The 576,716-nt window shown below is 39.8% G+C and overlaps 5 protein-coding genes, 1 long non-coding RNA gene and 3 pseudogenes across 24 annotated transcripts; 5 read left to right on the top strand and 4 right to left on the bottom strand.

Annotated features, from left to right (window-relative positions):
* Positions 1 to 7,476: 7,476 nt before the first annotated feature.
* On the bottom strand, positions 7,477 to 8,101 carry LOC105480364 (translationally-controlled tumor protein-like; annotated as a pseudogene).
* A 9,720-nt stretch (positions 8,102 to 17,821) lies between these two features.
* On the top strand, positions 17,822 to 84,567 carry LOC105480371 (tankyrase 2). Of its 3 annotated transcripts, none has more exons than XM_011739100.3 (27): positions 17,823 to 18,287; positions 30,252 to 30,476; positions 34,358 to 34,453; positions 36,489 to 36,525; positions 36,703 to 36,778; positions 37,164 to 37,258; positions 39,817 to 39,883; positions 44,266 to 44,452; positions 45,531 to 45,652; positions 48,210 to 48,301; positions 48,390 to 48,468; positions 51,354 to 51,525; positions 54,445 to 54,524; positions 59,438 to 59,583; positions 60,154 to 60,319; positions 61,355 to 61,574; positions 64,088 to 64,197; positions 64,929 to 65,117; positions 67,556 to 67,808; positions 68,722 to 68,804; positions 70,423 to 70,543; positions 74,255 to 74,352; positions 74,813 to 74,887; positions 76,641 to 76,746; positions 78,665 to 78,851; positions 81,327 to 81,483; positions 82,232 to 84,567. In XM_011739100.3, exons 1-27 carry the CDS (start codon positions 18,089 to 18,091, stop codon positions 82,292 to 82,294), a joined length of 3,501 nt encoding a protein of 1,166 aa, XP_011737402.1. In that variant the 5' UTR covers positions 17,823 to 18,088; the 3' UTR covers positions 82,295 to 84,567. The 3 variants fall into 3 exon arrangements, with proteins under 3 accessions (XP_024648340.1, XP_011737402.1, XP_011737391.1); XM_011739089.3 differs by lacking the exon at positions 54,445 to 54,524 and adding an exon at positions 54,323 to 54,411 and having other exon boundaries at positions 82,232 to 83,864; XM_024792572.2 differs by lacking the exons at positions 48,210 to 48,301; positions 48,390 to 48,468; positions 54,445 to 54,524 and adding an exon at positions 54,323 to 54,411 and having other exon boundaries at positions 17,822 to 18,287; positions 82,232 to 83,864.
* Positions 84,568 to 111,099: 26,532 nt separating this feature from the next.
* On the bottom strand, positions 111,100 to 132,343 carry LOC105480355 (fibroblast growth factor binding protein 3). 3 transcript variants are annotated; one of them, XM_071069504.1, is made up of 5 exons: positions 132,040 to 132,343; positions 117,491 to 117,570; positions 115,283 to 117,142; positions 114,178 to 114,271; positions 111,100 to 111,293 (listed from the first exon to the last, which is right to left on the bottom strand). In XM_071069504.1, the coding sequence occupies exon 3, from the start codon at positions 117,063 to 117,065 to the stop codon at positions 116,283 to 116,285; it is 783 nt and encodes a 260-aa protein (XP_070925605.1). In that variant the 5' UTR covers positions 117,066 to 117,142; positions 117,491 to 117,570; positions 132,040 to 132,343; the 3' UTR covers positions 111,100 to 111,293; positions 114,178 to 114,271; positions 115,283 to 116,282. The 3 variants fall into 3 exon arrangements, with proteins under 3 accessions (XP_070925605.1, XP_070925606.1, XP_011737362.1); XM_071069505.1 differs by having other exon boundaries at positions 114,178 to 115,434; positions 115,690 to 117,142; XM_011739060.2 differs by having other exon boundaries at positions 114,178 to 117,142.
* A 100-nt stretch (positions 132,344 to 132,443) lies between these two features.
* On the top strand, positions 132,444 to 245,500 carry LOC105480330 (B-TFIID TATA-box binding protein associated factor 1). 6 transcript variants are annotated; one of them, XM_011739004.2, is made up of 38 exons: positions 132,444 to 132,765; positions 144,126 to 144,249; positions 148,754 to 148,868; positions 151,205 to 151,351; positions 160,735 to 160,898; positions 163,074 to 163,210; positions 165,906 to 166,035; positions 166,609 to 166,677; positions 168,759 to 168,848; positions 169,793 to 169,888; positions 169,985 to 170,161; positions 172,493 to 172,633; positions 174,202 to 174,326; positions 176,739 to 176,859; positions 190,291 to 190,395; positions 191,475 to 191,624; positions 191,921 to 192,063; positions 192,426 to 192,600; positions 194,069 to 194,272; positions 199,332 to 199,758; positions 201,944 to 202,134; positions 203,517 to 203,670; positions 204,376 to 204,485; positions 206,224 to 206,425; positions 207,456 to 207,604; positions 217,983 to 218,135; positions 218,681 to 218,802; positions 218,893 to 219,060; positions 220,875 to 220,952; positions 221,091 to 221,220; positions 222,307 to 222,448; positions 222,539 to 222,669; positions 224,933 to 225,058; positions 227,366 to 227,518; positions 233,327 to 233,538; positions 235,146 to 235,305; positions 235,677 to 235,847; positions 237,333 to 245,500. In XM_011739004.2, exons 1-38 carry the CDS (start codon positions 132,752 to 132,754, stop codon positions 237,474 to 237,476), a joined length of 5,550 nt encoding a protein of 1,849 aa, XP_011737306.1. In that variant the 5' UTR covers positions 132,444 to 132,751; the 3' UTR covers positions 237,477 to 245,500. The 6 variants fall into 6 exon arrangements, with proteins under 6 accessions (XP_011737306.1, XP_011737347.1, XP_070925595.1 ...); XM_011739045.3 differs by having other exon boundaries at positions 168,759 to 168,976; XM_011739021.3 differs by having other exon boundaries at positions 132,491 to 132,765; positions 174,313 to 174,326.
* Positions 245,501 to 259,024: 13,524 nt separating this feature from the next.
* Positions 259,025 to 506,331, bottom strand: LOC105480288 (cytoplasmic polyadenylation element binding protein 3). Of its 10 annotated transcripts, XM_071069496.1 has the most exons (12): positions 505,947 to 506,131; positions 496,334 to 496,481; positions 461,750 to 462,780; positions 414,535 to 414,694; positions 404,270 to 404,326; positions 379,856 to 379,879; positions 365,748 to 365,915; positions 363,828 to 363,917; positions 323,753 to 323,871; positions 304,058 to 304,172; positions 294,225 to 294,406; positions 259,025 to 265,070 (listed from the first exon to the last, which is right to left on the bottom strand). In XM_071069496.1, exons 3-12 carry the CDS (start codon positions 462,767 to 462,769, stop codon positions 264,843 to 264,845), a joined length of 2,163 nt encoding a protein of 720 aa, XP_070925597.1. In that variant the 5' UTR covers positions 462,770 to 462,780; positions 496,334 to 496,481; positions 505,947 to 506,131; the 3' UTR covers positions 259,025 to 264,842. The 10 variants fall into 10 exon arrangements, with proteins under 10 accessions (XP_070925597.1, XP_070925600.1, XP_070925596.1 ...); XM_071069499.1 differs by lacking the exons at positions 496,334 to 496,481; positions 505,947 to 506,131 and adding an exon at positions 506,192 to 506,331; XM_071069495.1 differs by lacking the exon at positions 496,334 to 496,481.
* On the top strand, positions 329,799 to 330,308 carry LOC105480281 (succinate dehydrogenase cytochrome b560 subunit, mitochondrial pseudogene; annotated as a pseudogene).
* On the top strand, positions 357,397 to 362,956 carry LOC105481167 (eukaryotic initiation factor 4A-I-like; annotated as a pseudogene).
* Positions 506,332 to 506,364: 33 nt separating the features above from the next.
* MARCHF5 (membrane associated ring-CH-type finger 5) lies at positions 506,365 to 562,630 on the top strand. Its single transcript, XM_011738998.3, has 6 exons — positions 506,365 to 506,552; positions 525,484 to 525,686; positions 551,820 to 551,950; positions 560,120 to 560,303; positions 560,444 to 560,610; positions 561,859 to 562,630. Exons 1-6 carry the CDS (start codon positions 506,518 to 506,520, stop codon positions 561,973 to 561,975), a joined length of 837 nt encoding a protein of 278 aa, XP_011737300.2. The 5' UTR covers positions 506,365 to 506,517; the 3' UTR covers positions 561,976 to 562,630.
* LOC139356224 (uncharacterized) lies at positions 545,397 to 554,129 on the bottom strand. The gene is made up of 3 exons (XR_011607745.1): positions 553,991 to 554,129; positions 553,709 to 553,892; positions 545,397 to 545,760 (listed from the first exon to the last, which is right to left on the bottom strand). It is a non-coding gene; the product is annotated as an uncharacterized lncRNA (long non-coding RNA).
* Positions 562,631 to 576,716: the final 14,086 nt, after the last annotated feature.

Raw genomic sequence — 576,716 nt, 5'->3', positions numbered from 1 at the left:
GGAGAATTGCTTGAACCTGGGAGGCGAAGGGTTGCAGTGGCCCGAGATGGCGCCACTGCTCTCCAGCCTGGGTGACAGAGAGAGACTCCATCTCAAAAAAAAAAAAAAAACAAGAAAAAGAAAAAAAGCATTTAATAAAATTCAACATATGATTATGTTTCAACATCTATTCATAACTACTAAAACATTACCAAAGCTAATGTTTTTTTAAAACATCAAACCTGAGCATAGTGGTACATGCCTGTAGTCCCAGCTGCTAGGGAGGTTGAAGTAGAAGGATCACTTAAGCCCAGGAGTTCAAGGCTGCAGTGAGCTATGATGGCACCACTACACTCCATGTTTGGCAACAGAGTGAGGGTCTCGCTGTAGTAAAAAGAAAACAGAAAAAAAAAAAAAAAAGAAAAACATCATTCTCAGTAGTGAAACTTAGCTGTTTTTTAAAAAATCAGAACATGACAAGCATGCCCAACGTTAATACTTTTACTCAATATTATATTTGAGGTCTTAGCCAACCCAGCAAGGCCTAGCATTGGAAAAGGAGAAATTTTTTCCACATATTCACATTCACAGACGATAAGACTGTCTAGAACACCCAAAACATTAGACAAGTTATTGGAAACAATGAGAGAGTTTGGCAAAATGGCTCGCTCGCTCTCTCTCCCTTTCTCTCTCTCTCTATATATGAAACAATCCCTTCCCTTCCACATATATATATATATAAAATATATAATTTCTACACCCCACCAAAAAATAATTCAAAAATATAATGTTAAAGTCTTTATTATACAACTTTTCAAACATACACAAAAATTGGGAGAATAGTATAATGAACTCTTACATACCCATTACCCAGCTTCGCTTCAACAATTATCAACACTTGGCCATTCTTCTTTCATCTCCCCCAACTTTTTAAATGAACTACTTAAAATTAAAAATAGTGACATTATATCATATAAACTATTTTAAACAAATGTCATGTCACCTTACCAGTAAATGCATATGAGTTTCTAATGAAGGCTTTTCATTTTTATCATAATGAACACAATTTTAGCATATAACATAATCAAATTAACTCTAATACCTTAATATCATCTAATATCCAGTACAAATTAAAATGTATCAAAGTGCTTCAAAAATATATTTTACACTGGTTTGATAAGCCATACTTTGTTTTTTTACCATTTATTATAGCAATAAAAGAAGGAGGTGTGAGACCTATGTGAAGGAAACTGTAAAACTTTACTGAAATTCTTTAAAGAAGAAAATGAATGAAGAGATATGCCATGTTCAATGATGACAGGACTCAATATCTTTAAAATCACAATAGTGAACTATAAATTCAGTGCAAGTCTCGTCAGTGTTCAAATGGGGTTTTCAAAGAACCTGAGCCTCTGATTCCAAAATTTATATGGGAGATCAATATCTCAAGAAAATCAAAGAAGAATATAGTGGAAGATTTGCCCTACCATATAACAAAACTTATTATAAAGAGTATTAAGATAGTATGGTATAGGAGGAAGAATCAAAGATCAATCAGTGGAATGAAATAGAGTCCAGAAACAGAGTTATGAATATATGGAAGCTTGATGTGGCACTGCAGCTCTCTTCTTAAATGAGGAAACACTTACTAGGTGGTACAAGGACTATTTTTTATTCTCCTGGGGAAAAAATAAAAGAAATTGAATATCACACTATAACCCAAAATCAAGTCCATAAAGATTAAGAATTTAAATGGTAAAAGCAAAAATTTGAACTTTTAGAAGAAAATATAATACCTTTACAACCTTGAGGTAAGGGAGAATTCATAAATAAACTCTTGATTAAAAGATGTACAAATTTAACTATATTTGTACTATAAAAGATATTCAGACATCTTTTCATTGGGGAAGTAAAAAAACAAACTACAAACTTGGAGAAGATATTTTTCAACACATACAACTGATACAAGATTAATATCCAAAATAGACACAAAATGCCTACAAATCAGTAGCAAAAGATAAACAACATAACACAAAAATGGGCAAAAAAAAAAAAAATAAGCATTTTACCACAAGGAAATACAAATAGACCATAAACATAAGAAAAGATATTACTGTGTTTTGAATGATGTTATTGCATCCAAAATTCATGTTAAAACTTAATCCCTAATGCTGCAGTATTAAGAGGTGTGGCATTTGGTAGGTGATTAAGTCATGATCAATCTTAACCTCTTGAATGGTATTAACACCTTATTAAAAAGCTCATGATTGAAGGGACTGTTCTGTCTTTCCACCTTCACACAGTGCTCCTCTCCTCCAGAGGATGCAGCAACAAGGCACCATATTGGTAGCATAGAGCAGCCCTCAACAGACATCAGTCTTTTTTATTTTTTTATTTTTAGTTTTTGTGGATAGTAGGTATGTATATTTATGAGATACATGAGATATTTTGATACAGGCATGCAATGCATGATAATCACATCATAGAAAATGGGGTATCTAACCTCTCAAGCATTTATCCTTTGTGTTACAATCCAATTATGCTTTTAGTTATTTTTAAATGTACAACTAAATTATTATTAACTACAGTCACCCTGTTGTGCTACCAAATACTAGACCTTATTATTTTTTTCTGTACTCATTAACCATCCCTTTCTCCTCCCCCGACTCCCCTCCCCCCACCAAATACCAATCTTGCCAACATCTTGGACTTCCCAGACTCTGGAACTGTGGGAAATAAATTTATATTGTTTATAAATTGCCCAGTCTCTCAGGGATTTTGTTATAGCAGCACAAACAGGCTAAGATACTTGATTTTATTTGCTTTTCTTTTTAAACCATATTCGCCTTTTTTTTTTTTTTTTTTTTGAGACAGGATCTCACTCTGTCACCCAGGCTGGAGTGTAGTGGTGACATCATGGCTCATTGCAGCCTCAAACTCCTAGGCTCAGAAGATCCTCCCATCTCAGCCTCCTGAGTAGTTGGAACTATAGGCACACGCCACCCCACTTGGGTGATGTTTTTATTTTTTGTAAAGACTATCGGCCGGGCGCGGTGGCTCACGCCTGTAATCCCAGCACTTTGGGAGGCCGAGGCGGGCAGATCACAAGGTCAGGAGATCGAGACCACGGTGAAACCCCGTCTCTACTAAAAATACAAAAAATTAGCCGGGCGCGGTTGTGGGCGCCTGTAGTCCCAGCTACTCGGGAGGCTGAGGCAGGAGAATGGCGTGAACCCGGGAGGCGGAGCTTGCAGTGAGCCGAGATCGCGCCACTGCACTCCAGCCTGGGCTGGGCGACAGAGCGAGACTCCGTCTCAAAAAAAAAAAAAAAGACTATCTTGCCCAGGCTCTGTATTAACCATTTTTAAGTACAGGCATGCCTCAGAGATATTGTAAGTTTGGTTCCAGATCACCATAATAAAGCAAATATTACAATAAAGGGAAATCACATGACTTTTTTTGTTTCTCATTGCACATAAAAGTTATGTTTACATTATACTGCAGTCTATTAACTGTGCAATAGCATTATGTCTAAAAAATCAATGTGCATACCTTAATTTTAAAATATTTGGAGGAGGCAACAGATGCTTCCACTGATTATTCTCCCCAGAAAAAAGCCAAATTTAACAACTATTTACAGAAAAAAGCACCTCCATAAGAACCAAAAATCAAGTGAGTTATCACAGTACCTGGTTTTTAACTTCATATCTCTGAAAGAGGCACTAAAGAGGGTAGGAAAGACAGTCTTAAATTGCTGACACCACCCCTTTCCCATCTCTTGCACAGAGAGAGAATCTGTGTGCTTAGGGGTCAGGAGGAGTACAGCAATTGTAGGATGTTGCATTGGAACTCAGTGCTGTCAACACTGTGCAGAACTCAGCTGACACCCACAGAGGCAGCGCTGAGATGAGCCCTAGCCAGAGGGAAATCATGCATCCCAGGGGTCAGAACCTGAGTTTCCACAAGCCTCACCTCCATGGGCTAAAGTGCCCTGCGGTTCTAAGTAAACTTGAAAGGCAGTCTAGGCCATAAGGACTGCAACTCCTAGGCAAGTCATAGTGCTGTGCTGGGCTTGAAGCCAGTGGACATGGAGGGACATGCAACCTAGTGAGACACAGCCAAGGTAGCTAAGGGAATGGTTGCACCACCACTCCCCCTATCCCAGGCAGCATAGTTTGCAGCCTCAAAAGTGAGCCCTTCCTTCTGTCTGAGGAGAGGAAAGGGAAGAGTAAAGACAACTTTGTCCTGTGACTTGGATATCAGCTCAGTCTCAGTAAGATAGGGTACTGGGCAGAGTCCTAAGGCATCTAGCTCCCAGACAGCATTTCTAGACACACCCTGGGAAGAAGGGAACCCACTGCCTTGAAGAGAAGGACTCGGGCCTGGCATGATTCACCACCTGCTGACTAAAGAGCCTTTGGGCCCTGAATAATCAGCAGCGGCAACCAGGTAGAACACACCATGGGCCTTGGGTGAGACTCTCAGATGTGCTGACTTGTGGTGTGACCCAGCACATTCACAGCCGTGATGACAAAAAGGAGAGACTCCTTCTGCTTGAGGAAAGCAAAGGGAAGAGTAACAGGGACTTCGTCTTGCAGCTTAGATACCAGCTCAACCACAGTGGGGTAGAGCACCAAGTGGTAGGCTCATGGGATTCCTGATTCCAGGCCTTGGTTTTTGGCAGGTGTTTTTAGACCTACCCTGGGACAGAAGGGAACCCACTTCCCTAAAGGGTAAGTCCCAGGTCTGGCAGCATTCACCACAGCTGACTGAAGAGCCTTTGGGCCTTAAGGGAACATCGAAGATAGTGTGAGAGTACTCCTCATGGGCTTGTGCCGGTGGTGACTGAGGGGAGAGACTCCTGTGCCTGGGGAAAGGAGAGGGAAGAGTAGGAAAGACTATGTCTTGTGGTTTGGGTGCCAGCTCAGCTGTAGTGGAATAGAGCACCAGGTACCTATCTTGAGTTTCCAACCCCAGACCCTGGCTCTGAGACAGCATTTCTGGACCCACCTAGGGTCTAAGGGAACTCATTGCCCTGAAGGGAGGGACACAGCCTAACTGCCTTTGCCATCTGCTGACTATAGAGCCCTAGGGCCTTCAGCAAACATAGGCAGTAGCCCGGGAGTAGGTACAATGGGCCTTGGGTGAGACCTAGTGCTATGTTGGCTTCAGGTCTGACCTAGTGCAGTCCCAGTGGTGGTGATCACAGTTGTGCTTATATCACCCCTCCCCTAGACCCAGGCAGCTCAGCACAGAGAGAGCAACTGTATTTGTTTGGGAGGAAGTCAAAGAACAAGAGTGTCTACATGATAATCCAGAAAATTCTTCCAGATTTTATCCAAGATCACCAACATTGTCCCTCTGTGACTATGCAAGAACCACATTGTTACTGGGCTTGGGGTCCCCCCTAATGCAGATATGGTTGCAGTGACCAAAAACTTAGATCACAATACTCAAGTCTCTTTGAATACCTGGAAAGCCTTCCAGAGGTGGGTACAAGCAAGCCTAGATTGCAAATACTACAATAAATACCTAACTCTTCAATGCTCAGAAACCAACAAACATTCACAAGAATCAAGGAAAACATGGCCTCACCAAACAAACTAAATAAGGTACCAGGGTTCAATCCTGGAAAGACAGAGATATGTGATCCTTCAGACAGAGACTTCAAAATAGTGCGTTGAAGAAACAAAGACGTTCAAGATGAATTCAAGAGACGGAATTCAGAATCCTATCAGATAAAATTAATAAATACATTTAAATAATTAAAAAGAATCAAGCAGAAATTTTGGAGTTTAAAAATGCAATTGACATATTGTAGAATGAATCAGAGTCTCTTAACAGCAGAACTGATCAAGCAGAAGGAAGAATTGGTGAGCTTGAAGACAGGTTATTTGAAAATGCACAGCCAAAAGAGACAAAAAAGAAAAGAATATAAAAGGATGAAGCATACCTACAAGACCTAGGACATAGCCTTAACAGTGCAAATCAAAGAGTTATTGAATTTAAAGAGGAGGCAGAGACAGAAATAAGGCTAGAAAGTTTATTCAAAGGAATAATAACAGAGGACTTCCCAAACCTAGAAAAAGATATTAATATTCAAGTATAAGATGATTATAGAACAACAAGCAGATTTAACACAAGACTCCTAAAGGGATTTAATAATCAAACTCCCAAAGGTCAAGGATAAAGAAAGGATCCTAAAAGCAGAAGAAAAAAGAGGAAAGAAGAAAGAAAGAAAGAAAGAAAGAAAGAAAGAAAGAAAGAAAGAAAGAAAGAAGAGAGAGAGAGAGAGAGAGAGAGAGAGAGAAAGAGAGAGAAAGAAAGAAAGAAAGAAAGAAAGAAAGAAAGAAAGAAAGAAAGAAAGAAAGAAAGAAAGAAAGAAAGGAAGGAAGAAAGAAAGGAAGAAAGAAAGAAAGAGAGAAAGAAAGAAAGAACAGAGTTCCAATATTCCTGGCAGCAGACTTTTCAGTGGAAACCTTATAGGCCAGCAGAAAGTGGTATGACATATTTAACGTGGTGAAGGAAAAAAACCTTTTACTCTAGATTAGTATATCTGGCAAAAATATCCTTCAAACATGAAGGAGAAATAAAGACTTTCTTAGACAAACTGAAGCTGAGGGATTTCATCAACAACAGGCTTGTCCTCCAAGAAATGCTAAAGAAAGTTCTTCAATCTGGAAAAAAAAAAAAAAAAGGATGTTAATGAGTCGTAAGAAATCACCTGAGGCCACGCGCAGTGGCTCACGCCTGTAATCCCAGCACTTTGGGAGGCCAAGGCGGGCGGAACCCCTGAGGTCAGGAGTTCGAGACCAGCCTGACAAACATGGTGAAACCTCATCTCTACTTAAAATACAAAAATTAGCCGGGCGTGGTGGCAGGCGTCTGAATCCCAGCTACTCAGGAGGCTGAGGCAGGATAATTGCTTGAACCCGGGAGGTGGAGGTTGCAGTGAGCTGAGATCGCGCCATTGCACTCCAGCCTGGGGAACAAGAGTGAGACTTCGTCTGAAAAAAAAAAAAGAAATCATCTGAAGTTACAAAACTCACTGGTAATAGTAAGTACACAGAAAAAACAGGGTCATTGTGATGTATAAAATACTCATATCTTTTTTTTTTTCCACTGAATGAGTTTCTTTTTATTCTCTTGGTAATCTCTTGCAGTTAACTACTTCCGTTGTAGGTGATGAAATGGGTTAGGCTCCACACTTCAGATGTTGGCACTGCTATGAGCATGGCTTTCCCTTTATTGCAACTCACAATCAAAACCTTTGATTCTTTTTTATATTCCGGTCCCAGAAGTAGAAGTTAATTGATGAGTAGTAGCCTACAACCAGGCTCTAGCTCCTCCAGGAACACTACAGGATGAATTTGGTTTAACTATGCATTAAACTAAAAGGCATTCTCTCAAATGAGTTTAAATGCATTTTATTTTTAGACAACCTACATGACACGTTTTTCTTAAAAACAAAGCCTCCATTCCAAATAAATCATGGTCAAATTAAGTGAAGAGCTCCAAGATTACGTCAGTCCCATTTGTCTTAAGTCCTGGTGTTGTGTGGATGACAAGCAGAAGCCAGTTATGATGACAGATGATAGATCCAAAGTAATTGCCAAATTTGTTAACATTTTCCCATTTCTAAACCATCCTTAAAGAAAATCATATATGGGGTCACACCATCCTCACGGTAGTCCAATAGAGCAACCATGCCATCTGGATCCACGTTTTCACCAATAAAGAACTGGGAGTTTTTGAAATTAGCAAGGATGTGCTTGATTTGTTCTGCAGCCCCCATCATAAAAGGTTTTACTCTTTCTGGTCTCTGCTCTTCAAGTTTGCCTTTGACTGATTTCATGTAATCTTTGATGTACTTCTTGCAGGTTTCTTTTGTGAAACTTGTCTCCTGCAGGTGATGGTTCATGACAATATCGCGACACCAGTGATTACTGCGCTTTAGGTACCTTCGCCCTGGGGGCCTTCAGCGGAGGCATTTCCACCAATAAGCGAGTCATCAGTGTTACCTTGTGTCCTACTAACCATCTTCCCCTCCACCTCCAGGCACAGCCCGGATCTTGTAGTTGTCGGAGAACATCTCATCTTAGCTGATGAGGTCCCGGTAGATAATTATGAAGGCGACTGAAGGGAGACGAGGGCGGCGCTAGCTTAGCAGGAGCCCGAAACTCGGAGCGAGCGCGGTGCAGCTGGGGCGGCGCTGGGCGGGGAGTGGGGAGCGGGCGGAAAAAGCTAAAATACTCATATCTTAAGTAGAAACACTAAAAGATGAACTGATCAAAAATAATAATTACAACAACTTTACAAGATATAGTACAATTAGATATAAATAGGAACAACAAAAAAATTTTTTAAAAGGAGGAACAAAGTTAAAGTGTGGAGTTTTTCTCAGTTTTGTTTATTTGTGCAATCCATATTAAGTTATCATCAGTTTAAAATAATGGGTTATAAGATATTATTTGAAAGCCTCATGGTAACCTCAAATCGAAAAACATACAATGAATACACAAAAAGTGAAAAGCAAGAAATTAAATCATACCACCAGAGAAAAATCAGCGTCACTAAAAGGAAGACAGGAAGAAGGGGGAAAAAAAGGAGGAAAAGACCAGAAAACAAAGAACAAAATGGCAGGAATAAGTCCTTACTTGTCAATAACATTGATAGTAAATGGACTAAACTCTCCAATCAAAAGACATAGAGTGGCTGAATGGATTTAAAAAACAAAACTCAACAATTTGCCTGTAAGAAACACACTTCACACATATAAAGACACATACAGACTGAAAATAGATAGTTTTCAAGACAAAAACTATAAAAAGAGACAAAGAAAGTCATTTTATAATAATAAAGGGGTCAATTCATCAAGAGGATATAACAGTTGTAAATATATGTGCATCCAACACTGGAACACCCAGACATACAAAGCAAATATTATTAGAGAGATAGATACCAATACAATAATAGCCGAAGACTTCAACACCCCCACTTTCAGCATTGCATAGATCATCCAAACAGAAAATCAACAAAGAAATATCAGACATAATATGCACTATAGACCAAATGGAACTAATACGCATTGACAGAACATTTTATCTAATGGCTGTAGAATATACATTCTTTTCCTCAGCACATGGGTCACTCTAAAGGATAGACCATATCTTAGGCCACAAAACAAGTCTTAAAACATTCAAAATTTAAAATAATATCAACTGCCTTCTCTAACCACAATGGAATAAAACTAGAAATCAATAACAAGAGGAATTTTGGAAACTATACAAACACATGGTAATTGAACACTATGCAGCTGAATGAACAGTGGGCCAATGAGGAGATTAAGAAGGAAACTGAAAAATTTCTTCAAACAAATGATAATGGAAACACAACATACCAAAAACAATGGAATAAAACAAAAGTAGTATCAAGAAAAATGTAAACCTGTAAGCACCTACATCAGAAAAGTAGAAAAACTTCCAATAAACAACTTAATGATGCATCTTAAAGAACTATAAAAGCGGCCGGGCGCAGTGGCTCACGCCTATAATCCCAGCACTTTGGGAGGCCGAGGCAGGCAGATCACGAGGTCAGGAGTTCGAGACCAGCCTGGCCAACATGGCGAAATCCTGTCTCTACTAAAAATACAAAAAATTAGCCAGGCACGGTAGCGCATGCATCTAATCCCAGCTACTTGGGAGGCTGAGGCAGGAGAATCATTTGAATCCGGGAGGCAGAGGTTGCAGTGAGCAGAGATCATGCCACTGCACTCCAGCCTGGGTGAAAGTGTGAGATTCCGTCTCAAAAAAAAAAAAAAAAACTATAAAAGCAAGAGCAAACCAAACCTGAAGCTAGAAGAAGAAAAGAAACAATAAAGATCAGGGCAGCACTAAATGAAATTGAAATGAAAAAAGCAACACAAAAGATCAATGAAACAAAACGTTAATTTTTCGAAAAGATAAAATTGACAAATCTTTAGCCGACTAAGAAATAAAGAGAGAAGATTCAAATAAAAGCAGCAGTGAAAAATGAGACATTATAATTAATACCACAGAAATTCAAAGGATCATTAAAGGCTACTGTGAGCAACTATATGCCAATAAATTGGAAAACCTAGAAGAAATAGATAAACTTCTAAACACATAAAACCTATTAATATTGAATCATAAAGAAATCCAAAACCTGAACAGAACAATAACAAGTAATGAAATCAAAGCCATAATAAAAAATCTTCCAGCAAAGAAAAGCCTGGGATCTGAAGGCTTCGCTGTTAAATTTTACCAAACATTTAAAGAAGAACTGATACCAATCCTACTCAAACTATTCCAAAAAACAGAGGAGGAGGGAATACTTTCGAACTCATTCTACAAGGCCAGTATTACCCTGATACCAAAAAGAAAAACACATCAAAAAAAGAAAATACAGACCAATATCCATGATGAACATTGATGCAAAAATCCTCAACAAAATTACTAGTAAACCGAATTCAACAAGACATTAAAAGATCATTCATCATGACCAAGTTGGATTTATCCCAGGGAGGAAAGAATGGTTCAACATATGCAAATCAATGTGATACATCATATCAACAGAATGAAGGACAAAAAGCATATGATCATTTCAACTGATGCTGAAAAAGCATTTGGTAACATTCAACATCCTTTTATGATAAAATCCCTCAAAAAACTGGATATAGAAGGAACTTACCTCAACATAATAAATACCATATATATGGCAGACCCACAGCTGACATCATAGTGAATTGGGAAAAACTGAGAGACTTTCCTCTAAGATTTGGAACACTACAAAGATGCCCACTTTCACCACTGTTACTCAACATAGTACTGGAAGTCCTAGGTAGAACAATAAGACAAGAGAAAGAAATAAAGAGTATCCAAATTGGAATAGAAGAAGTCAAATAATCCTTGTTTACAGATTATATGATCTTATATTTTGAAAACTCTAAAGACTACCAAAAACCTTTTAGAACAGATAAACAAATTCAGTAATGTTGGCTGGGTGCAGTTGCTCATGTCTGTAATCTGAACATTTTAGAGGCCAAAACAGAAGGATTGCTGGAGCCCAGGAGTTCAGGATCAGCCTAGGCAACATAGGGAGACTCCATCTCCAAAAAAAAAAAAAAAATTAGCTTGGCATGATGATGCATGCCTGTGGTCCCAGCTACTCAGGAGGCTGAGGTGGAAGGATTGCTTGGGCCCAGGAGATTGAGGCTGCAGTGAGCCCTGATCATACCACTGCACTACAGCCTGGGTGCAAAGTGAGACCCTGTTTCAAAAAACAAAACTCAGTAAAATTACAGGATACAAAATCAACATACAAAAATCAGAAGCATTTATATATGCCAGCAGTGAACAATCTGAAAAAGAATTCAGGAAAGTAATCCCATTAACCCATTTATAATAGCTACAAATAAAATTAAATACCTAGGAATTAACCAAAGAAGTGAAAGATCTCTACAATGAAAACTAGAAAACATTGATGAAAGAAATTGAAGAGAACACAAAAAAATGGAAAAAGATTCCATGTTTTTGGATTGCAAGAATCAATATTGTTAAAAGGTCCATACTACCCAAGGCAGTCTGCAGATTCAGTGCAATCCCTATCAAAATACCAATGACATTCTTCACAGAAGTAGAAAAAAACAATTTTCAAATTTATACGGATCCACAAAATACCCATAATAGCCAAAGCTATCCTGAGCAAAAAGAATAAGACTGGAGAAATCACATTACCTGACTTAGAATTATACTACAGAGCAAGAGTAACCAAAACAGCATGGCAGTGGCATAAAAACAGACATAGACCAATGAAACAGAATGGAGAACCCAGAAATAAATCCATACATCTATAGTGAACTCATTTTTGACTAAGGTGCCAAGAACACATATTGGGGAAAGGACACCATCTTCAATAAATGTGCTGGGAAAACTGAATATCCATATGCAGAAGAGTGAAACTAGACCCCTATCTCTCATTATATACAAAAGTCAAGTCAAAATGGATTAAAGACTTAAATCTAACACTTCAAACTATGAAACTACTAAAAGAAAACATTGGAGAAACTCTCCAGGTCATTGGACTGGGCAAAGATTTCTTGAGTAATACCCCAGAAGCACAAACAGCCCAAGCAAAAAATGGGCAAATGGGATCACATCAAGTTAAAAAGCTTCTGCACAACAAAGGAAACAATCAACAATGTGTAGAGACAATCCACAGAAGGGGAGAACATATTTACAAACTATTCATCTGACAAAAGATTAATAACCAGAATATATCAAGAGCTCAAACAACTCAAAAGGAAAAAAAAAAATCCAATAATCTGATTTAAAAATGGGCAAAAGATCTGAATAGACATTTCTCAAAAGAAGACATACAAATGGCAAACAGAGGAGGGCACAGTGGGTCACACCTGTAATCCCAGCACTTTGGGAGGCCAAGGCGGGCAGAACACTTGAGGTCAGGAGTTCAAGACCAGCCTGGTCAACATAATGAAACCCCGTCTCTACTAAAACTACAAAAATTAGCCAGTCATGGTGGCAGGCACCTGTAATCTCAGCTTCTCAGGAGGCTGAGACATGAGAATCGCTTGAATCCAGGAGGCAGAGGTTGCAGCGAGCCGGGATCGTGCCATTGCACTCCAGCCTGGGTGACAAAGTGATACTCTGTCTCAAAAAACCAAATGGTTAATAGACATGTGAAAAGGTTTTTGACATAATTGATCATCAGAGAAATGTAAAAAACATTTTCTTTGCTCATCCAAAACTACAGTGAAATATCATCTCATCTCAGCTAAACTGGCTTTTATCCAAAAGACAGGCAATAACAAATGCCAACAAGGATATAGAGGAAAGGGAGCCCTCATACACTTTTAGTGGGAATGTAAATTAGTACAACCACTATGAAGAACAGTTTGGAGGTTCCTCAAACAACTAAAAATATAGTTGTCATATGATCCAGCAATCCCACTGCTAGGTATATACCATAATGAAAGCAAATCACTATATTGAGGAGATATCTGCATTCCCATGCTTATTGCAGCACTGTCCACAATAGCCAAAATTTGGAAACAACCTAAGTGTACACCAGCAGATGAATGGATAAAGAAAACATGGTGCATATGCACAATGGAGTACTATTCAGCCATAAAAAACGTATGAGAGCTTATCATTTGCAATAACATAGATGGAAATGGAGATCATTACATTAAGTGAAATAAACCAGGCGCAAAAAGACAAACTTTTCATATCCTCACTTATGTGGGAGCTAAAAATTAAAACAATTGAACACATGGAGATAGTAGAATGATGGTTACCAGAGGCTGAGAAGGGAAGTAGGTGGGGGATGTTTAATGGGTACAAAAAATAATTAGAAAGAATGAATAAAATTTATTATTTGAAAACACAACAGAGTGACTATAGTCAATAACAATCTAATTGTACATTTAAAAATAACTAAAAGGTATAACTGGATTGTTTGTAACACAAAAGATAAATGTTTGAAGTGACTGATACCCCATTTACCCTGATATGATTATTATGCCTTGAGTGACTGTATCAAAATATCTCATATACCCAATAAATATATACACCTGCAATGTACCCCAAAAATTAAAAATTCAAACCATTTAAAAATTAAAAATAGATATTTTGTTGCTAAAAAATGCTAACAGTCATCAGAATCTTCAGCAACTTGTCATCTTTTTGCAGTAGGAGGGTCTTGCCTCAATGATATTAAGGGCTGCTAACTGGTAATGGTTGCTGAAGGTTGGGGTGGCTATGGCAATTTCTTAAGAGAAGATAAAAAGAAGTTTGCCGGCCGGGCGCGGTGGCTCAAGCCTGTAATCCCAGCACTTTGGGAGGCCGAGGCGGGCGGATCACAAGGTCAGGAGATTAAGACCACAGTGAAACCCCGTCTCTACTAAAAATACAAAAAATTAGCCGGGCGCGGTGGCGGGCGCCTGTAGTCCCAGCTACTCAGGAGGCTGAGGCAGGAGAATGGCGGGAACCTGGGAGGCGGAGCTTGCAGTGAGCCGAGATCGCGCCACTGCACTCCAGCCTGGGCAACAGCGTGAGACTCCGTCTCAAAAAAAAAAAAAAAAAAAAAAAAAAAAAGAAGTTTGCCATATAAATTGACTGTTCCTTTCACAAAATATTTCTCTGTAGCATGCAACGCTGTTTGAAAGCATTTTACCCACAGAACTTTCAAAATTAGAGTCTATTTGGGTGTTAAAACTTAATGGCAAAACAAACAAACAAAAAAATAGAGCCTATGCTCTCAAGCTCTGCTACTGCTTTATCACCTATGTTTATGTAACATTCTAAATTCTTTGTTGTCACTTCAACAACTTTTACAGCATCTTCACCAGGAGTAGGTTCCATCTGAAAAAAAAAATGTTTTTTTTTGCTCCATAAGAAGTAACTCCTCATCCATTCAAGTTGGTTTTTCTGTTTGTTTGTTTTCAGAGACAGGGTCTCCGTCACCCAAGCTGTAGTGGAGTGCAGTGACATGATCACAGCTCACCACAGCCTCAAATTCCTAGTCTTAAGCAATCCTCTCATCTCAGCCTCCCAAGTAGCTAGGACTACAGGTGCACCCCACCACATCCAGCTACTTTTTAAAATTGTATCTTTTATACAGATGGAGTTTCACTATGTTGCCCAGGCTGGTCTCAAACTCCTGGCCTCAAGTAATCCTGCTGCCTCAGCCTCCCAAAGTGCTGGGGAGCCACCACACCCAGCCTCTGTTCAAACTGTATCATGAGATTGCAGCAATTCAGTCATGTTTTCAGGCTCCACTTTAGTTCTCTTGCTATTTCCACCACGTATGCAGTTACTTCTTCTAGTGAACTCCTGAATCTCTCAAAGTCATCCATGAGGGATGGAATCAGCTTCTTCTAAATTCCTACTAATGTTGATATTTTGACCTCCTCCCATGAATTTTAATGGCATCTAGAATGGTGAATTCTTCCAGAAGATTGTCAATTCACTTCACCAAAGTCCATCAAAAGAATCACTATCTATGGCAGCTGTAGCCTTATGTAATGTATTTCTTAAATAATAAGACTTGAAAGTTGAAAGTAGTCCTTGATCCATCTACAGAATGGATGTTGTGTTCGCAAGCACGAAAACAACATCAATTTCTTTGTACATCTCCACCAGAGCTCTTGAGTATCCAGGTACAATGTCAATGAGCAGTAATATTTTGAAAGGCATCTTTTTTTGCTGATAAATGGGTCTCAACAGTAGGCTTAAAATATTCAGTAAGTCATGCTTACTGAATGTGCCATAATCCAAGCTTTGTTATTCCATTTATAGAACACAGACAGAATAGATTTATCATAATCCTTAAGGGCCCTAAGATTTTCAGAGTGGTAAATAAGCACTGGCTTCATCTTAAAGTCGCCAGCTGCATTAGCCCCTAACAAGAAAGTCAATCTATCCTTCGAAGCCAGACATTGACTTCTCTCTAGGTATGAAAGTTCTAGACAGCAGCATCTTCCAATAGAAGGCTACTTCATCTACAATGATAACGTATTGTTTAGTATAGCCACCTTGATCAATTACCTCAGCTATATATTCTAGATCAGTAGTCCCCAACCTTTTTGACACCAGGGACTGGTTTCATGGAAAACAATTTTTCCGCGGACTGAGGGGTGGCGGTGGAGGGGCATGGTGGGGGCAAGGCGGGGAAATGATTTGGGGATGAAACTGTTCTACTTCAGATCATCCGGCATTAGGGCATTAGAGTCTCATCCTAGATCCCTCACATCTGCAGTTCACAATAGGGTTTGCGCTCCTGTGAAAATCTACTGCTGCTGCTGATCTGACAGGAGGCGGAGCTTAAGCGGTAATTCTCACTCCCCGCCCATCCCCACCCCGCCCCCCCCCACCTTCTCCAGCTGTGCTCCCTTGTTCCTTACAGGCCAGGGACCAGTACCGGTCCAAGGGCCGGAGGATGGGGACCCCTCTTCTAATTAACTTGCTATAGCTGCCACATCAGCATTTGCTGCTTCACCTTACACTTCTTTCTACATTATGAAGACAGCTTCTTTCCTTAAACTTCATGAACCAACCTCTGCTAGCTTCTAACTTGTCTTCTGCAACTTCCTCAGGTCTCTCAGCCTTCACAAAATTGAAGAGAGTTAGGGCTTTGGTCTGGATTCAGCTTTGGCTTAAGGGAATGTTGTGGCTGGTTTGATCTTCTATCCAGACCACGCAAACGTTCTTCATATTGGCGGTAAGGCTGTTTCACTTTCTTATCATTCATGTGTTCACTGGAGTAGCACTTTTAATTTCCTTCAAAAACTTCTCCTCTGCATCCACAACTTGGCTGTCTGGTGCAAGGGGGCCTATCTCAGCTTTCAACATGCCTTCTGCACTAAGCTGAATCATTTCTAGCTTTTGATTTAAAGTGAGAGATATGCAACTTTTCCTTTCACTTGAAACCTAGAAACCATTGTAGAGTTCTTAACTGGCCTCATTTCAGTATTATTGTGTAAGGGAACAGATAGGTCCAAGGGGAGGGAGAGAGATGGTAGAATAGCCTGTCAGTGGGGCAATCAGAACACACATTTATTGATTGATTGCTGTCTTCTATGGGTGTGGTTTGTGGTGCCCCAAAACAATTACAACGGTGATTTCAACTTCTCACTGATTATAGATCACCATAGCAGATTTATGAGAAGAAAAATAATAAACTCAATCATATTGGTAGTGTTCTAGTCCTAGATACGTTCATGCATGTTCATTTTATTGATAAGCACCATAACTTCAATTTCATATGCATAAAAATGTTCAAAAAAGTGTACATTCTCTTTTAGTACTGTAGTGAGTCAACACTCCCCAACAAAAACTGGATTTCCTGAAAAACAGGTTAAGGTAGCGGGTGGCGGGGGGATGCTTTTCAGAATGCCAAAGGTCAACATGTATCATCTTCTGCAAGTAAAATGTATGTACATGCATACCTTTCCTTCAGTTTAAGACAAGGGGGTGTCGTGGGGAATTATCGTGTAAAACTTCACCACTACCTTAACCATAAAAATCAAGTATGTGCTTTTCTTTGGTTTGTTGGTCAAAGAAAAAATTACAACTCAGAAAACTTTCTTGGAGATGCCTATGCTCAGTGTATCCAAACTTTAGGCATGTCGGGTACAATATTGATTTACAAAAAGTTCCTCTAATCAATCCTGAGCTAGTAACTTACTGTGGAAAGAGTAATTGATCACAGCCATCCCTCCAACTGGAGTCAACTTTCATGACTGTTCTGATTTCCTTTATTTTGGGGCAGTTCATCCAAACTTCTAATTAAACGGCAACTACCTCACTTTTGATAAGTGGTTTACAAGAAACAGCAACAACAAAGCAGTTGCGGAGGAAAGAAAAGAAACACAGTTAAAAAAAAAAAAAAAAAAAAGGAAAAGAAATCTCCCAGGAGAAAGGGATGTGGAAGCTGAAACTACGGACAATTTCCACACTAAGACTTCCAAAAGCATATGCAAGATCGGAGCAAAACTTTCAAGTGCTCTTTTTCAGTGTAATGCTAGCGACGAAGTTCAGCTTGGAAAGCCCAGGGCTTAAAAAAAAACAACAAAAAAGACAATATGTAGAATCGTTTGGCTTCAGCAAAACCCACCGCAAAGATGGCGGTGGGACTAAGCCCCTTCTCCCGAAGCCGAAGCCTCTCGCCTCACATTTCCCACAAACCCTTCTCGGCGCCCCGCTCGCCGAAACCTGCCCGGCCGGTGCCCGGCCACTGCGCACGCGCAGAACAACGTCACGTGCGCTCCCAGGGTTTGGCGGAGCTGGCAGGAGGGGCCTTGCCAGCTTCCGCCGCCCCGTCGCTTCAGGTCTCGGACGGCGGATTCGCGCTGCCTCCGCCGCCGCGGGGCAGCCGGGGGGCAGGGAGCCAAGCGAGGGGTGCGCGTTGGCGCGGCCATGGGACTGAGCCGGATCCGGTGACAGCAGGGAGCCGAGCGGCCCGGGCCCTGAGCGCGTCTCCTCCGGGGGGCCTCGCCCTCCTGCTCGCGGGGCCGGGGCTCCTGCTGCCGTTGCTGGCGCTGCTGCTGGCTGTGGCGGCGGCCAGGATCATGTCGGGTCGCCGCTGCGCCGGCGGGGGAGCGGCCTCCGCGAGCGCGGCGGCCGAGGCCATGGAGCCGGCCGCCCGAGAGCTATTTGAGGCGTGCCGCAACGGGGACGTGGAGCGAGTCAAGAGGCTGGTGACGCCTGAGAAGGTGAACAGCCGCGACACGGCGGGCAGGAAATCCACCCCGCTGCACTTCGCCGCAGGTAACCGGGGCCAGCGTTCCCTCGCCTCGCTCCAGACCCCCCCACCTGCGCACCCGGGGCCCACAGGCCTGAAACCAGTGCTCCTCCGCCCCCCGACCTTTCTCCAGGGCTCAGGTTCTGGTGATCTCGCTCTCTTCCAGTGGGGACTGAGGAGATTAGGGGTGGGGTGAGCGTGCCACACTCACTGGAAGTTTTTGTTTTGTTTTTTTGCCGGGGGTGGGGGGTGGTTTGGGGTTTTGGCTTTGTTTTGTTTTACAGTATCAACAATACCTGTACCAACTTCCGGTCTTGTTACCCTAGAAGGCCTCTACACACAAGAAAGAGTAGGGGAAGTAGTTGATAGACCTTATGATTTAAAAGGTCAGTTATCTCCAAAATTTTTCGTTCTTGCGAGTTCCATTTGGGTTAAGGTCTTGAAGGACTTTGCAGAATACAAGGAAGTAATTTCGGAGGAGTAACTTAATAGGACCTTCACACATTAACATTAGTTAGTTTATCAGGATAGCCAATCATTACCAAGTTTCTGGAGTGACTAGAACTGGAAATAGGCAAGTTTGGGAGAACTGAAATCTGACTTAGGCTGGGTGCGGGAAGCCTTAGACGCACACACACACAAACACACACACACACAAGTTGGGGTGGAAAGTAGTAGTGTAAGAGGAAAGCTGGTGCAAGTACTTTAGCTTGAATCTAGAATTTAGGTTGGGACTAACCTTGCTTCATTCTGAAATTTAGATCGTTTGAATTACATTAATATATAGTAGATTCACTTCATGATATAAGCATGTTAAATTTAGTCGAAGAATTTAAAAGAGCCTTAGATGGGATATTCAGCTTATTTGCATAAAACATACATGCTTTTCACTTGTAGGAAAGATTATGACTTTTTCTAACTTCAGGTGAGTCATACGTGATTGAAAATGGGAGTACCTCTTCTTACCTCTGACAATCCTGGTTTTTTGTTTTGTGTATTTCATGAATGTTTAAAACAATTTTTAAAAAAATCAGGGAATACTTTTAAAGTACTCCTGTTCTTTTGGAGCTAGGTTGATGAGAAAAGGAGCAGTGAGAAAGATTTCCTGTTTCACAGATACTACTTTTACACTTTCTACGAATTGGAGATTTGTTCGCTTAAACCTGTTCCGGGTTTTAAATGTAAATACTACCAGGAGGTATGCTTTTTTGACCAATTGCACCTTTGTTGGATTTCCACTGGGGAGTCTTTTAAAAAGAAGAAAGTTTGGAGAATCTAGGTGGGAGAATTAAAAACAGTTTGTGGGCAATGGAAAGAGAAGGAAGAATACGTAAGTCAAATCACACCTAGTTAGCCTTTTTGCCTGAAATTTTGGTGGTAAGTGCTGCCATTCTTGAGCTAATTTAGATTGTCCTGTTTGACCATGTAGTCAACATTTAAACAACTGGTTTGGCAAACTGTCACGATCAACTGATACATAAGCCAAAGGGTAGGGTTACTTAGATTCTGTTCGGTTGATCTGTGGGATAAAAATAACCAAGAAAGATCTTAGTTGCTACCTTTTAAGAATTTGGTGTATTAGTGAGTTCATATCTGAAAATAGTAATATTTAGAGATGTAAGGTTATGGTGTTAGATCCTCACTGACCTTGTTCCTTCTCTACCTTCCCGCCTTCAGTTCTGTCCCAACATTTCAAAGCATTTTTTTACATAGGTTTCATTTTGTTTGTTTAAGTTTGGAAAACTTAATATTTTGGAAACCAACCCACCACTCGCAACTTACCCAAATTATCAAGTATAGGTTATAAAATTAAGAGGTCTCAAGGTATGAAAAGGGAGTAATAAAAATTATGAGGTGGGGGTTCTTCATTCAACCAGAGCTTTTAAAGTCCTGCACTTCAATCATATAAGAAACTTTTTTAAAAACTGGCTTTGTAAATTTAATCTGAATTTTAGGTTCATCAGAGAAAAGCTCCTTAAGTGCATCTAACTACTTTTTCACTTAATGTATGGAGAATACACTTTATAATCTGTTGTAGGTAGTGAGTTATCAGTCATGTTAATGTGCCTGCAAGCATACTGTTGGAAGTTCAACACAGGTGGTGGTATTATGTAACTGCCTGACCAAGCAGTTTCTTGTGTTTGTACATCAGTCATAGAGTTAGCTGTTGGAGGTGATGGGGGACATAATTATTTTAAAATTTTTTATAGCCAGTTAAAGTTTGGAGATTTTATTAGAGGAGGCATGTTTTTTGTCTTTTTGTTTTGTTTCCCAAGTAGTATTAGCACTGAGAGGTGCGTGCAGACCACAGAAAATGAAAATCAGTTTAGAAAACATTTGGTTTAATTTCATCCCCAAAAGTTAGTTCAATTAAAGGAATAATCAGTTGCCAGCACCAAGACAGTTAAATTCTATTAATGAGAAAGACAGTCAGCATAAACAGGAATTTTCCTTCTACTAGGTGATTTTTTATTATTGCACTAGATTGCATACTTTTCTTCTAGATAAATATTATTTAAGAAGTAATTCCTTAGGAGAAAAATGACTCTGAAAATTGTTTCCTTTTCAGTCCGCCTGCCACTGCCCCCGACCATACACAGATATACACAAGATAGGAATAATTTTTTTTTTGTTTTGTTTTTTGAGACAGAGTCTAGCTCTGTCTCCCAAGCTGGGGTGCAATGGCACGATCTCAGCTCACTGCAACCTCCATCTCCCAGGTTCAAGCAATTCTCCTGTCTCAGCCTCCTGAGTAGCTGGGATTACAGGTATGTACCACCACGCCCGGCTAATTTTTGTATTTTTTGTAGAGACAGGGTTTCACCATGTTGGTCAGGCTGGTCTCAAACTCTTGATCTCGTGATCCGCCTGCCTCGGCCTCCCAAAGTACTGGGATCACAGGCGAGAGCCGCCGTGCCTGGCCAGGAATGATTTTTTCCAACACATAACAGAACTTGTAGAGGCAAGTTGGTGGTAGGGTGGCTGTTGCTCTAATTTTACTAAAAGCAAAAGTATCTGAAATTCTTAACAGTTAATGCCCTAGAAAACAACAGATTTCAGTAAAGAAGACTCTGCTTCTCTGAGCTTATTTCTAAAAAGTAAAGAAGAGGTGACACGAACTTGGGGAGAAAGTCATCTTGATGTCATCATAGAAATGAAAGAAATATGTGGCATTCCTTACAATCTTAGAACTCTTGGAGTAGAGGTAGAAGTTTGCATTGTAGAGTCCTAGCTAAACAAAGTAACACTTGTTTTATATTTATAATATGTTACAATTAGTATGAGTATGCTACTGAGCCATATACATTGGACTGGTTAGACTGGACTTGGATTATTATATTCAATTGTGTGAATCAAATATAAGATGGGATTTTTTTAATTCAGAGGAGGAAAGTGGAATCAGAGCATCTGGAATTTATTGCACAAGCATAGATAGGAAAATTAGTGCTGCTTATTCTAGAGATGAAAGAAGACTATACCATGTTACCGTCTTCACATATGTGGAAGAATCACAAAGAGTGAGTGGATATTACTTGTGTGGCTTTGGGAGTCAAAACTAAGGCCAGTAGGTGGAAGGTTACAAGTGGTCAGACAACCTTTAACAATATTCAGCCATGGAACTGGCTGGAAGTATCCAAGCAGTGGCTGGACTGGCATTCTTCAGAGATGTTGTAGAGAGGATTTCAGCCTAGTTCAGCCAACAAGTTATAATCTCATTGGTACAAGAAGGCTTTGACTGCTCAGCTACCAAAGATATACTAGCTTTTGTGATTGCCATTCATATCTTTCCCCGAAATGATAACTATTGGAGACCTCCAGTAACCTGTCAGTAACATTTCCTTCTTTGGCTGTAGGCCAATATCATAGTTGTAAGAGATGCACAAAATTTATCCAACACTCTTCACCTGAAACTACAATTATAGATTGTTGTTTTAAGGATTGGTTTTTGCTATGGGAGATGTTTAATCATACATCAGCAGGAAACCCTAGTATCAAATAAAGATCAATCTATTTAGGAATTCATCATCTTTCTTCACTTGTCAAATCTCCCAATGTATTATCAAGATTTTGAGCCATACCTTTGCCCTCAGCTCTTGCTGGATTTAGAGGTAGACAGTCGACTTCAGTAACAAGAGTTTGGAGTACTCCTTTCGGTATTCCCCCATTCAGATGGTCAAAATTTCATCACTGTAGAGGCCATGGCATTCTTTTCCAAGTTTCTACTAATCTGGCCAGACAGTATATCTATCCCAAGTTGAGATGGGCAAAGTCCTCTCCCTTGTATTCTTCATTCTTAAGAAATATATGTGGGAAATACTTTTCTGGATCTTAGCAAACTGAAGTTAATAGTAAATGAGGCCCAGGCACGGTGCCACAGGCTATAATCCCAGCACTCTGGGAGGCAAAGGCAGGAGTATCACCTGAGCTCAAGAATTCAAGACCAGCCTGGGCAACATGGTAAAACCTCATCTCTACAAAAAAATTGAAAAATGAGCTGGGCATGGTGGCACAGGCCTGACACTTTGGGAGGCAAAGACAGGAGTATCACTTGAGCTTAAGAGTTCAAGAGCAGCCTGGGCAACATGGCGAAACTTCATCTCTACAAAAAAAAAATAGAAAACTTAGCCAGGCATGGTGGCGCAGGCCTGTAGTACTAGCTACTTGGGAGGCTAAGGTTGGAGGATTACTTGAGCCAAGGCTGCAGTGAGCTGAAATTGCACCATTGCGCTCTAGGCTGGGCAACAGAGGGAAACCTTGTAACACAGAATAGTAAATGAGAGGTTTAAAATGACATTCCTCAGAAAAAATCTGTCACTGAGAGTCCTGACTGACTGTTGCTTGAAAGCTGAAGGCTGTTTGATTATACCTTCCAATCTCCCAGACCACAGGAGCTTTGTTTTGTGGCATTTGTTGACATTTTTCCAGAACTTTGCCTTTGGACAAAACCCTGTGTGATAGCCTACCTTTAGATATTGCAAGACATCACCATCTCATATGGGACCAATGGTATTATCAGTGATTAATCCCACCTTTGGACTATAAAAGACAGGAGAGGAATAGCACTTAGTTAAACTTCCTAAGAGTCTAAGTTGGTTTCTCTGTAGGGACTTGACTGCCTCACAGCTTTTGGGAAGCCATTCAGATGAAAGCATGTTTCCAGTATAGCAGCAAAATATGATACTATTAACAGTAGTCATGGTTGGCAACCAGTACCTGGAGCTGCTGAAACTGATGGCATCTAGATAAGTAATAAATTTGACAAGAGGCTACTTTCTCTGTTTTCACAAATCATTAACACCATATTCTTTGTGAGGGTCCTTTCCTATTCCAGCAGAGTATTAGACATGCATTAAACAAATGTTTGTCAAGTCCTACTATATGCCAGACACTGACCTTGTCCCTGAGTAAACTGAAATAAATAAGACACAATACCTGCCATTAACTGACACGTGGTTAATGTGGTCAACAAATACACTTTACAGATAGGCCTGCTTTGCTTCACTGTAAGCACTGTGTAGTAGATTCATACTCTGTGTATGGTTTCATCAGGATTTTCACAAGTAGAACAGTGTTTGAAGTTGAGTGCTGTTCCATAATTACAAAATAAACTACAGTATGTCCTGAGCAGCCATGACTACCAACTTTATTTAGGCTTCTGGTTCCTCATAAAGAGATCCTTAGAATATGGAGATTGATATTGACTCTGAGGATGTGCCTATTTATGTTCTACCTGGCCAGTGAGAATGTGATCAGAATATACCCTGCAAAGCATTTTTTCTTTCAGAAATTGATGCTTAACAGAAGTACTTTGAACTATTCTTGAGACCATAACAATAGGGATTTTATCAAGGATTACTCCTCAGTTTGGGAGGTATGATTTTTTTGGGGGTCGGGGGTGAGACACAGAGTTTCACTCTTGTCGCCCAGGCTGGAGTGCAGTGGTGCGATCTTGGCTCACTTCAACCTCCACCTCCCAGGTTCAAGCAATTCTCCTGCCTCCTGCTTCAGCTGCCCGAGTAGCTGGGATTACAGGCATGTACCGCCATGCCTGGCTAATTTTTATATTTTTAGTAAAAATGGGGTTTCACCGTGTTGACCACGGTGGTCTCGAACTCCTGACCTCAGGTGATCCACCCACATCTGCCTCCCAAAGTGCTGGGATTACAGGTGTGAGTCTCAGCGCCCAGCCAGGAAGTATCTTAAATCTAAAGATTTCGCTAGACTCCAAACAGCTTTTTTTTTTTTTTTTTTTTTTTACATAGCTACCTATTGACTGCTTCCAAATAATTTAAGTGCCCAAGATGTGGCTTCAAACTTTCAAAATCTCAGACTCTTCATCTACTGTCTCAGCGTAGCAGATTACGTTCACTCACATATTGTAGTTCTTACCTTATGAGTGTAAAATCATACTGACCTCTACTATCAGTCACCAGACTGGTTTCAGACATCTTAATGACTAGGAAATCATGTTGATACAAACATTGACACAAGTAATCTGTGTCTTGGAATGTTGGTAACTATGTGGGTATAATCACTTTACCCATTCTACCCATATCGATTGCCTCAGCTAAAACTTAGTTTCAGTAATGTCTTTGTCTTTAACTCTGATTTCACACAACCCTCTTCTCTTTCCAGTCTTATTTTGACAGAAAGCTACTACTTGACCTTCTTTTAGATCACCAATCCTTTGGGACAGATATCTTCCCACTTGACAGTGTCTCTTGTAACAGCTAGATAGATGTTTTACTCCAGCTATTTCTGTGCACACCTAACTCTCCTTTCTGGGAGAGTTAGGCTGTGAGTCACCATTTTGATTACTTCAGATATGCTTATTACTGCTGAAGAATAGTAATCCTTATTCTAAAATGCTAGCGTACGTCAAATAACTTTATAGAGTTAGCTTTACAACTTTTTCTTTATTTTGATTCTTTTTCTCTTACTTTCCAAATTAAGAAGCCTTTTTCTAAAAGCATTTCCTGCAGGTGGGTGCTAAGTGGTTGGGATAGCAGAACCATAGATTAGGGCAACTGTGGATAGCCTACTTGGGGAGGACAGTGTGATCAGCAATGCCCAGGAAGTGATCAGGAAGGAAGACTGAAGTCAGGGCTAATGACAGCAAGAGCTGACCTTCACCTCTTTGAAATTTTACTACTTGGCTTCTGCAGTGCCATTCTTTCTTAGTTTTACTTCTCAGTCTCTTTTTCATATACCGTGATACCATGATACATTGATTCAGCAAATATCAACAAATTGCTCTGTACCGTGTACTCTGAAGGATGCTGGGGAAGTAGTGATGAATTAAGATGCACATGGCTCTTGTCCTTCATGGAACTAAGAGTCTAGAAAATGCTGGGCGCGGTGGCTCGTGCCTGTAATCCCAGCACTTTGGGAGGCCGAGGTGGGTGGATCACAAGGTCAGGAGATCGAGACCATCCTGGCTAACACGGTGAAACCCTGTCTCTAGTAAAAATACAAAAAAAATTAGCTGGGCATGGTGGCGGGTGCCTGTAGCCCCAGCTACTCCGAGGGCTGAGGCAGGAGAATGGCTGGTGTGAACCTAGGAGGTGGAGCTTGCAGTGAGCCGCGATGGCACCACTGCACTCCAGCCTGGGGGACAGAGCGAGACTCCGTCTCAAAAAAAAAAAAAAAAGTCTAGAAAATAAGTAAAGAGTAATTACAAATTTTAATAAGTGCCAAGAAATACTGCTATGAACAGCAAAGACAAAAATCCCTGCTGGTATGGAGCTTGCATTCTAGTGAAGGAGGTGGGAGATAGACCAACTAAATGGTGTGAAGATAGGAAAAAATGTGGATGGGCAGAAGGGACTATTTTAGATAGGATGATCGGGGATAGCCTTCTTAAGGTGGTGACATTTAAACAAACCAGGTAGTGAGTAGAAGTAGGATGCTTTGTGCAAGGGAAGAGCATTCCAAGCAGAAGGGCAGCATGTACCAAGTCAATGGCATACTTGACAAACTGAAAGAAAGCTATATTATAGTTGGGAAAGGGAAGAATGGTGTGAAGTGAAATTAGAGAAAGTGAGGGCCAGTTCATGAGGGAGCTTTTAAGGCCATAGTCGAGTGTTTGAATTTTATTCTAAGAGCATCAGTGGGAAACCAAGGAATTATTTTAAACACGGCTGTGATATGATTATTTTTAAAAGGTCACTAGAGACAGAAGTGGAAATGAGAGACCTATTTAGGGGAGACTATTGCAGGAACTTATGCTGGAGGTGATAGTGTTTGGGGTAAGGTAATATCAGTGGAAATAGAAGTTGGAAACATGTTGAGTTTGAGATACCTTTAAAATATCTGGAAGGAAATATGTTAAGTAAACATTCTGGAATTTGGGTGAAAAGTCTAGACTGGAGATTTAAATTTGAGGGTTGTGCATCTAGGTGGTATTTAAAGCCGTGGGATCAGATAAGATTATCTAAAAAGAGGTTAGAGAACTGAGTCTTGAGGAATCCCAGCATTTAGAAATTGGGTAGAGGAAGCAATAAGCCTTCAGTGAGATATGACATGTCTAAAACTTGGACTCCTCATCTTCTGCCACAAATCTATTTTCATCTGCAGCCTTGCCCCCATTTCAGTTGATGGCAACTTCACTCTTCCATTACACAGGCCAAAAACCTTGGCAGTAGTGTGTGTAGTAGTAAGATTGGAAACAACCTAACTATGTATGAGAATGGAACTAGTTACATTTTGACTCTCCCAGTTAAAAAAATATATGCAATACTGATAGAAGTTGATTTCTGGGATATTATTAATAGCAGCTGTTTTTTTAAGAAAGAAAGATGTAAACACTGTCTTTAAAGATATATATTAGCAGATGTTTGCTTGCATGTATGTAAAATAACTTCAAGGTATGTGGAAAAAAAAAAAGTGATAACCAGAAGGAAGGAAACTGGGAAGCTGGGAATAGGGGTGGGAGGAAGGCTTCACCAGCCATGTGACTATTACCTATCATGTTCACATGAACCATGTGGATATACTATCCTAACCAAATCAGTCTTAATCTTAGCCCTTATCATCTGTCACCTAGACTATGGCACATAGCATTCTAAAACCTTAAGGACATATCTACTGCCTATCTCTGCATTTGATTCATTTATTCACACAATTGCCAAGGTGATCTTTCTTAAAAAAAAAAAAAAAACAGTCACTGCCCTAAACACATCATTCTGACTAATGATGTGTTGTAGCAGTATTTTTCCAACTGTTTCCAAGAGGTGCTCAGAGATGCAGGAATATTTTCTTTTGGATCTTTGTGAGGGGAAGAAGGAGGATTCAACCAGAATAGTTTTTATTTTATTCAGTTAATTTGCAATTCTATGAATGCCAACTATGTACTAGGCTTTGGGTATTTAGCAGTAAACGTAACCTGTACCTATTATAATCTTAAATAAGATCTAATTGAAATCTGTCTGGGCCCGGTGCAATGGCTCATGCCTGTAATCCCTGCACTTTGGGAGGCTGAGGCTGGTGGATTACTTGAGGTCAGAAGTTTGAGACCAGCCTGGCCAACATGGCAATACCCCATGTCTACTAAAAATACAAAAAAGAATTAGCCAGACATGATGGTGCGCAGCTGTAGTCCCAGCTACTAGGGAAACTAAGGCAAGAGAATCGCTTAAGCCCGGGAAGCAGAGGTTGCAGTGAGCCGAGATCACACCATTGCACTCCAGCCTGGGTGACAGAGCAAGACTCTGTCTCAAAAAACAAAACAAAACCTGCTATCTGAAAACAGTTTGAAAAACACTAATTTATGGGACAAAGGCCAGGTGCTACCTTAGCCTGACATACTCCTTTTTGTTGTCGTTTTGTTTCTTGGTTTTTGGTTTTTGGTTTTTTTTTTTTGAAACGGAGTCTCACTCTGTCTCCCGGGCTGGAGTGCAGTGGCCCAATCTCGGCGTACTGCAAGGTCCATCTCCCGGGTTCACGCCATTCTCCTGCCTCAGGCTCCCGAGTAGCTGGGACTACAGGCGCTTGCCACAACACCCGGCTAATTTTTTTTTTTTTTTTCGTAGTAGAGACGGAGTTTCACCATGTTAGCCAGGATGGTCTCGATCTCCTGACCTCATGATCCACCCTCCTCGGCCTCCCAAAGTGCTGGGATTCGCCCGGCCAGCCTGACATTCTCCTGATCTAGCATCTGCCCACTTTGGCTTTCTGCATCCTGGCTGTTATGGAGCATTTGTTCGTTCTTTTTTTTCTTTTCTTTTCTTTTCTTTTCTTTTCTTTTCTTTTCTTTTCTTTTCTTTTCTTTCTTCTTCTTCTTTTTTTTTTCTGAGATGGAGTCTCACTCTGTTACCCAGGCTGGAGGGCGGTGGCGTGATCTTGGCTCACTACAACCTACACCTGCCGAGTTCAAGCAATTCTCATTCCTCAGCTTCCCGTGTAGCTGGGATTACAGGCACGTGCCACCACACCTGGCTAATTTTTTGTATTTTTAGTAGAGACTGAGTTTCACCATGCTGGCCAGGCTGGTCTTGAACTCCTGACCTCGTCATCTGCCTACCTGGGCCTCCCAAAGTGCTGGGATTACTGGCGTGAGCCACTGTGCCCAGCCCAAGCATTTATTCTTTCATACCTCCATGTCTGTGTACATTTTGTTTCTTTCTTGCTCATCTCCTTTCCGTCACCTCTCCCTCCTCTTCTCATTTTCCTAATGATCCCTTATTTTTCTGGAAGCTTTCAGCTTAGGTGTCATCACTGGAATCGCCTTAGGCAAGTCTTTTCCATTCTCTGCTTTCCCCTAGTTTAGGAGTTCCCTTCTTTAAGCTCTAGTAGCACTTTATGTATACGTAGCAATTATATTGTATTGAAATTTAAAATCTTCATATCTTAAATTATGAGCTCTTTGAGAGGGGGAAGAATCAAAGATACAAAGATACTCATCTTTGTGACCGCAGAGCCCAGCAATGTTAAAACAAAAATAGTTAATCTTTTCAACTATCTTTAGCTCTTCCATCAGGTGCAACCAGGCCAACCCCAGGCATCAACCTTAGAAATGTTGTACCATTACTTTCTTATCTGTTCTCATTGCTGGTCATCTTGGAAGAACTGCGGTCAGACTTGGTGGCTTTAAGAATAGAATGGAGAAATTTCAGAAGAGTGAGCAGTTCCTTTCTCTCTACCCAAACACATTATAGACCTCTCTCCATCTGCTTTAACATATGCCTGAAAGCCTTGTCATTTTACAACTAGGTGTAAAAAGATTTTAAGTACTAATATATAGGAATGATAAGAGATTGAAACTCATTGATACTAGATCTGTAAATCAGTATAAATAAATTATCAGACTTTTTTTGTTTGGTTTGATTTGGGGGCAGTTGAGCAGAACTGTGGAATGTTGGTACCTAAAGGAGGCCTCCTACATGGAAAGAAGTTAAATATGTGTTATGCAAGTGACAAAGTAGGGACTCCTTTGAAGACACTGGATTTTATACTTTTGCCTGGGGTTATCTCTCTGTGTCTCACTACATAGACAAATACTAGCTGTAAGTGGATCTTTTTTTGTTGCTTCTCGTAGTCCCCCCAGTTTAGCAGAAACGTTCTATGAGATAGATATGGGAAAGGAATTCTGTCACTGTATCATAAGGTTGTGATTTACGTATTTAAGTTTTATACTTTGAACATCTGAAAATGTATACATACTAAATACACAGAACTCTATTGTAGAGTGAAAAACGTTTGAACTTTGAGCTTTCAGTCACTTATTTTGTGTTCTTTCTTTGAGGTTAGTAGTAGTAGTACCACCCAAGGCACTACTTAGGTACCACTACTACTTAGTGGAGAGTCACTCTGGCTTTATCATTAAGGTTAGTTACTGATATATTTCTGATCACCTTTCCATTAATTAGTTCTTGAATTGTTGAGTCTGTTATTATTTTTCAACCTGAAACATTTTAGCATGGATGGTACTTATTCTAATTTGATATCTTTTCCTTGTTGAACTTACGTGTGGACAATTTGTTTTCATCTAGGTTTTGGGCGGAAAGACGTAGTTGAATATTTGCTTCAGAATGGTGCAAATGTCCAAGCACGTGATGATGGGGGCCTTATTCCTCTTCATAATGCATGCTCTTTTGGTCATGCTGAAGTAGTCAATCTCCTTTTGCGACATGGTGCAGACCCCAATGCTCGAGATAATTGGAACTATACTCCTCTCCATGAAGCTGCAATTAAAGGAAAGATTGATGTTTGTATTGGTAAGGCTGTTAACTTTTCTGACTCTTCCTAATGTTGTAACTATTCTGAATCTGAACTGAATTAATCTGTTCATATCATCAAATTCTGTCAAGCTGAATTTATATATTTAAGAACATCCCATGATTTAATCTAACTACTATTTACTGAGTGTCTTTTTGTGTGTAGTACTGAGCCTAAATTTCTTTGGAGAATGGAATACAAAGTGCCTATTCTCTGGAAACTTGCATTCTCTTGGGAGATTAAATACACAAAGAGCCAGATAAAGGTATGGTGGAAGGGAACAGAGAGTGTTAAGAGGATAATGAGCACAGTGACTTGGCAGGATCAAGTCAAGGCCCTACTTTTTGGAGTCTTTCCAGTGGAGAAAGGGTTAAAAAGGTAGGTGGGGATTTCTTTATAAAAAGCTTTAAATACCAGGTTAAGGAGCTTGCTATTAGTATGTGTAGGCAGTGTGGAATATTGAAGATTTTTTGAGGAAGGGAACACTGTGATAAGAGTACATAGTATGCAGTCATGCTCCACGTAACTCCATTTCGAAATGGATGACATACATAAGGGTGGTCCCATAAGATTATAATGGAGCTAAAAAATTCCTGTCACCTACTAACTTCGTAGCAGTCCTAACTTCATAGCACAAGGCATTACTCAGGTTTTTGTGGTGATGCTGGGTTAACAAACCTAGTGCACTGCCAGTCATATAAAGGTATAGCATATGAAATTATGTACACTACATAATACTTGATAATAACCAACTTTGTTACTGGTTTATATATTTACTATACTTTTTATTGTGATTTAATTTTATTGAGTATACTCAGCAATTAAAAAAAAAAGTTAACTGTAAAACAGCCTCAGGCAGGTGTTCCAGAAGAAGGCATTACTATATGGCAACTCTGTGTGTGGTGTTTTGCCCCTAAAGACCTTCCAGTGGGACAAGATGTGGAGGTGGAAGACAGTAATATTGATGATCCTAAGCCTGTGTAGGCCTAGCTAATATGTGTGTCTATATCTTAGTTTTTAACAGAAAAGTTGTAAAAAATTTTTTTTGAATAGAGAAAAGCTTATAAAATAAAACATAAAGAAAATACTTTTGTATAGCTGTACATATGTTTGTTTTAAGTTGTTATTACAAAAGTCAAAAAGTTTTTATAACTTTAAAAGTTTATAATGTAAAAAGGTTACAGTAAGCTAATTATTGAAGAAATATATTTTTAAAATAAATTTACATAGCTAAGTGTACAGTGTTTATGCAGAGTCTACAGTGATGTACTATAATATCCTAGACCTTCACATTCACTCATCACTTACCCACTGACTGACTCAGAACAACTTCCAGCCCTGCAAGCTCCATTCATGGTAAATGTCCTATACAGATATACCATTTCTTATCTTTTATACTGTATTTAGACATATTTAGTTATAGATATACTTGCCATTGTATTATAGTTGCCTGCAGTATTCAGTACAGTAACATGCTGTTCAGGTTTGTAGCCTAGGAGGAATAGGCTATATACCATGTAGCCTAGGTGTTTGGTAGACTGTACCATCTAGGTTTGTGTAAACATTCTCTGGTGTTGGCACAATGATGGACTCACCTAACAAGGCATTTCTCAAAATATATCCCTGTCATTAAGTGACACATGACTGTATTTTATAAAGAGTACTCTGGTAGGGGACTGGGTAGGATGGATGGCATCAAGGATACCAGTTAGGAAACTGTAAAGTAACCCAGGTGAGAAATGATAGCTACTGAATTATAGGGTTATAGGAGAGTAGAAATGGCAGGATAAGTAAGAAAAGTATATAGTATGTGAGAAGGCTTTTTGAGAATTTTTATTAACCTGGTATTTACTTTTGTGAGACAAACAAATTCAAGGATTTTGGACTCATTGCCACCTTAACTCCATTATTTCCTGATGTAAAATAGGGACAGTTGAAATCCTTAACAGATATAGAAAGTGAGTTCAGTGCACTAGAAAAAGTCCAGGTGCTCTATGCTAGACTTAAATTGGACCTCATCGTCCCCAGCATCCCAAATCACTGTTTATGTCAACCTCACCAGCTTAAATTAGGTCATTTATAAAGATGTGAAATGGATTTCCTGGTTACCTCTGTCCAATTCTCCTTTTCTGTATGTTATCTTAAATTGTTCCTGCCCTACATTCAAATACATCATTTTTACCACATAACCCATCTCTGGTACCTCAGAGTCTTAGACATATAATTAATTAGTTTTAATAATGTAGAGTTTTCCAAAGGTAGTTATAATCTGCACTATCCAATATGGTAGCTAAGAGCTTGAAATGTCTGAATTGAGATACACTCTAAGGGAAAAAGCATACCACATTTCAGAGACTTAGTACAAAAAAAAAGTAAAATATCTACTTTTATATTGATTATAATATAAATGTAAATATTGAATTTTTGGATGTATTAGGTGAAGTGTGTTCAAATTAATTTGAACTGTTTCTTTTTTTAATGTAGTTACTGGAAAATGTTAAATTATTTATGTGGCTCATGTTTTATTTCTGTTGAACAGCACTGGTATATATAGGAGTAGAGCAGAATGGAAATTCACCCTATCAAAGAACAAGAACTGAGCTTCCTTTCTGCACATATTTGCCTGTCTTCCTCCAGCTCCTTATTTAGAGAGTATACTGGAATATCTTCATAATAATACAAATAATAATATAGTACAGAACAAAACACAATACTTCTCTTTTTTTTTCAGACGGAGTCTTGCTCTGTCACCCAGGCTAGAGTGCAGTGGTGTTATCTCCGCTCACTGCAAGCTCCACCTCCCGGGTTCACACCATTCTCCTGTCTCAGCCTCACTACAGGTGCCCGCCACCATGCCCAGGCTAATTTTTTGTATTTTTAGTAGAGACAGAGTTTCACCGTGTTAGCCAGGATGGTCTCTGTCTCTTGACCTCTTGATCCTCCCGCCTTGGCCTCCCAAAGTGCTGGGATCACAGGCGTGAGCCACCGCACCCAGCCAAGACTTCTCTTTTTATGTGCCTTGAATTATAATGTAGTAGTTTTGATTTGGGGTAGGTTAACCCTACTAAGGGTATTTGGATTTTAACTTAAAATTCAGTGTAGTTAACCTCAAAAAACTAACTGGTCAGCTAGCAACCCTTATTTATATATCCCTCAGTTAAGATTTTTCCAAAGAAAAATTGTCCTTATAAGGAGTAATTTGCACCTTGGTTTCAATGCACCTACTCCACTCTTTAGACTGTTTACCTTATACCTTACAAGTGCATTGTATTATGGTTTCAATAGTGGACAAATACAAGCAGCCTCCTGTTGATTATTCAGCCTTCCTGAAGAATAGAAAGATAATGACTGACGACCTTACAGAATTTGTTGAAAGCATAAGGAAGCCATTCAGTTTTTTGTTTGTGTTTTTTAAAAAAGAATTTACCTGTGTGGTTTTTTTTTTTCCTTAAAAATTCTACAATCTCTGTTCCCAGGCTATCTATAGCTTTAGACATTTTATTTCTGTCATGGTGAACAGTCTTTCTAGCATAAGCAGTGTTCTTTTGGAATAAGAAAAAAGCTTTCAAGCACACTTGCCTTTTTTTCCCCCTTATACACTCTTATCTATCCTTAGTCACTTGTCACCAGCTGTATAAATAGCAAAGGAAAATCTACATTGAACTGAGGGGGAACTTATTTAATGTGTCTTTAATGCATTAAATAATAGAATATGTATTATTTTTATATTTAAAATGTAACATTCCCATTCTGACAAGATACGAAAGGTCTTTAAACAACTTTGAGACTTTGCTGGACCAGAATTCTTGAGAAAATGATTTACTAAAATCAAGTTGTTAAAATTACCATTGAACTTCAAAATAGTGTTGCTATTTTGCAGTGCTCTTACAGCATGGAGCTGAGCCAACCATCCGAAATACAGATGGAAGGACAGCATTGGATTTAGCAGATCCATCTGCCAAAGCAGTGCTTACTGGTAAGTCTGTATACTCTGGTTATTCCAGGAAGCCTGTAAAGAACAAGCTTGCCAGGTAGGAAATTTGCCTCCTGTGATTAATGACCTCAGCTAGATTTTTAAAATAGTGTCAGTTCAGTAGCTTTCCTTTTCTACATGTAGATAGCTGACATTTGATTCTCCTCTAAGAAAAATAAAGCTTTCTTTTTCTTTTCTAATTGATGTTTACATATGTCATTGTTACCTTATTGGGAGTGAGGGTAATAGATAATTGTATGTTGCTGTAGTATATTCAGGATATTTCTTAAATACCCCTGAGTTTTTCAGATAACTTATGCCTGCCCCTTTATATACAGGTTGAGTATTTCTAATCCAAACTTCAAAACACTTCTGGTTTTAAGCATTTCAGATAAGGGATATTCAAGCTGTACTGCTTTTTTTTTTTTAATGTATTTTAATAATTTTTGATGGAATCCTTTCAAAAAGCACTAGCCATTCAGAAGAGGATTCTAGGCACACTCATTTCGGTACCATGAAGAATGCTAGTTGTACTCTGCTGTAACATATTTATGTCCTTGAAACCTATTGCTATGAGTAAGCTATAGTTTAGATTGACAAGCTTTCTTGAGTTGTATCCACTTCACATATTATCTCCCTTGTCAGTGTGCTTTCCTCTTAGCAACTCAGCCATATTATTTACCATATTCTTATCTACCTTGTGATAACTAGAATCATACCTAATCTAAAGTCAAGAGCCTAAGGGGCTTTGCTGTGAGCTTTGTGCCTGGATTTTGTGTTATTTCTTCTACCATTGCTGAGAAAATTTAGACTTCTTCTTGAAAAGACTTTTAGAAGTGTGCACTGTTATTGTGACTATCAATCAGTGTTCATTTTCTCCTTTAGTAGTCCATGTTATTCCATGCTTTTATTTTTGTTTTTTAAATCTTGGGCCTCAAAAGAAGTGTTGCCTTGGCAGTCAATACACAATTCACATTGTGGGCAGCAGTTTGAATGTCATTTAGCAAATCATTGTATTAATTTAAATTTTGTTGATTTTATAGTTTTGTTTGTATTCATTTGTAAAAGTAAAGGCTTTAATAAAGAAGAAATAGAGTTCATAGTTAATCCTTTTTTATATTTGTATATATTTAAAGTAGCATTAAATAAGCATGATATTAATGTTGAAAAATCTAGATTCATAAAGATGTTAATGATTATGTTATCATCAGTGATGCTATAGATTCTTTTGTAATTTCTATAATGTTGGTTTATTGAGTTTTGTTTGTTTTGTTTAGGGGTTTGTTTTTGGGGGGTGTGTGTGTGTGTGGGTGTGTGTATATCAAGGTCTCGCTCTGTCGCCCAGGCTGGAGTGCAGTGGCACAGTCACAGCTCACTGCAGCCTGAACCTATCCAGGCTCAGGTGATCCTCCAACCTCAGTCTCCCGAGTAGCTGGGACTGCAGGTGTGCGTCACCACACCCAGCCAATTTTTGTATTTTTTGTAGAGAGAGGGTTTCACCGTATTCCCAGGCTAGTCTCTAACTCTTGGGCTCAAGCGATCCACCCACCTCAGCCTCCCAAAGTGCTGGGATTACAGACATGAGCCAATACACCTGGCCTTTTTTAGGTTTGGAACAAAGTTGTAGATACATTTTGTTTCTCTGTTATGAAAATACTATACTCATTTTAGGAAATTTGAAGGGAAAAAGGAAAAGGTCACCAATAATCTATGACCCGAGATAAACTTTGTTAATATTTTGGTATATTTTCTTTTGGATTTTCCTTCTCCTGAGCATATTGTTTTTATATAGTTGAGGTTGCCTTTCATTATATAAAATAGAATCTTTTTTTTTTTAATCCCATAGCAAAGGTATTTCATGTTTGCTTTTCATGCAAATATTTTTAAACTACATAATATTCTGTTAATGAACTATTTTCCATTTATTGGAAATTTATTTCCAAATTTATCTACTTTATAATTCATTGGGCGTCTTTTTGCATAAAACTTGTTAATTTTTCTTTTTAATTTCTATACTTTTTTTTTTTCTAATTCACAGGTGAATATAAGAAGGATGAACTCTTGGAAAGTGCCAGGTACATACTAATGTTTTAAATATTTGACAGGAATACTTCACCATTAACTTTTTTCTTTTTTTTTTTTTTTTTACAGTAAGCAAACTTTAAATAGAATTTTTTGTAATGGTTACAGTACTTATCTTGAGGAAGATCTGATGAAGAATGCAAATTGCTAATACTTTTTTTGTATTCTAGGAGTGGCAATGAAGAAAAAATGATGGCTCTACTCACACCATTAAATGTCAACTGCCACGCAAGTGATGGCAGAAAGGTACTTCCTTTTGCAACTGAGTTTGTGCTTATCTCCTGGTAACATAAAGATAAAGATGTGTTTATCTTACAATAAATTGAAATATATTTGAAGAGAGCACTGATGTTTTAAGTATTTCAGTATTTTCAGTATTTCAAATTCTTAAGCTTAGTAAAACCTTATTGATGATAAACAGTTATTTGCTTCCTATATGTAATAGTGAATTTATAAACTTGTATACTATGCCTTTAATATGTATGTTGGATTTTGTAAAACCAAATTGATAACTACTTAGACAATGAAGTCATAATTGGATTTTCTGGTTTTATATTTGGGTTTTTTCTCTCTTACACATTTTATTCAACCATTATTTGAATTTCATTAATATATTTGATTAATATTTCAGTCGACTCCATTGCATTTGGCAGCAGGATATAACAGAGTAAAGATTGTACAGTTGTTATTGCAACATGGAGCTGATGTCCATGCTAAAGATAAAGGGTAAGCATTTGAACAAAAACAAGGACTTTTTATGTGTTACCGTCATCTTAAAACAATCTTTTTAACCTTATAAAAATCATATTTTTTACTAAATAACATTAATATGTATCGAGCTTTTACAATGTACAGGTTCTCTGAGGGCACAGGAAATTATAAAACCTTAAGCCCACAGCTCATAGAAGGTGTACATTACACTTCAGAGAGCATGAAAAGATACCTAAGAATACTATGAGGTCTCTACCAAGTGTTTGGTCATTGAGAGAGAGAGAGCACTGCAGGAGTTCCCAAGAGGGAACTCTCAGTGATGGTTGACTGAAGTGGTTGGGAAATCCCTCAGAATGAGGTATGACTTGACCTGGACTGTAAAGTCAAGTCTCAATTCAAGAAAGCAGTTTGCGGAACATTAGTCTGCAAGACAGTTAGGATAACTGGGGGCTGCTAAAGCAGACATTAAAGCACATTTTAAAAACAGTGACTAGACTAGCTTTGCTGGAGAAGATGATTCACACAAGAAACAAATGAAGGTTAGAATTAAAGAAATAGGTAAGAACCAGGTTTTGGAGGACTTGGTATTTAGCCTAAGTAATTCAGACTTCACTCTGTGATCTGAAACAAAGGAGATTATTATTCTAAAAGAAGTTTTAAGAGGTGCATTTGAAAGCAGTGTGTTGGCTAAATTGGGAGAGAGGACTAGAAGCAAAAGCAGCAATTAGGAAAGTGAGCATTCTAGAGGGTTAAGCATAATCAGGATTCATAATAATGGTGGCAGAATAAATGAAAATGAAGGAATAGATGCAAGAGTTATTTCTGTGTAAGAATGGATAAGGTTTGGGCTGGGCGCGATGGCTCACGCCTGTAATCCCAGCACTTTGGGAGAGGTCAGGAGATCGAGACCATCCTGGCTAACATGGTGAAACCCCATCTCTACTAAAAATACAAAAAATTAGCCGGGCGTGGTGGCAGGCGCCTGTAGTCCCAGCTACTCAGGAGGCTGAGGCAGGAGAATGGCGCGAACCTGGGAGGCAGAGCTTGCAGTGAGCCGAGATCGCGCCACTGCACTCCAGCCTGGGTGGCAGAGCAAGACTCCATCTCAAAAAAAAAAAAAAGAATGGATAAGATTTGTCGAATGGGTATGATGAGCGAGGAATAAAAGGAAAACTACACTTCAAGTTCTGAATGAGTTAGATCCAATGATACACATATGAAATACACAAGGCAAAATTGTTTGGGGGGAAACTGTTGAATTGACTTCTAGAAGTCTTAGTTTATTTTTTGTTTGCTTGTTGTGTTTTTTATTTTATTTTTATTTTATTTTATTTTATTTTATTTTATTTTTTTTTTTTTTGAGACGGAGTCTCGCTCTGTCGCCTAGGCTGGAGTGCAGTGGTAAGATCTCAGCTCACTGCAACCTCTGCCTCCCGGGTCCAAGTGATTCTCCTGCCTCAGCCTCCTGAGTAGTTGGGATTACAGGCACCCACCACCACACCTAGCTAATTTTCATATTTTTAGTAGAGACGAGGTTTCACCATGTTGGCCAGGCTCGAACTCCTGACCTCAGGTAATCCACCTGGCTCAGCCTCCCGAAGTGCTCAGATTACAGATGTGAGCCACCACACCCGGCCTAGAACACTTAGTTTAATGGGATGATACAGGAACATAGTGGAAGCATCTAGTAGGTGGTTAGGAACAAAATTGGTGCTCAGGCAAGTGAAGAATCATATATTCAAAAATAGTAAGGAAAGCCATGAACCTTTCAAGAGAGGACTCGTAGAACTAAAGACTAAATCACAGGTGACCATCCCTTACCAGAGGCTGGCATGATGGTGGCTGTGGCAGCATATTAGTGAGTGATCCCAAAGGAGAAGGAAAAGCTTAAAGATAGAAGTCAAGATTTTAAAGTTTCACTGTATCTTCCCATAGAGAAAGTTCTTCCTCCACTCCCATCATGGAAGAATTGGGTTTCAGCTTATTAAGGATCTCAAAAAAGTTTTAAAAATGAGCTAGTATTTTAGCTAAGTCTGGAAAAGACATGTAGAAATGATCCAGAACAAAGGAGGGAGGGAAATCTATACCCAGGGAACAGTATGTGTAGAGACATACAGGGAACTATAAGTTTAGCATATCATTATTGAAGGGTAAGCCTAGAGAGGGAGCCAGATAATTGTGTGTGCCACGTTAATAAGTTGGAACCATCTCTTGAAAGCACAGTGTTAAGGTGTAACTACATCAGACTTACCTTTTAGAAAAATCTGCCTCAGCTTGGAGGATAAAGTGGAGTGGGGGCTGTTTCAGTAGTGCAAGGGAGAAATAACAGGCCCAAACTAAGGCAGTGGCAGTAGCAGTGAAGTATAAAGGAAGACAGATTTGAAAGAGACTTGGGAGTTCAAATTCTTAGGACTTAGGGTTCAAATGGATGTTACTAAATTTTGAACATTTTTATTAGAACATCACATAATCCACTTGCTATTTAAGTAATTAAATACATTTTAATTTATAAATTTCCGTAGGCCTAAGAAATATATACTAAAACAGGATTTTTTTTCCCCTTCTCATTGTAGTGATCTGGTACCATTGCACAATGCCTGTTCTTATGGTCATTATGAAGTAACTGAACTTTTGGTCAAGGTTAGTGCTCTTGTACTCTCTAATTACTTTCTGGAGTTATGTAGAGTAACTTGAAATACATTAGCGTATCTGGGTTTCTTTTTATTTTCTGTGTTCTTAGTGCTTAAAGAAGTAGAAGTATTTATAAGCATTATAAAATATAGGTGACTGATAGCTCAGCATTTGACTGCTTTGAGATTTTTGAGATACCATATGGTTTTTTTTTTGGTTGTTTTTTTTTTTTTTTTTTTGAGACAAGGTCTCACTCTTGCCCAGGCTGGAGTGCAGTGGTGCGATCTTGGCTTTCTGCAACCTCCACCTCCAGGGTTCAAACGATTCTCCTGCCACAGCCTTCTGAGTAGATGGGATTTCAGACATGCGCCATCACGCCCAGCTAAATTTTGTTAGAGATGGGGTTTCACCATCTCTGGTGAAACCAGGCTGGTCTTGAACTCCTGACCTCAAGTGATTCACCTGCCTCGGCCTCCCAAAGTGCTGGGATTACAGCCATGGGCCACCATACCCAGCCTGGATACTATATGTTTTTAAATATAAAGTAGCAGTGTTATCTTGCTACACATCATCTTGTGACGCATCATCTGAAATCCCATCTACTCAGGAGGCTGTGGCAGGAGAATCGTTTGAACCCTGGAGATGGAGGTTACAGTGAGCCCAGATCGCACCACTGCACTCCAGCATGGGCAAGAGTGAGACCTTGTCTCAAAAAATAATAATAATAATAATAATAATGAATAGCAGATAAAGTGATTCCATAATTTATAGCTAAAGGTGAAGTTTCAAAACTCTAAGAAGCAGTTTTTAGTGAATCATATTTTGTTAAAACCACCAGATATAATAGCAAGATTTGCCAATTGTACTTTGAGTTGGAGCAGGCCCATTTGGTAAGGTTCACTTCTTCCAGTATGTTCAACAACTGTTTAACAAACAGGTTCCCAAGACTAGCAAGAAACTTTTTTTTTTTTTTTTTTTGAGGCGGAGTCTTGCTTTGTCTCCCAGCCTGGAGCGCAGTGGCACAATCAGCTCGCTGCAACCTCTGCCTCCTGGGTTCAAGCGATTCTCCTGCCTCAGCCTCCCAAGTACCTGGGATTACAGGTATGTGCCACCATGCCTAGCTAATTTTCTATTTTTAGTAGATACAGAGTTTCACCATGTTGGCCAGGCTGCTCTTAAACTCCTGACCTCAGGTGATCTGCCCGCCTCAGCCTCCCAAAGTGCTGGGATTACAGACATAAGCCACCAAGCCCAGCCCGAAACTTCCTATTTTGATCCCTTTTAGGTGAGAGTAGAAGATATATATTATCCTTGGGAGTGGATCCCAGGATGTTACCCATACCCTTTAACTTCTGTTACCCTGCACCCATTCTACCCCTTCAGTACTTTTCCCCACTCTCTGCAGCTGTTATGGGAAGAGAAAGAGGACACTTGTTTCCAATGCCTCTGTGGTTCCTTTTGGGCCTGCGTCTTATGAAATACATTTTCCCGTAGAAACAACTTTATAATAATAATTAGATACTCTGAGTAGCATATAAACCTTAGTAAACTTATAATGTGGCTGTAGTGTTATACATTTGTGAGAGTAATGCTTTTGCTTCTTATAAAATCTTGACTCCAGCAGAACATTAGAAAGTTGTTATGGATAAGAATGAAACATCAAACAGATTGCACTGGGACTTAAAGACAACTGAGTGGTATTTTCCTAAGACCTAGTGTTTTACTAAATAAGAATGAAAGGCTGACTAGAGGTCATACCTACAGAGGGGGTTAGCTAACGTGAGGGTGTAATAGTTACCAGGGTAGTAAAGTTAAGCAAAGTCAGGAGAAAACAAGTAGATAGGGATTGAGAATGCAGATTCTGAGCAGTGCTGAGTCAATTGGCAACACTTGCCTAAATAGTTTGGCTAGCAGAAGCTGGCATTTAACAGCAAACACCCAGTGACTGCTTTCCATGACCAGGGCATTTGCTAGCCATGGAAGGCACTAAGACATGATTCCCTGGGCAAAGCATTCAAATAATGAAGGTCTGGCACTAACAGGCACAAGACTTACAGGGAATTCTCTTAACATTCTTCCTCATAGTCTCTGAATACTAGGAAGCAAGCAGATAGATCTGGCTAGAGTGGAGGGAAAAATTATGTCAGATAGAGTCATAATTAATTAAACCACTGTGCAGTGTGTTGACTGATATTTCTTTGCTTGGAAGGCAATGTTGGAACCTCCAGTGGGGCCTGAAGCTTCTATCTTTATCTTTGTTGTGATGCACACTTTTATGGTTGACTTGATAAAAAATTAAAAGGGATACTTACCCAGTTTGCAGATTAACATGAAGCTGGGAAGGATAACTGATATTCAAGTTGATAGAATCAAGGGTCAAAACCATCTCACCAGGCTCTAAGCTTTGGTTGAAGCCAGTAAGATTAAATATAATGGGGCTCAGCAAGGACACTTAAGTTCACGAAATAAGTCGCACAAGAACAAGATGGGAGAGGAGAAAATGCTTTGATGTTTACTTCTTAATTTAAACAATAATACAGAGTGTTTAAATGATCCATTAACTCAAAGTATAAATTGTAATATGACAACTTAGGCCGGGCGCGGTGGCTCAAGCCTGTAATCCCAGCACTTTGGGAGGCCGAGACGGGTGGATCACGAGGTCAGGAGATCGAGACTATCCTGGCTAACACGGTGAAACCCCGTCTCTACTAAAAAAAAAAAAAATACAAAAAACTAGCCGGGCGAGGTGGCGGGCGCCTGTAGTCCCAGCTACTCGGGAGGCTGAGGCAGGAGAATGGCGTGAACCCGGGAGGCGGAGCTTGCAGTGAGCTGAGATCCGGCCACTGCACTCCAGCCTGGGCGACAGAGCGAGACTCCGTCTCAAAAAAAAAAAAAAAGATGAGTGTCCTTTATGATTATCTTTTGCTCCAGAGGCAAACAGATGAAAGTTAAGAGTGCATATTTTAACTTAATGTAGAAGAAAACTTTCTAACAACAGAAGTTCTCTAGTAACTATAAAAAGCCATGTTGGCTGCAAATTAGCTCCCCATTGTTGAAAATATTGAAAGTGTAAGAAGCTGGTTCACCTTAGTTGAATGCTGTAGTAGGAAATTTGTGTTTGATTGGTTAAACTAGTATGGCTTCAGTGTTCCATGCTTAGCCAACTCCAGTACTTGGAAACGGCTAAAATTAAAAAGCCTAACAATAGAAAGTGTTAGCAAGGATATGTAGCAATTGGAACTCAAATGTTGCTGGTGGCTGTATAAAATGCTATAGCCACATTAGAAAACTCTTTTGACAGTTTCTAATAAAGTTAAACTTATATCTACCATGACAGTATATGTTCATAAAGAAATGTTTATGATAGCTGATTTGTAACACAGGTTGACTATCCATTGTCTGAAATGCTTGGGATTAGAAGTGTTTTAGATTTCAGATTTTTTTGGATTTTAGAATATTGCATATATACTATGTAATGAGATATCTTGAGGATGGAACCCAGGTCTACACATGAAATTCACTTATGTTTCATATGCACCTTATACACGTAGCCTGAAGATAATTTTGTATAAATTTTTAATAATTTTGTGCATGAATTAAGTTTGTGTGTATGAGGTTAGGTGTGGAATTTTCCACTTGTGGCGTCACGTCGGTATTCAGAAGTTTTGGATTTTGGAGTATTTTGCATTTCAGGTTTTCAGATTAGAGATACTCAACCGGCCAACTAGAAACAGTCCAAATGTCCCTTAATAGGATGATAAATAAGCAAATTATGGTGTATCTATACTGTGAAATACTCCTCAACAATGAAAATGAACTACTTATGCAACAACATGAATGAATCTCAGAAACATATGTATGAAAGAATCTAGACAAAGAAGTACATACATTAGAAATTTATATTCTTCCATTTTTATGAAATTGAAGAACAGATATATCTAATATGTGGCCAGAATGGGAGCAGGAATTGTCTATAAAAGGAGCATGAGGAAACATTCTGGGGTAATGAAAGGGTCTTATATCTTGATTTGGGTGATGGTATCACAGATATATACATTTGTCAGAATTCATCAAAGTTGTGTGTTTCACTGTCAGCTATCCCTCAAGAGGAGAATTCGTTCTTGGAAAAGATGCAGGTTAAATCTAAAGCTTCATTCTTAACTGTTCTTAAAAGTAGAAAAGTTAAGTAGACCCTCGTGGGTAGGCCTAGCAATCAGCTACTGTTTTTTCCTTTGGGAAAAATGTATACTCATTCTGAAATAATTGGCTTAAAAAGTGAACTTTGGGAACATAACCTGTTTTAGCTGTATGATGTTAAATTACACAGTACTAATAATTCTGAGTTCTTTAGAAAATTGAACGTTAAATATATGATGCTTTTTGCTCTCCAGCATGGTGCATGTGTAAATGCAATGGACTTGTGGCAGTTCACTCCTCTTCATGAGGCAGCTTCTAAGAACAGGGTTGAAGTATGTTCTCTTCTCTTAAGTTATGGTGCAGACCCAACACTGCTCAATTGTCACAATAAAAGTGCTATAGACCTGGCTCCCACACCACAGTTAAAAGAAAGATTAGCATGTGAGTATAAAATTATGAATGTTCAGGTAGGATATTATATCAATAAACTGAACATTTTTTCTTTCCTATTTGTTTTTAGAAATGTTTAAATAATAGAATATTTTTCTTAGCCATGGGTATCCATGTTGTTTAGCATATTTAATAATTTGGAAGTTTCTATTTAAGATGCTATGAAAATAAAATATGTTTGTATTAATTTTTTCAAGTCAACTTATGTGCTTTTTATATGTACTGTATTAGACTTATTAGATGGTATGCCTTTGAAATGAAAGCATTTGGTTTTCATCTTTGATATGACTTTTCTGTTTAATCTATGAAGCTTATGAATTTGTGAAGTTACAGCTTCATAAGATTGCCATCTTGTAAACAGCCTCCAGATCTTAACATCTAATATTTGTTGGCACCTGGCCCCAGTTCTTTGATTTTCTGTCTATAGCTGAAGTAAATGTAGTGAGAAATAACCACCTAGTTTGGATATGGTATTAGTGCATATAAATAAGCAACTTATAATGGATTTGTATTATCCTGGAATAATAAAGAATAATTGGTAGTTCCACAAGTCTGATGAGTAAAAGAGAATCTTAAGGAAAACCTCTTTTATTTTTTCATCATCATAGGTGGCTTTTGCAAATATCCAACTTGTCTAGTTCCCAGTTCCCTGATGGTATGAGCAAAACTGTCTGTTATAGCCATGATGTCAGTGTAGAGATCACTGTTTCTTTACTGAGAAAAATTTTGTGCTTGAAAAATTCTAAAACCTCTCTGGTCTAGGAATATATTGTAGTATTCCAGATATCCCAGAATGAATTATGAATTAGAACAGACCATGATTCTGCCATGGGCTAAACCTGTGTACATTCTTGAGGCCATATGTCTATACAGTTGCACCATAACTGAGGGGAACTGGAGTACCCCTGTCTGTTTCAGGGGTTAAATTTGGAGAATATCTTTAGAGCCTCAATCTGGCTATATTGGAAGATTATTTTGAAAATAATTTCAAGGAAAATACTAGGTATCTTTTAGGTAAGCCTTTTCAATTTGATCTCGTTATAGATATAAATGCTTTTTCTTCGTCTAGATGAATTTAAAGGCCACTCGTTGCTGCAAGCTGCACGAGAAGCTGATGTTACTCGAATCAAAAAACATCTCTCTCTGGAAATGGTGAATTTCAAGCATCCTCAAACACATGAAACAGCATTGGTAATGTTTCAGATTTAAGTTTTTAAAATACAATAACCAAGAACGTGCTAAACTAATAATAATATCCTACTTTTAGAACTAGCATTTTTTTGAGTCTGTAGTTTTAAAAAATTACTGCCTATACAAATATTTTTTAAAAATTTAAACAGTGCCAAAAAATAGACAGCCTCACCCTGCAGAAGGCCAAGCTATTATCAGTTCGAGAATCTCCAGAAAAAAAAAAATCTGTTCAGATTCTGGCATGTATTATATGTAATGCTTTTATTATCATAAATGATACATATCGTTTGCTTTTTTAGAGGTTATAAAAATGAATGCTTAAGTTAGAAATTTTGGAACCCAATGAAAATAATGAAAAATAAAATAAATACCACCATCCAGATAAAAACACTTGGTGTAGTCGCTTCCTTCTTCAAAATTAAATCTAGAATGTGCATAAAGTATTTTAGAGGTTACTTCCCTGACAGAGGTAATAATAACTGTGGAGCTATGACAAAGTGGATGTGAGTAGAGAAGCCTAAGGAAAAACAGAAAAGAATGGGAGCTAATAGGGATACGTGATAAAAGGTAAGAGAGCGAATGGTAAAATCAGGGGCTACCTTAAAATCGAAAGGTGAAAAAAAACTTAAAGGTAGAAATGTAAAAGGAAGAAAGTAAATCCTGTTGTATGAGTTGCAGAATGTGCTTCGGGTAAGAGAAGATAAGTAAATTAATGTGTGTAGAAGCAGATTTAACTGATGGTAAGCCTTACTTACCTAATATCTTTTATAATAAGTTTTCTTCCTTATGCCATAATGTAAACTATGAAGTTTATGTAGAAACCTACCTGTAAAGCATTTTGGACCTTTTTTACTGCGTGTAAGAAACATCTAAATTTAAAAAAAAATAGTTAAGCTGTAGACTAATAAGAAATACTAGTACAAAATTAAAACCACAACAGCATTAAAACTGTACAAAGAAACTTGGAAAGACTAACATGGAAAATTCTGGTCTGAAAAGCTAATACTACGTGTTGTTTTCCCCTAAATATACATACTACTATTAAGCAACTCGTTTTGGTAATTAACCTTAAAACACAGTAGGAGATGTGTTGGTGAGTGGTTATGGTGCAGTAGCAGTTTCTTACAGGTTCCCAGAGATTTACAGGCCCTGCTCCATGATGGTGCAGAGGAGCAGGGTGTAATTTGAGGTGGATGTGATTTTAAAACAAAAAAAAGTATTTAAAAAACCATGTCCAGTCTCTGTGCTCTCATAATAGATGTCCTGGGATGATTACCCTTAACCTACCAAAGGAACTATGTTCTCCAATTAGAATTGGTTTTATTTAGGATAAAGGAATGATTTTGGTGACGACAACATCAAAGAATGGATCTGCAGCAAAGTCATGAGGATCCGATAAACTTTAACAACAGGTTAAAATCAAATAACAAATTTCATATGTATTGTGTTTTTAGATGTGTAGAGCAACTTAGCTGAAAAATTACCCAGAATCTTTATTCTGTAGGTTTTCAGGTTTCAGTTTTAACTTAACATATATACATTGATTTAGTCATGTATCATTCAGACATTATTGAACACCTGTTATGCAGATATTAGGCTTAGGCTTATAACTGGCAAATCTCTACTTCCTGTCTCCTTTCCTCCTGGATACATCATACATAGAGATGCTGCAGCCTCAAACTCCAGATTATATCATTTTCCACCACTCATTTTGCAAAGAGGTAATGCATGCTCCTTATTCTGCCGAAGCAACTAGTTGAGAGAGATATAAGTACTGCTCAGCTTATCAGCTGTTCCATCAGTGCTATTACCAAACAGAATCCAGAACTGATGAATGTTCTGTTATTTCTTTTTTTTTTTTTTTTTTTTGAGATGGAGTCACTTGCTGTCTCACCCAGGCTGGAGTGCAGTGGAATGATCTCAGCTCACTGCAACCTCCACCTCCTGGGTTCAAGTGATTCTCCTGTCTCAGCCTCCCAAGTAGCGGGGATTACAGGCGCATGCCACCACAACCAGCTAATTTTTGTATTTTTAGTAGAGGGGGGGTTTCACCATGTTGGCCAGGCTGGTCTTGAACTGCTGACCTCAGGTGACCCGCCTGCCTCGGCGTCCCAAAGTGCTGGGATTACAGGCATGAGCCACCACGTCCGGCTTTATTCTGTTATTTCTTCATGTAAAGAAACCTCAACCTTTGGGGTGTTTTCTTAACATTTAAAATGCATCAACACAGTGCCACTTGGAAACAGTTTTGAAAAGGGTATTGGTCACATTAAGGTTTTCATCGCACCAATGATAGCTTTTTCAAAGATACAGGACAACTGTAAAGTTTGATTGGAATATTTAATAATAGATATTATCTGATAGGTAGGATTTTCAGGCCCTGTCAGAATTTGGTAATTGTTGCAATTCTGTTCAACCAAAAGTCAAAAGCAAAGTTGTGTCAAAAGTAAAACAAAAAGATTAAATAACTACTTGATAGTTCTTGATGGGAAACACGAATGTTCTTAAAATCAGTTATGTATAGTCCTTGATTAATGCTGCAATTTAAATTATTTAGCATTGTGCTGCTGCATCTCCATATCCCAAAAGAAAGCAAATATGTGAACTGTTGCTAAGAAAAGGAGCAAACATCAATGAAAAGACGAAAGAGTAAGTATACATTTAATAATTTAATGTTATTGAGATTTTACTCTTTTGGAAAATATATTCACTGTCTGGCTGACTTTTTCTCTTTAAGATTCTTGACTCCTCTGCACGTGGCATCTGAGAAAGCTCATAATGATGTTGTTGAAGTAGTGGTGAAACATGAAGCAAAGGTATACTTCCTTTTTGGTAATCTTTGGTAATCCAATGAGTTATTTTTTATTTAGCAGGTGAAATGCCTGACTTCCTAAACGATTTACTTTCTCATGAGTATTACTTTTTTTCCCTTAAGCATAGATTACTATGCTTAAGAATTGTCCTGCAGGTAACCTTTTCTATATCTAATTTTTGCTAGAACATCTATGGGTTTATTCAGACACACATTATTCCTGTATGTCCTCCCTCCTCCATTCCTTTTAACCACAGCCCACAGGTCATAGTTATCCGTAAGGACTTTTCCGATCTATCATCTTTTCTAATCGTCTTTTCTCACCCATATCTTCTAATTCTTGGTTGTCATGATAACTTTGTTATTTACCCCAATCACCCTTTTTTTGCTTTCGTTTTTGTTTTTGTTTTTACCCTCTGTTATTTCTGTAACTAAGTCAAAGGACTTGAACGGAAGGAAATATATTATTTAAATAATTTTACAAAAAACATAATAGCTCCCCATGTTGATAAGTTACTGTTCTTTAGTTGGCATTCGTGCACAAAGCATTTTATTCACCAAATATGCTTTCATCAAAGCTAGAAATCATCTCTTACCCAGGAACTTTTAAAAGTACTACTCAGTAAAAGATATACATATTATCTCAGATTGGAAGAGATGACAGTAGTCACCTAATACAGCAGTTTTTACAGTTTTTAGCCACAGATCCTTGCCTCCTTCAAACAAAATCTTTAGCTGAAATTCAGTATACTCTATAACAGAGAAAGAATAGATGTGCTGTAGATGAAGGGAGAAAGGAATAGACGCTCTTCTCCTTGGATGGCCTCTGAGGCCCTTCCATAAATGAAATTTGCAGAATAGTTTATTCTTACCTGTCCTTTCTTGAGTTTCCATTCATTCAAGAAACCACTTAGAGTTCTTTAATTTCTTTTTGTGTTGCCTCTCTGTGTCTTAATTTCGCTTTGATTTGGGGGAATTCTTGATAATGTATAATCTTGATTTTTCCTATTGTAAATTATTGAATAAAATAAAGTTTATATCTGCTTGACTGCTTGGCATATCTTGTCTCTCTGTTCTATAACTGTTTGTTGATTGCTTTTTTCGTACTTGTGGTACATTACTTGAAGAATATCTGGATGCATATTGAATTAGGGTTGTGACACTCAATGAAACAATCTTGACTAGGGTGACCAACCATCCAGTTTTGTCCAGGACTTGAGGTTTTTTGGGAACACAGGACTTTCAGTGCTAAAACCAGGAAAGTCCTAGGCAAACCAGAACAAGTGGTCACCCTAATCCTAACATAAAGTGGTACCCAGATAAAGTTTTTTTTTTAAGTGGGTATTTTTCACATTTCAGCGAGTTAGGGTATGTGAATAAACAATTTGATTGTTCTGAGCATTTTAAATCAATTTTTCAGGCCCTGTAAGCATGGAGCCTAGCTATTCATACTCTAGTTTTAGGTTTATTGAGATCTTGATTATATTCCCATTCACATATTATCTGATTCCATGAGTATGAATAGGTCAGTGTCTTAAAACACACTGTCGTCCACAGGATTGATTACTGAGGAACTTAATTTCTTAGTTATGTTGAATAATTATTTCCAGGGCAGGGAGGTAGAGATAAGGTTGGTGGAGTTTTACAGGTAATTTTTTTTACTGTGAAAAATTTCAAAGATATAACCAAGTAAAAAGAATTTTGCAGAGAATACCTTCCTACCACTTAGATTCTATTACTAACATTTTACTATAGTGTTTTATTACATATCTTTCCATTTTTCCCTCCATCCACCAATATCTTATTTTTTCACACATTTCAAAGTAATTTGCAGACTGTTCCTCCTAAATACTTCCACATGCACATCAACTAGAGTTTAATCTTTGTTTACAGTTTTTCTTTTTTTTTTTTTTTTTTTTTTTTTGAGACGGAGTCTCGCTCTGTCACCAAGGCTGGAGTGCAGTGGCACAATCTCGGCTCACTGCAAGCTCCGCCTCCCGGGTTCACGCCATTCTCCGGCCTCAGCCTCCTGAGTAGCTGGGACTACAGGCGCCCGCTACTGCGCCCGGCTAATTTTTTTCTTTATATGTAAAATTCGAATGCAGTGAAATGCAGAGATCTTAAATGCATATTTGCCGAATTTTGACTAGTACATACACCTGTATAACCAAAACTCCTGTAGAGATACATTATCTCATGGCAGAAGTAATGCACAGTCCCAGGCAATCTCCACTTTGACAGATAACCATTTTATTTTTTCTGACATAAAAGTGCCTGTTCTAGGCCTTGACATACATGGAATGATGCAAAATATATACTTTTGTGTAAGGCTTTTACCACATTGTATAATGTTTTGGAGATTCATCCATGTATCAATAGTTGGTTCCTTTTTATTGCTGAGTGATTCCACTGTGTGACTATTCCATAATATGTGTATCTATATATTTTACATAATAAATAAGGGAGAAGATTAAACCAATAGAAATAAGCATTTTAATGCTAATTTATCTTGGCTTTGTTACAGTTGTCTATCTTGGGGTTAATCTTTACATTTCTACACTTTAGAGATCCGTAAAAACACATGGGTTGAACTTTCTTAGGCAATGTCTAGCTCTAAATATCTGTGAATCTGTGAATGCTTTAATGATAAACACAATTACTATTCAGCATCTCACATTTAACCCAAAATTGGGTCTTCCTTCTGATGGTAGCCTTCATGAATTGGTAAATTTATTCTCTAGATTGGAGCAAAAATACTTGCTTTGGCATTGGATAATAGGCCTCATAAAAGAATTGAGACTTAAAAGTAGTAAAAAGTGTTAAATACATGATTGCATGGTTTTAAATTTTGCATTGCAGGCTAACTTCAATTTTTTCTGCATTGTTAAGGTTAATGCTTTGGATAATCTTGGTCAGACTTCTCTACACAGAGCTGCTTATTGTGGCCATCTACAAACCTGCCGCCTACTCCTGAGCTATGGGTGTGATCCTAACATTATATCCCTTCAGGGCTTTACTGCTTTACAGATGGGAAATGAAAACGTACAGCAACTCCTCCAAGGTAGTATATGTTTCCATGAAATGAATTGTTTTAAATTAACCTTTAAAAATTTTTCACATATCAGGTATTATAGGTAGGAGTTGGTAATAAGAAAAAAATTTTGAGAATTTTTGGTTATTTCTTCTTAGGTTATTATACTTTTAATCAGCTGAATATCTTCAGTCCCCAAGTGTCATTAAGTGATAATTACGATTTTTGTTCCAGTAGCATTTTCTGCACATTTTCTGAAGTTAAAGAGATGGCTTTCAAGTTTTTATCGAGAAAGTTTTAAGAGTAAGATAAAATGGTGGCTATTTATTTTTAAAGAAAGGAATTTTTAGATCCTACATATTCAAGGGAGGTAGAGTTTGTATAAGGTAGCCAACTCTCTGGCTTATTAAAACATTTAACAACTGAGTACTCTCATATTCATTACATCTTAAAATATTTAGATCAAATATCTACACCCTTGGCATAGATGAAACATTTCAACCCAGAGATCTGGTCCCATAAATTTTAAAGTTTTTTTGTGTACATCTCCACCTTTATTAGAATGTGTAATGCAGTAGCTTTGACATCTGAAAGTTCAGATGAGAAAAATGTAATAGATCAAGCTTTTCTGTCTTTAACAGTAAATCGTTGATGATTTTTATGCCTTTGTTCTGGGAACCAAGTTTTGAGAAACACTGCTTGAACAGATGAAAGCAGATTGATGCAACCTCCTGGAATCTGCCAAAACTGTGAACTTACAAGACTGCTTTCAAGATTCCCATTACTTCCCCCATATATCACACATTCATTTCCTTGTCAGTTTTTGGGATAATAACACTGGTCCTATGCAGTTGGCTAGTGATAGAATGTACAGTCTTGTCAGTTTTATACTAAGTACCATTACATATAGCTTTTTACTTGCCTTTCCAACTAGTTTCTTACAATAAATTATTGAAGTGGAATTTCCAGGTCAAAGGGTAGCATGTAATTGTCAAATTATCTTCTATTAATAGAAAGCTGGTATTTAGCATTTTACAGTCGGAGTATATGAAAGCACCTGTTTTCTGTCAGCACTAGATATTACAATTCTTAGTACTTTCCTTGAGTGAATATGCATGTGTGAATTACAGAAGTAATAGATTTTAATGCTAACTATAAAAGTCTCATCAGTGTAGCTCTCCATTTCCTCTCTGCCTACTAGCAGATGGAAAAAAAATGATATTTTAATTTGCATTTCTGATTATGAGTAAGTTTGAACGTAATTTTAAAGTGTTTGTTGCCCATTTCTCTTTTTTTTCTTTTTTTCTTTTTCTTTTTTTTTTTTTTTTCCAGACAGAGTCTCGCACTGTCGCCCGGGCTGGAGTGCAGTGGTGCAATCTCAGCTCGCTGCAACCTCTGCCTCCTGGGTTCACGTGGTTCTCCTGCCTCAGCCTCCCAAGTAGCTGGGATTACAGGCACACACCACCGCACCCGGCTAATTTTTTGTATTTTTAGTAGAGATGGAGTTTCACTATGTTAGCCAGGCTGGTCTCGAACTCCTGACCTTCTAATCCGCCCGCCTCGGCCTACCAAAGTGCTGGGATTACTGGCATGAGCCACCACGCCCGGACCTTCTTTTTTTTTTTTTAATTATTCTTTTATTTTATTTATCTATTTTTGAGATGGATTCTCACTATGTCACCCAGGCTGGAGTGCAGTGTCGCGATCTTGGCTCACTACAACCTCTGCCTCCCAGGTTCAAGTGATTCTCATGCCTCACCATCCTGAGTAGCTGAGATTACAGGCATGCGCCTAACTTTTGTGTTTTTAGTAGTTACGGGGTTTTACCATATTGCCCAGTCTGGTCTCCAACTCCTGACCTCAAGTAATCTGTCCGCCTTGGCCTCCCAAAGTGCTGGGATTACAGGCATGAGCCACCATGCCCAGCCAACCATTTATCTTTTTTGTATGTGTGAATTTCTTGTTCATGTCTTTGCCTCATTTGTTGAAGCCTTTCAAAGTACTCCTTTCATGAGAACACCATATATATGTATATGTGTATTTTATATATATATATATTTTTTTTTTTTTTTTTTTTTTTTTTTTTTTTTTGAGACGGAGTTTCACTCTTGTTGCCCAGGCTACAATGCAATGGCATTATCTTGGCTCACTGTAGCCTCAAATATATTCTCTTTAAAGGTGCATGTTACAGTTTGGTTTTTTTCCATTTTGTTCTTGTTTAATGTTGTTATTACCTGACATATTTTTCCATATACCAATTTTCTTTTTTTGATGCTGCTTTTGATGTACTGCTCTAAGAAGCTTTTTTATTCCATGTTATGAAGATATTCCCCCGTTTTCTTCTAGCATTTTTAAGGTTCAATTTTTCATACTTACATCTTTAATCCATCTGGAGTTTATTTTGTTCTAAGGTGCAAGGTAGATGTTTTCCTTTTCTGACACTTTAAATGAGCTATAAACATAGAATTTCAGACCTGGAAATGATGTTACATTTCTCCCAGTCTACCTTATGTCTTTAGAATTTAAAAAAATCTGAGGCCCAAGAAGTTCCAATGACTTCCTCCAGTTCAGATAGCTAATTGATGAGAGAACCACAGTTAGATTTCTGGTTGCTGTCTTAATTTAATACTTTTGCACCATTCCAATGGCTTGCTTATAGAACAGGCCATCTTTAGTCATCTACTTTATGTTCCTTTATATTGCTTAAATCACATTTTATAATCATTATATACATTTGCATATTTTGCTTATATGTATTGTATTTCAAAGAGTTTTAAGAGAATCTTATTTTTCCCTTCCCACCCCACAACCTCTTACTACCATGGAGATTTCGTACATAATCTACCAAATTGTAAAAGAACTTTGCTTTCTGATGAGATGCCTTCCATAAAGCTTGGTTCCATCTTCCAAGTAGAGGTTAGTCACTCTTTCTCTCTCTCTCTTTTTTAGAGGGTATCTCATTAGGTAATTCAGAGGCAGACAGACAATTGCTGGAAGCTGCAAAGGCTGGAGATGTCGAAACTGTAAAAGTAAGATACAATGTTATGTTTCTGTTAACTTTGGGTTTTTATTTTGACATTTGTTATTTAATCTGTACTGTTATAATGAAGAGTCTGGTTTATTTGTATCTGCCTTGCTTTAAAAGGTCAATAATATAATCTAATTGTTCTCTACAAATGAGGAGCCTTAAGTAATGCAAGAAAAAAGACTTCACTTTCACACACATCCCAGTGAATACTACATTCACAACTATAAATAAATTCAGGTGATACCAAATGGGTTTTGCTTGAAGAACCTATTCATTTGTCCCTTTAACAGAATAAAGTATATCAAATTATTTTATATTAGTGTTTACATATGACACATAAAACAAGAAGGGGGAAAAACAGTGTATCACTTCTGTCTATAGATTTCTTCTGATTTCTTCATTTCTTTGCCCCCTCTACCTCTAGGGATCCAGGGCTTAGTGTAGTAATATATTCAGTGTTGCTACTTCTCTTTCCCAGAGCTTACAACTTCAGCTCTTACCTGTTTCTCAGACAAGAGTCTTCCCCAGAGTAACCCTTCCTTACTGTTTTGACTCTTACTGTAGAAATATGTATGTAAAACTGGACGCAGTGGCTCACGCCTGTCTGTAATCCCAGCACTTTGGGAGGCTGAGGTGGGTGGATCACCTGAGGTTAGGAGTTTGAGACCAGCCTGGCCAACGTGGCGAAACATCAGCTCTACTGAAAATAGGAAAAAAAAAAATTAGCCAGGAGTGGTGTGGGTGCCTGTAATCCCAACTACTTGGGAGGCTGAGGCAGGAGAATGGTTTGAACCCGGGAGGCGGAGGTTGCAGTAAGCTGAGATCGTGGCATTGCACTCCAGCCTGGGCGACAGAATGAGACTGTCTCAAAAAAAAGAAAGAAAGAAAGAAAAAGAAGTAAATATGTAATATCAAATATTTCTGTATCAAATATTTCTGTTACCTGCAGAAATTGTATATAACTCAAAGGCCTAACATTTTGAGAGAGTGAGACTGTTTTAGAATTTAATATATATTAAAATTTAACTAACTAATCTTCATGAATTAAATAATTTTTCAGTAATGCAGTGGTGTTACTCTCCAAAACTAGTAGGGGAGACAAGCCTTGTATTTCTTCCCCTTCACCTTTAGAGACTTTTTCAAAACAGTGCTGGTCCTGTTTGAGAGGATACTAAGAGGTAGTAAGTTTTACAGAAAGCTGAATTGGTTGATTTAATTCATGGCAGAAGTAGCTATTTGAAATAATTTCATTATATTTCTTTTGGGGGGCTGGGGCGGGGAGACAGGGTCTGTTGCCCAGGCTGGAGCACAGTGGTGCTATCTGGGCTCACTGCAACCTACGTCTTCTGGGCTCAAGTGATCCTCCTGACTCAGCCTCCCAAGTAACTGGTACTACAGGTGGATGCCGCCACGCCAAGCTAATTTTCTTGATTTTTTCTTGTAGAGACAAAGTCTCACTATGTTACCCAGGCTGGTCTCAAACTCCTGGGCAAAGCAGTCCTCCCACCTCAGCCTCCCAAAGTGCTGGGATTATAGGCATGAGTCACCATGCCCTGCCAATTTCATTATATTTCTGTAGGGTGTTCTAAATCTTAAACAGACCCTCTCACAAAGTCAATAATTTTAGATTTTCTGAGAAGGAAATATAAGTGTTGTTCTCTTCTGAGCTAGAGCTCTGAGGGAATTTATTCACTGCCGTTTTAAATGAAGAGCTTTCTACAAATTGATTTTAAAATCCATGTGATCCTTTTCTGTTGTTTTATCTGTGTAGACATCTCAGATAACTTCAGATTTTTTTTTAATTCATTTCTCACAGAAAACTGCAACTATCATGCAGTTTTATTATTTGACATGTTTTTATTTTGATCCTCATTATTCTCATTCCCTTAAGTAGGAGGCTTATAGGATATTGAAAGGAGGATTTTGTTTCTATTAGTACTAACTTGTGGAAATACAAATCACTTGAGGTAAAAGGTTGTGAACTGATTTTTTTTTTTTTTCCAAGAGACATGAAAATTAAGTTGAAAGCAATTAGCTGATTTTTTTTTTTTTTTTTTTTTTTTTTGGTGTGTGTGGTCAGGGAGAGATACAGAATTGTAAATGCTCATTCTCTTATATATATATTAAAGAACATAAAACTATATTTAGTAAACATGTTAAAGACTAAACTTTGTTTTTATAAAGATAGAGGGAGTCCAGAGGAGGGGATAGATAAAGAGGAGATGAAGTTAGGGGGCAGGAAATGGACTTAGAGAACACAATAATGCCATTGGATTCAGGAAAACCTGTGCCAAGTATCCGGCATTCTTCCCTCCCCTCTGCTTTTAAAATCACTTGATGGACATTTATCTCCATGAACCATTCTTCTTACCTACCTCTAGACAGATGGCTCTGTACGAATCACTGGAACAAGAACATCTGCGTATTACCTAATGAACACTTAACTATTGTGCTCAGTTGTGTTTGTTTACTGATAATCCACCAGGCTGGATACTTTATTCAACACCTGCTATTAGAAAACTTGTCTCAGAGTGGGCAAAATTTAACTGACAGGTGAAGAGTAGAATGGCCTGTGATAACTACCAAACCCAAGCAGCACCTGGTAAACATGTTAAAAATAGTCATTTCTAGGGACCTGACTTGAGACCCACTGAAATACCATCTCTTAAATGGGGCCCTGAATCTGTATATCTCACCAGCTCTATTTGGGAAGCACAGAAGAGCTTTGCCAGGACAGTGATTAAACCCCTTGAGGTAAACCCACTGATAGCAGGCTCCTTTGTTTTATTGAGCTTAGGTTATCCCTGCTTTGGGCGTAGGATAGTAAAAAGGGGAAAGAGTTTTTACTAATATGGACATATTCTTTTTGTTTGTTTGTTTGAGATGGAGTTTCACTCTTGTTGCCCAGGCTAGAGTGCAGTTGCATGATCTCAGCTCACAGCAACCTCCATCTCCCGAGTTCAAGCGATTCTCTTGCTTCAGCCTCCCGAGTATCTGGCATTATAGGCGCCCGCCACCACGCCCAGATAATTTTTTGTGTTTTTAGTAGAGACAAGGTTTCACCATGTTGGCCAGGCTGCTCTTGAACTCCTGACCTCAGGTGATCCACCCGCCTCGGCCTTCCAAAGTGTTGGGATTACAGGCGTGAGCCACCGTGCCTGGACTAATATGAATATATTCTTTTGACTCTTTAAGCAGTCTGATTTATTATCTATGTTGCTTTTCTTCCCCAAACTTTCATACTTTTCATAACTACACTTCCTCATCTGAACCAAAGAACACAGAAAATTGACTGCTTTCTTAATTCTACCCAGTCCCCAGGACTGTATAACTGTATATAAACATCAGCATTCTTTTTTTTTTTCTCTCTTTTTTCTTTTTTGGAGATGGAGTCTGGGTTGGTCACCCAGGCTGGAGTACAGTGGCACGATCTCGGCTCACTGCAACCTCTGCCTCCCAGGTTCAAGCAATTCTCCTGCCTCACCCTCCCAAGTAGTAGAGACAGGGTTTTGCCATGTTGGCCAGGCTGGTCTTGAACTCCTGACCTCAAGTGATCTGCGCGCCTCAGCCTCCCAAAGTGCTGTGATTACAGGCATGAGCCACTGTGTTCGGCCTAACCATCAGCATTCTACTGGTTATTTCATTCCATATAGTGTAGTATGGTTCCTGAGCCACCGGCATCAGCATCACCCAAGAACTTGGTAGAAGTGGAGATTTTTAGGCCCACATCAGTTACACTGAAAATTTGAGGGTTGGACCCAATGCACATTGAAGTTTGAGAACCACTGCTCTAAAGGAATACTTTTCAAATTTTAATATGTTTACATATTACCTAGGGATCTTGTTAAAGGGCAAATTCTGACTCAGTAGATAGAGATCTGAGATTCTGAATTCTTAATAAGCCCCTTGGTAATGCTGGTGCTACTGTAATCTCATGTACCTCTGTGTATTTGCCACAAAATGCAAGTTACACTTGCTGATGATTGGCACTTTACGTGTGTGCGCGTGTGTGTGTGTGTGTGTGTGTATATATATATAGTAAAGATAATAATAAAATTTACCCTTGAGCTTTAGAAAAAGTAGAATATAAAGGCATACATGAGGCCGGGCACAGTGGCTCAACCTGTAATTCTAGCATTTGGAAGGCCAAGGTAGGAGGATCCCTTGAGGCCAGGAGTTCGAGACCAACCTGGCCAACATGGTGAAACCCCGTCTCTACTAAAAATATAAAAATTAGCCAGGTACAGTGGCATGTGTCTGTAGTCCCTGCTACTCGGGAGGCTGAGGCAGAAGAATTGCTTGAACCCAAGAGGCAGAGGTTGCAGTGAACTGATATTGCGCCACTGCACCCCAGCCTAGGCAAGAGAGCGAGACTCTGTCTCAATAATAATAATAATAATAATAAAAGGCATAGATGAGAGGACCAGAGGGATTCCCAGTAAATGACAAGATGAAATAAGAATACTAAATAGGGCCGGGCGCGGTGGCTCACCTGTAATCCCAGCACTTTGGGAGGCCGAGGCGGGTGGATCACGAGGTCAGGAGATCGAGACCATCCTGCCTAACACGGTGAAACCCCATCTCTCCTAAAAATACAAAAAAAACTGGCCGGGCGTAGTGGCGGGCGCCTGTAGTCCCAGCTACTCGGGAGGCTGAGACAGGAGAATGGCCTGAAACAGGGAGGCGGAGCTTGCAGTGAGCTGAGATCGCGCCACTGCACTCCAGCCTGGGCGATGAGCAAGACTCCATCTCAAAAAAAAAAAAAAAAAAAGAATACTAAATAGTTTCTGAGAATACTGTTTTAATAAGACAAGAAAGTAAGTCAGACACTTTGAAAATTCCTACTAAATGACTTGAAACAAGAAATGAGAATATGTAGATGTAGTATCACGTATGTTGTGTTTTGTCCTTCAGAAACTGTGTACTGTTCAGAGTGTCAACTGCAGAGACATTGAAGGGCGTCAGTCTACACCACTTCATTTTGCAGCTGGGTATAACAGAGTGTCCGTGGTAGAATATCTGCTACAGCATGGAGCTGATGTGCATGCTAAAGATAAAGGGTAAATGCCAACAATTGTTATGGACTCTCTTCCTGACTTTTACTTGACCTTTTTAGGAAAACCTGGAAATCTGTTTTATTTTTCAAGGAAGCCGGTTTCCTAACATTGGCCTAAATATTAAATAGAGCTGCTTAATTTCAATCAAGATTTTATATGGTTAGCATTCATATAAAGACTTCACTGGCATAATGCCTAGGAATTTTATAATGGCCAAGGACATTACAACATTAGTGTGATACTGACCTTTAATGTGGTAAATTTTTCAGTTTTCAGGGAGGATTTTTGAATTCTTCCAGTTTATCTTGAAGTTATTTTTTATTAAAAATATACAATTCTCGACATTGCATATATGGGTGAATGTTATAGTCTGCATTTAAAACATGTTTTAAATGTTCTCCCCTGACTCACCAAAAAAGAAATTATTTCTGCCTTAAATAGATTTAGGTTCTACAAAGTATAATCGGTATAATTCCTTAGGTAGTTCAAGAATTATCTTTCATCAGTTATATGCAATTATTTAAATTAAAACATGTTCTTCTGTGGCATTATTGTTCATTCATTACTTTTCAGAGGCCTTGTACCTTTGCACAATGCATGTTCTTATGGACATTATGAAGTTGCAGAACTTCTTGTTAAACATGGAGCAGTAGTTAATGTAGCTGATTTATGGAAATTTACACCTTTACATGAAGCAGCAGCAAAAGGAAAATATGAAATTTGCAAACTTCTGCTCCAGGTATATTTAAATACTTAACTGTAAACAGTATGAATTACATAGAATATGTTTATAGTTTTTTAAGTAATTCTAGCATAAACTTAAACTAGTGAGCGATGGGAAACAATGTTATCTAATTCTGTACCTAGATTTTAGAATAAATGTCATAAACATTATTTTATATTTTAATCCATAAGTATGTTTTCTAGCACCTAGAGTTATTTTTGTCTACAGCCAGCTATCATGTGATAGTTCTCTTATTATTTTTAGTTTTTCTCTTTATTACTTTAACCTGAAAATATTTGATGAATTATTTACTTTCAAGCCAGGTTTATTTAGCACTGCTAAAATGGATGATACTAGTTCAGTACAGATACCAGTGGATATTTTACAATAACAAGAATACAGAGATTTATACTTTATTCAAATGTTCATGAAAAGTAAAAATAGTATAACATGAAAGTTAATTTTTAATGAAATGTGACTTTATTTTGAATGTAGTTTAAAATTTTAACTACATTGGCCGGGCGCGGTGGCTCACGCCTGTAATCCCAGCACTTTGGGAGGCCGAGGCAGGCGGATCACGAGGTCAGGAGATCGAGACCATCCTGGCTAACACGGTGAAACCCCGTCTCTACTAAAAAATACAAAAAACTAGCCGGGCGAGGTGGCGGGCGCCTGTAGTCCCAGCTACTCGGGAGGCTGAGGCAGGAGAATGGCGTGAACCTGGGAGGCGGAGCTTGCAGTGAGCTGAGATCGCGCCACTGCACTCCAGCCTGGGCGACAGAGCGAGACTCCGTCTCAAAAAAATAAAATAAAATAAAATAAAATAAAATTTTAACTACATTAATGCATTAGAAAAATCCAGTAATATTTAACTCCTCTGTATCCTTTTTATAATAATTCTGTGTATAAACATTAGTAACAGTGATGTTAACCTTTAAGTCTCAATATAAATTTAGTTTTTCTTTGGTATAGTTACATTGACTATTTTCTCATCGACCAGTGGCACATTTAGGCCATTTCTCCCTTTTTTTCTGTTGTTCACATACCTAGCATGGTGCAGACCCTACAAAAAAAAACAGGGATGGAAATACTCCTTTGGATCTTGTTAAAGATGGAGATACAGATATTCAAGATCTGCTTAGGGGAGATGCAGCTTTGCTAGATGCTGCCAAGAAGGGTTGTTTAGCCAGAGTGAAGAAGTTGTCCTCTCCTGATAATGTAAATTGCCGTGATACCCAAGGCCGGCATTCAACACCTTTACATTTAGCAGGTAAGTGAATGAAGTTTCACAGATTTAGGCTGGTAACATCTGAGATTAATTTTACCCAGATGAAATATTTTCTGTAACTAAACTTTAAAAATTCAAATCAGGCCAAGCGCAGTGGCTCACACTTGTAATCCCAACACTTTATGAGGCCAAGGCAGGAGCATTGCTTGAGCCCAGGAGTTTGAGACCAGCCTGGGCAACGTGGCAAAACCTCACCTCTATAAAAAATTACAAAAATTAGCCAGGAGTGTTGGCGCACATCTGTAGTCCCAGCTATTCAGGAGGCTGAGGTGGAAGATTGAGTCCAAGAGGTCACGGATGCAATGAGCCTTGATTGTGCCACTGTACTCCAGCCTGCGCAACAAAGTGAGACCCTGTCTCAAAAAATAAAAAAAAATAAAAATTCAAATCAAATATCTTCTAATGCCGCCATTATACTCTTTAGTATATTTGTACAGGACAACCGTACTTGAAGCTACTAGCTGAGTTCAAGTTCACTTTACTACTAGTACGTTACATTCAGTAAGAACAATTGAAGTAGGCTCTGCCAGTCCCCATATACTTTGGGAATCATTATTCCAGATCATCATTTTATTGGTATCACCTTTGGTAAACAAGTTTTGAAAAATATGCCTACTTGAGCCAGCCTTCCTTATAGAAAGCTAAAGCTTTCTATTCTTCCTGATGATAGCTGCTAAGCACAAGCAGGAAAAAATATATATCTATCAAAATTCTCAGAAGTTACATAAGCCTCTCACCAAAGTTATTTATTGTTTTGGTTTGTGAGAGTCCCCGTAACAAAATACCAAAGACCGGGTGGCTTAAACAACAGAAACTTGTTTTCTCACAGTTCTGGAGGCTAGGAGTCCAAGTTCAAATTGTTGGCAGGGTTGCTTTCTTCTGAAGCCCCCACTTGGCTTGCCTACCTTCTCAGTGTGTCCTCCCATGGAACATGATGTCTCTTTCTATATGTTCTAGTCTCTACTTTTAAGGAAACCAGTCAGATTAGATTAGAGCCCACCTAGTGAGCTCATTTTAACTTTTTTAGCTCTTTAAAGGCTCTATCTCCAAATAGGGTCACATTCCAAAGTACTGGGGTTAGGGTTTCAACATAAGAATTTTGCAGGGTACAATTCATTTCATAACATTTGTTCTAAGTTTTCACTCATAAAACTAGCACAATGTACCTTTGTTTTCAGTGCAAGTATACAATATATTTTGGTTTCAGAATAACTTTTTCAGCTGCATTACAGATGTTAGGAAATCATTAAAATCACTGAGCTATAGCTAATACCTTGGCGGAGTTCCATCATAGGCACAGTGGACTCATACAAGTTTGTCTAAATATGCATGGTTTAAACATGGTATAAAAAGCAAGAAAAAATAATGCAAATATTTCTGCCATTTCGTGTAATGTGGGAGATGGAAATCTATTCTGTTCATTTCAGTCTTGTATTATAACTTGGTGTTATATATGCTTTTTACCTTTAAATACTCCATATAAGTTGAGACTTCACTGTCCAAAGAAACCAATTACTCTATGTGTCTTTCAAGTATTTTGGAAGTGATAAGCCACAAATGCTAACATGGTGAGAAAAAGCTTTATTTGCACTGGCTATCAGGAGTTTCTAGTTAATGTAAGACAAAATATGACTTGACCTCTGATTGGAAGTTGTGCTGTGCATATTTATGTTAGCTTTTATATCTTTCTTGTAGCTTATCTAGAACACTTTACTGTGTCCAAGTTATCTTTGTAAGTGACAAATAATTTGTATGCACAAAAATATTTGTCCACTTCTGCAGCGTTAAATACCATACCTTGAGACCTGGAAAGACTTTTAGATTAGTGTAATATTTTATGGTAGTTTTATAATTTTATTTTTCTTGATCTTTTTAAATTCTTTTACTTTAAATCCTTTAGCAAAAGGATAAAAACTACAATAGAAATAAGTTTTATTTCATGGCTTTAGCAGCTCCTAAGTTCCTCTACCAGACTTGCAGAGATGTGTACCTCGCTGAGTTCTCTCTAGCAAAAAAGCATGCTCTTGTGGCCTTCTGGGGAAGGGGACTCTGAGATCCACTCTGGTTTGACTTGTATGTGATTGCAAACCTTTGACTTGCAGCCCCTGAGACCCATGTCCCTGAGTTCCAGAAGTGGTATGTAACACCTATGAAGGCAGAGACTTCGGTAGGAAGGTCTTCATAGGAAAGATACAAGTAAATCAGTCAGTATAATTTTGGGAATCCACAAAACTGATAGATAACACGAAAAGCTTCCAACTTGAGGCAAGGGGGAAATGTTTTCCAGAAGGTAAATTGTTAATAGAGTCCAATGAGCTCTTTCAGATTTATACAAAATCTCTTTTATGTTTTCAGTAATGTCTATGCCTTATAAATACATACATACATATATGTATACATATAGTGACTTTTTTATATTAACAAGTGGAAGTATTATGACATAGGACTAAAAAAGAAAAAACAAGTAAAGTAATTTTACTTCTTTTCTAAATTAGCTGGTTATAATAATTTAGAAGTTGCCGAGTATTTGTTACAACACGGAGCCGATGTGAATGCCCAAGACAAAGGAGGACTTATTCCTTTACATAATGCAGCGTCTTACGGGGTAAGTTCTTCCATGTTACCTTTAAAATTTTGTGGAATTTTAAAGTGAAAGTCAGTATTGCAGCTCAAATGGAATTTAGTTTGATGTTCTCATTTTACAGAGAAGTAAATGGGAGAGCTGAAGAAGTTAAATAACTTCCAAATTTCAGTTCTGAATCTGTTCTAAGCTTGCTGTGTGATATGCGGCGTATTGTTGTTTGTTTTATTATCTGCCTTAACACCTGTCTCTTATTTTCAGTGAGATGTTGGTGATTGTGTTTGTTGGTACCCAGAAAATCCACCGGGGCACCAAAGGGGTAGATGGAATCTGTACAGATTCAGACGCATTGTTCCTGACTTATTATAGTCCCAAATGTTACATTCAGAATTGACCATCTTCAGTGGTATAGTTTGATTAATTGAGGAAGATTGCTGCTTTATAAATTTAGTAGTTATAACATTTGAATAAATTAGAAATTATTAAAGTCATATTAGTCTAGTTTCCTGCTAAATAGAATTCTTAACTCTTTTCTAGATAGTTTCTCAAGTTATCGAAATGTCCACTGTTATTTATAAGTTGTGATGCTGGGGGAAAAGAGTTTTAATTTTCATTTCCAGCAGGGAAAGAGTTTTAATTTTCATTTCCAGAGTAAGTTTGAAAATGTGGAAGTAGGTACATAACTAGTTTCTTCTTAAGAAAGTAAAGTATGACAAAATAATATTTCAGACTCTAATGGGTATTTTCTTTTACAGCATGTAGATGTAGCAGCTCTGCTAATAAAGTATAACGCATGTGTCAATGCCACGGACAAATGGGCTTTCACACCTTTGCACGAAGCAGCCCAAAAGGGACGAACACAGCTTTGTGCTTTGTTGCTAGCCCATGGAGCTGACCCTACTCTTAAAAATCAGGAAGGACAAACACCTTTAGATTTAGTTTCAGTAAGTGATGGGCTTTTTGAAAAATCTCAATGCTTTTCTACTTTTTAAAATTCACTTGATGTTGTTATAAAATGTTTTTGTAGTCAATGTGAATGGCAAAATCTGGTTTTTAGCCTGATTTTAATGTAAGAGTTCTTTAGTATTCAAATATAATAGAATTATAAAGTAATATAATTATTCTTCTGTAGAATAGAATTATCAGTCAGTTACTATATACTGAGTATTTTGGAAAGAGGAAAAAGAAGTACATGATATAACTGCTTACGTTAGTTAGGTAACTAACCAGACCCAGGCCCTCTGAGAATGCTGTTACAGTGCATACAGCGCAAGATGGTACAGACCATGGGTCTTACACACAGCCCCAACTGGGAACATTGCCCCCAAGGTGCAGCCACAAAGCCTGCTGCCAATAGAGTTTCCTTTTCCTCCCACACCACCTCATCCCAGAGTTCTTGTTTCTCACCCTGCCTTAACCATTCATGAAACGAGCTTATTATCCACTTTCCTGTGGAGGTCCTGTTTTCCTTCCCCTCTCTCTGGAGCATGGAGCAGTTGTAGGAGCTTCCGCTGAACCTTCCACCTCTGCTTTGGGCACTGAAGCAGATGCCTCTCTTGCCTCTACCACTGAGGACATTGACTAGAGCAGTGAAAGGAAAGGAAGAAGGAAATTCTTTTTGAGATGAGAAGGAAGGGGAATCTTTTCTGCAGACTGCTTTCTACTGAGAGAGATTCCATTGTTCCACATTACAATAAGAAACTGAGGTAGTTCAGCTGCATTGGGGCTTAAGTAGATTTTTCTCAGCCAGCTAACAACCCAGCCATATTTACAACATTATCTCTTCAGGGAAATATCTTTCTAGCTCCAAACTACCATAAAAGTGAACATTTGGAATTCATTCCACCCATATGTTAGTCGACCAGATATAATTAAGTGACAATGAAGCAAAATGCTCTAGAGAACATACAAGGGCTTTAGAGTCAGACATACTGGGCCTAAAATTCCAGCTCCACCATTTAAGTTGTACAATCTTATGAACTGCCTAACCTCCAAAGCTTAGTTACCTCATCTATAAATAGGGGTAAAATATATCTGGTTAGTATGAGAATTAAATGGGGTAATTTACTTAAAGTCTTTAGCGTGGTATCAGGTACATAAAAAGCACTCAATAAGTGGTACTGTTATTATAAACAAATGTCATTTACAAACTGTGAGTACAGTGGGAATGCATAGACTGGGGGAGAAGAAAGGTGATTACTGGAATAGGCAGAACAAATGACTATGAAACAAGTACTGATATACTCCTTGCTGAATATTAGTTGAATGTTATGAAAGAATAGTACATATTACCGATTAAACAAATTAATGTACCTATAAATGTGAGGACTTTTTTCCATTCTAGCAGAATTTTTTTTTTTTTTTTGAGATAGAAGTCTCGCTCTGTCACCCAGAATGTAGTACAGTGGCACAATCTGGGCTCACTGCAACCTCCGCCTCCCAGGTTCAAACAATTCTCCTGCCTCAGCCTCCCAAGTAGCTGGGATTACAGGCATGCGCCACCACACCCAGCGAATAATTTTGTATTTTTAGTAGAGATGGGGTTTCACCACGTTGGCCAGACTGGCCTCAAACTCCTGACCTCAAGTGATCCATCCGCCCACCTCGGCCTCCCAAAGTGCTGGGATTACAGGCATAAGCCACTGCACCCGGCCCCATTCTAGCAGATTTGATTAAAATTATTATCTTTTCTACCCACCTTCTCTCCAAAAAACTTTCAATTTTGAGGAACAAATACATTGCTGAATATTTTCCAGGAAATACAAACAATTCTGTTTTCTAAAGTTCTGTGTAGGTGGAATTACTTCTTTCAGAATAACTACAATATGACTAAAATCTCTTACCTTTTAAGATTGGTATTTCTGTAATCCATTGTGCTTCTCAGTCACAATATCAGAATTAGGGTTTTTTTCATGCTTTGCCATATTTAGGTTGTGTTTTGATAATATGTATTTTGGAAGAGATGTTCTCAGTTATGTCTTATATTTTAATAAGTTTAGCTGGATACAGGTTGAATATCCCTTATTGGAAATGCTTAGAACCAGATGTGTTTTCAGCTTTTGGACTTTTTTTTTCAGATTTTGAAATATTATACTCAAGCATTATCCTTACTGTTGAGCATCCCCAATCCCAAAATCTGAAATCCAAAATGCTCCAATGAACATTTCCTTTGAGCTTCATGTCAACATTTAAAAGTTTTCAGATTTGGGATGTTTGACCTGTATTAACCTCTTTGCTTCACTTTTTAAAATGAATAATCCTCCATTGTGAAAATCCTGGCACAAATTGCTGGGTTTTGTCATATTTTGAAATATATTTTATTAGGTATAATAGCATTTTAAAAGTTGCTTATGGCAGATTTTGTCTCTGACACGTACCCTAGGCAGATGATGTCAGCGCTCTTCTGACAGCAGCCATGCCCCCTTCTGCGCTGCCTTCTTGTTACAAGCCTCAAGTGCTCAATGGTGTGAGAAGCCCAGGAGCCACTGCAGATGCTCTCTCTTCAGGTCCATCTAGCCCATCAAGCCTTTCTGCAGCCAGCAGTCTTGACAACTTATCTGGGAGTTTTTCAGAACTGTCTTCAGTAGTTAGTTCAAGTGGAACAGAGGGTGCTTCCGGTTTGGAGAAAAAGGAGGGTGAGACATTCTACAAAAATAACTTTCTAACTGGTATTGTAGCCCCATATTTGACATTTGGGATACTAAAAAGTCATTTTTAACCTTAAATACAAGGTATTAGTATCAAATTAGTTAACATAGCCTTAAAAAGGTTTAGCCTTGTGTTGCTTTCTTCCTTCCAAGTTGAGAGTTGAAGAGTCTTGTGCTACTAACCTACTCTTTATTTATGTATGTATGTATGTATTTATTTTTGAGATGGAGTTTTGCTTTTGTCGCCCAGGCTGGAGTGCAGTGGTACGATCTCGGCTCACTGCGGCCTCTGCCTCAAGGGTTCAAGCAATCTGCCTGCCTCAGCCTCCCGAGTAGCTGAAATTGCAGGCACCCACCACCACCCCCAGCTAATTTTTGTAGTTTTAGTAGAGAGGGATTTCACCATTTTGGCCAGACTGGTCTTGAACTCCTGAACTCAGGTGATCCACCCGCCACACCTCCCAAAGTACTGGGATTGGAGGCGTGAGCCACCATCCCCAGCCCTTAATCTACTTTTTAGATGTAAACTTTTTCTGTTAAAATTCATCTCACCTTATGCAACAATGTGGAGCTTGTTTTTATAAACTTTTTTGTGAAGTAGCTTACATCCTGAAAGATAGGAAAACTGGTTTTAAAAATACAGATGCAATTAAAAACAAAGTTTAAAATACAAATGAGAGTACTGAGACTGCCCCATTGATTACCTTATTTCTAATGTTGAAATTTTATAGCTTTCTCTTGTTCAGTATTGTATCTTAAGTGGCTATTAATATTTGTTTTTGAAAAAATAATTATTTTCTTCATATATAGTAACATTACAAGACTTTATTGTTATAGTGATGAATGAAATACATTATTCTGATGTGAAATTCCATTTGTTTTGGATTTTTTTATTTCCCAGTTCCAGGAGTAGATTTTAGCATAACTCAATTCGTAAGGAATCTTGGACTTGAGCACCTAATGGATATATTTGAGAGAGAACAGGTGAGTAGATGAATCATATTGTTTGGATTAGTGGTTTATGGAAACTCAAGGAAAATTTGGAACATACTTGAAATGAGCTGAACCATGTAAGCTATTGGGGGAGAATGATTTTTAAGAAATGACATCAGTCAGCCTTCTAATTTGGCTTGACCTTGGAACTTCCATTTAGTTCACTAGCACACAATTGACTCATGTAGTAATGGTAAAATAGCTTTCTTGAATGGGAAGTTTAGCTTATTCAGTTCTTGAAGTAAGTTATCCTTGAGCACTGTCTATTCAGTTATCTCTTTTAAGCCTAACACTTTTCTAGCTGCTATGGGAAGATATGTGAATATGCCAGCCATAATCTGGGCTTTTCTAAGCAGTCTCAGTTTAAAGTACTGTGTCAAAATACATTTACTGATTTTTGTTGTTGTTCAGAAAATAATGTTACTGTAGATTTGCACTCTAAGGGACTTTCAGTGTAGTTATGGAAGTGGAATAAGAACATATGGCCGGGCGCAGTGGCTAATGCCTGTAATCCCAGCACTTTGGGAGGCTGAGGTGGGTGGATCACAAGGTCAGGAGTTCAAGACCAGCCTGGCCAAGATGGTGAAACCCCCGTCTCTACTAAAAATACAAAAAAATTAGCCAGGCACGGTGGCAGGTGCCTATAATCCCACCTACTCAGGAGGCTGAGGCAAAGAATTGCTTGAACCCAGGAGGAGGAGGTTGCAGTGAGCCAAGATCACACCACTGCACTCCAGCCTGGGTGACAGAGCGAGACTCTGTCTCAAAAAAAAAAAAAGAACATATGAAAATTCAAGTTTTACCATAGATTTTAGAAATTTATAGAAGGGAGCTGGGCACGGTGGTTCATGCCTATAATCCCAGCATTTTGGGAGACTGAGACGGGTGGATCGCCTGAGTTCAGGAGTTTAAGACCAGCCTGGCCAACATAATGAAACCCTGTCCCTACTAAAAATACAAAAAATTAGCCAGGCATGGTGGTAGGCGCCTGTAATCCCAGCTGCTTGGGAGGCTGAGGCAGGAGAATCGCTTGAACCCGGGAGGCAGAGGTTGCAGTGAGCTGAGATTGCACTTTTGCACTCCAGCCTTGGCAACAAGGGTGAAACTCTGTCTCAAAAAACAAAAACAGAAATTTGAAGAAGGAAAAGATTACTGTGACCTAGGCTCATCGGGGAATGCTTCATGGAACGTGTGTAAGTAAAACAGGATTTTTAAGAATGGCTTCAATTTCATGAAGCTATAGTGTATTACTGTATTAAAGATAAAAGGGTTACTTTGAACAGTGATGCACAAGTACCTTTTGGCATAGTCCAGACTCAGAAGGAACCATTGAAAGACATTGTATAAATAGGGTTGGATGTAGAGTGATGGTAGAAAAGTATTATGGAAAAGATAAAATAGAATACTTGAATGTGGTTAATTTGAAAGTGCGTTTTTGTTTCGCATTTTCGTTCTGCTCAGGTTCTTATGCTAAATGGAAATAATATTTTTTGAAATGTTTAAAATAATCTGGAGTAAATGTGTGAATCTTATATATTATGAAAACACCAATATATGAATGTCCGCCAAATAAGTAAGCATTCTAAGTAGTTTCCTCCTCTTTTGTAAGATCACTTTGGATGTATTAGTTGAGATGGGGCACAAGGAGCTGAAGGAGATTGGAATCAATGCTTACGGACATAGGCACAAACTAATTAAAGGAGTTGAGAGACTTATCTCCGGACAACAAGGTATTTTATTGTAATAATTGCTGTTGTCAATTTAACAGTTTGCTTAAAGGCAACCCTCAGTGTACTAAGTTATAATTTAAAAATATATGTGAAAGAATCTGTTTAATAGGAAGAATACTAATTTAGGATTCAGGAAACTGGGATCAAGTCTTAGCTGTGCTACTAACTTAAACTTACTGAACTGCTGCTTGCTGTTAACAATGTGAACCTAAGTAAAACTTCTGGACCATTCAGAAATTTGGGAATTGTTTTAGCTCCTGAAAATAAGGAAGTTAGTTGAGATTATTTTCTAAAGTTGTTCTAGCTCTAAAATTTTATTATTTTAAAGGTCCAAACTTAGGTATCTCATTTCTTATGGTAATATAATAGATAATAACTAAGTGTTCAGGCTAACTCACAAAGTACTGTACTAAATCTCTTACATAGATAAATTTGTAAGAGCTTGGGATGAAAATACTTGAAAGCAATAATGTTGCAACTGAGGAAATTGAACAAAACAAAGTTGAATAATAATTTTATTTCTCCTTAATGTTGGTGCTTAAGGAAAATGCAAATTGCATTTATTCAGCAGATGTTAACACTTTATACCAGGTCTGTGTATAAAAAGGTGAATTGTTTTAAGTGTCAAAACCACATGTAACTTTATTGTTCAACTGAGGGAGTGATTTATCCTGGGGTCAATAATATTCAATAATTGAACATCCTGGCCGTACACTTGGGGTTAAAGAGAAACCTCCATCAGTAAAAATGAAGGTATTTTCAGGAAAGAATGTATGCTAGCCAGGATGGGGTCCACCGCTGAAGAAATAAGAGCACCTCTAAAAACATAGATGAGGGCCGGGCACGGTGGCTCAAGCCTGTAATCCCAGCACTTTGGGAGGCCGAGACGGGCGGATCACAAGGTCAGGAGATCGAGACCATCCTGGCTAACACGGTGAAACCCCGTCTCTACTAAAAAATACAAAAACCTAGCCGGGCGAGGTGGCGGGCGTCTGTAGTCCCAGCTACTCGGGAGGCTGAGGTAGGAGAATGGCGTGAACCCAGGAGGCGGAGCTTGCAGTGAGCTGAGATCCGGCCACTGCACTCCAGTCTGGGCGACAAAGCGAGACTCTGTCTCAACAAAAAAAAATAAATAAATAAAAATAAAAAAAAAATTAAAAATAAAAAAATAAAAACATAGATGATTCAAGCTAAGGAATACTTTAAACTGATATTTTAGAATAAGCTCAGTTGAAGGTAGATGTATTTTACTGCCTGATAGGAACTAGGATAAGATATTTAAAATGCAAGATGGTCTTGGCTGTTTCTAGTATAGAAGATAAATTTTTATAAGATAAAGAGGAGGAAAAATCCATGATTTCCTGAAATATTAGTATACAATATAATTAGCACTAAAAATGAGGAACTAGAACCCTCAGTTGTAGACCATCGTTGTGACTCTACTGGAATAATACTGATCTGGTATGATAAAAAATACGTTGGAGTACCAGGATAACGAGAGTCTTTTAGGAAAGAGGCAGGGTAGAAAAGAAAAACAGGCAGTATTTGTATATTAAACATATCATAGCTATTAGAACTGCACTGAAAAGCTGAAAGGCTCAATGACAGAAATGGATACGTTGCCTCCAAATGGCAGAGGTACTTCCATGCCACCTCTGGTCCTGTAGTCACTCTGATACATCCAGCTCCACTTGGACAAGGAGAAACGTCATGAGACAAAATGCTGTGTCTGATCCAGCATATCAGGGTCACTTTCCTACATAAAATTACCATCTTCCTTATGTTCATTCAAAGCCAAGATTCTTTTTTGTTCCCCCAATCTGATGTTAGTCAACCAACAGGGATTCCATACTTACACCTGATTTGCAAAGTGGAACTGGTAGCTGCCTATGATGATTTTCTAACACTCTTATCATGCTGACTTATCTTAACAGCCTTACCTATTATTCCGTGCATCAAGTCAATAGATGACTAGTACCATACTGATCTTTCAGTATTGATAAACATCTTGTATATGTTGCAGATGCCTCAGTCAAGCATTTGTCACAGTCTTTATTCTATAAAATACTCTCCATATGCTCTTCATAATCCATAAAGATTATTGCAATTCAGCCACTTCTGTAAGTGTTTATTAGCATTGGCATGTTGGTAGTAGTCCTGTTCTTCAGACCATAGCTTAGAATCAGAATAGTGCTCTTCGTCTCCAGAGGCAGAGTTCCATGCACTAACCCAGCAGTAAAGGATTTGGCCCCTACATGGGAAAACAGCAGTGTTGGAGATATTGTTGTAGAGATTAAAGGAGAGAGTTGTGCTACAAATACACCAAAGGAATTAGAAAATTCTGTTTAAAATTCCGTTTAAAAAACTTTTATAAGAGTAAAGATACAAAAATAGATATGATTATCTTGATCATTGACATTTGGAAAACACCATAAATTCATTGCTGAGATAAACAATATATTATGGGACAGAATATACATTCAATAGGTGGTAAACTATGAATTTCTCATTCTGGGGTGATTTAAAATTACCTGAGGCTATGCAAGTTTCTGTCATAATTCTTCCTCATATTTACAAAGAAGAAAGATTAAATGTTGAAAAGACTGCATAGTTAGTAAAGAAAGTAATTTGAAGAAGAAAATGTGTTACAAACTCATTAAGAATAGGAGATAAAGAAGAGAAAGATTTTCTGAAATATTTCCACAAAACCCCTTATAACTTGTCAGGTCAAAAAGTAGTAGTCTAAATGCATTGTGATGTGTGTACTGGTTTTGATCCTAGAACAAAAAAAAGGACATTAATGGGGAAAACTAGTGAAAAAATGACGTCAATAATTTAGTTAATAAGTGTTTGTTTTTTTGTTTTTTTGTTTTTTTTGAGATGGAGTCTTGCTCTGTCGCCCAGACTGGAGTGCAGTAGCTGGATCTCAGCTCACTGCAAGCTCTGCCTCCCGGGTTCACACCATTCTCCTGCCTCAGCCTCCTGAGTAGCTGGGACTACAGGTGCCCACCACCACGCCCGGCTAATTTTTTGTATTTTTAATAGAGACGGGGTTTCACCGGGTTAGATAGGATGGTCTCGATCTCCTGACCTTGTGATCCGCCCGCCTCGGCCTCCCAAAGTGCTGGGATTACAGGCGTGAGCCACCACGCCTGGCCTAGTTAATAAGTTTTGACAAATGTGCTATGGTTATATAAAATGGTAACATTAGGGGAAAGTGGGTGAAGGGGACATAGGAACTCTGTACTTTCAGCCTTAGAAAATATCTAAATTATCACAATATAAAACGTTTTTTAAAACTGATAGTAAGCAGCCGGGTACCGTGGCTCACACCTGTGAATCCCAGCACTTTGGGAGGCTGAGGTGGGCGGATCACCTCAGGTCGAGAGTTCAAGACCAGCCTGACCAACATGGAGAAACTCCGTCTCTACTAAAAATACAAAATTATCCAGTTGTGGTGGCGAATGCCTGTAATCTCAGCTACTCAGGAGGCTAAGGCAAGAAAATCACTTGAATCCAGGAGGCGGAGGTTGTGGTGAGCCAAGATTGCACCAGCCTAGCCTGGGCAATAAGAGCGAAACTCCATCTCAAAAAAAAGTTTAAAAAAAAAAATTGGTAGTAAGCATCAGAAAAATTAGGTAGTTATTTTTGGTTTTGATGTTCATTGTTTATTGGCAATTTATTTTTCTACCTTCAAATTTTGTTTCATAGGTCTTAACCCATATTTAACTTTGAACACCTCTGGTAGTGGAACAATTCTCATAGATCTGTCTCCTGATGATAAAGAGTTTCAGTCTGTGGAGGAAGAGGTATGTTCATATACCTTCAATAGTAGGTTGGCCTTATATATTTAGTTCACTTTGTATGCTCTTGTTTCTTCTTCTTCCTTTAGTTTGCATTATATAATTTTCACCTATAAATGCTGTTTTCAAGCTGATTAATAACTGTCTCTAGAAAATCTTACTCATGAATTTATAAGACTCATATTCTTTGTGTTTGTGTTTGCTTTTGTTTTTGTATTTTTAGTAGAGACAGGGTTTCGCTGCGTTGCCCAGGCTGGTCTCAAACTCCTGAACTCAGGCAGTCCACCTGCCTCGGCCTCCCAAAGTGGGGCACCATGCCCAGCCCTCATATTCTTTGAATAACAAAAATATTGCAACCTGTTTTGTATTCTCAAAAGTAGAATCAGATGAGTCAAGAACCATGTTCCCCAAATCAGAAAATACACAAATGCTAATGCACATATATTTCAAACCATTTTTCTGACAGATGCAAAGTACAGTTCGAGAGCACAGAGATGGAGGTCATGCAGGTGGAATCTTCAACAGATATAATATTCTCAAGGTAATAAATTAGTGAAAGTAAAGTTTTCTGAGACCATAGTTTTCAAAGCCTGAAGCCATAAGTAACTTTCATAAGAATATAATCTGTCTAGCCTGGTAAGTTCTTGACTTGGCATCAGAGACTATTTTGGGGAAGAAGATACCCTTGGAAGGTTAATATTCTCCAAATCCCTGTGCTATTTTTAATAACTGATAATAATTCAATTCTTGTTGAACATATTCAAGTGTACGGGTTATGCTTTATCTTGGGGTACTGCTAAATACTATAGGTTCAAGACTTTATAATATAAAGTACTGTTAAAGTACTCTACTGTAACAAAGCTGAATTTTTTTTGTGGCAGATACCATCTTTATAGTCATACAATGCTTGTTTTTTTATCCTGATTGACTACAGGTTTCTGAAAGTACCCACATATATTACCTTTTTATAAATTTTAATAGTACTCTCTTCATCTTTTCCAAAAAATATATATTTTTAAAATGTTTTGAGTCATTTGGTGACTGTCCTGTCTTACTGATTTCAGTTACTCTTCTTAGGAACTTTTTCAACATTATGTTTTTCTTGAACTATAGTAATCAAAACTGCACACCATACTTCATGCATAATGAATTTGTATTAACTACATTGATGCAGTATATTCCTAATAATTGTAAAAATAAGACATAAAGTTAGAATGAAAATGTGGCAGATGCCTTTCTAATACACAAATGTTAAACTCTGAACAGTATCAAATCTTTCAGCTGTATTGTATTACTGTTTCATAACATACTATGAGTATAATATTTAATCAGAGAAATACGTGCCTACTACAGGTACATTTCAGTCAAGTCCGCTTTGTCTACAAGCGTTAACAAAATGTGTGGAGTTTTGTTAGGAGTGAGAACAGGAGAGAGATTGTGTGTTTGATTTCTAAAGTAGTTGGATTTGAGAAAGATAACACTGTTTTCTTCCTCTAACAAAGGTATTTTCATGCAGTGTTTAATGAAAATTTTTTCAGTGATGAAACAGGGTTTTGTTGTTGTTGTTCCTTTTTAATGCATAAATGAGATCTATTTGTGACAGTTATGGTCCTTGATTACATCTGTGGTAATATTTTGCGTTATTTGAGCCAAGACTAACACCATCAGCTTCCAGGTGTGCTCTAGGAACCAGCAGGGGGCTGTAGCATCTTTAAGCACAGCTAAGAAACGACGCTAGTATTGTGAATTTTTTTCCTAGAAATACTCCTAATGAGACTAACATCCACCTTAAAATCTTTTGCAGACAAAAATTTTCAGAATTAGAAGGTCGAGGGAGTAATTGTGTGTGTGTTGGGGGCTGGGGGACACTATTTCAAATATTCTTAATTTTAAACAGATTAATATGGCACTCTGAGACAGATACATTGGGGGAAAAAGGATACTTGAAATTTCTAGTACTTAATACAGAAAAAACTCAGCATGTCTGATTTGGAGGTGTTTTTGTAATAGTTTTAAGTTAATGAGACTGGAAGTGTTTTAATAAATAAACAGTATTCCTGAGCTTCACATACGGCCTTTCTTTTCTTTGAATTTTTTTAATCTTCAAAATGTAGCTATACTTCCAACTTTATGGTTGGGACAAAGTATTTTTAGTTGATTAGAATAACACATTTTATATTTCAGAGAAAAGTTTTGCCTACCTTCTAGCTAAATGTATGGCCCATCTTTGGTTTAGATGAGGAAGTCAGTAAGTAATACTTAAAGATTTGGTTTTTCTGGTTTATTTTTTATAGATTCAGAAGGTTTGTAACAAGAAACTATGGGAAAGATATACTCACCGGAGAAAAGAAGTTTCTGAAGAAAACCACAACCATGCCAATGAACGAATGCTATTTCATGGTAAGATTCCTCCCTACCGACTCTACCACTGTTCTCCACATTAGGATAGTTTTTTTTTGTTCACATATGAAATAATAATAAGCCTGTATATTCTTTATGTCATTCTTTTATAATAAACCTAGTATTTCTGTAACTTTTACATTTATGTTTTCAACTTCTTTTGAATTTGTGTATTTTATAATGGATTGTTTTTAAATAAGATTACCACAACAAAAAATAGAAATGAGAGTGTTGACTATCTTTTCCTTTTTTCTTTAAATAGTAAATTTTGCTTATGGTCACTCTAAGAAATTTTGTGTTTTACTTTTAACTAGTTGATTGAATTAAAAATAAGACCTGGGAATCACCTCAGAAGAAGATATACATCCTATTTGATTTTGATTCTAAGTATCAAACCCACACAATTTGACAACAGCCATTGTTATTGAACCTGTAGAGGTTTCTAATGACTGTAGAATTGAAACCATAGAATTAAATTGAAAGCACAATTACTTATTCTTCTTGGAATTTTCTACTTTTTTGTATTATAAGCTGGCAGGTGTTGGTTAGTCTTTCAAATTTTAGCAAAGTTAAATATATTAATGTAGTATTTGCAAGGCCTTCAAGTACATTACCCATAGTAGTTCCAGTCTATTTCTTCATTTGTCCTTGATTGCAGAAAAAATTTAGAGACCTGTAAAGTTCTTTAAAACACAGTAAATTTCATAATACCCTGGGAGAAAGGCTATAACAGAATGGATTCATGTGCAGTATCTAAACATGTTGCACTCCTTATTCCAAAACCCTAAATAATTATCATGATAATCTCTTGACACAGAGCATATTTATTATCTGTTAACGTGATGGTTATAATGTGGTTTTTCTAATTTGTAATATAAATAATTTTGGTTTTCCCAAGTTAATTCAAAAAGTGATTCTATTCATCTGTATTTCTGTAAAGTAGAATTCAGTATATTTTCCTGCCTGTCTGTGGACAGAGAACATGATCTTGATAAATGAATTAGCTGTGGTTTCTTGACTTTTTCCATCCGCCACTCTACTCCACTCCCAAGGAAAGAGGAAAGGGAAGTCAGTATGCAGGGGGTGAGGGAAAGCACCACATTTGCAGATAGAACCTTGTATCGCAATTGATGAAAGGCAAAAGTGGAAGGATAGAAGAGAAGAGGTATAAGAAAGAGAATAAGAATGTGAAAGTGGGGCCAGGCACGGTGGCTCACGCCTGTAATCCCAGCACTTTGGGAGGCCAAGGTGGGTGGATCACCTGAGGTCAAGAGTTTGAGACCAGCCTGACCAGTATGTTGAAACCCCATCTCTATTAAAAATACAAAAATTAGCCAGGTGTGGTGGTGTGCACCTATAGTCCCAGCTACTCAGGAGGCTGAGACAGGAGAATTGCTTGAACCCGGGAGGCAGAGGTTGCAGTGAGCCAAGATCATGCCACTACACTCCAGCCTAGGCCACAGAGTGAGACTCCATCTCAAAAAAAAAAGAATGTGAAAGTCTATTTGGGCCACTTGATATCTAAAAACAAACCACACAGGCATAGGCATCATTCTAAGACCTAATTGCATTTAGCTTTGCTATCTAAAGTGAATTATGAGGCTCTTGGTGTTGGATTTTTATGGATTTGCAGTCTGGCATTTGGTAACTCTTACATTGATATTTCAAGTAATCTGTTTTTCTAGTTCAATCTGTGTCCTTATTTTAGCACATGAACCAGCACTCTATTAGAAACATTAGTTGATGTTAGCAGTTCTTTATTCTAAAATAGTAAGCTGGCTGACAGTTAACTTGTTACCCTTTTTCGTTTTGGTTATTATTGTGGGGCTGTATATTTAAGAATTCAATTTCTAAGAAGCTAGTTTTTTACTTCTAAGATAAATTTTAAATTGTTGTTACCCATCTATATGTGTTTCAGGGTCTCCTTTTGTGAATGCAATTATCCACAAAGGCTTTGATGAAAGGCATGCATACATAGGTGGCATGTTTGGAGCTGGCATTTATTTTGCTGAAAACTCTTCCAAAAGCAATCAATATGTATATGGAATTGGAGGCGGTACTGGGTGTCCAGTTCACAAAGACAGATCTTGTTACATTTGCCACAGGTAAGAGATCACTTGTTCTCATTTATTTTGGTAATAATCAGATAAGAACTAGTTACATTTTTGAGGGCGAAGCATTATGTTGGACAGCCTTAGAAATGCAAGCTAGGCATGTTTTTTGTTGTTGTTTTTTTATTATACTTTCTAGGGTACATGTGCACAGTGTGCAGGTTTGTTACATATGTATGCATGTGCCATGTTGGTGTGCTGCACCCATTAACTCGTCATTTACATTAGGTATATCTCCTAATGCTATCCCACCCCCCGCTAGGCATGTTTTAGATTGCTTTTGGCCCTCTCACCGATTATAATAATAGCTAATATTTATTAAATGATCTGTATGGGCCAATTATAATTTAAGCACTTGACCTGGTTGACTAATCATTAGAATATCTGGTGCCTTAAAGCATACTGAGTAGAAAGTAACATTAGGCATGAAAGAGGCTTTATTGTAGCCCTTGAGTATTGTAGGACTCTGTGGACTCTTTAAAAATCTAGTATTCAAATGCTAAAATGGCATTATTTTGTCAAGTCTAATTATTTGATCGCAGTGCCTGAGCCTCTCTTCCACTGTGATACGATCCTAATCTTCAATTTGCAATACTACTATAAGAACTTAAAATTAAAACAATGATCCTTTTCGAAAGGAAATAATAATCAAATAACTACTTTGCACTTTTTTTCCACTTTTAATTACCTGTTCTAACTCACTTGTTAAAAATCATTTAAGTAATTTGTCCCTAACTTAAAAAATCCTTATAGGCAAAAAGTTATGCCATTTGAAAAATCCAGTAAGATTAATTCCTGAGATTTATTCAACAGGGCACTACTTAATGAATATATAGAGCAGTAGTTTATCAAGCATTAGCATGCATTAGAATCACCTAGATGGCTTGTTTAAATCACAGATTCTTAGGCTCTACCTTCTCAGTTGCTGATTTAGTAGATCTGGGGTGGGGCTCTAGAATTTGAGTTTCTACCAGGTTCCCAGATGTGACGCTGTATTTCTGACCACTGATCTAGAAAAAACCCTTAGAGCAGTATTTTGCACTTTGGCAGCACATTGGAATCATCCAGGGAACATTAAAAAGCTTTTAATGCTTGTGTCCCACCCTCACAGAATCTCATGTAATTAGTCTGGGGCATGATCTGGATATTAGAGTTTTTTAAAGCTTCCCAGCCGATTTCAAAGGACTTCCAAGCTGAAGAATTGCAGTCATGGAGGGAAACAGGTTCTTTCTTTGTGTTTGTTTTGTTCTTACTGTTATCCCTCTAAATTTAGGACTGCATAGGTAGTACACAGTAGGCTCTCCTGTGTAGGATCTCCCGCTCACTTCTATTTTAGATCATAAATTGGAGTGGTTAGGAGGCATGTAATTTCCTAAGATTTTGTAAATTTGAACACTGCTGTTTTTATTTGTCATATATGGTCTGAAGGATAAATAGTTCTAATTATTAGTAATAAGCAACATTCTAACACCTCCCTTTTCTTTGGAAGATAGAACCATCAACTGGTCTACTGACATCTCCTGTTATCTTCTAAAAGGAAACAATAACATTAATACTAAAAGGTTGTTTGAAACTAAGAAAGGCCAATCACATGCCTGAGAGAAGTGGGAGGATAATCTACTGAAACTGGTGGTGAGGGGAGACCTATCTAAGGAAGTACCATTTCAGGGGAAGTCTGAAAATTGAGTGGGTATCAGCCAGTGGAAGAGTGGTAAAATAGATCCCATTCCAGTGATGGAGAAAATTATATGGATGGGGACCATTAATAAAGGAAGTTTGGCCTTTGTGAAGAAAAGAAAACTAATGTGCATGGGGCAGAATGAACATAAAATGAGATTCAAGAAATTGAAGCCATTGTACAGAATTTCTCCCAAGTACAGTGAGCAGCCTCTAAAAGGTTTTAAGCAGAAAAGTGATTTGATCTAATTTTTGTTTGTTTTAATTACTTGGATGGGAAAGGTTTGGACAGGAATTAGAGAAGAAACAGGAAGACTGGTTTAGAAAGCCAATGTGTGATAGTCCAGGTGAAAATTTCAGTGATTTGACTTAATAGTGACAGTAGAATTAAGAGTAAATGGATTTCAAATATATTTTGAAGGTAAAAATCAACTAGACTTAATTAGATATGTGTCCAACTTTGCAAGCCACTTGATGGAAGACCCTTAAACCTTCTCCTTCCCACTTTGTCATTGACTTGTGTTTTTTGCTGAGACACAAACAAGGTGGTAGAGTCTGCATCTCTATAAGGTTATTACCTTTTTCAGGTTTTATAGTTAAAATAAGGACTAACTAAATTGACAGATTATTTCATTAATAAGAGTAATAGAAGACATTCTTAAAAAGTTCTTTTAGGGGTAAAATGATAAAAACAATTATAAGTATTTATTAAAACTTATGCCGTGTCCACACATTGTCATATTTATGTGTCACGTTTGCCTTCAGGGTGATCTTTTCCTTTTCATTTTATAGGCAGCTGCTCTTTTGCCGGGTAACCTTGGGAAAGTCTTTCCTGCAGTTCAGTGCAATGAAAATGGCACATTCTCCTCCAGGTCATCACTCAGTCACTGGTCGGCCCAGTGTAAATGGCCTAGCATTAGCTGAATATGTTATTTACAGAGGAGAACAGGTAATGCAGTTTTATTTGTTCATCTTCAAAAATGCTAGAGAGGCATACTTTAACTTTTTACTAATCTCTTGACAAGACATACTACCTTAACTGGATTTTTAAAAAATTTTATTTGGAAATAATTCAGATTTGGAAAGTTACAAAAATAGTGAAGAGAATTCCCTTATAACCTTTACCTAGAGTTCCTAAATGTTAATATTTTGTTCTCTTTTTTCTCTTTTATCATTCACTCCTTCCTTCCTTGTGTGTGTGTTTGTACATTTTTTTTGTGAACTGTTTGAGAGTAAGTTGCAGGGCATATCCCTTTACCATTAACTATTTCAATTGTAAATTCCTAAAAACAAGACTTTATTCAAATTTTGTCAATTGTTCCGGATTTTTTTTAGCTCTTATGATTGAAATCTTGTATTTAACAGCCTGTCTGTAGCAAAGAAGTATATAATTGTGTTTTGCGCTCAGTGAAAGCCAAAAGTAGTTCTAGAGCAGTGTTGTGAACTGGGGGTAGGTATCGGAATCACCTCAGTTACTAAAATCAGACATGAACTTAGTATCCTTCCTAGACTTGCTGATTGAAAATCTAAAGAACTGTAGTCAGGGTAAAGATGTTTTGAGAAAATGTCCCTAGATGATTCTTATCTACAACACTAATTTAGAACCTCCTCCCTAAGACTAGGAATACTTACAGAAAGTCTATTTATCTTTCAGGAAAATTTGTGTACCATTATTTGAATTTGTCTTTCTCTTCCAGGCTTATCCTGAGTATTTAATTACTTACCAGATTATGAGGCCTGAAGGTATGGTTGATGGATAGTTATTTTAAGAAACTAATTCCACTGAACCTAAAATCATCAAAGCAGCAGTGGCCTCTACCTTTTACTCCTTTGCTGAAAAAAAATCTTGCCCACAGGCCTGTGGCAAAAGGATACAAATGTGAACGAAGTTTAACATTCTGACTTGATAAAGCTTTAATAATGTACAGTGTTTTCTAAATATTTCCTGTTTTTTCAGCACTTTAACAGATGCCATTCCAGGTTAAACTGGGTTTGTCTGTACTAAATTATAAACAGAGTTAACTTGAACCTTTTATATGTTATGCATTGATTCTAACAAACTGTAATGCCCTCAACAGAACTCATTTTACTGATACAATACTGTGTTCTTTAAAACACAGCATTTACACTGAATACAATTTCATTTGTTAAACTGTAAATAAGAGCTTTTGTACTAGCCCAATATTTATTTACATTGCTTTGTAATATAAATCTGTTTTAGAACTGCAGCGGTTTACAAAATTTTTTTCATATGTATTGTTCATCTGTACTTCATCTTACATCGTCATGATTGAGTGATCTTTACATTTGATTCCAGAAGCTATGTTGAGTTGTTACTTGGGAAAGATTGAGTTATCAGATTTAATTTGCTGATGGGAGCCTTTACCTGTCACTAGAAATCTTTCTCATTTAAGAACTTATGAATATGCTGAAGATTTAATTTGTGATATCTTTGTATGTATAAGACACATTCCAAAGAGCTCTAACTATGGCAGGTCCTGATTACTAAATAAGCTTCTTTACTGGCCTCAATTACTAGCTCTCATGTTGGAAAATTTTCTAAAGTCATTCTGTGAAAATTAGAGCAAAGTGCTCCTGTTTTTTAGAGAAACTGAATCTTGCTGTTGAACAATTATTGTGTTCTTTTCGTGGAACATAAGTAGGATGTTACATTTCCAGGGTGGGAAGGGTAATCCTAAATCATTTCCCAATCTATTCTAATTACCTTAAATCTAAAAGGGGAAAAAAAAATCACAAACAGGACTGGGTAGTTTTTTATCCTGAGTATTTTTTTTTCTGGTTCTTTTTACTTGGTTTTATTGCTGTGTTTGTAGCCAATCTATACATCATGGGTAAACTTAACCCAGAACTATAAAATGTAGTTGTCTCAGTCCCCTCCAGGCCTCCTGAATGGGCAAGTGCAGTGAGACTGGTGCTTCTTGCTCCTGAGTTTTCTCTCCATGATATTATGCCCAACTGGAAATACGCTCTCAGTTTGTGCACCATGTGGTGACCAGGCCTGTGTTCAGTTTGGCAGCTATAGAAGGAAATGCTGTCCCATAAAATGCCATTCCTATTTTCTAATATAAAACTGTTTTCCAGGAAGCAAGCTTAAGCATCTTGTTACAGAGACATACATCCGTTACGGCTTGGCAATCTCTTTTACTTGTTGACTCTAGCTCCCTTCAAAGTCGAGGAAAGATCTTTACTCACTTAATGAAGATATTCCCCATCACTCTCTGTACCAGTTCACCTTTATTTTACATTTTATTCAGTCTGTAAATTAACTGGCTCTTTGCAGTAACTTGTACATAAAGTGCTAGAAAATCATGTTCCTTGTCCTGAATAAGAGTTGATCAGAGTAAATGCATTTCTGGAGTTGTTTCTGTGATGTAAATTATGATCGTTATTTAAGAAGTCAAATCCTGGCCTTGAAGTGCTTTTTATACAGCTCTCTAATAATTATAAATATCCTAAAGTCATTTCTTGGAACACAAGCGGAGTATGCCAAATTTTATATGAATTTTTCAGATTATCTAAGCTTCCAGGTTTTATAATTAGAAGATAATGAGAGAATTAATGGGGTTTATATTTACATTATCTCTCAACTATGTAGCCCATATTACTCACCCTATGAGTGAATCTGAAATTGCTTTTCATGTGAAATCATTGTGGTCTGTGAGTTTACAATATTGCAAACTGTGTTATTTCATCTAATCAATTGCTTAATGAGTGTGTTTTTCCATGAATGAATATACCGTGGTTCATATGTTAGCATGGCAGTATTTTCAGATAGCTTTTGTTTGTTGGGAAGTTGGGGTTTTGGGGGGAGGGGGCGTATTAGTACGTTGCATGAAATAGCTTACTTTATGATGATGGAATTGCTTTTTCTTTTGTCTTGTGATTTTTTTTTTTTGAAGTGAAATTTAACTTTTTGTGCAAGTAGTACTATTATACCCATCTTCAGTGTCATACTTGTATTGTATCACATTCCATACCCTCATTTAATTCTTAATAAAACTGTTCACTTGTTTTTCTGGGTAGCATGGTAATTACTGGAATAGTATAAATGTGTTGAATGGTCTTTGAGAAAATGAATTAAGATTACAATAAACCACAATTGCAGGAAAACAATGTAGTTCTGAGTCTAATAGTGATAAATAATGCAGTTTGAAGTTTGAAATATTGAATATTGTAGCTGTACTTGCTCATTAAAATGAAAGTAGCTGTGAGATGCTTTCAACATTTAATCTATTCAGCACAACTTTGGTAAACCTTAAAGCTCATTCCTGGGAAATTAATCTTCTTAACTTATAAAAAGAAATTATTTTTATTTCTGTGTCATATGAAAACATTCTTATAAGTTTCCAAATCTCAAAGTTAGTGGTATTTATTGCTATTAAAAGAAAGTATAATCGCATGTGTATATTAGACTTCAGTATGTTAAGTTTCGTTGTGTGTAGGCCGGGCGCGGTGGCTCAAGCCTGTAATCCCAGCACTTTGGGAGGCCGAGATGGTCGGATCACAAGGTCAGGAGATCGAGACCATCCTGGCTAACATGGTGAAACCCCGTCTCTACTAAAAATACAAAAAACTAGCCGGGCGAGGTGGCGGGCGCCTGTAGTCCCAGCTACTCGGGAGGCTGAGGCAGGAGAATGGCGTAAACCCGGGAAGCAGAGCTTGCAGTGAGCTGAGATCCAGCCATTGCACTCCAGCCTGGGCAACAGAGCGAGACTCCGTCTCAAAAAAAAAAAAAAAAAATATATATATATATATATATATATATATATATATATATATATAGTAATATAATATATTGATTGTATAACCTTTCCCAAATAAGTTGTTTGTTTGTTTTTTTGAGTCTCGCTCTGTCGCCCAGGCTGGAGTACAGTGGCTTGATCTCAGCTCACTGCAGCCTCCGCCTCCCAGGTTCAAGTGATTCTCCTGCCTCAGCCTCCCGAGTAGCTGGGATTACAGACCTGCGTCACCATGCCCAGCTAATTTTTGTATTTTTAGTAGAGACGAGATTTCACCATGTTGGCCAGGCTGGTCTCAAACTCCCAACCTCAGATGATCCACCCGCCTCGGCCTCCCAAAGTGCTGGGATTACAGACATGAGCCACTGCGCCCAGCAGAAGATATTTATTAACATAAGAAAATGCTTTGGATATAATGTTAAAAGACTTAGGATAAACAATATGATCCTGCTTTGTTAAAGCAAAAACAAATCACCTGTCTACATGCATAGAAAACAGATTATCCATAAATTAATACACTGAAATGTTAATGGGAAGCTATCTCTAAGTAATGGAACAACGGGTGATTTTTACTTTGCTGTATTTTTCAGCATTTTCCAAATTTTCTACAATAAATATGCGTTACCATTATAATCAGAACAATCAGGAATCATTATGACTTAAATGGATATTTTAAGGTCTACTCCAGTCCTGGTTAGGGCGGTTGGATTGTCAATCCTGCCCCAAACAAGAGACCGCTCTTTCCATGAGAGCAAGGATGGGCATCCAGCCCTGAAAGGGGATGCATTCACCCCTTCAGTTCAGTTCTTTTGACTGGGAGACACTGTCATTAGATGTTAAATGCCAAATAACATCATCTGGAATCACATGGTGACCCTTTGTGTTGCCAGCTGGGAGAGGGGTGTGTGGCGTCACCTCCCACTTGCCCTCTCCAAACCCCACCCGGAAGGGCTGGGAAGACACAGAGATAGTGTGGCACTTCAGGGTGGTATGCAAATGCAGGCCTCTAATCCTATCAGGAATGCTCAGGGTGTTAATTTGACCATCTTTCACAGCTCATAAATCTACTGAAGCAAAGCCAAGCTGCCAGACACCGTCAAGCAAAACTCCTTCTGAGGCTGGCAGTGGGAGTAAAGCAGCCGGGATCATGCCACAATGAAGTCCAATAAAGAGCTTTGTATGTGGGGGACTGGAAAGCAGCTTCTCACATTTGGATACAATAGAACAAAACAGTGGGAAATGTGAATGTCTGATTAGTCAGACTGGTGGTCTCCCCCATGCCCCGCCTGCCCACTGAGCCATGGATTCTCATTCATTCACAATTCTTTGCACGCAGATGGATCTATCTTGCTCCCAAACAATCACCTACACAGACTTCCATCGGATTAGTTTGCTTAATCCCTGTGTATAAATACAGATCAACTGTATTCACTTCCATTGGAATCTGCTAGCCTTTTTATATTAAAATCTATTTAACTTCAGTCAAGTCACTCCTGCCTAGGTCCATTCTCTCTTTATTCGGTGGTCAGAACGGAAACATTCTTCTCTTTCAGGAACAGAGCATTCCCCCAGAAGAGTTCCCACTGTTGACAAATAGGTGGGGTTTAAAACTGTCAGCAGAAATCAGCTGCAACCTCCGGATTACAGCTTCATCCAGAGTCCATCTGTTCCTCAAATCAATCCGTTTAAAAATCAGCTGATTAGAGATTCTAAGTAAAAACATCCTTTGGAGCATCCATTTCAAGAGACATTGAGGCAGACAGTTAGATTTTCATCAGTTTCCTCTTTGGTCCACACCTCTTGGAGGGCAAGTTGCAGCAGTTTTCTGCCTCTAGGGACATAAAGCTCCTCTGACCGAATCTGCAGGCTGGCAGGGGTGGGGAGGGAGTGGTGGTTCCACATGGTCCAAGACTGGAAGTACCAGAAAAACTGAAGAAAGACCCACCCATTCTGCAGTTCTGTACAGGCAACCAATGACATTCCCACAGAGTGTGAGGAAAGACTCCTGTTTCCTCAGGGCTGACTTACTACATGCCAGGAGCCCGGCACATTTAGGAGTTTCCGAACACAGTGGCAAAAGGAATCAGATAAGATCCTCCACTTACTGACCCTGGGCCTTGGGCAAGTTTCTTGAACCTTGAGCTCTAGTTTCCTCATCTGGAAAATGGATTTAACAATATCTTCTATGTGGGATTATCTGGCTCATAGTACAGGGATGTGATACATGCCAATTGTGACTTTTGATAGCGTAGTTTGAAAAACAACTGTTATTGATATTATTATTAGTGGTAGTAAATTTCAAAAATAACTACGATTATTGATATTGTTGTTGCTGGTAGTGCATTTGATAAATAACTATGCCATTGTTATTATTATTGCTGGTAGTGCCACTGTTATCTATTGCTGTCTCCATGTAATGATGAACAGACTTTAAAAGAGCTGAGTAAAGATCATATAAGCCCATTCACTCACCTGGCAGGTGTTTTATTGAACACCTTCTATTTGCCAGGCAATATTCTAGACACTGGGGCTACATCAGTGGAATCCATCCTTGTGAAGTTTACCTTTTAGCTGGGGGGAGACTGACAATAAATATAAGTAAGTAAATTATATTGAATTTAGAATGTGATGAATGTGATTAGTGATATAGGGGAAAATAGAGCAGGGTGGGGAGGATTGGGAGTGCGTTGTGGGAGAAGGGACTGGTGCAGCGGAATTTAACATGAGGTGGTTTAGAAGGCCTCACTGAGAAGGTGGAATCTGAACAACTGTAAAGGAAGTGGAGGAGTAAGCCATGGGGGGTGCTGGGGGAAGAGTATTCTAGAAACAGAACAGCAACTGCAGAAGCCCTCAGGGGATCCTGCCTGTGTGCTTGGAGAAGGCTGGAGTGGGGTAGAGTGGGAAATGGAGTCACAGATGCAAAGGTGGGTCATCCAGGGTCAAGCTAGGCATTTTTAGAACTTTAGCTTTTTACTCTAAGTGAAATGGGGGGAGCCACTGCAGGGTTGTGAGCAAAAGGAGTGACGTGGTTTGACTTAAGCTTCAACAGGATCACTCTGGATCCCTAGCTAAAAATAGATTGAGCTCTGGGGAGAAGCAGTGGTGGACAAGGGTGAAAGCAGAGAGACTAGTGGGTTGATGTGAGTGGTTAGAGGAAGGGAGGATGATGACTCCAAGGATTTTGTATTCAACAGCTGGAAGGATGAAGAGGCCATCAACTAGGAAAGGGAAGATTGAAGGTAGAGCGGGTTGAGGGGAGAAGATTAGTTTGGTTTTGGCCACAGGTTTGCAGACTTAAGCTTAAAAAAACCGTTAGATATTACCTAACTCATATCTCATCTTTAAACAAATTATATATATAGTTTTTGTTGTTTGTTTTGTTTTTTAAAACAGAATCTCCCGCTGTCACCCAGGCTGAGGTGCAGTGGTGCGATCTTGGCTCACTACAGCCTCTACCTCCTAGGTTCAAGCAATTCTCGTGCCTCAGTCCCCCAAGCATCTGGGATTACAGGCATATACTACTATGCCCGGCTAATTTTTGTATTTTTGGTAGAGACAGGGTTTCACCATGTTGACCAGGCTGGTCTTGAACTCCTGGCCTCAAGCTATCCACCCGCCTCGACCTCCCAAAGTGCTGGGATTACAGGCGTAAGCCACCATGCCTGGCCAACAAATTATATTTTTAAATGAGTGCACACAGTATGATGAATACAGAGTGGAAAATTAGCTTTCATTCCATCCCATTGTCTCTGGCCACCCAGATCTCCTCCTCAAACTACTGTACCATTTACTGGCATTTTTTCCCCTAGAGAGAGCCTACGCACACAGATGCCTCTACGTTTACATTTCCTCTATATTTACTTTTACAATGATAACATACTGTACATGCTGTTCTGAACCTTGCTTCTTTTTTCCACGCAATAATCTGTCTTGATAGGTACACATAGGACTGGCCCATTCTTTTCACGATTCCAATTTTCTGGTGTATGAATACACTGTAATTTACAGAACCAGCCCCCTATTGATGAACAGTCGTGCTATTTTTAATGTTGTATTTTCAAATAACACTGCGATATATTTCCTTCTCATGCGTCCTTTTAACCAAAGGATATCTTCATTTAAAACATGAACAGGTATTGCTCAATTTTCCTTCTAGAGGTCGTTTCCCAATGGTGTAAGAGAAGTATTCTCTTACACTGGGGCCAGTGGGTCGCTGTATCGCATCAGAGGGGCTGTACTGGTTGTTAAAAGATCAGCATACTTATGCACTCACTGTTAACTAGCTGCCAAGTGCCTTTTTCTTATGTCTGAGATCCTTTAGTTTGCTCACAATCCAGCAACTTAAAAATTGACACCAGGGGCCAGGCATGGTGACTCACACCTGTAATCCAGCACTTTGGGAGGCCAAGGTGGGTGGATCACCTGAGGTCAGGAGTTCAAGACCAGCCTGGCCAACATGGTGAAGCCCCATCTCTACCAAAAAAAAAAATAATAATAATAATAATAATAATAATTAGCAGAGCATGGTGGCGGGTGCCTGTAGTCCCAGCTACTCGGGAAGCTGAGGCAGGAGAATCGCTTGAATCCAGGAGGTGGAGGTTGCAGTGAGCTGGGATTGAGCCACTACACTCCAGCCTGGGTGGCAAAGCCAGACCCAGTCTCAAAAAAGAGAGAGAGAGAGAGAATTGACACCAGGCAGAAGAGGGAGCCTGCAGTCTCTTCTGACTGTCCCATGCCTGGGTGTTAAATATTTTGAATATCACTCTTTTACCTTCACTAATATGAGAGATGAAAATGGTTGTACAGGATAGTTAATTTGCAGTTCTCTTTTTAAAATGCCCCTTTTCTTTATATTGTTCATATTCTATTGGGTTGCTTGTTTTGCATCTTGATTTGTTTTTTTGTTTTTGTTTTTGAGACAGAGCCTCTCACTGTGTTGCCCAGGCTGGAGTACAGTGGCATGATTACGGTTCACTGCAGCCTCAACCTCCCAGGCTCAAACAATCCTCCCCACTCAGCCTGCCGAGTAGCTGGCACTACAGACACACACCACCACACCGGCTAATTTTTTACATTTTTTATAGATGCTAGTCTGAAACTCCTGGGCTCAAGCAATCCTCTCACCTCAGCCTCACAGAAGTGCTAGCATTACAGGCATGAGCCACCACACCTGGCCAGAATTGATTTTCTTAACACGTAAAAAGGTTTTCAGCCTGGCATAGTGGCTCACACCTGTAATCCCAGCACTTTGGGACACCGAGGCGGGAGGATCGCTCAAGCCTAACAGTTTGAGATCAGCTTGGACAACATGGTGACACCATGGCCTCTAAAAAGTTATTTTAAAATTAGCTGGGCATGGTGGCATGAGCTTGTAGTCCCAACTACTTGGAAGGCTGAAGTGGGAGGATCACTTGAGCCCAGGAAGTCGAGGCTGCAGTGAGCCATGATCAAGCCACTGCACTCCAGCCTGGGTGACAGAGTGAGATTCTGCCAATAAAGGGAAGGGGAGGGGAGGGAAGGAAAGGGAGATATTTCAAATTTTTATGAAGTGGAATTTATCAGTCTTTCAAAGCTTCTGGATTTTGTGGTTATAGTTTGGACTTCTCTATATGAAGATTAGTAAAACTGTTTTTTTTTTTTCTTGTAGTTTTGTGATTTTGTTTTCTGTTTTTACATATATGACTCATCTAAAGTATATTTTGATGTAAGGGGTAAGATTTGGATCCAATACCATTTTCCCCAATTGTTGCAACACCATCATGTTTTCCACGATTATATAATATACTGCTGTCTTAGTCAGCTCAGGCTGCCATAACAAAATACCATAGACTCCGTGACTTAGACATTTATTTTCTCACAGTTCTGGGGGCTGGGCGTCCAAGATCAGGGTGCCTGCATGGTTGTGTTCTAGTGAGAGCTCTTTCTGGCTTGCAGACAGCTGCCTTCTCACTATCCCCTAACATGTTGTGAGAGGGGGCCACCCCTTGTGACCGAAAGAAAGAAAATTAATTCCTTGTCTACATCAAGGGTCACAGTGAGAAGAAGTTGTCTGTAAGCCAGGAAAAAGGCCTCACCAGACATCAGTCATGCTGGCACCCTGATCTTAAACTTGTTGTCTTGTTTTGTAAGGTCACTAATCCCATCACGAGGGCCCCACCCTTATGACTTTATCTAAATCTAATTACCTTCTGAAGTCCCCATCTCCAAATACCATCACACTGAGGGGTAGAGCACCTGTAGTCTCAGCTACACGGGAGGCTGAGGCAGAAGAATCACTTAAACCTGGGAGGCGGAGGTTGCAGTGAGCTGAGATTGCGCCACTGCACTCTAGCCTGGGCCACAAAGTGAGACTCTGTCTCAAAAAGAAAAAAAAAAGAATCTTTGTACATTTATTTTTCCACAGTGGCTTTAGAATCAGTTTGTAAAATTTCACACTTCATCCCTCAAATAGGTTGACATGTTATTAGGTCATGGAAATTTTATATATTAATTTAGGAAGAAATTAAGTTATATTATTGAATCTTTCTGTACAAGAATAGTATATAAGCAGACTTGGCCACATAGTGAGACCTGGTCTCTACAAAAAATTTTTAAACAAAAATTAACCAAGTGTAGTGGCACATACCTATAGACTAGCTACTCAGGAGGCTGAGGTGGGAGGATTGCTTGAGTCCAGGAGGTGGAGGTTGCAATGAGCCGAGATCTCACCACTGTACTCCAACCCGGGCAACAGAGCGAGATCCCATCTCAAAAAAAATAATAATAATAATAAAATAATAATAATAGTGTCTCTAAGTAACAATTCTTCTCATTGTTACATTTATTCTTAGGTATATATTTTCTATTATGACTATAAATGGAATCTTTTCTTCCATTACATCTTATAACTGCTTTTTATGTATAAATAGGAAAGCTATTAATTTTTATTTATTAATTTTATATCCACTCATATTACTGAATTTTTTTATTGTTTGAAATGGTTTTTCAGTTGATTTTCTTGGGTTGTTCAGATAATATCTGAATTGGAAGTAAAAATAATTTTACTGGCTGGGCGCGGTGGCTCACGCCTGTAATCCCAGCACTTTGGGAGGCCGAGGCGGGTGGATCACGAGGTCAGGAGATCAAGAACATCCTGGCTAACCCGGTGAAACCCCGTCTCTACTAAAAAATACAAAAAAACTAGCCGGGCGAGGTGGCGGGCGCCTGTAGTCCCAGCTACTCTGGAGGCTGAGGCAGGAGAATGGCATGAACCCGGGAGGCGGAGCTTGCAGTGAGCTGAGATCCGGCCACTGCACTCCAGCCTGGGCGACAGAGAGAGAGACTCCATCTCAAAAATAATAATAATAATAATCATCATCATCATCATCATAATTTTACTTTATCTTTTAAATTTTTTAAACTTTTAAAAAAAATTTAGCATCGGCTAGTATTTGCAGAACAACGTTAAATAGTGATGGTGGGCCGTCTTATCTGGTTCTCGACTTAAAAGAAATGTTTCTAGGGTTCTTCCCTTGTAGGGTTCTTCCCTTAAGCATGAGGCTGGCTTTTGGCTTATATATAAAGTTGACATATATTGTAGTTACCAAAATGATTCTTAGCAGAATCGGCTGGGGAATCTTCAGGTTAAAAATAGTCTCCTGCAGCCAGGGCAACTAGTGAAACCCCGTCTGTACCCCAAAAATATACATTTTTTTTAAATAAGCTGGGGGTAGTGGCCCACACCTGTAGTCCCAGCTACTTGGGAGACTAAGGCCAGAGTGCTGCTTGAGCCCAGGAGTTCAAGACTGCAGTGAGCTATGATCCTGCCACTGCACTCCTGCCAGAGTGAGACCCTGTCTCTAAATAAAAAAAGGTTCCTGAGTGTTGCCTTAGAGGGTCAGTTTCAGAAGGTCAGAGTGGGCCCCAGAAATCTATATTTTTCCTGAACTTCCTTGGTGGTTCAGATACAAGTAATGTTCAACCCAGACTTGAAGAATTCCAGTGGATAGAAAGCACTTTAGAGTCAGATCTGAACTCAAGAGGGCAGCTCTTTCCCCCATGTCATTTACTCCCTCTGAGCCTCAGTTTCCCATGCTGTTAAAAGAGGGAAAGTAATCACATACGCTCTGGCCACTCGAAGAGGGGCTAAGAGGCTCAGATGAGGTAATGTCTGAAAACATTTGGCAGATTAGAAACTGCATACAAATGTGAGGAGGCGTGACCTCACTGTGTCCAAGAGGAAAGATATTTGGAAGAGCCTGACTGATTTTCAGGGCTCGGCGACAGCTCCCAGCGAGCCTTGGGGAGCCTGCTTCAAAACCCACACTTACATTCCACGAAACACACTCTGCTTCCTTGTGCTTGTCAACAGGCTTTCCTTCATGTTAGGTCAGCTTCCACTGCTCAGGGCTTTGTGCTGACCATGCACCGCGGCTTGGTTTCAGAGGCACAGACACCTTACCACCTGTGTGTGATCCAGGACTGATGAAAAAAGTCCTCTCCCGCCACACCCCATTCCCTGCCTGGTTCCCTTGGAGTCTCCTGCATTTGAGAGAGCCTTTGTGGCTTGAATCTTAAGTCACAAAACTCCCCCTGTTAAGCCCGTGGGGTCACAGTTGGACCTAGTGCTTCAGGGGAGGACCTATGAGAGAATCCACTTTGCATTTCCCTTCTTGCTTTCCTACGGAGAGACATAAAGCTTCCTGGAGGTGAATATAATAAGATAGAGCCAATGTGGGGATGTCGCTCCCCGGGGCGCTCCATGAGTGGTGTGACATCATGTTCTTAGTCTGAGCTTCGATGGATCTCTTAGAATGTCAGAGACCCATCTACCTCTAGAAAAGGCATTCCTACCCTGCGGTCTGTGAGCTAATGAAAATGCAGGCTGCCTTAGCCTGAATTAAAAGAGGTCTTCTTTTCCGTTACCCATGTAAAGACCCTGTAGGCTTGGAATTACCATATAAAGCGCGAGATAAATTGCCAGGGGCCACTTCATGCCAAGGTACATTAGAGGGCAGAATGTCAAAGTGTGCTTAGCCAGGAGACAGTGATGGGCAATTCCTGCTCTCTGAGGGCAGCAGGCATAAAATGTGGCCCCTGGGTAGACGGAGGGCCCTTGCTTCCAGCCCCCACAGCTTTTCGCCCTTCAGCGGCAGGAATATGCTTTCTTATGTGGCCTCTTTCTTAGGCTGTTCTTGACCTTTCATAATTAAAATACTCTGAATTTTGGCAGGCCTTGTGCTTTTTTTATAAACAGGGGGAAGCCATTTGAAGATAGAAACAAAATTGCTTGGACGGTTGCCTGTGAAGTAACAATTATAGCAATGACTGAAGATGGAGAATAGGAATTGAGAGAAGAGGGGTTTTTTTCCCCCTAGCTGTCAAAATGCTGGATTTTATGTTCTTCTGTGAGAGCCTGCCGCTATAAATTTTAGACCCTAATTCATCAATAGTGAGTGCTAAAAGGCATTCTTGAGGAAGTCCTGGTTTTTGGATACATCTAAATTTTTATTAGCTTTTGCTCCAATGTCAGTAAATATTCCTGAGTGCTTACTAGAGGCAAGGCAGTGAGAAGCAGAAGGAGGAATCAAAGAACAATTATATCCCAGCACCTGCACCATGCCCGTTGGCCAAGTTTTTTCCTTGAGAAAATCTAAAAACATCAGCTTCCCTCCCTTTGCCTTAGTAATTCCCCAAACTTTGCCGTTCATTGGAATCACCTAGAATATTTTTTGGAAAATTCTGATCCCAGACTCTCACGCTAGACATTATGATTTAATTGTGGAGAGTTTTTTTAAAGCTCCCCAGGTGATTCCAATGTCCAGCAGTGTTGGAGATCCACTGGCCTAACTTCCACTGTTTCTTCAGGTTTCAGTTCAGTATTTATTCCTTCAGGAAACCTGCCAGAATTCTCCTTCCCCCGTATTCACACACCTGTGACCCCGAACCCATGGAGGATCACTCCTTGAGGGGCTCCTGCAGCACCTGGTACTTGGCCTTGGTGATACAGGCCACTTGATTCAACACTCTTCCTCAGGATGAATGGGACATCCCTGAGGGCAGGACCAATGGCCGCTTGAACTAATTGAAGAATTGAAGAATTACTAATTGAAGAAGTAAATTCACATTCTCCTTGGACATTTCCTTTCACTCTTTCTGTGCATGCTAATTTACTTTCTCTAGTAATAACAAATGTCATTTTGTTCTGCATGCTGCTATGTTTTGAATGTTTGTCTCCTCTGAAATTCATGTTAAAACTTACTCCCCAATATAACCATATTAAGAGGTGGATTAGGGTCAAAAGGGCTCTGCCCTCATGAATGGATTAATCCATTGATGGATGAATGGATTAATGGGTTATCACAGGAGTGGGTTAGTTATCATGAGAGTAAGTCTCTTATGAAAGCCAATTTGGGTCTTAGTGCACCCACACCCCCCTTGCCCTGTGATGCCTTCTGCCATGTGATGATGCAGCACAGGACCCACACTGGAAGCCAACCAGATGCAGTTGCCAGATCTTTCCAGCCTCCAGAACTGTAGAAAATAAGTCTCTTTTCTTTATAAATTACCCAGTCTTGGGTTTTCTGTTGTAGCAACATAAAATGGACTGACACCCACTTAATCACACTGTCTCTAATTTTCATAGTCATTGAGTCATGTAATAAAAGTGAACCATTTACACTCTTTTAATTTAATTTATTTATTCTTTTGAGACAGAGTCTTGCTCTGTTTCCCAGGCTGGAGTGCAGCGGGGAAATCTCAGCTTACTGCAACCTCCACCTCCCAGGCGCAAGCGATTCTCATTCCTCATCCTCCTCAGTAGCTGGAATTATAGGTGAGTGCCACCACACCCAACTAATTTTTGTATTTTTAGTAAAGACAGGGTTTCCCCACATTGGCCAGGCTGGTCTAGAAACCCTGACCTCAAACCGTCTGTCCGCCTCGGCCTCCCAAAGTGCTGGGATTACAGGCGTCAGACACTGCACCTGGCCTCTTTTATGTTTTGTTTTATTTATTTATTTATTTATTTATTTATTTATTTAAGACAGAGTTTCGCTCTTGTTACCAGGCTGGAGAGCAATGGCACCATCTCTACTCAGTGCAACCTCTGCCTCCCAGGTTCAAGCGATTCTCCTGCTCAGCCTCCGGAATAGCTGAGGTTACAGGCACAGGCCACCACACCCAGCTAATTTTTGTGTTTTTAGTAGAGACCGGGTTTCATTGCATTGGTCAGGATGTCTCGCCCGCCTGCTCCGCCCGCCTCAGCCTTCCAAAGTGCTGGGATGACAGGTGAGCCACCGCACCTGCCTGTCTTTTATGTTTTATATATTTTATACAATTTTTTTTAAAAGTGCCAGCTGAAGCTGTCAAATAAAAAAATCCCAAAATGTGGTTAATCCAAGAGAAGGTTAAATGATTAGACTTGATTCTGGAGCATTATTTGTGAAAACATGTATTTTCATTTAGGTCTCCGTAGACCTAAAACCTGATTTTCTCCCTATTATTAAAAAGGTTTATATTTTGTAAAATATGCTTCATAAATTAGACAAAGGCAAATCAATGAAAGTGTCTCCTTTTTGTTTGGTTAATGCGGATTTAATGAAAGGGCACACACACATTTCTGAAGTTGTAGCTCACTTTATTGCCAAAATTCAGACAAAGAAACAAATCTGCAAACACAGGGCCCCCTGTAACATCATGGAAGGGGTCAGATTACAAGGCTGGGGGACAGGGGCATTCAGAGACACGGTAATTGTCCCCACGTTCCGGGCTTCTGCGATGCCCATAGACTTCTTAATGTCCCTCTTTGTAACCCCGCAGGGCCGCGTGAATAGCAGGAAAGGTAACGTGACTGCGGAGCTCAGGGCCGGCCCCGGAGGGGCCCGGGCCTGGCCAGTGGGAAGGTCGGACGCCGAGGGGCGAAATCACCCCACCGGCATCAGACCACCGCCTCCATTCAGCGGAGGAATGTGGGCGGGCAGAGGAAGCGTGGTCCCCTCGCCCGGCGTTAACCCTGTGCGCGCCCGGAGCTTCGCCTGGCGCGTCGCAGCATCGCGCAGCGCCCGGGGCCCGGAGCCCACACAGCTCCACCGGTGCCCGGAGCATCTATCTCCCCGCGCGCGGTGCTGCAGCTCGCCACGTTCACATTCCTCCACGTGCGCGCGTGACTCTTTTGGTGTTATTTTTTTAAATCTCACTATTTAATCGCCATTTTTACCTTCCCCAGAACCACAAAGTCTCATCGCAAATTCAAATAATTTGGAAAACATTTTAAGATAACCTTGGGGCCCGCGAAGCCAGTGCAAAGTAGGTGGCTTCCCTTGCTGGAAGTCACCGCACCGAGCCCAGAAGACGGAAGCCAGCGCCCAGGCAAGCGCTTAAAACTGCAGCCTCCCCCACACTTTGCACGTGCGGAAACTGAAGCAGAACCCTGACTCTTTCACTTTTCTTCCCTTCGCTAAGACTTTTTAATATTTGTAAGTGGAGGCGCGATCCAGTTAGTTTTTCTCCAAACTTTTAATGTAGAAAATATGCAAATCTACGAAAAAATGGGACGTGTAGTACAGTAATACAATTAACACCTGTAGATCCTTCACCTAAATTCACTTCTTAGCATTTTGCCCTACTTGCTGTATCCTTTGTCTGTATAGAGAGATTCCTCTCTCCTGCATTATTTGAAAGTAAATTGCAGACCTCATGACAATTTGCCCCAAAATAATTCACATGCAGCAACTAGGAATAAGTACATTTTCTTATGTACCAACAACACCATTTATTACACCTAAGAAAATCAACACTAATTTAATATCTCCTAAAATATAGTCCTTATTTAAATTTTCTTAGTTTTCCCAAAATGCCTTTTAACTAATTTTTTTAAATCCAGAATATATTAAAGATTCATGCATTGCATTTCGTTATGTGATTTGCTTTTTATGATAATTTTGTCTTAAATTTTCATTATTTTCAGCCCGTATAGCATATTTCCGGAATTTAAATTTGGGGGCTGTAGTTATTCTAGATCAGTGTCTAGTTAGCACATTTAAAAACCAGGCTTTTGAGGGAAATTATTTGTTGCTGAGCTTCTGGTACACACACAAAAAAGTAGGTTTCCTATGCAGACCAAATTTGCTTCCCTGGCTGGGAGTCTGACTCAATCCTGATGCAACAAAACCCCCTTTCCCAGGCTTTCTCCTCCAGAGCCAAATGTCCCATAAATAAAGACATTTCGTCTTTTCATTTTTCTTACCTCCCGTTTAGATCTTGATGATTTTCTGCTGCTTTACAACAGCCCTACCCAAGCCCAAATTAAACCATTCTCTTTTCTTCTTCTTTTTTTTTTTTTTTAAGACACAGTCTCAAAAGGCTGGAGCACAGGCAGTGTCACCCAGTTTGGAGTGCAGTGGTGCGATCTTGGCTCACTGCAAGCTGCACCTCCCAGGTTCACACCATTCTCCTGCCTCAACCTCCCAAGTAGCTGGGACTACAGGTGCGCAGGCCACCACGCCCGGCTAATTTTTTTTTTTTTTTTTTTTTTTTTTTTTTTTTTTTTTGTATTTTTAGTAGAGATGGGGTTTCACCGTGTTAGCCAGGATGGTCTCCATCTCCTGACCTCATGATCCGCCCGCCTCAGCCTCCCAAAGTGCTGGGATTACAGGTGTGAGCTACCGCACCCGGCCTAACTGTTCTCTTTTCTCTTGTTAGATGACGATTAAAAACATTTTTAGGCTGGGCGTGGTGGCTCACGCCTGTAATCCCAGCACTTTGGGAGGCCAAGGCGGGTGGATCACTTGAAGTCAGGAGTTTGAAACCAGCCTGACCAACATGGTGAAACCCTGTCTGTATTAAAAATACAAAAATTAGCCGGGTGTGGTGGTGGGTGCCTGTAATCCCATCTACTTGGGAGGCTGAGGCAAGGGACACTTGAACCCAGGAGGCAGATGTTGCAGTGAACTGAGATTGCACCACTGCACTTCAGCCTGGGCAACAGAGCGGGACTCCCTCTCAAAAAAAAAAAAAAAAAAAAGTAAACCTTCACAAGCCCTGTTGCTCTTCTTATCCCATATGTAGATCTCAGAATTCTTTCCCTCTAACCCCATTGCCTTTTTCTCCACGCCTATCTATAACAAATGTCTATCAAGTGCTAGCTATACAGCAAACACTATATTAAGTGCTTTATACATATCTCATCCTCAGAACAGTCTTATAAAGTTAGCACTGTTAGTATTACTTCCATTTTAAACACGAGGAAATTGAGACAGGATAAGTAATTTGTCTCCCAAGTGTGTGACATGGTAAGACATCACTGGGACTTGAACCTTGGTTATCTGACTCCAGAATCTACATTCTCAGCGGTCCCCAACCTGATTGGCACCAGGGACCAGTTTTGTGGAAGACAATGAAACTAACTGTCCCATCTCAGATTATCAAGCACTAGTTTCTCATAAGGGGCACTCAACCTAGATCCCTCGCATGCACAGTTCACAATAGTTCGCATTCCTATGAGAATCTCATGCCTCCGCTACTCTGACAGGAGGCGGAGCTCAGGCGGTAATGCCCACTGCTGGCCACTCACCTCCTGCTGTGCGGCCCAGTTCCTAACAGGCTGAGCTCCACCCAGAGTTTGGGGATCCCTGCTCACTACGACATACTACCTTTGAGACTTTTAATTTCTCCAGTGCCCTCCCTTTATTTAATTCACAAAGAGCCTGTAAAATTGGGAGGTATTTCCATACACCAGGTTACTTTGCTGTGTCACTATTTTCATAAGTCATTTGGTAGAAAGTGGTGACACTCACGTGCCTATATTAAGCACAAGGCTAATGTTTTAACTAAAAGACATTTAGGAAACCCATATCAGCTACTACCTCACTGAGGCATAGAACACCACTGGTGACACTCTAGGGAGTCAGAGAATATTAAATCATCCCCCAAGCCGGTAGTTCCCAGATGTCTAGAATTCCAAGACTAATAAAACCTTCTAAGACATTTTGGGGAAAGACATAAGGTTGCCACTTTGATACTTTGCCAAGTGAAGACATTAAACTTTTCAAACTACCATCTATAATACTAGCATCATCATTTTATTGAAAAAAAAAAAAAGGATATTTTAAACCCACCTGCCTCCACTCCTGCAAAAAACTTTTTAAAAAGGACATAATCTCAGAATAAAGAATAATCCTTAATCTGATCAATTCAGTGCTACCAAAATTCACTATGTTGTCCTTGTTTTTCTCATTTTGTGGTAGACAGGTCTAAGCATCATCATGAACTGACTCTGGGTCTGCCCATAGAGGCTGGCACCATCATCTTACAAACAAGGTAATGATTCATCAGGCACATCTTTATGTTAGCCAGAGTTACTGTGATGGAGTCTGCAGGCAAAGATGGAAGGGATTAGGCCCCTTGGTCTAACAAAAGCATGGAGAGTGGCTCCTCCTCATTAAGGGGGAAGCTCTGATGCATGCAGAAGGCTATGAATTTGGGACTGGTAGAAAGGCATTGTGGCTGAGCAGAAACAACGGATTAACAGAGACTAAAGGACTGAGGTATTTGGTGGAGGATGTTCAAGGTCTATGGCCTTATGATGAGACAGCTATGCTGTATTGGAAAGACCTTGGTTCGACTTTCAGCTCTGTTTTGTGCCCTTGCAGAAGTCACTGAATGTCTCTGAACCTGTTTCCACACTCACAAAATGCCATCTCATGAGGTAGATGAGAGGATGTACAAAAAATGCTTTGTAAATTAAAAGCAAATACAAATGATAGGAATTATTATTGTTGGGTTTTTTGTTTTTTATTTTTTTCAAGACAGCATCTGACTCTGTCACCTAGGCTGGTATGCAGTGGCATGATCATAGTTCACTGCAGCCTTTAACTCCTAGGCTCAAGAGATCCTGCCAAGTAGCTAAGACTACAGCCACATGTCACCACACTTGGCTAATTTTTAAAATTTTTAAATTTCTTTAGAGACAGGATCTCCCTACTTTGCCCAAGCTGGTCTTGAACTCCTGGCCTCAAATGATCCTCCACTCCTTGGCCTCCCAAAGTGTAGGGATTACAGGTGTGAGTCACCATGCCTGGCCATTTTTTCCTTTGTTTGTTTTGTTCTGTTTTGTTTTGCTTTTACTGATAAAGACTTTAAAACAAGTGTATGTGTTACAATTCTGGAGGAACAAGGATTTCATTTTGGAGCACTATTTAGATTTCATACAAGTTGGAAAACAAAGCAGTGGCCTTTAGAGATTTCATTCTTAGGCATGTGGGTAGAATACAGTGCTCTCTGTTTTAAGTCAGTGCCAGTTCCAGGCTGCCTGGCCCTACCTAGGGGATTGGTGCCTAGGAAAAGGCTGCAGTAAAGGGCAGAGGTGACCTTGCACAAGGGTAATGAGTCAGTGTGTGTGCATCCTTCAAGCTCATGACAGTAGTACAATCTCTTATGAGGAGCAGTACTACCCTTGTGGCCAGATGAGAAGGGTCACTGCCTAAGCCTGCTCTGGAGAGGGTCCTGCATATCACAAACACATTTACAAAAAAATATATTAAAGAACACAAAAGTTCGTCTGTCATTTGGGAGCGCTTAGTTCTGCCAGTACAACAAGACCTGGTCATACTGTTCAGTCTCCAGGGAAATGCTTCTCCATATTTCTTGTCCAGTGTTCTCAAAACAAAAGGGACTGCGGGTGACTGCTCCTGATGTTGGCAATTAAATTACTCCAGAGTATGAGGAACTTGGTCGGCAGAAACCCTTGGGAATGAGAAAGGGTAAACTTGTCATGTCCTTCCTCTCAGATAATAGGAATGCAGTAGATTCTTGCATTATGACTTTTTTTTTTTTTTTTTTTTTTTGAGATGGAGTCTCATTCTGTGGCCCAGGCTGGAGTGCAGTGGTGCCATCTTGGCTGACTGCAACCTTTGCCTCCAGGATTCAAGTATTTCCACTCCCTCCACCTCCCAAGTAGCTGTGATTACAGGTGTGTGCCCCCATGCCTGGCTAACTTTTATATTTTTAGTAGAGACCAGGTTTAGCCGTGTTGGCCAGGCTGGTCTTGAACTCCTGACCTCAAGTGATCCACCCGCCTCGGCCTCCCAAAGTGCTGGGATTACAGGCGTGAGCTACCGCACCCAGCCTGACAGAAGGTTTAATATTTCATTTTCCATCAAAATTTCTTCAAATGGAGAAACTAGACATTTTTATATGCTAAGCACAAAGCCAAAGTTCTGCAGCTACTCTCATGTTTCACAGCGATCTTCATGATTAGCTTTGGCCAATGAAGAGACTTGTGAAAGGACACATTTAGGTTCTCTATTAAAAGAAAATGACTATCACTTGGGCATAAAAAGAGCACATGAATCACTGAAACTGCAAAAAAAAAAAAAAAAAAGCTGACTAAACAGCATTTGACAGTATTCCACAATAACAACTATAAGCCAATATAAAAAATTGATATAATATTCCTAAAATAATAATAAATGTTCAATACTTAGCCACACACAATGGCACTTTTCATCTTTTCATGGCATAAACAGCACAGTATTTACAGAAATAATGGGAAATTTCTAGATTTAGTAAAAATGGTTTCAAAAACTAAAACTAGAACAGTCAAACATAGAAGATAGTTAAGAAATAATAAAATAAAAGATCACTGTGTAGATGAAGAAGTCAAAATGAAGCTATTAATTTAATGGACAATAAAGTAGGGGAAAAACATATAATTTTATTTATTTTTGTTTAACCTTTATTTTAGGTTTGGGAGTACATGTGCAGGTTTGTTATATAGGTAAATTTGTGTCACAGGGGTTTGTTGTACGGATTATTTAGTCACCGAGGTGCTAAGCCTAGTACCCAATAGTTCTTCTGCTCCCCTTCCTCCTCCCACTCTCCACCCTCAAAAAGGCCTCAGTTTCTGTTGTTCCTCTATTTGTGTTCATGTGTTCTCATCACTTAGCTCCCATTTGTAAGTGAGAACATGCAATTTTAGTTTTCTGTTCCTCCCTTAGTTCACGAGAATAATGGCCTCCAGCTTCATTCATGTTCCTGAAAAAGACATGATTTCATTCTTTCTTATGGCTATATAGTATTCCATGGTGTATATGTACCAAATTTTCTTTGTTTAATCTGTCATTGATGGGGATTTAGGTTGAAAATCACACATATAATTTTACAAAGTGATAGTTCAACTGGTTTGTAACAAGAACAAAAGGCATGTTGAACAACTAACACTTATTCTTTGTATGTTGAACTGGCAGAAGAAAACAAGAAAATAAAAATTGATATTTCATTAGTTTCATGCCTATGGTAAAAAGTACAGGTTTTGACTCAAAACCTGTTGCCTAAAGAATTGAAAAAAGAAACAAACCTTTTAATTGTGGGCACTGATTTAGAACATTGCTAAGGGCAGGCCTATAATGGTGCTAACACCTTTGGTAAAGAGAAAAATGTACATCCAGAATTTTGGCCAAAAATCCAGAAACATTCTTTGTGCTCTACACTAGCATTGTCTAACAGAAATGTAATGAAAGCCACACATGTAATTTTAAATTTTCTTTTCTTTCTTTCTTTTTTTTTTTTTTCTTTTTGAAACAGGATCTCATTGGAGTACAGTGGCTTGATCATGGCTCTCTGCAACCTCAACCTACCTGGATTAGATGATCTTCCCACCTTAGCCTCTCAAGTAGCTGAGGCTACAGCCATGAACGGCTATGCCCAGCTACTTTTTGTATTTTTTGTAGAGATGGGGTTTCATCATGTTGGCCAGGTTGGTCTCAAACTCCTGGGCTCAAGCAATCTGACCGTCTCACCTCCTAAATTGCTGGGATTACAGGCATGGGTCACCACGCCCAACCTTAAATTTTCAAGTAGTTACACTAAAAACACAAACAGGTGAGATTAACAACTTATTTTATTAAATCTAATACATCTAAAATATTACCACTTCAACATGCAGTCAATGTTTTTAAATTATTGGTGGCGCGTGGTGGCTCACGCCTGTAATCCCAGCACTTTGGGAGGCTGAGGCGGGCGGATCTTTTGAGGTCAGGAGTTTGAGACCAGCCTGACCATTATGGTAAAACCTCATGTCTACTAAAAATACAAAAGTTAGCTGGGCGTGGTGGAGCATGCCTATAATCCCAGTTACTCGGGAGGCTGAGGCAGGAGAATCGCTTGAAGCTGGGAGGCAGAGGTTGCAGTGAGCTGAGACTGTACCATTGCACTATAGGCTGGGCGATAGAGTGAGACTCCATCTTAAGAGATACATATATATGCCAAGTGCGGTGGCTTAAGCCTGTAATCCCAGCACCTTCGGAGGCCAAGGCGGGCGAATCACAAAGTCAGGAGATCAAGACCATTCTGGCTAACACGGTGAAACCCGGTCTCTACTAAAAATACAAAAAAAAAAATTAGCCAGGCGTGGTGGCCGGCGCCTGTAATCCCAGCTACTCGGGAGGCTGAGGCAGAAGAATGGTGTGAACCCAGGAGGCGGAGCTTGCAGTGAGCAGAGATCACACCACTGCACTCCAGCCTGGGTGATATACATATGTATATATTATATTTTAATATTTTTTTAATTAATGAGATTGTTACGTTCCTCTTTTGAAACCTAGTATGTATTTTATGTTTGCAGCACATCTCATTTCATACTATCCACATTTCCAATGCTCAATACCTCATGTGTCTAGTGGCTGCCATATTGCACAGCACAGTGCATAGTTTGAATTTATTTCAGGAGACATGGCCTCAACTGTTGATAGCCATGCAATTCTTTGGAATAATTCAAAGGTTGCATGCAATATTTTCTGGATCTGGCTGGGGATGTCACATCTTAATGAAATATATATCAAAACTGACCTTACAGCCACTTTCATGCACACAACGTTAGTACCTTTTATATGCTGCTAAAGTGCCCCTTCCACCTTGTGAAGTTACAATGAGAAGAGAGCCATCTATGAGCATGCAGGCCCTCACTAGACACTGAATCTGCCAGTGCCTTGATCTTGGACTTCCCAGCCACCAGAACTGTTGAACAAATCCTGGCAGAATTTAAGTTCAGAGCTGTGGAATGCCACCCCAACAAGAATCCTGAAAATTCCAAAGCAATGCAGACTGTTCAGAAACCGCAGAAGGCAAAGGAGATTCTAACCAATGAAGAGAGTCGTGACCACTGTCACCACCGGTGAAGGAGCCAGATATTGATGCCAGTCCTGCAGTGGGAAGCTGATATGGTTTGGCTCTGTGTTCCCATGCACGTCTCATCTTGAATTATACTCCTACAATTCCCACATGTTGTGGGAGGGACCTGGTGAGAGAGAATTTGAATCATGGAGGCGGATTCCCCCATACTGTTCTCCTGGTAGCAAATAAGCCTCACGAGATCTAATGGGTTTATCAGGGGTTTCTGCTTTTGCATCTTCCTCATTCTCTCTTGCTGCTGCCATGTAAGAAGTGCCTTTTGCCTCCCGCCGTGATTCTGAGGCCTCCCCAGCCATATTGAACTGTAAGTTCAATTAAACCTCTTTTTCTTTCCAGTCTCTGATATATCTTTATCAGCAGCATGAAAACAGAGTAATACAGAAGCTTGCAGTGAGCGGAGATTGCGCCACTGCACTCCAGCCTGGGCGACAGAGCAAGATTCCATTTCAAAAAAAAGAGAAAAGAAGAAGAAGAAGGAGGAGGAGAAGAGGAGGAGGAGGAGGAGGAGGAGGAGGAGGAGGAGGAGGAGGAGGAGAAAGGAAAGTAAATAGCTGCCTCTAAATGCTGATAACTATTTTATCCTGTAAAATAGCCAAGGAATACTTACCCATCGTTAGGCATCAGCTTTGACATCTCACCCTTCTGGGGATTCCACACTGGCAGTGTTTCCTTCGCCTCTCTCTGCACATCTTAAAATCAAGGCACAAAGGCCCTATCCCTGTCTTGATTTGGAGGATAATCTTTCTTATTGTAATCATTGTGCATGGGAACAAAGAACATATGGATCAAAGGTTTGGGGTCTTCAGGCCTACCATGATCACATGACCACCCAGCTCAAAGGCAGCAACTATCAACTGAAGAGTTTCGAAGCTTCAGGCCTTTTATGGGCCTTTTACAGAGAGTCCCCATGGCTACCTAAAAACAGCCCCCCAAGACCATTTACATTGTTTTGCAGTGTTTTGTCAGTGTTTCTTTGGGAGAGTCTGTACTTAGCCATTTTATGTTGTATGCCTTAATGAAAGCATTCTTTTTTTCCTCTCTGTCTCTGAAACATACAACTTGGCATCCCTCCAGCCTCCCAATTTACCTAGGTTTTCCATTGGAACTTTAGAGTCAGTTTGCCTGGTTTTCACACTCCCAAAATCCTATTGGTATTATCGTTATTGTAACCACGTTTAATTGTATACATTCATCCAGAGGGAATTGACACTTTTTTAAACACTAAGGTTTCTTATCTAATAATCATCATAATAAATCCATATGTTTTCATTTATTTGAATTTTTTTCTGCTCTCAAAAGTATTTCTGTGTTCTTCATATACCTCATGCATATTTCTTGTTGAGTGATTCAGTATTTTATCTTGTGTGGCTATTATGAATGATATTTTTCATCATATTTTAAACTACTCATCTGTATATGACAACCACTCAGTAATTTTAATATGGCTAAAGTAGGCATCTTGCTTTAAAAGGGAGAGGAGGACTGTGGCCTGCTTTCATGGCTGCTTTTAAATTTTGTAATGGGGAAAAGTTTGAATGTGGTGAACCAGAGGTCATGGGAGGGACAAAACTTGGGGTAAGTTCATCAAAGCCCTGCAGCTGTAAGCATTAGTCAGGAACTAAAGAAAATTGTTCTTTGAAGTTATAAGAAAGCCATAGACCTGGGAGGTCAGCTGTGGTCCCCTCGCCTCCGAGACCATATATGAACTCCTGGACAGATGCAGTTTCATCTCCTTTCAAGTCCTCCTTATGGAAGGAGGTCTTACAAGCCCGCGTGCTTCCACATTAGGGATACGAGTACTGTATATTGCTCTCATCATCAGACAATTCTCTCTTCTATAACTACACATTTCTTGCTTCTTTTTTTTTTTTTTTTTTCACCCAGGCTGGAGTGCAGTGGCGCGATCTTGGCTCACTGCAAGCTCCACCTCCTGGATTCAGGCAATTCTCCTGCCTCAGCCTCCCGAGTAGCTGGAACTATAGTCGCCCGCCATCATGCCCGGCTAATTTTTTTTTTTGAGATGGAGTCTTGCTCTGTTCAAGCCATTCTCCTGCCTCAGCCTCCCAAGTAGCTGGGACTACAGGCACCCTCCACCATGCCCGGCTAATTTTTTGTATTTTTAGTAGAGATGGGGTTTCACCGTGTTAGCCAGGATGGTCTCGATCTCCTGACCTCATGATCCGCCCACCTCAGCCTCCCAAAGTGCTGGGATTACAGGTGTGAGCCACTGCACCCAGCCACTTCCTTCTTTTTATGCCTCCCCCAGCTGAGATGGAGAATTGCTGATCACCATTTTGCATATGTGCTCTTTAAAACTGAAAATTACCTTTAGATGCCTTTATTGGTACACTAAAGGAAATTGGAGCCCTATGATGTATTTATTGCATGCTTACAACATGCCAGACATTGTGCTTTACATGAGCATCTCATTTAATCCTCTCAAAAACTATGTTACAGATGAGAAAACTGAGGCTCAAAGAGATGAAATGAATTGTCCAAGGTCACAGAGCTGGGTAGTGGTAATACCAAGATTTGAACTCATGCATGTTGGTCTCCATCACCCATACTCTTAGTAGAGTCTACCTGTAATCATTTTTATGGTAATGGGAGGAAAAAACACCCAAATCATGCCCCAGCCAAACCAAAGCTGTAGTCTTTTTTTAACAATTTGTAGTAGCTATGGGGAGTGCGCTGGGGAGTGCACTGCTCAAACCTCCCTTTGAGTGAGCGCCTCTGTGAGGAGTGTAGTTAGCTGACCATGTCCAGCAGCAGCAAATTCAGAACCCACCACGGTATTCTTACCAAGAGAATGTCTCTTTGGGACACTTCCAGCTAATGACTGTGCCCATAGGGGATCTAGAACCAGGTCATTCCCATCCAATGAGGCCTGTCCAATGCGAGGCTCCTCCAATGAGCAGTCTCTGTTCTGGGTGTCCCCACTAGCACAGCTGAGATTTTCTGAGCTGCACAGAGCTAAGTTTCTTCCTACCGTATCCTCCTTCCTCCTACCTGCCCTGCACCTGACTCAGGTTCTCCGCGTCTTCCCTTTCCCCCCTACAGTCATTTCCCCCTGTACCTCCTGCCAGCTGATTCCTAGAGGGCCCACTGCGATATACCTTTCCTCAAAGGCGTTACATCTTTGTGGCTCTCCTATGAATACTCTTCAAAGTTTCCATATTTCTCTTTGCCCTAGAATGGGACATAATGCTATAGTCTGACCAGAAATGAGCAGCAATGATACTGGTCCGGTGTCATATTCATGCTATGGGCTATGGGCACACCCTCTGGTCCAGTCCTCAACAGATCAGCCGAGCCTGTACATACTCAGTTGTAAAATATTCATTTGTCATCTGAGTTGCACTGTTAATATATTCTTCACTTATTACTCCTGTTCCATTCCCTGGACAGTACACATAGAACGGGGTCTCATATGTCTATATTTCTGTCAATCCTGAGTACCCAACATTATGTTTATTAATGTATTTTATTGAGCCTAAGACTCTATCAGTTATAGTACATGCCATTTTTAATGTAGCACTAAGAAAGTAAAAAGATATTGGCCAAGCACAGTGGCTCACACCTGTAATCCCAGCACTTTGGGAGGCCGAGGCAGGCAGATCACTTGAGGTCAGGAGTTTAAGACCAGCCTGGCCAACATGGTGAAATCTCATCTCTACTAAAAATACAAAAATTAACCGAGCATGGTGGCACGTGCCTGTAGTCCCAGCTACCTGGGAGGCTGAGGCACAAGAATCGCTTGAACCCGGTAGGCCGAGGTTGCAGCCAGCCGAGATTGCGCCATTGTACTCCAGCCTGGGTGAGAGAGTGAAACTCTGTGTCAAAACAAAAAACAAAGATACGATACTACCAATTAAACGATGACATACCACTGATTATAAGATGACTTCAGATGTAAATGTGAGGGAGAAAACATGTGCCAAATAGTCTTTGTTCCTTCAGATCCACTCTGCACCCTTCTCCATCTACCCTGCTCTGAGCCCAGAAGACTGATCACTAAGCACTATAGCACCCAGGTGCCCTTATCTCTGGCTTCTAATCAGGCTCAGTCCATGGAAAGGGGAAACAGAAGGTCGAAGGGCAGCTGGAGAGAGAGCTTAAGGTGTTTATTCTCTTGGGTCCCTCCCTATAGACCAAGATTTTGACAGTGGTTACATTTAGGTACCTAAGACTGTAGTTCTTATTGAGTGACCCTTTCCCCCACAGTTCTGAGTTCTCTCTCTCTCTCTCTCTCTCTCTCTGAGTTCTGGTAGCCACTCCTGCCCTTCCGGCTTTGGGTCCAGGGCTGATAATAGCATCTCCCTATTACAGTCCGAGGTGCCCCACAGTGCCTTGTTAGCCCCTGAATTAGTTTCCTGGGGCTGCCTTAACAAAGTACCAGAACCCTCATGGCTTAAACCAAGGGAAATTTATCCTCTCACAGTTCTGGAGGTTAGAAGCCTGGAATCAAGGTGCTAGCAAGGCCATGCTTTCTCTGCATGAAGACTAGGGAAGACTCCTTCCTAACCCTATTCTGGTCCCAGTGGTTGCTGGCAATTTGTGGCATTAATCAGCTTGTAGATACATAATTCCAGTATCTGCCTCCTTCACGTGGCCTTCCCCCATCTGTGTCTCTTCTCTTCTTATAAGGACTGCAATCAAAATGGATTTGGGGCTTACCCTACTTTAGTATGATCTGATCTTAACTGATTACAAAGACCTATTTCAATGTAAGGTCACATTTTGGGGTTCTGAGAAGGATGTGGATCTTTGGAGGCCTATTCACCCCAGTACAGTCCACTTACTCTACACTCTTGTAAATAGTTCCTTCATTAAACTCCAGTTACCCCCTTGTAAGTGTGCAGTATGGGGACATTGGTGATACAAAATATACCTTAGAATCAATACATACACTATTTATTTTTGACTAACAGGAACTGCACTAGAATCTTATATTAGCTAAGGTAAATGATAATCTCAGAATACAGGGGCTTAAATAAGAAATACAGTTGAATCTCACTATTTGCAGTAGTTATGTTCTATAAAGTCAGTGTGAACACTGACTTAGCAAATACAGAACCACTGCTCCTGGGGAATATACAGGATAAGGTTCCTATGAGCCTTTGGTCACAACATTTTTCATCAACCATTCAATACACAATTTGTTGTATGGGTGTTTCTGTTTAAGGACACCTTACTTAATATATACTGTTGATTCATTAATGTTGAACTCCTGGTCGACAGCACTGTGACTCATGCCTGAAGGAAGCTTATCAACACACGCATTTTCTCTTTAAAGCAAATCACAGCTTCCTGTGCTTAGGAACACAAGATAACACTTTAGCAGTGTGTTTGGAGGCCATTTTAAACTGAGAAATCCTAACAGAGAGCACAAAAGTGCAAAAAATGTGGCTCTAAATAAACCATGAAAAAGAGACTTATTTACAGTATTAGAGCTGAAGCAAAAAGGCAGAGTGATGCCCTCTTTGACTTCAGCTGGGAACAAGCATGTTGGATGACAAATTTTTCACCACTATCTGCAGGTGTGTATCCACCAATGATTGCAAAGGCACCATGAGTATTGCTTTGGAGTTACCAATAAATTGTAGCAAGTAGGGAAAAATCACAAATACAGATTCCACAAATAATGAGTATTTATTGTACATTTTGTTTTTCTCTTACATAAAGGTCTAGCCCATGCAGAGTGGTGAGGCAGTTTTCCAGGAGGTTATTCAGGAACTCAGATTCCTTCCATCTTGTTACACTGTCATCCTCTAGGGTAATGTATTGCTCTGCGTGGTTAAAGTTGAATTGCAAGAGCATCTAAGTCCCGCCGCTTAGAGAGGAGAAAGGAGAGAGAGTTCAAGGCAAGCAATATCTTTTAAAGCACATTGAAATTGAAATTGCACAAATCATTTAGAAAAAATTTAGTCATTTTTATCACATCTCTGCAAGAAAGGCTAGAAAATGTATCTGGCTAGGTGGCATGCACTCAGGGAAAAAAAGGGGAGACTAGATTTGGGCTGAATAACTGGCAGTTTACCACCAAGAGCAGTGAAGAAACTCTCATCCTGAAACGCCAGCAATGCTGTATCATGGAAAGCCTGGGGAAAGCTGGCTTCTGTTCTAGCTCTGCCACTACCTTCTCTAATATGTGCATTTAATGCTCTATATTTATCTCTAAGTAATGCTTTAGCTACAATAGACAAATTTTGATATGTCCTATGTTCATTTAGTGCAAAAGTTTTTTTAAAAAATTTTTGTAGATACATGGTTTCGCCATGTTGCCTAGGCTAGTCTCAAATTCCTGGGTTCAAGCAATCTGCCTGCCTCCGCCTTCCAAAGTGCTGGAATTACAGACATGAGCCACCGTGCCAGGCCAACATTTTATATTCTTTTTTTTTAAATGGAGTTTCACTCTTGTCCCCCAGGCTGGAGTGCAGTGGCACGATCTCAGCTCACTGCAACCTCCACCTCCCAGGTTCAAGCGATTCTCCTTCCTCAGCCTCCCAAGTAGCTGGGACTACAGGTGCCCATCACCACACCCAGCTAATGTTTGTATTTTTGGTAGAGATGGGGTTTCACCATGCTGGCCAGGCTGGTCTCAAACTCCTGACCTCAGGTGATCTGCCCGTCTCAGCCTCCCAAAGTGGTGGCATTACAGGCGTGAGCCACCACGCCTGGCCATTTTTTTTTTTTTTTTTTTTTAGATGTAGTCTCTCTCTGTCACCCAGGCTGGAGAGCAATGGCATGATCTTGGCTTATTGCAACCTCTGCTTCCTGGGTTCAAGTGATTCTCCTGCCTCAGTCTCCTGAGTAGCTGGGATTACAGGCATGCACTACCATGACCTGCTGATTTTGTATTTTTAGTAGAGACAGGGTTTCACCATGTTAGTCAGGCTGGTCCAGAACTTCCGACCTCAGGTGATTCGCCTGTCTCAGCCTCCCCAAGTGCTGGAATTACAGGCGAATTTTTATATTTTAAGTAGAGACAGGGTTTCACCTTGTTGGCCAGGCTGGTCTCGAACTCTTGACCTCAAGAGATCTGCCTGCCTTGGCTTCCCAAAGGCTGCGATTACAGGTGTGAGCCACCACACCTGGTCCGACATTTTATATTCTGTTTTCTTTTCTTTCTTTCTTTCTTTTTTTTTTTTTTTGAGACCAAGTCTCCCTCTGTTGCCCAGGCTGGAGTGCAGTGGCACGATCTTGGCTCACTGCAACCTCTGCCTCCCCAGTTCAAGCAATTCTCCTGGCTCAGCCTCCTGAGTAGCTGGGATTACAGGCATGCGCCACCATGCCTGGCTAATATTTGTATTTTTAGTAGAGATGGGGTTTCACCATGTTGGTCAGGCTGGTCTCAAACATCTAACCTCATGATCTGCCCGCCTTGGCCTCCCAAAGTGCTGAGAGTACAGGCATGAGCCAGTGCATCCGGCCTACATTCTATTTTCTTTTGTCCTTTTTTTTAACGCACTAAATGGATTTCATGACCTCATTGGCTGGGTATCTGCATTTTGAAAACACTATAGTATTTCAAAGAAAAGTGGCATCTCGTAGCAAACAATGAAATCCTACCTAAAGAAGAGAATCTTAAAACTTCTAGGCAGAAGAATAATTTTTCAGTGCAAAATATTTTCTGATTTCCCTTATGACTTCCTCTCTGATCCATGGGTTATCTAGAAGTATGTTTGATTTCTAAATATTTGGAAAACTTCCAAATCTCCTTTCATTGATTCCTAACTTAAATCCTTTATGGTCAAACAACATACTTTGTATTATTTAAATTATTTTAAATATGTTGCAATTCATTTTATGGTCCAGAATGTGGTCTATATTGGTGAATGTCCTGTGAATACTTGAAAATGTGTAGTCTGCTGTTATAGGATACAGTATTCCAGAAAGGTCAATTAGGTCAAATTTGTTGATAGTATTGTTCAGGTCTTTTATATTCTTACTGATTTTCTGTCTTCTTTTTCTATTTATTACTGAAAGAGAAATGTTGAAGTCTCCAGATATAATAGTGAATTTATCGATTTCTCCTTTTGATTCTATCGGCTTTTGCTTCATGTATTTTGTTGTACTGTTAGGTACCCTCACATTTAGGATTGTCTTTTTTGTGGGTTGATCCTTCTGTCATTATATAATGTCCCTCTTTATCCTTTTCCTTTGTTTTGGAGTTCACGTTGTTGGACGTAGCCACTTGTGGTAAGCAGAATAATGCTCCCACTCTCCACCCCACTCCCCACCTCTCCCACCCCTGCCCTGTGTTGACATCTTAATCCGCAGAACCTGTGGATATATTGGGATAAATTGCATTATATTTCAATGGGAAATTAAGGTTGCAGATAAAATTAAGTCTGCTAACCAACTGACCTTGAAATGGAAAAATTATCCTGGATTATTTGAATGGGCCCAGTGTATTTATAAGTGTCTTTTTAAGTTGAGGCAAGAAAGAAAGTCAGAGGAGGAGATGTGATGATAAAAGCAGAGGTTGGAATGAGATGATTGTTGGCTTCGACGATGGAAGAAAACCAAAGGCCAAGGAATGTGGACAGCTCTAGAAGCTGGAAAGGGCAAGGAAATTGATTCTTCCCTAGAGCCTCCATTGTTCATTTCCACTCAGGTTGGCCTGACTCCCTGCTGCTTCTAGCTTGACCTTTTCTGGAACTCTTGTTTTGGCTTTGAACCTTGCCCTGTTGAATAGCAAGACTGGAACTTACCCAGAGTTTTCTTTCAGTCAGCAGAATGTGGAAAACTAAGATACATCTTTCAGGTGATAGTATACCCACCATGCTTAGAAGCAATTCACAGGCCCTGCACATAATCAAAGAGAAGGGAATACAAGAGGTGAGAATACCAGGAAGTAGGGACCATGTTAAGTAAATATATACTTACATATAGTCTGCCACCATATGTAACTTGTAGAGTTAAGAGAATAAAGTAATGACTTACTCTTATTTGAAGAATTTGAATTTAACTTTGATTTATTTTGAACAAATTTTGTGTTCTTGAGATCATAGGTGTTTAGGGTGCAAGGACTATGAAGTTGTTGTTTTAATATAGTATGCAATGGTTTGCTTCAAATGGAGGACCAAAATATTCAGAATAAAGTGATCTCACCTTGTTAAGAAGGGAATGACCGAGAGGATTTAACTTCAAGCTCCCAAATAAGTGGTTGCAACACACACACACACACACACACACACACACATATAATGAAAAAACATATATGTTTTTTCATATATATATATATACACACACACACACATATATATAGCTGCCCCTCCATATCCATGGGCTCTGCATCCACGGATTCAACAATGGATGGGAGGAAAGTGGGGAGGAAGGGAAAAAGAAAGAGAACCAGGGTGCAAATCAAATAGAACAATGATAGGGCCAGGTGGCTGCCAGTTTGTGACTCTTGCTTTATGTCAACTTCTTAGTTTCTGTCTTTTCCCAGCAATTCAAGATGTGTTTAAGAACTTAATTCAAGATGTACTTGGAAGTAGATCAAATGCAGGTAGAATTTCCATTGCCTTGTCAATTCTTTAAATCTAACCATACAGTTTTTATTGAGCACCTAACATACACAGTCTATCATTACATCACACACACAAATGAAATACATTAATAATTAGTTACATGAAACAGAGAGATACAAATTCCATAATGGTCAAAATGACTCTGAGATACATACTTACATTTTAGCTATTTTAAAAAATATCATCAAATATAAAGAGAATCACTTTTTACTGGAACACTCAACATCTATAATTCACTTCTAAATGCAGAAGGTTAATGGGAAAGTTCCAGAACATTAGTCACCATTTTGTTAAAAAGTAGCACTTCTAGTGGCACACCCCTGTAGTCCGAGCTACTCCGGAGGCTGAGGCAGGAGGATCATTTGAGACTGGAATGTCGAGGCTGCAGTGAGCCATAATTGCACCACTGCACTCCAGCCTGGATGACACAAGACCCTGTCTCAAAAATAAAAGTAAAGTAGCACTTATAAGCCAAGTGCAGCGGTGCATGCTTGTAGTCCCAGCTACTCCTAGCTATCCTGGAGGCTAAGATGTAAGGATCCCTTGAGGCCAGGAGTTGGAGACTGCAGTGCCTATTATTGCATCTGTGAATAGCGACTGCACTCCAGCCTGGGCAAGCCAGACCCTGTCTTAGAAAAAAAAAAAAAAGTAGATCTTCTAAAAGAATGGAAAGGAAATCATTCTGCAAACCTTTCCTTGGAGCCAGTTTTGACCTGTGAGGCTTCTGTTCCTATAAAGTTTATCTATGACACCCACTACGCCGCATCCAAGTTTATACCAATTCAAAAAGGGGAAAGAAGTCTGCAGTCTTGTTAGCTGATTAGGTGAGAAGACATGATTCAACCTGGCTCAGTTGGCAATTGCTCATGGCTGCATTTAATAGAAATGTTAAACAATAAGCATTGCATCCCCCTCCCCACATGGGACTCACATCACCTTAGTCACTCTATCTCCCCCTTATTCTCAGCCTCTCTCGACATCGATTTCTCTCCCCAGTCTCTAGTTTTTGCACACTTAAGGTACTCCTATTTCTATTTCCATTATTTTTCCTGCTCTTAATCAGGACTGAGACTCTTTAAAATTTTTAACGTCTCTGCTATCCCAGAGATTCTCCATACCCCTTACACTCTCATCCCAAGCACCCCACCCTTACCCTTGCCCCCGCCCCATTCGGGAACCTGGACTTCTCCCCATTCTCTATCATGGTAGCCCCCGGTCTAAGACGCCCTTAGCTTTCCCTTCCCCACGCCTCCCCCCATCCCTCCCTAAGCTGGCAGGCAGTCTCAGCCATTCCAGAAATTGACAAAGAAGTTGCAGAGGGAGTGCCACTTCTCAGCGCAGTAGGTCTCCGTGAGCTCCGCGTTCCCATCTAGCCCGTCGGGGTCGGGCCCGGTCCCCATGGGTCGCTCCTCGTTGGGGACCAAGGCCGCCTTCCTCTTGCCCCCGTTGGTCTTCCTCTCAGAGGGGTTTTCCTTCGGCGGTGCGCTTTGGGGTGGCGTGGTCCCAGCGGCTGGGCCGGGCGCACGCTCCCGGGGCCGTCCCCGGCTGCGGGCCCTGGGCTTGGACTCCCCCGCGAATCCCGCGGCGGAGGGGCGTGCGGGCGGGGACGTGCGGGGCACTAGTCGGAGCTCGGCACCGTGGCCCTTCTTGCCCGCGCACAAGCGGGCCTGGAGCGGCGTGGGGTCGTGACAGGGCCTCCGCTTCTTGCGCAGCCCGCCCAGCACCTGCTTCCAGAAGTGCGCGCGGCGAGCGGCGTAGGCTACGCAGCGCTGCGGCTCCCCGCGGTAGGCGCACTGGTGGCGTGCTCCGTCCGGGCTCTGGCAGCGCAACGCCAGCTCGCTGCCCGCTGCGGCCCCCGGGGCGGGAAGCAGGAGCTGCCAGCTGCACGCGTGCTGTTCGGGGCTGAGGAAGCGACCCGAGGAGCCGCCTGTGGGCCCAGGGACCGGCTCCACCACGTTGCTAGCAGCCCCCTTTTCCCTCCGAGCAGCCGCGAGGAGGCAACCACTCAGCAGCAGCAGCAGCAGCAGCGACGGCGACAGCGACGCTCGCAGCCTCGGAGGACTCATGCTCCGCGGTTTCCGCGCTCCGCTCTTCTCGGACCGCGTCTGTCGGGGCTGGACCAGGCAGAGAGCATTCCCTGGACCTGCGGACAGAGGCAGAGACAACACCAACTGAGCTAGGCGCAGCGCTTTGCCCAGACACATGCACCTGCGAACTACCCTTCGCAGACTTTCTGGAAGCTGCAGCCTGCGAGGAGACCCTCTGAGGAGCTTTCCTGGGGAAACTGCTTACTGTCTAAATAATCACTTTCAAACCATGTATGCATTGAGATTTTCTTCCCCTTGCAAATACGATAGCAAAACGATGCGTGATAATTGACCCCTCTACCCCTTCCTTCGTTTTCTCCCTTCTCCAACGTCCAGTAAACTATCTAGAAAATCATTTCAGATGATTCCTTGGAAACATGCACTTTACTACACTTTGAACTTACCGAGTTCTGGGAGAGGCGCCAAAGCCTTATTAGGGTAGATGGAACGACTGCACAGGGGAGTAGTCTGTTTTAGCCGGCTCCTGTGAATGAACGTGGTATCAATGGAACAGAAGAGGCCTACCCTTCTTCGCCCCTCCCAGATTTCTCTCGCTCTGGGAGACTTATCACCGCCGCGCTTCTCTCTCTCTCTCTTTCTCTCTCACTCTATCTCTCTCTTTCTAGATGGATGATGGAAGCTGTCCTGTAGCATGAAATATAAATCTTGTATTTTGCTTCCAATGTTTAAAGTAATCAGGCAAAATTAACCAAGTTTTTATCCAAAAAATAAAAATTAAAAGATGTAAGTTTTAAAAGTTAAGTAAAATGAAACAAAACAAACTTCAGTATTCTAAACTAGACATTTTTTACACAATTATTTACATTCTATTTCTCATATTCTGAGTTCTATATTTTCATCTATTATTTCCAGTAGCTTTTCTTATCCTGACTCTCAATCTTAATAATTGTTACTACTAATAAAAATATAATATCTTAGTTTATTAACATACAATAGTGCCCAGCAGTTCACCCAGGAGTAGACATTTGGGCTTTTGATTATTTTTAGGTATTATAAATCAATTATAAATGTCCTCCAAAAATTAGAAGTTTAAAAAAATTATTGGTGTTATAGTAGTCGAAAGGTAAGATTACCAATTGAAATGGTATAATAGCTAAGAATGCGAGACTAGCCTGGCCTGGTGAAACCCCGTCTCTACTAAAAATACAAAAATTAGCCGGGCGTGGTGGCAGACTACTGTAATTCCAGCTACTCGGGAGGCTGAGGCAGGAGAATCACTTGAACCCGGGAGGCAGAGGTTGCAGTGAGCCTAGATCGCGCCATTGCACTCCAGCCTGGGCGACAGAGCGAGACTGCGTCTCAAAAAAAAAAAAAAAAAAAAAAAAAAAAAAAAAAAAAAGAGAGAGAGAGAATGAATGTGTTCTTGGATCTTGAAAATGTCACATTTAGGCCGGGCGCGGTGGCTCAAGCCTGTAATCCCAGCACTTTGGAAGGCCGAGGTGGGTGGATCATGAGGTCAGGAGATCGAGACCATCCTGGCTAACACGGTGAAACCCCGTCTCTACTAAAAATACAAAAAAACTAGCCGGGTGTGGTGGCGGGCGCCTGTAGTCCCAGCTACTCGGAGGCTGAGGCAGGAGAATGGCGTGAACCCGGGAGGTGGAGCTTGCAGTGAGCCGAGATCGGGCCACTGCACTCCAGCCTGGGCCACACAGCGAGACTCCGTCTCAAAAAAAAAAAAAAAGAAAGAAAGAAAATGTCACATTTAAGCAAAGCTGCTTTTTTTGGAGGCGGGGGGGATTGTGTGTGCGCTTAAGTTTCTTTGTTTTGTTTTGTTTGTTTGTTTTGAGATGGGCGCTCACTCTGTCGCCCAGGCTGGAGTGCAATGGTGCTATCTCACCACTCACTGCACTATCTCTCACTCACTGCAACCTCCGCCTTCCCGGTTCAAGCGATTCTCCTGCCTCAGCCTCCCGAGTAGCTGGAATTACAGGCGCCTGCCACAACACCCAGCTAATTTTTGTATTTTTAGTGGAAATGGGGTTTCACCATGTTGGCCAGTCTGGTCTGGAACTCCTGACCTCAAATGATTCACCTGCCTCAGCCTCTGAAAGTGCTGACCAAGCAAAGCTGTTTTTTTTTTTTCTTTACTCTTTTCAAAAATTTTATTTAGAAGCCTACTTGTAGAAGTTAGCATAATTTTACAGCTTATTAGAAAAATTCAATTATTTTTTCTCTGCAAACGTTATAATAGGTTAGGAATAATAGATCAGAAATGTACTATATTACAAAACAGTGGCCTATAACTATTTGTACATTTACTGTGCACCTTAAGGAAAAGAATTTGACAGTGTGCTGTACTTACACTGCAGGTAACATATTTTTATTCTATTACACAAAACCAACCAGTGGTAGTGCTTGAATTTATAAATGGCCATTAAACAGAATATTTAAACTCAGATGTATATTTAGCATGCTAAAAAGTGAAAAAAAATCAACTGAAGTTCTGTGGCTCATCAGTTCAAATGTTTCATGGCATTTTTTTCTTTAAATGAAAAATTTTGATATTGTAAAACAAATAATTTTAAAAGATAAAATTTTCTAAATTTTTAGAAATAATATTCACATTCATTTTGTCATGGGTTTCATGTGGCTTTTCTAAATATATTAATCATATTAATAAGACATTGATCCTATACAATTTTAAGAGTCCGTCTTCAATTAAAAACTGTAACAAAAATAAACAGTATGTAAAGAGTAACAAAAAGTAAATTAAATATACTGAACTCACACAACAGGTAGAATAAAATGAAACCAAATTACATAATGGCAGGTTATACATTTTAAAGAATCTCTGTCCACTTAGTCAAATAAGACAGAAATTGAAATGTAAACTTACTGATTTCTGTGGGATTTTCCCCACTGGTTCAAATTGGAAAATTTGATATAAATCTAATATTTTATTTTTGTACATTTAATATGATTCAGTATAATCTGCACAGTCTCATGTATAGCTTATCAATAATGCCATCATCACAAAAAACCTCACTGCTTACTAGAAATGCTAAACACTGGAAAAAATGGAATTTTATACATTTGTTTTCCTAAATTTCGACAGATATTCTTCAAAAAGTTAAAACTGCCTTCCACAAAATTTTGTGTGTATATGGCACGAGTTGACAGCCAAAGAGTGTGAATTCCATCAAAAAGGCACTGTTAACAATACTCAGAATAATCTGACGAGTCTACATCAATGTCTGAGTAAAGAATAGGTAAGTAGACAAACCCTTATAAAAGATAGCATTATTGTTTAAATATACTATAGCTATATAAAAGCAAATAAAGTGACACACAGAAATGACCCTTAGCAAAGCTGTTTTTAAACTTCAGAATATTCCATCATCTTTTAAAAATGTTCTCATTAATACATGTGATTTTTTTAATTGCAAGAGTTTATACCTCTGACTAATTTTTTTAGACAAGTCAACATTTTCCGTAACTAATTCCCCAAGATATCAGGAATTCTTATCATATTTCCTAATATACTCTTGCATATAACATTTTCTATTACTGAACTCCTATTAGTATTATATTTGAACAATCATAGTTTCATTACTATAAAAACCAAAATACTTTAGAATTAGAAGAATGTGTTTAAATATATAGTAGTATATATTAAACATATAGTAATGTATATTGACTTCCGAAAGGAAGTTTTTTTCACTCTGGTAACATCAGAGAAACTAAATAACTTGTCCAGGGTCACACATCATTTAGTGATAAAACCACCAACATCTTTCAGTGATCAGTGATCTTTATGTTTTGTCTTTGTATTTCACTATTAGTTATGTTTTAATTATACCAGTTCAGGCTGGGCATGGTGGCTCACGCCTGTAATCCCATCACTTTGGGAAGCCAAGGCGGGTGGATCACTTGAGGTCAGGAGTTCGAGACCAGCCTGGCCAACATGGCAAAACCCCGTCTCTATTAAAAATACAAAAATTAGCTGGGCGTGGTGGTGCATGCCTGTAAGCCCAGCTACTCGAGAGGCTGAGGCAGGAGAATCACTTGAATCCTGGAGGCAGAAGTTGCAGTGAGCCAAGATCATACCACTGCACTCCAGCCTAGGCAACAGAGCAAGACTCTTTCTCAAAAAAAATTAAATAAATAAAAATTTAAAAATAAAAATTAATTACACCAATTCAACTTATAATGAAAACCAATTTGTACCTATGAAGATTAGAAACATTAACATATTTCAAAAATAAGAGTAGTTAATTAATACATTTCACACATGGAAGCCCTTTCTTTCCCAGAAAACTGTCTTTGTATGTGTGAAGCATGGATGAGTAGTCACAGGCTTTTGTCTGTTGCCTTGGCATTACTTTTTTTTTTAACTACTGAACCGAATTGGTACCATTTTTTTAATGAAAGAATGACATCTTGTGGCATAATGCTCTAATTACAATAAAAAATATTATCTGAACAGCTGTAATTAAGAGATACTCCAGAGACCATGCTTCGCTGTCACAAACATTGTTCCCAGAGTAAAAAGTAAGGGCACATAGACATATTATGCAGTAGCAGAAAAGGGGAGTTATTTTTTAAAAAAATTGTGACATAATATGCATAACATAAAATTTGTCATTTTAACTATTTTTAGGCGTACTCTTCGGTGACATTAAAAAGATTCACACTGTTATGCAACCTTTATAGCTATCCATCTCCAGAACTTTTTTTTGTCCTCCAAAACTGAAACTCTGTACCCATTCCTCCCTTCCCCCAGCCCCTGGCAACCATCATTCTACTTTCTGTCTCTATGAATTTGCCTACTCTAGGTATCTTATGGTAGGTGTAATCCTACAGTATTTGTCCTTTGTGATTGGCTTACTTCACTTAACACAATATCTTCAAGGTTTATCTGTGTTATAGCATGTGTCTGAATTTATTTCACTTTTAAGTCTGAATAATATTCCATTGTATGTATATACCACATTTTGTTTACCCACTTAGGTTGTTTCCATACCTTGGCTATTGTAAATAATGCTGCAATTAACATGAAAGTGCAGATATCTGGCCGGGCGCGGTGGCTCAAGCCTGTAATCCCAGCACTTTGGGAGGCCGAGGCGGGCGGATCACAAGGTCAGGAGATCGAGACCACAGTGAAACCCCGTCTCTACTAAAAATACAAAAAATTAGCCGGGCGCGGTGGCGGGCGCCTGTAGTCCCAGCTACTCAGGAGGCTGAGGCAGGAGAATGGCGGGAACCCGGGAGGCGGAGCTTGCAGTGAGCCGAGATCGCGCCACTGCACTCCAGCCTGGGCAACAGCGTGAGACTCCGTCTCAAAAAAAAAAAAAAAAAAAAAAAAAAAAAAAAAAAGAAAGTGCAGATATCTTTATGAGGTGGTCATTTCATTTTCTTTGGATATATGCCCACAAGGGGAATTGCTGGGTCATATAGTAGTTAATTTTCAATTTCTTTAGAAATCTCTACACTGTTTTCCATAATGGCTGTACCAATCTACATTCTCACCAAGAGTGTACAATCTTTTCCCCACGTCCTTGCCAACATTTATCTTTTGACCTTTTGGTAATGGCCATCCTAACAGGTGTGGGGTAGTATCTCATAGTGGTTTTGATTTATAATTCCCTGATGATAAATGATGTTGTGCACCTTTTCATATACCTGTTGGTGATTTTCATGTTTTCTTTGGAAAAATGTGTATTCAGGTCTTTTTGCCCATTTTTAAATCAGGTTATTTGTTTTTCTACCATTGAGTTGTATGAGTGCTTGATAAATTTGGGACAGTAACCCCTTATTTGATACACGGTTCACAAATATTTTTTCCCAATCTGCCATTTATTTGTTGATTGTTTCCTTGGCTGTCCAGAAGCTTTTTAGTTTCATGTAGTACCATTTATTTATTGTCGCTTTTGTGGCTTGAGTTTTTGGTGTGATGTCCAAAACTCATTGCCAAGGCCCATGTCCAGGAGATTTTCCCCTATCTTCTCTTCTGGGAGTTTGATAGTTCCTGGTCTTACAATTAGGTTTTTTATCCATTTTGAGTTGATGTTTTGGTATAGTGTAAGATAATGGTCAAATTTCATTCTTTTGCATATGGAAATCTAGTTTTCCCAGCACTATTGAGACTACCTTTTCCCATTGTGTCTGTTGTCAAAAATTAGTTGACCATATATGTTTGAATTTATTTCTTGGTTCTCTATTCTGTTCCATTGTTCTATGTGTCTGTTTTTATGCCAGTACCATTACTGTTTTGATTACTAAAGCTTTATAATATAATTTTTCTTTTTTTGAGACAGGGTCTCGCTCTATTGCCCAGGCTGGAAGGCAGTGGCATGATCATGGCTCACTGCACCCTCAAACTCTGGGCTTAAGCAATCCTCCCACATCAGCCTCCCAAATAGCTGGGACTACAGACATGTGCCACCACACCTGGATAATTTTTTCTACTTTTCGTAGAGACACAGTGTCACTATGTTGCCCAGGCTTGTCTCAAACTCCTGGGCTAAAGCAATCCTCCTGCCTCAGCCTCCAAAAGTGCTGGGATTATAGGCTTTAATATAATTTAAAATCAGGAAGTGTAATGCCTCCAACTTTGTTTTTCTTTCTTGGAATTGTCTTGGTAATTCATGGTCTTTTATGTTTCCATACAAATTTTAGGATTGCTTTTTCCATTTCTGTGAAGAATCGCATTGGAATTTTTGTAGGGATTGTGTTGAATCTGTATATTGCTTTAAGTAGTATGGATATTTTAACAATATTAATGCTTCCAATCCATGAGCATGGGGTAGCTTTCCATTTATTTGTGTCTTCTTCAATTTCTTTCATCAATGTTTTACAGTTTTCAGTGTAATTTTTACACCTTGGTTAAATTTATTCCTAAGTATTTTATTTTATGTTACTTTTTCATCCTATCATAAATGGGACTGTTTTCTTGCATTCTTTTTCTGTTAGGTCATTATGTGTATAAAAATGCTACTGATTTTTGTATGTTCATTTTGTATTCTGAAACTACCCAATTCATTTAGTGGTTCTAATAGGTTTTTGTGAAATCTTTAAAGTTTTTAAAAATAAGATAATGTCATCTGTGATAGAGATAATTTTACTTCTTTTATAATTTGGATGCTTTTTATTTTTCTTGTCTGTATGCTCTTGGTAGTACTTCTAGTACTGTGTTACACAGAAGTGGTGAGACTGGGCTTCCTTGCCTTTGTCTTTTACCACATCTTAGAGGAAAAGCTTTCAGTATTTCCCCATTGATTATATGAAGAACTAACATATGTTCGCTGTGGGTTTTTCATAAATGGCTTTTATTACGTTGAGGAACTTTCCTTCTATACCTAAATTACTGTAAGTTTTTATCAAGAAAAAATGTTGGACTTTATTGAATGCTTTTCCCAAATCAATTGAGATGATCATGTGGTTTTTATCTTTCATTTTGTTAAATCTATCACATTGATTGATAAGCATGTTACACCAGACTTGCATGGCTAGGATAATTCTCATTTGGTCATGATGTATAATCTTTTTTACGTATTGTTAAATTCAGCTTGCTAATATCTTATTGAGAATTTTTGTATTAATATTCTTCAGAGAGACTGTCCTATAGTTTTCTTTTCTTGTGATGTCTTTCACTTAGGTATCAAAGTGAAGATGGCCTCATAAAGTTTATTTGGAAATATTCCCTCTAGCTTTATTTTTTGGAAGAGTTGTATTAAGAAGCATTGGTATTAATTCTTCTTTGAATGTTTGGTAGAATTAAGTGTGAAGCCATCTGGTCCTGGGCTTGGCTTTTCTTTGTTGGGCAGTTTTTAATTTTTTTGGTTCTTGTTTTTTTTGTTGGTGGTGGTGTTGTTGTTGTTGTTGTTGTTGTTTTTTTTTTTTTTTTTTTTTTGAGAGTTTCGCTGTTGTTGCCCAGGCTGGAGTGCAATGGTGCAATCTCGGTTCACCGCAACCTCCGCCTCCCGGGTTCAAGTGATTCTCCCGCCTCAGCCTCCCACGTAGCTGGGATTACAGGCATGCCCCACCATGCCCGGATAATTTTGTATTTTTAGTAGAGACGGGGTTTCTCCATGATGGTCAGACTGGTCTTGAACTCCCGACTTCAGGTAATCTGCCCGCCTTGGCCTCCCAAAGTGCTAGAATTACAGGCGTGAGCCACCGCACGTGGCGTTTCTTGTTTTTTTTGAGATGGAGTCTTGCTCTGTCGTCCAGGCCGGAGTGCACTGGCTCACTGCATTGGCTAACTTGACTCACAGCAACCCCAGCTTCCCAGGTTCAAGCAATTCTTGTGCCTCAGCCTCCTCCGTAGCTGGGATTACAGGCACCCACCACCAGGCCCAGCTAATTTTTGTATTTTTAGTAGAGATGGGGTTTCATCATGTTGGCCAGGCTGGTCTTGAACTCCTCACCTCAGGTGATCTACCCGCCTTGGCCTCCCAAAGTGTTGGGATTACAAGCGTGAGCCACTGCTCCTGGTTTTTTATTACTACTTCAATCTCTTTATTTGTTATTAGTCAGCTCATGCTTTCTATTTCTTCCTGACTCAATCTTGGTAGCTTGTATTTTTCTAGGAATTTATCCATTTTTTCTAGGTTATCCAATTTATTGGCATATACTTATTCACAATAGTCCCTTATAATCTTGTTTTTTTATTTCTGAGACATTGGTTGTAATTTCTTCACTCTGATTTTTTGAGTCTTCTCTTTTTCTCTTAGATGATTTATCAATTTTATTTATTTGTTCAAAAAACCAACTCAGTTTTATTCTTTCTATGGTTTTTCTGTTCTCTGTTTGTTTTATTTCTGTTCTGATTTCATTGTTTCCTCCCTTCTGTTAATTTTGGGTTTAGTTTATGCTTCTTTTTCTAGTTCCTTGAGGCATAATGTTAAACTCTATGGGATCTTATTTTTTAATGTAGGCATTTGTTGCTATAAACTTCTCTCTTAGAACTGCTTTTGCTGCAGATGTGTTGTTTCCATTGTTATTTGCCTCAAGATTTTTGTAAATTTACCTTTTGATTTCTTCTTTGATCCATTGATTGCTCAAGAGCATGTTGCTTAATTTCCACATATTTGTGAATTTTTAAAGATTCCTTCTGTTATTGATTTCTAGTTTCATACCTTTATGGTCTGAAAAAATACTAGATATGACTTTATAAGCTTGTTAAGACTAGTTTTGTGGCTTAATATATGCTCTATCCTGGAGAATGTTCCATGTACACTAGAGAAAAAATGTGTATTCTGCTGCTGTTGGGTGGAAAGTTCTGTGTGTATCTGTGAGGTTCATTTGGCCAAAAGTGCAATTCAAGTCCAGTATTTCCTTATTAATTTTCTGTTCAGTTGCTCTATCAATCGTTGAAAGTGGGATATCAAAGTCTCCTACTATTATTGTATTGCTGTCTATTTGACCCATGTTCATTAATATTTGCTTTATGTATTTAAGTATTCCAATGTTAGGTTCATATATATTTTCCTCTTGATGGATTGACCTCTTTATCATTAAATAATGACCATCTTTGTCTCTTGTGACAGGATTTGACTCAAAGTCTATTTTATCAGACGTAAGTATAGCAACCTCTGCTTTTTTTTTTGAGACAGGGTCTCATTCTGTTTTCCAGGCTGGAGTGCAGTGGCACAAACATTGCTTACCACAGCCTTGACCTCCTGGGTTCAAGTAATCCCCCTGCCTCAGCCTCCTGAGTAGCTGGAACTACAGGTGCATGCCACCACGCTTGGTTAAATTTTAAAATTTTTTGTAGCGATGAGGTCTCCCTACAATGCCCAGGCTGGGCTCCAACTCCTGGGCTCGAGTGAGCCTCCCACCTTGGCCTTCCAAAATACTGGGATTGCAGGTGTGAACCACCATGACTGGCCTCCCTGCTCTTTTTTTGGTTACCATTTGCATAGAATACCTTCTTTCATCTCTTTACTTTCAGCCTGTGTGTATCATTAAGGCTTAATTTGGTCTCCTCCAGATAGCATATAGTTGGATCTTATTTTAAAAATCTATTTAGCAACTCTATGTCTGTTGACTGGGGAATTTAGTCCAACTACATTCAAGATTATTATTAAACGAAGGACTTACTATTTTTACTTTGCTATTTTATATCCGGTTGTTTTGTAGCACCTTTGTTTATTTCTGGTTGTTTTGTAGCACCTTTGTTTATTTCTTTTTTAATTAAAAAAATTTGTAATCCTCTGTACTAAGAGATTCTACGATTTGTCTTCTTTCTCTTTATTGTTTGCATAACTGTTATGGTTATCATGAGGCTTACGTAAAACATCTTATAGTTATAGTCAACTGTTTTTAGCTGATAACATCTGTTGCATGCAAAAACTCTAGACTTTTCTCCTCTACATACTGTGGGTTTTTTTCTTCTTTCTTTTTTTTTTTTTTTAAGAGACAAGGTCTTGCTACATTGTCTAGACTGACCTTGAACTTCTAGGCTCAAGTGATCCTTCCACCACAGCCTCCTGAGTTGCTGAGTTTACAGGCACATGCCATGCCCAGCTACACAATTTGTGTTTTTGATGTCACAATTTACACCTTTTTATATTGTATATTATTTAACAACTTATTGTAGCTTTTGTTATTTTTTTTATCCTTTTGACTTTTGACCTTATACTAGAGATACGTATAATTCACATACCACCAGTACAGCATTGGAGTATTTTGGGTTTATCTACATATTTATCTCTACTAGTGACTTTTATACTTTCATATGTATTCATGATAATTATCATCATCCTTTTGTTTATACTAGAACTCCATGGTTGGGCATGGTGGCTCATACCTATAATCTTAACACTTTGGGAGGCCAAGACAGGAGGATCACTGGAGTCCAGAAGTTTGAGACCAGCCTAAGCAAGATGTCAAGACTCCATCTCTACAATAAAGAAAGAAATAAATATTAGCTGGGCACAGTGGTACATGCCTATAGTTCCATCTACTTGGGAGGAATTCAAGGTGGCAGTGAGTCATGATTGTGCCACTGAATTCCAGCAACAAAGCAAGACCCTGTCAATGAAAGAAAGAAAGAAAGAAAGAAAGAAAGAAAGAAAGAAAGAGAGAGAGAGAAAGAAAGAAGAGAAAAGAAAAGAAGGAAGGAAGGAAGGAAGAAAGCAAGAAAGCCCAGCACTTTGGGAGGCCGAGGCAGGTGGATCACCTGAGGTCAGGAGTTCGAGACCAGCCCGGGCAACATGGTGAAACCCCGTCTCTACTAAAAATGCAAAAATTAGCCAAGTGTGGTGGCAGTTGCCTGTAATCCCAGCTGCTCGGGAGGCTGAGGCAGGAGAATTGCTTGAACCCAGGAGGCGGAGGTTGCAGTGAGCCAAGATTGCACCATTGCACTCCAGCCTGGGGGACAAGAGCAAGACATCAAAGAAAAAGCAAAAAAAAAGGAAAGAAAGAAAGAGAAAGAGAGAGAGAGAAAGAGAGAAAGAGAGAGAGAGAGAAAGAAAGAAAGAAAGAAAGGAAGGAAGGGAGAGGAAAGAAAGAAAGAAAAGAAATAAACATCTATTAGGCATTTATTGTAGGCAGGCCTAGTAGTGATGAGTTTCTTCAGCTTTTGCTTGTTTGGGAAAAACTTTATTTCTTCTTCATTTCTGAAGGTCAGTTTTGTTGGGTGTGGTATTCTTGGCTGACAGTTTTTTTGTTTTTGTTTTCCTTTCAGCACTTTGAGTATATAATCTTATTCTTTCCTGGCCTATAAGGTTTCTCCTGAGAAATCCACTGGTAGTCTAATGGAGATTCCCATATATGTGACTTGATACTTTTCTCTTGCTGCTTTTAAAATTCTTTTTTTCTTTAAATTTTGACAGTGTGATTATCATGGGCCTTGGTGAGGATGTCTTTGGGCTGTATTTATTGGGGGATCTTTCAGTTCTATGAATCTGCCTCTCTATATCTGTCCCAAGACTTGAAAGGCTTTTTTAAGCAATAATTTCACTTAATAAGCTTTCTTTTTCATTATCTCTTCTCCTTAACTCCCATAATGTGAATATTTGTTCACTTAATGGTATATATTCAGTTATTATTATAAATAATAATAACTAAAATAGTTAATCATAATAGTTAATATTTATTTAATACTTAGTCTTTTCTTTTCTTTGAAACAGGGTCTCCCTCTGTCACCCAGGCTAGAGTACAGTAGCATGATCATGGCTTACGGCTGCCTCAAGTTCCTGGGCTCAAGGGATCCTCCCACCTCAGCCTCCTGAGTAGCTGAGATTATAGGCACATGCCACCAACAGCTGGCTAATTAAAAATTTTTTTTGTTTGTTTTTTTGTAGAGATGAGGTCTCCCTATGTTGCCCGGGTTGGTCTCGAACTCCTGGGCTCAAGCGATCCTCCCACATCAGCCTCTCAATGTGTTGGGATGACAGGCATGAGCTATCACGCCTGGCTAATACTTAGTATTTTCTAAGTGTATCATGTAGAAACTCATTTCTTTCTTATGACGATTCTATAAGTACAGGTTCATGATCTATTATTTACAATTCTGAAATTGAAAATGGTCTGAAAACCACTTTTAAAAACTCACCTATAGTCCCAGCTACTCATGAGGCTGATATAGGAGGACTGCTTGAGTCCAGGGGTTCAAGACCAGCCTGGGCAACATAGCAAGATGCCATCTCAAAAATATATATTTGGCAGCAAATCCTGGCCTGAACTGGCATATGTCTATCTATAGTCTTTTACTTATTCCTTAGTATGGTTAGTCATACATTTTGCTGCAGCTCTATAAATACATTTGATTATAGAGTACTGCCCTAGAAGCTGTTGGGGTGTTGCATAATACAAGGTATATTCATTGGATTACTTTTCAAAACCTAAATAATTCTTAACTCAGAAAACTATCTGGCAGGGGTGATGAACTAGTATAGATAAGGGTGGTGAACTGGTACTATCATTATCCCCATTTCACAGCTGAATAAATTGAGACTAGAAGTTGCCACTTACTCAAGGTTTCATTGTTAACAAAAACAATAAGCAATGTAGTTAATAATATTTTTGAGGGCTTCTTGTGGCAGTCACTTGGTTAAACGTTTTATGTGCATTAATGTAATCATCACCACAACCCTATGAGTACTATTATTATCGTCATTTCCCAGATGAAGTTTAGAGAGGTTTTAAAATTCCCCCTCAAGACACTGTGATTAACTGTGGTGAGAAAGGATTTACAAACAAGCCAGTCCAATATCAATGTATTTGATTATTACACCATCCTTTACAAATCTACACCACCAGTCCTTTCCTCTCTTCTAATGCCATTTAGACTACATACTCAATTATCTAAAATTAAAAAGATTTTAAAAATATAACTCAGATATTTTACTTACTTGCTTAAACTCTATGCTTTCTACTTCATATAAAGTCCAAATTTCTTACGATGACCCCTTTCTACTTCTCCTATCTCATTTCCCAACAGAGCAGACTTCTCTTACGCCTTTGCACTACATATACCCTCTTCCTGGAAGGCTCCCAGGCTGTCACACATTTAGCTACCTCTTGTCATTTAGGGCTCAGCTTAAGCTAATCCTGTTTTTCCCTGATTTACCCAGTAAGAGGAGGTCTTTAATCATATCATTAATCCCATCATTCTCTTTACGTAGCACATAAATATATTTTCAGTGTTGATCTGTTTATTTTCTTTTTCCTTTCATTTGAATGTAAATTTAACCAGAGTAGGCACCTTGTCTGCTCTGGTTTCTTCAGAAGTTCCAATCTCTCATATGGTAGGTGCTTAATTTTGGCTAAATGAATGTTGTACACAATCAGTAAAAAGCATCTGCTTGTTATTGAATGGTAGGAGATAAACTGATGAGGCAGGTAGGTGACTAAAGTGAAAATGTAAAGATATCTCGAACATCAACTTGATGAGATTTCAATAGTATAAACACCGCCAAGCATAGTTTCTGATACAGAGAGATGACAAACATTTGTTGAATGACTGGACAATAAATATTATCACTAACTTGGATCTTGAGGCAAATTACTTAACCTTTCTGAGCTTAGTTTCTTTGTCTACGAAGATTAAAAGTAACTTTTCAGGGTTTCCCTACAAATTATATGGATAATGCATGTCATGTGCCCAGCACAGAGCAGGTACTTGTTAGTTTCTTTCTCTTTACATACATATATGCTACTTTATGGTTTACAAAGTTCTTGTAAGCTCTTCTAGATTCATGACCTCATTTTATTCCCACAATCTTCTGCAGTACCTCTTATTAGCCTCATTTTACAGATGAAAAACAGACTCAAGGATTGAGACGTAGCCTCTTCAGGTAATGAGAAGCCAATGGACCTGCTTTATAAGCATAGGAGCCACATGATAAAAAGCAGTGAGGTTTTTTTGAAGATTAATCTGTTGGTGGCCTATAAAATGGGCTGACTTGAAAATTTGAGAAATATTATTTTACTACTAGCATAAAAATCAAGTTTAAGGGCCGGGCGCAGTGGCTCACACCTGTAATCCCAGCACTTTGGGAGGCCGAGGCGGGCGGATCACTTGAAGCCAGGAGCAGGAGACCAGCCTGGCCAACATGGCGAAACTCCGTCTCTACTAAAAAATGCAAAAAAATTGGCCAGGCGTGGGGCCCTTGTGCCTCCTAGCTACTCCGGAGGTTGAGGCACATTTAGAATCGCTTGAACCCGGGAGGCGGAGGTTGGCAATGAGCCGAGATCGCGCCACTGCACTCCAGCCTGGGCGACAGAGCGAAACTCAGTAACAACAACAACAACAACAACAACAACAAATCATGTGTAAGATGACAACGGCCTGGCAGAAGTGTTTAAAAGCCTAATGAACTTAAAACTATTGAAAAGCCAGATAAGTCCCCCAAAAGAACAAAAATTTAAGAATAGTAGTTTTCAAATCTGGCTGGCTGAGAAAATGATGGTACAAACAACACAAACAATTGAGAAATCCAACTTGGCAAAATCGTTGGTCGGAAGACCTCTCCAATACCTAGGCAGAACTTCTGGCAAACAATGACAAACATCTGAGCCATTTCTTCAGTGTCATAGCGACTTCTTGCTTTCACTCCTCCCACTGGCTTCACCACCTGGACAAGCTCATCTTAAGGTCCTTCTGATCTTGCTTCCTAGCAGCCTGATGGGAAGCAGAATCTGGGTGGTATGGAATTAGAAACCAAGGTTTTGAAGTTCCAGGACTTGGACTAAATCGACTTTTTCCTTCTCTGTTAAATAAGGGGACTCTTATTTCACCTCCTTCCCTAGTCTTAAGACTAGACATCCTCTCCATATCAGCACAAAGCGCTTTTATTTAGGCGTCTGCCACCAAACCCAAGGCGCTCGCGCCGAGCGGAGCCCCTGTCGGTGAGCTTACGTCACTTCCGGCGCGCTGACGCTCAGTTCTGCGTGCCGACGCCCGCGTCAGCAAAGAGCGGAGCTGGGGGTACCCGGTTTGAAGTCGTGCGGGTCGGAGGACTGCCGCCTCCGCTACTGTCTTGGACCCCTGCTCTCCGGCCGCCGCGGGGACGAGCTCGGGTAGGCGGCAGGGCAGATGCCCGAGGGCCTGCGCTGGAACGCTCCACGCCGCACCGGCCGCTCCCCTGTGCTCCGCGGCCTGGGCCTGCGCCTCTCAGCTTTCTGGAAACTAGCGCCTCAGCTGCGCGGCGCGTAGGTCGCGGGGAGCTCCGAACCGCCGGCACCCGGCCATGGCGGTCTCCAGGTGGGTCTTGCTCCAGACGAGCGAACTGAAAGGCGACTCAGGCAAGGCATGGGCTCCTCTCAGAGCCCCTACTCCTAGAGAAGAGCGGTTCTCATTGTCACTGGGCTCTGGCGCTTTCTTCAGTAGACTTCGGAGTTCGCCCCGTGGTCGGCGGGGGTTTGGGCTCGGGTTACTCCTGGGTGAATCGGTTCAGTAATGCCTTTTTCGTGTTAAATAGACCCCTTAGCACGTTAGAGCTGTTTTTTCTCTTTCCTCACCATGTTTCTGTTCTCTGGTTTCTCTTCCCTCTTTCGGTTCTAGGAGAGTAAGTCTCTTATCTTTCTCAGTATTCTAAGGCTGGTCCCTAACCTCTATTTCATGGGAAAACTTGGTAGTTAGTGTCGATGGAGGGGAAACCTGAATTACTATTATCTAAGAGACCGTCTAATTACGTTAACAGTTTTAATTTACGTTTTTAGGGGTATGTTCTTTCCTGAGATGTTTTTTAAAATTAAGTATAATTTCTCCTTTTGTTTGGCAGTAAACATTCCAACGTCAGCGTTGTAACCTTAAGCCAATTATCGTATTAGCATCATTTTCCGTAGCTAAGGCGTGGAAGATAAATCACAAATCTTATATTCTTTTGAAATATTGCCTGTCAACAGGAAAGCCCAGGAAAACTATAGAAAAACTAACAAGACATTTATACATTGTATAGCGATAGGAGAAACATTCTTCTTTCCTCCAGTGTGATAGAATGGTTGGAAAGCTTTTGTAGGCGGATTTTGGTGGCCCTGTATACATGTGATTAAGGGATAGTTCCTCTGTGATAGTAATCTGGTGGATTCACCAAGTTCTTTAGAGTTGATATGGTAACTTTTAATGAGAATTGGATTCTTTTACCGTATAGACTGAAGGAATAAATGATGAAAACAAATAGTTTTCCTTCTTTTTTATAATTAACTGAACACATTCTTGGAGCATATTAAGTGCGCAAGTTTTATCTGTTTTGCAAGAGAAAGGATAACCCATTCCTTACAAACTCCCTAGATGACTGATGAAATAGTGTGTGGGAGAAGCCCATGGGAGTTGGGTGAAGGGGGTTGCTAGGTGCCGTAGTATGGGGCATCTGATTTTTATTTTATGGATTAATCTATTCAATGTGAGTAAATGCTTTTTTTAAATAAAACTGCCTTGAGAGAATGCAAGTGACATTTTACATTTTTGCAAATATAGAAAGGTGTATCTTCTAATTTGTTACCTCCTGTATAAATACATGAATATATACATTGTAAATGCATTGCTATATAAACTTAATATAACATTTATCAGGTAATACAGTCTTTAAGGAAATGAGGACTTCCTTTCTTAGAGTAACATGTGTATTATCACAGGATTGGGTGTAGCTTTATAAAGACAAAATGAAAATGTTTAAAAAGAACCTAAACTTCGGGCAACATTAATCTCTCTCTTTTTTTTTTTTTTTTTGGTTTTTATTTTTTTGAGACGCAGTCTGGCTCTGTCACCCAGGCTGGAGTGTAGTGGCGCGATCTTGGCTCACTGCAAGCTCCGCTTCCCAAGTTCAGGCCATTCTCCTGCCTCAGCCTCTCCAGTAGCTGGGACAACAGGCGCCCACCACCACGCCTGGCTAATTTTTTGTGTTTTTAGTAGAGACGGGGTTTCACCGTGTTAGCCAGGATGGTCTCGATCTCCTGACCTTGTGATCTGCCCGCCTCGGCCTCCCAAAGTGCTGGGATTACAGACGTGAGCCACCGGGCCGGCCTACACTAATCTCTTTTCGGAATTTTAGGACACTTAATATTTCTGAATGACTGAGTGGGTTTTGAAGGTACTGTCTTTTGTTCTGGATGTTGTGTTTCGAAGACTAGCACTCTTTTTCTGTAGATTTTTTTCTTGTTCACTTTTTAAAAAGCCTGTCATGTTTTTATGAAAGAGCTATTTCTGTGCTTAAACATTTTGAGACACCTTGTGTGTTTTGGGGGTAGTGTCAGTTCTTGACTTTTTCATCTGTGGACTTCTTTGAATGGCAAATTTTAGTTTCAAGCTGATCTTCTCTACGCACGAAGCATAGTTCTGTGCTAACCAAACTTCCTTTCTCTCCTGTTGGTGCAGACTCATTTTAATACTATTTTATGTAAAATAGGTGGAAAATAGCCCAGGAGGTAAAAATCATATGCCAAAATCAAGTCTAAAATATTTTTTGCACTGTTTATTACATATGCGTAACTGAAGAGGCACTGTAATATTTTTAAGACATTTCCACCAGAATTTCCAACAGATGGGAAATAGTAAATTAGTACCATTATTCCCTCAATTGTCTGGTCAAGAAATTTGAGAATATTCTTTGACTTCCCTTTTCCTCCCACTTCCCGTGTCCAGCCAGTTACCAAATCCAATCCTGTATATTCTGCCTTTCTAATCTTTCTCCAGCCAATCATTTTTCTTTCTATACTGGTTACCACAATCCTAAAACATGCCACCATCTCTAGTCCAAGACACCTTTAGAGAGACGCTTCCCTTTTGTCGCTGTAAAGCTACATCCAATCTTTTGAAAATATACACTCTAGAAAATATACATTTCTAGCCCTAGGAAAGGAAGTACTCATCCCTTTAAATATTGTATCACCTGATAAATCTCATATTAAGTTTATGTATCATTGTATTTGGTATTCGGACTAGACTGTTTAGTCCAAGACAGGAGCCTCTCTCCTTTTCCTGCCTTCCATGGCATCTCATTCAATCTGTTCTTCACTTCAATTGCATTATTTACTGATTTGCAAATTTGAACATGAACTTGGTCATCTTTCTAATTAATACCCTTTAGTCGTTTCCTATTGCGCTAGGATAAAGTCCGCATTCCCAAACAAACGTATTTTAGCAGATCCTTTGTGATCTGGTTCCTGCCTCGTCTTTTTAGATTCATCCTGTGTCAAGTTCTCTGTACTTCCCCTTCACCTTCTCTCTTCTATCCTCCACCCTCCCCAGAATTCATTTTCTTACCCCCTACTCTTTATGTTTGGAACACTTCTTAGCCCCATCTCAAGTATGGCTAGGTGTGACCTTAGTTTTGTTTTGTTTTTTTTTTGAGACGGAGTTTTGCTCTTCTTGCCCAGGCTGGTGTGCAATGGTGCGTTCTTGGCTCACCATAACCTCCACCTCCCGGGTTCAAACGATTCTCCTGCCTCAGCCTCCTGAGTGGCTGGGATTACGGGCACGCACCACCATGCCAGGCTAATTTTGTATTTTTAGTAGAGACGGGTTTCTCCATGGTGGTCAGGCTGACCTCGAACTCCTGACCTCAGACGATCCACCTGCCTCAGTTTTTTGATCTAAGCATATATATCACCTTGTTCAGGACTTTTTCTCTGGTTTTACTTCATCTGAGCTATTTGCACCAATACATATTCCTGTCAGTCATAATATTTATATTTTGTAATTGGTTAATTGTTATCTTACTTGCTGGATACATAAACTCTGTGAGAGAAGGAAATGTGTCTTTGATTTTTTCCATCCTCAGAATGCCTGGCTCTTAGTGGGTGTTCAGTACATGTAAAAAAAATGAATGAGTGATTTTGCTTCCTGCTTTAATACCTTTTGAGTTGCCATATGAGTTGCCTCATAAAGCAAAATAATGGTATTCAAAGATATAACAATTATTATTTAAATTATTCACAAGAAACACTGAAAGCCTGTAACATATACTAATTTGTTTTTTGCTGAGATTGACTTTGTGGAAGCAAGTCAAGTAGCTAGTGAATGACTAGCTGACTTTCCAGCATCCGCATCTTAAGGACAACATTGTTCTCTACTCCTACATTTGTAGGAGTATGATTTTACTGTAATTTGTGCATAGTAGACTATTTCCAGTGTTTTTCAGTGAGTGCTTTTGAGTTTAACTACTTTTTTTCTTTTCTTTTTTTCTTTTTTTGCAGTAAGGAAGACTTTATAGCTTTTAATATTGGCCATTTTCTAATTTTAACAATCATCAGAATATTTTTTTTCTTTTTAAAGCTACCTCCTACAGGAAGGAAATTAGAATAATTTTTTGAAGTTTATAATACAGTAAATTCTGTAATAGCATGGTCATTTATAATGCAAAATGGATATGATGTATTTTGTGTGGTCATATATTTTAAACCCTGCTTAATAGGCTTGGTTTTACTGTACTTTCAGTTGTAAGAATGTGGCAGATTATGAAATGCATGACTGTTGATCTGTAGCTGAGTTACATCTTGCAAAAATAATTTTGTTACTCTCTGAAATTGTAAATACAGTCATAGCATTTGAAGTTCTCTGTGAAATGCAGTGAAATATCAATGGAAAATGATATGACTCTTTTAGACCCTTAGTACAAGACTCAAAATACAGATGTAGGAGTAGAGGAGAATGTTGTCCTTAAGATGCAGATGCTGGAAAGTCAGCTAGTCATTCACTAGCTACTTGACTTGTTTCCACAAAGTCAACCTCAGCAAAAAACAAATTAGCATATATTACAGACTTTCAGTGTTTCTTGTGAATAATTTAAATAATAAGTGTTATATCTTTGAATACCATTATTTTGCTTTATGATGCTTTTTCTCATTATCATCTGTTACTTAGTTGGGATTTTGCCACCAACAGTAAAAGCTACCTTTGCGATCGCACCACTGCACTCCAGCCTGGGTGACAGAGCAAGAATCCGTCCCCCGCCCCCCAAAGCAACCTTAGATGGATTTCTTAGGCATTTTGTTGTTTGTTGTTTGTTTTTGGAGGCAGGGTCTCACTCTGGCCTCCAGGCTAGAAAGCTGGAGGGCAGTGGCACAATCACAGGCTCAAGTGACCCTCCCATCTCAGCCTCCCAAGTTGCTAGGACCACAGATGCACAGCACCATGCCTGGCTAATTTTTTTTGTGTATTTTCTAGAAGTGGGATTTCATCATGTTGCCTAGGCTGGTTGCAAACTCCTGGGCTCCAGTGATCCACGCGGCTTTGCCCCTAAAGTGCTGGGATTACAGGCATGAGCCACCGTGCCTGGTTTAGGTTTATGGAATCTATAGCTGTGTTGGGAACCATGACTTAATACAATTTTTAAAACAGCTTGTTTTTGCTACCTTTGCCTGTTTATGCCACAGTTAATGGAACTGATTATTGTACATTAGCTAGTTAATAGGAACATAGTTTTTCCTCAATCAGCTAGAGAAGGTTTCAAAAATACATAGTTTTCCCTCAGCGATCTGTGCTGTAAAGGTCATGTCTACAATGTCTAGACAGTACTTATGATATGACTGTTTTAAAAGCCATACCTTAGATTTCTCACATATCTTTGCTTTTGAAAATGTTACAGTGTTCAGAAAGGGTTCAGAAAAAACAAAAACGCATCCTCTTATGGAAGAAACAAATTGCTACATATGAGCAGACCTTCGCTCAATTTTGTTAATTTTCTGTTTGCACTGTTGATACTTCAGAGCAACATTGTTTCAGTAGGCCTATTCTGTCAAATAAAAGGAAGTTTCTTGATGTAGGGGATGTTGAGTGGATCCTGGACAGGAAAATGTTAATGTAGAAAAAACTACCAATAAAGGACAACACAGGTTTTCTAGGCCTATTCCTCCATTACTGTTAATTTATTTTTAATAATTTTTTAAAAATAGAGATGGGGTCTCTCCATGTTGGCCAGCGTGGTCTTAAACTCCTGCCTCGAGCATGCCTCCCACATTGGCCTCCCAAATGCTGGGATTACAAGCATGAGCCACCTCACCTGGCCCTTATTGTTAATTTCAATCCATTATAAGATGACAGAAGGGACTGTTGTAAATTCTAATTTATCAAATATCTCATACTTTAAAAAATTTAGAGATAAACCAGAAAAAGTAGAAGAGGCATTATCAAAGCTTTTCCATTTCAATCCCAATTCCTCCTTATTTCTTTGGTTTGTTTCTCAAGGTACTTGTTTGAAGTATTATTTTTAATTTTTTTTCAATTGTGACACACACATAAAAATAGACTGTTTTAACCGTTTAATAATACACTTTAAAATGTATTATGAAGTTTACATGTTAATACATAATATAAATATGAAGTTTTAAAACTACCCATACTTCTGCTAAATAACCTAGATTAGTATGTACTATGTTTTGTCATTAAGATAAAGTCATGCAAGAGGCTATAGGTTGTTCGATCAGGGATGGAGGGTAGAAAAAAATGTCTTGAAGGAAATAGCATAGCTTGGTTGTACATTTTCACCATTCTTCATTCATTTAACCAATACTAACTGAGTGCTTTCTGTGTTATAGGTGCTAGAGGTATAGCAGAGAAAAACAGTGTGCTCTCCATTCTCATGGAGTTTATGGTCTGGGGTAGAATGGGATAACTTATCTAGCATACGCCTGCCCTTACACCTGGCTTTGGTATGGTTTCACACCTTCATATTGATTCTTAGTGTTCTGTATGATATCTTTATGTTTAAAACAACATAACATTAACATAGTTTCAAATTATCCACAACATGACCTAGAAAGTATATGTTTAAAAACACTAATCTAGAGAATTTGTTGGAAGTTGTTTCTTTTGAAACATATTAATGATAATATGTACACTGTGCTAAGTTCCACATATTAAGTACACACTGTGCACTGTACTAAGTGATGGTCATGATCTTTCCTTATTTCCTAAGTAACACAGAAAAGTAAACATTCAAATCATCTATACTTAAAATTTTACTGTACTTTTGCTACGTATAAAATATGTGTAACTAAATGGATACTCTTGACTGATCATGCTTTTTTAGTTAAGGACACAAAGCTATCTTTGTGAGGCATTCTGTCAGTTGACCTTCCCTAATTTATCAGAGAGTTTAACTTTATTTCGAAAATATCAGTGTGGCTTTTTGTGCCCCACCCCCCGGGATGTTTTAGAGTGGAAATACAGCATGTGTTTGTTTATTAACTATGAAGTAGTAATCTAGGACACGTTTTATTGTTTAAAATGCGTGACATTTCTTTCTGTTTATTTTTACGGCTTTACTGTTATGAATTAACATAATGCAAACATCTGGAGAGGAGAGAGGTTGGATTGCAACTGCTAGCATAATCTCTACAAAATTCTATGTACTCTTTCCTTTTTCTAGGCAGTCTTTAGAATATTTGCCTGAAATCACAGGTTACATGAATCATGTCTTGTTTAGTTATTTCTTGGAGTTAACATCCAGATTGAAAATGGGCCAGATTTCTTATTCTCAATAAATTTATAACCAGTGGATATTATAAAATATAATTTTCTTATGTTTTACTTATCCTTTTATAGTCTTTGGTACCTTCCATGCAGCTTGACATCTGTTACCTGTGTCTCCTCTGTCTGTCTGTCTGTCATTCAGAGAATGAAGAATGTTACTTTTTTCTGCTAGCTGTTCTGCAACAGAAGTTTTAGCCAAAAGTAGTATGGGAGTAAGTACAGTGTTCCCTCAATCAGCCCTCCTTTTAACTTTCCCTTCTCTTCTGACCGTCTAGCTTCCTTCAGACCTTTCCCTCACCAAGGGCCCTGTCTACCCTCCAACATAATACTGACTCTGTCTCACGTTCTTTTCCTTTCCCCACCAGTTCACTGTACCAGCCTTTTCCATTGTGGCCTGGCCCTGATGCTTACCCTGCTTGCCTCATAGCTGGCTACCCTGAGATAACAGGTTAGACTGCCCTCTTGTCAGATCTTTGTCTGCTCATCTCTTTGTTCTTTTGTTCTTCCTTTTATGTGGTGTCCAATCTGCTCTCCTGGAGAGAGGAATGGGGCTATGAAAGGGGCTTTAAGTCAAGAGAATCAAAGAAGCATTCTTGTGTCCCCATTCCTCTATTCAGGGAGGCAGTTTTGGTTACCATCCAAAGTGGAAGAAGTAAGGATAAACAGGCATGGAGTGGATGAGAGAATGAGCTGATCTGCTACCTTAGGGCATTTGGCTGGTGGGAGAGCAGAGGTGACGTGACATGGCATTGGGATAAAAGGCTCTGCAAAAAGGAGAGGCAAGAGGAACTGTGTGGCTGTGGGACAGGATCAGCATTAGGTTAGAGAGGAGTCTATAAGGTCTTTGAGCAGGAGTTCTAAGTGAAGCTGGGTAGCAGGGGACCAAAGGAAAGTTTAGGAGGGATGGAAATTATCGAAGGAATACAGTACCTATTGCATGGCATTTTTCAGCTTGCTATTTGGGACAGGCTTAACTGCCTTATTCAGAATGCTGAAGTACTGCTGTGCTGATCTTTTCATTTACTGAAACATTACCTTACCAACCCATTTTTTTGTGTAATACTGCTATCACAGATTAAGGATGTTTCTCAAAGGAAGCAGGAAAAAAAAAATACAAAATACTTTTTCTTTCCTTAAAGTTGGTTCTTAAACTTGTCCCTAAGAAACTTGAACTTTTCCTTAAGTATAGTTTTAGTTACAGTAAATATCAACTACATAACAAATATTTGAATACTGTGCAAAGTGTTGTGCGAGATAAAAAGAATGATTGAAGGAGATGAAGCCTAATGAGGAAAATTAGACATCATGTGACTAATGTGAGAGATGCCACCAAATAGCATGATAAATACTTAAGTAGCTGTTCAAGTTGAGAATTCATGTGGGTTTCAGAAAAGGAAGTAATCTCTGTTGCATAGTAGTTTGAAATGGTTTCAAGAAGGTGAGGGACTTCAGCTGAATCTTGATGAATGGGAGCTAGCTGAAAAGTTGAACAAAGAGAAAATATTTTGTTTGTTTGCTGTAGCACATTTTATTCTCTTGTTAGAGAAGCAAGCTCAGGCACACCTGAAGATCACGTCTAATCGTGTATCTGGTTAAATTCCAGGTGATATACCCATATTCTCAGCTGTGCCTCCCACCAGCAGTTCCTGTCTCACACCTGGGGCCGTTATATCTGCACAGCTGCCTGCTGTTGCAGTGAGGCAGAGTACCTACTCACTGCAACCACAACCAGCGACCATTCTGGGGATCTGGCAGAAACTGGCCAGGAAACCATCCCCTCAAAGAGGGGTGAGCCACTGTAACCCTAGCTTGGAGGAGTGTGAGAGACATTCTAAGTGGAGGAAACAGTATAGGCAAAATTGTGGAAACCAAAAATACCCATATTTGGGAGATACTTTTTGTTTTGGATTACTGTCTAGTAGGTAAGTGTGAGCCATTGAAAGTTTTAGAGTAAGGTAGTGGTTTATTCAAAGGGTGCTTTAGGAACTTAATCTGGCAACAGGATGACAAGGCAGGGAATGTGATGACAAGGAGTGTGAAACTGGCACTCTCAGAGGGCCTGGACTTGGGGAATATTTGTTCTGGATATAATTTAAACAAATAACAGTATACAGTTTCCTCAGGGAGAAACTGATGAGAGTTGAGCAGCCAAGGATTGAACATGAATATTCTCCCAATATTAATATTAAGAGTATTAAGAATGGGAGAACTAAGGAAAGAAGAGTTTGGAGAACAGGGTAATATAATGTGCAACCTAGGAAGGAAAGTAGTGTAAGAATGGGGTGCTTGCTGGTTGCAGCTGTCAAGGAAGAGTCAAGAAAAGTTGGCCTTTTAAAAAACTATTGGATTTGGAGCCTAAGAGTTCATTGGTGACCTTCAGGTGTGATATTTCAGTGTAGAAAGATGGAACCTTGATTTATATGGATTAAATTGTATGTGATGAGGAAATGTTGTTTTAAACACTTGTTCAAGATGCTTGACAGTAAAAAGAAAGTGTTCTAGAGAGTGGAGATCAAGCAGTTTATTTTCTCAGTAGGGAGAGTGCTCTGCATATTGGAAGAAGAGAATGGATTGGTAACACTGATTTGAGATATTGGAGAAAGGATAATTGAATGAGGGTAGAAGGGGGATGGTATCAAGACAAAAGTAGGTCAAGAAACCATTTTTTCCCTTTTTTTGGTCCTACTGTCTGATTGACTGTTCACCAATCCTATAGCAAAAGCCAGTGAATGAATGGGTAAAGGCAAGTGTTTAGACACAGTCTCACTTTGTCACCCATGCTGGAGTGCAGTGGCGTGATCTTAGCTCACTACAACCTCTGCCTCCTGGTTTCAGAAGCAATTCTCCTGCCTCAGCCTCCCTAGTAGCTGGGACTGCAGGTGGATGCCACTACACCTAGCTAATTTTTGTATTTTTAGTAGAGATGGGGTTTAACCATGATGGCCAGGCTGGTCTCGAACTCCTGACCTCAAGTGATCCTCCCACCTTGACCTCCCAGAGTGCTGAGATTACAAACATGGCCATGCCCTGCTGAGTTTCCTTCCATTTTACTTCATGTATCACACTGCTGCCGGATTAATCTTCCTAAAGCGTAGTTTCAGTTCCATTACTTTCTTGACCCAAGACCTTCATGGTTGCAAGTTCATTAAAAGGTCTCCACAGTAGGATTCCAGCTACTTCTGTAGCTGTATCTCCCACTCTTCTCTTAAGTATACCCTGAATTACAACCAAACTGTGTTATTCATTTCCCTAAATATACTCTCCCTTCTCTTATTGTTGTGTTCTTGTTTTCCATCTTCCAGGTATTTCTTCCCCTTTCCCTTTCACCACCTAATCTCCACCAGTGTTAAAATTCTTTTCTACCAGTAAGATCCATCTCATACACCATTTATTTTATGAAGCCTTTTCAGTATTACATAGTTGGGGATATAGTATTTGCTCCTTTCTTTCACAATCCTCAAAGCACTTTGTACTTCTTTTTCTGCCATGTATCGTATTGTACTTGCCTTACCTGCTCCCCTCAACCCCAGTAGCAAGTTCCGTAAGAGATTAGGCATCTCTTGTAATCCTAGCATAGGTCACTTTTATTTTTATTTTTGCAATTTTAGAAAAAGTATTATTTTAATTGACACATAATTGTACATTATTATGGGGGTACAGTGTGATATTTTCATATACCTATACAATGTAATGATCATATTAGCATATTATTCACCTTAAACATTTATCATTTCTTTGTGTTGGGAACATTCAAAGTGCCTCTCTTCTAGCTGTTTGAAAATATACAGTAAATTGTTTTTTAGTCACTCTACAGTGCCACAGAACACTAGAACTTGTTCCTTCTATTTAGCTGTAAATAGGTTAACCAGCCTCTTCCATCCCCCTTGCCTCTCCTACCCTTCCCAGCTGCTAGTAATCACTATTCTACTCTTAACTTCTATGAGATCAACTTTTTAGCTCACATTTATGAGTGAGGATATGCAGCATTTATCTTTCTGTGTCTGACTTATTTCACCATAATGTCCTTCCAGGGCTTATCTATGTTAGTGTAGGTCTTCCTTCATAGCATCTGCTCAGTGCATTTGTTGACTCAAACTTGTACATATGAGGAAAAACATTTCAGAATAACCATTGTATTTTTGTTATTTCAGGCTCGATCGCCTTTTTATTTTACTGGATACTGGCACTACTCCTGTAACAAGAAAAGCTGCTGCACAGCAACTTGGAGAAGTGGTGAAGCTTCATCCCCATGAACTCAATAATCTCCTGTCTAAAGTAAGAACTTCTTTTTTCTTTTAGTATAGTACAATTGTAGAGACTTATTCATGGATAAGAACACAAAAATAAAGGTAAACATCATCTTAATTTTTAAACATTTTTGCTATTTCTTTTTTTCCCCCCTGGTCACAAGACTTAAACTTTTTTTTTTTTTTTTTTTTTTTTAAATCAAGTTTAGTAGTTTAAGGGATTTGAGTATAGATCCTTTTGCCTGTGGCACAAAATTGAATCTGTCCCAGTTTGGTAATGAACTAAGTTGTTTATCTGGTTTGTTAGTGGTCTAACTTGTTCTTAATGACTAATAATTATATTATAGTTGGTAGTCTTTGAATGGATGAGTACTCATGGGCAATGATTGAAATACATGAGAAGTTGGAGTCTTATTACATTCTTAGTTATCAGCTGTTTGAAAATGGAGGCTTTCTGCTTTGGTGGATCAGTGTTTTCATAATCCTAGTCCATTTTCTTCCCTTAAGCAACTGCTGTATTTTTACTGAACTCTGTATGCTTATTGAAGTGTACCTGTATCGTAACAAGTGGCAAATTCTATACATTTAATTTCCTGACATGGAAAGTAAAGCAGGAGTGCTTTGTGTAGGAGTAGGGGAGTTGGGGAGGTAGATACAGGGTAGTGTAGGGGAGCAATATGTTTGCCCAGATATTGGGAGCTCCAGGATCTCTCTCTCCTTTCAGTTTGACCCCTTTTTTCGTTCTCATCTGTCCATCTCTGTTGTGTATGAGTGGGAGTTCCAAGCCCTTTTCAACATACACACATCTGCACTATGTGGTTGCTACCAGAAGGACTAACAGTGACTTTCTTTCCAACATAATTCCCACTTACATATTATCCGAACTTTCTAACTAGGATGTAGATGAAGAGACAGTGATTTGATACCTACAGGCTCCATGTTCTTAGAATGAAGAAGGATGCATGTTAGGCAGTATTCGTGTGTAAGGTGGAGACAGAGAGAGGCAACATATTTCTTCTCCTCAGCCCAAGAGAAGAAATGGAGGACTGAATGACCTGAAACTATGAAACAATGAACAGGCCCCATCTGTGCTGAACTGAGAAAAGTTTTCCAGCCTTCCAAGTGAGTTCTGGTCTTCTTCACTCAGACCTCAGCATATTGGCTACCATCAAATCATTCCCAAAGAGGCAGAGTTTGTCTTTAGCACTGTCTCACCGTCTTTCCTCTTTTCTCGGCCGTCAATGTTTTCCTGTTGCCCGTTGGTTTTGTTTCTTTCTCTTTTCTTTTCTTTTTATTTTTGAGACGTCTCACTCTGTTGCCTGGCTGGAGTGCAGTGGCGCCATCTCGGCTCACCGCAATCTCTACCTCCCAGGTTCAAGCGATTCTCCTGCCTTAGCCTCCCAAGTAGCTGGGACTATAGGCGCGCACCACCATGCCCAGCTAATTTTTCTATTTTTAGTAGAGACGGGGTTTTTCCATGTTGGCCAGGATGGTCTTGATCTCTTGACCTCGTGATCCTCCTGCCTTGGCTTCCCAAAGTGCTGGGATTACAGGCGTGAGCCACCGCACCCAGCCGGTTTTGTTTCTTAAACAGCTTTATTGAAATATAATTTACATCTGTAAGTTTCAATTTAGTGGTATTTAGTATATTAACATTGTGTACAGCAGCCATCACCATACTGTAATTTTAAAACATTTTATCACCACAAAAAGAAGCCTCATACCTACTAGCAGTCACTCTTCAATACTCCTGCACTCGTGCCTGACAACCACTAAACTAATTTTGTAGGAATATTTGCCTATCCTGAACATTTCATATAAAATGAATTGTAATCTATTGTGATTGATTTCTTTTGCTCAAAGTAATGTTTTTATATTGTAGCATGTATATTCATTTTCATTGCCAAATAATATTCCATTGTGTGAACATACATGTGTACATCTTACTGATTTTTCGGATGATGAATATTTGGGTTGTTTTCACTTTTTGGCTGCTGTATTATGAAAAATGCTGCTATGAAAATTTGTGTATACAATTTTGGAGGTTTTTCCCCATTCTCCAGAGTATATATATACCTGGGAGTAGAATTACTGTACCATATGGTAACTTTATGTGGAACTGCTAAACTATTTTCCAAAATGGTCCCATCATTTACATTTTCAACAGTAGTGTATGAGAACTTAGATTTCTCCACATCCTTGTCGATATTTCTTAACTGACTTTTTGATTATAGCCATCCTACTGAATATGAAGTGGTTTGAATTTGCATTTCCCTGATGACTAATGATATCAGGCATATGTATTTATTATTCATTTGTATGTCTTCACTTGATCTTAGCCAAAAAGCAGAGAAGCAATACATTTGTATATCTTCTTTGGAGAAATGTTTACCTAGATCCCTTGCCCATTTAAAAATTGGGTTATTTGTCGTTTTATGATGGGTTGTGAAAGTTCTTCGTATAGTTCTTCATATACAAGGTATCCAAACTATACAAAGGTGTATTATTAGGAAATAGATATTTGATTTGGAAATACACTCTTCTGTGAGCTTTCTACTTTCTTGAACATCACTTCTGTTTTTGGTGTCGTATCTAAGAAACCTTTGCCTAATCCAAAGTGACAAAGATTTACCCCTAAGTTCTCCTCTAAGAGTTTTATAGTTTTGGCTCTTACTTTTGGGTTCTGTGGTCAGTTTTTTAGTTAATTTTTGTATATGTTATGAACTAGGTATTCAACATCATTCTTTTTTTTTTTTGAGATGGAGTCTCACTCTGTCCCCAGGCTGGAGTGCAGTGGCGCAATCTCAGCTCACTGCAAGCTCCGCCTCCTGAGTTCATGTCATTCTCTTGCCTCAGCCTCCCGAGTAGCTGCAACTATAGGCGCCCACCACCACGCCCAGCTAATTTTTTGTATTTTTATAGAGACGGGGTTTCACCGTGTTAGCCAGGATGGTCTCGATCTCCTGACCTCGTGATCCGCCCACCTCGGCCTCCCAAAGTGCTGGGATTATAGGCGTGAGCCACCACGGCCGGCCAACATCATTCTTTTACATGTGGCTTTCCAGTTATCCCACCACCATTTGTTGAAAAGACTGTTATTTCTCCATTGAATTGTCTCAACATCTGTTGAAAATCAGTTGACCATAGACACAGGTTATTTATTAATTCTTAATTCTGTTCCATTGATTTGTATGTCTGTCATTTTGTCAGTACCACACTGTCTTGATTACTGTTGCTTTGTAGAAAGTTTTGAAGTCAAGAAGTGTGTGTTGCCAAGTGTGGTGGTACATGTCCATAGGCACAGCTACTCAAGAGACTGAGACAGGAGAATTGCTTGAGGCCAGGAATTTGAGGCTCCAGTGTGCTATGATTGCACCTGTGACTAAGACACTGCATTTCAGTCTGGGTACCATAGAGACTCTGTCTCTAAAAAATAAAAATAAAAGAAGTGTGAGTCTACTTTTTTTTTTTTTCAAGATCGTTTTGGTAATTCTGAGTCCCTTGCATTTGCATATACATTTTAGGATCAGCTTGTCCATTTCTGCAAAAAAACAAAACAAAACAAACAAACAAAAAGCTGGGATTTTAATAGGAATTGTGTTGAATCTCTTCATTAATTTATTGTATATTACTGTTGTAACAATCTTAAGTCTTTGAATCCATGAACACAAGGTGTCTTTATTTATATCTTTAATTTCTTCAACAATATTTTTAGTGTTTTATAGCTTTCATTGTACAAGTCATACACTGCTTCTGTTAAATTGATTCTTATTTTCTACATTCTGATGCTACTGTAAATGGGATGGTTTCTTAATTTCATTTTCAGATTGTTTAATGTGTGGAAATACAATTGATTTTGTGTATTGATCTTATATCTTACAACCATACTGAACTTGAGTATTTGTAACTTTCAATTCTTTGTATTAAGTAATGGGACTTAATGAATAATATGTACTTTGCTTTTTAGTATGTTAAATGGCTGTCATTTTTAAAATGCACTTAAACATTCTTTAATTACAAGTTTCTTTTTTTTTTGAGACAGAGATTTGCTCTTGTTGTCCAGGTTGGAGTGCAGTGGCACCATCTTGGCTCACTGCAACCTCTGCCTCCCAGGTTCAAGTGAGTCTCCTGCCTCAGCCTCCCAAGTAGCTGGGATGACAGGCGCGTGCCACCATGCCTGGCTAATTTTGTATTTTTTGTAGAGATGGAGTTTCACCATGTTGGCCAAGCTGGTCTTGAACTCCTGACCTCAGGTGATCTGCCCACCTCGGTCTCCCAAAGTGCTTGGATTATAGGCATGAGCCACTGTGCCTGGGCACAGGTTTCTTAAATCCCCTATTTAAGGTGATAGTGATTTTTATGTGAATGATAGAATCTTGTAAATTAATTTAATAATTTCTAAGGTGTTTTATATGTATTTGGATGGCTGCCAAATTATACATTAATAACAAGTAAATTTGTATTTCTCTGTTCTGGCTACCTTGCACAAACAATATTTTTGTATACATAACTTGTATTTTATAATTTTTAAGGTGTTGATATATTTAAGGAGTGCAAATTGGGATACCCGGATCGCAGCAGGACAAGCTGTTGAAGCTATAGTGAAAAATGTACCTGAGTGGAATCCAGTGCCAAGAACCAGACAAGGTGCTTTTAAGTGGAGAAAGTAGTTTTAAGTAAAAACCTAACTGTAGAATTAATTATAATATGCATTTTATATTTTAATAATTTCAATTTTAAAGTCTTAATTTCCATGGTTTTAGGTACAGCTTTGTCAGGAAATGATACTGAATAAGGTGATTTTTCACCACATTGAAAAAAAAAATACTGGATATAGAAAATGTTTTTGTATGCATTTTAAGTTACACATTCTACAGTATGCTTGATTTACAAAGGTTATTACTTCCCTTCAAGTAATTGACATTCTAAAAAAAGAAGTTAAATCAGTACAGTGTAAATATTTGAAAGTCTATTTTTTTCTTGTTGCTGAGAGAATAGTATAGGGTAGTTATTTTTTACATTTAAGCACAATTATATATAGATATTTGGAGTGTTAAGTCTTGTTTTTTATGTGCCCTTTTTTAGATTTCTTGTAGTGGGAAAAAATGTGTTCTGATTGCCTGCAGTGATATTTAAAAACAAATTACGTGCTTCTGAAAAGCTGGAAAGTTGCACATTTTAATTAAATCAAAATTTAATGGTACAACTAGATTCATTTTCAACTATTTTATTTTATTTATTTTTTTGAGACGGAGTCTCACTGTGGCACCCAGGCTGGAGTGCAGTGATGCAGTCTTGGCTCACTGCAGCCTCCGCCTCCTGGGTTCAAGCGATTCTCGTGCCTTAGCCTCCCAAGTAACTGGGATTACAGGTCCATGCCCAGCTCATTTTGTATTTTTAGTAGAGATGGGGTTTTGCTTTGTTGGCCAGGCTGGGGTGGGGGTTTGAATTCCTGGCCTCAAGTGATCTGCCCACCTCAGCCTCCCAAAGTACTGGGATTACAGGCATGAGCCACTGTGCCCGGCCTCAACTCACTTTAATAACATCACTTTTATCATAAGTCTTAACTTGCCTAAAACAGTTGGTTTATATTTCCTGATACCTGTTATTTTGAGTTATTTTGTTAATTTGTCTTCTCTCATTAAATGAAATGTGTGACTAGAGAAGTTGTAACTTGTTTTAGAAAAGAGCCTTTTCCTTTTCAGCTTGTTATCCCCACTTAGTTTGGTACATAAAGGTGGTACAACTTAGTTCCATTTTTAAAAGACTTAATTTTTTTAAAAAACTAGCATTACACTAGCATTAAATTTTTAACTAGCTGTAAAATTTTTAGTAAGTGAATTTGCTTATCATCACTAGAAAACTTAAAATACTAATAGAAATTCATTTTAAGTTAAGCAGTTATACTTTAGTTAACAGATGAGTTTCATGCAGATGCCAGCTAAACAAACTATTAAGTCAATGAGTTATTATATTTTAACATTTATAACATATAGCTTTTTGAGGAAGGAATACAGAACATTTTATAGATGTTTTTAGACCTCACATGTATATATGGTTTTGGCAACTTACCAGGAGATTCTTATTTGCCCAGAGTATGGGAACTGAGTCCTGCTGAGTGCATAGTTGCTTCGTGGCTCAGCGTATTCCTCAGGTATGGGGAGGGATGATTCTTATTAGCCTTATTCATGAATACATTCTGTGAATATTTTTATCTTCTAACTGAGCTATAATAAACTCATTCTGTTACTTTGGTATTTTTAAATTCTTACAGTAAGTGGAGACAGCATGGTATTTAACATATACTTTTTAACATGGGAATGCATTTCTTTATATACATAACATTTTGCTTTTGTGGTTGGACACAGTTACACATATACTCACTAAAATCTGATGGTTGGTGAAAGAAGAACCACCAATTTATTCATAGATAACTAAGAACTGATCATAAACCCACAGTAGCTTTTCTACTTCCTCCACTTTTACTTTTCTCAAAATATTACTGTCTGGGTACAATGGCTCACGCCTGTAAATTCCAGCACTTTGGGAAGTTGAGGCAGGAGGATTGCTTGAGCCCCAGAGTTTGAGACCAGCCTGGGGCAAGATGGTGAGACCCTTGTCTCTACAAAAATAAAAATCACTTAGCTAGGCATAGCTGTGTGCACCTGGAGTCCCAGCTACTCTGGAGGCTGAGACAGAAGGATTCCTTGATCCCAGGAGTTTGAGGATATAGTGAGCTGTGATTGTGCCACTACATTCCGGCCTGGGCAACAGAGCAAGACCTTGCTTCTTAAAAAAAACAAAAGCGTGTGTGTGTGTGTGTTGTGTGTGTGTGTATAACTGATGCAACTGTGTGTGTGTGTGTGTGTGTGTGTGTGTGTGTGTGTGTGTATAACTGATGCAACCCAAGTAATGATATGCTGTTTTCTTTCATTCCACACTTTGGCTATATGGTCAAATTAATATTTTTAAACCTCATGTAGAACCTACTTCCGAAAGTTCTATGGAAGATTCACCTACTACAGAGCGATTGAATTTTGACAGATTTGATATATGTAGATTGTTACAACATGGTGCATCTCTCCTGGGATCTGCTGGTGCCGAATTTGAAGTCCAAGATGAAAAATCAGGTCTGTAGTGGTTCTGTAGAAGAAAGTCTAAAATTTGTTTTTTCAAATGAATTTGTCACTTCATATGCTGTTCATTAGTTACACACAAACTAACATGTCATGAAATGTAAATTAACTGAAGTTTGCAGGTGGAGGGGATGCTATGAATTTGAAGGTAACCCAGCTGTATTTGGTTTAAAGCTACAGTATGAGTATTTTTCCTCCTTTAAGTGAATATGTGCATCATTGGTTGATACATATTAATATTTCAGCAACAATTGTATTAGGTAATATAGAAATTATAAAGTGTTACCCAAGAGCCCCAGTTTAATATATTATAAAATCAGGATTAGTACAGATTGTGGTAATGCTTTCCCAATTCTGGAAATTTGAGAGATTGATTGTTTTGTTTTTATCACATATTTCTGGTATTAATTGAGTTTACTCATGCTGGTGTCCAAAGCAAAAACTAAGAGTGAAAAATAAGACTTGGATAGATATTCATGCCTGTAATCCCAGCACTTTGGGAGGCCGAGGTGGGCGGATCACCTGAGGTCAGGAGTTCGAGAGCAGCCTGGCCAACATGGCGGAACACCGGCTCTACTAAAAATACAAAAATTAGCCAGGCGTGGTGTCAAGTGCCTGTAATCCCAGCTACCCGCGAGGCTGAGGCTGGAGAATTGCTTGAACTTAGGAGGCAGAAGTTGCAGTGAGCCGACATCACGCCACTGCTCTCCAGCCTGGGCAACAGAGGTTGACTCTGTCTCAAAAAAAGAAGAAAAAAAGACTTGGACGGGTATTGTCCTAATATTTTTAAACTTACAGAATCTATCTGAATATAAAATAAATGTGTTAGCCATTCAAGATAATGGCCTGGAGTGGGGAAAAAACCTTGATGTTTTAAGTGGATTTTTGCAAGTAAATAAGTTGCCTTTTTGACTAAAAAACAAAACAATAAAACTCTGTTCTGTTGCTAATTAACCGTCATTTAGAACCTTATTAATATATTCACTTTTTTTATCATAAAAAATTGTCAAATTCTCATTTCATCTTGTTTAGTATGGTTTCTATTAAAAGATCTAGTTATTTTTGCAGAGAATTAAGAGGATAATTTGCTTAAGTTTTGGAAAAGCAGTTTTTCTAATAATGGAGGTAAAAGTCTTCAAAAACTTTTCATTTATATCACTAAACAGTAAGTTCACTGACTTTACTAGTGTACTCATGGACATTATCAGAGATAAAAATTGTATATGTTTTGGTTTTGCCGTATTCTGATTTCATAGATCTATAAAGAAGTGTAGGTAATTGTATTTAAAAGAAAAGCCCGGCTCAGCATGGTGGCTCACACCTGTAATCCCAGCACTTTGGGAGGACGAGGCAGGTGGATCCCCTGAAATCGGGAGTTCGAGACCAGCCTGGCCAACATGGTGAAACCCTGTCTGTACTAAAAATATGAAAATTAGCTGGGTGTGGAGGCGGGTGCCTGTAATCCCAGCTACTCTGGAGGCTGAGACAGGAGAATGGCTTGAACCTGGGAGGCGAAGGTTGCAGTGAGTGAGATCATGCCATTGCACTCCAGCCTGGGTGACAAGAGTGAAACTCCATCTCAAAAAAAGAGAAAAGTCCTATAGGTGATTCTGATATGTAACCAGGATTGGGAACTGCAGTTTCTTGGGAACTCAGTTTTCTCGTGCTAATAAGTCAGAGCTTGCTGAACAGTGCTTGTTTAAAACCCTGTAGTTAGGTTTTCTTTAAATGTTGATCTGTGTTTGTCCCCTCCTATGTATTAGTGACACCATATATGATTAGTATACATACTGGTCTGGGTTTCCTTTGTAGCTTATTTCCCCCAATAGGACTTCCTCTGGAATGAGAGGACCAATTTTTGGCTCTGTGTAAGTGTATTGGGGTTGTGATCAAGCAGTCTTTTGGATGCCTAATGTTTTTCCCTACTTGGTAGAGCAGTCTTTAAAAAAATTTTCGGCCGGGCGCGGTGGCTCAAGCCTGTAATCCCAGCACTTTGGGAGGCCGAGACGGGCGGATCACAAGGTCAGGAGATCGAGACCATCCTGCCTAACCCAGTGAAACCCTGTCTCCACTAAAAAATACAAAAAACTAGCCGGGCGAGGTGGCAGGCGCTTAAACCCGGGAGGTGGAGCTTGCAGTGAGCTGAGATCCGGTCACTGCCCTCCAGCCTGGGCGACAGAGCGAGACTCCATCTCAAAAAAAAAAAAAAAATTTCAAGCAACTTTATTGAGATATAATTTATACATTATATAATTCGTCATTTAAAGTGTACAATTCAGTGGTTTTTAGTATACTCACAGGTATGTGTAGCCATCACCACAGTCAATTTTAGAACATTTTCGTCACTTTAAGAAGAAACCCCATATCCTAAGCTATCACCCTTTTATCCTCCTACTTCCTTCCCTCCTCTTCTTAGCAACCCCAAGTCTACTTTTGGTCTCTTTAGATTTGCTTATTCTCAACATTTTATATTTGGTCACATACCACATAACAGCATTTAAGTCAGCAACAGACTAAGACTGTATATACAGTGGTGGTCCCATAAAAGTATATTACTGCATTTTTACTGTACATTTCTATGTTTAGATATGTGAATACTTACCATTGTGTTACAGTTGCCTATAGTATTTAGTAACATGCTATACAGGTTTGTAGCCTAGCAGCAACAGGCTATACCATACAGCGTATCTGTGTAGTAGGCTCTACGTTCTAGGTTTGTGTAAGTACACTGTGATGTTGACAACCACAAAATCTCTGAATGACACGTTTCTTGGAATGTACTCATCATTAAATGGCATGTGGCTGGTAAATGGAATCATACAATATGTGGTCTTTTGTGAGTGGCTTTTTTTACCTAAGAGAATATTTTCAAGGTTCATCTATGTGATAGAGTATATCAGTACTTTTTTTTCTTTTCTAAATGTTATTACTCTTAAGGGATATATTAGGTTTTTAAAATTGTGGTAAAATATATATAATAAAAAATTTACCATCCTTAACCATTTTTAAGTTTAGTAATGTTAAGTATAGTCACATTGTTGTGCAGCCAGTCTTCAGAAGTCTTCATCATGCAAAACTGAAACTATACCTATTAAACGTCAAATCCCCATTTCCCCCTTTCCCCAGCCCCTGGCAGCCATTATTCTTTCTATCCCCATGAATTTGACTACTCTAGATTCCTCACGTAAGTGAATCATACAGTGTTTGTCTTCTTGTGATGGGCTTATTTCACTTAACATGATGTCCTCAAGGTTCATCTGTGTTGTAGTATAGGACAGAATTTCCTTTTGTTTAAGGCTGAATAATAGTCCATTGTATGTATATAGATTTTGTTTATCCTTTCATTCACCAGTGGACGCAGGCTTATTCCACATTTTGACTATTGTGAATAATGCTACTGTGAACATGGATGTACAAATATCTGTTTGAGTTACTGCTTTCAGTTCTTTGGGGTATATACCCAGAAGTAAATTGCTGGATCAGATGGTCATTCTATTTTTAATTTTTTGAGGAGCTGCCATTCAGTTTTCCCTAACAGCTACATCATTTTACATTTCTACCAATAGTACACAAGGGTTCCAGTTTCTCCACATCCTTGCCAACTCTTGTTATTTTCTGTTTTTTGATAGTTGCCATCCTAATGGATATGATGTGGTAGTATTTCATTTTATGGCCAAATAATATTCCATTGTATGAATACCACAGTTTGTAAAGCTTTTCATTAGTTGATGGACATTTGGGTTGTTTCTACCTTTTATCTGTTTTGAAAAATACTGCTGGGAGGCTGAGGCGGGCGATCACCTGAGGTCAGGAGTTCGAGACCAGACTGACCAACATGGAGAAACCCCATTTCTACTAAAAATACAAAAATTAGCAGGGCATGGTGACGCATGCCTGTAATCCCAGCTACTTGGGAGGCTGAGGCAGGAGAATCACTTGAACCGGGGAGGCAGAGGTTGCTGTGACCTGAGATCATGCCATTGCACTTCAGCCTGGGCAACAAGAGTGAAACTCCATCTAAAAAAAGAAAGAAAAATACTGCTATAAAAATTCATGTACAGCTTTCTGTGTGGACATATGCTTTAATTTCCCTCAGGTAGATACCTAGGAGTGGAATTACTGGCTCATATGGTAACTGTATTTTACCATTTGAGAAACTGCCAGAGTTTTCCAAAGTGGCTCTGCTATTTTACATTCGATTTCTCAACATCTTTTCCTGACACTTGTTATTATCGGACATTTTGATTATAGCCATACTAATGGTGTGAAGTGATATCTCATTGTGATTTTGATTTGCATTTCCCTGTTGTCCAGTAACATTAAACTTCATTTCGTGTATTGACCATTCGTATACCTTCTTTAGAGAAATGTCAATTCTTATAACTTGCACGTTTTTCGTTGGGTTGTTTGCCCTTTTATTATGAGTTGTAAGAGTATATGTTCTTAATACAAGCTTCTTAACAGATACGTTATTTACACGTTTTCTTTTTCTTTCTTTCTTTCTTTTTTTTTTTTTTTTGAGATGGAGTCTCACTCCATCACCCAGGTGGAGTGCGGTGGTGCGATCTCTGCTCACTGCAACCTCCACCTCCTGAGTTCAAATGATTCTCCTGCCTCGGCTCCTTCCCAGAGTAGCTGGGATTACTGGCGCCTGCCCCCACACCCAGCTAATATATTTATTATTAGTAGAGATGGGATTTCACAGTGTTGGCCAGGCTGGTCTCTAATTCCTGACCTCAGGTAATCCACCAGCCTTGGCTTCCCAAAGTGCTGGGATTATAGGCGTGAGCCTTCACGCCCAGTCTAATGTACACATATTTTCTACTGCTCTATTGGTTATCTTTTCATTTCCTCTGTGGTATCCTTTGAAATATAAAAGTTTTTAATTTTTATGAAGTCCATTTTTTTTGTATTTTTTTTGTTTCTCAAGTTTTTGGTATTATATATAAGAAACTTGCCAAATTCAAGCTCATTTACCTCTCTTTTCTTTTCTTTTTTTTTTTTTGAGACAGAGTCTCGCTCTGTTGCCCAGGCTGGAGTGCAGTGGCTGGATCTCGGCTCACTGCAAGCTCCATCTCCCGGGTTTACGCCATTCTCCTGCCTCAGCCTCCCGAGTAGCTGGGACTACAGGCGCCGGCCACCTCGCCCAGCTAGTTTTTTGTATTTTTTAGTAGAGATGGGGTTTCGCCATGTTAGCCAGGATGTTCTCGATCTCCTGACCTCGTGATCCGCCCGTCTCGGCCTCCCAAAGTGCTAGGATTACAGGCTTGAGCCACCGTGCCCGGCCAACCTCTCTTTTCTTCTGAGAGTTTTATAGTTTTAGTTTTTAGTTCTTTTATTAATTTTGAGGTTTTTTTGTTTATGTTTTGAGGTTAAGGGTCCAGCTTCATTCTTTTACATGTGGCTATCCTGTTGTCTCAACACTATTTGTAGAAAATACTGTTCTGTTTCCCATTGAATTGCTCTGGAACCCTTGTCAAAAATCAGTTGACTATTGACACATAGGTTTATTTCAGGACTCTTAATTCTATTCCATTAATGTCTATTCTTATGCGAATACCACATTGTCTTAATTATTGTTGCATTGTAGTAAGTTTTGAAATCAGGATATATGAGCCTCCAACTTTGTTCCTGTGTTTCAAGATTGTTTTGGTTATTCTGAGTCTCTTGCATTTCCATATGAATTTTAGGACCAGTCTGTCAATGTTTGCAAAAAAAAAAAAAAAAAAAAAAGCCAGGTGGGATTTTGATAGCTATTGTGTTGAATTTGTATATACATTTGGGAAATATTAGTGTTTTAACAATATTTACTCTTATGATGCATGAACATTTTCATTTGGTTTTAAATTTTTTTTCATTTTATACTTTACAGAATACAAGTTGTTTTCGTAAATAGAATTGTTCTCTTGATTTCATATTTGGGCTTTTTTTTCCTTGTATCTTTTTTTCTCTTTGTTCTTTAGATTGGGTACTTTGTATTGCTTTATCTTTTTTTTATTATTATACTTTAAGTTCTAGGGTACATGTGCACAACGTGTAGGTTTGTCACATATGTATACATGTGCCGTGTTGGTTTGCTGCACCCATTAACTCGTCATTTATATTAGGTATATCTCCTAATGCTATCCCTCCCCCATACTCCCACCCCACGACAAGCCCCAGTGTATGATGTTCCTCGCCCTGTGTCCAAGTGTTCTCATTGTTCAGTTCCCACCTGTGAGTGAGAACAGCATTGCTTTAAGTTCGCTTGCATTTTGTCCTGTTATCTTCCATTAAGCTGTTAAGTCTATCCAGTGGTTTAAAAGAATTTTTTTTTTCAGATACTGTATTTTTTAGTTTTAGAACTATTTATTTATTTATTTAGAGACAGGATCTAACTCTGTTGCCCAGGCTGGAGTTCAGTGATATGATCATAGCTCACTGCACCCTTGAACTCCTGGGCTTAAGCAGTCCTCCCATCTTGCTAGGACCACAGGCATGTGCCACCAAGCCTGGCTAATTTTTTATTTTTTTTTCTGTAGAGATAAGGGTCTTGCTGTGTTACCCAGGCTGGTCCCAAATTCCTGGCCTCAAGCGATTCTCCCACCTCAGCCTCCCAAAGTGCTGAGATTATAGGTGTGAGCCACTATGCCTGCCCCAGACCTTCTTTTTTATTTAAAAAAAAAAAAAAAAAGTTGTGTTGGCATATTTTGCACATTATTTAATTCACCCTTTTAAAGTGTACAATTCTATATATTTTTTAAATTTTTTGTATAGATGGGATTTTGCCATGTTGCCCAGGCTGGTCTTGAACTCCTAGGCCAAAGCGATCCTCCTGCCTTGGCCTCCCCGACTGTTGGGATTACAGATGTGAGCCACTGTACCCAGCCTGGTTCTTTTTTATAGTTTCTCATTTTCTACCAAGGTATCCTCTGTCTTTTATTCATCGTGACAGTATCTTCTTTTACATTGAGCATTCTTATGTTAGTTTCTTACAAATCTTGCATTCCGGCCAGGTGCAGTAACTCAGGCCTGTAATCCCAGGACTTTGGGAGGCCGAAGTGAAAGGATGTCTTGAGCCCAGGAGTTTGAGACCAGCCTGGGCAATCTAGAGAAACCCCACCTCCACAAAAAATAAAAAATTAGCTGGTGTAGTGGTGCATGCCTGTGTTCCCAGCTACTCAGGAGGCTGAGGTGGGAGAATTGCCTGAGTCTGGGAGGATAAGGCTCCAGTGAGCTGTGATCATGCTACTGCACTCCAGCCTGAGCAGCAGAGCAAGACCGTGTCTCAAAAAACAACAGAAATCCTAAAACCTTTTAATTCTAACATCTGAGACATCTCAGAGTTGGTCCCTATTGTCTTTCTTTTGAAAATGGATTACATTTTCTTTTCTTTGCTTTTGTTTAATTTTGTCAGTTATTCTGCACATTAGGAACGTTACGTGGTGTGGACTAGATTCTGTTACGTTCTTCCAAAGATTGTTTTGCTTGTTTTTGCTTGCTTATTTTAGCAGACATTTAATTTGATGGAACTCAAAATTTCAAACTCATTCTTCTTTGCCGTGGGCAATAGCTCAAATGTCAATTTTAGCTTTTTAGATCTTAGCTTTAGCTGCATTGTTTGGAGTTTGCTCTGTGCATGCATAGTTCAGGGGTCAGCCAGAGATTTGGGCTGAGTTTACAGATAATTTTGGCCTTCGTCTCTCTGGTTCTCTCTTTTTGAGGGTTTTCCCTTTCTAACTTCCTGGGATTGCAATGGCCCCTAACTCTCTTCTCATGCTTCAAGCCAAGCCAGAAAGACTGTGGGTTTTGGCCAGGTGCAGTGGCTCACGCTTGTAATCCCAGCACTTTGGTAGGCCAAGGCAGGAGGACTGCTTGAGGCCAGGAGTTCAAAACCAGCCTGGGCAAACATAGTAAACCCCATCTCTAAAATTAAAAATTAAAAAAAAAAAATTAGCCAGGAATGGTGACACATGCATATAGTACTAGCTACTCAGAAGGCTGAGGCAGGAGGACTTCTTAAGTCCAGGAGTTTGAGGCTGCAGTGAGCTATGATTGTACCTACTGCCTGGGTATCAGAGTGAGAGACCTTGTCCTTAGTTGGGGGAAAAAAAAGAAGACTAGGTTTTCAATTCAAATTTTAGCTGCCACACATTTCGTGGACTGCCTCTATCTTCAGGCTAAATGTTACAAAAAGGGAAAACTTTTTTTTTGTAGCTTTTAGCTTTTGTAGCTTTTAGCTGTTAGTGCTATTCCCATCTTTTTAAGTACTGACAGTTCCCCTAAGTAAATGCTTTTTTTTTTTTTCTTAGTGCCTTTAGGTAGTTTGTTTTTTCTGTTTTGGCCAGAGTTTGTTAGGTGCAGAGGGTTAGTCCAATAGGAACTAACTCAGCCATTATTAGAAGCAGATTGTTATTGTTTTTAAAATATCAAATTTTTTTCAATAAGGTATAACTCTCTTTTACAGCTTAGCTGTTTTAAGGGGAAATTTTTATTTTTAAATGTCCTTTGGTATGTCCTGTTTTGTCTGTTTTGCACCGAAGGATTGAGGGTTTTACTTGAGACACTTAAAAACCTGTCTACTTTTATTCCCTTATCATTATTATTTGGGATATTAGGGCTGTATCAGCTCAGAATACATAAAGGCTACACTTGGAGTAAGCATTTGTTTGTTGAGCCCTTTTACCATTGAACAAAATCTAGATATTGGTTTGTTTTTTGTTTGTTTGTTTGTTTTGCCCAGTGAGAGCTTCCATAGGAGGTACAGGTGTAGCTATAAAATAAAATTGATTTGTTTCCATAGAGATGATTTTTTTTTTTTTTTTTTTTTTTTTTGAGACATGGTCTCACTGTGTTTCCCAGGCTGGACTGCAGTGTTTTGATCACAGCTCACTGCAGCTTTGACCTTCTGGGCTGAGCAAGCCTCCCGCTTCAGTCCCTGGAGTAGCTGGGACTACAGGCGTGCACCATCATGCCCTGCTAATTATTTTTTATAGAGATGGGGCCTCCCTACATTGTCCAGACTGGTCTCAAACTCCTGGGCTCAAGTGATCCTCCCACCTTGGCCACCCAAAGTGCTGGGATTACAGGTGTGAGCCACTGCACCTGGCCCAGGAATGAATCTTACTATTTTATATATATTTGCTAATTGACAGTTGGGGAATGGGGGAATCTCAGTGAGAACTCCCAGAATGTTTTGTTAACTAGAACACTATTTTCCAATGTGATTAGGTAACAGAGTTTATGAGATGTTCAGAGATGATCGTGAATGAATATGGTTGGTTTTATTGGCAGAAGGGATGTTTTAATAGTGTGTTTATTTTGATGGAGTTCAATGTGCACATATTAGAAAATTTCTTAACTGATTTGGAGAAAACGTGTTTCTTTTCTGTTGAAAGGTGAAGTGGATCCTAAAGAGAGGATAGCACGCCAACGAAAATTATTACAGAAGAAACTTGGCCTTAATATGGGAGAAGCAATTGGAATGAGTACTGAAGAACTTTTCAATGATGAGGATTTGGATTATACCCCAACTTCAGCAGCCTTTGTAAACAAACAACCTGTAGGTAAAACGTTTGGTTATTTGATTGCAAGTAATAATACAAAGGGTTTGCTTCATTTTGCTCATGTAATTATAGTTTAAGAAAATGTTATACTTAGCTCTGTTCATTGCTGCTTAGTGCCACCATGATTTAGCATCTTTTTAAACTGGATTTCTGATGACAGATTCTATAGAGTCAGAAGCTCAACTTACCTCCCAGACACTGGACTGTTAAGTTGTATTAGACCTTTTAGGAACTACTGGTATTGAAAGATTCTAATTGCTCCAATTGCTCTTTTTTTGGTATGTTCTTTGATGGAGGGAAAAGTAATTTTTTGGGGGAGAGAGAGATAGTAAGGGCTGTTATAGTCAGATATGATAGTAGAAGTGTTTAGTGTTATGATTTATTCTTTTTAAGTGAGAAATATGACAAGACTTGCAAACAACCAAAAAAGGGTATATAATATGAAGTAAAAGGAAGTTTTTTGCCAACAGGACACAAACATTTCCATGTCCCGTAGACAACCATTTTCAAGTTACTCGTGCATCATTTCTGAAACTTCTATGTACAAGTGCATGTGTGTGTATGTGTGTGTGTGTGTGTGTGTGTGTGTGTGTGTGTGTGTGTGTGTGTATGTATTACTTTTAAGCCATGTTTGCCTTTTCTCACTTCATACAGCTTAAGGTATCAGTGTATTCAGATTGACCGCATTCTTCTTGGACAGCTTCATGGTGCTGTTTTGTTTTGTGTCCGTACCATAATTTCACTGATTTCTTCCTCCTCCTCTGTTCCAGTTCCCAGTGGATACATTTGTGCTGCTTAACTTTTTTTATGCCACAGACTCTTGTAGCGCTAGTAAAAGCTGTGGTTCTCTCTTCAGAAAAATGCACATACAATGCGATATTACATCGCAAGGGGTTCTGTACTCTTTTACCTGACCCCCAGTGTTCTTTTAGGGGTCCACGGGCTGCATTAAAAATTCCTGCTTTGCAGTTATGAATCTCCTATCTTGTCATTCCCTTGTTCATTTCCTTTGCTTCAGTGGAGATTGGTTCTATTTGCCTTTATACGAATGGCAACTTAAACCATTAGAATTTGTAAAGTGTATTTTTTAGGGTTGGGGCGGTGTGTGATGATGAATAACTTTCGCAGACAAGGGGGAAAAGGGCAGATACTAGGAGAGAAAAAAGAGAGAGTATGAAGAGGCCGAAATACAGCAACACCCTGAAAGGAACAGAAGGAAATGGGGTAGAAAGGAAAGTGTAAGATGTAACTAGAAGATAAAGAGGAAAATAGAATAAAATAATGGAGAATAAAAATGCAATAACGTGATCACAGTATGAGTAATTGAACATGGTGTAATAAAATGAATGAGCAGGTGTATTAGAAAGTGGGCTATTCACATCAGATTAATTGGGTGTGGGATAGGCAACACCAATTTGGGATTTGCAAAATCCAGGTTTATGTATCATGGACCTTTGGGGGAAGTTGCTTAAGGTTCATCGTTGCCATAAGTCATTACAGCTGCATTGCTTGTATATGTGCCCATAGTTCTTTATCAAGACTGCAGCAGAACATCCACACCAGTGACCTTAACTGGTTGCGGAAGTATAAATTTCAGTTGAATCTTATGGGTAGGCACAGAAGGGATTTTTAGGCTTGAGCTTAAAAATCTAACACACAGACTTTATAGTGTCTTCTGTGAATGGAAAAGAGCAAAAAGAGTAGGCGGTAAGTAGTTAAGAGGAAAGGGGCATATGAGCTAAGCTGAACAATAGCATGCTGGACCAATCACTTAAGGCTATAATTTACTTATTTATTTATTTCAGCAGATGGTGATGATCAGTTTCTTTTGTTGACATTTATTCTCATAACTTTTTGGTGATATTATTTTTATTTTGAAGTCTTACCTCTTCAAAGCCTTCTCTGTGGGTTAGGATCATACATTTGTACCTCATAATGTAGCATAAAAAAATTAAGAAGCATTATGTGTATCTGTTGGGAGTTGGAATAATAGAGAAGAGGGAGGAAAAGACTGAAATTATGGTACATACAACAGAAGAGTGTGAGTCTGTCAAAAAAGAATGTGATCGATGTATATACACTGAAATTTATAGACTTAGTCTTCTTCTGAGGCTGAGACTATAGGTATTTAAGTTCAAAAGTTCCAACTCAGCATTCTTTTATTCTTTTAGACTCTTCAGGCAGCTGAATTGATTGACTCAGAGTTTCGAGCAGGAATGAGCAATAGACAAAGGAACAAAGCTAAAAGAATGGCCAAGTTATTTGCAAAACAGAGATCCAGGGATGCAGTGGAAACTAATGAGAAGAGGTAGTAATCTTTTTTTGCTTATTCACTTAAAACAAGAGGGCTGTGTGGTTTTAATCTGTGTCTGCTTGATTTATAGAAACATTCTGCTGACATATTTAGCTGAGGAGTACTGTTTGGATTCTCTTACTCAATTGTCAGAGAGTATTTATTGTTACTGGGAACTGAGACCACTTCCCCAGAAAAATCCACATGTACAGACTTTTTTCCTACTAATTACCAGTTTTGAATGAGGGCTGAGGATCTCCAAAGGGAAGAGCATTCCAGGCAGAAAAAACAAGTTTAAATGCCTTAAATGGAATATTCAAGGAACAAATAGAAGGGCAGTATGGCTTTCTGTACTGGGATGAGTGCACGCAGGAGAGTGATAGAGAATGAAGTCAGAGAGGTGTCTAAGGACCACAAGTTAAGAATACTCCCTTAGTAAAGTGGGAGGTATTGTCACGATATTACCTCACCTGTTCCTTAAGCTGGGGCTATGCTAAATAGCCAATGATAATCTAGGTTAGTTTATGTAGTCCTGTTGAAGAAAAGAACTCTGTGGGTAAAGTCACTGTCCTCTGTTTCTTCATGAGTTGCTAAAAGTGATCATCTTTGCATGGCTTGGAGCAGCATTTCTCAAAGAGTGGTTCAAAACTATTTCCTTCAGGTGCTCTTTGAGGAGCTTGTAAAAAAAAATGCTGTTTTTTTTTTTTTTTTTTGGTTTTAGTTTTTGTTTTTTGAGGTACAGTCTCACTCTGTCGCCCAGGCTGGAGTGCAGTGGCATGATCGTAATGCACTGCAGCCTCAAACTCCCAGGCTCAGGCTCAAGCAGTCCTCCTGCCTCAGCCTCCCAAGTAACTGGGACTACAGGTGTGCACCACTATGCGTGACTAATTTTTAATTTTTTTGTAGACATAGGGTCTCCCTGTGTTGCCTAGGCTGGTCTCTAACTCCTTGGCTCAAGTGGTCCTCCTTCCTTGGCCTTCCAAAGTGTTGAGATTATAGGCTTTGAGCCATCACACCTGGCCAAAAATATATATTCTTGGATCCCACTCAGATCTGTTAAATACGAATCTTTAGTGGTGCTCAGGAAATGTTTGCATAAATGCTGAATTAATAAAAAGCCTCGGAAAATAGGATTTGCAGATGACAGAACTTTTTGTTATATGTGTTCACATAAAGCTAAAAAGTGTTTAGTGTTTAAAAGCTAGACAAAAAGGGGGATAAATAGTAAACATATACTTGGTAGAAATTTATACTTGAGGCTGAATCTTTAACTGCAGACTTTTTATTCAGCTTGTTAATGACAAGATGTTAAGAAAGTTAGCAGCTCATTAAGATCATATAGTAACCTATTAAGTTTTTCTACTGGTTTTTATTCATATAAGCAGTTTTAGCCAAAGATTTTAATGTTGGAAATATTAGACTTTATTTTTCAGAGTTCATAAGTCATTCATTTCACAAACATTTATTAAATACCTTCTATTTGCCAGGTATTGTTCTAGGCCCTGAGGACATGAGTAAATAAAATAGATAAGAATTCCTGCCTTTGGAGGTTATAGTCTGGAGGGAAAGAAAGATGGAAAATAAATAAGTAAAATAGAGTGTGTGTGTCTGTATGTGTATATATATAAAATACAGATCATGTTAATGATAAGGGTTAAGGAAAAGAAGATAAAATAGGGAAGAACATGTGAAATATTTTTGGGGTATAGAGTTTAGAGTTTGAAATTTTAGATAGGATGGTTTGCGAGGGCTTCATAGAGGTGAATTTTAAGTAACAACCTGAAAGAAATGAGAGTGCTAGTCCTGTGAATATCTAGGAAAAGTTTCAAATAGTTTTAAATAGTTGAAGAAAATGTTATGCTTTCCAAATAGAGGGAATTTCAAGGACAAATGTCTGCAAGTGGAAACATGCCTAACAAGTTCAGGGACTTAAGGTGACCTACTAATGTGGCTAGATGTGGATATAATTGAGGGAAGAGTAATAGGAAATGAGGAAAGGGAGGCTCAGATTTCTTTTATCACCTTATAGAAAAAATGGTTGACCAAATAAATTTCACTATTAAGATGGAGAGAGGGGAGAGGTATTTATAGAAAGTAATGCTGTGTATGCTTTAAAATGTGCTGAGTTTTTCATTTCTAAATGTTGAATAAAAGTAGTTTGACTTGTCCTCTCCTTTCCAATATTAGGCTAGCCTCAATATTTTGGGTCTTTAAGTCAATACAACATTTCCTCAAATTTCTATATTCTTTTTTCATTGGTCAATTGTTTCTCTCTCCATATTTTTCAAGAACTGGTAAGATTATACTGTATTGCTCAGTATATTAGTTTTCTCTAGTATATAAAAGCCTAAAAACATTAGTGTTATGCTGGACCAGATGCAGGTTATATGCAGGTTATAAAAAAGATGAGGAGCTGATTGTAGAGAGGAGGGAAAACTGGCCTATTAAATTCAAGATCCAATTTGAAAAAAAGAATTCACCAACCTATAGTGTACTTAGGATATATTTTGCTCAAAAAATTTTAAGCAGTTAGTCGTTTGATACATGGCATTTTAAGTAAATCATATAAGCAGAATATGGTGTAAAACATTTGTTTAAATGATGAGTTATCTTAAATTCGTCGTGATTCACATTATCTTTTATTCATTTCATTCATTGTGGTTCACATTATGCTTTATTCATTTTCTAAATGGTGACTTTTATTTTTTAGCAATGATAGCACTGATGGGGAGCCAGAAGAAAAGAGACGGAAAATAGCAAATGTTGTTATTAATCAATCTGCAAATGATTCCAAAGTCTTGATTGATAATATTCCAGACAGCTCTTCCTTAATTGAAGAGGTACTCTTGAAAGACTCTAAAGTATCCATTAAAATTGCTTGTAATCTTTGGGCCAGCAGCAGTGATTCACACCTGTAATCCCAGGACTTTAAGAGGCCAAGTCGGGCGTATCACGAGGTCAGGAGCTCAAGACCAGCCTGGCCAACATGGTGAAACCTCATCTCTACTAAAGATACAAAAAATTAGCCAGATGTGGTGGTGCACGCCTGTAATCCCAGCTACTTGGGAGGCTGAGAATCGCTTGAACCCGGGAGGCAGAGGTTGCAGTGAGTCGAGACTGCGCCATTGTACTCCAGCCTGGCCGATAGGGCGAGACTCTGTCTCCAAAAAAACAAAAAAAAGAAAGATTGCTTATAATCTTTTTCAAACTAATATCTCCGTAGAAAGTATTGAATAATCTGTCTATTGAGAGAATTTTTATTGGTAAAAATACATCTTAATTAGTTAAAAAATTAAATTTTTAAAAGCTTGATTGCTACTACTAGACCTACAAATAAAATTTATTGAGTTACTTAAATTGTTAGCATAAAATAGACCTTTTGAACTAGTAGTAATTCTGTTTTTCTTATTCAGACAAATGAATGGCCTTTGGAAAGCTTTTGTGAAGAACTTTGCAATGACCTTTTTAATCCCTCCTGGGAGGTAAGATTTCTTCATTACAGTTTCTCTCAGCTCTGTTTTCTGTGCTAATGAAGGGAACAATGTCAGGAGCAATATACTTTTTTTTTTTTTTTTTTTTGAGACAGAGTCTCGCTATGTCGCCCAGGGTGGAGTGCAGTGGCCGGATCTCAGCTCACTGCAAGCTCCGCCTCCCGGGTTTTTACGCCATTCTCCTGCCTCAGCCTCCCAAGTAGCCGGGACTACAGGCGCCCACCACCTCGCCCGGCTAGTTTTTTGTATTTTTTAGTAGAGACGGGGTTTCACCGTGTTAGCCAGGATGGTCTCGAACTCCTGACCTCGTGATCCGCCCGTCTCGGCCTCCCAAAGTGCTGGGATTACAGGCTTGAGCCACCGTGCCCGGCCAGGAGCAATATACTTTGTCAGAGTTCCTGTTCTCTGTTCATCTCAGGACTCAGGGCATGTCGTACCATTAACCTAAATAGAAAACTATAGATTGATTTTCACCTTTCATATCCTTCAGTCATATTCTTTAGTGAATTGTTTGTTTCTTTTTGTTCTTTCCATTATAATCCAAAGGCTTGAATATCTCTCACAGGCAGTAAAAAAATACTTCCTTTCCTTTGGAAGTGGACAATTTTGATTGATCAAGAGCAGTAGTTTCCAAGCCAGCTTTTTAGCCTCAGAAATCTTTAGAGAACATCTTGAACAGTTCCCAATGTGTAGAAGAGAAGAAAGAGTGAAGTTCCTCTGCTTGAAGTTGAGGATTGATAGTTTCAAACTATTGTTTTTCCCCTCTGTTGACCTCTGTGTAATTTAAAAAACATTTCTTTAGAATACCTTTTAGTTGTGTTTCCTTAGGGTAATTCTATTTAAAGTTACTCAAGTCATAACTCATGGGGTCTTAAGAAGTGGGTACAGTGTCAATAGCTTGTCCTTTTCCTTTCCAGATGACACTGCAGAAAGTAGCCTCACCTTCTCAAAGAAAGGTGGTTCATCCCCAGGATGTTATGCATTAATCATAAGACATTTTATTTGTATCGTCTTCTTTTGGCACTCACTTATCACTGGTAGCTTTGGAGCTTAGGTTTTTTGCTTTTTGGTTTTTTGACGATGGAGTCTCACTCTGTCTCCCAGGCTGGAGTGCAGTGGCATGATCTTGACTCACTGCAACCTCTGCTACCCATGTTCAGGTGATTCTCCTGGCTTAGCCTCCTGAATAGCGGGGACTACAGGTGCGCACCACCACACCCGGCTAATTTTTAAAATATTTTTATTAGAAATGGGGTTTCATCGTGTTGGCCAAGCTGGTCTTGCTTGAACTCCTGAGCTCAAGTGATCTGCCGGCCTGGGCCTCCCAAAGTGCTGAGATTACAGGTGTGAGCCACCGCGCCCAGCCTGGAGCTTAGTTTTGATGCACATATTTTGAAAATACATGTGTTGGGATTATAAAGAACACCGTGGGCTGGGTGTGGTGGCTCACACCTGTAATCCTAATACTTTGGGAGGCTGAGGCGGAAGATGCTTGAGGTCAGGAGTTTGAGATCAGCCTGGCCAACATGGAGAAACCCCATCTCTACTAAAAATACAAAAACTAGCCAGGTGTGGTGGCGGGTGCCTGTAATCTCAGCTAGTTGGGTGGCTTGAGGCAGGAGAATCGCTTGAACCCGGGAGGGGGAGGTTGCAGTGAGCCAAGATCGCATCACTGCCCTCAAGCCTGGGCAACAGAGTGAGACTCCACCTCAAAAAAAAAAAAAAAAAAAAAAAAAAGATATATGATACTTTGTTTCCTCTCTCTTGCTGTGGATAGTGCTGAATGAAGGTAGAGGGTAAGGGAGTGAAAACAATGTGAATTTATATCTCGAGGATTTTAGAATAGCTGTTTTCTTGCTTGATTTTTAAAAAAATTCCATATAACCAAAAGCAGTCTGAAATTTATATGTGTAATTCTTCTTAGATAGTTGAAGAAAAATACATTCTTGTAAAGTTCCAGTTAGTTTATTCTAATTTCTTAAGAATCCAGTATCCTTATTTCGTGTAGAAGAAAAATCAAACTTCGTTTCTTAAACGTTTAACCTCTAACATTTGCGTCTTGATTCTTTCAGGTTCGACATGGTGCAGGCACTGGACTTAGGGAAATTCTTAAAGCTCATGGGAAAAGTGGTGGTAAAATGGGTGACAGCACTTTAGAAGAGGTAAGTGTATTAACGCAACAATTATCACCAAGTATTAATAGTTGGCATCTTTTTCCAATGTAGGGAAGTAACGAGTATGTGCCGTGAAGTAGGAATGAGAGGTAAATAAGAGGAAGAGATATGAAAAGGTAAATATCATACAATGGATTGAAAAGTAGAGTAAGATGAATAAGAGGCGGCTGGGCGCGGTGGCTCACGCCTGTAATCCCAGCACTTTGGGAGGCCGAGACGGGTGGATCACGAGGTCAGGAGATCGAGACCATCCTGGCTAGCACAGTGAAACCCCGTCTCTACTAAAAAATACAAAAAAATTAGCCGGGCGAGGTGGCGGGCGCCTGTAGTCCCAGCTACTCGGGAGGCTGAGGCAGGAGAATGGCGTGAACCTGGGAGGTGGAGCTTGCAGTGAGCTGAGATCCGGCCACTGTACTCCAGCCTGGGCGACAGAGCGAGACTCCGTCTCAAAAAAAAAAAAAAAAAAAAAAAAAAAAAGATGAATAAGAGGCTAGTTGAGAGGTCAGTGAGCAACATAATTGGTATTGCCTGGAGACACTGGTAATAGTATAAATAATAGATATGTGACCGGTGTACTTGATATGAGAACAACCTGAAGTAATTAGTTTCTTAATTTCTCTTGGAGTGTAAGTAACATAATATAATCCATGAATTTTAAGAATTTTGATATAGTATTTCTAAATTGAGTTAATGATCAAAGGGGATATGGGATATGTTTAATATTAGAGACATTAATTGGGACTATTCTACTTTTTGGTTATTGTCCCTACAGCTAAAATAATCTGTTCCCATATTTTTTTTTGATTTTGGACCTAAGGTGTCCCCCAAGTCCTCAGTACAATGTGTGATCTTTGTTTTAAAAAAATACTATGTTTAAAAAAATGTGTGTGTGTGTGTGTGTATATATATATATATATATTATGTTTTAACAGATGATTCAGCAGCATCAAGAATGGTTGGAAGACTTGGTTATTAGACTCCTTTGTGTTTTTGCATTAGACAGATTTGGAGACTTTGTTTCTGATGAAGTAAGTATCATTTAAGGGAGGCTTTGCCCAATCAAATTTCAAATTCTACAAAATATGTTTTTTGCAATATGAGTTTTCTTCCTTTTTCATCTGTAGGTTGTGGCACCAGTTCGTGAAACTTGTGCTCAAACATTAGGTGTGGTTTTAAAACACATGAATGAAACAGGAGTTCATAAGACTGTGGATGTGCTGCTAAAATTACTTACACAAGAACAATGGGAAGTTAGACACGGTGGTCTACTGGGAATAAAATATGCTTTGGCAGTCCGTCAGGTAAATATTTCAAGTTTTGAAGCATGTGTGGGAGAGATTTTTCCTCTCATAGTTTATTTTCACAAATTAGAAGAAATGGCCTTAGATTCTTACTGTTACAGAGAAGCCAGTCTTCCAAGATTTGCCTTCTTGAGACAGTGTTATAGAGATAGGTGGCGCTCATAAAAATTTAAGTATAAATCAAAAGATGGTTAGTTACATTGTTGCTTTTTAAGGTCAAAGATTATTTTTCCTTTTTAATCCATTGCTACAGTTAATTCAGTGCTCTTCATGATTTGGTTTTACTGTTTTAACTCATTTGAATATTAAATACATGCTCTGAGGGCTATACAACATGATGCCAAGTTATGCAGTATACATACAGGAGTAGACATCAAAGTGTAAAGAAGACAATCTGTATGATCATGTACTTTTTACATAAACTGTCAGTGTGTGTGTGTGTTTTGTTTTATCCTTTATGACAAAACTTACAAGAAGAAAATGCATGTAGTCTTATTATTTTCATATAGGGAAATAAAGTTCTGAAAAATTAGATGCCTTGCTGGTGGTCACAAAACTAGTTAAGGTTAGTACTAGAACTAGAAACTAAATGGCATGTCTTATAGAACAGTGTTTATCGTAATGTTATATATCATCTAGGATGACAATACCTGCATGTGCACACAGTCCCCTACTTAGGAACATTTATGTACCCTTAGTAGGTTATTAAAAACAGATATATTCTGGCTGGGAATTTGGTTATTAGGTTGGTCCACAAAAGCCTATTTCATATATAAATATATCTAAAGTCCTTTACTAAACTAATAAGTGCTGTGTAATCTATATATACACATAACATTTTTGTGGAAAAATTGATTCTGATTACCAATGTGAGATGCCAGTAAAGCATCTCTTTTCTCCTTCTCCCTACTTCCCCACTATAGATCTAGTGACAGAATTAGGGACTTCCACAAATAGTTGTCTTGACTCTGAACATAACAGGTCAGCAAAGAGTGAGTGTTGACTAAAAAGAGACGTGGAAGTAAAGGAGAGATTATGAATGAGGAGCTAGAGAGAGACCAGGACCTTTTCTTACCAGTTTAATTTCCCTGAATACTTTCCAGTTGGTATCAGCATTGTCAGGGTGTTAGGCATTGGCCTATATAGGCATTTCACTATCCATTATGGCTACTTAATGCTTCGTGCCAGCTTTTCTCCTCTTCCCATGCTCACTGTATAACAGATTGGAACCTCGCTTTCTGTCTCAAAAGGCAAGCTCAAAGGCCTTTTGAAGTTTTCTAAGATCGTCTCTTTTTTTCCCTTTAACTGCCAATAACAAAGCATTCATGATTCTGCTGAGAGACCCGAGCTTTCTGTTCAACTCTTTCTCCCTTTGCTCCCTTCCTTCCTCTTCCTGGCCCTTTTAGTTCTCTTCTCCCCTTGGCAGCCACCCTCTTGCCCCCCATAAACAAAACCTTTTTTTCTGTGTTCTGCACTCTAGCCTCTGTAGATAACAGCAGACTTACATGGAAATGGAAAACACCTTATAGGTTTTTGAAATGTTATCCCTATTTCATAGTGAGACCAGTTCTCAGGGAGATTCCTAGTATATGATCACAGGAGTAACGTCTGGGGGCTGGCTCTGTTGGGGGAAATGAAAAGACATTAAATTGGAATAATGAGAAGTGGGAATGTATGGCTTTTCTTCCACTCTTCTCTCATTCTCCTTTTGGTTGTTGGTGGCATTGAATGAGATATGGAGGCTAGGATTCTAGCAGAGGGGTTTGTGTGTGTGTCTGTTCACACAGAGAATTCATAGTCTTACCTGTAAAACATGTTTTGATGGTTTACGTCTCATTGGATAAAGCGCTTAATGCCCTTGTAGTCTTTTTCAAATGGGATTACTTAGGCTTCTCTTGATGTTATATTTTTGTTTATGTGATTGTTTTTTAGTAGATACAGTCATAATGATATTTCGGTCAGTGATGGGCCACATATATGATGGTGGTCCCGTAAGATTATAATACTGTACTTTTATTGTACCTTTTCTGTATTTCGATATACCAGTACTTATTATTTTATTAGTAGCTGCCTACAGTATTCAGTTCAGTAACATGCTGTGCAGGTTTGTAGCCTAGAAGCAATAGGCTGTATCACATAGCTAGGTGTGGTGTAGGCTATACTGTCTAGGTTTGTGTAAGTACACTCTATAATGTTCACAGAATGACATAATTGCCTGATGTATTTCTCAGAATGTATCCATTGTTAAGCAGTGCATGACTGTAAATACTGGAATTTAGCTGTCATGTGGCAAATTGAAATTTTAAAATGTTTTCATGTATTGTTTTACAGGATGTAATTAATACTTTATTGCCTAAAGTTTTAACTAGAATAATTGAAGGACTCCAGGATCTTGATGATGATGTCAGAGCTGTTGCTGCAGCATCATTAGTACCTGTAGTAGAAAGCCTTGTCTATCTTCAGACACAAAAGGTAAATTAAATATTTTTACAATTTCTTCCTATAGAGCTTGTTTTCATTTGGGATATGGAGTATTAGAAAATACATTGAGTATATTTTTCTCCTTCATCTTCAATTTTTTTTTGACCAGCAGCCCTCTGATGCATGCAGTCTTGATTATATATTATACTTTGGAAGAGTTCATTGGATCCATTTGTCTACTTTCCCTTCATGTACATAATATATAGGGAACTTCCTTGAGAAGAATGCAGCCATGTCTTCCTTATTTTACTCCTGGTTTTTAGATATATTGGATTTTTGTTTGTTTTGATTTTTTTTTTTTTTTTGAGACAGAGTTTCACTCTTGTTGCCCAGGCTGCCGTGCAGTGGTGTGATCTTGGCTTGCTGCAACCTCCACCTCCCAGGTTCAAGCGATTCTCCTGCCTCAGCTTCCCAAGTAGCTGGGACTACAAGCACGTGCCACAACACCCAGCTAATTTTTGTATTTTTAGTGGAAATGGGGTTTCACCATGTTGGCAAGGCTGGTCTTGAACTCCTGGCCTTAAGTGATCCACCCACCTCAGCCTCCCAAAGTGCTGGGATTACAGGCATGAGCCACCATGCCCGGCCTGTTTGTTTTGATTTTAGTTTTTGGATTTTTTTTTTAAATTTAGTCTCCCCTCCCCTGCCTGTCTCTCCTCTCCTCCCCGTCTCTCCTCTCCTCTCCTTATTAATTACTAATTATTAATTAGTATTATTAACAAGTGCTGTGTAATCTGTATATACACATAACATTTTCTTTTCTTTCTTGGATCTCACTCTGTCACCCAGGCCGGAGTGCAGTGGATGACATGTAGCCTTACTCTCCTGGGCTCAAGCAGTCCTTCTTGCCTCAGCCTCCCAAGTACCTGGGACTACAGACGCATGCCACTGTGCCTGGCTGAGTTTTTTAAAATTATTTTTTGTAGTGATTGGGGAGTCCCCCTCTGTTGCCCAGGCTGGTTTCAAACTCCTAAACTCAAGAGATCTTCCCAGTCTTGGCCTTCCAGAGTGCTGGGATTACAGGTGTGACCCATCACACCCACCCCTCTAGTCTCATTTTTTGAAATGACTTTTTTAAAGATCTGGCTGACTTTCTACCTGATTATCAAAATCAGAACACAAAGTTAGAAGTATAGTAAGCAGTATTTTAAGAGCTTAAAAACTAAAAAAAAATTTTTTTTAATGATGATTGGTACCACTTTAAATGCAGTAAAATTACATAGAGGAGCATGTCTTGTGTCTCCATGCTCTGTTGTTTTCAGAGTTTAGTTTTTTACATAAAATAGTTTTGGCTCTTTTATTTTCTGAATTCTACCCGTTATGAGTCTGGTCAGGAAGGGAAGTATCAAAGTAGAGTTGAATGACATTAAAAAGAAGGTATAGATAATTGTTAAAGGCAAAAGTGTCACCTCCTTAACTTCGCTCAAAACTGACACTGTCCAAGGTCGTTGGAATTGCATGTGTTGTTGAATCAGTAGTGACCCCTGGGATACAATTTGGCAGGGTTTGTGAGTATTTTGTACAAAATTGATAACTTTTCTTGAAAACTGATCTTATAGGTACCCTTCATTATAAATACATTATGGGATGCTCTTCTGGAATTAGATGATCTAACAGCTTCAACAAATAGTATTATGACTCTCCTTTCATCCTTGTTAACTTATCCTCAGGTCCAACAATGCAGGTAATTATTTCTAATTAGCGGAATAAAGTAAAAAGTCTTTATATACCTTTCGAGATAATTTAGCCTAAACATACAATATTTTAGCACCTTTAAGAATAGTACTGTTTAAGCTGGAGATGCCAAAGACTACTGTTTTCAGAAGGCCTTGTCTTTTTTACTCTTCAGCCATGTGGGCAGCAGCTTACAAAGATCATTTTTTTTACCCTTGAAATATTTCAGTTATATAATTCATCATCTTGTTCATCTTATAATTGTTTATTTAGAAATATAATCATTGAACAGTATTTCCAGTTCTAGCCCTAGAATGTAGAATTTTAGCTTTATTTAGTAATAGTTAACAGAATTATCATCAAACATCAGCTTTATATTTTCTAAAACTTGCCCCTCTGTGAACTTTTTTTTTGTAATGTTCATTTCTTCAACTCTTGTTCTTGATTTCAGTAATTACTTATCAGTAAGGGAATACATAATAATGTAATATAATGTCCAAAGGCAGAGATCAAATGAAGCCAAAAACATCAAAAATTTCGCGTCACCAATTTTCCTGTCCTGATACATGAATCTCAGCTCAGCTAATTAACATTCCCTACCTTGTAGACTGGCCCTTGAATATTATTAGAGATAAGTGTCCTTAGAGATAGAGAAGAAAAAATTATTATGCAACTTAAAAAAATTCACAGATGAGAAAATTACTGTTCTTGTCCTAGTGAGGGCGTTCAGTGAACGTTCATATAATTATGCTTATACATGGTTTCTGGCTCTGTGAGTATTTCCCATGAAACCCATAGATGTATAAAAACACATGTGGAAAATATTTCAAATAATACCGACCTAGTGGATGTACCTTAATGCTAAGTTTAGATTAGTTGGACAGCACTTAAGTAGAAAGAGCAAAGTAAGTGCCTATAATAGCAAAAGAAGAGAAAAATTGAAGTGGTAGTATATTTATGGGGTTTCCTGATTTTCGATGTTTCTGTTGCTAATGAAAGCTGTACAAACTAAATGAGTTAATGTATGTGAAAGCCCTCTTTAAGATGCAAGATGAAGGGGTTTTTGATTACTGTAAATCAAGGATTAGTAATCTTTTTCTGCGAAGGCCCAAATAGTGGGTATTTTTGTTTTGTGAGCCAGACAGTCTGTCAAAACTACTAAGCTGTCACTGTAGTGTGAAAACAGCTGTACATAGGTAATACGTAAGAGAATGAACGTGCTTGTATACACAGAAAACTTTTACTTAAAAAAAAATGAGTGGAATGGATTTGGTCTATGGGCCTTAGTGGATGGTGTCAGAAAAACTGGGTAATATAAGAAAGAATATAGTGAAAATTCTATTAATTCAATGTGAAATAATGTGGCTTTCCATCTTTTTTGTTTCAAATTTGCTTCATATATTGTGATACTTGGCAGATACTTTCTTCTAGCTTATGTAAGAAGAAATGTAGCATGTTATTTGGAGCATGAGCAGTTAGACACTTAACAAGACTCTGTTATAATGCTTTTATGTATTTTGTGTCTTTTTTATGTCTATGTGTACCTGTGTTTAAGTTAGAATTTTATAAATAAATTTGCCAAATATGAAAATAAAATACAAGAAGTAGTGTTCATACAAACCTGCAAGTAATGAAAATAGTGTTAAAAGATAGGCCTCCTGGGAGGAACCACAAAAGACCAAATAGTTACAGTGGCATATTATTTTTTGTTCATGTCTTTTTCTGTGGAGCCATATATTTCAAATGCTGCTTATGAATTATTTCCTAGTTCCAGGTAATTTTTACAAATGACTCATGAATGTGACAGGAATCCTGTGGCCCAAGTTAGTCTAGACTTGGCTTTGTTTGCTTCCCCATTTAAAACTTAAATCTATGAGAAGGAAGAAATTTGAGTTATCCTAACTTAGTAATGCTACACCAGGATAATAAATTTCAAAGTTGCTGCCCTACCATCACTTGCTCATTTGATATGTGACAGAGATGGCCCCAAAGGGAGATGGAAATTTTGTGTATCTACCCATTGGGGTTAGCCTTGGGAAAGAAGTTAGGATTAGCAGTCCTGATCATGTAGGCTGACTGCCAGCTAGGATACATGTCCTATTTTCCTAAGAACAATTATATTGGGAAGTCCTAACTTGATAAAGGTGACTCATGGCATTAGTGCCATAGAAGAACCTGATGTTAGTATTTCCACCCTTCTTTTTGACTGCATTTGCTCTGGCTCTTCTGGTGCTGCATTAACAGTTGTGAATGACATTGTTACAAGAATGTTCATATGAAAACGGTATTATCTTTTAAGAATTTATTCGTCAGAAAAGTCACATGATGTCAGCATCACTAGATCCCATGAGAATATTTAGATAATGTATCTACAGAGTTTCAACTTAGAATAAGTAAGATTAATTTGTGTCTTCTTTATTAGTATTCAACAGTCACTCACAGTTTTAGTTCCACGTGTCTGGCCTTTTTTGCATCACACAATATCATCAGTTCGAAGAGCAGCATTGGAAACTCTGTTTACGTTATTATCAACACAGGACCAGGTAAGAACTGATAACTATAGCAATCTTGAAACTTATATAAATTAATTTTATAAAATAAACCTGATCATTAGCTTACCCTTGCTGTATATCCAAAGATCAGTACAATGTTGGGCCTAGTGGTATGGTAACCATGTAGATGAATGTAATCACTGTAAGAGCAGAAATATTTTAATATTTTGTTCTAGGTTGTTTTGTCAGCCCTTGAAATCATGCTTAACACATAGGAAGTCCTGAGTAAATGTTTGTTGAATGAATGATTGATTGAATAGTCTCTCCCTGTCAGAGACCTGTTATATAGTCTTTGCATGCTCTTTGTCTGTGTGGCTGACAGTTGGGTGGTTGACAGAACCCATGGCCTAGGTTAGAAGGCTGCATTTGAAGCTCTGTAGTACAACTCTTAAAGACTTACCGTGGAATTCCCAGGCTCTTGCCTTTATTGAAAGATTTTTCAATCTTAAGAGCATGCTATTTTCAAGGATAGTGTACTTCAGGAGTCACATTGAAATGTCTATAGAGATCATTCAGATAATATCCGTGTGTAAATGGAGCCTGTGGTGAGCTTAGGAGTCCTTGCCCTGTTTATAAAAGGCTTCACATTACCATTTTTAAAATAGCCTTATTGGTCAAACAAAATACCTAGATTTAGGGAACTATCAATAAGAAGTTCAGTTTTCTAGCATGCTGTTAAGAGGTACTACGGTTTGGGCCAATCATTTTTTAAAAATAGTGACTAAGTAGTGAATAAGTGCCTTTTTTGTGTTCACTAACCGTGGATTCTCATGTGAATTAGGAACATTTTGTGTAGACTTGTTTTAATGTGCAGCATGATACTGTGTTGAACTTCTGTAAATAAACATCTGTAAATTTTATTTTGCATTTTGTCTAATCCAAATTTTGGTTTTGTCTAATCCAAATCTCTGAGAACAACTGTCAGATCTGTTTTACAGTTAGTTAGTCTGTTTTACAGTTAGTTCTCAGTTGGTCATCGTGGGCTGATATGACAGCTGGCATGGGTTGTTCTTAATTTTCATTACATTTTTGCTTTAATTTTATGATTTTTGCCTAAATGTTTGTGAATTTTTAAATTCATTTTATGTAGACCTTTTGAAGTTACCAAATTTTTTCTCTTCATATGGTTCTTTTTGTATATATGGACTTTATTTTTAATAGCAGTTTTAGATTTACAGAAAAAATGAAGGAAAAGTACAGACAGTTCCCGTATACCCTTTTATCCCTCCCACTACCCACACATAGTTCCCCTTATTGTTAACATCTTGCATTAGTGTGGTATACTTATTAAAACTGATGAGCCAATACTGATACATTAAAGTCCACACTTTACAGTAGGGTTCATTCATTCTTCTGTACATTTTGTACATAATGTACATTTACACATGTACAATAATGGTATGTACCCACCATTACAGTATCATACAGAGTAGTTTTGCTATCCCCAAAATCCCCTGTGTTCCACCTATTCATCCTTCCTTCCCTGTCCCTGAACCCTTAGCAGCCACTGATCTTTCTTACTGTCTCTTTAATTTTGTCTTTTCCACAATATCACATAGTGGAATCATATAGTGTGCTGCCTTTTCAAATTGGCTTCTTTCACTTAGCAATATGAAATTAAGGTTCCTCCATGTCTTTTCATGTCATGGTAGCCCATTTCTTTTTATCATGGAGTGATACTGCATTGTCTGTACCAGTTTATTCACTTGCCTTCTAAGGACATCTTAATTGCTTCAGTTTTTGACAATTATGAATAAAACTGTTATAAACATTCATGTGCAGGTTCTTATGTAGGCATTAAGTTTTCAGCTCACTTGGGTAAATACCGAGGAGCGTATCTGCTGAATTGTGTGGTAAGAGTATGTTGATTTTTATAAGAAACTGCCAAGTCTCTTCCAAAGTGACTGTACCATTTTGTATTTCTACCAGCAATGAGTGAGGGTTCCTATTGCTTCGCATTCTGGCCAGCATTTTTTATCAGTGTTTTGGGTTTTAGCCATTCTAATAAGTGTAGTAGTATTTCATTGTTGTTTTAATTTGCAGTTTCCTAGTGACACATGATGTTGAGCATCTTTTCATATGTTTATTCGCCATCTATCTCTCATCTTTGGTGAGGTATCTGTTCAGCTTTTGCCTATTTTTATTTATTTTATTGTATTTTTTAGATAAGATCTCACACTGTTGCATGGGCGTGATCATAGCTTATTGCAACCCTGAACTCATGGGCTCAAGTGATCTTCTCATTTCAGCCTCCTGAGTAGCTGAGACTATAGGCACGTACCACCATGCCTGGCTAATTAAAAAAAAAAAAAGAAAAATAATTTTTTGCCTATTTTAATACTGGGTTGATTTCTTATTGTTGAATTTTAAGAGTTCTTTGTATATTTTAGATACAGTTTCATATTGTTTTTTAAAGCCCCTTTATTCCTTGTTAGGTGATCAAGCCACCTGCAGGCTATTTTTGACTTGTGGCTTCATTATTTATTTAGTAATATCAACTTTACGTTACTAGAAAATAAAGTGTTCTGTATAAATGAAATTTTCAAATAACTGAAATATCCTTTTTGCCACAAAAAGATAGTTAACTATTAAAATGACTGCCACAGTAGATCATCCTTTTAAAGTATATTGAACATAAGCTAACTTTTTTGGTGAATCAGTCACCAATATTATTTGCTGGTTATTAGTTTTTATACTGTTTATTATAGCATACTGTGGGAATATTGAGATACATGAGTCACTGCTTGCAGTAATTGAACTGTTTTTTTTCGGTTGCATTTGCCTAATTTTTATCTCCTCTGCTGTCAATTGTGATTTCTCACTTTTGTTAATCTTGTAATGTCTCCTCCCTTGTTCTAAAATTTTTACTATAAATTAGATCCCAAGATTGTTATAAATCACCGTTGGACCTGGCACGGTGGCTCAGGCCTGTGATCCCAGCACTTTGGGAGACTGAGGCGGGCGAATCAGTTGAGGCCAGGAGTTCGAGACCAACTTGGACAACATGGTGAAACCCTGTCTCTACTAAAAATACCAAAATTAGCTGGGCATGGTGATGTGTGCCTGTAATCGTAGCTACTCAGGAGGCTGAGGCACGAGAATCGCTTGAACCTGGGAGGCAGAGGCTGCTGTGAGCTGAAATTGCACCACTGCCACACCTGGGTAACAGAGTGAGACCCTGTCTCAGAAAAAAAAAAAAATTCCCCTTCCAAGTTTATGTTCCTCAGTGGTTATGGGTATTGGCTTTTAAAATTTCCTGGTTGTGAAAACATCTCTGTGTTCTTTGATGTTAATTTTCATGTCCAGGGATTTTTTTTTTTTTTTCCCTTTTGAATTTGCCTTTGCTGGCTCATAAATGAAGGCTTTGGTACTAGCCTTCGTTTCTTTATCATTTAATGATGATTCTTTATCATTTCCTATACCAGAACGCCATTGTCTTTGTATATAATTTGTGGCATGTCAGCCACCTCTTAAGCATAGGGCCTCAATGTTTATTAAGTAAATTAGTGTAAGATTCTGTGTTGGGTTTTCTGGGAAATAAAAAAAAGAAATCTTATGTATTAGCCTTTTTTTCACACTGCTGATAAAGGCTGGGCAATTTGCAAAAGAAAGGCTTAATTGGACTTAGTTCCACATGGTTGGGGAAGCCTCACAATCTTGGTGGAAGGCAAGGAGGAACAAGTCACATCCATGTGGATGGCAGCAGGCAAAGAGAGAGCTTGTGCAGGGAAACTCCCGTTTTTAAAATTGTCAGATCTTGTAAGAATTATTCACTATCATGAGAACAGCACAGGAAAGACCCACCCCATGGTTCCCTTATCTCCCACTGGGTTGCTGCAACAACACATGGGAATTATGGGAGCTACAAGATGAGACTTGGATGGGGACACAGAGCCAAACCATATCATCCTACATGTTTCTTACCTTGGAAAAGTTTACAATATGGTTGCTGTAAGACTATTACATGGTAAGTTTAATAACCTCTGCAAAGAGTTAAATAACAGAAGACCAGTATGTGAGAGGTGTCAGAGAGCAGCATTAAAAGATAAACTAAGCTGAAAGGTCAGGAAGATTAGACGATGTGGTTAAAAAAAAATTCCCTCACTTCTCTTTGATTCATATCTAGTATCTTTGATATGTACTTTCACAGACATTTTACTGAATATGTCAATTTCAAATTAGACAAGTGTACAGAACGTGTTTTGAACAAAAGTGCTTTTCTAGTCTGTTCCCTTTAGCCTTTTAAATACATTCTACTTCCATATTTTTCTTCCAGTTATTCTGACATGTTTGTGGTCCTTTTTTGTTGGAGTCTTAATGTTTATTGTGTTTCCTGTGTCCTTTTGTGTTGGTTATCTATGCCTTTAGCTTCTTTTTTGCTTATTTTTCATAACTTTTTGATGGCATCATTCATGAAATTTCACTTGTGTCTAACCTTTATCTTCAGCGTATCTCTTTACTGAAAGAGATGCTGTCTACGAAACTTAATATTGATACTTCCAGATTTTGTGCTTTGTCACTGCCCTGATCCTTGCTGTTTATTATCTTCACCACCAAAGACTATGGCTATAGCACTAATCACTCATTCTTAGCAGGCTCTGATTTTGGTCCCCACATAGATGTTTTACTATTTTTGTTGGCTATTTCGTTCTGTTTTTTCTTTTTTTTTTTTGAGACGGAGTCTGGCTCTGTCGCCCAGGCTGGACTGCAGTGGCCGGATCTCAGCTCACTGCAAGCTCCGCCTCCCGGGTTCCCGCCATTCTCCTGCCTCAGCCTCCCGAGTAGCTGGGACTACAGGCGCCCATCACCTCGCCCGGCTAGTTTTTTTTTGTATTTTTTAGTAGAGAAGGGGTTTCACCGTGTTAGCCAGGATGGTCTCGATCTCCTGACCTTGTGATCCGCCCGTCTCGGCCTCCCAAAGTGCTGGGATTACAGGCTTGAGCCACCGCACCCGGCCTGTTTTTTCAAATAATTGTATAAAGCCAAACTTTTTTTTTTCTTTTTCTCTTTTTTTTTTTTGAGATGGAGTTTTGCTCTTGTCACCCAGGCTGGAGTGCAATGGCATGATCTTGGTTCACTGCAACCTCCACCTCCCAGGTTCAAGTGATCCTCCTTCCTCAGCCTCCTGAGTAGCTGGGATTACAGGCATGTGCCACCATGCCCAGCTAATTTTTGTGTTTTTAGTAGAGACGGGGTTTCGCCATATTGGTCAGGCTAGTCTTAAACTCCTGACCTCTGGTGATCCACCTGCATTGGCCTGCCAAAGTGCTGGGATTACAGGCATGAGCCACCGTGCCCAGCCCAAAGCCAAACCTTTTAGGAAGCTTTTCTTAATACTACCATCTATTTCCTTCTTTTAAATTTTGGGATTTTTTTTTTTAATAGAGAAAAGTGCAGGGAATTTTATGAAACAACATTCATTTATGTTTACACAATCCGTAATTGACATTTCTTATAATTTTGTCTTGTTTCAAGTTTTTGTAATAAAAAAATTAAGTTATAATCCTATCTTCTAATTTACCTACTTCTCCCTTCTATGTATTCATAAAAATTATCATCCTTTCTCCAGTATGCTCCTTCAAAGTTTGGAATTTTCGTTTCTGCACAGTCATAGTATTTCTAAAAGGAAAGAATTTTAAGTTTCAGAAGGATTTGGGGGACGATAGCCTCAGTTACTCACAAACTGGTTAGTAATTTGTAATTGCCTAACACTATACTAGGATTAAATTCCTGTCTTTCTTGGTCTTCTGATACTTGGCTCTGGTCAACATTTCACCCTAATATTTCCTAATATGTACTCTGGAGTCAAGGACATTTTCTAAATCCACTCCTGTATCCTAAGTGTAATCATGTTCATTTGATCAAAGTATCTTTGGACATGGCTCCTTGTCCCCTGCTCCCCTACCCCCCCCTCCCTCGCACTCTCACCTTCCTAAATTTTAGCTCCCTTTCTTCCTCCCTGTACCTTTTCTTTCATGAGACAGATCAAATCTTTAGTGCCACAAAGCATCTCCAACTTCTATAACTCGTTTTATCTAAATCATTGTTTAAAGTCATTATTATGCAGTGAAAACTCATTTAATTTTTATTGTTAATCTTGTGATTCCCAGCAACATTATTTGCTTTCTGAAAAGCTGTACGAATAAACCATCTCTGATGCTTTTATCTGTTACTGTATTCCTCTCCACAAATTGCCTGAAAGTTACTTATTGATTAATTTATAGCTGTGTGCAAACTCTTTTTGTAGTGCAGTTCCATGATTCCTTTCCTGCAACTTTGAAAGCCAAAGCTTTTTGTGAGTTGGGTCAATTTATAAAACTACTAATTTGGTGGCAAAACCTGACCATTCTGAAGAGAAACTGCTTAGTCTTTATCCCACTTAATGTGCCTATTCACACATTTTGCTGCAGAAATATTAATATATTTTATTTAGGTGCTGCCGGTATTCTATTGTAGATACTATATAATATACACTGTATATAATTCATTATTCTAAAATTTGAAAAATTTCTGAGTTTCAAAACACATCTGGCTCCAGGGAATTTGGATGAAAGATCATTGACCTGTCGTGGTAATAAAAATCTACTCTCACTTTTAATTTGTGTTCCTTTTTCTGAGCTGCTTCCTTGCCTTTGATTTCTTGGTGGTGTTAAGTATTCCTAATTAGTCAGCAATCCTTTATGGAAGCAATCATAATATAAAGAGCAGTTAAATAGAGCTTTTTATCACTGTTGTTAACCCCTTCAGTGGTATAATTAAAAGATCCCTTAAATAGACAGGATCTGAGTTCTAACCTTGGCTCTATCATTTGCTAATTTATGACCTTGGTCAGATTTATCTAACCCTCTCTGGTGATTATCTCTAGCCTCTCTCAGAGTTACATGGATCAAGTGAGATAATGTATATGAAAGTGCTTTGAAAATGTTAATGCTCTACAAGTATAAATAATAGTACAGATACTAAAACAATAATTAGTATTTCCATTCTGAGCATTCTTATTCTGGGGTATAGGAATGATGTTTAATTGTGGTAATAATATAAACTATTGAGGGCTTACTTTATGCTAGGAACTGTGCTAAGCAGTTTACATGAGGTGGCTACTGTCATTCCTGTTTTGCAGATGAGAGAACTGATAATCAAAGATTAAGAAACTTTCCCAAGTTCATATAAACAGCTCACTTCAGTTTCAGATCTTATTCTGGTGTTCAGCTTTTACTAAATTTTATATGGGGACAAAATAATTATGTGTCTAATTTCTTTCCCACTTCTGAATATGGAGTTGTTTTAACTACAAAGTGAGAAAAGAAAACTCACTTGAATTACTAGTAGCTGTTTCCTGGTTTCAGTTTCTAACTTCTCAAGCTATACCTCAGTAATTCTAAAGTAACTTTTCAAGATCAGACTTGGCTATAGCTCAGTGTATCACTGCCTTGTAAAGATTGATGCTTCTGTTTCCTTGAAATTATCCTGGTTATCTTTAGTAATTTTTTGGTTTTGTTTTGCTTTGTAAAATCAGTAGATTTTATAAGGGAGATGTCCTTATTTTTAAAAGGTATCCATTATTAAGTATGTGTGCTGGCATGCACATCTCTAAAATGTCCTTAAATAGAACCACAGTTAATACAGTTGTCTCTGAAATGTTATTTCCTTTATACTTCCCTGTGGCATACCATAGCATTTGTGAAAATATATTGTTTAATCCGTGTGCCGCCTTCTGTCATGTTAACATGTGAAAGAATTGGCAAGCTTGGCTTCCTGGGGAGCATGAAATAGGAGCTCTTAAGAAAAAGCATGGCCGGGCACAGTGGCTCACTCTTGTAATCCCAGTATTTTGGGAGAACAGTGCAGGCAGATCACTTGAGGTCAGGAGTTTGAGACCAGCCTGGCCAACATGATGAAACCCTGTCTCTACTAAAAATACAAAAATTAACCGAGAGTTGTGGGTGCCTGTAATCCCAGCTATTTGGGAGGCTGAGACAGGAGAATCGCTTGAACCTGGGAGGGAGAGGTTGCAATGAGCCAAGAGATCACGCCACTGCACTCCAGCCTAGGTGACAGAGTGAAACTCTGTCTCAAAAACAAACAAAAAGAACTAGTTTTATTTCATAGTGATTTATAATCAAGGTTTAACTTTTTTTGCTAAACTAGCAGCTTGGTAATCAAAGTGAATGACTTTACCATTTGTCCTTTCTATATTGTCTCTTTGGCCAGTGTGTTTGTATGTGCTGAGTATACCTATTAATATATATATCTATCAGTGAACTACTGAAATATCCAGATTAACTAGTGTTGATAACTGGTAACTGTTGTTGCCAGACAAACTCCTAGACATGAATCTCCTATTTTGCCTTCTTTACTGACTGGGTCAACTTTTCCATTCCATTGCATCTCAGTCACTTTGTGAGTCATTCCAAAATTTCAGTTACCAGTAAATTAACTTTTGTTTGAAGGGCAAGTTTAGTTATTACATGAAGATATATGTGAGATTGGGTTGGACTCTGAAGCATAGTTTAGAATGTTAGAAAATTTAACATACACAAATAAGTAGGAAACAAAGAGCCTGAACTAAGACTTTGGCCTTAGAGAATGCTAGCATAATTGGGTATTGCCAGATTTTATAAAAATATGAAAAGGAGAGAGCAAAGTTGAAATATTTAGCTGATCTTCAATAAATGTTGGTTGGAGAAATGAATAGAACAAGGCATTATAAACTGTCTAAATATGGAAATTTTCTTTTCCTTTGGCTGTGGATCAAAATAGGGTTTCAGAGCAAATTAGTAAAATTAGTGAAAGAACTCAGTGTGATTCATCACCAAGTTATAGGTTCTCTCCTGATAATCTTCCCTGCAGTCTGAGAACATTTGATATGCTGGTAGACATGATGAATTGGCCTGCAGGCAAGAATCAGGTGTTTGTGGTAATGCTCAGATTGCTCCTTTTTTTTCTGAGTGTACCCATTTTGTGGGAAGATAAAAGTGGGATCATAACAAAAGGGTACAGACAAGATCTTATCCCACCTGACATGCCAAATCTGCCAGTTAGGGATCTGTTGCTGAGCCATTTTTACAATACAACATTCCTGACACCAAATCTGCGGGTTTTCTTCCTTACACCAACCAGTTATCCAACTCCCTGGATGCCAGCTGGGTATCATGCAATTCAGTTCAGTTCTGACAGTCTACCTGGAATTAGTGTCAGCTCCTACAAGTTAGAGGGCTCAGTCACACAACAGATACCAGTTGCAAGTGTTGGGCCTTCCATACTTCTTAACTACTATCTGTAAACTGGATTCTCCTGACCCTGTCCTCAGGTTTGATAACTTGTTAGAATGCTTCACAGAACTCAGAAAGGCTGTTAAACTGATAATTACAATTGCCAGTTTACTGTAAAGGACACAACTTAGGAACAGCCAGATGGAAGGAGATACACAAGGCAAGGTATGGGGATGAGGTGCTTGAAGCTTCCATGCCTTCTTTAGCCACGCCACCCTCAGCACCTCTGTGCACTCACCAACCCATAAACCCATAAATTTAGGGGTTTTATGGAGACTCTATTATGTAGTCCTGATTGATTGAATTATTAACCATTAGTGAGGTGATTAACTTAATCTCCAACCCCTCCAGCTCTGGAGGTGGGGAGCAGAAGGCAGGCTGAAAGTTCTAGCCCTCTAATCACATAGTTAGTTCCTCTGGCAACCAGCCCCCATTCTGAAGCTATCTTGGGGCCTACCAAGAGTCATTTCATTAGCGCAAACTGAATTACGGTTATTATGAATAATCCCTATCACTCAGGAAGTTCTTTGGGTTTTAGGAGCTCTGTGCCAGGAGCTGGGGACGAAGATCAAATACGTGTTTCTTTTTAAGACCCTGTACAAAATGCTGAGAAAACATTTCTTATGTTATATGACTTTGGATCATTTCCAGTGGCCAGGATGGATTTCAGCAACTATTTAAGTGCCTGCTGTGTGCTTGAACAATTTTCTAGACAGTGGTAAGAAGCAAGGCCTTTGCTCTCCTGTAGTGCTTAAAATAGGAAACTAGACAGACAGGAGAAGACAGATAACTAAACAAGAATAACTTAATAAGGTAACTATCTGATATGGGAGGTAGAAGACACTATTGGATCCTAAGTGAGATGGGTGATGGACAGGGAAGGCATCAAGTTAGAAGTGAAGTTTAAGCTGAAACCCGAAGGGTAAGTGGAATTTAGCCAGGGGAAAATAAGGGTAAGAGTCAGAGGAAGGAATAGTATGTATAACTCTGGAGGCAGAAGAGAGCAGGATGGCACTAAATTAGTAAGTGACAGGAAGTTGGTTTGGTGGAGGGCAACATGGAAGGGGGGTATAGATGGTTAGAAGTTTTGCCTTCATTTTCAGGTACAGTGAAACATCCATGAGTCCTATTTCTGTTTGTCATCAACTCTCCTTATTCTGAGTCTCAGGAAGGCAGATCAGAGGAAGAAATACCATTTCCATAGTTTTGCCTTTTCCAGAATGTCATGTAGTTGAAATCATACGATATGGAGCCTTTTCATATTGACTTCTTTCACTTAGTAATATGCATTTAAGATTTCTCTGTGTCTTTTCATGACTTGATCGTTCCTTTTCTTTTTAGTGAATAATACTCCGTTGTCTGGTTGTACCAGTTTATCCATTGACCTACTGAAGACATCTTGCTTGCTTCCAAGTTTTGGCAGTTGTGAATAAAGCTGCTATAAACATCTTGTGCAGGTTTTTGTGTGGACTTTTTTGCCTCCTTTGGGTAATATCAGGAAGCACAATTGCTGGATGTTAAGAGTATTTTTAATTTTTGTGAGAACCTTCCAAAATAGCTGCCCCATTGGTAGGATTGCAATTCCTACCAGCGATGAGTGAGAGTTCCTGTTGATTCATATCCTGGCCAGCATTTGTTGTCAGTGTTCTGGATTTTGGCCATGCTAACAGGTATAAAGTGGTATCTCATCGTTGTTTTAATTTGTATGTTCCTGGCAACATACAATGTGGGCCATCTTTGCATGTACTTATTTGCCTAGACTTTATTTTTCAGAGCAGTTTAGTTTCAGAGCAAAATTGAAGAGAAAAGTACAGTTTCCATATATCCCATCCCTCATCCTCAACACTGCCTCCCCCACCATCAGTATCCCATACCAGACTAGTACTAATGTGTTACAATCAGTGAACCTACATTGACACATTATTATCAACCAAAGTCTATAATTTACATTAGGGTTCACCCTCAGTAGTATACATTCTATTGGCTTGACAAACATGATGTCATGTATCCACAATTACAATATCACACAGAATAGTTTAACTGCCCTAAAAATCCTGTGTTCTACCCTTGTATCCTTTCCTTCTCTAGTTGTTTTTAATAATTGTAAAGTAGAATTTAGTAGAGTAACGATGTTTGTAGCCTGAGAAGACAACTACAGTTTATATCACATGTATTGGTCATAAATATAGGGGGAAAATCTTCCTGTATAGATGTGACTTTTGGGGACCTACAGGCAACTGCTTGGATTGCCATTGTTGGGGTTGAGGGTCAGGGAAGAGAGTTGGTAAATATGTTGGGGGGAAAATCAGAAATTAAGAGACATTATGGAAGAGTAACACCAAATTATTTGCTTATTGCTATTATAGCTTTCCTGATTCTGTTAAGATTGTCCCTAATTCCCTCCAATGAGAAAAGAAGAACTTTTTTCTTCCCAGCTTCCCTTTCCCTTTCAATGAAAGTAGAGTTAAGACATAGCGAAGTAGTGAGAATGCTCCTCCAGTTGATGACTTATGGCTTGTTTTTTTTTTAACTTTCATTTTAGGTTCATGGGTACATGTACGGGTTTGTTATATAGGTAAACTTATGTCATGGGGGTTTGTTGTAAGATTATTTTGCCACCTAGGTACTAAGCTTAATAACCAACAGTTATTTTTTCTGATCCTTTCCTCCTTCCCACCCTCAAGTAGACCCCAGTGTCTTTTGTTCCTCTCTTTGTGTCCATGTGTTCTCGTCAGCTAGCTCCCACTTAAAGTGAGAACATGTACTTCTCTGTTCTTGTGTTAGTTTGCTAAGGATAATGGCCTCCTGCTCCATCCATGTTCCTGCAAAGAACATGATCTTGTTCTTTTTTAAGGCTGCATAGTATTCTATGGTGTGTGTGTACCACATTTTCTTTATCCAGACTACTGTTGATGGACATTTAGGTTGATTCCAGATCTTTGCTCTTGTGAATAGTGTTGCAGTGAACATATTCATGCATGTGTCTTTATGATAGAATGATTTATATTCCTTTGGGTATATGCCCAGTAAAGAGATTGCTAGGTCAAATGGCAGTTCTGTTTTTACCTCTTTGAGGAGTCATGTGGCCTTTTTAAAACTTGTTTCAAACCATGTTGCGAACATAAAACCCTGGTCCTACCTTTGTCATTAGTTTTCCATTGGCTACAAATTATAGGTAGCTTTCTAAGTTAAAAAGCATTTATTATCCCTAGAACGTGTGGATTTCTGCAATTTCAGTTAAAATTTCCAAATTTCTCATAGAGACACTGTATTTAGTTCTTTAAAAAAGTCATGTGGAGGGCAGGATACTGATAGGTACTTTGAGCTAGTTAGTAGAATTTCTCTGATGGACATTTTTTATCCAGTGAGCTTATAATTGTTTGAATAGCAATAGACAGTTTGGAATTCCTTATTCTGGGAATTCTAGACACACATTAGATACTTGGTTAAGCACTATTTGGTTGCTTGATTTGGGTGGGCCTTTGAATTGTTAGGAAATTCCTTAAATTGAGGTTCTTAAACCCAGGCTTTAGGAGATTCCCTGAACCTTGGAAGGAAAATATTGTTTGTAATTATATGTTTTTCTGATAACACAGTGTACATAGTTTTTATCAGAGTTTTAAAGGGTCCCTGACCCAAAATAGATGAAGAACTTTTACCTTAATTTTGTAGTGAACTCCAAGTAGAAGTTTCTGGGTTGGATATTATAGTATAATTCATTACTTGGATTATTGGTGAGCACATAGAACTTAAACTCTGATCATCTGGCACAACAGCAGTAACCTGAGTATTTTACAGATTTTCTTGACAAAGCAGTGATGTATGATATAACCAGAGAGATGTTGCTGGTTAGAGGATGGTTCCATATGGAGGATGATTTCAACTTTGAGGCAAAATTGTTGTTAATGATAATCAGACTTTTTCCAACTTCTCAGTGATTATATGCTGTTATTTCTTCAGACCATTGGTATAGTAAATAAGGTGTTTGTTGCCTCAAAATCTTGTCATAGTTTATCACTTGTTTAGCCTTTTTAATGAAACCATGCAATCTTTTCATGGTAGTACTTCTGTTATTTGACATACAATTCTTCAGGTAAGCTAACATCCAAGAATTATGTGCTACAGCTTTTAATTCTGTTTTTGTTTTCAGAACTCTTCGTCTTGGCTTATACCTATACTGCCTGATATGCTCCGACACATTTTTCAGTTCTGTGTTTTGGAAAGCAGTCAGGAAATTCTGGACCTTATTCACAAGGTACACAGCAAATGTATTTGTATTCCTTTTCCTGGTAACTTTTGTAGGTTTTTAAAATTTTTCATAATCGCTGTTCTGTTGATCATCTATATCTCTTGGAGATTTGAAAAGTCTAGAGATCTGCAAGATGAGACAGAGAACTAGGCTTCTTACATATAGCATGTAATCGTTTTGATTGGCCATGCTTCTTCCTCCTATTATCTGACTTACATGTGTGTTTTAAGCACTTTCTGATAGCCTCAATACAGAAAATGAAATGAGGAAAAGATTGCTTTTTTCTGGCCCTCATCTTGTTGTTTATCAGCATACTTATAGATTCTGCAAAGTATCTTTTGGGATCTTTTGGTAATATGAGTCTAATTATTGTTGAAACTTGTACTTTTTTCCCTACTTAGAGTGAATGTATGTGTTAGAATCATTAAAGGAGGAGCCATTTGATATATTTAATAGCATTTATGGGGGGAAATGGTACTTTTGTACCTTTATAATCTGTTAAATTACTCTTGACTTGTTGGCCTCTAAAGTGACTCATTGTTAACAACCTTGGATTAACAGTGGTGGTCTTTCCATAGGCTAGTCCTAGCCCATTAAATGTTAGGCATCAGGAAAGGTACCTTATCCTTATTAAGTAAGATCATAAATCAAGATTTACACTGTTTTAAATTTATACTAGGTTATTACCACCTCTGAGTTTAGCAGAGAATATTAGGAGCTATTTTTAAGTGTGTGTTGGATATAGGACTGCATTAATATTGAGTCCTATGATATATGCAAAGGATTTATTTCAGTGACTTACTGAGATTTTGACAATTCTATAGTACTTTTATGGGCATGTTTTTTTTAAAAAAGAGAATTATGTTCTTTTTTTAAAAAAACTTTCCTTTGCATTACTTTTTTTTTTAGTGTACAAACCTATTAGAAAACAGTACTATATTTCAAAAATAAGCCTCTATATTGAATTTCTAAATCTCTGTGCTATTTCCTACTTTAAAAAACCTCAGTATTCCTAAAGATAAGTGTTAGAGTTTAATAATTTTTTTAGAAAAAATTCACTTTCATGTCCCCGTTTTACCCTGCAGGTTTGGATGGAACTGTTGAGTAAGGCTTCAGTTCAGTATGTGGTAGCAGCTGCTTGCCCATGGATGGGTGCTTGGCTTTGCTTGATGATGCAGCCTTCTCATTTACCTATCGATTTAAATATGTTGCTAGAAGTAAAAGCTAGAGCCAAGGTAAGTGTAGAAGCACATAATGTATTTGTGTGTTCATCATCTAATTATTAATACAGTAACCGTATTAAAAAATCTGTATTGCCTTGTTATAAGTGTGATTTAATTAACATAAGTAAGGAGAAACCATTATTTTATTAGGACCCTGACAAAATGAATAGTAATGTTTATCCATTAAAACTTTGTGAAAAGAACTGTATTTTACTGGGATTATTTTAAAAAGATCATATTTTTATTGTTGCCTATTTAGTTTTAATGATTAATCTTTATTGTTTTTCTTTTTTCCCCTCCTTCTTTAGGAAAAAACAGGTGGTAAGGTGCGCCAAGGCCAAAGCCAGAGTAAAGAAGTACTTCAGGAGTATATTGCAGGGGCCGAAACCATCATGGAAGACCCGGCCACCAGGGATTTTGTGGTTATGCGGGCCAGAATGATGGCAGCCAAGTGAGTGTACATTAAGTGCCAGGTAGTCATACATTTACAAGTCTGGCCTTCAGAGGTTATTTAACCAACAAAACATTCCTCTGCTGTCTCCATCAGTCCTTCCTTTCTTCATCACACTAATTATAGCCTAAGGAAAAATTAGAGTAAGTAAATACTTCTAATTATTTTGAAGCTTTAAAAATAGGATTTTTATCTTCTTATGAAGACAAGATAGTCATTATATCTTCTGTGGGAAAAGTTACGGGTTCAGAAAGCCAAATTTTACTTCAAGTAATTATAGGAACTTGAAGTAATTTCTCGAAGTATGGGGAAACTTTACTTCAAGTAATTTCTTATAGTAACTTCCTTTTTCTCCCTCTTAGGTTGTTGGGAGCACTTTGTTGCTGTATTTGTGATCCAGGTGTAAATGTGGTAACTCAAGAAATTAAACCTGCTGAATCCCTGGGCCAGTTACTACTCTTCCATTTGAACTCCAAGTCTGCTTTACAAAGGATTAGTGTAGCTTTGGTAATCTGTGAATGGGCTGCTTTACAAAAGGTAAGATTTTGCCCCAAAAGTAAGAAAGACAAATTAAGTAAAGCAATTTCCATTAGCTGTTAGGCTTATTTACATTATAATTTACAACAGAAAAGTGCCAGTTTTCAATGTATAAAAATCCAAGAGTTATAGAAAAGTGTCCAAATTATATTGAACATTATTTCTCTCCCATTTACTTTTAACTCTGGACTTCTGTCTTAGAACCCCTACTCACACCTCCAACTACTAGTTATGCTCATACTTAATATTTGCTCTTGACTGTACAGTCTGTTAAGAAATGTCCCTATTAAAAACCGTGTATATGTGAAGGTAGTCCAGAAACTATTGGTCATCCATTCCTCTGTATATCTCTCAGGTATCACTGAAAACTACAAAGAATGAGGCTTTGAGTATTAGAGATCTATTTGTGTGAGTAGTAGCAAAGGCAGAATTTTTGGTCACAGGAAGAATAACATCTCTGTATTTAAACCAAAATCTTCATGTTTCCAAATAAACCATTCCCTTCCAGCCTCTTTAACTTTTAACTTCTAGGGAGAGTGTGATTTTGTATAAGACATACTTCTGTAAATCAAAGAAACTTTCTACTGGCTTTGTTTATTCCGTTGACTGGAATTCTGGAAATTTAACTGTCTGCACTTGCTGTGAGAGTTACTCGTTACTGCCTCTTAGCAGTTTGTCAAAGCTATGTCTAAAAGTAATTGAGCCATGCTCCATTGCAACTGACACCCCTGCTTGGCCTCTGGAAAGAAGCAAAGCTCATCTGTTTTTAGGCAGGAGTTGGTGTGCTGGAGAGGCAGTGATGCTATGTTTTTGTGCCTCTCAGACTCAGCAGCAAGTGTTGACAGTTCGGTTTCTGGACACTCACAGAGCTTCATGGACTTACTCTGTGAAGCCCAGGCTGATCACCCAGGCTGATCACCCAGATCCCACAGAACCCCTCATGGCTCACCACTGAGGCCATTTCCCCTCGGTTTGGGGCAGAAAACAACCAGAGAGAGTGGGAAGGGTTGGTTAAATTTGGGGGCAGGTAAGTAGCTTTTAAATTTTGTATCCACTTTTACAGTATGGCATGTGAAGCTTAGGGTTCACTGTTATCCAATAATGAGTTTTTAAATAACATTTTTAATTAGTGCATGATAGATGTTCTTTTCTGACTGATTTTTTTTTTTTTTTTTACAGTAATATACTTTAAAATCTGTGATATATATACACGTAAACTTTGGATAGGTAGAGAATGAAATTGTAATAGTTCCATATGCATGTTCTGTAGTCATTCATGTTAACATTTTACAATAATTTGGGTGTAATACCCTTTTTTCTGTGCAACTAACTGTTGTTTGGAGAAGTAACAGATTATAGATTCAATATAAGAAAGAATTTAGAACTTGGTAGTCTGCAAATGATGATATCTGTATCTGTAAAGTTAATGTTCATATAGTTGCCCTATTTGTTGTCTGTTGTATTTTAGGAGTGTAAAGCTGTTACCTTAGCTGTGCAGCCACGTTTACTTGATATCCTTTCAGAACATTTATATTATGACGAAATTGCCGTTCCATTCACGCGAATGCAGAATGAATGTAAACAACTTATATCATCATTAGCTGATGTACATATTGAAGTTGGTAACAGAGTAAACAACAATGTTTTAACAATAGATCAAGCTAGTGACTTGGTGAGTAAAGAAATAACTTTCTTAATTATAGATAGAACATGAAATATAGGTTAGAAATTTGTCCTGACATGTTTATCACAAAAACACATTAATTTGTTGAGTCTATATGTGGCTTGATAGCCTGTCAACTCTACCCTTTAGAAAAGATATTTCATTGTATAGGCTTTTCTTGAGATAAGAGAATAATGGAGGATTTTTTTTTAAAAAACTAAAATTCTGATAAATCAATGCACCTTTATTAGAAAAAGCTATTATATTTTGTCATTTCAGTTTTGTTTAACACTGCAGAGTATAGAAAAAACTGCTTCTACAAGTTCCTGAGTACTACTTCCTGCTCTCAGCCTATAATGAAAATATTCAAACATATAGAAAAAGTGATGAAATTACATAACACTCATACTTAACAGCTAGATTTTATAGTTAACATTTTACCAGATTTACTTTATCACATATGTATTCACCTACCTACCCCTCTATCCAACCATGAATCTATCCAGGGCAGTTTTTTTTTTAATGCATTTCTAAGTAAGTTTCAGATATCATTATACTTCAGCATTTTATATAATTAACTAAAATTCAGTATTTGTTTATGATTTTTTGCTATTTTGAGGCAGAATTTATGTGCTAAAGCACACAAATCTTAGGTGGACCATTTGGTGAATTTTGACGGATGCATATACCTATGAAACCTGAACCCCTGTCAAGATACAGAACATTACCATCACCACTTCCCAGTAATCTCTGCCTCGCCCTGCCACCAAGTAACCATTATTCTCATTCCCCCCACAAAGATACATTACTTTTGCCTGTTCTAGAATTTCATGTAAATTGAGTCATACACTGTGCTCTTTGGTGTAAGGGTTTTTCTTAGAATGGTGTTTTTGAAACTAATCTGTGTTATATATATATCAATAACTTACTCTTTTTTTATTGCTTGAGTTTTATTCATTGTATTATTATACCACAACTAGTTTAAGCCATTCTCCTGTTTATGGACACTTGGGCTGTTACCACTTTTTGTCTGTTGTGAACAAAGTCGCTATAAACATTCTTCTACAAGTCTTTGTGGACATCCGCTTTCATTTTTCTTGGGTAAATATATAGGAGTGGAATTGCTAAATCATAAGGTAGTTGTAGGTTTAGTTTTAGAAAAAACTATGGACTGTTCCCCAAAGAGATTGTATCATTTTACCCTCTGACCATCAATATGTGAGAGTTCTGGTTACTCCACATCATCAGTATTTGATGTGGTCAGTCCTTTCACTTTTAGTGATTGTGTGATAGTGTTATTGTGGTTTTAATTTCCATTTCCTTGATGACTAATATGTTGAATACTTTTTAATTTTTTATTGGTCATTTGTATATTTTTCCTTTCTGAAGTATCTTTTTCAAAATATTGTCTACTTTGAATTAGGTTGTTGTTTGTTATTGAGTTGTGGGAGTTCTTTATGTATCCTGGATTCCAATCCTTTGTCAAATAGATGCTTTCTAAATATTTTTCTGGCAGTGAGTGGCTTGCTTTTTGATTCTCAGTGCTGTCTTTGGATGAGCAGATATTTTAAATTTTGGTGAATTCTATCAGTTGTTTTCTTTCATGGCTACTATGTTCTGTGACTTAAGTAATCTTTTTTTTTACTCTCCAAGTGGCAAAGGTATTCAGATATGTTTTCTTTTAAAGTTTTGTCATTTAATTTTTATGATTTATCATTCATTTGGAATTAATGTTTGTGTATAGTATGGAGTAGAGGTTGAGGTTTGTTTTTCTTATAGATATCTAATTTTTCCAACATTATTTATTGAAAATACTTTCCTTTCACTACTGGTGATTGTTTCGGCACCTTTGTCAAAAACCAACTGAAGTTATAAAGTATGGCTGTGTATCTGGGCTCCATTTGTTCAGTCTGTTTGTCTTTCCTTATGCCAGCATCCATGCTTCATTACAGCAGCTTTGTGCTTAGTAAGTGCATGAGGTTAGGTGTAGTATATATGAGTTCTTCCTTTTTTAGGTATAGGATCAGAAGTTGAGCCACTTCATTTATGTTGGTCCCCATGAAAATAGTAATCTTCATTTTTTATCCCCATTTCTAGATGAATAATATAGTTGAATTTTTTTGCTCTCACCTGTGAGAGAAAGCTAAAATTGCTGTTTTTTTCCCCCCGGGTTCTCTTCTTTTATAACGTTATTTTCCTGATTGTTGTTATTCTGTAAGTTTTCCTTTTTGCCTCCTCTCCCTATTTTTTGCCTGTCTGGAATTAAATCTCAAATTTTCTTGAGTCTGGGTTCCCTGCCTACTATTTCTGGGAACTTTTATTTTTTAAGCTCATCAAATGGCCCCTTTAAGATTTGCTTATTCAGATCTTTTACTCTTCAGTTGTTTTGACTTGGGCTAGAAGACAAGCATAAATATCAGAATCACTGGGAGAAACTTTTTTTTCTTTTTTCTTTTTTCTTTTCCTCGAAGAGACTTTTGAGGGAAGGGCAGTTTTCAAAGGAGCCACTTTTTGTGTCTTTCATTGAATCCGTATTTTCCTGTTACCTGCCAAATATAGACATTTCCCTGCTGTCTATCTTTGTCTCTTTCACCATTCTCATGATTTAGTTCCTACCCATGTACTGTGTGGTATCTACTGTCAATCTTTCTTACATTCTCTTTTAGGCATTTTTACTTAAATATCTCACTGTCACTTCACACTGAACCCAACAAAAACTGGATTTTTTTTTTTTTTTAGACAAAGATACTCTTTTTATTCCAGTCACAAATCTTGTCAGCATTTTCTTTCAGAAAGTCTCATGTGTTTAGGCCAGGCACAGTGGCTCACACCTGTAACTCCAGCACTTTGGGAGGCCGAGGTGGGCGGATCATGAGGTCAGGAGATCGAGACCATCCTGGCTGACACAGTGAAACCCCATCTCTACTAAAAATATAAAAAATTAGCCGGGCGTGGTGGCGGGCGCCTGTAGTCCCAGCTACTCGGAAGGCTGAGGCGGGAGAATGGCGTGAACCCAGGAGGTGGAACTTGCAGTGAGCCGAGATCATGCCACTGCACTCCAGCCTGGGCCACAGAGCGAGACTCCGTCTCAAAAAAATAAATAAATAAAATAAAGTCTCATGTTTAATCTCTCCTCTATTTCCATTATCAGAGCCCAGTCAGATCTTAGTACTTTATATCTAGGTCCAGATTCATCTCCAGGGCTCCAGGCAGCCTCTGGTCCATTTCATCCTGCATGCTGTGCTAAACTAGCAATGCTCTTTTTGTGCCACCCTGAACATCCCTCTCCTGCTTAAAAACATTATTTTCCTTTTCCTTGCTTTTTCATTTTTATCTTTCTTCTTTTCATCACCTTCTTCTAAATTCTCCATCTCTTATCTCCTCATTATTTCTCGGACTTTCTCTACATGCCCAGTTAGCTTTCTTCTTGCAGAAGTACACTACACTCATTCACTTCTGCTCATTCTCACTTCTGGGCCTGAGCTTCTATTTCCTTTGCCAGGAATTCCCCACCCGTAACCCTCTGTGCTCATCCAGAGTTCATCTCTTTTTCTGCATGTTGTGCTCAAGCCATGATAAACTTTTCAATTCCATGGACAATGTCCTGTTTTCCACTCCCTACCTCACTTTGTTTGCCAAGATGTCCCTATAATCCCTGATTGGCCTATTCTTTAAAAACGAAGCATAAGTGTTACCCTCCTCTGGCAAGTATCCCACTAATATCTTCTTCTAAGAAGGATTAAGCAATGCTCTGTATTCCCACAGCAACTTGCACTTAGTGCAGTTATATGTTACATTTTCTTAATTCTTTATTTATATCTCTCCCACGTTAGTCTCTGCATTTTTTGAGCATATTAAGACATTATGTCTTATTTATCTTTTAATAAATATTGGTTGAATGAATTAATTTGGGGGTAACTGGGAGGCTTTTCCTCAGTTGTCTACAGTCATTGAAAAGTGACATGAGCATAGTGGATTTAGGACAGTGTTTTGAAACTTTTTAGCATTGTAACCCTGTTTCATATAAATCTTATACATTGTACATTTCAAATGGGTAATTTTTGTGGAATGCAAATTATATCTGAATAAAGTTGTTAAAAAAAGATGAGCTGAACAGTCTTTTAATGGGGCTTGTAAAGTAGTCTGATACAACAGTCCTGTAGTCTTAGACAGCTGTTGGTAATTAAGTGAATGATAACTGCACCATTTTGTTCTGTTTTGTTTTGTTTCTTTTTCTTCCATTGCCTGGGCATCTCCACCAGAAGGGAGGTTAAAGAAAGAATGAGAATGATTCAGTTAGCAACACTTTGCCACTTAGTAAACAGCCCCTCAAGTTTTTGTGAGTTTTAGAGTTGAAAATATTTTTCCCAAAAAGAAGTTTGTAGGCCGGGCGCGGTGGCTCAAGCCTGTAATCCCAGTACTTTGGGAGGCCGAGGCAGGTGGATCACGAAGTCAGGAGATCGAGACCATCCTGGCTAACATGGTGAAACCCCGTCTCTACTAAAAATACAAAAAACTAGCCGGGCGTGGTGGCGGGCGCCTGTAGTCCCAGCTACTCGGAGGCTGAGGCAGGAGAATGGCGTAAACCCGGGAGGCGGAGCTTGCAGTGAGCCGAGATCGCGCCACTGCACTCCAGCCTGGGTGACACAGCGAGACTCCGTCTCAAAAAAAAAAAAAAAAAAAAAAAGAAGTTTGTGAGTTTTGGAATTCCTTAATGAACAGTTAGTTTATATTTGCCTATAGCTTTCTCGTTTCACTGGAGTACTCTGTGGGTGTTAAATGTGATTTTTCTCAAAGCCATTAGACATATTTAAAGGTTAGGTAATTTTATTCTTCTCAAGAGAATGTCTTTCTTAAAGAATATAATGCTAATGTTAAATTTCAGTCAGATTAAGGTAAAGTTTAGTTGGGAAGTTTCAGACATTAGTTTACTGAGTACTAAAACAATACTACATATTGTGGAAACCAAAATTGAAACAGAAAGCTTGCTGTCTACCCTTTAGGAGCTTACATTCTGTTTGGGGTTGATATGATTAATGATTTTTAATTTCTTTTTTTTTTTTAATAGGTCACTACTGTTTTTAATGAAGCCACATCATCTTTCGATTTAAATCCTCAAGTGTTACAACAGTTAGATAGTAAACGTCAGCAGGTCCAAATGACAGTTACAGAGACCAACCAGGAGTGGCAAGTGTTGCAGTTGAGAGTGCATACTTTTGCTGCCTGTGCAGTTGTGAGCTTGCAGCAGCTTCCGGAGAAATTAAATCCTATCATAAAACCATTAATGGAGACAATTAAAAAAGAAGAGAATACACTAGTGCAAAACTATGCAGCTCAGTGCATAGCTAAACTCCTTCAGCAGTGCACAACAAGGACGCCCTGTCCCAATTCAAAAATTATTAAAAACCTCTGTAGCTCACTTTGTGTGGACCCATATCTAACTCCTTGTGTCACATGTCCAGTACCAACACAAAGTGGCCAGGAAAATTCTAAAGGTATATACCTAAACTTTTATTTGGGGTAGAGAAATAACCTTTTAAAGTTGTTTTTGTTAAGTTATGGGTATAATTAAAGCACAAAGCCAGTTCATGTTAATGCTTTTTCCCCTTCTGAGATAAAAGACTTAATTATAACAAAACTCTTTGTTACATGAATTTGCACATATTGCTTATCAGTCACAAGCCTTTAAGTTCAAATAAGCCATTCATAGATCTGATAGCTGATATAAGATGACTGAAATCTGTAAGACAGGTGTTCACCTTTACCTTTGCCTTCAAAACCATCATTATATGGTTTACTGTCTCAAACTAGAAAAGTTGATTGTGTCAAATGTTATTTAATGAATTTTTTTTTTTTGGCTTAATCAAAGGAGCAACCCTATTGACTGAAAAAGTTATTATAAAATCTTTGGTTTCCCTAATTTAGTGCATGTTTTATGAGATTAGTGAACTTTTAGTACTTTTGGTAAATAATACTTAACCAACTTTTTTGTTTTCACTTGGAGAATTTATATGGAAAATGAGAACTGTCCTCTGCAGGCGGGTCTTAAAGACCAATGTTTCCTTCATACGACTCAGTCCTGTATGATTTTTGTATGTGTGATTGTTAACAAGATATTGGGAGAACAAATTATTTGAAATGTAATAGACTTACAGCTTTAGTGCAGCATAGATCTTGAAAAATATGTGAATGAACTAGAAGAAGATGGACATTTTGAATATTAACATCTTAAAAATGCAATGGGGTCATTCCCCGCCCCCCCCCCCGTTACCTGCCCTACTCCATTGCTATGTAAGGCAGCATTATTTTGCAATGGCCAATGTTTTTTTGAATTCATGGTGACTCTGGACTTTTCTTTTAGAGAAAATTTGTTTGAGATATTTTTTAATGTTTCTCGTTATGCTTAGGCACAATAATTTTTTAAAAAGTAGTAGACCAGGCCGGGCACGGCGGCTCACGCCTGTAATCCTAGCACTTTGGGAGGCCGAGGCGGGCGGATCACCTGAGGTCAGGAGTTCAAGACCAGCCTGACCAAAATGGAGAAATCCCATCTCAACTAAAAATACAAAAATTAGTCAGGCGTGGTGGCGCATGCCTGTATCCCAGCTACTTGGGATGGTGAGATAGGAGAATGGCTTCAACCTGAGAGGTGCAGGTTGTGGTGAGCTGAGATCGCGCCATTGCATTCCAGCCTGGGCAACAAGAGTGAAGCTCCGTCTGAAAAAAAAAATTAATTAATTAATAGGCCGGGGCCAGGCGGTGCCTCATGCCTGTAATCCCAGCACTTTAGGAGGTCGAGGTGGGCCGATAACTTGAGGCAAGGAGTTCGAGACCAGCCTGGCCAACATGGTGATACCCCATCTCTACTAAAAAAAATATATAAAAATTATCTGGACGTGGTGGCACGCGTCTGTAATCCCAGCTACTTGGGAGGCTGAGACACGAGAATCACTTGAACCTGGGAAGCAGAGGATGCAGTGAGCCAAGATTGCACCACTGCACTCCAGCCTAGGTGACGAGTGAGACTCCATTTCAAAAACAACAACAACAACAACAACAACAAATTAATAGGCTGGGCATGGTGGCTCATGCCTATAATCCCAACATTTTGGGAGACAGAGGCGGGCAGATGGAGTGAGCTCAGGAGTTTGAGACCAGCCTGGGCAACATGGTGAAACCCTGTCTCTTCAAAAAATAAAAAAATTACCTGGGTGTGGTGGTGTGTGCCTGTAGTCCTAGCTCTTCAGGAGGCTGAGGTGGGAGGGTTGGATCGCTTGAGCCTAGGAGGTGGAGGTTGCAGTGAGCTGAGACCATGGCACTACTGTCCAGCCTGGGCAACAGAGAAAGACCCTGTCTCAAAAAGAAAATTATATATATATATATATGTGTGTGTATATATATACACACACACACACACACTAACTGAAGGCACAATAATTTTTTCATGTGCTGTTTCTCATTGTTCAGATGATGACTCTGCGACCTGAATTGTATTAGGTATAAATCCTATTTAAATAGACTATTTTATTGCCATTCCATTGTCTAAAGAAAATGTCATTGGCCTATAAAAGTTGAGGCCTAAAAGACATAGTTTAAAAATGTTGCATCTCTTATGGAGCCAAAAACATTTGGTATCACCAATATTATGATTAAAAGATTATTTGACTTTTTTCTTATTAGGATCCACCTCAGAAAAAGATGGAATGCACCATACTGTCACCAAGCACAGAGGTATAATTACACTCTACAGGCACCAGAAAGCTGCCTTTGCTATCACAAGTAGGCGAGGTCCTACCCCCAAAGCAGTAAAAGCTCAAATAGCAGATCTTCCTGCAGGAAGTAGTGGAAATATTCTTGTTGAACTTGATGAGGTAAATAGTTTTTTTCTTTGAATGCTTTGATTTTAAACAAATATCTGGCTTACAAATTGAGAACTAAGTTGTATTAGCTTCCAAAACTGTTTTTAAGTGAAAGGACTGGGATTAATTTTTGGAGTACTCCAACAATATGATCCAGAAAAATGGCAAACTTCAAATTTCTCATGTCTCTTGTAATTTTTACCAGCTTAACTTTATCTTCCTAGGCAAGACAGCCTTGTAAACTAATTCAGTCCTATAGCAGTGACTGTAGAGAAGGTGTTGAATAATAGTGAAAGCTAACTTTTCTCTGTCCTTTCAATGCACAAATGTCATATAATTGCCACCCACCTGACTTTTTTAGTCAATTTGATGTTTATTAAATGCATAGTGTGAGGTAGGGTTCTATATTTTCCATATGAACAGCTATTTATCCTACTATTGAATCCTTTCCTCTCTGATTTATAATGGCACCTCTGTTATATATCATGCTTCATATGTGTGAGGGTTTCCATTATTCAGGCTTTCCATTATTTCCCATTGGTCCACCTGTTACACAGTACAGTCTTAACCAGTGGTTTTTTAAAAAGTGTTTTGTTTTGAAAATCTCACAGTCACATTATTAGCAATGGAATGAATGCTCTCTATGCATTGCAAGGCATAGGAATTTACCTCGGTTCAGCAGTAAACCATCAATACTAAAAGACATGTTTCTGTAAAATACAGGTCTCTTTTAAGTTTCTTTTTAAAATCAACAGCTTATTATCTATATTTCCCTTAAAACATTCTGTAAAGTCTTTTTCACTGACAATATTTCCCTATAATAATTTTAATAACAATTTTACTGTGATTTTGATATTTATATCTGTAGTTTGCATAGTTATTCCTCCAATTAAACATAATTTTAAAAATATATATTAATATCTTTGGGGGGACAGATTTATGGACTAATTACTACTGAATAAGAATTATTAATCTTGGGGTTAGCTTAAACAGATGATCTTGTTCTATCCCTTAAGTGAGTATAAATAAGGACACATCATTTTGTCTATCTTCTCTCTAGCTGACAAGTTTCTTTGGGGTAGAGAGAAGGAAGAAAAAAAAATGTCACTTAGGACTATCTCTAGAAACAGCACATATCCTTCTGTTCCTTATCCTCAACCCCAAAAAAGTGTTTTACTTTTGACACAAAAATCTAGTTAGGTGTTGTAGGCCCCTGTAAATTTAATTATTGGGAAATGTTTATAATTGTGATAAACATGTCTAATAATTGCTTACTTGGTTAGTGATAACCTTATGAATTCTTAGATGGTGACTTTTAAATTCTCTTGATAAAATTTTAAATGTATTATGATTTTTTTCTGAAATTCTGTTTTTATCTAACATTTAATTTTAAGGCCCAGAAGCCTTACCTGGTACAACGGAGAGGAGCTGAATTTGCTTTGACAACTATAGTAAAGCATTTTGGTGGTGAAATGGCAGTGAAGTTGCCGCATCTCTGGGATGCTATGGTTGGCCCATTGAGGAATACAATCGACATAAATAATTTTGGTATACACATATTTTTATGAGTCCAATTTTTAACAGATTTTAATGTCTATTAATTAAATATTTCCTTATAAAATAAAAATGCCTCTATGCCTCTACCTGTTTATTCCAGACCAGCTGGTAAGTTTTAAAATGGAAACTTGGTTTAAAAAACACACACACATTTATTTTAAAAAAGAGATACTTGGGTTGGGCGCGATGGCTCACACCTGTAATCCCAGCACTTTGGGAGGTCCAGGTGGGCGGATCACTTGAGGTCAGGAGTCTGAGACCAACCTGGCCAACGTGGCAAAACCCCGTCTCTAGTAAAAATGCAAAAATTAGCTGGGTGTGGTGGCACACGTCTGTGGTCCCAGCTACTCTGGAGGCTGAGGCAGAAGAATTGCTTGAACTCTGGGAGTGAAAGTTGCAGTGAGCTGAAATTATGCCACTGCACTGCAGTCTGGATGACAGAGCGAGACTCTGTCTCAAAAAAAAAAAAAAAATTTTTTTTTTTTTTGGAAGAGATACTTGAAATGGATCATTATGTTTAAGTTCTTTGGTTGCTCTACATGTAGTACCCCAGCACTTAAGGTCTTGGCATTTAATTTTAACACTAAAAAGCAAAATTGACTCTCCTATGCTAGCTGAAAAAGTGCTAAAAGTTTTTGTGTGCTCTAGATTTTGAAAAATTATTTGCCAGATAATACAGACAATATATTTTAACAGATGGAAAATCCCTCCTGGAAAAGGGAGATAGCCCTGCTCAAGAATTGGTGAATTCTCTGCAAGTTTTTGAAACAGCAGCAGCTTCAATGGATTCTGAGCTTCATCCCTTGGTAACTAACTAATGCAAGTGTAATATTTCTTCAAATAAAACAAGTGATCTTATTAAAAAGTCTTAAGGTTTAAAAGGTACAACTTTGATGTCATCCTTAGTAATTGCATTTTTCTTTGCTGTAGTATAACTAGATTCCTCCTTTACTAACAGTGCAACTCTTGTGGGCTTTGATGTAGACCTGGCTGCTTGAATTTGAGAGAAAACCCAACCTGGAAGCTTAGAATGTGGGGGAATTGAGGGAAGGACTTTGATGGCACAGGAGCCAGACATAAATAGGGAAGAAAACTGCAGCCCTGTTCATCCAGATGATCCTAATAATATAGCTCCAAGAAAGGAAAAGCATATATAATGAAATCTGTTTCCTAGATAAGTATAAAGGTGAAAGGAGTTATCTGCCTAAGGTGAAGCTGGTCAGTGCAAAGATAGAACATTGGTTTGTGATTTTTTTTTTAAACTATTAAAATGTTTCTTATAAAAGAATTAGGACAGAGGGAGGAGGAAAATAGAGAATTCCCTGTTTTTTTTTTTCATAAGAGAGTATTATTCTTTTCATGTATCTTCAATAAGAAGCTCTCTGCAGTTTACCCCATTTTGAAGGATATTAGCCCAGTTCTCTTTTGTTATTTAACACAAAAGGGAAAATCTATCAGAGGGTAGAGAAGAATGGATTTTTTTGTACACAGTAATAAAGTATGTCCTTTTACTTGTTAAAAGTTCTGCTGATTTACTATTAGTAAAGAAAAGTAGGCCAGGCGTGGTGGCTCACACCTGTAATCCTAGCAGTTTGAGAGGCCAAGGTGGGTGAATCATGAGGTCAGGAGTTCAAGACCAGCCTGCCCAATATGGTGAAACCCCATCTCTACTAAAAATACAAAAATTAGCCGGGCGTGGTGGGACACGCCTGTAGTCCCAGCTACTCGGGAGACTGAGGCAGGAGAATCACTGGAACCCGGGAGGCCGAGGTTGCAGTGAGCTGAGATTGTGCCACTGCACTCTAGCCTAGGCAACAGAGCAAGACTTGGGCTCAAAAGAAAAAGAAAAAAAGAAAAAACAACAAAAAAAAGAAGAGTCCATCTGTATGGTCTTAACCTCCATAATTAGCAACATGCATTCAGCTGAACTGTAAGGCACATCAAACTGTTGAACAGATACCTGGCTCATCAGCATTAATTCTGGTGTTCCATGCAGCAGACATTTAATAATAAGGTGCTGTCATAATGCTGTTGTGATTATAACACCTATGGTAAGCCAGAAAGCTACAGTGGAAGATACCTACCGAAGTATGGTGCTAGAATAAAATCGGTAACACTCAAGCCACTGAATAAAAGATATGTACCTAAACCTAAATTAGTGCTACCAAATTTAGAGGGGGCTGGTGATGTGTGGTGCTGTTTTTCCAGCCTCAGTAGGAGAATCTTGCCAAGTACTTTTCGGTTTGTTTCCTGTTAATTTTGGAAAGAATTGAGTGTTCCTGTATGCCTAAGAGAGGATATGAGCAGAAGAGAGGTTCTATACCCTTTTTTCCCTTCTTTTTGAAAGAGTTGTAATACATTAGTTTGGATTTGGATTAGATTTCTATTGAGAATGTTTTGACAGTAATGTTTTGAAGTATTTGGAGGTATTTTTAGAGTCACTTAGAATATTGAAAACTTTCCTGAGTATGGGCTATTATAGTTACATATTAAACAGTATTTTCCTAATAAGAATTCTAATTGTCATTAACTTTTTGTTTTTAGTTGGTCCAGCATTTGCTACATCTTTATATGTGCCTTCAGTACCCCAGTACTGCAGTGAGGCACATGGCTGCTCGTTGTGTAGGAGTCATGAGCAAAATAGCTACCATGGAAACAATGAATATTTTTTTGGAGAAGGTTCTTCCATGGCTGGGAGCAATTGATGACAGTGTCAAACAAGAGGGTGCAATTGAAGCACTTGCCTGTATCCTTTTTTATTTGACAAACTGTTGAGGAATTATATTCATTTCACTTAAGGGTAATTAAAATGAAATTGATGTATTCAAATATGCACATAAATAACCTGCCTTGTTCCAAAAAATACCTATTCTTTTTACATCTTATTTTGAAATATTTTCGTATTTTATTACAAATATGTTACAAATTGATTTGCATTTTATGATAAAAATTTTCACATGGAAAGTTTGGAAAATTGCTATTAATTTTAAAACATCTTTTTAATAGGCAAAATAGTTTTATGTACTTTATGAACTATATGTCTAGTAAGTGATTTATTTGTTTATAATCAGTATCTTATTAATCAGGTATTCTGTAGGTAGTCCTTATGTTATAAACATGTTATGTTTTTAAAGTTTGTTCATTAATTGGGTTTAAAATGACCAAAATATACTAGATAATTAGAAATATACAGGCAAGCCCTTTGCTAAGGGTATGGCAGCAGCTAACATTCTTTAACTCAAAGTATCTGAAAGATATTTCACAGAGCACAAAAGATGGATGAAGATCAAATCAGTAGAACTCTGGTTCAAAAATACTGAAGATTACAGGAGAACTGCGCTTACTAGGCTCACTATATCCTGCTGGTGATTGTCAAGATCCTGGTGGGAAATTTGGAATTAATCTTTGAGTGACACTCAGTTGTATTCCTTTACTTACAATGTGACTTATTTTATTTTGACATTGGAATTCCAGACGCTTGTAGCAATTTCTCTATGAGAAAAATCTTATTAGTAAAGCTTCTTCTGGCCTTCCTCAGAAGAAAACTGTAATTTTATATTCCTAATCATGAGAAAGTTACATAATATTTTCCAAGAAGCAACAAAATGGGCAGATACTGTTATAATTGAATCATAGGCCTGGAGGGTCAGTCTCTTCCCTCATAATACAGATGAGAAAATGATGAGCCTTTTAAAAAGTTACAATCTTGGTATCAATTTGTTTGTGAAAACGTGTGTCTCGGAACCATTTCAAAATTTCCTTAATCGCTTACTCAGGTGTAATGGAACAACTGGATGTTGGTATTGTTCCATATATTGTCCTTTTAGTTGTTCCTGTATTGGGAAGAATGAGTGATCAGACAGACAGTGTGAGATTCATGGCCACACAGTGCTTTGCAACGCTAATTAGACTCATGCCACTTGAGGTAAGTCAAAGATACTTGCTGTATAGACTTAATGTTTTCTATAACTTGATCCATAATAATTGTAACCCTTTTTAGGGCCAGGTACAAAGGCTCATGCCTGTAATCCCAGCACTTTGGGAGGCTGAGGCAGGTGGATCATCTGAGGTCAGGAGTTTGAGACCAATCTGGCCAACATGGGTGAAACCCTGTCTCTACTAAAAAAATACAAAAAACAAAACTAAACCAATTAGTTGGGCATGGTGGTGTGTGCTTGTAGTCTCAGCTACTCAGGACCCTGAGGCACGAGAATTATTGGAACCTGGAGGCAGAGGTTGCAGTGAGCCAAGATCGTGCCACTGCACTCTGTCCTGGGCGACAGCAAGACTCCATCTCAAAATAAAGAAAAGAAAAGAAAAGAATATTAACACTTGTCAAAGAACATGTCAGGCTAAAAAAAAGAAGGCATTATTTCAAAAATGTTTATATTACAATAATTAAGATTTTTAGGCTTTTAATTGGTACTTTTTTTCTTTAACACAGAGAGTTTTAAGTAAAACAGGAAATCGGACACTATGATTCCTAAAAAAATTTACTAATGCTTTTCTAGAAATAGAATTGTTCCTAAGTTTTTCTGGTAGCATCTACTTGTAGACTGTGGGCTAAAGTTTAGGCAAAAGATAAATTTGAGAGATGGTAATTAAGACTGTAAAAAGCAAATGAGGTCTCTGTGGGAGTATGAAAAAGAAGACTAGAAGGATCATGTTGGAGCATTTTGGAGTACATTCATGGGGGCGCAAATAATGTGTGGCCAGTGCAGGAAACTGAAGTGACTTGAAACACAGAAAGAGCCAGGAATAATTCAGGAAATGGTAGGTATGGCATGTCATCCATGTTGTAACATGTACAAGTACTTCCTTTTTATTGCTGAGTAGTATTCCATTGTATGGACATACCACATTTTGTTTATCCTGTCACCAGTTGATGGATATTTGGATTGTTACCAGCTTTTATTAATAGTTATTATGGGCTGGGTGAGGTGACTCATGCCTGTAATCCCAGCACTTTGGGAGGCCACAGCGGGTGGATCACTTGAGGTCAGGAGTTCGAGATTAGCCTGACCAACTGAAAATACAAAATGGTGAAACCTCGTCTCTACAAAAAATACAAAAATTTGCGGGGTGTGGTGGCGTGCACCTGTAATCCCAGCTACTCAGGAGGCTGAGGCAGGAGACTCACTTGAACCTGGGAGACAGAGGTTGCAGCGAGCCAAGATGGTGCCACTGCACTCCAGCCTGGATGAGAAAGTGAGACTCTCTCAAAAAAAAAAAAAAAAAAAAAAAAAAAAGAACAATACTACTCTGCATTTGCATTTGTAAGTCTTTGTGTGGATGTGTGTTTTTATTTCTTTTGAGTAAATACTTAAGAATGAAATGCCGGGTCATACGGTAAGTTCGTTTAATTTTTTTTATAAAACTGCCTAATTGTTTTCCAAAGTAACTGTATCATTTGACATTCCTACCAGCAAAATAATGAGTTATAGATAGGATAGCATCTTTGAAAAACAGTTTGGTTATATCTGGTAAAATTGAAGATACCCAGCCTAATGACCTGAAAAATTCATCCTACATATATACCCTAGAGAATTCAACACATTTTTTCAAGAATTTTTTTTTTTTTTTTTTTTTTGAGACAGAGTTTTGCTCTTGTTGCCTAGGCTGGAGTGCAATGGTGCGACTTCAGCTCACTGCACCCTCCACCTCCCAGGTTCAAGCGATTCTCCTGCCTTAGCCTCCCAAACAGCTGGGATTATAGGCATGTGCCACCACAGCCTGCTAATTTTGTATTTTTAGTAGAGACGGGGTTTCTGCTTGTGATCAGGCTTGTCTCAACTGCCAACCTCAGGTGATCCTCCCGCCTTGGCCTCCCAAAGTGCTGGGATTACAGGTGTGAACCACCATGCCTGGCCAAGAATATAACATCACTTATAGGAGTCTAAAACTGGAAATCACCCAAATGGTCATGGAGAGTAGATATGTAAATTGTGTACTGTTATACTGCAAGAAGACACAGACACATACAGTAATATTCATGAATCCTTAACATAGGATTCCTTTTTTATTAAATTCAAAAACAGGCAAAAGAAATTTGGTGATAAAGGTATAAAGAAAAATAAGAAAGAAATTACCATAAAAGTCAGTGAAATGATTACCTCTTGAGGAAAGGAGAGAGAAGGTTATGATTGGGAAGGAGCGTATGGGATCTTCTGGGGTGACTGCAGTGGTATTTTTCTTGATCTGGTTGTACAGATGTTTGTTTTATAATTTACTAAACTGTTTCTTAGATTATTTCTCTACATGTATATTTTACCTCACACTAAAAAATGTGTGAAAAAAAATTACTGCAACAACACAGATACTAGACCATGGTGTCACAAGACCGAGGTGTCATTTCCAGAATTGTTTTCATCCTCTGCTTCCTACATTTTAACTCAGATTCTTTTAACTCCGAGGCCTTCATCCCACTTTTAAACCAAATGTGTTGTACTTAGTCTCCTTGGCCGTTTCTTAGCTTTGAAATAAGTGAGCAGTGGGAAGCTATTATGTGTTCTTTAAACAAAGGAGATGATGACCACAGTTTTTGTTTGTTTTTAAGGAATATTAGTCTAACAGCTGAAAGTCATATTTTAGGAAAATCGATTTAATAGCCATTTAAATATGGATTAGAATTCAAAGTGCACCAAAATAGAGCTCACATCCACTGTGAGGTGATAAAGGGTCTAAACTCTAACACTTAGCAATAGTCTTTTGGGGTTTTCTTGGTTGGTTTTTTGTTTTGTTTTGTTTTGAGATGGAGTTTTGTTCTTGTCGCCCACGTTAGAGTGCAATGGTGTGATCTTGGTTCCTGCAACCTCCGCCTCCTGGGTGAAAGCAATTCTCCTACCTCAGCCTCCCTAGTAACTGGGATTACAGGTGCTAGCCAGCATGCTAATTTTTTGTATTTTTAGTAGAGACGGGGTTTCACCATGTTGGCCAGGCTGGTCTCGAACTCCTGACCTTAAGTGATCTGCCCGCCTCAGCCTCTCAAAGTGCTGGGATTACAGGCATGAGCCACCCGGTTGGTTTGTTCTTAAGGAAAAACAACAATACTTGATAACAGAGTGACAAAAGAGATTTTGAACTTTAGGTATTGAGAAAAGATAGTAAGACTCACTTTGATAGATGTGAAAATTACAACACTACTGTGATACAGATTTTGCTTCTGGCCATGATGGAGAAACGGGCGACAAGATTTATCCTCCTACCTTAACTAGAAAACCAGACAAAACGTACCAAACAGTGGTTTTCAGGCATTGGACGACAGGCAGCACTGGTAGTGAACTATGAGAGAAACGAAACAAATGAAGTGCCCTGGCTTATTGCCTGAAGCCATATCACAGAGAAGGGAAACCCAAAGAGAGCCCAGTAGTCTTGCTGAACTGAAGAGTTAAGACAAAATTTGCAAGACAGAGTACCTGAAGGTAGATACTGCACAGACAGGAGGTAGCTGCACAGAGAGAAAGCTCCAGAAGTTCACAGGGGCTTCTCCCAAGCTTTTGGCTGAGTATTCATCTGCATGTACTATGACAACATCTTTGAGACTGGGGAAAGAATCACTGTAGAAAGGAATAGGTGGAGCAATTTCCAGACCTCACACAGGGCTGGGAATAGTTTGTATTTCCACTAAGGAGATTAAGAGTAACAAGACCTTCTACCATACTGAGCATCAAGTCCTTAGAAGCATATTGCCTCAGTAATAGGGCCAAGTTAGCCCTTGACAAAAGGCTGATTTGGATCTTCCTGGATAAAGCTTAAAAGCAAGCCTCAATGGGATCTAATTAATTTCAGCTGAACTAAATATTGCCCAGAAAAAAAAAAGCCTCAACATTATTTAAAGGAATAATTAAAAAAAATACAGCATCCAACAACATAAAACTTAAGATGTTTGACATTCACCAAAAAATTACCACACCCAAAAATATGTCCAGTAACTGGGGGAAAATACAGTCAATAGAAACAGTCCCCTGAAGAGACCCAGATAATAGACAAGGACATTAAAATATACTCCAGGGCTGAGTGCAGTGGCTCACCTCTGTAATACCAGCACTTTGGGAGGCCAAAGCAGGCGGATCCCTTGAGCTCAGGAATTCGAAACCACCCTGGACAACATGGTGAAACCCTGTCTCAAAAAAAAAAAAAATATATATATATATATATATACACACACACTCCATATGTTCAAGGTAGAGGAGGAAAGCATGAGTGTGATGAGCACAATGAAAAATATAAGAATGACCCAAATTGAACTTCTAGAGATGAAAAATGCAGTTATAAATAAAAACACAGTGGATTGCATTAATAGCAGGTTAGACATACTGTGGAAGAGAATATTAGTGAATTTGAAGATATATAGCAATAGAAACAAGAATGATGCCATGAAAGTTCATTCCTGTTCCTCTTTATTTTGATTCTCTCTGTTAAGTCTTCATAGAAAAAGTCATCTACTTTTCCGAAATGCATGTTGTCAAAGAATCTTGGAATATCAACCAGTGATTTTTATAGAAACACTAATTCCCTGCACTGTTAGTAACTTTTGCTGATTTTTATGGGAATTGGAGTGAGAAAGACACTCACAAGAGGGGTTGCTGGCACTGAACCAATATTTGTGACGCTTGGGTTTAGGGTTTCATTGTTAGGGAATGGACCTAGCTATGTAGCCCTATGTCTTGTCATTTCTTAAAATTTCCATGAGAATAAATATATGAAGATTTTGTTATTTGTAAAGCATTGTGCAGAAAGACTTTAATGATTATCATTATATTGTTAGATGTTCTAAAATGTTCGTTTTTATCTTAGTAGATAAAGTTAATTCCAAAACCTTTGAAAATAGACTCATTGTACATACCTCACTGCCCTAATGCTATTTTTAGTGTTATGTGGAATATATATTTTAGTTAGATTTAATTGAAATTCTGTTTCCAGAATTTTAAATTTCTTAAGTTGGGAGACATCATAGGGCAGTAGTTCTCAAATTTTTTGGTCTCATGACTTTTTTGGTCTTTCATTTTTTATTAATAAAAAACATGTGGCCAGGCATGGTGGCTCACGCCTGTAATCCCAGCACTTTGGGAGGCTGAAGTGGGCAGATCATGAGGTCAGGAGTTCAAGACCAGCCTGGCCAACTGGTGAAACCCCGTCTCTACTAAAAATAGAAAAATTAGCCAGGCATGGTGGCACGCACTTGTAATACCAGCTACTCAGGAGGCTGAGGCAGGAGAATCACTTGAACTTGGGAGGCGGAGGTTGTAGTGAGCTGAGATGGGGCCACTGCACTCCAGCTTGGGCGACAGAGTGAGATTCCGTCTCAAAAAAAAAAATGTTATGGTGTCCAAAATGATGTTGTGAAATATATCAGACCAATTAATATATCTTAGTTCATACACTCATCATTTTTTGTGATGAAAACCCATTTAATTTTAATCTTTTAGCAGTTTCCAAGTGTACATTATCATTAACTGTAGTCACCATGCTGTACAGATCTACAGAATGTATTCATTCTAAATAAACTTTGTACCCTTTAACCAACATCTATCCATCTCCCCTCAGTCCTCTCCCCTCTACCTACTAAGCACCTAGCAACCAGTCTTCTACTCTGCTTCCATGAGTTTGACATTTTAGATTTCCACATATAAGTGAGGTCACATAATATTTGTCTTTCTGTGCCTGGCTTGTTTACTTTAGCATAATGTCATCCAGGTTTATTCATGGTGTCACAAAATTTCCTTCTTAGAGGCTGAATAGTATCCAATTATATATAGATACACTACAGCTTCTTTATCCGTTCATCACATAGACGAACACTTGGGTTGATTCCAAATCTAAGCTATTGTGAATAATGCTGCAATGAACACAGAAGTACAGATACCGCTTCAGTGTACTGATTTCATTTCCTTTGGATATATAGCCAAAAGTGGGATTGCTAGATTATATGGTAGTTTTATTTTTAGTTTTTTGAGTAACATCCATACTGTTTTCCATAATGCTGTACTAATTTACATTCCCACCAACAGTATGCAAGGGTTCCCATTTCTCCACATCTTCCTCCACACGTTTTGTCTTTTTAGTATAGCCATTCTAACAGTTGTGAGGTAATATCTCATACCAGTTTTAATTTGTATTTCCCTGATGATTTATGTTGAGCATTTTTTCATATATCTCTTGGCCGTTTGTGTGTGTGTATGTGTGTGTGTGTATATATATATATATATCTTTTTTTTTTTTTTTTTTTTGAAGAAATACCTATTCAGGTCCTTTGCCCATTTTTAAATCTTATTTTCTCTCTGTTGAGTTGAGTTCCTTTTATATTTTAGATACTAACCCCTTATCAAGATTTATGGTTCACAAATAATTTTTCCCATGCTGTTGGTTGTCTCTTCAGTCTGTTAATTGTCTCTTGTGCTATGCAGAATGCTTTTTAGTTTGATGCAGTCCCATTTGTCTATACATGTTGAGTATCCTTTATCTGAAATGCTTGTGACTAGAAGTATTTAAGATTTCAGATTTTTGAATGTTTGCATTATACTTACCAGTTGAGCATCCCTAATCTGAAAATCTGAAATCTGAAATGCACCAATGAGCGTTTCCTTCATCTGTCATGCTGGCATTAACAATGTTTTCGGTATTTGGATTTAGGATGCTCAACCTATATTTTGATTTTGGGTTTTTGTTTTTGAGACAAGGTCTCACTCTCTTGCCCAGGCTGGAGTGCAGTTGTATGATCATGGCTCACTGCAGCCTCGAACTCCTGGGCTCAAGTGATCTTCCCACCCCAGCTTCCCAAGTAGCTGGGACTTCAGGTGTGTGCCACCATGCCCAGCTAACTATTTTGTGTAGAGATGGGGTCTCCCTCTGTTTACCCCAGGCTGGTCTTAAACTCCTGGGTTCAAGCAGTCCTCCTGCCTCAATCTCCCAAAGTGCTGGGATTACAGGGGTGAACCACCATGACTGGCCTGTATTTTGATTTTGTTTCTTGTGCTTTTGGAGTCATATCCAAAAAATTTGCCCAGACCAATGTCAAAAAGGCTTTTTTCTATTTTTTTTCCAGTAATTTTATAGTTTCCAGTCTTACGTTTAATTTTTTGATCAATTGTGACCTGAGTTTTGTACTTGGTGTAAGATACAAAGGTCCAGTTTCGTTCTTCTGTGTGTGAATATCCAGTTTTCCCCAACACCATTTATTGAAGAGGCTGTCCTTCCCCCCTGTGTGTTCTTTTGTCAAAGATTAACTGTAAATACATGCATTTATTTCTGGTCTCTCCAATCTGTTCCATTGGTCTTTGTCTGCTTTTATGCCAGGATCATACTCTTTTGATTACTATAGCTTTGTAGTATATTTTGAAATCAGGTAGTGTGATCCCTCCAGCTTTGTTCCTTTTGATCAAGATTGCTTTGTCTATCGGGGGTTTTTGTGGTTCAACATGAGTTTTTTTTGTTTGTTTTTATAGAAAGCTTATTCAGAGGGATAATAGAGAACCATATGAGTTTTAGGATTGCTTTTTCTACTTCTGTAAAATATGCCACTGGAATTTTGGGGATTAGGGATTCTCAGTGCAGTGTAGGGATTGCATCACATCTATAGATCGTTTTGGGTAGTATGGACATTTTAACAATATTAGTTCTTCCAGCCCAAGAACATTTATTTTCCATATTTATGTCCATTTATTTGTGTCCCCAGCAGTTTCTTTCATTAATGTTCTATAACTTTCAGTGTATAGATCTTTCACCTTCTTAAATTTATTCCTATTTTTTGTTGTTGTTGCTGTTGTAAATGGGATTGTTTTCTTGATTTCTTTTTTAGATAGATTATTGTGTCAGTACTTCGTTACACTCTTAAAAATTGACACCAAAGAGCTGTTGTTTATAATATTTTCTGTAATAGATATTAAAACTGGGAAATTTTTAAATAATTCATTTAAATAACAAACCTAAATGTTAACATAATTAACTTTTTTGACGAAAAATAACTTTTCTAAAACAATGTGTGAGTGACAAGAGTGACATTGTTTTATACTATTGCAAATCTTTTTTATGTCTGGTTTTTGTTTTTGTTTTTTTGGGTTTTTTTTTTTTTTTTTTTTTTTTTCCTTGAAACAGGGTTTTACTGTGTCACCCAGGCTGGAGTACAGCAGCACAATCACAACTCACTGCAGCCTCAGCCTCTCCTGGACTCAAGCGATCCTCCTGCCTTAACCTCCCAAGAAGCTGGGACTACAGTCCCGTGTCACCACACCTGGCTTTTTAAAAAATTTTTTGTAGAGATGGGGTCTTACTATGTTCTGCAGGCTGGTCTCAAACTCCTGGGCTCATTCCTCCACCACACCCGGCCAGTATTTCTGGTTTAATGGTAGATAGCTGGATTCTCATGTTTGCTTGGGCATTCAGTCTGTTGCACTATGTTTTGGTTCAGGATATATAAAGGAAGTCCAGCCTCACAGAGATAGTTAGAAAAAGGAGCAATATTTTGACAGCCTTCTCAAATAATTGTGGATATTATTTTATCTGATAACATACCAGAACTCAAAAAGAGAAAGTTTGTTAAGTGTTATGTGCAATATAGAATCTAAATCCTATCAATGAATGTTTCATACTGTCTTACATTGAAATTCATTGGTTTGTCTTACACTTTTGTGATCATGGTATCTGCGCTTCCAGGTAAGTATGTCTTATACTTTTGAATGAATCTTTTATTATCCATACATGTTTTGTAACATTATGCATCAGTCATTTGGAAAATATTGGTTCATTGAGTTATGTAAATCTTCCACAGGTGGACACAATTCATTATATAATATTTTAAAAAATCATGTTTATTATCAACAGCAGAAAATTGTTTTTATTGGAAACTGTCAATTTATCTTGTAAATACTAATTTTATCAGTGACAACAAGTTAATGTCAGTTGTTTTCCTTGAAGTGACAGGTTCATTTTTGAGAAAATGTCAGCCAAATACCAAACTCAGAATATCCATAGTTTATCAGTCCTTTCAAGTAAAATGTTTTTCCTTTAAAAAATGGCTATGTTAATATACTTTCTTTCTCCTGGGCACAGTTTGTCTAAATCTAAGTAGTAAGTATTGTCTGGTGTTTCCAAGTTTAATACCCATAAATCTTTATTTTAAGAATATGAAACATCAACCACCAACAAAACATATGGTTGGGTACACCCAGGATGGATATGTAATATAAACACTACTGAGTTTGTCAGGGAAATTCTTGGAGTATTAAAGACTTCATATTTGGGTCTTTTTTTAATGGCTAGTTCAGCTTCTCAATAGATTGTACTTTGATAAGCAGCAGAATTCACAGTTTTTTTTTCTCACAGAATGTTAAAAAAGACATGCATTAAAGGGTTGAGATTTATTAAAATAGATCATTTTTACTGCTTTATCATATTTTTTGTCTTTTTTTTTTTTTTTTTTTTTTGAGATGGAATCTCGCTCTGTCACCCAGGCTGGAGTGCCATGGCATAATCCCAGTTCACTGCAACCTCTACCTCCCAGGTTCAAGCGATTCTCCTGCCAGCCTGGGAGTAGCTGGGACTACAGGTGCACACCACCGTGCCCAGTTAATTTTTTTATTTTTAGTAGAGAGACAGGGTTTCACCATGTTGGCCAGGCTGGTCTCGAACTCCTGACCTCAAGTGATCTGCCTGCCTCGGCCTCCCGAAGTGCTGGGATTACTGGTGTGAGCCACCACACCTGGCTTATCAAGGACATTTTAAAGTAACACTGGCTATTTGAAAAAATGCTAATGTATGGTTCTAAGAAATATGACTGCTAGCACATTTTGGTGCCATTGCCTTGATTCTTTCTGAAGTACAGGCAGTTTTCTTCGTTATAACTTTTGCAACATCCACACAAATGTCAACACAGTGATTAAAAGCAAATAATGTTCTCCTTTTATTATGAAATAGTTGAAAAGGTCTTAGAGATCCATAGGGGTCGTGCAGACCACATTTTGAGAACTAATACCGTAGGGTATCAGAACAGTAAAATTGAGAAGTGCCAGTAATAGTATTTAATTCAAAATAAACTATGCAACTTTATATGCCTCTTCATCAAATAATGCATGGTGTGGGAAAATGAAGTTGTAGATTGTGGTCTTTCAGATATTCCATATGTATTTACTTAGTAGTCAGATTGTAGCACCTTTAATACTTGTCCATTTCTTTAACCTCATTTGTCTTCAAGTCTTTGTACAATTTTCAGAATTATTTTTTCTGTGTGTTTTTTTTGTTGTGTTTATTTGATCTAAGAATGAAAACTGAGTGCATAGTTTTTAATAACTTAAAAAAAATCATTTTAGGCAGGCATTCCAGACCCTCCAAACATGTCAGCAGAATTAATCCAATTGAAAGCCAAGGAGCGACACTTTTTGGAGCAATTGTTAGATGGGAAAAAATTGGAAAATTATAAAATTCCAGTACCAATCAATGCTGAACTCAGAAAATATCAGCAGGTAAGTTTTATACTTATCTTGTAAATAGGAATAGTGAGTTTTCCTTTCAAATGAATGTTGAAGCCTTGTGGCTTTTTTTTTGTTTTTGAGACAAGTTCTTGCTCGTTGCCCAGGCTGGGGTGCAGTGGCAGAATCATAGTTCACTGCAGCCTCAAACTCCTGGACTCAGGCCATCTTCCCACCTCAGCCTCCCGAGTAGCTGGGACTATGCATGTGCACCACTATGGCCAGCTATTTTTTTTTTGGTAGGGGCAGGGTTCTCATTTTGTTGCCCAGGCTGGTCTTGAATTCCTGGCTTCAAGTGATCCTCTCACCTCAGCCCCCCCAAAGTGCTGGGATTAGAGATGTGAGTCACCATACCTGGCCTTAAAGCATTTTGTAAAATTGATTTAGTAAAATCTTGTGTTTAGTGTCTTATACCCATTTATTTCACTTTTGCGTATAGAAAGATTTTTGTTTTGTGCAAACATGTTTATAAGAAAATGTTTTTATAAGAAAAAATAAATTTATGATGTATTCACATTTATGATTTTTCTCTTTAACAGGATGGTGTGAACTGGTTGGCATTTCTTAATAAGTATAAACTTCATGGAATTCTGTGTGATGACATGGGTTTAGGAAAAACTTTACAGTCCATCTGCATTCTAGCAGGAGATCATTGTCATAGGTAATTTAAGATATTATTTTAAAATAAGGTTTCCAGATTTGGAGAAATGTAAACAAGCTGGTTAATTTATTGTGTTTTGCTATTGTAAAGGGCCCAGGAATATGCAAGATCAAAATTGGCAGAATGTATGCCACTTCCTTCCTTAGTGGTTTGTCCGCCAACATTAACAGGCCATTGGGTGGATGAAGTAGGTAAATTTTGCTCCAGAGAATACCTCAATCCGTTGCACTACACTGGACCTCCCACTGAAAGAATAAGGTAAGAGGTGTACGACAATAACAAAATATTTCAGCTTTTGTCGTAATTAAGATGAGGAACAATAACATTTATTAAAAGTGAATTCTAATTAGCTCTTTTGGTTATGTGACATAGAAACTTCACTTATGAAAAGTGAGTGTACTTTGGGAAGATGTAATCAGTGAGGCTTATCAAAATTGAGGACTTTTAACCATTGTACAATAAGTTGAGCTTTCCTGGAGCTGCTGAACTATCAGGAACCAAAGCCGCTTTTGTATGCCCCTTTTGGGAGTCTGTGACCGTAGCATCTTTTTGGTGCTTCTGTTTTATTGTCATTTTCTACCCACTTTCCTGAGATCTCTTTGAGCCATGTGCAGGGGAACATGCCTGTAGTCCTGAATATTCAGGAGGCTGAGGCAGGAGGATCGCTTGAGCCCAGGAGTTCAAGACTAGCCTGGGCAACATAGTGAGTCCCCCTCTCTTAAATAAAAAAGAGTTCCCCTTTGCCTTGTTCCCTTTCCTTCCCTCTCCCCAGAAGTACTTTTTGTCCACTATGGCTGCTTTAGCTGCTGCTGCAGTCATGACTGCACTAAATTTTAGAGTTCTTTCAGCTTTACCCCTTCCCTATTAACTAATACATCTCTTATGTTCCTAACTGTAAATTTTTTCAAGTGGAAGCTCATTGATTTGAGTTCATTTTTTAAGGTTGGATAGTCATAGTTGCTGATTAGTCCATAGATTTGCTGTACTCCTGTGTTAATAATAGCAAATATTATTAAATAATGTTATTAAAATTTTTTAGTTTTTATCTTGAGCACTTACTGGCCAGGCACTATTCTAAGCAGTTTTTTTTTTTTTTTTTAAATGTAAAATTGTGTATTATGTATAGAAGGAGCAGAATTGAAAAAAAACTAAAATTGTGTATTATGTATTCTCACAGTCACTTTGTGAGGTAGGAATACTGTTGTTCCAATTTGCAAATAAGGAGTCTAAGGCATTGGGCCTGGGTCCAAGGTCACTCAACTAATGAAGTGGAGAGAGTGAGGATTCGAATACAGGCAGCTCAAAAACTTGCACTCTTGAGCAGTTTACTGTAGTGCCTCTTTGATAGAATTCGTTCATTTGTAAGTGATAGAAATTCAATTCAAAGTAGCTTAAGCAAACAAAATTCATTAATTCACTAACTTGAGAATTTCGGGGGTAGATTGTTGCTTCAGGCCCATCTAGATTACTCTCATTCACTCTTCCTCCCCTTACATAACTTATTGTTACTATTGGGCTTCAGTCCACAGTTGGTAGATAAGATGACAATGGGCAGTCTCTGGCCCATATTCTCTTAGTTTGGCAACTATAGTAAACAGATCTTCCCTTTCTCTCATGAATATATCAGTACTGGAGATGACTGACTGGCCTTGTTTGGGTCATGCTTCCAAAACAACCTTTGTGGTTAGGGGATTAAATATTGTGAATAGCTTAACCTGGTTAAAATGCTTCATTTCCTTGGTGATTATGGGGGCACATGATTGGTAGTTCCCCCACATCACCTAGAACAACATGGAATGATAAAGGAATAGTGCCCCTAAGGAAGAGGTGTTGGCAAGTAAAGTTGAAATATCCACCATATTTTCAGTCTAATGTTCATCTCTTTTCTAATGAGACTGAGTAGGGCAACACAGCCAAGTCATCAGAAGAGTAGCCCTTCAGGGTCATGTATGTAGAGTAAGCAGAAGGGAATGCTGGGCTTAGTGGGCAGATTGAAAGCACTTTATACAATGGTAGCTATTAAGAACTTTTCAGGGTCTCTGTTTTCTAATTTTATTCATTTCTAAATAAAGGTTACAGCACCAAGTAAAAAGGCACAATCTAATAGTGGCTTCATATGATGTTGTGAGGAATGACATAGATTTCTTTAGGTAAGAATTAAAATTTTTTTTTTTAGAAAAATTAATATCAAATTTGAAGACTCTTAATATTTTCCCACTTTAAAGATTCTTCATATAGTTCCGGACATATAGCAAAAGTTGTAAAATTTTCTATTTATTCTCCCTTAGAAATATTAAATTTAACTACTGCATTCTTGATGAAGGCCATGTCATCAAAAATGGAAAAACAAAGTTGTCAAAAGCAGTAAAACAACTGACTGCTAATTATAGGATTATTCTTTCTGGAACACCAATCCAGGTAATTATTTACTATTCTTTTTTTTTTGCCAGGTGGAGGGTAGGCTTGGTATTTGGCAGTGAATTAAAGAAGATTTTTTTTGTAGTTATAGGAATGATAATTTTCCAGTATATAATTATTGCTTGTTTAATGGTTCATTGTTAAACAAACCAGGTTTTCAAAGTCATTTTTAAAATGTAATTTTAGACTATGTAAATAGAAATCTTGTGTCAAAAGTATGAAAGACATAAAAATGAGACTCTACTCCACACTGGCCATTCTCCTTCTGTAGTAGTACACTGCAGTCTGATTTAGCATTGAAAAGCTAGAGCTGAGTCAGAGATGAATCATTATATAGTAGAAGTGTGAACACCTGATGTCAGGAGGAAGTTGAAGGCAAGCGATTGTAGAAGTTTATTTTGGAAAAGGAAGGAGATAGGTATGTAGATACCTTTAGATACTTTTGAGAAATTCTCTTGTCCTCCAGAAGAATTGGTTGCAAATGTTCACATCTAGCTTGGATAGTAAACTTTGGTGGGAAGACCTTCAGTCATTCTCAGTAGAGAAGTAAACACCATGTGACCTGTAAGATCCCTTCCAGCTTTAGAAATTGATGGTTCTTTATGTACTTACCTACTCGCGCTCTCTTTCTCTTTCTTTCTTTCTTTTTCTCTTTCTCCCTTTCTTTCTTCCTTTCTTTCCTTTCTTTCTTTTTCTCTTTCTCTTTCTTTTTCTCTTTCTTCCTTTCTTTCCTTCCTCTTTCCTTCCTTCCTTCCTTCCTTCCTTCCTTCCTTCCTTCCTTCCTTCCTTCCTTCCTTCCTTCCTCTTTCTCTTTCTCTTTCTCTTTCTCTTTCTTTTTCTCTCTCTCTTTCTCCCTTTCTTTCTTTCTTTCCTTCCTCTCTCTCTGTCTCCCGCCTCCCCCCCGCCCCACTCTCCCTCTCTCCCTTCCCTCTCCCTCCTGGGCTCAAGCAATCCTCCCATCTCAGCCTCCCAAGTACCTGGGGCCATAGGTGCATGCCCCCATGCCCGGCTAAATTTTTTTGGTATTTTTTGTAATTATAAGGAAATAATCCCCGTACGAAAGATAATTGGTGTTCCTGTTTACAGAACAACGTTTTGGAGCTGTGGTCATTATTTGATTTCCTCATGCCAGGATTTTTGGGTACTGAACGCCAGTTTGCTGCTCGATATGGTAAACCTATATTAGCAAGTAGGGATGCTCGAAGCTCCAGTCGAGAGCAAGAAGCAGGTATGAAAGAGATGTAATTATAACCCTGTGTAAGTGAATATAATTTATTCTTAACTTTTTTTGAAGCCGTTTTCTCTTAACTATTAACAGGTGTTCTTGCTATGGATGCGCTGCACCGCCAAGTACTGCCATTTCTTTTGAGAAGAATGAAAGAAGATGTTTTGCAGGATCTTCCACCTAAAATTATTCAAGACTATTATTGTACTCTTAGTCCTCTCCAGGTTAGGAATCTCGTGTTTATCATTGTTAGTGGTATGTTTATTAGCAGATCATTTTGTATAAGCCACAAAACTATTGAGTAAAGGGGCTTAGCCTTTGGCTTTATCAGATGCAGATAAAGCCTAAATGATGTGGATATAAGTTTGAGTGTATACATTTTGAATATAGCATGAAAACAAAATTCAGTATCATAGTTGCTTTTAAAAATTTTTTTTAAGAGACAGGGTCTTACTCTGTCACCCATGCTGGAGTACAGTAGCTCAGTCATGGCTCACTGCAGCCTCAGCCTCTGGGTTCAAGTGATTTTCCTGCCTCAGCCTCTCAAGTAGCTGGGACTTGCAGGCACATACCACCATGCCCGGCTAATTTTCTAGTTTTTGTAGAGACTGGGTCTTGCTGTGTTGCTCGGGCTGGTCTCAAACTCCCAGGGTCAAGCAGTCCTCCCACCTTGGCCTTCCAAAGTGCTGGGATTACAGGTATGAGCCACCGTCCCAGCCTATAGTTGCTTTCTTATGTGTCTAGTTAATTGAAAAGATTGCAAGGTATTAAATTGGTAAGGAAACAAGCCAATGTTTATAAAAAGGCCAAAAATCTGCCTCTGAATGTTGTCAGGCTGTCCTCACAACATTATAGGTATTATTAATCCCCAGTTTCGCAAATAAAGTGATATTCAGAAAAGTTACCTACCTCGGCTACAGTCAGAGCTAATACACAATTGTACAGTGCTAATGGCATGAGTGATTTCTCAGAAACGCATCATTAGGTGATTTTGTCATTGTGCAAATATCCTAGAATGTACTTACACACACCTAGATGGTATAGCCGGTTGTTCCGAGTCTACAAACCTGTGCAGCATGTTACTGTACTGAGTACAGGCAGTTGCAACACAATTGTATTTGTATATCTAAGCATAGAAAAGGTATGGTAAAAACACAATATTGTATCTTATGGGACAACCATTTTATATGTAGTCCATTGTTGACCTCAATGTCCTTGTGCAGTGCATGACTATATATCAGAGCTGAGTTTTAAACCTCGGTCAGTGGGACCTCACTCGTTCCCTTTGAAGTATTATTTCATTACCTAAAAATGTTCAAAATAAATTTTGCCTTCTGCACAGTTCTGATTTTGTACATAAAGACCATTATTAAAGGAATTTATTGTGAGCCTTTCCTTGTACTTTTCCGAGGAGCTACATGGAAACTGTTCCTTGTCTTAGTAAGACATGGCCTCGGGGTCAGAATTTTCTCTTTGAAAATTTTTTTATGTTCTAGGTTTGTATGTGTCAGTCTATCTTACTATTAGGATTTGATTCACTATGGTCAAATGAATAAGAGATATACATACCCAGAAATGTACTTTTTCCCCCTCCATTGTATAGATGGTTAACCTGTTAGCAGGTATTCATCTGTTCAACTTGGGCAGGATAAGAAGTTGAGAATTCTTTGATTCTTCTATACTATCTGCCTCATCTCTCAGGTTCCCCTTCCTTCATTTGCAAAAATTAGTATGTCTTGAAAGGAATATTTTTGAAGTGAAATGAAGACTTCTTAAAGTAGGTACAGTAAAGATGTCACGTGAAAAAAATCTGTGGTGATTTACTGGTTGTGGTCCTATAACATAGGCATAAAACACATGTAAGTAATCAATCTAGAGAAAGCGAGCTCCAAAGAGAAGTGGCATTTGGCTTTGTTTAGCATTCACAGATTTTGTATTCTCTGATTTCTGTCCTTTAGCTCTCTAGATTATCTTTTCTTTCACATTATTTTAGCTTGTACAAGGTAGGAACCCAGACCCCAGCGTAGTGCTTTAAAACTTGACATATGTTCCCCTTTTAGGCTAGCAGTAACATTCTTGTAGAATTTGATGTCCTGAAACATACATACAGGGTCTTGATCGTGTAACTTCATTTAAGGAAGATTTTTCTCATTTACTGCTAAGGGTTCAGATTTTCTTTTATTGGTAATGTATTTATTTTCCTGAACAGTAGAAAAATTGAGTCTTGGACCATTTGACTTGTATTTTTCATATTTTAGCAGCCCAACTTAATGTGTTCATACTTGTTTTCTAAATGTAGTTTTAAAGGAATTCACCAAGATGGAGTGGATAACCTGTAATTCCTGTAGTGAATTAGAGATGTCACAATTTGTTTTCATTAATGAGGGCTGATTTAAATTACTACTGTTATTGGCCTTTGCTAGTTATGTGTTTTAAACAATTGAAAATAAATATACTTAAACTTCTCCCATGGGGGCCATTTTACAGGTTCAGCTCTATGAAGATTTTGCTAAGTCTCGTGCCAAGTGTGATGTTGATGAAACAGTTTCTTCAGCTGCACTTTCTGAAGAAACTGAAAAACCAAAGCTGAAAGCTACAGGCCATGTATTCCAGGTATAGATTACTTCCTACCTTTTTTTTTTTTTTTTTTTTTTAGATGGAGTTTCACTCTGTCGTGTAGGCTAGAGTGCAGTGGCACGATCTCAGCACACTGCAACCTCTGCCTCTTGGGTTCAAGCTATTATGCCTCAGCCTCCCGAGTAGCTGGGAGTAGAGGTGTGCGCCCACCACGCCTGGCTAATTTTTGTATTTCTAATAGAGATGGAGTTTCACTATGTTGACCAGGTTGATCTCAAACTCCTGACCTCAAGTGATCCACCTGTCTTGGCCTCCTCAAGTGGTGGGATTACAGGCATGAGCCACCGCGCCTGGCCCATTCCACTTTTTAAATGTTGAAGAATGAATTTTAATGAGGCACTTTTTATATGGAAAAATAAAATACGGATCTATGTGTATTTGTTTCAATATTATGTATATATGCTTGAAAATAAGTTAAAATACCTATTTAATATTATCTTTATATTAGTAAGCACTTTAATATTAAAATTAAATGTATAAAATGAAATATATGTTTGTATATTACCTGAAAAGAAGGGCTTTAGAATAGAGAATCTTTTGCTTTTTTATTCAGAAAATATTAGAACACCTACTACATGGCAGTAATTTTTCAGAGCTCTGGGGTTACTTAAAACAGCGGATAAATCAGACTCCTTCCCTGGTAGAGATGAAAAATACTTAGGTATATATTATGTGTAAGACAAAGCTGATAATGTGGTTATAGTGTATCAGAGTCCAGGGTAGGTTGTGGTTTCTTAATTGAGGGGCTAGGGACTGCCTCACTGAGAAGGTGACATTTGAGCAAAGATCTGAAGGAGGATTGAGGCATGCAGGTGTATGGAGGGGAAGTGATTCCAGGCAGAGGATACAAAAAGTATAGAAGTCTCAAGTCAGATCATGCCTCATATGCTTGAGAGAATAACAAAAAGAGGTGGCAAGTGTCACTTTAGTTTTCCCTCTTGAATAGTCCACCACAGAAAACCTCCTGCCAATAGATTAAGTACTGTAGTATTTTTAAAGATAGAAGAAGGAAAAGGTAGTTGTGAAGACCTAGTTTTTTGTTTTTTTTTTTAAGAGAGAGAGTCATGTTTTGTTGCCCAGGCTGGAGTGGTGGGATCATAGCTTACTGCAACCTCAAACTCCAGGGCTCAAGCGATCCTCAGCCTCAGCTTCCTGAGTAGGTAGGACTACAGGTGCACACCACCACACCTGGCTAATTAAAAAAAATTTTTTTAGTGATAAGGTCTTGCCATGTTGCCCAAGCTGGTCTTGAACTTTTGACCTCAAGTGATCATCCCTCCTCAGCCTCCTAAGTAGCTGGGATTATAGGTGCAAACCACTGCAGCTGGCCTCTCCCACTTTTTTTAATCCTAGTGCTCAGCACTGTCTTGAGCCTTGCCAATGGAACTTACTAATAAAACAACTCTGTGCCAAGGCTGAGACCCAAATCTTAAGCCAAGTAAGAGGCAGAAGAGAAAGTATGGCTGAATCAGAGAAGAGACCATATAAGGTTCTGTTTCACAAATATAACCACTTGAGACAGTCACCTAGCTCCCCTTCCCTGCTCTCCTCTCATCTGCTGAATCAGAATGTCAGGTTTATAAGGTCCTCAAGAAATTTTTTTTTTTAAAAGACCAGGTCTCGCTCTGTCACCCAAGCTGGAGTGCAGTGGCATGCTCTTGGCTCACTGCAACCTCCATCTCCAGGGTTCAAGCAATTTTCCTGCCTCCACCTCCCAAGTAGCTGGGATTACAGGCACATGCCACCTTGCCCGGCTAATTTTTGTATTTTTAGTAGAGACAAGGTTTCACCATGTTGCCCAGCTGGTCTTGAACTGCTGACCTCAGGATCCACCCACCTCAGCCTCCTAAAGTGCAGGGTGGATTATAGGGGCAAGTTACCGTGCCTGGACAGAAATTTTTTTACTCATTGAAGATTGAGCAGCTTTTGTGTCCAAAATGATGCCTGGTTCCAGAAGCATCTGTCTGCATTACTGGGTACTTTGGGAAAGGGTTTTAAAGAAAACAACTAAGATGCTCAATTTGCCATGTGAAGCTCATTGTCTGGTAGGAGAGACAAACAGTACAATTTATATGCGTTGTAAATGTCTGCATATAAACTGCACAAGAATCTCAAATGAGACATTTGAACTGGTTCTTGAAGAATGAGTAGAAGTTTGCCAAGCAAGAAGAGGAGGAAAGGCATTCTATACAGCACAGGAAATAGCATAAGGAAAGATATAGAGATAAAAAATATTTGTGATATGCAAAATTGACTCATACATACTTTTTCTTCCTCTTAAAGGCATTACAGTACTTACGTAAACTGTGCAACCATCCAGCATTAGTCTTAACTCCTCAACATCCAGAATTCAAGACCACTACCGAAAAACTGGCAGTTCAGAATTCTTCTCTACATGATATTCAGCATGCCCCTAAGCTCTCAGCTTTGAAACAAGTATGTATGTCTTTTAAGTGCCAAATGTGTGTTGCACCCCAGGAATATAAATTCTTGATAAATTTGCTTTTCTTAAAGATTACTACTGTGTTTACCATTTATTTTTAAATTTGCTTAAATTTTTGATACAGCTTTTTATAAAAATGTGGTTAAAATATATACAGCACAAAATATGCCATTTAAACAATTTTAAGTGTGTAAATCTGAGGCATTATATTTACAATGTTATATAACCATCACCATTATCTTACTTCTAAAATGTTTCCACCACCCAAACAGAAACTCTATATTCATCAAGCAATAATTCTTCATTCTCCCTTCCTCTAGCCCCTGGTGATCTCTGTTTTCTCTATGAATTTGCCTGTTCTAAATATTTCATTTAAGTGGACTCTTAAAATATTTGTCATTTGCAGTTTGTTCATTGGTCAGTTTTATGGATATACCACATTTCATTCATCCATTTATATGTCAGTGGACACTTGGGTTGTTTTCACCTTTTGGCTATTGTGAATAATGCTGCAGTGAACATTGGCTTACAAGTATCTATCTGAGTTACTCTTTTTAGTTCTTTTGGCTAGAGACTAAGGAGTGGAATAGGTAGGTCATATAGCATTTCTGTGTTTAACATTTTCAGGAACTGCCAAACTTTTTTTCACAATGACTATACCATTTTACACTCTCACCAGCAATGTACCAGGGGCTACATCTTCATATCCTTGCCAACACTTGTTAATTTCTTTTAATTATAGTCATCCTACTAGGTATGAAGTGATAACTCCTTATGGATTTGATTTGCTATTCCCTAAAGACTAATGATGTTGAGCATCTTTTCATGTGCTTATTGGACATTTCCATATCTTCTTTAGAAAAATGTGTAGTCAAGTTCTTTACCCATTTTGATCGGAGTATTTCACCTTGTTGAGTTTGAAAAGTTTTTTTGTTGTTGTTTTTTGTTTTTGAGATGGGGTCTCAGTGTGTTGCCTAGGCTGGTCTTGAACTCCTGGCCTCAAACGATTCTCCCACCTGGGCCTGCCAAAGCCCTGGGACTATAGGCATGAGCTACCACACCCTGCCGAGAAGTTCTTCGTAATTCTGGATATTAAACCCTTATCATCAGACTTATGATTTGCAGATATTTTCTCCCATTCGGGAGGTTATCTTTTTACTTTCTTGATAATGTCTTCCCTGGTTTCTGATGAGAAATCAGGTGTTAATCTTACTGAAGATCCCTTTTACGTGACCATTTGCTTTTTTCTTGCTGCTTTCAAGATTCTCTTTGTCTTTCAACAGTTTATAATGTGTGTTGATGTGGATTTCTTTATTTTACTTGGAGCTGCATACTCTTACCATTTTGCTGATGTCACCCTCTTGGTGTTGCTTTTAAAAATGAATTTTTTAAAATTCTAAGATTTCAAAAGATTAAGAGAAACAATTTCAAGCACCAAAATGTTAGCACTAATGCCATTTAGTTCTAACTACCCTTATAAATGAAGATTTTAGTGTAAAATCTAGACTTAGTAATTGTTTTAGCTTGCGGTCAGTAGTTATTCTGGCCTAAAGCTCATTGAGAACAACTAATGAGTGAAGATTTTAGATTCCACATAGGTTAGTGTGGAAAATGTTATCTAATAGTGTATCTGGCATATATATCCAAATATATATCCTTATATCACTAAACGTAAAATGGACTGTGGATTTTCACACTACAAAACTGAAGAATGATTGTTATCTTTAGATATAAGGAATGGTTTTCTTGTTTGACCAAACCTTGGTATAGGTCTTTATATAAAATGTTCATGGTTTTCCTAACATAGCTAGTGTGTTAGGTAAAGCTGTAAGATATACTTAGTCAAGGAATCCTCTAATTAGATCTATTTTCAAATAAAAATTGAATTTCATCCATATTTGAATTATACATAGGCTCTTACAGCTTCCCCCCCCCCCCCCAGCAGTTGCTGCTTAAATTGATCTCTTATTTTAGAGTATGCTTCTTGTCACCCTGACACATCTTGAATTAAGATGCTTAGGAAGTCTGCAACTTAAAGAGACCCAGATTTTTTCTGGCTGTCCTCATGGAAGACTTTTCTACTAGCCTTCTTTTCCATTTTCTTGGTTCTTTTCAGCCAGAGTGAAGGTTCTGTCTCAGAAAGGATAAATTTCTTTTTAAAATCTAAGTATGTCTGTGATGAGAAGTGTTACTTGCTTTCTAAAAATCTGTTAATAGAAACATGTTTATCAGCAAGTAGTGCTGAGAGAAGTATCTAATATTGCCAAAGCTAGAATGAAAAATTCCAGGAGGCTGTAATGATGAACTAAAACTGTAGGTGAAATTTAACGGAGATAAGCAGAGTCAGTTTTAAAACACTTAGGTGTATTTTGACTTTGTGAGCAAATATTTTATATGAGGCAAAGTTGAGTTTGATTTGATGGCAAATTCACTAAAAGAACGGTGTGAATTAGTTGCCAGTAAATAAAACTAATAGGATCTTGGCTGGGATTAATGACTATATAATGGCCAAAATGAGGGCATCGTAGTTTCACTGTATTTCATACTAGTCAGAACAAATATTGTGGTTTTTTTGTTGTTGTTGTTTTGAGACAGAGTCTCGCTCTGTTGCCCAGGCTGGAACGCAGTGGTGCGATCTCGGCTCACTACAAATTCCGCCTCCCGGGTTCACGTCATTCTCCTGCGTCAGCCTCCTGAGTAGCTGGGACTATAGGTGCCTGCCACCACGCCCGGCTGATTTTTTTTTGTATTTTTAGTAGAGACGGGGTTTCACCGTGTTAGCCAGGATGGTCTTGCTCTCCTGACCTCGTGATCCGCCCGCCTCGGCCTCCCAAAGTGCTGGGATTACAGGTGTGAGCCATCGCACCTGGCCCAAATTTTGAGTTTTATAGTTTTGACCAGTACAAGTGGAAGATCAAAATGGCAAAACATCTAGAAGCCATTTTATATGAGGAATGATTGAAAAAACTGAGGTAATTTAGCCTGTGCTGAAGTTAGGGCAAAATAAAATTGAAATGCTTTCTAGGGAGTCAGCTGACCTCTCAAACACCCATTATTAGATGTCCTTGGTAAATATTTGCTAGAGTCTAGTAATCAACTTTTCAAGGCCCTGAACTAGATCAGTCTCTCAGAGCAGACTCGGGTTATAGATTAGTGAGAATACCAGAGTATCAATTCTGCTGCCAGACAGGAATACTCATGTCAAATGGTATGTCCACATATTCAGTAGGATAGCTGCATCTGGGAAAGATTGCATTAGGAAGAATGTCTGGTAAGTATGGACTTGGAGAAGTCCTAGTTGGATATCCTTAATTTAACTGGTTATCTTTAAGGTTTTGACATTGCTGCCTTTGGAACTCAGTAATTGAGTGTGCATGACACAGACATTCTGATAAAATTTCACTCTGGAACTCTTATGGGATCTGTATAGGAAGTTGCACTTATAACACTTTTTTTTCTAATCCTATAGAGAGGGTCTTACTCTGTCACTCAGGCTGGAGTACAGTGGTGTGGTCATAACTCCAACCTCAAACTCTGGACTCAAGCAATCCTTTCACCTCAGCCTGCCAAGTAACTAGGACTACAGGTGTGCACTACCACACCTGGCTAATTTTGTTTTGTTTTTTAGAGATGGGGTCTTCCTATGTTGCCCAGGCTGGTCTGGAACTCCTGGCCTCAAGCAGTCTTCCCACATTGGCATCCCACAATGCTGGGATTATAGGCATGGGCCACTATGCCCAGCCAATATACATTATTTATACTGGGTACCACACAGTCACGTCTCTCCTGAGACACCTTAGATAGGACTTTTTAAAAGAAACAGCTTGAATAGTAATTTGTTCGCAGATTTAAGGGCAAGATGTAGGGATAATTACATCGATCAGACTTATTTATTTGGAGGAATGCCTCCCCTGTATACCATATACTACTATATAATAAAAATCTCAAACTTTAAGGGCTGTGAGGTAGAAGAGTGAGAACATGTATTCTTCCTCAAGCATTGAATTGTGACAATAGATGTGAAATGTTGTCTACCAGGGAAGATTATTAGAGATTCAGTGCCCAAAGTTTTTATTGGGGGCTGGTCACATATACTCCCTTTGCCTAGCATGGATCAAAATTCCAGACCCTCAGAAGGCAGGTTTCAGCCTAAATCGTATTATTTGCACAATAGTTTAGGCACAGTAAACTATCATTACCAGTTAGGGACTGATGGGAAGACTCCCGAAATCCAAGTTCCAAACTTCAACCATACAAAGAGGACTTTCTGAGGAAAACAATGTCCTTCTCTGTACAACACCCTAAGTGTTTTACATTGAATTTGGAGTTTGCCTGGATGGCGTTTTGGTTATCTTTCCTATCAGAGCTTTTGTTTTTTTGAGTAGCTTCTGTTAGTAGAAAGAAGAAAGCATCCTGCATGAAGATCTTAGATTGGCCTGGTGAAGTGGCTCATGCCTGTAATCCCAGCACTTTGGGAGGCCGAGGCAGATCACCTAAGGTCAGGAGTTCGAAACCAACGTGGCCAACATAGCGAAACCCCATCTCTACTAAAATTACAAAAATTTGCTGGGCGTGATGGTGGGCATCTGTAATCCCAACTACTCTGGTGGCTGAAGCAGAATATCTTGAACCCAGGAGTTGGAGGTTGCAGTGAGCCAAGATCACGCCACTGCACTCTAGCCTGGGCAATACAGGGAGACTCCATCTCCAATAAAAAAAAAAAAATCTTAGATTTTGTTTTTGCAACCTCCGCCTTCGGGGTTCCGGCAATTCTCCTGTCTCAGCCTCCCAAGTAGCTGGGACTACAGGTGTATGCCACTACACCTGGCTGTTTTGTATTTTTGGTAGAGACAGGATTTCGCCATGTTGGCCCGGTTGGTCTCGAACTCTTGACCTCAAGTGATTTGCCTGCCTTGGCCTCCCAAAGTGCTGGGATTACAGGTGTGTAAGCCACCACCACTGGCCCAGCCAGCTCTTAGATTTTGAACAGAGTTCAGTAATACCTGAAATACTATGGTTGAAGAATAGTACTATTGGGTATATGGTTTGTCAAATTGATCTAAACATGATTCTCTTGGATTTTATTCAATCATTTATTTATTGTACTTGCTGTGTGCAAGACACCGAACCACTTTAGGAATAAGTATAAATGATCTATAGCAAAGTGTGGTTTCTGCCATTAAAGATCTTGGTCTACAGATAGAGTAATAAGCTCTCTTGAAAAGAATCCAAATCTAGCTAAATGCTTCTTTTCTATAATTTTTTCTACCAAATGTTGCTACTCTGTTGTTTTCTTCATACATTATTGAATAACCCTTTATGAACCAGTTTGCCTGTGGCATCTTCTTTGTCATTACTTTCAATAAACATTTATTGAGGCTTCAGCCTCAAGGATTGAGGAAAAGGAAGGTAGGTTTGTTATTAGATAAACTTCTGGGCCGGGCGTGGTGGCTCATACCTATAATCCTTGCACTTTGGGAGGCCAAAGCAGGAGGGTCACTTGAGCTCAGGAGTTCAAGACTAGCCTGAGCAACATAGTGAGACCTTGAGTCTATAAAAAAAAAATTAAATGAAAACTTCTGAAGAGGTGATCAGGGAACTCTAAGCCTGAGCACCTCAAAAACGTTCAGTGTGCTGCAGGGTGACAGATTGCAGCCCAAAGTGCTAATCTGCTTTCCAGATTTCAGGTACATTTAACCTTTTCTTGCCACAGAGAGAAATGTCATAGTGAGATTGCTTATCTACTTTTATTGAACACTTATGTAGTTGTTGTTTTTTTTCTTCTTCTTCTTCTTCCTAAGTTGCTGTTGGACTGCGGTTTGGGAAATGGCAGTACTTCCGAGAGTGGCACAGAGTCTGTTGTGGCCCAGCACAGGATACTGATCTTCTGTCAGCTGAAAAGCATGCTTGATATAGTAGAGCATGATCTCCTCAAACCTCACTTGCCCTCTGTCACTTACTTGAGATTAGATGGCAGCATACCTCCTGGTCAGAGGCATTCCATTGTTTCCCGGTATGTGGCTTCTAAGACTCTTATTTGTAAATAAATATATTACTACTTACATAGAAGTTTGTCCTGTGAAATATTTTCATTGGCTAAGTATCTGCAAATGTGTTTTTTCAGTTGTTTAATCCACCCCAAATAAACCCTTTTATATATAGAACTACAGAAATATAATCGAATAGATTATTTGTTTAGTATATGAAAAGGTATGACTATAATAGGAAAGCACTCTGAAGAGCATGAAAGAAATTTAAGGCATCAACCAATAGTAGGGATGACTACTTCCCCCTTCCTTACCTTTTTGGGAGGATTAGGGTGAGAGGAACCAAACAAGTGACTTAGATAAAATCTCCATCCTAATTCCTGTTGGTGCACTGAAAACAAGTTGGAATCTGGCCCAACTAGGAAGCAGAACTGGTGAGTGCAGTGTTCACATGTGGTCTGCAGCCTCTACTTTAAAAAATCTCAGTGGTTGCTTTTTTAAAAATGCAGATTCCTAGGTTCTGCTTAGTCCCAAAGCTGCTGACTTCAAGAGCAGGCATTTTTAACAAGCATCCCAGCCGGGTGCGCTGACTCACGCCTGTAATCCCAGCACTTTGCGAGGCCGAGGTGGGTGGATTACTTGAGGTCAGGAGTTCAAGACCAGCCTGGCCAACATGGTGAAATCCCATCTCTACCAAAAATACAAAAATTAGCTGGGTGTGGTGGCACATGCTTGTAATCCCAGCTACTCTGGAGGCTGAGGCAGGAGAATGTCTTGAACCCGGGATGCAGAGGTTGCAGTGAGCAGAGATCGGATTGGGCCACTGCACTTCATCTTGAGCAACAGAGCAAGACTCTGTCTCAAAAAACAAGCATCCCTAAGAGATCATTAGGCACAATAAAGTTAGAGACCCCAGGAAAGGACTTTGGAGGCGGACAGGCTCAGGTTTGACTGCTGACTCTGCTATTTAAGCAGTGTTCTCTTGGGCCTGTTTATCATTCACAGAGCCTCAGTCTAAAATAGGGATATTGGTAATAATACCCTTATAGAGCTATGGTAACAATGAAAATAATGCATATAATGCATATAAAATACAAAGCCTATTGCTTGACTCGTAGTAAGGATAATAAATCGTAGCTTGATAGCTGCATCTTTAATGTTAGTTTGTTCTTTTTCCTAGAAGTTACTAGATATCCTTTGTCAGTGTCTTCTAGGATTAGTATAATAGTAGCAACCCTAACACTCTCACCTTCTCTCTTCCCTGAATGAAAGTCTAGCCTGTTCTCATACTTCTGTCTGTCCCCATACTTTAAAGGTTCATAGTTGGGTTTATCTTAATTGTAATTAACATTTAATTATATTTTTGCAAGTTAGTCCTTAACTGATGTTACTAAATTCAGTGCAGTTTGCCTTATTTTGTATTTATGAAATTCCTGACTAGCTTTAGAATGCTCTCTTTTGCTAAAAACGTTATACATGTTGGGAGGATATTTTTCTCAGATGATCACATAAGTATCCCTATTGTGGATTTTTAAAGCAGCATTTTCATTTGTGCTCTTTAATTTTTATTTAACAGTTTCTGTTATAGGACTTAGGAATGGACTAATTTTGTTTTTGTTATCTATACCTTTAGGTTTAATAATGACCCATCTATAGACGTTCTGTTACTTACCACTCACGTTGGTGGCCTGGGACTTAATTTGACAGGCGCCGACACGGTAGTCTTTGTGGAGCATGACTGGAATCCTATGCGAGATCTACAAGCCATGGACCGGGCCCATCGCATTGGGCAGGTAAAAGTCAATTTTACCTCACAGATGTTAACCTGTGCATGAAAATATACTCCCCCCAAAAGATGGGAAACCTTGGTTTAGTTCTTGCTCTGGTGTTAACATACATGTGTTATGATCTTGGACAGATCACTTAACTTTTCTGTGGCATCACTTCCTCATGCATTAAATGAGTGCTAGCACTAAGAAAACCTGGATCACTGTTCATCCCTAATATTCTGTGATTGCTGCACACATTTTGAGCTCATGTGGCCAGACAAAAATCCAACCCTAATTAGGTAGTAGAAAATAGTACAAGTCTAAAGACACTCTGACTTGTTGGAACCTCAAAGCTTAATATGTGTTACCGTTGTTTAACTGTTTTTCTTATCCAGAAACGTGTGGTTAACGTATACCGATTGATAACCAGAGGAACATTGGAAGAAAAAATAATGGGGTTGCAGAAATTCAAGATGAACATAGCGAATACCGTTATTAGCCAAGAGAATTCTAGTTTGCAGAGCATGGGGACTGATCAGCTTCTTGATCTGTTTACTCTTGATAAGGTAAAGAAACAACTTGTTGTATCTTTAATGAGTCACAAGCTTCCTGTGACTGCTAAGTTGAAAGTATTAAAGGAGCAGCAAAATGCATTCACTTTAGTATCCATGAGATCACCACTGGAGGGAATTTTTGGTGCCCAGATAAACTCTGCAGCATACTAGGGAATGTGTGAAGTTTTGATTTTTTTTTTTTTTTTCATTGATGTCTTCAATGTCTTGCCTCAGTTTCTTTCCTTAGTCCTTTTCTGCTAAAGCACAGCTTATCACTGGAGTCAGTAAGACTAATGGATGAGAGTTCTTGGCCCTGCCTCCTGTTAACCTTAGGCAGATTATCTGAGCTTCTATAACTATTTTACTACATGGTTGTGAGGTAAGATAATATATGTAAGCAGTCAGAAAGGATATCTAGTGGAGATTCTCAATAAATAATAGCCATTATTATTGCAGATGATGGAACTAATACATCAGATAACAATCTATAATCAAAAGGATGCACAACTTGGAAATATTAGTGAGTCTAATATTGTAAAACCAATATAGTTGGATTTAAAGTCCTACATAGGTTCAGAAAATCCACTGCATACTTAGTATAAAATTATGGTGTGAAATAGCCTTATATGATGAAATTAAAACTAGCTGTAATAACAGAAGTGTACTTTCAAGTAAGAGAAAATCGTTCTGCCATATTATGTATATGTTAAACCACATTTGAAATATGTCTAGTTTGGGGTGCTACATTTTAAATGATAACAAATTAGGTCCCCGGTGGCCAGAATGGAGGCAGGTTCTTCAATCATGTCATATTGAAAGTCAAGATAAAGTTGAAAGAATGAGACATGTTTAACATAGAAAAAAGAAGGCTCAAAGAAACATGCATAGCTGTCTTCAAATAGCTTTTATTCTGTTTGAAGGAATATTCTTATGGGTGACTTTCAGTGAGTAGAACTGGGCTCAGAGGGATGTTTTAGGGAAATGGCCTATTGCCATAAAAGGCACTATTTAGACAATTGGCAGAATTTGAAAACAGACTATATATTAGAACATTTTAATATCAGTGTTAGGTTTCCTTAATCTGATCTTTATATGGTTATGTAAGAGAATATTCTTGTTCTTAGGAATATATGCCAGTTCCTCTCAAAGGATAAAAGGACATGATGTCTACAACTTTCTCGCAAATTGTTAAGGGAAAAACCTGATATCTAACTATATTTCTGACATCCATATATACATACACATATATAAATGGGGAGAGAGATTGATAAAGCAAATAAGTTCTTTGATATGTTCTTATAATTCTTCCATAATTTTGAAGTTCTTTCCAAATAAGAAACTGACAAATAAATATGTTTGGAGATCATGAATTTCCCCATCACTTAAAGTACTCAATTCTGTTGAATAATTGTAGTATTAGAAACAAGTGTGATTTTAAAGAAAAATACAATTTGTGAAGTTAACCTCTCTTTATTTTTTTTGCCAATTTTTCTTAAGGATGGCAAAGCAGAAAAAGCTGACACCTCTACTTCTGGGAAAGCAAGTATGAAATCAATTCTTGAAAACCTGAGTGATCTTTGGGATCAAGAGCAGTATGATTCAGAGTACAGCCTGGAAAATTTTATGCATTCTCTCAAGTAACTATCAAATATTGTAAATGCAATTGCTGCTAGTTCAGTTATATTTCTGCTGATATTCAGCAAATTTCTAAGTTTATGGTGAACTTTTAACTCAATGTGTAAATAGATCTGGAGAATATTCAGCATAATGCTGGCTCTTGTTTCACTGGGGGAAACAAGTTATTCTCAAATATTTGCACTGTATTAAATTTAAATGTTAATGTGAAATGGTTTAAATTTTACATGCTGAAAAGCTGCAGAGCAGAGGAACCAAACCAGGTTTATTTGTGCTACCAGGAGGTGTTCTTACTGGGAACAGGCCTCCTATCTTTAGTCACATTGTACAGGATGATATCCATGAGTACTTTAGTGTTTGTGTATGTTTTTTCTTTTAAATAGAACTTGTTTTTATAATTGATTTAAAATAGGGCTTTTTTTCTATAAAAGCCTTAATGAGCCATAATTTTAAGAATATAAGAATAATGACTATGATATTGGTCAGTCTTAGAACATAAAAATGTCAGACAATGAATTTAATCGGGCCCTTGGTGGAAACATTTATATATTTAATGCAGATGCATAGTGTTTTTCAAATCTTTAACATCATTTTTTCAACTTTTAAGATATAATATCAACTATCCTAAATACAGGTAATGGTATATTTAAGGCTACCATAACATCCTATTTAGAGGGTGGTTTTTTTTAATTTATCTAATGGCTACAGTATAGCCAGATTCAAATAACATATGTACTCAATAGGTTTCAATCATATAAATAATATATTTTTTGTAACTATGAACATATACAGTTTTCCAGAAGTAGATTTTACACTGTTTAGAATTCCAACACCTATGGTGGAAAGACTGTTTATTGTAGTAATGCATGCTGAAGCATAAAAGGGAGAGATAATTTCTTTATATACACAAACATACATGAATATGCATATCTATATGCATAGATGTACCTATCCTGCACCTACAAAGGTGCCTGACATTGGCACTAAAATCATGTAGTTATACTGGGCAGCAATAATAATTGGGCATGAGGCTGATTACTCAATGGTGAGGGTAGGTATATGTAGATAGATGTGCATGTATGTGTTTGTATATATAATTTTATAAGTTTCACACATAAATTAATACATGCCTGTGTGCATACATATGTATGGGATATATTTGTATATATATGTACAGATAATAAACATCCCCAAGGTTTGTGGCTGGCCATACACATAGGCATCAGTTTAACAACCATCAGACCTCAGCTGTACAATAACAGGTGTTTTGTTTAATTAAAATTATACTGTTCTGCAGCATTTAGACATTTGTCACATTTCATTAGCTTTGACAACCATACTGTAACATTAAACCTAGCATTCCACAAGAGAATAAATATAAGATTGAAACTGTAAAATATATGCAACTGTGTGTTATTTGTAGGAAATGGTCACTAGAAGGAACAAAAGATTATTCAGGTGTACAAGTTTTTTTTCATTGTTTAGGATTTTAACTCAAAACTTTATGTAGAAGAACATTTCAGTATATTTGAGTTGAATATTTTTTTATTAACTATTTATTTGCTAGTTCCATAAACCAGCTCTTTAACATAGCTCATAGTAATTGATATTTTCTAAGAATAAGTACAGAGCGATATATATTATTAAAGGGCTATGAAGGGGCAAAAGAAATCACACCACAAAAATTAGTACTTTTTCCCAATTTGAAATATCAGAGCTAGAAGTCAGATATTTAGGCTGTTTAAACTTTCTAAGAGTTTAATCAAAAAGTATGTATTTCTAGAAGGATGACTAGGAAAATGATGTGTGGTTGCTTCTGAATGGGAAACAGGAGTCAGGGCTGACAGGAAAACTTAGAATGGCTGTAACATTTTTAAAATAATCTTTTGAGTTGTGAAATAGTAAATCACACATTCCAACTTTTCCATAGAAAGGAAAACACGTAAACAGGTAAGAACTAAGTATTCTCAATTAAATGACCCAGTCATTGTAGTACATCTTAAGAATAATGAAGAGATGTGGAGAATTGAACTGAGTAATGAATGATATTAAAGAACTGTCAATTTTATGGATGTGATGATTTGGTAGTTGTTTTTTTCAGTGTATGGGTGTGGGAAATAAAACAAGCCTGATTGATAGAATGTTAACTATTTTAAACTGGGAATTGGGTTCATAGATATCCATTGTACTATTTCCCTTGGTTTTTGTGTGTTTATGATAGGAAATAGCAAACTTAAAAATATAGATTCAGAGATTATTAGGCTTATTATTTGGGTTTCTTGTAGGAAAATCTTAACATTTGGGGGCCTGGGTATAATTTTTGTTTCATATATACACTCATATATATGCTTATTGTATATGCTTATTTATTCTAGAAACATTTCTCCAAAAAATATTCTAGTGAAAGGGTAAAAGTCTTTGATGTTGGGACTGATTGAACTGGTATAGCATTATTCCTTCTGGATGATTTATATAAACTTATTCAAAAGTAAATATTCCTCTGAAGCTATTTGAGAATGTGATCACTTAGAGACAAAAGTGGAACTCGAACATAATAGAAATTATAGAAAAGTAACAAGCACTCCATCACACATATGTTCTAAATATTTAATCCCAATAGGATCTTCTACCTCCTACAGACCTCCCATGCTGGCGCCAGTGGAGTCTAAAGTGAAATTGGGCTGGGCACGGTGGCTTATGCCTATGGGAGGCCAAGGCAGGAGGATCACTTGAGCCCAGGAGTTCAAGACCAACCTGGGCAACATAGCGAGATCCTGTCTCTACAAAAAATAAAAAAAATAGCCAGGCACAGTGGCATGCTTTTCTAGTCCCAGCTACTCAGGAAGCTAGCCGAGTTTGAGGTCGCAGTGAGCTACAACTTCACCACTGTGTTCTAGCTGGGTGACAGGGCAAGACCCTGTCTCAAAAATAATAATGTGAAATTGATAGCAGGTACACCTGTTGTCAGATGCCAGAGGACTTAAGATGAATCAATAAAACAAAAACTTGAGTTATATCAATTAATAGAAAAATGTTTCCTATTTATACACAGCATTTTCTTTCTTTTCTTTTCTTTTTTTTTTTTTTGTGATGGATTTTCTTGTCGCCCAGGCTGGAGTGCAGTGGTGCCATCTTGGCTCACTGCAACTTCTGCCTCCAGGGTTGAAGCCATTCTCCTGCCCCAGCCCTCCCGAGTAGCTGGGACTACAGGTGCCCGCCACCACGCCCAACTGATTTTTGTATTTTTAGTAGAGACGGGGTTTCGCTATGTTGGCCAGGCTGGTCTTGAACTCCTGACCTCAGGTGATCCACCCGCCTTGGCCTCCCAAAGTGTTGGGATTACAGGCATGAGCCACCATGCCCGGCCTATACACAGCACTTTCAACCACCATCTGTAAGGAGATACAAAGTGCCTCCTGCTTCAAGAGAGGGTTCCTATGAGTCTATAATAAATTCACTAAAACCAGTGAAGTTCTGTTAAATATAGGGGCTGAGATCCTAATTTCCATGTAGAGACAAGAGAATTAGTCCCCTCCATAAATCTGCAAAGAGATCACGTATTCAAGTAGGAATAGATCCGGGAGCACACACACACAGTTATCTATATGAAATCAGAATCCCCGGCCTTTACGACGGGTTTAAGTGTAATGTCTGGGTTTATGCTAAGTGTTTTATACTGTAAGAACCACAAGTCAAGAAAATAAAATCAATCCTGGCACCCCAGCAGAAACAAATACAAAAACTGCCCTTTAGGGAGAGTTTCTAATAGGGTCCTATAGGATTATCATAGAAGGAAATATTAAGCCTACATACATACCATCTACAGGAGGAAAAGTCAGCAGATACAAGTAGAATTAATTCTTTAAGAAGTGCAAATAAATCATAAAACAGGAAAATACTATGAAAGATTAGACATTTGAAAACCAATAAATGAGAAATAGTTCTGAATGCATTTTACACACAGTTGAAGAGAGAATTTGTGAACTGGAATGTTGAACAAGAGAATCTTGTTAGGAGGTCCAGAAGGAAAGGGAGATCATGGGAACAGAGACAAGTCACTCTTAGGACTATTTTTTATATGCCCCTGCATCTAATCCATCAGCAGTTTCTACCATCTCTAGCTACAAAATATATTTCAAATGTCTTCACCTGTCTTCATCTCCACTGCTACCACCGTAGTTCTGTGATACCCTAACGTGTTAACCTGATTGACTCTCTCTTAGCCTGACGATTCCATTTGGCTCCTTCATTTGCTAAACACATTAAGGGCTCCTTACCCACCCGCTTCCTCAAGGACTTAACTTGTGCAAGCTGACTCCCAGCACATCAAAGAGTGCAGTTAACTGATAAGTTAACAGTAGTGGCAAGCTATGTCCACAGTTCCCAGGAATTCACTCTGGTGATAGTACTCTAAAGCTCCCGTGTTTGTGTCTGGCAGATAACACCTAGAGCCCCCACACCTATCACCTTGTGATGAATTTAAAGCCCCTGCACTTGGAACTGTTTGTTTTCCTGTAACCATTTGTCTTTTTAACTTTTTTACCTGTTTTACTTCTGTAAGATTGCTACATCTAGAGTCTACCTCCCCTCTCTAAGCCAGAGTATGAAGGAAAATCTAGCACCTTCTTCAAGGCTGAGAGAATTTTGAGCGCTAGCCATCTCTGGGTCATTGGCTAATAAAGGACTCCTGAATTGGTCTCAAAGTGTGGCGTTTCTCTGTAACTTGCTTGGTTACAACAGTTCCCACCACCACCTTGCCTCTCCTAGACTACTGTTGTCTTACTGGTCTTCCTACTTGCCGAATCCTCCAGTGTCGTCTTGTCATCCTCAGACCAAAACAGAATTCCTTACTATCAGCCCTACAAGTTGTGGCCCTTGCCCATCCCTCTGACTTTGTCTCCTGTCATATCCAACTATGTTTACCTCCAATCAAGTCAGTATGCCCTGCTTGCTATGCCTCAACATAAAACTACATGTGTTTCCATCTTAGTTTTGATTCTCATACAGCTGGGTAAATTGTATGTATCATGGGGGAGATGGGGAAGACTGAAAAGGGAGTAAATTGCAGGTGGGTGGAGGTGGAAAGTAGGAAGTCAAGAATTCTGTTTTTTTCATGTTAAATTTGAGGTGCCTGTTAGATGTATCAAAGTAAGGATACAGAGTAGGCAGGCAGATACAGGAGTCTGGAACTCAAAGGAAAGGTCAAGACTGGAGAGAGAAATTTAGAAGACAGTATTTTAAGGTATGGGTCTGCATGAGAGCTCCTGGGGTTTACTTATATAATGGAATCCTATAGAGCAGTAAGAAGTCAATGAGTAATAAAACATTGTTGAATCTCCAAACAGCAGTGAGTTTTTAAAAAGTATACTTTGAGTCCATTTAGATGAAGATCAAAAACAAAATATTGTTTATGGCTATATAAAAACACAGTCACACATTTGGTTATTTCACATTTTAAGAATAAAAATTGTCAGTCATATTAACATTTACTGATTGTTTCCTACTATGTACTAAACACACTGGGAGAAACTCAAAGACCAGTGAGGAAGGAGGATACTGCAGCCAACAGTTGGCATTGTTACATTAGTTTTAGAAAAGTAGCCTTCAGGCAAAAAGTATTACTTGGAGTAAAGAGGGTATCTCCTAAAGATATTCAGGCCCAGACGTAGTGGCTCACACCTGTAATCCCAGCACTTTGGGGGGCCGAGGCCGGCAGAACACCTGAGGTCAGGAGTTTGAGAACGGCCTGGCCAACATTACAAAACCCCGTCTCTACTAAAAATACAAAAAAAAAAAAATTAGCTGGGCATGGTGCTGCAAACCTGTAGTCCCCAGACACTTGAGAGGCTGAGACAGGAGAATCGCTTGAACCTGGAAGGCGGAGGCTGCAGTAAGCCAAGATCGCGCCACTGCACTCCAGCCCGGGTTACAGAGTGAGACTCAGTCTCAGAAACAACAATAACAAAAAACATACATCCAAAAAAAAAAAAAAAAAAAGATTCGGTTAACCAGGAGAATAAAGCAATTCTAAGTTGATACGCACTTCAAAAACATGAAGCAAACATGGACAAAACCACAAAAAGAAATGGACAAGTCCAAGGTCATAGTGGGATTTTAACACACCTCTCTCAATAAAACAAGAAGAAAACATGCAATAAGATAGAGACAATTTTAGTACAGTGAACAAGTGTGATTTGACTCATATGTATACTCACATATATAGGTGTGTGTATGTGTGTGTGTGTGTATAGAGACAGAAAGAGATACTTTTTTTGTTTTTGAGATGGAGTTTCGCTCTTGTTGCCCAGGCTGGAGTGCAGTGGTGCAATCTTGGCTCACTACTACCTCCACCTCCTGGGTTTAAGTGATTCTTCTGCCTCAGCCTCCCAAGTAGCTGGGATTACAAGAATGCACCACCATGCCTGGCTAATTTTTTGTATTTAGTAGAGATGGGGTTTCACCGTATTGGTCAGTCTGGTCTTGAACTCCTGACCTCAGGTGATCCACTCGCCTCAGCCTCCCAAAGTGCTGGGATTATAGGTGTGAGCCATTGCGCCCAGTTGAAAGAAACTTAACAACTTCAGAATACAATCTACATTCTTTGGAAGCTCATGTGGAACAAGGACCCAAAGTGACCATTATGCTGAGCCATAACTTCTGGCAGATTTCAAGAAATTGAAATCATACATACTGTCCTCTTTCTCTGCTCCTATTCGACAATATACCTTAGATCCTAGCCAGTGTGGTAACACAGTAAAAATAGGAAGACAATACAGATGAGAAAGAAAGCAAGCTTGCTTTATTCACAAACAACATGAGTGGGTGGAAAATCCCAAGAATCTACCAAAAAAAAGCTACTAGAATTAAGTGATTTAGCAAGCAACAAAATCCAGGAAATAGATGAAAGTTTTACAAAATATGTAAAAGGTCTGCTGAAAACTATACAACAGATAAATCAAAAAGGCCTTCAAAAATAGATGTACCATGTTCATGGAACACTTAGAAGTGGTTAAGGTAATTTTATTTTTTTTACTTCAATTAAAAAAGAGATTGAAAAAACTGCTAACAAAAAGAAAGCTGGGATAGCTCAAAGAATTCCTAACAAAATTATTAAAGAGGGGCATTGTATAATAAAGGGACCAATTCTCCATGAAAATAACAATTTTTAATGTGTACACACATTTTAATGTGTAACAACAGCATCCAAATATGTGAGGTAAAAACGGATAGAACTGCAAGGAGAAATAAATCTGCTATAATAGTTAGAGGCTTCACACATTTCTCTCAATAAATGACAGATCTAACAGGCAGAAAATCCTAAGGATTTTCTGAACAATAGTCAACAGAAGAGTAAACATACTTCTCAAGCTGACATGGAGCATTGACCAAAGTAGACCATATTCTGGGCCATCACACCTCAACAAACTTAAGTACGCTCTTAGACACAATGGGATTAAACTACAAATCAATTAACAGAAAGATAGCCAGATAATCTCCAAATATTTGGGAGTTTAACACGTGGGTCAAAGAAAAAATCTCAAGAGAAATTAAAAATATTTTGAAGACAGTGAAAATACAACTTGATAGGATGTGGTAAAAGCACTTGAGAGAAATTTATAGCATTGAATGCAGTTAGTAATGAAGAAAGATCTAAAATCTAAGCTTTCACTTTAGGAAATTAGAGAAAGAAGAGTAATGTAAAACTAATGCAAACAGGAGAAAAATAAAAATTAGAGCACAAAAAAATCATTGAAAATAGGAAAGAGAAAAATCAATAAACAATAAATCTCTGACCAGGCTAACAAAAAAGAGAGAAGACATTGCTCATGTCAGAGAGGCCATCCCTATTGAGAACACGGGCATTAAAAAGATAATAAAGGGGCCGGGCGCAGTGGCTCAAGCCTGTAATCCCAGCACTTTGGGAGGCCGAGACAGGCGGATCACGAGGTCAGGAGATCGAGACCATCCTGGCTAACCCGGTGAAACCCCGTCTCTACTAAAAAATACAAAAAAAAAAAAAAAAAAAAATAGCCAGGCGAGGTGGCGAGCGCCTGTAGTCCCAGCTACTCGGGAGGCTGAGGCAGGAGAATGGCATAAATCCGGGAGGCGGAGCCTGCAGTGAGCTGAGATCCGCCACTGCACTCCAGCCTGGGCGACAGAGCGAGACTCTGTCTCAAAAAAAAAAAAAAAAAAGATAATAAAGGAATATGATTAACAACTCTCTGCCCACAAACTTCATAACAGATGAAACGGATCAGTTCCTTGAAAGGCACAATCTACTAAAATCCACACAAGGAGAAATAGATAATCTGAATAGGCCCATATCTACTAAAGAAATTGAATCAATAGTTTTCTGAAACAGAAAACTCCAGACTGAGATGTTTTTACTTATGAATTCTACCAAGTATCTAAAGAAGAAATGATATCAATTCTCTATAGTGTCTTCCAGAAGGTAGACGCCAAAGGAATTCTTCCCCTGCTCATTGTATGAGGACAGCAATACAGAAGCATCTCCCTCACCACCAATCCACGGTTGCTGTTTCCTTCTTTTTTTTTTTTTTTTCCTGAGACAGAGTCTCACTCTGTCGCCCAGGCTGGAGTGCAGTGGCACAATCTTGGCTCACTGCAACCTCCACCTCCCGGGTTCAAGTGTTTCTCCTGCCTCAGCCCCCCAAGTACCTGGGATTACAGGTGTGCACCCACCATGCCTGGCTAATTTTTGTATTTTGTAATTTTGTATTTTTAATTTTTGAAGTGACAGGGTTTCACCATGTCGGCCAGGCTGGTCTTGAACTCCTGACCTCAGGTGACCCACCTGCCTTGGTCTCCCAAAGTACTGGGTTTACAGGCATGAGCCACCATTCCCGGCCTCCTCTTGTTCAGTTACCTGTGGTAAATTGTGGTGTGAAAGTATTAAATAGAAAGTTGCAGAAATAAACAATTTGTAAGTTTAAGCATCGTGCTGGGTAACGTCATGAAATCTTTTGCCATTCTGCTCCGTTTCACCTGGGTGTGAATAATCTTGTCTACCCTGTATACATTACCACCCATGGTCACTGATACTGTCTGCTCCTGACATCCAGCCATCAACATCATTACAGCTTGATGATCCAGGATCACCTGAAGCAAATGATCCCCCTGAGGTATTAATATCATCACGTCAAAGTGGCCTAAGGCTACCTCACAATGCCCGCACCATTCACCTCACTTCCCCTCGTTGAATTTTATCATTGCATCATCACAAGAAGGGTGGGTATGGCAAAAAAGATTGAGAGAGACACCACATTTGCATAACAATTATTCTATTTTATCAGTGGTTGTTGTTAAGCTCTTACTGTGCCTAATTAAACTTTAAACTTTATCATAGGCATGTATATATAGGAGAAAACATAGTATATACAGGCTTCAGTAATATGTGGTTTCAGGCATCCACTGGGGGTTTTGAAACATGTTCACCACCGATAAGGTGGGGGCTATTGTGGACTACTGTACTCTAATATAAAACCAGATAAAGACATTACAAGAAAGATAAACTATGCACCAATATCTCTCATGAACATAAATGCAAAAATCCTTGCTATAGAACTTCTAGAAAATAACATACAAGAAAATCTAGATGACCTAGGATTTAGTGATGACTTTTTAGATACAACACCAAAGATACCATCTGTGAAAGAAAGTAACTATTAAGTGAAAGATGCTAGGCCAGGCACCATGGCTCACGTCTGTAATCCCAGCACTTTGGGAGGCCAAGGCAGTCAGATCACTTGAGGTCAGGAGTTCAAGACCAACCTGGCCAGCATGGCAAAACCCCATCTCTACAAAGTAAAAAATAAAAAATCAGCCAAGCATGGAGGCACATGCCTATAGTCCCAGCTACTCGGGAGGCAGAGGTTGCTGTGAGCCATGATCGTGCCACTGCACTCCAGCCTGGGCGACAGAGCAAGACTCCACCTCAAAAAAAAAAAAAAAAAAGAAAGATGCTGTCAATAGAATGAGAAGACAAGCCACAAACAGAAAACTATCTGTAAAACACATACAGGACTTGTATCCAAATTTTGAAAAAAGAAAAAAAAAAAAAAAAACCTCTTAAAACTCAACTAAAGAAAACTATTAACCCAATTAAAAAATTGGTAATAGCTCTGAACAGACACCTCACCCAATAAGATACACAGATGGCAAATAAGCATGTGAAAAGATGCTGTATGTCATATATCATTAAAGAATTGCAAATTAGGCCGGGCGCGGTGGCTCAAGCCTGTAATCCCAGCGCTTTGGGAGGCCGAGACGGGCGGATCACTAGGTCAGGATAATCGAGACCATCCTGGCGAACACGGCGAAACCCCGTCTCTACTAAAAAATACAAAAAACTAGCCGGGCGAGACGGCGGGCGCCTGTAGTCCCAGCTACTCGGGAGGCTGAGGCAGGAGAATGGCGGGAACCCGGGGGGCGGAGCTTGCAGTGAGCTGAGATCCGGCCACTGCACTCCAGCCCGGGCGACAGAGCCAGACTCCGTCTCAAAAAAAAAAAAAAAAAAAAAAAAAAAGAATTGCAAATTAAAACCACCAGGTACCACTAAACACCTCTCAGAACAGTGAAAATGCAAAACAATACCAAATGCTGAAAAGGATACAGAGCGACCGGAACCCGTTGCTGGTGGAAATGCAAAATGGTACAACCGCTTCAGAAGAGTTTGGCAGTTTCTTACAAAGCAATACAAGGTCTTACTGTACAGTCAAGCACTCATACTCATATTTACCCAAATGAATTGAAAACTTATGTCCACACAAAATCCTGCACATGGATATTTATTTTGTCAGAACAGAAGAAACACACAAAATCCTGCACATGGATATTTGTCAGAGCAGAAGAACTTGAGCACATATTTATAGCAGCTTTATTCATAATTGCACCCAACAGGAAGCAACCAAGATGTCCTTCAGTAGGTAAATGGATTTTTTAAAAAGGTACATTCATATAATGAAATATTATACAGTGATTAAAAATAAATGAGTAATGAATCCAGGAAAACACATGGAGGAACCCGACATGCATCTGCTGCATGAAAGAAGCCAGTTTGAAAAGGCTACATATTGTGTGATTCCAACTACATGACATTTTGGAAAAGGCTGAAACTATAGTGACAGTCAAAAGTCCAGGGGTCCAGAAGAGAGAGAAGGGATGAAGGGCTAGAACACATGGGGTTTTCAGGGCAGTTAAATTCCTCTGTGTGACACTGTATAATGGTGGTTAAATTATGCATTTGTTAAAACACAACAATGTACAGCACAAAGAGTGAACCCTAATGTAAACTGTGGATGTTAATAATAACATATCCATATGAAACAATTGCTGATTCTTAAAAATGTACCACATTTTAGCTGTTACTTTTCCAAGCACAGCTACATTAAAAAAAAAAAAAAAAAAAAAAAAGACCACACTAATGGAAGAAGATGTTAATAATAGGAGAAACTGGGGGAAGGATGTTGAGAGGCTCTGGGGGAACTCTGTACTATCTGATAATTTTCTGTACCATTTGAGCAATTTTAAATTGCTCTGTAAAGCAACTTAAGAATAGCCGTAAAGCACTCCTCAGCAAATGTAAAAGAGCAGAAATTTTAACAAACTGTCTCTCAGACCGCAGTGCAATCAAACTAAAACTCAGGATTAAGAAACTCACTCAAAACCACTCAACTACATGGAAACTGAACAACCTGCTCCCGAATGACTACTGGGTACATAACGAAATGAAGGCAAAAATAAAGATGTTCTTTGAAACCAATGAGAACAAAGACACAACATACCAGAATCTCTGGGACACATTTAAAGCAGTGTGTAGAGGGAAATTTACAGCACTAAGTGCCCACAAGAGAAAGCAGGAAAGATCTAAAATTGACACCCTAACATCACAAAAGAACTAGAGAAGCAAGAGCAAACACATTCAAAAGCTAGGAGAAGGCAAGAAATAACGAAGATCAGAGCAGAACTGAAGGAGACAGAGACACAAAAAACCCTTCAAAAAATCAATGAATCCAGGAGCGGGTTTTTTGAAAAGATCAACAAAATTGCTAGACTGCTAGCAAGACTAATAAAGAAGAGAGAAGAACCAAATAGACACAATAAAAAATGATAAAGGGGACATCACCACCGACCCCACAGAAATACATACTACCATCAGAGAATACTATAAACACCTCTACGCAAATAAGCTAGAAAATTTAGAAGAAATGGATAAATTCCTAGACACATACACCCTCCCAAGATTAACCAGGAAGAAGTTGAATCCCTGAATAGATAATAAGAGTCTCTGAAATTGAGGCAATAATTAATAGCCTACCAACCAAAAAAAGTCCAGGACCAGATGGATTCACAGCCGAATTCTACCAGAGGTACGAGGAAGAGCTGGTACCATTCCTTCTGAAACTATTCCAATCAACAGAAAAAGAGGGAATCCTCCCTAACTCATTTTATGAGTCCAGCATCATTCTGATACCAAAGCCTGGCAGAGACACAACAAAAAAAGAATTTTAGACCTATATCCCTGATGAACATGGATGCAAAAATCCTCAATAAAATACTGGCAAACCAAATCCAGCAGCACATCAAAAAAGCTTATCCACCATGATCAAGTGGGCTTCATCCCTGGGATGCAAGGCTGGTTCAACATACGCAACAATAAACATAATTCAGCATATAAACAGAACCAAAGACAAAAACCACATGATTATCTCAATAGATGCAGAAAAGGCTTTTGACAAAATTCAACAACCTTTCATGCTAAAAACTCTCAATAAACTAGGTATTGATGGGATGTATCTCAAAATAATAAGAGCTATTTATGACAAACCCACAGCCAATATCATACTGAATGGGCAAAAACTGGAAGCTTACCCTTTGAAAACTGGCACAAGACAGGGATGCCCTCTCTCACCACTCCTATTCAACATAGTGTTGGAAGTTCTGGCCAGGGCAATCAGGCAGGAAAAAGAAATAAAGGGTATTCAATTAGGAAAAGAGGAAGTCAAATTGTCCCTGTTTGCAGATGACATGATTGTATATTTAGAAAACCCCATTATCTCAGCCCAAAATCTCCTTAAGCTGATAAGCAACTTCAGTAAAGTCTCAGGATACAAAATCAGTGTGCAAAAATCACAAGCATTCTTATACACCAATAACAGACAAACAGAAAGCCAAATCATGAGCGAACTCCCATTCACAATTGCTTCAAAGAGAATAAAATACCTAGGAATCCATCTTACAAGGGATGTGAAGGAGCTCTTCAAGGAGAACTACAAACCACTGCTCAATGAAATAAAAGAGGACACAAACAAATGGAAGAACATTCCATGCTTATGGATAGGAAGAATCAATATTGTGAAAATGGCCATACTGCCCAAGGTAATTTATAGATTCAATGCCATCCCCGCCAAGCTAACAATGACTTTCCTCACAGAATTGGAAAAAACTACTTTAAAGTTCATGTGGAACCAAAAAAGAGCCTGCATTGCCAAGACAATCCTAAGCCAAAAGAACAAAGCTGGAGGCATCACGCTACCTGACTTCGAACTGTACTACAAGGCTACAGTAACCAAAACAGCATGGTACTGGTACCAAAACAGAGATATAGACCAATGGAACAGAACAGAGCCCTCAGAAATAGTACCACACATCTACAACTATCTGATCTTTGACAAATCTGACAAAAACAAGAAATGGGGAAAGGATTCCCTATTTAATAGATGGTGCTGGGAAAACTGGCTAACCATATGTAGAAAGCTGAAACTGGATCCCTTCCTTACACCTTAAACAAAAATTAATTCAAGATGGATTAAAGACTTAAATGTTAGACCTAAAACCATAAAAACCCTAGAAGAAAACCTAGGCAGTACCATTCAGGACATAGGCATGGGCAAGGACTCCATGTCTAAAACACCAAAAGCAATGGCAACAAAAGCCAAAATTGACAAATGGGATCTAATTAAACTAAAGAGCTTCTGCACAGCAAAAGGCAGTACCATCAGAGTGAAAAGGCAACCTACAGAATAGGAGAAAATTTTTGCCATCTACTCATCTGACAAAGGGCTAATATCCAGACTCTACAAATGGAACTCAAACAAATTTATAAGAAAAAAACAAACCCATCAAAAAGTGGGCAGAGGATATGAACAGACACTTCTCAAAAGAAGATATTTATGCAGCCAACAGACACATGAAAAAATGCTCATTATCACTGGCCATCAGAGAAATGCAAACCAAAACCACAATGAGATACCATCTCACACTAGTTAGAATGACAATCATTAAAAAGTCAGGAAACAACAGGTGCTGGAGAGGATGTGGAGAAATACAAACGCTTTACACTGTTGGTGGGACTGTAAACTAGTTCAAACATTGTGGAAAACAGTGTGGCGATTCCTCAAGGATATAGAACTAGGAATACCATTTGACCCAGCTATCCCATACCCAAAGGATTATAAATCATGCTGCTATAAAGACACATGCACACATATGTTTATTGCGGCACTATTCACAATAGCAAAGACTTGGAACAAACCCACATGTCCATCAATGATAGACTGGATTAAGAAAATGTGGCACATATACACCATGGAATACTCTGCAGCCATAAAAAAGGATGAGTTCATGTCCTTTGTAGGGACATGGATGAAGCTGGAAACCATCATTCTCAGCCAACTATCGCAAGGACAAAAAACCAAACACCGCATGTTCTCCCTCATAGGTGGAAATTGAACAATGAGACCACTTGGACACAGGAAGGGGAACATCACACACCGGGGCCTGTTGTGGGGTAGGGGGAGGGGGAGGGATAGCTTTGGGAGATATACCTAATGTAAATGATGAGTTAATGGGTGCAGCACACCAACATGGCACATGTGTACATATGTAACAAACCTGCATGTTGTGCACATGTACCCTAGAACTTAAGTATTAAAAAAGAAAGAAAAAGAATAGCCACAGGGGCAGGATGCGGTGGCTCACACCTGTAATCCCAGCACTTTGGGAGGCTGAAGCACATGGGTCACTTGAGGCCAGGAGTTTGACCAGCCTGGCCAACTCGGTGAAACCCTGTCTCTATTAAAAATAGAAAAAAATAGCTAGGTGTTGTGGCACAGACCTGTAATCCCAGCTACTGGGGAGGCTGGGGTGGGAGAATAATTTGAACCTGGGAGGTGAGGTTGCAGTGAGCCAAGATCATGCCACTGCACTCCAACCTGAGTGACAGTCTCAAAAAAAAAAAAAAAAAGCCACATGATAAAAACAATCCTGTCAGAAAACAGACAGATAGATACAGAGACATTTCACTGAAGAGGATATAAAAAATGGCAGATAGGCACATGAAAAAATGTTCCACATTATTAGCCATTAGGGAAATACAAGTTAAAACCACATTGGGATATTACTACACAACTATCAGAATGACCAAAATAAAAAGTAGTGACAATATCAAATCATGAGGATTCAGAGGAACTGCATCACTCATATATTTTGGTGGATATGTGAAATGGTACATTTGCTCTAGAAAAGAGTTTGTACTTTCTTAAACAGACTACCATATGACCCTGCAGTTGCCCTCCTCGGCATTTATCCCAGAAAAAAATGAAGAGATATTCACTCAACCACCTGTACATGACAGTTTATAGCAGCTTTATTTAATAGCCCAAAACTAGAAACAATCCAGATGTCCTTCAACAAGTAAATCGTTAAACAAACTGGTGCATCCGTACCACAGACTACCACTTGACAATAAAAAAGGGATGAACTATTGATACATACAAATGGGATGAATCTCCAGATAATTATGCCAAAAAATGAAAGTCCCAAAAGGTTATATATTGCTATTTCTGTTTATATGATATTCTTGAAATAAGGAAGTTACAGAACTGGAGAACAGATTAGTGGTTGCCAGGGTTAAAGAAGGGTGGAATGGGAAGGAAGTGGTTGTGACTATAAAAGTGAAACCTCAGTGTTCCTTGTGGTGATGAAAATGATCTGTATCTTTACTGGATCCATGTTAATATTCTGCGAGGTTTTAGAAGGAAACTGGGTAAAGAATACATGGGATTGCTCTTATTTCTTACAACTATATATGAATCTATTTCAAAATTAATGTTTAATATTATTTCAAAATTAATGTTTAATCAGACTATAATGTAGAAGTGGGGCCCATAGATCTTGGATGTTAAATAAGGCTGTATAGGCTGGGCATGGTAGCTCACGCCTGTAATCCTAGCACTTTGGGAGGCCGAGGCGGGTGGATCACATGAGGTCAGGAGTTCAAGACCAGCCTGACCAACATAGTGAAACCCCGTCTCTACTAAAAATAAAAAATTAGCCAAGCATGGTGGTGGGCACCTAAAATCCCGGCTACTCGGGAGGCTGAGGCAGGAGAATGGCTTGAACCTTGGCGGGGGGCGGGCGGGGGGCAGGTAGTGGAGGTTGCGGTGAGCCAAGATCACACCACTGCACTTCATCCTGGGCAAAAGAGCGAGACTCTGTCTCAAAAAAAAAAAAAAAAAAAAGGCTGTATAGGCAAAGCAGTATATGTACTGCGAGCGTCATTAGCTTTCAACGTTTGATGCTCACTGCTCAACAATCAACTGCAGAGAGATTAATGGATGAAATTTTTCACTTTATTTCTCTACTCCATGCCTTCTCCCAGATTGTCTAAAATTTTTTTTTTTTTTTTCAAAAACTCCTCTAGGATGTTGGTAGGCTTAAGGAAGAACAGAAAGGAACCTGAAGGCGGGGAGAGAAGAAAACTGGGGGCAGGGAAATTGAAGTCTGGGTGACTAGGAAAACAGGCCAGCCTGGGTGGGCAGCTGGTGGCAATGGCAAGCCAGAAAGGAAATCTGGTTTTCAAGAGTGTAAAAAGTGAATTATATGGAGGTTGCTTGGAAGAAAATTCCATTTTGTCCAATATCTGCTTTTAACTTTCACAGGACTCCTGTTTTCTTGTTTTGTTTTAGTGCTCCATTGAAACTTACAGACAAGTACACAGATCATAGTGTACAACTCAATGAATATTCACAAAGTGAACACACTTTATATCCAACACCCAAATCAAGAAATTCACCAGCACTCTCAGATGCTGCTTTCAAGCCCCCTTGCAGTTACTCCTTTGCATATTTATATAAATGGAATCGTACACTGTGTACTCTTTTGGGGCTGGCTTATTTTGACCAGCATTAAATGTGTGAGATCTTTCTGTAACATGGCATGTTGTAGGTCTTCATTCTCCCTGTTGGGTAGGATTCCATATGTGGATATGCTATAATGTATCCGTTCTAATACTGTAGGCCATTTGGATGGCATTCAGTTTGGGGCTGTACAAATACTGCTGCTGTGATTATTCTTGTACATGTCTTTTGAACGTACACGTATTTTTGGTGGGCATACGCCAATGAGTGAAAAAGTGGGTCACAGGATATAGACAAATTCAGTTTTTATAAACCTTTTCCAAAATGGCTGTACCATGCCGTAGTTTGAATGTGTGCCCGCAGAAGTTCCTGTGTTGGAAACCTAATCCCCAGTGCAACAGTGTTGGGAAATGGTAGCTAAGAGGTGATGAGGTTGTGAGGGCAGAGCCCTCATAAAGGGATCCGTGTTGTTATCTAGAGAGTGGCTTAGTGATCATGATAGTGGGTTGTTATAAAGCAAATGTGGCCCCTGGTGCATCTCCCTGTCTGGAGTGTTCAGTTGCTCTTCTGCCACGTTATGACACAGCAAGAAGGCCATGCTCTTGGATTTTTCCACCCCAGAACAGTGAGAAACAAATTTCTTTATAAATTACCCAGTCTCTGGTATTCTGTTATAGCAGCAGAAAATGGACTAGACATATCACCTTCCACTTTTACCAGTACTTACCTAGATTCTCCCTACCATGTGGCATTTTGTGTCTTTTAAATTTTAGTCATTCTAGTGGGGGATGTACTGGAATTGCACTTTGGTTTATTTATTTATTTATTTATTTAGAGACAAGAGTTTTGCTCTTGTTGCCCAGGCTGGAGTGCAATGGTGCGAACTCAGCTCACTGCAACCTCCACTTCCCAGGCTTAAGCGATTCTTGTGCCTCAGCCTCCCGAGTAGCTGGGATCACAGGCATGTGCCACAAGACCCAGCTAATTTTTTGTAATTTTAGTAGAAATGGGGTTTCACCATGTTGGTCAGGCTGGTCTCAAACTCCTGACCTTAGGTGATCTGCCCACCTCTGCCTCCCAAAGTGCTGGGATTACAGGCGGGAGCCACCACACCCAGCTGCACTTTGGTTTTCATAAGTAATGAAATTGAGCAAAATGACCCTGTCCTTTAATAAAGAGACCAGGTTGCACAACTCATCACCTTAGGGACTGAGACGTGCCAAGGGAGTTTTTCTTCCACTTACGAAGGGAGTTATTTGGTTTAGGCCTGCACTGAAGGTGACAAGTTGGATGTTTCCCTTAAGCTTAACGGTTGAGACCAGGTGTGGTGGCTCACACCTGTAATCCCAGCACTTTGGGAAGCGGAGGTGGGTGAATCACCTGAGGTCAGAAGTTTGAGGCCAGCCTGGCCAACATGGTGAAACCCTGTCTCTACTAAAAATACAAAAACTGGGTGTGGTGGCGGGCGCCTGTAGTCCCAGTGACTCAGGAGGCTGAGGCAGGAGAATCGCTTGAACCCTGGAGGCGGAGGTTGCAGTGAGTCAAGGTTATACCACTGCACTCCAGCCTCCAGCCTGGGCAATAGAGTGAGACTCCATCTCAAAAAAAAAAAAAAAAAAAAACAGCTGAGCCCAAACCAGCTTAACCAAAGGTTTGACCAATAACAACAAAGAAGAAAATGACATGACTTGGGCTGACCCTTGAGGGCCAGAATTAAATGTTGAGATGAGAGCTTTTGCAGTTAAAGCAAAGTCCTCTTTATCTAAATACAAACAATGCCCAAACCTCAATTTTATTCCCTTCATACTACTACGTAATGGGAATGAATACAGATAAATTTCAGTTACGTTTCAGTGACCAGTAACACTCCAGCCTGTGAAGACCCACTTGGAATTCAAGACTTGATATAAAGATGATGATGATGATTATGATTAAGACGGAGTTTAAGCTCTTGTTGCCCAGGCTGGAGTGCAGTGGCACCATCTCGGCTCACCGCAACCTCCGCCTTCCGGATTCAAGCAATTCTCCTCAGCCTCCCAAGTAGCTGGGATTACAGGCACTCACCACCACGCCCGACTAATTTTGTATTTTTAGTAGAGACGGGGTTTCACCATGTTGGTCAGGCTGATCTCGAACCCCCGACCTCAAATGATCCACCCACCTCGGCCTCCCAAAGTGCTGGGATTACAGGCGTGAGCCACAGCACCGGCCAAAGATTATTTTAAACTAAAGACATTTGAGATTCAACAGATGCAAAAGTGAGCTTTTTCGGAGCTTCCTTTATGTGACTAAAGGCAGAAACTTCTGAGAGTGAAGCTGCTGTAAATCCCCTCCCAGGGAGCTTTAGTGGGCATGAAAAGGGATGGAGACCATTGGCACCTACATAAATAAACATCGCTAGAAACTTTCCTATCTCCTAAAACTCATTTGTCTTTCCTAAAGAAACCACTTGATCTTCCCATAGATGCCCTTTTCTATGAGAGAGCTCCCCCTCTTTCCCTTATTGTGGGTTATATAAACCCCATCTCTAATTATGGAGGAAGCCACTTTTGTGCACTTCCATGTGTGTATGGATAAACTTTGTCTTTTGTTAATTTTTAGTTAATCAGTAGACCCTCAATCAAACCTGATAGAGGAAAGAGTTTTTCCTCCTGACAATCCTTTGAATGGCAGTAGGACCCACCAGTTTGGGCTTTCCTCATCCCATTACTTTCCTCACCCCGTTACTTTCCTCACCCCGTTAATCAATACCCTTTGTAGAACAGTTCTCGTTAAAATAGTTTTAATATCATATATTTGATTTAAAATTTATGACTCCAGCGTGGGAGTGCTTATGTGAATATTGCTTCACACACGTGTGCCAAAGGTCTAGTGAAACGTCACCACGCCTTAGTGTTAAAGCTTACTGTCCATCCGCGCTGCTGGCGATGAGTTTTCCTTTTGGTAAAGCCAGGACCTTGTACATAACCTCTGGCCGCCTCATGGGGCCTGTCCCGCACAGCCATGCAATTAGCAAGCGGGGCTGCTGCAGACCTCAGGCACAGAGAACGCCAGGGCTACCGACTGATTTTCCCCGCTAGTAACTTTTTTTTTTTTTTTTAATCGGGACAAATGTGTGCTCCTAGTCAGACCGAACCTCTGAAAGTAGAATTTCAATTATGGCCTTAATGTATGTTGTTATTTCTAATAAAAGCAGACTTAAAAGGGACTCAAACACATTTTTCTCCCCATTTGGGTCAGGGGAGGGGGACCAAAGGGCACGAGAGCTCCAAACGTTCCATCTGATCCCAGCGGAACAAGGGCTGAGCCTCCTGATTCCCCTTGGTGAATAGTGGGGCACCTGCTCGCTGCCAGGTGAAAGCTCGTGCTGAACAGAGCAACGTGCAAAGCTGCGCCTCGCGCAGAGCCGGGAGCAACTCTCCCAGAGTGGGCCCTGAGCTGCCCTTCAGGCCGGTGGCACGGAGGGGCGCGATCCAGCGGCGCAGGTGAGCTTACCTGCAGGGGCTGCGGCCAGGAGGAAATGCGCCACCGCCCAGGCCAGGGCCCCGGGTGCGGGAGGGGCAGAACGTGGGACCCGGAGGGGGGACCCAAGGGCTGCGGGCGGGAGAATACGGGTGGGGCGGCCTGGGAGGGAGCCTGAGACAAGACCCGACGCCCCCAGCCGCTCCACGTCGCTCTGCAGCGGCCCCGTCCTCTTCCAGGCGTACACGGGCGCGACTGGCCTCGACCGCAGTAGGAAGGCGCTGCACCGGCCCGAGACACAGACACAGCGGCTTCCTATCATGGGGGTGATCGCTGGGGAGTTTAAAAACACCTGTGGCCAGACCCCAGCCCAAACCAAGTGAATCTGTCTCGGGGACCAGGCTGGGGGGACGCTGGTCCTTGCTTGTTCTGAAGGCTCTGAAGGAGATTCGCTGGTGCAGCCACTTGTGATCCGTTTTCTAAATGGATTAGTCAGTGCCTAGGAGATGGCTTCTAGCACATCCAAAATCGATAAGGATTTTTAAAAGATTCATTTTCTGAAAAATCGGAGAGCCAGGTGTGAAAGATAAAGCGAAGTGGCGCACCTACCTTTCCACTGACAGGTTTGGTTGCGATTTTGAGAATTGGCTTCATGTGGCAAGTCTGGCATAAAAACCCAACTGCACCTCTAAAAACGCGTGTTCACATGTGTCAACAAATACTTTGTTGCAAATATACTTGCGTGTTTTTCATAAACGAGTGTTATTTGTGTCAGAGAAAGGGTGAATTTTGCTGTACTTAGTCTGCTTTAAGGGGATTTGTCAAAAAAAAAAAAAAAACTAATCAAGCAAACTGGAATGCACCAATGTTCCCAGATGTGAACCATATACTCCAAGCTATTCCTCAGCAAATGCAAAGGATGACAAGTGTCAGTACTTCATACAACTAGATTTAATAAGTTGTTATTACAGAAAAAAATGAAGTCCAAACTACAAAGTTTAAGCAGTTGTAAGCAGTAGCTGCATTGAGCTCCATGTTTAGTCACAGTACTGTAGTTCCATACAAGCAATATTAGTCCAAGCCCCAAAGGCAGAAGCTGAGTAAGGGTTACTAGCAAAAAACAATCTAAGAGAACAAGTAATAAAAGATACAATACATTTAAAATTAGTTGTTAGTTGAAAAACAAATACAGAGATCTTAGCTGTGAACACCCTAAAAGTTAAGTCCATTATTTTGACAGCAAAAATACAAATACCTAATACTTTATACCCCAACAGAACTATATCCAGGTAAGAAAAAGAGCATAAGTTATCCTGTATTAGCACCCAAGTTTTCTACTCGTTGCAATTAACTTTGTCATCATACAAATTTAAACATCCCCGAATCATATAGCCACTTCTTGACCCATTTTGGGGTATAAAGTCAACAGCATTAATTATAAAACACTCTGTGGTAAGATGGAACACTATTGCAGCTGAGATAGAGAAGTTTAGTTATTATAAAAGAAAAAAAAACAAAGAAATGTTAGCTGACATACCATACAAGCTAGTGAAAAGCAACAATCCATTCAAATAAGCCATTTTTAACAAAAAGATACATTTTTTTCACTAATCTGTGACTAATCTTTCACTCAAACCTTGCAAGTAGAGATGTCACAATACTCAAATATTTAGGTAGGAGCTTTACCCAGTTAAATGCCATTTTGTTGCTAATATAATAGATAAAATGAAAACTAGCAGTTATTCGCTAATTGCATAAATGCAGTACATTCTGCATTAGCCCATGCCTCACTAACAAGCTATAAAACACAAGATATAGGCAGAAATCTAAGCATAATCTTTATACCACTAAGCAAGAATTTTCCGATTTCTTTTCTTCTGTTCCTAATCATTTATTTGTAGTTAATGTAAAATTCCAACCAGTAGTACCCAATTTGAGTTAAAATTTTACATCACAACTTGATCTAATCTATATATTATTTACAAAACTGAATACATAGAGCATACCCAAGACCAACTCTGGACACAAGTTTCTCTGAGTTATTGATGAACCTCACCTCCACAGCGATGGAGCTGAAAGAGGCCATCAACCACTAGAAGAAACATATCATCTATCTGGAGCAAGTCATTGGCTGTTCTGTTTACGCAACACCAGTTTTGCAGTTGTAGTTTTTGCTTTGACTGTAGGTGCTATTGCAATGACACATTAATGACTGTGCCTTAACTGCACAGCTTCCAGGTGAGGAGGGTGTTGGAAAAGCAGCAGCAGAAAGGCAGACAGATCATGCACGCAGTTGCCACAATGAAAGGCAAACAAGGGGCACCAGCACAGGAAGCAGGCGTGGGTGTGGAGGAAGATGCAACCCGACACATAGTCAGGGTCCACAGACAGTGGTGACATCCGAGTGTGCTTCTTCAGTGCCACCAACTGAGCCTTACAGGGAGGCAGCACGAGTGAGACCCTGCAGGTGAGGTCTGCAGTACACCACGAAGGCGGTGTCCTCTTAGCAACTTCCTGTATGACTCAGACATCACCACTGTCAGTGCACAGAAAAGATTCGGCCTGGGAGAAAGGCACTGTCTCACACAAGGACAGCAGTTGGTGGCAGGTTCTCTCTCTTTCTCTCTCTCTCTCTCTCTCTCTCACACACACACACACACACACACACACACACACACACGACATAATGAAGAGTTAGAGGGGAAAAAGCAATGAAACATTCTGTTGACTTAGCCAGATTTGAAACCCGGTGGTATTCCGGTTGGGGTGACTTCATTCTCAGGGCCACAGGTTTGGCTGCACCTGGTGTTGTATAAATCCACCGTGACATCCCTAGAGAACTGCACTGTGACATCCCTAGTCTTACACTAAACCACTGTGATAAAGGAAAAGGCTTCTCAAAATCTCACATGTTCTGCTCATTCTGTCATTTTATTACCCAATTATCCGTTACATTTCCAATCACTTTACATAACCAACCATTTTCATCGTTGTCACACTATTGTAAACCACATCAGCAAGTTAATACATAAAGCTTTGCATTTCAAAAAACTAGACACTTTAGTAACAATATTACAAAGGTTTTAGCTTCAAAAATAACTGAAAATGAAAAAAATAAACTTTTAAAGAATTAGCATCATAAAATTAATTTATTCCAATAAAAATACAAAATAATATTATGACATTGACCAGATATGAAAGTCCCTCCCAGAAACAACTCTATTAATGATTGAGAAAGCACTCCTTAAAGAAAATACGAAATAAAATGAAAAATATGTAAATATGTTTAATTTTTTTCTTAGCAAAAAATCTTTCTAAAAATAACAATGAAAATTTGTCTCAGTACAAAGGCTACATTACTATTGAAAAAATACCAGCATGAAGAAAAGGTACATATTTGACAGTAGAAAAATGATTTCAGTGAATCACAATGTCTAAAGTTTGCAATGAAAATAAATCTGCAATAAAGATTTATGCCTTTTTTCTTTTCTTTTTTTTCTATTTTTTATACAAACAGTACAAACAGTATTGCACATAACAACAAATAGTCGAGGTTAAGTTATAGCCTTCAAAAAATCGACTAGTTCAAGTGTCACACCAAGGAAAGGCCACAGCAGGACCTGTGTTACCCAGGGGCTTCCCAGTCAAGTTGCAGGTCAGAACACCTCTGTGTTTTAAAAAATAATTTTTTTGAAGGACCCTCTCTTTTAATATAACATTAACAACTTGGGGGGCACATTTATTTACAAAACAAAAGGGAACGTGTTATAATTTAATAAACTAAAAAAGTTCTCTTTAAAAAAATACAAACAGAAGAACTCTTTCACAATCCTGGTCAGTCGCGCACAATCAACGCTTGATTAGAAATATACAAATTAAGGGAAAGTAGTTTCCACCATCTATTCACAACGTTCAGCACCAAATGGAGTTTATTTTTTGTAACCTATTCTTCAGGACAATGTTTTTTGTCTTCACTTTCGCTTTATGCTGTACAATCTTCCAGCTTTTTAAAAAATCTCAGTGTTATTTTAATACATGAAAGAGGGGCGCTTCTTCAAAAAGTTTTGCTTCTTTCACATAATTAGGTAGATTTCTGTAGGTTAGATATGATCTTTAATATTATAGTTATAAAGCTCTAACTTCTTCATTTTCAAAAAACACAAATAAGCATGAAAAAAATAAAGTTACCCATCTGTTAAATCATTTTCTTGCAGAATTAAATTAATATATATTTTTCTGAATAAACTTACTTAGAAAATATCATTTTCTTTCCTATATTTCAAAATTGAGGTATTGCAAAAGATCATGTCAGTCAGAAAGCATGCCTTTTTCCTTAAAAACAAAAAAAAAATCTGCCAACTTTTGAAAACTGTCTAGAATACAAAAAGTAGTAGTGCATAACAAAATTTCTTGTACAGATGAAAAAAAAACCCACAAACATAGAAAAAAACAAACAAAACCACACCGGGGCTGGAAAAAAGCAATTATTACCAAAAAGCCTTAAAAAGGGGAGAATTCTAAAATAAGCATTTTTAATCCAGTAAAAAACTATTTTGTTTTTCCTTTTTGAAAACAAACTATAGCTTGAGAGTCAGTAATTGCAACCAAACATGGGAGAACGAAACAAAAGCAACACTAACTTAAGACAGTACAAGGACATCACAGCACAGAAAACACAGCGACTTAAATCTATTCTGCAGTGTCATATCCAGTCAGATTGTCCCCAGAATTCCAAAACATAGGAAGAAGATTAAAAAAAGATTTACATAGTCTTGCAATCATTGTGTGTGTTTATATATTACTATCTGCAGCCCAAGGGTGAATGCTAGAAAAATGTCCACGCTAGTGCTAGCAGGCCTCCATTCTAGACCACGCTAGGGCTAGCAGGCCTCCATTCTAGACCACGCTACGGCTAGCAGGCCTTCATTCTAGACCACGCTAGTGCCAGCAGGCCTTCATTCTAGACCACGCTAGTGCCAGCAGGCCTTCATTCTAGACCACGCTAGGGTTAGCAGGCGTCCATTCTAGACCACGCTAGGGCTAGCAGGCCTCCATTCTAGACCACGCTACGGCTAGCAGGCCTTCATTCTAGACCACGCTAGTGCCAGCAGGCCTGCATTCTAGACCACGCTAGTGCCAGCAGGCCTTCATTCTACTCAAGCTTAACAGGATAAATCCAGGGAATTAAGTAGTTAGTTTCTCACCCAGACAACCAACTCTGCCCAGGCTATCTTATTTTGTACAGACATTTCTTTAGCATCACCATTACACAACTTTCTTAAAAATGTGCCTAGTTTGTCAATCTGACAACTTATCTCTATATCCTGTATATATTCTTAGTGTTTGTAAGCTAAGATGAGCTCTTTGGTTTTCTGGACAAGGTCTGAAGCTATGTAAAATGGTGCAAGCACTAAGAGATTGTAACTAAGAGCTCATGTGTTAGTTTATAATATACCAGTTATGAACTGTCAAGTTCGTTAATGTCTGACAGAGGCTTTAAACAGTTAAGTTTGATCACAGTTAGACATAATCACTTTACTATATAAAATAAATTGCACAATATATAACAGAGCACCGCAAAGTACTTCATCTACCATCCACAAATTTGCTTGAAGAATATCCTACACCTAGGTTTTATATCGGTTGTAATATAGGTCATTCTGTTATGGGCTCTTCTCATTCAGAGCATTCCATTTACTGAGGCATGCCTTCCTCTGGTCAATTACCAATTCTTTGAATGAAAAAAACTTTTTTAAAAAAATGAGTATTTTATAGCTTATATAGATTCTTAATTTGTGCATTGTGGGAACGTTTTATACTAGACATTGGATATAAAATTTATTGCATGCAGCAACCTGATTAAGTAAACATGCAGTCAGAAATAGTGACCTTCCACCGAAGCTTTCTGAAGTCTATTCTGATCTCCTTTCGGCAGCTGACTCTATCCCTAAAATCACAAAAGTGTGTTGTTGGGTTTTTGTGTTTAATTGATATCTTAGCCTGAATAGAGTATTATGGTATTAATAATACCATTTTAATAGCAGCAAAAGCTATTGCAGCATAAATTTACATAATACTAAAAGATCTAACCAAAATCCTCGGCAAAACAAAAATCAAACATGAAGGAAAAATAAAAGATCCAGCTTATGAGGTATCCTTACAAGTCAAAATAGAGAGCAACTAAAGGCTTATTTTCATGAAGGGTTATCCTTACTCTAAGTGACCCGAACTAATGATTGCTGAATTGTTGTGAAGTTTTTGCTACATCTGCCACCTACTCACGAGTATTACCTTTGGTAAGTCTTGTTCTAGGGGCAACTCTCTAAGTTTCTGAAAATAAGTGCATGCTCCAGTTCAAAACAATCAGAACAACACCACCACAGCAACAAACAAAAGAATCACAGACAGTAGCCTGACGGCCGCTAATGAGAATGGCAGCCTACATACTGTCACGAGTGACAAATCAGGTATAAAAAATTAAGGTACCAAGCAGACAAAGGTGTGAATCAAAGTGCAAATCAGTACCATTCTACACTCTGCAATTCTGCATTATACTGGACACTGAGTTCAGTAATATGACTGTAAATAATAATAATAATAATAATTAATAATAATAATAAAAAGACCCAATTCTTCTTTAAAAATCAAGAACGAATGCACAGATTTCCAGAACACTGTAAGCCCTGAGGCAGTGCCCTCTCTCTCCCCTCCTTGTTATCTACTCCAGTACTGTGGCTGGGTCGGCCGTGGCTCAGCTCCAGCGGAACGGGACGTGACGAGGGCGGTCGCCTCCCTCCTTCACCAGCGGTTTGTGGAACTCCCGCCCGGCTCGGGAATGTATGCTCGCCCAGCAGTATTCACAGTAATACTGCAGACAGGTGACGTTGGCACAGAAGAACGGGGCAAACTTCCCACCACAGCGTGTGCCCTGGCACTCATCACACATCTGATCATCCAGCACATATGGCTTTACTTCAACCTGGACCCAAAGAGGAAAGACAGAGAAAAATGGTTTAGCAAAGCTTCCTCACATGTCTTGCTTTTGAGAGTTTATAGTATAGCTTCACGGTACGTCTCAATCAGATGCTGCTTTCAACTCTGCTGATACTGGATGGTAATCGACAGCATAGGCTTTGGAATAAGCTCCTTGATTTACTTCTTGTGTGATATGAGACAAATTCTTAAAATCTCTGTGCCTCTGTTTGCTCTATGACTATATCTGTAAAATGGGTATGTTTTCACACACATAAACATATCTAACACACACACATTTGTGTAATCTGTAAATGGGTATAACAGTGTTTACATCAAAGGGTGCTGGGGAGGATTAAGAGGGGCTGAGCTGAATCCTGAAAGCTGAATCCTGAAAGCTGAATCCTGAAAGCTTTGTCTGACAGTGCAGGACAAAGAACACTGCAGGGAGAGGAAGCAGCCAGGACAAAGGCCATAAGCAAGAGGAGGCAGGCACATCCTTGGGAGATGCTGTGGCTGGAGCCAGGCCTGAGGGCAAGAGGCACACTGAATATGGGAGGAGCTGAAGGGTACACTGCTGTGAGGCTGTGCACCTCAGTGTCGTAGTGATGCAGCTCCCTGAGACTAACACCCCAATACTGCATACCATGGACTGGAGAGGAAAAGGGACTCACAGCTGAGGTGTTAAGAAGCTACTATAATAATTGGGGCTTTTTTAGTTTTGGAACTTTCTCTGTTACCTTAATCTCCCCCCAACACTGGAAACTTCAATACAACAACTTTTCATCACAGCCCTTTAGGGAACATTTTTATATCTAAATGAAGCAAAGCTGTATGACTGAAAACCAAAAGAAGAAAAAAGTTACCACGTTCTCACCCACTTTCCTTTCCTAGAACTTTAGAAAAGAAACATCATTAACTTTATTTATTTTTAATTATTATTATTATTTTTGAGATGGATTGTCACTCTGTTGCCAGGCTGGAGTGTAGTGGTGTGATCTCGGCTCAATGCAACCTCCACCTCCCGGGTTCAAGCCATTCTCCTGCCTCAGCCTCCTGAGTAGCTGGTATTACAGGAGTGCACCACCACGCTCAGCTAATTTTTTGTATTTTTAGTAGAAATGGGGTTTCACCATGTTAGCCAGGCTGGTCTCAAACTCCTGATCTCAGGTGATCCGCCTGCCTCAGCCTTCCAAAGTGCTGGGATTATGGGCGTGAGCCACCATGCCCGGTCGAAATACTATCTTATTGTGGTTTTGATTTGCATTTCTCTAATGATGGACAATGTTTAGCATTTTTTTCATGTGCTTGTTGTCCATTTGTGTATCTTCTTTGGAGATACACAACTCAATGAGGAAATGCATAGAGAATAATTCACATAAGAATTCACAGACAATTCACATAAAAATGTTTATATTAGCTGGTTGTGGTGGCATGCACCTGTAATCCCAGCTACTCAGGAGGTGAGAGGATCACTTGAGCCCAGGAGTTCAAGCCCGGCCTGAGCAGCATACTGTTTCCCTGGCTCTTAAAGAAAAAAAGAAAAAAAAAAAAAAAGATGTTCATATTTACTTGTAGTCAGGAAAAAAAATTGATGCCATTATTCTCATCAGACTGGCAAACATTTAAAAGAGTGATAACTATTTCTCATCATTTGCTGATAGAAATATGAATTGCTACAACTTTTTTTTTTTTTTTTTTTGAGATGGAGTCTCACTGTTGTTGCCCAGGCTGGAGTGCAATGGAACAATCTCAGCTCACTGCAACCTCCACCTCCTGCAACCTCCACCAGCTCACTGCAACCTCCACCTCCTGCAACCTCCACCTCCCAGGTTCAAGCGATTCTCCTGCCTCAGCCTCCCAAGTAGCTGGGATTACAGGTGCCCACCACCACACCCAAATATAATTTTTATATTTTTAGTACAGATGGGGTTTCACCATGTTGGCCAGGCTGGTCTCAAATTCCTGACCTCAGGTGATCCCCTGCCTTGGCCTCCCAAAGTGCTGGGATTACAGGCGTGAGCCACCACACCTGGTCTGCTACAACATTTTTGAAAAGCAAACTAGCAAATTATTCAAATTAAAAATATGTATACCCTTCAACCCAAGAATCCCAGTGTTGGCTATTGTTCCAGATGCAATCCCAATGCTTGGAAATATAACCACCAGAAGTGAGGACATATGTAAAGTATATCTACTGCGAGACTTGTCCACAATGGCAAAAAATCAGAAACAAAGTAAATGTCTAGCTACAGGGAAACACTTGAATAAAATATGGGTTATCCATTCCGATGGAATATCATGCAGCCATGAAAAAGACTTAATTATGCTCCATCGGTTGATGAGAAAAGATTTCCATTACATAGGGACATTAGGACCAAGTGGAATGATGGCTACTGCAAGCTGTAAAATGCTGAACAAACATACGTAAGGTCATGTAATACATTTGTGCTGATATTTGAAAATGCAGTATTAATAAAACAGCACCTTCTGTCTATTTGGGCTTCCAACTAAGCTTGGTAACAGTGCTCCTTACTGGCTAAAGGGTTTTGGGGGATCTAGTCTACACAGTAGTTCAGAAGATGTGTCATGAAGGCTTTCATGACTGCCTTGAGGCCAGAGGCACACAGTGATGCCTTATTTACCAGCTTTCTTAGGGAATAACATATACTTCAAGTTATTTTTCCAGAAACCAGGCACTTCTCCTTTTTGGTACCAAAATATCTTGAATGTTGATGTTTTTTGGCAAAAATCTTGCTAAAATGTACTAGTTCCCCTCCCCCTCTTAGATAGGAGACATTATGAACATTATTCCTAAGGAATGCCAAGTAATACAATGCAGTAGAGAGTTTTCACTTTTTCTGTCAGCCCCCTTCAAAATCTGGTGGTCCGTTATATCTAAAACACGTTCCAAACACCTCTTTTAGGTTTGCAATTTCCAATCATTTTCATTTTGCCTGGAAAGTTAGAAAAATCAAGTTTGTGAAGAGCTGAACATTAAATGCCAATAGATATGACTCTTAATATGGTGAAAAAAAATAGGCTGGGTGCAGTGGCTGAGGCCTGTAACTCCAACACCTTGGAAGGCTGAGGCAGGAGGATCCCTTGAGCCCAGGAGTTCGAGACTAGCCTGGGCAACAACAACAAAAAAATTAGCCCTGCATAGTGGGATGCACCTGTAGTCCCAGCTACTTGGGAGGCTGAGGCGGGAGGATCCCTTGAGCCCAAGAGCTAGAGGCTGCAGTGAGCCAAGATCCTGTCATTGTACTCCAGCCTAGGTGACACAGTGAGACCCTGTCTCAAAAATATATATGTAATAATAGTAAAAATAAAAAACAGAATGTGGCTTTTGGATTGCTACTGTGCTCTCAGGGGCCTTTCCTGAAAGCTTCCAGAGGGCAGTCTTCCAGAGGGATGAGCGGTGCTGTCCCTGCAGAGCTGCTCCTGAGGGTGTCTGAAGAGCAGAGGTTTGCCTAACGACAAGACACACACCATGATGATCCACAAACACAGACACGCGAGTCAGCTACTATGACCTCTCAAACAGCAACAGGCAAACAGTATTTCTGGATTGAAATCAACAAAAGAGAGGCAGAGCAAGATGGAAGAACAGAAGTCTCTGCCGATCAACCTCCACCTGACCCATGCCCCACAAGAACAGGAAGTTAGTAACAATCTACACAGAAAAAAACACCTTTAGAAGAACCAAAAATCAGGTAGGTCCTCCTAGTACCTGGTTTTATCTTCATATTGCTAAAAGAGGAACTGAGGAGATAGAAAAATAGTCCTGAATCACCAAGTATTTAAACCAGCCTGCGCCTGAGGGGAATCTCCAATTCCAGCAGGGGGAACTTGAGTTCCCCCAAGCCTCGCCACTGTGGGCTACAGCGCTCTGTGTCTCCAAATCAACTTGAAAGTCAGTCTAGGCCATAAGGACTGCAACACTTAGGTGAGTCCTAGTGCTGAACTAGGCCCAGAGACAGTGGATTCAGGGGGCACATGGCCTACTGAGACATCAGCCAAGGGAGGGCTGGCATCACCCCTGCCCTAACCCCAGGCTGCACAGCTCATGGCTCCAAAAGAGACCTCTTCCTTCAGTTTGAGGAGAGGAGAGGGAAAAGTGGGAAGGGCTTCGTCTTACGTCTTGGATACCAGCTCAGCCACAGAAGGACAGGGCACAGTCAGAATTGTGAGGTCCCTTTTCCAGGCCCTAGCTCCCAGGTGACATTTCTAGACACACCTTGGGCCAGAAGGGAACCCACTGCCTTGAAGGAAGGACCCAGTCCTGGCAGCATTCATTACCTGCTGACTGAAGAGCCCTTGGGCCCTGAATAGCCAGCAGTGATACCCAGGACCTTGGGTGAGCCTCTGAGACTTGCTGGCTTCAGGTACCAGCAAGGCCACAGTTGGGTAGAGCAGTGGGCAGGCTCCTGGGGTCCCCAACTCTAGGATTTGACTCTTGGATGGCATTTCTGGACCTGCCCTGGGCCAGAGGGGAGCCCAGTGCTCTGAAAGAGGGTTTCAGGCCAGGCAGTGTTTACCACGAGCTGACTTAGGGCCTTAAGGGAATGCTGGACTTAGTCTGGCAGTACTTCTCATGGCCTGGGGTGGCGGTGGTGGAAAAGTGAGACTCCTCCGCCTTTGGAAAGGGGAGGGAAGAGTGGGAAAGACTGCAATTGTAGTTTGAGTGCCAGCTCAGTCACAATGCAATAGAACACCAGGTAGACTTCTAAGGTTTCCCACTTTAGTATATGATGCCGGGACAGCATCTCTGAGTCTGCCCAGGGGCTTGGGGAAACTCACCGCCCCGAAGGGAAAGACACAAGCCTGGCTGGCTTTGCCACCTGCTGATAGTAGAGGCCCAGGGCCCTGAGTGAACACAGGCAGTAACCAGGGAGTGGTTACGGCAGGCCTTACGCAAAAGCTGGCTTCAGGTCGGACACAGCACAGTCAGAGTGGTGGTGGCCACAGGGGTTTGTGTCACTCCACCCCCAGCTTTAGGTGACTGAGAACAGAGAGACTCTTTGTTTGGGAGAAAGTAAGGGAAGAGAACAGGAATCTCTGCCTGGTAATGCAGAGAATTCTCCCAGATTTTGCCCAAGACCATCAAGGCAGCACCTCTACGAGTCTGCAGGAACCGTAGTAGCTAACTTGGGCTTAGGTGACCCCTAAAGCAGAAACAGCGTAGAATACAACACCCAAGTCCTTTCACATATCTGGAAAGCCTTCCTAAGAAGGACAGGTATAAATAAGCCCAGGCAGTGAAGACTACAATAAATACCTAATTCTTCAATGCCCAGACACCAAAGAACATCTACTAGCATCAACACCATCCAGGAAAACATGACCTCGCCAAATAAACTAAGGCACCAGGGACCAATCCTGGAGAAACAAAGATATGTGACCTTTCAGAATTCAAAATAGTTGTGCTGAGGAAACTCAAAGAAGAGACAAAGGTCACTATATAATGATAAAGGGGTCAATTCAACAAGAGGATATAGAAATTTTAAATATATATTTGGGCCGGGCACAGTGGTTCACGCCTGTAATCCCTGCACTTTGGGAGGCCAAGGTGGGTGGATCACCTGAGGTCAGGAGTTTGAGACCAGCCTGGCCAACATGGCAAAACCCCGTCTCTACGGGGTACAACACCCCTGTACTATATTAGTAGGCATGGTGGCAGGTACCTGTAATCCCAGCTACCCAGGAGGCTGAGGCAGGAGAATTACTGAAACCTCAGAGGTGGAGGTTTCAGTGAGCTGAGATCGCGCCACTGCACTCCGGCCTGGGTGACAGAACAAGACTCCGTCTCAAAAATACATACATACATACATACATACATACATACATATATATATATATATATAAGTTGATTATATATGTATGCACCCAACACTGGAGCACCCAGATATATAAAGCAAATATTAGTGCTAAAGAGAAAGATAGGCCCCAATACAATAATAGCTGGAGACTTCAACACCCAACTTTCATCATTGGCTAGATCTTCTAGACCAAAAATCAATAAAGAAACATCTTTATTGATGAAAGATGCAGACTTAATCTGCACGACTGAACAAAGGGATCTAACAGATACTTACAGAACATTTCATCCAAAAGCTACAGAACACACATTCTTTTCCTCAGCACATGGATCATCCTCAAGGATAGACCATATGTTAGGTCACCAAGTAAGTCTTAAAACATTCAAAAAATTGAAATAATATAATGTATCTTCTGTAACCATAATGTAATAAAACTAGAAATTAATAACAAAAGGAATTTTGCAAACTATACAAATACATGGGCCGGGTACAGTGGCTCACACCTGTAATCCCAGCACTTTGGGCCAAGGCAGGTGGATCACTTGAGGTCAGAAGTTTGAGACCAGCCTGACCAACAAGGAGAAACCCCGTCTCTACTAAAAATACAAAATTAGCCAGGTGTGGTGGCGCATGCCTATAATCCCAGTTACTTGGGAAGCTGAGGCAGGAGAATCGCTTGAACCTGGGAGGTGGAGGTTGCAGTGAGCCAAGATATTGCACTATTGCACTCTAGCCTGGGCGAAAAGAGTGAAACTCCGTCAAAACAAAAAAAAAAAAAAGAAAGAAAAAACAAATACATGGAAATTAAGCAATATGCTCCCGAATGACCAGTGGGTCAATGAAGAAATTACGAAGGAAACTGAAAATTTTACTGAGACAAATGATAATGAAAACAGAACATACCAAAACCTATGGATAGAGCAAAAGCAGTACTAAGAGGAAAGTTTATAGTGTAAGCCTACATCAAAAAGGAGGAAAAACTTCAAATAAAGAATCTAATGATGAAACTTAAAGAACTAGAAACGCAAGAGGAAACAAAACCCAAGATTAATAGAAGAAAGAAATAATAAAGATCAGAGCAGAAATAAAATGCAACTGAAATGAAAAAGACAATAGAAAAGTTAAACAAAACCGACAAACTTTTAGCCAGACTAAGAAAAAGAAAAGATTTAAATAAATAAAATCAGAAATCACAAGGTCAGGAACTTGAGACCAGCCTGACCCACATGGTGAAACCTCGTCTCTACTAAAAATACAAAAATTAGCTGGGCATGGTGGCACATGCCTGTAATTCCAGCTACTCGGGAGGCTGAGGCAGGGGAATCAGTTGAACCTGGGAGGTGAAGGCTGCAGTGAGCCGACATCGCGCCACTGCACTCCAGCCTGCCAACAGAGCGAAACTCTGTCTCAAAAAAAAAAAAAAATCAGTCAATTATATCAACAGAATGGAGGATAAACACCATATTATCATTTTAATTGATGCAGAAAAAGTATCTGATAAAATTCAAAATCCCTTCATGATAAAAATCCTCGGCTGGGTGCTGTGGCTCACTCCTGTAATCCTAGCACTTTGGGAGACCGAGGTGGGTGAATCACTTGAGGTCAGGAATTTGAGATCAGCCTGGCCAATATGGTGAAACCCCGTCTCTACCAAAAATACAAAAAAATTAGCCAGGCGTGGTGGCACACACCTGTAACCCCAGCTACTTGGGAGGCTGAGGCACAAGAATCACTTGAATCCGGGCAGTGGAGGTTGCAGTGAGCCAAGAGCATGCCACCGCACTCTAGCCTGGGTGACAGAGCAAGACCTTGTCTCAAATATATATATATATAAATCAAAATAGATTAACATCTTAAATCTAAGACCTCAAACTATGAAGCTACTGAAGGAAAACACTGGGAAAAATCTTTAGGACACTGGTCTTGGCAAAAATTTCTTGAGCAATACCCCCCACAAACAGACAACCAAAGCAAAAATGGACAAATAGGATCACATCAAGTTAAAAACCTTCTGCACAGCAAAGGATAAAATCAACAAAGAGACAACCCATTGAATGGGAGAAAATATTTGCAAACTACCCATCTGACAAGGGATTCATAACGAGAATATGTAAGGAGCTCAAACAACTCTCTAGGAAAAAAATCTAATAATCCAATCACATATGGGCAAAAGATTTGAACAGACATTTCTCAAAAGAAGATATACAGATGGCAAACAGGAATATGAAAAGGTGCTTAACATCATTGATCATCAGGGAAATGCAAATCAAAACCACAATGAGATATCATCTCACCTCAGTTAAAACGGTTTATATCCAAAAGACAGGCAATAGCAAATGCTGGTGAGGATGTAGAGAAAAGGGAACCCTTGTACACTGTTGGTTGGAATGAAAATTAGTACAACTACCAGGGAGAACAGTTTGGAGTTTCCTTAGAAAAGTAAAAATTGAGCTAACATATGATCCAGCAATCCCATTGATGGGTATATACCCCAAAGAAAGGACATCAGTCTATCAAAGAGATATCTGCACTCTCATGTTTGTTGCAGCACTGTTCATAATAGCTCAAATTTGGAAGCAACCTAAGTGTCCATTGGCAGATGAATGGGCCAGGTACGATGGCTCACACCTGTAATCCCAGCACTTTGGGAGGCCAAGGCAGGCGGATCACCTGAGGTCAGGAGATTGAGATCAGCCTAGACGACATGGTCTACTACATGTTGTATCTACTACAAATACAAAAATTAGCCAGATGTGGTGGTGGGTGCCTGTCATCCCAGCTACTTGGGACACTAAGGCAGAAAAATCGCTTGAACCCGGGAGGTGGAGGTTGCAGTGAGCCAAGATTGCACCATTGCACTCCAGCCTGGAAGACAAGAACGAAACTCTGTCTAAAAGAAAAGAAAAGAAAACAAACAAACAAACAAAAAAGCATATGAATGGATAAAACAAATGTGGAACATATACACAATAGAGTTCCATTCAGCCTTAAAAAAGAATGAGATCCAACTATTTGCAACAACATGGATAGAACTGGAGATCACTATGTTGAGTGAAATAAGCCAGACACAGAAAGACAAACATCACATGTTCTCACTTATTTGTGGGATCTAAAAATCAAAACAATTGAACTCACGTACATAGAGTAGAAGGATAGGCTGGGAAACGTAGTGGGGAGCTACAGTGGGACAGGAGATGGAGACGGATAATGGGTACAAAAAAATCAGAAAGAATGAATAAGACCTACTATTTGATATCACAACAGGGTGACTATAGTCAATAATAACTTAATTGCATATTAAAATAAGGAGTGTAATTGGATTGTTTGTAAGTCAAAGGATAAATGTTCGAGGGGATGGATACCACATTCTCCATGATGTGCTTATTTCACGTTGCATGCCTGTATCAAAATATCTACTATCTACACCCACTATGTATTAAAATTTGGCTGGGCACAGTGGTGCACGCCTGTAATCCCAACACTTTGAGAAGCAGAAGCGGGTGGATCACTTGAGGTCAGGAGTTTGAGACCAGTCTGGTTAACATGGTGAAACCCCACCTCTACGGAAAATACAAAAATGAGCCAGGTGTGGTGGTGGTGCCTGTAATACCAGCTACTCCAGAGGTTGAGTGAAGCAAGAGAATCACTTGAACCTGGGAAGTAAAGGTTGCAGTGAGCCAAGATCACACCACTGTACTCCAGCCTGCCTGAGCAACAGAGTGAGACCCTGTCTCAAAAAAAAAAAAAAAAAAAAAAAAAAAAAAAAAAAAAACCAGGCATGGTGGCACACACCTGTAATCCCAGCTAAGATTACCAACAAAAATGAAAAATAAAATAAAAAATAAATTAATAAATTGTTAAAGAATAAAAGGACATAAGGAACAACAACAAAAAAAATCAACGAAAGAGAAGCAGCTGCATGAAGGATTAAGGGTGCTTAGTTTGGCTCCTACTAAAGGGTGATTATTTTGGGTCAAGTGGCCTCACCCTCGTCACTAGTATTTATGGAGTGCCTATTCGCTGTCAGCCACCATATTACAACTGAAATGAACTGTAGACCAATACAAAGTTCTTCCCTAAAATAACTTACAGTCTGTAAAAGAGTTTCTGAAAAGCATTCCCAAACCATTTGTGGTTTTTGCCACATCCCAGTGCTATCTATACAATTACCTAATATTTTAGTAGATTATCCAAATTAACTCTATTTTTCCCAACAAACAAATATATAACAAAATAAAAACTGGCTTATCTGTTAACCTCTGCAATTACCTGGAATATCATTAACCTCTGACACTTCGGACATACAAATCTGGTGGGATCACGTTACTGACCTATATTACCATTAAAGCTCAAATACTAGAGCCCCATGCAGAGCTGATCACATCATTAAGCTGACCCTCTGTTTCAAAGGGCCTTGCAGGCAAAGGAGATGAAGGAGATGAGAAGTACCTACCGAGAGACACTTAGATTCATACTCATAAGCCTAATGGGGATTACTATACCCAAAGATGCTGAAGAATACATGTAATTTATTGATGAGCTTGTAACCACTAAGGATAAGATGGACTGATATGGAGCCTTAGATGAGTGGCTATAGAAAATGGTAAAGGGGCTCGGGCGCGGTGGCTCAAGCCTGTAATCCCAGCACTTTGGGAGGCCGAGACGGGTGAATCATGAGGTCAGGAGATCGAGACCATCCTGGCTAACACGGTGAAACCCCGTTTCTACTAAAAAATACAAAAAACTAGCCAGGCGAGGTGGCGGGCGCCTGTAGTCCCAGCTACTCGGGAGGCTGATGCAGGAGAATGGCGTGAACCCGGGAGGCGGAGCTTGCAGTGAGCTGAGATCCGGCCACTGCACCCCAGCCTGGGCAACACAGCGAGACTCCGTCTCAAAAAAAAAAAAAGAAGATGGTAAAGGGAATAATATATTTAGAATGTTACAGACAAAGAGAAAGCCGTACTTTGTAAGTTTTGTAAGTTTAAACTGATGTCAATCCTTAATTGTTTTGTTTCTAATGAGCTAGAGAAAATATTTCCGTCTGCAGTCATTTTGTTATTACTCAAAAAACTGACCTCCTGAAATAAATAAAGCAATGGCTAAACAACTCTTAGTGGCAGAGAACAGATACTAGGGAGACCACAAACTGTTCGCAGGTGCAGAATTCCTTCTTCTCAGACCTCAAAAGTTGTAGTAATAGAAAGGAGGCATTGGCCAAGGTCAGGCTAAGCTTGAGTTATGTACTAAAAGTTCTATTAAGGACAGCCAAAGACTGGCCTCTGTTACAGTCTGTCTTTGGTGGTGGGAACAACCAAATAAATCAGTCAGATACCAGCCAGGCCCGGTGGCTCACGCCTCTAATCCCAGCACTTTGGGAGGCTGAGGCGGGCAGATCATGAGGTCAAGAAATCGAGACCATCCTGGCCAACATGGTGAAATCCCGTCTCTACTAAAAATACAAAAATTAGCCAGGTGTGGTGGCACGCACCTGTAGTCCCAGCTACTTGGGAGGCTGAGGTAGAAGAATCGCTTGAACCCGGGAGGCAGAGGTTGCAGTGAGCCGAGATCACGCCACTGCTCTCCAGCCTGGCAAAAGCGAGACTCCGTATTAAAAAATAATAATAATAAAAATAAAAATAATCTGTCAGATACCTAGTTATCCTAAGGCACGTAAAGCATACTTATGGGTGACTAGAAGGCAAGTAGAAGCAAGGATTTCAGATAACAGAATCAAAGTAGACAAGCTGGAAAAAGAAGCAAAGTGAGGTGATATAATTTAATAGGAACAAATATAAGGCTGGCATCTACTCAGAAAAATTGGCAGCACACAGCCAAAGTGTAGTATTAGGTCAAAAAAAGAAAGAAAAAAATTGGCAGCACAAATACAAGGTGTAAGTCAAAGTGTAAAGAAGATGTAGTTAAGCAGCACATCAAGCAAGGCTTTAACTCAAAGAATCAGGAATATGAAGAGGCTGACAAAAGAACAAACCTAATCTAAGGATCTGCTGCAGGTCATAAGAAGGAAAACAATGAACTGGAGATCATGGGTGTGAAGGGCAGAAGAGAAGATGTGCAGAGTTGCCACACAGAGGAAAGAGACAATGACATGGGCACCTCTGTGCTTAAGAGAAATCCAGCAAACAGAGGTCAAGCCAGAGAACACTGGCTTCAGGTGGTGATTTCGGAGAACTCAGAAAACAGAGTAGGTGAGAAGTAGTGTGGGGGCTACTTGAATGGAAAACATTAGCTCTGAGGTTGGGTTCCTCTTCTGGCTTCAAAGGAGAAGCTCTCATAATCACATTGTTGGGGTAAACTACTGGACACAGGGATTTGAGTGAGTACCTTCTGTTCCTCTCCAGACTACCCAGAGATTTAGGCCAAATGCTACGAGGGGCCATTGCAATGTCAGGCTTTATCAACAGAGGCAAAATATTTAGACCACTGAAAGGAAGAGCCAGCTGTACTCTGGGTAAGAAACCTCAACTCTGGCTTTCCATTTTGAGGACAACACTTTAGAAGGATATAACATTGTCAGAAGGACCTGACTCACTTGGAGATCCTACACTATGCTGGCTGAAAGGAGGCCATGATTCACAATACAGACATCTAAAATATGGCCATAGACATCCACAGCATTGCCAGGATCAGAAGTAGAAACTCCAACTAGAGGCTGCCCCGTGGTCACTGTTTAGTGTGAGCTCAATATACTGTGTGTTTCAGAAATACTCTGATAGCTCTTAGGAATGAGTTATATTCATTAAAGAGGTACACTTCAGTAATGAGGAATTTAGTTTCTTTGAACTTTTTTTTAACTCACTAGGTTACTTTGAGAAATCAGACCAAAGTAGTTATCCATGATAAAAAGAAGTGACAAATCGACTGATAACATAAGCAAGCTGTTGACACATTTTCAACTGTGAAAGGCAATACAACAGAGCTAAGTCTAGACACAAGATAACCAGAGCTCACTGCCATGATAGATAATGTCCCCCATATTGGGTAATCAATGTATTAGTTAAGATGGTTGCAAATATATGACTCAATCAAGAGAAGAGCATTTCTTTACTTTTTAATTTTTTATTTTACTTTTGAGACAGGGTCTCGCTCTGTCACCAGGCTGGAGTGCAGTGGCATGATCTTGGCTCACTGCAACCTCTATCTCCTGGATTCAAGTGATTCTCGTGCCTCAGTCTCCCGAGTAGCTGGAATTACAGGCATATGCCACCATGCCTGGCTAATTTTTGTATTTTTGGTAGAGACAGGTTTCACCAGGTTGGCCAGGCTGTTCTCGAACTCCTGGTCTCAAGTGATCTGCCCGCTTTGGCCTCCTGAAGTGCTGGGATTACGGGCATGAGCCACCACACCTGGCTAAAGAGTATTTCTAAAGTAAGTATTATTTCTGACCAATAGAGGAAAATTTCAACCCCAGTTCACTAATTTTTTTTTAGACACATTCCTGAGGTCTGAGAAAATCTAAGGGAACATAGCACCTCAAATAAGTTTAATAAATTATATTTAAACTACAATAGCTTCATTTAAAAAATACATCTGGGACTCAGTGCTTTAACATGAGCCCATTTAGAATCAGTTCAAGTCATAATTTGAACTCACACCTGGGTTTTGCCTGTCCTTTAAAAAGTCAGCTCGGCCAGGTGCGGTGGCTCACACCTATAATTCCAGCACACTGGGAGGCCAAGGCGTGGAGATCATTTGAGCTCAGGAGTTCAAGACCAGCCTGCGCAACATGCTGAAACCCCATCTCTATCAAAAACACAAAAAACTGGCCGGTTGTGGTGGTGCACTCCTGTGGTCCCAGCTACTTGGGAGGCTGAGGTGGGAGAATCACTTGAGTCTGGAAGGCAGGGGTTGCTGTGAGCTAAGATTGTACCACTGCACTCTAACCTGGGTGATAGAGTAAGACCTCGTCTCAAAAAATAAAATAAAATAAAAATTTAAAAAAGATTTAAAAAGTCAGCCTGGCAAAATCCCAAAACTATGACTCTTCAGAGTCAAATCAAGCAGAGATCAGTAATAATGTATCAAAGTTCTCCTTTTTTTTTTTTTCTGAGGTGGAGTCTCGCTCTATCGCCTAGGCTGGAGTGTAGTGGCTTGATCTCGGCTCACTGCAAGCTCCGCCTCCCGGGTTCACGCCATTCTCCGGCCTCAGCCTCCCGAGTAGCTGGGACTACAGGCGCCTGCCACCACACCCAGCTAATTTTTTGTATTTTTAGTAGAGATGGAGTTTCACCGTGTTAGCCAGGATGGTCTCGATCTCCTGACCTCGTGATCCGCCCACCTCGGCCTCCCAAAGTGCTGGGATTACAAGCGTGAGCCACTGCGCCCGGCCCAAAGTTCTCCTCTTTAAAAAATATACTATGCAATGGCTAGGAAAAAAGCAGCACTAAAAACTTGGTTTTAGAACTATTTAAGGGAACAATGTTTAAAAAATGAAGGGTTGGGCTGGGTATGGTGAGGTGTGCCTATAATCCCAGTTAGTTGGGAGGCTGAGGCACTTGAGCCCAGGAGTTCAAGTCGAGCCTGAACAGCATCTCCAAAAATAGATAGATAGATAGATAGATAGATAGATAGATAGATAGATAGATAGGTAAATAAATAAAATTAAGAGTTGAGTGTAAGTGTCCCTGTTTTCAGATCTGGCCTTGATGCAAACCTGGGCACCCCATGAAAGGGCCCTGGCTGACTTAGGCCATTTCCTAATATCTGGGGCAACAAAGCTTCTTGGAAAGCCCATTTATTTGGTGTGCTAAAAGCTTTTCAACATAATGTGATCATAATCTTCTTGGCATGTGTTATAGAGCACATCTAGCCAGGCCTAAAAACCACAGTAATCTCATTAATATTCCCACTAAATATAGTGTCTGGTTGTTAAAGCAGGGCCTCCACCAGCAGACAATACAAAGAATGTCTAAACATATATTTTGGCTGGACGCGATAGCTCACATCTGTAATTCTAGCACTTTGGGAGGCCGAGGCGGGCGGATCACTTGAAGTCAGTAGCTCGAAACCAGCCTGGCCAACATGGTGAAATCCCGTCTCTACTAAAAATACAAAAAAAAATTAGCCGGGCATGATGGTAGGCGCCTGGAACCCCAGCTACTTAGGAGGCTGAGGCAGGAGAATTGCTTGAATCTGGGAGGTGGAGGATGAAAGTGAGTCGAGATCACGCCACTGCACTCCAGCCTGGGCGACACAGCAAGACTCCATCTCAAAAAATAAATAAATAAAAATAAATTTTTAGTTTTTCAACCATGAGCTGGAATGCTGTTGTTTAGAAAGCAGATGACAGATGCCTAGAAAATTAAAGTGGCAGCCAGGTGTGGTGGCTCATGCCTGTAATCCAGCACTTTGAGAGGACGAGGTGGGTAGATCACCTGAGGCCAGGAATTCGAGACCAGTCTGACCATCATGGCGAAACCAGTCTCCACTAAAAATACAAAATTAACCGGGCATGGTGGTGCATGCCTGTATCCCAGCTACTTGGTAGGCTGAGGCAGGAGAATCGTTTGAACCTGGGAGGCAGAGGTTGCAGTGAGCCAAGATAGCGCCACTGGACTCTAGCCTGGACAACAAGAGCGAAACTCTGTCTCAAAGAAATAAAAAAAAAAAAAAAAGAAAATTAAAGTGGCAGGCTGGGTGCAGTGGCGCACGCCTGTAATCCCTGCACTTTGGGAGGCCGAGGCAGGCGGATCACCTGAGGTCAGGAGTTCGAGACCAGCCTGACCAACACAGAGAAACCCCGTCTCTACTAAAAATACAAAATTAGCTGGGTGTGGTGGCACACGCCGGTAATCCCAGCTACTTGAGAGGCTGAGGCAGGAGAATTGCTTGAATCCAGGAGGCGGAGGTTGCAGTGAGCCGAGATCACACCACTGCACTCCAGCCTGGGCAACAAGAGCAAAACTCCATCTCAAAAAAATAAATAAATAAAAATAAACAAAATTAAAGTGGCAATGTGAAAACAGCTTTTCCACACCAACAAGGTTATCCAAAATTCTCAGATATAGTTATTAATTTTAGAAGCAATCTTGGGTAGATTTTTTAAAATCCGAGGGGAAATAATTGGGATTTTATTTTCTTTTTACCTTACAAAGGATGAGACTTACCATTTTTCACATTCTCAAGTGCTAGGGGATGAAAGATTTTAAAATTATCTTTGTGCCCTTCCCACAGTTTAAGAACTTACTTATTTTCCCATAGCAGGGCTTCTGTGTCAATGTCTCTGCCATATGTTTATGGAGTGCAAAGAGATCTATGAGTGCTGCTCTGTTTAGCCCTAAGATAATGTTTTCATGAAACACAGAAGGGTGGGCTGATAGTATCCGGCACAGTCTGGTTTCCTGCTATGCTGCTTGGAAATGGGGCTGGAAGTATGGGTATAAATCAGTCCAAAACCAAGTGCTAGTAGTAGAAAAGTGTATCATATGGTGAACAAAGGGCAAGAAAATCATTAAAAATGTGAAACACATAACTATCATGGTATCAAGCCCTGAGGGTATAGAGATGCAGAGCACCCTGGCTATAACACAACCTCATGGGCCTCTGTTTCCCCTAGCCTATGAGGGGTTTGAACCAGCTCTTACAAATAGGAATAAGCATTCACCAAAAGACTGCTAACTTACTTCTGACACCTGACTTCCAGAGTTGAATCTGAATGTTCTACTGAGATAAGCATTTAGAAAAAAGGCAATGGACATTTTTCCAATTCTTTATCTCATAAACAACCTCTACACTCAACTATGAGCAGGAAAGATGAATATTTAAATCACTATAAAGAGTTTTCATATTAAAAATGATCACAAGTCCAAAGGAGGAGACATGAAAGAACAGAGAAGGACAGGAGAGTCAGAAGTCAGGACTTGGAAGGAGAGCCTGGACAAAAGGTTCTATTCCATTCAAAGATCTTTATCTTCCTTTAGATAACCCAAACTCCCTTTAAAAAACTATTTCTAGTCAAGGGCTCTGAGACTCCTAGCACTTCAAAATAAGCCCAGGTAGGATTAGTTCAGATGATATTTGAACTCACTTCTGAGTGTTGCTTCCTCTAGGGTCAAGTCAAACATAGCTATAGACACAACTAGGAAGCTTTCAAGCCAGGTCAGGCAGGAACCACTAAGAGCAGCAAGATAAAGGCTGGGTTGTATGAATCCCAACTAAGGATAGGAGTAGAAATAGTCTGAGAACAGGTCATCTCACCCTCACTTCTTTTGCTATTGAGTCATTGTATATATTCCCGCTGTGGTCAGGAACAAAGTACGGTATTATCAACATTTCTGTTAGTATGGTTCCTAACGGAAATATGGGTCATATTAATCTTCATGTAGGCTAAAAATATACAGCCTTTGGTAGTCTACTAAATTTATGCCCAATATGTGTCTACTAAACAGAGAGAGAGAGAAAAAAAAGATTAAATATATTAAGTACTTAAGGTACTTGCAAAGAATGGTACAATGGATAAAAGGCCATTAAATAAAAAATTGACTACTCTAAAGAACATGCTACTCAAAGCAAATATTATGTGCTTAGCTATCACAATGCCCTTTTTGAGACAGGGTCTTACTCTGTTACCCATGCTGGAGTACGATGGCATGATCTCGACTCACTGCAACCTCCACCTCCGAGGCTCAAGTGATTCTTCTGCCTCAGCCTCCTGAGTAGCTAGGATTACAGGCAAGTACCACTACCGTCTGGGTAATTTTTGTATTTTTATTAGAGATGGGGTTTCACCGTGTTGGCCAGACTGATCTCGAACTCCTGACCTCAAATGATCTACCCGCCTCGGCCTCCAAAGTGCTGGAATTACACTTTGTAATGAGCCACATGCCAGCCACAATGTTCTTTAAATAAAAAGTATTAGAAAGTCCAAAACTGGCAAACTGAAAAGCGCCCTGGTTCCCAACATGAAGCTAAAATAGAGTCACGGAACACTTCGTCAATGGTGTACTGATTTCAACAATGATTTTTCCTTCTTATATGGAGAAATTTTAGATGTGACAGATAATCTCAAATAATCGAAAGACAAAGAATTACAAATACTAAAGGGAATATCAACCACAACGTCAATGCCCCACTACTACATGGATATGCAGCTGCTATTTCCTGGCCCTGTCCCAAACCCTCTGTAGACAGAAAGTACATGGTAGATGGGACACACTTGGACAAAAGGGACTAAGAGAAAGGGAAAAACAATCAACTGCTTATCAAGCTTCTGAATTTGAGCAGGAAAGAAGGAAAGAAGCTGCAAACACAGTGTTTTTCTCAATTGGGTTCTCTAAAACATTATTTCCAACAAATGACACATTTTTCCATGATCAAAATAAATTTGTGAAAAACTGCATATTGCCTCCTTCTTGGGTCTTCGCAATGAAGATTAGTATATGAAAGATTATAATATGTCATAGAATAAACCAGCCTTTCTTTAAACGAGTATTTCCAAACTCATTTGACTCAGCGAAATTTTTAAAATAAAAAAAAATTTTAAATTTTTTAAATAAAATAAAATATAAAAAAATGTTTTAAATAAAATAAAATCCCAGGAGACTCATGTTTTATGGAGCATACGTTAAGAAACATTGAGGAACTAATTCTAGGGACATTTTCCCTAGAATATGGGTAGAGAAGACCTGTCTGCTGAGATCTCTCCCCCTCCGTTTAAAAAATTCATATATGGCCGGGCACAAGTGGCTCACACTTGTAATCCCAGCACTTTGGGAGGCCGAGGCGGGTGGATTACCTGGGGTCAGGAGTTCGAAGCTAGCCTGGTCAACATGGAGAAACCCTGTCTCCACTAAAAATACAAAACTTAGCTGGGCGTGGTGGTGGGTGTCTGTAATCCCAGCTACTTGGGAGGCTGAGGTGGGAGAATCGCTTGAACCCAGGAGGTGGAGATTGCAGTGAGCCAAGATCGTGCCACTGCACTCCAGCCTGGGCAACAAAACGAGATTCCATCTCAAACAGCAACAGCAACAACAAAAATAAAAATAAGAATAAAAGCCTCATATATGAGCTTCAAGTCAGTGACAGGTTTAAAAAAAAAAAAAAAGAACTCAAATAATCAACCAACTTTACCCTGATTTTGCCTGAAATATTTAACTCCCTTTATCACCTGAAATTCCAATTAGATTGTTTTTAATAAGCATGTTCCAGAAGAGTTCAAATATTAGTCATCCATGGTTTGACATAAATTAATGTTATCAGTGCTACTGTATATTGACAGAGTGCTTTACAGTTTTCAAAAACACTTTCATTTACACACACACACACACACACACACACACTTCCTTCAAGCTTTATAATAAGTGGTACAGTCAAGACTAAAACCCCAGATTGGCTGATTCTAGTCTAGTATCCTTTCTACTAGTAAAAATATTTCTATGGAATGAATTGGGAAACTATAACCAATATACTGCATGATGCATTTAAAGTTGTAAACATCTGATTTACAAATTTCTAGGGGACAACATGACCAAGCTGAGCTAGACAATGGTTGTGTTGGGGGGCAGGGGGAATTGCCTCAGATTTTTATAAACAGATTTTTCATATCTATCAAGTCATATGTTTTTGCTAGGCTAAGGGAGATTCAACTGATTCTACATTTTAAAAATTTTCTCATGACCACACAGAGCAGACGAGGGTAGAAAACCGGCTACGTAAAAGCATTACCCATTTTCAGTGATCTCATTTGCACACCACAAAAATCTTTCATATGTAAATAACCTAGATTTCCATTACATTAAAAAAAAAACTGTATTTAGCAAAGCTTTTACATCTTAAGAGTTCATTTGGCATCACTTCTAAAAATACCATTAGAACAGAAAGAATATGTACAGGTGCCATCTTTGGCTCTTATTGTGTTTAAATACTTTAAACTTAGTTTTTTACAGAAACACCATTCAAAGGAATATAAGCAAAATTTAATCCTAACGTGTATTTCATTTCAGGTTCAAAATCTTTTCATTATCAGAGAAATGATACTGGTAAAAATACCACTTTCAAGACTAAAGTGAAAAAAGCCTTCAATCCTTTAAATAACATACCCAGTTGTCTACATCTATAAAAGGAACTTAGTCTTTACATGTGTGTCTTGACCGACATCCAACCAGAATGTTGACAGATTGGCACCTATGTTAACTTTAAGTATCAACTTCAACTATTTCATTTTCCTTATATCAAGGATACTTAGTGGAACTGAATAAATACTTTAAAAGGAAAAAAAAAGAGCCAACAATTAGCCTTGGACATATGATTAGGCCATAGCACAATTTAAATAAGCCAGGCTCAGCAATCATACAAATCAACATCTGTCTGTACAGCCTAGTAACCTCCCAGAGCACCTCTTCAACTGTCATGGTTTCTCTGTGCAATGAAGTGTGAGGTAGTTAGGCTGGTGTTCTTATTACCTCAGGATAATGAAATCAAGCCTCTAAAGGTTAAGTAGCTTGCCCAAGGTCATACCACGATTGGAAAACAGCTAGGAATAGACCCTGATCTCTCAATTCCTAAGCCAGTACTTTTTTTTTTTTTTTAAACTACAGCAATGGTTCTTAGGAGGTGGGGATAGAGTTGAGTATGGAATGTATCCCTGCTTACATGCTAATGGTCATGCCTGTAACTGCCCCACCCTATTAGAGTTCTAGGGAGCCTCTGTCACCCACGAGTGTAACATACACTTCAAGTATGTGGAGGCAGAAGAAATGCTGAGAATTATGTGCTGAGTATCATACAACATTGATGTTGTCAACACATGGACAAATTACCAATTAGCCAATAACTAGTGAACATGAGCCATAAGTAAGCCTTAATTGATTTATTTCAAGACGTTAATGACTTTTTTCCTTGGAAGTAAAAACTAAGGCAAGAATCTGGGTCTTTTTTTTTTTTTCTTTGAGATAGGGTCTCACTGTGTCACCCAGGCTAGTACAATTGTAGCTCATTGCAGCCTCAAACTCCTGGGCTCAAGCAATCCTCCTATCCCAGCCTCCCGGGTAGATGGGACTAGCGGCATGTGCCACTATTCCTGGCTAATTTGTTTTATTTTTGTAGATACTGGGTCTCACTATATTGTCCAGGTTGGTCTTGAACTCCTGGCCTCAAGTGATCCTTCCACCTTGGCCTCCCAAAGTTCTGGGACTACAGGTGTGAACCAGTGTGCCTGGCCCTATCTGTGTCATTTACAACAAAATGTTTCAGACGCTAGGCCCATTGGTTCATGCCTGTTATCTCAGCGCTTTGGGAGGCCAAAGCAGGTGGATCACTAGGGTTAAGAGTTTGAGACCAGCCTGGCCAACATGGTGAAACTCTGTCTCTAGTAAAAAAATACAAAAAATTAGCTGGGCGTAGTGGCAGGCACCTGTAATCCCAGCTACTCGGGGGGCTAAGGCAGGAGAATAGCTTGAACCTGGGAGGCGGAGGTTACTGTGAGCGAAGATCACGCTACTGCACTCAAGCCTGGGTGACACAGCGAGACTCCATCTCAAAAAAACAAAAACAAAAACAAAAAATAAGTTTCATAACACTAAAACTGCCAACATCTTTACTAAATTTTAAAAAAATTAAAGAGATAGGATCTCGCTTTGTCACCCAGGTTGGAGTTCAGTGGTGCAGTCATAGCTCACTGTAGCCTCAAGCTCCTGGGCTTAATAGATCCTCTTGCCTCAGCCTTCCAAGTAGCTAGGACTACTGGCATGTGTCCCCACACCTGGCTAATTAAAAAAAAATTTTTTTTTTTTGGCGAGATGAGGGTCTTGTTATGTTGCCCAGGCTGGTCTTGAACTCCCGGCCTCAAGCTATCCTCCTACCTTAACCTCCCAAAACATTAGGATTATAGGTGTGAGCCCCTGGATGAGCAGCAAGGCTCAGGAAGGGCATCCAACGAAGAGAGCTCTGCCCTCAATTGTCAAGTATCTTGAGAAAGTTTCCAAACCTCTCTTAGATTGTCCTGTGTACAAAACAAAGGGGGTTGGACCAGATCATACCTAAGGTTAAGTCCAACTTGAGTGTATTACAAGTGCCAAAAAACACTTTTGATATTCTAAACAGTGAAATCTAAATTTCTTTATTATTTGAGTGTCTTTAAGTACAAAAAGAAAGCTGTGCAAAGTGCCCTCTGGTGGACAGTTGGATATGTGAAAGAATGGTATAAAAGGTCTTCCATCTGGGCCACCTCTCTTTTTAACTCTTTTTAATTTTTTTTAATTAAAAAAAATTTTTTTTAAGAGAATGAGGTCTCGCTACATTGCCCAGGCTGGTCTCAAACTCCTGGCCTCAAGCAGTCCTCCCAGCTCAGCCTTCCAAAGTGCTGGGATTACAGGCATGAGCCACTGTGTCTGGCCTCTTGTGTCACCTCTCAATCATCATTCATTCACTATAATAACTCATTCATGCATTAATTCAAAAATAATTAATGTGTGCCCACTAGATGTCAAGCATTGTGTATACTGTAGTTAAACTGAAAGACACAGTTATTGCCCTCCTGAATTTGTATCATCTAACAGAGTAGATGGACATTAAACAAAGCATTATTTCATTATACTGGCATTTAATGCCACAAATGAATGGCAGACATGTATTACAACAACAATCTATGGGGGAGGTGTAAGCTCCAATGAAGAAAGGATTCTTAAAAATATCACAATTAAGCTGAGACCTGAAGGAAAGGTGGGTATTAGCCAGGCACCGTATGTATAATGACCCTGCGAAATAGGGGAAAAGGCCAGCTGTGGCTGGCTCAAGATAAGGAAGGGAGAAGTGAGTGCTAAGGCAGAAGTACATAGTACATGAAGGGTCATTTAGGCAATTTTAAGGACTTTGTTTGACCTTTATCCTAAGGGCAGTGGAACATAATCAAAAGGTTTAAAGGAGTGAAAAGACATGATTAAATTGTGAGTATAAAAAGCTTGCTCTGGTTGCTATGTAAAAACTGACTTGGAGATGGGATAAAATTGAATTGGGAGCCCCAGGGGAAGATATTCTGGATGTCTAGGTGAGAGATGACTCTAGATGTCTAGTATTCAGGCTTCCATGGCTGCTTCCAGTCCTTGCCCTAATATATATCCTCCTACTTGATTCTGCACATTAGTGAGTGCCTGCTGTGTGCCAAGCACTTCCATTCAGACTCCTGAGCAAAAGTGACAGAATTAAGTTCATAGCAGCGCTGTGAGGAACTCCCAGCAGAAGAAGCCTCTTCCACTTCTCTTAGTCCTCCCACATTGCTGATGTGTACATTTATCAACCTACTCCAACAAGAGGGACTCTAATCACAGTTATAGCAGGGTTCAGAAGTTTCCCCCAAGAGCCTGGGCTACTTTGTTCCTGTGACTTTGAAGAGTGCGGCTTAAATAAGTAGGATCCTCTCTAAATTATGAGCTGAGTAATTACAGAGAATAAATAAAGTGTATCCCCTATAACCATTCCACTATTGTTATTATGCTTATGATCTTCTTATTGCAGACTTAAAGGCTGTACATTAAAACACCTCTATGTTCCTTAAGACATGAAATACGGGATGATTAAAAAAATACTTCTGTGTTCTAAAAGTGATTGTGATGGCTACACAATTATGTAAATATACTAAAAAACATGCAATTGTACACTTTAACTGGGTGAACTGTATGCTATGTGAATAGCATAAAACAGCTCAACAAAGCTGTTACAAACAACAAAAACACCTCTTCCTTAAAGATCATGAGATTATGGATGAGTAAGATGACAGCAGAGATGAAAGTACCAAATCTACAGGATAACACAGATAAATTAAATGGTGCATATTGACATATTTTATACTCATAAGCAAGCCAAAAAGTCTCTTAAGATGGTGAGAAATCAAATCTATAAAGCTTGTATTTCTCCCATGAAACACTCTATATAAAAGCTTCGCCAAAGATCAACAACAATAATAAACATATAAATTATCAAAAGAGATATCTTTTTTGGAAAAAGCTGGCTGGATACAAAAGAGGTAAAGGAGATATACCAGTCAATTTCTTCTTCATGTACCTTCCACAGTGTACACAAGAAAGGTGCAACCTGAGGGGACACGCATCATATGGCCCTACTGCGTTCACTGTCCCAGCACTTAATGAATTGTCTCACTCGATGGTCAGGCATTGCTGCTCTGCAGGTGGCCCCCTCCCACTCTCCTTGAGGGATAAGGGCTGCAAAGACGAAGTAAGTGACCCTTCAATGCCATCTCTAGTTTTAAAAATTCACTGCATCTATATTTATAATGATGCAGACAGTAAAGGAGGATGCTTTGAGTAAAAAGGTAATAAAGGTTGATGCTACTTAAAATAGTCAAGGTATTGGTTTAAAGCCAACTCTGGGCTCGCATCAGAAGGCAGGAGATGAATGCTATGACCAAAGACTGAAGTTCTCTGTAGAGTCCGCAGCACTCAATAGTGCTCTATTTTCCTGAGGAGATATAAGACAGCCACTACATAATCATCACATAATAATCCATGATTTATTATTATTATTTTTTTGAGACAAAGTCTTGTTCTGTTGCCCAGGCGGGAGTACAGTGGCATGATCACAGCTCATTGTAGCTTCGACCTCTTGGGCTCAAGCAATCCTCCCTCCTCAGCCTCCCCTGATAGCTGGAATCACACAGGCACGTGTCACCATACTTGACTAATCAAAAAAAATTTTTTGTGTGTAGAGATGGGGTCTCCGTATGTTGCCCAGGTTGGTCTCGAATTTCTGAGCTCAAGTGCTCCTCCCACTTTGGCCTACCAAAATGCTGGGATTATAGACATGAGCCACTGTGCCTGGCCTACTCATGTTCATTGATATGGGAAAGTAAATAAAGGTCTCAAAGTAGAGGAAGAAAAAAGAAGGAAGAAGAAGGAGGAAGGAAGAAAAAGAAGGAGAAAGAGAAGAAGGAAAGAAAGAAGAGAGAGAAGAAAGGAGAAGGAGGAGGGGGGAAAGAAAAAGGAAGGAAGGAGGGAAGGAAGGAAGGAAGGAAGGAAGGAAGGAAGGAAGGAAGGAAGGAAGGAAGGAAGGAAGGAAGGAAGGAAGGAAATGACTGTGGCACCTCGGAATCTGTAATAGCAAGGAAAAGGGACTGTGTACACAGGTGGACATGTGCTCCTGACTTTTGGTACTGCAAGTTTCAGAACCTTTCCATGAGATATCAGACTACTACTAAAAACCTGGAGGGGTTATTCAGGAAACAAGGTTTGCCTAGTGATAGAAATTATCTGTAGACAATCATGGATGATCATTTTTTCTGAAAAAGAAAAATGGCATTACCTAAGGAAATACAAATGTGCTTATATGAAATGGGAGCTCTCTGGAAAGCTTAAATGTAAGCTTTACGAGAAAGATGAATAAAAATAAAACCATGAATGAACCTAAAAATGTACCTATGAAAGGTATAGTTAACAGAAGCTCAAAATGCCAGAGGCAATAAAATAAAGTACTACTGGCTATATTCTAAGCAAGAAGAAAACGAAGGGGACAGAGTAACAGTTTGGGGGAAGGGAGTGTAATGTTCACAGATGAACAGTGAAAAAGGAGCCAAACTCAAGATGGAACTTGGCTTGCGTCTCATAATAAAGAAAGGATGTTGGGCCGGGCGCAGTGGTTCAAGCCTGTAATCCCAGCACTTTGGGAGGCTGAGGCAGGTAGATCACTTGAGCCCAGGAATTTGAGCCCAGCCTGGGCAATATGGTAAAACCTTATTTCTACCAAAAATACAAAAAAATTAGCCAGGCATGGTGGTATGCACCTGTGATCCCAGCTACTGGGGAGGCTAAGGTGGGAAAATCACTTGAGCCCAGGAGGTTGAAGCTGTACTCCAGCCTGGGTGACAGGGTGAGACCCGGTCTCAAAATGAGAAGAAAATGGAAGAAAATGGGAGGGGAGGGTAGGAGAGGGGAGGGGAAGAGATCTCCATACTGGTCAGAGCAAACAAAGAAGATGGAGCTGGTCCCTGACGGGAAAAAGGGAGAGTAGGGACTTTGCCACTTTCAATGACTTCCAATATTCCCCCTCAGATGACTCTCATCCCAGGGCACTGAAGAAACTGTTGGGTCCTTTCCCAGTGTCACATGGAAGCAGCATTCTTGTCCCACCATACACATACACAGTGTACATACTGCTTTCTTTTTTTTTTTTTTTTTTTTTTTTTTGAGACGGAGTCTCGCTCTGTCACCCAGGCTGGAGTGCAGTGGCTGGACCTCAGCTCACTGCAAGCTCCGCCTCCCGGGTTTACGCCATTCTCCTGCCTCAGCCTCCCGAGTAGCTGGGACTACAAGCGCCCGCCACCTCGCCCGGCTAGTTTTTTGTATTTTTTAGTAGAGACGGGGTTTCACCGTGTTAGCCAGGATGGTCTCGATCTCCTGACCTCGTGATCCGCCCGTCTCGGCCTCCCAAAGTGCTGGGATTACAGGCTTGAGCCACCGCGCCCGGCTACTGCTTTCTTGAACAATATCTCTTCTGGGCTTCTCACCAATCTCATGGGCTATTACTATTACCTTCACTGTACACTGAAGCTCAGAATTTAAGTGACCTGCCCAAGGTCCATATAACCCCAGGGAGAACAAGACCAGATCTAGACCCAGGCCATCTGACTCGGGACCAGTGCTTTTTTCACTAACCACTGAACCTTTTTGCTACTTCTTCAACAGATCAACTTTTAAAACTCAAGCTATAAAATATTAACAAAAATCAATATTAAGTACATTTGTAGTAAGATGAATACTTGCTGGTTAAATACTTGTCGACCTGCCATAAGGATCTGGCTTTTCAGAAGTAAAATTTCATTTAATCTCCAGACCATCCCCAGGAAGGAGTTACAGATGAGGACCTGAGGCTTCCGGCCTTAAGTAACTTGCTTGGGCTTGACAGTGACTGACTGAAGCAGCAAAGGTTTAAATGTATTGGAATCTGTTCTTGCTCCAAATTCCCTATTCTTTCCACTACAACTGGCTACTACCTTAAAGTGTTCACCAAAGGCTACTCTGAGATATAGACAGTATATGGTTAACCCAATTATAGCAATCAGAAAAGTCAATGGTTTTCCTGAGCCCTGAGAAGTCTGATGTTCCAAACACATTTTCATAGCATGTTCTACAGTCATGCTAACAAAAGCAAAGCCATTTCTCTCCTCTTTAGCCTAGTTCTAATCTTGTGGGAAGAAATACTGAGGGCCTGAGCCTTGCAGTAGTTGTGGGAATAGCGGTAGGCAACCAAACAAATAAATAAATATCTGATTTTATTCTGGTTCTTACAGGGGCTCAATGCCTACTATAAATCCCTGGGGCAAGCATATCTCCCTCTACTAAGGAATAGGACAGGAGGTCAGTAGGATGGAGGCAAAGGGAAGGCAGAGACATGGGGAAATGGAGACCTCCTCTAGACTTTATTATTTCCAGGATCTACTTCCTGTACAGTCACTAGTTCTGGCTTTAGAGGAGAACAAAGAAAGCTACTTCCATATAAATAAGAAGCCAAGGCTCTTCAGATTAAATTCATTGCCTAGGTTCACCAGTGATAGTCGCGATAGAGGTCTCAATGTAATGGAATCTGGTACACGACTCCCAAATGTACAGGCACAAGCACGTCTACCAGCAACAGCAGCAGAAGTTAAAAGAACCCTCAAGTAGCACCACGTGTTAATTCAACAAAGGTTTATCAAGCATCAATGACTAAATCGAGCAACGGGTAAATACTGGGGATCAGACAGAGAATGAGACAGCACCACGCCCATCTTTGTGGAGCTTACAGTCGTGTGGGGGATTACAGTTACAAAAGGGCATGCTCAGATTGCTATGGATACTTAAAAACCAGGAATGGAGTTGAATCTTTATTATGCCTTTGTATCTCCATGAATTTAAAGTGTTTCAAAATTCTAAATTATTTTATTCATTTTAATTAAAAACCAAACCACTACCACTTACTCTCAGGAAGCTCGGTGAAGTAGCAAATAGAATATTTATTCTAAGTCCTGGCTCTTGTACTTTTTGATCAGATACATGTCTTAACAAAACTATAATCCTGAACATGAAAAATCCATCACCAGTTAAAATTTTTACCTAAGAAACTTGCCTGCTACACAAAATGAGTCAAAGTTGACTGTAAAGGATATCATGTGAAACTTCATATGGAACAGATTTACTACTTTATTAATTCTAGTCCAGTGTGTGCCCCAAGAACATTCTTTACTAGAAGAATTAATAGTCACTACACCGTTGCACAGGCAGGTGTTCAAGACTTGGTGCTATTCTCCTACATGCTCTTTTCATTTATTAATACAGGGTCCAGATTGGCTCTTACTGCCTTCCATACCCCTAAGCTTCCCGACAGTGGCAAAGCTGGGATTCAAGGAATTTAAACTCATGCCAATCTACAAAACCAATTAAGTACACCAACTGCCTAAAACTCTACTTTATGCCCCCTCTTTACATCAGAGGTAGCACTCTTAATGTCTCTAGAGGGCAGGCAGGTAACACCGATGAACAACATGGCCGGTAATGCATACGCATCTATGGTGTAAGAAGGAGAAACGGAGTGAGCTGAAGGGGAAACTGAAGGGAAAAGCAGCTATTTGATTCCAATGATTGCCACAATGTATGATCTTGCAGTTTTCTTTTCTTTCTTTTTTTTTTTTTTTAGACGGAGACTAGCTCTGTCGCCCAGGCTGGAGTGCAGTGGTGCGATCTCGGCTCACTGCAAGCTCTGCCTCCCGGGTTCATGCCATTCTCCTGCCTCAGCCTCCCGAGTAGCTGGGACTACAGGCGCCCACCACCACGCCCAGCTAATTTTTTTTTGTATTTTTAGTAGAGACGGGGTTTCACCCTGTTAGCCAGGATGATCTCAATCTCCTGACCTTGTGATCCACCCGCCTCAGCCTCCCAAAGTGCTGGGATTACAGGCGTGAGCCACCGGGCCCAGCCATCTGACAATTTTCAAACCAGAAGTTCAACATCTCATATATACTCCTGAATGTTTAAATGTTAATCTAAGTTTCTTTGTTGTTTGTTTTAAGAGCACTATGTAGGTCAAGCAGGTCACCAGCTCTCCACCTCTGCTAACACACTGTCAGTGTCATCTTCTGAACAGCACTAGTTTGGTATGCTAAATTTTGCAAGATTATTTTCATAAGTGTAACATCACTCTGGGGATGGGTGAGGCAGAAGATTCCTTAATGCCTTAAACATCAGTGGTGCTCTCTTCTTCAGGTAGCCTAGATGGACTCATGGACTAATGCCATGCAAGGTAGAGCTGCTCACTTACGATCATAAGATGCCTTTCTTCCCAGGAAACCACAGAACAAACTTCTTTTCTCTCCCATAGCAGTTCCACCCTCAGTAGGTGCTTACCCGTTTGTCAATGTCATTGTGCTGAAGCTGCACAAAACGAGCGCTGATGGCTGCGATGTAACTCTGCTGATTGGAGAATGCCACGCGGCCAGCACCTTTGGGGTACTTCAGCTCTGGGTCCGTATCAATGCCAGCATAGCAGACACCACCGTACAAACGGTCCATGATCATTGCCAGTTCAACTGCAAAAAACAAAACAAAACATGGATGTGTATAAATATTTGGGAGGTACTCCTGCCCAGGAGAAGGAAGAATTATTTAGAGATCATGCAATGTAATTAAGAAAAGGAAAACGCATGTTAAGTATCAAGAAGACTGTCCACACCAGTCTTACAACTCAAGTAGGGAAGGTCCTAATAGGGTGTTTTGCAATAAAATGGAAAAAAAATTAGGAATTTACACACATACACACAAGAATTTATATAATCAGAACTTTAGCAGTAGTATTGAAGAAATGAACTACCAGTAATCCTCCTGTTCTAATTTCTAACTGGTTAGTCCAGTGGAATGTGCCTTGGGTAGGCAAGGCATTTCATGCTGCCCTAACAAGTTAATAAGAAACAGTCCTACTTACTAACCTCTAAGACTAAAAGAAATTACTAGTGTTACACTACTATATTAGGACTAAGCTATAGAAAGGATTAACTGCTTGTTTTAACTAGAGACAATTTATTTACAGCCTTAAAGTAAATCTCCACAATTTAAAAAAAGTAAAGATTTTAGAGTATATTCTAATCCAACTGTGAACTCTTCATACTAACCTCTCCCATTGAATTCTAAATAATAATACTAGTAATGATAATAGCCACAATAAACATTTACTGAGCACTTACAACCTACCACAGAGCACTAAGGTGCTACACAAATAGTAAAAACATACCCATGCTGTACCTTGCTATAGATCCAGAGGTGTGGCCTGTACTCCTTGTCACATTTCTTCTAAATATGCCTTTGTTTGTTTGTTTACTGAGACAGAGTCTCGCTCTGTCACCCAGGCTGGAGTGCAGTGGTGTGATCTTGGCTCACTACAACCTCCCCAGTTCAAGTGATTCTCCTGCCTCAGCCTCCCGAGTAGCTGGGATTACAGGCATGTGCCACCACACTTGGCTAATTTTTGTAATTTTAGTAGAGATGGGGTTTCACCATGTTGGCCAGGCTGGTCTTGAACTCCTGACCTCAAGTGATTCGCCAGTCTTGGCCTCCCAAAGTGGTGGGATTATAGGCGTGAGTCACCATGCCTGGCCTAAATATGCCTTTATATTGGTATAGTTACAAAACAATAAAGGTCCCATTAGAAAAACATGTAGCACTTACCTGCATACCAGATTGTCTGAAGGCAATTGTTTACTTGATAGTGGACAGCACCTTCTCCAGGTATGACCATTCCTTTTAGGCTACTCACATAGTATAAGTCCAAAAGACTCAGCACTACCCCTGGGAAGTGACCCAAGAACCTGTTTCAACACCTATATATGGTATTTGGAAAGGAGAAGACAAGGAAGACAGACAATGACCTGGGCCACAGCCAGTGTGCAAAGATCATCACATAGTAGAGCTCCACAGCAATCAGTATCTGGGGAGATGGAGAGCAGCACAACTCTTCTCTTCTAGGAGAAGAGTTCTGCAGAATGTACAAAGGGTGAAGGGCTGAACAGTAGAAGAACTCCACTAGATGTCTATGAACAAAAGGAAAGCCAAGCATTACTGGTTTCTGTACTACGAAACTGCTGAGGCAGTAAGTAAAACTGTGTTGCTACGTTAGAGAGGCTATCTTTACACTTCTCCAAAAGTTCTTTACATACCAGATTGCCTATTGGTGACTATTTTCTAACTGCCTATTTTTAATAGGAAGGACAACCCATAACCAACAAGTAATTTTCAGAAGGTGAGAAAATAAGCTAGTAAGAACTAAGCCTAAGAGTAAGTGCCATTAAAGACAGAGCAGCAGAAAGTTATCTCAATTATACCACTAGGGTCAGAATTACTAAGCCATATCAGCCAAGGGAGCATTGTCTGTTAAAGCCAAGTAGCTGCTTACTGCAGTCTTGGGGCAGGATCCAGGAATCACATTCATTCAAACAATGTAACAGGAATTGTGCGCATACCCTGAATATCAGAGGTCCTTATACTTCATCCCAACAATCTCTGATGGTTTGAGGATCTCCTCATATGGCTATTACTGCAGTAACAGAGACCAAGAAACTGAAGGCAGAATTAATTGTTAATTGCAGTCATTAATGCATTTCCCTTATTGGTTGAATGGGTTTAGTGAAATAAGTAACCTCAGGACCCTATAACTTAAATACTAATTTTCAAAAGACAAGGCTTCCTCTGTAGTGAAATAAGAGAAGTAACAATCTCCAAGCCTGGTGAATGGCCAGGAAAAGAATGCTGGCAAGGAATTGAATGGCACTTGTCTTCTACCATAGGAAGGACTCAACAAAGTGTCTGATTTAGAAAGAAGGCACATGAGTGGTAAGCTTGAAACTCCAGCTAAGCAGAAGAGTTACTGTAACCACAGATTTTTCTACACCACAGTGTTCTCCAAAAAATCTTCAGGATCTTCTGATGCCAGAGAAGCACAAACATTCCATTACTTTGTGAATCTATCTGTTTGAAATCATCTGCACGTTCCAAGGATTAGATCATGACTGATGTTGCTGGCAGTTAAGTACTTTTGATAGGAAGCAGAAACCCTCATCTGCTTATGCTCTTATGAAAACTAATTATAAATAAATAATTTCCATTTATGAACTTATATATAGTTGCTTTTTTGGCCACCAAAAAGTCTGCAGACATTTGAGTCAATTAGGTCTCACTTAAGTGAAGGGCAATTTGTTGAGAAGCTAGAAGAAACCAAGGTGACTTAAGAAGAGGTTTTTGGGAGAAGAATATGAAAATTTCCCATCTCTCTCTCTACCCTCATCTGTATTTTAACTACAGAAAGTCTAATACTATGACCACCCTTGAAGAGAAGTAAATGGTAGTCAAACAGCTGCTGTTTGTACTTGGTCTTCTGCTCAACCAGTAAGTCTTCATTCAGCATACTTCCTGCAGGCTGAACTCATTTAAGTACTAAACAGAATTTCTAGTCCTCATTTGAAACCATCCTCTGCAGAGGGCAAAGACAAAGTAGCTCCCAGGAGCATGTTCTTAACATTTCACCTGAGGAAGATAAGGGTACCAGAGCAGGGCATAGAGGTGAAGGAATCCAGCGTTCACATAGAGGTGAAAACAGGTATACAGTCCACGAGGAAGTCAAGACTTTCCAAACCATTTTTTATTTTCTTTCCCATCCAGACAGTGCTCATGGGTCTGTCTGGTCATGGTGGGAAGATGGCAGGTCTAATAGCTATGGTTCGAGGGTATACCGTACTTTGGACAAGATGCTCTGTGATCCTAAGACAACTTAAATTGTCTCATGAACAACTTCCATGGTAGCAGCAACACAATGAGTCTAATCCACATGCTGGCTCTTGTGATGAGAGTCACTGTGCTGCAGACTGGAGGGGCAAACTAGAATACTACAGCAATGTGGAGCACATAGCATCCCCATGAATTCCTTTGGATTGTGATGACTATATCTCTGGAGTTGAATGTAAGCTTCAATTATGGTTCCTTGGATTTGCTCCTGATTCTTTTTTTTTTTTTTTTTTTTTTGAGATGGAATCTTGCTCTGTTGCCCAGGCTGGAGTGCAGTGACACAATCTCGGCTCACTGCAACCTCCACCTCCTGGGTTCAAGTGATTCTCCTGCCTCAGCCTCCCAAGTAGCTGGGATTATAGGTGTGCAGTCACCATGCCTGACTAATTTTTATATTTTTAGTAGAGATGGGGTTTTGCCATATTGGCCAGGCTGGTCTTGAACTCCTGACATCAGGTAATCCGTCTGCCTTGGCCTCCCAAAGTGCTGGGATCACAGGCGTGAGCCACCGCTCTTGGCCTGCTCCTGATTCTTTACAAAGATGTGAAAGGGTCTTTAGTTTACCAGAGAGGAAACCCATGATGACTCCTCCCAGTCCTGCTTCACCTCACGGCCCTATTTATATCATTTAATTATAATATATTTCAAAGCCAGCTAAGGCAACATGTGAGCCTGAGATACTGGACAGCCAAATGAGATAGAGTGGAAATGAGGATTCCAGAGGAAAATAACACATTCGTCTTTACAGATTCTAAACTGTGAATCTAGAATCCGTATTTCTTCTCTTTGGAAATAAGGACAAAACAGATAGGCAAGAGGCATAGGGCACCTTAAGATATCAAAGAAGTCTCGACTTCTGAAAGCAGGAAGATTAAACTTGATGAGGGCTTCCTAGGTTTACCACAATTGTCAAGGGCAATTCACATACTTCAAGGGGAAGAAATGTGCTCAATAAGCTTCTGCTCTGCATCAGATATGTCGGGAAGTTAAGAATATTTTCAAATAGATGGTATGAACAATGAACTAAATCAGACAGAGTGCACTGGTACCAAGTTGACTGTTACTACTGTTACTGAGACAACACCTCAGATCTCAGCTTAATAAAGCATCTTTCTTTCGACCTGAGAAAGACCAATTACTCTATCTGAACTCTGCTTCATCATCTCTAAAGCACAGTCTACCACTTATAATCTCGCAGGGTTACTGTGAGAATTAAACATCCATGAGAGCTCTGGGCACACTGCTAAGGACAGAGTAGTATTCAAATGTTTAGTTTTGTCCAGGGTTCTTGCCCCACTCCCACCCTGTGAATCTCTGCTTAACATTTAAGTTGGCCTGGTTTCTGCTCTGTAAGTATCAATTCATCGCAGTGTTATTTTGGCTGTAGGCTAACATCACACAGCCTGCCACTGATATGGCAAAGTTTGACATCAGCTATGGATGAGGGTTTGCTTTTGGTGCAGAGGAAGGACACAAACACATACTAACATTAGAAAATCCTTATCCCTAAAGGTAATACAGTTAATCAAGTCAGTATGCCAAATCTGGAGTTTATCCAGGACAACCCATACTGAACTTAGGACATGGTGAAAAAGCTTCTACTGTTGAAAAACTTGATACAAGATGGTTTCTGCCTGCAACCACTTCATAAAACAACAATAAAGGATAGGGTTATAATACTCCTGTTTCCTAAATCACAAATCAGGATATGGTTTCTAATACATGTGAACTATGAAATGTTTATACAAAATGTCTGAAATAAATGATCTTAGAAAAATTCAGGATATATGTTCTCTAGATATATGCCATATATCTCTGAATATTTACTTCAGAAATTTTTGCCTCCCACAGAAAAACCATCCTCACAACAGTCAGGGCAGGTAAGGAAAGACAGAAAGAAATTTCAGGATTCATCACAGAATATTAGTAGGGGAGAAAAAGAAAGGAAAGAATTATCAGAGCAATTGTTAGGAAAGATAGGGCTGAAAGATGAACGAGCAAACAGTAGGCTGTGGGGACTCAGATGAGCACTCTCTCGAGATCGATCTGTTTTGCAGGGCCTAAGGAAGTCATGAAGTAAAGAACAGTTCATATGCTTCTAATGAGAAAGACTGAAAGTTTTTCCAGCCTGATCAAGGTTGGGAATGAATGGATCCAAAAGCTTGGTCACTGAGGCAGTCTTCCAATCAGATGCCAAAACCAAGAAATTTGGGATCAGAGAAATACTCATGTTAATCAACTGGGGAAGAGTACAGAGACCACATACCTCACTTCTACTTGTTCCTGGTGGTATCATAACCCCCAAGCCTGGCACTTATTTTCTGTCAGAGTGAAGAGGTATGTATTCTGGAGAGGTCCTAATGCCATAGGGATATGCAACTGGGCTATTTCTGTATGGAGATTTAGGAAGACATGTTGCTCATATTACGTGAATGAAGCATAGTGGCAACATGTTGTACTTCCAGGTGGCAGCAGGAGAAGAATCAAATTGCCCATTTCCCTGTACTGACTCTGAAGAATATGTGAGCTTTAGCCACATGGTGGCATGGTGAGTCCACTTACAGGCTTTCCTAATGTGAGGGTAGGGTGAGATGGGGAGTAGAAAGAAGACAAGATCTGATAAACACCAGGAGACTTCAGGCAAACCATCCTTGGCTTGCTATTGTCACCAATGGGAGTGATGAAAGGAAGAGACAGTAAGAATGTGGATTATTTGACATAGAGAAACCCACAATCAGGCAATAAGTAAGCTCATCTAAATTTTCCACTGATATTTTCCCATTTTCAGCTTTTCTTTTGTTTTCCTTTCCAGGACTGTGATTTTTTCCAACCTATTTTTTTTTCTTTTTTTGAGATAAGGTCTTACTGTCACCCAGGCTGGAGTGTACTGATGCAATATCAGCTCACTGCAGCCCCGAGCTCCCTGGGCTCAAGCGATTCTCCTGCCTCCGGAGACTGCGCTACAGGCGTGTGCCACCATGCCTGGCTAATTTTTGTATTTATTATAGAGACAGGGTTTCACCATGTCGCCCAGGCTGGTCCAACCTGAGTTCTTAAAAGGAAGGTTTATCAAAGAACCAGAAACTCAGGACAATACTGCTTAAAACAGGTTGCCTTTTCATTTTAGAGGTGTTTGTGTATTTCTGTTTAAAGGGATAAGGCCTGTATTCAGAATAACTATCAGTGATATTGGTCCTTGTGTTACAATGAGGAAATATCAAAGATAAATAAAAAAAACCCCCCAACTCACAAGATCCAAAGGAATATCACTTCAGTGATAACATTTTAGTCACTGTGACGTATTAAGGGATACTTTTTGGCCCTTAATAAGGTAAAAATCCACCTGGACATCTAAAATCTCACCTGTTGAGTAGGGATGCCCATATCTAGTCCATGATCACTCTGCATAAAATGCTTAAAATAGTTTTAGACTTTCCAAAATTCCATAACTAGAACATTCCTTGGAAATAATAAAAAATGCTCTAAAGTATTTCAAAACCAAATTTGAGAATCGTGTTAAAGAATACAATCTGGTCTCCAATTAATTCTGAGTTCACATTCTGTAAGCACATTTATTTTCTTCTGACATTTTTTGACTCTGTATATGATGACCTCTTTAACATGATAGTGGGATATTCAGTTTTGCATGACACATACTTTCTTAGTGCCAGTAATACAGTAGATGCTCAATAAATGTTTATCGTTCAAGTGAACTATACTGTATTCAATTTCAGCTTGTCTAGCAAAGTCACAATGAATTCTTTAAAAATCGTCTTCTATTCCAAGGTATACATCAGTTCCCAAAGCTCAGTGTGTTTCAAAGAAACCCAATTCCTATGATTATAGATAAAAGTTGCAGATGTTAACTTTTTGTCTTGATAACATGGCCCTCTAAACTAGAAGTCTTGGGATGAATGGTAAAATTCTAAGACAATAATATAGATTACTTTGCCACCTAGAAACTAGCTACACTTAAGGGAACACTATCAGTAATACAAGTGATTTTAGACTACTATCCACATAACTATAAAACAAAACATTTTAAAACACAACATTTTAGCGTAGTTGAAAAAAGAGAACTTCTCCCGGGCACAGTGGCTCGCACCTATAATCCCAGCACTTTGGGAGGCCGAGGCGGGCAGATCACGAGGTCAGCAGTTTGACAGCAGCCTGGCCAACATGGTGAAACACTGTCTCTACCAAAAATACAAAACAGCCGGGCATGATGGTGAATGCCTGTAGTCCCAACTACTCCTGAGGCTGAGGCAGGAGAATCGCCCAAACCCGGGAGGTGGAGGTTGCGGTGAGCCGAGATCATGCCACTGCACTCCAGCCAGGGTGGCAGAGTGAGACTCATCTCAAAAAAAAAAAAAAGGAACGTCAAATTATGAAAGGTATAGTATAGTATCTAGTCAGGGAACACAAAATCCCATTTCTTACTAGACAACTAAATATAATTCTTGTCTAATCCTAGAATTTGTGGCATCTTGCAGACAACAAATATTAAAGAATATAATTTCAGGTTCAGGGGTTCACTTCTTGCAGTGTTGGTGTGATCATACAGCAAGTGTGGAAAAGAGATCTTCACAGGATTTACAGAAGAAAAATGATATATAGGCCCTTACCTATCCTTCCAAATCATTAAAACAGGAAGAATAAAGAGTGAATAAACTTCTATGTCTGTGCCTTAACATAGACATAAGAAGTTACAGCCAGTTCTGTTATTTTTTTATAACTATAGGACTTGTTCAGAATATTTTTTCAGATTCCTATCTAGGAAAAAAAAGGAAAGGGGCTAGAACATAAAAACTCATTTGTGGCCGGACGTGGTGGCTCACGCCTGTAATCCCAGCCACTTTAGGAGGCTGAGGTGGGCGGATCACCTGAGGTCAGGAGATCGAGACCAGCCTGACCAACGTGGCAGAACCTTGTCTCTACTAGAAATACAAAAATTAGCCAGGCGTGGTGGCACACACCTGTAGTCCCAACTACTTGGGAGACTGAAGTTGGAGAAACCCTTGAACCCGGGAGGCGGAGGTTGCAGTGAGCCGAGATGGCACCACTGCACTCCAGTCTGGGCGACAGAGTGAGACTCCGTCTCAAACAAACAAACAAACAAAAAAACTAATTTGTGCTTGTAGTTAGTTGCAAAAGGAAAAGCTACAATACTAGCTATGATTGTCCATTTGTAAAATAAGAAAAAGGATTTCTGTCCCTCTCCACTCCTAAATATAACACTAGTTAGAAAAATTCAGAAATATTCCACAACACCCCCATCATTTTTTTTAAAAGCACAAACAGTTTACAAACAAAGGTCTGCATTTGCCCCCATCTCATAATGCTTTTCACATTTGAATTAGCCCTTCTTAGACTTTCTTCTCCGACTGCAGATAAAAGGGAAGCATCTCTGCTGCTTTGCTTTCTACCTTTTGTTTGATAGTTTTCCATTGGAATGAAGAAAATAAGACCCAGTCAGAAAAAATATGTTTAAAAGTCCTTCAAAATGAAATTATTAATGTCTTTATATAGGTTTAAAGTTATCTTTTAGGTGTAGCCTGGAGATGTGATTTGGATAAATATGTTAGAAATGTTGAGGAACTTTCAGAATTAAGAAGTCACGAAAGTCATACAGCTAAATAACGTTAGGTTACATTTTATAATTCTGTTTCACAACATGATTTTAATGATCTCTGCTTTTTGTTTTAATTTTTAGGTAGAACTAAGTCTATGTGCATATAAATAACACAAAAGAAATGTACTTTCACAACTACAGTGGCAACAGTAACATTTTTTGTTTTACTTTAAAAAAATAAACTTAATTATTCTAAGTGCTTCAAAAACTTAGATCTTAGAAATAATTTTGTTATACTCCACTGGCATTAATACTGGTTATTAGGAGGCTGATGCACAGCTGATTGGATTTGTCTTTGGATTTAAATATGTATTGAAGCCATCAGTTCAACAACATTTCAAACTCTCCAGTCAATTATGATTCTGCTCAAATCAAGCAGCACAATTATTTCATCATTGGAAAGTAACTTAAAAAAAAAACAACAGGGAAGCTTTAAAAAAGACAGATTTCTGTCATACATAACAATGCTGACTGGCATAAGAATGCACACTGCCAAATGTGTTATTATTTTTTACATAAGGGATTAAATAGGAAAGCACTAAATAAAATTCATTTTTTCAACATAACTGTTTAATGAAATTCACTTTTGCACCATAACAAAATAGAGCATTTTGGGAGAAAACCTTTAATCCTGAAAAAGCTCAGTGAAAACGACAACAGCCTTCTTTTTGGAGACTATGTATAGCTCACTGGAAACCTAGAAAATATTTAAGACTAAAGGCATTGGGGATTTTGTTGTTGTTGGTTTTGTTGTTGTGGTGTTACTATTTCCACTCACCAGCTCGAAGGGGTCGTGGAACTCCCCCAACAAAGATAGTTTTTCTGGGGTCCAAAGGCTGAGAACCATCCATTACAAAGTCACTGTCACTTAGGTTCCATGGTCGAATTTGCACCTGAAAAAAAGTCGTTTACTTGGTCCTTACTTCATTTCCAGCAACCCCAAATGAGAATAAGATGACTAAAGACAAACCCACTGATTTGTGCATTTCACAATGAACATGACCCAAACAAAATCCAGTTAATTAGTTAATGTAATCCGCACTAAGTACCTTTCAATAGATCTCTTGGGGAATCTACTTACAGGTACTGTACTCAGCACTCTAGACATATGACATATAACATGAAACCACTGGAAACCACCTCTGCCTGTGTTTTTTTTATTGTAAGGCAGGCTTTTAGAGACAGTCTGCATTTTGAATCAGATTCATTTTAACACACGATAGAGACTGTTTACAATGTGTCACAATACACCACTTTGTTTTAAGAGTTCATCTAAAGTACATCAGGAGTATTTTCTAAAAATTATCCATGTCTGACTTTTTAATTCTCATCACCTTCCAAATTCAAACATATCTTTCAGCAATATGATTTAATACAGATTAACACGCAGCAAGTTAGCATAGAATTACCAGAGATAACAATATAGCACAAAGAGAGTACTCTCTGGCCAGGCACGGTGGCTCACACCTGTAATCCCAGCGCTTTGGAAGGCCGAGGAGGGTGGATTCCTTAAGGTCAGGAGTTCGAGATCAGCCTGGCCAACATGGTGAAACCCTGTCTCTACTGAAAATACAAAAACTAGCTGGGTGTAGTGGCTCACATCTATAGTCCCAGCTACTCAGGAGGCTGAGGCATGAGAATCACTTGAACCCAGCAGGTAGAGGTTGCAGTGAGCCGAGATCACGCCACTGCACTGCAGCCTGGGTGACAGAGCAAGACTGCCTCCGGAAAAAAAAAAAAAAGAGAAAGAGAGATATCTCTTTCGGATTTATCTGATTTTGACAAACGAGGCTGGTTAAATAAAAGCAAGCCTCAAAGTTTAAGTAAATTTTGTTTAAAGCAGAAAAAGAAATCTTTGTGGCATATTTCTATTTGGTCATTTTTCTTAACTGGGACTCTGACTTAGTGCCCATAGTTTGTACTATTTTATCACAGAGTAAAAAATAAGGTATTTCATTAGAATTTTAACCTTAAAACATGAGCCTTTATGTATATGATTTTATACATGAAACCTTAAAACATGTTATCAAAGAATAGCTTAAAACAAAACAAAAACACAAAAACATCCTCCTGCATGAGAAGGCAAATTCTGCACTGCCTCAAAACCAACCAGTTAGGCAAGTAGCCAATATGCTCTGAGAAGCGGGCTGGGTGCAGAAAGGGAACCTGGTATCTGTCCTCAAGGAACATGCCATTCCCCCTCCCCTCCACCAATGACTAAGATAGAAAACAAAAAAGTTGACTTTTCATTTCCTTAGTATTAATGGAATTGTTCATTTTCCCCCTTGCTCAGACATCAACACTCAATGCAAAGAAACACATGGGATAATTTCGTATGTGGCTTGGCTTATACCCAGGAGTACTCCCACTTGAAAGGTAGCACCTGTGGCAATTATACTTTCAAAAATTTTGAATTAACTTTAAAACTGGAATTGCTCAGTTAGAAATAGTCTACTTTTTTTTTTTTCTTTTTTTTTTTTTGGAGATGGAGTTTCTCCTTTTTGCCCAGGCTGGAGTAAAGTGGCACCATCTTGGCTCATGCAACCTCCAACCCCTGGGTTCAAGAGAATTCTCCTGCCTTGGCCTCCCAAGTAGCTGGGATTACAGGTGACTGCGACCACACCCAGCTAATTTTTGTATTTTTAGTAGAGACAAGGTTTCACCATGTTGGCCAGCTGGTCTCAAACTCTTAACCTCAGGGGATCTACCCGCTTCGGCCTCCCAAAGTGTTAGGATTACAGGCATGAGCCACCGTGCCTGGCCAGTCTACACATTCTTTAAGATTGCTAAAAAAATTCACCCTCACCTAACTTTTTGCCTTTATTATTATTATTTGAGACAAGAGTGTTGCCTTATTGCCCAGGCTGGAGTGCAGTGGCATTATCTCGGCTCACTGCAACCTCTGTCTCCTGGGTTCAAATGATTCTCATGACTCAGCCTCCTGAGTAGTTGGAATTATAGGCACCTGCCACCACACCTGGGTAATTCTTATATTTTTAGCAGAGACAGGGTTTCGCCATGTTGGCCAGGGTGGTCTCAAACTCCTGACCTCAAGAGATCTGCCCACCTCGGCCTCCCAAAGGGCTGGGATAACTGGAGCGAGCCACTGAGCCCAGCCACTTTTTGCCTTTTATGACACTGTTGGCCTCATCACTTAGCCAGAAGACACAAAATCTCCATTTCTTCCCTAGACCCTGAAAATTTGGACCTGTTTACAATACCGTTCACATTCAGACATTTGCTCCACCTTTATTGCATGAAAAAAAATGCAGTTCTTTCCGTGTAAACTTTGGTCTGTTTGACTAAATTATCATTCCCTTGACATTTACTACAAAGGCAGATTCACTAATACCATAAAGCATTACTTTTAAATGCCTTCATGAGGAACTATTGCCTATTACTAATTTTTTCATTTAATACACAATAATTTCCTGACACTGTGAGAACAAACAGTAAAGATTCCCTTAAATACACACATACACACACACACACACATACACACACACACAGATGTATCTTTTTCTACACACAATCTCTCTTCTGATCTCATTCCTAATAAAGCAGTTAAGGCAGCTTAGGGACCTGGTAAGGTAATTCCAATCACTTTATGTTAATTGCATTCGATCATAGATAACTTTATTTAAAAAATGAAAACTATTCTTGTGTAGTATCCAGTGGTCTGCTTTCATGCTCAATTAACTGAGACAGGAAATACAGCCTTTTATCAATAGCTGTAGGTTACCACTGCTCAAAAGAACTCTGCAAAAGATCTCAAACCTTCCTGCTGAGAGCTTTCATTATTGCCTACTGCCTTTTCTGCCCACTCCCCAACCCCCGACCTCACTTCATCACATTGCACACAACCCATTCCTTTATTCTTGGCATTGTAGATAAGGTAAAAATATAGGAAGAGGGCTCAAGACACAGTGCTGATTAACCCTATTCACAAAACCTACATTTCCCAGCTGCCACCAGAAAACAGTTGCTCAGAGCTGTCACCTCTGCAGAATTAATCAACATAGAACAATATCAACACACTCTATCTACTAAGCAAATAATAATATTGTGGTACTACCTGTATGAAAAGTTACACTCACACTCTGGTTTCTCTCTGAAATCTAAGCCCATTCTCACATCAGGCCTGTTTCTCCAGACCTCAGGTCCTGATATCCGTGTTCTATCCTTCTGGACTTACTCTTTGTTTGGATATATTTTCTGGTCCTGATTTTGTGTGTGTGTGTGTGTGTGTGTGTATGTGCATATATATATATATATATATATATATGTGTGTATGTGTATATATATGTATATATATATACTTCATTGTTATATCATACTTTATAAGCTAATTCGAATATTTTGTGGAGAGTATAAATAAAATAACCACTTTTTAATTATCTTCGTTTAATAATTATTTTTGAGAATAGATGAAATTATAATTCTGTCCTAATTCAATATAAATTTCCTCTCTCTATACAAAACTGGTCCTCCATGTCTGAGGGTTCTGAGTCTGCAACGAGGGTCAGCCAATCTCAAATAGAAAACTTTTTTTTTTTTTTTTTGGAGATGGAGTCTCGTTCTGTCACCCAGGCTGGAGTGCAGTGGCACAATCTCAGCCCACTGAAACCTCCACCTCACAGGTTCAAGCAATTCCCCTGCCTCAGTCTCCTGAGTTGCTAGGGCGTGTCACCATACCCGGCTGATTTTTTTTTTTTTTAGTAGAGATGGGGTTTCATCATGTTGGCCAGGCTGGTCTCAAACTCTTGATCTCAGGTATCTACCTGCCTCGGCCTCCCAGAGTGCTGGGATTACAGGTGTGAGCCACTATGTCCGGCCTAGAATATGTTTTAAAACAAAAATAACAGTAACAATAATACAAATTTTAAAACTACAGTAGAACGACTATTTACATAGCATTTACATTGTATTAGGTATTATAAGTAATCTAGAGACAATTCAAAGTGTATGGGAGGATGCACATAGGTTACACTATTTTATGTAAGGGACTCGAGCATCTGTGGATTTTGGTATCTGAGCGGGGGTCCTAGAACCAATCTCTTATGCAAACTTAGGAACAACTGTATAGGGCTAACTCTGTGAGTGTGTGTGACAAAGAAGGTGTGTGAGTGAAACAACTCTTCCAGTATGTTGTCAAGTAGGCGCTTTAGGGGCAGTAAAAGCCTCAGCATCCTGAGGACAAGTATAAGGATGTCCCCCAGAAACAGTAAAGATTCCCTTAAATTATCCTAACATGATTCCAGCACTTCTTCCTGGAGCAGCCTGACCACATTTGCTTGTAAAGGTGACTCTAAAAAGAGTTTGCTGGCCAGGTGCAGTGGCTCATTTCTGTAATCCCGGCACTTTGGGAGACCGAGCTGGGCGGATCATTTGAAGTCAGGAGTTCGACAACAGCCTGGCCAACATGGTGAAACCCCGTCTCTACTAAAAATACAAAAATTGGCTGGGTGTGGTGGTGGGCACCAGTAATCCCAGCTACTCAGGAAGCTGAGGCAGGAGAACCACTTGAACCTGGGAGGCAGAGGTTGCAGTGAGCCAAGATTGTACCACTGCACTCCAGCCTGGGTGATTAGAGTGAGACCCTGTCTCAAAATAAAATAAAAATAAACATATAAAAAGAGGGGCTACAATATCCTTTGGGAAGCTCCAGCTCTTGGGCCATGCCATGTCCTTACAGTAGGGGGTCACACAAACTCAAATGGCCATAGGGTCAGACAGGTAGCACAAATGTCAAGCCACGTTTGGGTTAGTACGCAGGCAGTAACACACTGGAGTAAACTACTTCTCAGCTCCAGCAAGTAGTTACCACTTGCCGCCTATGTATTGTCAGACTTTTCTCATTTTTCAAGAGTGGCTAGAAATTCAGATTTTTAAGTGAAACTTCAAGATTCTAAAATAGGAACTAATTCAAATGTTAAAAGTCACTATACAGGCTAAATAAAACTATCTGCAGACCAGATGTATGCCACGGGCCCCACCCAGTCCATGATCTTTGGCTTGAAGAGTTTAGTTACCACACAGCTCACAATGATGGAACGTTTTGTTCCATTAGCACATATGAGAGAAAATACAAAAATCGTTTTTCTTTAGTTTCTCTCTAAAGCACGTATTCCTATGGAAGCTCTCCTGAGGACTACTTTTGGCTGAATTACATTATCTTCTAAATTCTTATCTTCTTTTTCATATAACTGCTTACCTCCAAAGGCAAAATCTTTTTAGGAATAAAGACAAAAACCAAACACAGTGCTGAGTGCTATAAATATAATAATTTATACCATATAGTGACTTTAACATCAGCCTTTAAGAAATCTAAAAGAATTTAACATTAATAATATCAACAGTTAGTAGTGAAATCAGTAATATTCCTTTTCAAGGTTTCTCAAAGTGTGTTCTGTGGAACATGGGTCCCTAAGGTTGGTCTGCCAGATAAGCAGTGTTGGGGAAAAGCTGTAGATTATCTTCTCCTTCTTGGCGTTTCATGGCACCCATTAGTGTACTTAATTAAAGGCTCTAAGAAATTCTATAGAAATCTTTTCAGCCAGGTGCAGTGGCTCACACCTGTAATCCCAGTACTTTGGGAGGCCAAGGTGGGTGGATCACCTGAGGTCAGGAGTTCGAGACCAGCCTAACCAGCAGGGTGAAACCCCGTATCTACAAAAATACAAAATCAGTCAGGCATGGTGGTGCACGCCTGTAATCCCAGCTACTTGGGAGGCTGAGGCAGGAGAATTGCTTGAACCCAGAAAGTGGACGCTGTGGTGGGCCAAGATCACACCACTGCACTCCAGCCTGGGCACAAGAGCGAAACTCCACCTCAAAAAAAAAAAAAAAAAAAAGTCTGGCCGGGTGCAGGGGATCAAGCCTGTAATCCCAGCACTTTGGGAGGCCGAGACGGGCGGATCACGAGGTCAGGAGATCAAGACCATCCTGGCTAACACGGTGAAACCCCGTTTCTACTAAAAAAAACACAAAAAACTAGCTGGGCGAGGTGGTGGGCGCCTGTAGTCCCAGCTACTCGGGAGGCTGAGGCAGGAGAATGGCATGAATCCGGGAGGCGGAGCTTGCAGTGAGCTGAGATCCGGCCACTGCACTCCAGCCTGGGCGACAGAGCGAGACTCCGTCTCAAAAAAAAAAAAATCTGTTCAATGTTGTTTAATTCAGCATTTCTAAAATTATTTCCATAGACCCCATTTTTTGCATGACACCTATTAATACCTACACTTCCAATAATTCTGCCCTACTATACCTTGCTCTTTTTTTTTTTTTTTTTTTTTGAGACGGAGTTTTGCTCTTGTTGCCCAGGTTGGAGTGTGATGGCACAATCTCGGCTCACCGCAACCTCTGCCTCCCAGGTTCAAGTGATTCTCCTGTCTCAGCCTCCCAAGTAGCTGCGATTACAGGTATGCACCACTATGCCTGGCTAATTTTGTATTTTTAGTAGAGATGGGGTTTCTCCATGTTGGTCAGGATGGTCTCAACATCAGGTGATCTGCCCGTCTCAGCGCCAAGTTTTCAGAAACTTCACTCCATCCCTGGCCTTTTCCTTACTTATTTCTTGCTATTGCTCTGAAAAGTTTGATTCTATAGAGATTAACTTTAAATGGTTAAGAGTATACTAAACTGAAATATTAGATAGCTGTTCAAAGAACTGAAAGTTTTCTGGCTAAACTGTATAAAAGATATGTTACCAAACCAGTTTGACTATTTTTATGTTTCTTTCTTTTTTTTTTAGATGGAGTCTTGCTCTGTCACTCAGGCTGGAGTGTAGTGGTGCAATCTTGGCTCACTGCAACCTCTGCCTCCCGGGTTCAAGCAATTCTCCTGCCTCGGTCTCCCAAGTAGCTGGGATTACAGGCACCTGCCCCAAAGCCTGGTTAGTTTTTGTATTTTTAGTAGAGACAGGGTTTCACCATGTTGGCCAGGCTGGTCTCAAACTCCTGACCTCAAGTGATCCGCCCGCCTCAGCCTCCCAAAGTGCTGGGATTACAGGCATGAGCCACCATGGCTGGCCCAGTTTGAAATTTTTATCAATAAAGAGTAAAATAATTATAGCTCCATATAAAAACTAAAGTTTCATCCTACTTAAAACTGAAGGTCATTAATAGGGATAAGATTAGGTCAAGGGCTAGGAAAAACAAGACATGCAATATGGGTCTTTTCGTCGCCTTTTTTTTTTTTTTTTTGAGACAGGGTCTCACTCTGTCACTCAGGCTAGAGTACAGTAGTACATGGAGTACAAGCATGCGCCACCATGCCCAGCTAATTTTTGTATTTTTTGTAGAGACAGGGTTTTGCCGTGTTGCCCAGGTTGATCTTGAACTTAGGGTCCCAAGCAATCCACCCACCTCAGCCTCCCAAAGTGCTAGGATTATAGGCGTGAGCCACTGTGTCTGCCCTCTACAATGGGTTACTTCTTTAATCAGAATGTTATATGATAACATCATTTCCTAAAAAGAAAATTTCATTGACAATTGACCAGAACCTCTTAGTTAAAATTAAATATAAAATGCATTTTTGGCCAGGCACGGTGGCTCACGCCTGTAATCCCGGCACTTTGGGACGCCGAGGCGGGTGGATCACCTGAGGTCAGGAGTTTGAGACCAGCCTGGCCAACATGGTGAAACCCCATTTCTACTTAAAAAAAAAAAAAACAAAAACAAAAACAAAAAATTAGCTGGGTTTGGTGGCAGGTGCCTATAATCCCAGCTTCTTGGAAGGCTGAGGCAGGAGAATTGCCTGAATCCGGGAGGCAGAGGTTGCAGTGAACTGAGATCACGCCATGCACTCCAGCCTGGACAGTGAAACGCCGTCTCAAAAAAAAAAAAAAAAAAAAGCATTTTTGGCCAGGCATGGTGGCTCATGCCTATATAATCTCAGCACTTTGGAAGGCCAAGGCTGGAGGACCACTTGAGGCCAGGAGTTCAAGACCTGCCTGGGCAGCATAGTGACACCCTGTCTCTATGAAAACCTTTTTAAAATTAGCTAGGTGTGGTGGCTAAGGTGGGAAGATCGTTTAGGCCCTGGAGTTTGAGGTTGCAGTGAGTTGTGATGAAGCCACTGCACTCCAGCCTGGGCGACAGAACCACCCCTTCTCTCAGGAAAATATTTTTGTTGTATCTAATTTAATTACAGGGTAAGAGAAAACACAAGTTTTTGTTTCTGTTTTCCCTCCTTGCAGCAGGGAGAAAACATATTTGTTTTCCCCCCAGCAGCAAGGAGAAAACATAGTTGTTTTTTTTGTTTTTTTTGTTTTTTTTTTTTGAGACAGAGTTTTACTCTTGTTGCCCAGGCTGGAGTGCAATGGCACGATCTCTACTCACCACAACCTCCACCTCCCGGGTTCAAGCGATTCTCGTGCCTCAGCCTCTCAAGTAGCTGAGATTACAGGCATGCGCCACCACGCCTGGCTAATTTTTTTGTATTTTCAGTAGAGACAGGGTTTCTCCATGTTGATCAGGCTGGGCTCAAACTCCTGACCTCAGGTGATCCGCCCGCCTCGGCCTCCCAAAGTGCTAGGGTTACAGGCGTGAGCCACCACGCCCAGCCTGAAAACATAGTTTTAATACGAATAGTTTGTTTTTTGTTTTTTTGTGGTTTTTTTGATGGAGCCTTGCTCTTGTCACCTAGGCTGGAGTGCAATGGCACAATTTCGGCTCACTGCAACCTCCACCTCCTGGGTTCAAGTGATTTTCCTGTCTCAGCCTCCTGAATAGCTGGGATTACAGGCGCCCGCCACCATGCCCAGCTAATTTTTGAATTTTTAGTAGAGACGGAGTTTCACCAGGTTGGTCAGGCTGGTCTCGAACTCCTAACCTCAGGTGATCCACCACGCCCAGCCGATAAGATAAGAACAGTTTTTGTTGTTGTTGTTGTTGTTTTTTGAGAGAGTCTCACTCTGTCGCCCAGGCTGGAGTGCAGTAGCACTATCTCAGCTCACTGCAAGCTCTGCCTCCCGGGTTCACACCATTCTCCTGCCTCAGCCTCCCGAGTAGCTGGGACTACAGGCACCCACCACCACGCCCGGCTATTTTTTGTATTTTTAGTAGAGATGGGGTTTCTCCCTGTTAGCCAGGATGGTCTCGATCTCATAACCTCGTGATCCACCAGCCTATGCCTCCCAAAGTGCTGGGATTACAGGCATAAGCCACCGCACCTGGCCATGAACTGTTTCTAACCCAAACCTCAAGACTTCAAATTTCTCAGCATAACCACATATCCCTACACCTAGAGTTCTCAGTTACAATTTAGTATTTAGATATTCATCTACCAATACATATCATCAAGTTCATTTTTAACTTCTCACTCTGTATGGTCCCTTCTTTAGATTACAGCATCCATCATATGAACATCCTACTGCATAGGATTTCATTTTCATCTGTTCATCTCAAGGCAGCTCCAAACGGCAAACTGTTCGGGCAGCCAGCTCGGGAAACTACCTGACTAAAGACCCCCCTCAAAGCCATATGCTCTTTTTCCCATAAAGGACCTGGTTCAGAGCTCAGCTACTTCCCCCATACTCTGATTTCCTTTTTCCTTTTCCTCTTTTCAGTACCCTTCAAACTCAAGCTCTTTAGGAAAAAAAGTCTCCATTATTCTCTCCCCAATCCTACAATCCTTTTAGTCTACATAAATCAGAAAAACAATACTGCAGAACCATCAGGACTGCTCTCCCCAACAAGCAGCAGCACCCCAGCTCATCCCAATAGCCAGGATGAGTCAGCTAAACCTAGGTCTGCTGACATACAGCTGCAACAGCTCAGTTGTAGTGGTGATGAACTCAGACCCACCCCAGCTGTCAGCAATTCTATTTTAAGCATCACAGACTTCACAAAATGACTGGATTGCCCCAGCAATATCAGAAATAAACTAGTTTGTGGCCAGGTGTGGTGGCTCACACATGTAATCCCAGCACTTTGGGAGGCCAAGGTGGGTGGATCACTTGAGGTCAAAGTTCGAGACCAGCCTGGCCAACATGGTGAAACCCTGTCTCTACTAAAAATACAAAAATTAGCTGGGCATGGTGGTGTTTGCCTGAAATTCCAGCTACTCAGGATGCTAAGGCAAGAGAATCGCTTGAACCTGGGAGGTGGAGGTTGCAGTGAGCCGAGATTATGCCACTACACTCCAGCCTGGGTGACAGCCTCTGTCTCAATAAATAAATAAATAAATAAACAAGCTAGTTTGTGGTTTGTGAGGCATCTTTATCTCTTCCCTGGCATAAGGAGTTGGTTTATTATTAATCACCAAAACTAAGAGCCACAATAATAATTGTGGTTTGGACTCCTCACAGCACACTGATATTGGCATCTCATTTCAACATAATTTTGACCACATAGCTCCCTAACAAATAGGTCAGCCAGTTTCAGGAGTTTAGATGCTATCTATTATTCTCAAGTGCTGAAGAGGAAGAGAGGCCTTCCCTGCATCTTCTGGGGGCAGTGGAGAGAAAGGAACAGCTAATCAGAGTCTTTGGCCTTAGTAAGACTTCTATATTCCAGGTAGCTCTGGGGGCTTCAGTCAGACCTCCGTCAGGCCTCAAGGCAAAAAGCCGTAACTCTCACATTCAGACTATTCCTCCCATTCCCTAGATACAAGTAGTCTCCAAGTAGAAGGAGAAAATCTTCGTCAAAATAGCCAGGATTCTTCCTAGACAGGGAGCCAAAAGTAACCCTAGGAAATTCTTTCACGTCCTATTTGGATACTCCAAGTCCACCCTCAGGTTTAGGAAATAGTCCAGGTACAAAAAGGAAACTCCTACCCACATCACCAGGCTGCAGAGCCTATTATCTGATGCAAGGCGACTACAGGCTTTACAACCCCTTTGGGACCTTCAGTTACTGATGAACAATTCGAACAATTCGGTACACTGTTTCATAAGGGCACTCAGTGCAGAAATAGAGCATGCATAAACTGACCCATGAAAATGGTTATGCATATCTTTGCACTGTATTTGATTTAATAAAGCCATTATCAATTAAATGTTATGCCCAGAAGACTCAAGTCAACACCTTCTCTCTAAAGGCTTTTCTGACTGTCTCAGAAACATCTGAGTACTCTGCCCTTGGAGCGCTCTCCCCATCACAACTACTCCCTCTAATACTTCCATGCAGCTATTTTAACTTTCAGGTTTTCAGAGCATCTGTGGCTCCTTAGGTCACTTACTGGTCATATGTCTATTTCCCTCTATTGGACTCTAAGATCCTCTAAGGCTGAAACCATATATTTATGTGGATCCCAACTGCGCAGCACAGTGCCTAACCATTAGTGAGTGCTCTGTGCAAGTTTGGTGTGTAAACAAATGTTTTCCTGAGGGGCTGACACTGGTGTCACAAAACATGTCCAGCAGCTGCTCTTCCACAGCTCCCAGATTACTCTCCTCACTCCACTGAGAGCTACCTTCCAGGGGTAGGAAATAGGGTGTATTTGGTCACCAGTGAATGCCCAAGGTCTTGGGCTTAATGAGTGCAAATCTCTGATGCCACTAGGTGAGACCCACTCAGTGATCAAAATTATCTAGTGTTCATCATCACTGCTGATGCTGCTACATCACTCAGAAAGCATAAACATGACAGCTGATTCCCTTTTGAAAGAAAAAAGAAATCAACAGCACGTTTGAGCACTTATATTGCACTACTGTGCTGGGCATTTTACGGTCACACTTAAACAGCACCACACTATATGCTCTAAAAATTATCCCTACTTTAGAGCTAAGGAAGCTAAGGATCAGAAGAGGGAAGTCATCTCGGAACTGAACTCCAGGTTTATAAAACAGTCTACATGTACTCTTTCCACTACAATCATGTTGTGTGCCTGCAAGACTCCCTGTTCTCCAGGCTACTGGCCACCAGTCACAGCTTCCAGAGAGGCTCCTGGACAAGTCAACATGAATTTTTACTGGTGAGTGATTAACAACTCTTTTTTCTCCAAACTCTTTATGCCTATTTGCAATGCATCAAGAAATGACCAACGGACATTTGTTGGACCTATTAACAAAACCAGCAGTTAGCAAAGCTCAAGAAAAATGAGTTAGCAGTGAAACTAGCACCGTATCCAGCTATTTTAACTTTCAGGTTCACTGTCTCAGGCAATCTTGTACTCCAGCCAGACAACTTCGTCCAATGTCTACATAAATATGAACTTTCAGCTCCATGGTACTAGGACAAGGATGTTGTTACTGGCATGCTGATCACTAAAACTCTTGAGAGGAATGTACACATAAAAGTTCAGGTTACCGAAGTTTTTCCTGGGAAGATGCCTATTCTTTGAATGAGCTTCATGGAATACTAATTCCACAGGAATCTACACGAGTATCATCCCCAAAGCAGGTATGTAAAATGCTGGATTAAACAATTTTACTCAAATGTATATATTGTAAGACTTCTCAGAACCTTAATATATCAATGTTTCCCAAATGATTTTGGCTAAGGAAACTTTAATTAAAAGACAAAATGGATATACAATGCACAAAGTGCTCAAAAAATGACACCTATTACCATTATGAGGAAACCTTTTGTCAACGATCCTCTCAAGAGATTAGTCTTTGATGGGAGAAGTATTCTTCAGAACACTGGAAAACACTGAACATTATCCCTTAAGGAGTGGCATTGGCTATTTTGTCCACTAGCTACCATTTAGTACAATGGAAATGCAACTTTTTTTTTTTTTTTTTTTGAGACAGAGTCTTGCTCTGTCACCCAGGCTGGAGTGCAATGGCACGATCTTGGCTCACTGCAAGCCCCGTCTCCCAGGTTCACACCATCCTCCTGCCTCAGCCTTCAGACTAGCTGGGACTACAGGCACTTGCCACCATGCCCAGCTAATTTTTTTTTTTTTTTTTTTTTTGTATTTTTAGTAGAGATGGGGTTTCACTGTGTTAGCCAGGATGGTCTCGATCTCCTGACCTTATAATCCGCCCGCCTCGGCCTCCCAAAGTGCTGGGATTACAGATGTGAGCCACCACACCCAGCTGGAAATGCAACATTTTTTAGACCTCCCTGGGAAAAAAATACAGCTTCCAAAGATTCGAGCACTAAGAAACTCTGGACCAATTTGCAGATTCAGAGACCCAGGGCAAAAAAATCAAATGTATAATGAATAGGAGATACTTCTCTCACTTTGGAAAGGAAATTCCTTCTTTGAAGAAATTCCTATGATGGAAGGTGTCCAAACCATGATTTCTTTCTTTTCTTTTCTTTTCTTTTTTTAGAGACAGGGTCTCACCGTTGCCTATGCTGGAGTGCACTGGTGTGATCACAGCTCACTGCAGCCTCGAACTCCTGACCTCAAGCAATCCTCCTGTCTCAGCCTCCCAAAATGCTGAGATTACAGGCAAGAGCCACTGTGCCCAGCCCCAAACCATAATTTAGACCAAGAATTCAAGAAACAAATAAATAAATCAAGATAAGAAATGCTAAAGATTTCCAAGGTGGGATATGACACACATGCTGATATGGCTTAGCCGTGAATTCTAAGATGGACATACAAAACCAGATTCGAATGGACCAAGATAAAATTGTAGTTATGTGTTAGGAGGTACCAAGCAAAGAATGAAATACCTTTAGTAAACACATCACAAATGAAGGATTGAGGCAATCAATCAAGGTGCTCTATAACTTAGTCTCTATCTATTTTGCTCAATTTAATTCTCTCTATTCCCGTTCATATATTTGTGCTCCATCTAACCAACCTAAATATTCTCCATTCATGTCACACCATTTCCCATTTCTGTGTTCATGTTTTTACCTTTCTCTGAAATTTCTATTCCCTATACTTCCACCCTTCTCTTGGCCAACTCCACATTCTCCTCATCCTTCAAGCCTAATTCAAATGACACTTCATCCAGGAAGTTTTTTTTCATCATTCTAGGTATAGGTGAACTCTCCAAAGTACATAATCTGTATCTTATTCTTTTGTTTTGTCTTTGTTACTTTGGTAAATATTTGAGAACCTTTTATGTGTTAGGTTCTATAGACACTGTGTATTTATATACTTGTTTTGTGGGTTTTTTTTTTTTTTTTTTTTTTTGAGACTGAGTCCTGCTCTGTCTCCCAGGCTGGAGTGCAGCAGCCCAATCTCAGCTCACTGCAACCTCTGCCTCCCGGGTTCAAGCGATTCTCCTGCCACAGCCCACCAGCAGCTGGGATTACAGGCATCTGCCACCATGCCTAATTTGTGTATTTTTAATTTAATTGAATTAATTAATTTATTTATTTATTTTTGAGACAGAGTCTCCCTCTGCTGTCCAGGCTGGAGTGCGATGGTGCAATGTCGGCTCACTGCAACCTCCGCCTCCTGGGTTCAAGCGATTCTTGTGCCTCAGCCTCCCGAGTAGCTGGAATTAGAGGCGCCCACCACCACGCCTGGCTAAGTTTTGTATTTTTAACAGAGACAGGGTTTCACCATGTTGGCCAGGCTGGTCTCGAACTCCTGACCTCAAGTGATCCACCCACCTCAGCCTCCCAAAGTGCTGGGATTACAGGCATGAGCCACCGCACCCAGCCTATACTTATGGACACAAGATTTTATATCAACTTATAGTACATTCTGATTCATAGTAACCAGTACTGTGCCTTGACCACAGCAGGTACTCAAACACGGTCTGAAGGAAGGCACACCATTTTAAAAAGATGGCTCTAGATGGGGCTGGAGATAGCTACAATAATAGGTAACATTCACGATACATGACGTGGTGATCAGGGAAGGATTCATGAAAGAGATGGCATTTGTGAGGAGTCTTGAAATAAGGGTAGGAATTAGAAATTGAGATGGGAGGCCGGGCACAGTGGCACACGCCTGTAATCCTAGCACTTTGGGAGTCCAAGGTGGGTGGATCACCTGAGATGAGGAGTTTGAGACCAGCCTGGCCAACATGGTGAAACCCAGTCTCTACTAAAAGTATAAAAATTAGCCAGGTGTGGTGACACATGCCTGTAATCCCAGCTACCTGAGGCAGGTGAATCACTTGAACCCAGAAGGTGGAGGCTGCAGCGTGCTGAGACTGCACCACTGCATTCCAGCCTAGGCAACAGAGCAAGACTCTGTCTCAAAAAGAAAAAGAAAAAGAAAGAGAGAGAGAGAGGAAAGAAAGAAAGAAAGAGAGAGAGAGAGAGAGAGAGAGAAAGAAAGAGAGAGAGAGAGAGAGAGAGAAAGAAAAAGAAAGAAAGAAAGAAAGAAAGAAAGAAAGAAAGAAAGAAAGAAAGAAAGAAAGAAAGAAAGAAAGAAAGAAAGAGAGAGAAAAAAATCGAGATGAGAGCACAGATATTTCCGTTTGGTTAAAATATGGGGTTCAGAAGGAAAGCAGAAAAAGGCAAAGCTGGAAAAAAATTGAAGCCAGACTGGGAAGGTCTTAAATAGCTGGGAAAAGGATCTGGACTGCTTTTGTAACTAAAAAGGAATGACTGAAAAGTGCTACAAATCTCACTGATATATAAACAGGGGGAGGAAACACCAGAATGATAGACAGATGGGACAGAATTAAAAACTGAAGAATTAAATTGGCCTTTAGTTCCAGATTCCTTATTCTTATTCTTATCCTTATCCTTATTCTTCTTATTCCTTATTCTTTTCAATTTTTGTTTTTCAAGTTTTAAGTGGATGACCACATTACCTGAGCAATAACATGAAGAATGGATCCCCACATAAACATACTTTAGTTTGGTAATATGGTTATTAAATTTATAGCAAAATCATTCTGTCGTGTTTCAGGATATAGAGAAACTGTGATCGTGCTATAAATAAATCATAAGGAACAGGAAGCAGGAAACTCCTCTGATACTCCTTTTAAGGTGTTTGCTATCCCACATCTCCGGCCAACATGTTCTAGAATCTTAAATAGCTCCTTCCCCACCTTCTTTTCAAGATTACTCTTTTTCAGCCCCTATCTCTGATAGACCTTCTAGGTCCCTTGCTCTATTGGCTTGCTGTCTGGAACCTTCAGGTTCAATCTATTAATATACTCAAAAAGTAGTCACTCTGATGAGAGGACCACTGTGAACAATGTCTGCCTGCTTCACTGGAATCCCTGGACACAGCTGCACATGGACACAGCTGTCTTCTCATATGCCTGGGATACCTGAACTATGAAACTCCTCTTACTGGAGAAGGAAAAAAAATCATAGATCTAGAAGCTCCTCAATATCTCTTCTTGCTCTTGCCAATTTGTCTTCCCATTCTTTGGAACTGAGGAAGTCAATCAATCAGGCCATAAATACAGTTCCTTCTGCAATCTTTCAGGACCAGAACTATGCACAGAACAGTCTGAGTTGAGTCATTTAACAAAACGTAGTCACTGACCAAAAATATCTCCCTAATACAACCTGAAATCCACAAATTTGGAATTCATTTGAGTTAAAAAAACAAGCATGATCCTGGACAAGATAGGTGAAAGGAGACCTCACTACCAGGTTCTGCATTAGAAAAACAATCTGATTAATCTGTTCCAAAGGGAATAGGAGTCTGAGGGGAAACGATGAGAAAGAAAGACAAAGGGTAGAAAATCTGCAAGGTCATTTTGGAACATGGTGTATTTCCAAGAAGAAATCCAGGGAGAGTCAGAAAGAATGAAACAACAGAATGAGGGCACTGGGATCCTGAAAGGTAGAAAATAAAGGCTAGCCAAGCCAAAAGCTGGGAGCAAGGAAGCGCCATGGCTCAAAAAAAGTTCGGTGAATGAGCTCCAAAGTGTGACTTTGCCTTGAGCTACTGCCAAGGTCCTCATTTACTTCCAAAGGTTCAACACAGTTCTTGCTTTTTTTCCCCTCATGGGAGCATGCACAATGAGGTGGAATGTACCAGAACCTAGGTAGGGATGTATGAATAAATGAGGCGGGGGGGGGGGTGGCAGATGTGGAGCTAAAACCAAGAAAGAGAAGGTTTCAAAAATAAAGCCAAAAGAGTGGAACCCAAAGTAGGATCCAGTTCATTAAAATTGCAGGTGTTTGGGGACTTTTAAGTTTCCTATCCTAAGTTTTACTCAAACTGTTTATGCTGGAAATTCTGAGTATGCCTGGGTCAAAGAAATGTGTGATTGGCAGTCACCATTCAGAATTCACCAAGCTACAATAAAACTGCTGCACTTGAGCTCAGAAAATGAAAACTGTAATAAGGCAGAATTTGCCAAAACACAAACAGTGAAAGTTAGTTTCCCCATAAACATTTCCAAAACAGATAATTCTACTAATTATTTTCAAAAGTCCTTCAATCCAAGGGTAATACATGTGTTTCGAGTGAAAACACTCAAGAGTAATGGCATTGCCACCACAACACCTCCATCTGACCACTACTGCTGCTCACTCCCTGCTCAAGAGACATCCTGTCCAGCTGAAGGCTTGTCCCACAAGGCATGTTATTCTCCTTCCCTACAGAGCCAGTGACATGATTCTTCCAAGGTATATAAACTCTGTGTGCTCATCTCTAGCTTCTTAACCTATGTGGACATAACTACCTCAATGTGTACTACTATCCCTCTGCCTTTTTATGTAGAAAAATATATTTCTAATCCTCTCCTATAGCGTGTGATCTTAAACCTTCCTAGCTCACTCCAGCTTCTCTCCAACTGACATGCCAGTAGCAGAGGTTCTCTGGAGGTTGAGAATTTGCCTCTCAGATATCTGACCCTACCAAACTGGCTACAGATTTTTTTTTTGAGACGGAGTCTTGCTCTGTCGCCCAGGTTGGAGTGCAATGACGCGATCTCGGCTCACTGCAACCTCTGCCTCCCAGGTTCAAGCAATTCTACTGCCTCAGCCTCCCAATTAGCTGGGATTACAGGCACATGCCACCACCCTCAGCTATTTTTTTTTGTATTTTTAGTAGAGACCGGTTTTCACCGTGTTAGCCAGGATGGTCTCGATCTCCTGACCTCATGATCCGCCCACCTCGGCCTCCCAAAGTGCTGGGATTACAGGCATGAGCCACCGCACCTGGCCGGGTACAGATTTTTTTGTGTGTGGAGAGGGGCTTGTTTCTTCTTTGGGTACAGACTTTCTAAACTCATACCACTCCAAAATTTGGCAACAGCCCCCCAGATTTGAAAATTACAGTCACACTTTTATACTGGCTAAAATCCTTGCCTCTTTTTCCGCATCATTTGCTTACTCTCCAATGAATATTCTCAATATCCCCATTCTTTAGTAGTTCTCTCTTCTGCTTTAAGTGCGGCACTCTCCCCTTTATATGTGGCCAAGTCCCAATATCATTTTTTAGCAAACAGTCGCAAACCCTGTTCAAGATGTCATCATCCTTCTCAACAGATATTGCCATGTAAGTGAGTTCTAATCTTGCTCTATTGAATCCTACGTAGGACTGATAACATTAGCCAGTTAAATTTGTACAAGTATCTGGCCTCTACTAAATGCTTTCATATTCATTTTCCTCTTATCTGAGCCTCTCAACAACCCAGGGAAGAATGATTCTTCTTCCCATTTTCCAGGTGAGGAAACCACAGTTCAGCAAGGATTAGATGATTTATTCAAAGCCAAGCAGATATTTAAATGCAAGAGTCAACACTCAAACTTCTATATTCAATCCAACTATTTCCCCATGCACATTTCTGAAAATAAACCTAGCTGCTAAGTAGGCCCCACACTTCTGGTGCTAGTCATACAGAGGCCGCTGCAAGCCCTCTGGTATATATAGCTCTGGTCTCTTGCACACCCTGTGTCATATTTTTGCTCTATTTGCCACACCTAGCACCAAGCCTTGACATACAAACTCACCTCACCCCACCCCTGCCAACTTCCCAGAGATCCCTACTTCTGTCAAATAAACAAAGTTCTTTTATTCTGCTCTGAACATGATCTTGCCCCTTCTTCACTGATATCTCTTCTGCCAGAGAAAGGACACAATCTTCCTCCCTTATCCAGTGACTTACTCACTCATACTCTGGCTCAGAAGCCACAAACTGTTAACCACAAACTCTGTATTATGGTTTTAGCTCCACGTTATCTGCCCTTCCCCTCTCCTGCTCTGTTGAAACTATCCATTTTACAGTGTAAGCTCCTGACCCAGAAGGCTCTATTTAACTAGCTGTGGGTACCACCCAGCACAATGCCTTGCATTCAGAGGCAGCACACAAACATCAACAATTATGACCTTTTTCAAAAATAAATAACTCCTGTCCTTGATCTGAAATAATGACGGAAACCAGCTGCCAAAACCGCTAAGAGCATTATTTACCTCAATTCAGAATTTCTGAATAGGAATTAGCTTAAAATAGCTGTAAGTGAAAGACAAGGACATATTTGTTTACACACAGTCCCAAAGGTATAAAATGAAATACTGAGTAATTTATTATTAGTTTCCCATCACCAACGAAAGTCCAACTCTACTGCATAGCAAGGCCAAGCTGGGTAAGAGGATCCTAGTTACCAGCATTTCCATTATCAGAAGGAGGAGGTCAGCTATTCCAATCGCTTATGTGCTCTGGAAAAGCAACAGCTGGCCATGTATTACTTACTGGCTTATCCTTGATGGTGGGGCTTGACACACACAGGTACAGTTTCCCATCTTCTTCCAGGCAGGCATCTATCAAAGCTTGTACTGAGCTTTCCTCCTGGAACAGCAGAAAGGCATAGCCTTGGGGAGAGCAAAAACAAAAGGGAGAATCAGTACATTAAACTCAAAGTACCAATTACAAACTATCTGTTGTTTCATTTTGGCAAATTTTACTAAATCGAAAAAGTTCAAGTGGGACAAAGGGACTTTGTCCAGGAACTAAGTTAGGTGCTCATTGATATTATCTTAATTTTTATAATTACTCACAGGAGCAAGTTTAGAACACATCTACAGAATTTCCACTAAATACATCTGGTTGTCCTTAATGAGGGCATGTGGACTCACCATTAGCCTTAGCCACAACTAACAAGTACCCAAGAAACAAGCACCACCTGCTTTCCAATTTCTACCAAGCTCTAGGCTGGCCACATGCCACAGGGATAAACCTTGAAAATATTATGCTAAGTGAAAGAAGCCAGACAAAATATGTCCAGAACCAGCAAATCTATCAAGACAAAAAATAGGTTAATGGCTGCCTAGGACGGGGAGGCTGGAGGGAATAAGCACTGAGTTTCTTTTTGGGATGATACATTTTCTAAAATTGATTGTGGTGATGATTGCACAACTCTGTAAACATGCTGAAAACCACTGACATGCACATGTCACATTGGTGAGTTGTATGGTATGTGAATGATATTTCAACAAAAAAAAGCTAGAGCTTTTCTACCTAGAGCTTGGTAGAAATTGGAAAGTAGGAGGTGCCTGTTTCCTGGCTACTTGTTAGTTGTGGCTAAGGCCAATGGTGAGTCCACCTGCCCTCATTTTTTTTTAAAAAGCTTTGTTACAAACACACACACACACAAAGCTTCATGAAAAGTTTTTAAAAAGGCCAACAATAAGCTGGTGTGCTTTTGCATGCTATTTCTGATGATGGTGCTCTGCTTCTCTAAGGGATGCCCTCTTGGCAGAGTACAGTAGGTCTAGAAAAATGGATACTAGCTGCAGGATTTCCACAGACACAGCCAGTTTTGTTCAGTTTAATTCCGTAAGATTTACCAAGTAACTGATGCAAGTGGGACATATCCATGGTTTATGAGAATACTAAAATGAGCAAGACCAGGTTCCTCTTTTTTTTTTTTTTTTTTTGAGATGGAGTCTTGCTCTGTCACTCAATCTCAGTGCAGTGGCGCAATCTCTGTGGTATGATCTTCGCTCACTGCAACTTCTGCCTCCCGGGTTCAAGCGATTCTCAGGTCTCAGCCACCCAAGTAGCTGGGATTACAGGTGCCCGCCACCATATCTGTCTAATTTTTGTATTTTTAGTAGAGACAGGGTTTCACCATGTTGTCCAGGCTGGTCTCACACTCCTGACCTCAAGTGATCCACCCGCCTCGGCCTCCCAAAGTGCTGGGATTACAGGTGTGAGCCACCACGCCTGGCCCCAGGTTCCTCTTGTAAAGAAACTTACGAAGTACATGAAACATTTAGACAATTAACTACTCACTACAAAGCTGAGGGAGATAAGTGGGGGAAAATGTGTCACTGAAATCCTAAGGAGCAAAGGCCCAACTTGGGAGAATCAGCAAAGACTTTAAAGAGAGCAACAGATATTCAAGGGCCCACCTGTGGCACTCGTGGCCACACTGGCATTCATAAATGACAACTGAGCAAAGGCCCATCATGAACCAGTCTAAGCTTTCAACTTCTCTACAACCCTGCTAGCTTTGCTAAATCTCTCAGCTGTCATTCCTTCTGCTACTAACCTCAAAGGAACCATCATCAATAGTGTTCTCCTCTGGTACACTGCATATCAGAAGAAGGTAAATGGCAGAGAAGGATACGAATCCCCACATACAGAAGATTCTCACACATCAGAGGTGTTTAATTCATAATCAACTGGCTAAGAAGCAAAACTCTCTGGAGTCCTGGGCAACATGTAGTGACAGTGGCAATGGATAACGGCTATTCATTTTTAGCCTTTTCTCCAACTGCCCATCTACTACACAGAGCATCCAAGCAAATACAGCAGAAAAATAGACCAGCCACTCCCCAGCATAGCAGGCAGAAACTAACACACAGGGGAAGGCACCAAACTGAATGGGCAGCCATGTAGTTGCAAGAGAGAGACTGCCAAGGTTTTAGGACCCAGAGCTGTTTTCTGGGCTTTAGTCTCATGCTGCATAGGTCAGAAGATTCTGTTGGTGGCTAGTCAGGAAAAATAAAACCTGATTGCAAAACTAGAAAAGATAATAAATACATCATTTCTTCATATCCTCTTTTGCAAACAGTATTGAACTATCATCAGGTGCCAGGGAATCTTAAAAATTCAGTATTTTCACTTAATATGAGAACATTAATTCTACTTGCTAAAGATAATATTAGAAATAAGAGGGTTAAATAGTCCAAATATCACAAAGAGGAGGTCTCAGCAGGTTCTTTAAAACCTCCTGTCTTACCAGGTTAAATACTGGTACAGATATCTACAAAGATTGTAAGCATATTGAATATCCTGCAGTCAGAGTACCCATCTATGTATATACTGTATTATGCACACATCAAAAAGGCCTGGTGATAGGGCATGCCCAGTGAGTTGGGGCTTTCTCTTATTCCTTGCCTCAAGAAGGTCTCCAGGCTGACTCCATCTTTCCTGCACATCACTGCCCACCCTCTGCAATCTTCCACATCAAATCCAGTTTTGCATTGACCTTGGGCATCCAAAGAAAGGGCGGTTGTCTCCCTACAGCAGCTGAGTAGCTCCCACAAAAGCATGCAGATTTTCACTTAGGCCCATCTCACAGCCATAAAATATCTACACTGGCAGTAGATAGAGTAAAAACAACTGGGAGTCACAAGTAAAAGCCTGCTACAAATACTATTATCAAAAGAAATATCTACAAACAATTTTTCCTTTCCCAGGAAATGGTCCATAACAGTTTACCAACTTCTTCAGGATGGCTCTTTTACTATAAATAATCCTGTGTCAAAACAATTATCTTTACTCTGAGGTCACCAAGCTGCCATTCTCTGCAAAGGCAATATTCTCTCAGCACTGCAGATAAGAGATATGGCTGAACTCCCCCCAACCCCCAAAATCTGGGCTGTAGTCCAACAATTTCTTCCAACTCTACCTCCCACTTTAGGCCTTCCAACCAAAACAAAATTCACCAGAAACACCCAAAATCACTCTTGAAAACAACTTTATGATATCTTCACCTGCTAAAACACCTTCTGATACTTCAATTGAGTTCAAGCAAACCCAGATGACAACAGAAATCAGAGGATTTTTAAAAATCAGGAAGAATCTTTCAAACACATTTCTCTTTTGATCTTGAGAAATTTAAAGTCAAAGTAAACGAAGTAGAAAAAGATCCCTTCAAGAATAACAAGATCAATGTGAGGCAGAAATTCATTCAATGATTTACTAAAAGGTAAATTGCACATGGTACTGTGAAAAGCGTTCTGGACTAGGAGACAGAAGCTCTAGATTTGGGTACAAGTCCTAACATTTACTAGCTGTGTGATAATAACAGCTAATAGCTAACATTTGTTGAGATTTACTGTGTACCAGATACTGTTCTAAGTTAACTCATTTCATTTTCACACACACCCTATGCAGTAGGCCCTATTTTGAATTCTGCTTCATATTTAAGGAAATTACACAGAGTGATTAAGGGACTAGTTCAAGATCACCCAGTAAGTGGTAGAACCATGAACTTGAATATTAACATTTCTGAATCTTGGCTCTCTTCTCTGTCAAATGAAGAAACCAAATATTTGTCCCAATTACCGTACAGAGATGTAGGTTGTAAGATAATGTATACAAACGTATTTCATAAACTAGGGAGTTATGTGAGCATTGATTTTTCTTTTACTGCATTTTCAATTATTTCTGTAATAGATAAAATTAAAGTTTTTGCATATGGTCTCATTATAAACATTAGAATTCAAATTAATAATATGCACTTTCTATTTTGCATTTACAAGCATTTGGTGAATAAAGAGAAGTAACCTAGATACTGAAGAAAAGCCCTAAAGTTACTTGAATGACAGGCTGAATATTACTGCAAACAAACAGTGGATGACTGAATATCTGCTTTCATACATGATTAGCCATTTCCCCCACGAGAATGTCAGATGTAGTATTATTTTCTGATTTTAATACATTTTTAAAGTAAAAGCCAATTATGCCTATAAATAGAGCTTCTCTATTAGTTTGAAAGGTATTAAAAAAAAAAAAAAACTTGGCCAAAAAATTATCAACTTCCTCTGTTCTCTCTTGCCCTCTGACCCAGTAACAGATAATATGATTATAAAACTCTTCCAGTTTCAGAAATGGTAACCTGAGAAGTATGTGGGGGCTTCAGTGATGTGGTGAGCTATGAGAGGCCCTCAGCTCCAAGCCTGTCTATGAAGGCAGATGGCTCTGGAGGGAACAGGAGCAGTTCCTAGTCACTGTCACCAACACAACCCTGGGTTACAGGTAGAATGGATGGCTGAAAATTCCTTGCTTTCCCACTGATGCCAGACAGGTTGGGGAAGAAGGGTAGAACACTGAGGGATTCTTTTTCAACAATCCTAAATTGACAAATGCAATTTTCTGGGAGAAAAAGGAACACCAAGGTTTGGGGAGGAACTTAATTAGGATAATTCCATTTCATTGACCAGGTGTGTGAAGTGTAAATTTAATTAAAATGTTTTTTTTCTTTTTGTTTATTTGAGACAGGGTCTCACTCTGTCACCCAGGCTGGAGTGCAGTGGTGTGATCTTGGCTCACTGCAACCTCCGCCTCCCAGGTTCAAGCAATTCTCTGCCTCAGCCTCCCGAGTAGCTGGGATTACAGGTGCCTACCACCATACCTGGCTAATTTTTGTATTTTTAGTAGAGACAGGGTTTCACCATCTTGGCCAGGCTGGTGTGGAACTCCTGACCTCATGATTCACCCGCCTCGGCCTCCCAAAGTGCTGGGATTACAGGCATAAGCCACCACGCCTGGCCGATTTTTTTCTTTTAATACCTGAGAACACATTAAGTATAACAACCTCTAAAACATTCTTGGCTACCTTTCAAAAACAAAGGTTCCTGATCTCTTAAATACCTAATTTTTCATGTTACAATTTTTTAATACTTGATCCCTAGTACAAATTATCAACAGCTCTACTACCACAACTATCAAGTACTAAATGCTCACAATGTTCTAGGCACTTTGCTAATAAATATTGTACATGTTAGCTCATTTTATCTTCACAGTAACTCTATGAGGTAAATACAGTTGTTATTATTACCATTTTACAGATGAGGAAAATGAAGCTCGGAGAGGTTAAGGGAATTCTCAGATTAAAACCTAGGAATGAAATCTGGAATTAAACCAGATCAGTTTCCAGAGCCCATTAATTTATGCCATCTCATCTAAAAATGTCAAGATAAACTTTTCAATATCCCTAATAAAGAACTTGCCTTTAAAATGTCCTTGTGACAGTGACCATTTGACAGTTTTTTTGTTTTGAGACGGAGTTTTGCTCTTGTTGCCCAGGCTGGAGTGCAATGGCGCGATCTCGGCTCACTGCAACCTCTGCCTCCTGGGTTCAGGTGACTCTCCTGCCTCAGCCTCCCAAGTAGCTGGGGTTATAGGCGTGCACCACCACGCCCGGCTAATTTTTGCATTTTTAGTAGTGATGGGGTTTCACCATGTTGGTCAGGCTGGTGTCGAACTCCTGACCTAAGGTGATCCACTAGCCCCGGCCTCCCAAAGTGCTGAGATTACAGGTGTGAGCCACTGTGCCCGGTCTGACACTGTTTTAATAGCAGTAAGTGGTCACCCTGTGCTTTAGTCCTATAATTTAAGGCCTATGTACATATAATTGCTCCAAAGCCCATAAAAACTATATTAAAGGATATTCTATAAAACAATGGGCATGGACTCTTCCAATGATATAAAAGACAAAAAGCCTAGGAAACTGTCTAAATTAAAGGAGATTAAAGAGATATAACAACTAAATGTGGAACCCAAGATGGCTGCACTCTTGCTGAGACATGTTGGTCGACATTGCCTCCGAGCCCACTTTAGCCTTCAGTTCTGTATCAGAAATGCTGTTCCTTTGGGAACCACAGCCAAAGAAGAGATGGAGTGGTTCTGGAATAAGAACACAGGTTTAAACTGTCCCGTATCTCCCCGCGTCACTATCTATAGTTGGTCTCTTCCCATGGCGATGGCCATCTGCCACCATAGCACTGGTACTACTTTGAGTGCAGGAGCCTCTCTTTTTGGCATGTCAGCCCTGTTACTCCCTGGGAACTTTGAGTTTTATTTGGAGCTCGTGAAGTCCCTGTGTCTGGGGCCAGCACTGATCCACACAGCTAAGTTTGCACTCGTCTTCCCTCTCATGTATCATACCTGGAATGGGGTCTGAAACTTGATGTGGGACCTAGGAAAAGGCCTGAAGATTCCCCAGCTATACCAGTCTGGAGTGGTTGTCCTGGTTCTTACTGTATTGTCCTCTGTAGGGCTGGCACCCATATGAAGAATGGAGGTTCCCAGCATCATCTTCTTATGCATTATTACATTCACCCATCTTTCTGTTTGTCACTCTTATCTCCAGCCTGGGAAAAGTTCTCCTTATTTGTTTAGATCCTTTGCGCTTTCAGATCCCCTTGGAGCAGTAGAGTACCTTGTAGACCACAATAGTGGAAAAGGGTCTAGTTTTCTCCTTGTTTCTAAAGATGGGGTGGCTGCAAAAACTTTTTTGCCCACAGCTTGCCTACTCCTGGGACTAGAAGCAGTTATTCTCTTTCCATATTGAACTTTGATTTGTGCTGAGGGTCAGCTTTTGGCTCCTTCTTCCTGAAACAGTGGAAACAATACCAGCTCTGTGGCTTCTGCCCTGGGGACTGGGGATGAGGCTTTGGGTCCCACTGCCTGTGGGCTGCTGGCTTAAAGGACGGTTCTATTCATTGGTGAGAGCCCAGGCCATTAACACCTATGCAGTGTTATTGAAAGAAGAGAGATGAGGGTGGAGGGGGATTAGTCTATCCCAGCTAGAGGGAGATAAAGAGGGCTAGTTAGTTCTTGGAGCAGCTGCTTTGAGGAGGAAATATATATATAGCTTCTGACACAAGAGGAAGATCCAGAAAATTACAAAAAATCCAGCTAATTTTTTGTATTTTTAGTAGAGACGGGGTTTCACCGTGTTAGCCAGGATGGTCTTGATCTCCTGACCTAGTGATCCGCCCACCTCGGCCTCCCAAAGTGCTGGGATTACAGGCATGAGCCGCTGTGCCCGGCCTAGCAATTTGTTTTTTTTTTTAAATCCAAGATCCACTCGAAGAGATACAACAACTTGCATTTATTTTTTTTTTAATGAGTATTTTAATTTAGTTTCAGAAAAAAATGGTACATGACTTGGATGAAAAAGCATAAAATTAAAAGGGTTTTCTGGATATGCAAGAAAAAGAAATAACCTTTAGTATGTTCAATGATTAGTATGTTTCACCATGTTGGCCAGACTGGTCTCAAACTCCTGACCTCAGGTGATCCACCTGCCTCAGCCTCCCAAAGTGCTGGGATTACAGGTGTGAGCCACTGTGCCCGGCCTACAACTTACTCTTTTTTTTTTTTTTAGATGGAGTCTCGCGCGCTATCACCCAGGCTGGAGTGCAGTGGCACAATCTCGGCTCACCGCAACCTCCACCTCCAGGGTTCAAGCGATTCTCCTGCCTCAGCCTCCCCAGTAGCTGGGACTACAGGTGCGTGCCACCACACCCAGCTAATTTTTTGTATTTTTAGTAGAGACGAGGTTTCACCATGTTGGCCAGGATGTTCTTAATCTCTTGACCTCGTGATCCACCCGCCTTGGCCTCCCAAAGTGCTGGGATTACAGGCGTGAGCCACCACGTCCGGCCTACAACCTACTCTTAAATGGCTTTTGGGAATGGCTCAGTTCAAACAAGCACCTGACCAAGGAAACTGAGACCAGACTGGGGTGTGGGAGAGAACTGGTCAAACTAGTTGGGTAATTTTATTATTATTGAGCATTACATTTAAATCACAGGCAAGAATGCTAAGATTACTTAACACCTAATAAGCCTAAGTATTATATTGGTGCTTACATGCACTGCCTCACAATCTTTTATATATATAGAGAGAGAGGGAGGGAGAGAGAGAGAGAAAGAGAAAGAGAGCGCGAGCGAACATGCACGCACAAATGTGGCAAAATGCTAACAATTGGTGAATCTAGAAGAAAGCTACATAGGTGTTCACTGCAATATTTTAGAGCTTTTTCTTGTAGGTTTGACGTTTTTCAAAATAAAAATTTGTGGAAAAAAAAGTACAAGGTCTCCCATTCTAAAAAGAGGTGTATAGTTTTTTTTTTTTTTTTTTTAAAGAATCAACAGTTCTTAAAATCAACTAATACTATTAGTGATGTATTTGTTTCAAGTACCAACTACAAATGGAAAAAAAAAAAATCAGCTTGTGTTGCTGTGCCCAGAACCACTGTAGCATTCATAAAATGGCAGACCAAGGAATGGCTGGTTTCAGATTGAGACCAACCCTAGAAGGAAAGGTCCATGACCTGGACAGAGAGGCAACTCTCTCCTCTCACAAAATCAGGCTTCCTATTACCAGTGACCTTCCTAGAGAAACCTAGAGGGCACTGCTCTAGCCAGAGCTGCCTGAGTTCAGACTTTTTTTGGCACAGGCAGTCTGTCCTGAACATTCTCTCTGACCCTGGCTTTCAGGTCAGAGGACTTACCTGGTTTGCCTCAGGAGACTTTTTTTGGATTCAATTCAAGGGTACCAAAAACATTTAGGAGGTGCCAGGTTTGATGCTAAGTACTGAGGTTGCAAAGATGAACAAGCCAAAGAAGAACCCTCACCCAGAAAAAGTCAGACTGTAAATAACTTTTTTTTTTTTTTTTTTTGAGACGGAGTCTCGCTCTGTCGCCCAGGTTGGAGTGCAGTGGCTGGATCTCAGCTCACTGCAAGCTCCACCCCCAGGTTTACGCCATTCTCCTGCCTCAGCCTCCTGAGTAGCTGGGACTACAGGCGCCCGCCACCTCGCCCGGCTAGTTTTTTTTTTGTATTTTTTAGTAGAGATGGGGTTTCACCGTGTTAGCCAGGATGGTCTCGATCTCCTGACCTCGTGATCCGCCCGTCTCGGCCTCCCAAAGTGCTGGGATTACAGGCTTGAGCCACCGCGCCCGGCCTCAGACTGTAAATAACTAATAAGCAACATTAAAAGTGTTATGTTGGAGGTATGTCCTACAGGACACTGGGGAGGAAAAAAGGGAGCAGATTTGTCCAAATATCAGGGAACATCAAAGAGCAAAGGCCATATCTGAGCCGGCAACCGATTACTTTTCCAGAAAGTAAGGGCATTCCAAGTTCAGGAAGGTGCACAGGCCAAGGCATGGAAAGGCCAAAGGGTCGGCTCACTTGGAGAACAGTGAGCAGAGTTCATTATAGGATTGAGAGTGGTGGGTGGGAAGAGTTGAAGCAGCTCATCAATCCCTGCCTGCAGCGGAGAGCATTCACTGTAGGTCTCTGAACTGGATCTCTTATTCATTTTCCTCTCGAATGAGGATACCTGATCTCCAAGATTTACTCAACACTTATGTAATCTACGCACTGCAGGGGAATACTATCAGGAGCAAATTCTTGTTCTTAAGGAGTTGATACACTAGCACTAGAAGATAGTATAGCATAAATACACAGAGAACTCTAACTTAGGAACAATGCATTAAGGATCCTAAGAAGTATTTTTGTAAACATATTTTTAAAAGTTGGACTTCACAGAAAGAAGATCACTTTCAGAGAAGACATGAATAGAGAAATCAGGAAAGGTTTTCTGTAGGTGGTGGCACAGGGGCCAGACCTTAATGGTATGACAGGTGAAAACACTGAAAACACGGAGGAGACATTCCAAGGCAAACAACTAACCCAAGTTAAGATGTAGAGGTAGCTCTGCAGATAGATACTGCCTAAGTGCAAGAATTCCTAAACATTCCCCTTAAGATTCAAAACTAAACATATTTCTTTAACAATATTTACTGTGTGGGGCTGAGGCTTGATTCTAGCCTGTTTTGTGTTTTCTGTGACACTAGTAACTTTCTTTGTGGGTTTGTTGTTTGGCGGCAGGGGTGGGAATAGTTGGGAATGGACAAGAAAATAAGCTGGCAGAGTAGAACCACCTCAGAGTTCAAAATTGGTAATCTACTTCCTGTGTTCTTAGTAAAGTCTTGCAGTCCAGGGCAGTGACCTGGGGCATTTGGACTTAAAATCTGCTGTTTACATAATCACACATTCCCTATATAAAGAGGTCCTTGTGAAGTCTGCCAATCTGTCAGTTCTAGTCACAGTCAGTTCAAACAAGCACCTGACCAAGGAAACTGAGACCAGACTGGGGTGTGGGAGAGAACTGGTCAAACTAGTTGGGTAATTTTATTATTATTGAGCATTACATTTAAACCACAGGCAAGAATCCTAAGATTATTTAACACCTAATAAGCCTAAGTATTGTATTGGTGCTTACACGCACTGCCTCACATAATCCTCTTAACAACCCAAAGAGTAGTAGTAACTCAGATAAGTAAACTGAGGCTTAAAGGTTAAATTACTTGCTCAATGTCATATAGCTAGTAAATGCTGGTGCCCATGTCTGAGTCCACAAACCTAGCTTATGCCCCACTGCCTGTTACGATCCCTCAGTCAGCAAACAACCAGGGAACTCTGTTTCAATCCAGGTGATGCTCTCCTATAGACAGATGAAGCTTTAGTCTGGCCTTGTGCATATACTGCCTGAGCTTTGATAGTCTCATTTCTTCTCCTCCCTGGACTTTAACATTCCTCTGATCAGTTCTTAATGCTGTTTCAAATTAGTTTTTTCTGTGCCACTCTTCTCAAGACTAAAATGGGGCCATTCTCTTTTTTGAAAGACAACCCAGGTCTTTGGTCTCAGTTTTCAAAAAATTTCACCAGACCCTCCCAGCTGGCTTCCCATTCCTAACTCTTCAATTAACATATCCTCTCTTGGTCTCACCTGCTCACAGCCTTAGCCCTATCTAACTACTGTCAGCAAGTCCCAAAACAAGCCATACCCTCTTCTAAAACATCCTCTCTGCCTCAGTCTGCCAAATTTCCATCTTCCATTTCAGTTCCTAAAGTCTATTTTTTCCTCAAAAAAAGTTCTCATCAGGAGGAGTTATGACTTCTCTGAACTAAAAAAGCATTTCCCCCACCCCATCACCTCTGCCTGCTCATAGCACAGTGTGTACTTATGTGATCTTGAACAAGATGTTTATGTTATTTATGTGGCTGCTGAAGCTTTGTCCTGTGGCCTATATATTCCTAATGACTTCTTTCTGTACGGTCCCTCAAACTATAAATGCTTTGAAAGCAAAGACTAACTTTATAGTTCATCTTCAATACAATGCAGAAGAGACAAGTGTTTATAAAAGTGTAAACTGAGAGTGTGCTAAGCTTTTAAAAGCAAAGATAGATGAACTCCATCTGTCAAAACAGAACAAAACAAAACACAAAGCCCACCCTTGCTATCACACAATGCAGTTTCCATGTTTTTACAAAAAAATCCTTCCTGGGTATGAAAACCACAATCAAGTAAAATATTAAAATATAAGATTCATAAATCACCAAACAGTGTGAGCACTATAAGCCAGGACCTGATTTTTTTTTTTTTTAAAGGAAGACAGAATGTTACTCAAAAGATGACAAACTGCAAAAGGTTAAATACAGGCTAAAACCCTTGGCTTCCCAACTTGATCAGTTTACATAACTCAGAAGGTGGAAAAACTTGGAATCTGGCCTAAAACAACACTGACTTATTTCCATTCAAGTTATGCTACAAGGGAAAAAATGTGAAGTTTGAAAACTTTCCTTTCCAAAGCGAGATTTAGACAAGTTGAAGGAAGAAGAAATAAATGCTACACTGCAGCCCACTGCAGCTCCACAATGGCCTGTTTTTGCCCACTCAAAGTAGATTCCTCTTCCTTGTTCCTCAAGCAGTATCTCCTTAGCTACCTGGCTTGTGTTCAATCCGAATAGTATGTGGCCTGGCTTGTGCCAGGTTCACAAACCATGCTGGTACTGCATAAACTTCCACAACTACATGACCTTAGTCAAGAGGATCAAGAGGTCAAGAGGACCAAGAGAGCAAGCTAGCCAAGCAGTGCAGAGGACGTACAGAATCACCAGTAGAAATAGCCATTCAGGAATACAAACTTTTCTAAAAGTGAGTGGGAATCATTAGTGCACAAGGGTTTGGTCACTCTTGTATAAAGCTGTGTGCCTATTATTTCTGTTCACCTGGACCCTGTGCCCCTAGACTGCTGAAGCTAACACTGTAAGCTGCCCGGTAAGCTGAGAATGACAGCCTCCTCCATTCCACTGCCAGCATCATTGGCTTCTGAAAACAGTTTCAGAGCCAGATGGCCAAACTCCTGTACAATATCTGTAGCTGGCTGCCATCATTGCCTTTGCCCAAGAGGCCTCAACAATGGTAGCATAGCTGTGCTCATTGAACAGCAGAAGCCAGCTCCTTTCCCTGGGCTCATATTCTCTGTCCCACTATGAAAGGTGAGGCTATTGCAGTATCAGGATCAGCTCTTAGTGCAGAACAAGGGGTAGAAGGCTCAGGGTGGATAAATATTTTTTGGTAGCTCCAGTGACAGCAACTTTGGAGATGTGATATTCTCCCAGTGGGCAATGAGGGAGGTTATGCTATCTATCTTCAAGCTTGTCATGTCCATCTTATCCCCTAGTGGCCACATTCACAGCTGCATGCTAAAGGAAACAGAATTCTCTTTTTCTTTTTTTTTAAGACAGGGTCTCACTCGGTTGCCCAGGCTGGAGTGTAGTGTGGCACAATCTTGGCTTACTGCAGCCTCTTTACCTCCCCAGGCACAGATGATCCTCCCACCTCAGCTCCCAAGTAGCTGGGACTACAGGCATATGTCATCATGCCCAGCTAATTTTTTGCATTTTTTGTAGAGATGGCATTTCACCATGTTTCCCAGACTGGTCTTGAACTCCTGGGCTCAAGTGATCTACCTGCCTCGGCCTCCAAAAGTACTTGGATTACAGTCATAAGCCACTACACCTGGCCCTATAACTTCTTTTACTAAGTAGTCAAGGATTCTAGGGCCCTATCATTAGGATGACCTATGTCACAGCTAGGTGTTAAAAGATGAACTGGGTCAATCAAATTCCCTCTCTCTGGAATTTAACTCGAAATATGAAAACTATACAAACTGAGTCATGACAATGGTGGGAGATTACAATGGATAATTAGTAACTTTCACTGTTCAAATCCCTGCAGTTTGTCACACCCTAGTACAGCCTCCATGATACCTGGTTATATTACAGCTCCTGTTCTTGGACTCCCCTTGTCACTCATAACCACACCTCTGATTTGAGGTAGCACAAAAGAACTTATCCTTACAGTCAAATAACTCATCTACCAAGCAGTTCACCCATGTCCAGAAATAGTGTGGTATTATCCAGGAGGCAGAATTCCATGGTTAAGTTATGGCTAAAGGGCAGCTCAAACCTACAGCCCCAGTGTAAACCACCTCTTTGGAAATACTCCAGCTATGTGAGTATGACAAACAGAACACGAAGGCTCAGGAAAAAGCCAAGGACCACTTTCGTTTTCAAATGTTAAAATGTACCTTGGGTCATATAGCTTAAGATGCTAATTTTAATATAAAATCCAGCCTTGTAAATAACAGCATTATCTATCAGATTATATAGCTTAAACCTGTCCTCCTTTTCCACAAATCATAAACAGCGGCAAAACAAATAAAAATAACTTTATTATCCACCGGGTAAAATAGTATAAACTATTGGTCTGTCAGGTTCAAGTATGTCTAATAAAAGCTGCGTGTTCTTGTGAAAAGATGCTTCACCTCTTTCAGTCTCAGTTTAAAATAAAGGTTGCACTAGAATGAGACAATCTTTGAGGAACTTTCCAGCTCTAAAATTTGCTGGGTTCTACTTTCTTTTTTTTTTTTTTTTTTTTTTTTTTTGAGACGGAGTCTCACGCTGTTGCCCAGGCTGGAGGGCAGTGGCGCGATCTCGGCTCACTGCAAGCTCCGCCTCCCGGGTTCCTGCCATTCTCCTGCCTCAGCCTCCTGAGTAGCTGGGACTACAGGCGCCCGCCACCTCGCCCGGCTAGTTTTTTGTATTTTTAGTAGAGACGGGGTTTCACTGTGGTCTCGATCTCCTGACCTTGTGATCCGCCCGCCTCGGCCTCCCAAAGTGCTGGGATTACCGGCTTGAGCCACCGCGCCCGGCGGGTTCTACTTTCTAATCAAGTAATGAACTCATCATTTGCCAGGATACAATTCATTCATTTAATAGATACCTGAAGGTCACTGAGCCAAGTACGCAAACTATTTGGTACAGAGCAGTGAACAAAATATAAAAAATTCCCTGTGCTCATAAACCTTACATTGCAGTCTGGTAAAAAGTCAGAAAAACACATCTGATCTTTTCAGGTCATAATCAGCATTTTAAAGAAAAATAAAATTAAGGTTAAAAAGAAATAAATTGGCCAGGCATGGTGACTCACATCTGTAGTCCTAGCATTTTGGGAGGCCAAGGCAGGAGGACTGCTTGAAGCCAGGAGTTCAAGCCCAGCCTGGACCCCATCTCTACTAACTAAATAAATAAGTAGACAGAAAGAAAATGCGAGTAAGAGGAATACAGAAAAAGAGGATACAGGGGCTAGACATTTGGGCAGTGTCTAAGTGAGAAAGTGCTCCATTTAGAAATGTGGGGGAAGGCCGGGTGCAGTGGCTCACGCCTGTAAATCTAGCAATTTGGGAGGCCGAGGCAGGTGAATCATCTGAGGTCAAGAGTTCGAGACCAGCCTGGGCAATATGGTGAGACCCATCGCCACTAAAAAATACTAAAAATTAGCCAGATGTGGTAGCACACATGTATAATCCCAGCTACTTGGGAGGCTGAGGCATGAGAATAGCTTGAGCCTAGAAGGTGGAGGTTGCAGTGGGCCAAGACTGTGTCATTGCACTCCAGCCTGGGCAGCAAAGCGAGACTGTCTCTAAACAAACAAAGAAATGTGGAGAAAGAGGGTTTCAGATAAAAGGAAGTACTAAGGCCCTCAGAGGCCTCAGTTGTCTTGTTCAAAGAATAGCAAAGTAGTCAGTGTGGCCATAGTGGGTAAGGGAGAGAATGATAGGAGATAATGTTAGAAAATACCCAAAATTCAACAGATGAGACCTAAGAGAAAAAGATTTAAAACACTTCAAGTACAAGACTCATACCAATGCGGCCCCTGGCTTCAAGGGTGCACTATACGCCAAACACAGAAGCAAAAAGGTAAGTTCACAACCACAGCACACTATTTATCTGACTTGAAACTAAGCACAACATTTGATACAGATGTCCAAACTGGCAAAAACTGCATAAAGAAAATTGCTTTGGGAAGCCAAATAATAGCAAATCTGGAGTCATTAATATTTTCATTTATTTTAACTGTGGTTAAGTAACCTTCAAAAAATTTATCCTACAGAAAATAATCTGAAAGAGAAGGCCATGTACAAAAATATATCAACAGAAGCATCATTTCTAATAGCCCTTCAGAAGCATCCAATCTTTTGGCTTCCCCGGGCCACACTTGAAGAATAATTGTCTTGGGCCACACATACAATATAGTAACACTAATGATAGCTGATGAGCTTAAAAAAAAAAATCACACACAAAAAAATCATGATGCTTTAAGAAAATATACAAATTTTTCCTGAGCTGCATGTGGCCTGCAGGCAACAGATTGGATAAGCTCGGCCTAGATGACCAAAAAGCAAGTCAGTTATGGTACAAACTCCTTGAAAGGTGGCCTCTTTAAAAATATGAAAATTGGGAACTAATTAAACTAAAGAGCTTCTGCATAGCAAAAGAAACTATCAAAAGAGTGAACAGACAACCTACAGAATGGGAGAAAATTTTTGCAAACTATGCATTTGACAAAGGTCTAATATCCAGCATCTATAAGGAACTTAAACAAATTTACAGGAAAAAAAAATAGTTCCATTAAAAAGTTGGCAAAGGACATGAACAGACACTTTTCATAAGAAGACACACATACAGCCAACAAACATATGAAAAAAAGCTCAATATCACTGATCATTAGAGAAATACAAATCAAAACCACAATAAGATACCATCTCATTAGTCAGAATGGCTATTATTAAAAAGTCAAAAAATAACAGGAGCTGCTGAGGTTGCACAGAAAAAGGAATGCTTATACACTGCTGGTGGGAGTGTAAATTAGTTCAGCCATTGTGGAAAACAGTGTGGCAATTCCTCAAAGACCTAAAAACAACTACCATTCGACCTAGCAAACCCATTACTGGGTATAAACTCAAAGGAACATAAATAGTTCTATTATAAAGATACATGCACATGTATGTTCACTGCAGCACCATTCACAATAGCAAAGACATGGAATCAACCTAAATGTCTATCAATGGTAGACTGGATAAAGAAAACATGGTACATATATACCATGGAATAGTATGCAATTATTAAAAAGAACAAGATCATGTCCTTTACAGGAACACGGATGGAGCTGGAGGCTATTATCCTTAGCAAAGGAGTGAACAGAAAACCAAATACCACATGTTCTCACTTATACATGGGAGCTAAATGATGAGAACACATGGACACATAGAGGGGAACAACAGACACTGGCACATATCGGAGGGGGAAGGGTGGGAGGAGGGAGAGGACCAGGAAAAATAACTAATGGGCACTAGGCTTAATACCTGGGTGACCCAATAATCTATATAACAAACTCCTATGACCTACATAACAAAAAGACTGGAAGGAGATAGAAAGCTGATGATGGTTAGTTCTGCTGGGATGGTTCTGCTGTTCTGTTGGGATTATTCTTATTGTTTATAAAATAACATGTTCAAAGAGAACCAGATTGCTTTGTTCTGGTTCTACTACTTCATTATAATACTAAGGTCTAGAATTAGAATAACAATAGAAAATATTGGGATCATGTAACTGACAAGAGGGCCTTCATATCTACTCTCTCTGGGAGACTAGATCAATTCAGGAGAAAAAAAATCCTTCTTTAAGGCTCTTTCTTCCATTTTTCTTCTACCTCACAACATCCCTGTTGGGCATGGTAGCTCACGCCTGTAATCCCAACAATTTGGGAGGCTGAACTGAGAGGATCACTTGAGCCCAGGAGTTTGAGAACAGCCCAGGCAACAGAGCAAGACCCTGTCTCCACAAAAAAATAAAAATAAAAAATAAGCCAGGCATGGTAGTGAGTGCAGCTACTCAGGAGGCTAAGGCAGGAGGATTGCTTGAGCTCAGGAAGTCAAGGCTGCAGTGAGCCATGACTGTACTACTGCACTCTAGCCTGGGTGACAGAGTGTGGCCCTGTCTCCAAACAAACAAGCAAAAAACAAATTACAGCCACACTTCCTTCATTTCTCCAAAGGCCCAAAAGCCTTTTTTCATACTTAGTTCTCCCTGTATGATAGTCCTCTGTTTGGAATTTGCTTCCCTACATGTTCTAGCTAACTCCTCAATTTTCAGGTCTGCTTAAATGCCATTTTCTCAAACAAGCTCTCTCCACACTCCCAATCTGAACTGATGCCCCCTTTTTAGAGTCTCTACTGCACTCTATTTTTCCTTCAGAGAACTTACCAGTTTGTAATCATGTTTACTTTTGTGACTATCTGATTAATTTCTTATCTCCCCCATAGGACTATAAGTTTGTGAGGTCCAGGACCAAATCATGAAAACAAACAATGTGACTTTTATGCCTGCCTTTGCCTTCCATGGTCTCAGTGGTGCTCTGAAGGGCAACAAGCATTTCCTTACTCGTGGTCCACAGACAAACTGATCCATAAGGCTCTGTATATCCTCAATGGGTCATTAAATGTCTTAATGGCCCTTGTGCTGAAAGAGCTGAAGTCTGCATGGCTTCCCACTCTGCTAATTCAAAAACATGCAATGAGACAGTCCATGTATCTGGTCACCTGGCCATTCTTTCCCTTTGTGGCTTTTTTTTTTTTTTTTTTTTTTGCCACCAACTGAGGTCTATCTATGTGAATATTAAACTCTCAACAATCCATTGAAAACAGTCATGCTTTTACAAACCCTACTTCAAATCTGCACCAAGGTAAACTTGCCAGATGAACAGATGATTCTATTTCATTACATATATACTATCTGAGAGAAAGGCTAAAGGGCTCAATAGTGGATGGTTCATGTTTTCCTTTCTAGTTACACATAAGCCTAATACAGCCAAACAAACTTTACCTAATGGCCAATGTGAGGTGACCTAAGAAAAATTATTATCAGCAAGAAGGGGCATTATTAAGAAGGCACCAAATAGTTTGAGGTGAACAATGTAGATATTCCTAACATTGGAATAACATCAAATTTCTTTAGGGTCTCCCCAAATAGGTCATCAACCTTCAGACTTTAGCTGAGAGCAAGACACAACAGGAGCCAATAGTCTAATAATTATTTATCTTCCCTGACCCCAATCACCAAGAAGGCAATCTGCTCTCTGAGGATGCAAGCCTGAAGACCAGAATTAGGAGATCAGATTCTCTTCTTGGCATAGCTCTCACCGGTCCATCTCAACACCTAACCTCAGCTATAAAAATTAGTGCACCAGCACTAATATACTGCAATGTACTACAGTTCTATATTTAATGCTGCTATTTTGGAGTGTACCAAGAGCTATCTGTGGAGGCTATAGAGGTGCTAAACTCCATACTGCTCTGAAAAACCCTAACGTGCTTTCCAATTCTCAGTTAACAATTTAAGTAGGATGTTATAAAATACGGCATATACACAAAGAAGGCAGAAAAGAAGAATGCTGATCCAGAAACTATTAGACATAACCTATAACTTAGAAAATAAAAATATTTAGCTTGGAAAGAGAAACTGATAGTCCTTTAAGTACCCAGAGTTAGATGTGACAATGATGACTTATTCTGTCTTACTTCATAAGACATCATTGACCAAGGAGTATAGATTTCAGGGAAGCATTTGATACAATAGAGGGAAACATTTAATAACTAACTAGGTCTACAAATATAAAGACTTCTTCTGAAATAAACTGCGTCCCTTTGTCACTGGATGTCTCAAAGCAAAATGAGCAATTCTGTGGGCTATTTTGGAGGAGTCAACATACGTTTTCTGTAAAGAGATGTGTGTGCCACACATAATTCCTTAAAGATGTAAAAAAAATCCTTAAGCTCACAGGCCATATAAAAACAAGTAGTTTGTTGACCTTTGTTCTAGAGAAGCACTGTTTAACAGAAATGTAATATAACTCACATATGTAATTAAAAATTTTCCAGTATATATATTTTAAAAGGTAAAAAGAAACTGGTGAAGTTAATTTTAATATCTTTTTAATCCAATATCTCCACAAAGTTATTTTAACATGCAAACAAAATTATTAATGAGATTCTCTACATTTTAAAAAAACTAAGCCTTTGAAATGCAGTGTATATTTTACACGTAAAACCATATCTCAAGTCAAACTAGTCACATTTCAAGTGCTCATTAGCTACATACTGTATCAAGTAGTTCTAGAAAAACTGTGCATTTCTTGAGAAACAGAAGAGATGACCTTCCAATCAATATTCAATTCTAACAACTCAAATCAATGAGGAAAAAATTGGACCAGCCTATAAACAAAATTGGGGCATCTGTCAAGCTACCTGAAAAAATAAAGCTGGATCCTTTCTCGTGCCTTACTCCAATATAAATTCCAGACCAAAACAAGATATCAATGTAAAAAGTAAAGTAATACAAGCAACAACAAAAAGAAAACAACATGTGGCCGGGCGTGGTGGCTCACGCCTGTAATCCCAACACTTTGGGAGGCTGAGACCAGTGGATCACGAGGTCAGGAGATCAAGACCATCCTGGCTAACACGGTGAAACCCCGTCTTTACTGAAAATACAAAAAATTAGCCGGGTGTGTTGGTAGGCACCTGTAGTCCCAGCTACGTGGGAGGCTGAGGCAGGAGAATGGCGTGAACCCGGGAGGTGGAGCTTGCACTGAGCCAAGATCATGCCACTGCACTCCAGCCTAGGCGACAGAGCGAGACTCTGTCTCAAAAAAAAAAAAAAGAAAGCAAACAACATGTGTAGTATTTTCTTATTGTTTTGCAGTGGGAAAAATCTTTTAAGGCATGTCATAAATATTCAGAAACCATAAAGAAGACATTAATAAATTTACTTATATAAAAATTTATAATGTTAGTACTACCAAAAAACATTAAAGAGGGTCAAAAAGTAAATGACAAATCGGGGGAAATATTTTAAACACAGACCAAAGTGTGATACGGTTTAGGTCTGTGTCCCTGCCCAAAGCTCATGCTGAACTGTAATCCCAAGTGTTGGAAGAGAGGCCTTGTGGGTGGTGATTGGATCATGGAGGCAGATTTCCCCCTTGTTGTTCTCGTAATAGTGAGTGAATTATCACAAGATCTGTTTATGAAAGTGTGTAGCACCCCCCCACTTTGCTCTCTCTTCCTCCTGCTCCAGCCATGTAAAACATTTCTCCTTCCTCTTTGCCTTCTGCCATGACTGTAAGTTTCCTGAGCCCCCACCCCAGTCATGCTTCCTGTACAGACTGTGGAACTGTGAGCCAACTAAACCTCTTTTCTTTATAAATTACCCATTCTCAGGTAGTTCTTTATAGCAATGCAAGAATGAACTAATACAAAGTGTTTTTTAAAACTCTTTTTTTGACCAGGCGCAGTGACTCACGCCTGTAATCCCAACACTTTGGGAGGCCGATGTGGGCAGATCACAAGGTCATGAGTTCAAGACCAGCCTGGCCAATATAGTGAAACCCGATTTCTACTAAAAATACAAAAATTAGCCAGGCATGGTGGCATGCACCTGTAGACCCAGTTACTTGGGAGGCTGAGGCAGAAGAATAGCTTGAACCTGGGAGGCGGAGGTTGCAGTGAGCCGAGATCATGACACTGCACTCCAGCCTGGGTGACAGAGTGAGAATGCATCTCAAAAAAAAAAAAAACAAAAAAGAAAAACCTCTTTTTTTTTTTTTTGAGACAGAGTTTCACTCTGCCATCCAGGCTGGAGTGCAGTGGCACGATCTCCACTCACTGCAACCTTTGCCTTCCGGGTTCATGCAATTCTCCTGCCTCAGCCTCCCGAGTAGCTGGGATTACAGACATGTACCACCACACCCAGCTAATTTTTGTATTTTTAGTAGAGACGGGGTTTCACCATGTTGGCCAGGCTGGTCTCGAACTCCTGACCTCAGGTGATCCACCTGCCTTGGCCTCCCAAAGTGCTGGGATTACAGACGTGAGCCATTGTGAATGGCCCTAAAACTCTTCATATAAAAAGGAACGTTTACATTGCAGTGACAAAAGACTTAGATCAAAACACTCAATTTCCTTTGAATATTTGCAAAGCCTTCTCAAGAAGGATGGGTACAAACCAGCCCAGACAGCAAAGATAACAACAAATACCTAACTCTTCAATGCCCAGACATCAATGAACATCCACAAGCATCAAGACCATTCAAGAAAACATGACCTCACCAAATAAACTAAATAAGGCACCTGGGACCAATCCCAGAGTGACAGATAGTGACCTTTCAGATAGAGAATTTAAAAAAACTATTTTCAGGAGCTGAATGAAATTCAAAATAACACAGAGAAAAATTGAGAATACTATCAAATACATTTAACAAAGGGATTAAAATGTTTTTTAAAAATCAAGCAGAAATTCTGGAGTTGAAAACTTCAATTAACAAATTGAAGAATGAGGCCAGGCAGATGGCTCACACCTATAATCCCAGCACTTTGGGAGGCCAACGTGGGCAGATCACTTCAGGTCAGGAGTTCAAGACCAGCCTGGCCAACATGATGAAACCCCATCTCTACTAAAAATACAAAAATTAGCCGGGCATGGTGGCGCACACCTGTAATCCCAGCTACTCAGGAGGTTGAGGCAGGAGAATCGCTTGAACCTGGGAGGTAGAGGTTGCAGTGAGCTGAGATTGCACCACTGCACTCCAGCTGGGCGACAGAGTAAGGCACGAGAGAGGATCCAGCTTTATTTTTTTCCATCTCAAAAAAAAAAAAAAAAAAAATTGAAGCATGCATCACAGTCTCTCAATAGCAGAACTGATCAAGCAAAAGAATTAGTGAAATTGAAGACAGGCCACTTGAAAATACACAATCAGAGGAGAAAAAAGAAAAAAGAATGAAAAGAACGAAGCACACCTATAAAAACTAGAAAACAGCTTTGAAAGGGCAGATCTCAGAGTTATTGGCCTTAAAAAAGAGGTAGAGAGAGAGGTTAGGGCAGAAAATTTACTCAAAGAGATAGTAACAGAACTTCCCAAACCAAGAGAAAGGTAACAATATCCAAGTACAAGAAGGTTATGGAACACCAAGCAGATTTAACCCGAATAAGACTACGCCAAGACATTTAATAATCAAATTTCCAAAGGTCAAGGATAAAGAAAGGGTCCTCAAAACAGCAAGTGAAAAGAAACGACATACAATGGAGTTCCAATATATCTGGCAAGACTTTTCACTGGAAATCTTATAGGCCACAAGACAGTGGTATGATATATTTAAAGGGCTTAAGGAAAAAACTTTTATCTTAGAATAGTATATGCAATGAAAATATCCCTCAAACAAGAAGGAGAAATAAGGACTTGCGCAGACAAACAAAAGCTGAGAAATTTCAACACCCGATCTATCCTACAAGAAATTCTCAAGGAAGTTCTCCAATCTGAAAGAAAAGGACACTAATGAGCAATAAGAAATTATCCGAAGGTACAAAACTCACTGGTAAATACACAGAAAAATACAGACCATAACACTGTAATTGTGGTGTGTAAATGACTCGTATCTTGAGTAGGAAGACTACAAGATGAACTTATCAAAAATAATAACTATAACAACGTTTCCTGATATAGTACAATAAGATACAAACAATAAAAAGTTGAAAAGCTGGGGGGAATGCAGTTAAAGTACAGAGTTTTTTCTTTGCCTGTTAGTTTGCAATCAGTGTTTTCATCAGTTTAAAATAATGAGTTGTAAGGTGTTATTTACAAGCCTCATGGTAACCTCAAATCAAAAACAGATACACACAACAGATTCACATAAAATAAAAAGGAACCCAGAAAGGAGGTCAGGGAATCAGGAAAGAGGGTAAGGAGAAAGGAGGGAGGGAGAGAAGACAACAAAACTAGAAAACAAATAACAAAATAGCAGTAGTAAATTCTTATGAATAATAATATTGAATGGATTAAAAAAAAAAAAAGTCCCATCTGCTGCCTAGAAGAAATACACTTTACTTATAAAGACACATATAGACTGAAAATAAAGGGATGGAAAAAGAAATTCCATGCCAATGAAAATGAAAAAAGAACAGTAGTTATATCAGATAAAATAGATTTCAAGACTAAAACCATAAAAGAAGACAAAGGAGGTCATTAATATAATAATAAAGAGGTCAATTCAGCAAGAGGACATAACAATGATATATATGCACCCAACACTGGAGCACCCAGATATATAAAGCATATATTATTAGAGCTAAAGAGAGATACAGACCACAATACAATAATAAGCTGGAGACTTCAACACCCCACTTTCATCATGGTACAGCTCTCCCAGACAGAAAATGAACAAAGTAATATTGGATTTAATCTCCAGTATGGACCAACTGGACCTAACAGATATTTACAGAACATTTCATCCAATGGCTCCAGAAGATGCATTCTTTTTGTCAGCATATGGAACACTCTCAAGGGTAGAACATATGTTAGGCCACAAAACAAATGTTTAAATTTAAAAAAAATGGAAATAACAGCAAGTATCTTCTCCGACCACAATGGAATAAAAATAGAAATCAGTAACAAGACGAACTACACAAACACACGAAAATTAAACAGTATACTCCTAAATGACCAGCGAGTCAATAAAGAAATTAAGAAGGAAGTTTAAAAATGTCTTAAAACAAATGAAAATGAAAAGGCAACAACCAAAACCTATGGGATACAGCAAAAGCAGTACACTAAGAGGAAAGCTTACAGCAGTAAAGGTCTGCATCAAAAAAAAAAAAAAAAAAAAAAAGTAGAAAAACTGCAAATAAGCAACCTAGCAAGCATCTTAAAGAACTAGAAAAGCAAGCACAAACCAAACCCAAAATTAGTAGAAGAAATCAGAGATCAGAGCTGAAATAAATGAAACTGAAACAAGAAAATTATTAAAAATTCAATAAAATGAAAAATTGGTTTTTTGAAAAGATAAAATCAACAAATCTTTAGCTAGGCTAACTCAGAAAAAAACAAGAGAAGACTCAAATAAATAAAATTAGAGATTAAAAAGGAAATAACCGATACTTCAGAAATTCAAAGGATCATTAGAGACTACTATGAGCAACTATCTGCCAATAAATTAGAAAACCTAGAAGAAATGGATAAGTTTGTAGACACATATAGCCTACCAAGATTGAACCACGAAGAAATCAAAAACTGAAATGGACCAATAACAATAAGATCAAAGCCATAATAAAGTCTCCCAGCAAAGAAAAGCTTGAGACCCGATGGCTTCACTGCTGAATTCCACCAAACATTTAAAGAACTAATACCAATTCCATTCAAACTATTCCAAAAAAAAAATAGAGAAGGGAGTATTTACAAACTCATTCTACAAGGCCAGTATCACCCTGACATCAAAACCAAAGACATGGCTGGGTGCAGTGGCTCATACCTGTAAACTCAGCACTTTGGGAGGCTGAGATGGGCGGATTGCTTGGGGTCAGGAGTTCAAGACCAGCCTGACCAACATGATGAAACCCCATCTCCACTAAAAATACAAAAATTAACCAGGTGTGGTGACACATGCCTGTCATCCCAGCTACTTGGGAAGCTGAGGCATGAGAATCACTTGAACCTAGGAGGCAGAGCAGTGAGTTGAGATCATGACACTGCACAACAGCCTAGGTGACACAGTGAGACTCTGTCTCAAAACAAAACAAAACAAAAAAAACCCAAAGACACATCAATAAAAGAAAATTGCAAACCAATATCTCTGACGAACATAGATGCAAAAATCTTCAACCAAGTACTAGCAAACTAGCAAACTGAATTCAACAACACATTAAAAACACTGTTCATCATGATCATGTGGGATTCATCTCAGGAATGCAAGGATGGTTCAACATATGCAAATCAGTCAATGTAATACATCATATCAACAGAATGAAAGATAAAAACCATATTATTTCAATTGATACTGAAAAAGTATTTGATACAATTCAACATTCCTTCATAATAAAAACCCTAAAAAAACTGGGTATAGAAGGAACATATCTCAACACAATCACAGCTATATATGAAAGACCCACAGCTAGTATCATACTGAATGGGGAAAAAAATGAAAGCTTTTCCTTTAAGATCTGCAACAAGACAAGGATGCTCACTTTCACCACTCAACTACTCAACATAGTACTGGAAGTCTTATCTAGAGCAATCAGACAAGAGAAAGATATAAAGAGCATCCAAATTGGAAAGGAAGAACTCAAATTATCCTTGTTTGCATATGATACGATCTTTTAGAAAAACCTAAAGAAGGCCGGGCGTGGTAGGTCACGCCTGTAATCCCAGCACTTTGGGAGGCCAAGGCAGCTGGATCATGAGGTCAGGAGTTCAAGACCAGCCTGGCCAAGATGATGAAACCCTGTCTCTACTAAAAATACAAAAATATTAGCTGGGCATGGTGGTGGGCACCTGTAATTCCAGTTACTCAGGAGACTGAGGCAGAGAATTGTTTGAACCCAGGAAGCGGAGGTTGTAGTGAGCCAAGATCGCCAATGCACTCTAGATTGGGCAACACAGTAAGACTCCGTCTCAAAAAAAAAAAAAAGAAAAGAAAAGAAAGAAAAACCTAAAGATGACACCAAAAAACTCTTAGAACTAATCAACAAATTCAGTAAAGTTGCAGGTACAAAATCAACATATAAAAATCAGTAGCATTTCTATACGTCAATATTGAACAATCTGAAAAAGAAATTTAAACAATAATCATATTTACAATAGCCATACATAAAATTAAATATCTGGGAATTAATCAAAGAAGTGAAAGAGCTCTACAATGAAAACTATAAAACATTGATGCAAGAAATTGAAGAGGACACATCACACACAAAAAGGAAAGATATTCCATGCTCATGGATTGGAAAAAACCAATATTGTTAAAATATCCATACTACCCAAAGCAATCTACAGATTCAATGTAATGCCTATCAAAATACCAATGATATCCTTCACAAAAATAGAAAAAAAAATCCTAAAATTCATATGGAATCATAAAAGACCCAGAACAGCCAAAGTTATCCTGAGCAAGAAGAACAAAACTGGAGGAATCATATTCCCTGACTTCAAATTATACTACAGAGCTATAGTAACAAAAGCAGCAAGATACAGGCATAAAAACAGGCACATAGACTAATGGAATAGAACAGAGAACCCAGAAATAAATCCATACATCTACAGTAAACTCACTTTTGACAAAGGTGCCAAGAACATGTGTTGGGCAGAGGACAATCTCTTCAACAAATATTGCTGGGAAAACTAGATATCCATAGGCAGAAGAATGAAACTAGACTCCTATCTCTTGCCATAAAAAAAAAAAATTAAATCAAAATGAAATAAAAACTTCAAAAATTTTTTTTTCTCTTCCGAGATGGCTGAATAGGAACAGCTCCGGTCTGCAGCTTCCAGCACAATCGACACAGAAGATGAGTGATTTCTGAATTTCCACCTGAGGTACCAGGTTCATCTCATTGGGACTGGTTGGACAGTGGGTACAGCCCACGGAGGGCAAGCTGAAGCAGGGCGGGGCATCGCCTCACCCGGGAAGCGCAAGGGGTCGGGGATTTCCCTTTCCTAGCCAAGGGAAGCTGTGACAGATGGTACCTGGAAAAAATGGGACATTCCTGCCCAAATACTGTGCTTTTCCAATGGTCTTAGCAAACGACATACCAGGAGATTATATCCCACGACTGGCTTGGCGGGTCCCATGCCCAAGGAGCCTTGCTCACTGCTAGTGCATCAGTCGGAGATTGACCTACAAGGCAGCAGCCTGGCAGGGGGAGGGGCATACACCATTGCTGAGGCTTGAGTAGGTAAACAAAGAGGCTGGGGAAGCTCCAACTGGGCGGAGCCCACCGCAACTCCGAAAGGCCTGCTGCCTCTGTAGACTCCACCTCTCAGGACAGGGCATAGCTGAACAAAAGGCAGCAGAAACTTCTGCAGACTTAAACATCCCTGTCTGACAGCTCTGAAGAGAGCAGTGGTTCTCTCAGCATAGTTTGGAGAACTGACAGACTGCCTCCTTAAGTTGTCCCTGACGCACCTGTAGCCTAATTGGGAGACACTTCCCAGTAGGGGCCAAATGACACCTCATACAGCCAGGTGCCCCTCTGGGACAAAGCTTCCAGAGGAAGGTTCAGGCAGCAATATTTGCTGTTCTGCAATATTTGCTGTTCTGCAGCTTCCACTGGTGATCCCCAGGCAAACAGGGTCTACAGTGGACCTCCAGCAAACTCCAACAGACCTGCAGCTGAGGGACCTGAATGTTAGAAGGAAAACTAACAAATAGAAAGGAATAGCATCAACACCAACAAAAAGGACATCCACACAAAAAAAAACCCCATCTGTAGGTCACCAACATCAAAGACCAAAGGTAGATAAAACCACAAAGATGGGGAGAAAGCAGAGCAGAAAAGCTGAAAATTTTTAAAGCCAGAGTGTCTTCTCCTCCAAAGGATCATAGCTCCTCACCAGCAATGGAACAAAGCTGGACAGAGAATGACTTTGACAAGCTGACAGAAGTAGGCTTCAGAAGGTCGGTAATAACAAACTTCTCCGAGCTAAAGGAGGATGTTCGAACTCATCACAAGGAAGCTAAAAACCTTGAAAAAAAGATTAAACGAATGGCTAACTAGAATAAACAGTGTAGAGAAGACCTTAAATGACCTGATGGAACTGAAAACCATGGCACGAGAACTATGTGATGCATGCACAAGCTTCAATAGCCGATTCGATCAAGTGGAAGAAAGGGTATCAGTGATTGAAGATCAAATAAATGAAATAAAGCAAGAAGAAAAGTTTAGAAAAAAAAGAGTAAAAAGAAACGAAAAAAGCCTCCAAGAAACCTGGGACTATGTGAAAAGACCAAATCTACATTTGATTGGTGTACCTGAAAGTGATGGGGAGAATGGAACCAAGTTGGAAAACACTCTTCAGGATATGATCCAGGAAAACTTCCCCAAGCTAGCAAGGCAGGCCAACATTCAAATTCAGGAAATACAGAGAATGCCACAAAGATACTTATTGAGAAGAGCAAACCCAAGACACATAATTGTCAGATTCACCAAGGTTGAAATGAAGGAAAAAATGTTAAGGGCAGCCAGAGAGAAAGGTCGGGCTACCCACAAAGGGAAGCCCGTCAGATTAACAGCAGATCTCTACAAGCCAGAAGAGAGTGGGGGCCAATATTCAACATTCCTAAAGAAAAGAATTTTCAACCCAGAATTTCATATCCAGCCAAATTAAGCTTCATAAGTAAAGAAGAAAGAAAATCCTTTACAGATGAGCAAATGCTGAGATATTTTGTCACCACCAGGCCTGCCTTACAAGAGCTCCTGAAGGAAGCACTAAACATGGAAACGAACAACCGGTACCAGCCACTGCAAAAACATGCCAAATTATAAAGACCACTGATGCGAGGAAGAAACTGCATCAATTAAAAGGCAAAATAACCAGCGAACATCATAATAACAGGATAAAATTCACACACAACAATATTAACCTTAAATGTAAATGGCCTAATGCCCCAATTAAAAGACATAGACTGGCAAATTGGATAAAGCGTCAAGACCCATCAGTGTGCTGTATTCAGGAGACACATCTCACACGCAGAGACACACATAGGCTCAAAATAAAGGGATGAAGGAAGATCTACCAACCAAATAGCAAAAAAAAAAAGCAGGGGTTGCAATCCTAACAGACTTTAAACCAACAAAAGAGACAAAGAAGGCCATTACATAATGGTAAAGGGATCAATTCAACAAGAAGAGCTAACTATCCTAAATATATATGCACCCAATACAGGCACACCCAGATTCATAAACCAAGTCCTTAGAGATTTAAAAGACAGACTCCCACACAATAATAATGGGAAACTTTAAAACCCACTGTCAATATGAGACACATCAACGAGACAGGTTAACAGGGACATCCAGGACTTGAACTCAGCTCCACACCAAGCAGACCTAACAGACATGTACAGAACTCTCCACCCCATATTGACAGAATATACATTCTTCTCAGCACCACATCGCACTCATTCCAAAATTGACCACACAGTTGGAAGTAAAGCACTCCTCAGCCAATGTAAAAGAACAGAAGTCACAACAAACTGTCTCTCAGACCACAGTGCAATCAAATTAGAACTCAGGATTAAGAAACTCACTCAAAACCACACAACTAGGATGGAAACTGAACAACCTGCTCCTGAATGACTAAAGGGTAATAACGAAATGAAGGCAGAAATAAAGATGTTCTTTGAAACCAATGAGAACAAAGACACAACACACCAGAATCTCTGGGACACATTTAAAGCAGTGTGTAGAGGGAAATTTATAGCACTAAATGCCCACAAGAGAAAGCAGGAAAGATCTAAAATTGACACCCTAACATCACAATTAAAAGAACTAGAGAAGCAAGAGCAAACACATTCAAAAGCTAGCAGAAAGCAAGAAACAACGAAGATCAGAGCAGAATTGAAGGAGATAGAGACACAAAAAACCCTTCAAAAAAATCAATGAATCCAGGAGCTGGTTTTTTGAAAAGATCAACAAAATTGATAAGACTGCTAGCAAGACTAATAAGGAAGCAAAGAGAGAAGATCAAATAGATGCAATAAAAAATGATAAAGGGGATATCACCACCGATCCCAGAGAAATACAAACTACCATCAAAGAATACTATAAACACCTCTATGCAAATAAACTAGAAAATCTAGAAGAAATGGATAAATTCCTGCACACATACACCCTTCCAAGACTAAACCAGGAAGAAGTTGAATCTCTGAATAGACTAATAACAGGCTCTGAAATTGAGGCAATAATTAATAGCCTACCAACCAAAAAAAGTCCAAGACCAGACAGATTCACAGCTGAATTCTACCAGAGGTACAAAGAGGAACTGGTACCATTCCTTCTGAAACAATTCCAATCAATAGGAAAAGAGGGAATCCTCCCTAACTCATTTTATGAGGCCAGCATCATCCTGATACCAAAGTCTGGCAGAGACACAACAAAAAAAGAGAATTTTAGACCAATATCCCTGATGAACATGGATGCAAAGATCTTCAATAGAATACTGGCAAACAGAATCCAGCAGCACATCAAAAAGCTTATCCACCACGATCAAGTTGGCTTCATCCCTGGGATGCAAAGCTGGTTCAACATATGCAAATCAATAAACATAATCCATCACATAAACAGAACCAACGACAAAAACCACATGATCATCTCAATAGATGCAGGAAAGGCCTTTGACAAAATTCAGCAGCCCTTCATGCTAAAAATTCTCCATAAACTAGGTATTGATGGAACGTATCTCAAAATAATAAGAGCTATTTATTAAAAACCTACAGCCAATATCATACTGAATGGGCAAAAACTGGAAAAATTCCCTCTGAAAACTGGAACAAGACAGGGATGCCCTCTCTCACCACTGCTATTCAACATAGTGTTGGAAGTTGTAGCCAGGGCAATCAGGCAAGAGAAAGAAATAAAGGGTATTCAATTAGGAAAAGAGGAAGTCAAATGGTCCCTGTTTGCAGATGACATGATTGTATATTTAGAAAACCCCATCATCTCAGCCCAAAACCTCCTTAGCTGATAAGCAACTTCAGCAAAGTCTCAGGATACAAAATCAAAGTGCAAAAATTACAAGCATTCCTATACACCAATATCAGACAAACAGCCAAATCATGAGTGAACTCTCATTCACAACTGCTACAAATAAAATACCTAGGAATCCAACTTACAAGGGATGTGAAGGACCTCTTCAAGGAGAACTACAAACCACTGCTCAACTAAATAAAAGAGGACACAAACAAATGGAAAAACATTCCACGCTCATGGAGAGGAAGAATCAATATCATGAAAATGGCCATACTGCCCAAGGTAATTTATAGATTCAATGCCATCCCCATCAAGCTACCAATGACTTTCTTCACAGAATTGGAAAAAACTACTTTAAAGTTCATATGGAATCAAAAATAGCCTGCATAGCTAAGACAATCCTAGGCAAAAAGAACAAAGCTGGAGGCATCATGCTACTTGACTTCAAACTATACTACAAGGCTATAGTAACCAAAACAGCATGGTACTGTTACCAAAACAGATATATAGACCAATGCAATAGAGCAGAGGCCTCAGAAATAACACCACAGATCTACAACCATCTGATCTTTGACAAACCTGACAAAAACAAAATATGGGGAAAGGATTCCCTATTTAATAAATGGTGCTGGGAAAACTGGCTAGCCGTATGTAGAAAGCTGAAACTGGATCCCTTCCTTACACCTTATACAAAAATTAATTCGAGATGGATTAAAGACTTAAATGTTAGACCTAAAACCATAAAAACCCTAGAAGAAAACCTAGGCAATATCATCCAGGACATAGGGAATAAAGGGTATTTATTTACTGGCAAGGACTTCATGACTAAAACACCAAAAGCAATGGTAACAAAAGCCAAAATAGACAAATCAGATCTAATGAAACTAAAGAGCTTCTGCACAGCAAAAGAAACTACCATCAGAGTGAGCAGGTAACCTACAGAATGTGAGAAAATTTTTGCAATCTATCCATCTGACAAAGGGATCATATCCAGAATCTACAAAGAACTTAAACAAATTTACAAGAAAAAAACAACCCCAACAAAAAGTGGGCAAAGGATATGAACAGGCACTTCTCAAAAGAAGACATTTATGCAGCCAACAGACACATGAAAAAATGCTCATCATCACTGGTCATCAGAGATATGCAAATCAAAACCACAATGAGATACCATCTCACACCAGTTAGAATGGCAATCATTAAAAAGTCAGGAAACAACAGATGCTGGAGAGGATGTGGAGAAATAGGAATGCTTTTATACTGTTGGTGGGAGTGTAAACTAGTTCAACCATTGTGGCAGACAGTGTGGCGATTCTTCAAGGATCTAGAACTAGAAAGACCATTTGACCCAGTGATCCCATTACTAAATACCCAAAGGATTATAAATCATGCTACTATAAAGACACATGCATACGTATGTTTATTGTGGCACTATTCACAATAGCAAAGACTTGGAACAAACCCAAATGTCCATCAATGATAGACGGGATTAAGAAAATGTGGCACACATACACCACAGAATACTATGCAGCCATAAAAAAGGATGAGTTCATGTCCTTTGCAGGGACATGGATGCAGCTGGAAACCATCATTCTGAGCAAACTATCACAAGGACAGAAAACCAAACACCGCATGTTCTCACTCATAGGTGGGAATTGAACAATGAGAACACTTGGACAAAGGGCGGGGAACGTCACACCCCAGGGCCTGTCGTGGGGTTGGAAGCAGGGGGAGGGATAGCATTAGGAGAAATACCTATTGTAAATGACGAGTTAATGGGTGCAGCAAACCAACCTGGCACATGTATACCTATGTAACAAACCTGCACGTTGTGCACATGTACCCTAGAACTTAAAGTATAATAATTTAAAAAAACTTCAAATTAAGACCTCAAACTATGAAACTACTAAAAAAAAACTAAGACAAACATACAAACAAACAAACAAACAAAAAACATTGGGGAAAATCTCCAAGACATTGGTCTGGACACAAAAATTACTTGAGTAATATCTCACAAGCAAAGACAACCAAAGCAAAATGGACAAATGGGATCACATCAAGTTAAAAAGTTTCTGCACAGCAAAGGAAACAGTCAACAAAGTGAAGAGACAACCCACAAAATGGGAGAAAATAGTTACAAACTGTCAATCTAACAAGGGATTCATAACAATATATAAAGAGCTCAAACAACTCAATAGGAAAAAAAAAAAAACTAACAATCTGATTTAAAAATGGGCAAAAGGGAGTTTCTAAGGATCATGTCTGAGAGTGAGTACTTCTTTTCTTTTCTTTTTTTCTAAGGCAGAGTCTTGCTCTATCACCCAGACTGGAGTGCAGGGGCACGATTTCGGCTAACTGCAAAGTCTGTCTCCCAGATTCAAGCAATTCTCCTGCCTCAGCCTCCTGAGTAGCTGGGGTTACAGGCGTGGGCCACCACGCCCAGCTAATTTTTGTATTTTTAGTAGAGATGGGGTTTCACCACGTTGATCAGGCTGGTCTCGAACTCCTGACCTCGTGATCTGCCTACCTTGGCCTCCCAAAGTGCTGGGATTATAAGCGTGAGCCACTGCACCCAGTTCTGATCCAGAGAAAATAGTCCCAATGAGATGGAGCCTGAAGGCATCATTGAGAGAAACTGGAATGAGATTGCTGACAGTTTTGATGATATGAACCTCTTGGAGTTCCTCCTCCATGGCATCTATGCCTATGGTTTTGAGAAGTCCTCTGCCATCCAGCAGCGAGCCACTCTTCTTGTATCAAGGGTTATGATGTGATCACTCAAGCCCTATCTGGGACTGGGAAAATGGCCACTTTTGCCTTATAAATTCTGCAGTAGATTGAATTAGATCTAAAGACTACCCAGGTCTTGGTTCTAGCACCCACTTGATAATTGGCTCAAAAGATAGAGAAGGTGGTCATGACACTAGGAGACTACGTGGGTGCCTCCTGTCATGCCTGTATTGGGGGCACCAATGTGCGTGCTGAGGTGCAGAAACTGCAGGTGGAAGTTCCCCATATCATCGTGGGTATCCCTGGTCACGTGTCTGATATGCTTAACCAGAGATACCTGTCTCCCAAATACATCAAGATATTTGTACTGGACGAAGTCGATGAAATGTTAAGCCATGGATTGAAGGACTCAATCTATGATATATTCCAAAAGCTTAACAGCAACACCCAGGTGGTTTTGCTATCAGACACAAGGCCTTCAGATGTGCTTAAGGTGACCAAGAAGTTCATGAGGGACCCCATTTGGATTTCTGTCAAGAAGGAAGAGTTGATCCTGGAGGGGATCCACCAATTCTACATCAATGTGGAACATAAGGAGTGGAAGTTGAGCACATTGTGTGACTTGTATGAAACCCTGACTGTCACCCAGGCAGTCATCTTCATCAACACCGGAAAGAAGGTAGACTGGCTCGGCCGGGCGCAGTGGCTCACGCCTGTAATCCCAGCACTTTGGGAGGCCGAGGCAGGCGGATCACGAGCTCAGGAGATTGAGACCATCCTGGCTAACACAGCGAAATCTCGTCTCTCCTAAAAATACAAAAAGAAATTAGCCGGGCGTGGTGGCAGGCGCCTGTAGTCCCAGCTACTCGGAGGCTGAGGCAGGAGAATGGCATGAACCCGGGAGGCGAAGCTTGCCGTGAGCCGAGATCTCACCACTGCACTCCAGCCTGGGTGACACAGCAAGACTCTGTCTCAAAAAAAAAAAAAAAAAAAAAAGAAGAAGAAGGTGGATTGGCTCACTGAGAAGATGCATGCTTGGGACTTCACTGCCATGCATGGAGATATGGACCAAAGGAATGAAATGTGATCATGAGGGAGTTTTGTTCTGGCTCTCACAGAGTATTGATTAGCACTGACCTGCAGCCAGAAGCATTCATGTGCAGCAGGTTTCTTTAGTTATCAACTGTGACCTTCCCACCAACAACGAAAACTGTATCCACAGAATCGGTTGAGGTGGACGGTTTGGCCATAAGGGTGTGGCTATTAACATGGTGACAGAAGAAGACAAGAGGACTCTTTAAGAAATTGAGACCTTATACAACACCTCCATTTAGCAGATGGCCCTCAATGTTGCTGACCTCATCTGAGGGGCTATCCTGCTACCTAACCCCAGCCAGGATTCAATCATGGGAAACTGAGGAGCAGCAGGAGGCAGAAGGAAAGAGAGCCAAGGAATGGACATCCTGTAATTTTTTTTTTGAATAAATGTCACTTTTTGAGGGAAAAAAAAAGGCGGAGGGGAAGATCTGAATAGGCATTTCTCAAAAGATGACATACAAATGGCAAAGAGATGTATGAAAAAGTGCTCAATATTACTGATCGTCAGCGAAAGGCAGATCAAAACTACAATGTGATATCATCTCACCACAGTTAAAATGTTTTTTATCCAAAAGACAGGCAATGACAAATGCTGGTGAGGATGTGAAGAAAAGGGAACACTTGTGCACTGTTGGTGGGAATATAAATTAGTATAGCCACTATGAAGAACAATATGGAGGTTCCTCAAAAAACTAAAAATAGAGCTACCATATGATCTATCAATCATACTGCTAGGTATATAACCAAAAGAAAGGAAATCAGTATATCAAAGAGATAGATACCTGTACTCCCATGTTTGTTGCAGCACTATTCACAATAGCCAGGATTTCGAAACAACCTTTATCCATTTGTCAACATACGAATGGATAAAGAATATGTGGTACATGACTATGCACTGTGGTTCACGCCTGTAATTCCAGCACTCTGGGAGGCCGGGGCAGGTGGATCACCTGAGGTCGGGAGTTCGAGACCAGCCTGACCAACATGAAGAAACTCCATCTTTACTAAAAACGCAAAATTAGCCGGGCATGATAGCGCATGCCTGTAATCCCAGCTACTCAGGAGGCTGAGGCAGGAGAATCTCTTAAACCCCAGAGGTGGAGTTTGCAGTAAGCCAAGATTGTGCCATTGCACTCCAGCTTAGGCAATAAGAGTGAAACTCCATCTCACCAAAAAAAAAAAAAAAAAAAAAAAAAAAAAGAATATGTGGTACATACACACAGTGGAGTGGTATTCAGACATTAAAAAAAAAAAGAAAAGAGTCCTGTCATCTGCAACAATATGGATGGAACTGGAGGACATTATGTGTTAAAAAAAATAAGCCAGGCACAGAAAGACAAACTTCCCATTGTCTCATGCATTTATGAGAGCTAAAAATCAAAACAATTGAACTCATGATGACAGAAAATAGAATGATGCAAGTTACCAGAGGCTGGAAAGAAGGTGGGGGTGGGTAGGCAAAAGTGGGCATGGTTAATGGGTACAAAAACATAATTAGATGGAATGAATAAGATCTGGTCTTTGATAGTACAACAGGGTGACTACAGTCAACAATAATCTACTGCATTTTTTTTTTTTTTTTTTTTTGAGAAGGAGTCTCGCTCTGTCTCCCAGGCTGGAGTGCAGTGGCGCGATCTCGGCTCACTGCAAGCTCCGCCTCCCAGGTTCATGTCATTCTCCTGCCTCAGTCTCCCGAGTAGCTGGGACTACAGGTGCCCGCCACCATGCCCGGCTAATTTTTTGTATTTTTTTAGTAGAGACGGGGTTTCACCGTGTTAGCCAGGATGGTCTCGATCTCCTGACTTCGTGATCTGCCCGTCTCGGCCTCCCAAAGTGCTGGGATTACAGCCTTGAGCCACTGCGCCCGGCCTGCTGTGTATTTTTAAATAACTAAAGTATAACTGGAATGTTTATAACAGAAAGAAATGATAAATGCTTGAGGTGATGGATACCCCATTTACCCTGATGTGATTTTACTTACTGTATGCTTATATCAAAATATCTTGGCCAGGCACGGTGGCTCACACCTGTAATCCCAGCACTTTGGGAGGCCAAGGCAGGCGGATCATGAAGTCAGGAGTTCGAGAACAGCCTGGCCAATATGGTGAAAACCTGTCTCTACTAAAAATACAAAACTTAGCTGGGTGTGGTGGCACACGCCTGTAGTCCCAGCTACTCGGGAGGCTGAGGCAGGAAAATTGCTTGAACCCAGGAGGCAGAGGTTGCAGTGAGCCGAGATCATACCACTACACTCTAGCTAGAGCAACAGAGTGAGACGCTGTCAAAAAAAAAAAACAAAGCAAAAAAAAAAAAAAAAAAAAAAAAAAACCTCATGTACTCCATAAATATATTAATATATATCTACTAGGTACCTGTAAAAAATAAAAATTAAAAAAAGGAGTCTTTACAAAAAGACAAATACCCCAAAATTAAAATGGATGAAGTATATAGTTAGCAAGATTAAAAAAAAAAAAAAGTTGTCAGTTTAGCCATCAGATTGGCAACGATTGAAAAAGCCTCAATAAAACTTAGTTTTGGGCTTGGCACGGTGACTCATGTCTGTAATCCCAGCACTTTGGGAGACCAAGGCAGGCAGACTGCTTCGGCTCAAGAGTTTGAGACCAGCCCGGGCAACATGGCAAAACCCCGTCTCTGTCAAAAATACAAAAATTAGCCAGGCGTGGTAGGTAGCACATGCCTGTGATCCCAGCTACTCGGGAGGCTAAGGTGGGAGGATCACTTGAGCCCAACAGGTGGAGACTGCAGTGAGCCAAGATTGTGCGCTCCAGCCTGGGCGACAGAGTGAGACCCTGTCTCAAAAAAATGTACATAGTTTTGCAAATTTGGTACTATCAATGGGAACATAAATGTATATGAGCCTTCTTAGTGCATTCTGGCAATCTGTATGAACATGGAAGTTCGCTTCGAGAAATTTACCCACAGAGGTAATTATAAAAGGGCAAAAAGTTAAAGGCACAAGGATATAGCAGGATTTATGAAAGAAAGCCACTGGAAGCAACTTACATGCCATCAAGAGGCTTAATTAAATAAACTAAGGTCATTAAGGATAATGTAGGTTTGTTATAGAAAGATGTTAACATTGCTAGGGAGGGAAATGTAGGTTATAAAACAGCATATATAGTATAATTCAAAATTTCACATAAATGTATATATTTATAAAGAGATTTCAGAAGGATATTTAGCAAAATGTATACAGTGATAATCTCAAGTAGAGGTAGATTGGGATAATTTCCTTTAAACATGACCACATACATGTTTATCTTCATTTTTACTTTCTACCGTGATCATCTAATGGCTTTTATCTCAGAATTATTTTTATAACTTTCTCAGCATTTTTTTGTAACTATCACTCTTAGAACTTTTTTTTTTTTTTTTTTTTTTTTTTGAGAGGGAGTCTCACCCTGTCGCTCAAGCTGGAGTGCAATGGCGTGATCTCGGCTCACTGCAACCTCTGCCTCCCCGGTTCAAGCAATTCTCTGCCTCAGCCTCCCGAGTAGCTAGGATTACAGGTACCCACCACCACTCCCAGCTAATTTTTGTATTTTTAGTAGAGACAGGGTTTCATCATCTTCACCAGGCAGGTCAGAAAAATATTTTATGCACGTCATTTTATAGAGTATGTTACTTACACCACAATGTGGTGAACACATTCATTCACTGAAAAAACAAAAAAAAACAAAAAAAAACTACCCTGATGCATCAAATAACTAGCATCGCTAGTAACATATTTCATACGTGTATCATTACATAATATAATACTTGCACCATAGTGTGATGAACATATTCTTTCACCGAAACAATCAGCATGATGATCATCTTTTCTGATTACTATAAACTTAATATTTTTAACTTACAAATTTTTCTGGAATTAACAAAAGATTGTTAAGAATAAGCAACCGCCAGGCACGGGGGCTCATGCCCGTAACCCCAGCACTTTGGGTGGCTGAGGTGGGCGGATCATGAGGTCAGGAGTTTGAGACCAGCCTGGCCAACATGGTGAAAACCCGTCTCTACCAAAAATACAAAAATTAGCCAGGCCTGGTATCGCGTGCCTGTAATCCCAGCTACTCAGGAGGCTGAGACAGGAGAATCGCTTGAACCTGGGAGGTGGAGGTTGCAGGAGTCGAGATCGCGCCATTGCACTCCAGCCTGGGCAACAGAGCGAGACTCTGTCTCAAAAAAAAAAAAAAGAACAAGCAACTCTGTATTAACTTATTTTTGTGGGTTATAAAGAGAGTGATAATTGGAGAAGTACAACTGACAAAGAAACCTAATAAACAGGACATAAAAGGAAGCCACTTGCCTTCCTCAGGTTAAGCTATAATTTGATTCATTTATGAGGCACAGGAAGGACAAGTATTTTCACTCCATCTTTTTGTGCTGGGTAATATTACACAATAATATGTATTAAAAAGCCATTTATCTGAAATGAAATGTATTCTTGAAACCTATCTACAAATGTAACAAACAAAACCTTTAACCCAAAACATTCTTCTATATAAACCTAGGAACACACCCAAGTGAATATCACCAGTAAAGTTCCCTAGATTCTGCAGAAATGACAAACTAGGAACAAAGCAATATATTTTCATGCCCTCATAAATTATCAAATGAGCCTCCCCAAAAATCACAGAAGCAGGGTCATACGGAGAGTCTTTTGCTAGTTTGCCCTCCACTCCCAAACAGGCTAAGTCACTTAAGATACAGATGTGGATAAAAATAATTTTGTACAATGCCATTCTTTAGCCACTAGGTTTCCCACGTTTGGGGTTTACAAAATCTATAAAACCATAGGGTTATGGAATGCAAATAAAATCTGACCCTAAATAATCTTTTTCTTTACCATTGCTGACATTCCTCAAAACCCTAGATCTTTTCTTTCAAAATAATGAAAATTAGCAGGAGGCTCATCAACAACAGACTCCCAGGGTCTCACTGTCAATAAAATCGGTGCCATGAAACCATCAGTGTGCTTCTGGGGAAGAGTCTCTAAGTGGAAACGTAATACACAAAAGGATGATAAACGTTAAAATGTTTTCCTAATTGGGGGAAAAAATTCAACAGCTATTGAAAAAATTCAATAGCTAAAATTCAACAGCTAAATTCAACCAGTAAAAGGCTGCCTTTTATTGAACTGTCATGCTATCTCTCCAACAGGCAGGCAGTGGAGACATTCTAAGAGCATTACCTTTAGGAGGAAAATACGACTTGCTTTCAGCTTTGTGAGGCCAGTCTACCACGAGAGGTCCAAACCTGCGAAAGCTGGCAGTGATCTCATCTACAAAACAAAGAAAGAATCTTAGCAAAAGAGAAAAAAATATTGCAATCAGAAAACCAGAATAGCACAAAACATGTCTTTTTAGTTTAAAAAAATGTTTTGAGGGTTGTTTTCTAAAGCATTTTTACAGAAGTGAAACCTACTAAGTGAAATACCATTGCTTGGGTGTACATTTGGTTATTCATTTTTAATCATGTAAAGTGTGTTTCTAACTATAATTCATTTCTTTTCACTGCCAATAAACTTGACATAAAGAATTTGGAAGAAAAATATCTCATATTAAACTAAGGTGACTTCTATGTCAAATAGAAAGATTCTAAAAATAGGAATGTTCTCTGATTTTTAGGAAGAAAGTAAGATACAGAAAATATTTAAAATATGGTTTCACTTGTATGGAACCTCTAAGATTATTTAAGAAATAGATATGACTCTTTTGGTGAGGAGTAGGGGCAATAAGTAGGTAATTCCATTGAGTGATAAGAAAATGTTGACAGCCAATACTATCTTTAATAACTACATATTACATACCCTATATAGAAAATATATCAAAAATTATAGATCAACACATTTATATTTTCCTTCTGACATATGACCCAAAGCAGAGGTTATAACCTGGCTCCTACTCAGGTTTAGGGTACCACTTTCTCAGCCATGATCTTAAGAATTGTCTTGAAGAAAATCTAATCAATAGATGAGATTAACATGAATCCAAGAACAATTTGGAGGAAAATAAGCGTTCAGCTGTGTATAACTTTAATGTAGTTAGTCTAAAATAACACTACTTTTTGAGACTTTTCTCCTCTCACCATGAAAAAAGGAAATCATGATAAATTAGAAGTGTGTCATAGCCAGAAAAATGCTGGAAAAACAAGACTATTAGAATATCAGACAGTATTTTTATATCAGACCCAAAGCCTACTGGAACTAGAGTTGTTTTTTGCTTAAGTTAACTTTGTCACAATTTTCTTTCATTCATCCTTTCAACAAATATTTATTGACAACTTACTGTGTGCTAAAATAAACTGGCTTTAGGCATAAGTGAACACTCACTTTTGGACTGATAGCATCTCAAAACTATTATTAAGAAAAATTCAAATTCATTTTCATTCTTTTAAAGAGGGGGATTATGCTTTTTTAAATAGGTATTTGTTTTTATTTATTTATTTACTTATGAGACAGGGTTTCACTCTGTCACCCAGGCTGGAGTTCAGTGGTGTGGTCACAGCTCACTGTAACCTCAAACTCCTGAGCTCAAGTGACTTTCCACCTCAGTCTCCCAAGTAGCTGGGAATACAGGCATGCACCACCATACCCGGCTAATCTTTTTATTTTGTAGAGACAGGGTCTTGCTATGTTGCCCAGGCTGGTTTTGAACCCCTGGGCTCAAGTAATCCTCCCACCTTGGCCTCCCAAAGGACTGGGATTACAGGCATGAGCCACTGCACTGGCCAGTATTTATATTAAAATGTGAGATGGTCTGGTGTGATGGACATAAGCAAAAGCTCTGGAATCTAATTGAATTTGAGTTGTAACTGCACCATCAGCTATATAACCCTGAACAAATTATTTCTCTCTGATCCTCAGTTTCCTTATCTATAAAATGGAGATGCTAGGATATCCTTATAAGATAGCTATGAGGATTAAATGAGATAATGTAACATGAAGTACTTAGTACAATAATAGACTATTACTTTCTAATCTACCAAATAGCCTCACCTCCTAAACACTAAGATATAAATGTCCTAAAGTTGACTTGGAGAGGAGAGGCAGGGTCAGAACACACAAAGAACAAACTCAGCCTTTGCAAAATCATTAATGAATGCATAGTACCTTCATCAATATCAGGAGGAAGGCCTCCAACAAACACCTTTCTAGAGTAGCGTTCTACTCGTTCCCCATTTTGACAGCGAGTGGGAGAACTTAAGCCAGATGACAAGGCCTGATCGCCGTGGCTGTCGTCCAGGAAGGCATCTTCAAAGGGAAAGAGAGAAGATCGACCTGAAACAAATGTGGGAGTTTCTATAATTAAAATGATTTTCTAGGACAATAAATGCTCTATTAGAAGCCCGAAGTGCAGAGAGAAGCATACAAAACAAAAGTGTCCTGAGCTGTGACTTTTCCAAGATTACCAGGACTGAAGATTACCAGATCTAGATAACTTTTTATCATCATTTTTGTGTGAGGGTATGCACAGCCTTGGGACGACCAGATTGCTAACTAAAGAAAAAGAATCGTCCAGGTGGGCATGGTGGCTCATGCCTGTAATCCCAGCACTTTGGGAGGCTGAGGTGGGTGCATCACCTGTCAGGAGTTCGAGACCAGCCTGGCTAACATGGCAAAACCCTGTCTCTACTAAAAATATAAAAATTAGCCAGACATGGTGGTGCATGCCTATAATCTCAGCTACTCAGGAGGCTGAGGCAGGAGAATCGCTTGAACCCAAACCCAGGAGGTGGAGGTTGCAGTGAGCCAAGATCGTGCCATTGCACTATAGCCCGAGTGACAAGAGTGAAACTCAGTCTCAAAAAAAAAAAAAAAAAAAAAAAGCATCAAAATTTCAGTGGTTTCCTTGCTAAAAAATCACTACATTTTACTCATTCAGTCTCTATCATAGCTACTAGGAGTATATTCAGCAGCTTTTCTTTCTTTAGTCATTTCTTAAAATAAATGGACAAAGTAATCTCTATCCACAGATTTTTACCTGCTCTTTACAGTATCCTCAGAGGTTTAGTTCTAAAGAGTGGTCCTGATAGCCAAGGGAATACAAAACTGTTGACAGAGGCTGATAACTTCTTTTCTAATAGCAGAACTAAAGATCATCAAGTTTTCCTTGTCATTCCAAGCTACTCCAATTTGGAAATAAACATATGCAATAATAAAGGACAGGGTAAATAAATGAAAACACATAATTAAGATGTGGGAGTATAAATGTGGATGTGGTTATGAAACCCTTAACCCTACCAATTTAGGCTATATTTTATATCACTCAAAAAATATATAAAAAGAAATGAAAAAAGAATTATTTTCATTAACTTTATAGCCAAATAAAGTTTGTAGAGCAAAAGTACCTACCCACTCCACATGACTATAAGAAAGATACCACAGTTAGAGTCAGCAGTAAATTTACCAGCAGTAAATGTAATACAATAATGCCATTTGGCATTACAAAATAAAATCTAAATTTAAAATCAAATATATTTCCTGTTTGAGTCAGTGACTTCCTAGTAAAACTTTCCACTAGGTTCCACTCTAAAAATGAATCATTAGAGCACTCTAACTTTTGGGGGGGAAAGGAAAATTCCCCTCTAAAGTAAATTCATATACTCTTAAAAAAAAAAAAAAAAAAGAGCAGTGTCTTCCCCATTTAGTCTATCCTATCTTTATTTCCCTGAAACCTAGGTTTTTTGTGTCACAACAGCCATTCTATCAATAGCCCTTAGAAAAATACTGAACATGTAATTCTTTTACAAAAAAGTTAAAGTTATTAATATAACTCTGGTTATTTCGTGAACAACTCAGTTAGTGTAAGAAAGACACTGTTATAATGCTAGGAGTTAAATAAAAAGACCAAAGAATTTTTTGTTCAGTTTTCCCCAGCTTAGCTACAAAGAAACAGAACAAAATCTGTCATCTCATGCCACCTATCTTTTTTAGCCTGGCAGCAACAAACAATAGACAGTAAATTCTCATCCCTTGATGTTTGTTTTGATCACTGGGGGTGAAAGAAATACATTTGCAGCAACTATAAGCAAAAAGAGCTTCCCAAAAACATCCAGTGACATTCTCCTAGAGCTGACAGGTTTGCTTTATTCCATAGACCACACTCAGTGAATTACATGCCTACTCAGTGTCAGGCACATGCGCAAATCAGCATTTCCCACTGAGTGTTCCTAACTCCACCTCTTACCTTCAACACTAGTAACATTAGATACTCAGAAAACAAGAGCTGGGGAAGGGGAAAATAAATAAGTTGGGAAAAAAAATGCATATGTTATGCCTTTCCACCTCAGAAAATAAAAGGCTATGAAAAGTTCTACAGTAAAGAAACATTAACTGGCCAGGCATGGTGGCTCATGCCTGTAGTCCCAGCACTTTGGGAGGCCGAGGCAGGTGGATCACTTGATTCCAGGAGTTCAAGACCAGCCTGGGCAACATGGTGAACCCCGTCTCTACAAAAAATACAAAACTTAGCCGGGCATGGTCATGCATATCTGTAGTCCCAGCTACTGGGGAAGCTGAGGTGGGAGGATCACTTGAGTCCAGGAGGTAGAGGTTGCAGTGAGCTGAGACTGCACCACTGCACACCAGCCTGGGTGACACAGTGAGACCCCGTCTCAAAAAAAAAAAAAAAAAAAAACATTGCCGGCCATGGTGGCTCACGCTTGTAATCCCAGCACTTTGGGAGGCCGAGGCGGGCAGATCATGATGTCAGGAGATCAAGACCACGGTGAAATCCCGTCTCTACTAAAAATACAAAAAATTAGCCGAGCGTGGTGGTGGGCACCTGTAGTCCCAGTTACTCGGAGATGCTGAGGCAGGAGAATGGCGTGAACCCAGGAGGCGGAGCTTGCAGTGAGCCAAGATGGCGCCACTGCACTCCAGCCAGGGCACAGAGCGAGACTCTGTCTCAAAAAAACCAAAAACCAAAAAACAAAAAAACCAACATTAACTTACGCCAGCATTACCCAGATGTTAAAGTAACCCTTCACTATACAAAACTCAGTGGAAAACACTTGAGGAAATATTCACCCATATTTCAGTGACACCGAACAAATAAGATACTTCCTTGCCAAAGAAATCACAGTCTGGTGGGGGAGACAGGCGAGTACATAAATAATTATAAAACAGATACGCTAAGAGAAGACTTTACCAAGTGACACAAGAGCACAATTTACTACCCTTCTGGAGATGGGCGGGGAGAAATTTTTAGAGTATTTTCACAGGAGGGCAATTTTGAGCAGAATCTTGTCAGAATGGGAATTTCTGAAGTAAAAGAACAAGAAGCCACAGAGCAAGTACTGTCAAAACAGCTCTTGATCTTTCCCTCCAAAATTGCTCCTTCTCTAGTAGTCCCTAAACTCTCAATAAAAATGCTGATTATCCACACTGGATTCAATCCAGAAACCTAGAAATCATCCTTGGCATCTCCCTTTCTCTTACACTCCATGTCAAATCCATCTCTTGAATTAGTCTGCCAATTCAAGCAGACTAAATAGTCTGTTTAGTCTACTGACTTTTACCTTGTACCCCACAATGCTTTCTCCACAAAACAGCCAAAGGTACCATTGTCAAACATTAATTTGAACATGTAAGCACACTCCTCATCCCATCCTCAAAAGCCCTCAATGATTTCCCATTACTTTTTGGATAAATTTTTAAAAAATTACTGTCAACTGCAAGGCCTCTGCACACCTCTTCTACATCACAGTTGCTGCCTCTCCCTCTTGCTCACTAACTGCCAATCACACAGACCTCTTTTGTATTTCCGATTATTCCTCCTTGCTGCAGGCCATGAGGACAATGTGTTCCCTCTACCTAAAACAAACATACCCTTTTCAACTCTCCAATTTTCTAATTAATTCCTACTAATTCTTCAGGTCTCAGCTGAAAAGTCTTCCTCAGGTCAAACTCTCCTAAGCCTTTAGATTAGGTTAGATTCCCTTTTCTATCCACACACAGCTCCCTGTACTTCTCCTTCCTAACACTTTCCCCAAGGACCATTATACCATTTGGATGCGTTTTTATTGAGTATCTCTTTCCCTAACCTTATTAAATTGAAAACTCTATTAGGATGGGACCAATTTAATCTTGTTCACCACTGTATCTTCCTGCCCTAATTAGGTCACATAAAAGGCACACCAAAAATGTTAAATATGAGGCAGCATCCAGGGAAGGAAAACAGTATGTGCAAAAGCATGTGGCTGCAAATCTATGATGAAACACAATACACAGGTGTGAGAATGACAGAGATGTAATCATGTCCTAGAAAACTGAGACCTTTCCTATTGCTTTTTTTTTTTTTTTTTTTTTTTTTTTGAGACGGAGTCTCGCTCTATCGCCCAGGCTGGAGTGCAGTGGCGCAATCTCGGCTCACTGCAAGCTCCGCCTCCCAGGTTCACGCCATTCTCCTGCCTCAGCCTCCTGTGTAGCTGGGACTACAGGCACCCACCACCACACCCAGCTAGTTTTTTTTTTTTTGTATTTTTAGTAGAGACGGGGTTTCACCGTGTTAGCCAGGATGGTCTCGATCTCCTGACCTCATGATCCGCCCGTCTCGGCCTCCCAAAGTGCTGGGATTATAGGCGTGAGCCACCGTGCCTGGCCTCCTATTGCTTTTATTTGGTCAGGCATTAATGTTCTACATTACAAAATGGAAAAAATTATTTTCCCACTTTTCGAATTTAATATTTATTTGAATACTGTTTTTTTTGTTTTGTTGTTGTTGTTGTTGTTGTTGTTGTTTTTTGAGACAGAGTCTCGCTCTGTCACCCAAGCTAGAGTGCAGTGGCACAATCTTGGCTAACTGCCACCTCTGCCTCCCAGGTTCAAAGGATTCTCCTGCCTCAGCCTCCCCAGTAGCTGGGATTATAGGCATGTGCCACCACACCCGGCTTATTTTTCTATTTTTAGTAGAGACAGGGTTTCGCCAAGTTGGCCAGACTGGTCTCGAACTCCTGACCTCAAGCGATCTGCCTGTCTCTGCCTCCCAAAGTGCTGGGATTACAGGTGTGAGCCACTGTGCCCAGCTCTAATAGTAGCTTTTTTTGAACTACACTAACTCCATAGAGACCATGATATTCTCACCCAATCGATCTTCTGTCCTGTCAGAATGACTTCTCTAAGATATCTATGACCATGTTAGTCCTCTAACCAAAATCCTACCATAACTTCTATTATTTCCACCAACATTTTGAACTTAGGGAGGGGGTGGATGAGGTGAGAGTCTGAAGAAATCTGTGACTGTCCAGATGAGACATGAGGAAGTCTTGAATCAGAGCAGTGAAAGAGAAGAAGCAGATGTGGAAGACATTCTGGCACAAAAACAACTTTCTGCATGGTCAACATAACCACAGCTCAGAGTATTTTGGCAAAGAAAACAAAATCAAGAGTTGTAAAAATTTGGACAGTTTTATTAAGTGGTTATGGGTAATTAAGAAATTTCCCAAGGTTTTAAAACCAAACCTCTGTCTATTAGTATTGAGAGTACTAGAGACTTTAGCAATACAATAAAGTTGCCCTTGGAAATGAAACTGCTAAGAACTAACGCATAAATGATATTTCTCTAAGTGTGGGTAATAATTAAGAATATAGGTATGAGAGCCCAATCGCTAGATCTACTAATCTGAATCTGTGGGGGTCAGGCTTGAAAATCTGAATTCACACAAATTTCCCCAGTGATTCCTATGCTCAAGTTTAAGAATCACTGAGGTGGAGATTATTTGTCTGCTACAGGCAGCCATTGAAAGAGATATTTTGTGTGAAGTATATGCAGCCCTGGGAAATATCCAAGTTCAATCAAGTTAAGGAAAGTATATTCTCAACACTGGAATGTAAAATCTATAACCTACTCATCCTTACTGTAACGTGACTGCCTGAAGTGCTGGCAGAACAAGAAGTCTGCAGAAAGGATTTAAAAGACAGAATTGTAGAGTAAGAGCTTGTAGTGTTTACCCAGTGCAGACCAACAGGAGATACGATAACTTTATCATACTATGTAGGCTTATTCCTCCAGGGGACAGAATGGTTCACCTGGTATTTCCAGAGCTTGAAAATAATCTATTTCCCTCTGCTCGCTCTCTCTCTCATTTTTTTTTTAAATATAGAGATGGGGTCTCACTAGGTTGCCCAGGTTGGTCTTGAATCCTGGGCTCTAGTGATCTTCCTGCCTGGGCCTCCCAAAGTGCTGGGATCACAGGCATAAGCCACCGCTTCTGGCCCCTATGCTCTTATTATAAGCTCTTGAAGGACTATTGTTTTTTTTGTTTTTTTGTTTTTTTTTTTTTGAGACGGAGTCTTGCTCTGTAGCCCGGGCTGGAGTGCAGTGGCCGGATCTCAGCTCACTGCAAGCTCCGCCTCCCGGGTTTACGCCATTCTCCTGCCTCAGCCTCCGGAGTAGCTGGGATTACAGGCGCCCGCCACCTCGCCCGGCTAGTTTTTTGTATTTTTAGTAGAGACGGGGTTTCACGGTGTTAGCCAGGATGGTGTCGATCTCCTGACCTCGTGATCCGCCCGTCTCGGCCTCCCAAAGTGCTGGGATTACAGGCTTGAGCCACCGCGCCCGGCCTGAAGGACTATTGTTAAATGCAGGACTCTGCTATTGTGAAGGGGTGATTCTTGAGCTTGTAGACAGTCAGTTACTGAAATTTTATTTCTATATACATCCAGCTCATGAGAAAACAGTGGTATTCTGATTTGTCCAGTAATCCCTTGTGAGGGTGGTATTCATGCATTCATTTGATTGGCATAAATCCATCTCCAAAACAAATCATCCCTGAGAAGTCGGGAAAATTTTAGTTCCTGGACATGTGTTACTAGAAACTGAAAATTTAAGAGGCTGCACCTAAATAGTGCCCCAAGAGGAGTCTTGCTTCACTAACTAGCATCTCTCTGACATATTTCTTTTTTTTAAGGAAAACATTTCCAATACCAAAATGTGTTAAGCAAGCCACATTACTTATCAAAAATTATATTTCTATGTGAGAATATAAACCTGCTTTAGAACACCATGATACTGCCACATAAAATATGTATATTCAATATTTCAATAAAAGCAGGAGAAAGGTTTCTCAAATGCTGCAAGTTGGCCATTTGGCTTTCCACCAATGGTCTGGTTCTCTGATATCTATTTCAATTACTATCTACAATTAGTTTTTGGTCCAGTAATTGGACAAATCATCTCTGAATGTGGAGATGGCTTAAAACCAAACAAGCTTGTAGGAAAAGTGCCAAATAGAAGACTTGCAAAGCATTAGTTAAGCATGGAAGGCTTGTCCAAGATAATTCCTCCCCAGAAGGTTCCCTTTCCTTCAGCAAATGATGGAAAAACAAAAGTCTATTGGCCAAACTATGCTGTCAAAGCTGCTAGGACCTCACCTCTGAGCTCCCACCAAGGCCTCTGCCATCACTCCAGCAGCTCCAGGGTACCTCTGGCCCAGCACTTCTATTCCAAGCCTGACTCTTTTCATTTTAGTCTTGCAAGTAGCTCAGAAATCAGTCACTTTGGGGGTTTAAGAAAAAGGAATTATGAGGCATAACTCCCTCATAAAATACATATATATTCCCTAGAAGTCAAGATAGTTTCCAGCCTAGTGTCCAGTATGTGATTTTGAACAAAAAACATTTCACTTATGGTCTCATTTGCATAATGAGAGAGTTTAACTAGATGACAGGCTTTCAGATCCCTGCGGACAGGAGAATCCCTTTTATTACACAGAAATCTTACATAAATATAGATTTACTTCATATTAATATCTGGTATTTCTTAGGCATCACAAACTTAATGTGTTTACAAGTGAACTTTTGACATCTACCTTAAACTTATTCTCTCCCAGTCCCATTTCAATATGTGGCATTACAATTAACCCAATCACTCAAGCCAGAATCTCAAAATCATTTCTGAGTTTTCCTTCTTATTTACTCTCCAAGGTTAATTCAGCAACCTGACACTATCTGTTAAATGCCACTGTTGATCCCATTCTCCAAGATATATCTTTAATTTGTTCACTTCTCTCCAACTCCACGGCCATCACCCTATCCTAACTATCCTCATCTCATGCTTAATATCGCCTCCTAACCAGGCAACCCACTTCTCTTTCCACTCCACTCCAAACAGCAACCAGATGTGCTCTTTTAAAAAACATAAATCCAATCATTTGACCTTGCTTTAAAGCTTCAAAGATTTCCTCTTGTACTTGGACCAAGTTCAAAATCCTTACCAGGAGCTAATGTCCAGCAAGATCGGATTCTCTTTCCTTCCTCCAAACTCATCTTAAGACATACTCCTCCATCACCTACCAAGTATCAGCCATTCTAGGCTTCCTCAAAGTAAGCCCTTTCTTGCCTGAAGCCTTTTTTTTTTTTTTAAAGAAACATGACTTTTTCAAAATATAATTCTCATATTATACAATTGATCCATTTAATCCAAATTGATCCATTTAATCCATTAGCAGTCCCTCTTCATTTTCCCCCAATCTCTCAGCCCTAGGCGACCACTAATCTCCGTTTTGTCTCAATACATCTGTCTATTCTGGACACTTCATATAAACGGTATCACACAAATATGTGACTTTTGAGATTGGCTTCTTTCACTTAGTGTAATGTTTTCAAGGTTTATGTTGTAGCATGTATCTGTACTTTGCCTCAAGCCTTTTACAAATGCAGTTCCTTCCACCTTCCCCTTTTAAACTAGCTATCTGTCTCATAATACCTGAAATTCCCTTTAAAATATTCCTGGGGAGAAAGGGAAGAGAATACATGAAACAAAACTGGCAAAAATGCTGATAATAATTGAAGCTGATGATGGATATATTGGTGGTCATTAAAGTATTCTATATTTGTATATATTTGAAAATGTCCTTAATAAAAAAAAAGTTTTAGATAGCTGTCCCTCCATCCTTTCAGTTTGTTTAAATATCACCTCTTCAGAGGTGACCTCCCTACCTTGGAGGGACTCCCCTGTTCTTTTCTGCCTAGTATTTATCACGACTGTTAAGAATAAAAATATTAGTTTCACTTATTTATTGTCTCTCTCCCTACTAGAGTGACCATTAAGCAATGTCAGAGACCACATCTGGAGTCTAGTACAATACAGGTATGAAAACACTTAATGAGCAAAATTTGGGTGTAAGGCCCAGAAAATCCCTCCTTCAGTCTTTCTTTTGGTCCCTCCCAGATTAACTTCCCATAAAAGTAAAAAACTAGTCATCTTCCCCTCACTATTGTCTGTGCTCAAATTTTCCTATTACTATGAGCAGTAACATTTTCAGATATTATAACCATGAACATTCAGAAAATACTCCGATTCATGTCCATGTTTTATTCTAGAATCATCCATACCCTTAAACAAGCAAGCTCATACAACTGGATTTGAATTAGCAGGATGGTATGCTTCTAGCATGGTCTCACTGGAATAGCTGATCTCTCTTCCCTTAAGCAGGCTTTTGACAGAAATACTCAACTTCAACTCAGCACACAAGTTTGTCTGATTGGATTTTAGAACTTTTGTTATCAATTAAGTAACCAATTAATATCAATATATTTTTATGAACTAAATATATGCAGGAGTACATTTATAGCAGTAACTCTAATCATTCTTTGTATTTTTCCATTTGCATTGTTTAAAGGACCTTTTATATTCTCCTTACTGATCTATAACTAGGAAATTCTGTTAAACATCAAAAATACTGGCATGAGCCAGATATGGTGGCTCACGCCTATAATCCGAGCACTTTGGGAGGCTGGGGTGGGCAGATCATCTCCCTGGGGTCAGGAGTTTGAGACCAGCCTGGCCAACAAGGAGAAATCCCATCTCTACTAAAAATACAAAAACTAGCCGGGCATGGTGGTGCGTGCCTGTAATCCCAGCTACTCTGGGGGGCTGAGGCAGAAGAATTGCTTGAACTTAGGAAAGTGGAGGTTGCAGTGAGCCGAGATTGCGCCACTGTACTCAAGCCTGGGCAATGAAGCGAGACTCCATCTCAAAAAGCAAAAAACAAAAACAAAAATACTGGCATAGCCAACATGTCTACTTATGGACAAGAGTGTCACGGAGACCATAAAAACTCATACTCATGTAAATGAAAAGCACAATATAAATATGTAGGCAAAAATCTTAAATGACACTACCTGGTAGACTAGTTGTATTTTCTCATTTGCATTGTTAAAAGGACCTTTCATATTCTCCTTACTGCTCTATAACTAGGAAATTCTGTTAAACATCAAAAATACTGGCATAGCCAACATGTCCACTTATGGACAAGAGTTTCATGGAGACCATAAAAATTCATTCTCATGTGAAATGAAAAGCACAGCATATATTAAATGTGTAGGCAAAAGTCTTAAGTGACACTACCTGGTAGACTAGTTTCTAACAGCGGTTGCAGTTGTATAGGAAGACACATATTAAAGCTTATCAAAGGCAGAATACTACCAAAGAAAAATGGTAAGATTCTTTGGTGTGATTCTTATTCCACAAATGAAATCAAGGTTTGTCTACTGGAACAAAATAAAAATAGATATAAATTGGGTATTTTTAAACTATACATAACTGATATTTATTTTCAAATCTTATTCTTTTACATATAATTCTTCTCATTTCTCATTATTACTGCTTCAACTACATTACTAGAAGCACTTGGTTTGCTAAGAGTCCACCTTCAATGCCCCCATCCAAGCCTTGAGCTGATGTTCAAGTTATCTCCTGCTTTCATTACTTTATCATAAAACCCTCTTTCTAAAGCCTGACAATATCTGTGTCCAGGAGTTTCACCTTCTGTTTCAAAAACATTCATTAAGGCAGCATAGATCGTCTTACTACCAGCTTCTCCTCTCCAGCTGGCCCCACAGCATACACTCAGAGATATGTACTCTAAGCATCTGGTCATGGCAATCTCATCTTTAAGCTTTCTTCTAAGGAGAAATACATACTAGAATGTCTTGCTTCCCATTCCTATTCCATTATCCAAATAGGTCCTGAAATACTACTTATCCCAGGAAACTTTTCACACTTATCAGGAGAGGTGTAAAAGTCCACTGGCCAATAGAACTCAAAACTTTCACATACATTACATTCCCTTTTTTTCTGTTCCTAGAAAATTTACCAACATGGCCAGGTGCGGTGGCTCATGTCTGTAGTCCCAGCATGTTGGGAGACGTGCGGATGGCTTGAGGCCAGGAGTTCAGGACCAGCCTAGCCAATATGGTGAAACCCCATGTCTACTAAAAATACAAAAATTAGCCAGGTATGGTGGTGTAAGCTTGTAGTCCCAGCTCCTTGGGAGGCTGAGGCAGGAGAATCGCTTGAACCCATTAGGCGGAGGTTGCAGTGAGCCAAGATTATGCCACTGCACTCCAGCCTGGGCGACAAAGTGAGACTCTGTCTCAAAAAAAGAAAAAAATTTACCAATGTGTTTATGTAACACGTAGAAAATGAGCTATAGCTCCAGTTCTATTCCTAATCATAGGTAGAGGGAAGTAACGTACATCAGCAAGCTTAATTTTTATGCTTTTTGGGCAAGTCTAAATGTTAATTAGAGGAAAGGGATCAAAAATTAATTTAATCCCTGATCACATGAAAAAATAAGCATGAGGACATGTGCCAATTCCTCAGAAGTATATTATGCAGAGTTGGCTCAAATGAATACATTTCAGAGAATGAGTGTTCTAGATATGAGATCTAGACATACTTCATCCCATATGGTTATATCATTACATTTAAGGAAGATGACTTCTTTTTCAGCTTTGGAAATGAAATACTTACTGAAAACATGGACAAAACATTTTCTGTCCATTCTTTTTTATTACAGAAAGCCAACATTCAGTCTTTTAGCATTTGTGCTTCTCTCTTTCTCTCTCTCATCATTCTCTTCTTCATCTATACCTATCAAACTGCAGACCAAGAGCAGGGACCAAGTCATTCTAGGAAATATTTAGTATAGCACCTCATACTAAGAAGACAGTGACTTCTGAGAACAAGAAAATCAACCTCACAAATAGATAGGGAGAAAGTAAAATGAAAAAAGGATGAGTATTTTTTTCAGAAGCTTGGAAACTATAGGTGACTTTATATTCTTGATGTATAGTATTAATATGCTATTATTTATAAAAATAAAATAATTTTTAAAAAATATGATGCCAAACTCTGCTCTGCATAAATGTAGGGTGTTATTTCAAAATAATCCTTATCAATAAGCACTTAATAAGTGCTAACTATACATACGGCCCAGTGTTAGGCACTAAAGACAACTATCCTCAAAGAACTTATCCCAGTTGAAGAATCAGGGCATACAGAAAAGGCAGGAAAAATGCAAGACAACAGAATCAGAGGAAAACACGGTCTGTAAGAAACTGGGGAAGGCTTCCTGGAAAGGGTTAGGTTTGAACTAGTAAAATAAGGATAGTCCTTAGATACATAGATGAGAGGAAGGGTGACCTGTATGGCCAGACAGTGGGAAAGCAAATAGATTGGTCAGGGGAAGATGAGGTGAGAAAAATGAAGATAATGACGTTGGTAAAAGAGGCAGAGGCCAGATCATGGGGACCCTGAATTGACAATGGGGTTGACATAGACAAAGTGGTGTTTCAGAAAGATGAAGCTGTAGAAATGGAACAGGAGAAACAAAAATAGCAGAAATGAGAAGGACAAAACCTGAGAAAACGAGAGGGAAAAACTTGAAAAGATCTGGTGACTGATTAGCACGTGAGAAGAGGAAAAGTCAGTCCCTGCTGTCTATTCTCCAGATGGTGTCTATTTTCTATATAAAATAGTCCATTTCCTTTTTTTCCTGACAGCGATCATTTTTCTAGCAACATGAAACAAATATGGTACAAAATATGTCTTAATAACATTATTTCTAGGCTTTAACTTTTTTAAATTTAAAAAGAAGGCAATAAAATTTAATGATATTTATTTCCATGGATAGAAAATAATCATTTACACAAATGTTTTTCCACATGATGATGAAAAGCAAAAGGACTGTATGATCCACTGTACATACATATTAGCTTCTGCCAATAGTCACTCATTCAACAAATATTTGCTGCGAAAGAAATGATAAAAGTACTGTTTGGATAAGCATAGGCAGAAAATATTTGTAATATTTTTTTTAAATAGCATAATAAAATACTCTGAATTTAGCATCATTATCTTCTCTTCATGACTCAACTACAAAGTCAGAGACAGCCTGATGAATGGTAAACATTAGCAAATAAAGAGCCAAAAGACACAGATTGTGATCTTGACTCTGGCTTTAACTTGGTCACACAGCAAGTCAATTACTACTTCTCCTTCAGCTTCTGCAAATGAGCACCAAAGTAACTTACATTTCTGGAATACTTTTAATTTACATGGATAGCTTTTCATTTCCCTTTTTTTTTTTTTTTAAACTAGAACTTTACTAATACTCTGAAGTAGGACAAGACTGGTTTTATTACCTCATAATTTACAGATAAGCATACCAAATCTAAATGATAAGTCAGTGATTACAACCTACGTGTCTGACCCTAAGTCCCATATGCTTTCTACTACATCCGGCTTCTCCTAGCTACTTCGTAAAATTATTTGAAAAAACTACAGATATAGGAAATGCTTTAGAACAGTTACAGCATTACACAAATGAAAGTCGTATTGCTTCGTTTGGGTATAACCAGGAGAGAATGCAGGTTTTATGGGGACCAAAGCCTATTTTGGGGTCCCTCTTTAAGAAAAAGAACACAAAAATTAGGTAGACTTTGGAAGGAGTCTAAGCAAGTGAGAGGCCCTGAAACTTAAGCTTAATTTACCTCCGGGGTAAATCTGACTCTGAATATAACAGAAAAAAATTCACCAGCCAACCTAATAAGATCAAAAATTGCCCTCCAAAACCAAGTTCTGCCTTCCAAGTTGTATGAAAAGAACACAATGAATACAGGGCAGAAAAATACATATGCTTGGCCTTTATTTCCTCATGTTTATTCACAATAAGCTATATAACAAAAAACTTTAAGGAGAAATAGTCTTTGCTATATCTTTTTTATAATTAAAAGAACAAATTACCAACTAACAACAAAAAGTAATTTTAATGAAAGTGATAAATTATTTTGCTAAAATAAGATAGAACATCACACCATATAATAATTATTGTTTTACACACACACAGGTATAAATACACACACACATAAACACACTCATATTTACTCACAATTTGGCAAGCAAAAGATCTCATTAAAAAAAAAAAATTTACCTCGTCTCCGCCCATAGCTCCTGGCTGCATGTAAACATAGAAGAAAACCATGGGTATTTGTATCAAAATGGTGAATTTAGAAATTAAAAAAAAATTCACACAAAGCTTTTCTATGTATTCTTGGAATTATTTAATTGATATGAAGATACTGTTCAACTTGACTGCAAACACTATATTTTTTTAAAAAAAAAAACCTTTATGAAGTACAAGCTAAATCACAATCTTAAAAAGAAATTTAACTGGATGTGGCAGCCACTGGAACAGATACAATGGATGTTTCAGAAGTCTTATGAGGGTTTATATTGGAGCCTATTATGTATATCAGACATAGAGTACTTTAAAAAACTGATTTGTAAATCTTCATTTGTACTTTATCTTACCACCAGATAAGAAAAAATTATTCATTCTAAATAACTAAAAACTGTACCATGCAGTGGTCACTCTGAATTTCTTACTACACACACATTCCCCCTAAACACACACACACACACACACTCTCTCTCTTCATAGATTCCCCTGAAAAATGTACAGAAATTTCATACAACCAGCTGTTACTTTACAGAATGTGTTTCTGTACAATTCTCAGTAAAGTTTATCTTACTCTCTCCATTTACTTTCCACTCAGTATTACAGATGGGGGAATGTAATATCTTTTTGATCTACAAAACAAACTGCAAAAGTAAAATGAGATTAAGGTACTGGGTCCACCTCAGGCCATGCTTAATAATACAGTGCTTTAAAGGTTTTCTTCCTCTTTAAAACTCCAGCCCTATAGAATGTATTGTTATAGTGTTTAATAGAGCTAGACTATGGTGTCATGTATCGCTAAAAATCTTGTCATGTAAAATGATTTTCAGAGTGGAAAGTTTCTCAAATTTGAAACCTCAGGCTCCATTTTTTTTTTTTTTTTTTTTTTTTTTTTGAGATGGAGTCTTGCTCATCACCCAGGTTGGAGTGCAGTGGTGCAATCTCGGCTCACAGCAAGCTCCGCCTCCCAGGTTCACGCCATTCTCCTGTCTCAGCCTCCCAAGTAGCTGGGACTACAGGCGCCCACCACCATGCCTGGCTAATTTTTTGTATTTCGATCTCCTGACCTAGTGATCTGCCCATCTCGGCCTCCCAAAGTCCTGGGATGACAGGCGTGAGCCACCACACCCGGCCAGGTTCTGTTTTTTAAAACGATTTAGAGGTTAATCCATTTCTTAAAAGCATAACAGGCTGGGTGTAGTGGCTCACACCTGTAATCCCAGCACTTTGGGAGGTCAAGGCAGGAGGATCATTTGAGGTCAGAAGTTTTAGACCAGCCTGGCAAACATGGTGAAACCTCATCTCTACTAAAAATACAAAAAATTAGCTGGGCATGGTAGCGTATGCCTGTAATTCCAGCTACTCAGGAGGCTGAGACAGAAGAATCGCTTCAACCTGGGAGGTAGGGGTTGCAGTGAGCTGAGATCACGCCACTGCACTCCAGCCTGGGCGACAGAGCAAGACTGTCTCAAAATAAATAAATAAAAATAAATAAGTAAATAAATAAAAGTGTAAAATGTCACACAACTAGCTTATACTGAAGAAGGAAGATACTTTGGGGTTATATTTACAGTGTATTATATTAAGCATTAAAGAAAACTATTTCTGACCGGGCCCAGTGGTTCACATTTGTAATCCCAGCACTTTGGGAGGCCAAGGTGGGCAGATCACCTGAGGTCAGGAGTTTGAGAACAGCCTGGCCAACATGGTGAAACCCCATCTCTCTAAAAATACAAAAATTAGTCAGGCGTGATGGCGGGCACCTGTAGTCGCAGCTACTCAAGAGACTGAGGCAGGAGAATTGCTTGAACCCGGGAGGTGGAGGTTGCAGTGAGCCAAGATCACGCCTCTGCACTCCAGTCTGGGTGACAGAGCAAGACTCCGTCTCAAAAAAAAAAAAAAAAAAAAAAAAAGAAAGAGGCCAGGCACAGTGGCTCACACCTGTAATCCTAGCACTTTGGGAGGCTGAGGCAGGCAGATCACAAGGTCAGAAGATCGAGATCATCCTGGCTAACACAGTGAAACTCCGTCTCTACTAAAAATACAAAAAAATTAGCCAGGCGTGGTGGTGGGCGCCTGTAGTCCCAGCTACTCGGGAGGCTGAGGCAGGAGAATGGAGTGAACCCGGGAGGCGGAGCTTGCAGTGAGCCGAGATCGTGCCACTGCTCTCCAGCCTGGGCAACAGAGCAAGACTCTGTCTCGAAAAACCAAAAATTAAAGAAAAGAAAAGAAAACTATTTATTCCATAGGAAAATAATTCAGACTTTTCAGCCAGAGAGTTGAAATACCACTAAGTCAATCTCATCTTCTACTACTTTCCACTTTTCCTCAGGTATCAGACATGCCCTCACTCCACACCTTTAACTTCTTCACTTTCCCACTACTCAAATATTAGAAAGGATTATCCAGCTCAAGCTCTATTTTTTTTCCTTGATTCCTTCTGTACTACAACCCTCAACAAAAAAAAAAAATCTTTTTTTTTTTTTTCTGAGATGGAGTCTCACTTGCTCTGTCACTCAGGCTGGAGTGCAATGGCACAATCTTGGCTCATTGCAACCTCTACCTCCCAGGGTCAAGCGATTCTCCTGCCTCAGCCTCCCAAGTAACTGGAATTACAGATGCCTATCACCATGCCCGGCTAATTTTTGTATTTTTAGTAGAGATGGGGTTTTACCATGTTGGCCAGGCTGGTTTTGAATTCCTGACATCAAGTGATCCCCACCTCGGCCTCCCAAAGTGCTGGGATTACAGGGGTGAGCCACTCTGCCCAGCTGAAAAAAATCTCTCCTGAATTTACATAGCTTTTACTGTTTACATAATTTACAAAAGGGGGGTGCATTCCAAAAACAATTTAAGGGACTTTTGTACTGTTTATTATTTGCAACCTAGAATTCCTCTTCTTACAAAAAGTATAATAAATGGTAGGTAGCTTCCTAGCTTGACCCTTCCCCCAAATTTGCTTCATCCACAATTATATGGATGAATATAACACTTAAAAGATGAAATAAATTTTGACATCCTATCACTTGTCTCTTTGTCCCTTCTTCCCATCCCAAAGGATGTTATGCTGCCTGACATCCCAATGAAAAATCTCTATTGAGAAAGGAAATACTCCACATTTTAAAACTACTTATTTCTCTCCCAAACAACAAATTCATTTTTTTCCTATTATATCTGATTTCTGGCCAGATACCCAATGAAAACAAATCTGACTGCAATACTAAGGTAAAAATTACTCATTGGACATTAACACCCATAAAGGATAAATGAGATTGTTGTTCACACAAGTCTTCAACCACTAAACATCCAAGTAATATAGATGAAGTTAATAGATCTAGACAGGCTTAGGGGTGGAGGGCAGCATGTTGAATTTGGGAGAGAGGAAGAATTACAAAAGACCTACCTGGGAGTTTTGTTGGTTTGTTTTTTTGAGACAGGGTCTCACTCTGGCACAAACGCTGGAGTGCAGTGGCAAGATCTCTGCTCACTACAACCTCCACCTCACAGGCTCAAGCCATTCTCCCACCTCAGCCTCCCAAGCAGCTGGGACCACTACCCCTAGCTAATTTCTGTGTCTTTTGTAGAGACAGGGTTTCACCATATCACCCAAGCTGGTCTCCTGGACTTCAAGGGATCCACCCACCTTGGCCTCCCAAAGTGCTGGGACTAATTGGTTCATGATGGTTGGGAACTCTGATATCAGAGAGACAGGATGGCATATGGAATAGGTAGTCAATATCAGGTAGTGATCTATCTGAGATGCTTAGATTTTTTTTGTTTTGTTTTGTTTTGGTTTGGTTTTTTTTTTTTTTTTTTGAGACGGAGTTTTGCCCTTGTTGCCCAGGCTGGAGTGCAATGGCATGATCTCGGCTCACTGCAACCTCTGCCTCCCGGATTCAACTGATTCTCCTGCCTCAGCCTCTCGAGTAGCTGGGATTACAGGTGCCTGCCACCTTGCCCAGCTAATTTTTTGTAATTTTAGTAGAGACACGGTTTCATCATATTGGCCAGGCTGGTCTCGAACTCCTGACCTCAGGTGATCCACCCTCCTTGGCCTCCCAAAGTATTGGGATTACAGGCATGAGCCACCGCACCCAGTGGCTTAGATTTGTTTTTATCATTCATTGTGGAATTTATTATGTACTACCTTGGTCCTGTTACAGTGATTATCATAGCAGCTAATGAGTGCTTCCTATGTGCTGGGAACAGTTCAAAATGCTTCACATGTATCACCCAGGCTGGAGTGCAGTGGCATGATCTTGGTTCACTGCAACCTCAACCTCCACAGTTCAAGAGATTCTTCTGCCTCGGCCCCCTGAGTAACTGGGACTACAGGCGTGCACCACCATGCCGGCTAATTTTTGTATTTTTAGTGGAGACGGGATTTCACCATATTGGCCAGGCTGGTCTTGAACTCCTGACCTTGTGATCCACCCGCCTTGGCCTCCCAAAGTGCTAGGATTACAGGCGTGAGCCACCGCGCCTGGTTGACTCCACATTTTTAAAAAGAGAGTAATGTGACTTATTTCATTTTTCTAATATCCTATCTATGCTAAGATGAATTTATACCAGATATAACAAGACAATATTCTTTCAAAGGTCCATCTACTCCCTCTAAGAACTTTAATTCTCAGTTATCAACTTTTTTTTTTTTTTTTTTTTTTTTGAGACCGAGTCTTGCTCTGTTGCCCAAGCTAGAGTGCAGTGGCACGTTCTCGGCTCACTGCAAGCTCCGCCTCCAGGTTCACACCATTCTCCTGCCTCAGCTTCCTGAGTAGCTAGGACTACAGGCGCCCGCCACCTCACCCAGCTAATTTTTTGTATCTTTTAGTAGAGACGGGGTTTCGCCATGTTAGCCAGGATGGGCTTGATCTCCTGACCTCGTGATCCGCCCGTCTTGGCCTCTCAAAGTGCTGGGATTACAGGCGTGAGCCACCGCGCCCGGCCAATTATCATCTATTACCAGTCTTACAGATAGAATTCTTTTTCCTTTAAGACATAGAATTCTTTTACTGTTTCATATATATTAAGCAATTTAGAGCCCATACAAATTACCTATAATTTTTATAAATCAGAGTAGTATTACTCTTGGCTAGAGATAGTAACCAGAGAGGAGCCTAAGGGTGTAGTTTGGGGTGTTAGTAATGTTTTGGTCTTGATCCAGGTACGAGCTACACGGGTATGCTGAATTTGTGATACTACATTGAGCAATATATTAAACCTATGTATTTATGATTTGTGTACTGTTTGTATTTGAATAGTTAAAAATGAAACATTACAAATATTTTAATTAGTTCACTGGTTATAAAAATAGTACAGAAAATCCACAGTGCTAATATTTTTGTAGCTTTTAAATCATAAACCTGAATAATTAAAAATTGAAAAAAATACTTATTTCCAATCCATCAGAATAAAAATTAAAAGGTACATGTATTTTACAGGTGGAAATACAAGAATTATTCCAAAAGTGGATTTGTACGGTCAGTGACAAGTACTCTGTGAACAGCACTCTCATGTTAACGGCATGGTACTTTGCTGGGCATATGAGGCAACACTAAAATAGATCATCTGTTATTCCTTATGACTTGGCCTGCACTAAGTTTTAATGGTTGCATTCTTATAAATGTGACTTCCCAAGGGAAGGGCATGTTATGCTCTACTCTTTTGTTTTTTTTAAGACTTTATATTTTTAGAGCCTTTTTAGGTTCACAGCAAAATTGAGAGGAAGGCCCAGAGATTTCGTGTATGCTCCCTAGTCCCATACTTGCATAGCTTCCCCAATTATCAACATCCCCTACCATAGTACCTTTGTTAAAACTGATGAACCTATTCTGACACATCATAATCATCCAAAGTCTACAGTTTACATTAGGGTTCACTCTTGGTGTACATTCCATGAGTTTTGATGAATGTGTAACATGTATCCACTGTTACAGTATCATATAGAATAGTTTCACTGGCTTAAAAATCCTCTGTGCTCGGCCAGGTGCAGTGGCTCACACCTGTAATCCCAGCACTTTGGGAAGCCAAGGCGGGCGGATCACCTAAGGTCAGGAGTTTGAGACCAGCCTGGGCAACAAGGTGAAACCCCATCTCTACTAAAACTACAAAAATAGCCGGGCATGGTGGCGCATGTCTGTAATCCAGGAGGCTGAGGCAGGAGAATCTCTTGAACCTGAGAGGCGGAGGATGCAGTGAGCTGAGATTGAGCCATTGCACCCCAGACTGGGCAACAAGAGTAAATCTTCATCTCACCAAAAAAAAAAAAAAAGGAAAAAAAATTCCCCTGTGCTCCATCTATTCATCCCTCCCTCCCCCTTAACCTCTGGCAGCCACTGATCTTTTTACCATCTTCATAGTTTTGTCTTTTCCAGAATGTCATATAGTTGGAATCATATGAAACCTTTTCAGATTGTCTTCTTTTACTTAGTAATATGCATTTAAGGTTCCTTCATGTTTTTTCATGGCTTCATAGCTCATTTGTTTACAGTGCTGAATAACATTCCATTATCTGGATGTACCACAGCTTATTTACATCTTGGTTGCTTCCAATTTTTGGCAATTATTAATAAAACTGCTCTGAACATCCATGTGCAGGTTTTTATGTGGATATATATTTTCAACTTCTTTGGGTAAATACCAAGAAGTGCAACTGCTGGACTGTATGGTAAGAATATGTTTAATTTTGTAAGAAATTGCCAAACTGCTGATATGGGGTTTAAATCTAAATGAACTCTTCTGTTACATGGATTCCTCTGACTGTGAGGAAGTCTCTCTAAGCAAGGTAATATCACATACAGATTCCATGATACTGGCTCGAAAAATGAGAAAGAGCAAGAAAAAAAGAAAAAGGGAAGGGAGAGAGGGAGGAAGGGACAGAGGTGTAGGTAGGCAGGTAGAGATAGATAGATATTCCCTCGATTGTGGATCAATGCAGCACACAACATTTTCAAAACAGGCAGAGCCCCTGGAATGCTGTGCCTGATGAAAAAGGAAGGAAGATTCAAAGAATTTAGTAAAACATTTTATTAATTGGCATGGAAGTTTTTGTCAAAACTATTAAAAGTGACTGTAGGAGACGCTAGGCACGGTGGCTCATGCCTGTAATCCCAGCACTTTGGGAGGCCGAGGCAGGCAGATCATCTGAGGTCGGGAGTTTGAGACCAGCCTGACCAACATGGAGAAACCCTGTCTCTACTAAAAATACAAAATTAGCCGGGCATGGTGGCACATGCCTGTAATCCCAGCTACTGGGGAGGCTGAGGCAGGAGAATCGCTTGAACCTGGGAGGCAGAGGTTGCATTGAGCCAAGATCACAACATTGCACCCCAGCCTGGGCAATAAGAGCAAAAAAAAATTACTTTCCTTGTGATAAAATCAGTTTTTAAGAAACACCTTGCAACTTATTTTTTGAATCACAAAAAATGATTTTTTTGATTCAAAAATGATTTTTTGAATCATTTCAGTAGGCATCATAAAACTATTCAAACATCTAATGTTCCCTTTCAGCTTGCCTTGGAGTATTAGTCATAGAAAAAATTTCACTTAATATGGGTTAAGATCTTAAAGTTTGAATCAAAATGTCCCCCTTTCCCTCATTAGACTATAAATTCTTACACAGCAGAAGCGCTGGGGTTTGTCTCTAAATGCTCCTCCTATATCTTTGTCTTACAATGGCAGATAAGACACTTTTAACCCAATGTTTGATGTTTGATAGCATTTCTCAAACTAGGCAAGTTATAATTGAAAATATCAATTTCTCCATGAACAACATGAAAGTGGCAGGTAAAAAAGATGCTTGAAGGGGAAGGATATATATTCATCTGCTACATTCACATTAAGTATTTGTTTTATTTTTGTTTTTGTTTTGTACATATTAAGCATTTGGATGTCTTAAAAATTCTTCCTTCCCTTCTCTTTCACTCTTACACATTCTTCTCAGAAAAATCTTTCCATTGTATTTGCAAACCTAAAAACTAATACTAATGACTGATAAGCAAAATACTAGCATTACTGGGGTATTTTATAAAGGAGAATGACTATCATAAAGTAAAATAATAACCTGCTGATAATTTATCATGTTCCAGGCATATGCTAAGTACTTAATATGTCTTCTAATTCCCAAGGCAGCTATCATTATACACATTTCCAGATGGGCAAACCAAGGTCCAAAGAAGATGACTGGCCCAAAGTTATGCAGCTACTAAGCAGCAGAGCTGGGACTGAATCCAGGTTTAGTCTGGCTCGAAAGCACCTACTTTAAGTCAAGATATTATTTACAGTCAATAAAATTTACCCACTTTAAGTATATGATCTGATTAATTTTGATAATTATATATAGACATATAACCACCACCATTCTAATCAAGATATGACAGTTCAACACCTTTGAAAATTTCTTTGTGTGCTTTTGCAGTTGATCCCCTCCCCTAACTCATGGTTCCTGGCAAGCATTAATCTCCCTTCTCACCATAGTTTTGTTTGCCTTTTCTATGATTTCACATTAATGAAACCAGTATGTTTGACTTCCTTCACTTAGCATGTTTTTGAGATTAATTCATGTTGTTACATGTATAAGTATTTTGTTTCTTTTTATTGCTGAGTAGTATTTCATAGTATGGACAAACTACAATTTATCCATTCACCAGTTGGTAAACATTTGAAAAACCCTCACTCTTAACCACTAAGACTGAAGAATCAGTATTTCAAATCTAGAAAGACCTTGAAAGTACCCAAAAATTCTCTTCAGAATTTTCACAGGCTCCATTATCCTGTTTTTCAGCAGCACAAGCCAAAATTTAAGAAAATAAACTTCTCACCCCTATTTTCTTTTTTAAATTTTATTTCATTATTAGTAACAGAACATTCTTGTTTTCTACTAATTATTACACTTAAAACTGTTATTTTATGAATTAAAATACAGGGATACCTCAGAGATATTACAGTCTTAGGGTTCCAAACCACTGTAATACAGCAAATATCACAGTAAAGCAAGTCACACAATTTTTTTATTTCCTAGTGCATACAAGTTATGTTTACATTATACTGTAGTCTATTAAGTGTACAGTAGCATTATGTCTTAAAAAATGATATATAGCCGGGTGCGGTGGCTCACGCCTGTAATCCCAGCACTTTGGGAGGCCGAGGCGGGCGGATCACGAGGTCAGGAGATTGAGACCATCCTGGCTAACACGGTGAAACCCCGTCTCTACTAAAAATACAAAAAATTAGCTGGGCGTGGTGGCGGGTGCCTGTGGTCCCAGCTACTCGGGAGGCTGAGGCAGGAGAACAGCATGGGCCTGGGAGGCGGAGCTTGCAGTGAGCTGAGATCGCACCACTGGACTCCAGCTTGGGTGACAGAGCGAGACTCCGTCTCAAAAAAAAAAAAGAAAAAAAAAGATATATATAACTTAATTTAAAAAATACTTTATTGTTGCCCAGCACAGTGGCTCATAACTGTAGCCCCAGCTACTTAAGAGGCTGAGGTGGGAGGATTGTTTGAGGCCAGGAGCTCAATGCTACACAGTGAGCCATCATCATGCTACTGTACTCCAGCCTGGGTGACAGAACAGGAACCTATCTCGAAAAAATTTAAAAATAAAAAATAAAAAATACTTTATTGCGAAAAATCTCAATGATCATCTGTGCATTCAGTGCATTCAGCAAGTTATCACTTTTTTCTTCTTCTTTTTTTTTTTTTTTTTTTTTTTTTTGCTGGTGGAAGGTCTTCCCTCCATGTGGATTGTTGCTAACTGATCAGAGTGGTGGTTGCTGAAGTTTGGGGTGGTTGAGGCAATATCATAAAAAAAGAGAGCAGTGAGGTTTGCCACATCGATTGACTCTTCTTTTCATGAAATATTTCTCTGTAGCATGCAATGTTTGAGAGCATTTTACCTATAGCAGGATGTTTTTCAAAACTGGATTCAATCCTTTCAAACCCTGCAACAGCTTTATCAACTAAATGTACGTAATATCTAAATCCTTTGCTGTCATTTCAACAATGTTCACAGCATCTTCGTCAAGTAGACTCTACCTTAAGAAACCATTTTCTTTACTTGTACATAAGAGGCAATTTTTCATCTATCAGGTTTCACCATGAGATTATAACAATTTGGTCACATCTTTAGATTCTACTTCTGGTTCTCTTGCTATTTACGCTGTATCTGCAGTGACTTTCTCTACTGACATTTTGAACCCCTCAAAGTTGTCCATGAGGAATGGAATTGACTTCTTCAAATTCCTGTTAATGTTGTTATTTTGACCTCCTCCAATGAATCACAAAAGTTCTAAATGGCCTCTAAAACAAAGAATCCTTTCTAGAAGGTTTTCAACTTTGCCTAGGTTCATCAGAGGAAGTGCAATCTATGGCAAGTATTGCTTTACAAAATGTATTTCTTTTTCTTTTTTTTTTTTTTTTTTTGAGACAAAGTCTCACTCTGTTGCCCAGGCTGGAGTGCAGTGGCATGACCTCAGCTCACTGCAACTTCTGTCTCCCTAGTTCAAGCGATTCTCCTGCCTCAGTCTCCCAAGTAGCTGGGATTACAAGCGTGCACCACCATTCATGGCTAATTTTTGTATTTTTAGTAGAGATGAGGTTCCACCATGTTGACCAGGTTGGTCTCAAACTCCCGACCTCAGGTGATCCATCCGCCTTGGCCTCCCAAAGTGCTGGGTTACAGGCATGAGCCACCACTCCTGGCCTACAAAATGTATTTCCTAAACAAGATGGCTTGGAAGTATAAATTCTACCTTGATCCACGGGCTGTAGAATGGATGATGTGTTAGCAGTCATGAAAACATTACTGCCCGGTTCATCTCCATCAGGTGCATTGTCAATGAATAGTAATATTTTGAAAGGAGTATTTTTTTCTGAGCAGCAGGTCTCAATAGTGGTTTTAAAATATTCAGTAAACCATGCTGTTAAACAGATGTGCTGTCATACAGGCTTTATTGTTCTATTTGTGGAGAACAGGCAAAGTAGATTTAGTATAATTCTTAAGGGCCTTAGGATTTTCAGAATGGTCAATAAGCATTGGCTTAAACTCAAAGCCACCAGCTGTATTAGCCCCTAACAAGAGAGTCAGCCTATCCTTTGAAGCCAGGCACTGACTTCTCCTCTCTAGTTATGAAAGTCCTAGATGGCATCTTCTTCCAATAGACAGCTGTTTCACCTACACTGAAAATCTGCTATTTAGGGTAGTCACCTTCACCAACTGTCTTAACTAAATCTGGGTAAGTTACTTGATGTAGCTTCTTCATCAGTACTTGCTGCTTCACCTTGCACTGTTATGTTATGGACATGGCTTTTTCCCTTAAACCTCATGATCCAACCTTTGCCAGCTTCTAGCTTTTCTTGTGCAGCTTCCTAACCTCTCTTAGCCTTCAGAGAATGGAAAAGAGTTAGGGCCTTGCTCTGGACTAGGCTTTGGCATAAGGGAAAGTTATGGCTGGTTTGATCTTTAATTCAGACCTCTAAAACTTTCTCCACAGCAACAATAAGGCTATTTCACTTTCTTACCATTAGTGTGCTCATTGGGATAACACTTTTAATTTCCTTCAAGAACTTTTCCATTTGCATTCACATCTTGGCTAACTAGAACAAGACGCCTAGCTTTTAACCTGTCTCAGCTTTCAATATGCCTTCCTCACTAAGCTTAATCATTTCTAGTTTTTGATTAAAAGTGAGAGACGTGCGACTCTTTTTTTCACTTGAACACTTAGAGGCCATTTTAGGATTATTAATTGGCCTAATTTCAATGTTGTGTCTCAGAAAATGGGAAGGTCCGAGGAGAGGGAGAGAGACAGTAGAATGGCTGGCTGGTGGGGCAGACAGAACACATTTATCAATTAAGTTTGTATCTCCTACAAGCGCAGTTCATGGCATCCCAAAACTACTACAATAGTTACATCAAGGCGGGCACGGTGGCTCATGCCTGTAATCCCAGCACTTTGGGAGGCCGAGGCAGGTGAATCACCTGAGGTCAGGAGTTTGAGACCAGCCTGGCCAACATAGTGAAACACTGTCTCTACTAAAAAATACAACAATTAGCCAGGCGTGGCAGCGCACACCTGTAGTCCCAGCTACTTGGGAGACTGAGACATGAGAATCGCTTGAACCCGGGAGGCAAAGGTTGCAGTAAACTGAGACTGCACCACTGCACTCCAGGCTGGGCAGACAGAGTCAGACTCTGTCTCAAAAAAATAAAATAAAATAAAATAGTACCATCAAAGATCACTGATCACAAATCACCATTAACAGATATAGTAATAACAAAAAAAGTTAAAATATTGTGAGAATTAACAAAACATGATATAGAGGGAAAAAAGCGAGCATATGCTGTTAGAAAAACAGCATAACTATTGCCACAAACTTGGAATTTATAAAAAACAAAATTCTACTGAAGCATGATACAGTGAAGCACAATAAAATGAAACATGCCTATAGGTATTTTTGTGGATTGGTCAGAAAATTCAGTTGTTATTTGGAACCTAACAAAATATATCCTGTATTCTCACCAACTGAACTTTTGCAACATCCTGTTTCACTGTTTTCAATATCTTACAGAGAAACCTACAGGTATCTTAAGCAAAACACGAATTATTTCTGGAACTAATAGAAAAGTGTTTTACTTGGTTCTGCTAGAATACCTTAATAAAGATATTATGAGATAAAAAGTATGAGATAAAAGAATAAACAGGCTTGCTTCAAGTCTCTTCAGCCTATTCTAATGTGTTTTTTCCAAACTTCTTTCTAAATAGCTGATACGGTTTGGCTGTGTCCCCACCCAAATCTCATCTTGAATTGTAGTTCCCATAATCTCCATGTGTCATGGGAGAAACCCGGTGGGAGGTAACTGAATCACTGGAGCGGTTACCCCCATGCTGCTGTTCTCGTGATAGTGAAGTGAGTTCTCACGAGATCTGATGGTTTTATAAATGGCTTTCCCCTCTTTGCTTGGCACTTCTCTCTCCTGTTGCCATGTGAAGAAGGATGTGTTTGCTTCCCCTTCTGCCATGATTATAAGTTTCCTGAGGCCTCCTCAGCCATGCAGAACTGTGAGTCAATTAAACCTCTTTCCTCTTTTTTTTTTTTTTTTTTGTGAGATGGAGTTTTGCTCTTGTTGCCCAGGCTGGAGTGCAATGGTGTGATCTTGGCTCACTGCAACCTCTGCCTCCCAGATTCAAGAGATTCTCCTGTCTCAGCCTCCCGCGTAGCTGGGATTACAGGTGCATGCCACTATGCCCAGCTAATTTTTGTATTTTTGGTAGAGATGGGGTTTCTCTACTATTCTCACTATTCTCACTATTCCATACCTCAGACCCATACATTCCAGTAATCCCAATTCAACCTACTCTTCCAGTATTATCATTACAAGTAAGCACCTATTCAGAGAGTATAAAAATCTTGATACCTGCATGTCTTGACATCTAGTCTCTTCTACTCCCTGGGAAACCCCTAGTCCACATTGTCCATTTCCTCTATTATTCTTCTTCCCATCTTGTACGAAATGCAAGCTCAAGGCTTTGCTATACCACATTTCAGCATCCCCACATACTTAGTATTACTTTACTTTCTAAATTATATTTAACATATAAGATACTAATACAACTTCTCAATATATAACATGTTATCAAAGTAATCACTCTAGAATTTCCAAGTTCATTTCCTAAATTCCTCATCAAAACAGAAAAAGATAATTGAAAATGTATATATCAGACAAGGCATCTCTGGAAACAAACCTAGGTAAAGAATCCCTCTACATAATACTACTATACCTTACAGGAGAGAGTGGGCATCCACACTCACTCACATCAGGTGATGTTTATGCACTCTCATACTCGTGACCTGATAGCATTCCACTAGGAGTAATTAATTACCACCTTGCTTTTATTTCAGTAGCACATTGCTAAATCAAACAATAACTGATGAAAGAAAGAGAGAGAAAAGAAGGAAGAAAGAAAGAGAAAGATGGAGAATGAAAGGAAGGGAGGGAGGGAGAGAGGAAGAAAGAGAGGGAGGGAAGGAGGAGGAGAGAGAAAGAAGAAAGTTATAAGATTTGTAATTACACAACAGAGTATTTTGTATTTTATGCTGATCAATCTGTCCAATTCAGGTCTGAAATTGCTTACTACAGTGGTATACACTCAAATATCTGGCATCTGTTTTCAACAAACCATCTTCTCTGAACCACTATGCCAAAAATCTCATGAGATTTCTACAACTTTATATAAAGACTCAATTCCTACACTGTTCAGGACAGCCAATACTTGCTAGTTCTACATTTCTGAACTCCCAAATAATATAAGGAATAATACAGAAAGAAAATAAGGTAAACAAAATGGGTGCTGGTGTGTTCAGGAGCCTAAGCTGAACCAAAGGTTGGGCCCCTTCGTCAGTGTTGTCTTCTCTATATCAACAAGGCTCCTCTCGTGGGAAGGAGAGTTCCTTCACAGAAGAAAGTTATGTCAAGGAATTCACCTGGACATTTGGGAAGGGCTGCAGTAGCATGGAGAAGCTGCTCATTCCTATCAGCCCTCCCCTGATCCTTCAAAAACACCTTCCTCTTCTGAACTGGACTTGGGAAAACTTTCAGGGAACAGTAAAGGCAGACCGAGTCTTGAGGGAAAAGAAACAACACTAGGATATGCACAGCATAGTCCCTATACTACTTGATTCCTTCATCCACAAATAAAGATAGACACACATCCAATTCTGGTCCTTTCCATATCCTTTGCCCACCCTCTACCCCCAACCAGATTTCACTCTAGGCCAATGAAATTACAGTCTCTCAGGCATGGGTGTTTTCTATTTTGGCTCCTGTTTTGATGATACAACTGGGGTTCAGAATTAGTGTGAACCCAAAAGGAAACAAAGGAAAGGGGGTAGAATAGGGAAGAAACAAAGACTAACATTTGTTTGGTGTGTACTTCTTCTTTTTTTCTCTGTTTTTTTTTTTCCTTTTTTGGCCAGAGAGCGTCTCACTCTGTTGCCCAGGCTGGAGTACAGTGGTGTGATCTCGGCTCACTGCACCCTCCTCCTCCTGGGTTCAAGTGATTCTCCTGCCTCACCCTCCCAAGTAGCTGGGATTACAGGAACGCACCACCATGCCCAAATAATTTTTGTATTTTTACTAGAGACGGGGTTTCACCATGGTGGCCAGGCTGGTCTTGAACTCTGGACCTCAGGTGATCCACCCACCTCAGCCTCCCAAAGTGCTGGGAAGTACAGGCGTGAGCCACTGCACCCAGCCTTGGTGTGTATTTCTTGCCAGATATGGTAATAGGAGCACTACACACTTAACCTCACCATTTGTAAAGAGGTGTTAAACTGTCCATTTAAAATAAAAGACACAGGCTCAGTGCAGTAGCTCACATTTGTAATCACAGCACTTTGAGAGGCCAAATCAGGAGGATCTTTTGAGCCTAGGAGTTCAATACCAGCCTGGGCAATATAACAAGACCCTGTCTCTACAAAAAAATAAAAAAATAAAATAAAAAATAAAAGACACAGGTAACTTGCCACAAAGTCACGTGGCAAATAAGTGATGGATTCGGGGTTTAAACTCAGATCTGTCTGCCTCCCTACCCCAAACTGCACTGTTTCTACTGTATTCAGCTGAAAAAAAAAACAAAACAACAACAACAACAACAAAAACACAAAACTTTAGTCATATAACAAAAGTGTATGTGTGTGGAGGGTAATAAAGAGAACAATGCATTTAAAATTCCTGCTGCTATTGAGGGGGACTATGTTCTGAAAGTAACACTGAACATGTGTGGAAGTATATTGACTCTCCACAATCAATAAAGTATTATTTATTTAATTGTTATAAAGGAGTTAAATGAAACCCAAGTTACCTTTTGGGAAAATCCAAAAGAGTAAAACTCACACTGGATTAGGAACTGGCTGGCAGAATAATCTGTGTGTCTAAACCTTATACAGCTATTTGCTGGCTGTATGACATTAGCAACTTGCTGACATGCAATTTACCCATGTAACAAACCTGCACATGTAACCCCTGAACCTAAAAGTTGAAAAGGGGAAAAAACTGCATTTCAGTTTCACACACTACTCTATCATATGGCCATGTTTTGTCTGGATAAGAGAATAGTCCTGGGGTAAAGTTGGTGCTCAAGAAAAGAGGATTTTTTTCCACGTTCTGGAAAAACCATAGTAAGCATTACAAAAGCACAGAGGTCTGGGAGACCACTTCATAAACTGTTCATTGCTAGATCTATATGTGTTATAACCACCTTTCAAAAGGAAGAATTAAAGCACATCTTTTAGGAAGAAATTAAGGTGGACTGGATATTCTCTAAGACTGTTAGACTGTGCTTTTCACAGTCACACTGAGATATTTTCCCACCCCTCCTTCCCTCTCTTCTGATCATCCACATTGAGTGCCTATTCAACAGGCCAGGCATTATACTTGAAGCCAGGGACCAACTGTGAATAAAAGCTAGTCTCTGCCCTCTTGAAGCATACACATTAAAGAAAAACACCAACATTAAATAGTTAATTACAAGTGGGGTGAGTGCTATAAATGTGAAGTCCAGTTTCCACTGCCTACACAAGTGGAGAAAACAGGGAAGTCTACAGGGAAAAGTAAGTAAATTTTCAGTTTTCTGTATCCTCCTTATTTGGTTAGCACTACCCGATACTGTCACTTTACAGACATTCACAAATACAAAGAACTTCTTCCAAAATGCAATAAAGTCAGTCAAGAACATTTCAGACTTCATTTATTGACAGTATTCAATATCGGGCCATGTAGACTAGGTTTACTATTCTATTTTTCAGGAAAAGAGAATTTACTAAGCATTCAGAGCATAAACAAGGTGACAAATAATAACAACAGAAAAACTATTTTCCCAAAGACACCGAATTTGCATGTTTGCGTTAAGGCAGTAAATAATAATAATAATAATAATAATGTAACCACTTGTAACAATTAAGTACCTAAAGCAAAAGTTACCACCCTCAACCACGAGGCAAGAGGTTCTGCTCCTAGCTCCATGTCACCCTGGCCAATTCCCATAGCCTTTTGAATCTCAGCTTCCCAACTGTAAAATGAAAAGGTCAAAACAAAACAATCTCTTAGGTCCCTTACCACGTTCATGTGCAGCATCCAACTAGAATGTTTTGAAATTTGAGTACTTAGAAGTCATGGAACATTACTTATCCTTCTAATTTTTTCATTTTTAAATTAGCCATCCTTTGCAACGTATTCATAGCACAACCATACATTAGTTTTACTTCTAAACCTGTTCAGATAGAAACCTGTTCAGACAGAAACAGAAAGTCTGAATCTTGTCTTCAAAAAGTTCAAAATTCTCAGACAAAATGTCTTTAATCTGAGAATCTCAAAATAATTCCTTTACTACACTTTTTTATGCTACCAAGAAATTATTTACTTATATCCACTCACAGTGTACAGAAACAACAATGTGTTCTTCAAATTTTGGAAAATTCCATTTGGAATTCTAGCAAAGCTGGCTCTATTCCCATTCTGGCATCATGTGCTCAGCTCCCTCTCTGCCACTTCCTCTCAGCTGAGCCTCTCCCCAAGGAGTTCACTCCCAGCAGAGGATAAAAAGGAGGGGGAAGAGGAGGCTCTGCAGCCACACAGGAGTCGCTACTCAACACAAATGTTCATGTCAATGCCCTTTCACATTGCCTCTTTTGATTCAACAAATGCACTGTCAGCCCTCAGTTCAAATAGAAATATAAGCAAAATGTTCTAAAATGCTTTCAAGGCATTAATAAGGGGAAAATGTGGAAAACAGAATAACATAAAGTTCCAAGTTTCTTGGTGTATCAGCTATGTATATGTTGTTTAACAATCAATGACCTCAGAGCTTCTAAAGAGGTGCGTGTCTTTTTTTGGCTTAAGATATAAAAATGTTTATATACCAATTCATGAGCTATAGAAAAAATAATGAAGAAAGATATCAAAAGTTTAAGTCTTCAAACTACTTAGGTTTTATTCTAGGAATCTTCAATTTTGCAAAGTTACATACTTTGATATGGAAGAGTGAGGGTAAACAATCATCTTTCCTTGTCAGAGGGGAAGTGGTACTTCAGAATTCTTATTTATCTCCTTATAACTTGTAACAGACTCTAATTACAACATCAAAGATCTCAGAAAAGGAATGGCAGGAAAACTTTTAATTTAAACAAGATTGAATCTGTTATATTACAAAGCTATGATCTTTAAAAACAACAAAAAAAGTAACTCTCTGAAAGTATCTTCTCTGAGTGAGACTATGCTTCCTACTTCCCAAATGTAGCAGTAATAATACCTTATTTGTACATGTGCCTTACTTCATCTGAATCTCACAAAAACAATGAGAGTAAATATCCTAACTGCCCACTTACAGGTTTTCAAAAAAAGGCTTAAGGAGATTCAGAAACTTGCTCAACTAGATGCCATCATTACACATGACTTCTTCTCCAAGATCTAAGCCTTCACTTTTGTCCTCTGAAAAAAGAAGACAATATTACTACAAAAATTCCTTTCTTGAAGTTGTTGTATTTTTTCACACTAGATTAGTTTACATTTTCCAGAATTTTATATTAACAGGATCATCTAGTATGTATTCTTTTGTCTAGCTTTTTAACTTAGCATAATTATTTTGACAGTCATTTATGTTGCTGCATGTATTAATAGCTCATTCCTATTTATTTGCCAAATAGTATTCCATTGTATGGATGTACCACAATTTGTTTATCCATTCTCCAGTTGAGAGACATTTGTTTTATATACAATTTTTGGCTATTAAGAACAACGCGGCTTTGAATATTTGCATATATATCTTTGTGTGGACATACATTTTCATTTTTTGTCTTGGGTAAATTCCCAGGAGAACTCCTGCATCATATGATAGTTGTATATTTAACTTTGCAAGAAACTGTCAAATTGTTTTCCAAAGTGGCTGTATCATTTTATTAATATGTTCCAAACAGCAGCATGTGACACTTTTTAAAGTGCCAACATCACAAGATATTTAACAACTGAGAAAGGCCTGTAGGGTCCAAAGATGGTGCGTGTTTGCATGTTCCAAAGTCAAGTAATAGATAGAAAGTATTTCATCCAGAGAAAAAGATTCACACAAAAACAAATGGAACCACATCTCAATACAGCTACGCTAGCTTATGTGATGACTTACGGGTGTGCTGTCTTCGATTCCATCAGGAAAGCACCTATCTAAACGTGGCCGGGCATGGTGGCTCACAGCTGTAACCCTAGCACTTCGGGAGGCCGTGTCAGGTGGATTGCCTGAGCTCAGGAGTTCGAGACAGCCTGGGCAACATGGCAAAACCCCATCTCTACTAAAAATACAAAAAATTAGCCAGGCATGGTGGCGTGTGCCTGTAGTCCCAGCTACTCGGGAGGCTGATTCAGGAGAATCGCTTGAGCCCAAGAGGCAGAGGTTACAATGAGCCGAGATCACACCACTGCACTCCAGCCTAGGCGACAGAGTGAGACTCTGTCTCCAAATAAATACATAAATGTAACCAAATGACTTACAGGGGTGCTGTCTTAAATTCTATCAGGAAAGCATCTACCTAAATGTAACCAATGTGAGATAAACTTATATTTTGGAAACTAATATGTAAAGAAAGAAAGATCTTTAAAGGTAATAATAAGGCTGTTGCAAGCATTCACAATAGCAGCTCATATGAGCATTATCTACAAATCAGGCACTATACTAAGTTTTATAAAATATATATATAACCACTTTACTGATTTCTCTCTCCATTTTACAGGTGAAAAAATCAGAGGCAAAGAGGAGTTAAGAATGTGGCCTCAAGGCCATATAGCTTGTAAAGGGGGAATGGGATCTACCCAACTCCAGAAGACGCTTTTGGCTTCGCTAATTCACTGCTGCATCTTCAGGTTTCACATGCTTTCCAGCCTGCTTCAAAGACATCTTCCTAGAACTGAATGATACTATTCCTTAAGAAACACTACTCCCAGTTTCTACTTTTGTACCTATCAAGCAACTTCCCGATATTTTGTTTTCCCATATTCCGATATTCTGTTTTCCCAAGCCCATTTTCTACTTGGAAAAAGAGGAACTGACCAGTTAAATGGAGTAAAGACTAGGCATGCTGATTTTGAACATAAATTTGGTTCATGTGATGAACCATGGAGGCACCAGTATCCTTTTCTAAGGATCAACATAATAGAGGAAAAGTCACCAAGTCAGGCATCAATCCTACACAAGACCACGAATGCTAAACCAACTCTACACCTAGAATAAACTTGTCGAATCTCTGTCCCGCAAGCCACATGTGGCCCAGGATGGCTTTGAATGCGGCCCAACACAAACTCGTCAACTTTCTTAAAACACTATGAGATTTTTTTGTGTGTGTGATTTTTTTTTTAAGCTCACCAGCTATCATTAGTGTTAGTGTATTTTATTTGTGGCCCAAGACAATTATTCTTCCAAGGTGGCCCAGGGAAGTCATAAGGTTGGAAATCCCTGACCTAGAATGTAAAAAAGAAAAAGGAAACACAAGCTACTATTAGTATTAGAAAAATATGGATGGTAGCACTACTACTACATACGTAGCTAGAAGAACTCTTAGCAGCCTTCTTTCTCCAGTGGGAAAAATTAAAATATATTATGCAAATGTCAAGTGTTTTCATTTAAAAGGAAGATTAAAATATAATGGGCAGAATTATTAAACAGTTAAGAAAAAATTATATTACCTGATTAAGTGGAAGGGGTATATTGCTTCAGAACTAACTTTATTTTGGAAATACTGGACAAGTGGCAGGTCTTACTGATGGATTAGAGTTTCTTCCCCCTACCTCGCCTTCTATATTCTGTAATACTTGAAGACTTAATATTTTGAGAAAGGCCAAAATTTGGAATGTGCCTCTTGGGTTCCTCCATAAAGGCTGGCCTGCCAATTCTTATTATTAATAGATTCACGGTCTTGAACAGGAAAAATCAGTAGACTCTTTGGTTTACACAAACCTTGCCAATTTTTCCACACCCTAAATGTCTGAAGGTTTACTGGTAACTCCTATTTGTCTTCCATAGTGGTATCCTATCTTTCTCTTCCAAGTTTCATTTTCTGTCTTCTAGATGACGTCAGCAGTGGTGATTCTCGGAGGAAGGTATAACTGGAGGGCATGCACTAGGAACACCAAAAAATGGGAACTTGGCCAATTCAAAGCTGGAAAGTAGTACTGAGAAGAATGTATATAATGACATCTATCTTTCCCATAAAGACAGGAGAACTGAGACCATATCTTTAGGAGACAGGTTTTGGTGAGGTCAAGAAAGTAAAAAAAGGATGGAAGATCTTTTGGAAAACATAATGAATGGCAGCTTTCCATAGAGACCTAGGAAGCACAAATTTCACATAGCAAAAAAGGGTAAGAAAGAACTACAGCTGACTCACATTTTCTTTTTTAAAAAAATTTAAACTGCCTCAATTTGCTATAATTTTCTTAGCCAATCCCTTCTTTTCTGAAAATACAGCTCAACTTCAACCTAGTCCCTTCTGATAATCACAAATTCTGAGTTAACAGTGTTTCAGGATTTCAGGATTTGTTACTTCTTCTCAATTATTCCTTTTTTTTTTTTTTTTTTTCAGATGGAGTCTCACTCTGTCACCCAGGCTGGAGTGCAGTGGCATGATCTCGGCTCACTGCAACCTCTGCCTCCTGGGTTCAAGTGATTCTCCTGCCTCAGCCTCCTGAGCAGCTGGGATCACAGGCATGTGCCACCACACCCAGCTAATTTTTGCATTTTTAGTAGAGACAGGGTTTCTCCATGTTGGTCAGGCTGGTCTCGAACTCCTGACCTCAAGTGATCTGCCCACCTCGGCCTCCGAAAGTCCTGAGATTACAGGTGTGAGGCACTGTGCCCAGCCATCTCAATTATTCCTACATGATGGTTGAGAGAAAGGAAGAAGGATAGACCAGTTACAGGACAAAAAGTGTTAGGGCAACAAACAGTAGGCATAAAAAGAAAGACTGGGTGTGATGGTTCACACCTCCAACCCCAGCACTTTGGGAAGCTGAGGTGGGAGGATAGCTTGAGGCAAGGAGTTCAAGACTAGGCTGGGCAACATAGCAACACTTTCTCTCTACAAAATATAAAAATAAATACATATTTTTAAAAAGAAGACAAAAATAATAGATAAGTGTGTTTATGTTTGTGCATATGCTACATATGTAAGTCACCAGATGGGCTGGGATCAACTGTATGAAAGGGAAAACAAGGTTTATCCCAGCAAATTTGTCAAAGCCTGCAGGTCCCACAAGAACCTACTATGGAGGATATTTTTGTTCCGATCATCTCAAGCTGGAGTCAACTTTGTAACGTAAACATCAAACTCTGGTTGTTTGTATGGTTTATTTTAAGAAGACAACAAGGTTCTTCGACCTTGGGCAGCAACCACAGAGACATTCAAAGATTGATGCACTCTGATATCTGTTGCAAGTATGTGTAACTCATCAATATTTGTTACAGATATCATCAAAATGGCCCTTTCAGTACTTAAAAAAAAAATTACAGAGTAACAGTATCTTCATGCTGAAAACGATCATTAAGATTACCTAATCAGCCCCCTTTTCGCAAGGATTGGAGAAATTGAAGCTAAAAGGGGAATTTGCACAACATGAACAAAACGGAAAGAGCATAAATGAAATCTTGGATTTCAAAGCAGAGAAGTAAAGAAAATCAAACCAAAGAAAATAAAAGGCTTTTAAAAAGAAAAATGTATTTTAGCTCCATTTTTTTTCCACAGAAAATCACAAACTATATCCTCTCCCTCTTGCAGAAGAGGATTCACATCATGTCAATTAGGTATTTTTGAGATACACACTCATTCCTTCAGGCAGACACACTACCATACTGTTCTTTTCTTCTACATTCAACTTTAAATCCCATAATCTAACTGAAGTCTTTTCACAATTAATTATTGCACAAGTTCAGCAAGTTAAGCATGTTTATTAATTCCCATCACACTAGAAAAAAAGTTAGAGGCAGCATAATCTAAATTTAAAGTGACCTTTCATTTAGAAGTTAGAAAATTAGAGGTAGATACCTTGGAATTTTTATTGTCTCTAAGACCACCTCCCCTTCAACCCCGCCAAAAGGAAGGGATACTAGCAATCTAGAAAAAAAATATGCATGGAGAGGCTTAGGACCTGCATCATCAAGCACTGTCAGTGGTTCTCAGCAGTACTCACTGGTTGCATGTCAGAACCAAGGAGATGTAAAATATATGTTTTAGCGATAACCTAAAACCTGTTCTAAAGAACTCCAACAACAGTCAACATACCTACTTCAAGCAAGAGGGAAATAAATAATATTGTACACAACCCTAGATTCATTCAGTATGTCTCCCATGTGTATTGACAGTCAGCTTGTATATCTGGGAAGATGAGAGGGGACAATCTGGTATCACTCATTTACTAGAGGAGAAAACTTAAATTCTAAAAGATTCAATGGCTTATACAGGTCCTTCTGAAAATGAAAAATTTCCATTTAGAGACTGTTCTTCTGCAAAGCTATCTGATCCATTGACACTAGGAAGGAGAGCTGATGCCACCCAGATATTTCTTCTGGTGTTAATTAATATGACTTCCTGGTTAGTAAGTTTTTGCTGCTTTAGAACTTGATCCAACAATTAAACTGACAAAACTGTTTCAAACCTGTAAAGCTGCTGACACATATACCATGCAAATTCCATTAATGGGAGACGCCTGGATGTCCAGCTTGAAATACCTGGCTATCTACCACAATGAAAAAATTCTGAGTTATGTATAAATAAGTTGATTTATTCATTCACATTACATTCTCTACCCCACTTCCTCTCTCCCTTCACCTACCTCTTCATTCCTCCAACCCAATGGTATGGAGCAGGAGTTGGCAAACATTTTCTGTAAAGGGTCAGATGGTAAATAGTTTGGCCTTTGTGGGCTCTGCCTTCGTAGCACAAAAGTAGCCACAGACAATCCATAAATGAATGAGTGTGGCTATATTCCAAAAAAACTTCATTTACAAAAACAGATTCAGCTTGCAGAGCTATAGTTTGCCAACCCTGGTTTGAAGAAGCAATTTTCAAACTTTAGCCTGAATCACAATCACACAGGCTTGTTAAAATACAGACCTCTGGGCCTCATCCTTAAGTTTCTGATTCAATAGCCCTGTCACGGGACCTGAGATTTTAATAAGCTCCCAAGCAATGCTGATGCTGCTGGTCCAGGGACCACACTTTGAGAACCACTAGTACAAAACAATGGTCTATACTACATTCAGTGGAAGGTTAAAATGTAACCAACAATCAAGAATGTAGAAATGACATGCTGCAAACTTGACTGCTAATTTCATAGAATATTTCATATGAAGACTTACTGTTAAGTGCCATAATATTATCTGTTCCTGGATGATGGAAATTTATCCCCATGCGTCCTAAAAAATAAAATAATTTTAAGCACAAAGAATGCTTAATGTAATCATTTCAAATATACCTTAAAATATAAACATTACAAAAATCTAAAACGGATTAATCTATAACAATGCTATCAAAGGCCAAAGCAGTTACAACAGCTTTAAAAATTAAGGCATAAAACATACACATGAAAAGTCTTAAAGCCAAAGTTTCAACAACAAATAAAACAAAACAAAAAAGAAGCTTCTGTTATAATAGTCTAAAATTTAACACACCTCCTGCATTCCAATTTAAACATGCCAACTCTTTGGATTAAGCATTTTATTTAAACAACCATTTATACTGTTCTTCCATTCAAGCAGCAAAAAAAAAAAAAAAAAAAAAAAAAGATTCAAACAAGTATATAAATTTGAAGCTTAGAGAGAACAAAAAGACAGGTTTCATAGTGGCTTAAAAATGCAACATAATAATCAGAATGGCAACCAGAAGGAAGATGGTAAAATTTATATAAGAGATAGAAGGGGGGAAAATGATTGGCCTAAAAATCTAGGGTTCTGGTGGCTCTCCTCACCACTAACTAGTTATATGACCTTGAATATAATGCTAATTTCCATATGTTCATCCTTAAGTTTATAACAGGAGTTGCAAACTTCTGCTGACATGGCTGGCTTCCTGTTTTTGTATGCCTCTGAGTTAAGCATCATATTTGCATTTAGAAAGGCTTGTAAACACAACCAAACCAAAATTAAAACAAAGAACAATATATGACAGAGACCATGTGGCCCGTAAAGCCTAAAATCTTTACTCTTTAGCACTTCACAACTTTTGTCAACCCCTGGTCTGTAAGATGTTAAGTCAGAATCAGATGCTTCAACTAATGGCCCCTAGGGGCAAGAATGGAAGATGCAGACATTTTTGTTATGTTTTTTTCATTAATTATTTGGGACAAGGAGGTAGATGTATCAAAAGAAAAATTAGAGAGAGTCTTATATGAAAAAAAAAGTACTTAAAACCTTTCTTGACCAAATTCCTTCAACAAAATAGTTATTGAAACAATGCTTTTGTTTAAAGCTAGTATCTATAAACTTGGCTCTGCAAGGTTTTAATGTTCAATTATGCCAAGGGTTATCATGAAATTCTCAAAAAATGTTAATCTTATTTCACTACCATTGTTTAAATAAATGTCAACAGTATCTTGGGGAGAAAGTAGTACAGAAAAAGCTGGAGATAAGGTTAAAATGATTGATTTTTACAACATATATACTTTTATATTACATAATTGCAAAAGAGTCAGTCATCATTTGATAGTAAACTCTGTTATGGGGGACTGGAGGCAAATAGCATTATTAAGTTCTTTTTGCCCAAAAGGAAGGAAAGCATCATAGTAGACAAAACAGAGCATCTGCCTTAAATAAAAAGGGAGAATCATGAACAAATCCTAAACAAATGAAGTTTTTGCCTAGACAGGACCATCCTGATTTCTTATGTCTCCCCAGGCTACGATAATTTGTAAAAGGTCATTTCATATTAACAGGTAGGGAAGGCCAGGCGCAGTGGTTCACGCCTGTAATCCCAGCACTTTGGGAGGTCGAATCATCTGAGGTCAGGAGTTTGAGACCGGCCTGGCCGACATGGTGAAACCCTGTCTCTACTAAAAATACTAAAATTAGCTGGGTGTGGTGGTGGGTGCCTGTAATCCCAGCTACTCAGGAGGCTGAGGCAGGAGAATCACTTGAACTCAGAATGCAGAGGTTGCAGTGAGCCAAGATTGTGCCACTGTACTCCAGCCAGGGAGTCAGAGCAAGACTCCATCTCAAAAAAAAAAAAAAAAAAAAAAAAAAAAGTGGCAGGGAAAAACAAAATCCTCGCAAGCGAAGCGTCACTTGTATTGGTGTGTATGTATGTACTGAAGAATGAGAAAATCTTAAATACATCCATAAATAAGAAAATCCACCAGAATTTGATGGATTCTGATGAAACTGTTCTAACTTTATCATGAAGCATTATAGAGCTTTCAATGAAAAAATTTAGTTTTTATTATTTCAAACCTTATTAGGAGAAAAATGTTTCATCTCTCTCTGGTTTTGCAGAGACAATTTTGCTAGCATTTGTAATATAGTAAAATTATTTTCTTAGATTAGATCATGTTTTCTATTAAAAAGCCATATGAGTAAAGAATCATCTAAGAGAATCATCTATTTTATTTTTATAGATTTCATAAACCTTTTCATATTTACTAGAAGCTAACTATTAGGAATTTCAAAAACTACCCCATTGTTAAAAGATACATGTACTGTATCTATATGTAATTGTTCAATGTGCCTGACATTTTTTCAGTTCCTAAGTCATTTTAGAGTCCCTGAAAATTATAGTCAGCAACGAGTGTTATCTCCTACCACTACCTTTATCAGAACATATAATAGGAAAAACTGTCACCAGAACAAGGCTTTGACTCAGTAGGGAGAAAGCATATTCTCATTTCAGTTAGCTATCTCAATGTCCTTGCCATCATTTCTGGATAATCAAGACCTTATTTGGATTCATTATCATGAAATACCAATATCCATGAAAACTAGATATGATTTACTCTAAACCAGCGTTCATCCTTTTCTGGGGTATTCAAATATAACAGTAATTAGCCAGTTACTGGAAAGTCTACCTAAAAGCCCATCAAGACTTCAAAATCACTGCCCATCAGAACTTAAGGAAACCGTATATATGGAGGATCTTTTCAAACTCCAACCAAGGAATATTTAGAGGAGAGTGTGCTGTCTAAAAAGTTAGCAATATTCCCTAAATATTCCTAGAATAATAATAAAGGTTATCAAGGAAATCATGCAAGCCTGAATTTAACTGATCTTTATTTGACTTCTTTTCTTTCCTGTGTCTACAACCATGTATAGTAAAGAATTATGTAGTTTACAACCACTATATCAAATAAAGTTTTTACATGTTCCTATAACTACCTAGTTTCCCAAACATAAAGGGGTACCCTTTTTGTCCTCCAGAAGTTAAACATACCTGCATGGATCCTTTTTGACCCTTTCCATGAGCTCCTAGAACTTTTCAGCTTAGAAAGATGAAATTGAAAGGAAGCTTGGTAGTTTTCAAATTATCATTCTCTATCTTACATTGATTACTTCCAACCTAAACTTTCTTATGATGCATTAAAACGAGAGGCTTAGGCAGTGTTTTACAGATTGAAGGTATCACTAATTGATGAAAAGCAAAACACTTTTTACCTTTCCTGGTATTCTCTCTAATTCTTTGACCTCTTTGACTTCAACAGGTCTCTGGATGAAAGCTAGCAACAAAAGATTTTATAAGAAACTCCAGGCTGGGCACCGTGGCTCACGCCTGTAATCCCAACACTTTGGGAGGCCGAGGCGGTCAGATCACGAGATCAAGAGATGGACACCATCCTGGCCAACATGGTGAAATCCCATCTCTACTAAAAATACAAAAAAATCAGCTGGGTGTGGTGGCATGCGCCTGTAGTCCCAGCTACTCAGCAGGCTGAGGTAGGAGAATCACTTGAACCTGGGAGGTGGAGGTTGCAGTGAGCCGAGATCGTGTCACGGCACCCCAGCCTGGTGACAGAGCAAGACTCCGTCTCAAAAAGAAAAAAAAAGAAAAGACAAGACAAGAAACTCTGGGTCAAGAAAGCCATATCCATCAGAATCAATTATCTAAATATAATCTAATTTTTCCAACTAATAATGTAATTTTTTAAAGTAAAATCACTCACAGCATCTTTAAGCTAGTTTCTTAACCTCTTCCAAAAGTAATTTTTAGATTATAAAATGCAATGCATTTTCATTGGAGAAAAATCACATAATGCAGAAAAATGGAGAAAACAAGCTCACCAAAGATAAGCACTGTTAACATCTTGATTTACAGTCTTCCAGGTTAGGGAGTGTATATGTGTAAAGGTTTCTTTTCTAAAATTGAAATTATTTCATAATTTTTAACTTAATATATTGTATATCTTAAGTTTTACAGTTATTAAGGAATTTTGGAGGAAAATAAAATATATAACAGCAAAAGAAAAACTGATTCCAAATTCAGAAAAGGCCATTTCTTTTTTCTTCCTTTTGTCCAACAAATACTGCTGTTTAATCAGCTGTGAAAATAGAATCAAGTGTGTGACATCTGGTGATTTTTGTATAATGCAGTCTAGTGCTGCCAGCATGACATTTTGTCACCTGTCCATGGTCTGCTATTTTTAAATTGTTCTTGTCAGCTAGTGATCTTTTAAGTATAGTGTAAAATATAAGGTTTCAAAAACTGGAAGGCATACTTGGTTTTACTGAGTTAAATGATGCTGTGGAAATCTGAGACTGTGTCCCACTTTTCCCACTGCACAGGATCTGATAAATACGGGTGAGAGGGGATGAAGGCAGAGGTTGGAAAACAGGGTTACATATGGTTATTCGTTCTGTTAAAATCACAGTCTCAGAAGCTCAATTCATATTCATATTTAAAACACTAGTTACAAAAAAAAACCCTACGTCTATCATGATTCAGTTTCAGAATCCAACTAAACTCATGCTTTTGTGAGCCCAAATTAAAAACTGAAATTTGTATTAACTCATAATTAATTATGAAAGTCATCTCTTTACTTCTACAACATGTTATGAGATAGGGAACAACTGCTGTACCTTCCTCTAATCACTCCCTTTGCTCTAAAAAGGCAAGTATTTCAGAAAGCTTCATGTAACAGAATGTTAGTGCCACGTTTCAGAAAGACTTACAGGTAAAATGCATATTCTACTGGGTTTTATTTCCCACTAATTTTCTCTATAAAGTTAGAGAGATGTTCCTTTAGAAAACTATCTAAGAAAATGTAATACTGTGATATGTAAAAATACAGTTAACTTTTTTAAATCTCTTTTTTAAGGAAATGATAAAACTTTGGTACTATAATATTCTAAGTATGTTCCAAATAACCAATAATCAAAAGCTGTCAGCTTAGACCTGAGGTCAAATCCTAGTTTATTCACATATTGGTAGTGGGTAATTTTTGGCAAGTTGTTAAATATTTTGTGCCTCTGTTTCCTCATTTAATGAAGGCTGTATTTGAGAACAATTAAATCACAATTCCCAGCCTGGCATGCACTGGTTCACACCTGTAATCCCAGCACTTTGGGAGGCAGAGGCGGGCAGATTGCTTGAGCTGAGGAGTTAGAGACCAGCCTGGGCAACATGGCGAAACCCCATCTCTACCAAAAAAAAAAATTAGGTGGGTGTGGTGGCATGCACCTATAGTTCCAGCTACTCACGAGGCTGAGGTGGGAGGAGAGCTTGAGCCCAGGAGGCGAAGACTGCAGCAAGCTGAGATCGCACCACTGCATTCCAGTCTGGGTTACACAGCGAGACCCTGTCTCAAAATCATCATCATCATCATCACCATCATCTGTGTCTTTTAAAACTCAGGTGATTTTTCTTTTTTTTTTTGAGATGGAGTCTTGCTCTGTCACCAGGCTGGAGTACAGTGGCACAATCTTGGCTCAAAGCAAGCGCCACCTCCCCGGTTCAAGCGATTCTCCTGCCTCAGCCTCTTGAGTAGCTGGGATTACAGGTGCCCACTACCACACCTGGCTAATTTTTGTATTTTTAGTAGAGGCACGGTTTCACCATGTAGGATAGGCTGGTCTTGAAGTCCTGACCTCAAGTGATCTGCCCGCCTCAGCCTCCCAAAGTGCTGGAATTATAGGCATGAGCCACCATGCTTGGCCACTAAAAACTCAGGTGATTTAAATGCTATGCTTAAAGGATGATTACACAAATTAATGGAGGGTACTTATACAAATCACTCAATTTCTACTTACTGTCTCTGCCCCCCAAGACACTCTCAGTATACCTTTGAAAAGCAAAGTTTTCAATATCATTTCTCAACTGACATCTTTTCATTTTTCAAATCTCAGTTCTATGAATGGTGAGGGAAGAGAAAATTCAAATACATAAAAATGTTTTACCAGGCACTAACCCCAAATAGTCAGCCAGGCCTTTTTTCTGCTGTAAGAGGCAAATTGCATGGGATGAAGAAAAAGTAACTCCTCCCTGTTTTTGCCAAGATGCCTGCTATACTGGGCTTCCCCAGTTAGGGTATATGATCTTACTTCTCTGCTCAATGTGCTATAGTTGCTATTTCCTTATTATCTTTCTAGAGTTCGGAGAATATGATTAATTAAACCTAATGACCACGAGTTTTCAGAGTGGTTCCATAGGAGCTTAGTGAACCTGCATTACAGGTAGAAAGTCAAGGAACAGCTATGAGGAAGATAATAGGGATGAATCTTTTTCGTTATCTCTTACCCCACCTCTCTCAACACCATTAATCCCCTTAATCTTCATAGTTAAGAAGAGAGTTGGATTTTCCTTCAATCCACTAGAAATGAGAACAGAGAACAATTGCTCCCTCCTACTACATCTGCCAACCCAAGGATTTCTGTACTGAGAAAAAGAAATAAGAAACAGGGTCAGGGCCAGTGGCTCATGCCTATAATCTCAGCACTTTGGGAGGCTGAGGTAGGAGGATCGCTTGAGCTCAGGAGTTCAAGATTAGGCTGGGCAACATGGCGAAACCCTGTCTTCACAGCAAATAGAAAAAATCAGCCAGGCATGGTGCCCCTGCCTCTAGTATCAGCTACTTACGGAGCTGAGGCAGGAAGATTGCTTGAGCCTGGGAGGTCAAGGCTGCAGTGAGCCAAGATTGTGCCACTGCACTCCAGCCTGGGTGAAAGAGCGAGAACCTGTCTCAAAAAAAATAAATAAATAAAATAAGAAACAGCTGCATTAGAGCATTACCCTCTTCAAAAGCCTCCTTTCTCATCTCTGAGGCATTCTCTCTAACGAAAGAAAAAGTATATGTAAGACATAGTTAAAAAACAAAAAACAAAACAAAACCCAGAAGATCATTACCTTATTCTGTTACAGCCAAGCACTGTAGTTTGGGATCATTAAAAAGTAAAAAAAAATAAAAAAATAAATTAGTCTGGCTGGGCGCAGTGGCTCATGCCTATAATCCCGGCCACTTTGGGAGGCTGAGCAGGGAGGATTATGAGGTCAGGAGTTTGAGACCAGACTGGCCAACATGGTGAAATCCTGTCTCTATTAAAAAATACAACAATTAGCTGGGTGTGATGGCACACACCTGTAATCCTAGCTACTCAGGAGGCTGAGTTAGGAGAATTGCTTGAACCAGGGAGGCAGAGGTTGCAATGAGCTGAGATCCTGCCACTGCACTCCAGCCTGGGTGACAGAGCAAGACTCCAGCTCAGAAAATAAATACATAAATAAATAATAAATTAGTCCAATTTTTATTTAAATACGCATTCTGTGATCTGATTAATACTATAGAAGATATTTTTCAGTGTGCTATGAAGAAAGTTCAATTCAGCTTTTCTTCTATATAATTTTTATCATGGGGGATGAGATAGAGAAACTTTTAAAATTTCCTACAAATATTTTCAGGGCTGGTCAACCGAATACATAACCAAAAAACTATTAAAGTTTATTTACTTCACTAAAACAGAAGTCTCATTATCTCCTAAACTTCCTATTCTGTTATCTCCCATGCTAATAGTTTTTTCCCCTGAATCAACAGGACAGTTGAATAAAGGGATTTCTTACTGAATACATTTCTAAGATAAAATATTATTGTGAACATATTTTTACCATGTTCTTCAAGTACATCTTAAAATACTGGATATCCTATTTTATATTTTTTACATCATTCAGATATACAATTTTGGAAAGCCAAAATAATTGAAAAATTATTTTCCTTTCTAAGTGGCTTTGAAAATAAGATGTTTATCCTTCAATAATCACTACTTATGAAAAATATAAAATTTTGACAAAGTGCATCTGAAAAATTTCAACATTTAGCTGCAGTCTAGTTGGAAAGAAGTCAATATTGCAAGTATACCATACTACTTCCAGCAAAAAATTGTGGATAACATTTGAGCAGTTTCTAGTGCCAGGGACTTTATTTGATCTTCGTACTCACTCTATGAAGTAGGGAATTTATTTTAACAATAAGGACACTGAGGCTTTAAAGAGGCTAATTTATCCAGATTAATAGGCAGACAAAGGCAGAGACAGAATTCACACCCAGGTTTCACTGACTGCAAAGTCAGAAAGGCTGAGTTGTAATTTCATCTCCTATATGGAGAATATAAAATATCTGGAAGGATGTTAATAAAAATAATAACCTTTGTTACTTCTAGGTGGAGTCTCTAGTGATTTTTTTTTTTTTTTTTTTTTGAGACAGAGTCTCGCTCTGTCGCCAGGCTGCAGTACAGTGCCACAATCTCGGTCACTGCAACCTCCAACTCCCTGATTCAAGCGATCACCACGTCCAGCCTCTAGTGATTTTTTTTTTCTTTTTTACTTTCCTTTTCATCCTTTTACACACTATTTGCATTTCTTATAATGAGTAAAAATTTTTTTTTTTTTCTGAAAAACCAAGGAAATTAAGCTCTAGGAAAAAAAAAAAAAAATCAAAACAAACAAACATACAAAAACCAGTTACTCTGGGGCCAGGTGGGGTGGCACAGGCCTGTAATCCCAGCACTTTGGGAGGCCAAGACGGGCAATCGCCTGAGGTCAGAAGTTTGAGACCTGCCTGGCCAACATGGCAACACCCCGTCTCTACTAAAAATGCAAGAATTAGCTGGCAGTGGTGGCAGGTGCCTGTAATCCCAGCTGCTCAGGAGGCTGAGGCAGGAGAATCACTTGAATCTGGGAGGCTGAGGTTGCAGTGAGCCGACATCACGCCATTGCACTCCAGCCTGGGCGACAAGAGCAAGACTTCATCTCAAAAAAACAAACAAAGACCAGTTACTCTGTACTTGAGTTTTGAGGTCCTCAAAATAGTGTTCCCCATGTTCAAGTGGGAGTAAAGGATATTAAAAGTAGGAGGAGGCTGGGCGCAGTGGCTCACACCTATAATCTCAGCACTTTGGGAGGCCGAGGCAGGTGGATCACCTGAGGTCAGGAGTTTGAGACCAGCCTGACCAACAGGGAGAAACTCCATCGCTACTAAAAATACAAAATTAGCTGGACATGCTGGCATATGCCTGTAATCCCAGCTACTCAGAAGGCTGAGGCAGGAGAATCTCTTGAACCCAGGAGGCAGAGGTTGCAGTGAGCTGAGAGCACACCACTGCACTCCAGCCTGGGCAACAAGAGCGAAGCTCTGTCTCAAAAAAAAAAAGGAGGAGGAAAAGCAAGATAGTATAGAGGGAAGTGCTTCTGAACAGACTCATACAGAAGCCACAAGGTAGGTCCTCTAGCCTACCATCCTTCTCTTAAAGCTCAATCCACCTAAATGTTTATCTCTTTTGACCCAAAGACTCTCACTATGAATTTACCTTAAGGAAAAGCTATGTGCAAGAACTCATCCATGGCAGCATTACCTTTAATGGAGGAAAAATTAGAAACAACCTAAGAGTCTAAAGTCAAGGCCTAGCAGTAAATTACAAAGATCTGATAGAAGCAATTACAGTATTTTAAAATATCGTAAAGTCTCTAAAAAGTCCTATAACCCATAAAAAGAACTATCTGTAATTATGAATTAAACACCAACATCTATCCTGAATTTACATAGGCTCTAAAAACAGGAAGTCCTGATACTGCTAACTTTGAGACCTTCTGCCTTATATTTAATCCAAAACATTTATACGCTTTAAGATATTTTCTTGTGTTTTGGCCTCAGAGAATGCAAAGGGTCACTGGCTGCCCGTAAGCCTGTGTAGTGATACTTCCTATACCAGGAAGGTGATTATGCTTTAATAAAATAGAAGTCCTTTATATGCAGTTTTCTGAAGCAATCTTTGGAGATTGGCTTACTAACTCTCACAGTTCCTTGCAGTATATATATATGGACTTAAATGAATTATCTAAGTTCAGCTGAGGATTCCAAATACACAAAGCCCAGAAAACCTGGCTGCTGGTCTCATGCTATTAACTCATAATGTGACTGATCTCAGCTACCCAATTCATGCTCCTGCCAGACATGACTGATAATAACAATCCACCTTGATTATTATAGGTAGCTGAACCCAGGTTTAAAAGAAATCAACTTTAAATACATTCCACAATGCTTTACAGAAGCAAAACAAAAACAAGCAAACACAAAACAAACCAGAAAAATCAAAATTATTAAAAAGCTGATTTTTGCTTAAAACACCAAGCAAGAAATGGACATATGAATATTCCTAACCTGCAAAATGATTCCTCCACATTATATCAGCGAAACTCATTGGTGGGCCACTGGGAGGGTAGTGTTTACCTTTCAGAGGCTCATGATCAGTCCTTATCATATCCATTAAGGAGTTCTCCAACGAGTGCAAGTTAAAAGTATCATAGGGCCTACTCCGGTCCTAAAAATAAAAACAAAAACAAGACAATACATAAAATTACTTCATAAAATTAACACCATATCATTTGCTTCCTGCTGTGGAATGATGACATGAATGAAAGTTACAGAGAGCCCTAATAGCATACAGTCCTTCTTTTTATTTGTTTATTTATTTACTTTGTAGAGATGGGGTCTTGCTATGTTTCCCAGGCTGGTCTCGAATGTCTAGGCTCAAGCAATCCTCTTGCCTTGGCCTCCCAAAGTGCTGGGATTACAGACATGAGCTACTGCGCTGATCCTGCTCTCTTCATTAAGAATAATGACTTGCCACACCTGTAACCCCAGCATTTTGGGAGGCCAAGGTGGGCAGATCACTTGAGGTCAGGAGTTCGAGACCAGCCTGGCCAACCGGGTGGAACCTCGCATCTACTAAAAATGCAAAAAGTAGCCAGGTGTGGTGGTGCGCACCTGTAATCCCAGCTACTTGGGGGGCTTGAGGCAGGAGAATCACTTGAACCTGGAAGGCAGAGGTTGCAGTGAGCCGAGATCATACCACTACACTTCAGCCTGGATGACAGAGAAAGACTCCATCTCAAAAAAAAAGGAATAATGATTTGGCAACATTAAGTTTAATATAAGTCTCCATAACTAATTAAATTGCATCATCTCCCCTAATATTCTATAACGTAATGTAGTTCAGAGTGACTTTCTTGCAAATGAACTAAAATAGTAAATTTAAAAGGAAGAGTCAAGTTAATTGGTTTTGCTTTCTACCCTCCACCCAATAACTTCATTGTCAAATGAACACAGATGTTTCCCCCCAGAGGAAGACCGTAATTTTTTTTTTTTTTTTTTTTTTTAAAGACAAGGTCTTGCTTTGTTGCCCAGGTTGAAGTACAGTGGTGCAATCATGGCTCACTTCAGCCCTGACCTCCTGAGCTCAAGTGATCCTCCCACCTCAGGCTCCCTAGTAGCTAGGACACATGTCGCCATGCCCAGCTAAAATTTTTTTTTTTTTTTTTAGAGATGGGGTTTCACTATGTTGCCCAGGCTGGTCTAGAATTCCTGATTGCAAATGATAAAGACCACAATAATTAAGAACTCAGATGGAATCATTTTCCTGAAAAACTAAAGGGCGACTATAATTTCAATGAAAATGTATTGGATATCTTTAACATTTCTGACCAGTAAGTTACATATATGGATACACTTTTTAAAAATAAAAATGTGGCTGGGCGCAGTGGCTCACACCTGTAATCCCAGCACTTTGGGAGGCCAAGGTAGGCAGATCACGAGGTCAAGAGATTGAGACCATCCTAGCCAACATGGTGAAACCCTGTCTCTACTAAAAATACAAAAATTAGCTAGGCGTGGTGGTACGTGGACATGCCTATAATCCCAGCTATTCAGGAAGCTGAGGCAGCAAATTGCTTGAACCCAGGAGGCGGAGGTTGCAGTGAGCCAAGATCACGCCACTGCACTCCAGCCTGGCGACATAGCTAGATTCCATCTCAAAAAGTAAAACTAAAAAATAAAAATAAAAATGTGTTTAAAGTTGTATTCATGAAGATAATGGCAAAAAGAAAAAAAAAATTTTAATGTGTCCAAAGTACTAAAATTATCTTTTGAAAAGCACTCACATGAAGAAACTTTAACCCAAAGAAGTATTTTCAAGATGTTACATTCAAAAACATTTTGAAACTAGAAATCTAACACAAACTAAAGAAAAAAGTGTTATTTCACCACATTTCACTCACGCCTTCAAGAGACTATCACCTACAAACTCTTCTTAGTACTCTGAGCCTCAAGGGAAGCATAGCTCATGTTCTAAGTTAATACTAAAGAACAGATCAAGTTTGCTTTGGTTAAGAAAAGCAAGGCAAGCATACATCTCAACAACCAAACCAAGTCAACCTACAGTGATGAGAGATTATTTTCAGGGTCTTGAACAGTCTTTTCCAGCTTTGCATTTGATCATTTATCCTCTTCTATGGATAACACTCACCCATTACCTATCTCTCCCCTTGGATAGGAAAGAGACAAGGAATATTTTCTTTGGTTCTCTACTTTGGTCTCTATACAATCTAAAAAGGTCTTTTCTTTTAGATTTAAAGTCTTCCTGCAGATCATTTGTTTTGCTCCGGGTTCAAGTTATTAGTGGAAACTCTAAGGAGTAAAGCTGAATTTCCAGAAACGCAGGCTTATCTGTACCCATAAGAGTGTCTATCATATACTTTGTCCAAAGAAAAAGCCAGAGGTAAAGAAGCATACTGATGAGGAGGCAAAATGATAACCTATTTCTGGCACTAACAATCCCAAAATGAATTATCTAGGAGCCCTCTATCACATCCACACTTCTAACTAGAACTCTGAAGACATGAGAGTGTTTCAGAATAGACTGACATGGTAAGGGAACTATAAGAAAAGGCTATTTGAAGGCATTCAAGAATCTTTCCAGACAGGACAGTTTATTTTTTCATTTAATTACTGATAATCCCTCAAGGTAGATAACAACATACCCATTTTACACATGAAGAAGGCAAGGTTCAGAGAAGATACAAGAGCCCTCAATGCCAAAACCTAAGGAGTATAAAAATCTGGCCAAAGAAATTAATTAAATCCATGGTTACTTCTATAGAAAAACTGCACTGTAACTAACTGCACATTCCTGCCAATGTAACAGTGAGTTCCTATCACAAATGGATATCAGACATTAGATGACTACGTGTCAGGAAAATTAATTGGGAGGAGGGATTCATGTAACTAAACTGAAATGGTTCCCAAACCTGTCAGACTGTCAAAAATCACATGTAGAGCCGATTAAAACACAGATTCCTGGGCTCCAGCTCAAACCTACTTAATCGTAATTTAAAACAAAATAAATTCTATGACTGGCTAGAGCCACTAAACTGGATGATTCTTCAAGTTAAGCCTTTACACCCATGATTCTGTTCAGTAAAATTAGACAGTAAAGTGAGGGCAGGGACCAGTGTGAGCAGCAGGCAATAAACAAGCCTGGCCACCTTGTAGAGGGTCAGTTTTGCAGTCTTCTGATTTACTGTGTATTAGAGAAGCAGTTGGTGGCCTAGTTTTTAAAAGCACAAATTTTAAAATCAAAATCCAATTTTCAAATTTTGGCTCTCCCACTTACTGGCATGTCACTTTGAATATGTTTCTAAGCCTTGGTTATCTTCATCTATAAAATGGGATAATTTTTCGGGTGCGGTGGCTCATGCCTGTAATCCCAGCACTTCAGGAGGTCAGGGCAGGCGGATCATGAGGTCAGGAGATTGAGACCATCCTGGCTAACATGATGAAACCCCGTCTCTACTAAAAATTCAAAAAATCAGCCAGGCACGGTGGCATTTGCCTGTAGTCCCAGCTACTTGGGAGGCTGAGGCACAAGAATCGCTTCAACTGGGGAGGCGGAGGTTGCAGTGAGCCGAGCTCATGCCACTGCACTCAGCCTGGGCAAGAGAGCAAGACTCTGTCTCAAAAAAACAAAACAAAACGAAAAATGTAGCCAGGTGTGGTGGCAGGTGCCTGTAATCCCAGCTACTCGGGAGGCTGAGGCAGGAGAATCACTCAAACCCAGGAGGTGGAGGTTGCAGTGAGCCTAGATCGCGCCACTGCACTCCAGCCTGGGCAACAGAGTGAGACCCCATCTCAAAAAAGAAAGGGGGAGGGATAATTCTCTCTTCACGGTTTCTTCAGTACTAAATAACAGAACATACAGGCATCTGCACCATGGTGGCTACCATAATATTAGGGAGAGCACAAAAAGATTTCTGTGATGCCATCTCAAGAGTACTGAAAAATGAATTTTTAAACCTAGCAGTTCACAGATACTAACCTAACAGGGTTCACTAATGCTCAACAGATGAAAACATATGACATGTGAAAGGCATGACAGAATTTACACAGGCTTAATTAAACTAACTTCAGGCCTCTGAGAGTTCTCATTAAAATTAATTCCATCCATGCCTCATCAACTTATATTTGCCGCATACCATTCATCCTTTTTGTTTTAGAAGTAGTAAACGTTGCTGAAATAAGTGATTAACCAGGAAGTCTGCAAGAAACAGAACAAAAAGGATAGAAAAAAACAGAAAAATCTACAGTGGAATTCATCAACAGAAATTATGTATACAGAAAACTCAGCCACAATTTATCATTCAATGACAAAGGTTACAAGTGGTAACTAACCTGTTAGGTCTTTTTTCATAAGTTTTGTTTCCCAATATAGAGAAACAGGAAAACATCATTATTTGTTTTTAACAAGCAAACACACCAAGAAGTATTAGAACATCTATAAATAATGCAGCCCATTATTGACTTTCTTTGCAGATAATCAATGAAGATGTTGTCAGTTAGTTGTACACAAAACAGCTCACCTCCACTGCATTAGTCCTCTCTTTCTTCCCTCAGCTGGATTTAATATTAATAAATTTATCAAGCATTTAATATGTGCCTGTCACTGTTCTAAGTATGCTTATGCATTATCTCACAGCCCTATTAAGTAGGTAGCTTTTGTCCCATTTTATAAATTAAACAATTTTAAGTCGCTGGGTGCGGTGGCTCACGCCTGTAATCCCAGCACTTTGGGAGGCTGAGGTGGGTGGATTGCAACATCAGGAGTTCAAGACCAGCCTGGCCAACATAGTGAAACCCCATCTCTACTAAAAATACAAAAATTAGCCGGTGTGGTGTCATGTGTCTGTAGCCCCAGCTACTTGGGAGGCTGAGGCAGGAGAATCGCTTGAACCCAGAAGGCGGAGGCTGCAGTGAGCCAAGACCACGGCATTGCACTCCAGCCTGGGTAACAGAGTGAGACTCCATCTCAAATAAAATAAAATAAAAATTAAGTCTGGGAGAGAATAAATACCTGGCTCAAGGTTACAGGGATAGTGAGTGGCAGAGCCAGGGCTCAAATCCAGTCAAATCCAGACTGCTCTTAAGCATTCTCATTGTACTGCTTCCCTGACCTCCTCCTATTCCGTCTAGCCTTAAATCCTTTTCACAAACACGCCCTTTAACTTAATCTGTCACAATCCAGAGACAGGTTTCTTTGACCCCACTCTGCAACACAAGCAACTTGACCCTCACTTGCCCTTGGTCAATGACCTTTGCTCAACTGACAACTAATTAATCTCAAGAAGTAGTTTGATCTACCTCTAGGCAATCCCAGGTTCGCCTCTTAATAGCCCTATCCCATTCACCTGCCCTTTTCTTGGAAGAGGAATCCAGAATCCCTTGCTATCCTTTCTAGCTTATACCCAGACATTTCCTCCGCTAGACATACAAAGTGGAAGGCTGAAAGGGTCAACAGCATCTGGGGATAAAAGCTCTGGAACCAAATGATAAAATTAACCATGTGCTAGGCATTGGACTAAATGGTTTAAAGTGCCATCTCCTTCCTCATCACAACCCTGCAGGGTAGGTATTATCTCCATTTCACTGAGCAAAACAACCGAGGCTCACAAAGGTTTATGTAATTGCTCAGTCACAGAGCTGATCAGAAATAAGGACATAAAACCAGGTCTGTGACTCTCAAGTCCATACCAGTAATGTTCTAATGCTTCTACACTAACTAGCTGCAGTGTGGCCCATGAACAATGGTTAGTTGGGAAGAAACGGACACAGTCAGGACCAAAAATCAAAAGGATGGTATATTTCTGAAAGAGCTAGGAAAAGATAAATGTGGTAATAGAAAACAGAAAAACTTTTTAGAGGAATTCCTAAAGAAGGGTTTTCTATTTATCACATGACTGCAACATATATATGGATAAAACATTCTAAAGTTAAATGCATGTAACGCATAAGAAAGGACTAACTGGCAGGGCGCGGTGGTTCACGCCTGTAATCCCAGCACTTTGGGAGGCCGAGGCGGGTGGATCACCTGAGGTCGGGAGTTCGAGACCAGCCTGACCAACATGGAAAAACCTTGTCTCTACTAAAAATCCAAAAGTAGCCAGGCATGGTGGTGCATGCCTGTAATCCCAGCTACTCAGGAGGCTGAGGCAGGAGAACCTCCTGAACCCAGGAGGCAGAGTTTGTGGTGAGCCAAGATCATGCCACTGTACTCCAGCCTGGGCAACAAAAGTGAAACTCCGTCTCAAAAAAAAAAAAAAAAAAAAAAAAAAAAAAGGCTGGGCACGGTGGCTCACACCTATAATCCCAGCACTTTGGGAGGCTGAGGCGGGTGGATCAAGAAGTCAGAGACCATCCTGGCTAACATGGTGAAACCCCGTCTCTACTAAAAAATTAGCCAGGCGTGGTGGCACACGCCTGTAGTCCCAACTACTCGGGAGGCGGAGGCAGGAGAATCACTTGAACCCGGGAGGCAGAGGTTGCAGTGAACTGAGATCGCCCCATCATACTCCAGCCTAGGTGACAGAGACTCCATCTCAAAAAAAAAAAAAAAAAAAAAAAAAAAAAGGAAGGACAAACTCACTAAACTAGCTACTTCTAAATTTCCATCCTACTGCTCTTATTTTCTACTCAGTATATGTTATTGGGAAATATCTCAGGTCCCTTCTACATTATAAACAGTTTAAGAGCAATGAATATGCCTTATCTATTTTTATTATTTTTATTTATTTATTTATTTATTTATTTGAGCTGGAGTCTCACTCTGTTGCCCAAGTTGGAGTGCAATGGCACGATCTCAGCTCACCACAACCTCCGCCTCCTGGGTTCAAACAATTTTCCTGCCTCAGCCTCCCGAGTAGCTGGGATTACAGCCATGCGCCACCACGTCCAGCTAATTTTGTATTTTTAGTAGAGATGGGGTTTCTCCATGTTGGTCAGGCTGGTCTCAAACTCCCAACCTCAGGTGATCCACCCGCCTCAGCCTCCCAAAGTGCTGGGATTATAGGCGTGAGCTACCACACCCGGCAGTGCCTTATTTATTTTTAAATGGATATTCATTACATAATATACGAGCCTATTTTTCTCCAAACACACACACACACACACACACGCAGAATTCTTTTAAAAAGCCAACATCTCCAAACCTGCCTCCACTCACTCTCTTCATTCAGTGGTATATTTTAACCATCCCAAAAAAGACTATTATATTTGTAGCCCTCTGGAAAACCTAATTCTATATTCTCCTTCAGTCCCTCAATGGCAAGCAAATGCTCCTTATATCTAACCTAAAGTCCTTATGAAGTTGAAACTTTTCTCCCTTTTCTGTCCTTGGGGAAAAAAATTAATCAGCATCTACTGTGAATTTTAATATTCTTTAAAATTGTTGTTAAACAGTCTTCCATGCAATAAATTCTCAAGAACCGTCAAAAAACCCTGGTATAAGATTAGGGAATACAGGCCAGGTGCGGCGGCTCATGCTTGTAATCCCAGCACTTTGGGAGGCCGAGGCGGGCAGATCACCTGAGCTCGGGAGTTCGAGATCACCTGAGGTCGGAAGCCTGACCAACATGGAGAAACCCCGTCTCTACTAAAAAACACAAAATTAGCTGGGTGTGGTGGCGCATGCCTGTAATCCCAGCTACTCGGGAGGCTGAGGCAGGAGAATCACTTGAACCCAGGAGGCGGAGGTTGTAGTGAGCCAAGATCGCGCCCCCAGCCTGGGCGACAGGAGAGAAACTCTGTCTCAAAAAAAAAAAAAAAAAAAGATTAGGGCGTACAGAGAAATTACAGATTTCCCGTCTTTTTCTTCCTGAGGATGACTAATTCCACTTACTTAAACCTTTTTATCAGATTGTGTTTTTACTTGCTGCCTAACCAGAAACCAAGCTAAGGTTCTGGAGAGGTTAAAAAAAAAACAAAGATAGTATCACCTGCTCTGAAGGATGCTCAAAAATTAGATAAGCATGACTCAACTTGAAGCACATTTTTGCCGAGTCTTTTCATGTTCTCCCCATTCCTAATGTTTCCTCACAGCTCTTCTGGTTTTAGCCAGGCAGGTCAGATAAGAGGCTTAGTATATCATACACCGAGAAACACGGCTCCCGGAATTACCTGACATGACCCTACATTTTGAGGCTGGATTCAGCAGGGTAAATGCTACAGCAGGTGACTGTATAAAAAATACAAATGCCTCCTGCTGCCATTGCTGACTGTGGTAAACAGTTCATAGTTAAGTACATATGCAATTTAAAAAGGAGTGATTTTTCCAGTCAATGGTGTCTGACTAAAAGAAAAAATCGAAAATAAAATAAAAAGGAGTGATTATACAGTTTAGCAATGTGCTAGGGAAAAGGCAGAAATGAGGCCGACCCAGGAAGGATACAGAAAGGGAAAGCAAGGCCGGGCGCGGTGGCTCACCCTGTAACCCCAGCACTTTGGAAGCCCGAGGCGGGTGGATCACGAGGTCAGGAGGTCGAGACCATCCTGGCTAACTCGGTGAAACCCCGTCTCTACCAAAAACACAAAAAATTAGCCGGGCGTTGTGGTAGACACCTGCAGTCCCAGCTACTCGGGAGGCTGAGGCAGGAGAATGGCGTGAACCCAGGAGGCGGAGTTTGCAGTGAGCCGAGATCGTGCCAGTGCACTCCAGCCTGGGTGACAGGATGAGACTCCATCTCAAAAAAAAAAAAGAAAGAAAGAAAGAAAAAAGAAAGGGAAAGCAGTGACTATGATGGTCAGAAGAGAAGGCATCAAAAAACTACAAAAATTAGGCCAGATGCGGTGGCTCACACCTGTAATCCTAGCACTTTGGGAGGCCGAGGTGGGCGGATCACCTGAGGTCAGCAGTTCGAGAACAGCCTGGTCAACATGGTGAAACCCCGTCTCTACTAAAAATATAAAAAGTAGCCAGGCATAGTGGTACATCCCTGTAATCCCAGCTACCTGGGAGGCTGAGGCAGGAGAATCACTGGAACCCGGGAGGCAGACACTGCAGTGAGTCAAGGTGCTGCTACCGCACTCCAGCCTGGGCAACAGAACAAGACACTGTCTCAAAAAAAAAAACTACAAAAATTAAAGTTGCCCCTTTCCCCGCTTAGTGTGCATATGTGACTTTTGAAAGTGATTAGCTGATGTCACCCCAAATCATTGGGTTGTTAGCCAGCAGAATATTATCTCAAGCAGTTTACTGGGCATTGATTTGTTAGGTATAACAATAAAAAGGGAGCTTAACCTTTGCTATCAAAACCTATCTTAAAACTTGATGCAACATAAAGTACATACACCTCCTAATATTATTTTCTTTTTACTGATTATAAATGTCAAAATCCTTCTATGACATTGACCACTTCCAGGTATAGACTCTCCTTCCCCATCCCAGACTGATTCCAGGTAATTAGAATTAAGTATATTGTAATTACTTCTTTACATGCCTGTCACCCTCAATAAACTGTAAGTCTCATGGGAGCAGAAATGTGTCTTATTTCCCTGCATTCCCATTATCTAGCAGAGGGCCTGTCATATAACAGACATTCAGTAAATGCTCACCTCACATTTAAATTGTTCTTTTGATGAATCTATCTTGCAATATTTTTACTTTAAGAAAGAACCACTCACTTACTAGAATGGATGAACAAACAAACAAACAAACACATACACTGACAACTCCAGATGCTGACTAGGATGCAGAACAACCAGAACTCGCATAAATTCCTAGTAGGAATGCAAAATGGCACAGCCACTTTGGAAAAACAGTTTGGCTGTTTCTTATAAAGTTAAACATATACTTAAGCACACAACCTAGCAGTCCCACTCCCAAGTATTTACCCAAGATAAATAAAAACACATGTCCACACAAAAACCTGTGGGTCCATATACACTGATGTTTATAACAACTTTATAAAACAATGTTATTTATAATTTCCCCAAACTGGAAACTACCCAAATGCCTATCAACTGGTAAATGGATAAACAAATTTTGGCACATCCATGTAATGCAACAACATTCAGCAGTAAAAATAAATGAAGTACTATAAATAAAGATACCTAGTATGCAACCACAAAAATTATAAATTATAAAATTAAAAATATAAAAAATTTTAAAAAATAAATGAAGTATTGATACATGCTACAACATGAACCTTAAAAACATTAAGTGAAAGACAATCACAAAAAATTACATATGATTTCATTTATATGAAATGTCCAGAACAGACATATTATCTACAGAAATAGAAAGTAGATTGGTCATTGCCTAAGGCTGGAGAAATCAGGGCAAAATGCAGATTGACTGCTAGTGTGTTTGGTTTTTTTTCTTTTTGGGGTGATAAAAATGTTCTAGAATTAGATCGTAATGACTGACACACAATTTTGTCATTATACTAAAAACCACTACACTGTATATTTTAAAAGAGTGAACTTCATGATATGTGAATTATATCTCAATAAACCTATTATTTTTATTTTTTCTTATCTTGTTTAAATTTTTTATTTTTAAGTTTGTTTGTTTGTTTGTTTTGAGATGGGAGTCTAGTTCTGTCGCCCAGACTGGAGCGCAGTGGTGCCATCTTGGCTCACTGCAACTTCCGCCTCCCGGGTTCAAGCAATTCTTCTGCCTCAGCCACCCCAGTAGCTGGGATTACAGGCATGTGCCACAACGTCCAGCTGATTTTTTGTATTTTTAGTAGAGATGGGGTTTCACCGTGTTAACCAGAATGGTCTCAATCTCCTGACCTCATGATCCACCCACTTTGGCCTCCGATAGTGCTGACATTACAGGTGTGAGCCACCACGCCCAGCCTTTAAGCTATTATTTTTAAAAGGCATTTCTAAAACTTTAACAGAACTATGGCACTTCCTGTAAATTATCTAACTTTAGGTATAAGACATAAGAGACCATATGTGTGTGTGTGTGTGTGTGTGTGTGTGTGTGTGTGTGTGTGTGTATTTTTAGAGGTGTATCTGGGATTACAGGAGCCTGCCTGCCACCACGCCTGGCTAATTTTTGTATTTTTAGTAGACACAAGGTTTCACCATGTTGGCCAGGCTGGTCTTGAACTCCTGAACTCAGGTGATTCACCCAAATTCAGGTGAGCCACCATGCCCTCAATTTTTTGAGCTCAAGGAAGGCAAAGTCTTGACTTCAGGTGCTCCATTCAGGAGCCAGCGAAGGACCCCAGGAATTAAACCTAAACCAGACAGTAGTAAAACTCCCAAGGTAACCCTACTGCCAGTCAAATAACTAATGCCATCTATCATCACAACATGCACCTTTTACATTTCTAAAAGATGTCTTTAATATTTCTTCAGGAACCTATAAGCAATTATTAACCATATTGCCCACAAACAGCATCTTCTCCTGTCTCCCACTGCTTCTGATGAGTTGTTTTTTTAATCCCCTGGATTCCTGTCTTACAGTGATATACTGTGTTCTTCAGAGGCCCAGCTGATCCCATTTATGACCAGGGCACATTTTAAGAATGACATGCAACAGCATCTCCCTAGAAGCGTCACTGGGCTGTAAAAGATAGCTATAAGCCTGCCCTGCTGCTGTTCATTTCAATTGCTGTTTGACTTGGGTGGCTGGGTAAGGAGATATACAGCAGAATTCGCAGATTCACCAGAATCTGACAGGGGCCGCGACGTGAACGCTTCTGCTGTGGCCCCCTGTTATCCCCTTGATCCTTGAATTCAGAAACTAAGCAGCAGCTTTTATGCAAATCATCCTATAGCAATGAAAGCAATAAAACAACAGCTGTGTCAGTTTGGGCTAGCAGCTTTCTAGGGCTCCTCCTCCTCTCAGAAACCAACAGATGATGCCCTGCCCAGTGTACACACAGATTAAGAGCTACAGACTATAGCTCTTCATTGTCACTCCCTAGCCATCACTGGAAAGGTCACCAATGTACGTGTCCGTATGTTTTAAAACAGGGAACCTGATAAGTACCAAAGAACTTCACTCCAAGTTCATGGTGTGGGACCAGAGAAATAGAAGCTCATTATCTATTTTTTAGTTTCCAAACCCCTCTCTTCTAGTGGAAGGAAAACAAACAAAAAACCCTTTGTATCTCAAGTTTATCACACAACTCTAATTCCAGATAAAAAGTGACTTAAAATGAGACAAATAATAAAATTGGATTAAATAACCAAAACAAACATAATAGAATATTGTATTCAAAAGCCAAAACTATCTTAACTACTTTTTTTTTTTTGAGACAGAGTCTCGATCTGTTGCCCAGGCTGGAGTCAAGTGGTGCAATAACGACTCACTGCAATCTCTGTCTCCCAGGTTCAAGCAATTCTCTGCCTCAGCCTCCCGAGTAGCTGGGATTACAGGCACCTGACACCACGTCCAGCTAATTTTTGTATTTTTAGTAGAGACAGGGTTTCACCATCTTGGCCAAGCTGGTCTTGAACTCCTGACCTCATGATCCAACCACCTCGGCCTCCCAAAGTGCTGGCATCACAGGCGCAGCTGTCTTAACCACTTTTAAAGCTTTATCATTTTTTAATTTGAACAGGCTTACGCCCAAACTGCTTTCATGCTAAACCTATCCCTGACAAAGTAATGCTGGTTTATTTTTCAAAAACTGCCAATCTGCCTCTGGGGAGAGGAAAATGGATGTGCATACTGTTTTCCATAACAAGCCTTGTAGAACTGATTAAGTCACAGTTACCATATAATAGATAATTAATATGTGCCAGACCCTGTGCTGATGAGTATCTCATTAGATTATCTCATTTAATTTTTATAACTGTCCTATGAAGTAGATATTACAATATCTTTTTTACAGATGAGGAAACTAAATATTAAATTCAGTTTTTTGTTTCCTTTTTTTTTTTTTTTTTTTTTTGAGACAGAGTCTTACTCTGTCACCCAGGCTGGAGTGCAGTGGTGCGATCTTGGCTTACTGCAACCTCTGCCTCCCAGGTTCAAGCAATTCTCCTGCCTCAGCCTCCTGAGTAGCTGGGATTACGGGTGCACGCCATGATGCCTAGCTAATTTTTGTATTTTTAGTAGAGATGGGATTTCACCACATTGGCCAGTCTGGCCTCGAACTCCTGACATCCTGACATCAAGTGATCTGCCCACCTCAGCCTCCCAAAGTGCTAGGATTACAGGTGTGAGCCACTGCGCCCAGCCTAAAATCAGTTAAAACAAATCAAATATCCTTGAAGAAGGCTAACTACACACAAATTATTTGTTATGTAAGCATTCCAGGGAGAAAAGAACCTAAGTCTTTAACCTAATCTTCCGTTTAAATGTTACCCCATTTAAAAGATGAACATGTTAATAAAGCAACTAAAATGCAAAGCATCCAAATTTATTAAAGTATTTGGTATTTAGAAGACTAAAATTTTTTACTTTAAAATAAAGCCTGTATTATTCTAATAATGATACTTTAGGGTACTTTAAATGTCATAAAGTAAAATGCAGTAAATTCTTTTTTTTTTTTTTTTGAGACAGAGTTTCACTCTTGTTGTCCAAGCTGGAGTGCAATGGTGCGATCTCGGCTCACCGTAACCTCCACCTCCACCTTCTCCTGCCTCAGCCTCCCAAGTAGCTGGGATTACAGGCACACACCACCATGCTCAGCTAATTTTTTGTATTTTTAGTAGAAACAGGATTTCGGCATGTTGGTCAGGCTGGTCTCGAACTCTCAACCTCAGGTGATCCACCCTCCTCAGCCTCCCAAAGTGCTGGGATTACAGGCATGAGCCACCGCACCTGGCCTCAGAAAGCCTTAATATATTCTGGTGATAGTTGGGTCCAGAAAAAGTAATCTATATGTACTCTTTTTCCCTTTTTTTTGAGACAGGGTCTCACTTTGTCACTCAGGCTGGAGTATATCTGTAGCCTCCACCTCCTGGGTTCAAGCGATCCTCCCACCTCATCCTCTCAAATACTAGGACTTAAGGCACATGCCACCGCACCTGGCTATTTTTTTTTTTTTTTAATTCTTAAACCTGTATTTATGTTTATATATTTATGTTCATATCTTACTTTTTAGGCAACAAATGTTTCTATGAAACTTGGGGAATATAATTAATTTTTGTATATTGAGTCCATTTAATAACCTTCAGATAGCTATACTTAAAGATCATATTGTAATTACTTTTCTAAGCAAATTATTCAAGTTTTTCACTTAAGTAAACTGTTTCCCCAAAATTGGGAAACAAACTGAAGTAAAACAGATTTTTTGAATCCTTTAATAGGTCTGGGAGAGGGATTTAAAATTATAGACTGAAAAAATGCTTTGGAATTTTTGATGCTTTTGCTTTCCTTCATTATTGTGGAATTCAGCTTAATGAATAAGAAACAATATGAGAGGGTACATTTCTTTTTTCCTTTTTTTTTTCTTTTGGAGACAGGGTCTCACTCTGTCTCAACTCCAGTGGGCACGATCTTGGCTAATAGTCTGGACCTTCCAGGTTCAAGTGATCCTCCCACCTCAGCCTTCTGAGTAGCTGGGACCACAGGCACATGTCACCATGCCCTGCTAATTTCTGTATTTTTTGTAGAGACAGGGTTTTGCCCCTGTGTTGCTCAGGCTGGTCTAAAACTCCTGGGCTCAAGCAAGCTGCCCCCATCGGCCTCCCAAAGTGCTGGAATTACAGGCATGCACCACCATGCCCAGCCTATTTCTCTTTCATGTACATACACACACCACATACTAGGCTGAGTAGAAAAATAAGATAATGGTAAGACAATAGGAGAAATAAGAATTGCTAATTAGGAATAATTCTTAACCTAGAAACAGAAAGACAAAATGGTTTTAAGGCTCTGAATTGCCTGCGCTTGAATTTTGACTCAGATACTTTGTATGTGATATCTTCGTGCCTCGGTTTTCTCATTTGTAAATGGGATAATAATAGTATTTATTTCTATAGGCTTTAGTGAGGAAGAAATGAGATAAAACATGTTAATCTATGTTTAATCACAGTGCGGCCAGGCATGGTGGCTCATGCCTGTAATACCAGCACTTTGGGAGACCGAGGCTGGTAGCACACGAGGTCAAGAGATTGAGACCACTCTGGCCAACATGGTGAAACTCTGTCTCTACTAAAAATACAAACATTAGCTGGGTGTGGTGGCGTGCATCTGTAGTCCCAGCTACTCACAAGGCTGAGGCAGGAGAATTGCTTGAACCCGGGAGGCAGAGGATGCAGTGAGCTATCGCACCACTACACTCCAGCCTGGGCAATACAGCGAGACTCTGTCTCAAAACAAACAACAACAACAAAAAAATGTTAAGTACTTAAAACAGTACTAGGCACATAGCCAATATTGGTCATTAATGTTCTGCTATTATTTACTTCCAAAAATTTTTGATAGTCCTATTGTTGGCTTAACAAGAGGAGAAAGGACCTGGGATATGTTGAAGTGGGATAGGGTATCCTAAGCAAGATATGTGGGAAAATGCTTTATGAGCTGTATAAGTATTCTATAAACAAAGAGTAATAGGAAGAAATTAGATTATTTTGTAACCTGAGTATGCTACAGAGTGAATATTTGCTTGTCTAGCTCAACAGATAATGGTAATATTTCCCTACAAATCCCCGAAGTTGAATACCAGGGTAAAGATTTAAGGCTACACATTTTAAAAGTCTTTAAAATAAAGTCAGACTCCTTTGTGGTAGAATGCTGTTTTGAACTTCTGTATATTCATACACAAATTAACCAGATGCTGTCCTGGAGAAAGGGTTTACCAAGCTACATCCTTAATGTTAATAGTTTTCAAGAATCTGGTAAGTATTTATGCAGAAAAAACTTGCTATTTACAAACAAATCTTAGCTATTTGCAGCCCTATAGCCTATGTGTCCTTTGAGGAATCTCTTCTTGGGTCTTTCCAAATTTTAAGGAAGTTGGGCAATGTGTCTGGCCTCCCTTTTCTGAAAGCCCTTTTTTTTTTTTTAAGGCAGAGTCTCACTCTTTTGCCCAGGCTGGAGTGCAGTCGGGGGATCTCAGCTTACTGCAACCTCCACCTCCCAGGTACAAGCCATTCTCATGCCTCAGCCTCCCAAGTAGCTGAGATCACAGGTGCACACCATCATGCCTGGCTAATTTTTTGTATTTTCAGTAGAGACAGGGTTTCACCATGTTGGCCAGGCTGGTCTCGAACTCCTGACCCCAAATGATTCACCCGTCTCAGCCTTCTAAAGTGCTGAGATACAGGGCAGGAGCCACTGCCGGCCTGAGCTTTTTTTGACTCCTGCTTTGTTTGTCCTCCCATAATTCCTAGCATATGGCTCTGTCATTGCATTTACCTCATTACATAATAATCATCTATTAACTAGATCACTAGCTTCTTGTAGTCAGAGACTATGCCACACTTAATCTTTTTATCTTCAATTCTTGGCATAGTAAAGTTCCCAATAAACATGTGGAATAAGTGAAGAGTGAAACAGCCGTGAGCATACTTGGAAAAATTTTGTTAGCACTAACGTTTGACAGTAATAAAGCTATTATTTTTTTAAAAATTCTGTGATGTAGACATTTTGGAAATTCTGACTGAACCGTCTTAATTTACTGCATTTTAGGCCAGGCACAATGGCTCACGCCTATAATCCCAGCATTTTGGGAGGCGGATGCAGGTGGATCACCTGAGGTCAGGAATTTGAGACCAGCCTGTTCAACATGGTGAAACTCCATCTCTACTAAAAATACAAAAATTAGCTGGTTGTGGTGGCACACGCCTGTAATCCCACCTACTTGGGAGGCTGAGGCACAAGAATCTCTTGAACCCAGGAGGCAGAGGTTGCAATGAGACAAAATCGTGCCATTGCACTCCAGCCTGGGCAACAAGAGCGAGAAACTCTGTCTCAAAAAACAAAAAAAACAAACAAAAAAGACTTTTTAGAGGCAGAAACAATAAGCAAGAAGACTGGTAGTATGATTATCTTCCTTCAATGACACTATCAGGTATATACAATATTCCAAATGCAAAGACTCAAAAGTGGAATTTCAGTAGCTCATCCGCTTGTAATCCCAGCACTTTGGGAGGCTGAGGCAGGCGGATCACGAGGTCAGGAGTTTGAAACCAGTCTGGCCAACACAGTGAAACCCCATCTCAACTAAAAATACAAAAATTAGCTGGGCGTGATAGCAGAAGCCTGTAATCTAGCTACTCAGGAGGCTGAGGCAGAAGAATCACTTGAACCCAGGAGGCTGGGCTTGCAGTGAGTCGAGCTGAGATCTTGCCACTGCATTCCAGCCTGGGCGACAGAGCTAGACTCCGTCTCAAAGGAAAAAAAAAAGAAAGTGGAAGTTCAAGGAACAATTTCAGGAGGGAAAAAGGAGAGAGAAGCCAAGAAGAAATGAAAAGGAAAAAGCAGACAGAACTCACTATTTATATAATTATATACCCCAAATAATCAGTCTTTCATTGGGATAACCTGTAGTAGCCAGAATTATAACACTCTGCTGCTCTGCAGTTAGATAAAAATAAAAAGATGTAAATCACAGCACATTGTTAAGCACTCAAATTTCAATAGAATTGAATAAGTTATTTAATCTCCTCATTTGAGAAATATGGATAGCCATAATGCCTACCTTACCTGGATGCTATAAAGATACAAATGAAGGTGGTCATAAACTATGGTATGGAAGCAGAAGGGACCTCAATTCTGTCTTCATGAAGAAGTAATAATGAACCAAAGTAAAATCAGGCATGATTTACAGGCAGCAAACTATGAAATTGTGAAAAAGGAAAGTGGCAAATATATTGCATTCAACTAAGTGGAACTGAATGTATATAAAAAAGTAATAGCAATAGCAAAAAAAATTTCAATTATTTTGAAATAATGCAGGATAGGAAAGTTGCTGGAAACCAAAAGAAAGGAAGAAAAATATTAAACATACATGCACACATATACACTTTAAGGGTAATACATAAACTACTGAACAATCTGTAGTCTCTTGGAAAAACTGAGGGTGTAATTCAATTCCAATGAATATATGATGACCTTAAAAACTACTCTTCGGCCGGGCGCGGTGGCTCAAGCCTGTAATCCCAGCACTTTGGGAAGCCGAGACGGGCGGATCACGAGGTCAGGAGATCGAGACCATCCTGGCTAACACGGTGAAACCCCGTCTCTACTAAAAAACACAAAAAAACTAGCCGGGCGAGGTGGCGGGCGCCTGTAGTCCCAGCTACTCGGGAGGCTGAGGCAGGAGAATGGTGTAAACCCAGGAGGCGGAGCTTGCAGTGAGCTGAGATCTGGCCACTGCACTCCAGCCTGGGCGACAGAACAAAACTCCGTCTCAAAAAAAAAAAAAAAAAAACCTACTCTTCATTTGAATAATGTTATAATTTTGTTGATAACATCTATACTATATAAAAACAATTTCATTTAAAGCTATAAATATGGCCAGGCATGGTGGCTCAGGCCTGTAATCCCAACACTTTGGGAGGCCAAGGCGGGCGATCACTTGAGGTCAGCAGATCAAGACCAGACTGGACAACATGATGAAACCCAGTCTGTATAAAAATACAAAAATAAGCCAGGCATGGTGGCACGTGCCTGTAATCCCACTACTTAGGAGGCTGAGGCAGGAGAATCGCTTGAGCCTGGTACATATACAAATACAGGCAGAGGTTGCAGTGAGCTGAGATCATGTCACTGCACTCCAGCCTGGGCAACAGAGAGAGACTCTATCTCAAAAAATAAATCAACAAATAAAAGCTATAAACATGAAAGCTCAAAGAAAATGCCATGAAATATCTTATAATAAGTGAGAATATATGTAAAATGCTTTTGTCAGCTGTAAAGAAAGCACCACATAAAATAAAAACAGGGGTAGTACAATATAAGCATTCAGTCACTTTTAGACAATTTTTGTTTAGAAAATTTGATGAAAGAGAATACCTATAGGAAGTGAAGGCTTAGTCTGCTAATTTATCAAGTATCCAAGAAAACTCTTACATTCTCTTTTAAATTATATATTACATCTCTGTATATGTGTATTAATAATGGCATGCTAATGGAAGATCACAGATTTATGCATGAAAGTGAGAAATGAAACAGAAACCACACAGAAACAGAAACTATGACTCAGTACAGATAAACTGTGCCAAATCATGACACGGAACACAAACTATCTAAGCTCAAATTGTTTTAAACAACAGCTCATTCAAACATATATGCTTTTTTTGGTTTTTTTTTGTTTTTTTTTAGACAGACTCTTGCTCTGTTGCCCAGGATGGAGTGTAGTGGCGTGATCTTGGCTCACTGCAACCTCCGTCTCCTAGGTTCAAGCAATTCTCCTGCCTCAGCCTCCCAAGTAGCTGGGATTACAGGAGCCCACCACCAAACCAGGTTAATTTTTTTGTGTGTATTTTTAGTAGAGACCAGGTTTCACTATGTTGGCCAGGCTGGTTTCGAACTCCTGACCTCAAGTGATCCACCCGCCTCAGCCTCCCAAAGTGCTAGGATTACGGGCATGAGCCACCACACCCAGCTCAAACACTTATGTTCTAAGAAAATATATATTTTTCTTTTTTTGAGATGGAGTTTCACTTTGTTGCCCAGGCTGGAGTGCAGTGGCACCATCTCAACTCACTGCAACCTCCACCTCAAGGGTTCAAGCAATTCTCCTGCCTCAGCCTTCCAAGAAGCTAGAATTACAGGCGCCTGCCATCATGCTGGGTTTTTTATTTTTATTTTTTGTATTTTTAGTAGAGACAGGGTTTCACTATATTGGCTAGGCTGGTTTTGAATTCCTGACCTCAAGTGATGTGCCCGCTTTGGCCTCCCAAAGTGCTAGGATTACAGGCAAGAGCTACCATGCCCAGCTCCAACATATACGTTTTAAGACAATATATCTTTTTTTTTTTTCTTGAGACGGAGTTTCACTCTTATTGCCCAGGCTGGAGTATGGTGGTGCAAGCTCGGCTCACTGCAACCTCCACTTCCCGGGTTCAAGCAATTCTCCTGCCTCTGCCTCCCAAGCAGCTGGGATTACAGGCACACACCACCGCCCAGCTAATTTTTGTGTTTTTAGTAGAGACGGGGTTTCACCATGTTGGCCAGGCTGGTTTTGAATTCCTGACCTCAGGTGATCCACTCACCTCGGTCTCCCAAAGTGCTGGCATTACAGGTGTGAGCCACCTTGTCCAGCCTAAAACAATATATCTTCATTGTCCAATATAGTAGACACTGTGGCTATTGAGCACATGCGGCTACTGAGCACTTGAAATGTTGCTAGAATAAATTGAGATGTGTTGTATTTGTAAAGTAGCCATTGGATTTCAAAGACTTAGTACAAAAAAAAGTAAAACATCTCATTAATAATTTTTATATTGATCATGTGTTAAAATAACATTTCGTATATAGAGGTTAAATAAAATATATTATTAAAATTAATTTCAGCCAAGCATGGTGGTTCACACCTATAATCCCAGCACTTTGGGAGGCCCAGGTGAGAGGATCAGTTAAAGCCAGAAGGTCAAGACCAGCCTGGACAACATAGCAAGACCCCATCTCTAGAAAAAATAAATAAAATTTTAAAAATAAAATTAATTTCACCTGTTTCTTTTTACTTTTCAAATGTGCTACTAGAAAATTTAAAATGATCTATGCAGCTTGTAGTCTATTTCTTTAGACAGCACTGCTACAGACAGATTTCATGGTAACTCTGCTTAAATTCCTGCATTCCAAAGTTAAGACTAGTGACTATTTCAGCAACTAGGCCAGTTTATACATTTTACCAATCCCCATCCAAATCTTGTTTAACTTCTGCCCTAAAACCACATTATGAGTAACCCCAGTCCCCAAAACCTTATCAAGTACCCTAACTTCTCCCATCCTAAGACACTCCTTCTTCTAAGATACTCCTGAGGCTCTGTCAAGGTAGTGCTTGCTCAGCAAGTTTAGGAAACTCAGTTTTACATAATTAACAGATTTCCCTAGTGGGGTTTACGTGGGGCTTTAACAAAAGTCAATGAATATGAATTGTAAGTGAAATAAGTTGTGTTGGAGATTCATTAAGTTTAACAAACACAAACAAAGAAGATTGGTTTGAAAAGGGTAATTTATAAATAAGTTGTTCTAATGATTTAAATTACCAAAATTAAAATCCATACTTGCAGCAATCTACCTTATTTTGGTTCCCGGAATGGTAGAGTAGGAGAACATAAGATTAATGTAGAAACAACAGGCATAATATATCAACTTCATTGAAGCTTAATCTTAAGAACAGGCTATAAACATGTCCTAAATTTTCAGACTTTGTAGAACCTTACTGTTTTTATGATTTGACACCTAACTCCTGACTGGGTATTTAAAGCAGATTTTTTAAGTGAAACACAAAACAAACATGGCCATCTCCACTACTTTTTCCAACAGTCTCAGGACTCAGTAGACTACTATGTTAAAGCCCAACAACTAGGGTAAATCTCCTAGTCTAGAGCTAATTATAATATGGCAAATTAGTTGAAGTCCACCAAATCTCCCCAGTACACAGTGAATTATATACTCTGCCATTTTGACTGCAATTCAGGGTCACATTTACAATCTAGAATTACAGAAATATAGGTCATACTTCTAAAAAGCCAAATTTATCCCCAAAATCACCAAACAGAAAACCATACATATGACTCAACTTTCAACTTTTTACCATTGCACACATATTAATCTCAAGCAACACACAACCATTTTCATTTTCCACCAAATAGTCACCCATCCCACCTGCTATGGTCTGAATGTCCCCCCAAATTCATGTCTTCAACTTAATCTCTATTGTGGTGATATTAAGAGGTGGTGGGCCTTTTGGGAAATGATTAAGTTATGAGGGCTCCATCCTCATGCATGGATTAGCGCCTTATAAAAGGGTTAGAAGGAACCAGCTTAGCTCCTTTTTGACCTTCTGTCCCTCTGTCGTGTGAAGACTCAGCATGCTCTTTGGAGAATGCACCAACAAGGCACCATCTTGGAAGCAGGAAGGAGCCCTCATCAGACACCAAACCCACTGGCAACTTTGATCTTGGACTTCCCAGCCTCCAGAACCGTGAGGAAATAAATTTCTGTTCTTTGTAATTACCCAAATTGTGGTATTTTTGTTATAGCAACACAAATGGACTAAGATACTGCTCAATTTTTTTTTTTTTAACATGAAGTCTCACTCTGTCCCCAAGGTTGGAATGTAGTGGCGTGATCCCAACTCACTGTAACCGCCGCCTCCCAGGTTCAAGCAATTCTCCTGCCTCAGTACTCCAAGTAGCTGGGATTACAGGCATGCACCACAATACCCGGCTAATTTTTTTTCTATTTTTACTAGAGATGAGGTTTCACCATATTGGCCAGGCTGGTCTCAAACTCCTGACTTCACGTGATCCGCCCGCCTCGGCCTCTCAAAGTACTGGGATTACATGTGTGAGCCACTATGCCTGGCTCGAATTTATTTTAACAATTTTTTTTCAACTTTCCCAGCATTCCCAACATCAGTAAAAGTTTTTTATTATTTATTATTATTATTTTTGTTTAGACAAAGTCTCGCTCTGTCACCCAGCTGGAGTGCAGTGGTGCAATCTTGGCTCACTGCAACCTCTGCTTCCTGGGTTCAAGTGATTCTCATGCCTCAGCCTCCCGAGGAGCTGGAATTACAGGCATATGCCACCACATCTGGCTAATTTTTGTATTTTTAGTGGAGGCAGGGTTTCGCCATGTTGGCCAGGCTAGTCTCAAACTCCTGACCTCAAGTGATCCACCCACCTTGGCCACTCAAAGTGCTGGCTAGCATCACGAACGTGAGCCACAGTGCTGAGCCAAGATTTTCTTTTCTTTTTTTTTTTTTTTTTTTTTTTTTGAGATGGAGTCTCATCTGTTGCCCAGGCTAGAGTGCAGTAGTGCAATCTCAGCTCACTGCAATTTCCAGGGTTCAATCGATTCTCCTGCCTCTGCCTCCCAAGTAACTGGGATTACAGGCACCTGCCACTACACCCAGCTAATTTTTTTTTTTTTTTTTTGAGATGGAGTCTTGCTCTGTCTCCCAGGCTGGAGTGCAGTGGTGTGATCTTGGCTCACTGCAAGCTCCACCTCCCGGGTTCACGCCATTCTCCTGCCTCAGCCTCCTGAGTAGCTGGGACTACAGGTGCCCGCCAGCACGCCCAGCTAATTTTTTTGTATTTTTATAGTAGAGACGGGGTTTCACCGTGCTAGCCAGGATGGTCTTGATCTCCTGACCTCGTGATTCGCCCACCTTGGCCTCCCAAAGTGCTGGGATTACAAGCTTGAGCCATGGCACCTGGCCATTTTTTGTATTTTTAGTAGAGACGGGGTTTCACCATGTGGGCCAGGCTGGTCTCGAACTCCTGACCTCCTGATTCACCCACCTCGGCCTCCCAAAGTGCTGGGATTACAGACATGAGTCACTGCGCCCGGCTTTTTTTTTTTTTTTTTTTTGGAGACAGAGCCTCACTCTGTCACCAGGCTGCAGTGCAGTGGCACGATCTCGACTTCTGCAACCTCCACCTCCCAGGTTCAAGCGATTCTCCTGCCTCTGCCTCCTGAGTAGCTGGATTACAGGTGCCCACCACTACGCCCAGCTAATTATCTGTATTTTCAGTAGAGATAGGGTTTCACCATGTTGGCGAGGCTGGTCTTGAACTCCTGACCTTGTGATCTGCCCACCTCGGCCTCCCAAAGTGCTAGAATTACAGGCATGAGCCACGACACCTGGCCTTGTTTTTTTTTTTTTTTTTTTGAGAACGAGTCTCACTCTGTCACCAGGCTGCAGTACAGTGGCACGATCTCGGTTCACTACAACCTCCACCTCCCAGGTTCAAGCAATTCTCCTGCCTCAGCCTCCCAAGTAGCTGGGACTATAGGCGTGCACCACCACACGCAGCTAATTTTTGTATTTTTAGCAGAGACGGGGTTTCACCATGTTGGCCAGGATGGTCTCCATCTCCTGACATCATGATCTGCCCGCCTCAGCCTCCCAAAGTGTTGGGATTACACGCGTGAGCCACCGCACCCAGCTGATTTTTTTTTTTAATAAACGAAGATATCAGATACTCTCCAAATCCTATGAAACCTGAACTAGAACATCAGAATAAAAATCATTAAAAAAAATATATTTTGGTGGCTGGGTGCGGTGGCTCACGCCTGTAATCCCAGCACTTTGGGAGGCTGAAGAGCGTGGATCACAAAGTCAAGAGACAAGATCATCCTGGCCAACATGGTGAAACCCTCTCTCTACTAAAAACACAAAAAATTAGTTGGGCATGGTGGCACATGCCTGTAGTCCGAGCTACTCAGGAGGCTGAGGCAAGAGAATCACTTGAACCTGGGAGGCGGAGGTTGCAGTAAGCCAAGATCATGCCACTGTACTCCAGCCTGGTGACACAGCAAGACTCTGTCTCAAAAAAAAAAAAAAAATATATATATATATATATATATATATATATATACACACACACACACACGTATATGCACAGAATAAAAATCCCAACTTGAGAGTCATGCACTAATGACATAAACCACTATGTTGGCATCTAAATATTAACATATTTAATTGATTAATCAATATGATGATTCACAATAAATTCTGCAACTTTGACTCCCAGAATGCTTCTCAAGTCTCTACCATCAATAAGTACTCAAGAAATCAAATTAAATTCATATTAACAAGCTGGGCGTGGTGGCTTACGCCTGTAATCCCAGCACTTTGGGAGGCTGAGGCAGGTGGATCACCTGAGGTCCGGAGTTCGAGACCAGCATGACCAACATGGGAGGAACCCCGTCTCTACTAAAAATATAAAATTTAGCTGGGTGTGGTAGCACATGCCTATAATCCCAGCTACTTAGGAGGCTGAGGTAGGAGAATCGCTTAAACCTGGGAGGCGGAGGTTGTGATGAGTCGAGATCATGCCATTGCACTCCAGCCTAGGCAACAAGCGCAAAACTCTGCCTCAAAAAAAAAATTAAAATATAAAATAAATTCATATTAACAACAAATGATCATAAATGACCACTGACAAAACAGTATTTCAAAATCAAAGAGGTTGGGACTGTAATTCCAGGACTTTGTGAGACTAAGGCAGTAAAACAGCTTGAGCCCAGGAGTTTGAGACCAGCCTGGCCAACATGGCAAAACCTCGCATCTACAAAAAAATACAAAAAATTATCTGGGCATGATAGTCCATACCTGTAGTCCCAGTTACTCGGGAGGCTGAGGTGGGAGGATCACCTGATCCCAGGAAGTCACGGCTTCAGTGAGCTGTGATTGTACACTAGTACACTGCAGCCTGGGTGACAGAGGGAGACCCTGTCTCAAAAACAACAAGAAGGCCGAGCACAGTGGCTCACACCTGTAATCCTAGCACTTTGGGAGGCCGACGTGGGCAGATCACGAGGTCAGGAATCTGAGACCAGCCTGACCAACATGGTGAAACCTCGTCTCTATTAAAAATACAAAAAATAGCCCAGTGTGTTGGCACACGCCTGTAATCCCAGCTACTTGGGAAGCCAAGGCAGGAGAATCGCTTGAACCCGGGAGGTGGAGGTTGCAATGAGCTGAGACCACACCACTGCACTCCAGCCTAGGCAACAGAGTGAGACTCCATCTCAAAAACAAACACCCAAAACAAAATCAAAGAGAAATTTTGACTTTTAGATAACTGATACAACTTTGCCATTACATGGTCTACTGAAAATGTCTCCTACTCAGTCTTACAGGATGCATGGATATGTGTATGCGTAGGTATATAAAAAATTGAGACATGGATCTGTGTTTTAACAAAAACCATTACAAGCATAGATCCTGTTCTCCAGCCTACCCACAAGTGAACTACCCACAAGAGGCCAACATAAACTGCTGAACAAAGACCTTTTGTGAATCCTATAGAGTAAGTACAATAGAGATTGTCATAGGGTGCTCTATAGCATGAAGAGACCTCTCATTTACTCCAGGGCCTGTCCTCACAGCAGTTCCACTTCCCCATCTTTTCTTTTTTTTTTTTTTTTTTTCCCTTTTCAGACAGGGTCTCAATCTGCCACCCAGGCTGGAGTGCAGTGGTGTGATCACAGCTCACTGCAGCCTGGACTTCCTAAGGCTCAGGTGAACACAGACCTATAGTGCATAACTTTTCTATATAGTTTATCTTTTTACAATACTGACTACTGTGAGAAGCCATCAGTCCAGATTAATAATATATGCAATGCAAATTATGTTGAACATACTTTCTTTGATGGTTTGGAACAAACATGAAGTGTCTTCGGGGCATCATGAATACTATGATCATGCCCCAAGAGATTAAAAGATTGGGTTTTGAACTTGCTTATGACACCCCTAGAAGAAACTTTTTAATATAAATTCCTAATATCAGCTTGCTTGCCTATGGCTTGCTTGCATAAAACTGAAATATAAAATGGGCAATTGCTTAATTTCTTGGACCATATAAAATGGCTGCCCTTTTAAATATTTAATTATTGTAACAAAAGCTGTAGCATCCTTTTACCCAGCTTTGTCCTCTTTGCTGAAATCTTCACTGTCTTTCAGTGTCCTTTGATGTCTCAGTATTCAATACATTCTCTATTATTTATGTCCCACTAACAGAATATGTCACCTCAACCTCCTTGTATGTTTCAACCTTCCATTATACCTCACAATGTGAAGGAATACATTCACTATCAAGAGATTTTTCTGCCTTTAATCCTAACCACAGGCCTTGAATTTTTGACCTTAAGCTATAATTTCCAAAAAGTTGTTTTCTACTTTTCACATATATTGAAGCTCAGCCTAAAGCAGAATATCAGATATCCCGTTACATTTTAAAATGAAAACCTTGTGTTATACCTGCATGACTCACCTACCTAAAAATAGCTACTCTGGAATAACAGTTCATATTCTGGATCACACCAGAATTGATAGGTAAAACAGAATTATCTGCACTGGCAAATAAGTAGAAAACAGGCAGTAAGCTCTACAATGTTAACTAAATAATTTTGTTACCTTCTGATGAGCTCATATCTTTGAAATGTTGAGAAATTCTAGATCAAAATATGATAAAATCAATCTCCAGGCCAGGCATGGTGGCTCATGCCTGTAATCCCAACACTTTGGGAAGCTGAGGTGGGCAGACTACCTGAGGTCAGGAGTTCGATACCAGCCTGGTCAATGTGGCAAAACCCCATCTCTGCTAAAAATACAAAAATTAGCCAAGTGTGGTGGCACATGCCTGTCGTCCCAGCTACTCCAGAGGTTGAGCCAGAAGTGTCTGAACCCAGGAGGTGGAGGCTGCAGTGAGCGGAGATTGGGCCACTGCACTCCAGACTGGGCAATAGAGATTTCGTCTCAAAAAAAAACAATCTCCCATCCAGCCCCAAATCTTCTAAAATGTTAAATATGTAATGTGTATGAAAGTAAAATTTAAAACTTTCCATTCACTAAAAGTTTTAGTTTGTAACCATTAGCACAATTAGTCTTTGTTCTGTTTAAAATTAACACAAAGTTTAATTTGACAAATATTCAAAATAATGTTTCATCAGCAATGTAAAATCACTGAAATTATTTAGATTGTGTTTCTGCAGCATAAGAGCCAACGATTTTTAACTAGATTCAACTATTTTGATAATGCCATTCCATAGATTTAAATAGTAAAGCCTTCCCCACCCCACCCCCATCCCGCCCAGATAACTTTTTTCCCTTTGAATGAGCACTATGGCAATGAAGTACATGGTAAACCTACACCTTAAACTGCCATGTTGAAAAAATAACAACCTCCTTCCAGAACAAGTAAACAAGACAGGATCTTTTTGTTTTCATTTACATATACGCAGACCACCATGCTGAAAAACAGCTTAGAGCTGGCAAAAGCCTAGTCAATTGTTCTTACCAGGCCTTGATGTTAAACATCTTTAACAAATTGCATTCTGAAATGCTCTTTTGTTAAACCGGCTTCTTACCAATAGAAACAAAGTAATAGATGATGGTTAGGTTTCCATTCCAGCCTATAAGTAGTAGATAATTGATTACAAAGCTAAACAAAGAAACAAAAAACGCTACATCATCTACCAGTCTAGCAAGCTTCTCTGAGTTGAAGGTCTACTGTTGAAATCCAGAACTAGGGCTCTCACAGATGCCCCTCTGCTCCATAAATCACCAACTCCTACTCCTTTCCCCAGCTCTACTGTCCACTCATTTCATTAGGTTACAATAGTAGGAACAGACCTAAAATAATAACACCACCAAATAAGTGAATGCAGAGTAGAAATGTTCCCCTAAAGAGAGGAGGTCATGTATACAAACAGCAATACCTGACAAGTTAATATTTCTGAGTTATAACTCCTGTACCAGAAGTGTAACAACACCTGACTCTTGAATCAAAACTTTCAGGCCAGGCGTGGTGACTTGCGCCTGTAATCCCAGCATTTTGGGAGGCCACGGCAGGCTGATCACTTGAGGTCATGAGTTCAAGACCACCCTGGACAACATGACGAAACCCCATCTCTACTAAAAATACAAAAAATATCTGGGCATGGTGGCAGGTGCCTGTAATCCCAGCTACTCGGGAGGCTGAGGCAGGAGAATCTCTTCAGCCCGGGAGGCAAAGGCTGAAGTGAGATGAGATCACGCCAGTGCACTCCAGCCTGGACAACAGAGCAAGACTCTGCCTCAAAAAAAAAAAAAAAAAACTTTCAAATTCATTTATTTATTCAACTATATTACAAGCATCTACTACAGCAGAAGCTTTGCTGCTGTGGTCCGAATGTGGTATACCCCCAAAATGCACACGTTGAAATTTACTCCTCAATGTGATAGTATTAAGAGGTAGGGCCTTCGGGGAAATAATTAAGTCACGAAGGCTCTGCCCTCATTAATGGGGTTACAGCTTTTATCAGAAAGATTGGCCTGTCGTCCCAGAGACACAGAAGGCTGAGGCAGGAGGATAGCTTGAGCCCAGGAGTTCAAGTTCAGACTGGGCAGCACAATGAGACCCCATCTCTTAAAAGAGGGAGAGAGAGACATTGATTGAAGGGTGTGTGTCTGCCCCTTCTGCCATGTGAGGACACAGAAAGAGGCACCATTCATGAAGCAGAGAACGAGCCCTTACCAATGAATCAGTTAGTGCCTTTATCTTGGACTTTCTAACCTCTAGAATTGTGAGAAGTATTAAAATTTCTATTATTTATAAATTACCCCGTCAAAGACGTTCACTTATCTGACTTTCCAGATTAACCTCTGTGTTTTATCTTCCCAATAAAAAATATCCACAGCACATTCAACACTCATGACCAATAAGACCATAAATTTCTGTCCACCAGATAAATTGCAAGCTTACCTAGAGATGGTAGAGGTTTGTCTCCAAACCTCTTTTTTTTTTTTTTAATTTTTTGTAGATAGGGGATCTTGCTATGTTGCCCAAGCTGGTCTCGAACTACTGAGTTAAAGCAATCCGCCCACCTCAGCCTCCCAAAGTGCTGGGATTACAGGTATGAGCCTCTGCACTCAGTTCTAAACCTTTTTAATGTCAGTATTATTGTAATTATGTGACTTAAATATATGTAAACCAATGGAATGAATGCCAAAAAATTATTTGATGAAAAGTAATTTGAATTTGCTAGATTTGAATTTAGAAAAAGCTAGATACAACAGCAATCAGGCTTCATTTATTCAAAAAGTTATTAAAGTTCAGTAGGAATTCTCTCAGCTCTGAAGAGGGAGAAAGAGAAATTTTAAGTCTGCATTGGGTGCCATATTGTTGGGTGCCATGTAGCAGTGCTTTTACTCTGTATCTGTATTTCTTAACCATTTTTAAGTTATGGACCCCTCTGAAAATTTAATGAATGTTACAGTTCACCTCTCTCCCTAGAAATACAAATGGACACATAAAATGCAGTTCTGGTGGCTCCTGTACCCTTTTCCCCACCTCCGCCTCAAAGCTCATCAACCTATGACTCTATCCACCCCAAGCTGCAAAGCATTTCATCATCTTTACAAGAAAACTAAGTCTTGTATTAGAACAGCAGAACTAAATTCCATAGGATCTAATTTCAACTTTGCTAAGACCTTATTAATGATATCTCAGACTGGCTAATAACATCCACTGATTTATCAGTGATTGTATTCAACTTAAATAATAAAGGATGGCAGGTTTCATTTATTTTATTGTGTATAATCCTCCCACATGATTAATTGGTTAGGAATTCCTTATTGTCCTTTGCAATGTCAGGCTATAACCCACAAACAAGATGACTAATCAACACATACTCTAATTCTCAGGGTGCAATTTAGGAAAATCAGGCTAGAGTCAGAAAAAGCTCTTCACTTAGAATGGTAGTTGTTCCTTTTCTAAGATGTAGTGTTCTAATAAGTAGTCCACAAAGTAATCTATCCTAATAAGGTTTTCCTTTCCACACATTAAGAATCACACAAAAGCATGGGTGAGTAAGAAATGTCAAATCACTTGTTCAAATATACCCAACACATGGCCTTCCTTTCTGAAATTCTTCTACTCTAAAACCCGCCTGATTTATGAGTCATGAAAATTCTAATCTGCCACTATTAACCATTTCCACCTCTAAATCATTTTCCCCAGCTGCCTAAACCAAAAATCTAGACTCCTCCTTCTCCTTTATTCCCTACATGCAAGTAATCACCAAGTCCTTCCAGGTAACCTCCTAATTACTTTTTTTTTTTTTTTTTTTTTTTTGGAGACGGAGTCTCGCTCTGTCACCCAGGCTGCAGTGCAGTGGCACAATCTCGGATCACTGCAACCTCCGCCTTCTGGGTTCAAGCTATTCTCCTGCCTCAGCACCGCAAGCAGCTGGGATCACAGGCACCTGCCACCACATCTGATTAATTTTTGTAATTTTTTTTTTTTTTTTTTTTTTTAGTCAGAGTCTCACTCTTTCACCCAGGCTGGAGTGCAATGATGTGATCTCGGCTCACTGCAACCTCCAACTCCCGGATTCAAGCAGTTCTCCTGCCTCAGCCTCCCAAGTAGCTGATATTACAGGTGCCTGCCACCACTCCCGGCTAATTTTTGTATTTTTAGTAGAGACTGGGTTTCACCAAGTTGGCCAGGTTGGTCTCTTTGGCCAGGTTGGTCTCGAACTCCTGACCTTGTGATCCACCCACCTCAGCCTCCCAAAGTGCTGGGGTTACAGGCGTAAACCATCATGCCCAGCCTAATTTTGTATTTTTAGTAGAGATGGGGTTTCACCATCTTGGCCAAGCTGGTCTCGAATTCCTGACCTCAAGTGTTCCACCCACCACAGCCTCCCAAAGTGCTGGGATTACAGGCGTGAGCCACCACGCCCCTGACTGTTGCTTAAATCTGTCCCTTCCTTTTAATCACTTTAGGTTCTCCCATGTTAACTGAGTTTGGTTTCCTGAGTTTGGTTCCTGACAAAGATATCCTAGGGTAATCATTCTGAAACAAAGATGCGATCACTTCACTCACCAACTTAAAAAAGCCTTACAATAACTATGTTTCTCAGCTTAAAAATCCTTCAATGTTCCTCACTTGAGAAAGTTGAAGACACAGACTGCTAGAATGCCCTTTGTGATCTGGCGGCACCTATCTACTTCTCCAGCCTCATCACTTTCTTGCCTAACCCCTACCCTAAATCTCTTGCTCTCTCAGCACACCATGTCGTTTCTTGCCTGTACACAAGCTAGTCCCTCTGCTGGAAACAACAACAACAACAACCCTGGCTGAGCAAGGTGGCTCACGCCTATAATCCCAGCACTTTGGGACTGAAAGGATTTCACTGGGGTGAAAGGATTGCTTGAGCCCAGGAGTTCAAGATCCTGTCTCTACAACAAATTTAAAAATCAGCTGGGCATGGTGGTATGTGCCTGTAGTCCTAGCTACCAGGGAGGTTGAGGCAGGAGGATTGCTTGAGTCCAGGGGTCTGAGGTTACAGTGAGCTATGATCATGCCACTGCACACTGGCCTAAGTGACAGAGCAAGACCACCTGACTTCTAAAAAAAACTATATATATAAAACTTTATATATATAAATTATTAAACATATATTAAATATATATTAAATATATACTTATATTTAATAATTAATATATATTAAATATATATTTATAGTTAATAATATAATATATAGTTATATATAGTTTAGCTATAAACTATATATTTATACTTAATAATTTATATATATAAATTTTTTTAAAAATCGAAACCTATCCCATTTTCTTTTTTTTTTTCTGTGGCGGAGTGACGCTCTGTCACCAGGCTGGAATGCAATGGTATGATCTTGGCTTATTGCAACCTCCACCTCCCGGGTTCAAGCGATTCTCCTGCCTCACCCTCCTGAGTAGCTGGGACTACAGGTGTGCACCACCACGCCCAGCTAATTTTTGTATTTTTAGTAGAGATGGGGTCACACCATGTTGGCCAGGATGGTCTCGATCTCTTGACCTTGTGATCTGCCCACCTCAGCCTCCCAAAGTGCTGGGATTACAAGCATGAGCCACTGCGCCCAGCCCCCTACCCCATTTTCTGATCTGCCTGTCAAACCCTGCCCACTTACCTCTAAATAAAGTATTATGATGCCTAAAGATGTTCATGACAGCATTGTGTTCAATATTCAAAAACCGAAAACAGCTGAGTATGGTAGCACATGCCTATAGTCCCAGCTACTTGAAAGGCTGAGGTGGGAGGATCTCTTGAACTCAGTTGGAGTCCAGCCTGGGCAACAATGCAAGACTCTATTTCAAACAAAACAAAACAAAAAAATCTATCTAAATCCCCCAAATATGAAAACATTTTATATAATGGATTAACATTTTATATAATGGATTAACATTTTGTCATAATGGATTCCCATAATGGAATATTATGCAATCATCAAAATGTTTATATAATTATATAAAATGTTAAAAATATGGCTATAAAATGGTAAAACTGCATAAACAGAATGATCTCCACTATGTAAATTACATTACACATACACAAAAAAGAGATAATTAACAGAAAATACATCAAAACATTAAGAGTATTTGTATCTGGTTAACAGAATTATGGGCAATTGGCTGGGTGTGGTGCCTCACGCCTGTAATCCCAGCATTTCGGGAGACCGAGGCAGGCAGATCACAAGGTCAGGAGTTTGAGACCAGCCTGACCAACATGGTGAAATCCCATCTCTACTAAAAATACAGAAATTAGCTGGGCGTGGTGGGGCGAGCACCTGTAATCCGAGCTACTCAGGAGGCTGAGGCAGGAGAATTGCTTGAACCCGGGAGGCGGAGCTTACAGTGAGCCCAGACTGCACCACTGCACTCCAGCCTGGGCAACAGAGCGAGGCTCCATCTCAAAAAAAAAAGAATTATGGGCAATTGGGGTTTTTTATCCGTGTTTTTTCCCTCTCAAGTTTTAAATAGTTAACAGGTATTACTTTCAAAATCAGAAAAACTCCGAAAATACCTTAAACTATTGAAGATTTTCCTGGAGATTTCCCAACCACACACAAATTTAATCATTCCTTTGTCTGATTCAAGTACAAACTCTCTTTGTTGCACACAACACACTCTTGTTTTAGACCTTACGATTCTATATTTTAATACATGTTTGCCAGGGAGTTGTCTGAAAACAGGAAATGTATGGTTCAACTTTAATTCCTACCAGCCTTACACTTGGTAGCAACCAGCTAAATGTTTTAATTACTCACACTGGTAGCTACATGCAAATGACCAATAAATGCCTAATCAGTCATTTGTAAATGTAAATCATCAACACACTCAACAAATATTTACCATGTCCCCAAAATATCTCAGGTACTGTCACAGCCCCTGGAGACACTTCAGTGAAAAGGTCCTTGCCCTTGTGGAGCCTACATTCTAGTGCGTTAGAACAAAACGAAATAAACCGGCTCATTACAGAGAGTGATGAATACTATAAAGACAATGTAGTATAAGAGGAATTAGGGAAGATGTGGGTAAAGAATAGAACATCAAAGGCATATTGAGGGAGAGGCAGGAAGAGAGCAGGGCTGACCTGGGCAGAGTGGGGGCTCAGGGAGGAGACCCACAGGAGGGGCCAGGAGCTGGGAGAAGGGGCCTGGAGGGGTGGGGGCCTTTAGAAGGAGGGGGAAGGGATGGAGGGAACAGGGAGCAGGGTGCGAACTTGGATCTCCGCCCCCTCCCCCTTCAGAGCTGCAGCGCCTCCTGACTGAGCCCCAATTTTGTCAAACTCTGTATATGGTATATGCACAGAAAGGAAACAGAAATAATACCTGTTCACTTGAAAAACAAGGTTGTTGCACAATATGGGCACTTTGTCCTATTTTTATAAAATGAAAACTAATAAGCCCCTCCTCTAGAGTGCTGTATGTTTGTGAGATTCCAAAACAAAAGGTCTGGGAGACTGCACTCCCCTCCTGGTTACCTCTGTGGTCTGAGGTTGGGAGAGTGGAGGAGAGTTCTTACTTCCAGTTAGGTAATAGTCTCTGAGTCTCAAATAGGATAATAATCCCTAATTCACAAGAATGTGTAAGGATTACATAAAATAATTTATGTGGAAAGTGTGATGCCAGTACTGGCATTCTGGTCCCCTATATTTGTGTTAGTAGTGTCTGTTTAGAGAAGGACATCAAAATAATACAATGCCCAAAAGCTGGAGCACGTGGATTATGATTTTGAACACAGGTGCCAAAAGAAACTTAACAATGTAAATCCCATCCCTTTGATCAGGAATTCCTTAATAGTTATATGGTTAACAAAAATACTACCTCATGCTATCCTTCTTAACTGTTTATCTGACCTCAGGATTCTACTACTAGTTACAACATCTTTATTTACTTATTTTATTTTTTTCTTTTTTTGAGATGAAATCTCACTCTGTCACCCAGGCTGGATACAGTGGGGCAATCTCGGCTCACTGCAACCTCCACCCACGGGTTCAAGCTATTCTCCTGCCTCAGCCTGTGAGTAGCTGCGATTACAGACGTGCACCATCACGCCTGGCTAATTTTTTGTATTTTTAGTAGAGCACGGTCTCACCATGTTTGCCAGCCTGGTCTCGAACTCCTGACCTCAGGTGATCCGCCTGCCTCGGCCTCCCAAAGTGCTTTGAGATTACAGGCATAAGCCACCGCACCCAGCCTATAATTGCTTTAAACAATGATGTGGCAAAGAGTTGGACAGTCTACCCATAAAATCAAATGCGAACACAGAAACAGATTTATAATAAATGATCCAAACATTATCTGTCAGCCTTTCCTCCATAAACTCACAAACTTTACTGGTTTTCACTATTTTAAATTATCTGCTTATCTAGGTTATATTTCTCCGGTCCAAAAAAGGAAAATAAATTTTCCACTCCAGATTGCAAAAGAGAGGTGCTTCTAGATACATTTACCTCTTGTCTCCTTTAATTGTTGCTAATCTGAAACTTAAGAACTAGGACTCCTAAAGTTTGAGTAAGGGGTTCAATTGTCAGATCACTAAGATGTTTCCTCTGAAATATTCCCTCCCATCCCTAATCAGCCCTCAAAAACCCTAGCACATCTTTAAGATAGAAAATTATTTGCCTTTTACATCTCTGCTTTCTAATCTCACATGCCTGGAATTAATGACTGCCTGAATGGGCCTACTCTAACCTGTTCTTTGTCAAACAAACCAGAAAATGCCCTCCTTATTTATTTATTTATTTATTTATTTATTTATTTATTTATTTTGAGACTGTCTCACTCTGTCACCCAGGATGGAGTACGGTGGTGCAATCTCAGCTCACTGCAACCTCCGCCTCCTGGGTTCAAGCAATTCTCCGGCCTTAGCCTCCTGAGCAGCTGGGATTATAGGTGCATGCCACCATGCCCAGCGAATGTTTGTATTTTTAGTAGAGACGGGATTTCACCATGTTGGTCAGGCTGGTCTTGAACTCCTGACCTCGTGATCCACCCACCTTGGCCTCCCAAAGTGCTGGGATTACAGGAGTAAGCCACCTCACCTGGAAAATTTTTTAATTTTAATTTTTTTAGAGACAGGGTCTCACTCTGTCACCTAGGCTGGAGTGCAGTGGCACAATCATGGCTCACTACAACCTCAAACTCCTGAGCTCAAGCAATCCTCCTGCCTCAGCCTCCTGAGTAGCTAGAACTACAAGCATATAACACTATGCCCAGCTAATTTAAAAAAAAAATTTTTTTTGAAACAGTGTCTTACTATATTGCCCAAGCTGGTCTTGAACAACTGGACTCAAGTAATCCTCCCACCTTGGCCTCCCAAAGTGCTGCAAATACAGTCCTCAGCAGCCACACCCAGCCTTCTCCTTAATATTTCTAAGTGTTATTGTCAAAATTATCCTGACTCTCATTCTAGTCTGCTCTATTGTTTTTTTTGTTGTTGTTTTTTTTTTTTTTTTTGAGACGGAGTCTCGCTGTGTCTCCTAGGCTGGAGTGTGCAGTGGCGTGATCTCGGCTCACTGCAAGCTCCACCTCCCGGGTTCACGCCATTCTCCCGCCTCAGCCTCCCAAGTAGCTGAGACTACAGGCGCCCGCCACCACGCCCGGCTAGTTTTTTGTATTTTTAGTAGAGACGGGGTTTCACCATGTTAGCCAGGATAGTCTCGATCTCCTGACCTCGTGATCCACCCGCCTCGGCCTCCCAAAGGGCTGGGATTACAGGCTTGAGCCACCGCGCCCGGCCTGCTCTATTGTTAATAACTCGACATGACAAGTACAGAAACAAACCAAATCACCATAACAAGATAAACTAACTCCAAAAGAGTGAGTCAATCAACGATAAAGGGATAAAGAAAAATCTAACTCTTAAGACATAAGCTAGTGTTCCCATTTATTGGCTGTCATAAACCTTTTATGTCAAAGCAAGAACTCTGCTTACTTCTTGGCATACCAAACCTACATATATGAAGTCACAGGCCAGAACTATGGGGTGTCCATAAAGTCTGGGGAACATAATATTTTATATTTTTACAAATTGAAGATGTCCTTTATAGTATTATGTACATTCACCTATGTTTCCACATTCTATAGATACCTTGTATAGAAATACTAGAATGGGCCAGGCATGGTGGCTCATGCCTGTAATCCCAACATTTTGGGAGGCCAAGGTGGGGGATCACCTGAGGTCAGGAGTTTGAGACCAGCCTGACCAACATGGAGAAACCCCATCTCTACTAAAAAAAATACAAAATTAGCAGGGCATGGTGGCACGTGCCTATCATCCCAGCTACTTGGGAGGCTGAGGTAGGAGAATTGCTTGAACCCAGTAGGCGGAGGCTGCAGTGAGCTGAGATCGCACCATTGCACTCCAGCCTGGGCAACAAGAGTGAAACTCCGTCTAAAAAAAAAAAAAAAAAAAAAAGAAATACTAGAATGGAGAATCTGTCACAAAAATATTAAATATATCACATTGTAAAGATAAAGGACAAAATTATAACTTGGTTTAAATGTTCATTCATTCATTTAATGAATACCTACTAAGTGTCAGGCACTTCTAGGCACTGATTTACTTCATGGTATTGACCATTTAATTAGTTGCACTGAGTTACTGCAGACAGGGAGTTACTTGTTTTTGATCTTGACCTTGAAATGAGTTTGAATGCTTGAGGAATGAAGCTATTTGGCCACACAATAGTCCTATGCATACATAATCAGTACACAATGTTTCCTTCCCTTTGTGTGTATTAATTCTATGATCACTTCAAATAATATAAAGGCTGTTTTGTGCCCATTTCTGTTTCTCTCCTCTGAGGCCTGCCAACAAGCATTTATATAATAATATTTATTATTTCTGAGAATTATATAATAGTGCTTTTTAGGAGAGAAAAGTAGGCTTTATTCCAAGATGCTAAGTTACCGTAGTACTTTAATTCACTAGTACTTTCCCATATTATATGGGAAAGTATATGCATTCCCATAAATATGCATTCCTATAAAATGCAAATATTAGAATGGTTTCACATTAAGAAGTTTAAATGCCCAGCACCATAAAGAACACTAAAGAGTGTGAAAACTAAATGTAGCAGAACTGAAGTATAATAGGTGAAATGTGGCATTTGAACCCTCACAGAAGCAGCTACCCACAAGGTATAAGGACCAGCTGTAGAAAATTCCTTGTGAGGCTGGTTTCTACCGCAAGTACAGCAACCTCCCCAGGAAAGCCTCCTATAAGTATGGCTATATTACCTCAACTCTCAAGATCAAAACTTGAGGCTCCATCCTGAATTCTAACTCTGACAACCACACTGGCCCCTACAGAGAGTCAGACATGGCCTACAGGGAAATGGTGGTAAGGAGATTCAAATTAGACCCTTGATATCCCCAGAACCATCAAAATCAACCCAACCCTTATAGCAGTCAGAAAATTAAGAGTTTTAAGCATTTCGCCCATCACCAATTAAAATGTTCATGGATCCAGGAAAACCCTTACGCTTACATTGGTGAGTCAGCCACAAGCACAAGCAGATAGTCACACATCTCCACCATTAGTGTGACATAAGTCTATATATACTCCCTCATCTTCAGACCACCATGACTAGCTTTCTAGAATAGGCAGTTACCCTAATATACAAAGTGCCTTTCAATGTTCTTCCATGCCTCTTTCTAGCCCCCTCCACTATATGCCATCAGCTAGTGTTTAACTTTGGACTACTGAAGATCAACAATATTTCCTCTTTTAAACTCTAACTCTGACTACAATTACAGAAGTTAGGCAGGCATCCAAAAGCCACAACAGTATTCCTCTAACAGTATATAATTTTCAGAACACTTTGTATACATTCTCTCACAAACCAAACCCTGAAGCTAGGCTCCCTCTCCCCTCCCAGCTCCTTTTCCCTTCTGTCCACTCTCTCTCCCCCAGTCCTTCCCTCCATTTTCGCAGACTGGGAAAAGGAATCACTGGATAAGTGACTTGACCCCATCATTAGTGAGAGAGCCAAGGCTTTAACCAGTGTCTTCCTTATTCCAAGCTTCATGGGTTGTCCACTACTGTATGCTCCCCTCCATCTAATTCTCTTTCCTCAGTAAAATCAAACTTTGCTTTTTTTTTTTTTTTTTTTTTTTTTTTTTTAAGACAGAGTCTCGCTCTATTGCCTAAGCTGGAGTGCAATAGCCTAATTTCGGCTCACTGCAACCTCCGCCTCCCGGGTTCAAGTGATTCTCCTGCCTCAGCCTCCCGAGTAGCTGCAATTACAAGAGCCCGCCACCACGCCCAGCTAATTTTCGCATTTTTAGTAAAGACAGGGTTTCACCAGGTTGGCCAGGCTGGTCTCAAACTCCTGACCTCAGATGATCCATCCACCTCGGCCTCCCAAAGTGTTGGGATTATAGGTGTTAGCCACCGCGCCTGGCCTCAAACTTCTCATATTGCAGTAAACAAAGCACTTTTTTTTTTTTTTTGAGATGGAGTTTCACTCTTGCCATCCAGGCTGGAGGGCAATAGCATGATCTCAGCTCACTGCAACCTCCACCTCCCAGGGTCAAGCAATTTTCCTGCCTCAGCCTCCTGAGTAGCTGGGATTACAGGCACCCACCACCACACTCAGTCAATATTTGTAGTTTTTTAGTAGAGACAGGGTTTCACCATGTTGGCCAGGTTGGTCTTGAACTCCTGACCTCAGGTGATACACCCACCTCGACCTCCCAAAGTGCTGGGATTACAGGCATGAGCCACCATGCCTGAGCAACAGAGCATAATCTTTTGATACCTGCAGATCAAAATACTATAAAAAATCAACTTAGCAATGAAAACCAGTTCCAACTGGACAGCATTACACCTTATACAGCCCTTGAAATACATCAAATTGGGCCAGGCATGGTGGCTCACACCTGTAATCCCAGCACTTTGGAAGGCTGAGGTGGGCGGATCACAAGGCCAGGAGTTCAAGACCAGCCTGCCAACATAGTGAAATCCCGTCTCTACTAAAAATACCCAAAAAATTAGCCGGGCATGGTGGCAGGCACCTGTAATCCCAGCTCCTTGGGAAGCTGAGGCAGGAGAATCACTTGAACCTGGGAGGCAGAGGATGCAGTGAGCAGAGATCGTGCCATTGCACTCCAGCCTGGGCGACAGTGCGAAACTCTGTCTCAAAAAAAAAAAAAAAAAAAAAGTAGAAATTTGTGTCTTTGTCAGAGGATATCTAAATTACATTTCTAAGAGGGTTCTTTGGTACTAACTCACGACGAGGTCATAAAAGAGTTTAAACAAAGCTAACCACTTTTCAACATGCAATTTTGAAGCGCATAGTTTTATATTAACGTTTCTAGTAGCACAAAAACCTAATATTTCCTAACCAATCCCTCTTTTAAATAGAAAATAGATATGTGGTTTTGCTGGCATTCATATCAACCATGTCATAACAGGTTCTGAAACAGTCTGTGGGGATGAGTGGACCTTAAAGTGGTTTTGCATTTTTAAGAAACCAACTAGAAAAGAGTTTTAAATCTAGGTCATACTATCCTTATTCAAAAGCAAGCATAAACAAGACCATTTATATTACCTCCTGAAAAGATGGTCTTAAAAAAAAAGGCGGGGGGCCAGATGCGGTGGCTCACACCTCTAATCCCAGCACTTTGGGAGGCCAAGGCTGGCAGATAACTCGAGATCACGAGTTCAAAATTAGCCTGGCCAACACGGTGAAACCCCGTCACCCTGTCTCTACTAAAAATACAAAAACTAGTGGGGCATGGTGGTGCACACCTGTAATCCCTGCTCCTAGGGAGGTTGAGGAATGAGAATTGCTTGAACAGGGAAGGCAGAGGTTGCAGTCAGCCAAGATCATGCCACTATACTCTAGCCTGGGCGACAGATTCTGTCTTTAAAAAAAAAAAAAAAAAGGAAATGGACAGAACACAAACTACTCGGAAAAAAAGGAAAAGGAACACAAACTACTTGAAAAATATTGATATTTCCTAAAAATTTATTATGAGTAAGCATATTTGTTTTGCTTTTAATATCATTTGTATTCCCATGAATTCATGTAAGAAATTTCTTCCTTTGTTATTGATAACACACCAGCAAAATTAATACTAAGTTATATTTAACTAGACATGTCATAAAATATAAAACTCCCTGCAATCACCTTTAACTTGGGAGCAGAAGGAAAAGGAGACAGATAGGCTAGGTGCATTGGCTCATGCCTGTAATCCCAGCACTTTCGGAGGCCGATGCAGGCAGAACCGAGGTCAGGACTTCAAGACCAGCCTGGCCAACACAGTGAAACCCCATCTCTACCAAAAATACAAAAATCAGCCAGGCATGGTGGCGCATGCCTGTAGTCCCAGCTACTTGGGAGGCTGAGGCATGAGAATCATTTGAACCCAGAGGTGGAGGTTGCAGTAAGCCGAGATCGTACCACTGTACTCCAGCCTGGGGAACAAAGTGAGACTTCATCTCAAAAAAAAAAAAAAAAAAAAAGAGAGGAATAAAGGCAGAGATACAGACAGAAAGCATGGAATAATGTGAATTGTTTTTCCAAATTAAATTTGAATCCAGGCAATCTGCTGCTAAAGCCTGCTTCTGTGACAAATTATCAACCTGAACCTGGGTAAGTCACTTCCTATTTCGGGACTTTGATTTCATAATATTCAAAAATATATAAAGTAAACAGAAAAAATTATAACTGGTGAATCATCATGGAAGTATATTTATAGTCACTGTATTTTTTTCTTCCTGCATTTCTACAAATACAAAATTTTTTCAAAACACAACTTCCAGCGTATCTCATAGGGTCAAGTACAGATTCAGTCCAGTTTCTTACATCTACACTGCACTATTAAGCAATGCCCTAGAGGTAGAATAGTCAAGGGAGTAGGAGCCATGGGCTCTGGAGGCAACTTTGCCAATTACTGGCTGTGATCTTAAACAAATAGTGTAAATTTACTGAACCTCAATTTATTTGTCAATATAACAAGGATAATAGGCCGGGCACAGTGGCTCATGCCTGTAATCCCAGCACTTTGGGAGGCTGAGGTGGGCAGATCACGAGGTCAGGAGTTCGAGACCAGCCTGACCAACATGGTGAAACCCTGTCTCTACTAAAAATACAAAAATTAGCTGGACATGGTAGCGCGCACCTGTAATCCCAGCTACTCACGAGGCTGAGGCAGGAGAATTGCTTGAACCCGGGAGGCAGAGTTTGCAGTAAGCCAAGATCACGCCACTGCACTCCAGTCTGGGTGACAGAGCGTGACTCCGTCCCCCCAAAAAACAAAAACAAAACAAAACAATAAGCAAGAATAATAATAGTCCTCCTATGTCAAAGGAGTTCCTATCTCAAAGGAGTTCCAGTGAGAAACTAGATGTAAAGTGTTTGGCACAGGGCCTGGCCCATAGGTAAATGCTGGATCATCACATTACTACGATGGCCAAAGGCTCTGATCATGAGGGTACCATCAGATAGGAAAAAAGAACAAATGGCATTACACTGACGTTTGGGGATATTTAGAATGCAGTGTATGAAAAACTGGTAATCTACTTTGGTAGGCCAAGGCAGGCAGATCACTTGAGGTCAGGAGTTCAAGACCAGCCTGACCAATAGGGCGAAATTCCATCTCTACTAAAAATACAAAAATTAGCTGGGTGTGGTCTGTTATCCCAGCTACTTGGGAAGCTGAGGCAGGAGAATCACATGAACCCGGGAAGTGGAGGCTGCAGTGAGCCAACATCGCACACTGCACTCCAGCCTGCGTGACAGGGTGAGACACTGTCCCAAAAAACAAAACAAACAAAAAAAAAGAGCCGGGCGCAGTGGCTCAAGCCTGTAATCCCAGCACTTTGGGAGGCCGAGACGGGCGGATCACGAGGTCAGGAGATCGAGACCATCCTGGATAACACGGTGAAACCCCGTCTCTACTAAAAAATACAAAAAAAAACTAGCTGGGCGAGGTGGCAGACGTCTGTAGTCCCAGCTACTTGGGAGACTGAGGCAGGAGAATGGCATGAACCCAGGAGGCGGAGCTTGCAGTGAGCTGAGATCTAGCCACTGCACTCCAGCCTGGGCGACAGAGCGAGACTCCGTCTCCAAAAAAAAAAAGAAAGAAAAAAGAAAAAAAATCAGTAATCAATATTATGACAAGATCATGCAAAGCCTATGGTCACCATTACAATAACAATAGTCATAACCTTACATTTATGGGATACCTTACTATGGGCCAGGCACTGTGCTATGCAGTTTATATTTAGTTTCACATTTTATTCCCGTTTTACAGGTGAGGAATTGAGAGCCAGCATGTTTATATAATTTGTTCATGATTACAAAGCCAGTAACTGGCAAAATGGAGATTTAAATCCAGGCAATCTGCTGTCAAAGCTTGCTTCTGACAGAAATTATCAACCTGAACCTGGGTAAGTCACCTCACATGTTGGGACTTTGATTTTATCCTCTGTAAAATGAGCAGAGTAGTCTAGAATGGGTGCTCTCAAAAGTCCCTCCTAATGTTTTCTTGACAGCAATGCTATTTAAACCCAAATTTACAACATAATATCTCAGCTCTAGTCCTTTTATTAAATTGGTGCATAAGTAATTGTGGGTTTTGCCATTACTTTTATGGCAAAAAAGTAATGGCAAAACCCTCAATTACTTACGCGCCAAACTCATATATACCTAGGCTTCCTTGTCTTATAGAAATATAGAAAGACTCATATATATAATTCCCTTCAGTGGAGTGCCTCACTGTTCCTGAGCTCTGTTGCTGAGAGGTGCATCACCAAAATGCATCGGCCTAATAGAAAACTTCACTAACCCTTTGAATGGAGTCCAAAGAGAATCTTACTTAAAATGAATTCTACCAGACAGCACCTGCACTACATGGACATTAAGGACACATACAACAAACTTAGCTAGAGCTGTAGGACTTGAGTTCAGTCACTCTACCTCTCACGATCTCAGTTTCCCTATTTATAGAAATGAAGTGACTTTTAGATAAAAGTAATCCCTAAGAAAGCAGCCACCAAAACCCAGGGAAACAAATCAACTTTATTAGAATAAAAAAGTATTATAGTTTGTAAAACAACATTCAAATACAGTGATTGCTAGGCCAGGCATGGTGGCTCATGCCTGTAATCCCAGCACTTTGGGACGCCAAGGCAGGTGGATCACCTAAGGTCAGGAGTTCAAGACCAGCTTGGCCAACATGGTGAAACCCGTCTCTACTAAAAATATAAAAAATTAGCCGGGCGTGGTGGTGGACGCCTTTAATCCCAGCTACTTGGGAGGCTGTGGCAGGAGAATTGCTTGAACCGGGGAGGCGGAGGTTGCAGTGAGCCAAGATCATGCCACTGCACTCCGGCCTGGGCAACAAAAGTGAAACTTTGTCTCAAAAAAAAAAAAAACAGTGATAGTGATTGCTTTTACAATATAAACCATGTAAGTAAAGCTACTCAAAATCTATTGTGTTGGTAGAAACTCGCAAAAAAGAAGCAGTGCAGGGTAGAATGGGTTTCTTTTAAAATTTTAACATACATTAGAGTAGATCACTGTAGAAAGACTCTTTTATTAATAGCTCAAAAAGTCTGTTAAATAAAAAATAAAGTTGGTATTCTATAAACTCTGATTTAAATAAAATCACATTTGCCAGAGTAAATATTTTGAAAAAGTCATCAGAACCACTTATTTTCTGCCTTATTTAGAAAAACTATTTCAACAATGCACATACACAAAATTCTGCACACAAGACTCAGGTGTTCTTTGTTTCTAAGACAAACTTGGTACAGTTATCAACAGAAACCAAGTCTAATATTCCAGCCAAAGCACAACCAGCTTCCTCCTCTGATCCTAAAATTGCTTCAACACCCTAAGCTCCGTTTTATGAAAAAGAAATGAGACATAATGTATATGTAATTCTTCCTGAGGCCAAATAAATAATGCTCAATTTTCTTTTTTTTTTTTTTTTTTTTTGAGACGGAGTCTCGCTCTGTAGCCCGGGCTGGAGTGCAGTGGCCGGATCTCAGCTCACTGCAAGCTCCGCCTCCTGGGTTCACGCCATTCTCCGGCCTCAGCCTCCCAAGTAGCTGGGACTACAGGCGCCCGCCACCTCGCCCGGCTAGTTTTTTTTTGTATTTCTTAGTAGAGACGGGGTTTCACCGTGTTATCCAGGATGGTCTCGATCTCCTGACCTCGTGATCCACCCGTCTCGGCCTCCCAAAGTGCTGGGATTACAGGCTTGAGCCACCGCGCCCAGCCAATAATGCTCAATTTTCAATAAAATCTGTCCTCCTACAAATTTTTTGGCCATTTTTGCCTATCTAATAGCATCACCAGGGATGGAAAGATGAGACTAAACTCAATCCAGTCCATTTGGCTCTTACTAGCATCATTGGTGAATGGTTTGCTGAGTAACAAATGGCAATCCCTATACTACTCATCAATATCAGGTTTGAGGAAACTATGTAGATTTAATCTCTCGCTAATCCCCATGCCAGGAGATAATTCACCAACAGCTAGTTGTATTCAGAGTCAACTCCTAGAAAAAGATAACAAGATCTGTCTACATTATCAGCTCCCGAAACTCCCTGTAAGATTTTAGGTTATCCTCCAGGACTGAACTCAGGTAGGGAGCATGAGAATAAAGAGAGGGAATGTTAGAAAAAGAGGGCCTCTCCTACCAAATGCAGCCTCCCTCCCCTACCCCCTCCAAAAATAAGCACATAAATTCCAGAAAGCAAATTCCTCCTTTTGTCTATGAAACGAATCCCATCTTGCAAAATCTCTTCATTTTATTAAAATAAACAAACTTTAGAATGGGAAGAAATACAACTTAATATTAAAATCTTCCATTCCTGAAGGATCGTTGTGAAAATCCCTTGTGAAGATCCTCTCTCATTAAAAACTCTCATATACACAATTTAGAGGTTTCAGGGACTCCCTTGAACTGTCAAAGTTAAAAATCACTACTCTAACCTAGAGAGTCATGTTCTTCTCAATAACCTCATCTCTTCCTTCATGAATGGGAGCCACTCCAAACATCTGCAATATAAAGAGATGAAGGCTGCAACTGCACCTGACACTATACCTCTGTCAAACTGTCAGTTCTACCAAGCACTCCTCAAAGGATTTCTGCTTCATTTCCTTGACCATCCAAATTGGGTCTTGATGGAGGCCTTCCCCTCTCCCCTTTTTATTTAACTGAGCCTAGAAGCTTATAACCAAATCAACTTATACGTGAAGGATAAGCGTTTGCCTGGGAGCAAAAGCCGCCCGTGAACACACACCCGTACTACACCTTTCCAACCCAAGATGCCCAGGACGCTGCCAACTGCGATGGCTGTGGACTAGATCAGACAGCAAGAACAGAAACAAGGACACTCTTCATTTCAACCTTTTTGTCTGGGGCACTTCCTGAGTTTTTCATTGGCATTTAACACCAAGACACAAGACTCATTTTTCATTAAAGTTGCAAGACTTTCACTTTGCCCAGTTTCAAATGATGTAATTGATCTGTATTGTCTTCTTAACCCAACTGGTGAAGGACACTGCAGCTTTAAATATTTCAGTGCTAGCTAGCAAATAGACTCCATTGCAATATGGCTCTGAAGGTCACGTCCTATTGTCTCTTACCTCTTGCAAAAAAAAAAAAAATCCTTCTTCTAGGTAACATGGAAAGGGTTGCCCTTAGAATTTCCACTCTTCCACCTTCTTGCCTTACACAGTTGTGAGTGTTGATTGGAATCTCACACTCATAATTTTCCCAGCAGGGGCAATATGCTGATTGTTATTAATGATTCTAGCACCTTAGCGAGACATAAACACATGTGTTCACATTAGTTCAATTGAGCATATGCAACCGTCTGAAATAGCACCACTCAAGGGTTGTTAACCTCTTTAAGAGTAAAGCCAGGGTGGTTTGGGTGTGGACAGCTTGCAGGCGGCACCCTGAGCTCAGGATTGCATAACCTGAAATGTGTAGCTACTCAAAATGATAGGAATCTCAGCCTACTCATCCTGGGACTATGCCGGCACCCTGCCACACACTTGCAGCTTTACTTGTCAAAGGAAGTCAAAATAAGAGGTACAAACACCATGAAGGAAAAAATAAACTAAAAGAAAACGGCTTCTTCTACCCTGAAGGGACGAATACGATTCCTCCAGCAATCGCAACGTTCTCCTAACCTCATCTTCCGAGAATGGAACAGCCCTAAAGAACTGGAGGCTTCGAAAGGAGAAAGAGGAGCTGGACATTGCTGCTCTTTTTAAATAAAAGCGGGTAGATGATTAAAAGTCAGAGAAGGGGCAAAAGGAGCGGGGCAGGGGGAAGGAGTGTGCAGGTGCATCACAGCATTACCTGAAATGGCAACAGATTGTTACCATTATCGGTCCGGAAAGCGTTATCCTCCATCCAGGACTTAGAAGTGAGCGGGGCCGCGCGAGGGAACTTGGGCGGCGCGATCACGTTGCTGGAGAAGGGTTTTTTGAGTGGCGAGATGGGGTTGAGCGGGGAAGGCACCCCGACACCCACACCCACGCCCACACCGACCGCCCGGCGAGGGTCCCGGCCCGCCTGCAGGCCGCCCCAGGGGTTGGACGGTGCGCTCCAGGCTGCATTCACGCTTTGGTGCGTGTTCCAGCTGGACGAGGCCGACGAGGCGGCGGCTGCGGCAGCAGCGGCTGCAACCGCCGAAGACGAGGACGGCTTGCTGGTCATGATGGGCTGGTGGCCGTACGCTGCGGCGGCGCTCCTCTGCGCGTAGGGCGCCTGGCTGGGGCTGGCGGGCGAGCGGCGCTGCTGCGGGGGCTGCGCCTGCGGGGGCTGCGCCGGCTGTGCCGGCTGCGGCGCGGGCGCAGGCGGCGGCGGCTGCTGGTGGTGCTGGGTCTGCGCCAGGCCGATCTGCGGGGAGAAAGTGCCTCCGAAGACTGGGTTGACATGGTGCGGGAAGTTCTGGAAGAGCATGGTCCCGTTGACTGGGGTGATCCCCTGGAAGAAGCTGTCCTCTACCGCGTTCGTGGTGCCCGTGGACCAGGTGCTGCCGAAGGACGGCGACAGCGACGCGCCCGGCGCCGCGGGCTCCTGAGGCGGCGGCGGCGGCTGCTGAGGGGGCTGATGGAAACTCAAGCCTGGCAGGAGCGGTGATTCCATCTGCATCTTGTCCGAGCCGTTGGGGGCCGGCGGGGCAGCGGCTGGGCTGAGGGCCTGCACTGCGCTGTTTTCCTCCGGCTTGGGGGTCTCTGAGGAGTGGGGCGTGGACGGGGTTTCGGATACGCTGGACTCAGGTTGGGGCTGCTGCTGCTGCTGCTGCTGCTGCCGCTGCTGCTGCTGGGGCTGGGGCTGGGTTTTGCTTTTGTCCATCAGTAAATCATCCTGCATGGTTTGCGCAGCTGAAACGGGAAAAAAGAGAGACGCGTTATTGTCAATGTGATCATGAATGTCCCTCGCTGAAGCGGGCGGGTGTTTCACTTGCGAAAATCCATCGCCACCGCTACTAGCCAATTGCAATGCAAATCCATAATCTCCCATTTAGAAGAACAGGTCGGGCTGTTGGGTGGGGGGTAGGGAAGGTGTCGAGCAAGGTCTCTAAAGATACTGTGAGAGCGTCTTCACCCTTTCAGAAGTCTTGGTTCCTTTTCTGTACTAGTGAGAGATGTGCTTATAAGACAGAAAGACAGCAATTTCGCCACGTCTCTTTTCCCTTCACCGGAACTCAGAGCGTTCGCCCTGCAATGAGAAACTGATTCTGGTTCCTGTTTTTTCCCAAGCACCACCCTCCCCCAGTTATTTGCATACGTCAATAAATACTGCTGCGTCCTTCAGCAAGGTTAAAAAGACACCGCACACACACGACCCTTTCTTCTCCCTTCCCCAGCTCGAACACTTTTTAAAAAAACAAACCAAACAAAAAAACAGTTTCAGCCCTCTTTATTAGCAAACTGCCTTCTTGCGTTGGTAATTGTTTCATTTAGCTGCAGCGAACCACGAGGGAGGAAATCCTTGGCATTTGTTAGAAGGACTCGGCTGCACAATCATTCTCTGGCCTCCCAGTAGCTGCAGCTACTCCATTTTGTTAGGAGACAGTTTAAAAAAAAAACGTTTTTAAAGAAGTAAAAACCTACTGAAACGTTTGGAAGTGCTTGCTTCTTGTTACTCTAAGGATTATGGTTTTTCTGCTTATTCCCCAATTTTCTTGTCTCCAATTCTGCCGCACAAGAGATTTCTTGGCATCTCAGTGCTTCAGGTCTCAACAGGAGCCTGAGAATTTCTCTGCAGAGTGGAGAAATGCTTCTGGTTGGATTTAAGGTCAGAGAGAGAGAGTGCGCACGAGCGAGCGAGCGCCTGTGAGATAGGGTGGGGGTGGGGCTTTTAAAAAAACCCTGAGATTTAAGTAGACAGTCAAGATAATTCTGGGGTTGCCAGATTTTCAATTTTGAATCCTCCTGCTGCTGTTGGTCACAAGACTTTAGCAAATTTAGAATCCATTCTCTTATCACTAGTATTAGCAGCGAAACACTATGGTTTGAAGACCCTGAATTACCATATGCTAGCAAAAGTGTTAAAAATAGAGGAGTACAAAGTCCCAAATTTTCATACATTGTAATTATAGTGCATTGCCATCACTGCTTCATTTAGCCATATAAGGAGTGTATGGTATTTTCCATCTCACATAGAAGGGCTATATTCACCTCTACCATATAGCCTGTTTTCTTATTCAAGGATGAAAATTAATCACTCAAAACCCAGAGATGGCCATACATGTAGTTAGCTTGTCCTTAGAGCATCTTAATTGCTTTAAATATATAAATATTACACTTCTGAGACCCTAAAAACAAATATTTTGAATGTTAGGGGCATATGACCAAACATATAATTATTTTTAGATGATGATTCAGTACAATTGCAACTAAGTTATTAATAAATTTAATGCAGTTACTTAATTAACCCAGATACTTGGAGAGGAATCTTTCTCAGGACACTTGTGAAAAGGCATTCAGATACACACAGAAGCTCTGGCTCTAGACATCCTCATGATAATAACTATTGTTAAAATCAATGTATCAGAAAATGAAATTATTAACTATTATGCAAAATATATCAGACAAGAAATGGGATTAAAAGTAGTTTGATTATTTTATTAAAAACTATCATTAAAATGGTTCATTAATATCTTTTATTTCAAAGTTTCATACACAAAATAGTGGTGGGCTAAAGGAAATGCTTCGCAGCCACCTTGCTCTCCCTTCTATTCCTCATTCCCCTGCCTTTCCTCCCTTCAACCCCCCCCAGGGAAAAAACCCAACTCAATATAATATACAACACAGATTGCTGGCTACTACCAGTAAAATCTGTTTAATATTGCTTTCATGTTCCTCAGTTCCCTTGGTCTAAAACAATGGCTTTGATCGGTATTGCAAAATACAATACAAAGAGGCAAATGAAGCTTTGATTTAGAAAGACAAAGTTCTATTGCTGCCAAAGAAGATGGTCATAGAAACAGACATTTTCATACTTGGTTTAAACAGTGCTGCAGTAAACCATTATAATCTGAGATTTGAGTCACTTTCAGTGAGCTAGAATTGTCTTTATAATAGCCATATCATCATGGCTGAAATAGGCATTTGATTATAATTTTAATATCACTCTGCTTTTCCGGTTGCTTTTATCAATGCTTGTTGTTAATGCCTTCAGTTTAAACTACATGCTCTTCATGGAAAAATTAATGCTATACCTCAGCAAAAAAGCCAAAAAGTAAGCTGGACTCAGAACATTTTATAATAGCTGTAATCAATGTTAATATATTCATTGAATTTTAAAAATTTTATACCAGGAACACCCATTTCTCTTCTCAACACTCCTTAAAAATATAAATTTCGCTTTCTGCATAAATTCACTCTGTCAAGGTCAAGACACACCTTTAATAAATAAGACCTTTTCAAACAAAAGGTAAGCAATAGATTAAGATAAAATTTACAAAGGTAGTATGCAACGTCTCTCAGCAACTGCCTGTATAGTTTGTTTTGTGTTCTTGGGGTTGTTCTTTGTTTTTTCGGGGTTTTTTTGTTTTGTTTTTGTTTTTGCTTATTTACAGCAAAGTGAGAAATAGATACCTCCTTCCCCTCCCCCACCACACACAATAGATATTCTTTTACATGCAATAACCCAATTTCAAGTAACAAAATCTTAGTAGCAGTTACCTTTGAGTGTCCAGTTTTTAAGAATCGATAAAATTTAAAAGTATACAGTATTTATTTTCTTCTTTCAGGTTGATTATGTGACCGCTCTGGCAAAAGCACTTTGACAACTGTAAGATGAGAGGGCATGCGCACACAGGGAACTGTGGGGGCTGAAGTCCTTCACAAGGTACTCGGTCTGACTTCAGCACGTTCAGCCGGGAAAGGAGGAAGTCTCACAAATACAGATTCTGAGGGGAAAAGGTTGTGTCCTGATTACATTATATCCTCCTAACCAATCTAAATTACGAGTTGTTGAAATAAAAGGGAGAAAAATAAATTGGTTTGCCAACTTGCCATAGGAAGCCAGGATAAAGGGAAACTGAATTGCAGTACTCAGAATAAATAAACCAAGCAGAGCTACCTTAAATGGTTAGAATGGTAATGACTGGGTAGCCAGCAATAGGAATCCTACTAGAAAGAGACTGGGGTGGAGAGGAATAGGCAAGGGAGGGGGAACTACTGGAGAATGTTAGATACTTAAAATCTGACCATACTTAAACACTTAAATAATTTTTTAAAAAATTTTCAGCAGAGATGGCATAAAATAATCACTTTTAGTATAGAATAAAAAACACCTTAATATTAAATGTGATATCAACCTTGGAGGTCGGGTAAAAATAGATTTTAGTCATAAATTTTTGACATCCACCAGATGTCTTTGTATTTTAGTTTTCAATGCAGGAATAAATCACTTACTTTAAGACTGTACCTGATAAGCTCTGAATCAACTCACCTCCTTATTTTTGTCAAAATAAAAGTTTACCTTGCATTATTCATACAAATGATTACTCGAATAAACTTCAACTCTTATACTACAATAATATTTGGTGAAATATTTTTAAATAATTGTATATGCTGCCGGGCAGGGTGGCTCATGCCTGTAATCCCAGCGCTTTGGGAGGCCAAGGAGGGTGGATCACCTGAGGTCAGGAGTTCAAGACCAGCCTGGCCAACATGGTGAAACCCCGTCTCTACTAAAAATTAAAAAATTAGCTGAGCATGGTGGCGGGAGGCTGTAATCCCAGCTACTCGGGAGGCTGAGGCAGGAGAATCGCTTGAACCTGGGAGGTAGAGGTTGCAGTGAGCTGAGATCGGGCCACTGCACTCTAGCCTGGGTGACAGAGTAAGACCCTGTCTCAAAAAATAATAATAACAATTGTATATGTTTAGTGTCATACTGCATAAGACAATGATTTCTTTCTTCAAGACAAACAGTAGATACAGTTTTCTGTTTCTGTTGTTTTTTTGAGACCGAGTCTCGCTCTGTCACCCAGGCTGGAGTATAGTGATACGATCTCTGCTCACTGCAACCTCTGCCTCCTGGGTTCAAGCGATTCTCCTGCCTCAGCCTCCCAAGCAGCTAGGACTACAGGTGCGTGCCACCACGGTCGGCTAATTTTTTGTATTTTTAGTAGAAACAGGTTTTCACCGTGTTAGCCAGGATGGTCTAGATCTCTTGACCTCGTGATCCACCCGCCTCTGCCTCCCAAAGTACTAGAATTACAGGCATGAGCCACTGCGCCTGGCCCAGTTTCTATTAAAAACTTTTTTTTTGGTATGGTTTTTCCTATTTTAACCTCATGATTCCAAGGCTGGAATCTCACAACATATTAAAATCAACTGCTATTATCTATAGCTTCTGAGAGCAATAGTTCAAGAACCGGTTTGTTCATGTAGGCAGAAGATATTTCTTGTGGGATTTGGTTCAGTGCCACTCACCCAAGCGGTTAGGAATAAATGTCAGTTGATGACTGTGCTGATTGAACTTGTAACTGAAAATGTCATCATTTAAAATTGTCTTAATTTTCTATTTCCCTTCTTCACCAACCAGAACTGAAGTATTACCAGAAACCACTGATTTGAAGCATATTGTAATCTTTGTTTCTAGTTATTTCTTTAAAAACAAACAAACAAAAAAAAAAGAAACCTAAGAAAAGAGCCTTTCTTTTTTTTTTTTTGAGACTGAGTCTCGCTCTGTCACCCAGGCTGGAGTGCAGTGGTATGATCTCGGCTCACTGCAACCTCTGCCTCCCAGGTTCAAGTGATTCTCCTGCCTCAGCCTCTTGAGTAGCTGGGATTACAGGCACGTGCCACCATGCCCAGCTAATTTTTGTATTTTTAGTAGAGACCGGGTTTCACAACAGTGGTCAGGCTAGTCTCAAACTCCTGACCTCGTCATCTGCCCACCTCGACCTCACAAAGTGATGGGATTACAGACATGAGCCACCGTGCCTGGCCAATAATCTATTTTTTGACCCCCTAAGATTCTAGCCTAAGTCTGCAAGAAAAGAATCACTTTGAATGAATCCACCAAAAGATCTATGTAAAACAACTAAATCTTTACTTATTCCTACTGTGATGTGACCTTAGCTTACATTTCCCATTTTTTTTCTCTTCCTCTAGCCTCCTAAAGAAAGCTCCACTTTTGCCAAGGTGCTGTGGTCACTATTTGGATTCCAAAATTTGCAAGGATCAACTCACGGTTAATTTTATTCCTGAAGACTTTGCTAACCTACCAAACTTTTGCCACATTTTCAAGTACTCTAACTAAAATAAAATAGCCGGGCGCAGTAGCTCATGCCTGTAATCCCAGTATTTTGGGAGGCCGAGGTGGGTGAATCACCTGAGTTCAGGAGTTTGAGACCAGCCTGACCAACACGGTGAAACCCCGTCTCTACTAAAACTATAAAAAATTAGCTGGATGTGGTGGCAGGCACCTGTAATCCCATCTACTCGGGAGGCTGAGGCAGGAGAATCACTAGAACCCGGGAAGTGGAGGTTGCAGTAAGCCGAGACCGCACCATTGTACTCCAGCCTGGGAGACAGGGCGAGACTGCGTCTCAAAAATAAATAAAATAAAATAAAATAAAATAAAATAAAATAAAAGTAAATACCCTTCAAAACATCCTTATAGCTTCAAGAAATGGATTTTCAAGTACTCTAAAATAAAATAATCCTTCATAACATCCTTACAGCTTAAAGAAATAGATTTTTAAAATTATTTGAAATTAGGATGTCAACTTTTTTTTTTTTTTGACACAGAGTCTCACTCTGTCACTCAGGCTGAAGTGCAGTGGCACGATCTCGGGCTCACTGCAACCCCTGCCTCCCGGGTCCAAGCGATTCTCCTGCCTCAGCCTCCCAAGTAGCTGGGGTTTCAGATACCCGCCACCACACCCGGCTAATTTTTTGTAATTTTAGTAGAGACGGGGTTTCACCGTGTTAGTCAGGAGTATCTTGATCTCCTGACTTCATGATCCACCCGCTTCGGCCTCCCAAAGTGCTGGGATTACAGGCATGAGCCACCACGCCCGGCCTAGGATGTCAACTTTTAATCAGTAACATAGACATTTTTAAGTTATTACTTTCAAAGTTATGACTTGAAATGGTTTCTCTGGGCATTTATTAATCCACCTGACTCTAAGTGCAGGTCTATTAATATGCACAACAGACAAAAATAAACTTTGGCTCTAACCCTTGTTAAACCATAATTAACACTGCCCATACTTAATGGGATTGTATTGTATTGAAAAATAAACTAATCTCTGCTCTTTTTTTTTTTCCTTCCCTAAAATGAGCCTCAAATCTAAAAAGAAAATGACTCGAACATAAACACCAAGGTATAAATATATACCAAGAAAAGAAAAAATTATCAGAGAACCCTCAACAAGAACAAAGCCCTTCTCCACTGAAATGTTTTTTCACTTAACCATAAAAAAAGTATCTTCTTTTTTATTTTTGTAACAGAGTCTTGTCTGTCACCCGAGGTGGCACGACCTCAGCTAACTGCAACCTCCACCTCCCAGGTTCAAGCAATTCTCCTGCTTCAGCATCTTGAGTAGTTGGGACCACAGGTGCACAACACCAAGCCTGACTAATTATTTTATTTTCTTTTATCTTTTTATTTGTTTTGAGATGGAGTTTCGCTCTTGTTGCCCAGGCTGGAGTGCAGTGGCGCGATCTCAGCTCACCACAACCTTTGCCTCCCGGGTTCCAGTGATTCTCCTGCCTCAGCCTCCCGAGTAGCTGGGATTACAGGCATGTGCCACCACACCTGGCTAATTTTGTATTTTTAATAGAGATGGGGTTTCTCCATGTTGGTCAGGCTGGTGTTGAGCTCCCAACTTCAGGTGATTCACCCACCTTGGCCTCCCAAAGTGCTGGGATTACAGGTTAATTTTTATATTTTAAGTAGTGACGGGATTTCACCTTGTTTGCCAGCCTGGTCTCGAACTCTTGACCTCAAGAGATCCGCGTGCCTCGGCTTCCCAAAGGCTGGGATTACAGGTGTGAGCCACCGCACCTAGCCAAAAAAGAGGCACTTTCTGAAATTTTATCTTCAGAGCACAGAACTTCACCATAAATCACCGCCCCCACCTCCTCCTTTTTTTTTTTTTTTTTTTTTTTGCTTTGAGACAGAGTCTCGCTCTGTCACCTAGGCTGGAGTGCAGTGGCGTGATCTTGGCTCACTGCAACCTCTGCCTCACAGCATAAACCCCTTTTGAGTAGCCATTAAGGGCTATAAAAATACTTCACAGAGTTAACTCACGGAGATATATAGTTATTCCTCGGTATCTTGCTGGCTTAGTTCCAAACCCCCTATCCCACCAAATGTCAAAATCCACAGATGCTCAAGTAAGTCCCCTATGTAAAATGACATACTATTTGCATAAAACCTATGCACATCCCCCTATATACTTTAAATAATCTCTAGATTACTTATAATACCTAATACAATGTAAGTGTTATGTAAATAGTTGTTATACTATATTGTTTAGGGAATAATGACAAAAAAAGTTTGTACATGTTCTGTACAAATGCAAGCATTCACTTTTTTTCCAAATATTTTTGATCTGCGGTTGGTTGAATCAAAGAATATGTGGATATGGAACCCACGGATAAGAAGGACAACTGTACACGGGTCAAATACATCATTTTGAGCCTCCTTCCTTCTTTTCCTTCCCTACTTACATCCCTAGCACAATGCTTATATGTCCTGGGTAGTCGGTAGGTGCACTATACATGCTTGCTGAATATATGGATAAATGGATGGATGAATAAAGCATAGTTTTTGTATTACTTAAAACAGCCAGGTTCCAGTAAGTATTAAATTTAGAAGAGCAATTAATTTTTCCTCAGCTGCAAGGATGGGAAGGGGAGTGGTATAAAATAGAAAACCACTTTGGCTTTTATGATGGTCAGTAGTATGTAGACTATTTTATTATCATCATGAAATAACAGACCCACACCTCGCCCTTCCACAGAAATTGTTTCTCCAAGATTACAATAGACACTCTGAGTTAAGTCCAATGGATGTTTGTCAGTCTATCTTGCTTGACCTTGCAACAACATTGACATAACTGACCACACTTTCTGGATATACAGTCATGCATAGCATTAACAATATTTCAGCCAAACCACATATACAATGGTGGTCCCAAAGATTATAATGAAGCTGAAAAATTCCAATCACCTCCTCACTTTGTAGCTGTCAATGTCACAGTGCAAAAGCATCACTCATGTATTTGTTGGGATACTGGTGTAAACAAAGCCACTGTGCTGCCAGTTGTATAAAACTATAGCACATATGGCCGGGTGCGGTGGATCACGCCTGTAATTCCAGCACTGTGGGAGGCCAAGGCAGGCGGATCACAAAGTCAGGAGATCAAGACCATCCTGGCCAACATGGTGAAACCCCATCTCCACTAAACATACAAAAAAATTAGCTGGGCATGGTGGCAAGCGCCTGTAGTCTCAGCTACTCAGGAGGCTGAGGCCGGAGAATCTCTTGAACCCTGAAGGCGGAGGTTGCAGTGAGCCGAGATCGTGCCACTGCACTCCAGTCTGGTGACAGAGTGATACTCCATCTCAAAATAAATAAATAAATAAATTATAGCACACACAATTACGTACAGTACAAAATACTCGATAATTATAATAAATTACTGTTATTGGTTCATGTATTACTTTTTACCATTATTTTACAGTGTACTCTTTAGTAGAAAGGTGGTGCATGCCTGTAATCCCAACTACTTGGGAGGCTGAGGCAGGAGAATCATTTGAATTTGGGAGGTGGAGGTTGCAGTGAGCTGAGATCATGCCATTGCACTCCAGCCTGGGCAACTCTCTCTCAAAAATAAAAATAAAAAATAAAGAGAGACTCTCTCTCAAAAATAAAGATAAAAAATAAAAAAGTAAAAAAAAAATTAGAAATTTTAAGAGTTGAAAAAAGTTTATAGAATAAGGGTATAAAAAATATTTTTGGGCCAGGTGCGGTGGCTCATGCCTGTATTCCCAGCACTTTGGGAGGCTGAGGAAGGCAGATTACTTGGGGTCAGGAGTTTCAGACCAGCCTTGGTCAACATGGTGAAACCCTTTCTCTACTAAAAATGCAAAAAAAATAGCTGGGCGTGGTGGTGGGCACCTGTAGTCCCAGCTTCTTGGGAGGCTGAGGCAGGAGAATCACTTGAACTAGGGAGGCGGAGGTTGCAGTGAGCCCAGATCACACCACTGTACTCCAACCTGGACGACAGAGTGAGACTCCATCTCAAATAAATATATATTTTATATAGCTATACAACGTATTTTTATTTTAAGCTGTTATTACAAGAGTCAATTTTTTTAAAAAAAAGTTTAAAAAGTTAAAAGATTGCAATAAGCTAAGGTCAGTTTTCTTGGAGGGGGGTCAATTTATTATTGAAGAAAAGTTCTTTATAGAAATTTAGTGTAGCCTAAGTGTACAAAGTTTATAAAGTCTACAGTAGTATACAGTAAAATCCTACACCTTCACATTCATTTACTGCTCACTCACTGACTCACACCACAACAACTTCCATTCCTGCAAGCTCAATTCATGGTAAGTGCCCTATACATGTGTACCTTTTATATATATATATATATATATATACACACACACACACACACACACACTGGTTTTTTATTTGTTTGTTTGTTTGTTTTGAGACAGAGTCTCACTCTGTTGCCCAGGCTAGAGTGCAGTGGCTCAATCGCGGCTCACTGCAACCTCCGCCTCCCAGGTTCAAGCAATTCTTCGTGGCCAGGAGGCCCTTCATAAAATTATGGAATGAATGAAACAAATTAACTCAAGACTAACAGAGAGGTGAGAAACATAAAAAAACCCAAGGTGCTCTACAGATTGTCCACTAAGCCACATCTGGCTCACCTGGCTACCTTTCTGCTCCCTTTTCTCTTGTTCTGTTCTCAAACTTAGTCATGGCTAGAATTACTTAACAGATCCTTACTCAGAAGATGTGGACTTCCTGCAATTTCCTGCATGTGAATTGCCTTAGCTTTTAACAATTTTAAAAGCTTTCTAGGTTACCTAGGGAATATCGAATAATTGACCAAAGTTATTTGAATTTTTCTTTTCTTACGCTGTGAGCTCTTTATAGTCAAGGAACTTTGCATCTTTTTTTTTTTTTTTTTTTTTTTTTTTTTTTTTTTTTGAGACAGAGTCTCGCTCTGTCGCCCGGGCTGGAGTGCAGTGGCCGGATCTCAGCTCACTGCAAGCTCCGCCTCCCGGGTTCCCGCCATTCTCCTGCCTCAGCCTCCCGAGTAGCTGGGACTACAGGCGCCGCCACCTCGCCCGGCTAATTTTTTGTATTTTTAGTAGAGACGGGGTTTCACCGGGTTAGCCAGGATGGTCTCGATCTCCTGACCTCGTGATCCGCCCGTCTCGGCCTCCCAAAGTGCTGGGATTACAGGCGTGAGCCACCGCACCCGGCCCAGAATAGTCTTGAAGAATAATTTAAGGCCCTCCCTGAGAGACAAGTCTAACTGGTTGATAAAACTTATTAATCCTGCCTCCTAAATTTCTGACTGACATCCCCTCATCTTCATTCACAACCAGTATAATACTGTACCTGAACTACAGCAGTGATCTCCTAATGTCTCTCATCTAGTATTCTTCCAAATGTGGCCTCCATACTAAATCCTGAGTAATCATTCGAACATAGTTTTACCATGTTATGCCCCTTCCTAAAACTCTCTAATAACTTTTCCCTTGCCATGAGGATAAAATACAAACCTCTTTGTTTATTTTTGTTGTTGTTTTGTTTTTTGTTTTTTTGAGACAGTCTCACTCTGTTGCTCGGCTGGAGTGCAGTGGCGCATCTCAGCTCACTGCAACCTCCGTCTCCCGGGTTCAAGCGACTCTCCTGCCTCAGCCTCCTGAGTAGCTGGGACTACAGGTGCGTGCCACCACACCCAGCTAATTTTTGTATTTTTAGTAGATGGGGTTTCACCCTGTTGGCCAGGATGATCTCGATCTCTTGACCTCGTGATCCGCCCGCCTCAGCCTCTCAAAGTACTGGGATTACAGGAATGAGCCACTGTGCCCAGCCCAAACTTAACTCTTCTACACGTACTCTTCCCAGCCATGCCAAACTAACTCAAATGTCCATTCTTTGCAGCTTTCCTTGACCATGTAAGCAGAATTGCTGATTCCTTCCTTTATACAACTTTGTAATATACATATATATCTATTACAGTATTTATTCTTCATATTTCAGTGTAATTATTTGTTTACACATCTGCCTTTCCTAGAAGACCTGCAGGGTTGGGACTATATTCATCTTTGTAACCCAGGTACTGGGCCTCAAACATAGAGATGCTGGATAAAAGTTTGTTTATCAAATCAAAGAACAGATACCTTTTATCCCAATTTGTTGAAATGTCAAGCACTTCTTTAACATTAGACAAAGAGAAGTTACATGGATTCTATTGCCATAAAATGTGTTCCAAAAACCCTATGCTTAATAATACAAAGTTTAATGTTTACGAAGACATTCCATATTGAAATTCAGTATAATTTACCTTTCTCCTGTTGGAGGATATTTAATTTGTCACCAAGTTTTTACTATTTTCCAAACTGATTGTTTCCTTGAGCCATATTTCTAAAGAAGAAATTGCTCAATTGGAAGGCATAACATTGTTTTTGATACATATTAACAAATTACTTTATTTTATTTATTTATTTATTTATTTATTTTTTTTTTTTTTGAGGCAGGGTCTCTGTCTCCCAGGCTGGAGTGCAGTGGCACCATCAAAGCTCACTGCAGCCTCAACCTCGCAGCCTCAAGTGATCCTCCTGCCTCAGTCCCCCAAGCAGCTAGGATTATAGGCTTGGGCCACCACACCCAGCTAATTTTTTGTATTTTTAGTACAGATAGAGTTTTGCCATGTTGCCCAGGCTGGTTTCAAACTCCTGGGCTCAGGCAATCCTCCTGCCTTGACCTCCCAGAGTGCTGGGATTACAGGCGTGAACCACCTTGCCAAAAAATTGCTTTAGAAAGCTTGCAGCAGTTTATACTTCCACTGGAAATTAGCTTCTATATAAAAACAACGTATAAAGAGTATTTAAAAACAGAATGTGGTTCCTGATAATGTAATAATGTAGAAAAGGACCTCAACTCTTTTTTTTTTTTTTTTTTTTCAGACAGAGTTTCACTCTTGTCATCCAGCTTGGAGTGTAGCGGTGCAATCTCAGCTCACTGCAACCTCTGCCTCCTGGGTTCAAGCGATTCTCCTGCCTCAGCCTCCCGAGTGGCTGGGATCACAGGCGCCCACCACCACGCCCAGCTCATTTTTGTATTTTCAGTAGAGATGGGGTTTCCCCATGTTGGCCAGGCTGGTCTCGAACGCCTGACCTCAGGTGATCCGCCCACCTCAGCCTACCAAAGTGCTGGGATTACAGGCGTGAGCCATCGTGCCCAGTCTCTCAACTCTTTCAATATGCCAAATAATATCAAGTCCCTTTTAACATCCTAATATATTTTATTTTATTTTTTTATTTTTTCTTTTTTTCTGAGACCAAGTCTCACTCTGTCACCCAGGCTGGAGTGCAATGGTATGCCATCTCAGCTCACTGCAACCTCCGCCTCCCGGATTCACGTGATTATCCTGCCTCAGCCTCCTGAGTAGCTGGGATTACAGGTGCCCGCCACCACACCTAGCTAATTTTTGTATTTTTAGTAGAGACGGGAATTTTGTCATGTTGGCCAGGCTGGTCTTGAACTCCTAACCTCAGGTGATCCACCCTCCTCAGCCTCCCAAAGTGCTGGGATTATAGGCATGAGCCACTACGCCTGGCCAACGTCCTAATATATTTAATACTTTGTCATTCTTCTTCATCACACCATCATATGATAATGAAATAGTGCAGATAAATTAAATACTTATAGCTGATGTTTATTAGCTGGAGATTCCTTTTCAGATTATGACACAAGTATACATGTGTGCATATTCCATAGGAATAGGAGAAAAAGATAAGTAGCCTTCATCTATGCTCAGTTTCCAGACCTCAATTATATTTTTTGAACTAATATTTATATATATATTTTTCATGTACTTGTGTTCATCTTAGGTCAAAAACTGTTCACTAGAACAGATATTTTATATACATATATATATACACACATACATATATATTTTTTAAAGAATCTCTTGACTCAGCCTCCTGAGTAGCTGGAACTACAGGTGCTCGCCACCATGCTTAGATAATTTTTTTGTATTTTTAGTTGAGATGGGGTTTCACCATGTTAGCCAGGATGGTCTCAATTTCTTGACCTCGTGATTTGCCTACCTCAGCCTCCCAAAGTGCTGGGATTACAGGCACAAGCCACCATGCCTGGCCCTTTCTTTCTTTCCTTTTTTTTTTTATTTTGAGACAGAGTCTCACTCTGTTGCCCAGGGTGGAGTGCAGTGGCGCAATCTCGGCTCACTGCAACCTCTGCCTCCCGGGTTCAAGCAATTCTCCTGCCTCAGATTCCTACGTAGTGGGGATTACAGGTACACACCACCATACCTGGCTGATTTTTGTATTTTTAGTAGACATGGGGTTTCACCATGTTGGCCAGGCCGGTCTTAAACTCCTGACCTCAGGTGATTCACCCGCCTCAGCCTCCCAAAGTACTGGGATTACAGGTATGAGCCACCGCGCCCAGCCATTCTGTCGTTTCTTTAGACCCCTGCTCAAACCCTACCTCCTAACAATATCATCTATGGCCGGGCGTGGTGGCTTACACGAGACCAGCCTGACCAACATGGAGAAACCCCGTCTCTACTAAAAATACAAAATTAGCCAGGTGTGGTGGCACATGCCGGTAATCCCAGCTACTAGGGAGGATGAGGCAGGAGAATCGCTTGAACCCAGGAGCTAGAGGTTGCAGTGAGCCGAGATTGCATCATTGCACTCCAGCCTAGGCAAGAAGAGTGAAACTCCATTTCAAAATAGATATATAGATATATAGATATAATCTATCTGTACCACATATTCATTGCTTTGCATTTCTGTTTACCTGTTCTGGCAAATAATTATGCTAATTCCCAAACTAGAACTCTAAGCTTCTTGAGGCCAGGCACTACAACTTATCTTTTTTTCCTTCTCAGAGCCAGTATAATATCTTACATAGAGCTTAGTAACAACTGCAGCTAATGTTTATGTGGCAAATACTGATACAATGCTAGGTACTTTCCATATATTAATTCATTTAACCCACACAATAAATCTATGAGGTAAATACTGTTCCTGTTACCAGTTGCAGATGACAAAACATAAACTTAAGTGACTTACCTGACCACTGTCACAAAACTCGTGGCAGAACTAGGACCTAATTTCAATTCTGCTTGACTCTACAGCTGTCTTTTGGCTCCTCACACAAGCAAGTCCTCTTGTCCTACTTGATCCATGAAGCCCAGGAGATAGCTTGGACTCCAAAGGTGTGTTAAGAGGGCAAATTGTGATTCAGCAACTTTTCTTTCTCCCACTGACATAAAGCTTTTATGTAATGACCTTTCCCTGAAAACCAGAGATAAGCTCTAACCAAATAATTCTGAATTCCATTGATGGGCAAGACCCAGTCTTACTGCAGGGTATCCTAAAATCATATGTCTTCTGGCAGGGCGTGGTGGCTCCTGCCTGTACAATCCCAGCACTTTGGGAGGCAGAGGTGGGCAGATTACCTGAGGTCAGGAGTTTGAGACCAGCCTGACCAATATGATGAAACCCCATCTCTACTAAAAATACAAAAATTAGCCAGGTGTGATGGCATGCGCCTGTAATCTCAGCTACTAAGGAGGCTGAGACAGGAGAATCACTTGAACCCGGGAAGCAGAGGTTGCAGTGAGCCAAGATCACACCACTGCACTCCAGCCTGGGCAACAAGAGCAAAACTCCATCTCAAAATAATAATAATCATCATCATCATCATTTGTCTTCAAGATAATTTCTTATTTTTTTTCTTCTTCTTTTTGAGACCGAGTCCTGCTCTGTTGCCCAAGCTGGAGTGCAATGGCGCACCATCTCGGCTCACTCTACCTCCTGGGCTCAAGCAATTATCCTGCTTCAGCCTCTCGAGTAGCTGGGATTACAGGCACACACCACCACACCTAGCTAATTTTTGTATTTTCAGTAAAGACGGGGTTTCGCCATGTTGGCCAGGCTGGTCTCGAACTCCTGACCTCAGGTGATCCACCCACCTCGGCCTCCCAAAGTGCTGGGACTACAAGCGTGAGCCACTGTGCCCGGCCAGCTGACTGTTTTTAAGATGATTATTCATCAAAAGTACTAATTTTAGTCTTCAGAGATCCAGTGAGCAAGGCTGGTCCAGGCTTGAAGTAATGGAGAAAACCTTTGTTTGCTACAACCTCTACTTTAACAGCCAGCAGCTAGTAGGTTCTGTACAAGCTGATGAGTCATAGGGATCATCAGGAAAAAAAAAAGGGCAAGAGTCAATATGTCTACACAGGTTGCCCTTGGATTCTAGTGTCTGAAACCAAGTAGTATTTGTGTAATATCAGTGTCTTACATTCACAAAGGCATTACACTTTATCTAACTCCTTCACCTTTATTATCTCACTTGATGTTAACAGCCCTGTTCAGTGAAGACAGTATAGACAGGACCCTCACATTCACTTCTGCAGATTGTTCAGTGTGCCAGAAGGCTAGCCAAGAAGGCTAGTGAAGATGGAAATTTAGACCATGCTCGTCTCACCAAGTTCATAAACCTTACTGTAAAGCTGTGTCTGTCCAAAGGGAGGGGTCCCTTTTTCTGTTTTGTTTGTTTGTTTGTTTGTTTGTTTGTTTTTTGAGACAGAGTCTCGCTCTGCGCTTAGGCTGGAGTGCAATGGCGTGATCTCAGCTCACTGTAACCTCTACCTCCTGGGTTCAAGGAATTCTTCTGCCTCAGTCTCCCAAGTAGCTGGGATTACAGGCGCCCACCACAACGTCTGGTTAATTTTTTGTATTTTTAGTGGAGACAGGGTTTTACCATGTTGGCCAGGCTGGTCTCGAACTCCTGACCTCAGGTGATCCACCCACCTCGGCATCCTAAAGTGGTGGGATTATAGGCATGAGCCACCATACCTAGCCTCTTTTTTCTGAATTTCTACAAAGGGACTATGTGAGCAGGCAACAGCACTTAGGTTGACTGTTGGGATCCCCATCTTATAGATGTGAAAATGCAGGCTCAGAGATGTTACAAGACACAACTAATAAGTGGTGAGTCCAAGATTAGAATTCAGGTCTTCCAAATCATTAGTAAGCAAGCCTTTTCAACTATACTACAAGTCTCCCAATGGTTCAATTTAATATGTGCTATTTCTGTCTTGTCATGTTGCAGACTGGTATCCTCAGCCCCTTGCTCTAACCAACTGAAGCAAAATCTATAGGTTTTTGGCATAGCTGTAATCTGAAGTCATATCTATTCTCTTCTTGAGGAAGCTGAGAAATAGATATGTGTGCCAACTGTCCTAAAAGAGATACTTTAGATGAATCTCCTACCACTTTTGAAAAAATAAATTAGACCACCTGCCCTAATGCTGCTAACAGATCATATCATCACAGTAACAGGGTATTAACATTATATTATGGAGGTGATGTGTAAAAAGAACACGGGATATAAAATCTAATTATCTAAACGCAGATACTAGCACTACCACTTACTAGCTGCCTGTCCCTAGGTGATTAATAACCAATATTTATTGAACTCATATTAGTTGCAATGATGTGTACTTTATTTACATGAAGAATAATTTCGTACAACTCTAAGAGTTAAGTACCTGCATCATCCCCATTTCACAGATGAGGATTCTGAGGCTAAAGTAACTTGTCCTGGGCTATAATGTTGGCAAGTAGAGAAGACAGGATTCCAACCCAGGCAATCTAGCTCTAAAACCCATGTATGGCTGGGCGCGGTGGCTCACGCCTGTAATCCCTGCACTTTGAGAGGCCAAGTCCGGCGGATCACGAGGTCAGGAGATTGAGACCATCCGGGCTAACACGGTGAAACCCTGTCTCTACTAAAAATACAAAAAATTAGCCAGGCGTGGTGGCAGGCGCCTGTAGTCCCAGCTACTCGGGAGGCTGAGGCGGGAGAATGGCGTGAATCCGGGAGGCGGAGCTTGCAGTGAGCCGAGATCGCGCCACTGCACTCCAGCCTGGGCAACAGAGCGAGACTCTGTCTCAAAATAAATAAATAAATAAATAAAAATAAAACCCATGTTCTTGGCAAGGCAAGGTAGCTCACGCCTATAATGCCAGCTCTTTGGGAGGCTGAGGGGGGAGGATTGCTTAAGCCCAGGAGTTCAAGACCAGCCTGGACAACATGGAGAGATCTTATGTTTTTTAAATTTAAAAAAAATAAGTAAATAAATAAATAAAACCCATGTTCTCAATTTCTCAGTCTTTGTTTCCTCTGGAATAAAATAGAGATAACATTAACAGCTGCCTAAATAATTAAAATCATATAAGTGTGCATTAAAGCATCTTTTTTTTTTTTTTTTTTTTTTGAGACAAGGTCTTCTTATTCCTGTATCCCAGCGGGGAGCGTAGCAGCATGATCATGGCTCATTGCAGTCTTGACTCCAAGGCTCAAGAAAAAAAATCCTCCTGCCTTTTTTGTTTGTAGAGACGAAGTCTCACTAGGTTGCCCAGGCTGGTCTCAAATTACTGGGCTCAAGTAGTTCTCCCGCCTCAGCCTCCCAAAATGCTGGGACTATAGGCGTGAGCCATAGCACCCAGCCGAAAGCATATTTTTGTTGTTGTTGGAGACAGTCTCGCTCCATAGCCCAGGCTAGAGTGCAATGGCTCGATCTCGACTCACTGTAACATTCGCCTCCCAGGTTCAAGCAATTCTCATGCCTCAGCCCCCGGAGTAGCTGGGATTACAGGCATGTACCATCACACCTGGCAAATTTTTGTATTTGTAGTAGAGACGGGGTTTCGCCATGTTGGCCAGGCCGGTCTCGAACTCCTGGCCTCAAATGATCCACCCAACTTGGCCTCCCAAAGTGTTGGGATTACAGGCGTGAGCTACTGTGCCCTGCCCAATAAAGCATTTTTAATAAACTGTAAAGCAGTAAAGGTCAATGTATGAAATCCAAAGTTAATACTGACATGTGGATGAGATTGTCCAGTAGATGGGATGGTCTAGAATCTACACTTAAGTGTAGATTTTCTTCTCTCCTTCCCATTTAATATCAGGAGTCAAATTAGTTGTGTTAAGCCCATGCTTCTAGAAAAACAATGATCTTGCTACGCAGGTATTTCTTATCCCACCTCTTCCTATATCCTGTTTCCTGCTTATAGAAGCAAAATATACAGTGGGACATATTCTTAAACACCCACAGGATGCCAATTTTTTAAAAAATATTCTGTAGAGATGGGGTCTTGTTATGTTGCCCAGGCTGGTCTCAAACTCCTGGTCTTAAGGGGTCCTCCCTGTTGGCCTCCCAAAGCACAAGAATTACATGCATGAGCCACTGCACCTAGCCAGATTTTAAAATTAGTTTTAAAAATTTGTGTATTGAGAGAATTTCCTCATCCTCTGGTGATGATGTTTACACTAACTAGCATTCCCTGATCATTTAGTCTATGTAGGCATCTAGATAAGAATTTTACATGTCTTATCAGTTAATCCTCATAATAATCCTAAAAGATGTAAGCTATCATTCTTCTCATTTTTCAGATAAGGAATCTTAGAAATGATCAATAATGGCTGGTCACGGTGACTCACGCCTATAATCCCAGCACTCTGGGAGGCTGAGGCGGGCAGATCACCTGAGGTCACGAGTTCAAAAACAGCCTGGCCAACACAGCAAAACCCCGTCTCTACAAAAATATAAAAATTAGCTGGGCATGGTGGTGCATGCCTGCAATCCCAGCTACTCGGAAGGCTAAGGTGGGAGAATCACTTGAACCTGGGAGACTAGGAGGCGGAGGCTGCAGTAAGCTGAGATCATACCACTGAACTCCAGCCTGGGGAACAGAGTGAGACTCCATCTCAAAAAAAAAAAAGATTAATAATTTACCCAAGGTGACATAACTAGTAGGTGAATAAGCTCAGGTCTATTTTTATTCCGAGGCTTAACTGTTATCCCTCACCAACAGCCACACCCAGGCATAACTGGGAATAACATCAGTGCCTACATTTTCTTTACATACAAGCAGGCCTCTGCCTTCAGGTGTTTCTTCCTTTGGTGATCATATTTTTTCTCAATCAAAAGTCAGGCTTAGCCAGGCATGGTGGCACAAGCCTGTACTCTCAGCTACTCAGGAGGCTGAGGCACAAGAATCACTTGAACCCAGGAGGCAGAGGTTGCAGTGAGCCAAGATCATGCCACTGCACTCCAGCCTGGGTGACAGAGCGAGACTCCATCTCAAAAAAAATAAAAAAATAAAAAAAAATCATTTGATTGAAGGCATATAAAAACATGGCTGGATGGTCGGGCACAGTGTTTCATAGCTGTAATCCCAACACAATGGGAGGCCGAGGCAGGATGATCACTCGAGACCAGGAATTCGAGACCAGGCTGCACAACATAGACTTTTCTCTATAAAAAAAATTTTAAGGCCGAGCATGTGGCTCACTCCTATAATCCTAGAACTTTCGGAGGCTAAGATGGGCAGATCACCTGAGGTCAGGAGTTTGAGACCAACCTGGCCAACATGGTGAAACCCCATTTCCACTAGAAATACAAACATTAGTCAGGTGTGATAGCATGCGCCTGTGGTCCCAGCTTCTTGGGAGGCTGAGGCAAGAGAACCTAGGAGGCGGAGGTTGCAGTGAGCCTAGATCCTGACACTGCACTCCAGCCTGGGCAACAGAGGGAGACTCCGCCTCAAAGAAAAATAAACAAATAAAAGTCAAAGCATGTGGTCTGACAATTTGAAATAAATTTCAGAAAAATCCAAGACTTGTGGTTATTGGGCCTTTTACCTTTCTCCCCAAGACCTGATCACCTAGAACAAGCCCTATTCAGATTGTTCTCAGCTTCTCTTTTTAGACCAAGCCTAGCTCCTCTTAGTGTTCCAGAGTTAAACCATCTCCCAGGCAGAAGCCTCCATCTAAACTCTTCACCCAAAAGCCTCAAAGCCTCTTAGTGACAGACTTCAATTAGTCTTAGCCTTATGAAAAATGTCTCTCCCAAAAGAAAAAGACAGGGTGGGCACGATGGCTCATGTCTATAATCCCAGCACTTTGGGAGGCCGAGGTGGGTAGATCACCTGAGCTCAGGAGTTTGAGACCAGCCCGGCCAACATGGTAAAACCCCATCTCTACTAAAAATAACAAAATTAGCTGGGCATGGTGGCAGGCGCCTGTAATCCCAGGGACTCAGGAGGCTGAGGCAGGAGAATCGCTTGAACCCAGGAGGCAGAGGTTGTAGTGAGCCAAGATCGCACCATTGCACTCAGCCTGGGCAACAAGAGCAAAATTCCGTTTCAAAAAGAAAGAAAGAAAGAAAGACAGAAAGAAAGAAAAAGATGAAAGGAAAAAATCATTTTCTTTTTTTTCAAATATAAACCCTTGTTACGGTTTGAATGTTTGTGTCCTCCAAAACTCATGTGTAAACTTAATCCCCAGTGTGGTAGTATTGAGAGGTGGAGCCTTGAAGAGTTAACTAGATTATGTGGGCTCTGCCCTCATGAATGGATTAATCCACCATGGATTAATGGGTTAATGAATTAATGGGTTATGATGAAAGTAGGACTGTTGGCTTTACAGGAAGAGGAAGAGAAACCTGAGCTTAGTGCCCTTGACATGTGATGCCCTACACAGCCTTGGGACTCTGCAGTCTCCACCAGCAAGAAGGCCCTCAGATGTGGCAGATACAGCACCTCAACCTTAGACTTCTCAGCCTACATAACTGTAAGAAATAAATTTATTTTATTTATAAATTACCCACTTTCCAATATTCTGTCATAAGCGACAGAAAACAGACTAAGACAGCCCATAAAGCATTCCTTTGAAACATCCCACTCTAAACATCCCCAGCCTTTCCCAGAAGAGACAGGAGGAGGAAAAGAGAAGTTTATCCGTTCTCTTAAGAGAAAGGTATTGTTTTGTCTCCTTTCTAAAGAGGCTTCTTTCTAAAGTCACTGCAGTTTGCACGGTTGGTCCTCTTAGAACAAAAAAGAAAGCACAAGCCCTAAACTTCATATGCAGAAATAATATTCAAATTCATTCATTCAATACATTTACTGAGTACACATTATATGGTAGGCTCCCAAAACTTACTATTCCTCCTTCCATCTACATGCATGATCAAGAATACTCAAAAGTAGTAAAGCAAAAAGACAAGCTTAGCCTACAAAGGGGAGCGGGAGAGGGAAGGAAAAAGATGGCTACTAAAAACAAAAATTTTAAAAATATCAGATGGGTATAAGCGCTAGAAAGAACAAAAGGGTGATGTGAGTGACAGATCTGGTAGAATATTTAGATTAGATGGTCATGGCCTGGCACGGTGGCTCATGCCTATAATCCCAGCACTTTGGAAGGCCGAGGCAGGCGGATCACCTGAGGTCAGGAGTTCGAGACCAGCCTGGCCAACATGGTGACACCCCATCTCTACTAAAAATACAAAAATTAGCAGGGCTTGGTGGCAGGTGCCTGTAATTCCATCTACTTGGGAGGCTGAGGCAGGAGAATCACTTGAAGCTGGGAGGCGGAGGTTGCAGTGAGCCAAGACTGCACCATCACACTCCAGCTGGGGGGACAAAAGCAAGACTTCATCTCCAAAAAAAAAAAAAAAAAAAGGTGGTCATTAAAGGCCTCCTTGACTAGATGAAAGGTGAATCAAAAGAAAGAGCCATCCATATGGCTAGTGGTAGAGGATGCAGAGGGAACAACTAATGTGAAAATCCTAATGCAGGAGTAAGGCTTTCAAGCTGGGGTTGGCAAATTTCTTCTGCGGCACCACATAGTAAATATTTTAGGCTTTGTTAAGTCACAGAAAGTCTCTTGTTGCATATTCTTTTTGTTCTTGTTGTTTTACAACCCTTTAAAAATATAAAAACCATTCTTAGTTTTGGCAGTATAAAAATAGGTCTCCAGAAAAATTTGGCCTCTGCCAAGACTCCTGCTTTAGAGGAACACACAATCTATTGGAGCTAGAGGGTAAGTGGACCAGAAGGAAAGCAATATAAGATGAGGTGTGAAAGGCAGTCAGCAGCCAGATCATAGAGGGGACCTTTTAGACTAAGATTTTTTTTTTTTTTTTAAGTGTGATGGGAATCCCCTGGAGAGTTTTAAGCAGAGCTGTGACATGATCTGATTTATGCTTTAAAAAGGTCACCTTGGCTCTGTGTGAAGAACAGACTGTGGCAGAGTTAAGAGTAGAAACAAAAACAGATTAGGAAATTGGTTATTATATCACCCAGGCTGGTAAGGACGAGTGTGATGCTGGTGGTAGAGATGGAAATGACTGAACAGGATGTGAACTGAACACCTTCAATGAAAGCCATGTTTATTATTGGTTAATAAAATCATGGAAGGATTCTTGAAATTTTCCTTTAAAATCAAAAGAGCTTGTGTTGATATATAAAATTAATTAATTAATTTATTTATTTATTTAGAGACGTAGTCTTGCTCTTTTGCCTGAATGGACTGCAGCGGCATGATCTCGGCTCACTGCCCCCTCCGCCTCCCAGGTTCAAGCGATTCTCCTGCCTCCAACTCCCAAACAGTTGGGACTACAGGCACGCACCACCATGCCCAGCTAATTTTTGTATTTTTATTAGAGATGGGTTTCACTATATTGGCCAGGATGGTCTCGATCTCTTGACCTTGTGATCCACCTGCCTCAGCCTCCCAAAGTGCTGGGATTATAGGCATAAGCCACCGCAACCAGCCGACCTATACATTTTATTAAGCTAGATGGATAGAAAAATCTTGGTTAATCAAATTTTTGCAACATTTTGACATGTTTGATTTGTAGATATTTGAACTTTTGATAGATATTTTTTCCTCTCTTCCTAGTGAAATGATTCACAGTTTTTCTGTGAATATCACCTGTTCCTGATATTCATTACTTTCCCTTCTTCACCTAAATGCATGATAAAGTATACTTAAAATGTTCCTCTAGTCCGGGTGATGTGGCTCACACCTGTAATCTCAGCACTTTGGGAGGCTGGGACAGGAAGATTGCTTGAATACAAGAGTTCAAGACCAGCCTGGGCAATGTAGCAAGACCATCTCTAGTAAAAAAATAAAATGTTCCTCTAATTTTCCTCTGAGTGTACTGCAGTCAACCAAAAGAAAACTGCTCTTTTAAAATCTGAGAAACTTCCAACTTCCCTTGGCAACACACTCTTTTCTCTCAAAGTTTTCACCATGAGGAGGTTGTAATTGGTCTCACACAACTTGAATTCATTTTCTTGTTCTTTCGTTCATAAAAACACTACTGAACATTTTTGAAAATTCATTAAGTGTACATTTAATTTGGGTACATTTTTGTATATCTGTTAAAAGTTATTAAACATTTGGGAGGGGGTAGCAGAACAAAACATAATAGACACAGAAAGAGGTTTCCATGATGGCAACCATTAGGGGTGGGGAGATTAACTGGGGAGTTTCATAGGTTGAGTTCCTTGGAAACACTACGAAACCAAGATTTGCATGCAAGAAATTTCAGGAGGGCACAATTAGCAAATATACTTGCAATGAAATGGGGAAGTCAGGATTAGTCACAGGGAGACACTGACCCCTACTATAGCTGCAACTGAGTCCTCAGTTGATTCTGTGATGAGCTCTGGAACTGGAATGATCCCTCAGTCACATCCTCAAATGAGCAAGGAAGCTGGATCTTTGTACCCTGCATCAGCCAGTCACTGGCGATGGGCTCCTGGGAGCACAACCTTGGGCAAGACAGTTTTCTATATCCTAAGGCAATGCCCAGGAAAAAAAAAAAAAGGCTTCAAGATATCAACAGCTACAATTCCCAGCAGCTAAGGGATCATCACCCATGAAGATGGGATTTGGGCTGAAACAGCACAGTATCTACCATCACGGCACAAAGTGTTTTACCATGGGCAAATAGTAATTTTATTAAAATACTATAGGAAGTTTTAGTATACCAAATATGCTAATTAGCATAAATATGGAATACAGCCATGGAATATAGCATTTCACCGTGTATATACAGTATTTTTATTAAAAATAAACAAAATCTTCATGTTCAAAGATTTGGGAATACTTTTTTATACATGCTGCTGGAAAAGTGACTCAAGTGTCATTTCAACTGTGCATCTTGACCCAGCTGATGATTAAACCCAAATTGTTTGTTTGTTTGTGATGCAGTCTCACTCTGTTGCCTAGGCTGGAATGCAATGGTGCAATCTCCTCTGCCTCCCAGGTTCAAGTGATTCTCCTGCTTCAGCCTCCCGAGTAGCTGGGATTACAGGCACGCACCACTGTGCCCGGGTACTTTTTGTATTTTTAGTGGAGATGGGGTTTCATCATGTTGGTCAGGCTGGTCTTGAACTCCTGACCTCAGGTGATCTGCCCACCTCAGCCTCCCAAAGTGCTGGGATTATAGGTGTGAGCCACCGCACCCAGCCAAAACTGAGTTTGTTTGTTTTTTTTTGAGATGGAGTCTGGCTCTGTCGCCCAGGCTGGAGTGCAGTGGCCGGATCTCAGCTCACTGCAAGCTCCGCCTCGTGGGTTCACACCATTCTCCTGCCTCAGTCTCCCTAGTAGCTGGGACTACAGGCACCCGCCACTCAGCTAAATTTTTTCATATTTTTAGTAAAGACGGGGTTTCACCACGTTAGCCAGGACAGTCTCAATCTCCTGACCTCGTGATCCACCTACCTCCCAAAGTGCTGGGATTACAGGCATGAGCCACCATGCCCGGTTGAGTTATTTTTTTATTCTTCCTCCTCCCTTATCAAATCCTAGGTCTCCTTCCGTGATCACTGTCACCAATTCTGGTCCCCACCTTCATCTTTTCAAACTTAAATTCTCCTGTCTCCAGTTTTATCAAGTTGTTACGGCGGGTGGGAGGCAGGTAAGAGGATGTTCATGGCATCCCTTGCATTAATTCCTCAAACAGTCACTGAGAGCCTATGCAAGGTACTAGGGAAACAGTATTGAGCGAGAAGATAAATTTCCTCTTATCTTCTTATGGACATTAACTTCACGTGAATAAGACAGACTTCAATCAATTCCATGATGAATAATTTCATGGCAGTTGTGATTAAAATGCTATGAAAAAGTAGCAGACATATGAAACCCCTGGTTTAGTGGGTCAGAAAGGATTTTCTAGAGTAACATCAGCCTTAAAGAACAAACTGATAAAGTGCAAAGGAAGTGCATTCCATGCAAAGGGAATACCATGCTTCTTCCTAGCATTAGGATCTGAAGGAGAAGGAGGTGGTACATTCATGAAACTAAAGAAAGTCAGTAGCCAGGTGCTAGAGCTCAGAGTTCAACTGGGAAACAGGAGTGGGTAGAAGAGAAAAAGAAGCTAGTAGGTAAGCAAGGGCAATACAAGGCCATTAGAAGTGACTTTTATATTACTTTTTTTTTTTTTTTTTTGGACACAGGTTCTCACTCTGTTGCTCAGGCTAGAGTGTAGTGGTGTGATCTGGGCTCACTGCAGCCTCAACCTCCCGGGCTCAAGCAATCCTCCCACCTCAGCCTCCCAAGGAGCTGGGACTCCAGGTGTGCACCACCATGCCCAGCTAATTTCTGGGTTTTTTTTTTTTCTTTTTTTTTTTGTAGAGATGGGGTGTCGCCAGGCTGCCCAGGCTCATCTCAAGCTCCTGAGCTCAAGTGGTCCACCCATCTTGGCCTTCCAAAGTACTGGGATGCACCACTGGATCTGACTCTATTTTACTTTTTAAAAAACTTTTGGCCAGGCACGGTGGTTCACGCCTATAATCCCAGTACTTTGGGAGGCCAAGGCAGGTGGATCCCCTGAGGTCAGGAGTTTTAGACCAGCCTGGTCAACATGGTGAAATCCCGTCTCTACTAAAAAGACAAAAATTAGCCGGGCATGGTGGAGGGCACCTGCAGTCTCAGCCCCAGCCACTCGGGAGGCTGAAGCAGGAGAATCACTTGAACCTGAGAGGCGGAGGTTGCAGTGAGCCAAGATCGCACCACTGCACTCCAGCCTGGGCGATGGAGCAAGACTCTGTCTCAAAAAACAAATAAACAAACAAATATCTTTTCATTTTGAAATAATTTCAGAATTACAAAAATGTTACAAAAACAAATTCCTCTACACTTTTTGCCCCATATTCTCCAAATGTTAACATCTTATATTATCATGGTATAATGATAAAAATCAGGAAATTAAAACTGATTCAATATTATTATCATGAGCTTATTTTACCAATTGACCCACTAATGTCCCACCCAGGACTCCAATTCACCATCACACATTCCATTTACTTGTCAAGTCCCTGTAGTCTCTCTTAATCTGGGACAGTTCCTCAGTCTTTGTCTTTCATGACCTTCACATTTTTGAAGAGCACTGGCCAGTTATTTGGTAGAATGACCCTCAATTTTGGTTTACCTGATGTTTCCTCATGATTGAACTTAGGTCATACATAGTTTTTGCAATAATATCACAGAAGAGATGTTACATCCTTCTCAGAGCATCATATCGGAAGGAACATGGTGTGGATTTAAACCACAGCGGCTATTTAACTTTGATCACTTGGTTAAGAAAATGTCTACCAGATTTGGCCACTATTAAACACCTACTATATTGCCCTTTTTACTTAAATATCTTTGAGGAGACACTTCTATGTAAATATCCTGTTAACATTCACCCACTAATTTTAGCATCCATTAATGATTCTTACCTGCATCATTTATTCTTGTGGTGTTTGCAAATGGTGATTTCATATTTTTATCAACCCTTCTACCTTAATTGGAATGCTACTATAAGGAAGGGTTTTTCCTCCTCCCCTAATTTATTCATTTATTTTTATCAGTAGATATAAATAATTAATATTTATTTCTATGGGTCCATAATGGATTCGTATTTACTCTATGGGTTATAATTCATTACTATTATTATTTTGTTGTTCAAAATATCTGACTTGGTCATTGGTGTCCCTTCCAGTTGCTCCGGGGTTAAGCATGGCCCCATTACTTTTTTTAAGACTAGTCAAGTGTGGTAGTGAGAGGGGGAGAAAGAGTAGAACAACGAGATTGATCTGTAACTGATTGTGAACTGAGATAACTTACTAGCTTTGGACAGACTCTCACCATTTTTTTTCATTATTCTATTCTATCCCATCATTTTTTTAGCACTTTCTTTTCTGGCACCGCAGATGTTCCAGGCTTAGGTACCTTTCCCGCCACAGTCTGCAATCAGCAAATTTCTCCAAAGATCCGTTTCCCTTTATTGGAGATAACACTAGGCATATTCATTGCTTCTAGGGTGTCACTGCCTAATGCCCTCTCATTAGATAGAGTTAGAAACCATATACAGGCACACATCTCTATGTGGGTATCTAGCTATAAACTCAAGAGTATGTATTGATATCTTCAATTCCAATCCAACATTACAGAGTTCATTCTATCCTTAGAAGTCTCTTTTATTTATTTCACCAAACATTTAGTGAACACCCTCCATGGGCCAGGCTCTGTGCTAGGCATTGTGGATACAGTAAAGGACAAAACAGGTATAGTCTCACACCCTTGCCTTCATGAAACTTAGATTTTAGCAAAGATCAATTTATGGATTATTTTCCTTTTCTCCAAAATTGTTAAATTTATGCTTTCTACCAGCTCACCAGGATTTAAACAGGTCACAGAAATATTTTAATAAGGTGAGTAACACGATCAGGAGTTCATTTCTTAAAAGGTCATTCTACTGGGTAGTCATTGGAGCAGAATGGACTGGACAGGCCAATTGCCAAATCAGTCGAAAAGAGGTGAAAGTGAATGCGGGGAGGCCAAATATGACACTGGTAATTACTCCAAGGTAAGAGATGCTGGTCAACTGGACAAGGGTAAAGGAAAGGGAAATGAAAACAATAGGTGGATTTGAGAGATATTTAGGAGATAAATGAACCAGATCTGTGACTGACTGGTGGGTAGGGGAATGTGGTAAGAGAGAAAGATGACTCCAGGAGAACTCCTAGGATTCTGGGAGTGTGTAAATATATTGGCTCACATTTTCACATATTGTATTTTATTCTTTTATTTTTTCCCGTCTAGGCCTTTTGTCTAGATCCATATACTGTAAATATGTCACTACATACTTGTCTCTTCTGTTCAACTGTATAACAACTGTATAATTACTGATACGTTTATTATTAACATTTTTGTATTGCCAATATCTCCTACAATATCTGGTATATAGTTGAAGCTCAATAAATAATGCTGAATAAATGATCAATTGAAGGTCGATTGTCTTCAGACTTACCAAGATTTTAGCTATAATGAAGTCCAAAATTAGATATAATACCCTCATAAAGGCCTAAAACTCCTCAAGTAGAGGAAAACTACTTATGCTGAATACCCATTCTCTAAAAAAGGTGTGTCTTGGTCTATCAGTTTATTATGTATATTTTCTCTTCTATCAGTTCATTTATCCTACCCAAGATTTAAAACCCAGATGTCATAAAATGGAGGTAAACATTTGACCATAACAATAAAATTTCACTTCACACCTATCAGATTGACAAAAATTAATACCTATTAATTGCCTATTCCCGGCAGAGGGTGAGGGTAAGGAGAGGCCTCTGTTTCCTCACCTGTTAAATGGAGCTATGATGCCTATGTGAGATGTTTCTGGTCCCAAGTAGGCATTCAGGAAAGGCTGACACTTTTCCTTGCTCTTTTATATATACTCCTCCTTGAAGATCCAGTTCAAACCAGTCTTCTATTAGGACATCTTCCCAGACCACTCTAACATGCAGCAACTTCTTTTCCCTTCCCTGAGCTCCTAGGGTACCTATCTGTAAAATTCTTCAGAAATTAATCATTGGTAGTCCCGTGATTGCTCCTGTAATAAATCACTTCTACTGTTAACTATTCACATACTCTTACACTTTCTGAAGTCAGCTGATTCAAATGTCAGGCATGCCACTTACTTGCTATGATTTCATTTTTCCAATGTTCAATTCTCTCATCTATGAAATGAAAGACGTATCCACCAACCTGAAAGGGTTGTTGTCACGATCTGAGATAATGCATGTAAAGGGCCCAGCACATGCCCATTGTAGATGTTCAGTAAGTAGATGCTTACTGAATAACAAGTGCTCCCTGAGTGCAGCGTCATCTTTTCTCAAAAGTCAATCTCCTTCCAGTTATGGCATCTCAAAAACTGCTTCACACATGGCTGCTCTTGATATTATTTTATACTTCACCTTGGTTATTATCTTGCCCACTTTATTACTTAAAGATTTGCCCCAATTTAGCATCATATAAATACAAACACTACAAGGGTATTTTAGTATTTTGCTCTATGCCATCCTCATCACCTAAATAGTACCTGGAATATAAGTATATGCTCAACAAGTACCTGATAACAAATGTCATTCTGGGGCCAGGCATGGTGGCTCATGCCTGTAATCCCAGCACTTTGGGAGGCCGAGGCGGGTGGATCATTTGAGGTCAGGAGTTCAAGACCAGCCTGGCCAACATGGTGAAACCCCATCTCTACTAAAAACACAAAAATTAGCTGGGTGTGGTGGTGTATGCCTGTAATCCCAGTTACTCAGGAGGCTGAGGCAAGAGAATTGCTTGAACCAAGTGAGCCGAGGCTGCGCCAATGCACTCCAGCCTGCGCAAGAGAGGGAGACTCTATCTTAAAAAAATAATAATAAAATAAAATAAATGTAGTTCCTTCTGAGGAGTTGCCTTTATTTAAGGTATACTGTCCTCACTTCGCTAAATGGCAAGGAAGATTGATGAGATGTTCCCTCCTTAGATTTTGAACTGTGAGCAGAATAAAAACAGGGTTGAACCGATGAGAGCATGGAATGTTGCTGCTACCACAATTCTCTGGGACGGCCACTACTTGACTGTTCCCAGCTTGATTCTCATGCCTTACCTTCAATCCTGTGAGCTCACCCGTGTCCTTCCAATGAATTTCCTTTTTGCTTAAGTTAGCTCTGGGTTTCTCAACCTCAGCACTGTTGATATTTTAGGCTATATCATCCTTTGTTGTGAGTGGCTCTCCTGTGCACCATAGTATGTTTAGCAGTATCCTTGGTCTCTACCCATCAGACGCCTGTAACATCTCTCAGTGTTAACAATCAAAATGTCTCCAGACATGACCAAACAACCCCAAGTCAGTACTCAATTAGCTAGAGCTGATTTCTGTGAAACAAAAAATCCTAAATGATGGATACTACATTCTGGGCAACTTTTCATTACTGGCCTATATAGAAATATCTCATTTGTTTACTAGCTCATGTTATATGGGTATGTCATAAATTATTGAGTAGAAAGTCTACTAACAGATTTTAAGGTTGCATCTGGTGTTATTATTAAATAACAGCTTTATGGAGCTATAATTCACTCACTTAAAGTGTACAATTCAGTGACTTTTAGTACATTCAGAGCTGTGCAACAATCACTATAATCAACTTTAGACCATTTTCATCACCCCAAAAAGAAACCCCAATACAACTTAGTTGTCAACTCCAAATCTCCAACTTCTCCAGCCCTAAGCAACCATTAATCTACTTTCTTTGTAGATTTGCCTAGGAATTATAGAATATGTGATATTTTGTGACTGGCTCCTGTCACATAGCAAAATGTTTTCAAGGTTCATCCAGGTTCATCTATGTTATAGCATGTATCAGTACTTCATTCTTTTTCATTATCAAATATTCCATTGTATGGACATTCCACATTTTATCCATTCATCAGTTGATGGACATTTGGGTTGTTTCCACTTTTGGCTATTATGAATAATGATGCCTTTTTTTTTTTTTTTTTTTTTGAGATGGAGTTTTGCTCTTGTTGCCCAGGTTGGAGTGCAATGGCACGATCTCAGCTCACTGCAACCTCCGCCTCCCAGTTTCAAGCTATTCTCCTGCCTCAGCCTCCGAAGTAGCTGGGATTACAGGCACCTGCCACCGCTCCCAGCTAATTTTTGTATTTTTAGTAGAGATAGGGTTTTGCCATGTTGGCCAGGCTGGTCTTGAACTCCTGACCTCAGGTGATCCACCCGCCTTGGCCTTCCAAAGTGCTGGGATTACAAGCGTGAGCCACCACACCTGGCCCATAATGCTGCTATTAACATTCATGTAATTTCTTTGGTTTTCTTGTAAAATAACAAGAAAAAGTAAAAACATTCATGTACAAGTGTTTGTGTAGGTATATGTTTTCATTTCTCTGGTATATACCTGTGAATAGAATTGCTGGGCTATATGGTAACTCTATGTTTAACATTTTGAGAAAAAGCCAGACTGTTTTCCAAAGCAGCTGTACCATTTTAACCTCCCACTAATAGTACATGAGGGTTCCAATTTCTTTACATTCTTGCCAATTCTTGTTATTAGCCATCCTATGTGAGAGTGAAGTGGTATCTCATTTTGGTTCTGATTTACATTTCTCTGATTAATGATGGTGACCATCTTTTCACATGCTTATTGGCCATTTATATACCTTCTTTGGAGAAATACTTATTCAGATCCTTTAATTATTTTACATTATTGAGTTGAAGAGATTTTTTATACATTCCCTTTCAGATATGATTTTCAAACATTTGTTCCCATTCCATGTCTTTTCACTTTCTTAATATTATCCTTTCCAGCAAAAAATGCTTTGAGTAAGTCCAATTTATCTATTTTTTCTTTTGTTGCTTATGCTTTTGTTATTAATCTAATAAAACACAGTCTAATCCCAGGTCATGTAGATTTATGCCTGTGTTTACTTCTAAGAGTTATATAGTGTGAGATCTTACATTTTGGTCTTTCATCCATTTTGAATTAATTTTTGCTTCTGATGTGGGTAGGGATGCAACAACATTCTTTCACAAGAGGATATCTAGCTGTGCCAGCTTAATTTGTTAGAAATACTACTCTTTCCTCCATTAGATTGTTTTGGCATCCTTGTCAAAAATCTATTGACTATAAAAGTAAGGGCTTATTTCTGGACTCTTCATCCTGTTTCACTGATCTAAATTCTATTCTTATGCCACCACCACACAGCCTTGATTATTGTAGCTTAATAGGAAGTTTTAAAATCAGGACATGTGAGTCCTCAAATTTTGTTCTTCTCTTTCAAGATCCTTTTGGTGGTTGGGTGCAGTGGCTCACGCCCATAATCCCAACACATTGGGAGATCAAGGTGGGTGGATCATTTGAGGTCAGGAGTTCGAGACCAGCGTGGCCAACATGGTGAAACCCCACCTCTACTAAAAATACAAAAATCAGCTGGGCATGGTGGCAAGTGCCTGTAGTCCCAGCTACTCAGGAGGCTGAGGCAGGAGAATCACTTGAAAGCGGGACGTGAAGGTTGCAGTGAGTTAAGATGGCGCCACTGTACTCCAGCCTGGGGGACAGAGCAAGACTCTGCCTTAAAAAACGGAAAGGCCGGGCGCAGGGGCTCACGCTTGTAATCTCAGCACTTTGGGAGGCCAAGGCGGGTGGATCACGAGGTCAGGAGTTTAAGACCAGCCTCGCCAAGATGGTGAAACCCCATCTCTACTAAAAATACAAAAAAATTAGCTGGGCATGGTGGTGGGCGCCTGTGATCTCAGCTACTCCGGAAGCTGAGGCAGAGAATTACCTGAACCCAGGAAGTGGAGGTTGCAGTGAGCCGAGATCGTGCCACTGCACTCCAGCCTGGGCAACAGAGCGAGGCTCCATCTCAAAAAAAAAAAAAAAAAAAAAAAAAGATTATTTTGGCTATTCTGGACCACCTGAATTTCCATACAAATTATAGGATTAGATTGTCATTTTCTATAAAGAAGTCAGATGGAATTTTGATAGGGACTGCACTGAATCTGTAGATCAGTTTGAGGAGTACTGCCATCTTAAAAACAGTAAATCTTCCAACGAACATGAGATTCTTTCTAATTATATCTTTAATTTCTTACAACAGTATTTTTTACTTTTCAGATGTTATACACTTCTTGTGTTAAATTTATTCCTAAACATTTTATTCTTTGTAATGCCTTTATAAATCAAACTGTTTTCCATTCATATCTGGATTGTTCATTGCTAATTTACATAAACACAATACATTTTTGTACATTGAGCTTATATCCTACAACTTTGCTGAATTCATTTATTGGTTCTAACAGGTGTTTTCACTTTTTTTGATTCTTGGAATTTTCTAAACACAAGATCATTTCATCCACAAATAGAGATAGTTTTACTTCTTCCTTTCCAATGTGGATGCCTTTTATTTCTTTTACTTGACTAATTGACCTGGCTAGAACCTCCACTACAATGTTGAATACAGGTTGTAAGAGGACATATTCTTGCCTTGTTCCTGATCATAGGGGGAAAGCACTCAATCTTTCACCATCAGGCATGATGTTGGCTATGGATTTTTTTGTAGATGCACTTTATCAAGTTGAGGAAGTTCCCTTCTATTCCTGAGTGGTCTTTTTCTCTTCCTCTTACAAGCAAGCTGCAATTGGAAATAACATATCAGTGAACACCCTGGCTTTTGCTTCAGGGCCCAAAATGTTTAATACTTGCTTTCTGACACATTCCCAAAATGTTGCTTGATTTTCCTTATTTTTCAGTAAATTATATTCCTACTTGTTTGAGTTCTAGGTAACACACAATGGCTGCAGTCTGTGTTTTTCCAAAGCTCTATCGTCCCCCTTTGATAATCCACTTTCATTTTTCCTTCACAGTACTCCAGCGTATGTCTATTTATAGCACTTCATACTTTACATTCATTGCCATCTTTATTCCTTGCAACAGAAGATCTGCCATTGTGAGCAGGGACCACTACTAATTTCTGTAAAGGCTTGAGATCAACAGAGGCTTGGGATAATAGCAAACTTTTAAAGTCAAGTTTTAGGAGCAACAGCTATAAATCAATTTAGGGTAAAGAACCTCACCAGGAGGGAAAAAAAAATAAAGAGCAAAAAAACAGGCAAAGGTACCAATAAAAATAAAACCTAGGGAGGTCAAGATGGGTGGATCGCTTGATTGCTTGAACCCAGGAGTTTGAGACCAACCTGTACAACATAGCGAAACCCTGTCTCTACTAAAAATACAAAAATTAGCCAGGTGTAGTGGCACGTGCCTGTAATCCCAGCTAACTGGGGAGGTTGAGGCATGAGAGTCACTTGAACCTGGGAGACAGAGGCCGCAATAAGCCAAGATTGCACCATTGCACTCCAACCTGGGTGACAGAGCAAGACTCCATCAGAAAGAAAGAAAGAAGGAAGGAAAGAAAGGAAAGAAAAGAGGGACAGAGGGGAAGAAAGAGAAAGAGAGAGAAAGAAAGGAAGGGAGGGAGGGAGGGAGGGAGGGAGAGAGAGAGAAAGAAAGAAAGGAAAGAAAGAAAGAAAGGAAAGAGAAAGAAAGAAAGGAAAGAAAGAGAGAAAGAAAGAAAAGAAAGAGAAAGAAAGAAAGAGAAAGAAAGAAAGAAAGAAAGAAAGAAAGAAAGAAAGAAAGAAAGAAAGAAAGAAAGAAAGAAAGAAGGAAGGAAGGAAGGAAGGAAGGAAGGAAGGAAGGAAGGAAGGAAGGAAGGAAGGAAGGAAGGAAGGAAAGAAAGAAAATACTATAGACATTAAACCAGTAAAACATATTCTAGGAACCGAAGTCTCCTCTTAATGTCCTTTAGAGAGTAACAGGGACATTATCCACTTCAACTACTTAACCTATATAAGGATAATCAAAAACTAATAGCCACGTGAAAGCAAACTTCTGAAAATGCTTACAGACCACGGTCAAGTTACTCAGACCTAGCCAAGGCCTAACTTATTTCTGTTTCCAACCCACCATACATACCACTCCAAGATTAATCCCCTAAATCAGCCAGCACAGTGGTTCATGCCTGTAATACCAGAACTTTGGGAGGCCGAGGTGGGTGGATCACTTCAGCTGAGGAATTCGAGGCCAGTTTGAGCAACATGGGGAAACCCTGCCTTTACATAAAATACAAAAAATTATCTGGGTATGGCGGCATGTGCCTGTAATCCTAGCTACCCAGGAGGCTGAGGTGGGAGGATCACCTGAGCCCGGTGGGCAAGGCCACAGTGAGCTGTGATTTCACCACTGCACTCCAGCCTGGGCGACAGTGAGACTGTCTCAAAAAAAAAAAAAAAAAAAAAAAAAAAAAATTCCCCTAAATCACTCTCACCTTTACTGAAGAACTCTGAAGAAATGTCAGTAATAATTATTAAGAGCCCTTAACCACATGTCTGGCCTTATACCGAACAATTTAAATGAATTTTCTCATTTACTCCTCCCAGGAATTCAAAAAGGGAGGTTCTATAACTCTCCCCACTTCCGCTGGAGATGAGGAATCTGACTAAAAGAGATTCTGTAACCTGCCCAAATCAAATCGCCAAGCTTCTGAGTATCAATGTTAAGACTCAAACCTACGTTATCTTTGCAGAGATTCTCTAACATTAATAATCACTTAGAGAACTTGTTAAAAAGACAGCTAATTAGGCACCACTGCAGGGCATACAGATCAAAATTTCCAGGGCAGTTTTCTGACTCATAGCAGGTTTAGGAACCACTACAAGTTAACTTCCCAGTTCCTACAGAATGGGGTCTGTTTCTTTTTTCTTTCTTTTTTTTTTTTTTTGAGACAAGGTCTCACTCTGTGGCCCAGGCTGGTGTGCAGTGGCATGATCTCAGCTCACTGCAACCTCCGCCTCCCTGGTTCAAGCAATTCTCCTGCCTCAGCCTCCCGAGTAGCTGGGATTACAGATGCTCGCCACCACACCTAGCTATTTTTTTGTATTTTTAGTAGAGACGGGGTTTCACCATGTTGGCCAGGCTGGTCACAAACTCCTGACCTCAGGTGATCCACCTGCCTCAGCCTCCCAAACTGCTGAGATTACAGGTGTGAGCCACTGTGCCTGGCTCAGAATGGGGTCTCTTTTTTTTTTTTTCCTGAGACAAGAGTCTCACTCTGTCGCCAGGCTGGAGTGCAGTGGTGCAATCTTGGCTCACTGCAACCTCCGCCTCCCAGGTTCAGGCCTCTCCTGCCTTAGCCTCTTGAGTAGCTGGGACTACAGGCGCCCACCACCACACCCAGCTAGTTTTTGTATTTTTAGTAGAGATGGAGTTTCACCATTTTGGCCAGGATGGTCTCCATCTTTTGACCTCGTGATCAGACCAACTCAGCCTCCCAAAATGCTGGGACTACACACATAAGCCGTCATGCCAGGCCAGAATGGGATCTATTTCCTATGCCTAAACCCTCCCACAAGCAGCTTCCTCCTCTCCTAGGATAGGGCAAAATTCCTTAAACTGGCATACAAAGCTCTGTGCTTCATAGCCGGTCACTCGGTGATATTTTTGGTTTTCTCTTGCCTCAAGATCTCCTTTTTGTTTCAGTTCTTCTATTCATCATTTCCTTCACAAGGCATTTGCACACGCTGTTCTTTGGCCTGGAATGTTCTTCCCTCTTCCCTTTATCTAGTTAATGCTGTTTTTCTTGGGGTCTCAGTATAACAGACACTTCCTCAGAGAAACTTTCCATGGCCTCCTGGTCTAAGTCAAATCCTAGTTATAATCACTCATAACACTATGTACCACATTTGCAATTTGATACATTTATTTATGTGATAATCCCTCTCATGATAAACTATAAACCCCACAAACAAGGTAAAAACTGTGCTTGTTTTTGCTCATCATTGTATCTTTAGTCCCTAGCTTAGTGCCTGCCACATACAATCAATATTTGTTAAATGAATTAATAGATTCAAGGTTTTTTAACTATTCTTCCGATTTAACCAGTTGTCTTCATCCATTTTATGCTATTATAACAGAATACCTGAGAATAGGTAATTTATAAAGAAAAGACATTTACTTGGTTCACAGATCTGGAAGCTGGGAAGTTCAAGATCAAGGGGCAGAAACTGGTGAGAGCCTTCCTGCTGCACCATAATGCGGCAGAAGGAATCACATGGTGAAAGTGCGACACAGAGAGCAAGAGAAGACCAAACTCACTTTTACAACAAACCTGCTCTCAAGATAATGAACTCTTTCCCTTGATAACTATATTAATCCATTCATGAGGGCAGAGCCCTCACAACCTCATCACCTCTTAAAAATCCCATCTCTCAAGACTGCTGCATTAGAGTTTAAGTTTCTTTCTTTTTCTTTTCTTTTCTTTTTCTTTTTTTTTTTTTTTTTTTGAGACACAGTCTCACTTGGTTGCCCAGGTTGGAGTGTAGTGGTGCGATCCCAGCTCACTGCAACCTCCAACTCCCGGGTTCAAGTGATTCTCCTGCCTCAGCCTCCCGAGTAGATGGGATTATGGGCACACGCCACCATGCCTGGCTAATGTTTCTATTTTTAGTAGAGATGGGGTTTCACCATGTTGGCCAGGCTGGTCTCCAATTCCTGACCTCAAGTGATCCACCTGCCTCGGCCTCCCAAAGTGCTGGGATTACAGGCGTAAGCCGCCGTGCTCAGCCAAAATTTAAGTTTCTAGCATATGAACATTGAGGGACACATTCAAACCACAGCACCAGCGCTTTGTATTTTCCACTTACATAACAGAGATCTATAGTTCAAGTTATAAAGGATGACTTCTTTCTTTACATCCTTTCATCCTCACCCAGACCCAAGATCCTTCTTTACCTCTTCACCCACATAATTACTCCTCTTGCTACAAAGTAGAGCCTAAATGGGTTTTACAAAGCTCTCTTTAACGCACCAGTCCACAACAGTTTCCAGTGGAACTTCTACATCACTTTAAATTTCTATGCCGTTTATTTGACATTTCCTCAAATGCTATCATGCCATGTTATCATTATACAGAATTACATCCTGTTTTATTTGCTTTTTTCTTTTTTTTGAGAAGCAGTCTTGCTCTGTCCCCAGGCTGGAGTGCTCTGTCCCAGGCTGGTGTGCAGTGGTGCGATCTCAGCTCATTGCAAGCTCTGCCTTACAGATTCATGCCATTCTCCAGCCTCAGCCTCCCAAGTAGCTGGGACTACAGGTGTCTGCCACCAAGTCCAGCTAATTTTTTGTATTTTTAGTAGAGACAGGGTTTCACCACGTTAGCCAGGATGGTTTCGATCTTCTGACCTCGTGATCTGCCCGCCTCAGCCTCCCAAAGTGCTGGGATTAAAAGCATGAGCCACCATGCCCAGCCTGCGTTTATTTTTCTAAATGCAAACATATTTAGGTATGTAGATTGTATGCCTCTGAAGGGTAGCTATAGGCCAGGCACAGTGACTCATGCCTGTAATCCCAGCACTTTGGGAGGCCAAGGCAAGTGGATCACTTGAGGTCAGGAGTTCGAGACCAGCCTGGCCAACATGGAGAAACCTCATCTCTACTAAAAATACAAAAATTAGCTGGGCGTGGTAATGCACACCTGTGATCCCACCTATTCGGGTGGCTGAGGCATGAGAATCACTTGAACCTGGGAGTGGGAGGTTGCAGTGAGCTGAGATGACACCACTGCACTCCAGCCTGGGCAGCAGAGCAAGACTCTATATACAAAAAAAAAAAAAACAGTAGGTATAGTTGTATAGTTTAATTTGCTACTAGCGTACCTATGCATATATTTCCTGGAAACACCTGCTGAAGGAATTAATGAAAAGAAAAAAAACTTTCTGTAGCTTGGAATGAGGACTCAGCCTGCAGCTTATCACCAAATTTGGCAATTGACAGCTCTCCTTAGAGGGCACCTAAAAATATTATACCATTTCTGTAAGGAATACTCCAGGCCCCATTTTGGTAGACAGTTCAGAACAAGTGTGATGGAAGAACATTAGAATGATATATTATTTTAAATTTTCTGACATATTTACAGCAGTTCATAGTTATCTCTAAATCCATTACAGAATTATTAAAATAGTGGTGTGTGCCTATAATCCCAACTCTTTAGAACTTTACATTGTCAAGTTTTGTTCTTGTCCTGTGAACTCGGGAGAATCTTTAAATATTTTCTGTAGGTTAATTTCTATTTCAAAATATATCTCTGAGGAAAAAGATGTTTTTGGCTATAGTCATGCTGGTTACTCTCTCGGCTGAATATCATTTATCATAGACTTTTTTTTGAGACGGAGTCTCACTCTGTTGCCAGGCTGGAGTGCAGTGGCATGATCTCGGCTCACTGCAACCTCGGCCTCCCGGGTTCAAGCAATTCTCCTACCTCAGCCTCCTGAGTAGCTGGGACTACAGGTATGCGCCACTATCATAGATTTTCAACCCTATGTATAAATGCAGGAGTGCATTTCAATGTGGTTTTGGTCAGACTAAGGTCTAAATAATTGAGACATTTTTTCCTTCAAAATCATAGAATATATTGTAATTCCAATTATTCTAAGTCTTACTGGAAAACCTAAGAGCCACAAAAAACAAAGTTGACAAACAATATTGAAATTCAGACAATATGTGTCACCCATTTCAAATGTTAGGATTTATTTCCTGAGTTTTATGAATCACTATTTTTGCCCATACTACTAAGAAGCAAAGTTTGATAATAAAGAACTATCAGTTATCTGTTTATATGTTTCTTTTTTTTTTTTTTTTTTGAGACGGAGTCTCGCTCTGTCGCCCAGGCTGGAGTGCAGTGGCGCGATCTCGGCTCACTGCAAGCTCCGCCTCCCGGGTTCACGCCATTCTCCTGCCTCAGCCTCCCGAGTAGCTGGGACTACAGGCTTTTAGATACCTTTATGAACATTTTATGTGGAGCTAATTACTCTTTTAAAAGCTTTATTGAGATGTAATTTACATAACATTAAAATTCACCCATTTTAAGTGTACAATGGGTTTTTTGAGTATATTTACAGAGCTTTGCCACTATTACCATAATCTAATTTTATCTTATTTGTGATATAATTCACAAAATTATATAACCAGAACCACTATCTAATTCTAGAACATTTTCATCCCTCTAATAAGGAAACTCATACTCATTAGCAGTCACTCCCCATTTCTCCCCAACCCCTTCAGCCCTATGCAATTACTAACCTACTTTCCGTCTCTATGGAGTTGCCTGTTCTTGACATTTCATGCAAATAGAATCATACAATATGTGGTCTTTGTGACCGGCTCCTCTCACTTGGCATAATGTTTTCAAGGTTCTTTCATGTTATAGCATGTATCATAACTTTATTCCTTGTTTTCTCCTAATAATATTCTATTGTGTGATATACCACATGTGGTTTATCCATTCATCAATTGGTGGATATTTGGGTTTCCACTTCTTGGCTATCAAGAATAATGCTGTAGGCCAGGGGCTGTGGCTCATGCCTGTAATCCTAGCACTTTGGGAGGCCGAGGTGGGAGGATTGTTTGCGCTCATGAGTTCGAGACCAGCCTGGGCAACATGGCAAAACACCATCTCTACAAAAAAAAAATTTTTTTAAGCCAGACATGGTGGCACGCCCCTGTAGTCCTAGCTACTTGGGGGGCTTAAGCAGGGGGATTGCTTGAACCCAAGGCTGAGGATGTAGTGAGCTGGCACCACCGCACTCCAGCCTGGATGACAAAGTGAGACCCTGTCAAAAAAAAAAAAAACAAAACAAAACAGAATAATGCTGCTATAAACATTCACAAACAAGATTTTGTGCAGATATATGTTTTCATTTCTCTTAAAAATACCTAGAAGTGGAATTACTGGGTCACATGCTAATCACTCTTTAGACCAGTAACAGGATATTTTTTTTTACTTCAAAAGGTTTTTGACACAGCCAGGAAGCTGACTTTTCATAAAAATGCAAACATAAAATCCATTTGTTGGTATAATAAGGTCAATTTGCACACTATCAACAAAATGTATCATATTTTCCAATTTCAGTTGAAATGGATTTTCTAACATTGGGTAAGATCTTAGAGTCTCGGAGTTTGTACTTGTGTACTTATCCATATGCTGGGATAAAATTCTGTTTTTAAGCAGAAAGTATGTCTTCAACTCCTATGGGGACAACTGCTTAAGAAATAAGTACACGATAAGGTTAGACTGACACAGCACAAGGAGCAAAAAATAATAATTTAAAATGTTAAGACACTGGGCTGGGCATGGTGGCTCACATCTATGATCCCAGCCCAATGGGAGGCCAAGGCAGGCAGATCACCTGAGATCAGGAGTTCAATATCAGCCTGGTCAACATGGTAAAATCCCGTCTCTGCCAAAAATACAAAAGTTAGCCGGGCACAGTGATACAAGCCTGTATTCCCAGCTACTCCAGAGGCTGGGGCACGAGAATCACTTGAACCCAGAGGCGGAGATTGCAGTGAGCCAAGATGGTGCCACTGCACTCCAGCCTGAGCAACACAGCAAGACTCCGTCTCAAAAAAAATAAAAACAGGCTGGGCGCGGTGGCTCATGCCTGTAATCCCAGCACTTTGGGAGGCCGAGACGGGCTGATCACCTGAAGTCAGGAGTTCGAGACCAGCCTGGACAATATATAGTGAAACCCTGTCTCTACTAAAAAATACAAAAATTAGCTAGGTGTGGTGGCACACACCTGTAGTCCCAGCTACTTGGGAAGCTGAGGCAGAAGGATCCCTTGAACCCAGGAGGCAGAGCTTGCAGTGAGCCAAGATAGCACCACTGCTCTCCAGCCTGGGCAACAGAGCAAGACTCTCAAAATAAATTAATTAAATAAAATATTAGACACTGGCCACATGCGGTGACTCACGCCTGTAATCCCAACATTTTGGGAGACTGATGCGGGTGGATCGCTTGAGCCCAGGCGTTCCAAGACCAGCCTGGGCAACAAGGCGACAAGGTGAAACCACGTCTCTACAAAAATATATATATAATACATATCATATAATATCATATGTATATATTACATATTATATGTTATATTATATATTACATTATATATTATGTAATATATATAATACAAATATATATAAAATATTAGACATCCCGATTATACTACTCATTTTCTTTCCCTAGGAGGCGTGTGTGTGTGTGTGTGTGTGTGTGTGTGTGGTGGGGGGGTGCTGTTTCTCAAAAGCATATTTCAAAAATTGGAGGCCAAGTAAACTTCTGGTCACATTTTTGAGGGTTTGTTTTTTCCCAGCAATGAACGCTCTAGTTCAAATATACTTCGTAAATTTTGAACAGATAATGAAAAGTTGATTGTAAAACTCTACATTTAAAAAGAGCTTTAAAAACACATTTTCATTTTTTAAAAAATCAAACATCTTGCAGCAGAAATTAGACACAATCAAGGGAAAACTACCAGCGTCCTACCAGTCACAACCCTAGAGAAAATGCCACAGGTCGTCCAAAAAACGCATTCATTTGAGCCAACAGCTCTTTCCTCCCGCCAAAGCTATCCCTCGAACGTCAGAAGCTGACCCAAGGAGTGATTGATGATTTCTCCTTTTTGATTCCCCCTCACCCCCGCCACTCCCAATCCACCTGCTTTAAGGTGTCAACGCGACTACAAACGGTTAACAGTGACCAGCAGCAGAGAGAAACAAACATCCCTGACAACCCACAGCTGAGTAAGCAAGAGCTGTTTATTCACCAACGTGTTCCATTTGGAGACTGTCGGCGAGCCCTGGAAAGCCCAAGCACATTAAGGTTCCTGGAGAGGGAGAGAATCATCTTTCCTTCCCCCCACTCCCCAGCCCCAAACACACACTGAGAGACTCGGGTGGAAGCCGTCTGGTCCAGGCAGTCCCGACTTGCCCGCCCCCTCAAGAAAAACCTCACGCACCAAAGCAGCCGACCCCTTGCGGAGGTGGTGTAATTCCCCCAAAATGGGCTCTGCCGCAGGAGAGGCTGGCTGCAGCGCCGGGGGCTTCGGAAGGAGTTACTGCCACCCCCAATGCCGCCACTGCCCGCCCTGACGCCACGGCCGGGGCTGGGGACCCTGATGAGAAATGGCCCTTCAGCCCCCTCCCCTCACCTGGCTCGGTCCCACCTGAGGGCTAGAGCGGAGGCAAAAAGAAACAGGCAGGGAGGGCTGACCTTGTTGCTACTGACAGTGGAGCGGCGCATCCTGCTGCTTCCTGGAAAGCGGCCCGAAAGACATTTTTTTGCCCCTGGAGGAAGGAAACGGGAGGGCGCCGGCCGGACGGCGGCGGGCGCGGAGGCGTTGGTCCGGGCAGGCTGTGCAGCCTCTAAGCAGGGACGGTCCGAGGACTACATCTCCCAGGCTGCTTTGGGCCGCCCTGCGTCGTAACCCCGGCGCGCACGGAGGCGGTGACTCTTACCTCACAAAGGTAGCTCCTCTGCCGGCAGCAACTCGGCGCCCGCGGTCCATGGACCGGAACCTCGGGCCGACGGACAGGAACCCGGGCCGCGATCGCCGCCTCCCCGCCTCAGGCTCCTCCTCCTCGTTCTCCGCCGCCTCCACCGGACGCCCGCAGGCCCCGCACCGCCGCCGCCCGGCTAGCGCAGCTGCCCCGGGAAGCTGGGTGACTGGTTCGCGGCTGCCGCCGGACTGCGGCCTACTCCGCCGTCTCTCAGTGCTATTGTCCCTGGGCCTGGCCTTGAGCGGGTCCACTGGGGAGGGCCGAGTGCGCCGGCTCCGCGGAAGATGCCGGACCAAGCCTTACAGCAGATGCTGGACAGGTACGGGCAGCTGTTGGGGGGGGGCCGGGAGCCGCCGACCCTCGCTTTGGCCCTGCCCGCGCCCGCCCTCGAGGCTCTTGGTGAGCAGAACTCGGCGTGCCGGGAGGAGTTCCACGGCCGGGGGGCCGTGAGAGGGGCAGAAAGTTTGGAGTCTAGACTTGGGGAGGACAGAACGAGCGGCCTGGGTCGTAGACTTTGGGTGAAACTTAGCTAAGGAGTGGCGTCTGGTTTCTTTGGAACCCCGTTTTGACGTGAGAGGGACCCATGTTAATCCACAAAATTAGTTTTCCTTACTCTCCTCCCCTCCCCCTTCCTCCCTCCCCAACTTGTAAAGTGTCAGCGATGTCACTGGCAAGAAGAACCGGGTTATCTTTCAGGAGAATGACCCCCTTACAATTTTAAGTCTCTGTCTGAGAACCAATGATAAACATTCTTTTAGAAAGCCTGATAGGCTGATTTCGTTCTCTCCCCTTTCCCTGAGCCCGCACCACCCTCCCCCCGCCCCATCCCGTCCCCACCTCCGAACTGTAAGGTCAGAGTATCCGCAAGGGAGCTTTAACGGTCAGACCAAAGTAGAGGTTATGGAAAACAGCCAAATGAGTCCAATGCTGAACACTTAGTGTACTTGGCGATCGTTGGGTTCATTGAAAACGTTTCAGCTCGTACAGGAGTCCAGTTGCCCATTCTTGGGGGGCCCCAGTCTGTAAAACTCTTTGTGAAGTCGGGTGCACCGCCCTCTGCTGTTGAAATTCTAGTCCGTGGGTTCTACCATGAGTTTTGGGAGACTCTAGATCCACATTTCCCCCCAGCTGAGTCTTACTTTCTGGCATAGCAAGTTGTACAAGCTAATTCATAATGTTTGTGGTTGCTTACAATTCTCAGCAGACATCACTTGCCACCCATTTCAGCAGGTGGTACCAACTCTTTGTACTCAGTAAAATTCCAACTGTAAGGTGTTAAATGAAGGCCCTCCCTTGAGTTTATACCCAGTTAAATGCTGTTTGGGTCTGCCACACCCAGAACACAAGTGACCCAAGTGTACACATCCTTCCAGAGTGACAGACATTTTCTTGGAGCTTAGAATTTTGAGCCATCTCAGTTGATAGAAATTATGTCACTAATTTTTTTCAGTTGAGGTAACTGGTGATTCATCCAGCCCTTGTTTCAGGTCAACATTCTGACAATTGTATTGACTACCCTTTTATATATGTGTGTGGTTTATAAGCTCTTGGAAGGCAGAAACTTACTCACTATTTATCTTGAATCCCAGAACAGAGCCTGGTACTCAGTAGGTAATCAGTAAGTATTTGCTGTATGAACTGACGCACAAAGTTATTTGTCAGTTTCCCCAGTTGTCTAGGGGTCTGATAATTTACCAGGTTTTCCTTTCATTGTAAATTGGCAAATTAAAATATGCCCAGAGGAGACCACCTGCTACTGCCAGTTCTGTTCTGTTGAAACCCTGTTTTGATGCAGGGTATTTTGTAATTAATTTTTTCCTCTGAGGGCCTCCTTTCATTTTTACATAGTGACTTTTTTTCTTCTTTTTTTGAGACAGGGTCTCTGTTGCCCAGACTGGAATGCAGTGGCAGTGGCAGTGGTCTGATCTCAGCTCACTGCAACCCCTGCCTCCCGGGCTCAGGTGATCCTCCTACCTCAGCCTCCCTAGTAGCTGGGACCACAGCACATACCACCATACCCAGCTAATTTTTTGTATTTTTATAGAGCCGGAGTTTTGCCATGTAGCCCCTGCTGGTCTCAAACTCCTGGGCTCAAGTGATCCAAGTGATCCTCCCGCCTAGCCTCCCAAAGTGCTGTGTCGTCAAGCATGAGCTATCGCGCCCGGCCTAGAAAAGTTCTTATGTCCAAAAGCTGACCTGGCTTTTCATATGCTCTTTGGAGATTTCCATAAAAGTAAGAAGCCAAAGAATGAGGCTGGGCACAGTGGCTTACCCCTGCAATCCCAGCACTTTGGGAAGCCAAGGCGGGCAGATTACTTGAGGTCAGGCGTTCGAGACCAGCCTAGCCAACATGGTGAAAACCCTGTCTCTACGGGAAAAAAAAAAAAAAAAAAATTAGGCAGGCATGGTGGCATGGGCCTGTAGTTCCAACAGGAGGCTGAGGCATGAGAATTGCTTGAACCTGGGAGACGGAGGTTGCAGTGAGCCGAGATTGCACCATTGCACTCCAGCCTGGGTGACAGAGCAAAACTCCATCTCAAAAAAAAAAAAAGCTAGTGAGGCATTTAAACCTCAACAGAAATGTGAAGATTCTGGCTGCCATTTACTGAAATAGGTGACTATGACACTGGCTTACTTTCATCTTTGTACTCTTTTGACATATCTTAAAGTAGATTTTTAACATGACTTTCAAAGACCTTTATTGTCTAGATTAGTAGTTGGCAACCTGTTTCCATGTTAGAATTACCTGGGGAACATTTCAAAATATGCATGGATGCTGGATCCTGTCTAAGACCAGTAAGATCAAAAATTTCTGTAGGGTAGAGCCTGGGCATCTATATTTTAAAACTTTTTAAATGTTTCAGATATGGCTGAAACCTACTGCCCTAAGTCCTAAGGCAGTGATATCTTTCAAGATAAGAGATAATAAGGCATAGTGATTAAAGCTTGGGCTCAGAGATAGAAAGCATGAAATTCAAATTTTGCCACTTACTAGCTATGTGACTTTGAATTTAGATTCTGACACTATGTATATGATCATTTATAAAATGGGAACCCTACTTCACAGGGCTACAGCAAATGAAAACATACATCTCTGTAAAACAACAAAACACTCTGTGTTAGCCCAATAGAAGGCACTTAAGACTCATGTAAACCAGTTTGGCCGTTTTTCCCCCATCTACTTTATGTTTAAAGTTTTCTTCATCTGGGCTGGCCCTACTGCAAGTTGAACACAAAGATACTCAACATGGTTCACTTGAGGAATACCAACAGGGCCAAAAGACTAAAATATGTCAGCCTATTAGGACCCAGAATTCTTTTCATGAATTTGACTTCTCCTCAACCTGGTTTTTGGTGGCAATTTTTGAGGAACAGAATTTAGCTCAGATAACTGTTCGTTTGTTTGTTTCTTGAATGCAGGTTTTATCTTTGTGAAGACTAGGGAAATGTGTGTTACATATTGTTCTGTTGCTTTTAGGTTAAGTTATGTATTTTATTTAGGGCAGGCACAGTGGCTCATACCTGTAATCCTAGCACTTCGGGAGGCCGAGATGAGAGGATTGCTTGAGCCCAGGAGTTGGAGACCAGCGTGGGCAACATGGCGAGACTCAGTCTCTACAAAAAATTTAAAAATTAGGCCAGGCGTGGTGGCACGTGCCTATGATTCCAAATATTCAGGAAGCTGAGGTGGAAGGATTCCTTGGGGGTTGTGGCTGCAGTGAGCTGTGTTTGTGCCGCTGGGTACTCCAGCCCAGGTAACAGAGCAAGACCCTGTCTTTAAAAAAAAAAAAAAAAAAAGTTGTGTTATTTTACAATGAATCAGTTATTAAACATTTACACTTATTGAATTTATTTAACAAATACTGAGTGTCTTCATATGCCCAGTACCATTCTAGGCCCTTGGTATATAGTGGTGAATTGAACATAACAAATATGCCCTTATGGAGTTTCAATTCCAGTGGTGTTTGTGTTGTCTAAACCGTCAAAGTGAAGACTATTTTAATTGTAACATGAATGGTATGTTCAGTTTATACCACTTAATCTTTCAGGGTTTTTAAACTAGAGGTAACTTTTTTTTTTTTTTTTTCTTTTTTTTTTGAGGCAAGGTTTCACTCTGTCACCTAGGCTAGAATGCAGTGGCGCAATTTCGGCTCACTGCAACCTCTGCCTCCCGGATTCAGGCATTTCTTCTGCCTCAGCCTCCCGAGTAACTGGGACTGCAGGCGTGCACCACCACACCCGGCTAATTTTTGTATTTTTAATAGAGATGGGGTGTTGCCAAGTTGGCCAGGCTGGTATCGAACTCCTGACCTCAAGCAGTCCACCTGCCTCGCCTCCCAAAGTGCTGCCAAAGTGCTGGGATTAAAGGCGTGAGCCACCGCGCTCAGCCAACTAGTGGCAACTTCTTTTTTTTTTCTTTTTTGAGATGGAGTCTCTGTCGCAGTCTCAGCTCACTGCAAACTCTGCCTCCTGGGTTCACGCCATTCTCCTGCCTCAGCCTCCCGAGTACCTGGGACTACAGGCCCCCGTCACCACGCCCGGCTAATTTTTTTCTGTTTTTAGTAGAAACGGGGTTTCACGGTGTTAGCCAGGATAGTCTCAATCTCCTGACCTCATGATCCACCCACCTAGGCCTCCCAAAGTGCTGGGATTACAGGCGTGAGCCACCGGGCCTGGCACGTGGCAACTTCTAAATAGCTGAAGTTGAATTCCCTTGTCCTTTGCAAATAACTCACTTTAGTTTAGCTATTATTTGTTTATACTGCAGTATTTATAGGTGAAAAGAGTATATATATATATGGATTTTTTTTTTTTTTTTTTTTTTTTTTTTTGACACAGAGTTTCACTCTTGTTGCCCAGGCTGCTGGAGTGCAATGGCGTGATCTTGGTTCACCACAACCTCCGCCTCCCGGGTTCGAGTGATTCTCCTCCCTCAGCCTCCCGAGTAGCCAGGATTACAGGCATGTGCCACCATGCCCGGCTAATTTTGTATTTTTAGTAGAGATGGGGTTTCTTTATGTTGGTCAGGCTGGTCTCAAACTCCTGACCTCAGGTGATCCACCTACCTTGGCCTCCCAAAGTGCTGGGATTACAGGGGTGAGCCACCACGCTTGGCCATATGGATATATGTTCTTTTGATTGCCTTTCATTTTTATAAACTATAAGTGTTTTATATAAATTTATTATTTGAACCTTTTAAGTTGTTGTGGGTAAACAAGAATGTTGGAAAGGGGGGTGATTTTTCTAGTGTTATGAATGTTTCAGTGTCACAAATATCATTTCCCTGAAATGATAACCATTCATAAGCCCAAACCCTTTATATCAGGCCTTTTGAACCTTAGTTAGCTCTTCTGTCTTTCATTGCTTCAATTCTTTAATAAGAAGTCGTTATATATTACTTTTTCTTTCACCACCGACATTCTCATTTTTCTCTAAAACTTCTCAAAGTTAGTGAATTTACAGAGAACAATGCAAAGAATATTATAACAAACTGCAGGAATGGACCTCTGATTTGAAGCCTGGACCTACTGAGAACTGCTTTTGGAAACTACTTCTGCTTCCCCCGTCTTAAAATAAAGACACATTAATTTGTTGAGGTTGTTTTGTTTTGCATCACTTACTTGCATCTAGTGAGTAGGCAAGGAGTGTAGCCAGAATGTCCCCAGAATGGTCAGATGGGAGAAAGAGCAGAGTGGTCTGTTCCTCCAGCCCCCTCCCACAATGGTAAAGTGAATTACAATTCTGCTTCTGTTAGTGTGTTATCTACAGATGTATACCCCTTTGAAGACCAAGGAAGCTATACTCTGATAGGAGCAATGCTGTATAAACAATTTCTCTTTGTCAGTTGACCTCTTTTTCTCAATCACATCACCATGTTGACAATTACAGACCAATGCCCAGAATTAAAAACCATCATCAATTATATTTATTTCCAGATATGTGTAAAAAATGGAAACATCATAGATAAAATTAAATCCCCTTTGATCACCGTCCCCCATGCCGTATCTTCTCATCCCCACTCCACTATCATAAAATGGGTTTACATTCTTCCATCCTTCTTGGTTTAATGCTTTTATATAGAAAAGTGTATTAATAGACAGCTTTTTTTTTTTTTTTTTTTTTTTTGAATCAGGGTGTTACTCCATTGCTAAGGCTGGAGTGGAGTGTCACAATCACAGCTCACTACAGCCTCAACCTCCCAGGCTCAAGTGATCCTCCCACCTCAGCTTCCAGAGTAGCTGGGACTACTCGTGTGCACCAACCACACCTAGCTGATTTTTTGTATTTTTTTTGTGCAGACAGGGTTTCACCATGTTGCCAAGGCTGGACTCAAACTCCTGGGCTTAAGTGATCCTCTCGCCTCAGCCTCTCAAAGTGCGGGGGACTACAGGTGTGTTCCACCACACCCAGCTTTCAACTTTTTTTTTTTTCTTTTTTTTGAGACAGAATCTCACTCTGTCACCCAGGCTGGAGTACAGTGGTGTGGTCTCGGCTCACTGCTGCAACCTCCACCTCTCGAGTTCAAGTGATTCTCCCACCTCAGCCTCCCAAGTAGTTGGGACTACAAGCACATGCCACCACACCCAGCTAATTTTTTGTATTTTTAGTAGAGACAGGGTTTCACTATGTTGCCCAAGCTGGTCTTGAACTCCTGACCTCATGATCCACCCACCTTGGCCTCCCAAAGTGCTGGGATTTCAGGCCTGAGCCGCCACACCTGGCCTTTTTTCTTTTTAATCCAGTCTCGTTTATGACATTTAGGTTCTTATTTTCTCTTTATTATTTCTCCTGATAATTTGACTTTCATTCCCATTTCTTGTCGTTAGGTCTACTGAAAGTATACTGAAGGGCTGGGTGCAGTGGCTCACACCTGTAATCCCAGCACTTTGGAAGGCCGAGGCAGGCCTATCACTTGAGGTCAGGAGTTCAAGACCAGCCTGGCCAACATGGCAAAACCCCATCTCTACAAAAACTACAAACATTAGTAGGGCTTAGTGGCACACGCCTGTAATCTCAGCTACTCGGGAGGCTGAGGCACGAGAATCACTTGAACCTGGGAGGCAAAGGTTGCAGTGAGCTGAGATGGTGCCACTGCACTCCAGCCTGAGCAACAGAGCAAGACTCACTCTCTCTCTCTCTTTATACACACACACACACACACACACACAAACACACACAAGATCACCAATAATTTCTTAATAAATACAATGACATTTTCTTGAGGACTTTTTGTCCTTAAGTATCACTTTACCTTTTTCTTCCTTCAATTTCTATATATGGTTCAATTCTCAGCATTTACTATTTTGAAAAAGTATACTTACTCACTCTCTTTCCTGTTTATTCAAATGACTCCCAGATCTGTGTCTTTATTCCTGACCTCTTTTCCTCATTTCCTTTAGCACCTAATTTCTACCTGCCCAGTGGACATTTCCATTAATGTGTATACAGTATTGCCAATCAGTCTAAAACTAAGCTACTTATCTTGACTTCTCAATTTTTGGTCTTTGATATTACCAGTCTTGTCCACCAGCTATAAAACATAAATTTTGTTTGTTTGTTTGTTTTTGAGACAAGGTCTGGCTCTGTCACCCAGGCTGGAGTGCAGTGGCCCATCTCGGCTCACTACAACCTCCATCCCCCACCCCCCGGCTCAAAATACCCTCCCACCTCAGCCTCCTGACTAGCTGGGACTACATGCCAAGCTAATTTTTGTATTTTTAGTAGAGACGGGCTTTCACCATGTTGCCCAGGCTGGTCTCAAACTCCTGAGCTCAAGTGACCCTCCTCCCTCAGCCTCCCAAAGTACTGGGATTGCAGGCATGAGCCTGGCCAAAACATAAAGTTTTTTATTTTCTTTGTTTTTTTTAAAGAGGCAGGGTCTTGCACTCCCAGGCTCAAGCCTCCCAAGTAGCTAGGAGCACAGTGCAAGCCAGCATGCCCAGCTAATTTTTTTTTAACTTTTTGTTTGGTGGGGAGGGGAATAGAGACGGGTCTTACTATGTTGTCCAGGCTGGTCTCAAACTCCTGTTCTCCACCAATCCTACCTTGGCCTCCCAAAGTGTTGGCACTACAGGCATGAGCTACCTTGCCCGGCCTTTTAAATTTTTTTTGCTTTCTTCTTTCCTTCGAGATCCACTTGTTTATCACATATTTTTTATTTTCCTTTTTCTAGCTTCAATTTTTCGCTTGGTCCAGTTTGGCCTACAGAGTGGCACTAGAATTAGCCAAGGCACAGTTAAAATCATGCAGTTTCTGTACTTGAAAATCTGCCAGTCTCTGTGCCATCTAAAAGGATAAAACGTAAACTTTCAACAGGGTAATGTCCTTTGATCTGTTACTATAATCCAGCCCCAACCTACCTTAACCATCCTCTCCTGCACTCCCCTTCATTGACCCCTGAACATATCCTGCTCTATCATTTCTCTTTTTTTGCTTTAGGTGCCTTCCTCCCTCCTAAGACTTGGCGAAGTCTTACCCATATTGAATTCAGCTGAAATACTACAGTGACGCCTTGCACAGCTCCCCCACACAGAGTTAATAACTCCTTCCTTTGTTTCAATAGAACCTTTATGCATTTTTTATACTATATCACATTATACTGTAATTTTTTTAATATACTTGTCCCGTGTCTCAGAGCTTCACACACAGACACACACACAAACCCTTACCACCACCACACATATTCATCTGGAAGTTCATTGAGAACAAAAACTGCCTGTACTCCCTATCCTATTTTCCCACAAGGGCCTTAGTACATAGGAGACCCCTTTTGTATCACGGTGTCTTTCTTTTCATTCTTTGTGACATATCAGTGCTTAGAATAATCGTTCAGAAGCACCATTTTTTTAAATTGCCTCATTTGCTCAAAACTTGTATTTTCTTACTGCTTATTGAGGTTAAGTTCAGGGCTGGGCACTTTGGGAGGCTGAGGCAGGAGGATCACCTGATCTCAGGAGTCAGAGACCCGCCTGAGCAAAATACTAAGACCCCATCTCTACAAAAAAATAAAAAAATTAACAAGTGCAGTGGTGCATGCCTGTATTCCCAGCTACTCAGGAGGCTGAAGCGGGAGGATCATTTGAGCCTGGGAGATTGAGGCTGCAGTGAGCCATGATCACACCACTGCACTCCAGCCTGGGTATAACAAAGCAAGACCTTGTCTCAAAAAGAAAAAAAAAAAGATCTGGCCAGGCTCAGTGGCTCATGCCTGTAATCCCAGCACTTTGGGAGGCCAAGAGGAGCAGATTGCTTGAGCCCAAGAGTTTGAGACCAGCATGGGGCAACATGGAGAAACCCTGTGTCTACTTAAAAGAAAGAAAGAAAGAGGGAGGAGAGAGAGGGAGGGAGGGAGGGAGGGAGGGAGGGAAAGCAAGCAAGCAAAAATAGCCGGGTGTGGTGTAATCTCAGCTACTGAGGAGGCTGGGAGGATCACCTGAGCCCAGGTTGTAGAGGTTACAGTGAGCTGAGATTGCACCATGCCACTGCACTCCAGCCTGGGCCACAGAGCAAGACCCTGTCTCAAAAAAGAAAAAAAAAGAGATCATATTCTTTAGCCCATCCTTCAGGACTTCAGGACACTCACCGTTATTCACAGACCATTTATTATGCTCCCTATTATGTTTAAGATAAGGAGTACAGGCCGGGCGCGGTGGCTCAAGCCTGTAATCCCAGCACTTTGGGAGGCCGAGACGGGCGGATCACAAGGTCAGGAGATCGAGACCATCCTGGCTAACCCGGTGAAACCCCGTCTCTACTAAAAAATACAAAAAACTAGCTGGGCGAGGTGGCGGGCACCTGTAGTCCCAGCTACTGCGGAGGCTGAGGCAGGAGAATGGCGTGAACCCGGGAGGCGGAGCTTGCAGTGAGCTGAAATCCGGCCACTGCACTCCAGCCTGGGTGACAGAGCGAGACTCCGTCTCAAAAAAAAAAAAAAAAAAAAAAAAAGATAAGGAGTACATGGCTGGCACCAACTGCCTTTTTAAAGCCTTTTTCTCTTTATGAATAAGTGTGTAAGTACCTAAGTCTTTTGCCCAAGCCAAATGGGCTTGGACACTTTCTTCCAAACATAAGATGGTTTTTGTTTTTGGGTTTTGTTTGGCATCTTTTCTTTCAAAGCTCTACCCATTCTTCAAGACCTAGTTAGGTTCTGCCTTGTTCATAAGGCTCTTCTGACCATGTCTGCAGAAATATTTTTCTTGTCTCTAAACTCATGTAGCAATTCATCTTCAGTGCCTCCTAATTCTAATTTTATTTTATTTTATTTTATTTTTTATTTTTTATTTTATTTTATTTTTTTTTTTGAGGCAGAGCCTTCACTCTGTTGCCCAACCTGGAGTGGAGTAGTGCAACCTTGGCTCACTGCAGCCTCCACCTCCCGGGTTCAAGCAATTCTCATGCTTCAGCCTCCCAAGTAGCTGGGATTACAGGCATGTGCCATCATGCTCAGCTAATTTTTTGTATTTTTGGTAGAGACAGGGTTTCACTGTTTTGGCCAGGCTGGTCTTGAACTCCTGACCTCAAGCAGTCCTCTCTGCTCAATCTCCCAAAGTGCTGGGATTACAGGCATGAGCCACAACACCTGACCTGCCTCCTAGTTCTTTATGTGCCATAGTTCGCAAAGATGACAATATTTATATGGCCTGTTGGAGTAAACTGAAAGGGATTTCCGTCTCTGGAGGAAGCACCTTATGACTGCTTTAAAGTACCTTAGTAAAATGAAACACGTACTTTTTTGTACTGCTGTAATTTTCTAAGAAATGGGAAATGTAAGTTTTTCTCTGAATACACTATACATAGGGCAGCATGGTGCAGTGAAAAAAGCTGATGATTTGGAGTCATGGCCCAGGTTGCATCCATACCTCTCTACTTACTGTGTGGCCTTGGCCAGATCACTTAACCTTGCTGGGCTTTTGGTTCTTGTTTAAGATGGGATTAATTGTGCTTTCAGAGTTTATGAACATCAAAGACAAAAGGCATGGCATGAATATATTATACTCAATAAATGATTGCTCAGTATTCGTGGGGAATTGGTTCTGGGACCTCCCCAAGGATGCCAAACTGTGGATGCTCAAGTCCCTGATATAAAATGGTGTAGTATTTGCATATACATCCTCCTGTACACTTTACGTTCTCTCTAGATTATGTATAATACCTAATACAGATCGGGTGCAGTGGCTCACGCCTGTAATCCCAGCACTTTGGGAGCCTGAGGCAGGCGGATCATCTGAGGTCAGGAGTTTGAGACCAGCCTGGCCAACATGGTGAAATCCTGTCTCTACTAAAAATACAAAAGAAATTAGCTGGGCATGGTGGCACATACCTGCAATCCCAGCTACTTGGGAGACTGAGGCAGGAGGATCGCTTGAACCCGAGAGGCAGAGATTGCAGTGAGCTGAGACCACGCCATTGCACTCCAGCCTGGGTGACAAGCAAGAGTCCATCTCAAAATAAAAATAAAAATACCTAATATAGTGTAAATGCTATGCAAATAGTTGTTATACTGTATTGTTTATGAAATAATAACAAGGAAAAGTCCATACACGTTCAGTACTGACTCTTTTTTTGCAAATGTAATTGACCTGAGGTTAGTTGAATGAACAGATGCAGAACCCTCAGTTGGAGGGCTGACTATATTTCTTCTCACCTTTGTTTTTGGTAATGTGTCATGATTGTGGTTATATGTCTTTGATAGATCCAGGTACTTTAACTTCCATTCCACTAGGATGAATGGACATATTAGTCTCCTTGATAGCGTGCTTTCTGTTTCAGAATTCTTGGGTGTGACACTTAATCCTGAGACAAAATAAGCAGCATGTAGTTTTTTTTTGTTTGTTTGTTTTGTTTTTGTTTTTGTTTTTGTTTTTTGAGATGGAGTTTCACTCTTGTTACCCAGGCTGGAGTGCAATGGCACAATCTCAGCTCACTGCAGCCTCCGCCTCCTGAGTTCAAGCGATTTTCCTGCCTCAGCCTCCTGAGTAGCTGGGATTACAGGATGCACCACCACACCCGGCTAATTTTGTATTTTTAGTAGAGACAGGATTTCTCCATGTTGGTCAGGCTGGTGTCGAACTCCCGACCTCAGGTGATCCGCCCACCTCGGCCTCCTGAAGTGCTGGGATTACAGGCGTGAGCCACGGTGCCCAGCCTAACATGTAGTTTTTTGTTTTTTTTTTTTTCATTGTCGAATGGAGTCCTCCTTACATTAACCAGAGTATGAATCTCCAAACTTGTTCTGAATTAAGAAGTGCTTGTTCTCTTTCCTTAGAACAGTCATGTAAATGCACTATTATGGCACCATATATACTACAACAGCAGCAATTTAAGGCTTATTCCATGCTTGCTTTCTATATTCTCAAACTCTTCTATTCTGCTACACTCCAATTTTCATCACAGTGATTTCTCAGGCAGGAGTCTGATTTCCCAGAACTTCCTAAGAATCCAAAATAAACACCTGCAATTTGAGCCTGCAAAGAAAGGCTTTACTACCAGCTGTTTTTTAAGATACTGTACCTATCTTGCTTAATTTAGTGCCAGTGAGAAACTATCTTTTTGATAAATAAAGCCCCCCTCACTTTTTTCTACATACTTTGAAAATAACCTGTTTGATCAGATAGGCTGTAAATTAGTCACAAATGAACCCTATGAAGTGAGATTATCTTTGTTATTCATCCTTTCTCAACTGGTTTATAATACCTAGCTTCATCTTAAAATCTTTCTGCTCCAACCACATTGGTCCATTAATATATGTTCATTTCCATCTCTAAGCTTGCTTACTCTGTTTTTCTTACTTCAAACTCCTTTTCTTTCCACTCTAACTTGAATTCTCATCTGTAGTTCTTTCCTTTTGAAACCTCAGCTGTTTCATCCTGTTTCTTGGTCTCTCATCACATTTCTGTATTAAGGTGTCTAACAACTTTTCTTGGCACTTAATGCTTGGTATGGCAGGATTTTTTTTGTGATCCTTGTATGCATGTTTGTTCATTAACTAGACTGGAAGTTCCTTACATGTAGTTCCTTGTGGCATCAAATAATGAATGTACTTATTAGGTACTCAAGTGGATTTAGGAGGAGATCTTGAATAATGTTAGATGTAGGGCAATTTTGTCACGTATATTCCTTAAACTCTATATAAATTTTACTGTTTACATTTTATTAGTTTACTATATAACTGGCAAAAACCATCATAATTTTAAAGTCACATGGAATTATATTACCAATATCAGTAAGACTATACATCTGTTTTTAGAAATAAGTAATAGTCCTTAGATTTGTCTAGTTTAGTTATCTTTTGTTGTCTTCATATAATGACAGTGATTTGTTCTTTGATCCCTGAACCAATCATGATACTTACCAGATCTCCTTTTACTTTGTAAATGAATATGCCCCAACTTGGTGAATGGGATGGTGTAGGAGTACATATATGTACGTCAGCAAGTAGGTGGCTAGAGCTACCAGAAGGATAATAAGGGTGAAAGAAATGAATTGAAAGGATTTAAATGAATCTTAAGTAGTGGTGTGGCCTGTTGAAAAATTGGGGAATGACTAGGAATCCAGAACATTTTCCACTGAATGCCAGGGTGCCAAGCAGAATTGCTTTATGTGCTAATGGTAAGAAAACTGCATCCATAAATTTTAGGAATTTGAATGGAAAGCTGACACCATCACTGTCGTCATTGTCAATGTTGTTATTGCTAGTGGTCATATGGAGGTTATATACATGCCAGGCAATTTTTAAGCAGTTTCTTAATCACACGTTTAATCTTTTACAATAGGGGACCTTAACATAAAACATTTTTTATGCTAAAACTCCTTTAGTGGTCTGGTTAAGCCTATGGGTTTCTTCTCAGAATGTTTTTGAAAGAATAAAACAAAATATATAGGATTAGAAATGAAACCAATTATATTGAAGTATAGCTGTCAAAATACCAAAGGCCTAATATAGTAATATGAACGTTAACATATTAAAATACAAGATTTATCAGTTGGCCTGATAACTAATTTCAAATTACAATGAGCTAAATGTTATTTCACGATCTGTACAGCTGTAAAGTAATATGTAAATTTCTGGTTGCTATACTCATTTCTAATTGCTATGCTGCTAATATTACTGTGGTTTGCTTGCACCCATTATTGAAGAAAAGCTACATTTTAGAGCTTAGCAAAAATAAACATGGGATGGTTTTTCTCCCTTCATCCAGATTTACCTATCCCCACCCCCTAAGTTTTTCATAGACCCCAGATTAAGAACCCCTGCTTTGCAACAACTCTTTGAAAGAGATTCTTTCATTAAACCTATGTAGTTAGCAGTGGTTTGAACCCAGACAATCTGGCTCCAAAGTCCAGGTTCTTTAACCAGCTAGAATATCCTGAATTTGCATTATCTTTTTCCCCAAATTAATTTAACCTTGTTTCCTTAGGAAAAAATACCTTAAGCATTTTACTTACTATTTAAAATTAACAACCAAATAATTTGAAAATGTTTACAGTGAGCATAAAATGGAATTTGATTTCTATGTTAGGGTGAGTTAAGAATAATTACGGGGCCAGGCGCGGTGGCTCACGCCAGTAATCCCAACACTTTGGGAGGCCAAGGTGGACGGATCATAAGGTCAGGAGATCGAGACCATCCTGGCTAACACAGTGAAACCCCATCTCTACTGAAAATACAAAAAAATTAGCCAGACGTGGTGGTATGTGCCTGTTGTCCCAGCTATTCAGGAGACTGAGGCAGAAGAATTGCTTAAGCATGGGAGGCAGAGGTTGCAGTGAGCTGAGATCGCACCACTGCTCTCCAGCCTGGGCAACAGAGCGAGACTCCGTCTCCAAAAAAAAAAAAAAAAAAAAATTTACAAAGGAGAAATCAGAAAAAAGGAAGGAAGAATGGCCAGAGCAGAAGTTTTTCAAACTTTTGGGATCATGATCACCTGATGGGCTTATTGAAACAAAGTGCTGGGTACCCCCAGAGTTTCTGATTCTGTAGGTCTGGAGCAAGGCCTAAAGATGTGCATTTCTAATGCTTCCGCAGGTGATGTTTATGCATCACACTGAGGACTGAGTTCTGAGAGAGTCTTAGGGTTGGAGAAAACAAAAGGAAAAATAGATGTAAGGAGAAACTCTTAGTTTGGTCAGAAATTACAACTTCCTTTTTCCTTGGGTATGGACTTTGAGTGTTTTGGTTTTGGCTAATAATTAATTGGCTATTTTCCATTTCAAAAGACAAAACCAAAAACTAGTCCCATCTACTCAGGAGGCTGGGGTGGGAGGATCACTGGAGCCCAGGAGGTCCAGGCTGCAGTGACCCATGATTGTGCCACTGCTCTCTCACCTGAGCAACAGAGTGAGACCCTGTCTCAAAAATAATAAAAACTCTTTAGAGTTTACATTCTATGATTGTACTGAGGCCATCTCTTAGTACCCAACACAGTATCAAGATCATTTTGGTTGCACCATGATGCGGTGCAAATTGGTTAAGACAAAAACCCAAAAATCTACTGGTTTATGTGAGTTAACAGTACAAGAATATATTTAGCTTTAGGCACAGCACAGCTGGATCCATGTCTCAGTGCCGTCAGTTTCCACCTTCACTTCCTATGGATTGTTAAGGCTCCGCTTAGTTCGTGGCTCTTCTGGCAGCAATAGCCTCACATTGTCTGCCTCTAAGCCCGGAAGAAGAGAGAAAGTCTGTATACCACTTTTCCCAGCAAAAGTTCTGAAGTTCACTAAGACCAGCTTTATGGACCCAGTCTCCCAATGATGTAGTCTGGAAGATGGGCTACAGTGGCCAATCTAAGTGTTTCTGGGGTTGGTTATGGTATTAACTGCCTAAACCACATGCATGGCTAATATTGGAGGGAAGAGTGATTTTCTGTAGAAAGCATGGGATACTATTTACTCCTAGAAGGTAGAAGGACTTGTGTTGTATGTACATTAAACATCAGATTTCTGCTGTTGCCTCCATTCCAAGATCTTGAGAAATTGTAAATGCATCATTTTCAAATAGCTGTTCTTCATCTGAAAAGGAAGGGGATGGAGAATTGGGGAATAAATAGTTGAAATAGATTAATTACATGGAGTGGGAGGGGTAGGATATGGAGAAGCAAAAAGGGAAAGCATAATTATAAGACCTTCCCAGGTGATGTTCCTGGTCAGTCTATCAGAGGTTTAAAAAAAGGGAAGTGAGCAGGCACAGTGGCTCATGACTGTAATCTCAGCACTTTGGGAGGCCGAGGCGGGTGAGCTGAGATGGCACCACTGCACTCCAGCCTGGGTGACAGAGCAAGACTTTGGGCTGCCGGTTGTCCATTTTTATGGTTATTTCTTGATGATATGCTAAACAAAGAGTGGAATATTTATGCTTCCCCTTTTTTTTTTTTTTTTTTTTTTGAGACGGAGTCTCCCTGTTGCCCAGGCTGTCATGCAGTGGCCCAATCTCAGCTCACTGCAAGCTCCACCTCCCGGGTTCATGCCATTCTTCTGCCTCAGCCTCCCGAGTAGCTGGGACTACAGGTGCCCACCACCACACTCGGCTAATTTTTTTGTATTTTTAGTAGAGACGGGGTTTCACTGTGTTAGCCAGGATGGTCTCAATCTCCTGACCTCATGATCCGCCCGCCTCAGCCTCCCAAAGTGCTGGGATTACAGGTGTGAGCCACTGTGCCCAGCCTGTGCTTCCCCTTTCTAAATAATGTAGGGTAACTTCCTGATGTTGCCGTGGCATTTGTAAACTGTCATGGTGCTGGTGGGAGTGTAGTAGTGAGGACGACCAGGGGTCACTCATGAGCATCTTGGTTATGATAGGTTTTAGCTGGCTTTACTGCAACCTGTTTTATCAGCAATATCTTTGTGACCTGTATTTTGTGCTGACCTCATATCTCATCTTGTGACTTAGAATGCCTTTACCATCTGGGAATGCAGCCCAGTAGGTTTCAACCTCATTTTACCCAGCTCCTATTCAGTCAAGATGGAGTTGCTCTGGTTCACATGCCTCTAATATTGCTATTTCAACTGAAAGCCTAACTCCTGATAAGTTCCCACTCTAAATCATCATTCAGCTATCTTATTTACCATAGTTGTGAAATTAATTAGAAAAAAATCTGAAAGTGCATGCTTTAAATGTCAGTTCTAAAAAGTAAATCCATACAAGTATTTAGGACTGAAATATACTGATACCTCCAACTTTGAAATGGAGCAAAAAATAAGAATGATGAATGGATGTGTGAGAAAGCAAATATAGCAAAATGATAAGAATTATAGAATCTAAATGTTGAGTATATGGGTACTCACTGAACAGTGTTCAACTTTTTTTGGAAAGTTTGAAATTTTTCATAATAAAATGTTGGGGAAAAGTAAACCTTATCTAGAATTTATGAGGAATATAATAGCTACACAAGTATTCTCATTAGATCGAAATAAGAAATTTGACATCATTTTTGTAAGTCAAAAACACATGAATGTAGACTATTTCAGTTGTTTCAACCCAGTCCTAACATTGTATTTTATTTTTCTGATGACTAAAATTGGATTAATTTAAAATTTGATTCACCTTAATACTGATTAATTATGGTGATGTAGCCATACTTAGCTACATATGTGTTAAAATAAAGTATGACAAAAAAGTCTCTAAATATTCTGCCAATATTTTGTTGCATAATACATTCCATTTCCTAGATGTATACAAATATGTTCACAGAATTACCTCAGTTGTAGGGAAAAATATATACTAACTACATCTCAACCAGTCTGTGTGCCAGTATACTTAAACCAATTGAAATTTTAATGCAAAAATCACATAGGTTAGAACCCAGTCCTAATATGGGTAGTCTTGGTGGTTGCACGACAGTATTAATATACTTACTGCCACTGAATTATACACCTAAAAAATGGCTACAGTGGTAGATTTTATGCTATGTATATTTGACGATGATAAAAAATTTTTTAAAAAGAACGAAGTATTTTTGGACAACCATAAGACACTGTGAAGGCCCAGACAGCTTAGCTAAAGTGGGTCAAAAGGGTCAGAATGCTAAACAAATGCTACCTACGTTCTGATTTTCCTTAGATCCTATGAAACCTGACTGAATTTGAAAGCTGAATATAACAACAGTTTTGGATATTATTGCCATGGATTCAGTTCAACTTTTTTCCTGTTCTAATTGAAAAATTTTAATCGGAGCACAGAATTGAAATTCGTGTTGTTCCACAAAGAGTGGAGAACCTCACCCATCTATAATACCTAACTATATAGTCTTTCCCACTGAGAATAGTTAAGCTGGTTGTTCTGACAGAAGCCACTTACCCAATTAAGTGAAAAGTGCAGAGTAGGTAACATGCTTTAATTAGCAGTTGTTTCCACTTGTATAAATTCTAATGGAGGGGAGGAGAGAAGGGTCTCATTGAATTGAACTGTATTTACCCTGATGGAAATCGACATCAAAACTTGTGTTAATTGGGAGAAAAACTGAGGAATTGCAACCTAATTCCACAAGAAAAAATTACACTTCATGAAGTACCCTTAAAAGCAAAGTGGGAAAATGTTTTAAAATTACTGATCTCAATAGAATTTTATTTTTATTAATATAAGCACCCCAGACTTGATACTTCTAGATTTCAGATTTCAAACATACACACCCAAATTTATCATATTGCTATCCTAAAAAAAAGAAAATTATCTTGATATATTTATCTCCTTTGTGCTTTTTTGAGAAAACAATATTACATAATAATACCGTTTTCTCTGTTATATTTATACTTTACCAGAAAGAGAAATGAGGTTTTTTTCCTCAGCTGAAAAATGGAATGAGACTATATGTAAAATCACTCGTGTAATACTTTGTTTTTCCAAGTTCAAGGTATTGGTGATGTTGAACTGGGGAGAACACTGAATTTAATATATTACTGTGCTTACTATTCCTCAAAGAATTATTAGGTCTTATAAAACAAAAGCAGCTTGAGGTTTGTCTCCTTGCACTCAAGTTCATTAGAGAAGGTGAAGAATTACTGAAAAGATAGAGGAGATTACATAAAAACAAAGTTCAGAAAACATAAGATTTTGTAGAGGAAGACAAGGAAAAACAGAAAAAGTAGAAACTGCTGTAGTAGGAATGTATTGGTGGTTTTGTCTCCTTAGTCTTTTAATATAGGACAAAGATTCTGTAATGTAGTAGACTCATCCCATTAAGTAAGAGCTGCAGTATAGAGGAGGCTGAAGTCATAAAGATATAAATGTCATCATTTTCTCTTTTAATTTACAGAAGCTGCTGGGTTTGTTTTGCTACTGATGAAGATGATAGAACAGCTGAATGGGTGAGACCATGCAGGTGCAGAGGATCTACAAAATGGGTTCACCAGGCCTGTCTACAACGCTGGGTGGATGAAAAGCAAAGAGGAAACAGTACAGCCAGAGTGGCATGTCCTCAGTGCAATGCTGAATACCTAATAGTTTTTCCAAAGTTGGGTAAGAATATCTTTAAAAACAACACAGATATATTTGATATTATATATAACTTTATAAGGTTATTTTAACATGAACCACCTCTTTGTTTTTGTTTTTTGGGGCATGAATTTCTACACTCCCTTTCTCTTGTTTCCTCTCTGAATGTCAGAGACATTTGTTTTGCTAACAGTTTACAGTATCCTTAATATATCCCCAAATTTATCCATTTGCCTGTGTATTAGCTGTCTATTTGATAGAAAGGAGAAAGAACTTGCATACCTGTGTGGATATAATTGAATAACAAAGCTATAATAAAAAAGCTGACTTAGCTTAATTATCTGGAGACAGTTGGTGTAAGACAAAGAAAGCAGTAGTATGTTTTTTCTAATACTTCTTAATTCTTCCTGTTAAAGAATAAAAGTAGATAAATTAAAGATTTAATAAGATGTGACATTAAACTCATCTTTGGAATCCAATTTGTGTGGTTTCTTTCATGAACACTGCTGTCCCTTTTCTGTGAAGTGGCAGGTAAGAAATAACCAAAGATCTTTGGGAACAGGCCTAGCATGGAAAAAAAGTATAGCAGACTGCTTACAAGAAGCAGTCTAAGGCTGATGTTTAGTGAGCCTGTTCCATTACAGCCATACAGTTATAAATTGGTGTCAATCTCTTGGTTTGGTGTTTATACCATGCCAGCTGTTAAACTTTTTTTTTATAACCCTTGACTGTAACTAAGAAGTATAGGAAGGCAGCTTGGGTTCTGGGAAGGTCATAAGGAAAGAAGGACTTTGGGGGCAGAGGAATTCTGGAAAAATTGGAAATAATTATTATGTATATTGTTTTTTATAAGTGCTATTCATACTGAAATCAGACCGATGTTTTTGCAAATGAGGCAACATAAATGCAGATAATGAAGTGCTTTTCTAATGTGAGAAGATTAATAATAAGGGCAAACAAAATTTCCTTGGTTCTCTGTTTTTCTCTAACACGCACAGGAAGAAATGATAGCTTCCTATGAAAGGGAAGTAGTGTAGTAGAGAAAGTAGTGTTTTCAAACATTTGGGATTTGTGGACCATGTGATGGGTCTTCAGTGCATACCACTGATTTTAGATAAACACAAAAGAATAATTCAAAATGTTTTTATTGTAAGATCAAAGCAGTATTTTTTTTTTTTTTTTTTTTTTTGAGACGGAGTCTGGCTCTGTCATCCAGGCTGGAGTGCAGTGGCCAGATCTCAGCTCACTGCAAGCTCCGCCTCCCGGGCTTACGCCATTCTCCTGCCTCAGCCTCCCAAGTAGCTGGGACTACAGGCGCCCGCCACGTCACCCGGCTAGTTTTTTGTATTTTTTTTAGTAGAGACGGGGTTTCAGTGTGTTAGCCAGGATGTTCTCGATCTCCTGACCTCGTGATCCGCCCATCTCGGCCTCCCAAAGTGCTGGGATTACAGGCTTGAGCCACTACGCCCGGCCCAAAGCAGTATTTTTAAATCAGTATCAGGAAAAGCAATGATTGTTCACATTATTGTACCACCACATTAATGGTGAAAGACTCACTAAAGTCCAAGTTAAGGTTTCATATTTAACTGATTTCTTTTCTTGCTCTTAGTTTTATTAAATTAGCCCCACCTTTGAATTATAGATTTGGGAAAAGCAGCAAGTATATGGTATTTCTGTTAGATGTTTTAGATATTCAAATGGACACAAAAATTATTACAGTAATTCTCACTGAAAACTACATCAAGTTGACAAGTGTATGGCACTCAACAGGAAAGTTGAATATTTTAATTTGGGAGATGGCGATGTGTAGATGTGTCCTTTTGGTTGAATTCAGTTCTAGGAAATATGTTTTCAGATTTAGTGCAGTAATTGAATATGGTTTTAAGTCTACCTACTTGTTAGAAAAGAGTAAATCTCGGCCGGGCGTGGTAGCTCATGCCTATAATCCCAGCACTTTGAGAGGCGGAGGTGGCCAGATCACAAGGTCAGGAGTTCGAGACCAGCCTGGCCACTATGGTGAAATCCCGTCTCTACGAAAAATACAAAAATTAGCTAGACATGGTGACGTCTACCTGTAGTCCCAGCTACTTGGGAGGCTGAGGCAGAAGAGTTGCTTGAACCCAGGAGGCAAAGGTTGCAGTGAGCGGAGATCGTGCCACTGCACACAAGCCTAGGCAACAGAGCCCATACTCCATCTCACAGAAAAAGGAAAAGAGTAAAACTCTTTGGTTAAGCTGTTTGTATCATTATTTAGTCTGCATATTTTGTTACTAAGAATTGTGGCCGAGCGGGGCGCAGTGGCTCACGCCTCTAATCCCAGCACTTTGGGACGTCGAGGCGGGCAGATCACTAGGTCAGGAGATCGAGACCATCCTGGCTAACACGGTGAAACCCCATCTCTACTAAAAATACAAAAAAATTAGCCAGGTGTGGTGGTGGGCGCCTGTAGTCCCAGCTACTCGGTTGGCTGAGGCAGGAGAATGGCGTAAACCGGGGAGGCGGAGCTTGCAGTGAGCCGAGATCGCACCACTGCGCTCCGGCCTGGGAGACAGAGCGAGACTCGTCTAAAAAATGGAATTGCGGCCGGGCACAGTGGCTCACACCTGTAGTCCCAACACTTTGGGAAGCTGGGGCGAGTAGATTTGCTTGAGACCAGCCTGGGCAACAGGGTGAAACTCCATCCCTACCAAAAATAACAAAAAAAATTAGCTGGGCATGGTGGCAAACACCTGTAGTCCCAGCTACTCAGAAGGCTGAGGTGGGAGGATTGCCTGAGCCTGTGAAGTGGAGGCCACAGTGAGCTGTGACTGCGCCACTGTACTCCAGCTTGGGAGACAGAGTGAGACCCTGTCTCAACAACAAAAAAGAATTGTAGCCAGTAATGGTAGCTCGCATCTGTAATCCCAGCACTTTTGAGGCTGAGATGGGTGGATTGCTTGAGGTTACGAGCTCGGGACCAGCCTGGGCAACATAACAAAACCTTGTCTCTACAAAAAAAAAAAATTTAGCCAAGTGTGATGGAGCACACCTGTTGTAAGTCCTGGCTACTTGGGAGGCTGAGATGGGAGTATCTCTTGAGCCCAGGAGTTTGAGGCTGCATTGAGCTATGATTGCGCCACTACCTTCTAGCCTGGGCAACAGAGTGAAACCAATCTTTAAAAAAAGAGAGAGAGAATCATAATTTTACTCTCAAATGCTATGTTCAAGCTGATCACTATACTGTCATAGAGGTATGGTACTTGAGTTAGCCACTTAAAATCATAGATATGTTTTAATGACATCAGTGTTACAAAAAAATGAATATCTGCTGGGCATGGTGGCTCACGCCTATATCCCAACACTTTGGGAGGCCGAGGCAGGCAGATCACCTGAGATCAGGAGTTTGAGACCAGCTTGGCCAACAAGCCAAGAGACCAGTAGAGACAAGTTGAAACCTTGTCTCTACTAAAAATACAAAAATTAGCCAGGCGTGGTGGCAGGCGCCTGTAATCCCAGCTACTTGGGATGCTGAGGCAGGGGAATCACGTGAACCTGGGAGGCAGACGTTGCTGTGAGCCAAGCTTGCACCATTGCACTCCAGCCTGGGTGACAGAGCAAGACTTTGTCTCAAAAAAAAAAAAAAAAAGGTATATCCTTCATTTGAGTAGGTATTGTTAGCATATTTCCTCTTGACAAAACAGAAAAACAGTATTAGCTCCGCTTTTTTTTTTTTTTCAAATAGATGCGGGGTCTTGCTATGTTGTCCAGGCTTGTCTCAAACACCTGGGCTCAAGCAATCCACCCACCTTGGCCTCCCAAAGTGCTAGGATTACAGGTGTGAGCCACCATGTGCCCAGCCTGCTGCTGTATTCTTAACATGCTGAAGATACCTGTTCAAGGGCTGCAATTTTAATTATATTCACAATTTTCCATGCAGTTATTAACAATGACTCAAGCCAGCTATTGTCTGTAAATGAAGCCATGTGTGAATTGGCTTTCAGATCGTGGGCTCTTCATTGCCACACACAAAGCTAGTGCTCTAGCCGTGCTGATTCCAGCACAACTTTTCAAGTCAAGGTTCAAAAATAATTGTTGGTTAAAAGAAAATATCTTCTTCTAAAAACTTTTTAAAAGTTGCTTGTATTTCTTCATTAACATATTACATTCGTATATGCTAAGAGTTGATTCGTACTCTGTAAACTGGTGGCTTCATGCAGCCATAAAACAAAATACTTAAGAGCATACATCTGTAATAATAATTGTTCTTCCTCTCTGTATAACACACATAGCACATAATGTCCAATAGTGTCATCTGATGATAGAATTTTGCCAGTAGATTGTTTTATTTCTGTCTGAGCACATTTGTCATTAATTTTGCAGCTGACAGTAGTTGAATCTGTTTTGTTAAAAGAAGTACCTTTGACTATTATTTTGATATTTTAATGACAGAATTCATAGTGGAGGCTTTGGTTGGTTTACTGGAGTTGTTGAAAATGATCTGAACACTTCAGTGGCTTCTTGTCCCTATTTAATAATATATCACGGTACAGTGGAAACAAGGATGTCTCCTAGTACAGAGTTATCACTCCTAGTTTACTGATCACAGCTCATTCTAAGATCAGTCTTCACTATAAAATCATACTGTTATCATTTACGGCATTCTGAGTTAAATGTATTTTTCACTTTTACTCTTTTGAACCATTGATTAATTTCCCTAAATTTGGGATTTAACACAGTATGATAGTAACAACAAAATATATGTTTAACCAATGTATACAACTCACATGATGTGGAAGTATGTTAGCCCTTTCCATTTTCCTTATGATAGTGTTTTCTTAACGTATCCTTGTAGAGCTTGGGTGATCCTTAGAATGTAACAGCAATAAAGAACCTAAAAGGATTTCTATGAAAGTCATAATCTTCTCAAAATTTGTGAAATGTTTGTGATCAAAGCTTTTATCACTTTTTTCTCAAACTGTCTGTAAACCAGTTAATAGATTGCCAGGGACTGCCATTGGTCTCCAAAGACACTTGATAAACACTGACTAGAAGAAGGAATAAAAGACAGAAGATACAGAGAAGGAAAGGTGATGATGGTTAATATTCTATGGGATGATCTCTGTGCAGCAGATTTTGTGTTGTTTATTTTTTTAACTTTTCAAATGGATTTAGCCCCCGTCTGGCTGGTGCTAACTGGCCAATTCTGCATCTTTTCTGGTACTTGTCATGGAAGGAATGAAGAGGTAGTATAAATGTATGTTCTTCATTGTTAATAGGGAGTTACTTGTGCTCAGCTGTGAAAAACCTAAAGGATTCATCAGAATTTTATCCTTCTCACTGTTTGCCACCCATGTTAGTTTGCTTTTTTCTTTTTTCTAGTGAGTTAAGTCAGTTGTATGTATGCACCTACTTAAAACCTTGCTACTCAAAATATGATCTGAGGACCAGCAACATTAGCATCATTGGGAGTTATTAGGAATGCAGAACACCACCCCTTTTCTCCACCCCCCTTTTACTGAATAGAAGTCTGCTTTTTTTTTTTTTTTTTTTTTAATTTTTATTTTTTAAAGACGGTGTTTCGCTTTGTTGCCAACGCTGGAGTACAGCAGCACGATCATAGCTCACTGCAGCCTCAAACTCCTGGGCTCAAGCAGTCTTCTTGCCTCAGCCTTCCAAGTAGATGGGATTATAGGCATGTGCCACCACACCCAGCTAATTTTTCTTTTTCTTTTTAGAGACGGGGGATCACTATGTTGCCCAGTCTCAAACTTCCTGGCCTCAAGGGATTCCCAAACCCCCTTGGCCTTCCAAAGTACTGATAATGTAGGCAAGAACCACCACACCCAGCTGAAATGTGCATTTTAATGAGATCATTGAGTGATTTCTATGCACATTAAATTTAAAAAGCATTGCTTTAAAACATACAAGGAATACCAACTGAGAAAAGTTTGTTTTATGAATAAAGTCTGTCCATAAACTTTGAGACCTGGTAATAACCTTGTTATTATACAGTGATATTAATTGGTGATCCCGACCCTGTGTAGGCCTAGGCTAATGTGTGTACTTGTGTCTTAGTTTTTAACAAGAAAGTTTAAAAAGTAAAAATAATAAATTTTAAAAATAGAAAAAAGCTTATAGAATAAGGATAAAAAATTTTTTGCACAGCTGTACAATGTGTTTTAAGCTAAGTGTTAAAACAAAAGAGTCAAAGTTAAAAAAAGTTAGAAATGTATAGAGTTTAAAAGTTACAGTAAGCTAAGGTTAATTTATTACTAAAAATTATAAATTCAGTGTAATAAGTATACAGTGTTTATAAAGTCTATAATAGTGTATAGTAATGTCTTAGGCCTTCACATTCACTCATCACCCATTCACTGAATCACCCAGGGCAACTTCCAAACTTCCAGCCTTGCAAGCTCCATTCATGGTTAAGTGTTCTATACAGGTATACCATCTTTTATCTTTTATACCATATTTTTACTGTACCTTTCCTATGTTTAGGAACACAAATACCATTGTATTATATTTGCCTACAGTATTCAATACAGTAACATGCTGTACAGGTTTGTAGGCTAGGAGCAGTAGGCTATACCATATAGCCTAGGTGTGTAAATAGGCTATACCATACTGACTCTATGATGTTCACAAAACTACAAAATGGCCTAAGGACACATTTATCCCTGTGTGTGGATACCCATCATTGAGTAACACATGAGTGTATGTTAACTGGGTTCTTCAGAGATGTCCTTTATCAGGTTGAGGATGTCCCGTCTATTTGTGATTTGTTAAGGGCTTTTGTCATGAAAAAGTGTTGGGTTTTGTCAAATGCTATTTCTCTATTGATAATCATGTGGGTATTGTTCTGTATTCTATTAATATGGCATATTACATTTGGTCGATTTTCATATTAGACCGGCCTGGGATTCCTGGAATAAGTTCTACTTGGTCATGTTTGCTAATACTTTGTTGGGAACTTTTGTGTCTGTACTCGTAATGGGTATTGGTCTGTAGTTCTTTTGTGATATCTTTGGTTTTGGTGCTGGAATCATACTGGCTCATAGGATAAGTTGGGAAGTGATCCCTCCTTTATATTTTTTAGAAGAGTTTGTGAAGGATTGGTGTTTTAAATGTTTGGGAGCAGTGAAGCCATTTGGTCCTGGGCTTTTATTCATGGGAAATTTTTTTATTACTAGTTCAATCTCATTACTTACAGGTCTATTCAGATTTTCTATTTCTTCTTGAATTAGTTTTGATAGTTTGTGTCTTACAAATTTGTCCCTTTCATGTATATTATCTAATTTGTTGGCATATAGTTATTTATAGTATTTTTTAATCATCCTTTTCATTTTTATAAGATTGGTAGTAATGCCCCTTCCTTAATTCATGATTTTAGTCATTTGAATCTTCTCTTTTTTTTCTGGTCAGTCTAGCTAAAGATTTATCAGGATTGGCCGGGTGTGGTAGCTCATGCCTGTAATCCCAGCACTTTGGGAGGCCGAGATGGGCGGATCACCTGCAGTCGGGAGTTCAAGACCAGCCTGACCAACGTGGAAAAACCCCATCTCTACTAAAAATACAAAATTAGCTGGGCATGGTGGTGGGCACCTATAATCCCAGCTACTCGGGAGGCTGAGGCAGGAGAATCACTTGAACCCAGGAGTCAGAGGTTGCAGTCAGCCGAGATCATGCCACTGCATTCCAGCCTGGGCAACAAGAGCGAAACTCCGTCTCAAAAAAAGATTTGTCCAAGTTTTTTCTTTCTATTCTTGCATTCTCCGTTTCATTTGTATCCACCCTAATATTTATGTCCTTTCTTCCTTCTGCTTGGTTTGAATTTAGTTTGCATTTCTCCTTCTAGTTTCTTAAGGTAGAAGGTTAGTTGACCTGGGATCTTTTTGCTTTCTTTTTGTCCTTTTTTTTTTTTTTTTTTTTTGAGACAGGGCCTCACTCTGTCAAACATGCTGGGATGCAGTGGCACAATCTCAGCTTGCTGCAACCTTGACCTCCTAGGCTCAAGTGATCCTCCCACCTCATCCTCCCAAGTAGCTGGGACTGCAGGTGCTCATCACCCAGCTAGTTTTTGTATTTTTTTTAAACAGAGACAAGGTTTTGCCATGTTGTCCAGGCTGGTCTCATACTCCTGAGCTCAAGTAGTCAGCCCACCTTGGCCTCCCAAAGTGCTAGGATTAGAGGCGTGCACCATCACAGCTAGCCTTTTGTTTTGTTTTGTTTTTGAGACGGAGTCTCGCCCTGTCGCCAGGCTGGAGTGCAGTGGCGTGATCTCAGCTTACTGCAACTTCCACCTCCTGGGTTCAAGCGATTCTTCTGCCTCAGCCTCCTGAGTAGCTGGGACTACAGGCATGCACCACACACTGAGCAAATTTTTGTATTTTTAGTGGAGACAGGGTTTCACCATGTTGGCCAGAATGGTCTCGATCTCTTGACCTCGTGATCTGCCCACCTCAGCCTCCCAAAGTGCTGGGATTACAGGCGTGAGCCACTCATCCTCAGCCACCTTCTTTATTCTTTTTCAGAGTCTTGCCATGTTGCTCAGGCTAGAGTGCAGTAGCTGTTAACAGGTACAGTCAAGGCTACACTGCAGCCTTGAACTCATGGGCTCAAGTATCTTCCTGCTTCAGTATCCTGGTTAGCTGGGACTACAGGTGCATACCACTGCACCCAGCTCCTCTTTCTGTTTTTGTTATTTTTAAATAGATTTTAGAGCATTTGTGGGTTCACAGTAAACCATATACCAGCCTCCACCCCTGAGCACACACAGAGTGCTCACTACTTTCCCCACTATCAACATCTTGTACCAGAGTGTTACATTTTTTACAGTCAATGAACTTAAGTTGACACATCATTACCACCCAAAGTGTCCATAGTTTACATTAGGGTTCACTCTTGGTTTTGACAACTGTATAATATATAATGTATAAAGGGTTCATTCCAGGTTTTGACAACTGTATAATGACATGTATCCACCATTATAGTATTATGCAGAATAGTTTCGCTGACCTAAAAATCCTCTGTGCTCCATCTTTTCATCCCTCCCCGAGCTCCTGGCCACCATACATCTTTTTCTTTCTCCATAGCTTTTCCTTTTCCACAAGGTCATATAGTTCGACTCATACAGTATGTAGCCTTTTCAGATTGTCTTTTATTTAGTAACATGCATTTAATTTCCTCTGTATCTTTTTGTAGCTTGATAGATCATTTCATTTTAGTACTGAATACTCTTCCATTGTCTGGATGTCCCACAGTTTATCCATTCATGTACTGAAAGACATCTTGGTTGCTTCCAAGTTTTGGCTATTATGAATAAAGCTGTACACATCCATGTACAGGATTTTGTGTGGACATAAATTTTCAACTCATTGGGGTAAATACCAAGGAGCATGATTGCTGGATTGTATGATACAAGTATGTTTAGTTTTGCAAGAAGCCTTGAAACTGTCTTCCAAAGTGGCTGTACCAAGTACCATTTTGCATTTTCACCAGCAATGGATGAGAGTTCCTGTTGCTCCACATCCTTGCCAATGTTTTGATTTGGGTCATTCTGATAGATGTATAGTGGTATCTCATTTTAATTTGCAATTTTCTAGTGATAGATGATGTGAAACATCTTTGCATATATGCCATCTGTGTATCTTCTTTGATGAGGGGTACAAGTCTTTTGCTCATTTTAAAAATTAGCATGATAGTTTTCTAATTGTTGACCTTTAAGAGTTCTTTGGATATTTTGGATAAAAGTTCTTTGTCAGATGTCTTGGGCAGATCTTTTCTCCTTGCTTGTCTTCTCATTCTTTTAATCTTCCTTCCTTCCTTCCTTCCTCTCTCCCTCCCTCCCTTCCTCTCACTGCAAGCTCTGCCTCCTGGGTTCATGCTGTTCTCCTGCCTCAGTCCCCCGAGTGGCTGGGACTACAGGTGTGCCCACCACCACACTCAGCTAATTTTTTGTATTTTTAGTAGAGACAGGGTTTCACCGTGTTAGCCAGGATAGTCTTGATCTCCTGACCTCATGCCGTGCCCGGCATCTTCTTTTCTAATGTCATTTACAACTATAAAATTTCCTCTAAGTGCGACTTTAGCTGTGTATCATAATTTTTGTTGCGTTTTCATTTATCTCAAAATATTTTCTAATTTTTCTTGTGATTTCTTCTTCGACTCACTGATTATTTAGGAATGTGGTGTTTAATTTTCACGTATTTGTAAATTTCCCAGATGTCCTTGTTATTGATTTTTTAATTTCATTTTGATCAGAGAGCATACTTTGTCTGATTTCTTAACTACATTAAAACTTTTTTTAATGGCCTAACATAGGTTTATCCTGGAGAATGTTCCATGTGTGCTTGAGAAAAACATGTATTCTGTTGCTGTTGGAGTATTCTATAAATGTCTAGTTGATTCTGTTATTTTCAAGTATTCTATTTCCTTATTATCTTTTACCTGTTTATTATTTAAAGTAGAGTGGTGAGTGGTGTCTTGTGCCTATAATCCCAGCACTTAGGAAGGTCGAGGTGGGAGGATCATTTGTGCTAGGAGTTCAAGACCAGCCTGAGCAACGTAGTGAGACCCTGTCTCTACAAAAAAAAAAAAAAAAAAAAACACTTTAGCCAGGCATGGTGGCACATGCTTGTGGTCTCCGCTAGCTCAGGAGGCTGTATCAGGAGGATTGCCTGAGCCCAAGAGTTCGAGACTGCAATGAGCTCTTATTGCACCACTGCACTGCAGCCTGGGCAACAGAGTAAAGCCTTATGTCTTTAAAAAAAAAGAGAGAGAGAGAGAGTGGGGCATAGAAGTCTCCAATTATTGTAAATTGCCTGTTCCTCTGGTTCCATACATCTTTGCTTAATTTATTTTGGAGCTCTGTTAAGTGCATATATTTATAATTGTTATGTCTTTCTGATGGATTGTCCCTTTACCATTATAAAATATCCTTTTTGGTTTCTAATAGCAATTTTGTCATTAAAAATCCCTTGACTGATATTCGTGTAGCCATTTCAGCTCTCTTATATCTCATTAAGAGTAAATTCTTAGTTTTCAAGTTAAATTTTTGTCATCTTTATTTTATTATTTATGTATTTATTTATTTGAGATGGAGTCTTGCTGTGTGGCACAGGCTGGATTGCAGCTGCACGATCTTGGCTCACTGCAACCTCCACCTCCCAGGTTCAAGCAGTTCTCCTGCCTCAGCTTCCCAAGTAGCTGGGATTACAGGTGTGCACCACCAGATCTGGCTAATTTTTTGTATTTTTAGTAGAGATGAGGTTTCACCATGCTGGCCAGGCTGGTCTCAAACTCCTGAACTCCAGTGATCCACCTGCCTCGGCCTCCCAAAGTTCTGGGATTACAGGCATGAGCCACCATGCCCAGCTACTCGTATTTTATTGTTGCTCTTATAACTAAACATTAACTGAAACTTCTTATATAGAATTTTTACCAGTAACCATCCTCAAAAAGTGGTTTTCAAGTGTTGAGTGGAGTGTAAATGCTTAGAAGGGAAAGATGTTCACTGGGGATGAATAGGACCAATTCCTGGGAGAAACCTTCCTAGAGAATCTAGGATATAAAATTAATAGTTGTAACTATTTTATTTTACAATATTTTAATATCAGTGGTAATATCAATAGCTATCATTTGCTAATAGGCCCCTATTGCCTATTTTTCCATTCTCTGTTTCATTCTAGGCACTATGTTGATCACTTTGCCTATATTATTTAAACTTCTCAAAAGCTCTGCATAATAGATAGTGTCCTCAGTTTATAGATAAGGAATACACTCAGCAAATTTATGTAATGGAAGCCCATGGGCTTCCAGCAAATAAAGCAAGGAGCCAGAATTTTACACTGGCAAATTTCTTATTACTGTCACTCAGTGAGTCAGCTACCAGGCCACATATGGATAAGTAGTTTCAAGTACCATAAGAACTAATAGAGATAATGTGAATTTGAACTAATTTGAGATACTGTTAATAAATTACACAAATGATGTGTAAGTAACAAACATTTTATGAGTTAGTACCACTAGAATTGAAAGAGAAGTATATAGCCAAAAAGCAAAATGATAGCCAGCACTATCAAAAATGCAAGCACTAACAAATTGCCTATTCTCTTTTCTTTCTCTTGTTATTTGCTTTGCTGGAAATGGAAAGGAATAGCAAATACATCAAAGAGAAGATGGAGCAACTACAATATCTCATAAGCAATTTTTTTTAACTCATTTGATGTTTAAGTTTATATTTTTCCCCCAAGTAATGCATTGACACGGTCAGAAATTCAAAGACACAAGATACAGTAGGATATTTAATGAAAAGTCTTTCTACCATGTCTGCCAGCCATGGTGGCGAGTAAGTTTTCTTACTTGGTTATAAATTACAACCATTGTTACAAATTTCTGGTATTTCATTGCAGTTTGTTTCTCTTTTTCTTCTCTCTCTCTCCTTCATTCTTCTCCTCTCCCTCTCTCACTACACTTACACAGAATCTACAAATGTGAGAGTTAAAGGAACAACAAGGGATAGGGAAGTACCCAGGGCTTAGCAACCTTAGAAAACTGATAGTACAAGGGAAGGGAACTGTTAACAAGAGCTGCAGCAGAGGGAGAGAGCTCCTTAATAGGACCTGTGATCTTTCATAGAGAAATGCAAGCTACTTGCAGTGAGGGAACCAGGGAAAAGACTTTCTTTAACACTTTTACCACTTTCTGATGTTCTGGTCTCTCCTATCATTTGAACACATCAGAAGCTAGAGGGCAGGTTGCTTAAGCTTTTTTTTTTTCTTAGCAGTATATCGTGGATACCATTTTGTATTCGTGTATAAAGAGCTTTTTTTTTTTTTTCTATTAAAAGTAGTCAGCCTGGATAAAGAGCTTTTTAAAAAAACAGCTGTGTACATACATAGATGTATGGTTACTTACATAATCAGTCTTCCATTGATGGACATATAGGCTTGTTTCCAATCTTTTACTGTTACAGACAGTACTTTTATAAACAACTTTGGGAAATAATTTTATGCATGTGTGCAAATATATCTGTAAGATAAATGACTAGAAATAGAATTACTGAGTCAAAAGTATGTGCATTTATAATATAATAGATATCCTATAATTGGCTTTTGTAGACATTACACCCATTTAATCTCCCAACGGTGTAGTGGAGTTCCTGCTTCCCCATTGCCTTTGCCAACATGCTGCTATCAATATATAGAACTAGTTATATCTGCCACCTTAGCATTGATCAAAGCTTAGCAGAATGCTTACTCAGGTATTTTTTCTCTTTTACTATGAAATATTCCATTTGTGGAAAAGGAATATATCCCAGTTTCATATGAGAAGAGATAAACAGGGCAAAGTCAACACCACCATTGAAAAAGCTGACTTAAAAGGGCAAAAAAAAAAAGTAACTTTACAGTGTAGAAATGTGGCAAACACTACAACAGCCAAATAATCAAGGTCATTATCACCAGTAATGATTCATGTAGGTATTATGTACATTTGATATGATGCAATGAAAATTGCACTTTGCCTCTGTGGTCTTCTTCCCTAAAAGTCCTAACTCCAAGAGATAATGAGAAAAACACCAGACAAATTCCAATTGAGGGATATTATACAAAAAATACCTGATCAGTACTCCTCAAGATTGTCAAGGTCATCAAAAGCAAAGAAGTCTGAGAAACTGTCATAGCCAAGAGGAGTGTAAGGAGACATGACTAAATGTAATTCACATGTCTTTATTCTGTTTCAGAATCTTATCCAAGATACCACATTACATTTAGTCATGTCTCCTTACACTCCTCTTGGCTATGACCTTGATTATTTGGCTGTTGTAGTGTTTGCCACATTTCTCCACTGTAAAGTTACTTTTTTTTTTTTTTTTTTTGCCCTTTTGTGTGAGCTTTGTCAATGGTGTTGATTTTGCCCTGTTTATCTCTTCTCATCCTTTTAATTCTTTTGGGTTCTTTTTTACGTTTATTGTGATACTGATATAGTTGGATTTTTATCATCAGATTTTGTGCATTCTATATGTCCTACTTTTTCCTTTAAGTTTTATGCTTTATTTCTCTAAGTGGTTATTCATGAAAAATCTTGGCTTTTATCTCTTCACATATTGCTTTTCCCCCATTCTTACCATTCTCATTTTGTAGAACTCTGATTAGAGTTATATTAGACATTTTCCCTTTTTTTGTTATGATAGAGTTTCTCATTTCCTGGGCTTTGTTATGCTCATACACTACTAATACTTGGCTGTTTAATATGTTGTCCTATCCCCTGCATTTTGTGTAAACTGGTGTTTAGATCCTGTCAGTGAGGTTACTGTATATATATATATTTTTTTTTTACAGGAATATCTGATTGTGTGCTTCTTATTTCATCACATCACAAGGCACATAATGTAAGACCGAACAGTGTGTATAGGTATTATCAGCCTGATCCATTCGATAAAGTTAACCTATTCATTTCCACCTAATGGTTTTAGCAGAGATTGATACTTTATTATTCATTGCCTCTAGATCCATTGTTTCATTGATTAATACAAAACATTGTCATTCCAATTTTTTCATTCTTTCTCCATTTATTGGCTTAGAAAATTTATGTTATCAATCAAGAAGAGATTGCTGAGTCAGAGGGTAAATTGCACATAGAATTTTGCTGGGTATTGCCAAATTTCCTTCCACAGGTGCTGAACCATTTGTATATTCACCTGTAATATGTGAGTGTGACTATTTCCTCATGCTTTGCCAGTAGGATGTGTTAGCAAACCAAGATTTTAGCCAGTCTGTTAAGAAAAGATACCTTATTGTAGTTTTAATACACATTTCTTTATCAGTGAGGAGGCTAAACCATTTTAAAGTAAGAATACTTAGATCGTAAAAGGGTACTATAGAGTAAGAAATATATTTTCCCCAAACTTAAAACTTCGTAGCTTCAATTTTATGGGGGTTTTACATTTTTGACTGATATACCAAGGTATCAGTTACTCCATAAAAATGCTCTGCATTGTTTTTCCTCTAGCCACATGACCTTCTGTCACTCACATGAACTCAACCTATTTCTTCTCTGCCTGCTCATAAAATATATCATTGGCTTATTTCACTACATAAAAAACAAATATGGACTTAAGAACTCAAGTAATAATCTTTTCATATTAATAAAATTTTCTAGTAATATTTACACTTAGCCTTCAGAAATTTTTTTTTTTTTACTTTGCTTTATATATAAGTTCCTATGTATGATCAAAATAAAGAAAAATTTAAAAACCTAAGTCCTATTCCATGGTGATTTAGTCTTTGAATAACCTTTGTTGTCAAAGCTTATAGTTAGAGAACTTATTTAGTCTTTTTTTTTTTTTTTTTTTTTTTTTTTGAGACAGAGTTTTGCTCTTGTTGCCCAGGCTGGAGTACAATGGCGCAATCTCGGCTCACTGTAACCTCCACCTCCCAGGTTCAAGCGATTCTCCTGCCTCAGCTTCCCAAGTAACTGGAATTACAGGCTCCCACCGCCATGCCCAGCTAACTTTTGTATTTTTATTAAAGACGGGGTTTCACCAGGTTGGCCAGGCTGGTCTCGAACTCCTGACCTCAGGTGATTCACCCGCCTTGGCCTCCAAAAGTACTGGGATTACAGGCATGAGCCACCATGCCTGGCCCTTCATTTAGTCTTTTGTAACCCTCATTGGTATACCTTCTTATGAGGCAAATGACTAGGATACCTTCAGAATAAGAGTTTTTTGTGTTACTGCTGGATCATGTTTGGTCTTGCTCCCTAAGTCTTAAAAGTAGATTAGTTTTTAGAAGTATCTTTCAACAGTGTGAGGCTTTCTGGGTACACACTGTATATGAATACAAGTAGCTGAATTACAGGTCCAAAACATAATTATACAATTTTTTTTTAAAGGAGCGGAGGATAACTGCTCTTTACAGAATCTAAATTCTCTTGATGTCTTCATTCTCCCTTTACATTTCCAGATTTTTTTGGCTCCATTGACTCCTTCCTTTGCTCCTTGTCCTGGATCTTTAAGGAAAAGGGCACCTATTCTTTTTTTCTCACCTGAAGATTTCCTGAAATTGTCTTATTTTTATTCCAGAGCTATATACCACAGAATTTTTCTCAGACATCTCCTGTCTTTGATTATGCCTTCTACTCCACTGTCCTATCATGTTTAACATCGTTTGCCATTTTGGGGTGACCATACAGTTTAAAACTGGAAGAAATAATAGTGGACACAGATTGTTACTACATAACATTAAGTACGGAGAGCTTCATGTGAATTATTTTAATTTTTACAAAAACTCTGATATACATAACACCTTCATTGTACAGATGCAGAAATTCAGGCCCAGAGATGGCACTTTGTTCCAGTTCACACAGCAGACCCAACCTAATCCTTACCCACCTTGTTTTGTTACAGCCTAATGAGCCTAATACACAAGCTTCTCATATACAGGGAAGAAGAAAATTCAGTGGTAATGTCAGGTTACCTTCCTCAGGATAATGGTTACCTGAAGTTTATAACTCATTGTTCTTGTCTAAAATACAGCTTTTCTTATTAATAATAACAATTATAATCATGGAAAATGTGAAAAATATACATATGCTTAAAGAAAAAAAGACAGTGGGTTATATAGTTAACTGGCATATATGTAGTATGTACATAGTGCTGCCAGTTGTTTTTATGTGTTAATAAAGGATGATTGGTGGTGGCGGTGGTGGCGGTGGTGGCGGTGGTGGCGGTGGTGGTGGTGGTGGTGGTGATTTTTTTCAACAAAGTCTTTCACTTCCAATTGGAAGGCTCTTCTTAGCATGCCTGCTTGGTTTTGCCTTGATTCAGTTGTGCTTTTTCTTCTTCACTTGGAATTGGCCTTCTTTTCACATCAGAGACTTCAAGTTTAGGTCAAGATTCATTTATTTTAAAAAAACAAAGAGCAATTTTTAAACACTCTTTGTATCCTTACCCCCTGTATAATCTTTACCTAAAATTTTCTTAACATTTATCTGTACAGTTTGTACCATACTATCATATCTTTATTAATTTTGCCTTAAAAGTTTTCAGTTGTTTTATGTATATTGTTTGTCCCTAACTAGACTGTAGACTCCTAGGGGGCAGCAGCTAGTGTGTTAAATATAATTTACATTTATTTTAATACATAGTAAAATGTGTTTACAGTAGGTGCTTAATAAGTACTTAGTAGTTGATCTTACAGCTCACAAGTATTCTGTAAGCTATTATTTTATGAGTATAAATTTAAAATTTCCTTTGGCATAAGTTATGTAATCATAAGGAACTACTGTGGTGATCTTCAGTGATTAATCATGGAAATGCAATATATGAATATATAGATATGTCATATATAGCTATGTACCATATATTTTTATATATAATCACATATATAATCATATATGTATATATAATCACTTATATAATCATATATATGTATATATATAATCACTCATCGCTTTGACCTTAAATCTTTATTCTTCAGGGTTGTTTGGGTTAGTTGGTTTGTCTGTGGCCTTTTTTTTTTTTTTTTTTTTTTTTGGTCAGATACTATTTTGGACCAGGCATGGTGTCTCATGCCTATGATACCAGCACTTTGTGACGCCAATCACCTGAAGCCAAGAGTTTGAGACCAGCCTGGGCAACATAGCAAGATACCATTTCTACAATAAAATATATATAATTAACTTAGTTATCTAAAAAGTTGTCCGAGAACATATCCCTTCTTTACAATCTAATGATTAACCTTTTGTTATTAAGCAAAGTAACTTACAACGTAAGTTTGCAGGATGTTTGTTCTTCCATAAAGATGGTAAAATCTCAAACTACCAGCAGAGCAGTGAATCAAAGATGAAATTTATGTAAGCTTGTTTGGGGCTCTTGGACCTAGCCTCCAAAGTGTAGTGTTTAAAACAGTGGGGAATGCTACAGAAAGAGGTAAAACTCTTTACTATCTCATTAGGATTCCCACATATTTTTTTTTTTTTTTTTTTTGAGACAGAGTTTCGCTCTTGTTGCCCAGACTAGAGTACAATGGCGCAATCTTGGCTCACTGCAACCTCTGCCTCCCGGGTTCAAGTGTTTCTGCTACCTCAGCCTCCCGAGTAGCTGGGATTACTGGCATGCGCCACCATGCCCAGCTAATTTTTGTATTTTTAGTACAGATGGGGTTTCACCATGTTGGCCAGGATGGTCTCAATCTCTTGACCTTGTGATCTGCCTGCCTCAGCCTCCCAAAGTGCTGGGATTACAAGCGTGAGCCACCGCACCTGGCCTCCCACATACTTTTAATCAAGTTTGTTGTATTACTTGATATCTTCAATAAAATTCACATTTGTTGGCTTGGGACCATATAACTAATACTTTCTTTTCTTTTTTTTTTTTTTCTTAAAATGTCCATTTAACAACAGATTGAGTCAAGTACTGGCCACAGAGTACTGTGGCTAGGTCCTGTGCCATTATATTCCAGTGCCTTGTAGAACAGGCCAAAGTGCCCGATACTGCCAAGTACCATGTGCTAAGATAGCTGTGGCCTAGAGGGTCCTTGAGAGTGATGCCAATCATCATTAAAAAGCATTTTTTAAGCACCTATCTGTACATGGTTCTGTCCTAGGCACTGTACAAAACGAGTTAAACAGACATGGCCCCTGTCCCCTGGGAGTTTTCAGTCTAAGATGATGCTGACATGGACAGACATAAAGGATACTGAGACAACTGAACAAACATTGAACAAGAACATAAAGTACTAACATTATGCACAAGCAAAGGGGTAAGTGTATTTTGTGGGGTAGTATGTAAAGGAAGCCTCATGGGACATGGACAGGGTGGGGTAGTCAGCCTCTATCAAGTTAGGTTAGTCTTTGCTGAGAAGTTGGGTTTTTATACAGACTTAAAGTAGGGACAGGACGTTCCACACATGTAGCAAAAAGACTTGGAGCAAGGATCAAAGTTTATATTGTTAAAGTGTCAGTGGCCTCAAAATTCTGCACTTCTGGATGGCTCTGAAAATGGGGTTGGTGTCTTAGCTTTAGAAAGTTGCCATTTGAGGGCCAGGTACAGTGCCTCACACCTGTAATCCCATCACTTTGGGAGGCCGAGACGGGTGGATCATTTGAGACCAGAAGTTCTAGACCAGCCTGGGTGACGTGGCAAAACCCCATCTCCACTAAAAATAAAAAAATTAGCTAGGTGTGGTGGCCTGTACCTGTAGTCCTAGCTACTTGGGAGGCTGAGGTGGGAGAATCGCTTGAACCCGGGAGGCAAAGGTTGGCATGAGCCGACATCACGCCACTGCACTCCAGCCTGGGCTATAGAGCGAGACTCTGTCTCAAAAGGAAGTTGGCATTTGAGTTTGGCATAGGTCGAAATCAGTTCAATGCAAAGCAAAAAGCAAACAGAAAAAACATGGGAACTTGAGTGGCTTCTGTGAGCAGTCTGTCTTGCTTGTTGAATCTCTTTTATAAATTATTGGCCACTTAACAGAAGGAACTTATCTTCTCAGGAACTTATACCAGGTTGTCTTGTAAAGTACCTGCTTATGCTCATTAAATCATGTTCTGTGTTAGAAACTTTCATACAACAAAGTATAGAATTATGTTTCTCTACCAGTCCAAGTGCATTGGTATTTACAACTAATTGATCATAACCAGTTACATATTTGTTTCTTCTCCACTCCAACAGCTTCACTTGACTAGCCTCTAGGAGTTCTGGGTGTTATTACAAGCAATGCCAGCAAATGTTGAACATTAAGTATTACCTACCTGCCCTTCAATCATTGACTTCTTTTTTTTCTTTTTTTTTTTTTTGAGGCAGAGTCTTGCCCTGTCTCCCAGGCTGGAGTGCTGCGAGTGCAGTGGCGCGATCTCGGCTCACTGCAAGCTCCGCCTCCTGGGTTCACGACATTCTCCTGCCTCAGCCTCCAAGTAGATGGGACTACAGGCGCCCGCCACCACGCCCGGCTAATTTTTTTTGTATTTTAGTAGAGACGGGGTTTCACCGTGTTAGCCAGGATGGTCTGGATCTCCTGACCTCATGATCCGCCCATCTCAGCCTCCCAAAGTGCTGGGATTACAGGCGTGAGCCACCGCGCTTGGCATCATTGACTTCTTAACTTCCAAGGAGTACCTGTAGCAGCCAAAACATAAATTTTAATTTATATTACAGTGGCAGCAAAAATCTACTTTTGTTTGCTATGTCTGCCAGACAAAACTGATTACTCCTTTTTTACTAGACATAGACTTACAAGCCCCAGTAGTTCTCAGCTCACTTTTTGATATCATTTACATCTGAAACGTGAAAACTTGAATTTACCCAGAATATTAGGGTGTAGTTGTTCTCTTTACAAAAGCCTCTTTATTATACAAAAGAAGTAATAGTTTCCCTGCTAATTGCAAGCTTCTCTGGTACCCTTTAAATTAATAGATTTTTTTTTAACTTAGTATTTATACAAAGCTTCAGTTGCCATTCATTGTGTAAACACAGTGCTATTGGAAACGTAAGTGTTGAGGCCCACTAAGGCATTAAAAATTCAATAATGCCTTTTGAAAATATTGAAACTTTCTTACGCCCTTATGTATTTAACTTGTAAGGTACATTTATTATAGTTCTTCCTCTACACCAGAATTAAGGTTTTCAAAGGCTGCTGTCTTGCCTTTTTCCACTTCCCGTAACTTTTTGTGATGTAATCTGACAGCAATAAGAATCTAGTAACGGTTGCTTTTTTCCAAAGTTTACGACCCCTGAGCCCAAGTCATGAGATAGTAGCACATAAACTTCATAAGAAGAGTATCAATTAGGGACTGTCATCCAAAAGATTTCAGTGATTGTTCTTACTCACCAAGTAGCTTACCAGATAATCTTTAGCTCTCAGAAATACCTCCCCTGGGTGGCAGTTTATTATTCTAATGGTATGCTTAGCACTAGGCATTTATCTTTTCTTTTAAATGTTAAGCTAATCTTAGACTAGTGTCCGGAAAAACCTTGAGGTTTAGACAAAGTAAACTTAAGAGAAAAGCCAAGACAGAATTTTGTCAGAAAAAACTAGAATTAGGTGCTATAAAATGCAGCCTGTGCCTCCATTTTATCTGGTACATCTTTTGCCTGTAACACAAGAGATGAGTAGAAAATTTCCAAAGAGGAAATATGAAAAAAAATTTTTTCTTATACAAAAGAATTCACACCCAATGATATAGGAAGAAAATTGAGCTTAGGTTAGAACCTTCTGAGATCTTCCGAGAAAAAACAAGAAAAACAATTCAAACATCTGTAGGTTGTCACTGTTCATGATAGATAAAAGTAATAGTGATGGGTTATATTTTAGGAATTATGCTTTCATTCAAATATTTGAATTTTTTTTTAAGGAATTATATTGCTTTACTCCATCAGTAGGTAGTTCCAAGTACAAGATAATTCAGTTCAAAAAATGATTGAGAGTAATAGGAACTTGGGATAGATCAATGATCAAAACATGATTTTCCCTTTGGAGTTTTTGTTTTGTGTTGTTTTGTTTTGTTTTGTTTTGAGATGGAGTTTCGCTCTTGTTGCCCAAGCTGGAGTGCAATGGCGCCATCTCAGCTCACTGCAACCTCCACCTCCCGCGTTCTAGCCATTCTCCTGCCTCAGCCTCCTGAGTAGCTGGGATTACAGGCGCATGTCACCACACCTGGCTGATTGTATGTTTAGTAGAGATGGGTTTCACCATGTTAGTCAGGCTAGTCTCGAACTCCTGACCTCAGGTGATCCGCCCACCTCAGCCTCCCAAAGTGCTGGGATTACAGGCACAAGCCACTGTGCCCGGCCTGTAGCTTATTTTCAGATGCAAAGATCAGCAAACCTTTCTGTAAAGAACCAGATAGTAAATATTTTAGACTTTGCATGTGCCCATGTTCCAATAAAACTTAATTTACAAAAACAGGCAGATGTCTGAATTTAGCATATAGCCCCTAGTTTCCCAACCTCTGTTATAGTAAGTGGAAACATAATTAATAGGTAAATTAGGGTATGTTAGGTGATAAGTGCTTTGGGAAAAAGAAAAATAGAGCAAGGTAATCAAATGGGGAGTGTGATGAAGTAGGGGTTCGTAAGTTGGGCTTCACTTAGGTCAAGAAGAAGAGGAAGGGGCATGGTGGCACACACCTGTAGTCTCAGCTACTCAAGAGGCTTAGATGGGAGGATCACTTCAGCCAGGAGTTTGAAGCCAGCCTGGGCAATATAGTGAGACTCCATGTCTAAAAAGAAAAAGGAAAAAAGAGGAAGAACCAGCAAAGGAGACTGAAAAATGAGTAGTGAGATAGAAAGAAAAACGAGAGATGTTCTCGGCTTGGTCCAGTGGCTCACTCCTGTAATCCCAGCACTTTGGAAAGCCAAGGTGGGCAGATCGCTTGAGCCTAAGAGTTCCTAAGAGTTTAAGACCAGTGTAGGCAACGTGGCATGGCGAAACCTCATCTCTGCAAAAAATACAGAGGTTAGCCAGGCGTGGTGGTGCACACCTGTAGTCCCAGCTACTTGGGAGACTGAAGAAGAGGATTGCTTGACCCCAGGAGGCGGAGGTTGCAGTGAGCCAAGATGATGCCATTGCACTCCCGCCTGGGTGACAGAGTGAGACTCTGTCTCAAAAAAAAAATAAAAGTTCAGGATAAGCCAAAGAAAAGGAAAACTGAGATTAGATTTGGCTAAATGGAAGTTGTTAGTGACCTTAATAATTAGTTTTGGTGAAGTGGGTTCAAAACTAAGGAGAGTATCAGATAGAGGGCCGGGCGCGGTGGCTCACTCCTGTAATCCCAGCACTTCAGGAGGCTGAGGCGGGCGGATCACCTGAGGTCGGGAGTTCAAGACCAATCTGACAAACACGGAGAAACCCTGTCTCTACTAAAAATACAAAATTAGCCAGGCATGGTGGCACATGACTGTAATCCCAGCCACTGAGGAGGCTGAGGCAGGAGAATCACTTGAACCCAGGAGGCAGAGGTTGCAGTGAGCTGAGATCGTGCTGTTGCACTCCACCCTGGGCAACAAGAGCAAGACTCCGTCTCAAAAAAAGAGAAAAAAAAAAAAAAAAACAATTCTTCAGGGGAATTTCGTTGCAAAGGGAGCAATGAAATGAAGCAGTGGGGCAAAAAGGCTCAAGAAAAAATTTGGTTTTAATTTTTTTTTTTTTAACACAGAAGAAATAATAGCATGTTTGTTTGATGAGGAGCCAGTAAAGAGCAGGGAGAAATTACATAGGAGAGTGGGAGAGAATTGCTGGAGCTGTGGCCTTGAGTTGCTGAGGGGATAGGACCATCTAGTGCATAAGCGAGGGGACTGACTTCAGCTCGGTGGGATATTGGTTGATGGGTACATGTGCTGGAGGGAGTTGGTAAATGTTCTCTTATGGCTTCAGTTTTCTGATTAAAAAATTACTAGGCCAGGCATGGTGGCTCATGCCTGTAATCCTAGCACTTTGGGAGACTGAAGTAGGAGGATTGCTTGAGCCTAGGAGTTCTAGATCAGCCTGGGCAACACAGGAGACCCCGTCTCTACAAAAAAAAAAAAAAAATGTAAATAAATAAAATTAGCGAAGCATGGTGGTGCACATCTGTGGTCCCAGCTACTTGGGGCACTGAGGTGGGAGGCTCGCTTGAGCTGGGGAGGTCAAGGCTACAGTGAGCCATAAGCACGCCACTGTACTCTAGTGTGGGTGACAGAGCAAGACCCTGTCTCAAAAGAAAAAAGAAAAAAATCTAATTATCAATCGATACAAAGGTTGAAGTGCTGAGGTATTATATATACCTATTGTCTTTAACTTCTACTACCAGCATTTGAGGGATCTTTGGTGACTAAGATGACTTTTATTGTGCTTTCTAAGGGAGTTACAAACTTAACCCAGCAAATTTGTATGTTATGAGAATTCAGCACTATATTCTGAGATTGAATAATGATGCATGTAATGCCTGTGACACAGCACACAGTCTCATGTAGACCCTCAAGAAATGCTATTTATTAGAGGATGTAGAGTTGGTGTGCACTGAATTAGACTTGTTTCATCTCTCTGGTCCCGAAAGATACCTTATCATTGTTTTAAATGCTATGTAAGTTAGAGCTTGACAGTAATAAGTAAATATGTATATGTATTATAAATGACAGGTCCTTTGACATCTCTTCTAATGTTCTCTACTTAACAATGTATAGTCTGTCTTCATACAGTGACATAGTGATATTATTGGCTCCAGTGATCAGCAGGGAGTCTTGATCAGAGGCTCCATAGATGGATGCTTTGTTCTTACCTGTTTAATTATTTTATCATCAGAATCCTATGTTAATTATTTATATAGAGAAAATAAACTGTTTTCGTGTATAGCTTCTGCCTTTAGATTATAAGTTCCCAGAAGGTAAGTAATAATTGTTACACCTTTCTAAGAAGTTTTCATAATTTTTTGGTGGCTCGCACACACCTGTAATCTCAGCTACTTGGGAGGCTGAGACAGGAGGATCACTTGAACCCAGGAGGTGGAAGTTGCAGTGAGCTGAGATTGCACCACTGCTCTCCAGCCTGGGCAACAGAGCAAAAATCTGTCTCAAAAAAATAACAATTAAAAATTAAATTGAAAAAATAAACTTAAGGCCGGATGCAGTGGCTCATGCCTGTAATCCCAGCACTTTGGGAGGCTGAGATGGATGGATCACCTGAGGTCAGGAATTCGAGACCAACCTGGCCAACAGAGTGAAACCCCATCTCTACTAAAAATACAAAAATTAGTTGGCCATGGTGGTGCATGCCTGTAATCCCAGCTACCTGGGAGGCTGAGGCAGAAGGTTCACTTGAGCCCAGGAGGCGGAGGGTGCAGTGAGCCGAGATCCTGCCATTGTACCCGAGGCTGGGTGACACAGTGAGATTCCGTCTCAAAAATAAATAGCTGGCCGGGTGCGATGGCTCACACCTGTAATCCCAGCACTTTGGGAGGCTGAGGCGGGTGGATCACCTGAGGTCAAGAGTTCAAGACCAGCCTGACCAACATGGTGAAACCCCATCTGTACTAAAAATACAAAAATTAGCCAGGCATGGTGGCAGACGCCTGTAATCCCAGCTACTCAGGACGCTGAGGCAGGAAAACCGCTTGAACCCAAGAGGTGGAGGTTGTGGTGAGCCAAGATTGTACCATTGCATTCCAGCCTGGGGGACAAAGTAAAACTCCATCTCAAAAAAAAAATAAAAATAATAAATAAACTTAGATATTCAGTTATATTTGGCTTTTAAATCAGAGCTGAGACCCTTCCATTCTTGTGGAAAATTCTGGAGCTAAATTATATTGGGCTTAGTGGCAGTCAGAATACCTCCAAATGCTGCTTTTCCAAATAACTTCCAGAAGGAAGTAGTAATCAGATTTCAGAGTAAGCATATAATAATAGAAGCACAATTGGCACATACAGCTGTTGGAATGCTATAAAAACTGGCTTCATAATCGTAAAAAGAAATTTATTAGAGAATAATATTCAATTAAATACAGCATATTGAAAATCAAAGAGAGATAAATTGGCTTTATATAAACACAAGAAAATGGCCCTGGTTACCTTTATATGCTATATCAAGGTATACAGTGAGTGAAGTCAGAGAAATGATATTCTTACCAAATACGAGAGAATCTAATTTTTGCCAGGAATTTGATGGGAAAAGCAAGCTGAAATGACCATTTCACTCTACCGTGGCCAGTATGATTAAGAGATGAAAGTGAAAGGACTATTTCCTTTATAAGAAGCTACTATATTTGAGACTCTAATTTTAGGTTCAGTAATAAAGATAAAAATTTGAGGAGGCCGTTTGCGAGAGTTTATGAAGTAATATTTAGCTATTCGTGCAAATGACTGAGAAATTCTAAACTATTCTAGTCTGGGTTCCCATCAAATTTATAACAGTTATTTCTAAAGCATCAAAACGTCCAACTTCATGAAAGTATTTTAGGCTGAGTGTAGTGGCTCATGCCTGTAATCCCAACATTTTGGGAGACCAAGGCAAGAGGATCACTTGAACCCAGAAGTTCGAGGCTATAGTGAGCTATAATCATGCCACTGCACTATAATCTGGGTGACAAAGTGAGACCCTGTCTCTTTTTGAGGGGAAAGTATTTTAAATCTATAGAAAATATCAAACTAGTCATTTTAAAAGTCCACCCTGTGTTGAACCTTTACTTCTTTTCTTTGTGTTATAGGTCCAGTGGTTTACGTCTTGGATCTTGCAGATAGACTGATCTCAAAAGCCTGTCCATTTGCTGCAGCAGGAATAATGGTCGGCTCTATCTATTGGACAGCTGTGACTTATGGAGCAGTGACAGTGATGCAGGTTCACTATTTTACCTATATAGTGATATTACTTGGTGTGAAGATCTGTTAAAACGTTTTCTTGTTAGACATTTAAAAGTGTATTATTTTGAATAAGAAATAACATTCTCATGTTCTTTCTAAATATGTTATTTCCCCTACTTTTCCTTTACCCAAAAAGGAGTATATTATAGCTGTATCTCCCTTTTTTCATAGTGAATCTTGGAGATCATTTCATATAAGTATGCAGAAATCTGCGTAACATTCTATCTATAGAATTACAGTGATTTACTAACCAACCTGTCTCTTGTGGTTAGACGTTTAGTTAGTTCAGTGTTTTGCTATAAAAACAGTGCTGCATAGCTTGCAATCCCAGCACTTTGGGAGGCCAAGGCAGGCGGATCACCTGAGGTCAGGAGTTCGAGACCAGCCTGGCAAACATGGTGAAACCCCGTCTCTACTAAAAATACAAAAATTAAGCAGGCATAGTGATGCATGCCTGCAATCCCAGCTACTCGGGAGGCTGAGGCAGGAGAATCGCTTGAATCCGGGAGGCAGAGGTTGCAGTGAGCCAAGATCACGCCACTGCACTCCAGCCTAGGCGACAGAACGAGACTCCGTCTCAAAAAAAAAAACAGTGCTACACAGAACTTGGATAAGTAGTCAAAAATAAAAATTTAAAAAAGAAAAGAAAAACAGTGCTACAATCAATAACTGCTGCTGAAGATTAGAGAGACATAAATTTCAAAATTTAGTCCCAAACCCTTGACTCTTCTTTTTATACCTTCTTCTTAAAGATTTCCAGCTATCAGCTTAGTTCTTTTTGTGTTCAGGTCTTTTGTCCTGTTCTTTTCTCAAATCCAGTGCTGCAATGATCTCTTGTGACTTCATACTCAAAATTATTGAAATCAAACTTGTCATTTCTTCCATTTGGAACCTAAATTTATTCTCCATCATCATTCCTCTGTTTCTGTTTCTATTTTCCCATCTATAGTTTACATCCTTTTTTTTTTTTTTTTTTTGAGACAGGATCTTGCTATATGTAGCCCAGATTGGCATGGAGTGGCACAATCATGGCTCACTGCAGCCTCAACTTCCTGGGTTCAGTGATCTGTCCACCTTAGCTTCCCTAGTAGCTGGAACTACAGGTGTGTGCCACCACGCCAAGCTACTTTTTTTGAAGGATGGTGGGAGGGGTCTCACTATGTAGCCAACGCTGGTCTCAAACTCCTGGGCTCCAGTGATCCTCCTGCCTCAGCCTCCCAAAGTGCTGGAGTTACAGTTGTGAGCCACTGCACCCAGCCCATCCTACATGTTTAGAATTACGTTTGACTCTTCACCTGCCTCAATACTCTCCACAAACCGCCCCCCCCCCCCCGCAAAACAAAGTCTTACTCTGTCACCACAGCTGGAGTACAGTGGCGCAATCAAGGCTCACTTCAGCCTTACTCCTGGGCTCATGCCTCAACCTACCAAGTAGCTGGGACTACGGACACACACCACTATGCCCAGCTAATTTTTTATTTTTTGTAGAGATGGGGTCTTGGTATGTTGTACAGACTGGTCTCAACCTCCTGGCCTCAAGTGATCCTCCCACCTCAGCTTCCCAAAGTGCTGGGATCACAAGCATGAGCCTCCACACCTGGCCTAGTCTTCCTGTTTTGTAGCCCTCTATTCAGTCCACTGAATAGCCAAGCAGTTTTTCCATTTTGATATGTCTTGCATCTGTGGCTTCTTTTCCACAGTCTTTACCACCTGACTTCTTGTCACTTCATCATACCTGGATGGCTGAAGAAGCTTCTTGGTTTATCTGACTTCATGTTCTTCTATCAGTCCATCCTTCCAAATGAATCCTCTTAAAATAGTGCCGTCAAAATCTTACTCTCCATCTTAACATCAACATTATCTTAAGTAGTAGTCTTTACGAGCAGCATCTAGATTGGTTAAGTGTTTCCTAAGTAACTCTGTAGTAGTGAACACAGGTTTGTAGATGATATAATTTGCTTTTCTTTAATATAAATTAGAATTTACATGAACAAAAAAGGAATGCATGGAATTTTACCTAATATTCCAGGAGCTGCATATGTATCTATGCCAGGGTCAAACCTTTATAGCTTGCTCCATTAATGGTCATGATGAGACAGAGTATTATGAGACTTCCTTATAAAATAATGATGACATCCCAAAAATGTGGATACAGTTACTGAAATGAATCACAGTGAAACATCATTTGACATGAGTGTAGTGAATAAACTTTGAGAACCACTGACTTGAACTTTAGCCTGATTTGATATGCAGGGTACTCCGTAATTGTACTTCGTTCTGCTTTAAGGCCTGTTGGCTGCCTCCTCCAACCCATCCTTATGTTGTTTAGTTTTTTACCTCTGTCCTTTGGCTTATGTCATCCTCCCAACGTAATACCTGCCCTTCTAGTCTTCTGTATACTTATTCAAATCTAAACCCTCCTTCCAGGCTTAGCTAACTTTCCTCCACAGAACTTACAGGCAACTCCTGCCTGCTGTGATTCCTTCTTCCTCCACATTCTTGACATTTTTATTCCTCAAATGGCAGCTAGTCCTGCCCTGATGAAGTGACATTTCTTATATAGATTATCTATTTAACTTTTCTTGTTTTTAGGCCTTATTTTTCCTGTTAGGAGGTAATTTCCTTGAAAGCAGAGTCCATTTTATGCTTCTGTATTCCCTGTTACAGCATCTACACAGAAACTAACACATTAAAGGGTTTCATAAATCTTTGTGGTTTTGTTTTTTGTTTTTTGTTTTTCTGTTTGAGACGGAGTTTCGCTCTTGCCCAGGCTAGAGTGCAGTGGCATGATCTCAGCTCACCACAACCTCCGCCTTCCAGGTTCAAGCGATTCTCCTGCCTCAGCCTCCCGAGTAGCTGGGATCCGGGCATGCGCCACCATGCCCAGCTAATTTTGTCTTTTTAGTAGAGATGGGGTTTCACCATATTGGTCAGGCTGGTCTCGAACTCCTGACCTTAGATGATCTGCCGCCTCTGCCTCCTGAAGTGCTGGGATTACAGGTGTGAGCCACTGCACCCGGCAGTCTTTATGTTTTTTATGTGACCAGTTTAAATAATGAGTATTAGTATGTCACCTGAGGAGGGAGGAGCAGGATGATTTCCTAAGACTGAGAAAGACATAGAAACTTAGAGGAGATTATACATTATTTAATGTACAAATACATTATATAGATATATGTATTTTGCAAATGAGATTGAGTAATTTTCTTAAGACTTTATTGACCATAAGAAGTGAGATGGCTTTTTTTTAAGAAAGGCTTTTAGGCTGACACAATGTTAAAATAATATTGGTAATTAATGGGACACTTGTTAAGGTGGTACTTGTTAAAACACAAATTGAAAACTCTGATCCCCAGCATCAAGGTATATAGTCCAAGACAAGACGTTCATAAATGAAACCACTGGAGAACAGTTATAGGTTAGATAAATAAATGTAGTAAGAGGACAGAAGACTATATAAACAATATTTTAATTTAGTAAAAGTGAAAGATCATTTGATTTGAAATTATGAGAAAAGTCTTGAACTAACCCTTAAAGGAAATAATTTGAATCGGTAGAATGAAATAAGCAAGGAAGCAAAAACTATACTACACATATATTATGTGTTACTATTTAGAAATAACCTTCACATGTACTGTCTCACTTGAAAAGATTTTTTTTTTAAGCCCAGAAATGAGACTAGCTATGACAGTAGGTAGGTAGTGTTGTGTGATTTAAGAGTATTGGGAAGATGACTTTTACTTTCCTGAGCACATATGATAGAGAACGTGCCCCTGTACACCATCAGTAGTATTTAGAGTTTGCCTTTTAACACTTAATTGTTTTTCTCTGGTTCCTTAACAACCCTGCAGTACAAGTAAACCAAATTAAGGAATCAGATCACTGTTCTTTTCCCGTTTATTTTCTTTCCTTCTCCATGGACCTGTCGTAGAATCAATACTTCTTAGTTGTGGGGAACTTGAATAGGACCTTCCTCTTGCATTTTTATTGAAAAGACAACACAATAATTTTTTTTTCCCAGCACTGGATTGAACACCTAGCACTGATGCATTTAATCCTTGCAACAATTTTATGACGTAGATTATTATTACTATAAAGTATTCCTAGTTTACTGGTTTAGAGAGTTTACATGTCCAGTGCCACATAGCAGAGAAGAAGCATTAGGACTTCTGTCCCTTGGGTCCTTAAGTGAAGCCTGGTCCCAGAGGCAACTGGAACATTTTATCCTGGAACAGTGGAAACTTAATATTTAGCCTAGTTCCCACTTTTGCCTCTAGTGTAAAGAGAACCCCCATTAGCATTGCCCATTCTTACTTACAGTACTTACCCTTAATTCTGAGTTTAAAAACCCTATTATTTCATCACTGTTTCATCCTCTCATTAGGATTCTGGCCAGGTGCCATAGCTCATGCCTGTAATCCCAGCACTTTGGGAAGCTGAGGCGGGCAGAACCCTTGAGGCCAGGAATTGGAGACCAGCCTGGCCAATGTGGTGAAACCCCGTCTCTACCAAAAATACAAAGAAAAAATTAGGCATAGTGGCTGTACTCCCAGCTACTCCGGATGCTGAGGCGTGAGAATCGCTTGAACCTGGGAGGCAGAGGTTGTAGTGAGCCAAGATCGCTCCACTGCACTCCAGCCTGGGCGACAGAGCAAGACTCTGCCTCTAATTAATTAATTAATGTAGGATTCTAGTAGTACTTTAAAATCTCAGACCTTAATTAAAACTCTTAGCCTTTCAGCAGCAATGAACTGCAGGCCTACCTAGATACGAAGATCTAGCTTTTAGCCCTTCTGCGGGAAAAACAAAAACAAAAAATATTTTTCTCTAAACCTGCAATTCTATAGGTCTTTTGTTTTTCTTTCTTTCTTTCTTTCTTTTTTTTTTTTTTTTTTTTTTTTTTTTTTTTTTTTTTTTTGAGACAGGGTCTCACTCTGTTACCCAGGCTGGAATGCAGTGGCACAGTCATGGCTCACTGCATCCTTGAACTCCCTGGGCTCAGGTGATCCTCCCACCTCAGCCTCCTGTGCAGCTGGGACTACATTCACATGCCATCATGCCCTGCTAATTTTTGTATTTTTTGTAGAGACAGGGTTTCATCATGTTTCCCAGGCCAGTCTCAAACTCCTGGACTCAAGCTACCCACCTACCTCAGCCTCCTCAGCGCTTGGATTACAGGCGTGAGCCACTGTGCCCAGCCAGGCCTTTATTTTATACCTAGATAACAAATTCTTAGACATTCGATATAATTCCTGGATCTCACCCCAAAATTGAAGTCTTAAAAATAATGTTTTTAAATCTTAGGACAAGAAAGCAGGATGTATGTGATTACACACAGGTTCACTGACTTTGTATTGGCCAAAATTGAATCAGGCCCATTGCTTATTCACCTTTCATTTATTGCCCCCGAGTATGATTATTTTAGCAGGTGGTGTACTGCAGGTGTTATACTACCTTATTTCTTCACAGTATATATATTTGCACACGTGTTTGATTTTCTCTCACTTCTAGAAGACATCTGTTTAACCTGCCATTTCAGCCCCAGCACAAAGTCAGTATTCAGTTGAATGAATGAATGCATGTGTGAATGATGAGCCTCATCCCACTTCTAACTTGCTTGAGCACAGGCCATCTCTCTTCACTTTAGTTGTAACAAGTGAAATACGGGCCTTTACTCACTCTTTGCCCTATTTCCTTTTTTTTTTTTTTTTTTTTTGAGATGGAGTTTCACTCCAGGCTGGTGCAATCTCGGCTCACTGCAACCTCCACCTCTTGGGTTCAAGCGATTCTCCTGCTTCAGCCTCCCGAGTAGTTGGGATTACAGGCGCCCACGACCATGTCTGGCTTGTATTTTTAATAGAAACGGGGTTTCACCATGTTGGCCAGGCTGGCCTCGAACTCCTGACCTCAGGTGATCCGCCTGCCTCAGCCTCCCAAAGTGCTAGGATTACAACTGTGAGTCACAGTGCCCAACCCCACTTCCTTTTTGTTTCCTTATTCTTAAATACCTTATAAGGTTTTTGCTGCTACCCATGAGGAACAAACTTCCTCTTGCTCTAGTCTATACCTGAATATTCACTCTCCTTTATATTTCTAAACCCAAAAAAAGGATATGTAACCCAACAAAGGATTTTTTTCAAATATTCTGAATTTATTTGCTAACACTTTGAGAATATTTAATCATACCTAATTATAACTTTAGAGTGATCATTATATTGAAATTTTTAATGATATAAAAATAGAATTTCCTAGCCGGACGTGGTGGCACCCATGTGTAGTTCCAGCTACTCAGGAGGGTGAGGTGGGAAGATTGCTTGAGCCTGGGAGTACAAAGCCAACCTGGGAAACATAGCAAGACCGTCTTTTTTTTTTCTTTAAAGGAATTTCCTGGCTGAGCACAGTGGTTCAGGCCTATAATCCCAGCACTTCGAGGGGCCAAGGCAGGCAGATCACCTGAGGTCAGGAATTCAAGACCAACCTGGCTAACGTGGTGAAACCCCGTTTTTACTAAAAATACGAAAAATTAGCTAGGTGTGGTGGCACGCGCCTGTAATCCTATTTACTCGGGAGGTTGAGGCAGAAGAATCTCTTGAACTTGGGAGGTGGAGGTTGCAGTGAGCCAAGATTGTGCCAAGACCAAAACTCCGTCATAGATAGATAGATAGATAGATAATTTCCTAGGAAATCATTATAGGTAAAACAATCTGGGCTACCATTATGGAATTGGGGCTTATGAAATATCATACGCCAGACCATTTCATTTTAGGGCAACTCAAAAGGATCACCTTCCACATGCAAGATAGGAAGGTGTTAAGTTCTACCTGGAGACACAGAAGAATATCAAATTCGATGACATTATTGACCATTAGGAAGAGGCTAGCTTCCTGCCCTTTAATATTACATCTTAGTTAGATAAATTAACCAAGTAGAAATCTGGACTATATCCATAGCTCAAATTTGGTCCTCTCTACACACTTTTATAAAACATTTTTGGCCAGGCGTGGTGGCTCACGCCTGTAATCCCAGCACTTTGGGAGGCCAAGGCGGGCATATCACCTGAGGTCAGGAGTTCGAGACCAACCTGGCCAAGATGGTAAAACCTCATCTCTACTAAAAATACAAAAATTAGCCGGGCATGGTGGCATGCCCTTGCAATCCCAGCTACTCGGGAGGCTAAGGCAGAAGAATCGCTTGAATCCAGGAGCTGGAGGTTGCAGTGAGCCAAGATCACACCACTGCACTCCAGCCTGGGCAACGGAGCGAGACTCTGTTTCAGAAACAACAGCAACAAAAAGAGGTAAATTTAAGGCCAAGATTGATGTGGAAATGAAAAGGATTTTGGAGAGAGGGAAAAGGTAGAAATTCACAAATGCCAATTTTGTATTTCTTGCCTTCTGGGATCTACACCAATTTAGAAATAGCCCCAAGAGTAGGATAGAGTAAGGAAAAGATTATATTAGCTTCATTACCCCCATAGATAGGGTACCCTAGAGTTCCTGGATTGGGAAAAATGCCTGGGATCTGTAACCAAAACTGGAACTCCTACTACAGTCCCTCAATTCTAGACCTTGAAAGTGCACTTAAGGAGGATTAGGTCTGTAGGGTAAACACTTAGCCAGCCAGAGACATCACACCCTATCTTACACACCACTAAGTAAGGAGAAAGAGCCAAAGAGAAATGAGCTTTCAGGCCATCTCTTGAAGGCCAGTCCTACCTCTTGGCTGGCTATGCTTAATCTCCTAGAAGGAAGATCAGGAAAACAATTGTTTTGCTGGAAGACAAATAGAACTTAGAATTATATCCCAGTTCCATAGCCCAGTCTAACCAAATCAAATAAAGGAATAGAAGCAACAATCAGGGGTCCCCACCCCTCTATTGTAATGTAATCAGTCTGGGTCAGCCATTTTAAAAGCTTTTTTATTCCTGTGTGGTATGAAATGGCTTGAGAACTTCGTTTTTCCCTTGAATGAGACATTTCTTATAAATAAATCAGGACTGATAGCTTTCCAGCTTATTTTTTAAACTTTTTATTTCTGTGTATTCTTTTGAAATGCTTACATTTTCTATTAAAAAAAAAATAGAGCTTAACATGCAACCCCTCATTTGAAAAAGAAGTAATTCTAACATATGCTATCTGTTTCACAGGTTGTAGGTCATAAAGAAGGTCTGGATGTTATGGAGAGAGCTGATCCTTTATTCCTTTTAATTGGACTTCCTACTATTCCTGTCATGCTGATATTAGGCAAGATGATTCGCTGGGAGGACTATGTGCTTAGACTGTGGCGCAAATACTCGAATAAACTTCAAATTTTAAATAGTATATTTCCAGGTAAGGCCCTGAACTGTGGTTGTAAAGTGCATACCAAATTGATCTTATAGAAGAACCATAACATGCTTTTTTAGCCATGTTTGAAGATATTCTAACTCTTCTGATTTATTAGCACTAATGCACTACATTTTTTTCTCTAGGGATTGGTTGTCCTGTTCCTCGAATTCCAGCAGAGGCTAATCCTTTAGCAGATCATGTCTCTGCTACTCGAATCTTGTGTGGAGCCCTTGTCTTTCCTACTATTGCGACAATAGTTGGTAAATTGATGTTCAGTAGTGTTAACTCTAATTTACAAAGGACAATCTTGGTAAGATGGCTTTAATATTACTTATATTACCTTGCAAAAGAGAATAAAGTGTATTTGTTTTTAAAAGGTGGGGAACTGTATAAATATTCAGTCTGTGGCTCCTACGCATTAAGCCTCTATTTGAGCCTCACTATCATTCAGTAGCTTGAGTGGAAATAAAAAGAGGAGAAACCACTGCAGCAGTTCTGGCCTTTTGGAACTATGTTGTAGGTGCTTTCTCGCATGGCATATGTGTGAATCATTACACCTGTCCCTCTTGCCAGTGGGATTACAGTGCAGAGCTTTTGCTTTACGATCAGATGACCTGGTTCAAATCCCATCACAGAAATTGTCTTGCTGTGAAATCTAAATCAAATGTCTGGACTTTTTGTTCCTGTAGTATGGTGATGGTAATGATGGTAATAATCAGGATTATTGTGAGGATTGCATAAGTACTAGCATATAGTAAGCACTCATGTTGTTTGCTATTATTGTTATTTCCACTTCTCCCCTCTGGTGGCATGTAACCTGCACGGACCTTGGGGGACTGAACAAAGGGGGCAAACATGGTAATAAAAGACAAAGACAAGAGAGTATATTTGGAAGAAGGGGTCGGGGGCACCTTGCCTCTAGTGGACAAGGGCCCTGAAATTTACACAGCCTCCGTATGAGGCAAAAGAGATAGGAGAAGCAGGGATGATTGTTGGGTAATTGTCAGTCAGCAGTTTGGTTCCCAGCAGGCTTGCAAGACTGCATCCTTCGAACAATAGGCACTAGATTTCCCAGTAGATGACTTCAAGGAACCCTGCACCAGGGAGTGATGGCCCTCAGCAAACACTTTGGTGAGGTTTGCTCACATCCTGCATTCACGATAAACAGTTTGCTGTTTGGTTATATAGCCTCCAGTGGAATGCTGAGTTGATCATGATCCCTTTGGCCTTTCTTGCTCCCAACAGTGGCAGTCTGCACATAGTGCCCTAGCATTCTTCTTTGTATATCAGAGTATATGTAAAACTACATGGAAGAAAGACTAGTCAGAAAGGATAATGGAGAAGGCATCTCTGTCCTCTGTTACCTGTAGTAACAGCGTATAGTCTGTCTCTCTCCCTATCTCATCTTCTAGTAGAAAAGGACAACAGTTTCATTTGCAGTCATCTGAATTAGTTTAGCATCAAAGCCTATGTCTTTTGTGATCTAAATAAAATTGCTGTTATTATTATGTTTCTCTAAATCTGCATTATAAAAAGGTAATTTTCCTCTTTATTTTAGGGTGGAATTGCTTTTGTTGCCATAAAAGGAGCATTTAAAGTTTACTTCAAACAGCAGCAATATTTACGACAGGCACACCGCAAAATTCTGAATTATCCAGAACAAGAAGAACCATAAAACTGACTTCTGGTTGTTCTGCAGTTCTCTCATCCTTATGAATCTGTTGTGTTGTTTTGATTCCATCATTAATGCTCTTGTGGAGACTTGTGATAAGCTGCTGCTCCTATATTTTTTAAGAAATATAATAAAGCACTTAGGGCAGGGGAAATCATCTCGGTAATCACGGAACCTAAGGATGTGATTTGTTTTCATTGTTTGTATGTACTACTTTTATGGCAGTCATGTGAACCATTATCTTAGCATGGTGAACCTGGGTTTTGTTCATATTTTCTCCAGACAGAAATGCAAAGATCAAACTGTGCAAATATTTAAAAAATGCACATGCTGTTTTATTCAAATGCCTCTTTTGTACATGTTCATGTTTAGTGTTTTCTCAGAATCAGCAACTCAATTAAGGTACTATGAGGATTTTTCTCACTGACATAATTTGATTACATACTAAATAAGAGGACATGTTAATATGAGGAAATGTAAATTAAATTAGTTATAAATAACCAAAAATGTATGTAAAGATTCAAATGATTATCTGAATAAATGAGACTTTGTGGTGTTTTCTTTAACCCATATGATGTCCTCCAAAATGTGTAGGGTAAAAATTCACAGGGCTTCCAGATCACTTTTTCACTATTAAATTTTATTTGCATAATGTTGACATCTCATACTTCATGAAGTAATTTTGACTCATGCAGTCTATGTGTGCGCGTGCGCGCGCGCGTGTGTGTGTGTGTGTGTGTGTGTGTGTGTGTGTTTCAGTGTTTCATCAGGTCCTTCCATCTCTGGGAGTTTTTTCAACCCATATTTCTAGAAATTACAGCTGCCAGTTTATAGTAGTTTGAGCAGAGAATGATTTGCAAAAATAAAAATAAAGTTATTTTACTCTCCTCTTTCATTGATTCAGTTATTGAGATATTCGCTGATCACCTCCTATTTGCCAGGCACTGTGCAGAGTGCTATAGGATATAGTGGTGAACAAGACAGGCTTGGTCCAAGCTCTTACAGAGTTGATAATCTAGTTTCAGCACATAGAAAACCAGCAGTGAATAAACCAAGGTGAGGCCTTGAGCTCTTTGTTTTTATATTAATGAGGAGAAAAGTATGAAAACAAGAAGTCTTGAGCTCTTTGTTTTTATATTAATGAGGAGAAAAGTATGAAAACAAGAAGTCTTAAGTAAATATTGAGGTCATTGTTTTTGGCTTAAGTTTATTATAGAAAACCAACACTAATGTTTTTAGATTTTAATTGTCATATTGATGAGGCTAGCACCTTAATCACTGTTTAGTTTTGTATTCATTTTTAAAAGCAATTATTTAAGCCACTTTCAATAGATGGGCCATTTTAATGTTCAGCAACCTGAATGGTTATTTTTGTTAATTAAAATTAAATTTTTAAGAGATACTTCCAAAACCCTATTTATTTTCTTGTTCACAGTAATGCATGACAATAATAAATGCTTCCCCTTACTGATAAGTGGCCACTTTAGGAGTGTAGCAAATATAGATTGAGCTATGTTAGTTTGCAATAATATATGTTAACTTTAGTAATTAAAGACTGGTTTCTATAGTATGAATGTCTTAATTTTGAGTTATATGATGTTTATTTGAATGACTGTTGAACATTCAAATTTTTATTATTTGGAGATGAAGAGAAGATCTGACTAACAGTGAGCCTTCTTAAGAGCACAACTACAGTTCTGAAGGGGAAATATAAAATCTATGATTATATATTTTAAAAGATTATAGGCTGTAATTATAAAATATATTGGCTTTTCTTTCATTTTCAATGTGAAAAGATATATTAAATGGGCATATCTTGCATAATTTTGTTATACAGAATAGTTTTTAGACAGCCTTTACTAAAGTTATGCAAACACAGTTCCCCATTTACTACTTTAATGCCCTTGACAGGGAGTAGCTGCTAGGGTTAATAGGTATTAGGGTTCATGAAGGGCGGGGAACAACTCTAATCCTTTTGGGGCAGGAGGGAGGGCTTTTTTTAGGGTTGTGGGGAGGGAACTGCAAGTGCCTGAGGACCAGAGTGGCCTCTAGCCCTGGAATTGAACACTTTTAAACCTAAAGAGCCTAATTATTATTAGCTCAAGAAACACCACGTGCCAGTCTTTCCAGGAAGGTGACTTGCCCGACCATGAAGCAACAAAAGAGCACAGGCAGACTTAAAGTTAAATAGACCTGGGTTCAAATCATAGTTCAGTTTTCAATAACTGTATGTATGATTTTGGCTAAAGGATTTGACTCTTTCTGTCAACTGCAGTTTTCTTAATCTTTGAAATGCAAGTAATGTTTATCTCAGAAGACTATTTCTAGGATTAACTGAGAGATTAAAGGAACAGCAGCACTTTAGGCTCAAAATCGCCCCTACAGAGCAGTAGTTGTTTCTTAATTGCTAAGTAATCTGTTTGCACTATAGAAAAAGTAAATGAAGAGGTAAAAGAAAGTCATTAGGGGACAAATGAAAGAGATGATGTAGATTTTTGGGATGGGTGGGTATATTTTATTTTCCAGTTTATTTTCATATTTCTTTACTGTGTTATTTCTAGAAACTTTAATGTTTTAAACCTCTTTTATAAAATTCAATGATGACTAATAGAATTCTTTTCAAAAGTTAACTTATCTCCAAAGTGGCTGAAAATATTGTTTATCATTACATGATTATGAAATGACTGTGAAGAATATAAAATTAAACTTAGTGACTTAATTAGTCACTGCCTTGCTAACTTTGCTGTAATTTTTTTTAAACGTCTTGTTTTTAATATAGCAAACTATCTCAATACTGGCTGGATTAGGTTAAATAAAGAATTTTTATGTTCTCTAGGTGTACTTTTAAATCTCAAAACATTCTGTACATACATAATTTTTTTTTAATCACAGTTATCGAGATACTAGTTTATATAAGTAAAAGTAATCTGAATTTTTAAAAAACTGTATGGAGGAATTTGTCCTAATTTTGCAAACAGGCTAGCCTATATTCTAAGTATGTTCTAATGACTAAACTATATCCACGCTCACCCACCCTCAAGATCTCTTGCACTGAGTGTAATTAAGCAACTAGACAAGATCTATGGTTGGTCTCATGCCGTGATATCTTAAAGTGTATTCTAGTGAGTTGGGAACACAAACTGCTTCTGAGATACTAAGAACTTAAATTTCTGAGAATCTTCTAGAATGAGTTAAAAAAATCTTTCCTTGCATCCATTGGGGATTATATTGGTTCTAAGTAATTTCATTACCCCATCTGAGAGACAGATGCTAAGAGGAGAAAGGGCATAGAATTGAACAGTCCTGGATGCATATGCTAGCTGACACTTGATTAACTGTAGGGCAAGTTACTTTACCTCTCAAACCTTCAGTGTCCTTATCAGTAAAATGAAGATTATAAAGTCCATCTCCTGGGTTATTGTGAGGATTGAGGTAAAATTCTAGGACAGTTTGATACATAAGGAAACTAAATCTCAATTTAGTGCATAGTTGAGGTTTTGCCTACAGCCTTTTTTGGTCCACTGGAATCAAGGTTGCTATTTCCGTGCTACCTGCCACCCAACATGGCCATTAGAAATGGTAAGAGTGATGGAATGTCTTGTTTAATTGCCTTCCCAAAGCAAGGATCCTGAGCAAGGAGAATAAAGGAGGGGTTTGCATCTGAATACCCGCAGAAGCCTTGTGGACAAGCAGCAGAGGCTGGACCATCATTGTGGTCAATCCCGAGTGGATTAAAGCATTTTTCTGAAAACAGCCAGGTCAAGGTTACCGTATGCCAACAACATACACAACTCAAGTAGATATTTGTTGACCTATATATGTGGCTAGATACTGTGCTCAGTCCCGGGGTTTTAAATAGTGCATAAGCCTGCTTTGAGATACTTAAAGAGTCCTACACTGCATAACAGATCTTAGTATGATGTTACTGTCATAAGAACGTAAGATCTATAAGGTTAAAAGCCTTTTTGTTTAGTTTACTTTTGTTTACTACTCTCCTCACAGTAGAACAGCACCCGCACATGGTAGGAGCATGATTGAACATTTTATGAACTTGGGAAAACACTCCTTTTTAAGATCAAAACACTTATCTTGATCCTAGTTCTTTTGGTCTCCAGAGTTTCTAAAAATTTAAATATAGTTAACCTCTTTTTGCCACTTTTTTTTTTTTTTTTTAGCAAGACAGCAACTTTGAAAAGTCATAAAACTGCCTATAATCCCAGCACTTCAGCAGGCCGAGGCAGGAAGATGACTGGAGCCCAGGAGTTCAAGACCAACCTGGGCAACATTGTGAGACCCTGTCCCTAAAAAAAAAAAAAAAAAAGCTGAGTGTGGTGGCATATACACCTGTGGTCCTAGCTACTTAAGAGAGAGGCAGGAGAATATCTTGAGCTCAGGAGGTAGAGGCTGCAGTGAACCATGATCACATCACTACACTCCAGCCTCAGGGACAAAACAAGTTCATGTCTCAAAAAGATGGCCAGGCGCGGTGGCTCACACCTGTAATCCCAGCACTTTGGGAGGCCGAGGCTGGTGGATCACAAGACCAGCCTGACCAACATGGTGAAACCCCGTCTCTACTAAAAATACAAAACTTAGCCGGGCGTGGTAGTGAGTGCCTGTAATCCAAGCTACTTGGGAGGCTGGGGCAGGAGAATTGCTTGAATCCGGGAGGCGGAGGTTGAAGTGAGCCAAGATGGCGCCACTGTACTCCAGCCAGGGCAACACAGTGAGACCCTGTCTCAAAAAACAAAGATATAAAACCACTTTAAGTCAGGTAATTATGAAGGGTACAACACTAATCAGCAAGACTACCTAAGAAGGAACAGCATTGACCTGACCCCTTCAGAATATTTGTTTCTCACCTTTAACACCTGGAATCAGCATAAACAGCAAATGAGTACCTGCATACTAGCTTGTCTTCTGGGAGCCACTAGGACACCTTTAACGAAAGTCACCTAAGAGAAAATGAGGCTCTGTCACACTTTGCTGTCCTTATGGTTCATTCATGCAGAGAAATCAATGTATTCACTGGGATCTACTTGGTAGCTCACAGACTGGTGTGAATGTCAGGAATTTGGTCATGCTGTGGTTGAGGGGCTTAATGTTTAAGCCAATCACTGTCTTCCAGTGAAGAGTGCACACCATAATAGAAACCTTTCAGCAATGTCATCTTCACTTCGGCGAGCTCCTTCACACACACCTAAGAATTTATTGAACAATAGTAGGGCTTCCATTCCAACTTTCAAAATATGTTGCCACCTCAAAAAGCGCATGGACTCTGAATACCTGTCCCTGATGGTGCCTGCTAAAGTCAAATAGGAACATCAAAGAGGATTTTTTTTTTCCTCAAACAAACTCAAACCCACCATTATCTTATTCAAAAGGAAAGACCACAACTGTGTGGACATTTTACTATTTCCATCATTAGAACCCTGACCACTTGGCCATACACTCATTTGCATACTTTCAGATTTCCAGAGCCCACACTACAGATGCTCAACAGGACCTCTGCAACATGACATAAGTAATGAAGTACATTTTTTAAAGTAAGCTTTTTGCAAGTTGAAATATATATACATGCACAATTATATGTGAAGCTCATAGCAGTACTATTCACTATAGCCAAAAAGTGGGAACAACACAAATGTGCATCAACTGATAAGTGGATAAACAAAATATGGCTTATCTATACAATGGAATGTTATTCAAGCATAAAAAGGAATGAAGTACTGATACATGCTACAACATAAATAAGCCTTGAAAACATCATAAGTGAAAGGAACCAGACCACAGCTATGATTCCATCTATATGAAAAATCCAGAATAAACAAATCCAGGAGACAAAGTAAATTAATAGTTGCCGGGAGCTGGAGGGAGGGGAAAATGGGGAATGACTCCTAATGGGTACAGGGTTTCTTCTGGGGACGCTGAAAATGTTCTGAAATTAGTAGTATTGGTTGTGTAACTCTGTGAATACACTAAAAACCTCTGGATTGTACACTTCAATTAAAGAGTGAACTTTATGGTAAATGAATTATTTCTCAATATTGTTTTCTAAATTTTTAATATTTGTGGGTATATAAATATACATTTATGGGTTACATGAGATATTTTGATACAGTCGTGCATCATAATCATATCAGGGTAAATGGTGTATCCATCACATCAAGCATTTATCATTTATTTGTGCTACAAACCAATCCAATTACACTCTTTTCATTATTTTTTAATATAGAGTTATTGACTGTAATCACCCTGTTGTGCTACCAAATACAGTTCTTATTTATTCTATTTTTTATGCCTATTAACCATCCCCACTTCCCCCTACACCCCCTGCCACTACACTTCCCAGCCTCTGGTAACCATCTTTCTACTCTGTATCTCCGTGAATTCAATTGTTTTAATTTTTAGCTCCCACAAATAAGAACATGCAAAGCTTATCTTTCTGTGCCTGACTTATAAATTCACTTAAGTTAATGACCTCCAGTTTCCTCTGTGTTGTTGCAAATGACAGGATCTCCTTTTTATGGCTGAATAGTAGTCCATTGTGTATATGTACCACATTTTCTTTATCCATTCATCTGTTGATGAAACTTCGGTTGCTTCCAAATCTTGGCTATTTTGAATGGTGCTGCAATAAACATGGGAGTGCAGACATCTCTTCGATATACTGATTTTCTTTCTTTTGAGTATATACCTAGGAATGGGATTGCTATATTTTATGGTAGCTCTATTTTTAGTTTTTTGAGGAGATTCCAAAGTGTTGTCCATAGCAATTGTACTAATTTACATTTCCACCAACACTGTATGAGATTTCCCTTTTCTCCACATACTCGCCAGCATTTGTTGTTGCCTGTCTTTTGGATAAAAGCCATTTTAACTGAGGTAAGGTGATATCTCATAGCTTTGATTTGTATTTCTCTGATGATCAGTGATGCTGAGCACCTTTTCATGTATCTGTTTGCCATTTGTATGTCTTCTTTCAAGAAATGTCTTCAGATATTTTGCCCATCTTTAAATCAGATTATTATATTTTTTCCTATAGAGTTGTTTGAGTTCCTTATATATTCTGAGTTTTTTCTTTTTTTCTTTTTTTAGATGGAGTCTTTGCTCTGTCACCCAGGCTGGAGTGCAATGGTGCGATCTCGGCTCACTGCAACCTCCGCCTCCCAGGCTCAAGTGATTCTCCTGCCTCAGCCTCCCGAGTAGCTGGGATTACAGGCATGTACCACCAAGCCCGGTTAATTTTTGTATCATCAGTAGAGATGAGGTTTTGCATGTTGGCCAGGCTGGTCTCAAACCCCTGACCTCAAGTGATCCACCCATCTTGGCCTCCCAAAATGCTGGGATTAGAGGCATGAGCCACTGCATCTATATACTGGTTTTTAATCCCTTGTCAGATGGGTAGTTTGCAAATATTTTCTCACATTTTATAGTTGTCTATTTTATTGATTGCATCTTTTGCTGTGCAGAAGCTTTTTAACTTGACGTAATCCCATTTGTCCCTTCTCACTTTGGTTCCCTGTGCTTGTGAGGTATTACTCAAGAGATCTTTACCCACTCCAATTTGCTAAAGAGTTTCCTCAATGCTTTATTTTATTTTATTTTATTTCATTTATTTTTTGAGACAGAGTCTCATTCTGTTGCCCAGATTGGAGTGCAGTGGTGCAATTGTGGCTCACTGCAACCTCTGCCTCCTGGGCTGAAGTGATCATCTCATCTCAGCCCCCCAAGCAATTGAGACTACAGGCATGTGCCATCATGCCTGGCTAATTTTTGTATTTTTAGTAAAGATGGGGCTTCACTTTGTTGGCCAGGCTGGTCTTGAACCCTTGACCTCAAGTGATCCACCCACCTTAGCCTCTCAAAGTGCTGGAATTACAAGCATGAGCCCCCTTGCCCAGGCAAGTTTCCCCAATGTTTTCTTGTAGTAGTTTCATAGTTTGAGTTATTAGATTTAGGTCTTTAATACATTTTGACTTGATTTTTGCATATGGCAAGACATAGGGGTCTAGTTTCATTCTTCTGCATATGGATATCCAGTCTCCCAGCACCATTTATTAAGGAAACTTTCCTTCCCCCAGTGTATGTTTTTGGTACATTTGTTAGAAATGAGTTCACTACAGATGTATGGATTTATTTCTGGGTTATCTATTCTGTTCCACTGGTCTATGTATCTGTCTTTATGCCAGTGTCATGCCGTTTTTGTTACTATAGCTTTGTAATATAATTTGAAGTCAGGGAATGTGATTCCTCCAGTTTTGTTCTTTTTGCTTAGCATAGCTTTGGCTATTCTGGATCTTTTGGGGTTCCATAAACATTTTAAGATTGTTTTATCTGTGTCTGTGAAGAAAGTCATTAGTATTTTGATAGGGATTGCCTTGAATCTGTAGATTACTTTGGGTAGTATGAACATTTTAACAGTATTGATTCTTTTAATCTATGAACATGGGATATCTTTCCATTTTTTGTGTGTGTCCTCTTCAATATCTTGCATCAGTGTTTTATAGTTTTCTTTTTTCTTTTTCTTTCTTTTTTTTTTTTAGACAGGGTTTCACTGTATCTCCCAGGCTGGAGTGACATGGTGCAATCTCAGCTCACTGCAACCTCTACCTCCTGAGTCCAGGTGATCCTCCTGCCTCAGCCTCCCAAGTAGCTGGGACTACAGGCATGGTCCATTATGCCCAGCCAAAGTATTTTATAGTTTTCGTTGCAGAGATCTTTCACTTTTTTGGTAAGTTAACTCTTAGGTTTGTTCACTGTTGCCATATAGAAATGCTACTGATTTTTGTATGTTGATTTTGTATCCTGCAACTTTACTGAATTTACCAGTTCTGATAGTTTTCTTATGGAGTCTTTAAGTTTTTCCAACTATAAGATCATATCATCTGCAAACAAGGATAATTTGACTTCTTCCTTTCCAATTTAGATGCCCTTCATATCTTGATTGCTCTATGTAGGACTTCCAGTACTGTGTTGAATAACAGTGGCAAAAGTGGGCATCCTGGCCAGGCACGGTGGCTCAAGCCTGTAATCCCAGCACTTTGGGAGGCCGAGGCGGGAGGATCACTGAGCTCAGCAGTTTGAGACCAGCCTGACCAACATGGAGAAACCCGTCTCTACTAAAAATACAAAATTAGCTGGGTGTGGTGATGCATGCCTGTAATCCCAGTTACTCAGGAGGCTGAGGCAGGAGAATCGCTTGAACCCAGGAGGTGAAGGTTGCAGTGAGCCGAGATCGCACCATTGCACTACAGCCTGGGCAACAAGAGCGAAACTCTGTCTCACCAAAAAAAAAAAAAAAAAAAAAAAAAAAAGTGGGGGACATCCTTGTCATGTTCCAGATCTTAAAGGAAAGGCTTTTAGTTTTTCCGCATTCAGTATGATACTAGCTATGGGTCTGTCATACCTGGCTGTTATTGTGTTGAGGTATGTTCCTTCTATACTCAGTTTTTTGAGAGTTTTTTTTGGTATCATGAAGGGATGTTGAATTTTATCACATGCTTTTTCAGCATCAATTGAAATGGTCATATGGTTTTTGTCCTTTATTCTGTTGATATGATGTATCACACTGATTGATTTCCATATGTTGAACCATCCTTGCATCCCTGGGATAAATCCCTCTTGGTCATGATGATCTTTTTAAAGTGTTGTTGAATTCAGTTTGCTAGTATTTTGTTGAGGATTTTTGCATCAATATTCATCAGTGATACTGGCCTATAGTTTTCTTTTTTTTGATGTGTCTTTGTCTGGTTTTGGTATCAGCGTAATACTGGCCTCATAGAATAAGTTTATAAGTATTCCCTCCTTCTCTGTTTTTCAGAATAGTTTGACTAGAATTGGTATTAGTTCTTCTTTAAATATTTAGTAGAATTTAGCAGTGAAGCCATCTGGTCCTGGGCTTTTCTTTGCTGGAAGCTTTTTTATGTCTTCAATCTTGTTACTTATTGGTCCATTCAGGTTTGGATTTCTTCATGGTTCAATCTTGGTAGGTTGTATGCATCTGGGAACTTATCCATTTCTTCTAGATTTCCCAATTTATTGGCATATAATTGCTTATACTAGCCACTAATGATCCTTTAAGTTTTTGCAGTATAAGTTGTAATGTCTCCTTTTTCATCTCTGGTTTTATTTATTTGTGTCTCCTCTCTTTTTTCCTAGTTAGTCTGGCAAAAGGTTTGTCTTTTTTGTTTTTTTCCTTTCAATAAACCAACTTTTTGTTTTGTTGATATTTTGTAGTGTTTTCTTCAATTTCATCACTGCTTTGATCTTTATTTTTTGCCTTCTAACTTTGCGTTTGGTTTGCTCTTGCTTTTCCAGTTCTTTAACATGCATCATTAGATTATTTATTTGAAGTTTTTGTTTTGTTTTGCTTTTCTTTTTGAGACAAGGTCTCACTTTGTTGTCCAGGATGGAGTGCAGTGGCGTGAACATGGCTAACTGCATCCTCAACCTCCTGGACACAATCAGTCCTCCCAAGTAGCCTTCCAAGTAGCTGGGACTACAGGCATGCACCACCACACCCAACTAACTTTTGTATTTTTTTGGTTTTTGGTGCTTTTTTGAACGGAGTCTTGCTCTGTCTCCCAGGCTGGAGTACAGTGGCGTAATCTTGGCTCACTGCAACCTCCAGCTTCCAGGTTCAAGCGATTACCCTGCCTTAGCCTCCCAAGTAGCTGGGAATAAGACATGCACCACCACACCAGCTAACTTTTGTATTTTTTGGTAGAGACAGGGTTTCACCATGTTGGCCAGGCTGGTCTCCAACTCCTGATCTCAGGTGATCTGCCTGCCTCAGATTCCCAAAATGCTGGGATTACAGGTATGAGTCACCATGCCTGGCCTATTTTTTGTAGAGAAGGGGCTTCACCATGTTGCCCAGGCTGGCTTCAAACTCCTGAGCTCAAGTGATCCACCCACCTCAGCCTCCCAAAGTGCTGAGATTACAGGCATGAGCCACTGACCTGGCCCTTTTTTTTTTTTTTTTTTTTTTAACTTTTTTTTATGTAGGCACTTATAGCTATAAACTTCCCTCTTAGTATTGCTTTCACTGTATCCCATAGGTTTTAGTATGTCATATTTCTATTATCATTTGTTTCAAGAAATTTTTCAATTTTCTTCTTAATTTCTTCAGTGACCCACTGGCTATTCAGGAGCATATTGTTTAATTTCCATGTGTTTGTATAGTTTCCAAAATTCTTCTTGTTGTTAATGCTTTAAGATGTGTTTTGTCAGACAAACCTGCAGAATGGGAGAAAATGTTTGCAAACTGTGCATCCAGCAAAGGTGTAATATTCAGAATCTATAAGGAACTTAAACAAATTTACAAGCAAAAACCAAACAACCCCATTAAAAAATGGGCAAAAAAATTGGGCAACATGGTGAAACCCCATCTACATAAAAAATGCCTAAAAAATTAGCTGGGCATGGTGGCACACACCTGTAGTCCCAGCTACTCAGGAGGTTGAGGTGGGAGGATCACTTGAGCCCAGGAGGCTGAGGTTGTAGTGAGCTGAGATTGTGCCACTGTACTCCACCCTGGGTGCCAGACCAAGACTGTCTCAAAACAAACAAACAAACAAACAAAAAACTGTTTCTCATGTAACATATGGTCTGTCCTTGAGAATAATCCATGTGCTCAGGGATAGAATGTGTATTCAGCTGCTGGATGAAAATGTTCTGTGGATATCTATTAGGTCCACTTGATCTACAGTGCAGATTCAGTCTGGAAGATCTATCCAATGCTGAAAGTAGGGTATTGAAGTCTCCGGCTATTATTATATTGGGGTCTACCTCTTTCTTTTTTTTGAGATGGAGTCTTACCCAGGCTGGAGTGCAGTGGTGTGATCTCGGCTCACTGCAACCTCTGCCTCCTGGGTTCAAGCGATTCTTCTGCCTCAGCCTCCCAAGGAGCTGGGACTATAGGCATGTGCCACCACGCCCAGCTCATTTTTGTATTTTTTGTAGAGACGGGGTTTCACCATATTGGCCAAGCTGGTCTCGAACTCCTGACCTTATGATCTGCCGACATCGGCCTCCCAAAGTGCTGGGATTACAGGCGTGAGCCACCATGCCTGGCGGGTCTACCTCTTTCTTTTTTTTCCTTTTTTTTGAGATGGAGTTTCACTCTTGTTGCTCTTTCTGACTGAAGGACTCCCTTTAGCATTTTTCACAGGACAGGTCTGGTGTTGATTAAATCCCTCAGCTTTTGTTTGTCTGGGAAAGTCGATATTTCTCCTTCATGTTTGAAGGATATTTTCACCGGATATACTATTCTAGGATAACAGGTTTTTTCTTCAGCCACTATTTCCTGATTTGTAAGGTTTCCACTGAAAAGTCTGCTACCAGACGTATTGGAGCTCCATTATTTGTTTTGTTTGTTTTCTCCTGCTGCTTTTAGGGTTTTTCTTTATCCTTGACCTTTGGGAGTTTGATTATTAAATGCCTTGAGGTAGTCTTCTTTGGGTTAAATCTGCTTGGTGTTCTATAACCTTCTTGTACTTAGATATTGATACCTTTCTCAAGGTTTGGGATGTTCTCTGTTATTATTTCTTTGAATAAACTTTCTACCCCTCCCTCTTTCTCTACCTCCTTTTTAAGGCTAATAACTCTTAGATTTGCCCTTTTGAGGCCAGGTGCCCTGACTCACTCTTGTAATCTCAGCACTTTGGGAGGCCGAGGCGGGTGGATCACCTGAGTCCAGGAGTTTGAGACCAGCCTGGCCAACATGGTGAAACTCCATCTCTATTAAAAATACAAAAATTAGCCGGGAGTGGTGGCAGGCTCCTGTAATCCCAGCTACTCGGGAGGCTGAGGTAGGAGAATCACTTGAATCCAGGAGGCAGAGGTTGCAGTGAGCTGAGATCATGCCATTGCACTCCAGCCTGGGGTACAAGAGCAAGACTTCGTCTCAAAAAAAAAAAAAAAAAAAAAAAAATTGCCCTTTTGAGGCTATTAGATTTTGTAGATAGGCTTCATTATTATTATTATTATTAATTAATTAATTTATTTTTTTTGAGACAGAGTCTTGCTCTGTCGCCCAGGCTGGAGTGCAGTGGCTGGATCTCGGCTCACTGCAAGCTCCGCCTCCCGGGTTTACGCCATTCTCCTGCCTCAGCCTCCAGAGTAGCTGGGACTATAGGCGCCTGCCACCTCGCCCGGCTAGTTTTTTTTGTATTTTTTTTTTTTTAATAGAGACGGGGTTTCACTGTGTTAGCCAGGATGGTCTCGATCTCCTGACCTCGTGATCCTCCAGACTCGGCCTCCCAAAGTGCTGGGATTACAGGCTTGAGCCACTGCGCCCGGCGTCTTTTTTTTTTTTTGAGATGGAGTTTCGCTCTTGTCATCCAGGCTGGAGTCCAATGGTGCAATCTCGGCTCACTGCCACCTCTGCCTCTTAGGTTCAAGCGATTCTCCTGCCTCAGCCTCCCAAGCAGCTGGGGTTACAGGCATGCACCACTACTCCCAGCTAATTTTGTAGTTTTAGTAGAGATGGGGTTTCACCATGTGACCAGGCTGTTCTCAAATTCCTGACTTCAGATGATCCACCCACCTTGGCCTCCCAAAGTGCTGGGATTATAGACGTGAGCCACCGCACTTGGCCCATTCTTCTTTACTCTTTTTTCGTCTACTCTGATTGTATTTTCAAATAGCCTGTCTTCAAGTTCATTAACATTTTATTCTGCTTGATAATTCTGCTACTAAAAGATTCTGATGCCTTCTTCAGTGTGTCAACTGCATTTCTCAGCTGTAGAATTTCTCCTTCTTTTTAATTATTTCAATCTCTATGTTGAATTTATCCAATGAATTCTGAATTCCTTCTCTGTACAGTTATCTTGAATTTCTTTGGCATTCCTCAAAATAACGATTTTGACTCCTGTGTCTGAAAAGTCACATATCTCTGTTTCTCCAGGACTGGTCTCTAGTGCCTTATTTAGTTCATTTGGTGAGGTCATATTTTCCTGGGTGGTCTTTTGATGTTCGTTGGTGCCCGAGCATTGAAGAGTTAGGTATTTATTGTAGTCTTTGCAATCTGGACTAGTTTGTATCCATACCTGAAAGCTTTCCAGGTATTCAAAAGGACTTCAGTGTTGTGATCTAAGCCATGTCTGCATTAGATGGCACTCCAAGCCCAGTAATGCTGTGGTTCTTTCAGACTCTACAAGTCTGCAAGACTTGATGGTCTTCATGAGATCCAAAAGAATTATCCAGATTATCAGAGACTCTTGTTCTCTTTTCCTTACTTTCTCCAAAACAAATGGAGTCTCTCTCTGTGTGTGTAGAGCCACCTGGGGCTGGGGATGGAATGACATAAGAACCCTTGTAGCCACTACCACTGTGACTGCACTGGATCAGACCTGAAGCCAGCATAGCACTGGGTCTTGCCCAAGGCCCACTGTAATCACTACCTGGCCACTGCCTATGTTTTCTCAAAGCCCTAGGACTTGACAGTCATAAAGCTGTTTTGTTTTGTTTTTAAGAGGAATACCTTGGTATAGACAGAAGCTAAATAGCAGAACTCATTCTTCTATAGAGAGCCTCTGAGTTAGGACAGGCATTCCAAAAACACCAACTATGTATACCATACTACACTTGAAATATATACTAAAATATATTTTCTAGTTCCTAAAATATTACTGAGTGTTGATTTTTTAATAGACTTATGCAACTTAACAGTATTCATGGGCCATTGTGATATACATTGAACATGGGTGCCCTGCTTAAATCAACGTGTCTCTACCTTA

This window comes from Macaca nemestrina, chromosome 9 (genome assembly GCF_043159975.1).
Source record: "Macaca nemestrina isolate mMacNem1 chromosome 9, mMacNem.hap1, whole genome shotgun sequence".
NCBI classification, from domain to species: domain Eukaryota; kingdom Metazoa; phylum Chordata; class Mammalia; order Primates; family Cercopithecidae; genus Macaca; species Macaca nemestrina.
This window is presented reverse-complemented; position numbering and strand designations above follow the sequence as displayed.

Bases quoted from the DNA above. Each gene is read 5' to 3' on its own strand.
- LOC105480371 (XM_011739089.3), top strand. From the start codon at position 18,089: ATGTCGGGTCGCCGCTGCGCCGGCGGGGGAGCGGCCTCCGCGAGCGCG. The intron at 68,805-70,422 runs GTGAGTAGATGA...CTCTTTTGTAAG, and splicing joins ATATATTTGAGAGAGAACAG to ATCACTTTGGATGTATTAGT. The intron at 74,353-74,812 runs GTATGTTCATAT...TTTTTCTGACAG, and splicing joins TTCAGTCTGTGGAGGAAGAG to ATGCAAAGTACAGTTCGAGA.
- LOC105480355 (XM_011739060.2), bottom strand. From the start codon at position 117,065: ATGAGTCCTCCGAGGCTGCGAGCGTCGCTGTCGCCGTCGCTGCTGCTG.
- LOC105480330 (XM_011739004.2), top strand. The intron at 233,539-235,145 runs GTATGTGGCTTC...CTATACCTTTAG, and splicing joins AGGCATTCCATTGTTTCCCG to GTTTAATAATGACCCATCTA. The intron at 235,848-237,332 runs GTAAAGAAACAA...ATTTTTCTTAAG, and splicing joins ATCTGTTTACTCTTGATAAG to GATGGCAAAGCAGAAAAAGC.
- LOC105480288 (XM_071069499.1), bottom strand. From the start codon at position 462,769: ATGCAGGATGATTTACTGATGGACAAAAGCAAAACCCAGCCCCAGCCC. The intron at 365,916-379,855 runs GTAAATTTTTTT...CATTTGTTTCAG, and splicing joins GAGCTATGGGCGGAGACGAG to GTCGATCTTCTCTCTTTCCC. The intron at 265,071-294,224 runs GTAAGCACCTAC...CTTTGGGTCCAG, and splicing joins ACAATGACATTGACAAACGG to GTTGAAGTAAAGCCATATGT.
- MARCHF5 (XM_011738998.3), top strand. From the start codon at position 506,518: ATGCCGGACCAAGCCTTACAGCAGATGCTGGACAG. The intron at 551,951-560,119 runs GTTCACTATTTT...TCTGTTTCACAG, and splicing joins GAGCAGTGACAGTGATGCAG to GTTGTAGGTCATAAAGAAGG. The intron at 560,304-560,443 runs GTAAGGCCCTGA...TTTTTTCTCTAG, and splicing joins TTTAAATAGTATATTTCCAG to GGATTGGTTGTCCTGTTCCT.